The 534,916-nt window shown below is 42.1% G+C and overlaps 4 protein-coding genes and 1 long non-coding RNA gene across 24 annotated transcripts; 3 read left to right on the forward strand and 2 right to left on the reverse strand.

Moving 5' to 3' along the window:
- Window positions 1-3,172: 3,172 nt before the first annotated feature.
- Window positions 3,173-433,069, forward strand: ARVCF (ARVCF delta catenin family member). Of its 12 annotated transcripts, XM_039504866.1 has the most exons (22): window positions 3,173-3,200; window positions 4,269-4,318; window positions 32,754-32,825; window positions 82,741-82,793; window positions 84,800-84,902; window positions 186,338-186,425; window positions 306,151-306,309; window positions 318,478-319,082; window positions 331,266-331,765; window positions 341,909-342,092; window positions 365,764-365,881; window positions 367,091-367,262; window positions 376,258-376,329; window positions 411,501-411,628; window positions 414,027-414,177; window positions 415,431-415,623; window positions 416,611-416,722; window positions 418,405-418,495; window positions 419,547-419,600; window positions 424,991-425,082; window positions 427,930-428,043; window positions 430,768-433,069. In XM_039504866.1, the coding sequence occupies exons 7-21, from the start codon at window positions 306,184-306,186 to the stop codon at window positions 428,029-428,031; spliced, it is 2,700 nt and encodes an 899-aa protein (XP_039360800.1). In that variant the 5' UTR covers window positions 3,173-3,200; window positions 4,269-4,318; window positions 32,754-32,825; window positions 82,741-82,793; window positions 84,800-84,902; window positions 186,338-186,425; window positions 306,151-306,183; the 3' UTR covers window positions 428,032-428,043; window positions 430,768-433,069. The 12 variants fall into 12 exon arrangements, with proteins under 12 accessions (XP_039360800.1, XP_039360799.1, XP_039360802.1 ...); XM_039504865.1 differs by lacking the exon at window positions 3,173-3,200 and having other exon boundaries at window positions 3,993-4,318; XM_039504867.1 differs by lacking the exons at window positions 3,173-3,200; window positions 4,269-4,318; window positions 32,754-32,825; ... (1 more) ...; window positions 84,800-84,902; window positions 186,338-186,425 and adding exons at window positions 226,778-226,859; window positions 227,923-228,069.
- Window positions 70,185-87,746, reverse strand: LOC120386056. The gene is made up of 4 exons (XR_005589500.1): window positions 87,672-87,746; window positions 76,840-77,097; window positions 75,650-75,824; window positions 70,185-70,434 (listed from the first exon to the last, which is right to left on the reverse strand). It is a non-coding gene; the product is annotated as an uncharacterized LOC120386056 (long non-coding RNA).
- Window positions 208,604-210,184, forward strand: LOC120386055 (armadillo repeat protein deleted in velo-cardio-facial syndrome-like). Its single transcript, XM_039504870.1, has 2 exons — window positions 208,604-209,052; window positions 210,080-210,184. Exons 1-2 carry the CDS (start codon window positions 208,708-208,710, stop codon window positions 210,119-210,121), a joined length of 387 nt encoding a protein of 128 aa, XP_039360804.1. The 5' UTR covers window positions 208,604-208,707; the 3' UTR covers window positions 210,122-210,184.
- Window positions 433,070-442,092: 9,023 nt separating the features above from the next.
- COMT (catechol-O-methyltransferase) lies at window positions 442,093-475,754 on the reverse strand. Of its 6 annotated transcripts, none has more exons than XM_039505920.1 (5): window positions 475,637-475,754; window positions 452,871-453,153; window positions 447,997-448,190; window positions 446,337-446,468; window positions 442,093-443,388 (listed from the first exon to the last, which is right to left on the reverse strand). In XM_039505920.1, the coding sequence occupies exons 2-5, from the start codon at window positions 453,151-453,153 to the stop codon at window positions 443,209-443,211; spliced, it is 789 nt and encodes a 262-aa protein (XP_039361854.1). In that variant the 5' UTR covers window positions 475,637-475,754; the 3' UTR covers window positions 442,093-443,208. The 6 variants fall into 6 exon arrangements, with proteins under 6 accessions (XP_039361854.1, XP_039361853.1, XP_039361852.1 ...); XM_039505919.1 differs by lacking the exon at window positions 475,637-475,754 and adding an exon at window positions 472,724-472,874; XM_039505918.1 differs by lacking the exon at window positions 475,637-475,754 and adding an exon at window positions 472,436-472,576.
- TXNRD2 (thioredoxin reductase 2) lies at window positions 475,724-526,504 on the forward strand. 4 transcript variants are annotated; one of them, XM_039505914.1, is made up of 18 exons: window positions 475,724-475,915; window positions 477,618-477,683; window positions 478,245-478,301; window positions 478,884-479,028; window positions 479,357-479,431; window positions 481,135-481,213; window positions 482,192-482,254; window positions 485,660-485,730; window positions 495,111-495,130; window positions 495,523-495,614; window positions 498,824-498,998; window positions 511,124-511,260; window positions 517,123-517,218; window positions 517,479-517,571; window positions 519,400-519,471; window positions 521,380-521,477; window positions 522,582-522,672; window positions 524,144-524,203. In XM_039505914.1, exons 1-18 carry the CDS (start codon window positions 475,840-475,842, stop codon window positions 524,201-524,203), a joined length of 1,566 nt encoding a protein of 521 aa, XP_039361848.1. In that variant the 5' UTR covers window positions 475,724-475,839. The 4 variants fall into 4 exon arrangements, 3 of the variants coding, with proteins under 3 accessions (XP_039361848.1, XP_039361846.1, XP_039361847.1); XM_039505912.1 differs by lacking the exon at window positions 522,582-522,672 and having other exon boundaries at window positions 524,144-526,504; XM_039505913.1 differs by lacking the exons at window positions 475,724-475,915; window positions 522,582-522,672 and having other exon boundaries at window positions 477,618-477,693; window positions 524,144-526,504.
- The last annotated feature ends 8,412 nt before the right edge of the window (window positions 526,505-534,916 follow it).

A 534,916-nucleotide genomic window follows, 5' to 3' on the forward strand; every position in this document is an offset into this window, starting at 1 on the left:
CTGCTTTATCCCAGAATGGGGAAATAAAGAGGGGGTTTTGTCCTCAGTTACTTGGTCAAACACAGCATGGCTAGAACTGATAATCCCTTCATGATTCTACCTAGAACTGCAGGTTTAAACAAGGATGGGGTCAACTCAGCCGTTCACCTGCCCAAACTGAAATAGTGACTCAAGGAATTTACTATGCGGGGCTTTCAAACAAGATCTTAAACACTTAGGTTCTGCCTGCTTTTCTGGGCAGATAATGGCAATAGCATGGCTTCAACGGAACCTCAGCTGTAAATTGAAACTGCCTTCTGGCAGAGCCTCCAGGAGAAGGTAGTAGTAGAAACACTGACTGCTCTCTCTGAGGGCTAATACCTATCCCATGAGGATAAATCAAGCCCAGTATATAGAAGGTATGAAAACAGTTCTTTAATATGAAGCACTATGAAAGGAAAAGAGCTTCCAAAATAGCAAGAGCTATTCATGCTATTAGATCTAAACCAGGATGTTAGGCTGATATCCACAATAAAACTTCAACATGCATAAACGTAGAGAAAAATATATTTCAGTTTTGAGTTTCCAAGATGTTGTTTAAACAGAGCTTTCCAAATTTAACATAAGGCAAGTTACACAAGTCTATCAATCTGCCTGACTCTGCAGCTGATTAGTTAATTGTACAGTTTTTGAAGTCAAGGAGAGGTGAGAGCGCACAGTGCCTGACAGCAGTTACACGGTAACGTGCAGCATTAAGGCCAAAGATTGTTTAGAAAAAATCTATTGCATTCCAGTGGGTTTTATTTAACACATTTATAGGAGATCTAGCAGATCATTTTGACATTAAGCAAAAGAAATCTCTACTGGGAAGTAATGTCTTAGAAAATGCTTTAAAACGGTTGATTAGAGTACAGTAAAACATGTCATAAGCTATCACTTGAGACCAACCATATTGGTTGTTTACCAGAGGTGGATCTATAATAAAGGACAAATAAAATATGCTGAGATACTTTAGGGTGGTCTTTTAAGACAGGAGGTTTCTTAATAAGGATGGTACCTTGAATAAGTTTGAATTTAATTTGAATGAACTGTGTTCCATGGAAACTTTATATTTTGTCTTTGTGATAGTTTGGTCATGTTTTTCTATTTTAGCATTTTGGTGTGGTATCCCTTCCCATAATAAGACTATGTTTTTGTAAGATGCTAATAAGGTCTTTTAGTTAAGGAATCTGGGGCAGCAGTTCTTTCTTGTTGAACGTATTTAACCAAATTAGAAATGCTGCTTTGCTTGATACCTATTAAAAATCCTCAGATGTTAAGGCTCTGCATGTCATCAGTAGAAGTTGCATCCCCGGAGAAGAGGAAGAGGCAAATTCTCTATGAGTTTGAGAATGTAGATAACTGTGTTGGCTTTCACTGATAAACCACGTTTGCCTGTTTTCTACATGTTTGAGAAATTTGATTAGTTTTACTGTGGCATTTGAAGACTTTGTTTAAGGAGGTTTCCCAAAAGCAGACCATTAAGGGGTAGCTAGATTTTAGGGTGACCAGACCGCAAATGTGAAAAATCAGGACAGGGGGTGGGAGGTAATAGGAGCATATATAAGAAAAAGACCCCAAAATCGGGACTGTCTCTATAAAATCAGGACACCTGGTCACTCTACTAGATTTAGTGATGCTATTGCCCATTTAATCCCCTGCTTCTACTTCCTGTGCCTATAGTATTTTTTTTCTTCCTCAAAAGCCCTAGTTGCTATTATGTCCTTTGTTAACCTCCATCTTTTGAGGAACTGCATGTAGCTTCTATTACTAACCAAATTACAATAGTCCATTCTCAAGTGGATACTGATCACGTGTTTGTTTTGAGTGCGTTCAGTGAAAGAAGTGGTGGAGATTCCGAGGAAAGGGTCCATAGGCCACTGGTGGTCTGTGAAGCACTTGCTGGTTGTCTACAGAACTGAATGGTCACATGGTACTGGCTCTTCCTGATTATTTCTAGATGTTTCATTACATTACAAGAACTAAAATAATACATTATACTTTCCTAATTTTACAGTAACTGCCTATATGGAAAATTATAGCCACAATGGTGTTACATAATTGTGAATGTGAAGGGAAATGTTTCACACAACTGTGATTTAGAGAAGACATGGCGTATAGGCTGTTGTGAGGCTTCTGCTGAATATGTCACTTGACACTGATGGTTTGGTTAGCCAGATCCTACAAGCACTATGTACATAAGTCCTACTGAAGCCAAGGGAAATTCCAGGCAGAGGGCTCTTACAGAATCAGGCCCATTATTTACTACAGAGTTCACCCATCGGCAAAGTTATAATTACACTGTTGTATCTCACAAGGGTTTTATCAAGAAAACTGAGATTTTCAGAGGTGATTGGTGATTTTGGGTACCTCCATTTTGGGTTGCCCAATTTGAGAGCAGGAAAAAAGGGCCTGATTTTCAGGGGGTGTCAGATTGAGGAAAAGCCTGAAGATGTGATAAGTGAAATTTCAAGGCCTAAAAAAGGGCAAACAATCTTAAATTTGTTTAAAAATCATGAATTTTTAAAAGACTGATTTTTGGCCCCTCTAAATATTTGAATGCTTGGACTTGGTGATGCTGAGTTTATGTATTATGCTGGTGCCATAAATCCTTGCACAACCCAATCCTATATCTTGGCACTCAAGTCTTTCACTGAAATCAATGCAGATTTGGGATATCTGAATGCAAGATCAGGCTCCTATTTGTTTGTCTGCTTGGACTTTGGGGCTAAAAGTTCTTGCTGTCCAGATGTCATGTTTCCTTTTCAGTTTGTTACATGTGCTTTAGAATCTGCAAAGTGCAAATCTATGGTGCTTCAGAAGGATTTTTAGTGCCATGTTTTGTTTTGATCTTTTTGTTAATCACCATCGTATTTCAAGTGATTAAACAAATTAAAAGCATTAAATCATAATGTACTCCCAAACGGAATGGGACCAGTGAACTTCTCTCTCACCCCTAGGGGAGGTTAATTCCACTTTGACGGACACGCATGCTGTCCAATGCCAAACTGCGCTAGCAGCCAGTGACCAGACTAGAGGAACTTCACCAATGAGATAGTCGTTGCTGGGTTTAACAAAACAAAGATGCCCAATGGGAAAAATCATGGCTAGCGAGGACTGCGTCGTTTTGTTTGCTGACTGCAGGCGAACAGCTGCGAACTAGGGGGCAAGAAGCAGCAGTGGTAGGACCATTTTTCTGGATTTGGAGCACAATTCAGCTGTTTTCCACCCCTATCTCCTCTGCTCCCAGGACAGACACACTAACCAGCCTTGCTGTCCTTAAAGGAGGGAGAGTAAAACCTGAATTCCTGTTTCCATCACTCAGTGTTTTTACCCCCCACCAAAGTTTTACTGATGAGAAAGGATTAACGCCCCCACACTATAATAGAGTTGGAAGGATGAATAACAGTACACGCTAATTTACAAGATCCAACTGCGTCTCTGGTGGGCATCTTATCGAGGGTCTTTTTGAGAGGGCGTGGGGGAATTAGGCGTTATACAAACTTTACAGTTGACTGTTTAAATGTAAGCCCTAAGGGTGTGTGTGTGTGCACAAAAAACCCTTTTAAAAAAAACATTATTCCTCAACCTCTTTTTTGTGGGGGGAGTAGACTTTTGGGGAGGACTATAAGGAAGGTTGTTTCTCTGTAAGAGATGAAGCGCGCCAGACCCTCGATGTGGGAGTGGAAGACCCTATAGGAAGATAATGGCAGCAAGTTTATTTGTCTTTTAAAAAGAAGGAATCCTAACTGTGTTTTTTTTTTAAAGAAAAGCAGCAAAAAAGGTAAATGCAAAAAAGGGTTAAAAACTCCTCTTCCCCCCCCCCTTCTTTAGATAAAGAGGTTTTCTTGAATACCCTTTGTAAATGAAGAGGGAGGAATTTGGAGGTGGGAGGGAGGAAATTCAGCCCGAGTCGGATGCATCTACTACGTTGGCTTGGTGGGTAAGAACGGAATTGAATCTGAATCCGACGTACCCATTGTGATCTCTGGAGAGGAATTTATGAGTTGGGGGATGGAAGGAAATGCAATTTAAATCGAATGCACCTACAGCGTTTTTTCTGGGGTCGGGGAATGAGTGAGTAGCAGGCAGTGGTGATCTTAGAGATATTTTCTGTTTCTGGAAAATGAAAAGGGAGAGAGGAAGAGATTTGGTTGATCTACTGCCGATCAATTGCTGAGTATTTTATTTAAGAGGGTTTGTTTGTTTGTTTGTTTTTTGGTACACCGCTTCCTTGTGATCCTGTGAAGCCAGAAGAGGCAAGGAAAATAAGCTGAGGACAGAAATAGAAGAAGAGATGGTGAGTAGATCATTGGGCTTGGGGGAGTGAATGGACTATCACAGTCTTGTATCACAGATCTTGTAGGGTGAAGTGAATTTAGGATGACTTTGCATCAGGGTTGCAGACTAGCTTTGTGTGCTTAAGGTTGCAGTTCAGGCTTGAAAAATACATATTTGTCTTGTGATATACAGCGAGGAGCTGATATATGTGAATAGCTAAAATTACAAATAGCCACCACACACACATGCAAACGGTAAATAAACCAATACTGTGTTAATTCTGCAATATGATAGGCAGCTGTTGCCATAGGGGGAAGTCATTGCTCAGGTTATTTGTGGCGTGCATAGGAGATGAGCCTCTTGCTTTGTAGCAAAGAACAAGCAAAACTAACCTTTTTATTTTAAATTGTGAAATGATTAAATCCTCTTACAATCTTACCAGCCAAAGGAATTATTTTTACTTAGCATTTTTCTGTGCAGTATTACTTTGCATAGTTATAATCTAATGTTTCCAAAACTTGAGCAACTCTTTAAAATGTTCAGATCAAGCATATAAATGGCAGAGACCATCTCTTTTCCTATATTGTATTGTATTAGATGGATTCTTCTAAAACATTTATTTCTCATTTTTTATAATGTACTTTTGTGCCTAATTATGGTGAACTCCAGTTTTTGTTCTTAGCATGTTCAAAAAAATACTAAGCTGAATTTTGCACAAGACATGTCACTTCACGTTCCAATGTTATTAATCTTTTTTAAACCTTGACTGTATGACACCCAGAAATTGGTGGATACATATTTTTTTCCTTAACGTAGTGAGGATTTTTTATGGTAAAATTCCTGATCCCAAGTGACAGAATATTGACATTGGCTGATTGTATCTTCCTCTGGATGCAATGCTGCAGTCTGCACCTATTTCAGCTTCTATTGATTTAAAGAGATATCTTACTTGCAAAACTGCAGAAATTCTGTATTGTGGAGGAATGAAACCTGACATTTTACTGTCTCTAAAAATGTTAGAAGAAACTGGAATAAGGAAAAAATGCAGTTTCATATTGAGTCTGCTTTGGAGCAAATTAGGATTTGTTATATTAAACTAGCACTGGATATGTATGATGTCTGAAGAAATTGGGAGGCTGGATAATTCATAGTTTCTACAGGAAAACAACTTGTGATCTACATTATGATCCCAATAATGCAAGATATTTAGATGGATGGTTGTTAAATTTATTTTAAGCAACATCTCTGTAAATGGTTGTCTGAAATATTTAAATTATATGCCCCATTAGGCAAATGGGTTTCTTTCCCCTGCCAGGCTAGAGGAATGTATTTGGTGGGCAAGGTTGAGAGGAACAATACAGTTTGACTGTATAGTTATATCCCCATGTTTTGTCTAATGATGCTTAAGCTTTGTTTTATTTGACATTGGTTGTTATCCCTACAAAGTTGCCTTTCCTGATTTGATATTATTACTACATGGTTCCTCTCAACATAAATAACTAAAGCAGCGGATTTAACCATAGATTTGACCTGATATTTAGAGGTAACTGATGAAAAATTGTTTCCCGTTGCTTGTGGTTTTCATCTGTTTATTCAAAATTCCTGCAGTGGAATTTTGTTTCAGTAATTCTTTATTATTGAAAGGACCAATAAGTTAGCAAAATGCAGAGTTATTGACAGGATATAGAGTTTGTCAGTAGTGCACTGGCAGAGGGTAGAATGCTTCATTTCAGTTGTACTTTATATTTTGTACAAGCTATAATGAAGACTGACATTTTATCCTAGAAGTTCATGTATATGCATATTACAGTTATATAAATGTAAGCATCTACATCTTATTTTATGTAATGCAATAAACACATTTCTGCATTGTTTCCGGTAGATTTAAATTTGCATATGAAACTGTATACTATCAGAAAACCTGTCAGAACTGTTGTAGTACCAGATCTATAATTTGCTGCTCTTAATATTTTATTATGTGGGTATAAATCATTGACGCAAATGCTGCAAACAAATGTCTTTATAGCTAAGAGTGAGACTACATTTAGCTTATCCCCTTCCAATTTAAGGGAAGTATGACAGCATGTTATACAGTGGATTGCTTTAGTAATAACTATCAGTGTAATCTCCAAAGCAGAAGTTCCAATCAAATATTGCACTCCTGCCCTTCTCATCTGCATAGAAGATCAAGGGCCAAATTCTGCTATTAGTATAGATTGGATTCAGTGATCACTCTGGGTTTACACCAGTCTCATTTAAAGTAGAATCTAGCTCCTAGTCTCTATTCTAAATTCACATCTCCATGCAGTTCAGAAGAGTCAGTGACCCAAGAATATTTATCTTCCTAACACAAAACACTTAGGACACATGCAACTAGACAAATATTGTATTTTCTCCAAAAAGTAGATAGAAATATGGTATTGCTATAACATTAAAAACAAGAAAAAAAGATATCTTGAGGTATTCTCCTGTTTAGATATGGTTTACATATGTCATGTAATAGATAAGTAAGGCTAAGATTTAGGCATGGGTAATTTTAGTCAAAGTAAGGGACAGGACATGGGCAATAAACAATAACTCATGGAAGCCGGAGCCCCACTGCTTGGGGCTGACAGCTGGAGCCCCGTCTCCCAGGACTGAAGTCACGGAGGTCATGTAAATCACTGACTCTGTGACCTCTGTGACTGACTCATAGCCTTATCGATAAGCACAACCATGTATCTCATCTATCTTTGGAAAGCAGTGGAACTTGGCCTGCTTATTAAAAATAGGTCTTTCCCCATCCATTTTAAAGAAGCCAAAATAAGTCTGAAAAACAGTGGCACATGCATTTCATTTTCTATTATCCCTTTCCACTTCCTCAACAACCAAAACCAGACAAGCCACAAAACCCCTTCAGGGTTTTGGGGTTCTAACTTCTGTGATCTAGCTCAGGGATGAATCTGTGTGAAGTATCCCATAAGACCGGGATATGTAAATGAATCATATTGCTTTTGTTATCTATTTCTCTGCAATGTTTTAGGGGCAGGCAGCAAAATGTAGTAAGCTCCAATTTTTTGAAAGGCTGGCAGACAGCCATTTGGCAATCAGATTTTCACAAAGTGGCCTTTTGGTGTGCACAAATAGCTTATAATTTAATGTTAAATGAACAGCATCTATTACCCTTCATTGCTTCATAGACCTAGTTAATACACGAGACAAAGTGTCTTTCACATAGTCTTGGTTACATTCATTAACTGCCATTGTTTCACTGAAGTTTTCTACTTTGACCCACAAATATGCCTGAAAATGGTGGAGAGGAGAATGCGGAACTGTCGGGAAAATGAATGAGGGCCCCTAAATTATTTTCATCTGTTATAAAGGACACTTTAGTTTTCTTAATCTAGTTACTGAATTCCTACTCCTACTAAGAACCAATTGAGTACAGCTTCTGGTAAGACTTGCCATTACTGGTAGCGTATCACTGTTGATACTATAGTGGGCAGCCTGTGAAAATAAATCTAACTACGGAAGGCGTTATCATACCACTAAACATTGTGTATTTTCGCCTATCAACGTATCCATTTTAACTCATTATTGTAGTCTCAAATTATGTTCAAAAGGATTCAGGTGCTCTCTTTGAACATATTTTCTCAAGTTTAGATTCTTATTTACATAAGTAATCTGCTTTGATGAATACAGAATTAATTGTATGGCTTATGACCTCATCACCTCCTCCTCTTAGAGTGAACTCCAAAAGAGTCAAGTGCCCCCAAATTAATGGAAACTCCAATTTTTCCATCTTGAGTTGTCAAAGCTTGAGGGGCTGAGGGTCCACAATTCTAGTTCAAGTCAATAATGCTGCCAGATGACAAGCACCATGTGTGCCAAACTGCGCACTGAAAATTGCTGGACACCTTTGAAGAGGTTTGCCTAAGTGTGTACATTTTTAGAAGTGTGAACTTTTGTTTAGGCTAGAAAATACTTAGTTTCTTTCTTTAGCATAACAACACCCATTTTGATTCTAAACCTTTGTAGTGCAGCATCACTCTAAATACCCCTTTACTAATCCAGTTATCCCTCACTCATCTAAGCATTACTCACCCAACTAGTGTAGTTCCTGAGTAATCAGTCACTATGGCCTGCAGTGAGACAACTCGAGTGAGGATTTTGAGGCTCAGACTGTTTGTTTGTTTGTTTTTGTAATTTTACAAAGCAAAGTTAGGGTTCTAGGTCTTAGGATCAATTCTGACTAGATTTGCTTATAACTAAAAAGTAATTACCATGCAACACCTCTATGATGGCTTAGTGAAATGAGAAGTTGGTCTTACTCTATTTTCTGGTGCACACGTGCTCACCTATGTAGCAATCTCAGAGATCCATAGACTGCATTGGCATGGAGAAACTGGAGATAAATGAGTTTTGTCCTAAGAGATGGTTCCTCCATTTTAGATTTGAGGCAACTAGTGGGAAGCTTTCACTGCTGCTGCACTGGTTTTGAGGTTAGAAGATTTCAATCTCCAATATTGTAAATTATAGCACTATTCATGGGCACTTAGTCCACTTAAAAATAGAGGGAAACGATGCAATTATGTTGTAACAAAATAGTCTAGACTCACTGGATACATGTAAAGTGGGACTATTGCTACAGCCTCGTGAAGACTGTGGCACAAACCCATTATTTTAAAACACTGAAGAATTTGATTGCATTGAGGCAATATTTCAGTTGGTTAAAAGAAATGTTCTTGAAAAGTTGCCCTCTCCCCCACAGAAAATGTCTAATAGCTAGTGATGATAATACTTTTATCTTGTACAGCATTCACTGTAATCAGTAATCCTCAGGTAAGATAAAAGTGTAATGGTAAAAAGACCTCATCACTGAGGTCTGTCTTTTGGTTTAAGTGACTGATTTGTGTGTTTGGTGTCTGTAACAGAAAACTACTTAATCCCGTTGTCTTTTATCTGTGCAATTTACCTGGTGGCAGTTTTACAAGGCATTAAGATTAATTAAGAAAACATGGGGAAGGTGGTGCATCTCTTATTTCATTTATCCACTTTATACTGTACTGGAAGACCATTTTGTGAAGTTGGAAAATGTGCACTATGCTATGTCTCACCAAATATGACAGCATCCTTAGACTTTTTAAGATCTTTATTCCATAAGGCACTTGACTATACTGTTTTATATTTTCTGTACCTTTGCTACCATTTTTTCTCATTATGGTTTCCCTGCATCTTGTGCACATGCTTTTTTATTTCAGAAGCTTTTACAATGTTTCCATGAGCTACAGTGTGGAAATACGCCAGTGCACCACTGATCTACTAGCTTCTGATTTGTAGGTCAGTGAGAAATTGAGATTTTGCTATCTAAGCAGTATCATCTCTTTGCTGGTTCAGTGCTTACATGACATTTCAAGTTGGCTAAAGATTAAAAGGACACTGTTGAGGTATCTTTCACGATTTAATTTTTTATTTATATACTTATTGCTGTCATATGACCTTGGAAGCTTGAAATCCAAAGCCTTACTAACCAATTCGTCATCTAGAACAATGATTTACTGTGTGGCTTCTGATGGTTTATTTAAGAATACTGAAGCATTTAGTGTGTTAGGAAAAACACTGATGAAGAATTACATTGCAAGAGTGAACATTGCAACTTGGTGTAAGGGGCAAAAGCAGCTAGATCAATTTTGGCTCATAGAACTTTGACATTATTTAATTATGGTAAAACTCAAGTATTTTATTTTCTCTCTCCCCTCCACCCCTTTAGAACTGTGCATTTACTAGTCTTGAGAGTGTACGGGTGGAAGTCTCTTCCTCCTCATGCAATCATAGGACTGGAAGGGACCTCAAGAGATCATATAGTCCAGTCCCCTGCACTCATGGCAGGACTAAGTAGTATCTAGACCAGGGTCCCCAACCTTTTCTGGGTGGCAGGCGCCGGATGACGAGCCACCGAGGACCGTGGCTGGTGGACAAGCATTCGCCGAAATGCCCTGAGAGGCGGCAACGTCAAGAGGCGTCGCCGCCGAAATGCTGCCGAAAATCAGCTGCATTTTGGCGGTGATGCCTCTTGATGACGCCACTTTTCGGTGGCATTTCGGCAGATGCTTGTCCAATGGCCATTACGTGGGCGCACATAGATGCCCCGGCGGGTGCCATGGCTCCTGCGGGCACCACGTTGGGGACCTCTGATCTAGACCATCCCTGACAAGTGTTTGTCTAGCCTGCTCTTAAAAATCTCCAATGATGAAGATTCCACAACCTCATGTATTGACATTCTTATCAATGGACTTCTAAGACCTTCATTCTCAGTTATACATTTTAAGTTACTTAATTGTGTTACCCACATGGATCCTTACACCTACACAGTCCTATTGAATTAATTTGGGCTCCACGCAGGTGTGGGGTCTTCCTGGGCAGAACACTCCACAGGATCAAGGCCTCATTCTATATCTTGCACTTTATGTTGCTCAGGAATAGATTTTTTTCTAAACTTATTTCTGGTGGCACAGAAAATGCACTAGGTACTTTCCAAACAGAAAAGGGAGCACAGTCCATGTCCCAAGGTCGCTTACAATCTAAAGACAAGTGGCATGGGAGGAAAGTTATTACATTACATTTTAAATGTAGGTTAATATATAGTTTAAATATGATTTATAAACTGTTCGTTGGCAATAAGTTTGAGGAATATTTTTCAAGTTCCTCATAGTTACCTCAGCAGAGGAGAGTATTCAGTGAAGGAATTCAGTGTGGAGAGAGAAGAGATCTGAAGGATGAGCTCAGGAAGGTTGTTCCATGCAAAGGGTTGGAAATTCTCCTTTAGCCCAAGTGATGAGACCTGTGCTTTTGGAATAAGATGATCTAAATTAATCCCTGTAGTTGCCATAAAGTTCTGAGCGGCAGCGGTATGCAGCATAATTACAAGGTCCTAGGTGGCCACAGACTTGGTACAGCATTGTACATTGTTGTCTTGTGTGCTTGTTGACATTACAAAGTGCACTTTTGGAGATCTAATAGAAGTGCCCACTTGGTAGTTTTGACAGTGTTCAGAACTCTGAACATTTGTTAAAACAAAATCTAAAAATTCAAGATTCAGACCTATAGAAAAATGTATTAGAAATGTTTAAAATCTTGACCATCCTTTAAAAAAATGTATTTAGGGAGACTTCCCAAATGGATCCATTTTGAACTGTTAATTGGAAATGTGTTACCTTCTGGGAATACTGCAAGTTCAGAAAGGTATATTAAATCAGTCCAGAGCAGAGTTAGTTGAACTGGGATTTTTTTTTAAAATATATAAACTAGATAAAGGATTATCCCTGCAAAAAACAGCCCCAGGTTAAGTGTGGGTAACAGATACAGTGTAGATGTTTCTTAGGTTCTAGAAATTCATCTGATTTGATATATGCATTCAAATATAAACAAGTACTCTTCTTTCAGCTGCACTGAAGATATTTCTTTGTAGGGGAAATACATCACTTATCACTGTAATGATGTCTTTGCTTAATTTCTTTTTTTTTTCTTTCAGTGTTAAACAAGTTAGTGAAACCAAAGCCACTCTAGCCAGGGATTTAATAGTCTGTTAATCAATTGTTATGGCAGCATAATTTCTGCACATGACTTGGAAGCATATCAGTGTAATTCCTCCATGGGGCTTTTTCCATTACAATACACAATTCCTGCTTAATGGAGGTTATGCAATGAGAAAGTGTCACCTTTATTTTTTGCAATTAAGTCCTTGAGCATTGAATTATTCTGATTATGGACAACAATGGAAGGGCTCCTCTAGGTATAGTAGTCCTATGAGTAGGGCCCTACCAAATTCACAGCAATGAAAAACGCATCATGGACTGTGAAATCTGTCTCCCCCCGTGAAATTTGGTCATTTGTGTGCTTTTATCCTATACTATACAGATTTCATGAGGAGACCAGTGTTTCTCAAGTTAGCGGTCCTCACCCAAATGGGTCTTGAAGGGAGCACTCAAGGTTATTTTAGGGGAGGGTGTCACAGTTTTGCCAACCTTCTGTGTTGCCTTCAGAGCTGGGTGGCTAGAGAGCAGTGGCTGTTAGCCGGGTGCCCAGCTCTGAAGGCAGCACCGTGCCAGCAGCAGTGCAGAAGTAAGGATGGCAGTACCATATCATGCCATCCTTACTTCTGTACTGCTGCTGATGGTAACTTACCCTTCAGAGCTGGGCTCCTGGTTGCAGACACCACATTCCAGCTGCCTAGCTCTGAAGGCAGCAGTGCCGCCAGCAGCAGTGCAGAAGTAAGGGTAGCAGTACTCAGGGCCGCCCAGAGGATTCAGGGGGCCTGGGGCAGGGCCGGGTCTTCGGTGGCAGTTCAGCGGTGGGCTCTTCCCTCCGAAAGGGACCCGCTGCTGAATTGCCACCGAAGAATGAAGCGGCGGCGGTAGAGCAGCCCAAGTGCCACCGATCGCAGCTTTTTTTTTTTTTTTTTCCCCACCGCTTGTACTCACTGGACGGCGCTCCGAGGCTTTGGCAGCACTTCAGTGGCGGGTTCTTCACTTGCTCCGAGTCTTCCACTGCACTGAAGGACCCGCCACTGAAGACCTGGGGCGAGTGAAGGACCCTACCTATGAGTAACAGATGTTACTACTGTGTGATTTAATTAAGCAACAATGTCCACGATTGCTGGGTCTGCTGCTCGGTAACTATCTGACTTGTTAGACAGCTGAATGTACATAAGAGGATCATGTTAACTTATTTTTTAGTATTTTAAAATTCAAAAATGAAATCCTTTATAAACCACATTTTAGTAGCAAGAGTTGGAGATGCCAAAATACCTCAAACTCCTGGCAGCCTCACTCTAAAGATGGTTAATAAAATGTGGGATAACTTGGGATTTGAGAATCTCAGTGTGAAGATAGCACTTAAGTGGATTTCTGTTTGTACTTGAAAAACGTTCACTTGAGTTGTTAGCAGCTATACCTAAAGCCCACCTCTAAAATTAATTAATCTAAAAGATTCTAGAAAAAAATCCTTTTGGTTATTTTGTGCATTGGACAACACTTTGTCAGTTTCATGTTAATTGACAGTTTAACTTCTTGTGATGTGCACTAGCATGACAATATCACTCATGTACTAACCTGGGAACTCATGTACAATTTCTGCAAGAGAGCATTTACCAGTGACAGCAAAGCTGAACCTGAAAGTTGAGAGGCATTAGGCAGGAGTATGCACAGAGAGGAAAGTAATCCCAAGCATTGTTAGTATTACTGTTCTGGGGCTTGCAAGAGAAGCTTTTGAATATCAGCCAATATACAGAAACCTCCCTAAAAATGTTTATTAGAAGAAATTAAAAAATGAATGATGGGCTATTTAAATGATGCTTTTGTAGAAAATTGAAGTTTAAAAAATGTAACTTGACAGTATTCCTTTAGAATTTGTACAGAAGAACCCTTTGTAATTATTAGTGTAATTATTTTTAGTGATATCCTGCTCTTCACTTTGAGGCATCTAGCAAGTCTTTCTAACTATGTATATTGGACTGAAACTGTTTAAAGGTTAAATTGCTGGAAGTATAAAACCTTTTCCCTCTTGTGCCTCAGCCTCCTCTTTGGGACCAGAGTGACATTGAATTGTGTCACCACTACACAATAGTTCTTATTTGCTACATGTAATGGATTCAGGTCAGCTGTAAAATCCTTAGGCGCAGAATGCTTAGGTATGTGTTTACTACACTTATGATCAGATCACTTTATCTCTATTAAACTTTTCAGTAGTTCTTACTCTGTCACTTGAATTAGCAAATAGTAATCTGCTACAATATATAGTATGGAAATTTTGATTTAAAAGTAAACTCTGTTAAAAAGGAACCCCTATTAAATACGAGCCTAACATTGTCGACAAAGCTCTAAGGCAAAAGTGTGATGCAAGAAAGCTTTATTCATGCCAATTTGCAAAAAAGCTATGGCCCGTGATGAAACATACTCTGTGCCAGTTTTGCAACTTTGTAAATAATAAACACAAAATGCTCCTAAGGTTGCAAAAGAAAAATTTTACTGTAGGCAAGACCCATAGATGTAAGAGTTTTCCAGTAAGTTTAAGATGTAATCTCTTTCTGTCCCTGAATAAGTATCATATAACTTTATTTTATCAATATAATGCCAAGTGTAGTGTCAAATATGAATCCTGACAAACTGGCAATGTTCAGCTTCCCTGTGCTGCAGGCTGGGTCATGCCATGCTGGTATAAGTACTCCACAAATTTTTAGACTAGCTCTTCTTTAATTTAGTGTGACAATACAAGTAGTGAGTTATTGATGGCAGCTAAAGTGACACCATTATGACTGTAATCAATAACCCACCTGCTCAGAATAACAACTACCACCAGAAACATATTTTGTATTGATTCAGAAATCTATGCCTCCTTCAGTTACCCCACATTGTTACTTCCTTGATTTATACAACAAAATCTCTACTTTAGACAAGCTGTTACAGAGTTAAATACTAAGAAATGATGGCATATCCAGATGTAAATTACACAATAAAGATTTCACTATAAACAGAAATACCACTTACTAAATTCCTGTGGGTTCTGATTCAGGACCAAATGCTTTCTTACTACAGCCTGCAAGATAATGTAAATGAAAAGCCATATTTAGACAGTGCTTTAAATGGGGTTTGTGACAATGGAAGCCACTAAATGGCTTTTCGAGATCAAACAGTCCTAACTAAGCTTGGGACCTTGGTAAGATTTCCTGATCAAACTCTAGCTCCCACCTCAAATTAAAATTAAACACACGTGTGTACACTCCCTCCTCCCTAACTTCACTGTTCACATTTTTCTTCCGTTTCTCACTAACTGAGGAAGCTCTCATAAGAGGAAACCATTTTAAAAGATTGTTGCTCTCTAACTACCTCTTCTATGCCTAAAACTGTTGAAATTCAACAGGAGGTCTGAGCTATGTCCAGGATGCCAGAAACTGCAACGTTATTTAGAACAAGATGTAGGGCCACTGGTGACACATCTTTACCCTCCAATCCCTGGTTAATTTTACTGTTTAGCTGATTAGGCAAGTGAGCCCGTTGGCAAGCTACCATACAGATTTATTAAATGGAATAGAATCAGCTTAGGGGCTTTAAGAATTTGAAAAGAAAACTTGTTTTAAAGTTTTATTGTGAATAATCTCAGCATGTGAAGTGTTCCCTCAGCTGTAGATACAATGGTCCATATAGTTTCAGGTTTACTTTGTAGACTTTGCATTTAAAACTGATTGAAGAAACTTCAGATTGAAAACTCAGATCTATATTCCATTCTGTTAGTAATCCACTCATTAGTTTAGCTCCTGTAGATGTAAAACCTTTACAACCTATACAGGGATGGATTAACCTTTTGTGGTGCCCATTCCTGCCCTGCCCATGCCCACGCCCCACCCCCGTTCTGCCTCTTCCTCCCAAGGCCCTTCCTGTCACTTGCACAGGGGGATGGGGTGGAGAGGAATGAGCAAAGGGTGAGGCAGGGAGGGGGCAGAGCACAGGCAGAATGGGGGGCAGGGCCCCTTCTGAGTTTGGGCCTGGTGCCATTGTAAACCTGGTACTGTACTTACAATGTTAATAAGGCCTTTGCACCAGAAGCATCCACAATTTGCTTCAAGTGATCACCAATTAACTTCCAGATCTTCTTGTTGACTATCTTCTATTAAGAAGTAGCTCCTGAAGCTGTAATTGTAGTGGGCTCAACTGTGGCAATATTTTTCAAGAGGGGGACTAAAACTGTAAAAAGGAAGGATGAACAACCATAGAGTCATTGCACCTGAAAGAACAAAGTAAGCAGCTGTTGGACTGGGGGAGGAGTCCTAACCTAAGAAGTTTGGTCAATAAGACTCCTGAAAGCATGTGGTGAGAAAACTTTGCTTTGAATTTAAGTTGGTTAAGTTAGGTACCAGTTGTGTTTTATCTTTATTTTTCTTGTAAACATTTCTGACTTTTCTGCCTCATTACTTGTTCTCACTTAAAATCTGTTTCTTTGTAGTTAATAAACTTGTTTTATTGTTTTAGCTAATCCACTGTCTGGGAAACTCCATTTGGGGTGGCAAGTTGTATGCATATTATTTCTATTAAAGATGGAGAGTGTGCTGGGGTCACCCTGCAGTATAACCCAGGCTGGCGAGAGCCAGAGTGTAACTCAGAGTGTGGTAGGCAGGCTGCAGTTGCACATAGACACTCAGATTGTGTCTTACATGCTGGAAGACAAGTGGGAACTCCCTTAGCAAGGCATCATAAGGCCACCCAAGATTGCAGGGAAAGGTGCCACAGCTGCTTATTAGTCTAGATTGTACCCTGGTATGTCACATTCACCCACCAGCATGTGGGAACATATTTTCTGTTCATATCGTGTCCTGTGCAAAAGAAAGATATGTTATTGGAAAAATCTTTGCCATGTTAGCCTTTCCTACTAATCCTTCACTCTGATGTGTTTAACAGGTGATAAATGTACTTTTCAACCTCTACAAACGCTCATTGTATTGATGATTATTGCATTCCCTATCCATGCAAGTCTACCTGGTCAAAGAAACAACCAAGGCATTTAACTTTACACAGGAAAGTGTTCATCAGGGTTTCAGAGCAGAGAGCCATTATACTGGTTCTACTGAATTTCAGAAAGATTGATGTTTACATGGTCATTGATGTCTAACCACAGAATTGTGGTTTGTTACATCATTAAGAATGAAGGAATTATAAGACTTCTCAAGGAGGTTTTAATACCAGGGATGAAAGTGATATGCTAGACACTGTTATTGTTCTTGTTTTTAAAAAAGTTAATGTTTTTGAAAATTAGAAATCAATATAAATACAAAGTATTATTGATCCTTGTAGATTGAAAGGATAACCTGCGAGTTCACTTATTGATTAACAAATACCTGCATTCAGCTGAACAGGAAGTAGCACAGGGTTCTCTTTTTCCAGGGGATGTTTCCTGATTACACTGAAAAGATTTACTACCTTCTAAAATGAGAAGTCCTGTTGTCATCTCTTGACAACTATCTCCAATTCTACTGAAATTAACTGAGGAGACAGCAAACTGATAGAGGCATTTCCTTAGCTGATGTACCTTCCAGCTAATGAGAAGTTCAATTCTGAGAATTGTTACAAGTTTTGCAGCTATACTTAACTTTGAACAAGCAAGATGTAATTCATTTTGATCAGATAATTCAGTATTATGTTGAAGGAAGATCAGTGGTGACTTGGCAATGAAATGGCAGATTAAATTCAGTGTTGATAAATGCAAAATAATGCATATTGGAAAACATAATCCCAACTAACATAAAAAATGACGGTCTCTAAGTTAGCTGTTACCACTTAAGAAAGAGATCTTGGAGTCATTATAAATAGTTCTCTGAAAACATGTATTCAAAGTGCAGTAGCAGTCAAAAAAGCTAACAGAATGTTAGGAACCATTAAGAAAGGGATCGATAATAAGATAGAAAATATCATAATGCCATTATTAAATCCATGATACTTCCACACTTCAAATATTGCATGCAGTGATAGTTGCCCCATCTCAAAAAAATATATTCGAATTGGAAAAGGTACAGAGAAGGGCAACAAAAATGATTAAGGGTATGGAACAGCCACCATATGAGGAGAGATTAAAAAGACCGGGAATGTTCAGCTTGGAAAAAGATGACTAAGGGGGGATATGATAGAGGTCTATAATATTGTGAATGGTGTGGAGAAAGTGAATAAGAACCAGAGGTCACCCAATGAAATTAATAGGCAGCAGGTATAAAACAAATAAAAAGAAGTACTACTTCATATAATGCACAGTCAACCTGTGGAACTCATTGCCAGGAGATGTAAATGCCAAAATAATTAGATGAGTTAATGGAGGATAGATCCATCAATGGCTATTACTCAAGATGGTCAGGGATGCAATCCCATGCTCCGGGTGTCCCTAAACCTCTGACTGCCAGAAGCTGGGAATGAACAACAGGGGATGGATCACTTGACAATTGTTCTGTTTATTCTCTCTGAAGCATCTGGCACTGGCCATTGTTGGAAGACAGGATATTGGGCTACATGGACTATTGGTCTGACCAAGTACGGTTGGTCTAATGTTCTAATAGCTGAATTCAGAATAAAAGGAATATATGAGAGCCTCTTAGTGATTGATCTAGGGACTTTAAAAGGTTCTTAGGGAGTTAGGGACCAACTCCCATCGACTTGATTTATAGGCTTTTCTGAAAGTTGCAGCATTAGGATATGACCCTTAAAATGACGTAGTTTTGGTAAAACTTACTGAGATCAGAGGTATTTTAATAGAATTAAATTCTTAAAGATATTTTTCAGAAAGTCCATTGGTAGATTAACTTTATAAATATGTGCCACATTCCCCAGACAATCTGGCTTAGAGGAGCATTTAGCATACTGGTAGCCTAAATTTACTTTATTTTTTCTTTAGGTCCTCTGACACCCTAACATACACTATGTTGGTGATGTCACATTAGCCATGGAACCTCAAGGAAGCTTGAAGGCAACACATGTTATAGGTTTTTTTTCCTCTGCATGTTAGTTTTAACTATGTGCACAGTTTTGCAAAGTGAAAAATATGAAGCCCCTTTTTAGCCAGCTTATTTTACTCACTGAGAATATTTGTAGGCTTTCTAAAAAATCCATTTGCAGGTTTTTTATAGCTGGAGAAACGCTAAATACCACTTCAATTTATATTAATGAAAGCTGCATGTCTAAATCCAGGCTCCAGTTAAGACTGTACCATTTTAAGAATATTGAAATCTGTACCTGTCTAGGCTGCCTAGTGGGTTAGGTTGCCCACAGTTAAACAGATAAACTTAGAAACAAGGATAAGCATCCTTCCAAACAGTTCCTTTTCAGACTGAGCAAGCTGTTTTTATTTCCTTCCCTGCAGGAGAGCAGTGTTTCTGATAAATGTAGCACTGTGTGCATCAAATCCTGTTCTGCCAGAAGCCTTTCCTCCTCTTAGTACACTGAGCTTGGTTTCTCTTTTTTCCTGGATTATATCTGTTTTACTCTATAACTCAGAGCTTTCCTTCCAGTCTTCTTGACTGAACTTACAAATAAATAAAAAGTCAGCTCTTCAGGCTTTGGATGTCACAAGGGCAATTAAATGTTATCTGGGCAGAAGTTGAAAGTTTCACAGTTAAAATGTTGTATAGTTTGTGAAGGACACAACCAAGGTATGGGGCAAAATCAACAAAAACTCATTTTAGAACCAGGAATATACATTCTGAGGTTTCCATGTCCAATATTTCACCTCAATTCATGGGTCAATCCATTAAAGCTGGGCCTACCGTACCTTCTGTTAACGTTAGTAGGGAAGCTTGCTGTATTATCTATAGAGAGTACGGAATTCACAACTTGTCTAGGTATTCCAATTGAGTCACGCATCTGCTCTTTTTAGATTTTGCTATTACTATTGACTGTTGGATCCTTGAAGCAGGTGTCAGAAATTTATCCTCTAGCTGGTAGGGTTGCAAGATTCCATCAAATTCATACTGCAGTCTACAAGACTTTCCTGCACTATGAGTGATGACTGACCTCAACTGTAAAATTTTATGTTTTTATATCACATCTGCCATACTGCGATGAGTGGCTATTCTTAGCTGTAGCTAGTGGGAGAGCTCAGAACTATTAGTTCTGGACTGGTGTTGAAATGTGATTTTTAAAAACAGTGGTACTTTTCCCAAGCTCCACCCATGAAGTGCCAAAACAAGACTCTACTTGGAATAGATCTTCATGAGATTAATCTCCTTCCTTGTGTGCTTTGAACAGTAATGAAATAGTCAACATTGATACCTAGGGCTGAATCTTCAGCTGTAGCTCTAACCATGTTATTCAGTAAACTTCTCTTGCTCCATTCCTAGAAGATGGACACAACCATGCAGATTGCGTTATGACCTACTGTATTAAATTTGAAAGATGGGGAAATGCTTTTGGAGAAAAACTAGTAGCTTTTGCAGACGAAGCAAGCAAGAACAAAATTTTTATTCTCAAATTTTCAAAAGAAAATAAAGAAAACCAGATAGCTCTTTCATAGATTTTGTTTCTGCAAAAGTATTTGAGAATAAGTAGGCTACAGTATTATTACGGATTGGATTAAACCTCACTGAAACTAGTGGGCATAACAGCTATTTATTCAGAATAAATGTAAAAAGCAATTGAACTCCTTTATGGGATAGACAGATAAATCCATAGTGTCTCTGTCCAAAACAAGTGGGAGATAGCCATGCCTCCAAAGGGGGCTTTCATTGTAATCTGATAAAACTCCAGGGCAGGGGGGTTGATTAAATTGGATCAGTGTGTCCGTGGGAAACAGCAAGAAACACCAAAGGAACAGAAAAGAAGAAGAAAGCAGAGGAGACAGTAGAACAAGTACTGGGAGAATGGTTCTGAGAAAGCACAGAGAAAGCTTTTTGGACTGAGTATTGATTGAAAGAGGCTTGGAGGTGTGAGCAAAGAGAATCTCCTGTTTGAGTCTTCCTGTGTTCAAGGAAACTGGATTTTATTCATTCTTTGTAAATAAATGATTATGCCAAAGAAATGCCTGGCGTCACCACCAATTTCTCTTCACCAAAACAACCCAGACGATCTTGAATTTTGAGTAAGTGCTCAAGTCAAAAAGGGTACAAGTATGATAATCCTTTGGAACCAGAGTGACTGCAGACAAGTGAGTCAATGCAAGATCTATCGTAGCAGTTGCAGGTGGAAGTGACCCATTAGATAATACAGTCCATCTTTTGCAAATACAGAATGTTCCCCATGGTACATGGATTCCCTTCCTCAAGAAAGGACAGTCCTTGTTGTCTAGTAATTACTCATGCTGAGAGTGAGGAGATATTGGGTTCCATTCCCAACTCTGCCAGTGTCCTGTTCCATGACTTTGGGCAACTCACCTAATTTCTGTCTCTGTTTCCCCTCTCACCCTTTGTCCATCTAATTTGTTTAGATTATAAAATCTCGGGGCAGTGAATGTCTTTCTAAGGCTATATATGGTGCCTAGCACAATGGGACCAACAGCAATAAAAAAAATCCATAATAACACAACTATTCCCAATGCAAAAGATTTGAAGTCTGGGGGAAATCAGCTGGACTTTGCAGCCAAATGGGAAAGCTCATAAAGGAGAGAATGATTTTTTTGGAAGCAGTGAGCCAAGGTTATACCTCAGGATTGAAATGGCTTTCAAAAACATTCAGTTACACATATCTCTCAACTTAAACAAGTAGAGAGCTGTTAGTAATTATTTGTATTATAGCGCTTAAGAGCCCTTTCTCTACACTTTAATTTGCTCTTTATACTGGCATCCCATAGAATATTGAATAAAGTTCAAGGACTTTTTCCTTATCTTTAAGGTGCTCAATGGTTTAGGCCCAGAATATTTAGAAGACCGTCTAAAGCTCTGGGATGAGGACCATGGTCAGGGCCGGCTCTGGCTTTTTTGCCGCCCCAAGCAAAAAAACACCTGTGGGCCAGCTGGAGCAATGAAGGGTCGGCAGGGGGGAGGACGAACAAACCACGCTGCCTGCCAGGAGGGCTCCGCGCCACTCTGGTGGGCGGGCAGGGAAGGACGCCAGCTGCCCTGCCACGCTTGCTACAGACCTGGCACCGCTCCCAGCAGGGCGCTCCTCTCCTCTGCACTGCTGCCCCCTACAGGGTGGCCGGAGCAGCGAACCAAAAAGAAAAAAGAAAAAAAACCTCCGGGGGCAGCCGAAGCAGCGACTGCCGCCCCTTGGAATCTGCTGCCCCAAGCACGAGCTTGCTCGGCTGGTGCCTGGAGCCGGCCCTGACCATGGTCAACAACTTTGCTCCTCTGGCACAGCGGAACTTTACAATAAGGGTAAAGCTCATCTGGGTAGAAGATAGACGTTTCTCAGTGGCTGGCTTGAGATTGTAAAGTGAACCTGCCTCCCCAGAACTAAGGATCATTACAAACCTCACCACCTTCTGCTCCAAGTGCAAGGTGTCTTCCTTGCTTTCTCTAATATCATAGGAACATGTATATTTAAAAAAAAAGAAACCCAAACAAGACATTCCACTGCATACACTTCTCCCGCCCTGGGTAGGGGACTAAAGAACAAACACCACATGACAGCTGTTGATCATACTACTTAATGCACTACTGCAAGGTTCTCAGATACTATGGGGATGAGTGTGTTCTAAGAACCTGTATAGAATAGCTATCACTAGCCTGAAGAACTAAAGTGGAATCAAATATGCTCAAGAGCCTCCTGACACAACACAGTTATTGGCTCATCTAGGTCACAAACTTGTGTGGGTAGAATTTACCTATACAAGAGTCCAGAATGAGAGCAGCTATAATCAGATGAGCAGGAAGGCTGGAATAGGCAGATTCTTTTCTAGAGTTCAGGATCTATTGTTCGTACTGCCTGTAGTAGTTGCACTGAAGAAAAATATTTGCACCAGGTTGGAGGGTGCTAATGGGAGAAAATAAATCAAGAAAGGAATTTTCCTCTATTGATTGTAGAGAAGTTATAATAAAGGAAATTACGCAGGAATAAAACAATTACACAAATATTAATAATTCATAGCCTGTTTCTCCTCTAACTTACCACTGATATATACCAGTTTAACTTCATTGGATGCAGTGGAGTTACTGGTGTGTTTAAGAGAATCATACACCAAGTTTACTTCTCCAGGGGAGGCATTTGACATTTCATTGGCTGCTAGCATTGTCTTTCTTGGAGCAAATGTTACTTGAGACTTTTCTAATAAAGGACAAAAAACATATTTGAACACTCTTGTCATTTCAGATAAAATCAAGTGACTGATTTCTGATAAGTCAAAATATCAGGTTTTTGGAGGTTTCTTCCCCTATAATTATAATTGTTAACATGTATTGTTTGTGCAAGGAACTTTTGAGAGTCAGTTCTTTATGGAAAGCTATGTAAAATACTTTTGAGGTTATGAAATTGAAACAAATGAAATGGTAGGGGGAAATGTCAAGACCAAGGTCAACAAGTACAAGCGATGTTTAATATTCTGGGGTTATTCCTTCAAAGAGACCTGCTCAGTGCATCTATGAACTGCCGTTGAGAGTTTAGGGCAGTCATTGAAAGATGAAGGCAGCCTACACCATGCAGGATTGGACCCTTAGGGCATGGGCTGTGGCTACTAATGTGATACAGACATGCTCAGTTCATGTTTATGTGCCTCACTCTCATGTCTGAATACTTTGGTATAAGAAGTTCCCAATAACTTAAGATACTACAGTAGGCATCTTAGCCAAATATTCTGGGAAGCAGCTGGTAGATACAAAGCGGAGAAGTCTTAACCCAAAAGTTGTGTAGGAAGGTGTTTATTCACCTTTGGGTTATGCCGTCTTCTGCTAGGAGAATCCAAGTTGTGAAGCCCACAGGATAGGGGTCTCAGTGGTGCAAGCCACTTTCATCTCCCATGAGTTACATATGACTGACTAATGCAACTCCCAAAATAGCCAGAGCCAGTCAAGGAGGGCTGGTTGGACAGGTTAATGGGCTAGGGAAGGTGTAGGCAGTGATTTGGTGCATCCCATGAGCATCCTCGATGAGTGGAACTCCACTGCCTCAAAAGTTTGGAGTCCATGTCCCCAACTAAGGGTATATTGGAGAGAATTACATTAACTGAATGAATGCAGAGAGAAAGGCCTCTAGAGTAGACTTATTTACCATTTAAATGTACCATTTTAAATTATTTAACACAAACTAGAAATTAGCATGTAGCAAAATGCAGGGTTCACAAAGGTTCTTCTAAAGTCGTAGAAGTTCCTGCTGCCCTTTTATAGAGCTGGTTATAAAGCATAGTGAATATGATCTTTTAATGTGTTTTGGTCCACCAGTAGATATATCTTCCATAATCTTTTTTGTTTCTATCAAATATTTTTCCACATCTTGAATATTATGCATTGCTTTTCTACAGTACTCTTAGTGACTGCTGCAGGAACTCTTAGTTAACTCAGTTGGAACGTCTTGGCCTCTTGGAGGTCTTCTATTACATTCAGAGTAAGAAATAACTGCCTGCTTGTGTGGTATTTTGATTCCCTTCCTTCCCCCACGCTTTCTTGTTTAGGGTTGTTTTGCAGGCTAAATTTAAAACGGCTGTTGAGAATGATAAACCCAAGTTGATTGTAAAAGATATTGTCTGTTGGCATGTGTACAACTGGGAGGATCAGAACAATGGAAGGTTAATGTTTTGGATAAGCTGGAAAACATTGTTTAAAGTAATTCACAATGTTCCTGTCTTCTGGGTGGATAAAACAAACTGAAAATGTTTTCCCCCTGTTTATGCACATTTTTCAAGTGCCACAGGAGCTGATGTGATGCTGTGACTGATTCTGTGAAGAGGTTCAGTGCCTTCTGTGAGGTATTAAGTACCATCTTCCACAATCATATTGGAAGGGATCATAGTCATGGAACTAAGGTTTCAGTCAAAGTTTTCTGGATTATGTCTAGAGCTGTTCTATAAGAGACATTCACCCTTTAGTGTGTTGAGAACAGCTAATATGGAGGAGCTTCTGAATATTAATAAGAGACTTATTAAGCTAGTTTTCAGTTCAGTTGTTCACTGACTATACTCATTACTTCCCAATAAGTGCTGTGCTAGAAGATTGTTAGAGATTATGATATACCGCTAGATTAAGTGTTCTTTTCCATCATTTTTTCTTTCATTAATGGTGTTAAACAATGTAACTTATTCAGCAAGTTAAAATTACATTTCCACTTTTATTGCTGCTGTACTTCTAGTTTTGGCCTAGTTCCTAAGAAATTCATACCTTTTGGGAGCTGCAGTTTGGCAGACTAAACTTTTCTAACAAGGTTATAAATGATGACTGGAAGGTTTGTTTGCTTCTATTGCTGCTTGACTTGCTTAGTGTGACACAACAGGGCCGGACAAAGGAGGTCCAAAAACACGTCTGACATATACCCCATATAATTTTAACACCAAAGACAAAAGGCTAAATGCAAGTTTTATCAGCAGGTGATTGTGGCTGTGTAATTCACATACTGTTTATAGAACAGTAGTCTGTTCTAATAGACTTGTAATAGTGCTTTGACTGGGTGGGCCAGGTCCTGATTAGACTGCTTAGTTTTTACTCAGATGCAAGTTACTAATGCTTCAGTAAGAGCTAAGATTTTGCTATTTGGCTCCCTCAAAGGATGGCTGGCCTAGTAGTAAAGTAGGTCCAACTCCTCTGTGCCAGAACAGGTACTCCCATTTGGCCAGCTAAGACAAAAGGGCAGCAGGGAGAGGGGTAAAGACTTAGTGAACGAGAGACTCAGTGGGTCAGATTACACTGAGTCAGCCAGGAGGCAACAGCCGCTGGAACCCAGAGACTGTGCGGTTCCTGGGAGAAGGTTGAAGGCAGGAGAGCAGCAAGAAGTTGATGGCTCTGCGCCAGGGCTGGAGGAGCAGCAAAGTTGCCTTCTTGCTCTAAAGTGGAGAGGGCTGAAGGCAGGGGAGCAGTGGAGGAGCTTACCATTGATATGTCCAGGGCTAGAGAGCAGTACCGAGAGAGAGGGCTAGGGAAATGAGGGCTGCTCTACCGGTAAAGATGATCTTCCAGCAGAGAGCCTGTGGGGGCTCTGGCTGTGAAGGACTGGATTTTAAGGACTATATACCCGGGTGGTGATATGGACTACATCTTAGGGCTTGTTAGAGACTATTTGCAGTGTGTTTGATAATAAAGTGGTCCCCATGAAGGGGATTGATTAAGCAAGAGCGCCTAGCATAAAATTTGAGGTAACCGAAAGGGGAAATGGAGGCAGCCATGCTGCAGGAGGGCATCCTGAGTGGGGTCACCCAATGATGGCCACTTGTCAGCAAAGTAAGAGACAATCAGTCATGCTTTATAAACAGAACCTAGTATAAAGGGTTAATAAAAGTTATGAACTTCTTACAGGCATAAGTAGTATGTGTTACAAGGTGCTTATGGCTGTGTGTAAGTGTTACAGGTGGTTATCTAACCATTCTTATAAGCAACTTATTGATCTCCTGGACTTATAACAATCTATAATTGATCTTTATTAAATCATTTAACTTGTTTTAAACTGTTAGTGGGATCTTAATATAAATTTGTGACTAAATATTAGTGTGCAAAAATCCACCTTGAATTTTCTTGTTTTTTTGGTTCTGATTGGTTGATTATTTCTAGTTTACAGCTGTACTGAACCCACATGCTTATTTCCTTGGGGAAAAAAATGTTATGTGCATTTCACACACAATGAGAGAACAGTCCAACCCATGTCAGGGTAAGAACACAAGAATTATCATTCTGGATCAGACCCATGGTTCATCTAGTCCAGAATCTCACCTCTAACAGTGGCCAAAACCAGATGCTTCTGAGGAAGATGCAAGAAGCCTCACAGTAGGCTGACGTGGGAAGAAGGTCTGCCCCTTTTCCTCCCCACTTTGAGGGTCTCATCCTAACACCCAATAGTTTGAGACTGGCTTAAACCCTGTAGCATGTTTAGTATCCCTTCCAAAATGTCTGGATAGTCTTGTTACACATAAGTGTCCAGATCATCTTTGAATCTTGCTGAATTCTTGGCCTCATTGTCACAGGCCATGATTGAGTTCCATGGTTTATTTAGACGTTGTGTGAATTTTTTTCCCCTCCTTTTGTCAGTTTTGAACTTGCCATCTTTCACAGACTGTCCCTTTATTCTTGTGTTAGGAGATATACCATTTGATATTTTATATACACTTATGTTCCTTCATTCTTTTCTTTTCTAAAGTTAGCAGTCCTTCAGATGAAAGTGAATCAGGGTCAGCTGCCTCCTGTGTACCTGCTTGTAGTCAGACATCATTCTGTGGTACACTGCTACCAATTTCTCCCCTCTTCAGGGGCCCTTTAACTTAGAGTCCACAGGTAATTAAAACATTGCCCTCCTGGGGTTCCGTTACTAAGTCCTTACATACTGCACCCCCAGGCTTCAACCCAAGTTCACTCACTTTCTCCCTTTAGGTAGGAAGTTCCTAGACCTTCTTCCAAGAACTAGGTCCCAAATCAAAACGTCTCAAGGCTTCATCTGACTGGTGCTCAGCCCTTTGGCTTCAAGGCCGCCAAGCCCTTCTCCCAGTCAGGGTTTGTAGTAGATGCTGGTCCCAATACTCCCAGTAGGGTTGCCATCCCTCCAGGATTGTCCTGGAGACTCCAGGAATTAAAGATTATGATGAAACTTCTGGAATATGTCCAACCAAAACTGGCAACCCTAACTCCCAGACTTTACTTGGCTGAAGCTCAGCTTTCTGGTTCTGCTTCCAGGCCTAAATCCTTCTCTCAATCAGTCTCTAGCAGAAGCCTCTTGTGTCCTTCCCTGTAGGAGCTTTTCACACAATCTGTAGTCTCCGTACTATTTTCTGAGCTTCTCCTCTTCATTGCAGCCTCCTGCTGCTCTCTATATGGTGGAGTCATCCTGACCTCTCCCAAGTGTGGCTCATTCTGTAATCAGTGTTGACTAGCTCTAGCCCTTTAAGAGTGAGCCACCCTGTTATAGGAGTTTTTCAATGCACTGTTAGAAGTCATAAGCAGACATGAAATACCCATCACATTGAGAGGCCTTACATTCTTTGCATTTTATGCCAGCCATGTTCCAAGGTTTATGCTACAGATTAAATATCTGGAAGGTATCAGTCTTCCTGGGATGCCATCTAATATTGTCTGTGAAGTGGAAAGTTTCGCCATTTCGCCGCCCCAAGCAGGGTGGCACGCCACGGGGGGCGCTCTGCCGGTCGCCGGTCCCACGGCTCCGGTGGACCTCCCGCAGACGTGCCTGTGGAGGGTCCGCTGGTCCCACGGCTTCGGTGGACCTCCCGCAGGCGTATCTGTGGATGCTCCACCGAAGCCACGGGACCACCGGACCCTCTGCAGGCATGCCTGTGGGAGGTCCACCGGAGCCGCCTGCCGCCCTTCCGGCAACCGGCAGAGCGCCCCCTGTGGCATGCCGCCCCAAGCACGCGTTTGGCGTGCTGGGGCCTGGAGCCGCCCCTGAGGCCAAACCAAGCACTTGGATGTTTTTCCCCCGACCTCAGACTGTTACATTTTCTCCCTTTTTTATTTACTTGCACTCTGCAAATCTCCGCTTAATTCTAGACATAATTTCAGGACTCAACAAACTATAGCCAGAGACCCAGGGTCACTCTATCTCTCCATGAGGGCAAACCTCTTCTTGATTTGTATTGATTCTCAGACAAGTATTGTAATCAGTTATTTGAAATTGAAAGCTGAATTTCTTCTGGTTGGAAAAGGTCATTTCCGAGAGCTACCCAGATTGGTATGAGAATATTCATTTACTCATCTTTTGAATAGACTAAACACTGCATATACCATCTGTGCTGACAAAACAAGTTTAATTGAAGGGAGGCACATTTGGTAATTTGAAGATACAGTTGGCATTACCAGAAACTTGTCCTTGTTTGCATTAGAGGTTTTCCCCCAAACTAGCACACTGATTCCAACACTGATGAGTGGCATCAGCAAAACAAGTAGTGAAGACTTACCCTACCAACGAAACGAGAGCCCACATATTACTATCATTAAAGCTATCTTAGCATTTTGTGGAATAATTGAATTTAACCAGCACAAGCTTCCTTATGTGTGTCTCTCTCCAATCTCCGTGGAATGGACTAAGGTCTTGGGTATAAAGGGCCCCAGACTGCCCCATTCATGGATAGAAGAGTGAGCCCACTAAAATGGCACGAGTTATTGTCCAAAAGAACTGCAAGAACTCTTAAATAGAGACTGGTAAGGCCAGAACTGCAAGGCAGGTGAACATACTCCATTCCAAAATGGACATTTCAAAGCTGTCCCAATCCTAGGTAAACAAGGGCTAGAGCAGCAACAGCTGCTGATGCCACTGAGTAGTTTGGCCTGCTCCTTCCCTACTGCACACAGGATACCTTTAAGGATTCAGATTCTAGGAACACAACGAAAGACGTGTCTGTTTGGGGAATTACAGGTGACCCCCTACACCTCCCTTCTGAACCCAACCATTGGGGATGCCTGTACAGTAGGGAGCAAACGGACAGTATTCTGGCCACTAGCATGCTACACTGCAGAGGGTAAGGGATTTCCAGCCGCACACTGTTCTAGGAGCTATCTTCTTGTACTAAGAGGATGATGGGGAAATAGTCTGGAAAAGCCATGATTATATTTACTATGAATTTCTCACTGAAATAAATTCCTCCCCTCTGTGATGGGATTTACATAGAATATCAAGGAAGGACCAGCTGTGGTTGCTGGCTTTTGTGTTTGTGCTTCCTGCAGCCCCCGTTGGCCTAGAGTGGCGAACCGCGGCCACTGGGAGCTGCCTATCGGCCAAACCTGCAGACGCGGCAGGTAAACAAACCGGCCCAGCCTGCCAGGGGCTGTCCCTGAACAAGTGGTGGCCCTAGTTTGAAAACCACTGGTGTAGGCTACACATGACATTTATTTTTTTTAAATAAGAACTGTGAGAGCATCTTAAAAGTGGACCATGCAATATGGCTGTTGTTTTGTATTTCTTAATATTTTAATTAACATTAATAAACATTTTTAAACTTTAGCAGGTTCCCACCTGTAACATTGCTCCACCGAAGTCTTTGTTTTTAGTCCTATCTCTTATTTTTTTTTCACTGTTTACTTTTTCCTTTGGCTAAAAGAAGTGGAGTGTATGTATGTTTTATTTCTGGAAGGTTTGTTAATGGGGAACAAGATGTTCTAAACTAGTAATGCCAGAATTCTGCCCCTGAACTCCAGATTGAATTGCTCAGCAGGTGAAGTCTGAATTGCTAATAGAAATGATACTTTGGGAGAACATTCTTGCCCAAGGTTGGCTTTGTACAGATTCAACACATTTCTCTGACTACCAGCTCCCTTCAGTGCTGCTTCTGGAACACAGTGACCCTATTAAACCACTTTCATTTTGTGACAAATATATTTTCTGTGTATGTGCTTAACTTGCCAGTATGTTTCTTCCATTTGTAATGGGATTTTTTCCTCCGTTCTCCTTTTGCTAAACATGATGTGGGACTAAATGGCACTTACTTATCAGAGCTAATGTAGATAAACAAAGCATCCTGTTTACTAATTACATCAAATAAACCTGCATCAAATGACTTCCTGTGGTTATTGGAAGTTGCTATATTAAGACATGATGTTGCCCTGTACTTATAAATTACCAAACCAGACAGAAAATTTAAAAGGGAAGGTAGTTGCACCCTGAGAGACTCAAATGCTGTATGGTAGCCAAATTCTGACTGGCCTATCAGAATGGAAAAAAACAGACCATATGTGGCTTCACTATATTATAATTCGGTTCATAGCAAAACCAGGATTGAACCTTGTATTACAGTGCACAAATAGCCCTGTTTGCTATTGCTAGTCCTTTTAAAAGATGTTTATCAATTGTTATATACAAGTGTTGACTTTGTGTTTTATTCAAGTTGTATACACCTATAAGTCTGATCCTTGTCATTCACATCCATGTTTTTTCTATTGAAGCATTAGGCCTCATGTTATTTAAGCAATGAGAAATGAGAAATAGCCACATTGGTCTGAATTCTGATATCAGTTACAGAATTAATTTTTGTAATAATACATTGGTGTAAATCTAGTGTTACTGAGGTAAGAGTTTAGTCTGGTCAATAGTAAACATGCCATAGATTAATGACACATTGTCTATGTGGAAATATATCTAGTTATGTACATATACTTTGTGTATATTTTATACAAGCTTGTAACTGATAGCTGGATTTTTTTCCAAAATACATGTGTTATGAAATTAAAGTTCTAACCAGTCTTGTATAAGATAGAAGAGAAAGTGGAGATATTTTTTTGTTAGCACTATAGAGATGCATTAACGGTGCAAAACTTAGAGCACCAAGACTGAATTTTTCCACTTATGCCGAGAACAAGTACAATTTAAAAATATTTTATTTGGTCTAGATAATACTTAGCCCTGCCATGAGTACAGGGAACTGGACTAGATCTCTTGAGGTCCCTTCCAGTCCTACGATTCTATGATTTGAATTCATAATGTTGCTTTAAAATTAAGTAAAGAATTTTTCTACCTTTTCTATGTGTGCAATGACAACATATGTAAAGACCACTGGGGAGATATTTGGGAGTGTATCCACTCCTTTTCTATTTTTTCATCCCATCAGATTGATTAAAAGTTTTATAAGAGAAATTTCAAAAACTTGTCAGATGTATTAGTGTTGGTCAAGAGTTCTCTGGCACTGACATCCAAGACCCCTGCTTGAATTCAGGGATGAAGAGTGATCTTTTTTAGATCAATGTCTTATAAGGTCAGAGTAAAATCCATCCCCTTTTCTGTCTAGCACAAGCCACAGTCTGCCAAGATGCTTTTTATTTGTTTTCTGGATTGTTTGTATTATTGTTCCACCTGTTTTGGAATAAGAATTTCAGACACTTTGATAAGTAGATTAGAGAAGTTATCTTGTAGCTTCTGTAAGTATGTGTAATGCGAGGACATACAGTTTTGTTACTTCCTGCAGCTAAAGCCTTCCTTAGCATATCTGAAGTTTTATTTATGTATGTGATTCAAGAAGAATGGCTTGATGGCTGTGTTCTGGTAGTTTTAATCAATTATGTAGTTAATGTAATGTACCACGGGGCACTGTTATTTTTTCTTCTGGTATATTTTCCAGTCTCCCTTCAGAAAGACTGACTTATCCTCTCTCCTGTGGTAAATTATCCTTAATGGATTGGATTAAATAATACAATTAAGCAAGAAATTTCTTCTGAATATTAATTCCAGCCAAACTGAATAATCATAGAATCATAGAAATGTAAAACTGGAAGGGACCTTGATAGGTCATCTAGTGCAGGCCCCTGCACTGAGTCAGGACTAAGTATTCTCTACACCATCTCTGACAGATGTACATGCAACCACTGGCTCTTACAGGAGAAATGCCAAAGTTGAGTATTTTTGTAGGCAAGCTTAGTTATTTGTTTATAATACAGGGCTATTTTAGCATGTGTTACATGGCATTGGATTTTTGTTTTTAAGACATCATGATTAGTGTACCGGTAACAATAATAATAATAATTGAACAGGCCACCATGTGTTAGGTCACTGATTTCAAGTACAGGCCTACCATTCACCAATATATATTTAATAAAAAGAATAGGAGAGGAGTCTGTTATATTGTATCTTGCCATTATATTTTTCATGCATGTGATTTTTTTTGAATTTTGTTGTAAAGAGGTTTCAGCAGAAGCCTACTCAGTTGCCTAGCAGCATCTGAACGAAATGGGAAATGCCTTCTGTGACCTTGCCTTGTCATAAACAGTGACTCTGAAGATCACTGTAAGTCATATCATTGCAGCTTTACTCCCTGGGTACAACACTGCATTTTTAAAAAGCCATTTTAGGTTGAGAAGCTGTATGTTGGAACTCAGCTCCATACAACAGTAGGTCCATTATTGGCACAGTTTCTGGAACAATGGTCTCTCTGCTTCTTGTGTTTTTCAGGGACATCCACATGCTTATTAAGTTCTGCTTTGCGAACGGCGGAAGAAGGTTGTCAAATTGGCTGAAAGCGTGGTAAGAGCTGTCACAGTTTTCAAAGATACAAGGATGTTTTTCTGTTATTAACACACATTTTCACAGCAGTGGAATCTAAAATCCAAAACTGCTACTTCCCTCTCTCTCCTACCCCTTACTGTTCTAGTATTCAAAGTATTCCAGTATGTGTGACAATTGTCATTCTTTGCCTCACAAGAAAAGCAGTGAAAGACTAAATTCATTTTTTGGAAATCTTTAGTGGCCTTTCCATCAAACAACAGGACCATTGAATTGAGTATTTTTGTAAATTTAAGATATGCCAGAGTTTGAATCAATTTACTTGACACAGCAAAAATACTATGGAAAAACAAATGCCAGGCGAATCAAAATGTTGGTTAGTTAACAGACTATTGTAACAATAATAATAAAGCCTTCAAAACTTTATAAATGGATCCTTTCAAAGTATTTCTGCTGGCATCTCACTTAATAAGAGGTGAACTGGTTTCGTGCCTCTTCATCTAGGCTATAATCTTAATTGACCTAAAAAACCCTGCAGTAATATGTCCAGTTGTAATGGTACTGGCTGTGTGTGACTATGCCCTCACAAGGCAAAGGAACTTACTACTGCTGCCAGCTAGGGGAAATCTTTAGTTCAAGTGGTAGAGACCTAAGTTTGTGAAGTAAAAAGATCATGCTTTAATAATTGCTCTGTAGGTGTCATTTACCTAGTATTTGTATTTTTCTACAACACATGGATGTTACACAGATGATATGATGGTAGTTATCTACTTGCGAGGTAGCATGTATGGCAGGGGTGGCCAACGTGTGGCTCCGGAGCCACATCTGGCTCTTCAGAAGTTAATATGCAGCTCCTTGTATAGGCACTGACTCTGGGGCTGGAGCTACAGGCGCCAACTTTCCAATGTGCCAGGGGCTGCTCACTGCTCAACCCCTGGCTCTGCCACAGGCCCTGCCCCAACTCCACCCCTTCCCACCCCCTCCCTTGAGCCTGCCATGCCCTCGCTCCTTCCCATCCCCCACCCCCAAGCCTCCTGCACACCACAAAACACCTGATAAGTTGGTGCAGGGAGGGAGGGGGAGGTGCTGATCGGTGGGGCTGCCAGTGGGTGGGAGGTGCTGTTGCAGGGAGGGGAGTTGATGGGAGGGTTGCTGATGTATTACTGTGGCTCTTTGGCAACGTACATTGGTAAATTCTGGCTCCTTCCCAGGCTCAGGTTGGCCACCCCTGATGTATGGTTTCTTGGAGTACTTGACCCCCAGGCTACTTAACTAGTGTTCAATGAATAGTTCTCACTAGAACAGTGCAGGCAGCAGAGTTGAAGGCCAAACATGTCACTTTGATTACCTTAATTATAGGGAACCATTCCTGGGGTAGCTAACTTACCCTGCCATCAAACAGAAGTTTTCTGACACTAGGTAAAGCAATTAACAACAGTCCTTTTGCATAAAGTAGGTACATGTCATGCTGTAGGTGTAATTTAAAATACTAGTCTTAAGTATGACTAAAGGCAGAAGGCTATGCTTACAAAATGAAAAAGTTAGTCACACAAATCCAAAGTTTTTAAACTGTTCAATTTCCAATGTTTCTGAAGTGTTCGCTTGGTAACATTATCCTTAGAATAATCAGATTATTGGATAAAGAGGAAATACTATTAATATGGGAGGATGGAAGCGAGGCAGGTGAGTTTGGAGGAAATCTTGTTACTGTAGTTTCTGGTCCTACATGAGTTCACTAATACATAGAGCTATTAAAAAGCTACTAGAAAATGGCTAGCTGGTAGGGGAACCCCGGCCCTTCTTCTCTACCAGGCTCCGACCCAGGGCCCTGAAAATAGCATTAAGATCAAGTACCTAGGAATGTTTGGAGGCTGCCTCCCTGGACCACTTCCTACTATTTCCTTTCCCAATCCAGGACATGGTCACAGTCTCACAAACATTCCAAGACAAGATAGTGTGAAGCATTTCTTAATCCTTAAGGACAAATTAGTCCCTTCTTCAGCACCTAGGATAGCTGCTGCTACTTGCACACCCCTCCACCACAGTCTACCACTATACCAGTGTTTCTCAACTTATTTACCATTGTGGGCCTCATATGCAGCTCTGTATGTGTTATGTGGGCTGCATCCACACTATATATATCTATATACACTATAGATAGATAGATAGCATATATATATCTATATCTATATATCTATATAATGTGGATATCTATCTATCTGTATGGCCCTGGGGATGTCACATGGGTTGCAGCTGTGTGCTGGTTGGGCCGTAAGCGGCTTGTGGGTTGAGAACCACTGCACTATACCCTACTGAGGAGCTATCTTCACAAGGACTATCTGGCTCTGTTTTAAACTCCTCCTCCAGATAGAGCAGACTCTGCAGCTGCAGTGGGGCAGGGCTGGTTGAGCCCAGAATGGCTCCTTAACCCCTTCTATCTCAGTGTGAAGTTTATGTACCTCATCACAGGCAGTAATTGTAGGATCATTACAAAAGTGTTTTTTTTTTATAGAGTTTGTGACTAAAACAGATTTGCTTATTTCAGGAGTTAGGTGTGCTCTTTTCTCATTTTAAAGAAGGTGTCACCTTTAATCAGGACAACCATTCATTTTCTGAATGATCATGCGTTCAGCTGATTGCTTATCAGACCCGGGAGTACATTGGCTAGTTTCTCTACAAAGTGTAGCCTGCTTGTTCAGACAGCTTGTTTTTAAAATAGTTTTAGGCTTATTTTAATTGGTCATTGACTGGATGATAGTGATCTTGAAAATTTGTTGAATTTTCCATAAGCCGTAGAGAACTTGATAGAAAATCTTAAAAGCCAGAACCATTTTGGACCTGCTCATACTCCCATCACACTCAGTGGTTTAATTTCCATTGCTTTCAGTAGGAGCAGTAACAGTCCTATAAGTGTAAAAATTGTGCCATTTATTTCAAGCACAATTATAATCATGTGCTACAGCTAGACTCCCACAAAAAGCTGTGTAACCATCTACACGGTTGGTATGAAGAAAGTAGTTTGCTTTTATACACTGCATTTGGGTACAGGTAGGGACTTTTAGGTGCTTCTGCCATGCCATCCATATTGTCCTCTTGTCCATTTAACTCAAAAAAATATTGTACCGTTAGCAGACCAAGCTTCAAGAATTTTTTTTAAAAGTGTTCAGGCTGTTTTTCCATTTCCTCTACTTCATATAGGGCCTGATCCTTACATGTGCTAAGCACCCTCTTTAGATTGACTTCAGTGAGATTTGCAGGTGCTGAGCACTTGTTGGGATCAGGTATATAGTGAACATTAATGGCTAAATTCTGCAGCACCAGACATCACTGGTCACATCCTCAGGCATTCAAGAGAGAGCTTCAAAGCCGCTCTACACATCTCAGTACTGTGCTAAAATTAAAAGGGGGAATTCAATTTTAACCATAGGTCTTGAGTTTTCTAAAATTGCATATTATTTCAGCTCTGCAGTCTTTCAATCCAATATTATGAAAACAACAATTTCATATGTCCTAACCTCATTCTTGCATAGACAGTTATTTTCCAAAAGTGTGCACTTTTTGGCAGGCAAGAATATATTGACTATATAGTAATAACTTCCATTAAATATTTAAGAAGGAAAGGTGCCATTACAAGTAACAATTGTGTAGATGTCTCCTGCCAGTGTTCATCCTGGAATGATCTTTGAAAGAATAAACATTGCTGCTTCCTCAAGAGCTCAAAATATATAGGTCTGTCAGATGAAATAAAAATTTAAGCTGAACTGGGTAAAAAAGATTTTTTTTTCTTTTCTGAATCCTATATGTGTTGCTTAGCTGCCTGTAGTCAAAGCTAGTCTTTGCTTTGATGATTCAAAACTATAATCTGAATTATAGTAAAGTGTTTGGTATCAAACATTGACCTCAAATCTGGGAGTTTTAATGGCCAAGTTCTGGCATCTGACACATGAATACAGCTCCTGTTGATTTCACTGAATTCAAGTTTGGCCTAATCCTATACCCACTGAAACCAATTGAAGTAAGATTGGGACCGTAGTTTTGTGGTTTTAGTGATCAACATGTATGACCTGTAAAAGCAATCCCACACTTTTCTGGTAAATACATAATGGGCTGGTTCTGGCCCTATGTATTCTAATAGGTTGATAATATATAAAATTTTACCAAAATTTGGAGGAAAAAAAGTCTCTTCCTGATTGCCTGACTTCAGGTATTCTGATTCATCCTTGGCATATGTGGTTTTCATGGTAAGTTTGTTTATAACCATGTTTGTCCACATAAGTCAGCTTCTTGGCTCTTTTATCTCGTATTTTATTAACTTATGACCAAGCATTTTGGCTTTCATCACTGCCAACTTTTTCTGGAGACCCAGGAACTAGGAGTTAATCTTCCTGAATTGATAGATCCTTCTAGATTATGCAACCTCTAATTCAGGGGGGCCAACCTGAGCCTGAGAAGGAGCCAGAATTTACCAATGTACATTACCAAAGAGACACAGTAATATGTCAGCACCTCTCCATCAGCTCCCCTCCCCACGCCGCTCCCAGCACCTCCTGCCCACCGGCAGCCCTGCCAATCAGTGCCTCCCCCTCCCTCCCCGCACCAACTGATCAGCTGTTTCATGGCATGTAGGAGGCTGGGGGGCGGCAGCTAGGGCATGGCAGACTCAAGGGAGGGGGTGGGAAGGAGTGGAGTGGGGGAAGGGACTGTGGCAGAGCCAGGGGTAGAGCAGTGAGCACCTCCTGGCACATTGGAAAGTTGGCGCTTGTAGCTCCAGCCCCGGAGTTGGTGACTATACAAGGAGACGCATATTAACTTATGAAAAGTTGCGTGTGGCTCCAGAGACGCAGGTTGGCCACCCCTGCTCGAATTAATTTGCTCGATAAATTGAGCTGATCATCTCATTTTCTAAAAATTCTCCTAATTTGTAAGTCTGTTCTGGAAGACTTGGAACAAAGCCTTGATATGTCAGATTGGGTTTCAGCATCTTAATTTCACAGGTGTAATTTCCAAAGATAGCTCCCTAGTCTGTAAATGTTTGCACTATTCAGCAGATTGGAGCCAAGTATTTTAAAAAGAAACTTATTTCCTTGAGTCCATACCATGTGTATAAATAAGTAGCAGCTCTAATTGTGCAGCTGCCAAAAACTTTTAAACAATTATGGGCGGCTAGTTCATTTGACATTAAGTTTTTGTAATCCAGAATTTAGCGTTTTCAAGTTGTCTCTGCATGACGTTACCTGAAATCCTCATGTGGATTTCCATGTGGTCTAGTCTCATCGATTCCTATGTGGGATCTTGTGCCTGGGGCTTTTACATCTACATGATTATCTTCTTGCTGTGGTTACACAAGTGATCAACATTTCCTTACAAACCTCTGATTCTGCCTCCAGTATCATGTATGCAATTCTAGTGCTTTCAGTGAAGGCTGAATGGGTGTAGATGTAGGCAGAGTTTGGACAATAGTTCTCTTCCTACAATAAGTGATGGTCTCATTTCGGTCAGTCTATTTATACAGAAGGAGTAGAGTGAATTCTAAAATGGGTGCTTGTTTGAAAGCCCAAGGAACTTGTCCTGGCCTGCTTATGAGCTAAGGCAGTTTATTCAAGTTAATGATAAAGAGGTGTTTTAATGTCTTGAGAGAGAACTGAGTAATGTGAAAGCTGTCAGGACAAAGTTAGCATTATTTCATACAAAGGAGTTGATCAAGCAGTAAGCTACTAATACTGACTTTTCAAGTACTACATTGAGTAGGAAAAAATAACTGACGAATGGCTGTTGAAATTAGTTGAATGATTCAGCAGATAATAACTGGATCTTGCAAAATGAGCGTATGAGAAATTTAGTAACTGGTGTGATTCTCAACATGTCTTAGCCCCCAGCTTAAGTACCAACGTGGAGAACTTTTATTGGGCACTTTCAGAAAAACTCGGATAGCATCAGTATAAGCAGAGTTCTAGCAAGTCTCCCGTCTGTCTCCATGGCCTCTTAATAAGGAAGAGGCCAAGTAAACATCTTATTTAGCAGCAATTGTAATGTGACCCTGAAGTTAGTAGAATTAAAAGATATTATGCATTAGAGGAGCTAAGCAGCCAGTAATACTTACTTAGCCATTGCTGGCAGCGGATGTGATGTAATATTATGAAAACTAGTTTTTATTGAGTCGTACCTGATCAGACTATAAACTAGAGTTATCTTCACTGTGTAGAAGACCCTGCTGAAATATTGTTGATCAATGCAAGGAGGTTTTTAATGTGGAGTAGCTAATTGACTTATTTAGTTAAGTGGTGCATTTAACCTGCTTAGGAGCAAAACGACTTTCAGAAGTACTGATCAGTCTGAAATAGGAAGTTGTATTTTCCTGTTAAAAGTTATTTTAAAAGTGTACTCTTAGCAAGATAGTACGGTACTGCATTATTTGTAGAAGGCAGATCTGGAGGCAATACTTTGTTGCTCAAGGAGAGTTTTGCTTGAATTCAGATTCTTCAACATTCAAAACCATACGTGCTACTCTGGAACCTAAGAATTGTTATCTTTAGATGTGCAAATGCATTATTAAGATGATCTATATTGTGCCCTCAAGTCCTTTCCCTTTCAAAATGGGAGCATGTTAACACACACCTATAAAAAAAGATGGAGAGGTTACAAATCTATGGCAGAAAGCTAATCTTCAAAATTTGCATGGAACTTCCATTCTTTACCAAGTGTCAGATGTAACCTCATACCATTTTGGCTCAAAATAGTAAAAAGGTTGAAATATGTCTACAAGTAGAATATATTTGGGCTCTATGATTATGATTTCACGACTCAAATGGACAGGAGTTTTATTTAGATTAGCAAGTAACTTAATACACCTAGTATGCCAGTCAGCCAAAATGACTTTCAACACTGTTTTGAGTGGCTCTAGGCCCTTGTATGAGCTGTGCTTTATAGGAGCTGATTGCTTAGGGTTTAAATTCACACCTATGAAGATCATTTGATAGGGAGCTCATTATTCATTTTTAACTAAAGAATTACTGGTACTTATTCTACATAAAAATCATTGATAAGTTTATCTAGCTAAAGACTTCTCAGAACATAAACATTACTGTGAATAATACTTTGAACATCCGTCACCTTCCCTATGAAACTATGCACTTCACAAACATTAATGAGTTAAGGCTCACACTGTCCCTATGAGAAAGATTAGTATTTTTCCCATTTTCCAGACAAGGAAACTGATGCGCCTAGTGAAGTGACTTCTCCAAATTCACAGCGGAGGTTTGGGATGGAATGGAGAAGGAAAACTAGATCATCTGACCTCTAACCCTTTTCTTTAAGCATAATTCTATTTTTCCATCACATATAAAAATAAATGATAATTAATAAAATAAAGTCCTCTAAACATTCACTCTTACATTCTAGGCTTTTCAGAAAACACTTCAGTTTCAGATTTCATTTCTAAAGAGAACTTATAGAATGAATATTAGAAAGAAAATTTTAAAAATATCTCATGAGTGAACTAACTAAATCAAGCCTCCCAAACAAGAAGAAAATGAAACAGCCTTTCTAGTCCCATTCAAGGCTCCATAAAATAAAGTCTTACAAAGCTGAAATGAAGGAAATATTCTCTCTGCAGCTGCAGAAGATGTTACTGAAGTGAAAAGATGGTTTAGTACGTACGTAAACTCTGGTTCCAGGTGCTAAGCCCATGACTTTCACCAGTTTAGTGGTTTGATTTCCTTTAAAACGTCAACAGAAAACATATACTGTTTACATTTTTTAAAATTTAAGTAATTTTTATAGATTATAATAAATTAAGACCTTAGTGCAGGTTCTCATCATTTCAAATTTAATTTTAAATGCTTATTAATTTAATTTTAAATAAAAATTGGATTTTTTAAAAATTCATTTTTATCTAATCTGCTACTAGTTAGTGCATATATCGCTCTTCAGCCTGATAAGTGTTCTTAAATTTTATCTGTGTTTTTTCTATTTTTTGTATTCCTAAGGTCCTAAGGAGATATTATACTTTAATAGTTTTGTAAAGAGATGGCAAGACTTTTTCCTATACTGCTGTCCTGATTTGTTCTGGTTCTGTGGTGTTGCTTTGATTTCCAAAGTTGTTATTCAAAATTTAAATGTGTGTTTAAATTACTTGTTAAGAAAAAGGAACCCTAACCCTAGCTCCAAGTGCCCTACCCATAGGAACATTAAACCTAGCTCCAAATCCCCTACCCATAGGAACCCTAACCCTAGGGCGGGGCGCCCTACCCATAGGAACCCTAACCCTAGCTACAAGTGCCCTACCTTAAGGAACCCTAACCCTAGGGCAGGAAGCCCTACCCATAGGAACCCTAACCCTAGCTCCAAGTGCCCTACCCTTAGAAACCCTAACCCTAGCTCCAAGTGCCCTACCCATAGGAACCCTAACCCTAAGGCGGGGCGCCCTACCCATAGAAACCCTAACCCTAGCTCCAAGATCCCAACTCTTAGGAACCCTAACCCTAGCGCGAGGCGCCCTACCCATAGAAACTCTAACCCTAGCTCCAAGTGCCCTACCCATAGGAACCCTAACCCTAGCTCCAAGATCCCAAACCTTAGGAACCCTAACCCTAAGGCGGGGCACCCTACCCATAGGAACCCTAAACCTAGCTCCAAGTGCCCTACCCATAGGAACCCTAATCCTAGGGAGGGAAGCCCTACCCATAGAAACCCTAACCCTAGCTCCAAGTGCCCTACCCATAGGAACCCTAACCCTAGCTCCAAGTGCCCTACCCATAGGAACCCTAACCCTAGCTCCAAGTGCCCTACCCATAGGAACCCTAACCCTAAGGCGGGGCACCCTACCCATAGGAACCCTAACCCTAGCTCCAAGTGCCCAACCCTTAGGAACCCTAACCCTAGGGCGGGGCGCCCTAACCATAGGAACCTTAACCCTAGCTACAAGTGCCCTACCCATAGGAACCCTAACCCTAGGGCCGGGCGCCCTACCCATAGAAACCCTAACCCTAGCTCTAAGAGCCCAACCCTTAGGAACCCTAACCCTAGCTCCAAGTGCCCTACCCATAGGAACCCTAACGCTAAGGCGGGGAGCCCTACACATAGAAACTCTAACCCTAGCTCCAAGATCCCAACCCTTAGGAACCCTAAACCTAGGGCGGGGCGCCCTACCCATAGAAACCCTAACCCTAGCTTCAAGTGCCCTACCCATAGGAACCTTAAACCTAGCTCCAAGTGCCCTACCAATAGGAACCCTAACCTTAGCTCCAAGTGCCCTACCCTTTGGAAGTCTAACCCTAGGGCGGGAAGCCCTACCCATAGGAACCCTAACCCTAGCTCCAAGTGCCCTACCTTAAGGAACCCTAACCCTAGGGCGGGAAGCCCTACCCATAGGAACCCTAACCCTAGCTCCAAGTGCCCTACCCTTAGGAACCCTAACCCTACCTCCACGTGCCCTACCCATAGGAACCCTAACTATAGGGCGGGAAGCCCTACCCATAGGAACCCTAACCCTAGCTCGGGAAGCCCAACCCATAGGAACCCTAACCCTACCTCCAAGTGCCCTACCCATAGGAACCCTAACCCTAGGGCGGAAAGCCCTACCCATAGGAACCCTAACCCTACCTCCAAGTACCCTACCCATAGGAATCCTAACCCTACCTCCAAGTACCCTACCCATAGGAATCCTAACCCTACCTCCAAGTACCCTACCCATGGGAACCCTAACCCTAGCTTGAACTGCCTTACCCATGGGAAGCCTAACCCTAGCTCCTACGTATAGGAACCCTAACCCTAGGGCGGGAAGCCCTACCCTTAGGAACCCTAACCCTAGCTCCAAGTGCCCTACCCATGGGAACCCTAACCCTAGCTCCTACCTATAGGAACCCTAACCCTATGGCGGGGCACCCTACCCATAGAAAACTGAACCCTAGCTCCAAGATCCCAACCCTTAGGAACCCTAACCCTAGGGCGGGGCACCCTACCCATAGGAACGCTAACACTAGCTCAAAGTGCCCTAGCCATACGACCCCTAACACTAGCTCAAAGTGCCCTAGCCATAAGAACCCTAACCCTAGCTCCAAGTGCCCTACTCATAGGAATCCTAACCCTAGCTCCAAGTACTCTAACCTTAGGAACCCTAACCCTAGGGCGGAAAGCCCTACCAATAGGAACCCTAACACTAGCTTCAAGTGCCCTACACTTTGTAACCCTAACCCTACTGCGGGAAGCCCTACCCATAGGAACCCTAACCATACCTCCAAGTCCCTACCCATAGGAACCCTAACCCTAGCTCAAAGTGCCCTACTCATAGGAACCCTAACCCTAGCTCCAAGTGCCCTACCCTTAGCAACCGTAACCCTAGGGCGGGAAGCCCTACCCATAGGAACCCTAACCCTAGCTCCAAGTGCCCTACCCATAGGAACCCTAACCCTAGCTTCAAGTGCCCTACGCTTTGTAACCCTAACCCTAGGGCGGGAAGCCCTACCCATGGGAACCCTAACCCTAGCTCCAAGTCTCCTACCCATGGGAACCCTAACCCTAGCTCCAAGAGCCCTACCCATAGGAACCCTAACTCTAGGGCGGGGCGCCCTACCCATAGAAACCCTAACCCTAGCTACAAGTGCCCTACCCATAGGAACCCTAACCCTAGGGCGGGAAGCCCTACCCATGGGAACCCTAACCCTAGCTCCAAGTGCCCTACGCTTTGTAACCCTAACCCTAGGGTGGGAAGCCCTATCCATAGAACCCTAACCCTAGCTCCAAGTGCCCTAGCCATAGGAACCCTAACCCTAGCTCCAAGTGCCCTACTCATAGGAACCCTAACCCTAGCTCCAAGTGCCCTACCCTTAGGAACGCTAACCCTAGGGCGGGAAGCCCTCCCCATAGGAAACCTAACCCTAGCTCCAAGTGCCCTACCCATAGGAACCCTAACCCTAGCTCCAAGTGCCCTACGCTTTGTAACCCTAACCCTAGGGCGGGAAGCCCTATCCATAGGAACGCTAAGCCTAGCTCCAAGTGCGCTACGCATAGAAACCCTAACCCTAAGGCAAGGAGCCCTACCCACAGAAACCCTAACCTTAGCGCCAAGTGCCCTACCCTTAGAAACCTTAATCCTAGGGAGGGAAGCCCTACCTATAGGAACCCTAACCGTAGCTCCAAGTGCCCTACGCTTCGTAACCCTAACCGTATCGGGAAGCCGTACCCATAGGAACCCTAACCCTAGCTCCAAGTGCCCTACCCATAGGAACCCTAACCCTATGTCGGGAAGCCCTACCCATAGGAACCCTAACCCTAGCTCCAAGTGCCCTACCCACAGGAACCCTAACCCTATGTCGGGAAGCCCTACCCATAGGAACCCTAACCCTAGCTCCAAGTGCCCTACCCATAGGGACCCTAACCCTATGGCGGGAAGCCCCACCCATAGGAACCCTAACCCTAGCTCCAAGTGCCCTACGCCTTGTAACCCTAACCCTGGGACGGGAAGCCCTATCCATAGGAACCCTAACCCTAACTCGAAGTGCCCTACTTATAGGAACCCTAACCCTAGCTCCAAGTGCCCTACCTATAGGAACCCTAACCCTATGGCGGGGCGCCCTACCCAGAGAAAACCTAAGCCTATTTCCAAGATCCCAACCCTTAGGAATCCTAACCCTAGGGCGGGGCGCCCAACCCATAGAAACCCTAACCCTAGCCTCAAGAGCCTAACCCATAGGAACCCTAAACGTAAGGCGGGGCGCCCTCCCCATAGAAACCCTAACCCTAGCTCCAAGTGCCCTACCCATAGAAACCCTAATCCTAGGCGGGGAGCCCTACCATAGTAAGCCTAAGCCTAGCTCCAAGTGCCCTACCCATAGGATCCCTAACCCTAGCTCCAAGTGCCCAACCCATAGGAATTCCAACCCTAAAGCGGGGCGCCCTACCCATTGAAACCCTAACCCTAGCTCCAAGAGCCCAAATATTAGGAACCCTAACCCTAGCTCCAAGTGCCCTACCCATAGGAACCCTAACCCTAGCTCCAAGTGCCCTACCCATAGGAACCCTAACGATAGGGTGGAAAGCCCTACCCATAGGAACCCTAACCCTAGCTCGGGAAGCCCTACCTATAGGAACCCTAACCCTAGGGCGGGAAGCCCTACCCTTAGGAACCCTAACCCTAGCTCCAAGTGCCCTACCCATGGGAACCCTAACCCTAGCTCCTACCTATAGGAACCCTAACCCTATGGCGGGGCACCCTACCCATACAAAACTGAACCCTAGCTCCAAGATCCCAACCCTTAGGAACCCTAACCCTAGGGCGGGGCGCCCTACCCATAGGAACCCTAACACTAGCTCAAAGTGTCCTAGCCATAAGAACCCTAACCCTAGCTCCAAGTGCCCTACTCATAGGAATCCTAACCCTAGCTCCAAGTACTCTAACCTTAGGAACCCTAACCCTAGGGCGGAAAGCCCTACCAATAGGAACCCTAACACTAGCTTCAAGTGCCCTACGCTTTGTAACCCTAACCCTACTGCGGGAAGCCCTACCCATAGGAACCCTAACCATACCTCCAAGTCCCTACCCATAGGAACCCTAACCCTAGTTCAAAGTCCCCTACTCATAGGATCCCTAACCCTAGCTCCAAGTGCCCTACCCTTAGCAACCGTAACCCTAAGGTGGGAAGCCCTACCCATAGGAACCCTAACCCTAGCTCCAAGTGCCCTACCCATAGGAACCCTAACCCTAGCTTCAAGTGCCCTACGCTTTGTAACCCTAACCCTAGGGCGGGAAGCCCTACCCATGGGAACCCTAACCCTAGCTCCAAGTCCCCTACCCATGGGAACCCTAAACCTAGCTCCAGTGCCCTACCCATGGGAACCCTAACCCTAAGGCAGGGCGCCCTACCCATAGGAACCCTAACCCTAGGGCAGGAAGCTCTACCCATAGGAACCCTAACCCTACCTCCAAGAGCCCTACCCATAGGAACCCTAACGCTAGGGCGGGAAGCCCTAGCCATGAGAACCCTAACCCTAGCTCCAAGTGCCCTACCCATGGGAACCCTAACCCTAGCTCCAAGTGCCCTACGCTTTGTAACCCTAACCCTAGGGCGGGAAGCCCTATCCATAGAACCCTAACCCTAGCTCCAAGTGCCCTAGCCATAGGAACCCTAACCCTAGCTCCAAGTGCCCTAGCCATAGGAACCTTAACCCTAGCTCCAAGTGCCCTACCCTTAGGAACCCTAACCCTAGGTCCAAGATCCCAACCCTTATGAACCCTAACCCTAGGGCGGGGCGCCCTACCCTTAGGAAACCTAACCCTAGCTCAAAGTGCCCTACCCATAGGAACCCTAACCCTAACTCCAAGTGCCCTACCCATAGGAACCCTAACCCTAGGGTGGGAAGCCCTACCCATGGGAACCCTAACCCTAGCTCCAAGTACCCTACCCAAGGGAACCCTAACCCTAGGGCGGGGCGCCCTACCCTTAGGAAACCTAACCCTAGCTCAAAGTGCCCTACCCATAGGAACCCTAACCCTAACTCCAAGTGCCCTACCCATAGGAACCCTAACCCTAGGGTGGGAAGCCCTACCCATGGGAACCCTAACCCTAGCTCCAAGTACCCTACCCAAGGGAACGCTAACCCTAGCTCCAAGTGCACTACCCATGGGATCCTTAACCCTAGCTCAAAGTGCCCTACCCATAGGAACCCTAACCCTAACTCCAAGTGCCCTACCCATAGGAACCCTAACCCTAAGGAGGGGCGCCCTACCCATAGAAACCCTAACCCTAGCTCCAAGATCCCAACCCTTATGAACCCTAACCCTAGGGCGGGGCGCCCTACCCTTAGGAAACCTAACCCTAGCTCAAAGTGCCCTACCCATAGGAACCCTAACCCTAACTCCAAGTGCCCTACCCATAGGAACCCTAACCCTAGGGCGGGAAGCCCTACCCATGGGAACCCTAACCCTAGCTCCAAGTACCCTACCCAAGGGAACCCTAACCCTAGCTCCAAGTGCACTACCCATGGGATCCTTAACCCTAGCTCCAAGTGCCCTACCCATAGGAACCCTAACCCTAGCTCCAAGTGCCCTACGCTTTGTAACCCTAACCCTAGGGTGAGAAGCCCTATCCATAGGAACGCTAAGCCTAGCTCCAAGTGCCCTACCCATAGGAACCGTAACCCTAGCTCCAAGTGCCCTACCCTTAGGAACCCTAACCCTAGCTCCAAGTGCGCTACGCATAGAAACCCTAACCCTAAGGCGGGGAGCCCTACCCATAGAAACCCTAACCTTAGCTCCAAGATCCCTACCCATAGGAACCCTAACCCTAGGGCGGGGCACCCTACCCATAGGAACCCTAACCGTAGATCCAAGATCCCAACCCATAGGAACCCTAACCCTAGCTCCAAGAGCCCAACCCATAGGAATTCTAACCCTAAAGTGGGGCTCCCTACCCATTGAAACCCTAACCCTAGCTCCAAGAGCCCAAATATTAGGAACCCTAACCCTAGGGAGGAGCGCTCTACCCATAGAAACCCTAACCCTAGCTCCAAGTAGCCTACCCATAAGAACCCTAACCCTAGGGTGGATGCTCTACCCATAGTAACCCTAACCCTAGCTCCAAGTGCCCTACCCACAGGAACCCTAAGCCTACCTCCAAGTGCCTTACCTATAGGAACCCTAACCCTAGCTCCAAGTGCCCTACCCATAGGAACCCTAATTCTAGGGCTGGGCGCCCTACCCATAGGAACCTTAAACCTAGCTCTAAGTGCCCTACCCTTAGGAACTCTAACCCTAGCTCCAAGTGCCCTACCCATAGGAACCCTAACCCTAGCTCCAAGTGCCCTACCCATAAGAACCCTAACCATAGGCTGGGAAGCCCTACCATAGGAACCCTAACCCTATCTCTAAGAGCCTAACCCTTAGGAACCCTAACCCCAGGGCGGGGCGCCCTACCCATAGAAACTCTAACCCCAGCTCCAAGAGCCCAACCCATCGGAACCCTAAACCATAAGGCTTGGCGCCCTACCCTTAGAAACCCTAACCCTAGCTCCAAGAGCCCAACCCTTAGAAACCCTAACCCTAGGGCGGGGCGCCCTACCCATAGGAACCCTAACCCTAAGGCGTGGCGCCCTACCCATAGAAACCCTAACCCTAGCTCCAAGAGCCCAACTGTTAGGAACCCTAACCCTAGGGCGGGGCGTCCTACCAATAGAAACCCTAACCCTAGCTCCAAGTGCCCGACCAATAGGAACCCTAACCCTAGGGCGGGAAGCCCTACCCATAGGAACCCTAACCCTAGCTCCAAGAGACCTACCCATAGGAACCCTAACCCTAGGGCGGGGAGCCCTACCCATAGTAAGTCTAACCCTATCTCCAAGTGTCCTACCCATAGGATCCCTAACCCTAAGGCGGGGCACCCTACCCTTAGGAACCCTAACCCTAGCTCCAAGTGCCCTACCCATAGAAACCCTAACCCTAGCTTCAAGATCCCAACCCTTATGAACCCTAACCCTAGGGTGGGGCGCCCTACCCATAGACACCCTAACCCTAGCTCCAAGTGCCCTACCTATAGGAACCCTAACCCTAGCTCCAAGTGCCCTACCCATAGGAACCCTAACCCTAGGGCGGGGAGTCCTACCCATAGTAACCATAAGCCTAGCTCCAACTGCCCTACTCATAGGAACCCTAACCCTAGCTCCAAGTGCCCTACCCATAGGAACCCTAACCCTAGGGTGGGGCGCCCTACCCAGAGAAACCCTAACCCTAGCTCCAAGAGCCCTACCCATAAGAACCTTAACCCTAGAATGGCTGCTCCTGTTCTTGATATGATACGGAATGTCAATGATCCAGCTGCTCTATTTATCAGAATTTTATTTTGGGTGAAAATTGTGGTGTCTTGAAAAGCGCCTCTGACAGTTGGCAACACTGATTTTCATGTAGTAGGTCTTAAATGAATTTGAGTAGTCAGTTTCATATTAATGATGATTTAGTGGTATGCACTGTTTGGCAAATACGCAGGTCCTTAATCAGGTGCAACACCTACTGAGTTTATCAGATACCCACAGAAGAAATACTGACTTGGGTGAGATTAAGGCCTTCAAGATTTGTCTCTGGTTAGGAATTAAAGCTTATTTTACATGGTTTTTGGAAACTGCTGCGTATATTGGTAGCACTCAGTTATTAATTTTTCACAAATACATTATTCATTAGTTTGTCTAGCACTGGGAATCCAGATCTGGAAGTACACAACCTTTTCATAAATAGGTTTTCTGTGACAATCTCCGTGTGCCAGTTAGAGTAGGGACAAATTCTTCTTTGTTACACTATCTCAAACCTGGAGTAACTCCACTGATTTATACTGGTTTAATTCTGGATTTAATCCAATAAATAAGAGCATGTTGTTGCCCTGGAAGTTTTCTGTTCATATAAAACTGCTTCATTGGTTTGTTTTTGTCTTTGGCAGGTTGATTTCTCTCCCCTCTAATTACTGAATTTGTAGATTTGTGAAATTACTGCAAAACACCTGCAGTATGCTGGCACTCGCTTCATCAGAACTATGAGTGTAGCCCTTTTACAGGTGGCTAGCTGCTTTGGGGCCTGTTGGATGTACCTTCTCTTCCACTCAATGTTATGTCACTGAGGGCTGGTCTACACTACCAAGGTAAGTCGGCCTAACTTATGCAACTTCAGTTATGTGAATAACGTAACTGAAGTTGATGTAGTTAGAGCCACTTACCGTGGTGGCTGCACTGTGCTGTGTTAATGGGAGAGTGTCTCCTGTCGACTTCCCTTACGCTTCTCAGGGAGGTAGAGTACACAGATCTATGGGAGAGTGCTCTCCCATCGAGTTAGCATGTCTTCACCAGATCCGCTAAATCAACACTTGCTGCATCGATTGCAGCAGTGCTGATCTACTAGTAAGTGTAGACTCTTTTCTGGCAACATAAAAGGCTGTGCAATACATCTAAGTCTATCTACGGAAGTTTTTTTTTATACAATAAATAAATGGACTTGAGCAATACTGTCTTTCAGAAAAGCAGGGGTGCACAAAATCCACAATGGAACAAGGTAGGAAGGGATTAATGATTTTTCGAGGAGAAAGTGGCTGAAATAGCCCTCCCCTACACCACCTGGCCCCAATATCAAGCCTTGAGGGAATGAAAAGTGGAAAGAATGTCTAGGGCGTTGGCTGAGCAGTAGAGTTGGGTGGGAAATGGTTTTCCTGTCTTGTGAAAATTGTCAAATTGTTTGATTTCCGCCCCCCCCCCCCACACATTCTGCATGGGGCAAAACAAAGACTTATTGAGTTTTGTGAGAGATTGAGGCCCATCCAGCCCATGTGTGCCATAACCACTGGGCTTTTAGTTATTCTGGGCTGGGTGTGTTTCAATTCCTGACCAGCTCTACTCTGTGATTCTGTAAGATAAGAACCCCAGGAGGAGCAGACGGGCTTGGGGAGAAGGCTTGAACTGTACTTTCTTACCTTGTGGTTTTAGTGAGTATGGCCTCCACAAAGTATGAGGACTCCGTTTTTAGAACAGATTGGAAGTCTGCTCTGAGGAAGTCAATGCCAGATTCCTACTAGTATGTTTTATTTCTTGTTCCCTCCCCTCCTGTGGCACTGAGCACCTCTTGATTCACACCCTGCCTATTGTAATAATCTTTGTACAAAATATGCCTTGTGAGGTATCATTTGAAAACTAATTACTCACTAATCATTAATATTCTATTGTGATGAACATACGCAATGGGTATTAAATGTTACAAATATATACTGGAATTACCTCTGAAATGTGTGTAAACCAGCTGTTTGAGAGAGAAGGTGGGTGAGGTAATATCTTTTATTGGACCTACTTATGTTGGTGATAGCCTAAGATCAAAAGCTTGTCTCTGTGTCTACACTGGCAACTGAACCACAAAACTTTTGTCTTTCAGAGGTGTTAAAAAACACTTCCACCCCCCAAAAGACAAAAGTTTTGCTCACGATAAGCGCCGGTGTGAACAGCTCTTTGTCAGCAGGAGCTCTCTCGTGTCGACAACACTAATGCCGCTTGTTGGGGGTGGACTTTTTTTGTCGGCAGGAGAGCCAACAACAGCGGCCACACTGCACACCTTTTAGCGACACGGCCCTGTCACTAAAAGTGGCGTAGTATAGATGTAGCCTTACACAGAGCTCTTCTTTGGGTATGAGAGATGTACTCAGTATTACAGCTAAATACAAGGTAGAACAGATGGAATAGTCCCTTGAAATATGTGTTAACTACTTAGGCTAAACAAAGTCAAGTGGCCCGTTGAAACCAGACAATTACACACTCAATGAACTCACACAGGAAAATGATAAAAGATAAAAACAGCATATCACGTGTGAGTGAACACTTTTCACAAAATGATCACTAGATCTGAGCTATCAGTTCTCATCCTCAAAGGAAACCTGCATAACACTTTCAAAGGATGAGCCTGGGAGCTTAAATTCATAACTTTGCTAGACACTAAAAATCATGGATTGATTAGACGGTAGATTTATGGCTTATTACAACAATCTATAACCCAGTAACAACCCCCAACCCCTAGTTGCCTTTCCCCTGCTCCCCCCTCCCCTGCCCTATGTCTAGAGGGGTGTTAACAGGCCACTTTACCTTGAATGGTCCCTTGAAATATGTTTTAACTACTTATCCTAAATAATCTGTTCCACCTTGAATTTACCTGTGACATAGAAGTAGAGTTATTAAGTTGGTGTAGTGGGCGAGTTACATCGGTGGGAGTTACATTTTAGTATAGATGCTTACAGAGGTAGGCTGAAGTAAGCTGCCTTACATTGACCTAACTCTGTAGTGTAAACCAGGACTGAGTACATTTCCCGGACCTGAAGAAGAGCTCTGTGTATCTCAAATGCTTGTCTCTCTCATCAACAGAAGGTGGTCCAGTAAAAGATATTACTTCACCTGCCTTATCTCTCTAATATCCTGGGACCCACACAACTACAATAACAATGCATAAACCAGGTATGTCAGGGAGAGTTAGTAAACAGGTCTATCCTAACGAAAGGAATGTGTGTTTACCTCAATTTACATATAAGCAGAAACTGGACTTTCAAAAACATTAGGGGGAGGAGATGGCAAGAAACAGAACAATTTGCATTTCAGCAAACACAAGTGGGGGAAGAAAGAGAATGGAGCTTCCTTCTCCACCAGATTGCATGTTCCCATAGTCATAGCTTGAATAAACTTTACTTTGAAGGGTAATCGTCAGAAGACTCAATTTAAAAGATTTACTGGTCTATAAAGATGGGGTGGGGGGGAGGGGAGGCTGAACCAGGGGCGGCTCTAGACATTTTGCCACCCCAAGCAGGGCGGCATGCCGCGGGAGGCGTTCTGCCAGTCCCGCGGCTCTGGTGGATCTCCCGCAGGCGTGCCTGCAGAGGGTCCACTGGTCCCACGGCTTCGGTGCCTGCGGGAGGTCCACCGGAGCTGCCCGCCGCCCTCCTGGCGACCGGCAAAGCGCCCCCCCGCGGCATGCCGCCCCAAGCATGCGCTTGGCCTGCTGGGGTCTGGAGCTTCCCCTGGGCTGAACCTCAAATTATAAGCAGTTGAATTAATTGGTTGTACATTAATATTACTGTGTTATACGAGAGTATGGAGTGAAGTCTTTTCTGAAAGCTAATGGCACACTGGTGATTCATATCACTGTGAAATATTTATTAACACTGTGAAAGGAATTATGGATACTCGTTAATATTAGGCTGTATACTCTGCCCAGGCAGGTGGGAATATCAAAGCTATCTACGTGTCTCCTATGTAAATGAAGCATGGTGGAATCAGAAACAATGGAAGCCTCAGTTATATAAAAATCATGCAGGGGAATGGGAAGCTCACAGGAAGGGAGGGACACCAGGAGGTCATCATGCCTCAGGCCTCTTGAAACAAGTTCTTTGAACTTTGGAAGATATAAGCAAGGAGAGAAGTTGTCTTTGGCATCCATCACTAGGCAGACACAAGGGACCAGAGCTCTTGCAAGCTGGGAAAGATGGGTCCTGCAGCAAAAGCAGGGGTTGAAGTTTCTAGGACTGAATATAGGAGAGAAACCTGGTTTGGCAAAGATCTTTCACATAAGACAACAAGGTATGCCAACACCTTGTACTTCAGTGGAAGGTCCTCCTGTCTGAGGGAAAGTCGTCCGTGGCTGTAAGGAAGAATGACTGGTGAGAGAAATTGTCTTGAACAAAGCCTGTATTTTGCTAGATAAAATTTTAGACTTTTGATGCATGTTTTCACTCTGATTTGCTGGTAACCCCTTTCTAACTTTATTATTTTTAGTTGGCTTCACTTAACTTATGTGCTATTGTTAATAAGTTCGTTTTATTTCACTATAAACCTACTCAGTACAGTGTTTAACGGGAACGGTGTATTCATCCCAGTTAAGCTAATATGCTGTGATGTGTTTTTGTGTCTTTAGAGAAGAACAAATGAACCATATTATTTCTCTGAACTGTTCAGGAGAGAGCTGGACATTGCTCTCTGGACACAGTTTTGAGAAAAACTGGGACTGGAGTGTGTTGGAGTCATCCTGCAAGTGGTAACCAATGCTGGTTGAAGCCAGAGTGGGACTCTGGACAGGCTGCTGGGATCAGAGCTGCTCAACGAGGGCTGTCTAGTGCATAGGCCAGGGGTAGGCAACCTATGGTACGGGTGCCGAAGGCGGCACGTGAGCTGATTTTCAGTGGCACTCACACTGCCCAGGTCCTGGCCACCAGTCCAGGGAGCTCTGCATTTTAATTTAATTTTAAATGAAGTGTCTCAAACATTTTAAAAACCTTATTTACTTTACATACAACAGTTGTTTAGTTATATATTATAGACTTATAGAAAGAGACCTTCTAAAAATGTTAAAATGCATTACTGGCACATGAAACCTTAAATTAGAGTGAATAAATGAAGATTTGGCACACCACTTCTGAAAGGTTGCCGACCCCCGGCATAGGCATTCAAGGTGTAACCTGTTTTCTAGTATGTTGGTTGTGAGCAGCTCAGGTTGAGAGCTATAACAGCAAAGCATTGTGAGACATCCAGGGTTACAGGGCTAGTGGTGACACAACCCCTCACTGATCTGGACTTGGACCCCGGATTGTGACACATACTGTGGAAGCAGTAATCAATTTAGGCACTTTGAACTGTCAGCAGAAATTGTCTGTTTGTTCATGGCAGCTTTCCATGTGGATTGGTGGCTTGTCAGGTTGGTGAGTGATCAGTTACCAAAATTAATATTAGTACTTACTAGAGATGAACCAATGGAAAGAATATATTGTGTCTCTCCAGTTTGAACAGCATGGCATCTGTCCCACTTTAAGACACTCACAAATTTCAGGGCGCAAAAAGCAGGTAATGATGGTTCTTGAGAGGAAGCATGAATTAAGCAGGGCTGGGAGTCGTTGGAACTGGGTTATGTTCTTAGTTCTGTCATTGACTTCCTGTATGAACTTTAAGTCTCTTAAAATCTGTGCCTCGGTTTCCCTATCTGTATAATGAAGTGTTATGCTTTAGACTGAGTTAGGTAGTCCTGGATTAATCAATGAAATAAACTTATATGAGGCCACAAATGTACATGATGTATACTGAGGACAATGCCAAACATAAATCCTTTGAGACAGGAATCTGTTAGAATTTAAAGGAACAAATAAAATACATGACAAAACATACTAGTAAAGTTTGGCAATGATAGTTGAATGCTTCATGTATCTTCAGAAGTTTCTTATTGGAGGGAGCTTATATAAACAGGGGCACTATTTTAGGCATGTAGAGTAAGGCATAGAGTTGAGCAAGCAATGGAGACAAAAGGGTTAGGCAAGGAAGAATGTAAGTGCACATGCAACACTCACGTAAATGTCTGTCCTGCAATTCTTAATAGTTGCAGCAACATTAATGAAAGCGGTATTTGAACAGATTATTTGATTGTTATAGTCATGGTAAAATCAGCATTCATGATCCCAGCCTTCCTTTTGGGAATATGCATTTAATTTATACATTATGAATAAAGCAACTGCAGGGAAGAACAAGCCAGTAGTTTAATAATATTAACAAATGACTCCCTCAGCACTGTAAATTTACACCACTTTTTAAAGAGTGAAAAAAGTTCTCTGCCATCAAAGAATTTGCGATTTTACAATCTCAATCCCCAAGTTTTCAGTGAGTTCCCCCTGAGCAGATCCATGCCTATATGAGATCAGGGTCTCTCTTGTTCAGTGGGCACTATGGCTGTAGAATGGAGAACATTTGCTAAACAAAAGTAGCAAGAGCTCCCTTTGCAGTTGGGTTTTTATGCAGATGCACACAATCTAGGTAAGAAAGGAAAACATCCTTTAGTTAATTACAGAAACACCTAAGAGAGGTCAGTGTCTTTCCAGCAACCTTTTAAACTTGGTTAATTGGTAGCAAGAGCAGCATTAAACCAGCTTGTCATTAATCCTTATTCACCTCACTGAAACTTAACTCATATCTGCAATTTAGAGGAAATTAACTTTTAAGAGGACCCCATAGGTAAAATCTGTACAATATAATCTTAACTATTGTAGAATTAACTCACTATATACAGGGCAATAGTAGTTAACTATTAGTAGTAAACAGTTGTCAATCTGGGATCCCTTCTGGTTCTATTTTGATGACATGTTTGTTATGGATTGACTTTATTGATATTTCAGACAGCACATGGGTTAGTAGTAGTGGTTATAAGAGGTTTCTTTCATAGAAATGTAGTGACTCCTGAGTCTTTGGATGGGAAAGAACACCTGAATATATGTACTTCTATATTAGTTAAACTTGCAAAGTAATGGACCACGCTTAAGGTATCTGTTATTCCCTGTGTCTTTGCTAAATTTCATGGGACTGTTTGTGAAGCCTTTTTTTTTTTTTTAATCTGGTAGCTGTTATGGAACTACACTTGGGGTATGTCTACACTGTGAAATTAGGTCGAATTTACAGAAGTCGGTTTTTTAGAAATAATTTTTATACAGTTGTTTGTGCATGTTCCCACACAAAATGCTCTAAGTATCAGAGGGGTAGCCGTGTTAGTCTGGATCTGTAAAAGCAGCAAAGAATCCTATGGCACCTTATAGACTAACAGACGTTTGGGAGCATGAGCTTTCGTGGGTGAATACCCACTTCGTCGGGTGCACAAAAGCTCATGCTCCCAAACGTCTGTTAGTCTATAAGGTGCCACAGGATTCCAAAATGCTCTAAGTGCATTAAGTCGGCGGACTGTGTCCACAGTACTGAGACTAGCATTGACTTCCGGAGCATTGAACTGTGTACAAAGTACGGGCCAGGCAATGTGCACATCATGCTGATGAGCTCTGCATGGTCACCTGTGCTGATCAGCTCGCCACGCTGGCCAAACAGGAAATGAGATTCAAATGTTCATGGGCCTTTTCCTGTCTACCTGGCCAGTGGATCTGAGTTGAGAGCGCTCTCCAGAGCTGTCACAATGGAGCACTCTGGGATAGCTCCCGGAGGCCAATACTGTCGAATTGCATCCACACTACCTCAAATTCGACCCGGCAAGGCCGATTTCAGTGCTAATCCCCTCGTCGGAGGTGGAGTAAAGAAATCAATTTAAAGAGCCCTTTAAGTTTAAAAAAAAAAAAAGGGGGGGGGTTGTGTGGATGGGTCCAAGCTTAAATCGAGGTAACGCTGCTAAATTTGACCTAAAATCATAGTGTAGACCAGGCCTTGGTCACTTAACAATTAGTATTTCAGTACTGGTTTGCTTGACTTCATTGGGAGCTCTGCACACATGCAAGAGCTGATTTTGGTCACAACAGTTCAGTTAATAACAAGGTTCACCATCTTTTTAATTGTGAAGCCAAAGACTTAAAAAGAAAAGTAAAGTTCACTCTGTAATTAACTAAAGAATGTTTGTTTTTCTTTCTCTACGTAGATTGTGTGCACCTGCATAAAAACCCAACTGCAAAGGGAACTCATTACTTTTGTTTAGCAAATGTTCTCCGCTCTATAGTGGCCCACTAAATACCATGGATTAGCATTTGATTCCTGTAATTTGTTTTTTTACACTGAAAATAACTTGGAGTACTGAAGCAAAGTTTTATTAGACATTGATCTCAGCTGGAAAGCTCAGATCTAAGTCTGAACATAGGTAAAATTTGAGAGTGTTCAGATCTGTGGTTTTGGGTTGGATCTATCTCTATTTACTGTGGTATGATTGAGTGTCAGACTGTCAGGTCCCATAGGGAGCTGCAAAGCTTACTTGCATTTTCGATTTGGTGGCATAGTAGGTGGAATTCTTTAGCTCCAACTCAGGGGTATTAAAGGCTGGGTGGCTCTCTGAGGGGGTGACAAGAAACTTGGGTGAGAAGCCCATTTAAAGCTACTGAGTACATTCTCTTAGGGATCTGCTAGCTGATTTTAAAAATAAAGCAAACTCCAGAAAAGGAGTGAGTATTTGGACAATATCCTATGGTTTGTGTATCAGGAGGAGAGTAGAGGCAGGAGATGAAATGATGCGAGGACTCAACCCATTCACACAAGGCAAAGATAAATCATTTTAGCTTGCTGTGATTAAAAAAAAAAAGACCCATGTTTTTTGCATTATATATGGAGAAGTTAGAAAAGAAGCACAGAAAACGGAAAACACACTGGATTTTGAGGATGAGATATATTGCATTTATCCAGTTCTTCAATCTCAGCAGATTCCAGAATGCTTTATAGAATATGCTACCATAAGTATCACCTCAACCCCTGTAGAAGGTAGCAATTAACAGCACACAGCAGTGTTTTAAAATATTTTAGGAAAGAAGTGAAGAGCACATGCCTACTGGAAACTGCAGTGGAAAAGTACAGTAGATGCAGTGCAGTTACCCACAATGGAATTTATCAAACACCCTTCTAACAAGTGCCATGGGTCTATTAATGCTCCTTCTACCATATATCTTAGCTGAAAGGTGGAAGATCCAACAGCCCACTGCCCTCTGGTTCCATAACAGAACCAGAGATGAGAACACTATCCATTGTGTGTTTGGTGTCCCATCCACATAATAACCTGGCCAGACCTTGCTTAACTTGTCGGTCACAGGCTCACAGCATAATGCCATAAAATTTTCCTTTCTAAATACTGTAACCACTTTTTTGTCTTTTAAGAAATGGAATTATTTTAATGTGCACTTCTGATCAATATAAACACAGAAGGGCTTCTTTTCCATTGTGTTGTGCTTAAAAAAGGAAAAAAAGGTCCTCCAGCCTTTCAAAGGAAAGTAATTTAAAGAGACTGCACTAACTGTAGCCTGCCTCATTTATGAATAATGAGTACAGATTAAACCTTGCATTTAAATCTCAAGATAATCAAAATGTTTGTTATGTCAACACTTTCCTAATTTCTGCATATAGTGCACCTCTTTGGCACTTAGGAGAAAATAACACTTGAAACCAGTGGCCACAGTTTTTCATTATCTCTTGAACAAAGTTAATCTGATGTAATGAATTGAAAATTTATCCAGATGCTGAGAAGCATCTGATGAAGTGTGACAATGCAGCATGATTAAAGCTTTTAAACCTTGTGAATAAAATAGTAAGTGTTTAATGTGACTCTTTTAATCGGGAAGCATAAAATACAGTAGTAATTATTGGTCCCCTAAAGTCAAAAGCTAATTGGGACAGAGTAGGAAAAAAACAAAAACCCAAGATGCTGGTATTTTGTTTGGTCATATGGTAAAAGCTGGAAATTTCAGAAAAGTTTGAATTTGTTAAAAGGTAGATTTTGCTGGAAGGAATAAATTCAGGATTGTGTTTGTCAGTTTATTCTAGCAATGGAATTTCATTAGCACTACTGTTAGTTTGTGTTGTGGGAGGAAGAGTAAAATAGATTATCTGACTTAAAATGTCACTGTCAATTCCAGCTATTGGAATTCTCTGTTATTTGTTGGCTGAATCTGGGAAGAGGAAGGTGGGGCTGTTGGTCAGCCCTGCTGTCCCCACTTGATGCCCTTTGTGGTTGGTTTTTACATCTCCTCCTTCCTTTTCTCCTAACAACTGGGCCCTCACCACATTTTGATGCTTCTCCATCTTTATTTGTAAAATGCATTTTCAGTCTCAAATACGTAAACCATAGTTCATCCCAGGCTTTGCTCTCACCTGAATTCCTATAAGTTCCTCACCCACTCCCTGACTCTTCCCTCTTTAGTCTATCCAACATGATGTTAAATGTTCTTTTCTCCTCCCACTTGTTCTATATAACCAAATATTTCCCTCTTCAATTCTCTTGTATTTTTCTGCATAAAATTCAAATTCCTATTCTTTATTGCCTCTTCCAAGGAGTTGCACAATTGCTGTGTTTACATCTTTGTCTTCTTTTTCCCTTACTTCCCTGTGACATTCCCCAGGGTATAATCTGGACTGATGGACAGCTGTGTCCCCTCAACTCTCCAACTCGCCTTTTACATTGCGTCGATATGAGAACAATCACTCCTGGTCCGTCACACATAGCCTCTAGTGTGCAAAATTACTCCCACCTGAATATCTGAGTGCTTCTAGCCAGCCACTCCTGAATTATATTGCAGAGTGACACCAGCAAACTCCCAGTCCCAGACTTGTCCCCAGAAATGTGCATCTTGTACTACCCAGCTTTGTCCTGTTAGATGATACAAGCTCATAGAAAGTTCCTCATTTCATTAATAGAAAATGATATGCACAAATCTTGTTATCTCAAATGAAAGCTCCCAAACACTTCAGTCCAAACAAATTGGCTTAGATAAAACAATAAAAGAAGTTTATTAACTACAGAAAAATAGATTAAGTGATTACAAGTAATGAGGCATAAAAATCAGAACTGGTTACAAAGAAATAAAAAGTAAAATGCAAACTAATACCAACTTAACAAGCTAAATGAACTTAAAGCAAATGGGTTTCTCTCACCATATATTCATAGCAGTCTGGCTGGATTCCTTCAGCTAGGACCACTCCCCAGTTCACTGATGTTTCCTTTGTCTTTCAAACATTGTTGATGTGGTGAGTAGAAATGAGGGGGGAGAGGTGATTTAGGGCCTCTATTCCTCATTTTTATATCTTTTCCTCCTCTGAGAATCACCTACAGCTGGGGTTTAGGTGACAGCAGGTTTGTCTGCCAAGGTGTAAATTTCTTGCTCATACCCTTCTTTCTGCCAAAGAATAGCTGCTTAACTAGGTGATAGTCCAGCTAATTTTTCTTGCCACCTGGCTGAGGCGTTAGTTTGCCTTTTTGTCTCTGAGGAACTGGTTTGGGCTGCTTCCCTAGATATGGAATGTATCTTAGTAACATCATACAGTATAATCTTATAACTTTACATATAATGTTGCCACACATATTTTACCAGGACAATACTGATCAGCGAATTATGAATTTTCAAATAATACCTCATAAGGCATACTTCTACAAAATTGATCATAAGGGTGCATGCTGTCACATTGCCATCACCAACCAGTTCCTTCTTCAAGTCCCTTATTATTTTGTCTTTCTCTGCATAAAAATCAAACTCCTATTCTTTCTTACCTCTTTCAAGGAGTTGCTTAACTGCTGTGCCTACATCTCAGACTTCTTTCTCCCTTACTTCCCCCATTTGGTTTGCCCTTTTGATGGCCTTGTTCATAGTCATATATATATATATATGCTTTTTGTTTCTTTTCAAGAACCACATAGATCTCCAAGTGCTGCACCAATTACTTACTCTCTTGCTACAAATCCCTCCTTAAAACTCACTTCCTACTTTTGACCTCTATTCTTCCTCTCTTCTATGGCCTTCCACTTAAAATAGATAACTAAAGAATCAGATCTTACAAACTACATTTATAATATAATCTGACATCTTTATTTGTTGTTGTAACCCTCATCCCTCCATTAATTTTGGTTCTCTTAATTTTCTCTGTCTAATTTATGGTTCTGAATTTGGTGCACAGAGGAACATGAGAACTGCTCTTCTGTTAAAATGGTGTGCCCAGGCATTCTTCTCCACAACCTGCAAATTCAGGTCATTTGGGATATGGAGTAGGATATAGCCCTGTCTCCTCTTACACCCTAGCTGTGCTTTATGCAGTCTTTGCTGTGAATTAAGCAAAACAACACCTCCCCCAACCTTTGCATAAACCAGTCATAATCTGGCCCTTAGATCATAAGCTGTTTTGGGCAGGATCTCTCATCTTACTCCTGTAAAACTCCATGAATGCACATGGTGCTAAATATTAAAACATGCTGTCACTGTTACTCAAAGTGGCAGGATTTCCTAGTTATGGAAGTTTCCGTTAGTGGTCAGGAGCGGCATTCACAATACGACTGTTGTGCAGTTCCATACAGTGAAATGTTAAAAACAAACAAAAACATCTATTAATCTTCCCTTTTCGTAAATATTGCAGTGACTGAAAATGACTTTGGCCTCTTGTGACTTATTCTCCCTCCCCTTAGTTGTGAAGATTAAAGTATTATCCCCCTGCTAGCAGCTCTGTGTATGTTATATAATTTTCTATGTTACTTTTTAGGAAGAGCTTTGAATGTAAAAATTTACTTTTGTTCTACAGCAACTGCTTTTTATTTTTTTACCTAAAGCAGAGAATAAATGCTTAAAATCTCTCCTTTCAATGACACCTATGGGAAGTGACTTTTATTATGTGGAGCGGATTCACTACACCTCTACCTCAATACAATGCTGTTCTTGGGAGCCAAAAAATCTTACTGCGTTATAGGTGAAACTGCATTATATTGAACTTGCTTTGATCCACCGGAGTGCACAGCCCTGCCCCCCTGGAGCGCTGCTTTACCGTGTTATATCCAAATTTGTGTTATATCAGGTTGCGTTATATCAGGGTAGAGGTTTACCTGGACTAATATGTGCTGAAAATCTGTGTTAATAGTCCATAGTTGCCACTGCTAAAGAAGACCTCAGCTCTGTGTCTCTAATAAAAGAAGGCAAAGTGCTCCTTAGTACCACACTGGTGTGTTGGTTCATCCCTGGAGGAAAGAGCGTCGTATACCATCATAATAGTGAATGTTAGTATGATGTATTTGACATGCTGGTATTAGAAGCCATTTGTACTAATAGCACTGCAACCTAAGCAGTTTAAAAATAAAAGTTTACTCTTTCCTGTTAATCTATCAAGTCTTTGTGATAGATAAAGGTCTAGTGTAACTTTGCATGCTTTAAATGTGGCTTTAGTTGAACTATTGCTTTTCAAAATATTTCCACTTACCTCTGAAGTTATAACGATGGTATTCATCCCACTTGACTATAATTGCCATACTTTGCATTTTATTTAGGTAATGGGATTTAAGCAAAGAATTCATCTAAACTTTTGCTTTCCTGCCTAGTGGAATATGCTGTCTTAGATCCCCACTCCACCCTCCTACTTTAAATGCCACAAAACAAGGAATCAGCATCCTCAGTGATGATGAAATCAATCCATTGATGCCACACTGTATGCTTAGGAAAGGACTGATCTTTACAATATTTGTGAATTACTAAATAGAAATATGACAAGTGTGTGTTTAGAAGGCCATCTTTTACTGAAAGCTACCTAGGTTTCTGGATAAGGTAACAGGCACAATTTGTAGTTTTTCTCATTGTGGTACATTTTAATCTTACTGCATATGTGGGACCTTTGCCAAATTATCATCTCTTTATGCCATTTTCCAATCTGTAAAGTGAGAAGAATACTTATGGGTATGTCAGAGGCTTTATTTAATTGATATTTGTCAAGTGTATTGAGATCCTCCAAAGGTTGCATTATAAGTGCTAAGTACTAACAAGCATCTATTCCACATAACACAATAGCAGTGAGTGTCTTGGTAGAATATTCATGAACTACCATTTTGTCTTTCATAAAGTCATACTTAAAACACCTGGGAAGACGTCTCTTAAAAACTTAACATAAGCAGCACACATGTAATTTCAGTGTCAAGAGTTACATGTTACAAATAGGATGATGCATTGTGGGTAACATTTTCAATACCGCATTAAGTCCCATTTTCAAAATTGACTTTTGCATTTAGACTCATAGGTCACTTATGGTACTTCTGAAAATGTTATCCTATATGTCCCTACTGCTGTGAACACAATGTATTTGTATCCTCTTGGCAGGACAATGTATCACACTCAGTCTATAGTACCCTTTGCCCAGTTGTATAGATTTGATTCTTGAAGGTTGTTGTAAGAGGGCCAACGTCTACATAGCTGAACAGAAACACATCTCAGAGTCCTGAGTCAAATAAATAAATCCCTTTGTGAGGTTTCAGGTTAACGTTATAGCTTTACTTCTGCAAGCAAAATAAAATAGCCTAGTAAAGTATCTAGCCACATTCACTTCATTAAGCCAAAGGGTCTTCAAGCTCAAGCTGTAAAAGGAGCACCTTCTATATTTCCAGAGCTCCTTGTCTTGACATCTAGGCAAGCTCTGTTTTCTCCCTGAAATGAACCCAGTTCTATCAGTTACCAGAGTTGTAGCTTAGGACTATAGGCCTTTCTCCAATTACTTTTAGCGTAGGGAACCATTCCCAGATGAGAGACAGAAAACGTAGTTGAAAAACATGGCTGCGATTTAACCTTGAATTCTCCATGCTATTGTCTAGTTCCCTTGGGATATGACAGGGGGTGGATATTTATCACTGTGGACTATTTTGTTTAAGAGGGAAGACTATTTTAAATGAAACATCACAACTGGATACGGTTCTTAAAATGAAAGATGTGGGACTCCCATTCAGGGCCGTTAGTGAGAATTTTAGGCTTAAGAAACTCTGATAATGCTTGAGCCCATTCTCCGTCCACAGATCTCTAACACCTTTCTCTCATTTTCCCTATTCTTCATTAAAGAACAAATTAAAATATATTCAGGTGTAGCTTGCACACAGTAGCCTTCACTCTTGCCATTGCCTGTTGTTACCTGCAGTGATGAGAATCATCCTTTGATGCCAATGTATTCATGTGCTCTCTGCTCTGCAATGACACACTGGCTACACTCAGTGAAGAGAGCAATGTGCAAATCAAAGGCAGTGCAGTAGAGGATGGGCCCTGAGGCATCTATGGAGTATTATCAGCTCTGCACACTAGTTAGCCATTAGAGGAGATCGGGGGAGGAGAGCACACTACTGGGCATAAGGGATGTCATAGCTTTTTAATTTTTTTCTGCCTGGATCAGTGTCTTCACTGGGTGTCTTGAAATATTTGGGTCCCTGGGGATTGTCTCCATCTGCAGCTTGCTCCTGAGCAATTTCAGTGATACTAGTAGCTAGTTTAGCATTGTTTCTTCAAGAACTAGGTCCTTGACTGATTGTAGAGGAAAAACAAAGAGAAGATTGCAAATGGCTTTTCATGCTATTAAAGCACTAAATACCCTTGGCACTTGGCTGTATGTCGTGGGAATAAGGGAAAAAGCATTGAACCATAAAAAGCTTCAAATACTGAAATGCAGGATCAGGTTGTCATATCAGCCAACTTATAGCGTCTGCTCAGTGCTAACCATTTACTCTAGTACTCTTATGTGTCATTGAGGGAAAATTGTTAATGGGGTGGTAGGCCACCAGCCCTTCCCTACAGTGTACAAGTCTGATTATTTCACTACAGCCACTCTTCTCTCGATTATTTTTACTTAGCACTGTCAGTGCCTGTGATTCTGTAGGGCAGGTGGTGAAGCCTGCCAAGCATATAAGTAGTGCCTTCCCCAACAAGCTTGCAATGTAAAAGCACCAGAAACGTACACAGCATGTTGCAACACAAAATACAAAACAAAGCCTGTGAAGGGATTCAATGGGACAAGATTTTAACAACTATTTTTGTACAGACTGGAAAGTTAAGAGGAAGGTATGCTGGCGAAGAGGTAACAATAGAAAGGCAAAGTAATAGGACCCTAGAGAAGAATAATCCAATGTTTACTGAAGTATCAAGCCATATTGTTGCAGCTTTTCTTTCTCAGTTACGACTAGAGCTAGTAGAATTTTTCCTTTTACATTTTCTTGAATATTTTTACTTTTTCTACCAGCTCTAATTATAATTCATATCTGCCATTTCAAGTTTAGCCAGCACAAACCTCTTAAATTGCAGAATCTGTCCCAAAAGATCTTGATGCACCGGTCACAAACAGTTTCAGACAGAAAGGTTGTAATGGGGAGAGAGATCTAACAACCCAAAGTCTAAATATCATAAGCTCATGTTGGGAGTGAGTAGAGCACAGTAATGGTATTTGGAGTTTATGAAACTCTTCACTTGATATCTAGTCTATTAAAGGAAAAGGCTACAAGTCCCTACAAACTATGATTTTAATTTTACTGGTTATGTAAATACTCCTCAACTGAATACAGTTTAATTCCAAACAGATAAGTAAAGGTCAACTGAATGTAATTATTCTTTGTAATACTGCCACAAGATACATTGAGTGTGCAGGTGCATTCTAAAACTATGAAGTACTGCAGTAAAACACTGGCTGGAATTTGCTTCCCAATCACTTTTTACTCCCTTTTTAATTTTGCAGTAAGTTTTTCTGGATTGAGTTTAAAACTGGCAGATAGAATGTTTAAAACTGTGTGGCTGGGCTTTGAAGTGTCTGCTTTCTCCTGTGTCTTACATTCTATGTGTCTTACATTCTATGTACCCTCTCTGTTTCCAAGTCAGTGCCTGGGGGTAGTAGAAGGAACTGTGAATTAGGATTTGCTGCATAGAGCCCCTTGGCCCTCCTTTATTGGGTTATTTCACAATTGGCATGGATTTCCCTAGCTTTTTATTCAGAAATATCCTCAGATATGCTTCTTAAAAGCCTCAAACTTGATTGTGTTCTGCAATGCTAAGCTACAGATTCCTGCTGGTTTTCCATTCCTCTGGGTTTGGGTGATGAGGCTGGAGTTTGTTCTGCATTCCTGGACTTTCTAGACTTTGGTGCCAAATTCCTATTTTAGTCATTTAGTTAAGAGGACATTTCTAAATTGTGGAATAAGGAGGTTCAGTGCAGGATCACTTCTAGTCCCTGCCATGACGTGCTTCACAAGTCATGACAAGGCTTAAAATATGGAAAAAACTTCTAAAGAGTTTTTCCACACTTCTGCCAGCTGTTGCTCCTGTCCCTGGGAGGAAGTGGAGGAGTGAGTTGCAGGCTCTGCTCTTGCATCTCCACCAGCCACCTCTTCCTTTCTCTAAAAGGATGAGGGGTACTAAATTGGAGGCCTGGCTTTCTGAGTTTCTGCTGACTGTTGCTTCCTTTCTCCGGGGGAAAGGAGGGATCATGTTAGGAAGCTCTAACTCTTTGTCTTTCTTTCCTTTCCTTTAGGCAAAGTAAAGTTTTAAAAAGGAAAATTTGGTGGCAGTAGAAGACTTGATACTTTTCTTGTGTTGCATGTGTCTTCCAAGCCATTATTTTCTAGTCTCTTTATTTCCCAAAGCAAGGGATGGAAGTTTGATTATTTCACAAGGCACAAACAAGGATAGATGAGTAGTGTCATGAAATAATTGTTTGTGTTTTCTAAGAGCATAAAGGCCAAATTGTAGAGGATGGAGTTGCACCTGCTTACAATAGCTCTGAATTTTGCCCTTAATGTGTCTAAACTTTCCTGGGGATAGGGTGGGGTAACTTGAAGTTATTTGGTAACTCAAATTACTATGTCTTTAGGGCTTCATTTAATCTGTCTGCTTGGTATCTCCTATTTACTTTAAGTACAAGATAGTTTAAAAAATAAGGGTAAAATTCTGCTGTCAGAAGTGCATGTTCAACTCCTAAGGTTTTTGGTGTATCTGAAAGCATTTGTTTTAAGGCTTATTTAGAAATGTTTGAAGGGCTTTCGAAAACAAGAGAAATGGAAATGAAGGAAGGGGCATTTCACAAATAAAATGGCTTATCTTACAGATGGATGAACAGAAGCACCCAATTATTATTTTTTGTTGCAAGGTCAGTAGTAGAACTAGGCCCAGAACTATGGAGGAGTTGGAGTAGATTCTTCTTTTATGCGAAATAATACACATATTAGGGCCCAACCCTGAAAACATATGCACATTAATAATTTTACATACTTGAGTAATCCTGTTGAAACCATGAAACTGCTCACATGAATAAAGTTATGGGCATCTTTGCACAATCAGGCCTCCTAACTATAATCTGTCCACTCAGGACAGATTGCTTACAAAAATTATTAAATGAAATACTCATCTTTGAAAGAGTCTATCCTCTGGTGTACTTGAAGCAGCACGCCTCACAGGTGATGGAAGATGCCCTTTCTAAGGTTATATATTTGTCTCTTGTGATTAGAAGATGAGTCACCAGAAGCATCCAAACACACTAACTCTGGTATTTATATGGGATGATCAATAATACAGGTCAGATCTTATAGGTCCTAGTTCTGCCCTGGGATTCATTGAAATCAAGGGTCGACCTCAGAAAACTAAACTTTTCCTCTATCGCTTTGGAAGTTCATGTTTGTATCACAATAGGAGAGAATTAAGTATTTTCACCCCAAATTTACAAAAGGGGACACTGAGGAACAGAATGATGAATAACTTGCTGCATAAAATGGAACCACAGCTGGGATTAGAATCTAGAAGTTCCCGTCTTAGTCCTATGCATAAACCTTAACTCTTTCTTATAAAGAGTTGAAACACTTTAATATTAAAGAACAACATGAAAGAACTAATTCCAGGAATCTCCCACATCTATTCACTGAGGCCCAGAGCCACAAAGATATTTAGACTCCTTACTTTAATGAATATCAGTGGAAGTTACAAGCCTAAATGCCTTTGTGGATCTGGGCCTTTGTCCATCCCTCCCAAAAATCAGACTTACCAAAAAAATAAAAATAAAATAATCCACAACCTTACTCTTAGCAGGGCTGGTTAAAGTAAGAGGTCACCTTACCTGCCTAGCTCAACAGTGAACTTAAGCTGTTTTCATGTAAACCCAGGCAAATTGGAAAGGGAGGAATGCCCCTTTCATGGGCTTTTTAGGAATTCCTCTCCCGAGGACCCATAAAAATTGGCAAGGACAAGAAGGATTCATTATACATCTTCCTACATCTCCAGGAGCAGCATAATAAATTCTCTTCATTCTGACCTGTTTCACAAGAATGATGGAGAGGTTTGATATGCAAAAGTACAGAAAGCAGGGCCAGGTGTTTCTGGCCCAAGATTGTTCCCCAGTGAAGACTGAAGGGCTCCTACACGCTATTCTCCCATCACCATTTTAAACCAATTTAAAATGGAAATGAGGAAATTGTTATTACGTTAGTCCAAAAGGAGCTTCTTTCTCACAACATGCTCTGATGTCGATGGGTGTAACAGTAACACTGAGCTGGGTCAGGTGACTGGGACAGGAAGGTAAAAAATCAGCCTTATACCAATACTCCTGTGTGACAGAGTAACCTTTATTATAATGGGAGATGATGGCACTTGGCCCTTTTAGTGTGATAATATTTATTCTTCTTCGAGAGATGTCCCTGTGGGTGCTCCACTGCAGGTGTTGGTGTGCCCCTGTGCCTTCAGAGAGTTTTACAGCAATGCCTGTACGGGGCCTGCACATGCGATGCCTTCCTCATTGTCTGTTGAAGTGTGCGAAGTCTGTGTGCGTGACCCAGACCCCCCAATTCCTTCTCAGCCATCCCCAGCCTGAGACGGAGCTCCATAGTCCCATTCATACCTAGTTTTTTGGTCTGATTAGTTAATGGTTATTTAGTGTTAGCCAGTTTAGACAATTAGTTCTTTTTAGTTTCTTTATTGAAAGAACAAAATTATTTTTTTAACCCATAGTTAGATACTTGCCCTGTTATGCCAGGCTTACCAGGTTTCAAACAGTGCACCTCATGTGGAGAAGTGATGCCAGTATCAGACGGATACTCATAATGGGTCCGCTGTTTGGGTGAATCCCATGTTCCCCAGAAGTGTGCCCATTGCAGCAAACTTAAAGTGAGGGCATAAAGAGACAGGGACCTGAGGCTCAAACTCACTCTCATGGTGAAGTCCCTGAGACCGGCCTTTGACCTGGGACAACAGCCCCTTGGGTCACCGGCTCCTTCACCACCTAGGCCCCAAAATCAACAGGACCAGCAAAAAGTGACCTCCTACGTTGTCTCAGAGAGCGCAAATGAGTAAAAAATGAGATCGCTCTCATCAGTGTCAATTGCACTGTGCTTCAGCACGTACAATACCCCAAGCACTTCCAGCACCGTCTATAAGACGGCCGCTGCCGGCACCCACCACCCTGGTACTGAGGTGAATGGCTCCAAGTTGCTGGCCTCCACCGTGGCACCACTGGCGCCTCCAATGGAGACGGCACCAGTGACTGCTCCTGCCTTGCGCTACTTCCAAAGACCTCTGGAACCATGGTGCTAACACCAGCGGCATCGGCGCCCACACAGACCTCCGCACTGATGGCACAGATAACACCGTTTCCCATGGCACCCATACCATCGGTACTGCATCCGTTCCTGCACCATAGGGATTTGCTTCTCTCCTCCACTCCGCAGTCTCCTCTCTTGGATACTGATGTTTCCCTGAGACCATTGGCTCCACATCAGCATCTGTCTCGAATTCCATCGTGATTCTCCAGTGACGAGGACGATGAGGCTGAAGGAGTATTCTCCCCTCACCACTCTTCCCCTGTCAGTACACCCATGGCCACTGTACTACCCAGATCTCAATCATCCTCTGATCGTGACATCCCTCCCTTGTATGGACATCTATGGCTGGGACCTCCCATGGGCGTCATATAGAAGATGCCACAACAGACACACTAGTCCTCATAGGGAAGCATCAAAATCCCCACCTCCACCTTCACACAGAGTGGAGGAGAACATACAGGAAGACCCCATGGCAGAGCAGGCAGTAGATACTGCCCCAGACATCTCGTCACCCATGAATTCCTCCTCTTCTCCTGATGAGGCTATAATGCCTCCACCACCGACAACAGCGGATGATTTTTCCCAGTTTCAGGACCTGTTTAAAAGAGTGGCTGATGAACTTAAGATCACCCTTGAGGAGGTGTTGGAAACTCAGCATGAGTTAATCGACATCTTACAACTTCCTCCTCCTTTAAGATAGCAGCATTGATGGGTAATGCTATCATGGACCCAGCAAAAACAGTCTGGCAAACACCAGCCACAATTCCACCTACCTGTAAAAAAGCTGATTGAAAATACTATGTCCCATCTAAGAGATCCAAATTCTTATTTACACATCCAGCTCCTAATTTGCTGGTGGCAGAGACGGCCAACCAAAGGGGCAAGCAACAACATTTCAGATCCACCTCTTCGGACAAGGCTAGACCTCTTTGGACAAAAAGTCTATGCTTCCTCTACACTCCAATTCAGAGTGTCCAATTATTCAGCCCTACTGGCTGAATGACCACAAGTATGACCACAAGAACTATGCTAAGTTTAACAATTTTATTGATGATATTCTGGAAGCAAAGAGACAACAGTTCAAATTATTAGTCTCCAAAGGCCAAACCATTGCCCTCACGGTGCTGCAAGTTCAGGATGCCGCCGACACTGCAACCAGATCCACTGCCACAGCTGCAGTCATGCAAAGGGCCTTGTGGTTCACATCTTCCACATTCCCCCGCAAAATACAGAACACAGTGGAGGACCTCCCATTCGATGGAGAGAGGCTGTTCGCAGCTAAGACGAATGAGGTTCTTCACACTATGAAGGACTCGTGTGCCACACTCCAGTCTCTTGGTATCCAAACACCTGCCACAAGAAGAAGACAGTACAGACAGAGCCATCCCATCCATAGGACGCACTGGGGCAACTGCCCCGGGCCGCGCACTTTGGGGGGCCCCGTGCTTCAAGGGGATGCCCAGGGTGGGGAAGCAGGGCGGCCCGGGAGGCTAGCGGGGGGCCTGGCTCTGGCAGCAGGAGTCAGACCCGTGCACCATACTCACCAGCCCGGGCATTAATTTCTTTTTCTTGCCTGCAGCCCCTGGGGCTTGGGCTCAGTCTCTGCGGCAGCTGCAGCAAGCGACCCGTCCCCAACCTGCTCCACTCCACTGGCTCCCAACATCACCTGCCACCACAGGGTCCGAGTGCCCCCCTGCACTAGTGCCAGGGCAGGCTGACCCAGGCTGACCCTGACCCTGCCTTTCCACCTCGGAAGGACCCTTCCCTTTTCCGGTGGGGCCCTCCATCAACACAGAGGGCCCCTAGTGCAGGTGAGTGCCAGCCAGTAGTCTCCATCATCCCTTGCCCAGCACTGGTGTCCCCCCAGTGCCCCACACCTCCCCCTTGCATTGCCCTTTCTCTCCTCTCCCAGCACTGGGTAGGGTCTTCCAAGGCCACTCCAGGCCAGGGCCAGCCCTCATCACCTCCTGCCTCAGGGTCCTCCTTGCCTTTCAGCTCTCCAGCTTTGGGGCCCCCCTCATCGTAGTACCAGGTCCTGGGTCCCACAACTGTGCTCTCTCCACCACCCACCAGCCCTGGGGTCCCCATCCATCTGCTTTTCCGCCTCCCATCCCTCTCCCAGGCCCCAGAGAAAACAGATATTAGAGGCCCTCCTCCATCATAGAGGGTCCTGGAGTCCCCCTGCACCAGGGCACATATAGGTCCTCCAAGAACCACCCAGTTCTGGAGACATGGGTTCTCAGTGTTGTGAATGTGTAATTACATTTTTAAAAAATCCACTGAGGGTAGCGAGACCATATACACCTGTGAAGTGAGTTTGCTGTAAGGAAGTCCAGGAAGGGGGATTTCAGAAAGTAAGTGGTGCGACATTGATTGTGATTGATGAGGTTTTTTTTTTAAAATTATATGAACTTCATTATAATTATAAAAAAGAAATACAATATAACATTATAATTATATAGCTGGGCGCTATCAGTATTTAACCTGTAGCCAGCAGCTGTCCTTGAAGTTCACTATAACCAGATTTCGCCTGTATAAAAAATGTTAAGAGGGGACCCATACAGGCTGATTTACCCCGGGCCCCACACCCCCTAGGGACGGCCATGAATACAGGTATCAACCATACCAATGCCCCAGATACCTTTCCTACACCTAGCAGAGACTATACAAGCAGCAGCAACAGAGGCAAAGACGAAGGCCACAATGCCGTTGCCCACCACCAGCAATGGTGTCTCACCCCCCTTCTTCCAATAAACAAATTTGAAGCTTTGGTCGAGGGCCTAGAAGACACCTCTTGCTGATTCCAATGCACAGTACTACCATCCAGCTCTTTGCAGACCATTTGCGCCCCTTTTACACCACGTGGGCAGCTATTACCACCCACAAATGGGCCCTAGAAGTCATCCACAAGACATGTTGGGGAGATTGGGGCGCTTATGGCCAAACCCCATATACCATCTTTCTTAAGACAAAGTTACATTACACATCCATCCCAAATTCTTACCCAAGGTGCACTCATCCTTCCACATTAACGAACCTCTGCAGCTCCCAACTTTCTTCCCCAAGCCATACGCAAACTTGTTCGAGGTGACCGTGCACACGCTGGACGTTAGAAGGGCTCAGGCATTTTATCTGGACAGAACAAAACCATTTCAGGCTTCTCCTAAACTCTTTGTATCCATAGCGGAATGGTCCAAGGGAGCGCCTGTATCGACACAGAGGCTCTCTAAATGGATATCTGGCTGTATTTGACTATGCTATCAGCTAAAGGGCGTTCAGCCTCCAACAACTGTCAGGGCACATTCTACGAGGTCCATCTCCACTTCCACAGCATTTCTAAACAATGCCCCATTGACAGACATTTGCAAGGCTGCTACCTGGGCATCCGAACACACTTAGCAAACATTACGCCATCACACAAACATTACGCCATCACACACTAAAATAGATACTCAACTTGGCCAAGCGATACTTTCCGCTGCTTTATTTCCTACTCCGAAGCCCCAACATCATAAAGGGCACTGCTTTATAGTCACCGGGAGTGGAGAACCCACAGGGACACCTCTCTTGAAGACGAGAAGGTTACTTACCTTGTGTAGTAACTGAGGTTCTTCGAGGTGAGTGTCCCTGTGAGTGCTCCACTACCCACCCTCCTCTCTACTTTGGAGCTGGATACAGGCTTTGAGATGGAGAAGGAACTGAGGGGTCCAGGTCGTGCATGCGACACTTCAACAGACAACAGCACGTGAGGTAGGCACTGCGTGTGCACACCCCCTAGGGGCACTGCTGTAAAACTCTGCGAGCGAACATGCAGGGGTGCACCAACACCTGGAATGGAGCACCAATAGGGATACTCATTTCGAAGAACCTCACCTTCCTGCACAAGGTGAGTAACCTTCTCTTCTGAACCTTCAGTCTTCCTTGAAAATGTGTATAAGGAGAGGTAATTCTAATCCTTTCTAGGTTTAATGTGGTCATCTAACTCAAATGGCCAAGGAGGTTTGTACTCAGACTTCTACACTCACCTAAAAAATATGAATCGTTGGGCTGAGGATCAGACAGATGCAATCTCAACCCCCAAAACATTTGTTGAGAGAGCCTGAAAATGGGGTGGGGGGAGAGATAGCTCAGTGGTTTGAGCATGGGCCTGCTAAACCCAGGGTTGTGAGTTCAACCCTTGAGGGAGCTACTTAGAGATCTGGTCCTGCTAATGAAGGCAGGGGGCTGGACTCAATGACCTTTCAAGGTCCCTTCCAGTTCTAGGAGATAGGTATATCTCCAATTATTTATTTATTTTTTAAAAAGAGGTGTGCAGCTAAATACTGAGGCGAACAGAGTAGTATCAGTGGAGTTAATTTGCATGTGTATTGGTGTAAATGATGAGATTTTGACCCTTAGAGTGGAATGCCCTTCTCGGCCTTAATATAGCATTAGTGTGTGTGTGTGTGTGTGCTGCAAATTCAGGATGCCGCCCAACTTATGCCTTACTTTGATAGTTTTAGCTGTTTGGTGACCCAGAAATCTACAGACACGTTTAGAATGTCTGTGCTTGCTGATTACAAATCTCTGAGGTCCTTGGAAGTGCACTATTTATGAGGAAAAAAATCTGGTCTGCATATTTTGGTTTTACCCCAAAGGTTATTCTTTTAAGTTTATTTATCTTGGCAATAATACCTTAAGTACAAAAACCCACAAAAATGTACTAATTCCTTATAAATTAATTCAAACAAGCACATATGTATTTGTACGCTCCTAAGGTGCAATGGCCTTGGGTTCTTTTGTTTGGAAGAACAATGAAACGAATGCACTGATTTCACTGAGTGGTAAAAGGCAGGTATATTCTGTTAGGATCAGTGACTTATGCTAAGTTCATTATGATCTTCCGATAACCTATTCAACATAAACCTTTGCTCTCACTGGTCACATAATTGGAAATAAAATCTGAACATATTAGGCACAGTTTTTTGAGTGGCCTGTCCCAACACGAAAAGTACAATATAGTCATAATCCCTTTGCCATCATAAAAACAACAACAACAACTAAACAAACAACAACACTATAGCAGGTATCACCTGGAAGTGCAGTTACGTATACTCTTCAAAGTGCTTTTCTTAGTGATCTTCGGAAGAAATACCATGTGGGATGGGAGCTTTGTTTTGCAAGGTCTGAGTAGCAGGAACTGTGCACAAAGCAAAAGCATTGGCTTTCTGCCTGGGTCTCTAATAGGAGTTGATTCTTGAGGCAGAGTTTCTTCCTGGGACCCAGAATTGGCAAGGGCAGCGATTCCTGAAAAGAGGGATTCTCTGCCAGTTTTTGACCACCGCTGTTCCAGAACTGGTATAAGTAAAACCAGAACTCGGAATATATCCGTACTCCATGTCATTGATTTCTTCTTCACTAGGAAGCCCTCACATCTATCACTCATCAGAAGGGCAACCATACTTAGTTATTATAAAGACTAATTGGGGATAATGTGTATGAAGTGATTATAGCTGGAGGAGTGGGGCGAGATTAAAAATCTACTTTCACATCCCAGCCAAGGTGGGAAGCTGCAGCACAATACCTTTGAGGCCATGCAACTCCATTGAAATCACTTATTTCAGATTCACAGTGGTATATCCAAGAGCAGGACCTGGTACAGAGCCTTTACTTGCTTTTGCAAGTTGTGCCTCAGTCTCCACTGCCTCTCACCTTGCACAGTCAGATGTATGAGTACAAAGTGGATATCAAATACCACCAACCTGGTTTGGTAGCATTTTACAGCCACTTTACATATGTGTAAATGTGTATGCATTGTGTACAGGTGAAACATGTAGTGAGTTGCTGAGCAGCATTTGGCCCTTATTGTTGAAATTAGCCTATTTAGTCTTATGGAATCTGGAATTTGACAAAAAGGAATGAGTGAACGAACATATTTAAATTCACTTCTAATTCTCAGATTTACTCTCGAAGTCAGTAGTTTGGCCAAGGGGTTATTTCTGTCACTGACATCAGTCTGGGAAATACAGCTAATGAGCTCCCAAGGCTTGTGCCTATGATTACAGAGGCAGCAGAAGAGGAGCAGAGCTTCCAGCTATACGTTCTTTCACTGCAGCAGTAGCAGTTTGCATGTGTTTTTTACCTAATGGGGTGGAGAGACTATTGGTTTTTGACAGGCATAAGTGTTAGAATAGCTCCTTTTAGCTATTCTGTGTGGTTGTTGCCAACTTCATAATGTTAAAATGGGGCATGTAGGGAAGAGGACTATAAAGGGTTCTAAGTACTTATCACCTCTTTACCCAGGACTGTGTTCTGCATTTTCTTCAAGTTCTTTGTGTTTTGGAAGTATGTAGCATAGATGTTAGACTTGTAAGTTCCCTTTTCTAGGTGTGGGATGAAATTAACTTTGTCATAAAGGCAGAGTAATTGAGCTTTGTGGGTAGAATACAGGGAGATCAGACTTTGGATGGCGTGCAGGAAACAGGGGAAACAAAATCTCCTCCTGCTTGGAAAAGTGGGATCTTCAGAGGCAAATACTTTTCAATCTATTATCTGCCTACTTAAGTATTGTAAATTCATTGCTTACCTGTATCCTGTATGTAGAGTTCCTGACATTAGAGCTCCAAGGCGGGAATTGGGCTACAGGAACAGGAGGACTCAAGGCCAGTGCATAGACACAGATCCTTCAGGTGTAGGTCTGTGCATCCAGTGTGTTGTCCTACGAATGTGGGATCTGGACTCTGAACCTGCTGTTTCTTCTGCTGTAAATGTAGTCAGACTGTGCAGTGAGTAAATTGCAAGGGGATTGTCCTGGAGTTTTCCTTCTCTATTTTCCCTTCACGTAGCCTTAATTACTTGGATTTGCAGCAAATGAATTTATTATTCATCCTGTTGTAAAATTAACAGCTTAAAAGGAGATGAGACTTCACTTTTGTTGGGGAAAATTTTTACAATGGAAACAAGGGCTGGCTGAAATTTTCCACTGAAACGACTTTTCTACAGAATTGGTCTTTTGACTAAACCAAGATTTTCATTAAGCATCTGCTTTACTTGGAGAATTTAGACTTTTCAGTTTTCTGGTTTTCATTTTTTTCATTAAAAGTTTTGGGTTGAAAACTCAAAATGTTCATTTAAGCAGTGCTGCCATGGACCTTCTGGAAGTTGTGGTATGGGTACCTCCTACCCCATTCTCCTCTATAGGCCAGGTTCCTTAGACAGATTAGATTTCCCCATAACGTTACCCAGGGTACAGTCTGGAATGTTGAACAGCTGTGTCCCCTCAGTTTTCAACTTTTACGCTGCTTTTCTGTGAGAACTACTACTCGTGGTCTGTTCACACATAGCCTCTAGCATGCAAAATCACTCTCGGCTAAATTATGTGGGTGCTTCTAACTGGCCAGTCCTGAATTATATTGCAGCGCGACACCAGGGAACTCCCAGTCCTGGACTTGTCCCCAGAAATGTGCGTCTTGTGCTACCCAGCTCTTTACTTCTGGACAATACAAGTTCATAAAAAGTCTGTCATTTCATTAATAGAAAACAATATGCACAAATCTCGTTATCTCAAATGGAGATTTCCAAGCACTTCAACCAAACACACGAGTTTAGTTAAAACAATAATACGAGTTTATTAACCACATAAAGATTGATTTTAAGTGATTGCAAGTAATGAGGCATGAAAGTCAGAATTGGTTACAAAGAAATAAACGGTAAAATGCAAACTAATACCCAACTTTACAAGCTTAATGAATTTAAAGCAAAAATGGTTTTTCTCACCACATGCTCACAGCAGTCTGGCTGGATCTTTCAGCCAGGACCCCTCCCCCGGTTCAATGATGCTTCTTTTGTCTTTCAAACATGGTTGATGACATGAGTAGAGATGATTTGGGACCTCTGTTTCTCATTTTTATATCTTTTTTCCTCCTCTTCGAGAATCATCTCCAGCTGGGGTTCAGGCAACAGCCAGTCTGTTTACATGGGAACCTCCAGCTGTTCTACTACCAAGATGTAAATTTCTCACTCACACCCTTCTTCCTGCAAAAGAATGGCCACTTAACCCGGTGATAGTCCATTTCATTTTGTTAACACCTGGTTGAGGCATCAGTGTGCCTTTTGTCTCTGAGGAACTGGTTTGAGCCTACTTTTCTAAACTTGAAGCATGTCTCAGTAAAGTAATACAGGTGAATCTTATGACTTTACATACAATGTCGCCACACATATTTTATATTTGGAGGGTGGAGTGGGGGCAAATTCTGTGCCAAAAAATAAAAAATTCAGTGCCAAAAAATTTAAAATGCTACACACACATTTTAAAATTCTGCATATTTTATTTGTCAAAATGACATAATATAATCATGCCAGTTTCAATTATTTTGGTAATTTATTTCAAAATACCTGTCAACAAGTATATTTGTAACAGTACAGACCAAAAAAAAAAAAGATTCAGGTAATTTTTTTTGACAAATAGTTTAATATAGAAATTAAAATACAGGAGCATATTTCCCACACTTCTCAGAAGCAGTGCAAAGGCTTGGGGGAGGAGCTGAGGGAGAGGGAAGGAGTCTATGAATTAACCTAGAGGATTGTTGGGTGAGGGTGGGAGAAGTATGGAACAGGTTTTTTGGGGGGAAGGGAAGGGATCATTAGGGAGTTGGGGAGCCTCCCCCATGCCTCTCCCATTCAGTCAGAGACATCTACCCTGTCTCTGTGCATCCCTGAACCCCCTATCCCCATGTGTCCTTGCAGCCTCCCCCCTATTCAGCCCCTGGCTCAATGCTGTCACCCTACTAGCTCCTGAGCCTGTGCCCAAGTCTGCTCTCATCCCACTAGCTCTTCTGAACCCCAGTCTGTGGGGTCCTGCAACACCATGTGCCCCAGTCTGTCTGTCCTAATCTGGCTTTGCGGCAGGGTACTGTGATGAATGCAGCTTCCTGCTGGCTGTTTTGGTGCCACAGTGGCCTCTGATGGGTGAAAGATGGAATTGCAGCACTTCTCGGGCAGAATGTATTTTCGGGGGTGGGGAATTCTGCGCTGGTCATGAATTCTGCACATGCACAGTAGCACAGAACTCCTGCAGGAGTAATTTTATCAGGCCAATAGTGATCAGTAAATTATGAGTTTTCAAGTGATACCTCACAAGACATGCTCTGAATAAGATTTACCATAGTCTTGTAAAAAGAATGAATATAAGGGTGTAGTCCAGCAGTTCTCAAACTGTGGGTCTGGACCCCATTTTAATGGGATCACCAGGGCTGGCGTTAGACTTGCTGGAGCCTGGGGCTGAAGCTGGAGTCCAAGCCCTGCTACCCAGGGCTGAAGCCAGGGATCAGGCTCAGGCTTCGGTCCCCACTGCAGTGGTCATGTAGTAATTTTTGTTGTCAGAAGGAGGTCGGGGTGCAATGAAGTTTGAGATCCACTGGTATAGAGTGTCCCACAATGCAATGTGGTGGATCAGCAGGAGGGATGCCCATGGTACATCATTGGAAGTGTTATCCAGCCAGTGAATGTGGCCTATAGAGGAGAATGGGGCATGAAGCACCTGAACTATGACTAACTTGAGGCATCCTGGTGACATTTTCAAATAGAATCTTTTTATTTTTGTTAATTTTCCATGGGGGAAAATCTATTTTCTGATTAACAACCCCTGAATTCACTGGGAACTTATATCTGTCATTTTGATATACCCGTTGAATCATACACTGAGATGGTAAAACTTCTGCATTATAATCTGCATAGAAAAAAGTGTAAATTTAAAAAAAGCTAAATTGTCTGTTGTTTTAAAAATAACAGTAAGAAGACTTGAGTATGAACTTTATGTGGTTCTATAGTTTGCCTGTACACTCGATTTAAATAATTATAGCGGTAATGAAGTACAGTTAAACAAGGCTAGGTATGCTTTCTGTGATGGAAGCTCTGTTGCTGAGGCTTTGATAGCTGTAGCATTTCAAATAGCATCATACGTAGTCTATAACTTGTTAGACTTAATGCACTTTTTTAACGATAGTTTTTAAAGTGCATTCACATTAGGAAGCTTGTTTTAATGGAATTATTTTGTACTTAATGGCAGCTCTATTCAGAAAAGTGACTAAGCAAAAATGGCACCCTCTTAGGCTTGGTCAAAACACAAGTTGCACTGGTTTAATTAAAAGTGTAATATTGCATTATGTTTGTTAACCAAGTGCAACTTTGTGAGTAGATACTACCCCAGTTTAAACCTGGCTCACATAGGTTTAATTTGTTTAAATAATAATTTAATTAACAGGAGCATGCTAAAGCAATATAAACCACATTTGCGCAGAGTTTAAACAGAGTTGCATTGGTTTAACATTTCACTTCAGTAGGCTGTCAAGCCTAGGGGATAAGGTGGGCTTGAGGTCTAGAGCATCCATACTGCTGTGCAGGTCTGTCTACAGAGGCTAGGAATCTCACTCCCAGCTGTAGTGTAGATGTACCTGGAGCTTTCTCCACAGCTTTGCATCTTATTTCCCAAATACAGAATTATTAAAAAGTTGAGCACATACTCAGTTAGGATCTGATCCTTGAGCCCTTACTCAGGAGCCTAGCTCCATAAGGACTGCAGGATCCATCTATAAAATAGCTGAAATGAAATGCCTATGCCACAGTACAGGCAGGCAAAACAATGCACTGGCATGGAGATTCATTATGCTCATATAGGGCCTCCTTCTGCATGTCTTTCTTAATGGGAATTCTACGCAGAGGGCATACAGCAGTGGTCCCCAACCTTTTTCATCTGGCGGGCGCCAGACAACGAGCCATGGAGGACCGTGGCGGTGGACGAGCATCCGCTGAAATTCCACCAACAAGTGGCAATGTCAATAGGTGTTGCCGCTGAAATGCCGCCAACAAGTAGTGTCATTCAGAGGCGTTGCTGCCGAAATACCGCCGAAAATCGGCGGCATTTTGGCAGTGACGCCTCTGGATGACGCAGCTTGTCGGCGGTATTTCGACGGATGCTCGTCTGCCAGCCAGTATGTGGGTGCAGTTAGTCACCCTGGTGGGCACCATGGCGCCCACGGGCACCGCATTGGGGACCCCTGGCATACAGGATTGAGTGCATAAAATAGGAAGTACACTGCACAATGCCTTGTTCAGGAGCCTGGGAAGTGGATGAATTAGGAAGGTGCTATGTGAAAATGTAAGACTCACTAGGATGTTATATAAGGTTTTTTTTTATTTTTTTTAAGTATTTTAATCCTAAAATCCTTGAAATGAGCGCATTACACGTCACTTTTGTACACATAGATTTGTTTTGCTCTTGAACTGGCAAACTAGACTTGTTTTGGTCCAAAGCCAAATAATATATGAGGCAATTTCATGCCTCGTGAATTATAGAAGAGAATATTTGGTATATAAAGCTTGTGTCTTCAGCCTGCTGGCTCCCCTCCCATTTCTCTTAATCCCTTTGGGAATCTTAGTTTGAACCATCTTCCAGAGCTTGAACAATTTCTAAAAGCTGGGAGATTGCTCCAGTGGAATGAAAGGAATTTCAAATATGATCCTTTTTCTCCTGGATGGAATTTCTGTTTGCTAATTCCAGATGGTGGAAAAATATGCTTTGACCTTAGCATAATGGTCATCCTTGTAAAAAAAAACAAAACAAAACAAAAAAACCAAAAAAAAAAACCCAAAAAAACCAACCGCTTTCTGGACTTGGGCTCAAAGGACACTAAAGCAATTACTTTAAAATATTTTTCTGGGCCTTTGTATAAACTTTTAGAAAGAAGAAATTAAGGTCCTCTTCCTTACTAAAATGCATCTTCCTTCTTCACTTTTACATACTGACAAATTAGGGTAATGCACAGGGGTGAGGCTACTGGGCTTACATTTTGTTAACAGAAAAGAAAAAAAAAAGTCAGTTTGTGAAGGGAGAAGGAGGAACAAGGAATTAAACTTTCCTAATAGTTGTGCTTAAGATGTGTGAATTGTGGGCTAGTTTTGGTTAAATCAGGGGCTACTGTACCAGTTTTGGGCCTGATCCTACGACCTTGACTTATGCAAGTAAACCCAATGACTTCAGGGGAACTATTTAGATAAGGGCTACTTGCACAAATAAGTATTGACACACAGGGTCTTTTGACAGATGTCCCTTGAGACGCTAAAGGACTTTTAAAAAATGCACTAACATTTCTGCTGTGATACATTTAAAATAATCATGTGGATGAGGATTTATGAATGTATGCCAGGAGCATCATATGCAATGGGGAGAGTTGTCTCCCTGCATCAGACTTTGGTTTGCCCCTCCCAACTTTTCCTAAGTCTGTATGCTCCATTCTGTCTTTCACTTTTGTCCCCTTCCCAACTTTGCAAGATGTAATATAATCACCTATAATGTTCTGTATGCTGACACAATTTTGCTCCCTCCCCTGAAATTTTTTTCTGAAATGATGCCCCAATGTATGCAAAGGTGAATCCAAACATTCATCTGTAAAATGCTTTGGACCCCTTCAATGAGATGATATAAATGTACATCATAGACATCATTTTTCAGATACTTTCCTGTACAATTTTTATATAGAGAGCAATTCCTAAATTTATCCTTAACGTCACTCATAGTATTTAAAAAGAGCAAACTTTGGTGTACATAATGTACATGCCATAATGCTTGATCACTTTGCTTAATTTGTTAAGAAACAGAGGTCCAAATTTTGCTTTCTATATTGGTATAAATAGTCCCATTGAAATCAATAGGGCTACTAGCCTACTCGTATGAGTAAAGGGAGCAGGACTGGCTCCATATTTTTAAAAGGAGCCATGAATTGTATACAAATGCTTAATATATAAACATGTTAAAATGTTTATGTAGTTTTTTCCCTTTCCCTTCCCCCATGTAGGATGGTAGAGTGTGAAAATTTTGCCTTAGTTATTGATGTACTGTACAAAGCTTAACAGTTCAATTTTATTACAGCTTGAGCCTTTTACCATGGCAACACAAATCCCATGTTGCAGAAATGAGGCCCAGTCCTGCTTGCTTTGTAATCCATGAAAGTTCTGCTATTTATTTCAATGGGATCAAAATCAGGTCGGTGTTCTCTGACAAAATGGGACAACATTAAATATAAAAGCAAGCAGAGCAGTGTTGCTCATATATATATATATATATAAAATATACAATCCATGCAAACTAAAACCAGAGGGAAATCATTCCAGATGTACAAATCAAGCAGAATAAAATTGCCAACACCTACCATACAAGAAGGAGAATCAGTGTTTTAACATAAAGTGGGCTACTAAAATGCAGTATCAACCAAGGGCATGTCTACACTGCATCTGGAAGCAAGTCTTTTTTTTCCTAAAATGGCATGAAACCAGCATTGTTGTAACAAAAACTCTTTGTTTAGAGTAGTGATAGGATTTTTGGGCACTGTTTTGAGTACTGATAGAATTTTTCTGCAGTGTTTAAATTGGTCATCTTTGCTTCGTGGGTTCTTGGTTTTTTTAAGCTGCTGAAGCTAGAACCAGACAAAATGTATCGTACATTTTTTCCTTTTGAGTTACTGGAGCAATAGTGACTAAGCAATACCACGAAGAGGGGCTTCATGCTAATGAACTACAGTATGCCTGAGTTTAAAATGTGATGAAATATATTTGAATTTTGTTGTTAACAGTTTCCCAATCTGGCTCGGTAGATACTGATTATGTTTTGACCTATCATTACAGAGTTCTCAATAACATGTCACATGGAACTAGCATCAAGTTAGAAACCTGATAAGGTAAGACATTATTTACCAGAGTAAATAACCTCATTCTTTGGTATTAGTAAAGTGTAATATAACAGGGAATCCTGACAAGATGACCTGAAAGAAAAAAAGCAACATTTTTTGTGGTAGCCATAAGAAGACCTCATCTTGGATCTGTTCATTTATGTATAGCAAGATGTTGGTTCAGTATTTATGTTCAGTACAGACCACAAGCTAGAAGGGATACCATCACACTCTCCTTGTGATGCAAATGGCAGGCATTGATACAAAGCTTTGCATCAGTTGATTCATTTCTGACTGGTGATAGTTTTCCCATGCTGCACTGTAATGAGCTTATCTTCCAGTGTGATTGTATGTAGGGAAGGGTAGAGAAGGGAACAGGCGGGATTATAAAGAAAGCAAAATAGGTGATTAAAAATGCATCTTGAGGGATGCTTTGTTTTCCCACTCTTCTCATGGGTACTTTTTTACCACTAGCTAATGCTCTAACTTAGCTTCACATGCCAGTGTCCCTGGATGCTCAAACAGAAATGAGCACACTCCACAAATCTGAAAAGTGTTACCATGTAGATTAAAATGTGTATTTGCTTCTGTTCAGTCTGACGGTTTTGTTTTGATCATAATGAGGTAGATGTTGTGCATAGAACATACTGCTAGGAAGACAGAGGATAATTAATACAGGGTCCTGTATATACCGAGTGCTCAAAGAAGAGCATTAGTAATAGTGGCAACTGTTCATAAGCCACATAATGTCTTGTTCGTCTTTTGTTTAAAATGTAGAGCAGTGGCACTTTAAAAACAAAAAAATGCAGTGTTCCTTGTCTTTTTCTATTGCTTCGGAGACATGAATAATCATCTTGGTAAATGTCTCCCATTAACAGAAAATTAATATGAGTGTAGAACAGTTTATAGTTTTCTCATTGCTTATCACTGAAGCATTGTTTGGGGACATAGCTTGTCATATCAGAATGTGCTAAATATCAGTCAAATTCTTCAAAGCCCCTTTGTATTATATATGGAAGAACATCTACCAGTTAAAACACATAATTGGTAGTTGTGACATAGCCTGTATTTCTTACTCTGCAACAGACTACTTATGTGATCTTGGGTGATTCTCTTATCTCTTTGCCTCATTTCCCCCATTAATAAAATGGGGATAATACCTACCTCACAAGTGTTAGGAGATTAAATTTTTAATGTCTGTAAAAGTGCCTTAAGATCCTAGATTAGAAGCTCTCTGGGGTAGGGACTGTGTCTTTATACGTGTTTTTACAGTGTCTAGAACGAGGAGTCCCCAATCCTGCATTGGGTTCTCCAGATATTACTCCAATGTATTAAATAAACCTTGTATGGAACGGGTATAGCAATATCGATATTTTTAAAAGACCTAGATGAGTTTAAAAAATTGTTGGGGAAGCTCCAGAGGAAGTACACAGCAGGAAACTTTCAAAAATGTAAAAATAGAAACTTTCAAATTCCCCCTGTTTCCAGATAGAGTTGGTATTTGTCAGCTGCGCTAGCAGCTCTCAGCCTTGTATCATCTAGATGAGCCTTTCTTGGACAGAAGCAGGTTCTTGACGGATATTCTGGCATTGATGATTTAGCAAGCTTCCCCCGCTCCCCTCTTTAAAAGCTGAGTCTTTTGTCAGATTAGCAGTTACAGTCTGAGCTATTTTTCTTCCTTTCAGCTCTTCCAGGAAACTACAGTGGGACCTGAAAAAGCAATATCCCAATATGTAGTGTTCTTATTATACTAGCTGTTTACACACTTCATCCACTGGTAGAATGCAGCCACCTCTGGGGTGGAATGCTGTTTAAAGCATAACATGTTACTCCAGGACAATTTAGGACACGAAATAGTAAAACAACAGAGAAGTTAGGCAGGACACTTATTCTTCCAAGGAGTGTAGTGGGATCTCTGACCATGAGTGCTGAAAGTGTACTGTCCCACGCTTGGATGTATTGACTGAAAGGGAAGAGTGACATCTACTGAATACCCTATATACCATTTCCTACAGGCTTTTCCTTCTAAGCACTGAGGGAGGCTGACACCTGAAGAAGAGCTCTGTGTAAGCTTGAAAGCTTGTCTGTTTCACCAACAGAAGTTGGTCTAATTAAAAGGTATTACCTCACTCACTTTGTCTCTCTAATACCCTGGGACTAACATGTCTACAAAACTGCATACAACTGTTTAGATTGTGCGATCTGATGAGATCGTGGTCCAAGATGCAGTGGCTGCTGGGCATATGTGTATTAGTAGAACATCAAGACAAATGTGCTTTTAGTTTATTGATTGTCTGTTTCCCTATTAGAAAATAGCTTATTTAATAGCAAGAAATTTTAAAATGTTTTACTGTATATATTCTAACAAACAAGGCTCTTACCAAGTCAAATCTGGGGTTGACTTTGATGTAATGCTGCGGGTTTTTAAATTTTTGGCTCCTATCCTTTATTGCTTTCTGAAAATATTCATTATGAATGGATGGCTGATCTTAAGGCAGTCTCTGTATGGTTTCCAGTTGCATCAAGCAGTCCATACCGTAAAGGAATATTTAAGCTAAGTAGGGAATAGTACAACAGCTATTCGGTAATAATACACAACTCTAAGTCCTCTGCAGCATTAGTGGCTGCAAGGATTCTGTTAGCAAGTTTCTGTGAACAGTTCAATAGATACAATAGTTAGCAAGAGATTGAAAAGTGGTTGTCTTCATGTCTCCTCATGATGACCCATCAATCTGGTGCATTGAATTATCTTTATTACTCTTATTGAATTATCCTAGGCTAGTGTGTGCCCCTGATAGCTTTTGCTGCCCTTAAGTACTGTGGCTTCAAGGTATTTAGATTAGGATGGCGTCTGCCATTCATAGCTAGAAACAGCTGGAGAGCTTTTATAATGGAAGGCAGAAATGGTATTTGAATTATGATTCACTGAGTAAGCTGCAACTTTGTAGCTGTTAGCTTGGCGCTCTCCTGTTTGGGTGGGCATGTTCAGAGGCCTTCATTTCCCTGGTGTCATTGCTATATCTCACCTATGTTTTTTCCATTCTCTCTCACTCTGTCTTCAGTCTGCTGCCCTCCCCCCCTTGTCTCCATGTATCGTTCTGATTTTGGTTTTTTGTTTTGTTTTTATTTTCTATTTTTGATTCTTTCTCCCAGTCCTCTCCTCTCTTTTCTCACCTCCAGTTTCCTCGTCTCTTTCTCTCCCTCTCCGTTTCTTCCCTTTTTTTTCTTGTTCCCTTTTCACTCCCATGGCTTCAGTTCACTCCCATGGCTTCAGTCTTTTTCTCTTCTCCTCTGTTCCCGGTGTTTAATTCTCTAGTAATATTTTCTATATAGTGTCATTTCTCCTGTAAACATGAGGTCTGAGGTTTGTCCAGCCCCAGCTGATGGATAGCTCAGTGGAAGTGTTCTGGTGAATTTTAGATTATTTTCTTAGATAGCGGAAGGCCGCTATACCAAGTCTTACCTGATTTTAAGGCTCCTTATAGCCTATTAGTTGCAGAATTGCTGTCAGTCAGCTGTAAAGAGCCTGTTCCTCTCCAGCTTTCAGTGATAATGAACTTGATCTGCATGCTGCTACCATCTGATATCAATATTGTGGGCCACTTCCTATATATTATCATGTGGAAAGGGGAGGCACCAGATTTCTCCAGGGATTGCTTCCAGATTGCTGAATGGGGCACAGAGAAGCAATTTTTTGGCATCTTTGCCAATCGCCACTCTAAGTGCTGAGGCAAGTCTTACAGTGTCTCTGGTTAATGTTCCATAACCATGTGATCTTCCATGCACAGCTCTGACCTATAAGTGTCCGTGTATATGAAAATGCAAATACAACTGGAAAAGGTAGCCAAAACCTTGATTAAGATTTATTTCCTCTCAGCTTCATTTCTAAGATTCTTCTGAAATTACTTAAGAAAATCTATACGGTTTAATAAAGAATTAGATCTTGTCTGTAGAATTTTTAAACCAACCTGTAGATTTTAATAGAGATTTTATCCCTGTTACAGAATTTCATAGTTTTGTTTAAAAATTCCCTGTTTATAAAATCGCAGAAATGTAGGGCTGGAAGGGACCTTGAGAGGTCATCTAGTTCAGCCCTCTGCTCTGAGGCAGGAGCAACCATACCTAGACCATCCCAGACAGGTGTTTGCCTAACCTGTTCTTAAAAACCTCCATTGACAGGGATTCCTCAGCCTCCATTGGCAACCTACTCCAGAGCTTAATTGTGCTTATAGTTAGAAAGTTTTTCCTAATATCTAACCTAAATCTCCCCAGTTCTAAAGGATTTTTCCGAAAGGGTTTTTTCTCTCGCCTCTTCTCTTTTTTTAAGTTATTCTAGTGGGAAATGGGGACGTGATGGCATTCTCAGCATGGAAGAAATTTAAAAACTGAAGCTAAAGCCCGGGTAGGGGTCTTCTCTGTCTTTCTTATTCTTTATCTATTTACATGTAAAAGGCTGGGTTATTGACACTTTATCATATTTATTGTAGGTTCCTGGATCTTGTTGTCATAGTTACAGCCTGGTAGTCAGAAAGAGTTGAGCTGGTTTCAAAGTTATGCTAATTGACAGTTTCTCAGGGAAAATAATCCTCAAATTTCAGGCGGTAAACAATCATTCTTGCCCTAGAACTTCGGCAACGGTTTTGTGTAGCCGTTCCTTATCGACCAGACTGCATATGCAAACTGACTTTTTTGGTGAGATCAAGTTATGTTTACATGACTTGACTGCCAAAAACTTTCAGTCAGTTCTGTCTCCCTCCCCAGAACTCTGAGAAAGCTATATTCATTCGGTGCTGGCCTACATTTTCAAGAGAAGTCACTGTGATAAAGTATTTCCCTATGTACTTCCATAGATCTGAATTTTGCAAAGTGAGCCCACTCTGAACACACCTCGCAGCAGCAGCTATTGTCCTGCGCAGCTGGGCCCAGCTCCTTGTTCTGGGCGTTGTGACCAGGCGAATGTGGTCACAGCGCCACTCAGGTTTGGCCTGATCGCCCCTTCGTAATGATGACCACACTGTCATGATGACAAAGGGACAGCCAGGCCAAATTTGAATGAGTGGTACTGTGACCCATTGGGCCATGTCACAATGCCTAGTTTCAAACAGGTATAAGCTGCGCTTGAGCAAGTTATGCTGTCTGAGCGTACGTCCATACTACCCGCCGGGATTGGCGGGTAGCAATCGACTTCTCAGAGTTCGATATATCGCGTCTCATCTAGACGCGATATATCGAACTCCGAACGCGCTCCCATCGACTCTGGAACTCCACCACCGCGAACGGCGGTGGCGGAGTTGACGGGGGAGCCGCAGACGTCGATCCCACGCCATGAGGACGGGTAAGTAGTTCGAACTAAGGTAGTTCGACTTCAGCTACGCTCTTCGCGTAGCTGAAGTTGCGTACCTTAGTTCGACCCCCCCCCCCCCCAGTGTAGACCAGGCCTGAGAGTAAACCATCTCTACACTTCAGATTTGAACTGATACAACTACTGCAGTAGCTAAATCCCAGTGTAGACAATGATTTATTGACCTAGCTGGGGTGGACATATAAAATTAATAGTGCTAGTGTGCAGTAATGCTGACAGAAGTCCTCCTTACTTCCATCACTTAATAGACAGGGGACAGGGAGGAACAGCTCTTAATCCCACTCCCTGGTAATGTCCACTTAGTGCTATATATTCAGAATGTCTTAAATTGAGTGCTCTGAATAACAGGTCTATTTTAATGTCTAATGGTTATCCAATTAAAAGATAAAACCACAGGCACTTCCAAGTCATCAAAGTTAGCAAAAAAACTTTCAGCACTATCTAAAATTTGATTTGCGTCTGTTTTTTAATGAAGAGGTGGTAAAAGCAAAATTATTAGTGCAATCACTCTAAATTGATCTGATGTAGAAACTCTGATTTGGGAACACTTATGCACATTCTTTGAGCTAGTGATGACTGTGAACGCTGAATAGTGGTGACGAGACTGTATCAGCTACCCTGTCTTCAAGGCTTTATGGGCAAAACGGGTGTGTTTCAGTTGTGTCAGCTCTATGGAATTAGTAAACACAATTGAAAAGCCCCATTAAGACTTATGAAGCGGTTTGGGTTGGTCATGTTTTAGCCTAGGCTCCCCTGTAGGCTAAAACGTGGCCAGCTAACATGGCTTCATAGCGTGTATCTTAGTGAAACTTTTCAATTGTGTTAAGCTAACTTAATTGAGCTGACACAATTGAAACACACCCTTTTGGCCATCAGGACAGGGTCCAAGAGACGGGGCGGCTCTAGACATTTCACCGCCCCAAGCACGGCGGCATGCTGCAGGGGGCGCTATGCCGGCTGCCGGGAGGGCGGCAGGCGGCTCCGGTGGACCTCCCGCAGGCATGCCTGTGGATGGTCCGCTGGTCCCATGGTCCGCTGGACCTGCAGCTTTGGTGGACCTTCCGCAGGCACACCTGCGGGAGGTCCACCGGAGCTGTGGGACCAGCGGACCCTACGCAGGCATGCCTGCGGGAGGTCCACCGGCACCGCCAGCCGCCCTCCCGGCGGCTGGCATAGTGCCCCCCGCGGCATGCCGCCCCAAGCACACACTTGGCGTGCTGGGGCCTGGAGCTGCCCCTGTCAAGAGAACACCTTTGCTTGGCCTTACACTCCCGTACCTTTCTGCAACATTCTTGGCTGGCAAGCTGTGAACTAGCTTTGGAATCCACTTGAGAGGAAGCAGATTGCCCGTGCTTTCAGCATGTAAAATTTTATATTGCGAGCTGTCACAGCTTTGATATAAAACTACTTCTGCTTATGAATAGTTTAGGCGATGTCTGGTGACTGAAGTACAGGATGAAGTGCCAAGAGGTCAGATTCTATTCCTGGCCCTGCTACTGACTTGCTGTATGACCTTGCACAATTCATTTAATCTCTCTGTGGCTCTGGTTTTCCTCATAAATTTAAAAAAAAAAGGGGGGGGAGTCATGATGGTGAATTCTTTCTGTAACTATCTCATAAAAAGATATGTGTATTAATGTTTGTAGACTGCTTAAGATTCTCAGATGTAGGCTTCTATAGAAATGATAAATATATAGTTTTATTATTCCTTATTGTAACTTGTTTAATTAGTATAAAGCGTTAAGCTTGTCCAAGTTACTGAATTCAGTCAGAAGCTAGTGTATTCTACCAGCCTAACAGCAAAATATATTTTCCTATCCTAATCTGTGGCTTTACTTTTTGCTGTTGTTTGGCTGCTATTGTGAACACCTCACACCTGAGAAAAGGCTGTATTTCAAAGGAGTGAAATAGAAAGTTAAATTGACCATGAGGCAGAATTAAAAGTTGCTTCACAAAGTGTAAAAACTTTCCCTTAACTAGCCTGACTAATAATCAGAGGGTTAGCCGTGTTAGTCTGGATCTGTAAAAGCAGCAAAGAATCCTGTGGCACCTTATAGACTAACAGACGTTTGGCAGCATGAGCTTTCGTGGGTGAATACTTGCATCCGACGAAGTGGGTATTCACCCACGAAAGCTCATGCTGCAAAACGTCTGTTAGTCTATAAGGTGCCACAGGATTCTTTGCTGCTTTTACTGACTAATAATGCTAACTTCATAGATATTAGGACAATTAGTTGGCTCTCTCATAAATCTGTACATTTGAAAAGACATTGCTTATATTCAGCCACTGAAATATCTGGAAAAAATATAATGTTTATGACCAAAGTGTAAACTTAAAATTAACATCTCAGGATTGCTTTATATTATTATGCTTATTTTATTTCCAGCCAACTAAAATTCCCATTCCATTCCCAATGGATACATTCTTTCCAAATTTCCCAATTTTGGCTCAGGCTTTGCCTACATTTTCCTACGTACATTGGTAGCTGTTCTCTTTCAATATTTGCATAAAAATAAACTGCAGAGGCCTTGAGGGGACCGTGCTAGAAGTCTCATGTTCCCAGATGTGGGGTTCTGTAGCCTTCTATTTCTGGGATATTAAAATTGCAGTTAAACTGTAATTTTCTGAGAACCCTACCTATAAATACCAATAATATTCTGTCTTAATTAATTTCATTAGCAAGCCCTTCCTCTTTCCTGGAATGTGATGCCAGTGAAAGTTTATATCTTTTTTTTAAATTTGCTAAGGTTGAATGACAGGATTTTATACTAGTTTGAAATTTCGTTAGTCTGTAGTTCAGCGGGGAATAGAATCAAATCCATATTTAAACTATAAGGCTGTTAGAGATGAGTTTGGATCTGGAATTTTGGTTCAGACCTGTCTCTAGTTATGCACAGTATAAGAGCTTAATAGGTTCACTCCTGTTACTACATTGAACTGCAGGTATTTTCACTCTTCATTTAGCCAGTCTGATTCCTGCGTGGCTTCAGTGAGAATTACTTGTATCTGGGTTGGGAAGGGCAAGAATAGGATCCAGAGCAACATCAGACAGTACTGCTCAGGCTAGATCCTACAAGCAGCTGAACCTGCAAGGTGTTCATTGCCCTCAGTTCCCAGGGACCACATGGTGCTCAGTAGCTTGCAGATTTGAGTCCCTGTGACCTGATGGCTATTCTGGAACAATAAGTGACATTTGCCAATGTAAAAGATTTAAAATAAAACCTGTAGCTTTAAAAAAAATACAGCTCAAAGATTATAGTTCAGTAAAATAAAGTTGAGTAAAATACATGTACCTGTTTTCAGTCTGAGCATTAAATTAGTCTTGTTAATATGGCAACATTTAATGTAAGGAACCTATGTCATTTTGTACAAGTGGTGGAATCTATCAAGTTATTTTTTCCCCCTTGAATGCCCCTAATTTCCTTCAACACATGATGTATTATTTTTCAATACAAAGAGAATGCTTTTTCTTTAAATAAAAACTTGTAGAAATGAAGTTGTCTTTAAAAAATGAGGGAACGTACTTCCAACTGCTTTTTAAACCGTGCATGAGAGCTCTAGCCCTGTTATCTAGATTGACAGAATTCTGCCTATAGTGATCTGCTTTAAAAATTGGCTTGTGTGCCTGGCTGATGATTTCCTAACCTTGTTATGAAGGTCACACTGTCAGTTGGCACAGAAGGTCTATTGTGGTGCTTAAGTTATAACCTAAGTATTTATTATATTGTGTGACTTTGATGCATGACTGTACGATCATCCAGTAAGCTACAGGGTTATTCATGAGACCCAGTTGCATAGTGCCTGTGCTGTTATCAAAGCCAGAGTTATATGATATGTGCATTATGTGCTATGATTTTACCTCCAAAACAATTTATTCTAATCTTAAAATATTGTCAGTACATCTATATGGAGAGTCTTTGTTTGGCCTTAAATTGACAGCAAAGTTCAATTTTTCATAAGCATGGTATCGAAATCTGAGATGAGATTGAGGGATTGAAACTGTCCTATATCCAGAATGAAATTGCTGGTGGGCATTTAAAAGAAAATCTGAATATCTGACACAAATTACCCCACATCTTGGTAACACAGCAGAACCTTGATAATTCACACTAATAAGTAGGGCTTATTGAGAGTTAGCAAGTGAACTGACACTGTAAAATAATCAAGGAAATTGCATCACAAAATGTACTTCATGCTCTTTATTTTGACAAACATGGTTTAGTTTTAATTATTTATGATTCTTCTGGTATATTAGGATATTCCATAAATGTAATGAAGTCTTAGTAACACGAGACTTCTCTACAGCTGTGCTATTACATTTGTGCTGAGAAGTGCGGTGAGACTGCCAGATTTGTGAGAATTATTGAGTTTTATATATTAAATGAGAACTGCTGAGGTGCTACTGTAGTGTGGTCTATCTTTATTTTGGTTAGTTCTATAGCATAATCAATTCTTCTCTTGATTTGAATGAAATCACCATTAACATTAATGGGAGTTAAAGTATGTGTACATGTCAAAGGAAAAGTGAGAACTGTGAAGGGACAGGAAGACTGGACTCCTCAAGAACAGCAATAGTCAGAGATTAAGGGCTAAATTCTGCCTTTCGTTGCATATGTGAGGGTTTGTCCATCTGGGAATTGCACATGCACATCCAGAGGTAGATTGTGTCCTAAATGTGACATTTCACTCCATATTCTTTATGAAAATATGCTTATGGTGTGAATATGACATAACTGAGCTATACTTTATGCAAGATGGCTCATGTGAGGTATCATTGGAAAGGTTATTATTTACTGAATGTGATTATCTAATTTGTAAGCTTGTATCATTTCTGTACCTGAAGTTAGGAATATTAACTATGTATCTGTATTTCAAATGTGTTACTTTGGGTGTCACCCCCAACCAGCAGGGCTAATGGGCCATTAGCCAGGCAGAGCTAATGGGCCATTAGCAGAGACAATGGGCTGTGAAAGAGCTTAGTCTTCCTGTGGACTCTGGAGACAACCTATGAACAATGGCTGCAACCGCCCTGCAGAGACATGGGTCCGCATCACCTGGTACTGGATATCCCTCCTCCCCTTTTGGAATGCCAGTGGTTTTCCACTAGAAGACAAAGGGTTCCTGCCTTACTCTAGAGCTATATAAGGCAGGGGAGTGACATCATCATGGTTCTCCCCTGCCTCCCCCCACCCTAAGAGACACTGAAGAAAGACCTGGAAGCAAGACCTGAAATGAGGGGAGAAGGGTTGAACCCAAGCTGGAAGGGCATCTAGCTTGTGAGTAATAATACCTAAAGTATCAAGAGGGAAACCAGTGACTTTCTCTAATCTGACTGCAACTATATCTAGGGTGAGAAATACTATTTGTAACCAGTTTCTTTAGTGAAACTAGCTTATTTTGCATGTTTGGTTTAATTTGTTTATTAATCTGCTTTGTTCTCTCTGTAATCTTGTATATTCACTTAAAATTCACCTTTGGTAGTTAATAAACTTATTTCTTGTTTATAATAAAACCCAGTTTATGCAATTTCTAACTGGGTGGGGGCAAGAACTGTACACATCTCTCTTCACACTGAGGAAGAGGGCAGATTCTTATGAGCTTGCGCTGTGCAGACTTTTCTATACAGCGCAAGACAATATTATTTTGGGTTTATCTCCCAAAAAGGGTTGTACACGTGAGTGCTGAGGGAGTCCTCTCACACAGAACTGACTTCAGTCTGTGTCTACAGCAGGGTGCGGCCCTATCTCTGTGTGTGTGCGCACTGCAAAAGGCCGGAGAGCTTCATTCAGCAAAGCAGGGACAGGAAACCCAGATTGATTGAGCAGGGGAGGCTCAGTGAAATCCCAGTACATCAGGTGGCATCCAAGAAGGGGGGTCCAACCCATCACACTAAGGTTCCTTTTTACTGATTGCATCAAGATGAGAGTAACTTAGCTTTAAGCACACGACTCTCCCAAGCTTCATAATGACTCTTGGCCCAATTCTGCTCTCAGTTACACAGGTACAGTTCCTTTTGAGAATTGCACCTGTGTAACAGAGGACTGAGGTGGGCAGTAGCTCTAGTGAGTGCTGCCTTTAAGGTAATTTTAGGAGGACTGCAAATAGCTTTCTAACTGAGTAACTACAGTTCAGTAAGATATGGAGTGAAGACTACAGAAGAACCCTAAGGGTGCACGCCACCTTGAAAATTGGATGCGGTGCCTTCTATTGGAATAAAGTCAACACTCTAGTCATTAAAAAACAAAACAACAACTTCCCCTTACACCTATATGTATCACCTGTATCTTGGGCTGAGCTCGTGGAGTTAAGGCAGTATCATATACACACAATGTTGTAGAGACAATGACAAGGAGACTTAAAAACATAAATGTGGAAGATAACAATCAGTCAAGTGGGCCAAATTCGTCAGTGATGTAAGCTGGAGGTAGAATTCATCACAGGTGTAAGACTTGAATTTAATAGATTTAAACCAAGGACAAATTTGCCTCAGTGGTGGTAAATGGGAGGCCTGAGTTAAGGACTGATACAATAGGCAATGGTTGAAGGATGGGGGTTTGGTAGGTGGAGGCATACTAATATGAAGAAAATTAGATTGAAACCAAAAGCTTACTTGATTAAGGCAGGCATAGAGGGTGAAGTAGAGGTAGTCATTAAAGGATTTAAGAGATGTGCAGTTAAATATCAAAAGTGAACTTAATGTTTTGAATTTCATTTGCTACTAATTTAGCAAATAATGTTGCATATGTGACTGAACAGCTACTAATTTTTAAAGTCATTATAAGGGGAGCTGGTAGCATATTTAAAGTTGCCTAATGCTTTCCATTAAGATTTTTGCGGCATTTTAAAAAGAAATGCTAATACCTCTGTTGTTTTCAGTAGGCTTTTAAAATGCATCAGGAACCAAGCTCTGGGGCTAGAGATATGCCTTGTCCCATGACATTCTGGTCACGTTTTGCTAGTTATAAATGATAGTTATGAGCTGGGTGAAACCTTGTTATGTGATCAAGATAGATAGGTGTGGACTCGCCCTTTAGTTAACATAACTGTAAGCATAACCCCCATGTAAGACAAAAGGAATGTGAACAGTGGTGTGTAGGGGGTGAATACAGGGATGCATTCAGTCACAGTGTGGATTCTTTCTGTGTTCCGACACTGGACTTTGTACATTCTTTGTAAATAAACAACATTGCATCAAAGAAAATACCAGACTCCATCAATTTCTGCTTCCAGCTGGAACATCCCCAGGTCTCTGAACTTTGACTAATCACTCATGTCAAAAGAAGAACACTATTAATCACAATTTCCTCCATCTCTGTAGGGTTGCCAACCCTCCTGGTTTTGCTGAGAGTCTCCAGGAATCAGGCCCTATCTCCCGGAGGCTACTGAAGCCAAATCAGGAGATTTTAGGCACTAAAAGTCTGGCGGCAGAGTGGGGCTAATGCAGGCTCCCTGCCTGCCATGGCCCTGTGCCACTCCCGGAAGTGGCTGGCACATCCCTGCAGTCCCGGGGGTGGGAGGCAGAGGGTCTCTGCACGCTGCCCTCGTGCCGACTCCACAGCTCCCATTAGCCAGGAACTGCGGCCAATGGGAGCTGCAGAGGCAATGCTTGCAGGTGCAGGCAGCGCGTGGAGTCCCCTGCCTCCCCCAGGGGCCACAGGGATGTGCCGACCCGCTTCTGGGAACAATGCGGGGCCAGGGCAGGCAGGGAGCCTGCCTCGGCCATGCTGTGCCACTGCCTGGGAGCTGCCCGAGGTAAGCACCTCCTGTCCAGAGCCTGCACCCCAACCCCCTGCCCCAGACTTGAGTCCCCTCCTACATCCAAACTCCCTCCCAGAGCCCACACCCCTCACCCCCTCCCACATCCCAATCCCCTGCCCCAGCTGTGAGCCCCCTCCAGCACCCATACTCCCTCCCAGAGCTTGCACTCTGAACCCCCTCCTGCACCCCAATCCCCTGCCCCAGGCTCAGCCCAGAGCCCCCTTCCAAACTCCTCTGACCCAGCCCAAAGCCTGCACCCCCTCCCTCACCTCAACCTCCTGCTCCAGCCCGGTGAGAATGGGGAAGAGCAAGCGACGGAGGGAGAGGAGATGGAGTGCGCAGGATGGGGCCTTGGGGCAGAGGTGGGGAACGGGGCGGGGCAAAGGTGTTTGGGTTTGTGTGATTAGACAGTTGGTAACCCTATCTCTCAGTTGCAATTTAGCAGTACTCCAGCATAAATGAAGACAAACATTCTAAAGAGCCAGGCCACCACAGCAGCACACACTGCATTGGGAATGTCTGGGAACTGTTGGGACAGCTGGCCTTGACCATACCCATGGACCCTCAGCAGCCTATCTGAAAGCATGATCTGGGGCAGGAGGAGGGGGAGGAAAGAGAACTGGGTAGGACTGAGCTTTCCTTAGCCACCCTTAGGACCCAGCAGCCCATCCACACCTCCAGAATAACTGTTTCGTCCTGCTGTCCACTAACGTAGTTAGTCTTGTAGCTCAAGCTGTGTTGTGATATTGAAGGTACGGGGTTCAAACCGCGCTGATGATTCATGATAGGGGTGTAGTTACATTGTTTTAACCTTTTTTTAACCATTTTTTCCTTTAAAAATTAAAACACCTAGGAAATTACACATCAATAACTATCAGAGGGGTAGCCGTGTTAGTGTGGATCTGTAAAAAGCGACAGAGTCCTGTGGCACCTTACAGACTAACAGAAGTATTGGAGCATAAGCTTTCGTGGGTGAATACCCACTTCGTCAGACCCACATGTGTATTCACCCACGAAAGCTTATGCTCCAATACTTCTGTTAGTTTGTAAGGTGCCACAGGACTCTTTGTCACATCAATAACTGTTTTTGTTTAATATAGATTTAGGTTGCAAAGTCATTAATTTGAAAGTTAGGAAATGCACAGGCAGCTGTAAATGTCTGGCAACCTTAATTCTGTCTCCTTGTGCATATGATAATATTTAATTACATTACAGTATTTAATAGATTCTAAGGCCAGAAGGGACTAATGTCGTCACATGCTATTTTCCCCTTTTGACTCCTGCTTCATTCATTGTAGACACACAATGGGTAAATTAGAATTAGGAGTAAATGAGTCACAGTAGTTTTGGCATTTCCTAACTTTATAGTGCTTGACTTTGCAATGCGAATAACTTTATCTTAACTATTTTTTGTATGTAATCAAATATATAATTTTAGAAAACTCTCATATTAATTTAAGATTTTTATGAACACATGCTTGTTAACTGTACAGATTGCAATCAGATACAGAAAAATTAAGTTCACTGATGTCTAATACTCAAGTAATTATTTTAGTTACCGAGACAGCAATATGTTTTCATTTTTTTTAATTTGGAATTTACCATATCATAATTTATGCCAATTTCTTTCCTAAAGTAATCCTTCCTGGATTAGAGAGTTTAAGGTCATTCAAAAGTAATTTAATATTATGAATTTACTTTGAATAACGAGTCTTCTATTAGATATATTGTTACCCTACAGTATATGTTTTGCAGACAAAAGATTCAGATTAGTTTAAATGAGACATCAGAGGGGAAAGATGACAAAAGGAAAGGTAAGGAGAGAGACTGTTTTTAAAAGTTAATATGAGTGTGTAAAACAAAGATGTTTTTAAAAAGGGTATAATCTAGCAGAATAAAAGAGGAATCATGAACAATAAAGTACGATTTTCAAATGTCAGGCATGCAGTTGTACATTCAAAAATATTGTATATAGCTACAGTACTACAATTGCATTTGCAACTCAGATAAGTGTTTATGCAAATACATACATAACTGGCCATTTATTTATGAACTTACCTTATGTGCTCCTGAGCATAATAATTATTATTGAAAATAAGGCTCACACAGTAATCCTAGGGGAATTCTGCACCACTGCGCACACACAGAATTCATGTACCCGGCAGATTTATTTGCTTCCCTGCAGAAAAATGACTTTCTGAAAGGGAAGCAAAGGGAAGCTGCAAGAGCAGTCACAGACCATTCCCTAGCAGTGCAGGTGCATTGTTTCAGGCACCCAGAACAGCCAGCGGAGAGGTAAATCACCGTGGGGCTGGGGACATCCCAGCCAGTGGCTCCTACCCTGAGCTGGGATTAGCTGCTAGTCCTGGCTGGGCTGGAGGCAGAAGAGGACAGGAATTCCTCTTCCCCCCGCTTGCGACCAATCAGGGTAGTCTGATTGCAGGCCACAATGCATTTTGCTGACATTGACCATCCGCAGCAGGCATGGCCCCACACAGCTCCCAGTGGCCACGGTTCACTTTTCCCGGTGAATGGGAGCTGCAGGAAGTGGCGGCCAGCATGTCCTTGCAGCCCGCGGCTTCCTGCAGCTCCCATTGGCCGGGAATGGTGAACCACAGCCAATGGTCGCTGCAGGGGGCTGTGCCTGTGGATGGTCAATATCAGCAAAATGCCTTGTGGCCTGCAATCAGATTACCCCGATGGTCTGCATGCGGGCCGCAGGTTGCCCCCCACTGTAATAGACGATTAAATGTAATTAGCAATTTAGTCTGGATTATTTTAACATGCCTTAAGTGCAGAAAGAAATAAAAAGTGGAGGTTGTTCAGAAGTCCGTTGCAGATTCTGTTTGTCTTTTTATTACAAATAAAAATCTGGTGTCCGTTTAAGATGTAATCCTTGGTCTACTATTACTGGACCATGTCCAGCCCAAGAATGCCTTTGTAATCTCATATGTTACACTGCCACGTGTCATATGTGCTTAGATTATCTAATTAAATGGTACTGCTTGTTATCTCAGGGTGCAAATTAAATTCTTAGTCTAGTCATAATTTATGTATCATATTTAAGATGTGAGGCTACAAAAAAGAGCTTAGGGTTCTTTTGTCTTATTAGAGTTTTAGGTTTCTCAAAGTTTCACAAACCAGGGAATGGCAAAAAGTGTGATTTTTTTTCTATGCCCTGTTCAGGAGAGGGACGTGTTAAATAGCATTACTGAGGATGAGGCTAAAAGGTTAATACAGTTGCACCCACGTGAAGGACACTGAGCCCATTTGCTAAGCAGTAGTATTTTGATAAAGTATGAAGGGAGAGACAGTTTTTGCTATTTTTTTGTGGAATTTAATTCAAAATTATTAAATTCCATTTGGCATTTTTGAGGCTCTTTGGGGCAGAATGCCAGTGTGCTTGAGGCTGAAAGCATCTTGGTTTGGCTAAGTGACCCGTATTTTTGCTTAGCTGGGCAGAATTATTAATTATGTGCAGCCAGGCATAAGTATGCTACTGGAAATTACAACTGCAATCTTTCAGCTGATTTCAGTGGACAACTAGGTTTTGGGACCATGCATTGGTCTGATTGGAAACCAGCAGAGTTTAGTGGTAATGAGCAGAAGCCAGATGAAGAGTCCTAAAGGAATTTGATGGAATTTCCAGGAGGGTTTTAGTCACGTGCTAGACAAGTCTCTTCTGTTCCCTTACAAAGGAAGCAACTAACTGCTAGGACTGGAGCTACCATAAGCGCATCCAGTGTTGGGGCAGTTTTGTGCCATTATTCCACCAGTAGTAGCCCTGCCATAGGATTATTACCTGCTGGAATCAGCATTTAAACCATGCAAAAAATGGTGGCTGCTTGCACTGGATAAGTGGGGAGGAGGATAGTTTGGTAGTACGCATTGTGTATGATTAGTTAAGAGGCCTGGATATGAACTAGGGAGTAAGGTGGAAGTGGTTTTGTTGGAGAGAAGGGAATCGTTTATGACTATACACCATCCTGAGAATTTTCTTGAAATTTGACTTGTTTTGTAGATCTCATCTAGTCTTGAAAGGTAAGCTAAAACTGAAAATTGCATGTATTTTCATGCATATATACAGCATATATAAGAAATTCTAGTTTGTCAGTCAATACAAAGTGTAATAAAAGGCAGTTTATACAGATGCAAGAAGGGACTGTATCATAGTAATAGCATCTAAACAGCATAGTTAGGGTTAAGGTTTCAGTTTTACCATTGAGGGAGAAGTTGGTCCAATAAAAGATTTTCCCTCTCCCAACTTGTCTCTCATTGTACTACCCAACTTTTGAGGTCTTGATTCAGCAAAGCATGTGTCTAACTTTAAGCACAAGCATTAGTCCCCACAACTTGAATGGCATTTAAGCACACACTTAAGTGCTTTGCTGGATCTGGGCCAGAGTACTTCATTTCTCAATCTAAAAGTTTATTTAGAACTTTGACATTACTCACACATATATAATTACAGCAAAAGATACTCTGAAGGTAGATGGAAAAAGAAACATGTTGGTTTTGGTTCCAAAGCAAGAATACTGGCTGCTGCTCTTCAGTTTAGTAGGATAGATGCTAGGGGCTGAAACACCATTAATTTCTTTATAAATTAAACTTGAGAGTAGATAATATGGAAACAAAACAGCTATGTTTTTGCTAAAACATTTTATATTTCTTTATGGTTAAAAAGAGCTATAAGATTTTTTTAATAAATATTTTATGTTATAAAGAAGAGTATAAATGCACATAAATAAGCAAAAATTATTAACATATTGGGTCAAATCTCTGCTGTTGCATCCATGCAGCTCCATGTTGCACTTGGGAACAGAAATACACCCACTGAATAAAGAATTATCTTCAAGTTAGTGAAACATAAATTTGACTTTTTAAAATCAAATGTAGATAAATTATTTGATACCAAATATTGTTACTGAGAGTTGTAACATGCACCACACTCCTCTTCCAAAGGCACTCAGAGATTCTCGCTGAAACAAAACTCTGCAAGCTGTCATTCTTTGCTCTACCATACTGTAGCTATACATAATTACATGTTTGATGTGCACCATGAATAGGAAGAGAACAAAATAGTAATGGTAGAACAAAAATGTTTAGTATGTTTACCACTTTAGCTTGATGGCTGACAGCCAACATAAATTGGAATTGTTAAACAATCCTCAGAAAGAACAATTCATATCAATGCAGTAGAGACACTACTTAGTTTTTGATTTGTACTGAAGGAGCAAGTGTCTACTTGTAGAAATGTGATAAGGTGTTCCAAACTACTGCATAATGACTTTTTTACTTATCTACATTTTCTGATCCTGGAAAAGTAAATCGACCCCCTCTAAGCTAAAAGTACATGGCACAATGCAAGAGTAAAATCCAATACTGTATCACTACAAGTCGTGTGAACTTGTGAGTGGTCAGCCACACAATAATGTGTTGCTGCTTGTCTCTTCAATAGTGCACTGGTATGGTAAGTTAACTTTCATATATAGCTGTTTCAAATGGATAATGATTTCTTGGCCATAAGGGAAGATTGCAAGTTAAGTTTCCTCCAGAAAGTCAACTTGCTAGTCTCCTCTTGTTTTTTTATAACATTAAGTCAAAGTTCTACTGACCTCTGCGCATTCTGTGAAACAATCACAAAAGACATCAGTTTGGACAGTAGGCTGCAGAATGAGTATTCAGAATAATGTATGGGGAGTCAAATATTGCAAGGAATAGCATGATGCCCTTTCAGATTGGATATCTGATTTGAATGACCTTAAGTCTCCCTCTTCTCAAGCGGAATAAGGCGTTGGGGTTGTTCAAAGGACATAAGTCCTTTGTGCCCTTGATTACAGGGATGTGCTATAATGCACTGCTGAGCCATGAAAAGACACTTGCACAAGTGAGGCGGGTGAGGAGAATGATGAAGCTACGTCTTCACTACCCGCCGTATCGGCGGGTAGCGATCGATTTTTCAGGGATCGATATATCGCGTCTCATCTAGACGCGATATATCGATCCCCGAACGCGCTCCTATCGATTCCGGAACTCCACCACCGCGAACGGCGGTGGCGGAGTCGACATGGAGAGCCCCGGACATCGATCCCGCGCCGTGAGGACGGGTAAGTGATCGATATAAGATACTTCGACTTCAGCTACGTTATTCACGTAGCTGAAGTTGCGTATCTTATATCGATTTTCCCCCTTAGTGTAGACCAGCCCTGAGTCACTGTGGGAATGGTAATAAAGGCCTTAAACAACATAGGTCTGGATTCACTGCTCTGGCAACCTGCCCCACTTCCTGCAGCTCCCATTGGCCGGGAATGGTGATCTGCGGCCACTGGGAGTTGCGGGGGCTGTGCCTGCGGATGATCAACGTCAGCAAAATATCTCACTGCCCGCAATCGGATTACCCTGATGTGCCGCTGGTTGCCCACCACTGGTGTAAGCCTTCCTTCCTTCCCTCTGCCCATTTCACTTCATCATATCATGGATCTAAACTATTCCCCAATTCCAATGGGGATAATTCTAGGCACTCTGCTTACTACTGTGAATGAAATGTCTATGCCCATTGATTGTAAAATCCTCAGCATAGGGACCAAGTCACTTGAGCGGTACTGCAGACAACTATAGCACCAAACATTGTTATAGTAATTAATCCTGCCTCCAGAGAAGGTTTTATTCAAGATACCTATGTGTTTTACTCCATCAGTCTTCAAGGCACTATTATTGGAACATAAAAGTGAGAAATCCCATGAATATTAATGTCAGGTTTTCATACAACTGATACCATAGTTTCTGTATGTATGTATAGTACCATGGGAATATGAAAGAGACATTTTTAGATGAAAAAGAATTTTGACAATGTCTACCTCTGACAGATTAAGGTTATTTAAAATGGATGAATTTTTAGTTTAACGATTTCTCAAAGCTTCCTTAACTCGTAATTTACCCTAGGATGTTGAAATAGAGGAGAAAGTTCTGATAATTCTATGTAAACCTGTGTATGAGCCTCTGATATACCCAGTTGTAGCTGAAATCTTTAACAGTACAGTCTGTTAATAGCATGGTTAAGGAAATGTGTAGTTTTGCAAGGTTATCATAATAAGTTGTCTATTGAGCCAAAGATAAGATGCCTTGATTTCTGTCAATAAATAGTAAACATTGCTGTAGATGGTAAACTTCAGGTGTACAATAAATGACTAGGAAAATGGTGTTTCACTTAAATGGACTTTTTATTGCATATTTTAACATCTGTTTATTTAGAAATCATAGACTGCATATCAATACTTACAATACATTAGGTAAGTATAACATATTTAATCAGAAAATAGCCAGCAGAGATGTGCAGTTTAATACACCCACTTGGATCATCTGCTTTTAAGCAATATGTTGTAAATTGTTATTAACAGGCAGAAATCACTCTATCCCGTGTATTCAGTTAGCAGGGAGGCAGCAAGGTCCAATTGATAAAACAAAGAATTGGGAGCCAGGAAACGGGGGGTTCTATTTAAGGCTCTGCCATTGATTTAGTATGTGCTATTTAACCTCTGTGTGTGTCATTTTACCAGTCCCCTGAGCCTGTTTTCCCTGGCAGCTTGGGAATTCAGAACCCTGCCTGGTTGTGCCAGACACGCTAGCCTGCTACAAACACAGACCCAGGTATGAACTACGTCCCCCAAAAGCTGCAGCCTTAACTGAAAACAGCTTAAGAAGTGTTCCTGTCTCCAACACCCAAATGCCCAGTTCCCAATGGGGTCCAAACCCCAAATAAATCCATTTTATCCTGTATAAAGCTTATACAGGTTAAACTAATACATTGTTCACCCTCTATAACACTGATAGAGAGATATGCACAGCTGTTTGCCTCCCCCAGGTATTAATACATACTCTGGATTAATTAATAAGTAAAAAGTGATTTGATTAAATACAGAAAGTCGGATTTAAGTGGTTCCAAGTAATAACAGACAGAACAAAGTGAATTACCAAGCAAAATAAAATAAAACACTCAAGTCTAAGTTTAATACAGTAAGAACATGATTACAGATGAAATCTCACCCTCAGAGATGTTCCAGTAAGCTCCTATCACAGATTTGACGCCTTCCCAGTTTGGGCCCAATCCTTTCCCCTGGTAGAGTCTTGTTTCAGCTCAGTTGGTAGCTAGGGGATTTCTCATGACTGCAGCCCCCTTTGTTCTGTTCCACACCCATATATATCTTTTGTATAAGACAGGAACCCTTTGTCCCTCTCTGGGTTCCCACCTCTCCTTCTAAATGGAAAAGCACCAGGTTAAAGATGGATTCCAGTTCAGGTGACATAATCACATGTCACTGTAAGACTTCAAGCCCTCATTCCTCCCAGCCTGACTCACAGGAAGGCCTGCAAGCAAACAGAGCCATCCACAGTCAATTGTCTGGTTGGAGGGAGCCATCAAGATTCCAAACCACCACTAATGGCTCACACTTTGCATAACCACAGTAGGCCCTCAGAGTTATATTTCGTATTTCTAGTTTCAGATACAAGAGTGATACATTTATACAAATAGGATGGCCACACTCAGTACATTAAAAGCTTTGTAATGATATCTTACAAGAGACCTTTTGCATGAAGCATATTCCAGTTACATTATATTCACACTCATTAGCATATTTTCATAAAATCATATAGAGTGCAACGTCAGAGAATGTAACAAGGCAGCCTCCACTGGGGTGCCCTCTTATGGAAGGCCACAACGCAACTGGTGAGCCTGCCTCGGTATCCCTTTGGAATTAATCCTTATAAAGGAATATTGTCTCATAGCAGCATATTCAAACCCATTAATTAATATAAAGTGCCATAGCCCACAGATCCCTCATAGTAAAAACAGTTTATCTCAGATCCCCAAAGTAAAACAGGATTACAGCACAGCAGCTCTTCGATCCCTTTCAAAGGTCACCATTCCCAGGTCCCACACCTGAATATGATTAGCCACTCAGTTACATTTCCTTTAGCCCTGGTACCAGGGCCACACTCTCCAGGCCTTCTGCCTGAAAGTTCCAGGACTTGCTTCTCTCCCACAAGTCTTCTTTTGTATCCCCATGTCAGGTCTCCGAGCAACAGAACTTGCTCCAGTGTTCCTTTCAGCCAGGCTACCTGCCTTCAAGTCCTAACTCTGGTCAGGGAACATCACTCCAAGACCAACCCTTTGTTCTTGGTTGGCTTTCTGCAGCCTTCCACTTAGGTCTTCTGCAAGGGGGGCTTTCCACAGTATTCAACTCACCCAGGCCTTTTTTCCTGTGAGTCCCACGTTTGCTCCTGGGATCCACCCTCCTGTTTTGAGCTCAGTTTCTCCTAACCAGGCTGGTTCTTCCTCTTCTTTCTAAGGGTCTCTGCATGAGCTTTCCTGTAACTTGGCCGGGGTTCCACAGCTCTGGCCAGTCCTCACCAACAACCTTTTGCTCTTACCAATGGTTCTCTGTACCAGCTTTCCTCTGCATCTGCTGTCTAGGTCTCATCTTTCTTCCTAAGGCAGCTCTCACCTGCCCCTGTCTGTCTGTCTCGCTTAGGCAGTTCTCACCAGGCCTCTCACCACTCAAGGGCCACTCTTAAAAGAGCCCAGTTTAAGCCCAGTTGGGGTCAACTGATGATTCACAGGTGCACTGGCCTCTTCTCTCTTAAAGGATCGGTGTCACCCTGCGACACTCAAATATATCCACCATTTGAAGCGCTTTGAGTATGTGTACAGTAAGCCTCAACAGCACTATGAACCATCATCATTGTTCTACCTATGTCTGACTGTAGACAGGTAATAAGTATTAGTGAAGTTTTCCAGTTATCTTAGTTATTGGGTGACCAATTTTGCTGAACAAATGTGCTTTAAAAAAAACTTACTTTAAAAGAGAATAGGCCTGTCATAAAATTATTTAAGACCATACTCTTCAGCATGTCTTGATTAAGGTAATTTAGTTCAAATTCCAGCCAGTCTTTGTCTGAGAACACTAAAACCTCTCTACTGTTGCAAATACATGGACATTTTTTTTTAATTGAAATAGAATCTGGTAATTGTAGCTCCTCAAGGTTTCTCGTGGTTTCCCTGTAAACAGTCGTTATTATACAAGTCTCCCCACTCCATTCAATGCAGCACTGATTGTGCAGCCCTGGTGTCAGTCCTAGCAAACTAACAAAGTTTAATAACTCTGGATATCTACTTCCACACACGCATTTCCCAGGTATTTAGTTGGCAGCAAATGCTGAGGGATATATTAAACTTAAACTTGCAAGAGAGGTTAGAATTGGAAAATACCCCTCTATATCTGCCTGGAAGTGAGGTTCTTCAGTGGAACATCACTGCAAAGTTAAGCACAGTTTCCAGTTGAGGAAATTTTACTTCTGAGAGTATAACTTTTGTGCCTTCCAATCTAGATTCTTCTTACCCTTTCCTTCTCTTCTCCTCAACAAATTCTCCTTCAGTATGCTTTCTCACATTTCGTACATGCTTTACAATGCTTTACAGAGGTTAAGACCAGGAAAACCTAAACAAACCTCCAAAGAGTCTGCTTCATAGAATTCTCAATTTATTGCCAATTAGGAACTACTTCCCTGTCTGTCCCTTGTCACTTCTTTAATTGATTCAGTCCTAGGAAGTAAGAGTGCCTAATGACCTAGCATAATCCAGGTTCCCAAATAGATAACACATCTATGGGGTTCCATTATATTTTAAATATAGTCAGGTCAGAAACCATATGAAATAGTATAGCCCTTCTAAACTAACTTGAAACCCCAAAGTGTTTTCATATTCCTTAGTAATATCTATGAAATCCGCATTCAAGCCAATTCCTGGAAAAAAAAACAACCCAAAACTCTAAATGGTAGACATTAACACCTTATTGATTGTACATTGCTGTGTGATAAACAGAGGAGTGGATTAAGCTAACTCAGAAAAAGGCACTCTTATTCTGGAATAAGTATGTTCACTATGGGTCTTAAATAGAAGTGTTCTGGAATAATTGTTCTGAAATAGTTATTTCAATAAATTTCCAAATGTAGACAATCCTAGAGTACATTCAGGTCAGAGGAAAAAGACATAGAACAGGGTCTTTGAGATCTGAAAATAATTACTTTGAGACAAGATACATGAGGTAATAACTTTTATTGGACCAATTTCTGTTGGTGAGAGAGTAATTACTTTGTAAGTTCGAGTCATACTTACTACTTTTAAGTGTTCACATATTTAGTATTGAATAGCTTTGTAATTAACATGCAGCTGCTCTGCCAGTGCATAATACAGTACTTACCCAGGAAGCAAAACATGGTGTAAGTTCTCAGCTACTATAGAAAGGAGGCTATATAAGACCTAGTAAAGACAGGAGCAACTTCTAATGTTCATTAATTCTGTGTTTAATTGAATAAAATATATGCATTATAAAAGTATTGTCTTGGACATTCTAGTAGTTATTCTGTGGCATTCTAGCTGATAGAAATACCTGAAGAAGAGCTCTGTGTAAGCTCAGCTTGTCTCTTTCACCAACAGAAGTTAGTCCAATAAAAGATATTACCTCACCCACTTTGTCTCTCTAATATCCTGAGATCAACACGGCTACAACAGCACTGAAAGAAAAACTTCACAAGGTATTTCTTTGCAGCAACATATTTTGGATAAAAAGTTTTACACCACTAAGCAAGACTATTAAGACTATCTGTTAACAGGGATAATGTCAGAGGACTGAGATGTTCCTGACCTTGCCATTGTGACCGTAGTAAGATTTAGAGTGCAGCATAATAAAAAGAAGTTTGCCTTGCAGTGATTAACATCATATGGATCTATTTTTAACATCAGAGCAAATTACAATTTGTCTTTAACTGGCTATGAAATACATTTGTAAAGATTGCAAAATTATAGTCCGTGGTTATCTGTCAAATCTCTTGGAGGGGCAGTGGGGGTGAGGGGGAGGGCAGATCTTACTGATAATGTTAAGTCTTGAACTACACTAGATGCTGTGTATGAAAAATACAGAAGAAATTAAATTGATGATGTATTGAGTTCAGCACCATTTATTTAGAGAAAACTGTCTTAATATTTTCCCCAAATTTGTAAAATGTGCCATGTCAAACATACCTAAATATAGACAGCCTATCATTCTTGGACAGCTGTGCATTAGTTTCCATGCTATTTGGTCAAATGCTATGTGACAAGAATGCCAGACTTGCAAAAGAAACTAGTTTTTGGCTCATGTAATTGAGATTTTTATCAGAAAAACAATAAAACTTATTCATAATATTGTTCATATTATCCAACTATTAAAGCAGTATCTGTATGTTCACCCCTCCCCTCCCGTCACACACATGAAAACTAATCCATTAGTTAGAACACTGCAGTTCTCAAATAGAGACCCATTGGTCTCATTTTACAGATCCATATTTCTTCCTTAACTCCTATTCATTTGTATCAAGTATCACAGGGGTAGCCGTGTTAGTCTGGATCTGTAAAAAGCGGCAAAGAGTCCTGTGGCACCTTATAAACTAACAGAAGTATTGGAACATAGGCTTTCGTGGGTGAATACCCACTTCGTCAGACGCATGTATTCACCCACGAAAGCTTATGCTCCAATACTTCTGTTAGTCTACAAGATGCCACAGGACTCTTTGTCACTTTATTCATTTGTAATTAGTTTTGGCCAGATTCTTTAGTATACTAATCAGTTTTTCAAGAATTCCAAGGTAGTCTTTCCTTTTTCACAGATGGAAGTTAATCACTACCTTGGGCTCTGTTTAAACTGTGTTACAGAAACCTGGATACATTGGTGTTGCTATGCCATATCAATTGGAAGACTCAGAGAACTGGTAGGTGAGATCCCATGGGAAGCTAGTCTAAGGGAAAAAAAGAGTTTACAAGAGTTGGGGATTTTATAAAAAGACATTAGGGGCACAGAAACAAATTATCCCCATGCGTAGGAGAGATAGGAAGATAAGAGACCACCCTGTCTTAACTGGGAGATCTTCAACAACCTGAAACTCAAAAAAGAGTCATACAAAAAGTGGACACTAGGTCAAATTACAAAGGATGAATATAATCCCCCCGCCCCAAGCATATAGGGACAAAATTAGAAAGGACAAGGCACAAAACGAGATTAAACTAGCTAGGGACATAAAGAGTGACAAGAAAATGTTTTACAAATACATTAGAAGCAAGATAAAGGCCAAGGAAGACCAAGGACAGGGTAGGCCCATTTACTCAATGAGGAGAGAAAGACAATAACAGAAAACTCAGCGAAGGCCGAAGTGTTAAATACCTTTTTTGTTTCAATTTTTACCAAAAAGGTTAGCAGTGGTCAGACGACAAACATAGTGAACATCATTGTAAGTGGGTAGGAGCTGAGGCTAAAATAGGAAAAGAGCAGGTAAAGAATTACTTAGACAAATTAGATGTATTCAAGTTGGCAGGCCCTGATGAAGTACGTCCTAGAATACTTAAGGAACTAGCTGAAGAGATGTCTGAGCCATTAGTGATTATCTCTGAGAACTCGTGAAGGACGGGAAAGATCCCAGAGGAGTAGAAAAGGGCAAATATAGTACCTATCTATAAAAAGGGGAATAAGGACAAACCAGGGTATTATAGATCAGTCAGCTTAAATTCAGTACATAGAAAGATAATGGAGCAAATAATCAAACAATCAATTTGTAAGCACCTAGAAGATAATAAGGTGACAAGTAATAGTCAACGTGGATTTGTTAAGAGCAAGTCATATCAAGTCATAGTATCCTTGTCTGACAGGGTAACAAAACGTATAGATCGAAGGGAAGCAGTAAATGTGATATATCTTGACTTTAGTAAGGCTTTGGTTACTGTCTCACATCACCTTCTCATAAACAAACAGAAATGTAGCCTAGATGAACCTATTATAAGGCGGGTGCACAAATGGTTGGCAAGCCAGACTCAGAGAGGTAATTATCAATAGTTCACACACAAGATGGAAGGAGATACTGTGTGGGGAGCTGCAGGGATCTGTCCTCAGTCCAGTTCTGTTCAATATCTTCATAAATGATTTGGATAATGGCATAGAGAGTACACTTACGAAGTTTTGGACAATACCAAGATGGGAGGGGTAGCAAGTGCTTAGGAGGACAAGATTAGAATTCAAAATGATCTTGACAAACTGGAGAAATGGTCTGAAATAAATAGGATGAAATTCAATAAGGACAAATGCAAAGTACTACACTTAGGAAGAAATAATCAATTGCACAAAATACAAAGTGGGAAATGACTGCCTAGGAAGGAGTACCGCAGAAAAGGATCTGGGGGGTTCTAGTGGATCACACACTAAATATGGATCAACAATGTAATACTGTTGCAAAAAAAGTGAACACGAGACACAAGTAGTAATTCTTCCACTCTACTCAGCACTGAGGGCTGGTCTACACTACAGAGGGGTGCGGGATCGATCTAAGTTACTCAACTTTAGCTAAATGAATAATGTAGCTGAAGTCAACATACCACAGTGTCTTCACAGCAGTGTGTCAATGGGAGATGCTCTCCAATCAATTCCCCTTGCGCTTCTTGTTGAGGTGGAGTACTGGTGTCGACACTAGAGCGATCGGTGATCGATTTATCGCCTCTATACTAGACACGATAAATTGACCCCCCCACTGGATTGATCACTGCTTGTCGATCCGGCCGGTAGTGTAGACAAGCCCTGATAGGGCCACAACTGGAGTACTGTATCCAATTCTAGGCACAACACTTTGGGAAGGATGTGGACAAACTGGAGAAAGTCCAGAGGAGAGCAATAAAAATGATGAAAAGTCTAAAAGGTGGTTTGTTTAGTCTGGAGAGGAGAAGACATGGGGGAGGCATGATAACAGTATGTAAAAGGTTGTTATAAAGAGAGGGTAATAAATTGTTTCCCTTAACCACTGAGGACAGTAAGGGGCTTAAATTGCAGCAAGGGAGATTTAGGTGAGACATTAGAAAAAACTTCCTAACTGTCAGGGTAGTTAAGCGCTGGAAAAAATTACCTAGGGAGGTTATGGAATTTCTGTTGTTGGATGTTTTTATGAATAGGTTAGACTAGGGGTTGACAACCTTTCAGAAGTGGTGTGCAGAGTCTTCATTTATTCACTCTAATTTAAGGTTTTGTGTGCCAGTAATACATTTTAATGTTTTTAGAAGGTCTCTTCCTATAAGTCTATAATATATATCTAAACTATTGTTGTATGTAAAGTAAATAAGGTTTTTAAAATGTTTAAGAAGCTTCATTTAAAATTAAATTAAAATGCAGAGCTCCCTGGAGTGGTGGCCAGGACCTGGACAGTGTGAGTGCCACTGAAAATCAGCTTGTGTGCTGCCTTTGGCATGTGTGCCATAGGTTGCCTACCCCTGGGTTAGACAAACACCGGTCAGGGATAGTCTAGGTATTACTGAGTCTTGCCTCAGAGTAGGGGACTAGATTAGATGACTTATCGAGGTCCCTTCTAGTCCTACATTTCTATAATTCTTTGTACGTGTAAACTGTCTTAAGAATTGGCTTTATGAAAGAGAATCACTTGGTGGGGGACAGTTTTTTAATTTTTGGACTTCACTCTGCTTTGGAGGATAGTTGGCAAAGCTGAATTCAGAGAAATTTATTCCATATTATACCTGACTCTAGCTGCTGCTGTCAGCTTCTGTGAGAGCTGGAATGTGGCACCCAACCACCATGGGAAGACATTGGGAATGGGTGTTTACTGCAGTTTCAGCTGTAGCTGTGATATCAGTGGTAACTACAGTGATTCTAGAGTCCTCTTTCACTGACACGGTGCAATGAATACTATGCAGGATGATCTACTTTCTTCTGAGCTGCTGACCTCTGTTTGCTTTTCTTTTGAGTATGTTTTGTTTTGGTTGTTTTCAGTAAAAGAACCATTTCCTCCTGTTGGCAAGTTCAAGCTGCTCTTCGAAAAGGAATGTTATAAAATCATCTGCTGTGCTAGGAACACAGCTTAGAGGTTTATGAAATACTAGGATTTAATAGCCATTACCATTCTTTGGATTCCAGTAGTTGGATTTGCTCCCTCTCAAACAGGAGATGGATGTCATGTAGGCCCAACACCCTTAGGAAGCAAGAATAACTATTTGATAAAAAAATTCAGGAATAATGAATCCTGTAGTGTTTGTATTATATTTATTTTTGCAGCACCCACATGAGTTCTAGGCATATTGTAGAAACTTAAATTAAGAGCACTAGTTCCCCCCCTTTTTTTTTTCTAAGAAAAAAACTTCCAGTACAGAGAAACCCTTTTATTCCTTGCCAGGTTATCTTAGTTGAGGGGAAAAAATCTAGGAATAATACTTGTGTTGGATGATGCCAAACTAGATCTCTTAGAATATCAATACATGTTCATTGTTTTTGGGATGGCGTGGGGTTTGGAAGAAAGTGTATTGCTTCAAGATTAATACTTTTCATCAATGCCCTTGAGATACTTAGATAATCATTTTGTTTTCTGAAAACCTGCTTACAGAAACATTTAAGGAACAGATCATGGGCCATTGAAGCCAATGGGAATTTTGCCATTGACTTTAAAGAGATTAGGCTATGGCATTGTAGGCATAACTTTCTAATTTAATTAAACAAACAACTCTTTTACAGAACAGTACAAGGCATTGAAATAATTTATAATGTAAAAGTGCTGCGTTTTAAAAATCCCTTTTACTATATTTGCATGAAGAGATCCCAAGAATATTTAGTACTCTGTAAAGTTTCACACACACCTCTAATTTAGTAAGCATGATGGCAATAATGTGTCCATTTTTAGAGCCTTCCTTCAATTGGTTTGTTGCCCAAGACCAGGGAAACTGCAATATGGAAAACTGGCATGAAGTGTAAATGTGACTAACAAAACTATAGCCACAGTTCTTATTTTTGCTCTTACTGCGTGCTAAGACAAAACAGGACTTAGTATTAGGAAATTCAAACTGGAATTCATGACAGGCACAACAAACACCACCACCAGATTAGTAAACCTCTGGGTCACTCGGTGTAACTAGCCGTGTTCCTTAGATTTAACAGAACAACTGGGATTGTGTGTGTGTGTAACTGAGAAGAGCACTTTTCCCACTCTGGACAGTACTCTATGGAGGTCAGTGCTGTTTGTTTTATTACAGCCTAAATAAACCATCCAGAAGTGTGGCCAGTTGCACAAGATAATTGGAAAAAGGCCAGGTCTCAGAGTTTGTCAGGCTTTAAATATTTTTGAAAATGTTGGAGAAAGTCCCTTTCAGAATAAAAAATGCATGAACTCCACTTTAATGCATTTTTTGGTAAAATCTAACTTTATCCAGAATTATCTGCCTCTTCTGAACTATGGCAGTTTGATTCTACTCCCAACGGATATTCTGATTAAATGTACAGAACTGGAGTTGTCTTTGAGTCAGTGTTTACTTTAGGAATGAAAGCTGCCAATCAACCTGTGGTACAAGTCTTAAATACAAAGTAGGGCCAGGAGGTTGCTTGTCTTATACTCTCTCTCACTGCCTAGACCATTCATGTCTTTGTGATGTTTAAAAAAAATTGGTAAAGTGCGGCTCCAGTCAAAATCATCTCCTTAGGTGCAGAGAAATGTAACCATTCTCAAATATATGTTGAAATAGAAACATTTTCAAAGATCTAAGCTCTTCACAGGCGACACCCTCTCCTATCAATGGTAAAAGTAGGGTTTGATTTTTTTAAAAAAATTATTTGACCAGTTAGCTACTATGATCTGAGGTTGGAAGGGAACTACAAATCCCACTGTCATTTACAGTAAATGCAACAGCAAGGTTAGCTAGTTTCTCCCACTTCAGGCATTCCCACTCTTCCCCACCCCACACTGGACTTGTATGGTGCTAACCCACTTGTGGTGGAACTGTAGAAATTCTGGTCCTGTTCCTCCTCTCCCAACAAAATAAAATCTAAACTGCAAAGCAAACTTGTAAATGTCTTGCTAGGATTTCCATTTTTAACTTGAGGCAAAATTGCAATATTCCCCAACAGCAGGTCAAGGAATTCTAATGTATTTCTGAAGAGGAAATAACCTCAAAAATTGCCTGAGGTGTAGTTTAGATTCCGACTGGGAAATATAGTTGCTTCATGCATTCGCTCTGCTGTTGATGCTGTTAAATCTCTTGTAAATGGTTTGCAGCTAAGAAATTTTAAATATAGGCATTCAGCACTGAAAAAGCCTATGACTCTGCAGGGGCGGCTGCTTTTTTAAAGTCTTGATTAAACTGAAAACAATATCTGAAAACATTTATTTCCTTAACATAATTGTGGCATTTTTTTGTGTCATTCCTCCTTTTACCTTTTGAATTTGAAATTACTGTTGCATAAACCAGGAAACAAACGTTGAATTTAAGAGGGCTTGCCTATGCACTAGTGTAGTCTATGATGTTAGCACATTTCTGAAAATAGATTGTTGTTGTTGTTGCTTTTTAAATCTTCAAAACTACAGTTGCCAGCATTAGATGAATTCTAAAAATAGTATCTAATTTAAAAAAATCTAAGTAGATTTCTTTCTTAAATAGACTCTGTATGTCTTCATTTAGATGATGCAACATTTCATAATTAGCTTTTTCCTTCCTTCCTCCAGCTTTAAAGGGTAGTGATTTCCTTTCAATTACTGCTTCCTATTATTTGAATGGCAAAGGTGTGGCTACTAAATCGGTGTCTTCCCTTTAAAAATTTCATGATTATTAATGCAAATTTGTGGTTATTAATGAGGAATAGCTTCTAACTGTAGACATGTGGTGGTGTTCTTAAAGGCACAGAGACCTTGTATACTAAACTAATTTCATTTAAATATACTTACCATGGTAATGAGAGCCTGCTGTAAACTTCAGCCTGCCACAATCTGTTCTGAATCTGCATCCAGCAGTCCAGAGTTCCACTGTTTAAGATGGAGCCTGACTTTTAAACTCTGCTGCCATACCCACATCCTTATATGATAATGAGAGCCACTCCTCAAAATAGGATATGGTAGCTGGAGGCCATTATCAATGGGTAGAGGGAAAATATGGGATGCTGTATCCCTGTCTCTTGAGGAGTTGGTAGAGCAAGGCCAGATTGAACCTATTTTCAGATGACTGAATTTCTGTCACAAGTGAGAGCAAGCAAATATGATTGGCATTGGAAGGCAGATTAAAGAGAGAACCTCCAAAAATTCATCGTCCCAGGCATGAGCAGTGAGGTTTCTCTACCTTTGCCTAGTAAGGAGTGGCCCAAACTTGTTGACTTTAATGGGAATTCTGTAAGGATCAGGCCCTCTCTGTGTCAAGATCAGGCATTTAACAAGTTTCTGCTGATTTCATAACTTTGATATACACAGTGTGAACCTTACTCATGTCCTCATTCCAGATTAATTATCTTTACAAAGACCTCTGTCTAATTTATAATTATCATTAACCATCGTTATTTCTTAGTGCAGATTTGTAACATTGCATATGAAGATTACTCTTAATAGCTGACAAATCTAACTTGAACAGGTTGTTAAACTACTTTTGGCAGGGAAGCGGGAAGTTATAGTATCTATAATTGAAGGTGTTTCATCCTTTCTGTTATGTATATTTAAGGGTTCCTCTTCTAGAGTTCCTGTCTTATGTTATAAAATGTTCTCATGAGCTGTCTGAATGATTCCAACTACAGTGAATTTTCATGTGAGTGGTTCTTGGAATTGCCTAAACAGTGAATAAAGTACTTTATACTACTCAGAAGAGGCAGGCATAGGAGCTGTTTGACATATGTTACAAAGTACCAGCCCAGAGGAGGGGACTTGGAGTACAGTGATGAGGAAGGCATGTCTCCTGTCATTCCCAGCTAGCATAGACGAGCCATCTACGGCCCTATTCCAGAGCAGAGTGAAGTATGTTGGCCTACTGAGTGGCACAGAGTAGAAAGCAGTTCTCTGGCCTTCAACCTTGAGTGCAGTGAAGAGAAGGATTCCTTCTCAAACAAAAACTTGCCTCCTCCCTCCATCAGTTCCATTGAACAGGTGGCCCAGTCCCTGCTCAAGGCTTCATCTCTTCGGGAAAAATCAAGACTGTTTAGCCAATCTGAGGGATTGAAACAGTTCTAGGTGCTTTATCATATAATCTGTAACCCCATATTAAAGAACTGTAATCTGACTGTAAACTATTGCTAAAATGTGGAGGGAAAATACCTCAGTCTAGGAGCATTTTTCTATAAATAAAAATTCAGAAAAACTCAGCTTGGCTAGTTATAGGGCCCAGGGGTACATTTTTAGTGATGTATATAGTCATTTATCTGCATCACTCCTGTTAACAGTGTGACAATTTGAAAGTTGAATCTGTGTGCGCCAGGCTGAAAAGGTCTCCAACAAGTCCTTTTTATACATAATGTGGAGAAAGCAATGAGAGGACAGGCTATTTTAGATTTGGTTCTGACAAAGAGGGAGGAACTAGTAGAGAATCTGAAGGTGGAGGAGAGGGCAGCTTGGGTGAAAGTGGTCATGATTCTAAGGAATGGTAGAAGGGAAAACAGCAGAATAAAGACAGTGGACTTCAAGACGGCAAACTTGAGCAAACCCATAGGATTGGTAGGTAAGATCCCATGGGAAGCAAGACTAAGGGGCAAAAGAGTTCAGGAGAGTTGGGGATTTTTTAAAGAGACATTATTAAGGGCACAAGAGCAAACTATACCAAAGCGTAGGAAAGATTAGTAGTATTGTAAGAGGTCACCCTTGCTTAACCAGAAGATCTTCAACAACCTGAAACTCAAAAAAGAGGAGAAGTGGAAACTAGGTCAAATTATGAAGGATGAATGTAAAAAACCACACAAGTATGTAGGGACAAAATTAGAAAGGCCAAGGCACAAAACAAGGTTAAACAAGTTGGGGATATAAAGGATAACAAGAAAACATTTTTAAATACATGAGAAGCAAGAAGACTAGGGGCAAGGTAAGCCCATTACTAAGTGAGGAAGGAAAGACAAAAGGAAAGACAGAAAATGCAGCAATCGCCAAAGTGTTATGTGCTTTTTTTGTTTCAGTTTTTCCCCAAAAAGGTTAGCAGTGATTGGATGACTAATATAGTTAACATCACTGTAAATGGGGTAGGATCTGAGGCTAAAATAGAGGAAGAACAAGTAAAGAATTAGACAAGTTAGAGGTCTTGAAGTTGGCAGGGCCTGATGAAATACATCCTAGAATATTTAAGGAACTGGCTGAAAAGATCTCTGAGCCATTAGTGAATACCATTGAGAACTTGTGGTAGAGAACCCACAGGACTGGAAAAGGGCAAGCATAGTATCTATCTATAAAAAGGGGAATAAAGACAACCTAGAGAATTACAGACCAGTAACTAGGCTTCAGTACCCAGAAAAATAATGTAGCAAATAATCAAACAATTAATTTGTAAGCACCTAGAAGATAATAAGGTGATAAGTAAGAGTCAGTGTGAGTTTGTCAAGAAAAATCATTCAAACCAACTTAATATCATAGAATTTCAGGGTTGGAAGGGACCTCAGGAGGTCATCTAGTCCAACCTGCTTTGACAGGTTAACAAACCTTGTGGATAAGGGGGAAGGAGTAGATGTCATATATCTTGACTTTAGAAAGGCTTTTGTTACTGTCTCACATGACCTCCTAAACAAACTAGAGAAATATAGCCTGGACAAACCTACTATAAGCTAGGTAAACAGCTGGCTGGAAAACTATAGTCAGACAGTAGTTATCTATGGTTCACAATTGAGCTGGAAGGACAAATCAAGTGTTCCAAGGTGTTCTGTCCTGGATCTGGTTCTATTCAATATCTTCATAAATGATTTGGATAATGGCACAGAGAGTACATTTATAAAGTCTGCAGATGATACTGAGCTGGGAAGGGTTGCAAGTGCTTAGGAGGACAGGATTAGAATTCAAAGTGATCTTGACAAACTGGAGAAATGGTCTGAAGTAAATAAGATGAAAATCAACAAGGACAAATGCAAAGTACTCCACTGAGGAAAGAATAATCAGTTGCACAAATACAAAGTGGGAAATGAGTGCCTAGGAAGCAGTACTGCAGAAAAGGATCTGAGAGCAGGGTGTCTAGTGGATCACAAACTAAATATGGCTCAGCGATGTAATACTGTTGTAAAAAAGATAATATAATACTGCTGCAAAAAAAAGTGAACATCATTCTGGAATGTATTAGCAGGAGTGTGAGAAGTACTTCTTCCACTCTACTCAGCACTGATAAGGCCTCAACTGGAGTACTCTGTCCAGTTCTGGGCACAATACTTCAGGACAGATGTGGACAAATTGGAGGAAGTCCAGAAGAGAGCCACAAAAATGTCTAGAAGACATGACTTGTGAGGCAAGATTTAAAAAATGGGCTTGTTTAGCCTGGAGAAGAGAAGACTGAGGGGGGACAATCTTCAAGTACATAAAAGATTACTATAAAGAGTAGGAGGATAAATTGTTCTCCTTAATCACTGAGTATAGGACAAGAAGTAATGGACTTAAATTGCAGCAAGGAAATTTAGGTGAGATATTAGGAAAAACTTCCTAACTGTCAGGGTGGTTAAGCACTGGAACCATTAACTAGGGAGGTTGTAGAGTCTCCGTCATTGGATGTTTTAAAGAACAGGTCAGACAAGCACCTGTTAGGAATGGTACAGATAATACTTAGTCCTGCTTCAGTGCAGGGGTCTTGACTGGATGACCTGTCAAGGTCCTCTCAAGTCCTACATTTCTATGGTTTCTCTTATACAGGAGACACTAGTTCTGGACTCCTGTCATGCCTATGTAATAGATTGACTTAAATATTAAAATGTGGCAAGCAGTCTGTCCATAATAATGTAAGATTGGTTTTGGTACTGTTTTAAAATTTAAAATCGGAGGCACAGTAAATGTTGAAAAATGACTGGCATTAATGCCAGCAGTTTTCCAAAGAAATTATAAAAAAAATTATTTTGAGCCTAGACACATTTACCCTCTGGACTGAAATAGATTCCTTGGCATCTTTCCCATCAATTGATAAATAACAGATTTTTTAAAAATTATGGTAATTTTATATTTAGACACACTTCATAAGCATTTGTATCCACTGGGCAAATGACACACGTATTATTTAACAGCCAAAAAAATCCATGTCTTTACCAGAGAAGACAGAGCATAATATGAATTCCATGCTCTTTATTAATGAGTTTGCACTTAAATAGCATCTCTAATTTAGGGATCTCAAAGCTTTTCAAAAGTGGGTAAATCTGATTATTCCTATAATACAGATAAAAATAGTGTTCTACAGAGTTGGTATTCTACCCATTGACCAACAAAAAAGGAAGCAGAGCAGGGAGGGAATCCTTGGCAATTAAAAACTTTTATCTTAACAAAGAGAAGGTTAAGGGGTGACTGGATCACAGGCTGTAAGTAGCTTCATGAAGAACAAATATTTGATAATGAGCTCTTCAGTCTATCAGAGAAAGGTATAATATGATCCAATGGCTAGAAGTTGAAGCTAAACAAATTCAGACTGGAAATAAGGTGTACATTTTTATTAGTGAGGGTAATTAATCATTGAACAATTTACTGAGGGTCATGGTGGATTATTATTTTTAAATCAAGATTGGTTATTTTTCTAAAAGAAATGGTCTAGGAGTTATTTTGGGGAAGTTCTATGGTCTGCGTTGTACAGGAGGTCGAACTAGATGATCACAATGGTCCCTTTTGGCCTTGGAATCTATTAATGTATATTTTAAAAAGCTATTTCTATAAGAATTTTGAAAAACTCATGTAAACATTCTGTTGATCTTCTTGTAGATCCTATTTTTGCTAAACCTAAATTCTGAGCCAGATTTGCTTTAACTTTGAATTTCCTAACACTTCTTGGTTTTAACTTTTTTTCTAATGCCAATAAGGCAGCCTCCAAATAAGCCATTGGCTTGCAATATTACTTTTGAATTGTTTGGACTCTGTAATGGAAAATCAGTGACTGTGCCATCACGTGCTAGCACCCTAGTTGTAATACAAGAGGGTAAAAACACACAACATTGTATCTGTAAAGTTATTGTAAACAGTGTGGGACTATGTGAATGTGCACATCTAGCCTGAAATTCTATGAAGTGAGGCTGATATGCAAGAGTAGGGTAACAGTGACATTTAGAAGGCAAGATGGGACACTTTCCTTTGGTAAAGAATAGCTGCACCTCAGAGTGGGTTTCATGTCTGCGGTGGCTGTGATCCCTCTACATACAGGGCTTGATTCTAGGCTGTGGTCCCTGGTGGTGGGAAGTAAGCTCATAGCCTGGTTCAGTGACTCAAGTCAACCAGATATCACTCTGCCAGCAGGCCAGCTGTTGGTGGGTAAGGCACAAGGCCAGGGAATCCAGTGAATTCCCAGGTAGCCTGCTGGTGGTCCTCCTATGGTGCTCCAGCCATGTGGTGGAGGACTTCCTGCGCTCCTCCTGTGGGAGGGAGAATCCTTCCTTGGGTTCAACTGCTCCAGTGCTCATGAGGCTGTAAGGCTTTTGGAAATCATTCATTTTGTATAATGTGCCTATCCTAAATATAGTATAATATATGATATATTGCACAGTAATATAGTATTTTTAGTACTGACATGGAATAGTCATTAAATGGGCAATTTTTTCAACATGACTATAGAAAATACCTTCAAGCCAAATTTAATATGGACATTTGTGAAAATGAGCCTGTAAGACTGAACGTAAAGGAATGAACACATACCAAATTGTTCTGATGAACAGAAATTACCTTCTGAAGTAATGTGAACTTGGGATGACTTTTTACTCTTTGTGTAATGAAGGGGAAATGGTTCATTTCTGCTCTTTTAACAGATGCTGCCTTTGAATTGTAAAAAGAAAGGGCAAAAAACACAGATAATGATTTCCAGTGAAGCCCAATTTGTTAAAAGGCACAATTAAGCTTTGAGATAAATGATTTAGCTTTTAAAACAGTGAGAGTAAAAGAATTAAACTCTATTCATAACCACTGCCTGTAGGGCAGCTTTTTGGCTTCCTTAAAATAAAGCATTGTGCATTCCAAAATTCTATTTCATGATTGTATTCTGTATCTCTTAAACTGTATATTTGCAGTGACAGCTATTTTGCATCCATTTTAGGGCAGGTTATCTTATTTGAGCCAATGGGAAAAATTTCTTCTCCTGAGAAGTTAAGCACGTTGCTATAGCTACTGAGCTTGTGGCTCTGGTAGGATTTTTTTTTAACCAATTTCCTAACGTAATTGTTAAATAAGGCTATTATTGCCTGTAATGTTCTGGTACTGAGGCTGCTTGGAAGATGTATTTTTTTCTTCCTGCTAACATAGGAAAATATGCATATATGCCACTTGTGTGTGAATATATACAGGCATCAAATGCAAAGAGTAGATGCACAGCAAACATTCCTTCTTAACCTGTGTTTATATGAGAGAGCTCTCCTGATTTTCTACCTGTTTTAGTTTGGGGACAAAACTCTATTCTGAGCTTTAGGATAATAAATTACAATAAATGATACTATAAAATGTGGCATCTATATGCACCATATGTTGAAACTGTGCTGTTGAAAATAGCCTCTCATGTATAAATGTCTGTACTATAAGTAAAATAGATGCACCAGTAAAAGGGTTACTACCAAATATGAATTGCATATTTTTATGTACATGTTTAAAATGGTCCTGTGCACTTTGAAAACAAGTCTCCTAGTCTACTGAGCATCTCCTAATTTAGAAAGACTTCTTCTCATCCTTAGTCTTACCTGCAGCAATTTCCACATTTTTTCTTGAGTCTCCATCTGCAGTGGTCCCAATGATGTGCCTTCTGCAGTAGCATCCCAGCTGTGTTAGCAAATCCCTACTTCCTAAAAGACCTTGCTGACGTGGGTTGTGGGTATGAAACCCTTGTTCATTGTGGAAAGAGGCTTATTGATGCAAATAGGCCCACTGATTTAGGAAATACTCATTGGACTACAAAGCTGTCATCCAAATGTGTGTTCATGGCCACTTCAAATGTTTACATAAAAATGTGGTATTTGTATTTAGCAGTAATTACTTTATTAATGCATAGAACTTGAGTTGCTGTACAGAATTTTGTTCACAGATTTCATTGATAGTATTCACGTAGGTGCTCAAGGTGAGTGTGGTTGTCATGGTTGATATACTATGTCCTGTAAGGCAACATGGCATCTCTGTGTTTAACAGGTCATGGTGGAACTCCTAGTTGGAAATGGAAATGGAAGCCTGGGAGCGAACTTCTGTGGCAAGAACAGAGTGGCAGATGTCAACTGTTAATAGCTTTCTCTCAGGCAGCTGTAATCTGGGGTGAAGGGAGATGCGATAGCTGGAAAGACAAGATTTGTGGTTGTAAACCTATATTGAAAGGTATTTAGGTGACTAAAGACATAGACAGGCACCTGGAGGGATTTTTAAAAGTGCCTAAGTGAGTTAGGTGCCCAACCTGCTTAGGTGCTTTTGAAAAATCTCACAAGGTACCTGTCTGTCTCTTTAAGCACCTAAATCCCTTTGTAAATCTGGCCCCTTCTCATATGCTGCTAAAGTCTCTAACAATAATCCCGTGGTGACTTTCACAGCAGTGGGATTGTCTGTTATTTTCTGGACCTAAGTGGCTGGGATAACAGAATATGTTGCTGTTGTGCCCCTTGGGAAGGTGTAAATTTATACTTTATACAAGTTTTATTCAGGTCAGATTTACATGTCATTTAGACAGCAAGAGCTGTGTTACTGATTGATTTTATTTGGGAGCTCATAACTTTGTGATCTGCAACCCTCCAATTTCAGACTGCAAACTATCAGGCAATCAGGGCCAATTGTGACTTCATGAATAACAACAAGCATGCAACCTTTATTAAACATCTTTCACAGGAGCATAGAGAGCACTTCCAGGCCATCGTTAAGAGGGTCAGTTATTAGTCAGAGCCTCTCTCCAGACATCCCTAGATGCCACGGACACTGCCACTAGATCCATCTCTACAGTGGTGGCTCCAACTGTTGGGGTTCCTGAGAGAGGAACAGAACACTCCTGAAGACCTCCCATTTGACAGTCAGAACCTCTTCTTGGGGACTGTGGACAGGTAGTCCTGCCATGCCAAAACACTTCAGGGCCACGTTGAGGTCTCTGGATATATACTATTCTATGAACAGGAGGAGATTTAGCAGGTCTCAAACTGTGCAGAAATTGCACCCAGCCCGGCTACCTGGATTTAATAGAACCATTGAACCCTCTAGAGACAGACATTCTAGAGAAAAAGAGCTTCTCACCCTTCTTCAATAAGTACCCAGTCATCATTGAAAACAGCAATTTTGCCACATTGGTCGAGGGCTCAACTCCTCTCTCACCTCTACTTTGCAAGCTGAAAACTTTCATCCACCTTTCCACTTTTGGAGATTCTTTCCCATTTCCAGGAGGCCTTGTGTGGAGGTTATAACATTGGGCTACACCATCCACTTTGTCCCTCTCTCTCTTCCTCCCACCGCCCTTCCCCATCCCTCTTCAGGCCCATGTAGCAGCTCTGCATATCTCAGATACTGGAATGTTTCTGAGTAGAGCTGTGGAAATTGCCTGTGATCTGGTAGTGTGTGCTATTATCCTTTGGGGAGGTAAAGCACAAGCTGTGTCATAGAAGCAGTAATTCTATCCAGGGATCCACCCTGAAAGCCTCTGTGAACAGGGCCGGTGCAACCATTTAGGCGACCTAGGAGGTTGGCTAGGGCGCTAGGATTTGGGGGGGGCGCCATTTTCTTTGGCAGCGACCACAGTGGCCAGATCTTCGGCCACCCCGGTCGCCGCTGGCGTTTAGGCGGAGGGAGCTGGGGCAGGGGAGCGCGGGGAGGGCCGCTGCAGCAAGTAAGGGGGGGGGGGCGGCACGCAGGGGAACTCCCTGCCTCAGCTCACCTCTGCCCCGCCTCCTCCCCGAGCATGCCGTGGCTGCTTCAATTCTCCTACCTCCCAGGCTTTGCGGCACCTAAGCTGATTGGTGCCGCAAGCCTGGGAGGTGGGAGAAGTGAAGCAGCGACGGCGTGCTTGGGGAGGAGGAGGGGCAAGGGTGAGCTGCTTCACTTCGCCCACCTCCCAGGCTTGCGGTGCCAATCAGCTTAGGTGCCGCAAGCCTGGGAGGTGGGAGAAGTGAAGCAGTGATGGCATGCTCGGGGTGCTCATGCACGGAGCAGGGGTGAGCTGGGGTAGGGGGGTGCCTCAGGGTGGGGGTAGGGAGCTGCTGCAAGGGGGGCGCTTCAGGGTGGAGGAGGGGGAGCTGCTGCGGGGGCAGGGCTCAGGGCGGGAGTGCGGGGGGGAGGGGGAGAGGGCACAAGGTGGAAGTTTCGCATACGGCGCGAAACATCCTTGCACCGGCCCTGTCTGTGAAGAAATCATGGACTCCCTGGATCTTTCAGCAATGGAGACCAACAGTCTAGGTGATTTCCGAAATTGCTTGGTCCTATCCAGATAAAAGGTCAATGCCCATTTAGCATCTAATATATGAAAGGAAGTCTCATGCTGAGATTTATGTGATTTAGGGAAAAATACCAGTAGATGAATAGACTGGTTAAGATGGAAATCTGACAGCACTTTGGGTAAGAATTTTGGGTGCAGCCATAAGGAACCTTTGTTCTTGAACAATGGGGGGTGTATGTCTGACATCAAGGCCCCAACCTCCTCAGCCCTGCGGGCTGACATAATAGCTACTAGAAAAACTAGAAAAGTAAATGAAGCAAGGAGCAGATTACCATAGGTTTAAACACTACACTTTGGTCCACACTGTCCAATCTGAGGCAGCACCTGGTTCTGTTATACTGTTGTCAATCTTGGACTTGATTCCAAAGCTCCCTGTTCCATGTGGGGATGCTGCTTATTATTGGATTGAGGTTCACGTACTCAACAGATGGGTCTAACAAATATTTATTAAGGCAAAACACTCAGCAAGTAGTGATCAATTATTTACAAGGAGGAAGCTCATTAAGATGATCTCACCACAGTTGCCTCCAGCACCCAACAATACAGCTTCAACTTCCCTTTGTCACACAAACTTGTTTTTATAACTTTTTGTTAGCTCTTTTTATATATGGATTAGCCTCTTGTTTCCATGTTAACGCTCCTCTCCCATTATTACAGATTTAGTGTTAATTCAAAGTATTTCTTTCTAGTTATTTAGTTACTGTATCTTTTCTTGTTCTCACAAACATGATTACTCTGCTATTCTTATACATGTGCAATACTAAACATGATTATTGTGCAATTTCTTACATGTACACAGCTCTACTTATGCTTACACTGTTAAACATCAGAACAGACTCTTTTTAAAATCTACAGCAGGCTTCTGTCAGGCCTAAATATGCCTTCACTCCCAACACTTGGGAGTCACCTGAAGTGGAGCATCCATAGGGACACTACTTGAAGAATACAAAGAGGTGACTTACCTTGTGCAGAAACTTTTGTTCTTTGAGATGTGTGTCCCTGTGGGTGCTCCTCTTTCACCTCTGCTTCGAACTATTCTTTGTTGTACATTCAGATAGAGAAGGAACTGTGGGCAGTTAGCCTTTGCAGCCTTATATGCCCTCAGTGTGTGACATAAGGTTGCACAGAGCGCATGCACGGGCCAAAATGGATGCTGCTAATGGAAAATCTCCAATCAATGGCTTGAGAGAGACATATGCAGCTGAAGTGGAGTACCCTTAGGAACACACATCTCAAAGAACCACGTGTGCAATTCCTTGCATTTTCTGTTGCAGCCTTAATCGTTTTTGACTATTAATATGATTTAATGCTATTGTGTTAGAACAAAACTGAGAAATAATGATGATATAATGATGTATACCAGGGGACTGTCTGTGACTTTGTATCCTAGTGGCCAAATAGACTGCTTTCAACTTGCAGTACCCAAAATACTTTTCTGGTAAACAGATTTTCTGGTAGAACAATAGCATTCCTGACTTCTGTCTATAGTATTTGATTTGAAATCAATAATCCTGCAAATTATAAAAGGGTTTGCAACCTAATCTTCATGTGTCACAAAATACTAGATTACCACTTTGTTCGCTGATGAATATTGTAATTTATGCAACCTATGCAGATGGGAAATAAGTCAATTTACCTGGGGGTTATGCTTACATTGTACATAAGTGTTTATGCCCATGTTAACTTTAGTTATACAAGCAACTTCCTATCAATTAAAATCTGAAACATTTCAGTTTAGATTAGTATTGAGAGATTCAGTTATGATCATTTTGATAAATTATATTCCCAATACCTTTAAAAATAATTTGAACGTTGTCATTTATGAGTAATAACTTAAGATGATTATCTAGTAATTTTCAGAGTGACTATGACCTTTGACCTGGACATTCTTGGCTTTAAAAAATTCCAAGCTTTAAACATTGCTGTAGGAATAGTTTTAACTACAGAGTTGAAGCAGCATCTAAAATAAAAATATCTTAAATATATTAAATTCATACTTCGTTAGCTCCTGCCATGCTGTCTGAAGTGGCTCACAAGTGTGAGTGCCTACCTCAGGGTAGACACCCAAGCTGGTGATGTGTGACAGACACCAAGCTGTTGATGATGTGAACTCATGGATCATTTTACCATGGAGTCACAGACAGTCCCCTTAGGCCTGGTCTACACTACACGTTTAAACTGATTTTAGGACCGTTAAACCGATTTAACGCCGCACCTGTCCACACTAAGAGGCCCTTTATATCGATATAAAGGGCTCTTTAAACCGGTTTCTGTACTCCTCCCTAATGAGAGGAGTAGCGTTAATGTCGGTATTACCATATCGGATTAGGGTTAGTGTGGCCGCAAATCGACGGTATTGGCCTCCGGGCAGTATCCCATAGTGCACCACTGTGACCACTCTGGACAGCAATCTGAACTTGGATGCAGTGGCCAGGTAGACAGGAAAAGCCCCGCAAACTTTTGAATATCATTTCCTGTTTGCCCAGCGTGGAGCTCCGATCAGCACGGGTGGCGATGCAGTCCGAAATCCAAATCCAAAAAGAGCTCCAGCATGGACCGTACGGATGTGATCGCTGTATAGGCAGACAAATCTGTTCTATCAGAGCTCCGTTACAGAAGACGAAATTCCAAAGCATTTTTAAAAAATCTCCAGACAGAGGCCACAGCAGGGACTCAGCACACTGCTGCGTGACAAGCGTAACGGAAAGCCAAAGAATCAAATGGACGCTCATGGAGGGAGGGAGGGGGGACTGAGGACTCAAGCTATCCCACAGTTCCTGCAGTCTCCAAAAAGCATTTGCATTCTTGGCTGAGCTCCCAATGCCTGTAGGGTCAAACACATTGTCCGGGGTGGTTCAGGGCATAGCTCGTCAATTTACCCCCACCCCCAGAAGTAAAAGGGAAAAAAATCGTCTCTTGACTCTTTTAAATGTCACCCTATGTCTACTGAATGCTGCTGGTAGATGCGATGCTGCGGCAGTGAATTGTAGTATCCTCTTTCCCCCTCCCTGGTGGCAGATGGTGCAGTATGACTGATATCCGTCATCATCATCAGCCCTGTGGCAGATGGTGCAGTGCAGAAGGACTGGTATCCATCCTCATCATCAGCCCGTGAGTGCTCCTGGCTGGCTTCAGGTGAGGTCGGCCGGGGGCACCTGTGTAAAAAACTCCTGGTCATTCCCAGTAGATGGTACAGAACGGTTGGTAACTGTCTTCATCATAGCAACAGGGGGCTGAGCTCCATCAGCCCCCGCCTTTCATGTGTAAAGAAAAGATTCTGTACTGCCTGGACTATCATAGCAGCGGGATGCTGGGCTCCTCTCCCCCACACTGCTGTCCTGTCTGGACTATCATAGCAGCTGGAGGCTGCCTTCCCCTCATTTTATCTCACTAACAAGTCACTGTTTCTTATTCCTGCATTCTTTATTACTTCATCACACAAATGGGGGGACACTGCATGCATGCAGCTCATCATTTCTGCAGGATCCGACACGGAGTGGCTGTGCTCTCTGGTTCTCTGAAACACTGGTTCCCTAGTACACTTGCCCCATATTCTAGGCAGGACTGATTCTATTTTTAAATACCAAAAAGGAGGGATTGACTAGGGGAGTCATTCCCATTTTTGTCTTTTGCGCCCCCGGCCGACCTCAGCCAGGGGCACCCATGACAGCAGCAGACAGTACAGTACAGAAGGACTGGTAACCATCATCTCATTGCTAATTTACAATGGAAGCAGATGGTACAGAACGGCTGATAACCGTCTCTGCTATCATGCAAAAGCAAATGAATGCTGCTGTGTAGCGCTGCTGAATCACCTCTGTCAGTGGCATCTAGTACACATACGGTGACAGTGACAAAAGGCAAAACAGGCTCCATGGTTGCCATGCTATGGTGTCTGCCAGGGCAATCCAGGGAAAAAGGGCGCGAAATGATTGTCTGCCGTTGCTTTCCCAGAGGAAGGAGTGACTGATGACATTTACCCAGAACCACCCGCGACAATGATTTTTGCCCCATCAGGCACTGGGATCTCAACCCAGAATTCCAAGGGGCGGGGGAGACTGCGGGAACTATGGGATAGCTACGGAATAGCTACCCACAGTGCAATGCTCCAGAAATCGATGCTAGCCTCGGACCGTGAACGCACACCACCGAATTAATGTGCTTAGTGTGGCCGCGTGCACTCGATTTTATACAATCTGTTTTACTAAACCGGTTTATGTAAAATCAGAATAATCCCGTAGTGTAGACGTACCCTTAGACTCTCCAGTCTGATCTTGCCTCCCAGACAAATTGAACTTAAACAAAAATCACCCCACATCAGTCCCAAGAGACCGGTCACTTACCCCAGATTAATTGATACTCCAGATCTTACACCAAAGACAACACTGGCAGCCAATTCTATAGCAAACTAACTATAGGTTTATTAGCTAAGAAAAGGAAATGAGGGTTATTGAGAGGTTAAAGCAGGTAAAATATATTAACAGGTGAGTCACAGCTAGTAATTACAAATGGTGGCAGTGATGTAATAAACTGCCAATTCCCCAAAAGTCTTTTCAGGGTACCCAAATTATCTCTGGGGATCTCTGCTTTGCATCTAGTACACTTCCTGTAAGAGTCCAAACAGTTCAGTGATGCAGGATCTTTCCTAGAATCCATATTTAGAGCTTCTTCACACAGAAAGCAAGCTGAAAGTGTCTCTGCCCACGTGGGCTTTTTCTTTGACAGTGAGCGAGGAATGCACTTTGAACCTTGCCTCCCTTTCCTCATACACAACGGATACTTGCTTTGAAATTAGCATTTCATAAGGCTTCTTTGATGGGTTATTTAGTTACAGGGGTATACACAATGTAAATGTTTGCTATTGGATTATAACAGGATGCAGATAAGTGAAAACAATGCAACTTAAGTCCCATTAGTTTTCATGAAGTTTAAATGTCAAATACACACTTATACAGTCAACAAACACTTAGATCTATACCAGCAGTTCTCAAACTATGGGACGGAATGTGTTAAGGGAGGCGTGAGCTGTGTGCTTTTTTAAAAAAAATAAAAAAGCTCTGGCTGTCAGCCTTGGGTGGCTGGGGCTCATGTAGAAGGGCCAGGCACACCTAAGAGGCAGGGATAAAGGGGACAGCTGGAGCCCCACCCCTTGGGCTCACGCTCTCCTTCCCCCACCCATTCCGTCACCAGGAGGTAGCCCAGGCTCAGGCTCTCCTTCCCTTCCCCCTGATCCCTCACCTGGAGGCAGCGGGGCTCTGGCTGTCAGCGCTGAAGTGGTAGCAGCAGCGCAGAGTTAAGGTTGGCAGTGGGGCCCTAAATCTGCTGTGAAAAATTATATTGACAAGTATCACCTTTTCACATTGCCGCCCTTCTGCACTGCTGCTGGCGCTGCCTTCAGCGCTGGGCTCCTGGCCAGTAGCCGCTGCTCTCCGTTCTGCCTTCAGACTTGGGTGGCAAATATGTACTTGGGCAGGGAGTGTAAATGACTACAGATACAAAGAAGTTGGGTGGGGGGCAGATCAAATAAGTTTGAGAACCACTGATCTATACTAATACACAAGTGGACTGACCTGAATACACTCTAGCATGACCCGTTCTGCCAGCATCACACCACTACCTTACCTACTTTAATTTCCTTTCAGTAGTAAAGAATCTGTATCAGACTGTGGTTATTGGGTACTGCTAGGTGGTTACTAATACTGTAGAAAACTAATCATTTCATGATGAACATAAATGAAGTGAGTAGGCACCACTTTCTTGTAGGCAAAAATGTGCCTAAAAATGTTGAGTTAATCATTGTGGTTCTTGATCATTTTAATGTGCAACCAGTACATCGTGATCAATCCTCTATAATTGAAATGCAGCCACCATGAGGTGAAATATGGAAGAAGTTGAATAGCACCACTGCACAATAGGTTAGGGCAGAAAGTGAAGATACCTTCTCCACTTGAAACTACAAGAGGAATTTAGCTGGTCTAACATGCTGGCTAAGTGTGTTATGTACTTTCTCTGGTGACTGGTCTGCATAGTGGATAAAAAGCTACTACTGGTTCCAGCTAAAAGAATTCCTCCTTTAGCTCATGTGATGTGGCATCTGTACTAAGTTGCCGAAGATCAAAGTGCAGTGCCCACTGACAGCTAATGTGGGCTGGTAATTACACTTGCGAGAATATGACTACCTGAGTTGAAACTTGCTCCTGACATCAGGCTTAACGCCTCTTTTCTTAGACTTATGCTACAGGATCACTGCCCACAAGCCCTTGGTTTTTCATGTCCTCCAGCATCGCAGATGAACTGCTAATGTCTGCCTTGCCTTTTTCTAGGGTGAAGGCAAGAAGCAACCACTCAGAAAGAGAAGTTAATTTTTCTTTACCATTAAGCAAATTTCTGGCACTCAATAGTAAACATTTTTATTCTTACACGATGAGAGCTATTTTATTCTGATGTCGTTTATATTAAATGTTTGTCTTTATTTTGATTTATAAAAGGGTGCCTATCTTAAACTCTAGCTGTTCACAAAATAAAAATAATTGAGAAAAACAATTGAAGTAACAAATAACAGCAAATAGCCTACCCACAAAATACAAACAACCAGCCAATGAAATTCAACAAATACCTCACTGGCTCCAAAACCGAATCACTCTGAAACCACCCGGTCTAGGACATACAAGAAAATAGGTAATTCTTAAAGCATGAGATGAAGGTGAGATACGTGAGTTGTATATGCAAGATACCTGTCTGTAGCCCTGTCCCTTTTGCAGTGAGGGGGCTCCAGTTCAATTGTGTTCCTAATCACTTCTGTAGCAGTACTGCATGGGGAGAGATGTGGTCCCAGTGATGAGAAAGTTCCCGGCTTAAACTTCATCCCACAATCACTAAGCAGGTAATGCAGATCCTAAACAATGACCAGTGTGGTGTGATCCTTTTGGGACACCCTATTTAACAAGACAGAGCGTGCATAACTGTTCTTTCACATACTAGCATATGTTATCTGTTTACATTTGGATTCTCTGGAATGAAAGTATTTGTGTAAACATAAGATTAGCATAGTTAGATTTATTTATTTTACTTTTCAGTGTTAGCAGTTCTCGAACTTTCCCCCCTTACTGTCTTTGGCCTTGATCCTGCAAAGGGGTCTCCATATGCAGAGTCTTATTCCTATGTGGAGTCCCCTAAAATTAGCATGCACCCAGATCACTTTGCAGGGTAGGGGGCTCTATCTTGTTTTGTTTGTCAGTAGGTTTGTGTTTTTCTTGTATTTACAACAGAGCTTGAAATTAGTAGTGTATGTTCCATCCAAACAAGCATGGAGCTTAATATTAATATGGCTTTTATTTGTTGCTTCTTTTGTGCATAATTATAATCAATGATGCTAGCATCACAGCTCTGGATATGTAGGCTTTTGTTTGCTGTTATAGGGCCAGCAGAGAGAGTATAAGGGCATTGTATTTTGGTTTTTGTCTGTGTCCTTGAGACTTATTTAAAATTAATTTATCGGCAGCAAAGGTGGATTTAGGATTTTATTAAATGGAAATACTTTATAAAGTAGATCAGATTTGGCTTTTAATTAATATTTCACACTAATTTGCTTTTATTTTAACAAAACTTTTACAGTTGTGATCCACTCATGGCTATACACAGCAATCAGTGAGGATCAAATTTACAACTATCAGCACCAAAAGCACCAGGCCTTATCTCTTAAGCTGAAGGAATAATACGTACAATAGCTCTTCGAGCAGTATGCTTTTAGCCAGCCAAGTGAGGGAGACATACAGTAGACCAGTGTTACACAGTCTAAAGTAATCTTGCATATTGTATTATCATTGCAACATTACAATTTAAGGGTTAAAACAATTCTTCACCTGCATGGCGGCTGGTGGAATAGGTGCTGTGGAAATAGGATTGTTGCACCTGACTTCTTCAGTGATTGAAGGGACCATGAATTGGAAGTATGTACTGTTACATATGGTAACTTTCTGGGGTGGAGATAAAAAGGTAGAGAGGAATACAGGTGGATCCTTCTGTGTTTTGAAGAGTGCAGAAAACCCACAAGAAGAAAATAATCTTTACAAATATGTCAGCAATTTTGGCTTTAACAGTCTCACTTTCTCTCCAAGTTCTCAATAATTCGCCACTATTGATTGCAGAATCCTTATCAGTGTATATGACCACTGTTAATATTATTCTAATGTTTTAGATACAAACGTGTATTCTTAAGGTCGCCCGTGTAAATGAGGGGTCAGTTAGGAATGAATGTAAGGGAAAAACGCCATCAAGTTGATTGTAGTGGGTATTGCTAAAATTAATTGGTATGAAACCCGCTGCTGCTGAAGTCTAGTGCTTTACCTGGACATGTTAGAGTTGAAATGACCCTTACTGATTTTTTTTCCCTTCAGTTTGAAGCCTTGTTACAGTAAAAGCTGATCTGTGGCAAAGAAAACTGTAACAAGACAAGGTTCTAGGATTCATACAGCAAACGTAATTGTTTCTATGCCTCTCCAAAACAACTGCCTGTCTTCAGCAGTAACTCTCTCACAGCCAGAGAAACAAATAAAAACTATTCAGCTCAATCCAAGAATTTTTCACTTAATCAAAAGATTCTTGCTGCAGAGCCAGTTGTTTGTCCCAGGGGAGGCTGGGGAGCGACATCCATCCCTCAAAAGCAGTTCCCTGCAGGAGTGGGTTAGATTGGTCGAGGGATGTGGTATTAGGGAAGGCATGTGGCACAGGACTCCCAAAGGGGCAAGAAACAACCCAGTATATATCAGTTGTGTGAAGAAGGGAAACAGGAGGGGCTATCATCTCCCTCCCCCCCATAAATAATGAATGACTTATGATAGAGCATCTTTTATAGGCTCTGAAGGCTTAGCTGTAATTTAGATCACAATAACAATATGCATAATTGGCAGCATCTTCCATTGTCATTTAGACTCTGTATGTTTCTCTTGCTTTTCCTCCTGGGGATGAATCCTATGATTCCATAGTCTTGAAGTCACATAGTTGTTAATGCTCTTTTATGAATGGCTCAGTTTATAAATACAGCCCATTTTTTGATGAATTGCTCTCTCAGAGAGGCTTTGGAATTGGTGGTTCCAACTGCACTTTCAGATCATTCAGCTCTCCCTGTCTCTCTGCTGGCCTTCACCAATCTCCTTGTGGCATGGTTTGGGGAGGGAATCTTAACTCCCTTTGTGTGGGAGCTTGCACTGAAGCTACTATCCACTATTTATTGTGTCTGTTATGGGGGGAAGTTGAGGAGCTGAGGTGCCTTTCAGTGATTGTCCTGGATGAGCAGAAAGTATAACCTGAGACAGATTGAAAATAAAATCTGATTTTTATTAGGAAATTGCAGAAATAGAAAAAAAATCAAATAAAGATATTGTGGATATGAAGCTGCATTCACATGCACAAATGCTATGGAAACACAGCTAGGTAGTATTGTTAGCAGCAATATTTATTTTATATTATGGTAACAATTAAGGATCAGGTCTGTATTATGCCAGGTGCTGTATAGGCACAGTGCTTACAATGTAGATGTCAGACAGAATGTGTGGGTGGGAGGGTGACAAGATGAACAGAGTTTAGCAGAAAAAACGGTGAGCTGAGTATGGTGTCTTAAGTTCTTGAGGGGAGTGGGGCCATATCTCTACATGAGGAGTTGAGGGAGGCAGAAGGTCTTCTGGTGCTCCCTCTGGCATGGGGCATCTCACTTTATTCTTTACTAAGGACTGTGCCCACAGATTTGGCCTGGAGAAATAATGTAAATTGGCTGTGAAGTTTAATAAACTATAAATTATGCCTGGAGACTGAGCTATCTATTGCATCTATACTTATTGCCAAATAAAAACACTGCCGAGGGATATATATTTAGCCTGTGGCTACCATAGAGCACCAGCTGAAATCATCATGAAGAACAAATGTTTTTATTTTACACAGGACTGAGTTAATGGTGATGTTTAATTCATGTTCAAATCCTTCAGCCTCTAAATTTCCTTGTTTCATTACAGTACTTCTTAAACAGACTTAATAAGAGCCTCAATTCCCATGATTACCTCTTCGGAGATGTCACAGTATATCCCAGCTGCAGAGGAAGTTCTGCACAGCATTAATTATGCACTAAAAACATAATGAAAGCACTTGACATTTTCCCCAGATCCATATCGTATTGTTTTGCTGTGTTTTGTTCGCATTATCTCTATTGATTGAAAACCTATGACATGATAACTTGTTCCAGGGTAAGCTTTAGGTACCACATGGTAGTTTCTTCCTACCATCCATAAAGGCTAAAATGCCTTTACCATTTAGTAGTCTCTAAAATAAGATTGTTCAAGTCTTCATCTATATGACCTTAACCCAATGTGACTAATTAGATTATTGCCAATTATTGCTTTGCCTTCCTATTTTGTGCTTCCTTATCTGGTAACATGGAAACAATGTATTCCATATCATTTGTTAAATTCATTAGTCACTGATTGCATCTTATTATCTTAAGGCCCTGTCTACACTACAAATGCAATAATGCAACTCTATCTCCCAACATGGTTAAGTGACAGTTCCATTTTATAGTCTACATAGGAGCTAACCATCCAGGGATAGTTAATTACTTCAAACTTCAAACCATGCTCTTTTGTGATTCAAAGGAATTTAGCTGTAGGTAGTTACAAAACATCATTTCTCCAGAGGATAAAGTACATACAGAAAAACAGTCATGATTAAACCTTCCAATCTATTTATAAAAGTAGTTGCTGTTCTCATGTCAAGACAGATGGAACCATAAATAATGAACAATGGAAGTTAGTCTTTACCAAGTGCTTTTTAACAAATATTTCTAAGAAAGAAGCATGGAACTGTTGACAATTCCCAACTCGTCTTAAGGGACAAGATCACTGGTAGCATGTCAAGTATCAGAGGCGTAGCCATGTTAGTCTGGATCTGTAAAAGCAGCAAAGAGTCCTGTGGCACCTTATAGAATAACAGAAGTATTGGAGCATGAGCTTTTGTGGGTGAATACCCACTTCGTCGGATGCATGTAGTGGGTATTCACCCACGAAAGCTCATGCTCCAATACGTCTGTTAATCTATAAGGTGCCACAGGACTCTTTGCTGGTAGCATGCCATTAGTTCTATTGTAAGCGTTCAATAAACAAGTCATGGGAGGGAGCCAGAAAAATCCGCTAGGTTCCCCTTGTAAGTTCCCAGCGAAGCACCTCCTTTCATGGGAGCAGTTTGGCAAGGAGCAAGTTGTCTCTACGGTGTTGCAGAAATACTTTGCAAGTGCATACTGGTTTGTAAACAGACTTCATGTCAAGTTAAATTTTAAAAAAATCAATGTATCAATTAAAAGGCTGTTGGAGAAGACATCTTTCTCCTGATGTCCGTGTTATTTAAGTGTCGTAAACTGCTACTGTAATAAGATAAGTTGCTTTGGAATGAAAAACTATCACTTTATGCAAACCTGGGCTTTGAATGAATAATGCTGAGAGGTTTTATCTCTTTTTTTCCTCTTATTTTTTTTTAAATATAAAGCTTCAAAATAACAAATGCCATCTAAAATGAAAGGTCTCTTGAGTTCACTTGCTCACCTCCTCTGCCTGGTTGAACACAGGAGGAGTGGAGAGATTACTGTGTTAGTGCCAGCTCTGAGCAAAAGAGTACATAGGGTTTTGGTAGCTATATAGCCAAGGATGTGTGCAGGCTCTCTCACATGAGGCATACAGTTTTGCACATGGCTTTGAAACTCCCTATAAAAATAAATTCTTGCTCAGATGGGCAGGAGCTCAGAGTGATACAGAGGCAGCATGGTCAGCCATGGAGACATTCCCTTGCTCTAAGTCCCAGTGTTTCATTTTTCACTCACATGAGCAGTCTCATTGAAGAAAGAGTGAAATCCTCTGAAGTGCTGAGCACTGAAATCCATTGATTTTAGTAGGAATTGTAGCTGCTCAGTATCTGTCAGGATTTCAGAGTTCCTCTGAGTCAATGGCTCATCATCAGGCTGATGCGTCAGGATTTGGCCTCAAACTTCATAAAAGAAAAAGGGCTTCAAGACTGGGTCCCTACTATGAATTATCTGCAGGTTTTGTCCCTGGAGTGTGTTCATCTCTGGTCACATAATAGATGCACCTTTGTGTTTGTATTCTGGAAACATCTAGATCATTCTGGTAAGTTTGTGCATATGTGGATGGTTTGATGTTGTGTGTAGACAGTACTGGACTAAATAGCATAACATAGGACAGGCATGGACTAGAGTTCTGTTCACACACAGGAGAACCAACCAGAGTTCCTTAGAACTGGAAGGGAGGTGAAGAACAGAACGCAGCATCAACGTCCTTGATGGATAGTGAACAGATTTAATTAAGTGTGTTTGGCCTCAAACGGAGCAGTGATGTATAATACCATAGACACTGCCGGCCTGATTCTGTTGGTGTACACCTTGTAGTCGCTTTCACCAAAGCAAAATGGCTATACAATTTTGATAGTATTATTTTTTAGCCACTATGTAAATGACTGTGCAGGGCAACAGAGAATCAGGCTGTGCACAAGGTCTAAGATTCTGTTAAGAGTTTTAACTCTACGTAAAAGCTGGTTACAAGCAATAAGTTAACTCACTGCAAACGGATACTCTAAAAGAATAATGACCATTATATAGTATTCAAAAAATACTAGTTAATAAAATATTGTAACTTTTGAATGGATATTTGTCTTTAACTTAAAATCCTAGATCTCAGGACAGTTTGAAAGAATATATGCAAAGGCTGATGTTCTATTCTCTATCTGATATATTAACAACTTGATTTTTTTTTCTTGGAGTGGGGGAATCAAAAATGGTGGAGAACTACCATAAAAATAATGGGAGGAAATATGTGCAAAAAATTATGCTTAAAGACAATACCCAAGTATAAGGCAAAGGATCTGAGAACAAATTCCTAATCAGTTACTTATCTGACACACACTGCATGTGTTGCAAAGTTGAATTTGTACACCTTTCTGGTGTGAAGGAAATACAGGTACCTAATGCCATATATTTGAGCTATGATGTCTAGGAATAAATTCATTTAATTTACACATTACAGAAAAGCATGAAATGTGAAGCTGAGCAATAATCCTAATTTATCTCTAGTAATGTAAGCATGGGCCTCTGCTCGAGCCATTGTTCTGGTCTTGCTTTAATCCTCATGTAAAAATAGATTAGAGAAGAAAAGGTCTATGATTTGGAAGATTACCATAGTTATAAACATGTTTTTTTGCAGAACATTTGCTATCCTTACATTTAATCACATCATTAAGAAGTTGTCAGGACCCTGGTACTGAACCCCATTCTGTCAGGTCTCTAGATGGTATCCCTAGCCTCTGTACCACAAAAGTATCTTCAGTCATTGCCTCTTGCTAACAGCCTTAGTGCTCAAGGTTTGCTGCTTCATGATAGCCAGGCCCCAGACTCCTGATTGCTGTCTGTCCAGCCAACCTCCTTGGATACCTGGGCTATACAAAGAAAAGACCCCCAACAGGATGAGGAAGCTGTCTGAGCAACAGTCCATTGCCCACTGGTTTCTGCCTAGACTGCCTTACCTTCCTACCTTTGCATAACCTTGCCTTTACACCCTGCTGCCTCACCTGTCCATATTTCATTTGGCCCTGCCTTACTGTGTCACCTGACCTTGTCTTGTTGCCACCTGACCTTGTCTTGTTGCCACCTGACCTTGCCTCCTGGATTGGATCTCCTAGCTACGGATCTCTGTGAGAATTCTTTCCCTTGCCCCAGACTGTCTCTGATACTGATTGACCTCCTGGCTACCCAACCACCTGTGCACACTTGACCACTGCTGTGGGCTGCTCCTAGTCTGTGTTGGCCATCGGGCATTACAGATATTAATGTTTAATAATCACACATGCTCTACTGAATAAGAGGAATTGAAATTCATTTGCTGGCCATCCGAGTTTTGGACACTATAAAATGTATATATACACACATGTATAGAACGTAAGGGGGCCAAATTCTGTTTTTTGGTCTGATATTCAGCATAAGCAAAACAAGTGTAGGAACCAAATCCTTATTGTCTTTGACTTCAGTAGGACTACTTCGGTGAATAGGTTAGGACGTATAATCTCCAATTTGAAATATAGTGCTTAAAAGTATTCTTCTTCATATATCACCTTTGTGATGCAAGTGAGCATCTTGGACCATGCTTGAGGGCTTGAGTCCTTGCTGGAATATTTTTTTGAGACTGAGTCCTCCATGTAGTAGAACACATTATAACAAGAATTGCTGAGTTGTTTATCTTTCTTTTCTGCCAGGTTTAATCAAATGCCTTTGCAGATGCTAGAGTTCTTTTTTATATTGCCAAATAACAGATCTTTCATAGGCTATGCTCTGAAAATATACATTCTGTTCTCTTCAAGCCCTCTTCATCTTCATGGTACCTGATCATCTTTCAGAGGTGTGTTAGATAATGTGATTACACATCTATCATGTGTCATTCTTTCTCTTTGGATAAGATTGTTATTTTTTTTAAATGTATTTACATTTTTGTGTGCTATGCTGTGCTTTAGTGAAGGTATGATCAAAGGAGTATGTCTTGCATTTGGAAAGGACAATAGTTAGGTTTGAGGTGGTTCTTATATCCTACTGGGAGTTCATTCCATAGTCTTGGACAAGTCTCCAGGAAAGCTCTGTCCAGCACAAATGAGATTTACTCTGTTTGTAAACAATTCCGCTGTGCCAGAGGAAGAGTTTTAAACTTGTCCTCACCTTGGAGCTATACATGGCCTTTCAGGTATCCTGGGTTCAGATTATTGTGTCCGTTAAAGACAAGGCCAGATCCCATGATTTTGATGTGATACTCTTTGGGGAGCCACTGTAGTGAACTTCAGTCTGGTTTGATCTATTCATGGTAACTTGTGTGTCTGTATAGGTATGCTGATGTGTTATACTTGTTGTCATTTGCGGAGGGCTGACTGCTTTCTGCCTAGGTAGATTGCATAGTTGTACTCCAGCTGGTATGCTGAAGGCATTTATTACGGAGGCTAGATCTCCTAGATAGCTGAAGATGTTAGAATGTGTTAGTTGTGGTCACTGCTATGAGAGCTTTGTATTCCTGGTTTCCTCACTGATGCTGAGCTGCAGATTGCCTTAATCAGTTGCAGGTGTGCATCTTCAACAGGAGGAGACTGCAATGTGGCTAAAACTCCAAGTGTTTTCCTCTGCCAACCAGTATAAACCTCCATATTGTTTGTTCCCAGGACCTGATCTTGGCCAAAAACTTGGGATAGCTCAGTGACATCGAAGTTTGACATTGTGAAGGACAGATTTGTCATCTGCAGTAGTTCTGTATTTTAGTTTGTACACTGCAAGGTGAGTGACACAGTAGGGAAAGTAGAAAACAAGAACTTGAGCATGTGTTATCTTCCCTAGAATATTTCAAGGATCAGTTTGATTTGGCATTCTGCAATATGTCTGAAATTTCCAGTTTTGGACCTCAGGTAACTGAGCCATTTTGTGGTCAAAGGAAAAGTTGAAAATGGTAGGCTAATGTTCGTACAGTCAGAAATGTAGGGCCAAGAAGGACTTCAAGAGGTCATCAAGTCCAGCACCCTTTGATGAGGCAGGCCCAAGTAAACCTAGACCTTCTGTGACAGGTGTTTGTCCAGCTTTTTCTTAAAATCCTCCAATGACAGGGATTCCACAGCCACCCTTGGAAGCCTGTTCCAGAACTTACAATATAAAGTTTTTCCTAATATCTAACCTAAGTCTCCCTTGCTGCAGATTATGCCCATTACTTCTTGTTCTACCTGTAGAAGACATGGAGAACAATTGATTATTGTCATCTTTAACATATATTTGAAGACTGCTATCAGGTCCCGCCTCAATTTTCTTTTTTCAAAACTAAACGTGACCAGATTTTTTAACCTTACCTCATAGATCAGGTTTTCTGATCCTCTGTCATTTGTTGCTCTCCTCTGGACTCTCTCCAGTTTGTCTACATCTTTCCTCAAGTGTGATACCCAAAACTGGACATGATATTCCAGATGTGGCCTCATCAGAGTAGAGTGGGGCAGTTACCTCCCATGTGATACATACAACACTACTGTTAATACACCTCCGAATGATATTACCCTTTTTCACAATTGCACCACATTAACCTTTTTCACAACTGCACCACATATGCCATTTGTGATCCACTATGACCCTCACATTCTTTTCAGCAGTACTGTCACCTAGCCAGTTATTCCTCATTTTGTAGCTGTGCATTTGTTTTTTTTCTTCCTAAGTGTAGTACTTTGCACTTGTTTTTATTAACTTTCATCTTCTTGATTTCAGACCAGTTCTCCAGTTTGTCAAGGTTGTTATGAATTCTAATCCTATCCTCCAAAATGCTTGTAGCCCCTCCCAACTTGTTGTCATCCACAGATTTTATAAGCATACTCTCTGCTCCATTGTCCAAGTCAGTAGTAAAAATATTGAATAGCACTGAACCCAAAACAGACCCCTGCTGGACTCCACTAGCTCACTGTAAGTTCAGCCCACCATAAACTCTGGCTATTTGTTCCTTTGACCAGAGGGGAGCACCCTTCTTCACTCTTTTGGTCCCAGCCAGAAACTGACCTGCTAAGGTCAGGCAGCTCCTTTTATCTGAGCTGGCTGGGCTTTGATTGACTACTTCTATGAGGCATCTCTAGGCTGGCCTGGAGGATCCACATTTGCTCCTCCTTTTCTGTCACTTTGCTGCTTCCTGAGGCGGTGTGTGGTAGGACTGTAGGGCCTCCAGTAGGAAGACACAAAGGCCAGGTATACCCTGTTGCAACTGAGAACTTGTTTTAGCAGTCAGCCTAGAGATTGAGCATCCCTAGATCTCTAAGACATGTACCTCCAGTGAGGAATAAACAGCAGTCCTCAAGATTGTGGTTACCATGAATTGCAATCTGCAATACTGTCATCTCCTTCTTTGGATGGCTCTTGCCTTCAAGGATTTAACCAATATAATGGCTATGATAATAGCATTTCTGATAGAAGGAATAATAATCAGACTGTATCTCCTGAGCCCACCTTCTCTCCCTAGTTAGCCTAACAAGGGTGTAGCAGAAGTTCTTTTTCAACAGAAGCATGTCAAAAGTATAGCAGAGTTCATTCTAGATCCAAGCCTCCACTCCTAGTGTCTGGAGAGGAAAGCAAGCAGGGTATCTGATCAGATTTCATTTTCTGGTTGTCTGGCTTCTTAGAGCAGTGATTCTGGATCAGACCTGGAGCCCAAACCAGCATCACTTGCTTCCTGTCAGTCTTTCATCCCATCAGTCTTGCTTAGCATGTCTAAAATGAATAAAGAACTTGTACAAGTTAAAAATCCTGCTGTCTAAACTGTAAAAGCATAAATCTAAGTGTATAAATCTCTCTCAGCTCTGTGTGACTGCATTTCCTATAAAAGGAAATCTTTCCCCTCTCAAAAATTGTCCTATTAAATAAAAGAGTTGTGAATAATTTACATTTTACATAAGGTAGTCGCTCTTTTTAATTTTGATTGTGATATCTAATTAGCACAAATACTGCTGTGTAGTAACAAATTCAAGTGCAAAGCCTTTGTGTCTTTCACCCCAAAGGATCGCAAAGCACTCTACAACCATTTATATCGCACCACTGCAATGCAGCTAATTCAGGAGTAGAGGGAGGCAGCTAGGAGGGGTGCAGGAGGGGTACGGACTGCGGGAGGGGGCTCAGGGCAGGGGGTTGGGGTGCAGGTGGGGTACGGGGTGCGGCAGGGGGCTCAGGGGAGGGGTTTGGGGTGCACAGGGGTGCAGCAAGGAGCTCCGGGCAGGGGATTGGGGTGCAGGAAAGGTGTGGGGTATATGAGGGGGCTCAGGGCAGGGAGTTGGGGTGCAGGAGGGGTGCGAGGTGCAGGCAGGGGGCTTAGGGCAGGGAGTTGGGGGGTGGGGTGCAGGAGGGGTTCGGGCTCTGGCCCGGCGCCGCTTACCTAAAGCGGCTCTGGGGTGGCAGTGGCACTCACTGAGGCCAGGGCAGGCTCCCTGGCTGCCTTCCCTGTCACCAGCCCCGCAACACTCCAGGAAGTGCTGCGGCCCCCGGAGGAGGGTGGGTGGAGGGCTCCTTGTGCTCTGCCCTTGCCGCGCCTCCAGGTACCTCCCCTGAAGCTCCCATTGTCCGCGGTCCTCCTTCCCAGCCAATTGGAGCTGCGAGGGGCGGTGCCTGGAGGCAAGGGCAACACATGTAGCCCTCTGCCCCCTCGCCCCTGGGGACTGCAGGGAAAGTGGTGCCGGCTGCTTCTGAGAGCGTCGCGGGAGCCACAGGGGAGCCACGGAGCCACAGGGGGCAATCCTGCAGGCCGGATCTAAAGCCCTGAGGGGCCGGATCCAGCCCACGAGTCGTAGTTTGCCCACCCCTTCATTATCCCCTTGGAACATGTTACCGACAATGCTCTTGGTCTTATTGAACCACAAACCAGTACAGCCTCCCCAAAACTGTACATAGCAGTATGCCTGCCTCAGATCAGGGGCCTGAACTAGATGATCTCTCAAGGTCTCTTCCAGCCCTACAGTTCTATGATTTTATGTAGCTACAGGGAGAAAATATCACATACTCATAATATACTTTGTATTTTTATTCCATTTACATCATCTTAGAAAATGAATGATGCTCATAAAGCAGATACAGCAAGGCCATTTGTTTCTCCAGGGGACAGCTATCTTGGGTATTTTTTCCCCTAGGCTCTAAGTTTTGCTGGAGGATTCAGGCTCTTTTCCGGTGTTGTAAAATAAATTATAAAATGAAATTGTTTTTGGAGGTGGGCACAGGTATTATGTTCTGCAAACTGTGACTTCATTTTTATGTTCCTGTCATCATCCCCAGCAGTCCTGATAGCCCAAACAAGGCGCACACATTTATTTTTGGGATGACACTAATAGAACTCTCAGTTGGTTGGCTGTGTGAAGACCAGCTGCAGCTCATGTGGGTGTTCCTGTACCTGATCATTTAGGTTCTGTCTGATAGAAAATGCAGCCACTTCTTCAAAATCAGCAGGAGAATATGAAGGTCTGTATAGCGGGAGTCAGGAGTTTGCATATAGCTCTTGCTAGGGAATCAATCTCCTAGACTCAGCAGGAGGCATACCACAGAAATAGTAGAAAAGGGAACTTGAAAAGATGTGGGATGATTTTTCTTTAACGTAAGTGTAGGTTCATGTAACCTCAGTTCTATGATTCACCATTTCTAATGTAAACAATAAAAGGCAGAATAGGACCAGTTCTGTGACTGTGGAAGTAAATTTGAATAAATCTAAATAGGGAAGCAAACCATGGGGAGCTTTTATAGAATGCCTTTGGGTTAAGTCTCAAGACTAACATCGGTACTGTTACTTGTGTTATACTCCTTGCAGAAAAATGTTTCGCCATTTCTTTCAGTGGTGATGCCCAAGGAAGGGTCATTTGATCCAGCCATTCCACTGTGTATAGTTGTTGTTTTGCTGTGCCTGAAAGTGTGCGAGGGACCTTAGAGAACAGATACATAAAAATACATAATTCAGGACCCAAGAGCTCACAATCTATCAGGCATGACTCAATTAAGGGTAGTAACAGAAGAGTTGGAGAGGGTACGGACAGTGAAAATAAAATTTAATTCATTTTAAAAATAAAGATTGACCCATGACTGAACCAGAGCCAACACGGATTTGTTAAGAACAAATCATGCCAAACCAAACTAACTTCCTTTTTTGACAGGCCTAGTGCGGTGGCTCTCAACCTTTCCAGGAGTCTGATTTGTCTTGCGTACACCAAGTATCACCTCACTTAAAAACTACTTGCTTACAAAATCAGACATAAAAATACAAAAGTACCACAGCACATTATTACTGAAAAATTGCTCACGTTCTCATTTTTACATATAATTATAAAATAAATTGTCTGGAATATAAATATTGTATTTACATTTTGGTATATAGTATAGAGAGCAGTATAAAAATCATTGTCTAAATGAAATTTAGTTTTTGCTGACTTTGTTAGTGCTTTTTATGTAGCATGTTGTAAAACTAGGCAAATATCTAGAGGAGTTGATGTACCCCCTGGAAGAACCACTGGCCTACTGGATAGGGGGAAGCAGTAGATGTGACATATCTTGATTTTGATAGGGCTTTCAACACAGTCCCACATGACACTCTCATAAGCAAACTAGGAAGTGTGGTCTAGATGATACTACTATGCAGTGGGGGCATAACTGGTTGAAAGATCATACTCAAAGAGTAGTTTTCAGTGGTTTACTGTCAAACCTGGAGGATGTATCTAATCATGTCCCACAAGGGTCTTTTCTGGGTCTGTACTAGTCAACATTTTCATTACTGACTTGGATAATGGATTGGAGAGAATGCTTATAAAATTTGTAGACCTCTCAGCCTTATATTTCTACTACTCTGTGTCCAAATATTTCAGTGGTTTAATTTCATGTCAGCATGTTGATCAATGACAGACTGTCACCAGTTTCGTACGATTGAAGAATTTTGCAGTGAGCACATCGCCTCACTTGTTTGTTAATTATTATTTATGTTACGATCAGGACCCCACTGCACTAAACACCGTACAGATGAGTAAAATTAAGAGCGTTCTCTCCCCACAGAACTCAGTCTAGTAAAGATTAGATGTGATGACAGTTGCTGTTTGTCCTGTGTGTATGCACACCTAAAATGATAAATCAACACCTGTTATATGGAATACACAATACAAAATATGAATATTTCTGTTCTGCTGTCTGATGTAAGTATCAATGTACAACAGGAGACAGCAGAAGAACTTAGTCCAAAATATTCAAATAGAGGGCATGTTCATTTTACTTGACTTCAGCTTTGAAAACAACTGTTTTTTAAAAAAATGTAGAACAGACTACAGTCAAAACTGCATTCCCTAACCAATTCCTAGTGCCCACATTGTGTAGAATATCTGACTGGGAGTAGGTGGCAGGTCTAGATGTTTCTCTCCTCCTTTATTTCTCATATCTTCAGTATTGTGCGCGGGATGGAGGGGGGGGCTTGGGGATGGCAGCAGTTGCTGGCTGCAGGACTTCATCATCGTTGCAGGTTTTTTCTGTGAGTAATTCCTCTCCACATTCTGCGCTGAAATCCCACTGGGTGCCAGCTCAGCAGTGCTTTGACTCCTGAATATAGAAACCATCAGGTATGCTGGGAATTGAATATTTTAAACCAAGCCAGAAAGAAGCAGAAGAGAAGCTTGGTGCAGTTTATAATACCCAGTGCTGTCTATGGCGCAATGGGAAAATTTTTTTCAGAAGGTCACTTACTATGATATATTTATTTATGGAGAGGTAACTAGGACCCCCATAGGGCATTCAGTGTGTAGTGGACTGTATCTGACTGTGGTAGAGGTGAATGGTAACTCGCATAGTTCTGAAAATGAGAGAAAAAAGGTTCTTTTCTGGACTGGTAGTTCAGCTGTTGAGACTGATAGGTCCAATCCTAAAAAAAAAAAATGTTTTGCACAGAAGTCAGATGAGTGATTTTGTTTATTAGTTATGGACATTTGTGGGTGAGTAGATGCTGTACAAATGTGTAGATTACTATGAGACGTGTTCATCCTTTATATTAAGATGTTGGTTGCAGTGTGATTAGATGGTACACTGTGTTCAAGGCTTTTTGGAACAAATTGTGAGTCAGAAGAAATTATGCATTAAGAACCCTGTGGACAGCTACTGGATTTGGGAGTGGGAAAGAAGAGGAAATGGAGGCTGGGATACAGCTGCAGTAAGGATAGCTTTTTGTTGAGACTCTTTGTGCTATTATTTTTCTCAGAAGTAGGTCTGCAGGGATGTCAGAATATGAAAGCAGAGAGAATACTGCTTCAGTGTCCCATTTCTGGGTGCAAAGTGTTGCAAGTGCTGTAGTACCAGTGTATTTAATGTTGAGGAAAGGGGCTGGAGGGAAGTGCCTCATATCACTGAACTCCGAGCTCCCTTCCTGCTGAATTGAAGAGCAGCATTGCCAAATTCTGTAGGTAGCCCTGTCCATTTCTCAGCCAAGAGGTGCCTCCCGTGACTTGAGGTCTCTGTAGCAAATGCATTAGGATTAGGGCTGTCAAGAGATTTTAAAAAAGAATCGCGATTAATTGTGCTGTTAAACAATAATAGAATACCATTTATATAAATATTTTTGGCTGTTTTCCATATTTTCAAATATATTGATTTCAATTCCAATACAGAATATAAAGTGTACAGTGCTCACTTTATATTCATTTATTATTATAAATATTTGCACTGTAAAAATAAAAGAAATAGTCTTTTTCAGTTCATTTAATACAAGTACTGTAGTGCAATCTCTTTATCATGAAAGTTGAACTTACAAATATAGAGTTAAGTACAAGAAATAACGGCATTCAAAAATAAAACAGCATAAAACTTGAGAGTTTACAAGTTCACTCAGTCCTACTTCTTGTTCAGCCAATCGCTAAGACAAACAAGTTTGTTTACATTTGCAGGAGATAATGCTGCCCACTTCTTGTTTACAATGTCACCTGAAAGTGAGAACAGGCATTCGCACGGCACTGTTGTAGCCAGTGTTGCAAGATACTTACGTGCCAGATGCGCTAAAGATTCCTATGTCCCTTCATGCTTCAACCACCATTCCAGAGGACATGCGTCCATGCTGCTGATGGGCTCTGCTCAATAATGATCCAAAGCAGTGAAGACCAATGCATGCTCATTTTCATTAGTTGAGCTGGATGTCACCAGCAGAAGGTCTTTTTTTCTTTTTTGGTGGTTTGGGTTCTGTAGTTTCCGCATCGGAGTGTTGCTCTTTTAAGACTTCTGAAAGAATGCTTCACACCTCATCCCTCTGTAGCCCATAGGATTATTTTGCTAACTATTATATCCTACTAATCCAGCCAGCAGTATCAATTAATATGTTTCTTTTTCTGAAATTAATCCATTTTATTCTTATATTTTATCAGTATTAATTCCTTGGAATTTAGGATGTGTTGAGGCATGTGTTTCCTAATAATAAGTTTTGCTGAAATGCTGAAATGCAAGAAGCCTACCGGCCTGTAAGATCCAGTAAGATCTGCTATATAGCAAAAACTATAATCAGTTTTGAACATGTTAGCATAAAAGCTGGCAACCTTTGGCACAGATAAGAATGGTCCCTGAACTTTGGGGAACCAACGGGAGGAACTATCCACATCACATCACAGGTTTATTCAGCATCTACAACTGGTTGGTAACCGCAGGGTACACCACAACATGGAGGTCATCAGGAAAGCCTAGATTGGCAGTTTTGGAGTGAGATAATCCTTATTAATATATTTAGAAAGTAAGTGTCATAATCTACTAACCTATAGGAGAAGGGTACCCATAAATTTCTTAGGGTACGGAAATAAGATTTGGGCCTGAATTACATAAGTCAGGATCCTATAAAATACCTTGTAAGAGAGAGCTCTTAACGTCTGCTGTGTTCTATATTCTAAGGTCTTAACTCTTCTAAATTCTTGCTCTTCTAACTCCTGAAGCTTCGGTTTCTTGGAGTGCTTTTTCCAGTTCTCTGATACTCTATTCTATCTTCTATCATGCTATCAGCTCAGCTTGTGCAGTATAGTATAACTACTCAACATTCCTAACCGTTGGGGAAGCCAGCACCATCGGGTATGCCAGGAGTGAGTCTGGACCTTCACCTCCTATTACCAGGTCCTTAAAAAAGGGTGTAAGTATGTTAGGTTAAGGTACTTATAATAGAAATGTTACCACCAGGAGTTTTGGAATTCTTTTACTGTTTTGCAGTTATAAGTTTCATTGCATTTCTTCTTTTTACGTTAATGTCAATAAAGATTTTATCAATTTGGTATTGTCCTCAGTGTACATGATCTTGCCAAGCACCCTGAGAATCCTCTCCCGATATAGAACTCTCTGAGTTCTTGAACTCTGTAGCCTGAATTGTGCCTGTAAATCTTCTGGTCGGATGTGATCAGTGGCGAGCCATAACAACTAACCCATCAAATTCAGGTCAACACCTCTCAGACTTTGGAAGGCACTTCAGATTCTTAAACCTTGGGTCGAGTACTGTAGCTATCTTTAGAAATCTCACATTGGTACCTTCTTTGCATTTTATCAAATCTGCAGTGAAAGTGTTCTTAAAATGAACAACATGTGCTGGGTCATCATCTGAGACTGCCATAACATGAAATATATGGTAGAATGCGGGTAAAACACAGAGCAGGAGACGTACAAGTCTCCCCCCCCGGGGGGGGGCAGTCGCAAATTTAATTAACGCATTATTTTTTTAACGAGCATCATCAGCATGGAAGCATGTCCTCTGGAACGATGGCCGAAGCATGAAGAGGCATACAAATTTTTAGCGCATCTGGCACATAAATATCTTGTGATGCCAGCTACAACAGTGCCACGCCAATACCTGTTCTCACTTTCAGGTGACATTGTCAATAAGAAGTGGCAGCATTATCACATGTAAATGTAAACACACTTGTTTCTCTTAGCCATTGGCTGCACAAGAAGTAGGACTGAGTGGACTTGTAGGTTCTGAAGTTTTAAATTGTTTTGTTTTTGAGTGCTGTTATGTAACAAAAAATATCGACATTTGTAACTTACGTTTTCAGAATAAAGAGGTTGCACTGCAGTACTTGTATGAGGTGAATTGAAAAATACTATTTCTTTTATCATTTTTACAGCTCAAATATTTGTAATAAAAATAATATAAAGTGAGCACTGTGCACTTTGTATTCTGTGTTGTAATTGAAATCAATATATTTGAAAATGCAGAAAAACATCCAAAATATTTAATAAATATCAATTGATATTCTATTGTTTAACAATGCAATTAAAACTGCGATTAATTGCGAGTAATTTTTGTGAGTTAATCATGTGAGTTGACTGCGATTAATCGACAGCCCTAGTTAGGATGTAACATGAAAAGGAACAGGGAACAAATTCTTCAGTGGTCTTGCTTTTGTGGCCCTGTGTCAAGTATAACCTCCCTGCACAATTTTGTATTGGGTATTCAAAACTAGTTATTAGTGATATGTTTGCTACTCCAACCCACTGTTCTCAACTCTTCAGTGATCATTATGGAAATTACTACGTTTTTGGTAATAAAAATTTCTACCTTCTTGTTACACTTCATTTCTTTGCATACTTCATTCACTCTTCACCTTAAAATATCTTTTCACCGCTTGTCTGGGTGGTTTCTTGTTGCTTTATTTGTGTTTGGATTGATTTTGCAGGCTTCCACTCACTTGCTCTCTAAAGAGAGGTCTGTGGCTTTGTAATAAAGCCAGTTGTTCCATGCAAAGCTGAGCTCATCAGCAGGGTTTTAATACTCTAAATGGAGAAGACCTGTAATGAGAGTGGAGAAGCAATACTGTAATACAGTTGGCCTGTATGACTAATCAGTTAGATAAAGAATTCAGACTGCAGAATACCAGAGCCGGCATGCCTGATTGATGATAACAGCAGCCAAATGACTTATTGCCCTTACTATTAGCATCCTCACTGTTAAAGAGGAGATTTCCTGCATTGTGCAATAGATTTGTCCTATTGTGCACAATGCTGGCTCTTGTAGCACATTATATTGAAATAAAAAACAAAGGAGGTCAAACTGGATGGTTCCCTGAATTTATTCACAAATGCAGTGACCTAGGAATGTGAACTAATGCTTGTTATGTCCCGCTCCTCACGCACACATAAGAAGTGGGCCTATGTGTCTGAATTTATCAGAATATGAAGAATTTAATGTCTTATCCCTAATGACCTGGATCATGGGGTTTGTTTCACTTTCTTTCGATAAATCTCTCAGAGCATAGGTGGGGCTAACTTCTGTGAATTGTGGCTGTTGTTATAATGTTGGTGACATGCATAAGCATAGAATTAAATGAATGAGATTAAATCTCTTATTATGGGACAGTGGGAAAATAAATAATTTGCTTTGTTTAAATTTAATTTAATTTGTTTTGCCTTATGGTTTAAGCTGTAAATGGTTCTTAGAGAATTGTATTAATTTTTTTACCTAGTAATTTGAATCTACTGTAGTATGCAGAAAAATATGAAGCATAAAGTTACGTTGGGGAGAGGGGAGGAGAAGGTTGGGAGAAGGAAGATTGTGACCTCAGTGCATTTTCTGCTCTGAATGAAAAGATGGAGATTCTTTCCTTGCAGAATCCGAGATCCAAATGTAAACTTCAGAGTGCCACTCCACTCACTATTCTGCAAAAAGTAACCAGACAGAGGATATGCAGGAAATTTCTAACACATAGGTGTAGTAATGTTTCATGTGAACTGTGAATACATCATATGTCTAAGTCCTAGGGCTATTGTTTTGGAGTGTGTGGCAGAATAATGTGACTTTCTCAACATTCTAGCACCAATGTGTATTTTCTCCAATTTTGAGATTCAGCCATTGTTACTAGTATACTCTCCAAAACAGAAGTGGAAGATGGCTTCTGCTGATTGGATGCTTTGTCTACTAAACATGAAGCATTCTTGGAACAGAATTCCATTGATTGCTTGGACTGTCACCCCAGGTATTCTCGTAATTTACTAGAGTCACTGAGCTTCCTGAGTTCTACCGTGCACGTTGACAGATTTCCTATAGAAGGAGCCCAAATTATAACTACCTAAGGATCATTATCAGCCAGAAATTGAACTTGGTACTTGGCAAAGACCCCTAGAACCTAATGTACTAGGGGAAAAGAACTAAGATAGGTTGCTTACTTTGAATCCCTCCAGCATGGATGGCCCATCTCTAACTAAAGAGAGGCTAAAATCAGAACAGCAGTCCTGAAGCCCCTTTAACTTTGGAGAAGCTTGGATCTGGATCGAAATTTCTTAGCTCAGCCCTGACTCTTAAATGCACACATTGCCTGAAAAGACTGTCTAGGACTCTCTCCAGAACCTGTCAGGCAACAGGTTTGACTGTTATTGATGGGAAGCTGGCCTTCCTTGACTCTTCTCTTCAACTATTGGATGACAACATTGGGAAGTTAGTGCAGTTACTCTGGGCCTGCACTTATAACTCTGGGGGCACTATTGGTCCACAGTTTCTATAACAATGCTGTTGCTAGTAAAGACTAACCCCGATTCTTTAATACAAACACTGTTGAGTTGTTCATACTGGGAAGCGCTGTTCTTGCAAGAGGTATTATTGCTAAGGAAGGATCTTCAGAATTGCCCAACCCTAAGAGAATACAGAGTCTCAAGCATGTGATTTAGTTTTTGAGCGGTCACTTGTTTCTCAATCGTTTTTCTTTATACACCTCTACCTCAATATAACGCTGTCCTTGGGAGCCAAAAAATCTTACCGTGTTATAGGTGAAACCGTGTTATATTGAACTTGCTTTGATCCACCGGAGTGCCAAGCCTCCCACCCCCACCCCCCGGAGCACTGCTTTACCGCGTTATATCGAGGTAGCGGTGTATCTGATTCTAAAAATTTCTGTGTAACAGAAACTTTCCTCCTGCCCACTTCATTCAGTGATGAGACAGTCCAGGCTACTGAAATATAACAGCAATATCGAGTAACTGGAATTTACTATCAGACGCTTTGGTTTTGGGAAGTGAATTTGGCACTCATGAAGGTGAGGAAGGTGAGCAGTGGCTGAAACCCAGGCACCTTTGGGAAAGGTTGCCTCACACCTACCCCCATCAGCTTTGTAATGGACAGACTGTCAGTTGTGCTGCATTTTACGGTGTCTGGTACAGATAAATGACCATCAAATTCCGTTTTTTTTCTGATCTAAATAGCACAGTGAATTTGGTCTCCATCTTTATGTAAGTGTAAGCCAGGCAGAGAAGTCCTATCTAATAACCACCATTTGGGTGGTGTCAGATACAACTCAAACTGGTCTGAGTAATTTAAAATTCACCAGACTGCATCTTTTAGATTGTAATATAAATGTTCTGGATTCATGTATCTGCATTACTTAAAGCTCTTGAGATCTCAGATAGTTTAGACTCTTTATTTGCTATATTGATATGAAATGCTTCTACTGATTCGGTTTAAAAGCAAGACCTGAATTGGTGAACCTGCCTAATGCTCTACCTCCTGAACAGATGCCAGATAAAAATGCTATAATGTTCCCTAGACTAATAGCATTCATTCCTCTGTGGAGACATCCCTGCTTGACACCTATGTGAAAGGATCCTAGATTCAAAGTCTGGATGGGCCAAGGGATACACTGAATACGTGATCATTATGAAGATGGAGTTTTGTGCCATTTTGCCCAATGGAAGCAAATAAACAATCTGCTTCATAGTTATTTCTTACATTCTTTTCAGACAGATCAGGATGGTAAATTAGTTTAACCTGAGGCCTCTGTGATTGAGTTGCCCCGCTGGGGCTATGGATCAAAACAGTTGATATTTAGCCTGTTTAAAGTTCAGATGTGTCTGAACTGCTGGGCCTAGTGACAATTTTGGCTGCAGAGCTCTGCACAAACTGCAGACAAATGAGAGAAGAAATGGGGATACATGCAAATGGCAAATCATGATAGTCTTGCCAGGATGTATGCCCCTTTCACCTCATAGCAACAAGTTACACAGTTTGCACAGATGTACCCATTAGTGCTGTTTGGTGGATGGAATGAAGCGGCATGTATAATCCTATTTAGAGAAAACATACAAATATGTCCCCAGGGAACTTCTGAAATAATTTTGTAAAAACAGAGACAAAACCAGACTACACTGAAGTTGTGAGGAGAGAAAGCAAACTATGATGGGACGAACTTGTACAGATTTGCAGTTGCTACAACAGATGCAGGATCATAGCTTTCAAATGCTGGAGCGGTGTCCAACCAACAGAAAAAGAGCTGTGTTCCTATTATGCCTGAATAAGTGTTTGCTTGGCACTTTGTGTTTCTATGATGCCTTTCACCTCTAGAAATCTTTAAAAAAATTCTTAGTTCCAGGGGAAAGAATCTTACATATCTCAAAGTCGGATCCCCCTGACCAGTCCACACATCGCTTCCCGCTGCTGTGTCTAGAAGTCCTGCTCTGTAGCAGACCTGTTTATCAAGTCCAGGTGTTAAAGTTCACTATCAGGTGAGCTTACATTAACATTTCCACAAAGGAGTGTTTGATCCAGGAATACCATATGGAAGAAACAGTCTTTTCCCTCCTCATATAAGGACTATTGTGGCCTCTTTTTACCTTTAGGAGATTCCTCCACCTTCCTATCTCTAAGTTCACAGGCCATTTTGATCGCCGCTCCTTTGATACTCCTCACCAGTCAAGGTGATTGACATTTTGATTTGTATATCAGTTTTTCTTGGCTATAGGTTTTGAATCATGTCCTCATGGTGGATGTGTCTTGGATGATCAGCAGTAGCATGGATTTGACTCTTTAAATTTGCTTCTACTATGAAATGTAAACTGACAGATTACAGACCCTCTGTCACAACATGGTTGATATTCAAAATTCAAACATTAGTTTTGATTGGGAACATAGGTCACAATTAAAATTGTGCTTCTGCTGCAAATATGTTGACAAATTCAAAATTTGCTATCCATAAGTATCTGTAATATTTACTTAAAGTTAGCTTTTACTGACAGGAATGTTCATAAAACTTGTTTGCGTAAATATTTGAGGAATATAGAAAGAGGTTATGTCAACACCGTTCAGATACACTCAACTGTTTAAGTAAACATTCATAGAAAATATTTGGAGGTATTCACCCTTCTGTAACTGTAATGTTAAAAAGCAGAGTACAGGTTCTTCTTACCCTCTGTATTAATCTCATTGCACGTAAACTTGAAGCAGTTCCACTCAGGTTTATTGGGCTGCTCAGTGGAACTACGTCAAGGCACTAGTCAATAAATCTATAAAATGTTTTATGTTACAATGACTCTTCTGTCCTAACCTGCTTTTACTGTTCTGCGTGCTCCTACAGTAGTGTGAAAATTATAGAGAAAGCCAGCCCTTCAGATTGGCAGGAGCCCTGTGGCTGAGTACGGAATTAGATAATAGAAAAGATTGCTTGGCTTGTCTAGCAGGGTGAGATATATGAACCCTATGAAACAATTCCAGTGTTTAATTAAAAATATTAGAAACACAGACTGTCCTCTAGTTCCTACCTTCTCTTCCTCTTTCATGCTCATCTAGTGACTATCTTGATAGTCCTGTAAACTAGAAAAAAATCAGTGGTGGCTCTTTCTGTTGTCATAGCTCTTGGTCTAGGGATACCTGTCCCCTGATACTTTCCTATGCTCTCACATGTTGCTTGGTAATTACAATTGCATAGTCTCCTGTGAGAGATTAATTTACCCTTCACCTTTCCCCAGTGTGCTCCTTAAGGTCACACCTTTGTGAGAGTTTCATTGAAATGCCAGAATACGTAGGATATTTCTATTCAGTTGTGTTAGGACTTTAGCCACAACTCACTTTCTGTTAATTCTCCAAAGAAAAGCGTTTAGTGATACATATTAGTGCTTTTTTAGTAATGTACAAGTTATTACTAGAAAAGGAGGCTGTCATTTTTCTTTCTCCTTTATCCAGACATCTATCCCCCGTCCTCAAAGCTCTTCCATGGGTTGGTCTATCCTTCAGGGAGTCATCCTAAAATGTTGCAGGGATCTGCCAGCAGAGGGCACCTTCAATCCAGTGTGTGTGACACATCCCGCACAGCCCTTCTCCATGTCATATATGACTGAGGTTTCATTAGTTATAGAGCCACAGTAATTAGCCCACAGCAGGGCCTGGAATGTCCCACTAAGTTTCTGAGATCGGGGCTCCAGGACAGCTGAATGGGCTATTGCCAAGTGCTTTCATATCCAAAGGCTTCCTGATCAGTCATCTTAAATGATTAGTGGTGGCCACCACAAAATGAAATTTAAGATGAACTGAAAGAGAGTTTACTTGTCATATACCAGTATTTCCAGGGCTCTTTGCAGGTCTAGTTTTTGTGCTGTATGAGGTTAATAGCTTCACAGGTACACTGATATTAATAAGTAATTCTTCATTCAAGGTTATATTGAACTGCTGAAGTTGGAGATAGCTTTCTGCTGTGACAATACTGTGCATAAAACAGCTATCCTACCAAATTATAAGGGATAAAATAATAATCTGCACAGTCAGATGTTTTGAAGCCACATAGGAAGGCAACAGGATTTGAATGTAGTTGATTTACCTAGTAGAGGAACCTGAATACAAGCAGCAAATTCAGCAAAACAACCAATTGGTATGTCAATTAAATCTTTCTAGTAAATGAATCGTAGAACAAATTTAGCTTTAGGCTTTTGATGCTGCTTCTATAGCAGTAGTTTATTCATCAGTAGACAGTTCCAATAATTAAATAATACTTGGTACTTTATCTTCAAAACACTGAAACATTAATGCAATAGCCCTTGCAAAATGAGTAAATACTCCAATTATCCCTGTTTTAGAGACAGAGGGAAAGAGACTTGCTCAAGGCCACCCAGCAAGCCTGTGTTAGAGCTAGAACGACTGACTCCCAGCCCTGTGCGCAGACCACTAGATAACACTGCCGCTCATGAACCTCTTTAGGAAATGTGACTATTTACCATAGGAAGTGGTGTTTTGTTTTGTTTTATTTTGGCCAATTTTATTTAAAGAAATGGGTACGGGGCTTGACATTTTGATTGCATTCAGTAGGCAACACTGGCAAACATTTTATTTATTATTTGCACTGCAGTAGAGGCTTGGCATCCCAGTCATGGGTTAGACCACATTTATGTTCTTGGAGAGAGATACCGATAGCACCTCCCCAAAATGTAGCTTCAGACTCTGAAGTTACACTGTGAGGGACAGATTACAGGACATATAGTGGGGAATAGTCCGTGCCTCAGCAGACACACCTTGCTTCTCTATTTTTATACTTGGGTTGGGTTTTAAATGATTGAGAAGTTAATTGTTGACCATTTTTGCTGTCTACTGAAGACTTGTAAATCATAATATAAAACTGGCTGTACTAATGGAGTTCGCAGCTCAAGTAAGGGTCACTTTATGGCTGGCCTTATGTGGGTTCATTCTGCCCTGTACTTATGAAAGAGGCAGCCATAATCTGGGTGCAAAGTGTTGGTGAACACAGGGAGATTAGTCACCTAGTGGCCATCTTTCTATTCTCCATTGCCCTCTGAACTATCAAGTCCAACCTCCACAGTGAAATCAAAGAAGTGGGCTGAGAGGTAAATTATGCTTCAGACCCAGACTTCGTACTCTCAGGCCAGCTCCTCCAAGCCTAATTCTCCTATATTTATAGAAACAGAGAGGGGAAAATTGGGATCTTCATGTGGCCTGATACTTTAAATCTTCATAAAATGATACCTCATGAGTAAGGTTACGTTTTAGTCATGGGTATTTTTAGTAAAAGTCATGGACAGGTCACACACAATAAATAAAAATTCATGGGCAGGTGACCTGTCCATGACTTTTACTAAAAATACCCTTGACTAAAACTTGGGTGTTCTGGGGACTCTGGGAGTGCTGCTGGTGCTGGGGGGCTCTGGGATGCCCACTGGTGCTTGTGGGGACTTCAGAGTGCCTGTTGGCGCTTGGGGGGTGCTCTGCGGCACCCACTGGAGCTCAGAGATGGGGGAATGGCCTGGGACCGCCGCTGCTAGTGGGAGCCATCAGGGACCACTGCTGCTGTGAGTGCCGGGACCGCTGCCACTGGCGGGAGGCATCCTGGGACCACCAGAGCCGGCAGGGAGCACCTGGGACTGCTGCTGCCACTGCTGATGGGGGGCAGCCCAGGATTGCTGCTGCTGGTCACCACCAGTCCCAGGATCACTGCTGCTGGCTGCCGCCAGCCCTGGGACTGCTGGTGATGGCGGGGGACGGCCCAGGACCACTGCTGTTGCTGGGGGAGGTACGGGGGGGCATAGGACCCACTGCTGTTGCTGGGGGGGCAGTGCAGCTGGCCCCAGGGCTGCCAAACTGCTTGGGCAGCCCTGGGGTCAGACATATCTGAAGGCTGCACAAGTCACTGATGTCCCAGAAAATGATGGAATCTGTGACTTCCGTGACCTCCATGACAGACTTGCAGCCTTACTCATGAGAGAGTCCTCTAGATTATGTTAGTCCCCTTCAGGGTTTGTAGGAATTAAGATGTGTTCAGAACTCTGAACAGCTATGCTTCCATTGCCTCATTATGCTCTGAGTGTCCCAACTTGTTTCCTGTCTTAGAGAACTTCCTAAGCAAATTAATATAAGTTTGAAAGCTCGACCCACTCTAGCTTTCAACAAAATCATAGTTTTAGTGACATCCACTTAAAATTACAGATGTATGGCCATATGCTCCTACATCTAGCTGCTGAAAATGTAACTATCTACTCAAAATTCTGCTTCAGAAGTTTCCTATTGGTGTGCCATCATAGGAACTTACAGCACAGTGCCACAAAGAAGGTCAAAACAAGATCCACAAACTCAAAGTTACTGTGGTGGGATGAAGACAGGGTAATGCCAAAATATTACATCACTACAGGAAATATACAGCAAAGTGATGCTGCATTCAGTAATTCTGCAAACTTTACAAGTAGTGCCGCAAAGATGTCTAACTTACAATGCACTGAGCAGCATTAATTTGCTGTTTACAGATTTCCTCATCTTAGAATGGCAAAATATAAATACCTGACTGACTGTCTGTCTAAGCACTCATGTTTAGGGGAGGGATAGCTCAGTGGTTTGAGCATTGGCCTGCTAACCCCAGCGTTCTGAGTTCAGTTCTTGAGGGGGCCACTTAGAGATCTGGGGCAAAATCAGTACTTGGTTCTGCTAGTGAAGGCAGGGGGCTGGACTTGATGACCTTTCAGGGTCCGTTCCAGTTCTATGAGATAGGTGTATCTCCATATATATATATATATATATATATATATATATATATTAAGAGGGTCAATCTGCAAAGAGTAAGGTCATCTCTCCATGCTGTGAGGTGTTCAGAAAAATTTCACTACACATTTCAGTACTCCTTGGCCCCCGGCTACAAATGCTGCCATGTACAGTGATGGCATATATGCTTCAGATTCTGCAGTTCAGTGGGCTAGATTGTCCTGGTGTAACATGAGTGCAAAGTAATACACTTAGGAAGGAAAAATCAAATGCACAACTAGAAAATGGGGAACAGGCTAGGCAGCTGTACCGCTGAAAAGGATCTGGTTATAGTGGATCACAAATTGAATATGAGCCCACATTGTGATGCAGTTATGAAAAAGGCTAATATCATTCCAAGGTATAGTAACAGGATTGTCATGTGTAGGTAATTGTGAGAGGCAATTGTCTTGCTCTATTCAGCACTGGCGAGGCCTCAGCTGGAATACTGTGTCCACTTCTGGGTGCCACACTTTAGGAAAGATTTAGACAAATTGGAGAGAGTCCGGAGGAGAGCAACAAAATTGATAAAAGGTTAAAAAACCTTAGCCTTGAGAAAAGAAGACTGAGGAGGAACCGATACAGTCTTCAAACATGTTTAGGGCGGATATAAAAAGGATGGTTATCAGCTGGTCTCCATGTACTACCATGATGGTAGAACAAGAAGTAATGGGCTCAAGCTGCAGCAAGGGAGATTTAGGTTAAATATTAGGAAAACATTTCTAGCTATAAGGGTATTTAAGCTCCGACACAGTCTTCCAAGGGAGGTTGTGGAATCCCCATCACTAGAGGTTTTTAATAACAGATTGGATAAATGCATGTTAGGGATGGTCTAGTTTGACTTGGGCCTGCCTCAGTGCAGGAAGCTGAACTGGATGACTTACTGAGGTCCTTTCCAGGCCTACATTTATATGATTCTCTATGATTCCATGATTCACTTCAGTGGAGTTACACCAGGATTGGATTTGTTCCAGGACATACAGTTTTAAAATATATTCAGTGGGTATTTAGCCACATCCACAAACATTGGGTTTAGTGTAGCAGCCCTTACTCACATGAACAGTTCTGCTGATTCTAATGGAACTAGCTGGATGAGTAAGGGTTGCAGGATTACATCCAGCATTTTCTCATGATTTGATGACTATTTATTTACTCATGTGGCTCATTTTTGTAGTTAATATTGACAGAATTTCTCTTTTTGAACACCTTTCCATTATAAAGGGTGGTGCACCAGCCTAAAGAATGAGAATCTCAGCTAGAACCTATTGTCCTGGGCAACATATTCACCATTAAGTTTTTCTTGCAGGAGCTCATAGAGAGAAGAATGGAGGAATATAAAAGTTCAAGCGCCAAATATGATGCAAGAGATTGTATAAATTCATATAATAAATAGAGAGGGGAAAATGATTAACATTTAAAATTGGTGTGGAGCTGGAATCTAAAGTTAAGCCTGGTTAACTTTTATTACTGGTGTGGTGATTACGAACCAGAGACCACAGTTTAAAATCCCAGGATGAGTTTGTAGGGCTGAAATTAGAATTTACTTTTATTTGTAAAATGAGCAAATTTCATCTGGAATCACTGCAGTCTTGTTTAGATAATTGGGGAAAGCACCTATTTCATTAGCTTAGTTCAATTGATCTATCTTAACACTATTGAAAACTCCACTTAACACCATTGTAGACACAATTTAACATCTTTAGCTTGATTTTTGGCAGGTCAAGTTATATCCTAGACATTGATGTTAAGTGAGATTTCCATTGGGTTAAGCTAGTTAAGTTGAGCTAACTGTATTTAAAAAAACACATGCCATTTTTTCCTAATCTAGACAAAGCCTGACAGAAGGAACCTCTTAATGCCATATCTAGAATCCCCTTTTCAAAACAGAACTGTATTCTAAGGTTCTATCTTGGAATGCAAATCAGAAAACCATTGTGTGGTCTAGAGCATGTTTCATGTGTGCACTCCACTGTTCCCCTTCTCCTTATGATGCTATAATTGAATGGGGGAAGTAGTGACCTTTTTTTCTGCTGCCATTCACTTTTAGGTACATACAGTATATGAAACAAAAATACCGTGTTATTGTTTACTGCTACCATTGTGTCAATCAGATCTTTTACCTGTTTGGTGGAAACCATTAAAAAATTCAGTTTTACCCAGAAAAAACAACGAGGAGTACTTGTGACACCTTACAGACTAAGAAATATTTATTTTTTTGGGCATAAGCTTTCATGGGCTAAAACCCACTTCATCAGATGCATGGAGTGGAAAATACAGTAGGAAGATATATATAGCAGTACATGAAAAGATGGGAGTTGCCTTACACAGTGAGGGGTAGAGACAAATAAATTAAAGTGGGCTATTATCAACCAGATGAGAAATCCCTTTTGTAGTGGTAATCAGGGTGGCTCATTTCAAACAGTTAACAGGAAGGTGTAAGTAACAGTAGGGTCAAATTAGCATGGAGAAATTAGGGTTTTTTTAGTTCTTGTAGTGACTCATCCACTCCCAGTCTTTATTCAGGCCTAATGTGATAGTGTCCAGTTTGAAAATTAATTCCAGTTCTGCAGTTTCTCGTTGGAGTATGTTTTTGAAGTTTTTTTGTTGAAAGATTGCCACTTTTAAATCTGTTATTGAGTGTTCAGGGAGGTTGAAGTGTTCTCCGACTGGTTTTTTAATGTTATAATTCTTGATGTCTAATTTGTGTCCGTTTATTCTTTTGTGTAGAGACTGTCTGGTTTGGCCAGTGTACATGGTAGAGGGGCATTGCTGGCACATGATGGTATGTATCACATTGGTAGATGTGCAGGTGAATGAGCCCCTGATGGTGTGGCTGATGTGGTTAGGTCCTATGATGGTGTCCCTTGAATAGATATGTGGACAGAGTTGGCAATGGGGTTTGTTGCAAGGATACATTCCTGGGTTAGTGTTTTTGTTGTGTGGTGTGTAGTTGCTGGTGAATATTTGCTTCAGGTTGGGGGGCTGTCTGTAAGCGAGGACTGGCCTGTCTCCCAAGGTTTGTGAGAGTAAGAGATCATCCTTCAGGATAGGTTGCAGATCCTTGATGATGCGCTGGATAGGTTTTAGTTGGGGGCTGAAGGTGATGGCTAGTGGCGTTCTGTTACTTTTTTTGTTGAGCTGGTCCTGTAGTAGGTGACTTCTGGGTACCCTTTCGGCTCTGTTGATCTGTTTCTTCACTTCAGCAGGTGGGTATTGTAGTTTTAAGAATGCTTGATAGAGATCCTGTAGGTGTTTGTCTCTGTCTGAGGGATTGGAGCAAATGTGGTTGAATCTTAGAGCTTGGCTGTAGACAATGGATCGTGTGATGTGGTCTGGATGAAAGCTAGAGTCATGTAGGTAAGTATAGCGGTCAGTAGGTTTCCGGTATAAGGTGGTGTTTATGTGACCATCGCTTATTTGCACTGTAGTGTCCAGGAAGTGGATCTCTTGCGTGGATTGGTCCAGGCTGAGGTTGATGGTGGGGTGGAAATTGTTGAAATCCTGGTGGAATTCCTCAAGGGCTTTCGTTTACCCAGAGTTACCACCTCATGGTTTCAAATACCAAAATTATTTCCTGTTCTAAGCAGGGAGAAATACTGTAATATCTGTGTGACAACTGTTGATTTCTTAATTGCAGCCACTATCCATGTTACATACAATATCTGACTTCCTTGTGTAATTCAAAATAGCATGCTATTTTTCACTAACCATGCATTCACTATGTGGTAATTCCATGGTAACTTGCATTACCGATTCAGTATTCTCTCCAGAGATCACTGAAATCATGTGGTCTCACTGTTACCCTTTTACATACAGTATTCACATTTTAAAACAAGACACTAGCTGCTACTGTACTGGATAGAGTGTTTTATCGAGTTATGCTGTTTATGTTCTATTGTTCCAATAAACAGGATGTTCATGGCATTCTTCCCCCAGCTCTCCAGATTTAGTATGTATGGTTTCTGCAGCCTGATTTATTTGTTTATAGACAAGGAAAAGAATCTAATTTCAGAACAGAGTCAGATTATTATTTTATTCACTTCTATGGGATGAGAATTGTACAAGATAACATATAAATTAGAGATTAAATAACTAAATTTCAAGATGTTCAGGATATGGGGCACCTTGATTCTTATCCAGTCCTAAAATTGCACATGACAGCAATATCACTGTAAATTAAAATATTACCAGTTAGTGTATATATGTTTATCTGATATGGTTACTCCAAAATTATACTATTTATAACTATTTTATTCAGATTCACTTCTGGATTGTTCAGGCAATGCATACTGCAAAATTGGCTACCACTTAAATTTCTCTATATTCATGCACATAGCAAATTGTGTATGTAAGAAACCATAATTGCATGGGATCATGTGTACCATTATTCAGGAGTTTGAATTTTAATGCAAATTTTGCAGGCATCTTTTTTTATCTGTTCCTTTGACATTTGCCCCATGTTTAATAATACTTAGTGCTAAAATAGTGCTTTTTATCAATAGAGCTCAAAGTGCCTAAAGGAAGGTAAGTAACCCCCGTTTTACTGGTGCAGTAATTTGCCCAATGTTACACAGCAGGTCAGAACCAGGAACAGTACCCAGATCCTTTGACCTACAGTCCAGCACTCAAATCCACTGAACTACACGACCTCCCTTATGTTCATGGTCCCTGCCTTAGGAATCCTTTGCATATAAATATGCTTTTTTCATTACAAAAGTTAGGGATCATACTATTCATTGGGAGGCAATGTGATGCAGGGTTTCAGCCTGGAAGTGAAGATCACAAAATTATTTTAGTTCCAGTTTTTCTATAGACCATGAGGCGAGTCACTTAACCTTTCTGTGCATCCATTTTCTGTCGTAAAACGGGGATGATGACTTTCTCACCTTTGTAAAGTGTGTTGAGATATTTGGATGGAAAAAGCTCTGAATGCAAAATGTTTTATTATATATATATATATATACACAATTTTAATATTCACTTGTTAGGTTCTCCCTCATGTATGGAATCATAAATGTCTTTCCACTCTCCCAAGTGTGGAGTGTGCCTCATGTGCCATATCACATGATATTTTTGAATTAAGTATTTTAAACTTGCCTTTTAGTACCTGCCTTTCTGATAGCAACCTATGTGGGGGAGAGCGGGGCTTTGACAAAGAATTCAGCAAGTTGATTGTCCTCTTGAGTTGTCAGTTTGGAATGCTAACAAAATGCCAGTTGTCTTTACAAGCTATGTTTGCTTTTTGGCCCAGGTGTGAAATGATTGATGACAGACTTCAGAAGTGGTGAACTACATTATTTTTATCCTACTTCACACTTTTATCCTATTTCACACTTGCAGTTAAATAAAGGTAGATTTGTAGGTGCTATTTACCATTATGCTACAATCTGCCCTACAAAAACAGTTTATCTGTTCTTGTAATCATTTTCACTTTGGGGGGAGGATATCACACTTGGACATTTATGAACTAATACTACTTCTAATTCTATTGTGTTCTTCACCTCAGAATGATTCACAAGCATGGACTCAAGTACAGCTATCTCTGAAAAGTGATAGTTTAAGAAGAAATTTGGAGTTTCATGTTTATGGTGCCTCAGTCATATCCAGATTACACACAAAAATGTTCACTTGTGAGCCCCTGGAAATGGAGCCTATGCTCTGAAAGTCAGGCTGGGTTCTTTACATTTTGCACATCACCAGTAATACGGATCTTGTAGGCCAAATTTTGCCCTCTCTGACATTTATGCAACTCTGTTGCCTTTAATGACTTTCAGAGGTGTAACTAACTTGCTCTCAAGAGCCTCCCTGCCCGCAGTGGGGTGCTTGCTGCAGCAGGTTAGGAGAAAGTGCAGCAGTATTGATGTTTCCTTCTCTTGGGCAGCATGTTGGGATGAGGGCTTTTGAAGAGTGCCCTGACGGGATGAGCGAGGTGGTTTGATGGCCAGTCCCAGGAAGTGTTGGATGGAGGAGGGACTCAGGAGGAGATTCAGAGCTGCCTGGGGACTGAATTGCTCTCACAGCATTCTAAGTGCTCTAGCTCTTTGCATAGAAGCTGAAGAACCCAGACGGCAAATGACTATTCTGCCGTACTGTAGTTCTACTGGTATAATTTGGCTTAAGGAAAACTCTGCAGCAGCTTTACCCGGGGAGCAGTTTAAAAAACATAGCAAATCTCTAAACCATTTCTCCTGTAGTAGGTCCCACATAATCCCTTCATGGAGTTACTGCAAGAAGTCTAGTAACCTAGTCAGGTCATGGCTAGTAGACCAAGAAACAATTTTGTGCTCACACATTTATGTGCCCATAGTTTTTTCAGCAAGGTGTGAGGTGGAGGGGAGCCAATCATGATCCAGCAAATTTGATTGTTAGGCAAAAAACCGCCTGTTTTGGATAGCAAATTCCTGATTGGCTTACCTAGCAAATGTTGAGGGATAATCCATTTCTTACTTTTTAAACAATCTCCATGCAGATGCGTAATTATACAATGTGTGAAGTCTGAATGAGCTTTGTAAACTACATTTAAGCTACAGCACTATTTTTGTCTAAGGAAAGGCCTGGTACTTTGAACAGAAATTGACAAAAGCATGAGTTGATTATGGAATTGAAGCATAGCCTGGGACCTAAGAGGTTAAGAATATCAAAATAATGCTTATTCTCTTTAGAGACATTCATGTATTAAATCCTTTTAAAATCTTGGCAGAGCACTGCTTCAAGCAACAGGGCCATTACTGTGATTCCATTCAGCTTAATTTATGCAAACTTGACAGTTTCAATAAATTGCACCAATAAAACCTTTGTTCCCAGGAAGCCAAGTTGTAGTTTAATTCTTGACTCTTTGGAATGACTCTGGATTTCCATGACAGTTGGATGAGTTTCATTTGCTGAACACTGGATCCCCCATGATTGGCAGATGAACCAGTAAAAGCCTTCCTACTGAACCTTTTATCTCAAAGGCTCACTGTGAAATATTAATTCACATTTTAAAAAAAATACCTGCATTAAAGGAATGTTAAGGTTCCGATCCCAACCAACAAAAGGATTGAAATTCACAGTTAAGGATCAAATCTCTAATACTTTAACACAGTGGAGCACAGCTGAGTAATATTAAGATAGGGCCCACTGTGGCCTTTGTATTAGAATTTTGATCCCTATCTTGGAATTTCCATCCTCTTATTGGTTTAAGTCATAGTGCTTTGGGTGAATTTTCTTTGAATTCACATTCAGAGCCAATGCATGCCATCCTTGGACAGGCAAATTTCCCATTGGCTTCAGTGGGACTTCTGTCTAGGTAAGAATTGGGGGAAGACAACAGTGTTTGGTTCCAAATGTCGATGATTGTAATAACTGTAGTTAAGGTTTTGTCACATTTATTTTTATTAAAAGTCTCAGACAGGTTGCAGGCAATAAACAAAAATTCACATGAGCCTGTGACCTGTCTGAGACTTTTACTAAAAATAACAGGGATGGGGGAGGGGAGGAGGAATGACAGCTGGAGTCCCACCGCCACAAGCGGGGAGGAGCACACAGCCCCGTCCCTGTCTGAAGCCGTGGGGTGGAGGTACACAGCCCTACCTCCAGCCCTGGCTGCAGCCACGGGTGGGAGGAAAGGAGGGGCACAGCCAGGGCCACTCAGAGGATTCAGGGGGCCTGGGGCAAAGCAATTTCGGGGGCCCCTTCCATAAAAAAAAGTTGCAATACTATAGAATACTATATTCTCTTGGGGGCCCCTGCGGGGCCCAGAGCCTGGGGCAAATTGCCCCACTTGCCCCCGCCCAGGCAGCCCTGGGCACAGCCCCAGCCAAAACCATGGAGTGGGGGCACACAGCTCCGGCCCCAGCTGCAGCCACTGACAGCTGAAGCCAAAAAAGTCATAGAGGTCTGGTAACATCACGGAATCCATGACTTCTGTGACCTCCGTGATTAAATTATATCCTTAACTATGGTGCATGTACCAGCTATAAGGGAATTTGTGCCATACCTCTCAATTACAGAAAATAGATATTTAGAGTGGAAACCCTAATGCATGCTTAAAGGATACTGCCAAAATTTATACAGAATTATCAAAAATCTGTTGAATGGTTACATACTTATACTTACAGAGCCAGCTGGTATGAGCATGTTTTCAGTGACTTGTTTTCCTCATTTCTTCCAGGCACAGTGCAAAGCCCATCTACTTTTTCCCTCATTGGTCCTTTGGAGAAGGGAGAGAGTTGAGGATTAGAGATTACGGCAGCTTTCTTTATAGACTCATAGACTTTAAGGTCAGAAGGGACCATTATGATCATCTACTCTGACCTCCTGCACAATGCAGGCCACAGAATCTCACCCACCCACTTCAATAACAAACCCCTAGTCTATGTCTGAGTTACTGAAATCCTCAAATTGTGGTTTGAAGACCTCAAGCTGCAGAGAATCCTCAGGCAAGTGATGGGTAAATATTAGCACTGTGGCATTGTATGGGCAGTCCAATATATTGCAGCCTTGCAAAATTCTGTGTGCCCACTCACTTAAGGTGATTTAAATTTTTTTTGACAGGCAAGTAAAATATCATTAGTTTTTGCATTACCATCAGTCATCACGGTAAAGTGCAGGCGGGTAGATTTTGTGCCTCGGGAGGTAAAGTTTCATGTCAATTTTGCAGGACTGTTATGTTATCATTATATTGTATATTGTACTCATAGTATCCATTTTATTTTCTATATTTAAAACTTGTAAAGCACCTAAAGCCTGTGACATCATCTTGGCTGTAAATAAAAATTATTATTCATTATCTCCCTGACTTCCAAGCTATTTGTGTGAAGATATTCTCCCCATTTTAATCAGCATCTTCCTGTCAGATTGAGGTTTCAGTCCAATATCTCTGGACTCATAATTCCTTCACTGCAGGTCACTTGTGATGCCACAAAAAACGGACAGTAACAGGTAGGAGGAGTGAGAGAGTTGCATCAAGTTGCATCTGCACATTAATAGCTTGATGGAGTCTTCTAATGATGAAGTTGCTAGAGATATTTTAAACCTGCTTGCAAAGTTCCACCACAGTCATGAAACTATACACTATTACTTGAAGTTGCTTACCTGTTTATAATAATGGGTGTTCATGCAGATTAGAAGAACAGATGTGCAGCCACATACTGTATCTTAAATTTGAAGGTTATAAATATTTAAGAGGCAAATCAGATCTGTGCAGCAGAATTATTGCTTCCATACTTTTGACAGTTAGACCTATTCATCAGTTTTATCACTCTTGATGCTTGTTAAAAGGACATTGTCAGGGCTGGCAGAACTAAAATTAGATCTGCCACTTCTGTTTCTGGTTTGTGGGCACTCATGTCGCACTGGCCTCCGTTTTACCTGCTGCATTCTTGTGAGCAAGGAGTGGGTTTGAAATGTAATGAGCAGTGTGCTTGGACAGCAAGGCTCTTGTAAATCTCAATATTCTGCTTGCCTCTGAGATCAGAGCAGACAGATCAGCAGTGCAGCATGATGTGCCCACAGTTTCAAACAAATCCCATGTCTTTGTTTGTTATTTCGACCTGTGTTTTAACTTTTGTTTTATTAGGGGAACAAAAGGAAAGAGCTAGTATGTATTCATGGTACTAAATACTGGGCCAGCAGGTAAGGTCAATGACCTCAAAACTGATGAACACATATAATCGTCAAGCTGTGCTAACATGTATTTGTTCAGACCATCTTTAGCTCCATACATATTAATCCTGCCAGGATCACAACCAGTCTTAGGAACTATGGTGATGAATGTGGTGTAAATGCTTAGATGAAATAGTCTGTATAGACAGCTGGCGGGGTCATTGCCAGCTCAGTGTGTGTGCATTAAAATGTGGACTATGCTTCCTGACCCCAGGTCCTACCCTAGAATGCCCTTCCATGGCTCTTGTCATGGGGGGAATGTGGACAGGCCATGATTTTTGGCAGGAATGAGGGTTAGGTATGGAATCATCATCCTCAAACTCACCCTGCTTTGCATTAATTCCACTGGAGTCTCACATTTACACCAACAGTGAATTTAACCCAGTTAGTCTGTTTTGATATTTAATGCATGTACTTTTGCAAATGCTGTAATATGGTTTTATCATTTAAAATTTAGTTTTAAAAAGTGTGCTCCAGAATGGATCTGGATCTGTTGCCTTTACAAGGAAAATTAGACCTTGCTTACTTTCTGGGCCCAAACCATGGTATGTTAAATCTCAGAATGAAACTACTAGCACATACATAGGCAAATTAGTGATGTATGTTTACTGATCAGAAGCTTGTTTCCATATAGGTTCTGAATTTTGGTAGTGCTAAACTATTTGGTTTTTTTCCCCTTTCAGTATTCAATGTCTCTCTGCCATGAGATGTCTTTCCAGTTGCAAGAAACCCACATGTAATATGCTGACACCCATTTTCAAAAGTATCCTCTGATTTTGAGTGTCCAACTGGAGACACCCATGTGACCTTATCTTTTAGAAGTGCTAAGCATCCACAATGCTGACTGAAATCAGTGGTAACTGCAAGTGCTCAACTCCTCTGAAAATTGGGCCCAATTTTTATTTAAATTTGTGCACCCCAAATAAGAGGTGACTTTGAAAAAATGGTTCTAAATATCTAGCCATCCACAGTAACATTTAAGTACCCATGGATATCACAGATCAGGGAAGACCAGAAATGACTAACCTATAGCCTTCCTAGACAATAGGCTGAATCCTGCTCACCTCACTTGAGCAAGTACTCCTTTCTCAGTCTCTGTTACTGCTTGTATAAGTAAGACAAACAGGATTTTTGTCATTATATGAGCACTTAGCAGGAATCGTACAGAATTCTAGGTGATAACTATCACCCATGCAGCTTCTTGAAAACAAACTTCTTCTATGTCTATATGTTATTTTAAACTAGGAAGTTGAAAAAAATATCAAGCATTGCAGAAACTGGCTCATCATTAGAAATATGGTCATTATACCATGGGAGCATGTGCAATATTAACACTCTCTCTGTGTACTTCTCCTCCCCAAGTGCCAGACGCTATTCTTCATCCACATGCCCAGCTCTCATTGGTGTGAAGGAAGCGTTCCTAGTAATTGTAGGCTGAGATTTTTAAAAAACTATGTGATTTGAATGCTTGGTTTGTATTGAAATTAATGGCTTTCTAGAGCCCTAGGCATCTTTGAAGAACTCATCTGTTAGGGTGTGGATTTTTCTAAGAATTATTTTCCAATTGATCTTTCTTATGCAATCACCTCTTTGCTTTCCTATCAGAGTTGTGGAGTAGGATGGCATCAGCTGCATCTTGCCATAGCCGTCCACTTGGCTATTTTTCCTGCTTGTGTATTCTTTTCTAGCGGTGGTCTCCATAGTAGCTGAATCAGGTACCAAAGTGATATCCTCAGAAGATCTCTAGTTTCAATTACTTATTTCAAACCTTGTTATACTCTTTCTAGGCAAGTTCTTGTAACAGCCACATGACAGAAATGCACTCAAAGGGATAAATACAACGATTCAGGCTCTTACTGACACTATTTTCACCTTTAGTTCCAAATGCACATTGGCAAAGGCATATATTGCCAATTCTCACTTGGCATTGCTGCTTCTGTTGACAGAATGAAAGTGTGGATCCCCTAGGCTCATTCCTTGCCAGTTTTATTGTGTTCGCCCCACTCAGAAGATGAATTTGTATCAGTAAGTTGCACTTTTCAGTATTAGCATCTGGATATTTACTTGGATGTTAGGTTGGTCTCTCAAAAGTCTTTGATCTCTTGTTCATGCCTCCAGTGTTAATAAAATGCAGTGTTAGGGACAGAGTGAGATCAGGCTGTCATTGAAGGTAGCTACAGTCAGTTTGCTATAATTGCTAATTTTCCTGTGATCTGTGATTTGATAGTTAAAGGAGAACTGGCAAGTATTCTAATAACTCTATTTTTTTACTCTTGTTCTTTGTATCCTCTCAGAACCTGGAACACATTCTTTCCTTATCAGTTCTGTCAATTTGGCAGACAGATTTTCCTCCTATTTTTTTTTTTAGAAATCAACAAACCCTTGACATTAACAAGGTTAATTATTGTTAGCACAGCTCTAAGAATACATTAATTTATTCTCCCATAGCTGGCCCAGCAAATGAACACAAAACCTTGTAGATCCTATGAAAATAGTTAAAAAATATCTGCAACAAGAATGTAATAAATTTCCTACATCTGTAAAGGTAAACTAGATAATGAATATCAGATAACATCCACCACCAAGGGAAAGGAAGAAATATGGTCCAATAGATAGGGCACTGTACTGGGCATCAGATGGAATGGGTTTTATTCCAGTTTTGCCATTGACTTACAATACTAACATCAGCCAAACTTCAGGCTATGTCCCTTAAAAAAATCTTCAGCTTATACATTTGACAAGGTACTACAGGTAGGATAAGGATGACCTGTTTTTCACCCATTGAATATAGTGTATGCTGATGTTGCTTTGCTTATCTACTGGCACTGCCCAAGTGGAGTAGTGGTGTTTCTGTAATTTGATTTTAGTGTGAATTTCCTTTGAGTTTTATTACAGAATGAATAATACAATGCGTAGATGAGATAATTTAGCAAATGCCGCTGCTTACCTTTGTTTCAAGGTATTCAGATTCCTGCTTCCGTACACATATGGTACAGATAGTAATATTGCTTTGACCTTTTAAATGAATGGTTAGAACTCCTTTTGTTGTTTAACCCAAGAAATGTGCATAACTCATTAGCTACTGAACTCCCTAACCCCAGGGCCGGTGCAACCATTTAGGTGACCTAGGCGGTCGCCTAGGGCACTGGGATTTGGGGGGCGCCATTTTCTTTGGCAGCGACCGTGGCGGCCGGATCTTCAGCCGCCCCGGTCGCCGCTGGCATTTAGGCAGAGGGAGCTGGGGCAGGGGAACGCGGGGAGGGCCGCCTGCAGCAAGTGTGTGTGTGGGGGTGGCACACAGGGGAACTCCCCGCCCCAGCTCACCCCTGCCCCGCCTCCTCCCCGAGCACGCCGTGGCTGCTTCACTTCTCCCGCCTCCCAGGCTTGCGGCACCTAAGCTGATTGGCACCACAAGCCTGGGAGGCGGGCGACGTGAAGCAGCCATGGCGTGCTCGGGGAGGAGGCGGGGCAGGGGTGAGCTGGGGCGGGGAGGTGCCTGAGGGTGGGGGTGGGAGCTGCCGCAAGGGGGCGCCTCAGGGCAGAGGGGGGGAGCTGCCGTGGGGGGGCGGGGCGCAAGGTGGAAGTTTCGCCTAGGGCACGAAACATCCTTGCACCGGCCCTTCCTAACCTGAGAATCTGTTAGAACAGTGGTTCTCAACCAGGGGTCCGGGGGCTCCTGGGGGACCACAAGCAGGTTTCAGGAGGTGCACCAAGCATGGCTGGTGTTAGACTCACTAGGGCCCAGGCAGAAAGCCAAAGCCCCACCATGTGGGACTGCAGCCCGGGGCCCCAAGCCCCATCACCTGGGGCTGAAGCTAAAGTCTGAGCAACTTAGCTTTGTGTTGCCCCCTATGGTGTGAGGCCCCAGGCAATTGCCTTCCTTGCTACCCCCTAACAACAGCCCTGGCTTTTATATGCAGAAAAACAGTTGTTGTGGCACACCTGGGCTGTGGAGTTTTTATAGCATGGAGTGGGGAAGCCTCAGAAAGAAAAAGGTTGAGAACCGCTGTGTTAGAAAACCAGAAATGTTTATGTATTTTTTTCAGTAGATAATATATTTTAACAGTCCAATCAACATCATATTTTCAGTGATTCCATATTTTATTTCTTTAAGATCTGGATATTTGCATACCTGGGAACTAATATATCCTGATCCATTTTAGTAACTCTTTCTGTTATAAAAAGTAGTTGAACAAAGCTATGCCAAATATCTTAATGTGATAGCTTCCCATTAAGTAGCCTACAGTAACTGCCCAGCAGTTTGATCATATTAGAAATTAAACATATTGCTTACACACGTTCTGGACTTGGAACACAAATATGTTTCGTGTATTCTCTTTTAGTAAGCTTTCTTTTGTTGTGTATGTGGTTTGGTTTATCAGTAAGGGTTAATAAACTTTGATATATAGCAACTATAAATGATTCATTTCTTCTTTCCTTATGTCTCTAGCCATTTCTTTTACATTCATGGAGCTTAGTGGTTGCATGATATTTAGAACTCCTTTTTCTGGCAGTTGTTTTTCAGTGTAGAGTGCTACAGCATTTCACCTTTAATTTTCACCTTTCTCTGTGAGACCGTTTATATTAGTGATTTTAGTCTGTGCTAATATAATGCTGCTCTGTGCATATGACTGAAGAAGTCCAAGATAGAATTTGCCTCTTGCTCTCCTTCATGTGAACGTCACATCACCTTTCCTATCAATGTCAGTAAATATATAGTGTTAAATAAATGAAACTAGTATAACCTCTTTCAGTTCCTTGGATGACAACATTCACATGCTTGTAACGTTTATCTGCCCAGAATTCAGTGGCAGAATATCCTCCCCTGATAGTAAGATGATTGATCAGGCAACACTTTACGGGGAGTTTTGGAAAGGGCACTTGAAATGATCCAAGTCACAGTTATCAATACTGTCTTTTGATTTTATAAGTGTTTGTTACTTCTGGCATGTTTGCAATTGGTCCAACCGGGACTCGTTTCTATAAAGTTCCTGGTGACAAGCACAGCACTCCTCGTTCTCCTCCATGGAGATGCTCATGTTGATTTGACCATTGTCCCCCCACATACACACAGTCACTCACTCTTGGCACTAAATATAGTCCAGTTGACCTTTGAAAAAGTGAGGTGGATTCCACTGCCTTGATAACAGCTTTGTAACTGTTAATTTCCTGTTTTCTTCAATTGTGCTAAAAAATGCTGCTTGACATAGATAACTATAAGAGGTGGCAATGAGGCTGAGGCCTCGTTCTATCACTTTTTATAAGAGAGAAAGGGATGGTTTTGTGATTAAGGCAGGGTTGTGAATTGGAAAATCTGGGTTAAATTTATGCCTCTCTTTGACCTTCAGCAACCTTCGTAATCTCTCTGCATAATTTTCCATACTTCTGCTTCTATGTTGCATTCCTTTCTCCTACCCTTTGTCTCTTGTCTGTTTAGAAAACAATGGGAAGGTAGGGACCGCCTCTTTACTATGTTTTTGTAAGATGTATAGTATGGGGGGGGAGCTAGGTTAATTGGGGCTGTTAGGTACTATTGTAACAGTAATTAATGCTATTGTAGACTATAATTATTAATAATATTACTTAGTCCTAATGTAACTTTGAAACAGAATACAGTTCTTAAGGTAAGACAGACTTTTTTAATTTAACTAATAAAATGCTGTTAATTGTCAAATGTTCTCCCCCTCAAGATAATTTGGGGAGTCCTTTCTTCCTTTTGTCTATGGAAAAAAAGAACTTGATATTTTTAGTACATACTTTAAGCAAGAAGTAATCCAGCCAAATAAAATATCTGGTAGCTGCCTTTTGTTCAGAGCTGAGACCTTGCCAGCTTAATTGCTAAGCTGGTAGATGTTAGCCACTGGCAGCCAGTACAGCATAATTAAAATTCTAGAAGGATGCCAAATAAACACAGAAACATCTGACAGTGTTGACTGTAGAGTGCTTCTGGTTATTGTAATTATAATGAAATTGTTACAGCATTGTATGGTTTTATAGCAGCTAATCTGGGTTGTAAGAATACAATAAGGAATGGATTGGAAATCACAGTTTTCTTTGTAAATTAAAATTGTTGCAAAGATTTCCTTTTTAGAGTTTACTATTGAAAAATCCAGATTGCTTTGAGAAATCTGTCTTCTGGAGGAGATATCTGAAGCCTCTTCCTACTTTTTGTCTTTACTTATACAGTAAATCTTTCAAAGCAATTATTTGAATAGTTGGTGACACAAATATATTAATTTCCCTTTTTCTCTAGGAGAAATCTTACTATTCCTTATCAAAACCTTTTGAAATGGCCACCATGATTCCATTTGGCTACCAATTTAATTAAATTACAGTGAATTGGTTTGTTAATTGCAAGTAACTCAAATACACTGGTGGGCAGAATTCACTGCTGGAATCAGTGGAGCTTTGCCTCCTGCAGTCAATGGTGAACTTTGTCGTCCACCCTAAAACTAAACAACTTGTTTCTTTCCTTTTCACTCCTTCCTATGTCCACTTCTGACATTTTGATTTGGTTCTTTCTGCTCTAGTTTTCTCTCCTTCTCATTCCCTATCTGTCCTGCACTTGGTACTGCCAAAGTGCATAGGCAATAACCCTGATTTAGGGAGACAGGCTCTGAAGCCACTTCCCTCCCCTAAACATCAATTGGGCTTCTCGATTGGCAGAAGAGCTAAGTAGGGGTGGAGTTAAAAGCCCTTTGCTCACCAGGAAATCAACTGGCCATGCAAAAAAGCAGGATTTTCCTGCTGGGGGTATGAGTGGATACTACTGGGGTAATTGAGAAGCTGTGCAGTTTCCACAGTGAATTTAAAACAATGTTTTTAAAGTGGTATTTGATCATCAGCAGAAACTTTTCAAATTGAGTTTGATCATGTAAAGCAACTCGTTTCTCTCACTTATGAGACAGTGTATTTGTGTATCTATCTTGAAGATGAAAGTTGCTAGAATTATTATTCTTTTAGTAAATGATTGGTTTTATTGAAGAGCACCATGAATCATATATCTACTTCATGACTTGTTATTTCTATTATACAAAGTTACAATAATTCTTATATTGAAATTTAAATTTATGGCCCTAGTGTTATATTTGTGTTGAGATCTGAGCAAGCTGTTTTAAATGATGTTTTGTTGAAAAGAGCAAAGAAATATGTAAGCTGTTAAAATAAGATAAAATTAAACATTTATACTCAGGTCTCTCACAAGTGGTAAATTCATCTTATTGATTGACTAACTGTTCATGACAAAATCTTATTGAATGTGACATTCTGTGGAGAGCATATTCAAGAGGAATGATTTTCAGTGCTGCATGTTCTTGGCAAGTATATTTTTTAATTTGTTTGGAAGTTGTTACTTATTAAAACTTCCACATGGTGATGTTTCTATAATAACATTTTGGCATATGAGTAGTTCATTTCAGATAAAAAACACTGGATTAGGAATGGGTGTGCTTATACAAGCACAGACTTAATAGTTCCCTGAATGAACCTACACTGTTTCCCCATTACAACCTCTCAAGAATGCCTTGTTGCCCTCCTCATATCTGTCCATTACACATTGGTTCTCCTTCACGGCTCAATGTGTGCTGAGCACGATGGCCATGGCCTAGCAAAAAGTCAGCTAGAACTACTAAGTTCTGCAGTGGGATCTTCAAAGGTATGAAGGGTTGGGGTAGGTGCATTAGCATTTGGAGGGGAGGCCTGTGGTTACTGGAGTATAATAGCTGTGTAAAGAGGGGAGGAAGGGGAAGCTCAGGGCAGGGGTTCACTGGAGTACAGAGAGAGAGTGAGAGTCTGATAGATCTTAATATTCTTTCAAACCAAGATACAAAGTTTTTGAAGTTAGCTCAGAGTACTACAGTGCATGCCCTGCTTGCCTTGGAGCAGTCTCCATGGGAATTTCTGTGCTGTGGTGGGAGCTGGGTTTGGGATGGAACAGAGGCAGAGGGAGATATATTGGGGGTGGTGAGGGTAAAGAGCATTTGCCCCTTTCCTTTTTAAATGAGGACATTCCCGTAACACTTTTGAGAACATAATCCCGTGATGGGCACAATGAGATGGGGTGGGAGACAGGAGCCTGGGCTCCCCTCTGGGCACCTCAGTAAAACTGGGTGGCATAACAATGGAACCCCTTACCTGCTGGCATGAGGGAGGGGCGAGTGGGCCAAATTTGAGCAGTGCTATGACCCAAAGGCACCAAGTTGCAATGCCGCTCACTCAAATTTGGCTTGGCCACACCTTTGTTACAATAGAGGGGTGGCTGTCATGATGGAAGGGTGGCCAGTCCAGATGTGCATGAATCATGTTGCCTCCTGGTGCACAGGATTGCAGTGCCACTCAGATTTGGCCCATTTTGGTTGCTTCGCCCCATGACTTTTGAAGTCCCTCCGGTACCTTTGGGTCCTTAACTACTCAGGTCCAGTAGCCAAAATCCCCTCAAGGAGTGTATGTTCCCTTTATGGGCTACACACTCCAGGCTGACATCCATGGTGTGCAAGGCTGGCCTACTTGTGAGTTGGGCAGGAATTCAGAATGTCGCTCAGACAGAATGAGAAACTCCTATTTACACGTCTTTTGGTAAAGAGAAAAAGAATTCCATGTATGAAAGCTGCTGATGTTCAGTGTTGTTGGCCTGAACTTGCTAAGTAGTCATTAGAGGCCTGATCCTGCAATTCTTACTTAGGCAAAACTCCCACTGAAATAACAACAGGTCTTTGGTTATAATTTGATTTATAATTTAAATGGGAGTGAAAAGTGATCCTTCCAGAAAATGTAATACATTTGTTGTGCTCCTCTATAGAAGGATCTGGTTATACCATGAAGAATTATATTTCTGGATTGGGGTATATTTACTGGGCATCAAAATTAGGTAATTCAGCAACTAAATTAAATGAAACTTAATATTAGCATATAGTATAATTAAACTTCTTTTAAAAATTTGCATAAAAGGTGATCAAATGTTACATTTTAATTTAATTGGCCTGATGAACCCTTCTGCATATTAGGTTGTAAAATTTAAATTACATTTTCTTAGGAAAGATATTAAAGTATAGTTTAATTGCCTCCCTCAAGATTTATTTAGGAATCTTGTTTACACAGTTTTGTTTTTATATATAATTATTTGAACTTGGTTATTAAAACATTACTATGTCTCATGTACATTATGCATGAAAGATCTATTTGCTTTTCAATTTCTAGATGTCTTCTGTTTGTATTCAGTAACTTTACAAAGATGGTAATCTCAGCCTTCAGCAGTTTCTTCACAGAAAGATTATTGTATATTAGCATTAAATAGTTTGAAATTTATAAATTATGGCTACACAGTGGATTTTGCAAATCTCAAAGTTGTGTACAGTTGCTAATCTGTATGGCATATTGGAAAACAAAACTTGGAAATGTTGCCTTTTAGATATGAAAATATCCAGAAATTGTTAGTTGTAGAGTAGCTTTCTATTCCACGTTGGGGAGAAGTTGTCCTGATCTAGTATTAAAAAGCACAAAAATGTTTTGGCTTCTTAATTTACAAATGCACAAATTTTTTGACAATTTCTTTAGTGCCTAGGATTAGTTTAAATTTACTTGCTGGTGTCATATTAAGTTAAAGTGAAACATTGCTTTGTGTTGGCTTTTGTAGTTATAGATGGCTTTTTAATTTTCCTTGAAGGTAGAAATATGCTAAACTAAAAAATACTGTTTCAGCAAATTACTGTATGAATACACAATAGAAAATAGGTGCATTTAGTTTTCCAACCTTAATTTAGATGGCATTTCCTTAATACATGATTTACATCACTGCCATCTTGTAACGACTTGGGTGACATTTTATAGGCCGCTGTGCATTTTAAGTCCTGACATTTTAAAAAGCCATGGTTCTTGTTTATGGCATATATGCATGCTGATGTGCTTTTGTTCCCTTCTTATGTAATATTTATATACAATTTACTGGTAATAACAGCTCTCACCCTTAACATCTGTTTTGGAAGGTGTGGATATCTATCCAGCAGGCACTTTTAACTGGTGAATGAAGCACTATTAAGGTTTCCTGTAATCTTCTAGGTATGTTGCCCCTGCTTTCTGTCTATTCTTTGCCCAGGTTTGTATCAGCTGGTTTAATTTATGATGACCTTCTCTATGTTAATTCACCAATTTACATTAAAATTAACCGAGTAGGAATTTGCAAGGGAGTTCAAAATCATGAGTTGCACAAAATACATGGTTTTTTAAATTAATTCTTAACAGTAATTAAACAAGTATTAGCAAATCAGGCAACTTGGAGTCTGCCTCTTCTGGATGAAAGGCATTATATGAATGTGTGAGGTATTACAATCTATAATCTGTATGGTGTAGTATACATAGTTTGTGTCTGTTGTGACTTATTTTCAGTATATTGTACCTTTAAATAGGGAGATCTAGCTCCATGCTACCATTTTGTATGTTCTTCAGCTGTAGCCTGCATCCGAGGCCACGCTACCTACACGTTTGGCTGTATTATGGGCCTTATGGTTGTTCTTCCTTGTTTTATTGATATTTTAATATAAATGCAACCATATACAGGAGATAGGGAACAAGCATGGACAGAGTAAGGAGTTGTAGGAGGAGATGAAGGCAGAGGTCTAGGCTGGGACAGAGCATTGAAGGTGACAACAAGTTCTTAATGCATACATGTTTATTTGCCCATCCTTTTTGCAATTCGAGGCATTTTGATGTTCTCGTAGTTTCTTCTGTCTGAAAATATTTATTTGCGTTAGTTGTCACAAGGATGGTTTAATTGTCTCTAATTTCTTTTTTTTTTTTAATACTGTAGATGTTTGTGGTTGAGACAATGTAAAAAACCTAAGAATCTTGTAACAGTGTGACTGTGGTAATTAGTTACGAGTGAGAGAGAACAAGCAATTAGAAAAGCCATTACAGGTTTTTCTCCACCTTTCTCATCTGAGTGCTGTAAGATATTTGATGTTATTGCAGATTTTAAGTATAGCATTTTGATAATGAAGTACAGATTCTGTTTTATTAAGTGTCATATGCTCTGAGCTGGTGTGTGTGTGTGTGTGCGTGCGTGTGCGCACACATTAAAATGGACAGCAGCCAAGAATTGAAAAAAGACTCCAAGCTATAATGAGCATCAACAAGCTCCAGGCTGGCAGTGATTTCTCCCCTCACATTACAGCAGTGTAAATGACAAGGAACTCCTCTGAAGTCACTGGTGTTACAGGTGTTCTGTAGACACAACTAGCTACATTTTCAGTCTAGTGGATGGCAATTGAGGAAATGCCTTTCCCAAAAGAAGCCATGTGCTGTTGCAGCCAGCATAACAGAATGTGAGGGATTCCACAATAGGCCTCGCTATGGTTTGATTTTTAAACTGCCAGACTGGGAGTCCTGGCGACTGATGTCCTCTGTTTATCCACAGGATGGGTGCAGCACATGCAATGGCAGTTTGGCCTTCCCTACGCTTGATCTGTCCATATGTCTAATTCTGACCCATGATAGAGTATACTCCCTATATTAATGTTATTCTGGGAGATAGATGAGCCGAAACAAAAATCCCTCAACTCTTTGGGGGTTATGCAGGGCACCCGTGTCTCTTCTCATCTTGAGTCCATGCTTTTCTCTTACTTTAGACATTTCTTGCTTTTTCCACTTCCTCCTTTAGGGTTTGATCAAGTTCCCACTAAAGTGAATGCTATGTTAGGTTGGAGTGAATATTTTATCAGCTAAATTGTTATTCAGCAGAGGCTATGGACTGTAGAGTAAGCGGAGGAGAAGTAACTAAATGATGGAGAACAGAACAGAAAGTAGTGTAAGTGAGATTGAACGCCAATCAGACTTCTCTCAAAACTGATTCCAGGATCAGAGAGCTCAATCTCTCTGGAAGTGGAAATAACACAGAGACTTTTGAAAGAGGATTCTCGCAAAGGAGACAATTGGATTGCTGGACATCTTACACAGCCAGGGAACTGAGATTATTTATTACGTTAGTTGCCAATATATGTCATTAAATTTTACCTTTGAATTATCAGAAACCTCCTCTTTTCTGCTTATGTCTGGTAAATCTCCCAAAGATGGGATGGGAAGCAGGGAGCCAGCCAATAGCACAGCAATATCTACTTTGGATATCATTACTATTGATATACTGGTACCACATTTGTTATTACTACACTAAAAATATAATATATTGTTACTCTGAATCTAACACTATTAGGAGATGTAGTGTGTAAGTATTTCAGCAGTGAAGGACATTTGGATATTTGCTTTCCCTGTAAAACCTGTCTTTACCATACCTAATTATCAGATTCATAGGCCTACATTTATGCTTAAAGAAACCATAACAATTAACTAGACTTGTATTTAAAACAACATAAATTGTCTTCTTTTTAAAAAATGCAAAACATTGCAGACTGTGTAAATTTGATGATCACTAGAAGTTTTTCTTTCTTAGATACTGATATGCTCCCCCCTTGCCATAGTATCTGAATGCCTCACAATCTTTAATGTATGTAGCGATTAGACACACCTACGAAATAGGGAAGTGCTATTATCTCTAGGTGTGTCTGTGCCACAATAAAACACCAGTGGCTGGCCTGTGTCAGCTGACTCAGGCTCACGGGGCTATAAAATTTCAGTGTAGACAGTTGGGCTCAGACTCTTGAGCGTGAGTCAGCTGACATAAGCCAATTCTGGGTGTCTTATTGCAGTGTAGACATAACCTCTCTGTGCCTCAGTTCCCTAAGTGACCCAGGCCGCACAGGAAGTCTGTGGTGGAGCAAGGATGGGAACCCTGTTCTCCCAAACCACTGTACCTTTCTTCCTGTTGACCCATCTAGCAACCAAAAAAAAGGAAAAAGGCGAGGGAAGGGAAATAACCAATCTGTTAACTCAGTTATTTGTGCTGCTATAGGTTACACTGACGACAAACCATGACTTGGCTTCTTGTTTAAAAAATTAACAGTAGACTGTAATAAACCAGCTAATTCAATGGAAGGCATCATTCTAGTTTTCTTTGATCTTTACTTGGTTACATCCAGCATTATAGGATTCAAGATTTTTCAGACAAAGATAACTTAGGCCATGTCTACACTACAAAGTTATGTCGACCTAAGTTACTTTAGCATACAACCGCCACAGTTAGTACATCGTTGTGCATGCACATACTTGGCTCCTTGTGTTGGAAGTGTATGTATTCACCAGGAGCACTTATATTGATGCAGAGTGGAGTGCACCATGGGTAGGTATTCCACTGTGCAACTGGCCACCGTCCAGCACAGGGACTTTTGGGAAGTTTTTGCAATGCCTGATGGAACCGAAACAAGTCATGCAGAGGTGACTGGGAGCATGAGGCCAACTTCCCATAATGCAGTGTTCTCCATCCCATAATTTCATCTGTATCCTATAGTTTTTGCACCTTCTTTTCAAAATCCCAGAAACCCACGTGTCCTCCTCAGTGTCCGTCATCTCTGACAGAAGCATAGAGCTATTCAGCTCTGTGCGATTATCATGAGCATTGCTAGCACAGGGCACATGATCCTGCAGGATTTACAGAGCTGCAAGAGGAGCCACAGGAACATGACAATACCTTGGAGGCTAGATTGCTGTGGGAAACAATTCAAGGTTGTTGGTGAGATTCACGGAGCAGCTGGAGGTGGTGGAGTGCTGGTTCTGGACCCAAGAAAACACTGACTGGTGGCATCGCATCTTAATGTAGGTTAGAGATGATGAGCAGGAGCTACAGAACTTTCGGATGCACAAGACCACATTCCTGAATGCGTGTGCTGAACTTGCCCCAGCCCTCCAGTGCAGGGCCACCAAAATGAGAGCTTCATTGACAGTTGAGAGTGAGTGACAATTGCACTGTGGAAACTTGCGACACCAGATTGCTGCCAGTTAGTCAGGAAATCCACCACAGGGGTCGTTACCATTTAAGAGTGCAGAGCCATTAGTCACCTCCTGCTATGCAGAACTGTGACTCTCAGTCGTGTGCAGGACATACTGGATGATTTTGCAGCAATCAGGTTCCCAAACTGCAGTTGGGTGATAGATGGCACACACATCCCTATTTTGGCATCAGATCACCTTGAGACAAGTACGTCAACAGAAAGGGTTACTTGTCTGTGGTAATGGAAGTGCTGATGCTTTCCTGACATCACTATGGGCTGGTCAGAGAAGTGCATGACACATGCATCTTTAAGAACTCAGGCTTGTTCAGAAAGCTGCAAGTAAGGACTTTCTTTTCCGATGGGTGGATTACCACTGGGAATGTTGAACTGCCAATAGTGATCCTGGACAACTTAGCCTACCTCCTTGCTTCCATGGCTCAGGAAGTCATACACCAGCCACCCTTGACAGCACAGAGGAGCGCTTCAACTACAGGCTCAGCAGGTGCAGAATGACAGTTGAATGTGCCTTTGGTTGTTTGAAGGGTCACTGGCATGGTTTACTTATAAGGTTGGACCTCAGTGAGAAAAATATCCCAATTTTTATAGCTGTGTGCTGTGTCCTGCATGATATCTGTGAAGCAAAGGGGGAAAAGTTTCTGCAGAGGTGGAGTAGCAGTCTGCTGAATTTGAACAGCAAGATACAAGGGCTATTAGAAGAGCTCAGTGAGGAGTTATGCGGTTCAGGGAGACTTTGAAAGACCATTTTAATAGTGAGCCAGAGTTGTCTGTGTGTTGCAGTAGTGTGCTGAACCTGGCCTTGCTCTTTTGTGACCCAGTATGAATCTTCTGATTGCTGAGTATGTAGGAATATAACATTGTCAATGCACCTATAAATATTGTTTGTGAATGATGATATGAGTTGTGTGACACAGTGCAGTTACAGGTTATCAGGTGCTGTCAGACCTGCTCAGCACCAGCCAGCATATGCTGTGAACTAATAAAGATGAATTTTGTTAAAAAAAATAGAATTTTATTCTGTAACACAAACCAGGCAATTTAAAAATAATAATTTAAAATGTAATAAAATGTATAAATGTATAAATTAAGGGAACAGAACTTATGAAGGGGAAAGAACATTGATTTCAGGTACACCCACACCAACCGTGGCTTTCACAGGTCAGTGTATGTGAAGCTATAATTGTCTTTAATGTCCCCCTAGATGCAGTAGTAGGGGTAGTGCACCGACCCTGATGTCACGTGGAATGTTGAGAGGGGTATACGGAGGTCCCGATATTGAGTCCTTTATGGGCTGCAGATGGAGGCGAGCATGGGATTGTTTAACCTGCAAGTCCACCAGAGTCTGCAGCATCTCTGCTCTCTGTTCTGCTGCATGTCCCTCTTCTTTTCCTGCTTCTTTCTCCTCTCCACCCTATCCTTCTCCAGGCTGTCTGCAAGGGTGATCCTCCAGGCCCTGTGCTCATTCTCTGATGCAGCACTGGCTTGCAGGATCTCCTGAAATATGCCATCCTGAGTCCTCTTTTTCCTTCTCCTCATCTGGCTCAGATGTTGTGGGGGTGTTTGGAGGGGACCGTGAAAGCTGTAATGGCTGCAGCTGCAGATACAACACACAGAGGTACCATTGTCAGTGTATTGACAACAGAAATAAAAACTTAGGATGCTGAACTCACTCCTCTGGCTCCCCAAAAGTTGTAACACTACGTGCTCACTTCTTGGGATTGATTGAGCACGGCACCAATCACAGCACTAGTGTGGTCCTCTAGGGGTTGGGGAAATGAGGAGGGAATAGTTCAGTTGCATGATTCTAGTTGTACAGGGGAATGGAACTGAATACTGGCACTGTTCTCCACAGATGGTGGTGATTTTAGCTGATACCTCAATCCTGAGGGTAAGAGGCAGAGCATAGCTGCTGCTGGCATCCCAATGCCGCATAGCCTGTATGCCGCTAGCCTGTGTACTGCAGTGGTGCCTGCTGACGTAATCGCTGAGTGGCTTGGAAAAGCGTCCTACTGCGACAGAAGGAAGAAGGCAGCCGTCCTCGGAAACCTTTGGCAGAGGATTGCAGAGTACCTCCATGAATGTTTCATTGAGATCTCTACGGAGGATTCTTGGGACCTCCTGGTGCACATAAAAAAACTGCTCTGTATGGCCCCCACTGCCTAACTGTAGAGGGAAATGAAAAGCAGATAGCAACTCTACCTCACTTGGTTGTTCCTCTACCTCTTCTATCACAAATAAAAACGAGTGCATCTAAAGACTTGTCCTGCTGCTTTGTGGGTGCCATCCCTGTAATTTCAAAGTAAACTGCATACTTACCAGAGGTCCTTCCTCTGCATCTGGCTCATCTGGGCTAGACTGGTGGGGCTGGCTGGACTGTGGGGAGTCAAAAACAGGTCCTGGCTTGCTGCACAGCTGGATTTCATGGTCGCCTGTTCCCCATACTTCTCTTCTTTGTCCACCTCCTCCTCCTTGCTGTTCACAGTAGGGGACAGTGACTCGGGCTCCTTGAAAGTATCCATGGTGCTGTTGGGGATGGTACTGTAGTCTCCGCTGAGGGTGGTATGCAGCTATTTGTAAAAGCAGCAGGTCTGTGTTTCGGCACCGGATCAGTTGTTGGCTTCCATGGCCTTCTGGTATATCTGCTGCAACTCCTTTGCTTTCATGCAGCTCTGCTGCTGGTTCCTGTCATAGCTCTTCTCCTTCAACCCCCAAGCAATCTGCTCTTAGATGTCCACATTTCTACGGCTGGTTCAGAGCTGTGCCTACACAGCATCTTCTCTCCACAGGCCCAGGAGATCCAGTATCTGGCAGGAGCACATCTGGAGCATGTAACCAGCATGGTCAGCTGGGTGGCTATAAACAACAATGGAGAGCTGCTAGGTGTGCTCGCCAAGCTGGGAAATCAGGAAAAGGATTTTCAAAAGTTCACAGAGCCGTAAGTAGGGTCTACCTGATCTCAGAGCAGTTGATGTATGGCATTGTGGGACAGCTGCTGGAGCCCAATAATGGTCAACATAAGTAACCAGTGTCAACACTTGCACTGTTGACCAAACTACATTCACTCTGACTCTACGCTGCTGGAGAAGATGGTTTTATTAAATCGGCATAGCTGCTTTGCATCGACCTAACTGTGTAGTGTAGACCAGGCCTTAATCTACTTACCTACCTTCCCTCCCTTCAGATTGTAGCCAGGGTGTAAAGCTAAGAAGGTGGCTATAGAGTGGAACTGTAAGGAGCATATGTGTGTATCTGGTATTGAGGATAGGCTGTAGAATGTGAGAAATCAAGGAAGGGTGGTCTGGGGAGTTGTCTGGTCTGAGTGCACTTGGCTGAAGAAGCAGGGAAGGAAACTGGAGATGTAGTTCTCAAGAAGGCTTGGTGTGAGTTACTTGTTTACATCTGAAATTCCTGGGCATTGTCTAGTTGTAAAATAAATACTACTTAAGTTCAAACAAAAGGAGAGAGGTTAAAACTTGTCTAAAATCAACATTCAAAGCCCAGCCCTTTCCCCACTGAGGAGAATGAGTTTCTTTCTGTTGGGGGCCATGTGGTGTTACTGCCCTACAAATGAATAATTACTGTACAACATTTAATCGGAAAGCACTGACACACACACCCCACCCTTTTTGGGGGCTCTTTCTTCTACCTGTATGTAAATTGAGTAGCTGAAGAACTGAAGCACTATTGGAGTAGGTGCTTGCCTCCATACTGATTCTAGATTAGCTTTCTCGGAATTGGGATACTGAACCAAGGTAAATTTTTCCTGAAATTAAAATGATACATGGCCTTTTTGATCTGTGTCTGAGTTTTGCACAAACTAGAATTTCCAAACAATGTAGCCAGATATTAATGTTTTCAGTTCAGGTAGGAAGAAAAGAATCTTTCATTACAGTGCAATGGAGTCATAGTCACATCCTTTACAGGACAGCAGGAATGTTTAACCACAGCCATGAAAAACACTGTTAGGCTTGTACTGTCTATAAAAGATATTTTCAAAGCTGCTGATATTGATACATGGTTTTTAAGTGGGCTGTTTTCTCCTAGGTGGGAACAACTCATCTAATGGAGTAGAAAAACCAAGTTAGAACTCTCATGTTTTGGGGAGGTTGGTGTTTGTTTCCCACCATTGTGAAACCCACATTTTCACGTTCCCAAGTCAATGGATCTCAGGGATCCTCCAGAAGAAAGGGATATCTATCTTCATGGAGGCTCCTAGCCAATATCCTGCCACCTGGCTCCATTAGGCCCTTGACAGTCTGGTTCCTGCAAGAATCATTGTGCCAGGTGCTCCTGAAATCTTCAAATGTTTCCACCCCAGGGTAGGGGACAAAAGCCTACATCACAACAGACTTATTCTACAGCAATTTATCATATGTTGTAAGAGAATTGAAGGGAGCTTGACTACCTACTTCCCCAAGTATATCCCTTCTACTGAGCTTAGACTCCATGGAGTCCAGGGTTGGGGGAAACAGACTTTTGAGGCAGCATTCCCTCCTGTGCCTCCTCTGTGCTTCCTGCCCTCCCCTGTAATTCAGAAGCACCAATTCACATCTGTGCGCAAAAGCAGGGAGGAATCAAGGAGGCTGAAAATTGAAAGGTTTTTACTACATAAATTTCATTCATTATGTAAACATAGTTGTTCCCTCTCCTGGCATAGAATAATAAATCTTTCTTTTTCTGACAGATACAGTTATCATCAGATATTCCCTGGCCTTAATACCGAGGGAGAACTTTTCTTTTAAAGCAACTACAAGAAGGGGACAACACAAAAGGTATCGTATTTCTGCACTTGATTAAACTCTGTTCCTCTTGTATAATTTTCTGCTTTTTTTTCTGGTTTTAATTCATTAAGACCTTTTTTAGTTTTAAGTTTAATTCTCTTTTTGTTCCTTTTTAAAATTAATTAGTTCTTACACAATTAAAGACCCTATATCTGTTACCAAGGCAGCCCTGTAAAAGTGGATGAGAGGAGGAAGGGGAGGTTGTAGTCAAGGTGAGAATCCAAGATCTGTGAGGCAAACAAAATAGACTATAATTTCAATTTTTGGTTCAGAAGCTCTGTAGTAACTGAGCCAGGGGTGATGATGAAATTCAAGCCCTAGGCAAGAACATTCCTTACCAGCTTGTTCTTCCTTGATTCCACACTGGCTGGTTTCCTGAAGTGTCCATCTCTTCTCATTCCCAGTTTCCTACCTCTCTCCTCCGAAACTTCCCCATTTATCTTCCATTTACCCTTGCTAGGGTGGTAATATGTCCTCTGCCTGTGTGACATCTTCCTGCAGCCATGCTTCCAGGGGGGTGAAGTACAGCGTCTCTTAGGCAAGATGGTCTTTTCTTGTGCCCTTCACAGAGATGTCTACCCTGTGCCTAAACCTGGCCCTGGTGAAGTCATCTAAAACTGAGGTAACAGAGCTCCAAACTGTTGCTGAGTCAATCCCAAAATGATAGTTTTGAAATCAGGATCCTACTCTGATTAGTGTGAGAGTTGAAACAAGTAGAAAAGAAATCAAAAGCCGCACCCTTTGTCCAACAGACTAATTAGAGTAGTAGCACTAACATTCTCAGCTACTGTGATTTCAGCTTCCTGTATCTTTTTAATCTCAGTGTTTGTGCTTCAAAAATTCGATTATTCAGCAACAACAGTACATCAAATATTAAAGTAGTTTCTGTTTGTTTTCCTGAAATATTATTCCATTCTATGCACTGTTTTCCTTGTCTCTGTCTAGGTGAATTAAAGCCTTAGCCAAGCATTCTTCTAAAAATAACTTGACTCTGAAATAGCTCTCTCAGTTCTCTAAATTACCGAGTTTCATATCACATTTCTGATTTTACTTCTTCCCCCTCACATTTGATTATTATTTTTGCTAAACATTGTCTCTGGTTTATGTGTCAAAGCTGGAGGTGTATGTAATTCATATTAAAGTTCTCAAAATCTTTGTAGGAAGGATTCTGAGGAGTTTATTTTGCACTTAGTGCTTGGATTTTCTTTGCCTCTTATCTCTATTACTTATGTAAACTTAATAAAAATGAGTTAAAATATATGTTTATTATAGCTAAAAACCTGTTTAAACAGCCTAGGTTTTGGGTGTAATAGTGGAGAGAATTTATTATTAAACATTTGAAGTGGCTAGACAGTAAAAGCAAAATTTAAAACTTTTCCTACTCCTCAGCATAAGCATCAACAGAGTAGTTATTAAAAAGGGATGGTTAAATCGAAAGCTAGTTTCTTCAAGCAGATCTTAGGTAGTTACCCAGAAGCTAAATATCTCTACTTCTAAACAGCTGCAGTTAGGCATTAGTGAAATATTCAGCTGGAAGGAAGACAACCCACTGATGGGGAGCTTCAGCTGTGAAAAGCATTGGGAGATCAAAGGACCTCGAGATTAAGATACACAAATATCAGAGCTATGGAAGGAAAGAGGGCACTGTATGGCTACATTAGCCTGGAAGGAAATAATTGGGCTTTCCAAAAGGTTAAGTGGAGCTAGACTCTAAACAGGGGCGGCTCTAGGAATTGCGCCGCCCCAAGCAGGGCGGCACGCCGCGGGGGGCACTCTGCCGGTCGCCGGTCCCGCGGCTCCGGTGGACCTCCTGCAGACATGCCTGCGGAGGGTCCGCTGGTCCCGCAGCTCCGGTGGACCTCCCGCAGGCACACCTGCGGATGCTCCACCGAAGCTGCGGGACCAGCGGACCCTCCGCAGGCACGCCTGTGGGAGGTCCACCGGAGCCGCCTGCCGCCCTCCCGCGGCACGCCGCCCCAAGCACGCACTTGGCGCGCTGGGGTCTGGAGCCGACCCTGGCTCTAATCCAACCCGCCTCTGAAAATTTGCAGTGGTTTGGACTGGGATCTGAACTCTGTGGCTCAGGCCAATGTTTAATTATAATTGATCCCCACTTTGGTCCATGCTCCCAATTATTAGTGACAGGAGCTTCTATAAACATAGCACTTACAACCATTATACTAAGGCCTGGTCTACTCTGGGGGGGTGGGGGAGGGAATCGATCTAAGTTATGCAACTTCAGCTATGCAAATAACGTAGCTGAAATTGATGTACTTAGATCTACTCTGTCTTCACTGTGGTGAGTCGACTGCTGACACTCTCCCGTCGGCTCTGCTCTGCCTGCGCCTCTCGCTCCGGTGGAGTACAGGAGTCAACGGGAGAGCGCTCAGCAGTCGATTTATCGCGTTTAGTCTAGATGCGGTAAATCGACCCCACTGGACCGATCGTTGCCTGCCAATCCAGCAGGTAGTAGGGTCACTGCAGTGATCACATACTCTTATCCCACCACCTAAATACTTGAGTAATTTAGAACATTCTCACTTTGTCACAGAAGTGAATTGTAACTGTTGGGTGCTCAGCACCACAGGAAGGAGAACCTACATATTTCAGCTTGAAAATATTGAGCCACCCAAAGCTAAAAGAAAATGTAGGTCTGAGACTATGGGAGTTCTCCAGGAACAATGTCCCCACATTGCATGTATTGCACATCCCAAACAGGAATGTGGCAAACACATCCACCATGATCAACCTCTGTGCACAGGGCTGGCCTGTGGTTTTAGGGAAGGTTGTTGTGGTGATTCTTTAAAATATATCCCAATTTTAACTGACTAATTGTATGTAAGTATGGGAGGGATTAGGATTGTATGCCTAGAGTACAAACATGTAGCCAGAAATACACCTGGCAAATTTGTGTATGTATTTACAAACGTATGTTTATACACGTTTATATCTATATTACATACAAAAAATGACATTAAAAGAACAATTAGGTTGCAAAGTCACGCATCCAAACATTACAAAATGCCAGAGTTCAGGCTGCCCATACAACCTTGTGGTTATGAGACTGTGAGAGTCTTTAGTTACCTACCCTCCCTCCCCCTTCTTGTCTTTGCTGCCTGGGTGCCAGCAGCAGGAGCATTGAGAACGCAGGAGAGACAATCTTCTGTCTCTCACTTTCTGTTTAGCACCCCAATGATGCCTGATAGCCAGGAGGAACAATTGCAGGGAAAGGTCCTGCTCAGCCCCGGCCTGGGAGCATGCCCAGTGAAAGTGAAATACTGGGAGAACGTAGCTCCAACTAGGCTCTACTGAGCATGTGTGAACTGAGATTTTCAGAGGCTCATAATTTGGCCAAATTTGGGTAGATGTTCCCAGACAGAAAAAAAGATTCATCCTTGACACCAAGGCAACCTCCTCCACATTTGAAGTCCCTGTTCCAAAGTGTGGAGGCACCAGAGCTTCTAACAAATGGCTGTAGGGGTTTAGCACGGGCAAAACAACTTATTTCCCTCTAACCTTCGTCTGAGAAATGCCTGGACTATGTAGCTGAAATTATTCAAACAAAAAAATTCAGCCTGAGGTGAGGGTTGCCAACTTTTTAATTGCTGAAAACTAGACGCCCCTGCCCCACCTCCGTATTCACCTGGCATAACAGGAGTACCAAAATGCCTGGTTCGTTCAGCACACTAAATCATCACCTGAAAGAGCATATTCTTCATGGCATCATGACCAGCAATTACATTATTATGTACTATACAATGGCAAGTGGGGCTTAAGACATTTATAAAACGTTATTTGTAAAAAGAGTGAGGCTATTTCCCACAGTACTACAAATTCAATTCTACATATTTCTAGTGATGTTCTCCATAAGGATAGCTGTTTTTAAATTGAGTTAAAAATCAGATGGATTAATAAAATGCAATTGGGCATTGTCTGAAAAGTCAAACTTGCGTTAAATATTCCTGATCCAATTAGTGAGAGAAATGGATTGTGGGTTATTTTTTTATTTTTTACATCCTCAATTGCATCTTCAAAGCATGTTGCACTCTCCTGCATCGTGTGGGGCTCTGGCCATGTTGGAGATAAGTGACAATTTTACCCTGTTCATTCTGGTAGAGTGGCAAGAATCTGTACGTCTCTGGAGCCCAGTGGAGGGGATATCTAAAGGCTATGAACCTTCATGGTTTGGGGCATGAGCAAACTTCTAACTGTCAACCCTACTTGGGAACCCCATAAGTACACTGGGTTTTTTTTTCTTTGCACCTTCCTCTAATTAGGGCACAGCAGGATGGAGGGTGTGTGTGTCAGTCCTCAGAGTGAGGGGCGGGGCTAGGAAATCAGGGCACAGTGGTGGGGTGGGGAGGGCGGACAGGATCTCTCCACCCCGGTGGTGGTGGCAGCCCAGTTCCTACCTCTCCACCAGAGAAGCTGGACCGGGTCCAGGAGCCAGCCAGCTCTCTCCGTCAGCAGCTGAGCAGCTCCTCCAGAGCTGCTGCTCTTCCCACCATCTTTGCGGAGAGACTGATTGCAGTAACTCTGGTAACCGGACACTGCCAGGTTCCCTTTTTGACTAGATTTTGTGGTTGAAAACTTGACACCTGGCAACCCTACCTGAGGCAGACACTTGGCATGGAAAACTTCAGTCCAAATGCATAAAGTTTGGCAAAGCTAGACGCTCTTGAAAAAGGGGTCTTAAAATGAAAGTGTAAGGCAGTTTTAACTACTGGAATCATTACCTGCACTGCCTATAATAAAAATTGTTTCTGGCTAAGTGTCTGAGTGTAATATTTTGCAGCCTAAGCATTGGAGCATGCCTATGTTTCACTCAAGTACCAGACACATCCTGCATTACTGAAGGATGTGTGGAAGTTCAGGGCATTTTTTCAGGGCATTTATTTGAGCCTACACTGATCTGTGGGATCACTATGGCTCTTTGACTTGCCGAATTATACGAACAAGGCATAACGTTATTCTCTGAAGGCTAAATCCCGCTTTTGGTGCAACACTCAAGTCAGTGCATCAGTATGTAGAGCAGACCGTGGCCCTGTGCTTGGAAGATCAAGTGCTAAGTTTCTGCTTCCAGGAGCCACCAATGTCTTGTTTCCCAGAGCAGAGAAGTTACTTGGCAGGGTTCATGACACTGTTTCTGCTCCTCAGACAGGCAGCTAGACTCTGGACCAGGATGTTGTCATTGTCTGTAACAAAGACTACTCTGTTGGCAGTGTTAACAAGACATTTATGTGCCAGAATCCATCATATGAAATGATGGGTCTCTGAGACTGTGATTAAAATGTATCTGTTTTTCCTGCTTTTGAATGCTTGTACATGAACAGGCTGATTATTTGAGTTGTCTAGTGAGCTAAGTACATTTGCTTCTTGCACATATTATTCATTAGTTCTCAAATATATATTTGCCTTGTGAAACAAAAAGCTGCAGTGTTGTCCAGGGAGAACTGGATTGTACTTTACATGGCTAAACTGAGATGTGTGGTAAACAGATGCATCTGTATTGACTGAAGGGGAGCTGCCCCCTGCCTTCCCCAACTCTGAATTTGGCCCATAAGATTATGGCAGGGCCGCCCAGAGGGGGGGGCAAGAGGGGCAATTTGCCCCAGGCCCCGAGCCCCACAGGGGCCCCCACGAGAGTTTTTCGGGGCCCCTGGAGCGGGGTCCCTCACTCACTCCGGGGGGGCCGGAAAACTCTTGCGGGGCCGGGCGCAGGAGCTTCTTCGCTCCCGGTCTTCGCCGGCGGGGGGTCCTTGCGCTCCGGGGCGGAAGGACCCCCCGCTGGCGAATTACCGCCGAAGACGGAGCAGGACCTGCCGCCAAGTTCAGCTCGGTCTTCGGCGGTAATTTGGCGGCGGGGGGCCCTTCCCTTCCGGGACCCGCCGCCGAAGTGCCTCGAAGATCCGCGGCGGGGGCCCCCCCCGCCGCCGCTGAAGACCGGGCTGCATTTCGGCGGCGGGTCCAGCTTCGGCGGTAATTCGGCAGCGGGGGGGCCCCGCCGCGGGTCTTCGGGGCACTTCGGCGGCGGGTCCCGGAACGGAAGGGCCCCCCGCCGCCGAAGACCCCGGGCCCCCGGAATCCTGTGGGCGGCCCTGGCTTATGGAAGACAAGTAAAGCACTGATCTGTATGTGTCTACCCAAGCTGGAAAGTACACCTCCAGCTCCAGTGTAGATGTGTCCCTTAGAATGAGACAGACAGTTCCTGGAGAGAATAAGAGCTATTGGGTCTCATTCTGTTCTCACCCTAACTTTACGCTGGTGTAACTGACTTCAGTGGCATTTGCCTGGTTTAAAATAACGTGAGATCTCAATTTGTTCCGATTTCTCAGTGAGAGAGAAGCTGCCATAAGGGGAGAGTACTGCTGCAGGAGTGGTTGGTAAGCAGTTAAGGTTGGCTTGATTTTGTAGCTTCAGGAATTCTAAGCATGAATATTGACTTTTGTTCTGTCAGAGGTATTATTTGTACCTGTTTTTTCAGACCCCCTGAAGAGGTGGGAAAGAAGCCACACATTCCATAGGAAGGTGGGGGAGAGATTTAAAAAACAAGATATACGTTCAGAGAAACAGAAAAAGGGATATATTTTTTCCTCTGTGCAAAAAGAGCCATTAGAAAAACATGTTCTGAACTCTGCAGGACAACAGTTTTTCTGGCAATACAAATTGGTTCACAGGGGAGAAACACCATGGCAGATATTTATTTGATTCAGACTTGTAAAAAAAAAATCTTTTCTGCTTTGATAATTTATTTGCACTACTTTCATAAGCATTAGTGGGAGTCGCCCTTATAAATCCACTGAGAACAGAGCACTAGAACTACAACATTTGTTGTTAGTCAAGAATGTATGTACACAGTTTTATTGGAACTAGCCTTTCTTCCACTGTAATCTACAGATCTTGAAGAGCCCTGCACTTCTACAACATAAAAAAAAGCAAATATCTCAATAGCCTCAAATCAAATTAGGTGTTTATCTACGTGTAGAACACCTGACCCACTCTGCCTCCCTTGAATGCAAATAATTTTACGGATAAACAAAGCTAGACTGTGTTCTTGGATCTGAGATTAAGTAGCTTTGTGTTTCTATCTACATGATACTATTTATAGAATCAATTAACTCCTCATCGTTGGGATAAGTCGTTTGACACATCTGTTGCTGAGCTCAGACACACACTCCTCTGCAGGGTCACAGTTTGATTTCTTCCTCTCCCCTCAAAATAACCACTTTTTAATAGTATCTATTAGCTTAAAAACCTGCCTATTGACATTATTATTGCACTATTTGTATTCTGTGAAGTTGGCCTAGGTAACTGAATGGCTTCCCTTATCCCTGCCACTTGACATATTTTTTTTCTTTGCCATTATAATCACATTTTCTATGAAAGGATGAGGCTGCAGGCTTTCCAGAGCCTGCTGCAATGTTTTCGTTGCTGTACTTTGCTGCAGAAAGGGTCTCCTTTGCCTGTGACTGTTGAGATCACTCCCTACTTGCCTACTCTCTGGATCTTGAATTTTTCAAAATGGTGATTAACTATAGATGGTTGGAGTCTAGCAATTCACCACTTATAGTCAACCCCAGACCGTGATGACAGAAATGTTAGTATAGCATTTCTCCTTGGAATTGTGTCTTGAATTGAAACCAAGTCTTGAAGCCAAGACAAATGGGCGACACTAGTTTAAGTTTTTAATTTATACAGTCTTATGATTTTTATCAGAATATTTATCTCTAAATATAACCACACCTTACTCAAGTTATAAAGAACAGTTTGACCACAAGCACACAATATTAATGACTCCATGGTAACAATAGTCCTTAAAGTGCATGAATGCAGTGATGATTGATATATACTATCTCACTTGGATGTCTGATATCAAAGAGTTGCAATGTGACTTAATCCCCTGTTGTTTGTGTTGATTTTGATAGGACTGTTTGCATGAGTAAGATGATTTTGCACCACCAGACCAGAGATCAGAGAGGAATATCAGTGCCACATTCTATCAGAAATTATATTTTAATTTTATATATATTTTATTTTAAATAATATTTGTTGTTTTAAATTATAATTATAGGAGAATGTTCTGAAGAAACAGTAGTTTTATAGAATATATTTTTTGTAAATGTTTTTGAAGAGTATGTAATTTTTCTGTTACAACGTATGTGGAGCCTGCAGTTTCATTGAGCAAAAAGCGCCAATGTGGAACTGATCATTCACCACCAAAACCACTGACTCTTGCCTCACTGATTGTGGATTTGACTATGGTGGGACTACATGGTACTCTGACTACTGATGGTACCACAGGAATTCCATTTCATCGAATTACTGTAAACAGCATCGTGGTACTGACCACATTGGTACTCCCCTGAACACCCATCTGTACACATTCATCACCACACTACTTCGATCCCATACTGAGACCCACCACCTCATCTCAAGAAGCTAGAAGAAAACATATATAATATCTCAAGAAGAATGAAAAGAAGAATGTCAAGAGACCAATCACCTAGAAGACATGACAGGCAAGAAGAAGCAGAGATGAGAACACATGACAGACCAGATATACATGATCCATACCAATATTGACCTTGAGTATACCACTAATGACCACCATCCCCCATATAGTATTACTGGGACACTGCTCTCTGTACACGTGTCAGAGTGGACTGCAATTCAGGAGAAACTGCTGAGAGAAGTCACTAGATAATAGGGCAGATACACACCAAGACTATACACAAATAGAGGAGATAGGTACCCCATCCCCCATAGGATAGACCATACACACAACATACCAAACCCCATTTTAAACCAACTTAATTTTCATAACACAATAAAAAGCAGTTTCAAAACTATTTCTAGTAGATAAATTCACCTTTAAGTTTCACTCACCAAAACACCAACAGAGTGGCTGGTCAAATCCAGGTTCTCATCAAATGTGGTCCATCTCCACACCAAAATCAAGGCCACACACACAATGATCCCAATCTCACATCCACAACAAACATCAAAGTATCATAGATCTATCTAAATCTAAATAAATTAAAAAAAAAAAAAATTAAAAAAAAGTTAAAAAAAAAAAAAAAAAAAAAAAAATTAAAAAAAAAATAAAAATTTAAAAAAAAAAATAAGGCTGCTGGCAAAGCAGGCTGGCTTGGAATGGTGGAATAGCTCCTGTTCCACAAGTTGTTCAGTCCTTTTTTTCAGTTCAGTTGGTCTAGCAAAGTTCCTGTTCAGAAAAACAAAAAAGAGCAAAGAAGAAGAAAAATAGAGCTTTTTTTATGGCTGGAGGTGTTTATGGACTTTTATAGCTTTTGCCCATGCAAAGGGCATGCCATTGTTCTTGGAGTTTTAGTCGAGTGTGGCAAGTCAATTGCATGCCCAATTTTGCTATTATTTCAGGAAGCCATTTGCTTAATTCCCCATAGCCATGTTACACATTCCCCATATGGATTTACATGTCAGTCCACTCTCATGGTTGTCCTCCCACCATCCATGTCTTGATGATGGTTTGATTTGAATAGTCCCTCCAAGATGTGCCAGTTGAGCTACCTTGTGGGTGGTTACAGTGGTGTACCCAGCCAATAACATTTAAAATATATATATTTAAAAATTAAAATACAAAATGATATACAGATATACAAATAATATAAGCATAATCATAACCAGCAACTTTAAATCATAGATTGACAAGACCAACACACCTTTATGCAACAAATATATATAATACATATATACAATATATATATCATATGGTCATATTTTAATCAGATAATATCATTCCTTCTCATAGTTCATGGAGGTATCAGCACCATTCTGGCAAGGATAGCACTGACAGAGTGCTCAACTGCATATCAACTCTTGTGTAGTACCACGGAAGTAGTCATGAAACCCGGGCTTCCCAAAAAAAGTCAAAAGAAGTGCCCAAATAACTTCCAGGAACTTCCACTCTGTGCAGAGAAAACAGATGTGAAATGCCTTGTGGCATTCCTGCACAGGTCTGCTCAAAAAAAAAAATAAAAACAACAAAAAGCAAACACAAAGATTCAAATCCCCCCCAGAGACACCAACCCCCCCCAAGCAAGCCACCCACACACCAGCAGAAAAAGGACAAAAAAAAAAAAAGACCGACAGCAGCACTCAAAACTTCAGAGCCCTCTCAAAGTCAGAACATCAATTCTGATACATTGGTCGAGGCCCTGAGCTACCACTCTCACCATCAGTTGCACTCAAACCAAAATCTACTTCACATCCTTTCACTTACCACCTTGTTTTTTTGACAAAAAGGGGGACACATGGGACAACATCAGGTGGGTACTGGAAATCATCTCCAGTTTCAATCCTCTCCTCTTCCCCTCCTCTCTCTCCCTCCCTCCTCAGGGACCCTTCACAATGCCTGTTACGTAATAAAAATAAAAATAAAATCCTCTTCTAAATCATGGCACGATAGAACCAGAGGAGAGGACAGAGGAGAGACAAATAAATACATATAAAAAAAAAAAAAAAAAAAAAAAAAAAAAAAAAAAAAAAAAGAAAACCCATTTTGGATTTGAGGTCACTAAACAAAACAAAAGATTCAAGATGTTTATCAAGATGTACAAATATTTTTAAACCCCCCATGCTAGACCAGGGAGACTGGTTCTCCCTCCTCAACTATTTTCATATGCCTTTTTCAGCCATCTCACAGGAGATTCCTGAGATTCACCCTGGGTCAAGACCATTTTCACTACAGAGTTCTTCCATTTGGCCTCTCGTGAGCACCCAGTGTGTTCTCAAAGGTCCTATCTGTGGTAAATTAGGTCCCATCTTTGCAAATTAGGAATCATGATATATTCATCTCTAGGTGATTGCCTACTCAAGGCATGATCCTTCGATGACACCCTATCAGTCACGCAAAAGACTACAACTGAACACTCAAAAATCGATTCTGACTTCTGCAACATGTGGAATTCATAGGAGCCTATCTAGATGCAGTGAAGGCCAAAGCCTTTTTCCCACTACACAGGTTAAGTACTCTAACCAAGTGGAGATATGTCCCTGCTGCTCCTAGGCAGAGGAACGGCCACGGGGGCTCCATGTGCTGCCCCTACCCTGCCCCGAGTGCTGGCTCCGCAGCTCCCATTCGCCAGGGACCACGGCCAATGGGAGCTGTGGGGGCAGTGCCTGCAGGCAAAGGCAATGCACAGAGCTGCCTGGCTGCACGTCTGCCTAGGAGCAGCAAGGACATGTCGCCGCTTGTGGGGAGCTACCTGAGGTGAGCGCTGCCCGGTTCCAGCACACCAAAACCCTTCCTGCGCCCCAATCCTCTGACCCAAGCCCCCTGCCACACCCAAACTCCCTCCTAGAGCCCATGCCCCGCACCCTCTCCCGCACCCCAACCCCCAGCCCTGAGCCCCCTTCCGCACCCAAATTCCCTCCCTCTTAGTTAACTGGAATTTTCGACTTACCGGCACCCCACATTCCCTCAACATGCCAGATAACAAAGCCTTTACGTTATGTTGTTTTTGTATGTTTTCATGAAAGTTGAGATTCCGGAGAACAAGATCTCAACTTCAGAGAAGTGCTGGTATGATGTACCAGCTCAGTCAGAGTCCTGCATAAAGTGTGTAAATATTAAGAAAAGATATAAATTGTTATGGTGTTCCCAAGAGTATAAATAAGGCATGGTCTACGCTTTAAAATTGTATCAATCTGACTGTTTTGGTTAGGGCTGTATTTTTTTTTTTTTTTTACTGAAATAGTTATTCTGGTACAGTTCTTAGTATGAATGTAGTTATAATGGTAGAATGGTGCCTTATGTTAGTATAGGCTAGTTAGTATATTCCTGTACAGGAATAAGCACTTCTGTACTGGTAGAACTAGGGAGGTTGTACTGCTTTAACTACACCAGAATCATTAAACATATATATCTTTTATGTGTAGACAAGCCTTAAGAAGCATTGGAATTAAATTGCATGAAAGAAAATTTAGTCTGAAAAACAGCGGGGGGAAAATCCTAACAATGAGCACTATTGGATTGTGGAATAATTTCCCAAGGAAAGTAGTAGAATGTCTGTGGCTAGCGACTTTTAAAACTGCACTGGATAATATATTCTATACAGCAGCGGTTCGCAACCGGGGGTCCACGAACCCTTTCAAGAAGGCCTCAGGTCCCCGTGGCTGAAATCCAGAGCCCAAGCTGCAGCACCCCTGCAGGGCTGAAGTCAGGAGCTGAGGTTGAAGCCCCTATCTGTGGCGCCCCCTGTGGGGCTGAAGCTGGGAGGCACGAATCTGAAACCCTGATCTCCCGTGCCTCCCATGGGGCTGAAGCCGGGAGGCATGGGACTCAACAAGCCCCAACCTTCAGCGCCCCCTGGGGGCTGGAGCTGGGAGGCATGGAGCTGAATCCCAGAGCCCCGAGCCTTGGCGCTCCCCATGGAGCAGAAGCCCTGAGCCCATGGGCAGACTTGGGGTCCTGGAGGGCATTGTTATCCCCTCCCACAAACTGCAGCACAAGATCACAGCAGTCCCGGGGTCGCCTCCACACTCTCTGCATCTCCTTCTCTCCCCGCCCCCTGGCCAGGTCGGAGGTGGGAAACTGGAGCCAGACAGTGAGTCAGGGCAGCTACTGCCCTGGCTGTTGCCTTGGAGCAGGCAGCCACAGCATTCCCTCGTCTCCTGCTGGTGCCTCCGGTTGAAACTGCTTCTCCGCTCCCACCCCCCTTTGCTCACACAGCTGGTAAGAGCCGCCTGGGCGGGGGACCTGGCTTCATGGCTGGCAGAGCCCTTGGGGAACAGGGAAGCCCTCTCGGCACACAGCCCCTGCACGCTGAGCTACCCCTATGCCCGACACGCAGCCCCTAGCCACATAGGCGCTGGAAGAAGAAGTGCGAGGGACCGCTACTGGCCCCGTGCCTGCCCCAGCCTCAGCCCCCTTATCCCTGTCTGTGTCAACCCCTCCTGGCAACACGGCCCTGCACCTGGCCTCAGCTGGGGTGGGGGCACGAGGTAAAAAGTTTGGGGATAGTTCAGCACTCCCACTATAAAATGCATTCTAGCTCCACTGCCTAGCTACCCCCTTCCCTGCACACAGCCCCAGATACCCCCTCCCTGCACCCTGAGCTACCCCCCGCCTGCACCCTGAGCTACCCCCTGCCTGCACACAGCCCCAGATACCCCCTCCCTGCACCCTGAGCTACCCCCTGCCTGCACACAGCCCCAGATACCCCCTTCCTGCATCTTGAGCTACCTCCTCCTTGCACCCTGAGCTACCCCCTTCACTGCACACAGCCCCAGATACCCCCTTCCTGCACCCTGAGCTACCCCCTTCCCTGCACACAGCCCCAGATACCCCCTCCCTGCACCCTGAGCTACCCCCTGCCTGCACACAGCCCCAGATACCCCCTTCCTGCATCTTGAGCTACCCTCTCCCTGCACCCTGAGATACCCCCCACCTGCACACAGCCCCAGATACCCCCTGCCTGCACCCTGAGCTGTTTTCAAACTTTTTGAGCTAAGCCCCCCCCCCCCCACACACACACACACTGAGTTATAATTTTTGGTTGCGCCTTCCCCACCCCCCATCCCAGACAGGTGGGTGGCCTGCTGAGGTGAGTCGGGGGCGGAGGTGGTGCTCCCTCCCTGGACCCAGCCATGCAGAGCTGGCTTGAGCCCCACTTCCCCTCCCGCCCCCAAAATAGATGTCAAACTATGCCTAAGCCCAAGGCCCCTGCCCTGAGGCCCCCTCTCCCCCCGCCAGGCCCTGGAATTTTTAATAGAATATTGGGGGGGGGCTCAGAAAGAAAAAAGTTGAGAACCGCTGATATACTGGACAATCCTGTATTGGCAGGGGATGGACTAAGTGATGTACAGTAATTGTTCTTAATTTCTCTATTACAATTCGTGAAAAGGCTAAGATTACACAGTGCCTTTTTCATCCAGCGACCTCAAAGTGCTTTTGTAAATGCAAATTCCTGTCTTCTGAAGAAGGTGTCAGTCAGCGTTACTATTGTACTCGGAAAAACTGATGCACAGATAAGTAGGTTGAGTAATGTACCCAAGATTTCACAGCCTGTATGTGGGTGAAGTAGGGAATAAAACCCAAGAATTCTGGTTCACACACCCCTGCTTTATCCACTAGACAGGCCCCTTCTGTGTAAGAATGTGAGTCCGAGCATGTTTATGTGTTACACTAATTCTGTTTAAAAGCCATTGCAGCTTTTAAAGATGAGTTAATATGTGATTTCTCTGCCTTTAATTTGAGAGGTTTATTAGGGAAAAATTAATTTTAAAACTCACTGGGAAACCAGTGATGTCTCACACCTGACTATTAAATTGCCACTGACTGAATTAATGAACCTTTGAACCTTCTGATTGTAGAAATCTTGAATGTCTTGTATTGAAACTTTATTTTTCCTGCTGGCAATAATGAAACTGGTGAGCTGCAAGCTTTGTTGACTTATCCATGCAATACAAACTGTAAAAAAATCCAAAGTTCCTTCCCAAGGAAGTGTGTGCCTAGTCTTCCTGTTAGCACTTCCACTGCCCTTGTTCCTTCCCCGGTTGAAGCCTTGTTTCACAGACTGCTTCTATCCCCAGTAACAAAAAAACCCTAACCAGCCTTTTTGTTTCTTTTGACACCAACACAGTATGTCAGCCTGTGCCTATGAGAGAGCTATATTGAAATAGCTTTCTTTGTGAATTTCTCATTGCTATTCATGGGTGGGGATTGTCGCTTAAGGGTCAAATTAGAACTCAGTCAACCAGAGCGGCGACAGTGAGTGGAGCCAGCCTCCAGCTAGATTCCCCCTCTAAGTTCTGAAAAGCTGTTTACTTGGAGTTCATCACATACATTATATATTGGTTTTGCAAAATGCTCTTTTCATATGCACAGGCTGAATTCTGCTTAGTTTGTTCCTCATGGTCATTTACATTGAGGACTCACCTTTTGCCCCATCTCCTTACATTCATCTTTGTCTGCAAAGCTCTTAAGACATTTGTGCCCTTTCTGATGAGCTGTTGATCATTAGTGTTGAACTTCCATCATTTAAGGAAAACTACTTATTTGAGTGAGATGGATTTTCTGTTATCTTCACTGGGATTATACTGTAGTAAACTTGTAACCCTTGACCCAAAGGAGTTTCGGCCCTGAGTCCTCCTACAAGGCAGAATTTTATAAAGGGCAGATTAAAGATTCTTTGAGCTACATGTAGGTTGTTAGCTCCAAAGATCTGCCTTCATTCAGGTTCCCTGTAGGACTGGAGTTCAGGTTGTTACTTTAAACAGATTAAGGTAGTTTGTGGTTGTAGGCTGTAGCATAGTGTGTATCATAAAACTTGACCAACATCAATGGATGTTATGTTGGGTTTAAATTTCCAACATGAGTGCCTAAAGATAAGCACCTAAATAAGTGGCCTGGTGTTTTTTGTTTTCCATTGTTGCTGAGCATCCCCATCCTCCTGGAACTCAATTTGGAGGTGGGATATTAACACCTCTGAAAATTGTGTAACTCAAGTGCCTAAATATGACTCTGAGTGCCTGACATTAGACCCCCATGTTTTGAACACTTTGGACATAATGCCAAGTTGTACAAATTTCTGAATCCTGAGATCCAGAATTTTCAGCCCATGTAAGACACTAGCAATACATTTCTCCAGTAACAAGTAAGTATTTCCATTGACAACATGTTGGCCAATCTGGCTCTCAGGATTGGCTTCTATAAATATGCTTTCTCTTTTTCTTCTGAGTTAAGCAGAAAATGCTATATATGTATATTTAAACTGTGACATTCATACCACATGGAAAGGAGGACATATGGAATGACCATGTTTAGAAAGAGGCTCTTGGAGCACGAACACCTCAATAACTAACTTTTCTTCCTCTTCCTTCTATTGTAGCTGATTCTGCTTGAGGCTGCTGTCCTGCTTTCTCTGCACTTTTCTAGTCTTAGTGGGTGATGTTACAGCATCTTTAACATTCAGACCCTAATACTCTACTAGGTGTGTATTGCTCGGTTTTCATTGCATGATTTCTAATGTTGCATGGGAGATAGCATTCACTCTAATGCTGCTTGTATACTCTGGCAACTTTTAGTGAATAGACTGTGAATCAATAGACGTTTTCAATCCCAGTTTTCTGTTATGTTATTCTTTCTCCCCTTCAGATGCACATAGCTGCTATGCCCATACATACACATACATCTCACGTTCTGTTTTGCTTTCTCTTATTTGTCCATATTCAGGATGTTTCTTGTTACTTCCCACAGCAGCATTCCCTGTTAGAAGGGCTCGTTCCTGCTTGGATGCAAACTGGGTTGTGAGAGCAGCAGCAAACCATTGGAGGGGCTGTGGTGCATAGTATGTTGTTACTCATGAGGTGACCAGGCTATGCAGGCTACTGGGCACACAAGAAAACGGTCACATGCCATGGGATACTGAGGAGCTCTCTGAGAAGCACCTTTTCCTGAGAAGGTTCTGACACATCTCCGCCACCAACTGACAAATGCTGCTCTGATTCTAACTGCAGCTCGCTCAAGTACCCGCTATTCTTCATTTGTAGGAGGAATAACTGTGAATGCTGTACCTGCATCGACTGGAGTGTCTAGGCTAGGATTTTCAAAGGACTGTAAGGGAGTTAGGTGCCCCACTGAATTTCAATTAGAGTATGTCTCCATTGTAGCTGGAAGTAAGTCTCTTATGTGGGTAGACAGACTCATGTGGCAGGGGCTCAAGCTAGTGTGCTAAAAATAGTAGTGTGGACATGGCAGCTTGGACAGCAGCTCAGGCTCCCAAGCCCGCCTGAGCCCCGGATCTCAGTTTGGTTGCTTAGCTCAAGTGGAGTTGCAATGTCCACACTGCTATTTTTTAGCATGCTAGCTCGTGATCTGCTATCACAAGAGTCTACCTAGGGCTGGGAGGCTGGCTCCCAGCTGCAGTGTAAACATATTCCTAGAGATCAGTGCCTCGCTCCCTCAGACTCTTTTGAAAACCACAGGCAACACCCTTCCTCCACCCCCACCAAACCCACTCTCTCATTAGTCCAGAGTGCACAGTTCAGTGAACAATTAGGGCTTTACTCACATTGCTGAGCACAGTGCAGAGATAAGTACACAAAAGAGAGACAGGCTGGAAGTCTCTCTGCACAAATCCTGAACAAACATAGAGGATTGCTCACTAGCACTTTGACTCTTCGTAGGACAGAATTCTTAGGGCTAAGTCTCCCCTTTGCAGAAGACTAGCAAAAGGCCTGTGCATTCCATAAATCTGAAAAGATACATACCTTAAAACAGGACATGAGTTGGATATAAGTGGTGCATAGCTGGTCCTCTGTGTCAGGGGAAATTTCACCCTTAGTGATCACTTAAACCAGGGGTTCTCAACCTTTTTCTTTCTGAGACCCCCCACAACATGCTACAAAAACTCCGGGGCCCAGCAGGAGAGTGGGGGGGTTCGGGGCTCTGTGCTCGGGGGGGGGAATGGGACCTCGGGCATAGGTGTACTTGGACATCTATTTTGGAGGAGGGCAGGGGCTGGCAAGGGTCGAGCCAGCTCCGCAAAGTTTGAAAACAGCTCAGGGTTCAGGGAGAGGGGTAGCTAGGGGTTGAGTAAGGGAAGAGGGGTAGCTCAGCGTTCAGGGAGAGGGGTAGCTAGGGGCTGTTTGTGGGCATGGGGGTAGCTCAGAGTGCAGGCAGGTAGCTAGGGGATGTGTGTGGAAAGGGGGTAGCTCAGGGTGCAGAGAGGGGGGTACCTCAGGGCTGTGTGCAGACAGGGGGTAGCTCAGGGTGCAAGGAGCGGGGTAGCTAGGGGTGTGTGCCAGGAGGGCTCCCCCTGTGGTAAATGCTCCCCGAGGGCTTTGCCACCCACATGGCTCTTACCGTCTGTGTGAGCAAAGGGGGCTGGGAGCTGGGGAGCAGCTTTATCCCCCTGCAGCAGCGAGAAATGAGGGAACACCATGGCTGCCTGCTCCATGGCAGCTGTCCCGCACTTCTCTGCTCTGGCTTCCGGCCTCCGACCTGGCCACTGGAAGGGGAGAGAAGGAGGTGGAGGGTGAGGGTGGAGTGTCCCGGGACTGCCCTATTCTTGCACTGCAGTTTGGGGCAGGGAAACACCTCCATGTCCCCCATCTCTGCCCATTGGTTCAGGGCTTCTGCCCTGTGGCGAGCACCGGGGCTCAGGGCTCCAGAATTCAGACCTGCTGCTTCCAGCTCCAACCCTGCGGGGGGCGCCAAGCATCAGGGCTTTAACCCTGCGGTTCCTGGCTTCATCCCCACGAGAGGTGCTGGAGCTGGGGCTCTGGCTGCGGACCCCTTGAAATGGTTCACGGACCCCCTGGGGAGCAGGGGCCCCATGTTGAGAACCGCTGATTAAATAACTAGTTTTGCTTATGTTGACCCATATGAGGCAGCGTGGTGCATTGATTCTAAATATGAGCAATCAGAAAAGACAGATCAATTTACTGCTGGTCTGTATTCTAGCAACATAATAGTACGTTTAGGATCATGTAGGTAGGACAAAATAGATTTGCTTTTGTCAGCATAGCCTTTGACACTCTTTATGCAGTTGTTTGCTGTGTTTAGAGTAAGTCTCTAGAATTGCAGCACAAGGAATAATCTTTACCTGGCTGCTATAGTTTAAATATTTTTCATTTATTTATAGGGTTTTCCAGCACACTTTGATTTATTTACAAATGGTAGCAAATTGCAAGTGGCAGGCTGCGTAACTAACTTCATGAGTCAGTTCTTTCTTTTTCTAGTCTAGACTGCTGATAGTGTAAATTGTTCAAACACTAGGTAAATAATTGGAAATGCAATCAACAGCAAGCAAGTATTTATCTACTAATAAATCATTTGAAATGCATAAGTCTATCTTTGTCCAACCATTCTTAAAAGGCATTTAGTGGTTCTGCTGCTGTTTCTGCGTAGCAATCAGGATTTTTATGGTCACTAATTGTGCATTTATTTTCTGACTGTGTTTCTCTTTGCACAAAGAAAAGAAACACAATATTTATGCTTGCAAAGAGGCTCACATGTTATTTCATTCATGGAGAGCTATAGGATTCTCTAGAGATTGATATTATTTATATCCTCTCATTTTTGTAGACGGGAAGAGGTTCTCAGTTGCGTGGCATTAGCAGCCATCTACATTTATTCAAGGGTTTTCTAAAGGGGAATCTTTGTCACGTGTTCTCAGAGCATGGCTTGAAAAGTATACAGCAGCTCAGTGATCAGCCATGTCTTTTTCCTTTGTATTAATGACACCATTGCTTCAAGTCATCAGTTGGGGAGAAGAGGGGGGACTCTTCACCTTTCAAACTTTAGTTGTTAGATGTTCCTTATGAGAAAGACAATGTGAATTCTCTAGCATTTTATTTTTATACGGTTAGGGGAAAGTAGATTTGTAAGTTGTTTAAAGTAGTTTATACCCTATTTTGGTGTCCTCTCCATCTCACTCCCAACTAATTCCCATTTTGTAGTTAGACTATGGAAGATTCTTATAGGAATATTTCCAGAGTACCACAGAGATAATAGAAACAGGTCATAAGTGATGTATTGTGTGTGTTGGAAAAAGCTTTGTTAGCTCAGGCCAAGAGAGATGCTTGTTGATCACTCAAAGTCATTACTTTTCCGAATCCCTAAATTTTGAATGATCTTTAATTCATGGTAGTGTCATCTGCTAGACTTTAGAGGCTCTGCTTCTGAAAGATCTTGAGTTTACTGTGCTTTCTCTTGGAGGCTATTAGAGGAAGTAGGGTAAGCTTTGTAGTATTGAGTTTTCCACAGGAACTCAGCTTCAACCTGCTCTTGAGTTGAGGAATGTAGGGGAACATTTGGAGAGGTGACACCAGGACTGCAACTCATCACATCTGTTTTCCTCCTGTTAAAATCACATATGGCAGTAGATCTCTATTTATAGTCTGCAGACCATTGTACAGTCCATGAACCACTCCCGGGTGCTCTGAAGAGCTGCTTACAGTGGGGAGGTATCTGCCAGTTTTCAAACAGTGATTTTTTTCTCCACAGGGATGTTTTAACCAAGTTCAGGACTCTTTAAGATTTCCAGAGGATTTTTGGATCAATAAATTAATAAGAAGCTTGTCTGAACCCTGGTTTGTCTCTGCCAGGTGTTCCTTTGCTATAAATTCAGCCATGATCAAACTTGTGGATGACTCCAAAATTAGAGGGGTACCAAATAAAGGATAGAACCAAACTGCACTGCAATGATGGGAGATTAGAAAAGTGAAGGCTGCAGACAACAACCATGGAAGTTCAGTCCTAACAGATGAGAAGTCCTACAAGTAGGAAGAGGAAATAAACAGCACAGCTACAGAATAGAGTTACACAAACCTTGTTCTCCATGCAGCAAGTGCGCTGCATATCAACCTAACCTCTGCTACTATATCGCAATTTGACAGCATTTAATAGAACTAGGAGAAAGGAAAGATTTGCTGCTTTCTGCATATGGTGTTCCTCAGTGTTCTTCAGTTCATACACTGCAGTATTAATGCAGACTTTGAATGTTTACATACCCCTTGGTTCTGCATGGGTGCAGAAGGGATGTGGGAGAGGGAACAAAGAACTTTCTCTTCCCACGGCACTCTTACACAGCAGCTCGTTACATACTACCTGAGGAGCACAGTCAATCCATAAGACTAGCATGGCTGGTGGTAGCAGTCTTCCATCAGCCAGTGAAGAAGGCTGGTTGGAGGGGAGAGTGCATGCCTGCAACCTGCTAAAGATTGGTGGATCTGAGTTAGCCAGAGTTCCTTCCATGGTTCCAGCTGCAACTTGAGCCCCTTCACACCTCACTACTGCAGACTTATGCCTTGAAGGCAAAATCCAGCCCAAAGTCTACAAAATACCATGAAGATTCTATTGTGAAATGCTGAAAAAGAAGAAACAAGCCACTGAAAGAAATTAGACTTGTTATGGTGACAGTAGAGGTCTTCTGTTTTTCAGGCGAGACTGAAGAAGAGCGCCTAATTCCTTTGCTTTTCCATGCAGAAAAGGATCTTGGGCTACTCCTTAGGAGTTAACAATAAGTTGCAGAGCTGCAAGAGTACATGGTGGGCTTTTTGTAGATAGACAACAAAAGGAACTACTGGCTTATAGGTTGAGCAGGTAACTATACCCTCTGAATCACATAGAAATGGAATAAAGCCCTTTGAAAGGACACATTAAGAATTTTTTTAAAGTACTGAAGCTTCTGACAAGACAGGAAACTTGCTTGAATTGTGGGGAAAGCAGAGAATATTGCCTTGTGAGCACTTGAGTTCCAGATATTGTAAATAGTTTACTCATTATAGTTTAGTTTCAGGAAAGAGATTGAATTGAAACCACCATGCATCTTTACATAATGTTCATAATTCTTATATCAAAATATTTTGACTCCCCATTAACTTTATACATTTGCAAGGTCAGTGGGAAGTTGAGCTTCATGCATCACACACATGCTGAGAGGGCTTAATATGGAGAACATCTTAAAAATGACATAGTTAATGCAGAGACATCTCAAAAGAAACTTGATTGATTTGCTGTGTTTTTCCAACATGTGGAGACAAGCAAACCTTTACATTTTCCATGGAAGGTGTCCTTTTGTTTTTCCTCATTTACACTAGTAGCAAGCAGCTGCATGACTGACTGCTGTGTGTGAAAATTCTCATTGGTTATCATGCATGCAAATACCCTGGGAATACAATCCAAGAGAAGATGCTGAAATCATGGCTTAAAGAAGCTTCATCTGTAATTGTTCAGTCTGCATTTAAAAAGCATGTTCTGTATTATAATTTGCCACCTCTTTCTCTCATTATAGCATGAACATATTTTCGTCCAACTTCCTAATTTTACAAGGATCCTTCAAAATGTGTACCCAGTTAGTGACGTTGCTAGGACAAATGAAGTATAAAACCAATAAGAGTGTGGCATTTGTTGTCCAGAAGCATGAAGCTTCACTATCTGAAAGCCTTAACTATTATCATCCTTGCTGTGAAAGACAAAGATGCCAGATGAATAGTTATAAAGAATATGTTCTTCCAGCAAAAAAGAGGAAAGTAATATTATCTTTATATCCTTTTAAAAATACATTATTATTTGCAGACTTGAAATTAGTTTTGCAAGAGGCATGAAAATCTCTTGAGACATAAGTTTTAAAAGAAAGATCAAAGGAATTAAATAACAATTGTATCTAAGGTGAGCATTTTTTTAAAACAGGGGAGCCTTGGGGTAATTACTTTTAATTTAAAATCAAATCAGTGGATGGAAATGAAGTCTTTTCAAAGAGCAATTGGAGTTTGCGTCTTAGAGTGAATGCTATTTAATAGAGTAATTAACATGTGCTTTTTATTCTTAACCTCTGACCTGTGCCCTCCCGCCCCTTTACCTAACCCTTTCCATTTGCCCTGGTCAGTTAACAGGCAGGAACATTTGAGAACAATCATGGATGATTATGATATCAGGTCTGCTGCCAGCATTTTGGCATCTGTTAAAGAGCAAGAGGCTCGTTTCGAGCGGCTCACCCGTGCACTTGAAGAAGAGCGACGCAATGTCTCCTTGCAGCTTGAACGCGCTAATCAGCCCTCAGAACGAATGAGCATGTGCAACATTGGCAATGGTCAGCCACTGGCAACCGCGTGGCAGCAACTTGTCCTGCAGGTAACAGCCTGCTTATCTTACCTGTCACTAGAATTCACACATCCCAGAATATCCCATTCCAGAAAGTAAAGAGCCTCTCCCAACTTATTTGTCATCAGCATTTCATTCCATAGTGTGTATTACAGAACAGAAAAACACTGAACTCAGCATATTTGTTTGTTTGATTGAGGTAGCATGGATTATAGCACCTAGGATAAAATGTTACTCTCATCTCTTTTTACCCCTAAGGATGCTTCCTAAAAATGATAGCTCTCCGATAATTAAATCCCAATAAAGACCTTCATGCCAGCTCTTATAGCTATGTGCTTGCTACATGTGTGGAGCTATCACTATATACCTTTAAAAGTATGAGGCCAAACCATGATGTCCTTATCAAGTAAAATTTTCTTTTGAAGTCAACTAGAGTTTGATAGAACAGGGACTGGGTGAAGTTGGTGGATTTCCTCTGTTAAGGACTGCAAGCCTACTCCTTGAGTAAAGACTTCAGGATTTGGCACACAGTGTTTATTCAAATAAAGGACTTTGTTCTAAAGTTACAAGCTCTGATCTGTATGTTTGTCTGTTTATAAACCTCAGCCACAGTTTTGCCTCTTGCTTGCTCCTTAACTCTTTTAATGTGAAATGACAAACCGGTTGTATTTCTAACTGATTCTTTAAACTAGCAAATTATTTGGAAGCCTGTGGCAAGCAGCAACAGTAGTACTGGGAAGGTTCTGGTCCATAATGAAACCCTGATCTGCTAGGGATCTTAGAGCTTGCCTCAATCATACCAGACACTTGCATTGATCAGTACATGAGTAGGGTTCATGTGATGTCAGAACAGCTTTATGCTAATACACTTTTGGTGGGCAGTATTTCATGGAAGCTGTCCAAGTCAGAGAGTTCTATCTGGGTGTTCGGTAGCTTACAAATTCAGTGGGTGGATATAGAGGAATTTATTTTGTGAAAGGCAGCTGTACAAAAAATGGCTGCCATGTTACTCCCTCTAGTCACTGTTTAATTATCCTTACCATCTGTTTTCAATTAGGACATTCAGCAGCAAAGAACTGACCTTTATTGCTTGGTCTAAAGGAGTAACTCCATTAGCTGTTAGCAGTTGTAAGTTGTTATCCTGATGATTAGCCACTAGAGGGGGATGCTGCATACATTTTAGAAGAATGGTACATCTGCACCTTCGCTTTTCTGAATGTCTTTGTGAAAGGTGCCAGATCAGGTACAGTATGAGCTTTCCTGCACTGCCATGTTTTAAAGCCCAATCAACTCCTATTAAAATCAATAGAAGGATTGATGTAACCAAGCCCTAAGTTATCCTTCTTTTGGAAGGGACCGCCCATATAAGTGAAACCAGAGTTCAGTCTACATGTGTGTTCAATCCTTGGCCTCTCTGGGGGCTAGACATGAAATGCTTCATTTGTAAATCATTAGTGTTCAGCTTTTTGAGGTAGTTTGTATAGAAAAAATGCTACTGTCTTTGATATAAAATTTTTAATTAGCTAAAGGTGCACAATTAGGAATGCATAGTAATTCATGGTTAACATTTATGTAAAATACATGAAAACAGTGAAGGCCAAATTAATCCCTGGTGCAACAGTGCTGACCTTAATAGAGTTTAAACCAGGGGTGAAATTTGCCCCTACAGCCTCATACAGAATATTTAGAGATTCACTGTGCCTTTCATCGTGAAGGGTACACCCAGCACTTTACAGACTATATGCTACAGTATATAGGGATCTGTCACTCATCACTGAAAGGCAGCCATTTCTGAATGGCTGAAGTTCATTGGTGGGTGACAGATCTCTGTACTGAACAATTTCAAAAAAGATATATTAGAACTGGAAAAGGTTCAGAGAAGGGCAACAAAAATGATTAAGGGTATGAAACAGCGTCCATATGAGGAGAGATTAAAAAGACTGGGATTATTCATCTTGAAAAAGAGAAAACTGAGGGGGGATGTGATAGTCTATTAAAATCATGAATGGTGTGGAGAAAGTGAATAAGGAAGTATTATTTATCCCTTCTCATAACATAAGAACCAGAGGTCACCCAAAGAAACTAATAGGCACAGGTTTAAAATAATCATAAGGAAGTACTACTTCTCACAGCACAGAGTCAACGTGTGGAACTCAATGCCAGGGGACGTAGTGAAAACCAAAAGTATAACTGGCTTCAAAACAGAATTAGATAAATTAATGGAGAATAGGTCCATCAATGACTATCAACCAAAGTGATCAGGGACACCACCCCATGCTTTGGATGTCCCTAAACCTCTGCCAGAAGCTGAGACTGGACGACAGGGGATTGAGCACTTGATAAATTACTCTGTTCAGTTCATTCCCTCTGAAGCATCTGGCACTGGCTGCTGTTGGAAGGATTCTGGGCTGGATGGACCATTGGACTGACCCCATATGGCCGTTCTTATGTTCATGTAACATAACTTAACTTTGTAGCTAATATTAGAGTTTTTCCATTTGAAACTACAAAGGGAATTATATACAGAATCTAATTATCCCATCTGGAATTTGGACAAGAAATAAGGATTTACAACCCTGTTCTTTTGGAAAGTGCCATATAATCTGTAATGACCCTTGTGACCAGGGCTTCTGTTTTACAACTTGTCTGACAGTTGGGGTGGACACTGGCCAAGAGACTTGCTCAGTGAAGTATTCGTAGGTAAAGCTTTGCTGTATGCCTGCACCAGCATGACTCTGTGCTTTTCCTTGTAATAACACACTCCCAAGCTTCTCCCAGATGTCATTCTTACCTTTTTTTTTTAAAAAACAAAAAATTTTTAGTAATGGGAAAAGGACAGAGGCAGTGTGCCAGAATTGTAACAGTTTCCTGAAGTCCTTTAAAAACAAAATCAAGGACTTATGCAAATGTTGTTTCTAATTCATTCTAGATACCTTGTCAGCTGCACTCCTTTTTTTTTAAATTTTTACACCAACCTTAAGCTCCTTCGTTATCTCAACAGCGTCTTCTTGTTCTAGGCTGCAAGCAGCTCAGCTAGCCATTTCACTAAATGGAAAGAAAAATAATCTTATGTCATTCTGTCTGTTCAGCGTGAGCTTGGAGCGCACAAACAGCACAAGCAAATTGTACTCCATTTGTCTACGTTTGCTGCATATGCTTCAGGCATTATTTAGCGGTGTACATCATCCCTTAACCGCCACCAGGAAATGTCAATGGGCAAATGATGTCAGAGATGCACTCTAATTGCAAAAAGATTTTTACTTAAGTGTAGCTATTTAAATGGGGGAAAACATGGGGAGGGGGGGTTGCTGAAAGCTTTTAAAAATATTTGTTTTGCTGTCCAGGGAAGTCATTTCACCACCTCTCCCACTGTAAAAACTGCAGAAAAAGCTTGTTCACATGTTAATTGGAAAGGTCTGGAATGATACTTAAAGTCTTTTTGTCCACAGAACCAAATCCCATGATATACCATGAAGGGGAAGATCTGCTTAAAGATTGTTACTATGCTATGACCCGCCCTGAGATCTGATAAACAGTTGTAACTCCCATTGACTTCAGTGAATTTTGCCTGCGGAAAAACGGAGGGTGCTCAGTTGTGCTTGGCTTGCACAATCCTTTGTTGGAGGCAGCACGCCTGCCAAAGTTCCTGGGTGTGCAGAGGCTGTGTGCTACTATCCTTGGTTGGGGGATGATTGATTAACTCCATGTGGGCAGCCAGCTCTGCTGGCAAGTGTGATTCCTGGAGAGAGGAGTAACAAGTTCCATGTAGTTAATGCTGCTAAACAAACTTGGGTAAATGCATTTTATACCACGTGTCTGTTCCAAGTTGTCTCCAAAGAAAGCTTCATGTAGAGGGCATTGCAGTAATCCAGTCTAGAAATCCAGAAAGCCAGGGATCACAGTGGCAGGGGCAACAATCATAAGAGGAAGCTTCCCTAGATGCTGTTGGAAAAAGGGCCCTGTAGACCACCTAGACCACTCTAGATGCCAAGAGTAGTCAAAACAAGAACACACTGGCAGATCGTGAGCACTCTCGTCTATCTTGCCACCGAGGCCAGCTTGCCCCTGTGATAGATAGATGGTCCCTTACACCAAAAATCACAACAATATTCAGGTTGCTCCCATTCCCAAAGGACCGGTCACTTACCCAGGTCAGTTGCAACTCAGATCTCAAGACAAAAACAAGGCTTGTAGCAAATCCTGTAATAAACTAACTAAAGGTTTATTAACTATGGAAAAGAAATCAGAGCTATTTACATGGTTAAAGCAGGTTAACATACTCACACAAATGAGTTGCAATGTTAGGTTTCAAAGGATGATAGAAGCTGCTGTGATATGCAAGCTCTATATGTAATTTAGGGCTATCCCAAGCTAAACTGTCAGGGATCTCTTGCTTTTACTTAGAAATCTTTGCCCCTCAGAGTTCAAGCATCATAGAGATAACAGTTTCTTAGAGACTTTTATTCCATTCCCCTAGAGCTCAAGATGATGGGACAAAGGTTTGTGCACATAAAGTCTTTTGTCCACTGATGTTATGCATGGCTTGTCTGGTGTCTATGGGCCTTCTTTTGTTGGGCAGGAGATGACACCTCTTGTGGTAAAGTAATCATAGAATCATAGGTCTGGAAGGAACCTCGAGAGGTCATCTAGTCCAGTCCCCTGCACTTATGGCAGGTCTAAGAATTATCTAGACCAGCGGTGAGCAAACTACACCCCGTGGGCCGCGTCTGGCCTGTCAGGCCTTTTAATCCAGCCCTCAAGGTCCCACCGGGGAGTGGTATCAGGGGCTTGCCCCGTTCCAGCACTCCAGCTGAGGAGCAGGGTCAGGGGCTTGCCGCGCGGCTCCCGGAAGCAGCGGCATGTCCCCTCTCCAGCTTCTATGCTTAGGGGCAGCCAGGGGGCTCTCTGCCCACTGCCCCCACCCCAAGCGCCACCCCCCACAGCTCCCATTGCCCAGGAACCTTGGCCAAAGGGAGCTGCAGGTGAGGCACCTGCAGACGGGGCAGCGTGCAGAGCCACCTGATCACGCCTCCACATAGGAGCCGGAGAAGGGACATGCTGCTGCTTCTGGGAGCTGCTTGAGGTAAGCGCCACCCAGAGCCTGCACCCCTGAGGCCCCCTCCCTATGCTCCAACCCCCTGCCCCAGCCCTGATATCCCTCCTGTCCTCTGAACCCCTCAGTCCCAGCCCAGAGCACCCTCCTGCACTCCAAACCCCTCATCCCCAGCCCTACCCCAGAGCCCACACCCCCAACCAGAGCCCTCATACCCCCCCTGCACCCAAGCCCCCTGCCCCATCCTGGAGCCCCCTCCCACACTATGAACTCCTCATTTCTGGCCCTACCCCAGAGCCCACACCCCCAGCCAGAGCCTTCAACCCCTCCAACACCCCAACCCCCAATTTTGTGAGCATTCATGGCCCGCCATACAATTTTTATACCCAGATGTGGCCCTCGGACCAAAAAGTTTGCCCAACACAATCTAGACCATCCCTATAATATTTCACACTTCCCCTCTGACTGGGGGGTTTATAGTATCAGAGCAAAACTTTCACAGTCACAGAGCAAACACTTAAATATTACCTTTTAATCTGGGATACAGATTTTGTAAGTGAAATTAATGCATGCAGCAACTTTTAAACACATTTTTATAAATCTAATACCTGTTTTAACAATACTAACACACAGGTAACCCAGACTGGTTTCCAGCTATGCATTGGTCTGTGTTCAGTCTTTAGGGGTTTTGGCATGAGCTGTCATCTGGTCTGCCAGCATCACAGCCACCCTTAAAAATGGCATAGGAAACCTTTCCTGCCCTGTAACACACTAATAATGTATAGATTAAGTGTGTATTAATCTTACAGTGTTCATTCTGTTAATAGAAATTCTTGCTAAAACCCATACCACCTCTAGCTCCATTCAGGTTGGTGTATTCTTCTGTAGCTTTGGGGACTAGAAGCTATGTGGCTGGCCCTGGCTATATTACTGAAACTGAAATCCAGTTGCCCTCAAATGAGCAGAGCCAGCTGTCCATGCATCCTTGTTTGCTTCCCTACATGTTGCTGTAGAAGACAAGAATGTAAAAAGGTGACTACGTCGTTTGATGTCCAAAGCTGTCAGAGTCCTGGCAGCACAGATGGATTTGGCCATTTTATCCTTTTACCAATGCAGACATAGCACAATAACCTTTTAAGTATGGCATTTATGAATAGAGCATATCTTGTTTCTTTCACAAATGTTATAGACTCCAGTGATGATGTGATTTTTTTATAAGCTTGATAAACCTTAAAACCGTTCATGTGTGAGGGACTTTATTTAATCTGCCTGCTTTTATTTCACTTTGTTTCAAATCAAACTTCAACTTAATTCCTCCTGTGAGGAGTGGTATGATAGAGAAAAGATAGGAAAGTGCACATGTGTTAGGGTCTTTACTAAAGCACCGTGAACTGCAAAGAGCAGCAATATTGTCATTGGATCATGGCTAACCATTCAGAGCACATTATATTTTAATATTAAAGAATGTTCTTTCTCATAAAAACAGCTCACACACGTGAAACTTATTACAATAAAAGGCCAGATCCTTAGCTGGTGTAAATTAGAACATAACATAAGAACATAAGAACGGCCGTACCGGGTCAGACCAAAGGTCCATCTAGCCCACTATCTGTCTACCAACAGTGGCCAATGCCAGGTGCCCCTGAGGGAGTGAACCTAACAGGCAATGATCAACTGATCTCTCTCCTGCCATCTATCTCCATCCTCTGACGAACAGAGGCTAGGGACACCATTCTTACCCATCCTGGTTAATAGCCATTTATGCACTTAGCCACCATGAATTTATCCAGTCCCCTTTTAAACATTGTTATAGTCCTAGCCTTCACAACCTCCTCAGGTAAGGAGTTAGCATTAACTTCAATGAAGCTATGGCAATTCACATCAACTGGCGATCTGACCAAAAATGTTCACATTCAAAGGCTCCTGCCCCTATCAATACACTGACAACTTCCATTCATGTTAATGCTTCATAACAAAAATACAGCACCGTTTTCTCAGTTAGGCTAGCTTATCCCAATGAATACAACACAACAATACTTTGATTTCTCCAGTCTTCTTTCCAGTGATCTTGTAGTGCTATACAAGGATTTGAAAGTCTTTTCATGCTCATGCAAGGTAAGCAAGTATCCCTGTTTTACAGATTGGAAAAATGAGACACGAAAACTAAGTGACTTGCCCAGGGTTTTACAGAGAGTCTGTGGCATAATGTGCAGTAGATCACAGATCTTTTTAATTCTGTGTCCTGTGCCTTACTCACAGGACTGTCCCTCCTGCACTTCAAATTGAGACCTTTAAAATGGAGTCTGAAAAGACTTAAAATTGACAAAATTACCTTCTGAATTAAACTATTCACTGCATTTCATGGCTTTGACCTTGATTTCCCATTCTTTTAATCTTTATTTTGTGAATTCTCTACAAATAGAGCTTAGAATTTTCTTTAACCGTTGGCTAGAGCACTGGCAGGTAGCTTATATCCAACATGGAATGTGCATATACAATATATAGAATTACAAAACCTGGTATTAAAAGAAATGTGGGCATGAATTTACTGTGAGGTGCATTGTGTCTTACAATGTTAATGCTCTCTCACCCGTTTGCATTCTTGCAGTTTAAACTGATGGTGTTATTACTGTGAGTTCTGTAGATCTCTGCTGTGCTTTATGGCATACTCTTTCATGGGAAATAATAGCTCCCTTGGGGAAGGAAAACTGGATTTAGTGTTGGCATACATTGGCATACATTTCTAAGGAGTGAATATCGACTGAACAGTGGGTGTAGAGGAGCTTGTATGGTGATTCTATACCTATTCCTCCCAGTATGTGTTTTGTTCATGATGAGCTGTCTTAGGAGACCTAGGATTGGAAACTATAAATACAATTAGTACATTGATTTTGTTTTCAATGGCTGTTTTTCCCTTGAGTGGAGTGGCAGAGTAACACAAAATACAAACACTGGGTTTTTCACGTTTTGATCAAATAACCTTAAACTCTTGTCTGGCTCAGTGTTAGTCCAGCAGCTCCACAGCTTCAAAGATTTATTTCATCTTGTAAACTTTTGGTGTTGTGATCATACCATGTAAAAACCCAACACCCAAGGAAGAGATGCAAAGATGGGCAATGAGTTACATCTTCAAAGAAGTGCTCTAGGATTTGTTGTGTGGCTCTTGCTATTGATGGGAGTTAGGAAACTAATCCTTGTGCACCATTTTGAAAGCATCCCTCTAATTTAATTAGTTTATCAGAGCAAATTGCATCCAATCACATTGCACTTAAGATACTACTTAACCCTCACATCTGATTTTATTCTTGCTTTTGTTCATCTAAGTGCCTGATCCTGCACTTAGGCCAATGATGAGCATCTGTATACCTGTCATGTAAAATCAGCACCGCTGAGCAGTTGTGCAAAAGCATTAGTACCATTGCATGCCAGTACATTTGAGGGTAGGACTGAGCCTCTTGTTTGTAACTTTTGTTGTACAGCACAGAGTAATTTGCTCTTTTAGACATCACTAACTGAATGAAGCATTTCTCTGCAGCACAGTTTGTGATTATCCTGTTTGTGAAGGGTTATTAGAGAGTCACTAAGGCCAGGTCTGCACAGTTTCCATACAGATTTAACTATTTCACGTCGGGCTCTATGAATGGGTTGACTCATTGCCAGGCATGACATAGCAGCCGTGTCTCTGCTGAGGATCTCCAACCCGTGGCTGCTCCACCTCTGCAGCGGCCTGCAGAGGCACTGACTTTCTAAGTTTCCAGGGGGTGCTTTACACCTGCTGTGCCCCATGCCCCGCTTACACTCCACCTCTTCCCTCAAGCCACCACCTCGCCTCTTCCCACCCCTGCCCCACCTCTTCTCACCCCATTCTGCCCCCTCCCTCACCTCTTCCTGCCCCCACACCTCCCCTTCTTCCACATTGCCTCCTGCACTCTTAAACAGCTGATCACCAGCGGGCAGGAGGTGCTGGGGTGGAGGGAAGGAGCTGATGCATGGGGCCCACCGGTGGGTGGGAGCCATAGGCGGTGGGTGAACCCCCACTTTGAGGAGGCTAGCCAGCCAGCCCCACCCCTTCTGCCTGAGGCCCTGCCTCCCCACATGCCGGAGCCCCGCAACCCACCCCCTGAAGCCTCCCCCAATCAGAGGAGCCCCAGCTTGCCCACCCCAGGCCAACCCTCCAGAGCCAGGCTGAGCGCCATGCCAGGCCACTTGCCCTGCCTGAGGCCGAGCCAGCACCCACCCGAATGCCTGACACTAGGTCCAGCGCACCTCTCCGCATCAGCGTGGGGACCTGCAAGGTGGGGGGGAGGTGGAGTGCAGGTAGGCAGGTGACGGCAACAGGAACAGGTGGTGCGTGGGAGGGCCTTAGGGAAGGGGCGGGACCACCACGGCCCAGGTATTCCTCAGGGATGGCTGTGCCAGGGAAGGCTCAGCCTTCCCTGGCCTATTATACCCGCCACCCATGGGGGGAGCTGATCGGGAGGGCGGGGGGCGAGCACCCACTATTTTTTTCCATGGGTATTCCAGCCCCAGAGCACCCACAGAGTTGGTGCCTGTGCTGGCCTGCCTCTTCCTGTGACTTGGTCCTCCAGCCAAGTCACTTCAAAAGTCTCTCCCATTCTGAGGTAGTCCATAAACAAAAAAGTAAGGGGAATTAATGCAAAGAAACTGAATTAATAAGAGAGAGGGGAATGACTCCCTCTCAGGTGTGTCACGATCTGGCCCATCCTTCCCTCAAGGAGGGGGCTTCAGGCAGTGGTTGTCTGGGAAGCTCCTGCCTTCAGTCAGCCCTTTCCTCAGGAGCAGAGGATTGAAGGTCTGTTTTCTTGTCCACAAGTGAGCTGTTCCACAACTCCTCCAATCTGTGCGTGCCTTGCAGGTGTGGTGGGGTGGAGCTAGCTAAGCCCAGAGAAGCTAACCCCTTGTTGTTCAGAGTGGGGTTTGTATACCTCATCACAGATTCTGATTTTTTTTGACTGAAATATTTAAATTAGTACAAACCTGAGTGTGGATTGGAATCAGTTATAGCAGTATAAAAGAGACTGGTATAACTGCATCCACATTTGGGGAACTGTACTGCTTTAACAGTTCCAAACTGGAGGCAGGGTTGGGGGTGGTAAAGCAGTACAAAAGCTATGTGTAGATCAGGCTATTTCTAAAAAAAAAAAAAAAAAAATTCCCACCTTTTCAGTTGTCAATACTCTAGCCTGAGGATCTTTTGTTACTTGATTAGACTTGCCTTTTATCAGGTTTAACTAACATGGTACTACATGGTAGTAAAACAGGTCCAGACTCTTGCCACACTAGGGTTTTTGCCTTAGAACTAGTGAGAACTCTTTAAATAAATTTCGCCAGCATAGGCGTGTCCATATCCTATGTCATCCATAAATCAGTAAATAGTTTTAGTTCTTGCCTTGCCTTTTTTTAAACTTAAACAAGGCATTAGGGAATGTGGAGGAGGTTTAAGGGAACATGAGTGAGGAAAGACTTGAGAGATCCCAAACTGGTTGTCTTTATCAGGACAACTTGAAAACCCAGCTCAAAATGCCATTAATCAACCAAGTGAAGAGTAACCCCACTTCAATCTTTTTCCACTGTGCAAACGTACATCTGGCTGCTCAAGAAAAACCAACCTGCGAAAACAAAGCTATAGAGTGTTTCATGTTTAAAATTCTGCTCATTTATTTTTCTGGATCCAGCTGAAACAGAGAAATTAAAAATAAGCAAGTGTGGATTTTTAAATTTATTTTTTGATAAGGAAGTTTGCTGCGTGCCGTATTTTGTGTCGGTAATCGAGTGTCAGTATTTTTCTGTTCCATATTAATACTGCGGTGCCTTTGTGGCTCTTGCCAAAAGTGACATTCCTTTTGAGGCTGGGGTTCAAGCAAACGATAAGCTGACTGCATTATCGCTGGTATTCAGCAGACTGTCAAATGTGATAGAATTTTCCAGTGTGGGTTTAGTCCTAGTCTAAACTTAGCTGACACCCTAAAAATGTAGGGGCTGATCCTTCAATTGTTACTCATGAGAGGCATATCATTGACTTTCTAGGAAATTATCTGGATCAGATTTTGATCACCTCTTGCATGGATGCACAGGAAAGTCACACACTCTGCCCCTCTGCTGGGACTAGCCAGAATCCCAACACGGTTTATAATGCCTGCTTCATTTTAGGGCACCACTGCTGGTAGTGTCTGAAATGGGATGAGGTTAGGGTGACCAGATGTCCCAATTTTATAGGGACAGTCCCAATTTTTGAGTCTTTTTCTTATATAGGCTCCTATTACCCCCCACCCCGTCCTGATTTTTCACATTTCCTGTCCGGTCACCCTAGATGAGGTCATCACAAGGCCAAAGATGGTGCGGCAGGTGTGCGGGTGTGTACTCCCTGGGGCCCTTTGAGTCAGTTAGAATTCCTCCTGGGGACCCCGAAGATTGCATGGCTCTTTTATAATCCTTTTTGCACTCCTGACAGTGCACAGGGCAGAATCTAGCCCCACAGGAATGGGCTCTAAATTAATGCAAGAAGTCAGATGGTGAAAATGCATGTCCAAAAAATCAATGGGAGCGTTATCATTGATTTCAGAGGGACCAGAATTGGCCCTTTGGACAGAGCGCATGACATATAAAAAGCCTTCTGCATGGAGGTTACCAGTATGAAAACTTTAAGTTCTACTGAAGTCAGCTGGAGTTGAGAGCACTCAGCACCTTGCAGGAGCAACTCATTAGGATCAAGTGCATTCCCTACTGAGAATTATGGGCATCAGAGTGTGAGCATGGTCTGTATTGAGTCACGTCACTGTATGAATTTTTAATAGTAGGTTGCTTCTGGAGAAAGTATTTTAAACTAAAAAAGTTGGTAACTAAATTGCTGAGAGCTTGGCCCTTGTCTTTTTGGGGAAGGGGAATGATGATTTTCATTTTCCTATGACAATTTAAGTTTGCAAGGCTAGCTCCTACGTGGTTAGTATTTCAAGGACATCTTCTCATCATAGTTGCCAACTTTCATGCGGTTAATAAGCACCCCGACTTTCACAATAAGCCAAAAATCAAGCTAATCCCATTTCAAAACAAGGCCCAAACAAGTCAATCCCTAAGAACCCCAACACTCTATGTGACTAGATCCCCCTGGCATGCAGTCTGGGACTGTGATGGGCCCGCTGCTCACCCCGACTCTCTCCCCCGTGCCCCCCCTTGCCCCTGCTTTCCGGGAGCTGATAAAAAAAAAGGCAACACGCTACAAGCCAATCAAGCTGCAAGCCAAAAACTAGCCAACAAGCAACTCACAAGCCAATTAAGCCAAAACCAAGTCCAATTTCTGCATTTTTTTAAAGCGGGTTTGGCCTGTCTGATTCTCATCTTGATTCATCACATTTTAATCATACAGGTTCTATTAATGGTTGAAAATAGGCACCTTTTGTTAGACTCCCTTGCTACTGTGAAATACCTTGCTGTTCTCCATAGTCACCAGGACCTATCTCACTTTCACATTTGTGTGGCTTCATCTCACTCTTCATCTCTTAAGTATGTATCCTGCAACTTTATATGGCAACTGTTAAATTCCAAAATGCTGTCCAGTGTTTGTCAGAAGGACAGCAGCTGTCTTTATGATAAGACATGTTCAAAACTATGACCATATTCTCCCTACACTTTTTGAAAACATTTTTGCAGTTTCATTTGGTAGGACTTCACAGTTGGAAAATTTTGATATTTGTGTTTGTAAATCTTTGTGGATTGGGATTTTGAAATCAATAGGGGAGAGTGAGGATTTTGTTATTGTTGCAAAGACCTTTAAAAATGAGCCTAATTTTGCTAAAAAAAAACACCACAACTTTTTTTGGCTTAGAGGATTGTTTTAGCTGCAAATGTTTAATTGGAAGTTTTACAAAACTGGGAGAACATTTTAAATTTTGCAAAAAAAAAAAAATCTAAACACTCAAATTTCCAGTGTTTCCATTTCTATTGCCAAAATTTCACATAGCTCTGCTAAAAATACAATGTTTCCTGTTAGGGCGTCTATGGTGAGACCCTTCCAAGCATAATTTTACACACAATACCAACCTTATAAAACCAAGAAACTTGATTGTCTTCCTTTGCAAGATGCCAGATGCCATTTCATATCTCTGATTGTTGCAGGATCTTTTGATAAAACTACAAGTAATTATTAAATATGTCTCAAACTGGCAAATGCGGGAACAGAGTTAAGGACTAAATACTTAAATAGTACTATTGTGTTAAGCAGGATCTATTTTTTAAAAAAGCATGCTACTGACATTTACCTTAGATAATTAAAACAGAAAGCATCTTGCATTTTAAAAATGTGATTTATTTTTCACTATTTGTGCTGCTTGTTTAGTTTTTTGCATTTCTTTCAGTGTAGACCATGAAAATAACTAGCCAATTTGCGTGGGGGTGTTTGTGGGATTTTTGGGGTTTTTTTTTTTTGTCATTTCCACTCTCTGGTTCTCAAGCACAATTCTACAAAGTTCCGGCTGGGATGCTGATGGGGAAAGGTTTAAATCCTGACAATAACTTGTTTGAATTGGATCTCTTTTAATTTCATGAAAACATGTTATTAATTTGCACCCTGATCATGCAGGCAGAGGTGCTCAAAGGACGTCTCACTGAAGCCAGTGCGGCTCTGTAAGGATCTGCCCTTGCAGATCCACCTGCAGGATCATGACCATGTTTTGTAGAGACTTCAAACAAACAAACCAACAAACCAGCCCTTGAATTTAGAATCCAAACTATCAGTCTTTCTTTTAAAACAACAAGAAACACACCCTCCCCCCCCAAAACCAAACCCTCTTGTCCAGTTGAGCACCCACTCTTGACCACTCACTAGACTGCTGGGGGATGGAGGAGTGGATCCAGCTGCTGAATCACCAGGTGTGTTAAACCCTCAGAATCTGAAGGAAATCCAGGCACTGCTGCTATTTTAGGGCCTCTCCCTGGCTGCAGAATTTCTCCATGGCATCTCCTCCAGAGAGCTGCAACCATACAGTCCCCTGCCAGGCCCTTAAACCCAGAGTTGACCCTCAGACTTTCCTTGTAGCTTAAACGCTTCCTCTCCTAGAACTCCAGCAGTGTGGTGTTCTGGGTTCACAGGTTAACTCCTCAGGCTCACAGGGATAAAACACATGGACACTTTGCACAGGATTCTAACAGCATTACTCTTTACTTAATCACACATGAAATACATAGATCTGTACAAAAATAATAACCTCTGCATGCATTTCCCTGCTGTACTCACCACTCCACAGCATTCTTTGTCCTGGAATTAGAGTTGTCTGGCCATCCAGAGTCTTTCTGCTGCAGTGCATGGCTTGTTTTGTGAAACATGGAACCTTCAGACCCCAGTTTGTCTTCTTGGACCTCGACTGGTCTTTCCCTTCCTCTCTCCTGCCCCAAAACTTCCTTTATGGCTCTGAATCTTCCCCCTCTGAGTCCTTTTTAAAGACTATAATCATCACATTGGTGTCTTTGTTCTGCTACTAGGGACTTTCCACTCCCACCAACATATCTGCTGGAAGGAGAGAAGTGGAGAAAGTATCTTCTGGCTTCAGCTAATCCATTGTCATTCAATTGTTTCCACCTAGATAGGCAGCCATTAAATTCTAGCAACTCACTGTTGTCCCACGTCTGCCAGAGACACAATATGGCCCTGTTAACCAATGGTGGATTCCACATTTATAAAGAGGCATTCAGTGATACAACAATTTTTATAGTAACAACTTCATATTATCAGCCAGAATAAATAATTTGTATAGACAGTTTTCTCAAATCTTCACATCTCCGATTTGGTTCAGTTCTGTCTTGAAAGCTCAAAAAGTACCTATATTGTGAAAGGAGTTTGTAAATGGAATTGAGGGTTACTGCCATAGCTGAATTACTGAATCTGTTGCTAGCCTAGGTCATCGTACTAAAAGTGATGTCATGCTTATGGGTTAGATTCTGCTCTTAGGCCAGGTCTGCACTATAGACCTATATCAGTATAACTACGTCACTCTGGATGTGAAAAATCGACACCCCTGAGTGACATAGTTATACTGACCTAACCCCGCCGGGTAGGCAGAGTTACATCGACAGGAGAGCTACCGCGTCTCAGAGAGGTGGATTAACTATGCCGATGGGAGAAGCTCTCCCGTCAGTGTAATAGCATCTTCGTGAAGACAAGCCCTTAGTTTCACTGTTGCAAGTCTGGAATAATTCACTGAAGTCAATGGACTTACACTGGTGTAACTCAGAACAGAATGGCCAAAGATGGCCAGGCCCGTCAACAGCAATTCCAAGCCCCCAGGTGCACTCTTCCAGCACGGCCAGGGCTTCCACGTTCCCACCTGGCTGACTTCGCCACCGCTGGCACCTCCGCGCGCGAGGGTCTGGGGCTCCCGGGCCCTTTAAAATCACCTGGGCCCTGGGGCAGTTGCCCTCTTTGCCTTCCCCCCATCAGCAGGCCTGAAGATGGCCATCAGCAGCCTGAGGCTGAGTACCAAGTGTAATTACACCCTTTAGTTTAAAATAAATAGCACAGTTTATTCAGGTAAAAATCTTCTGTCCTTTTTAAACTGCCAAATTGCTGGGCTGAAAAAAATATTCTTTTAACTATAGCTGTGGTGATGGAAAGTGCTACATAATGCTGCCTAAGTGCTTTTTAGGAACAGGACTTAAAATGAAGATGCATCTTTAGCCAAAGACATAGTGGTGTTTTTAGGCCATTACAGTTAAAGGTGGCTTTAGAATTTCCATTAATTGTTCTCTTTCTTTGCCAGTCTGTTTTCATGTGTGAATATCTGAAGTGCATGAAATTTACCCAGAACTAAAACTTGGCACACAAGGCCTTTACCCAGGAAACCTTAATCCTATTTTCAAAAGATTCTTTAAAAAAGAAAATGTAGAATTGTTTCAAATGGTTCTTTTTTTTCTTTGCCTTTATGATTCAAAAACAGGTTTTGTTTTTTAATAAAAAGAAATTTAGACTAGATCAGGAGCAAGTAACATGCCTAATTGTTTTTAGCATTTTGAAAAGGAATAAACCAAGCCTTCTCCCAATGAAACTTTGAATTTTGACAAATTAAAGATATCCCACAAAAACCCATCACCTGAGCAATGTCCCATACAAATATACCCCAATACTTAGCATTCTGACTCTCTTTGCTGTTTTTTTGTATATATTAAATGGAACAAAGGAAAGCGGTTTATCCATGACACTTTAGAAATGAAAAAAGGCTGACTGGTATTCAGTGCTATGAAGACAACCCTGATGTTTCTGTCTGTATGGGAAACCAGGGTTCTTGAGCTGCTTTGGGAGCTCCTGCTCTGCTGGCTTAATGGAATCTACATGTGTCTGAATGTTTTCGAAGCCCATCACCAACCTGCCTCTAATCTAAACTGCTCCATGTTAGATGAACTCTGAACATTTCTCACCTGTTGGAGCAAACTGGGGTGACACAGATAACAAGAATTTTAGATTGGGATGAAATTTTGCACAGCATCTACCATTGCTGTCAACCAGAGGAGCCTTTGTGATGTTTATTTTAAAATTACTAAGAATGAAGCTACATAGTTCTGCTCAGTTCTCTGGCCCCTAAAATGCGAAGCCAAAGGCAGTTGTCCCATAGCTCTAGTGTCTAGCTCAAACTCTGACATTTCTTGATAGTAAGAGAAAAGCTGAAGTTACAACATCACTCTGGGAGATACCTCTTTCTGATTTTTAGATTACAGTTGATGTTAGTTAACAGGTTGGTAACAAGGGTTACCAGTTGGCCAATATTTGACCAGCTTGGCCAGTTTTTTTTATGGATGTGCCTTTTGCCAGATAAACAACTTAACCTGCCAGTTTTTTTTTTTAACATGGGTCTAAAGATTTGCATTATTATCACAATGCACTGGGATATCTAATGTTAGACGTTTCTGTGTCCAGTTAAAGATGCTGCAGTGTTCCCACTTTCACTGTTTAAGCAATAACAGATCAAAACTATTGAAAATACAGTAGCTGTCTGCCCACCAGCATGTGTATGGGAAAGGGTTTGAGTCACAGGAGAGTGAAGAGATGTGCAATGTTATCAATCTTACCTATATATGTTATCTCTCTAGGTAATCTAAGTGGCTATTGAAGGGGGGGGAGTTGCATTTCAAAGGCCATAACCCTATTGCTAACACTGGAAGCATTTTCTAGAATTGAGGCTGAGATGTGTGAGAAACTGTAGGGGTAAGCAAGCTTGCTGTGTGAAAATGCATGCTCTGAAAATGCAAAATATTTAAGTGTGACCCTAATTTCTCATTATCTGTTTGGTAGCTGGCTCCAGAGGCTGTCGGTGGCTGTCCCTATTTTCCATGATCACGCCCTAATTTGGGGCCTGGTGCCCTGCCGTGCAGTTAGCAGTTCATCCCTAATTACCATTGTTCAGGCCACTGGCTGCTAGAGTGGTGGATTTATTTCTTGTACGGGTTGTTTGCTGCAGGAAGCTATTATGAAAGAGGAAAAATATCCTCAACCTATTGGCTAGTCACTGAGAGCAATACCGGTGATTTAGCACTGGAGGCAGGGCTTAGCTGGCTGACTCAAACCCCATTGATTGCTAACATCTGAAGGGCAGGGTCAGAATGCCAGTTAAGTGTTGTCCCTTTTCCCTGTTGTGGGTCAGCAGGTGATAAAGTGGTCACACTAGTTAAGGTAGGTTTCCAAGGAAAGAGCCTTAATGTGCTTTTGAGGTGTATTAATGTATATTTCTCTCGCTGTTCCTTGCAAGGTGCAGGAAGAGGGACCAGAGCCTAGTCCTGAGAGGTATGGGAGGATACTTTTCCTTTTCAGTAACTGTGCTTTCACCAAAGCAACTGAGATGTTTTGTTAAACGGCAGGTGTATAAATTAGCTTGTTTACATTAAGAATATCAAAATCATGCAATATCTGGATGGAAAGTCTTTTTTTTTTCTGAGCAGGAAAAATATGAACTATAGCACAGCTAATACTCTTTGCTGAAATAAAGTACCACAAAGAATGCAAAATTATTGTTTTACATGCATGCGTGTGTATTATGGGAGTGCCTCATAGCAACTCCCGTTTGTGTGTAAAATGGTAAAAAAATAATGTGAGGACTCTAGTTAATTGCAAATCCCAGTTTTCCTGTGTTGGGAGTCTAAGAGGGGAGGAGACTGATTAAAAATGGATGAATTTCCTTTTGTACTACTGCGTGGGTGCTGGCTAGTCTATTTTCACGGTCCAAAGTGAGCGACCTGCAAACAAGTAGGAGGATTTTTCTACTCAAGTTTATAAAATGGTGAGACCCCTCTTTTTTCATAAAGAAACCCGCTTAGCTGCTCTTCAGGTTCAGGGGTGTTCTTTGGAGAAGTTACTTTGAGGCTGAGACCCCGTTAACTTTAACAATCTCCCTCCTGTCTGGAAACAACTTGTATTTATTCTTCTTGCAAGTAACCTCTTAAAATAACCGAGAAAAAAATAGAAGGAAAAATAGGGTGTGGGTGGGATTTTTGAATGGGTAACTTCGTGCGGTTACTCCAGTTAGTGTCTAACCATTGCAAAGTGGGGAGGGGGGGGAGAGAGAGAGGGACACTTTAAATTAGGAAAATGTGACCGTTAAATAAAAACACTGGCGAGGGCCGCTTGCAGGCAGGCGCAGCACCTGAAACTACTTGTAACTGTTTTATGAAAAACTGATTAGATTAAAGATTTCAAACTGCCACGATCCCTCTCTAGTAAGAGAGGGAAGCCGGCTTTTTCTGTAAGGTTGTGGCGCTCGGAAGAACAGCATGCAGGATCCCAGCAGTACAAACGCAAGCCCCCCCCATGGTGTTTTACGCTGGCTCCAGTCTGTGTCTCACTCTCTCAGGCTGCTGCTTGCTGGGTGTGGCTAGTGCTGCTTTATTGGAGATTCCAGCTGTGACTGTCTGTCAGTTTCCGCCCCCAAAGAGGACTGAGGTCCCAGAGACTGGGAGCTGCGGTAGGAAGAGTAGGAGCAGCAGCACGCGGAGATCAGGTTTGCTTTCTCCAGGGGATTGGGAGAGAAATCAACCATCCGAAGAAGCCCCTCCTCTCCTACTATCACCAGTTTTTCTTCAGAGCAACTTTGATTGTGGGTTCTCTTCTCTGGATCGGCTGTGTGTGTAGATTGAGAGTTTCTCGGCAGCCTCACTGCAATCGATCAGATTACAAAAGGCGTGTGTATGCGTGGGGGGGTCATTCAGAAAAGAGGCTCGGAAGGCAAGTGAACAGGGCTGTCAAACCAAAGATCTGGATCCACAAAGAGCCTGCCATAATCCGGATCTTTGCCTAGTAGGGACTGTAAAACTGCCACCTTTCATGAATGCCCGCAGAACTCAAACAGGTTAGTGCAAAACTTGCATTGCTTTCCTCTTCCTCCCACAGGTCCTCTAAAAATCTTCTGTATTTATGCATGTATGTTTGTTTGGCTTGTTAGAGTGTCTGTCTGGTAGAGAGGGGAGGAGGTTTGGGGTTTATCTTTTTAAATCAGAGGGTTAGAGCAGAAATCCAAGCTGCTTTTCTAACGGGCTATTGAAGAGAGATTTTGCTTTTGTCTCTTGTGTTAACTGTTGAACCTCCCCCAAAAGCAAGCTATTGTTTACTTTTGACCTTCAACAAGGTTCAGTAAATCCAGGGCACTCTTTGGTGCTGAATAGCTAGAAACAGTGTTCTTTATTTACCCCCCCAAGTCCCCCCCCCAAAAAAACCCCCAAACAAACAAAAACAAACCTCTGCCATTGTTAAAGGTTTGTTCTCCACTCTGCATTCCTTTGCTTTCTCTTTTGTTTTAACACAACCTTCTGGTACATTCAGTATCAAAAATAAAGAGTGAAGTTGGTTTAAACAAATCCCTCTGGCCCATAATGTTAGAAAATGTTGTGGAACTATTGTGGAAAAACTCAAACATTCTACCTTACCTTGGAGTGTCATGGGGCATTGCAGGGCAAAGCATTTGCAAATTAAATAAAGATCATGTAGACTTCTGCTTTTCTGGAATAAGAAGAGCAAAAACCTGCAGATGACACTCATGTGCGTTAATATGGGCTAGCATGTTCCAAGTGGTGGTGATTCAGCTTGCTTTGATTATCTCAGCTGGAAGTTGTCCATGCATCTTAGTAACACCGTTGAATTGGATTTCTCAAAGCAACCAGGGTATAAAAAAGTCACTCTTTTTCCTGTGCTTTGTGGGAATCCTTGAATAATTAGTGATATACAGATGGTTCTTGCAGCCATTGACCTTTCTGCTAGAGATGGTAGGATTCCTATCATGTTTAGGTGCTTCCTTGTCTGTATTTCTTGTGTTCTACACCACCTGTGGACTTTTCAGAGAGGAAAGCATGGTGGTTTACCTTTTTATACTGCTTGACCTGAAACTATTGTGGCTGTCGAATTACATGTGATTGGTTGTTGATGTACGCAAAGTTAGCAACAGAAACCTGTCTCCTTGGATATTTTTCCACTGGGAGGAAAAAGCTGGAGGTCAGGAGCAGAATGCTAACTACCAAAAAGACACACATGAGATGAACAGACTTGTGTGCTCCTGGATGGGCAGTGCGGGAGACAGAACACAGAAGGGAATGGAATATTAGCCTTAAGTGCATCAGTAGAATATTTCAGTTAATTTCTCCATGTAAATCTGTTTTCAGTATCAGAATAAGATAGTATTATGGCCTCTATTTTAGGCGAGCCTGTGCATGTTTAGGATAGATACGTTTTATTTCCCCTGCCCTTCTTTTTGGACGGAACGTGGATGCTGGGTTGATTGAGGTCACTTTGCAGTGTAACTTGCAGGTGATACTGTAGTTGGGTATTAGAGGGCTCGTTATTTTAAGAATGGTGGTGGTTCCTGAACTGCTTGTTGTCAAAGTAACTTATTGTGCAGTTGCAGAGAATATAGAAATTGAGATTATTAAAGGAAAACAAATCTTAAATTAAAACTAGATTCAGAGATAAAAGGCCAATCTACAAAACAAATACAGGCAAAAAATTGAGATTAGACCAAAGAAGAAGATAAAATAATTAGAGGGTGGGGTGGGGGGGGAGTCAAAATAGGCATATGCCAAGTGGCAAGAATAGACAGGCCTTTTATATGTAAAAACATACTGCAGTCACATGAGGTATCTTGACTATACAGAGGATACAGCTCGGAAAGGGCACCAACTCTAAACTAGGGTCCAGGCTCTAATCTTGTATATCCCGGAGTTACGCCTGGTATACGCTGGCGTAACTAAGCTCAGATCTGGGTCCTAATTGCTTTAAGTGAACTAATAGTTTTTGGTTTATTTTAAAAGTACATGGTTACACTTGGCTTGCATTTTCACTGGCCGAATAGCAATTCAAATTTTTCAGACAAATGTTTGCCCAGTAATATGACTAAAACTTTAACAACACAACAGCTGAAACCCTGCCAAAAACCCATGGATCTCAAATCCATTGTTAGAGACCAGCACTACCCTTCAACCATCCTCTCACCTCTATGAAGTGCTGTCAGCTGTCTACAAATTTGGGGTGACAGCAGCCTTATCCACAGGGAAACAATGTCAGATGAAATGTATATGGGAGGGGGTCCTTTTTCAATGTTGAATGTAGAAAGAAGACCTCCAGAACTTCCTAGTAATATGGCATGCTTGCCAGCATTGGTTTTTCAGCTCTTACGGTTGTCCATGGGCTCACCCACCCCTCACTGTTTCCTGTTGAGTTGGCCAGGGTCAGATCCCCTGTTTTAAGTCCTCATCAAAGTTTGCATCTTGGAATTAACCCTGTAAAGTGCTTTAAAGTAATATGGAGTCTGAAATTGATAAAGTTTAGATCTAGTTTTCAAAGCTCCAAGGCTTTGTGAGTGTTTGAGTGAAGAGTTTCTTTGGCCATTGCAGTGATATGCTATTCAGGCTCAGATTTGAAATCTTGGTATGGGATGTTGCTTCAGGCCTATCACTGGCTCCAAACACTGGATCAGACCCTAACTTCAGGCCAAATATAAAAATTCACAATTCCCTGTGGCTGCAATTGTTTTACTGTCTGCTGTATTCATCCTCAGTAGAGGAGGAGGTGGTAGCGGAGGGAGAGAGAATCATAGGGCAAGGTTACATTACTGCACTACATTGGCACAGCTGCACCCCTGTAGCGCGTCTGGTCAAGATGTGCTATGATGTAACTTACTTCGTTCAGGGGTGTGTCTCTTTTTTACACCCCTGAGCTCCATAAGTTACATTGACTTCAGTGGTAGTGTAGACCAGCCCATAGTTTCTTTTGCCACAATCCCATTCGGGCCTCTTCTTTCTGCCTCAGCAAATAGACATTCTGCTGATGCTCTTATCACAGGCATCAATCACATCAGACTGTCCAATTTCAGAAGCCAGTGACTCTGATAGAATTCATGAGAAGGCAGAATTTTATTTTCTTCTTCTGAGTAAACCTAACGCCCCTTTGTTGGGTAACAGCCTGAAGTAGATTGAGTTTTTAGACATTTATTTCACTAGCCTTTTTCCTTCCGACTTACCAGCGCTGCTCGTACGCTGATTGAGCTCCACAGTTGGTGGTATTGGTGTGCGAGCTACTGTAGCTAGGCCATTGACATTCACCAGCACTTCAATTGCCATGTAACTTAAACCTGCTCTGAGCAGGGTTGGATGATGTAGCGGTTACAATGCTGGTGGCCTGTTGGCATAGCGCTGTTGGCTATGGATCTGGACAAATAGTGGGAAGTTTTGAAAGAAAATGTTACCGGAAACACAGTCTGAGTTAGGTGCTTTTTGTTTTTAAACTCATTGTAAACATCTTTCTGACTAAATTGCTTTCTGGCTTGATTTGGCCAGTGTGGACAAAGCTAGAAAGGGGGTTGAATTTCTAGCATAGATCCTTATCTAGGCTAGCATGCACATTTAACCATGGTTTGCTTTTCTCTACATTGAACACTCCCACGTAAATGGGTTTAACATCCCAGAGTAGATGGTGCCTAAAAAAACAATTTCAATATCTATTAAAGCCAAATCTTGAGGTCCTTAATTACACAGGACTTGCTGAGGTTAGTTTTTATTCAGGTAAAACCTTAGGATTTGGACTGTAGTGAATGCTGGATCTGCTGTTAGCAGTGATTGTTGTCATTAAATAGTGTTAACATAGCTGGAGAAAGGGATAGGAATATGCCAACAAGGTCCTGTAAAAAGCTCCTAGGCACTATGGTAATACAAATAAGTGTGCATGGGTACTGAAGAAGGAGGTGCTTTTATAAATAAGATTTGTTGTTTTTAAAGAGTTTTCTATGAAGTATTGTATCCTGGACAGTTGATAACTTTTGGGATAGCAAAGTCCATAATGCCTAACACGTATGAAGCGGGATTAATGTAGGTATAGGTAACAGCAATAAGTTGGTGGTAGCAACTTTGCAGTAAAGATAGACGGTAACTTCCAATTATAGCCTTACTTTTTAATACCCCTACTCTTCTTTTTTTCCCCTAAAAGAAACCACCCTGAAACTTTGCAGAGACCATTTATTTCATAGTAAAGTTTTCCCAGAATTTTGATTATAAATAAGAAAATAAGTTTCAGGACATAGCTATTTTTAAAATTTTCCCCTCCTTTTCTTTCTCTGGAGTGTTCCTAAGTCTTTTTGGTGCATCAGATTTTCAAAAGGGTGTGACCTAGAAACTCCAAGTGTATGTTTGGTTTGGTTAGCTCTTCCGAAGAACAGTGCACTGAAGAAGGCGTTAAAGAGTTTAAATGTTGCTTTTTATATGTTTGAAAATGGCTATTCTTTCCTATCTCCCGCCTGACTTATTCAGTCCAAGAAATCTTAACTTTGCCCTCATAATAACTTGTTTTGACCTTTGCATTTTTTTTTCCCAAGTATTATGGGGCAAAGTTAAAGTTGCACAAGTGGGATGATGGTGATTTAAATACATAGCTGTGGGAACTGGTTGTGTCCTTTAACTGTTCATCCCCAGACTTTTCAACCTGTAGATTTTGGAAAACTTTGAGGGGACAAGAAGAGTTCATTGAAAAACACTTTCAACCTTAATTCGTTAACACAATATTTTGAGTGTGTGTAGGAAAGGTCTATACAGGAAGCACTTTACCCACCAATGAAACGCTGCTGCCTCTGATATGGAATGTGGCAGCTATTTAACCGAGTACAGGGCCTTGAGAATGTTTGATGGGACTAGCAGCAATGAAGCCAAATGCCTAATAAGCCTGGGGGAAAGGGAGAGCTCATGAACCCAGAAATGCTGGGTGCCTTCTGGTTACCTCTGAAACAGGTAAAAGAGGGGTTTTCTTCACCTTCCACTGGCTGCCTGGCAGGGAATAGCGGTGCTGATTGGCCCTTATGCTTCCTCCTTCCCAATTTAAAGTTTTCCTGGGGGTCCTTTTGACTTGCCCCACAGCTGTTCCCTCCCTCCCTCTCGTACTGGTAGTATCTTGAGCTGTGGGTTTGACTGATCACCTGTTTTGGGATCAGGAAGGGATTTTTTTTCTTTGCGCCAAACTGGTAGAGGTCTGGTGGGTTGTGGGGGCACAGTTAGACAAAGGAGTAGGAATAGGAAGTCTAACATCAGGAGATACTACTAGCTAAATATTCCTATATTAACTTTAGGCGGGTGTCAGGCACAGATAAATGCTAACAGGGCTAGGTCCCAAGGGTGAAGAAGACCTGGGGTTTCACTGGTGCACCTTGTTCCTGTAATGACAAGGGGAGTCTTGAAGCTTACGCAGACCTAGATCCTCCTTGGTATCCACTTCTCTCCTGGTGGGAGGGAAGGTGAGGGGGTTCAGAAGTAAGCTGAGCTTAGTCCCAGGGGTAGACCAAAGGGGCTCTGTCCTGAGGTATTGGTTATGTGGTGGGAGTTCTGTCATCTCATCCTGGACCCAGTTAAATGCCTGATCTGGGAAGGGGTGAGCATATGTGTCCCTTCCCATTGTTAAGTTATAAAGTTATGACCTGCCACTCAGATCCATCCCTGTGTCAATCTGTCATTTGTCTGTGTCATGACCAGTGCCACCAATGGCACTTGAAACAGTTACCACAGTGTAACTGGTCAGCACTTGAAGGCAACCCTCTACTCTTAAGAATCCCCGGGAATCTTTCATGTCTACTGGTGGTCAAGATGTGACCATTGTAATCTTTGGTGCAACTGCAGTTAGTGGAGTTATGACAGTCCACATTTTCACTACCATCAGCAGATAGAATCCGAGCGAGCCTGCTGCATTATATTCCATAACTTAAAAACCCCCACCACCCTAATTCCCAAAACTTTACTGCTGATTACGATGCACAGCATGAATCAGAAAACAACTTGATTTTGGTTACCAGAGCATGAAGTACAAAGTTATGAGGAGGGGAAAAAATATCATGTTTCTCTTTGGTATTCTAAGAAAACAAGCTTGGGAAGCCATTGAGGAACCAGAAACATTGCATACAATGTTTTTAATGTCACTTTTATGTCCCTAACTCTACTTGAAAAGAGTAAGAATCTCAGAAGTTTTAAATTATCTATAGCTTATGCCCATAAGAAACTCAGTTTGAGTCTATTTTCTTTAAAATAAATAAATAACCCTTAGATTTCAAATATCTCAGGGAGGAGTAAAATTCCCTCAAACGTTCTATTTTAAAAACAGGAAGGGGTGGGAAAGGAGGTGGAAGAACCCGAGTCTTTTGTAAACAATTTTGTGGTTCCAGCTGCCAAAACAGTATCCACAAAATGCTCTTAAGCCAAGTGTCTTTGGACACAAGAAAGCTTAAAGAGCAGTAATTTTAGAAACACACCCACACATTTAAGTATATAATTTTTATTATATACACATTCGAGCCACTGTGGATGCAAGTCTTTCTGTAGCTATCTTTGTTGTACATGGCAGATGATGATGATTTTATCAATGTTTCTTTTTCTGGAAAGTCTTTGGACTGGAGCCAGACTCAGGAAATTTTATACAATATTTGTCATGCCTCTGGTATAGACAGCAAAGCAGAAAGATTATATTTTATGTGGGTCTTAAATTTTGTGTTGGCATTATTTAGCTAGAGTTTTAAAAAAGTCACATTTGCTACTGGAAAAAAATGAAAAGAAGAATCTCATCTCATGCAATATCATTCCCATCCACCCCCAAGAAAAAAAAATTGGCTGCTGAGCCTCAGTTTAAAAAAAAAAAAAAAAAAAAAAGAGAGAGGAGGAGGGGGCATGGGGAGAAAACCATACTAGAGATCAAACGCAAGTTATGCCAGATTTAAAGCGACTTGGACCCAGATTTTTCCTATCTTGGCACCAAACTAAGTAGCAGGATTTCCAAAAGTGCTCAGCACTCTTTTGAAAAATCTGATTAAGTATCACATTGGGAGCGTATAGCGCTCTTCTGAAAATCTGGCCTTTATTTAGTTGCCTATGTGGCAGAAGAGCTCTTCCTTTAAAACAAACAAAAAACCCTTCAGTTCCTGCAGATTAAACCCTTCATAATGTCTTCAGGCAGGAATTTATGTAAATATAGAATTCCCTCTACCACGTTAATGTTTTTACCAAGCTGATTGAAAAAAACATTAAGTAAAAAAAAATGTGAAAATTAAAAGCACTAAACCATGGATACTGTACAATATGAAGGTCATTTCTGATACCTAATAAACAGAATTAGAATTCCCTTGCTCCTTTTACTCTTTCAGTAAAAAAAAAAGTCGTCATTTTTCTTCATATTTCCTATCTGTCATTCAAAGAAGGCCTTTTTGCTAGTTCCTGTTGTAAAAAGTGATCGATGGCTGGTGTTTTTGATGTAATTACAAATGTTTCTCCCCTCCAGAAATAACCTGATAAAAAGCATATTGTACCTCAGAAGCAGGCTTACTACCCTTAAAAGCTGCCAGCTGTGTGCTGTAATACACAGCACTGGAACTGCTGTGCCACTAGCTGGTGTCAGGACTGTCAGTGACTGATGAAAAGTTGAACAGTAAAGAGCAGAGAAATGGGATGCGATAGGATCACATAATAAAATACAAGATAAATGTGTAGCCTTGACCAAGATGCAGTTTAGCCCCTGGAAATACAACAGAATTTGGGGAGGGGGAGGGGACAAACAACCCAGATAAGATGAAACTGCGAAGGACAAATATAAAATGCAGTTGTGTTCCTCTTAATGCATACATTTACCAATATTAATGTGAACTTTTACAAGATTGTAAATAATATCTTCTCAGTCCATTCTCTTACCAACTTGTTCACAGAAAATATTTTATTGTACTTTTGTGGATATTTGAATGGCCACCACCAAGTAGTAATTCTATTCTGGTTCTTACATGGTTGCATCATCGTGATCTCCAAATGTCTTCAGAAGTGCTTTAAATAACAAGACTGGGTCTTTCTTACAGATGCCAATCTACTTTATTAAATATACACGAAGTTACCTAGTCAGTGCTAGACAGCAGGGAAAGGCTTCTAACGCAAGACAGCTTTATATGTGTGATCTCTTCTGAAATGCATCCCGGAAGCTCTTAATGTGCTTAGCTTCATAGTCAATATGCTGTTGTTAATAGATGACAGCACATAAACCGATTTAATTTAAAAAAAAAAAGTGTCAACTTCCTCACACAATTTGGGGGGTCCAGGGGAAGAGAGATGACCATCTCCAAAAGTTCACTAGAATTTCTGACCATTGGCTCCACTTCAGACTCCTCCTGCAAAGACTTGTACAGCATGTGAACCAAGCAAAAGTCTTTTGAAGCTATCATGGAGGGAATTTAGGCTTAAGAGCACAGTGTCTTGACTTACAGTCATATTGACTGCATTTACAAGTTTTGGAAGGAACATTTTAAATACTGCCATTATGCCACCTATTAATGTAGGGAAGATACATTTTTCTGCTGATTAGGTACAGTATATTATCTAATAACTAATTTCTGGAGGTGCTTACATCTACAGTTCATATTCTTTTCCCAAATACAAAAACATGAAAAGCAGTGAATGAGCAAACTGAAGCACCCAATAGAGCGGAATATCTCACCCATGAAGTCCAATCATCTCTCTTTCACGAGCGTTCAGGGCTCATGCAGCGCTCATGAGATATGAAGCCCCTTTCTTCTCAAATACTGATTTATGACTGCATTTTATAAGAACTGGCAGCAATAAAAGAAAAAGGTGATAAGGAAGTACCGGGTAAAGAATTTCTTTGGCTGCATTCCAGCAATTTCAAATATTATCAACTCAACAGAAACAGCTACTCTATGATAACACACCAACCAATCAACACTAAAGTGAACTGATAAAGCTGAATTGTTTTTGAAATTATAATGTACAAAATACAATTCCATTTTATTGCAGTGAAATACAATTCACTAATGTTATCAAAAATCAACTGTAAAATACTGGGGTTAATGGGGAAGTTTTAGGTGCCACCTGACGCCAGCTGAGGATCTGAATTAATTTATGGACATCAGAGTAAAATTCTATAATTAGTAGCAATATTGCCATATTTTATTTACAAACAAAAAACCCCAGAAATACTACTTACAGCCGCTATATCCTTATACAGCGTTTAGTACTGTGGTGCAATACTTAAAATCCTAGAAAAGGAGGAAGAAATAGTATGTATTACTGTTGCCCTTATTAAAAATATCATGTACATAAGCTGCATATTAATATATAATCTATAAAAGAAGCTGGGCTTGGAAGAAAGGCTGATGAAAACCTCATCTGTGGTTCATAAGAGATTTAGAAATGGGGCAGGGGGGAGAAGATCACCAAAATGGGCATCACTGATGTCCCAAAGAATATGGCAAGTTTTTCACAGGTGCTGAGCACATCTGGAATTCAGGCCAACAATAGAGCGTATTCTAAACCAAGTTACAAAGATAGTGTTCTTCCCCTGATTTAAAGTTTATAGAGCAATGGGAGAATGGCTCTGTTAGCAAGAAGCATTAAGACAGACAGCACACTTATGACAAGTCAGTAAAATACTTTAAACACTCAGTGAACTCTGAGTTTGTAAGTAGCTCCATTGACTTCAATGGGACTATTCACGTGCCCTAACTAAGCATGCAGTTCAGTAACTTGTTGAATCAGGGCCTGAGCTAGGTCCGAACAGAAGTCTATGCTGACATCAGTGTTAGTAATATTCATTTTCTTAAATGTGGTGATAGGAGCATTTTCATGTGGGCAAGAAAGGAATGTACAAGTAGAAGCGGAACTGCATTCCTTGGGGACCCTAAACTCCCACTTTAGTTAAGGAAAACAGAACTGAGTATAATGGTTGTTATGGAGGCAACTTCCCTAGAGGATTTTGCAAAATCCTAATAACTTTTCCCTACCCCGGGATGGGGGGGGTGTCAAGGGGTGGAGAGGACTATACAGGACTAAATTTACACAGATGAAGTTCTAACACCCTAAAAAATAAAAGGCCACCATTTCAATTTATGGAATTAGAACATGCTCTGCTAATGGGGAATAAAGGTTCATAAAGGGGATAATTAAAAAAAAATGCAGCCACCTGTATAACCAATTTATAAACAAGTTTGTGCTTCCTTCTGTCTAGATCAAAGATAGAATGTGTTTCACCCTCAGCCATCTATTGTTTAATACATAGAGTAGATGTAACTCAATACAGTGGGAACTATAGCTTTATACCAACTTCCCTTTCAAATTCTTCTCTGCAGCTACTTAAAAACATTTAACATGCTGTCAGTAGCCTTTACTAAGCTCTTTAACTGCATAACTCCATTTCATTCAAGTCTGTAAAGCTCTCATCTTTGTCTGTACTTACGGTTTACTTCTTTAAGTGCATCAGAAAACAAGCCAGCTAAGGCCCAGGTATTGATGTGCCTGAAAGTGACAACTGTAAATTCCCTTGGCAATCACATCCTCAAGAAAAAATTTAAATGGCTAAAGATGCAAAATTTACTAATTTCTATAAAAGTTTACGTTTTGAATACCAGAATAATCCTGAGCATGCATGGGAACTTCATTTGCATCTCAGGGCTCTGCCGTACATAAACAAACTGAGCTGTCCTATCTCACACCAGACCCCTAATGAATTACAAACTTGTTTCCCATTTGGAGGGTCATTTATATGATCGTATATAACAGAGATCAGAATTGGGCCTATGTATCCAGAATAATCCCATGCAGTGACCTTGGTTCTGGGTTTTCACGTAAGTATGTCTAATTCCTCAAGTATATGTATACAGCGCACGCTTTGCCATTTAAAAAAAAAAAAGGCTCTGACATTCCTGTTTAACTTCAGGCTTTTGGGTGATTTCTGAGGTCTTCTGGAATGCCTCCAACATCTCAGGGCTGTCAGAAGCCACAGCTGCAATAACCATGAAAGTTATACTGAATAAAATTAGAGGGGAAAATGGAGTGATTTGGAAGCAGGCTGCAAAGAGGACAGTTCTGGAGCCCAAATATTCTCCAGGTTCGCTTTTTTTCCCACTGCCCGAGAGAAAGAAGGGAAGGATAAATATGTAGGGTTGAGCAAAAGTAAAATCTCAGACTTTTCAATTTCCCGTTGTAGGCAAGTGTGGAGTAGTCATTTTCAAATGAGCAGAAAATTATCAGTGGAAGTAATGAACAATTGCCGTAGTCTGGTGTTAGGAGAGCATTGTGCTGCTGGAGGTACCTGTTTTGAATGAGGTCTTGACCATTGCACTAAGCTGATATGGCGCGTGTGCACACACACCTGTACATTGTGTGCGGTACAGTGCAAGCTGGTGAAGGCTGACTGTTGCTGGGCAAAGTATGTTAACCATTGACATGTTCTAGTCCCAGTTAAACCAACTCTCTCTGTATGGTTTAAATTCTAGCAGCAACCATACAAAATGTTGGGTTAGTGTGAGAAATTCACTTCAGTTGTTTAAGAGGAGCCTCCTACAATGCTCCTTTCTTTATTCTGACCATATCAATGTGTCTATCTTTTAAGAGCATTTGTTCTCAGGTTTGTTTATATTGGCAGCTACTGATGTTTCAGTGAGTTAACCTAAAGATATTGTGTACTGTTCTGGGCCACATTCAGCTGAGAGAGAGACGTGCAACTTTATTGAAATAAAAAAGCTTCAGACCAAGCACATGCTGTTGATAACAATTGTTCGATTTGATCAGTATGGTTCTCTAAGTTTTTCTTAATGGGTAAATAACTCTTCTAAAATGTACCATAATGTGTATTTCTGGGACACAGAAGTCCATAATGGGCAATTTTCATCTACAGAGGAAGGATGATCTTGTGGTTCAGAGATTCTTAGATCAAGACCAGAAGGGACATTTTGATCATCTGATCTGACATCCTGAATAACACAGGCCATAGGATTTCACCAGGTGGTTCCTGCATCAAGCTCAGAATGTCTGGTTGAGCTGGAATGTATCTTTTAGAAAGACATGTAATCAAACTGGTGAAGGTACTAGCCTAGGACTTAGGTAATGTGGATTCAATTCCTGGCACAGCCACAGACTTCTAAAAATTTTTGGACATCACTTAACTTACCCTGGGCCTAATTTCCCATATGTAAAATATAGATGATAGTTTTGTGCCCAACATGCTTGTTGTGACAATAAAAATTCATTAATGACAGTGTGTTGATGTTTCCTTGGGTTTCTGTATAAGTATTCAAATTGTTAACAAGGGGGATTTCAATCCTGGCACTTCAGATAGCAGTTTCTCATGCATAGGAATGCAGCTGCAATATATTTGCCCTGGCACTTCTGTGTTTTGTACCAAACTACTGTTCGTAAATGTCATCAGAACATGTCCTCTACTCAAGTGGTGTTTATACTTAAGAAGAAAGACCACATCTTCATGTTGCTGTGCTCTTTCCCCCTTTTCCCTCCTACAACTCTCCTCTTTCTCCCATCACAGACAGACATTTCTCATCTGCTCCCCTTCTCTTAACACCTTTGCTAACCCCAGTGACTCGATCCCATCCATCCCACCTCTTGATTCCCGCCCCCGTGCCCACTGTCATCCCCTCCCTTACTCTTCTCCTTAACCTCTCACCCTCCTCTAGCTCTTCTTCTCAAATACATACATGCTCTAGTCTCTCCCATCTTAAAACAAACACCTTCCAAAAAAAAACCTATCCCTGACCCCAGTTGCCTCTCCATCTACTGCTTTGTCTTCCTTTTCCTTTCCATCTCTAAGCTCATTGAATACAGTGTCAACAATCACCGTATAGAGTTGGAGTTCCTAGATGCTTTCCAGTCTGGCTTCTGCCCCTTGCACTCCATTGAAACTGCTCTCACCAAAGTCTCCTTCAAGCTAAAGCTCAGAACCAGTACTCCATCCTCATCCTCCTTGACCTGTCAGCCGCCTGTGACATAGCTGACCATGTGCTCCTTCTTAAAATCTTGTCCTCCCTTTGCTTCCATCACTCTGTCCTCCCCTGGGTCTCCTCCTACCTCTCTAATTGCTCCTTCTGTGTGTTCTTTGGGATCCTCTTCATCCTCCTTGCCCACCAACTTTCCATGCGGGTTTCACAGAGCTGTGTCCTTGGGGCCCCTTCTTTTTCCTCTCTACACCTTCTCTCTGGGCAAGCTCAACTGCAAACACAAAACAAGTACCATGTTATGTTGATGTTACAGATTTACCTCTCTACTTCAGATCTGTCTCTGGTCCAAGCTAAAATTTCAGCCTGTCTCTGTGACATCTCCTTGTGGATGTCTAGCTGCCAGCTCAAGCTCAGCAGAGCTCCTAATCTTCCCATGACCTCCTTTCTTGATTCACTGTGGACAAAACCACTATCCTGTCTGTCACTCAGGCCTGTAACCTTTGACTCAGACCTCTCCTTAGGTACTACCATCTAGGCTATGTTCAAATCTTCTTTCTGCATAAGATCTCTAAGGGAATGTCTACACAGCATCTGGGAGGTATGTTTCTGAGCTTGGGTAGACACAAACGCTCTAGCTCTGCTTGAACTAGCTGTAAAAATAGCATTGTGGCCAAAGTGGCATGTATAGCAGCTCGGGCTATCTGTCTGTGTACACTACCACTTGACGCCACCACCCTGCATATGTAATCTGGCAGCTGGTCTGAGCCACCTTCCATGCTGCCTTGGACGCATTGCTATTTTTAGTTGCTAGGTTAAGCAGAACTAGCACATGTATGTCTACCCAGGCTCATAATCACACCTCCCAGCTACCCTAAGATATGGCCTTATCCATCCACACAGCTAAAGCGCTCATGATCTCATGTTTCAGTTACTGCAGCATGCTTCTCTCTGGCCTTGACAAATGCAATCTTGCTTGTCAATACCACTTGTATGTATTCTGAATGCTACTGCAAAGATCATTTTCCTAGCTCGTCGCTTTGACAGTCATCATTCTCTCTGAATCCCTCCACCGGCTCCCTCCTCTTCATAGCATCAAACATAAACTGCTTGTTTTTACTTTTAAAGCTCTTCATTCAGTCCCCATTCTACCTATCATCTTTGATGCTCACCTCCAGTTGGTTCATGCTGCCAGCCTCCACCACCCATCTGTTCAATATTTGAACAGGCACCTTCATATTTTCTCCCATGCTGTCCCATGTGTTTGGGAGGTTTGCTCCCCATAAACATTCACATAACTAACTCATCCTCCCTAAAACTCTCTCCTTTGCTGTGATGCTTGCAAAAAACTTGACAATGGTCAGATTATTGATGTGCAGAGACCACTACCTGTTATACTGACCAATACAGTCTCACTTTTCACTTGTTTTCGCACATCTGTCTCTATCCATCTTTTTGTCTCTTGTGTTATACTTAGTCCCTGCCCCCAAGAGTTTCCAATCTATCTTTTTATTCTGTGTCTGTACATACCTAGCAAAATGGGGTATTGGTCTCCTAATAATAACAAATACTCCTAGAGTACTAGTTCAAAAACCTATCTGCACACTCCCCTTATTTATGTAACTTTAGTTCTAACCAGGGCTTTGGAGTGGAGCTGGAGCACAGAGCAGCTCCAGAGCAATGGAGCTGCAGGTTTTTGCCTGGAGCTGGAGTAGAGCCGGAGCACAGCTCCAAAGCCCTGGTTATAACAAAGGACTGAATTGAACTATTGTGAATTGCAAAGTGTATTCAATTTCTAGACAGAAAGATTTTGGGTCCAATTCTGATGTCATTTGGAGTGATTTTGTACCTCGTGTACCTTTCAACCCTTTGTGCTAGTGTACTCCTGATTTATGCTTGCAGAAGTGAAATTAGAATCTAGCCCTTCTGGCTGGCAAATATGAATATCATTATAACCTGTTTTGGAATGTAGTGGAGGGATTGAAGTGACAGAGGGAATTATGACTCGTGCTGATAAATCAATTTGTTGGAAAATGAAGAGTTAAGAATATAAATGTAAGATTACAGATTTGAAATCTCAGTTTTGGGTTTGTGGTCTCTTGAGAGAGTGTGCCATTCAGCACCATTGCACAGAGTTATTTCATTCTTAATTTTAATTGACATATCCCAGAATGCAACCTTCCCTTATGAAACCTCAGCAGTCCCTTGTACTTACAGTACAAATTGACAAGTGGGTTTTTTGTTTAGTTTTGAAGTTTTGGAACTCCTGCTCTGAAATGTGGGTGCTTGTGTGCTTCAGGAATATATATTTACCTGCCAATTTTAACTGAGATTCCATTTTTTACTTCAAAGTCCTTTCTAACAACCTTACAAGTGTGTAGACTTAGTTGTAAGCTGGTTATCTCTTGGGATTTCAGCTTGCTTCAACCCTAAAGTAATGAAAGCTTTTTTCTGCTGCGGCTGGTGGCAGGGACTCATGGAATTGTGGAGGTTTAAAAGATAGAATATTTAAATACTTTTATAGCCAAAAAAATATATATGACATCAGGGTTGCACCTTTTCAACAGCTTGTTCTGGCAATAACACCTGTTTCGTTTCCTCTTCTGCACTTGATTCAAGTTTATAAACTATAACTAAACCAGAATAGTAGCAGCAGAAATTAGGGGTGATACAGGCGCTTGCAGTTCCATGTAGAGTTTTACAAAGTGTTTATTACCCCAGTCAAAGAACAGCAATAACTTAGTTTCTTTGAACAGGATTATCCCAGTCACTTTCCTTAAGCCTTGTCATATGGTCTCTTGCCCACACTATGTCCTGTGAGTGATAAATTATGATACAGTATTCTTTGTAGTTGCTGTGGGGGGGGGGAGACACACACATAATAGGAGCTTTTTGCTTAAACAACAACTTTGCATTTATTGGCTCATTTATTTTAAACTGTTTAAAGATGGATGCGCGCACTCTCTCTCTCTCTCTCTCTCAATACTTCTGAATATTACAATTTGATCTACATCTGAACTGTAGTTGTCCACCTTGGGGTTAAACCAAAATTTCAGATCTGAACACCCTGGAAATTTGAGAAAGTCTAGAACTGTATTTTATTGACTCAGGCCAGTCTCCAGTCCTGTTTTGATAACCTAGGAAGACCCCAGCATTTTAATTGTTTAAAATTATTCCCAAGATTGCTCAAACTAGCAGTCCCATATTACAATATTTTACTAATATCAAAGTGCTAGTATGCAGAGCTTTTGAGAATAGATTCTTAAAGGGCTCTCAAAGCTTTGTAAAATGGATGTGTTATGTTGTACAAAGTGTGATAACCTCTTTAGTGTTTTTGTTTAGACAATTACACTACTGTGCAAGTGGTTTGTTAAGGGAGAGACGTAGCATTAAGGACAGTAATTGGAGTCTTCTTCAGTTAAGTTCCCTGCCACCTACAGCTTCCGGAAAGATGGATCAATGGTGACATGGGTAGACTAAATAGGAAATGACAGCTAGAGGTCATGACATAGTGAACTCCAGTTAGAATTAAGTGATTTTTTTTCCCCCTCCCAGGCATAAATAGGATTTGTATCTGTGTTTTTTAAATGTCTCCTCTTGATATGGTAGAGGAAGATGGATCAAGAAAACAGAACCCAAGGTAGCATGCTTCCCTGCTGGCTACCCATTTCATAGAGCATGTGCCCCTGAAGTCTTAATGTAGATTCCCTCATAAAGAATTCTCATGACAGAAATTGAAGCTGTTTTTCAGACAGGTAGCACAGTGTGGGGAAGTAGCCCCACTGTTGAGAGTTTAAGGGGAGAAAAAAGAGGAAAGGAAACTTGGAGGCACGGGGGAAGTTCTTTATCAGATTATAGGATGTATGAGTAAGAGTGGCGTAAGACACAACTCTGCCTTCTATTATCCTAGCCAATGGAGCAGCCATAACAAAGAACCAATGCCACTAAATGCAGTATTCCAAGTGGTTGATTGGCAGTGCAATGGTGAGCGTGGCTCTTCTTTCAAATGGCTGGCTGTCCCATAAGCAGGCAGTCCTTGTTTTAAATCCTAGCCAGAGCCTAGGACCTCCATGAGTCTCATCCTGTCAGGTACCTTCACTCAGAATACCACCCACTATATCTGCCTCCATGAAGGAGTCAAGTGACTCATGCCTTTGTGGTGGATACTGTGTAACTCCCTGTTCCCTGAATTCAGTCTGTAACAATGAAGCACCTGAACACTCTTTTCCCCTTCTGGGGGGCTGATTAAAAACCATGGTCCGTGTTGGTCCCATATCTAATAGTTGCTGTTTTGGTTTTGGAAGATGAAGGAAGTCACACTGCCTGTCTAAAGCTTTATGTCCTTGGCTGTATTTCTTTATAGGTTATGGAAGGTGCCTACAGTTTATGATAGCCACAAGGGACAAATCTAAATAAGTCTATTACCTTGCTCCCCGTTTCCAGTTTTCAACCTGCTTTTGTATCAGCTAATTGGCTTTATCTTTTTTAATTTTAAGGTGCTGGGTTTAAAACCTGGTTTTGTTGTAGTTTAATGTTTATCATTGCACAGAATGTCTAGGGAGCACAGGGCTTTATAAACAAGTAAAGTTCAGGCATGCTTGTTTTGCCCAGCTTCAAAGCAGGACCCTTGCTGCTTTAGGTTCTAGGCTGAGGCAGGTGTCACAAGTTCTGTTTTAAACTTCTATTCTTCGTGTGCTCCATCTTACTCATACTGGTATAGTTCTTCCAGAAGCCTTATGGCTTCAGAACCTGCATATATTGCCGAAATAGTAACACATTTTAAGTTTGGTCTGTTTTTAAATTAAATATAGTAAATGTTAGAGGGGGTGTGTGTGTGTGACACACACACACACACACACACACACACACACACACACACACACACCCCTACCTACCTCTCTTAGGCATGTACAGTAAAGTCAGGGGATGCATCCCTATGTATATATTTTTTGTTTGTTTGAGGGGAAGGGTGGTCATTCCCGCCCCCAGGGTTCTTATAAGTGAATAACCTGGAAGAACATTATTACATGCAGCTTATTGTACAGTCAAACAGTATCTATTGTTCACGGTCAACATGATTTTAGATCTGTGGCGGCTTGCAGGCTAACTGTGCTGCATTCTTTGTTTTGTGTGATTCTGCGTTGCCACATGCTCCGATTAGTTTAAATAGGCTTACCATTTATTTTTAGTACAGTTTTTAGAGGATTTTAGGTTTTGGACATATTCTGTTGGGACAGCTAGTTTTTTGTGCTGCTCAAATGACAAAAACTGGGAATGAATAATAGAGACTGTTCAGCCTCCTATGCTGCAGGATGCAGATATAACACTTCATCTGTAAAGGGATGTCCTGCTGTGCGAACTGTGAATCTAGGCGGAAACCAATCTGAAGTGTGTTAGTGTCCTTGAGGTGAAATTCACCACTTCTACTTCAACTCCAGTTGGGGCATAAAGATAGTGGATTTAAACCCAGTGCCCGCTGAGATGAAATCCCTCCCCCCCGCCCTCAGAGCAGTGTTCCATGTACAGGTAAGAATGTATATTTCTGTAACCACATGCTCAAAAGCCTCGGGGGCCCTTAAAAATATCTGAAACCATAGCTATAAATCAGACCTAGGTATTAAGTTGTGATCACACCAGCACTTCCCTCCTACACTTCATCCTCACGTGACAACAGCCTAGGGTGACCAGATGTCCCGATTTTATAGGGACAGTCCCAATTTTGGGGTCTTTTTCTTATATAGGCTCCTATTACTGTCCGATCCCCTGTCCCGATTTTTCACACTTGCTGTCTGGTCACCCTACAAAGCCTAGTATCTGAGCTGTCTCTGTCCCCTATACAGATTGGGGAGATAGCTAGAAGGCAGTGCAGAACTCCTCCTCTTTTCATGCATGGCAGCTTAGAGGAGAAGGAATTGCATTGGGATCCGCCTACATCTGCTTTTCAGAGAGAGAGTGAGAGAGCGTCTTTCAGTTGCACACATTTTGATGATACTGCTACTTCAGTCTAGAGATTGATTCTGAGAGGTGTTGAGCCCTTGGCAGCTGCAGAAAGTTTTGAGTGCAGCACTTCCTGGGATCAGGCCCCTAAACAAGGTCTCCTTTTTTTAGGGAAGGACAAAATAGTTCCAAGAAAAATAAGGAACCATTTGAAGCAGCCTTCTCCTGAGGCTCGGGTGGGGAAAGGTTAGTTCACTTCCTGTCTCTGACACCAAGTAACCTTTTTGTGGTGGGTTGGTTTTTTGTTTTTGAATGAGTCTGCACTTTCTGCTTCTGGGAGGAACCCCTGAAGTGAAGTACAGGAGACACTGCTCTTTTGGTATTTCTGATCTGACTTGAAGCAGGAAGTACCAGGCATTCTCAGCAGAGAGCCTACTCTTAAGGCTTTCCTGCCTAAGGGCCCAATCCTGTACCACTGGCATGGATGGGAGTTTTACTATTGAGTGTGGTTGGAGTAGGTAATAATTGGAGATATACCAATCTCCTGCAACTGGAATGGACCTCGTAAGGTCATTGAGTCCAGCCCCCTGCCTTCACTAGCAGGACCAATTTTTGCCCCAGATCCCTAAGTGGCCCCCTCAAGGATTGAACTTACAACCCTGGGTTTAGCAGGCCAATGCTCAATTGAACTTTAAACTTTTTACAACTGCCTTTTCCTTTTGCTTTTGCTCAAGAATGATTTGCTATTGATTGGATTGTGCATGGCTGATTGGGAATGAGTGAGAAAGGAAAAGAAAAGAAACAAAAGTAAGTGAAAGTAGTGATTAAGTCTTTATGAAGTCTGGCAAGGGAGAAGGGCAAGGGGGGTATAGTGGGGAGCTATAGTGGCCAGTATATCATTATTTATCAGTCCCAACAAAAGTGAAACTCAAGTCTGCAAAAAAACTCAACTCACATCAAACCAACTTCAGTCATGGCAGGCCAACACCCCAACAGGACAGGCCACCAAAAAAAAAGTTTGTTTTTTCATACAATCTTAAAACAAATGAATCTTAGAAAAGATAGGCTCAGGGGAGAGATATACCTCTGAATTTCCCACTACCCCCCTACTAGTTTGAGCTTTTTGTTTAGCTTACCAATTTAGTGACATTTTGAAATCTGAATTTGAAAATTTAAACTATAAATGCACACTTAAAAGCTTATAAATAAAATATGTATGTAAAAATGTATATGAAAAAGTATAATAGATTTTGAACTTAGACATATGCTAGCTTCCCTGCTTGTGCTTTTGCTTATTTTTTTGTTATCATATATGTGCAGTGCATTCATTTGTTACCAACCTAATAATAATTTCAATTGCAAAATTTAAAGTCTAAATAAGTTCAGTTTCCCTGACAGCTAGTGATGAGCTGGGGCTGCTTTCATAGCCAGATTATATTTATTCACACTACCTTCTACTACCTACAGCAGCAAAACAGTTGTGTGTGTAGTGAAGTGATTGATTGGGGGTGGGTTGTTGGGTTACAAACCATGGGGGAAGGGGGGATAATGTTGTTGTTATTGTATGAGTAAAGGGCAGTAGAACTGTACTACCACTGAGCTATCCCTAGGATTGGGCCTTTTGTTTTGAAGATTCATGAAATCTACATGAGTAAACAAACTTCCTTTTGGGTGTTGGCCTGTGGTGACTGAAGTTGGCCATCACTGAACATGATTTATTTGCAGTGCTGAGTTTCACTTTTGTTTGGACTGATAAAGAAATATTGGTCATAATGATCTTAGAGCCACTATACTGGTATTGCCCTTCTCCCCCGCAGCCCCCCGGGGTCAAATGCCAGACTTTTAAAGACGCAAATTGTTACTTTCACAAGACTGGGTTCTGTTTCTTTTTCTTTTCCCCACTCCTCCCCTTCAGCCATGCACAATCAAATCAATCTCAGTGCTTTGTTGAGCAAAAGCATCTCTAAAAAGGCAGTTAAATTTACAGCAAATGTAGGCAGTTTCTTGTACAATATACATGAGGAAGATCTGAATGAGTAATTTAACCTGAAGAAAAGAGAATCAGTTGGGGATGGGGAAAGGAGGGGAATTATTGCTTAAAAGATGTGATAAATGATCACAGGTAACATTTTATTGTATTCATCTGCTGAAATCATTCAGGTACTACAGAGAGGGCAAATTCATGCAGGCTGGTTGCCCATATGCTGGATAACACTATTTTCTTCTAAAATATGTATCATTTACCACTTTTCTGCTCTATCTCAGTAAAACTCTTCCAGTCGACTGCATTTCCACGAGTAGGTGGGATTTTCAGATGCGCTTAAAGGGACTGAAAATTAATGGGTGCCTAACCCCTTGAGGCACTCTTGAAAATGTCAGCTTGTCTTTTTATGTACAACTTTCAAATAGTGGCAAGCATCCTCTCCAGCATTTGAGACAGAAGGATGCAGCCCCCTCCTTCCTTGGGGGCTCATCCTCTCTTGAACTCTGTGCTGCTGCTGCAGCAGGTAGAGATGCTATGTGAACGGCAAGCATGGGTTGCTGCAGGAGCATGCAAAGGGAAGGTGGCTAGGGCGTTCAAGGCAGAGAGTGCTGAAGCCTTTGGAGAGCTGCTCCCTTGTTTATGTTCTGGCCATTGATGCAGAGAGCCATCTGGTACCAATAGCTATAATTCAGCACGTGTTGAACGATCACTGCCACTCTGTAGAGAACCTTGGAAACAAGTATGGAAATTGGGTATTACTGGGCAGTACAGGTGTGGTTAAACCACCTCTCGTGTTTCATCTCCCTGTAGCTACTTTAAGATGTACTGTGTACCCTACAGAATGCTGCTTCTTAAATAGCCGGCCTAGGGATAGTGCCATGCCACTGACATGGTAGATTGCGGTTCTATATTTTCTTTTGGCTTCCTTGCTTTTGCAGCTGGCAGACAGCACACAGCTTGGCACAGCTGACTGTCTCCAACCAGAAGAGACTGGAATAGCAGGGCTGTGGCAGGTCAGGATTCAGTTCCTTTGGAAGAGCTATGTTGAAAACCTTTTACAGTACATACATGTGCTGTGCTGTATCCTCTAGCTAGTGATATTAGGTTCCCTCTTTCATGAGGTCTTAATCAGTCCATTTAAAAAACAAAACAAACAAAAAGCCCTACAATAGTTGTAATGTGTAGAACAGTGGTACCCAAACTTTTGAGAGTTGCGCCCCGCCCCCTTCTCCGTGGCTGTGCCCTCCTGGAGTGAGGGCCAGGAGTGGGGCCATGGTTCCAGGGAGGGGGGACACGAACAGGGGTAAGGGAGCACAGGCTAGGGCTGCAGCTGGGGGTGGGTCTGGGTCTGGGGAGGGGACAGGGCCTGGGGGGGGAGGGGGGCGGGAGCCTGTGCCTGTGGGGTGCTGGTTGAGTGCTGGGTGGGGCCTGAATAGCTGCATGATGCAGGGCCAAGGCTGGGGCAGGAGCAAAGCCACAGCCGTGCCACTGTGGGGGCCGGCAGCCATGCCCATGGTGGGGTGCAGAGCCACACTGTAGCTGGGGACGGGGTCAGGTGTGGGGCCGGGAGACAGGAAAGAGGCTTGGAGTGGTGCTGGAGCAGAGCTGGCTGGTGTGTCTGGCTGGTGCTCCCTTCCCACCATCCATGGGGGCTGGCCAGGCCTGCTGCATCCCCCCGAATGGTCTTTCACACCCCTCCCTACAGGGGGGTGCACTGCACAGTTTGGGGCCCTCTGGTGTAGAATGAAGATTGCAGCCAGGGCCATATTAAGGTTATGAGGGGGCTAAGGCTAATGGGAGGGAAGGGCCCAAGTGTGAATTACATATTGCAAAAAACATGAAGTCATCAAATATTTATCTACATACATATTTGCATATTATTTATTCATGTAAAATTAACAAATTTATTCTACTCACTACACTCAATTCTTCAAACAATTATCCCCCACTAGCTTTAGCTGTGGCAAAGTCACGAATGATATAATCATAATTCAGACACTTGATGATTTCATTCTTGATGCTCAAGAGGGACAAAGCACTGATGCTCTTGAGTCATGGTGGATTGGAGGACATTTTTGACCCTTGTTAGAAGAGAGAAGGAACATTCTCCACTACAGTTCGTGATCATTAGTGATAAATACAGCCGTAAGGCAGTTTCAACATTTGGGAAACGTTGTCACATTGGGTTCAATGATAACTCAGTACATCCAAATAGATTTGCTTTCGTCATCTTTTCTCTCGATATCCGAGTGTGATGTGAATTCAACAAAATGAAGAAAATCTACTGGGACGTTGTCTGGGTACTTCTGACACTGACATTTGATACCTTCACTGACTTCAGAACTTGAAATGTTAGGCAAAAAATTTGTCAGTACGCTAAAGGTTTTATCAATATTTTTGTAAGCCTCGATTCAATGTTCTAATGAACTCTTCAGTTTGTCAATGATTGTGATGAAAGTATTAACTCTGAAGGTCTCCTTGTCACTGAATGTGTAGGCAGTTGCATCACTCAGGATCTTCGCATCTTTTCTTATTGCCGATTCTTGAGATTCATCATCCTTGATGTTCTCCAGTGCTTCAAGGTTGTTGGGGTATCCCAACACAGCTGCATTCACAGCTTCAGCATTTCCACTCCACCGTGTCCCTGAGAGTGATTTGGGCACTGGGCATCCCTTTGGTAGTGAATCTCTAAGAATCATCCAATGATTAGTTGAGGCAGGTTAAAAATTGTACAGTTCTTGGACAAATCCAAAAAAAAAGAAACTGCTTCAACACAACAATCCACGGTAGACTAGCCAACAAGGTTGAGTGATTGTGCAGCACATGGTATGTAATCAACCAAAGCATTGTACTCTTTTATATTTGTCACTTATATTACTTGCATTGTCATAGCTTTGGCCATGACAAACGCTGATGTCAATCCCATTTTTGGTGAGGAAATCGGGTAGGTACAAGGCAAGTTTCTACCCTGTGTGGCTGGTGACATTCATGAAACGCTCAACTGCTCTGCTGGCTAGCACGTAACACAAGATGACAGTCAGCTGATCTACATGTTACACATCCAGTGTTGAGTTGACAGACACTGGAAAATATCCCACATCTTTGATCTCATCTACAATGGCCGATTGCACTGCTGGCAAAGGCGATGCTATGAATTCTTCACATATCTATCAGACTATTTGCATGGCCTTTTTCATGATTTGCATGTTCATGGATGTGCTTAGCTAAGGAAGGGTTGAACTTGGCAATTACCTTGACATTCTAGAGCTAATTGCTATCGTGTTTTGATCTAAGTGTCTCATCTGAACCACGGAATGGCAGCCCACGCTCAGCAAGAAAAACTGTGGTTTCAACTACGCATCTGAGAACGTTCTTCCAATCAGTTCAAGCTTCCAAAAACTGGTTTTCCATTTGGGTATCAATTCTGCCACTAACCTTCTTTTGGGCATGGTAGCTGCTAACTGGCAATGTATGCCACTCACTTATTGCATGATTGGTAATGTATGCAGTATTCTTCCAATCACTGAAGCCTTCACAGAACATTCCCCACCTTTTGGTATCGGAAAACAGCAGTAATAAAAACAGTACACTCTCTTCTTACAAGGCGAATAGATGAGTCATTCTTGCTTGTCAATCTCTTTGTTAGGCTTCACATATTGGTAGTGATTCTGATTGGCGTACTCTTGCTTTGTCAGTGAAAAGTCAGCATCTAGATTCTGGCATTTCGGTGGGCCCTTTTCAGTCCAATATGCAATGAGATCTTGAGAAGTCACGTCCCACTCACCTGGATCATTGGAGAAGGATATTTGTATTAGTATATCACTGGTGAAGTCTTCAGAGGAGTTGAGCCAGACTGCAGTTAGAAAAGTCACAGGAGGCTGCTTCTTTTCATCAGGCTCAGCAGGTTCACTTGGGCTGGTATTCGCCTGAACTTCCTCAGCTCCAGACTTAGTAGGAGAGAAAACATTAGAGAAGGAGCACCTTTCAGCATTACATCTTGTCTTTGCTGTCTGTCTTTGGCCTTCTTCAATTTCCGCCATCCTCCTTTCTTCTGCATGGTTCTATTGTCCAATGTAGGCCTACTTGTGTACAAAGTTCAATATTGCTTGGGCCCACAAACACTCACTTAGCCCACAAAGACAAAATCACAACCACCATAAATTGAATTTACAATCCTGATGGATTAATTTGTACAAAGCAATATCTAATGAGACACAATTTCCGATGGCCCCGCTACCATTGGTCAGCGGTTACTTCAATATGGAATGGAGAGCCTACAGTAGGGCATAAAAATAGGAGGGCCTAAGGCTATAGCCTTATTAGCCTATGGGTTAATCTGGCCCTTATTGCAGCATGCAACATATTGGATACATTTCATGGTTGATGACAAGGCCAGGGGGTGGATTAGTGTGAGGCATATTAGAACATAATGTAACTCTAAAACTTCAAACTAAATGAGGAAACAAACAACTCATGAGAAACTGGACGTCAGCCTGTTGTAATCTGAGAAGTCATGTCTACGTGGTAGGGTAATGTGTTAGAAATGAGGTGGAATTAACTGTAGAAAAACACTGTGGACAAAGTTAGCAACACACAGATGTGACACAGCTGCCGTTTTTCTGGCATTGACCTATTTTGCATGTTATACAATATTTCTTTAGTGCCATAAGTTTACACAGCATTTTACAAAGATAGGTCCTGATCAGAGGCAGTGCTAGCCCATTGGGGGCCTTAAACAGCAATATTTGCCCCCGCCCAACACATAATAAAAAGCGAATAGGGGGCCCTAAGCAATTGCTTAGTCTACTTATGCCTAGCGCCAGCTCTGTTCCTGATCCTGAAATTGGAATGACTTGTACACCAGAGTCTTCCTGTGTGGACCTGATTTTACAGGTCTAGGGCCATCAATGATGCATATTTCCTGCCCTCAGGAGCATATAATCTTAATTAGACAAGGCGCACATTTGCAAAGAGAGGGGTGGTATGTAATGATTATTGATGAAGAGAAGAAGGGCCTGTGTAAATAATTTTTTTTGAGAGGATATTTGAAAGAGAAGATGTAGTAGATCACACATGTACTTACGCTAGCTTTTAAAATACATTTGTTAAGAGATTTTTTGTTTATTTGATAGTGAAAATGCACTTCAGAGCTGTGATCTATTGGCAACTCCGACAAATGTGTTGTGCTCAAGGTAAGTAGCAGAATGCTAGAGATAATAGATACTGTGCTGTGCAAAAAGGAATGAGGTGAATATGACCTTGAGATTATATAGGGGACAACCTCTGTATTTAACAGGCATTAGAAGAATCTAACGGTAGCACAACAGTTTTAATTCTGGGGTGTTTTTATTCTTGACACAGAATTTGTTGGAAAGAGGGGAGACATGTTTTAACCATCAAACCTCACATCTTTAAACTGTGAGCAATCAGGTGTTCTTGGACCAGGCAAATATCAAGTTTATTAATCATTGGACAATGTTGTTGTTTGCTGTGTTTTGAGTGAAGCGAAGAATCTCCTAGTTTACAAAGTCCGCTTCTAAGCACTGATCAATTTTCTGAAATGTATTTTGTGTGGGTGTAAAATCTTTTCAAGTCTTTCCTTCTTGCCTTAAATCATGCGTTCTTGTGATTTGTTTTTTTGTTTTTGTGTTTTTTGGACAGCTGTATTGTGAAATCAGTAGGTGTCTAGTAGATGGACTCTACTGAAATGTTCTTTTTATCTGCATCTGCTGGCATCTTGAAGGCAAACAGAAAACTCCTGTCTCTGTTTTTGCTGATTGTCTTGTGTTACAATAAGAATGTCATACTGGGGGAAGTCTCTTTTAGTGATGAGCAAAGATCACTGATATTACCCTTGCATTTATAGTCACTGCAGGTCTGAATGCAGTTGGAGGCTTTTCTAAGAGTCCTTGCTTGTGTTTTCTTTCTTGGTGTCTGTCAAGTGGGAAGAGTCTAGAGAGGAAGGGGGATTCAGATCTATACTTCTAAAAAACAAAGCTTGTGCTTAACAATTTCAGTGGCTAAAACATCTTTCAGCATATTTTTGATGCTATTTTTAGGTGATGGCCCATGCCTGCTTTGAACATGCCAACAAAAATCAGCAAGTCTTATGCGTAGCCTAGAAAATCCTATATTACTTCCTAAAAATTAGATGGTTTTGAAAAACTACCCATGTTATGTTACAGTTTAGGAGCTGCTATGGAATGACACTTGTTTATTTGACATGATTTGGAGCAAAAAATGATAGTTATGTTTGAGGTATTTTTGTCTTCCAAAACCTCTCTTCTCTTCCATATGAAATGAAAGCTTACCCCTGGTTCAGTTCTGTGTCCCAGACCTAACGTGGAGCTGACATAATCACATCTTGCTCCATCACTGGCTCTACTTATCCCTACTATACATGGGTCATTCTTACATTTAGGTAACACGTGGCTTTATCTGAAGACTGACTCAAGAACATGAAAAAAGGATACAAAAGAGATCAATGAGATCCTCGGTCAGTAAAGCACTTAAGCATTTGCTTAAGCCTCATTGATTGATTGGGGCCTGAATTAATTTTCAGTACACTCAAGGGACTTCTTCTAGGGGATGATGATGCATTCATTATTTACATAACGATTAAGTTGGATTCAACAGGCTGCCTTATTAGTGCGGCAGAAAAAATATGAGGTGGAAAAGTTGTCCCACGCAGTCTTACTTTCCTTGAGGCACAGTGCCTCAAGTCCTTACAGTCCAGCTTCTACCAGATTTACCGGCTTAAACCTAACTGTCTTATTTGACATCTTTCTTTGAGCCCTCTTCATAACTGACTTAAATATTTAAGTTATAGTAATAGAAATAAATTATTATTATTGTGCCCATGAGCTGTCCTGGACCAGGACACTATTGTGCTAGGCACTGTAGAGACAGCGTCATGGCAAGCATTCTCATTTATCCATCAATATTTTGAAACAATTGAACTGACTTTCCCTTCCTAGATACACACATTTTAACTTTTGAAAGCCAACAGCAAGCAATTTTTAAATTACAGGCCAAAATGTTCAAACTTATGTGTCTAAAGTCAAGCAGCTAAATGCATCTTCAGTGTCCTGAATAAAAGGCCTTATCTTTCAGAGAAGCTGTGCATCCCACAGCGACTGTCTCTGTTTTGTTTTACAGTAGATTTATAAAGGCAAACCTTTTTATATATCCTTACTGGGTATACTATACCAAACATGGCTGGGGCATTATCAGATCTCTTGGGATACTGAATCACAGATACCTTTTGAAATGGTAAACTTGCCTTACCCTTGTGGTTATGGGAGGAGAAAGCTCAGTCGAGCAGCTTGGAGGAGAAACATGATAAGATATGTCCACTTTCAGGTATTGGTAGCTGTCCTCATTCACTGTTTTGTGGTCTTTTCAACTATTTACAATTTCCACTTGAATGTTTTTTTTGTTTTTGCTCAGGGAAATCTAATTTAACTTAATTGATTGTGAAATGGTGGTTAGGTCACTGTTCTATGGCTCTCTTGATCCACTTATAAATTAACTTTGCAGTTTCTCTAGCAGAGATGCAATATTTTGCTTTTGCTCATCAAACTTGAGAATCCTAAGAAGGGTTCCACTTTGTGTTTCATTTCTTACACCATTAGGTTCTATCAGGTCACTGGGGGTGCTTTTGATATGGGGGGGAGGGGTCAATAGGAGTTCAGGTTAAAAACCTTTACAGACCCTTAATTTGTGTGAAATGATATGGCTAAATTTTCATTCAATTTGAAAATGTCTGAATTATATTCTCCAGGGCTGAAATTGGGTCAGAATTATCATGGGCTCTCACAAACCAAAATCTTGGTTCTTTGTTATGCTTCTAATATTCATATTTTTTATATAAGTGTTCTTGTTTTAGGCTAGTGCAGGGCTTGGTAACATGTCTGTGGTAAAAATTTTGAGGTCATTTGGGGTTCTTACCTCGGGCAGCTCCCCGCAAGTGGCTCCCTGTCCCTGCTGTTGCTGGTGTAGGCGCGGCCAGGCAGCTTTGCAGGCACACAGTCTCCGTTCCCACTCTGAGTGCTGACTCCGCAGTTCCCAGCCCATTGGCCAGGAACCGCAGCCAATGGGAGCTGTGGGGGTGGCGCCTGCAGCCGGGGCAGTGCACAGAGCTGCCTGGCTGCACCTCCACATAAGAACCGGAGAGGGGATATGCCGCTGCTTCCAGGAGCTGCCTCAGGTAAGCACCGCCCGGAGTGTGCACGTGTGACCCCCTCCTGCACCCCTGCCCCAGCCCTGATCCCCCTCCAGGGCTCTGAACCCCTCGATCCCAGCCCAGAGCACCCTCCTGCATCCCAAGCACCTCATTCCCAGTCCCACCCCAGAGCCTGCACCCCCTGCTGGAGCCCTCATGCTCTCCCAAATCCTCTGTTCCAGCCCAGACATAGCTACCACAGTTCTTTTGAGCTGGTTTTATTATGTCGACAGGAGAGCTCTCTCCTGTCGGCATAACACGGCTACATGAGTGATCTTACAGTGGCATATCTGTACCGATACAGCTTTCTAGTATAGACATGGTCTTCGACATATTTTCTAAGTCAAATACATTCTCATTCATCCTTCTTTGAGTGTTAGAGTTGGGGACACAGCAACATATGGTGCCTTTGTGGTTTGAGCAGGGAGGAAGGGGACTTGGAGATCCAAAATGGTCTAAGGAAGGCCCTCACTCTCTCCATGAGCAGGAGAGCTAAATAGATTTTACAGTGTGCAGAAGCAACTTTTATAGACTTTCTGCAACAAAATTACGCTGTGACTGTATGACAGTGCAACTGTCCCAAAGTTCTAGCTCTGCCAATTGGTGAATGGAGTTCTGGAGGGGCATTTTTGGAGAGGGAGTAGTTGTTGTATGGTAATTGCAGAACAAACATTGTTTGGTAGTTCAGCAGTGAGGTTGAGCACTCGCCAGCTTTTAATTGTGGTATGTGGATCCTGCTGATGTTTCCAGAGGCATTTGGAATGGCAACAAATTATTTAGCCAAGTGTAGGAGAATCATTGTTGGGAAATATCTAGCATTTAAAGGGACAGAAAGAACTGTGTGTGTTCTTACGTGACAAATGCTGTTCAAGTGCAGAAATGGTCTCGTTTGTTCCTGGAACTGATATGCGCTTCCTAGTCATACGGGTTTGAGTACTTCCAACTTCACTTTTCTTATTTGACACGTAGACACAGGTAGTGCATCACCTGATCTAACAACAAGGTACCTTACCTGCACTGAAGTTCTTGGAATATGGTTACTGGCATCATTGCCACCCATATTAATGTCTTCATTTTTTTCCTCCAATACTTGGAATAGCTACAAAGTGCACTGAGATCCTTCTGAAACATGGTGCTTTTAGTTTGTCCTTTCCAAAGGAGGAATCTGACAGAGAATTTGGATCATGGATTTGTTTCTTTCTCTGTTAAGCTGCCTCCCCCTGTTGTGTGTTTTTTTTATTTATTTATTTTTAATTTCAATTTAAAACACTTTATACACAGAGGATTTTTTTTAAAGGATCAGCACAAGTTCTGTGCACCACTTAAGGCAGGGGCAGGCAAACTTTTTGGCCTGAGGGCCTCATCAGGTTTTGGAAATTGTATGGAGGGCCAGTTAGGGGAGGGGGTCATGGCCTGGCCCCCACCTACTATCTGCCCCGACCCCTGCCTCATCCACACTCCCCTGCTCCCTGTCCCCTGACTGCCCCCGGACTCCAGGCATCCCATCTAACCCCTCCTCTCATTCCCAATGTCCCCCCAAACACCCCAGGACCCCTGCCCCATCCAACTACCACTTCTCCCCTGTCCCCTGACTGTCCCCTGCTGCCCCATCCAACCCCTCCTCCTTCCTGACTGCCCCCCTGGGATCCCTGCCCCCATTCAACCTCCTATTCCCGCCCCGACCCCTATCCACACCCCTGCCCCCTGACCATCACCCCGAACTCCCCTGCCCTCTATCCAACCCACCCCAGCTCCCTGCTTCCTTAACATGCTGCCTGGAGCCCCGGTGGCTGGCGGTGCTACAGCCACAGCACCCAGCTGGAGCCGGGCCACGCCACTGCCACCACACAGCACAGAGCACCGGGTCAGGCCAGGATCTGCAGCTGCGCTGCCCCAGGAGCTCACAGCCCCACTTCCCAGAGCATTGTGCCGGCGCCAGCTGATGCTGCGGGGGAGGGGACGGGGGCGAGCCTCCTGGGCCAGGAGCTCGGGGGCTGGGCAGGATGGTCCCGCAGGCTCGATGTGGCCCACGGGCCATAGTTTGCCCACCCCTGACTTAAGGGTTGAAGTGGGACTGTGCATGATGCGTATCTGCTGGCCAATTTTATGAGAAATAAAAATGTGAGGCGGCATAATGTAGCAGAAGGGATGTCACCCTAAAGTCTAGAAAACGGTCCCAGCTTTTACCCTCTCTGCACAGAGCTTTATGTGCAAAATCTCCACACCCATAAGTACAAAATCTGGACGTTTGTTTTTTTCTATTGCACCAAATGGCAAGAGCGTAGAAATGTAAAACTAAAATCTATACCCAACACTCGACTTTTAAACACTCATCCATCAACCCAGTTCACTGAGTGGTGAAGGATTCTTCTCTCCTTTGGTCCCTCCAAGGCATCTGGGAGTTGTGCACTGTCTCTTCAGAAGACCAGCCATCCCCAGCAGGTCCTGAGAAGGGGCTGCATGGGCTCTTTCTTCCCTCCCTGTTTAACAAAATGAAAGCTTAGGAGCAGCACAACCAGGGCTATTTCTCTTCTCCCTGTGGAGGGGAAGCAAGTGAATGAGGTTTCAGCCTCATGGGCAGATCAAATGCCCAGAGATGTTTGGCAAAGCAATCTTAGATTAGAGCAGGCAGAGTGCCAGGCAGATTGTCTGTGGCAATGGTGTTCAACCTTTTTTCATGTGTGGACCCTAAAGAATTTCAAATGGAGGTGCAGACCCCTTTGGCAATATTAGACATCATCTGCGGACCCCCAGGGGTCTGCGGACTGCAGGTTGAAAACCACTGGTCTGTGGGCCTGAAGGCTGGCCCTTCAGCTGTTTCCATGTCGCCAACAATGATGATAATGCTTCACCAAGTGGACACATGAGCGAGATGTGTCAGATGAAATGCTGCTTGTGAACATCATCCACAGAAGGCAGATGTTGAAGATTTTTTTTTTTTTGAAGTATCCGATGTATTAAAGTCAGACCAGCCTACGCTGGTAAGTCAGAATGCCTGGGGAAAAACTGCAGACAATCTACATTAAATGTGCATGCAGTAGGCACAAAATGCATCAAACTTGTAGAGTGGGTGCCCCAATTCCATAAAAAGTTAAAGCTTTCCAACTGTTAAAACACACATTGTCAGTGTCACATGTCAAAGTGCGCAAAGTAAGTATCTGTTAAATCAAACTTGTTCTCAAGCAGCATTTTTCTTTCTTTGCCTGTGTGTAAATTTCTGTTGTTATCAATGGAAATATTTTTGGCCTGCATGGTGAAATCCCCATTTACTGACTCAAAATCTGATTCTTCCAAACCTGTTTATTGGGTAAAGGAAGGGGAGTATATCTTGGTCACTGACCCCACTATGGCAACCATCCAAAAGCTAGGGGTCTGTAGGGAGTTTGGGAGACAGGGACCAGACGTGAAAGCTGAAGGTTAGGCAGGTCTGAAAACAAGATTGTTCAGATGCTGTGGAGGGTGTGCTCTGAGATGATATATAAAATCTGTGTGGGAGCCTCTTGGTTCAAGCAGTATGCCTCATGTACACTGCTATTTTGTTTTTTCTAATACAGATATAATTTTAGATTACAATTACTTGTTTTTTGCAACATTGTTGTAAAATAGCTTATTGAAGATACCATCAAAATGCTGATGCGGTTTTGGTTTGAAATCTCGCATCTGCTTTAGAATAGAATATTATAGAGCTTTTATGCATTTCTTTTTGGGTTGTTGACTTTATCAACAAGATCAGAATCACACCTTAAGAACACAAATCGGCAATTCAGTATATCATGGTAGATAGGAATCTTTTTTTTCTTCAAAGCACAAATGGTGGTGTTACAGCATCGCAGTGCTTTGGCACACCAAACCTCTAAGTTACTGGTAATGTGCCAGGTGTACCACAACTCACAGGCAAACGCTGAAGGCGCTCCACATGCTAGGTCCAGCCAGTCATGATGGATCCTGAAAAGAGTTCAGGCATGAAGATAAATGAAAGGGTATTTTACTAGGACTGGAAGAAAGGGGAAGGTTACAAATAATTTGGGTGTAGAGGTTTAAATGTTGCAAATTAAGGTAAAACAAGTGGTTCCTATTTGCTCACCTAGGGAGATTCTGCATGCAGTTCCCCAGCAGTTTTCCCTGCGTTCAGATTCCCTGCTGCTCCAAGTTTTTCATGAGGCTGCCGCTTCCCCTGAGCAAGGTTACTTTCATAGTGATTCTATCTCCTGCCCTTACTGGCCAGGGAAAAGGGATGTGCTTGTGTGTCCATCCTGCAGGGTAATGGATCAGTGTGGAAGGAGTTAAATGTTAGTTTCCTGCTTAGCCAATTAATCATAGTAGCATTGAGATCAGACCTCTGCTCATGCACTCTTCATTCAAATGAACAGATGCTAAATATCTGAAGATCACTTGTTATACAGTAACATCAATATTGAGTTGTGTGTACATTGTGAGACTGTTTAATGTGATTCAACTTCTTTTTGGGGCTGCCTCAAGGGCACGTGAATGACTTACGTCTCTAAAACAGACTTTAGATGCATAGAATTATTTGAATGAAAACATCTTTAACCTGTAAATCTGCTAACTCTGTAGTAAATTTACTAAATATATTTCAAACTCACTGTCTCTCTCCTACATAGACTGTAGAAAATGGTGCATACAAGTTTAGGCAATCTTCAATTTTTTTGCCTCTCCTTGTCCAATTTGTACCACTTCCTGTCAATTTCATGCCCAGCACTGGCATGAAATATACTCGGCTGAGAAGGAGATTGAATACTTGCCTGAAAATTTCTGGTAAAAATTAATTTATCCAATAAAGATACTGAAAAATATCTGTCAAATGTGCTCTGCTTGTTGCAAACAGAGACTCTTATTTGCACTATATGAACTCCCTTTTACTGTCCGTAGAACCATCTCTAATATCTTACAAGTGAATGGCAGATTTTTTTAAAACTTCTAATATGGAAGGAAGCTACATTTTTTTTCCCATGTAGTTTCCATGAATACTTTTATACCAGTGATGTTTGTCTTGATTTGTTTCAAGATGTGGTCTCAATATTGGGGTTTATTGAACCCACATAATAAAACAAACTAACAATCAAGTTTAAGTTGATTAGCTAGGGTGTTGCTCATGGATAATGGAATGTCCGCTTAATACATATTCTAATGCTCTTGGCTAGGATTGAATGGAAGTTACTCAACTGAAAATTTCCCAATGACACAAGAGCCTGAAAGTTGGCATTATGAAGTGTGTGGATTAGAATGAAGAGGCTTTATTAGAAAACAACAAAAAAGACAAAATTCTAGGCGCAAATTTAAAAAAAAGCTTTGATTGTTTGTTTTATACATGTGATTCAGAGATTTGGAGCGCTTATCACCTAATGGCTATTAGGACATTCTTTTGGTATCACTGTAGTGGATAATCTTATTCCTACCATAATGACAGGTTTCAGAGTAGCAGCCATGTTAGTCTGTATCTGCAAAAAGAATAGGAGTTCTTGCAACAAAGCCCGATACCAGCTCTGTCCACATATCCATTCAAGTGACACCATCATAGGACCTAATCACATCAGCCACGCCATCAGGGGCTCGTACACCTGCACATCTACCAACGTGATATATGCCATCATGTGCCAGCAATGCCCTTCTGCCATGTACATTGGCCAAACCGGACAGTCTCTACGCAAAAGAATAAATGGACACAAATCTGACATCAGGAATCATAACATTCAAAAACCAGTGGGAGAACACTTCAACCTCTCTAACCACTCAGTGACAGACTTGAAGGTGGCAATTTTGCAACAAAAAAACTTCAAAAACAGACTCCAAAGAGAAACTGCTGAACTCGAATTAATATGCAAACTAGATACAATTGACTGTGGCCTAAACAGAGACTGGGAATGGTTGGGTCATTACATTAATTGAATCTATTTCCCTATGTTAAGTTCTCCTCACACCTTCTATGGGCCATCTTAATTATCACTTCAAAAAGTTTTTTTCCTCCTGCTGATGATAGCTCATCTCAATTGATTAGACTCTTCCTGTTGGTATGCATACTTCCACCTTTTCATGTTCTCTGTATGTATAAATATCTCCTGTCTGTGTGTTCCATTCTATGCATCCGAAGAAGTGAGCTGCAGCTCACGAAAGCTCATGCTAAAATAAATTTGTTAGTCTTTAAGGTGCCACAAGTACTCCTGTTCTTATTCCTACCCTGTACTAATATTCACCACACACAAACCAAAATGCATTTGTATGCTCGCAAAGAGATTCCACAACCAGCACTGAAGCAATAGATTTGCTGGAATGGACAAGCCACATCCATGCGGAAGTTTCATCACCACTCTGGCGATTCACCACCCTCCCTTAACAAATTTTCTTTACATGGTAAACTTTTAATGGGTAAAAGATCAAGAGGCAGACAGCGGGAGAAATAAAAATATGCCTGGAAAAGAACTTTATCTGTTGTGCCATTGCTAGTAACATATGGGAAACAAGCAGCAAACAAATCCATTTGGCAAGCCAAAATAATAGCTGTTGTGGAATGTTTCTGTTGCAGGATGTAAGTCAACAGCCAGAGAATGGGACTCTGCATAAGGGAAAGGGAATGGGAGTTAAACAGTGAGCAAGCATTAGTGTTTCCCTTTCTGATCTGAGGGGAAGGGTTGTAAATCAAGACTTGAACTTTTCAGCAATCTGAGTTCACAAAATCTCTTGCTAAGTCAGTCATCTTTTGCACACAACTGATGACTACTTGAATAAATACTGATGTAATCATCTTGGTGGAAGGTCATTTTAGTCATATGTAGTGAATTATTGATTTTGAAGAGGTTTTCTATTATGTGCCACAGAACCTCTATTTCAGTACATAGCTATTGATGCTCAGACTATTTCTTCTTATTAACAGCTTCTATTTAAAGGTAGTCGTAGTTGTATCCCTTGAGATCTCCACAGAGGAAAGTACAGTTAGAGCCTAGTAGACCACTGGATTGCTGTGCTCCACAATAATGCAGCTAGCAGTACATCTGTTGGGCTGTAAATAAGGTAGTTTGGAAACATCAGTATTGTGTAAATTAAGCCAATGCCTGTTCAAGCACTGTACAAATGCATGATGATATGACCGTAGCTTTAATGTGTCTGACATGTCTTCCTAAGGTATCAGTGAAATGATTTTAGTAGGTAGGGCTATCCCTTTCCACAGGAAGCGAGAGGATCTGTTAATTCTCTTGCTTTGTTTATAATTTTGCCATATCACTTAAAATTTTGTTTTTCTTCTGTAGCCAAAATGTTAGCTCCTTTCATTAGGCCCTTTCCCATTCCATTCTTTTTGCTATGGATTATAGATATTTGTAGGACTTGGCTTCAGGCTCAGGCTAAATACCCTGAGTAAATGAAGATCTAGGATCATGGTTCCCAGAAAGATTGAAGGGCTTTTAAAGGGAAATTGAAAGAATGACGAAAGACTTCAGGTTTTAGCAGGATGATCAGCTGCACCAAAAATGCTCCATTTTCTGTCTTGTACATTTCCACATGCTTTCATGTGGCTATAAAGAGTATCCGATGGAAAGAGAGTTCTGTACATTTTTCAGTCCCCAGTTGGTTGGTTTCTCGCTTGCTGTGAGCTAGCCTGAAAATGCTTTTCCTGGTGTGGACTTTCCTTCTTTCCTAGGCCAGTGGGAGCTTTTGTGGTCCTGATTACTTACTTTTTCGCAACCAAATACCTCCACAGCTGAAGTCTGGAAACTAGCTACCAATCACAGCAGCATCATGCAGGTTTTATTGTGAATTTAAATGCCACACTGAACTTGCTGTAAAGCTAAAATGGAGCTGAATGCAGGAAACAGTAGTAGTGCTGGAATGGTACCTCCTTTGAATCTTGTAAGGGAGCATTCTTTTCACTAGCCTGATTTATTTATGTCAACTCTGCACACAAGGGTACCAAAGACTCCGGTTCAAAACCTGACATCCATCTCTCTGCCAATAGATTAAGGTCAGTGTGGAGGAGGAACAGTTAAACTCTGAAGGTTTAGGTTGGCAAAGGAGGATGGTGACCTCTAAATTACATACCTATTGCCTGGTGGTCTTGTGCAATAATGGTGAATTGTTGAAAGGAGCATCCAATACAGTCTGAATGGCTGGGGTTGGAACTTAAGAGGGTAAAACTGTTCCTGAAACTGTGCGCACATCCCCAAGGGTGAAACCATGCAAGACCAAGTTCAACCTCATTATTAGGGAAAGAGGAGGGATTGCTACCACTGTACTTAGGTATAAGAACCAGTTAGCTTCCATTTTACCAATTTTCTAAGTTCAAATGCATGAAGTTTTTTTGCTTGTGGCCTTGCCTATGTCCTGATTTCACACAGCTGCATCTGTCAAAGGTTTAGGAAAAAGGAAAATTTGAACTGGTGCTTGTGCTTTTGAAACTTAAATGAACAGGTCCCAGTTCTGTTAGTTTTGTTAACTTAAACATATTTCTTTTTTTTTTCTTTTTGTTCGTTTCCCCAGAGGTGGTCCAAGTGCGTTAGAAACAACAGAGCCAACTAAAACTCAGTGAATAATTCAACCGTTGCCTGAGGTAATAGCAGAAAGAGGAAAACCCATTTAATAAATCAACGAGCGCAAAAAGCTCTTTGGTTTGTGAAAAATATTCTTCTGCCCTCTCTATGAACCAGCTGAATTTCATTTTTGCAATTTATTGTTCCTTCTCTAATTTAGGTTTTACTTATTCTCCTGGCATCTTCCCAGAACCACCTGCTGGCTTCCTATCCTTTGTCTTCTAGACAGAAGGTTCTTTGCCCACAAACCAAGCAGTTCCTTTATGGAAAAAACAGGCTATTTGGCCAAAGCAGGGTGGGAAGAGGGCAGGGCCCATGGTTCCTTCCTTTCATGCAGTGGTTCTTGGTTAGCAGTGCTTTAGTCGTCATTTCCAGGATGAACTTCCTCAGGGCCCACTTTAGTGTTCATGCTGTATGCCAAAGGTGTAGACAGAGTCCTATTTCTGAACACCTAGCAAAGGACACAGGTGCAGTAAGAGATGCCCTCTCTTCTCCAGGAGCTGCCATTGTCTCTTCCTTAACTTCTCCAGGCCTTCCCAACTTGAGAAATGAACAAATTAAATCCCCTGAAGTATTAATGGCACCTCCTACTGCTGTTGGAAGCAGACCTGACCTGTTCTCCACACCTTTCTCCTTCCTGATTTATCAAAAATGATGTATTGCTTCCTTTGCAGCCAAAGCTCCTGCTTCATCTTGAGAAGGAACAGTAATTTGTGACTTTTGGTTTGTTCAGTTTTTGGCTGCCCAACTTATGACATGTTAAGGCCTGATTTTGAGGAAGTGCTGAGCATTTGCCCTCTGAAAATGACACCTTGATGATATTGCAAGGTGGGCACCCAAAATCATTAGTCACTTTTGAAATGTTTAGGACTTTGCCTTTTAGTCAGTGTGTGGGTAAGAACCTGTGGGATTAGAATGTGGAATCATGGGGGTTCTGAGCTGTTGACACTGCATTGTAAGCTTAGGCTGGGTTTCACCTGGAGGACCCTGTGCAGCTAGACTGTGCAGGAAGTACCACTCAGCAGGCCCTGATTGGTGACCCCTCAGAGCTGACTGACTGGTTGTCTCATGCTGGTATATAAACTAGGAAGCCCCAAAGGGGAGTTATCTGAGCAATGATGTAAACTGTGCTTGCCTCTGCTCCAGACCTGGCTTTGCCGTGGACCCTAGTCTCCAACTTCTGACCCTGATTTGTCTCTGACTTTTTGCTATTTGCCTGCTGTCTGTGACCTAGTGCCTGACCATGACCCCCTGATATCCTGACTCGGCTCAGCCCTGACTTTGCTACTGGTCTCCTGACTGCAACTTGGCAATTGACCATTGCACACAGGCTGCCAATCGCCTGGCCCTGGCAGTGACACATGGTGCTGAGATTAGGACTGCCAGTTTTTGTTGGCATATTCCTAGAGGTTTCACCACATGACACAATCTTTAATTTAGGGTTAATCTTTAATTCCTAGAGACTCCAGGATAATCCTGGAGAATTGGCAACCCTAACTGAGGTGCTGTTTTGTTACTGGCAAATGGGGGGGCCTAACTTCAGCTCTGCTTCTTCCTTCCCTCAAATGCTTGGGGAGGATAATGAAGCAAGGGTTGGGGACTGATGGCCAGTTGTGTTCCTGGGATACAGGGCAATGTTAGAGCAAGGAGGACTCCGCACCCTGTTGCTATGGGGCTGAAGAATTAACCCAGACTGGGATTTGTCGGGGGGGTTATTTTTTTTTGTTTGACAATATTTTGTTGTTTGCATTCTGAGACCCTTGGGAAATAACCTTGAGGGGTCTGTTCTGCTTTTGACCATCTCAATCTCTGAAACATCCCACCCGCTTTGAGTGCTGCAGTCCTCAAACTGCCTTTGTTGGTCAAGCAGTTAGGGGCCAGTCCTGGAACTTTTAGGGCATGATTCTTAGCCAGAGATTCATAACACCAAAAAGTGGAATAACCAGAGTGTGAAAGGCTCATAGCAACTTCAGCACAAAACTTCTCTTCCCCAGAGATGCTGCAGTCTTCCAAAAATGTACATTGGGTCTGTGTGTGTCTAATGCACCCATGCTCGGAGATAAGGAAAACACAGTGAGGTTTAACCACAAGTGTGAACCTTTAGGCAAAGTGCAAAGTATTTGCATACTAGGTCTGAATTTAGAGTATTGGAAGCATGCTTCAGACTCATAATATATATAATATGCTTGCTGGAATACAAGCCACTTCAGATACATAGCTAAGAGGGAGATGCCTGTCTGCATGGAATTTCACACCTCTCTCGGCTCAAAGATCAGAATGCAAAATATTGTACTTCAGGACATCGTACAGATATGTGGCTCTTGGGGGAGGGGGAGCGGGGCTTTTAGTCCATAAAGTCTTGACAAGATTGTACTCATCCGTATGTAGTGTTTTCATCTGTAACCATAATAGTCTCTTTAATTTTGTAACATTGGGACAGGGATCTTCTAGCACGTCGGTAAATTGCCACGCACTGTGATAAAGCTGTATAAACAGCTTTTTTCCCCCTAATATCTTACTTATGAGTGTTGCAATCCATAAAATAGTCCTGCTACTACCATATACTTGGTCAGTGATCTCTGCATCATTTTGCAGCCGAGATGCAACGTTTCATGGCTTATGACGTCCTGCCCACTGACATGAGGGGCATGTAATATACTGGCATCTTGGCCATGGCTCAATCGAAAAACCAGTTTGGTGGTCAGTTTGAGAGTAATGCTACGTGCCTCAAAATGTTGCAGTCCCTTCTCATGTGTCATATGCGGTTCTCCTTTTATTACCTGAATTTCAGAAAAAAACCCACAATATATGTTGGGCATAGTGCTGAAACAGAAGAAAGAAAAAATTGCATCTGTAACTAGTACTGAATTTTATTTGGTTTTCTTATACAGGGCCTCATGCTTCAGTGGGACTATAATTTGATCCTAAATAGAGTATTAGCCATATAATCAGTTATAAATGAAACTACTGTATATGGATAAGTGTTTTTTAGACGCAAAGTCCCTATCCTGGGTATAATATTAATTGCTCCTGCCTATGTTTGCTAAGAAATTTGAAACCAAAACAGCATTTTATTTTTGTTTGTTTGTTTCTCACACAATGCTAATCTCAGTTACTCTGGTAATCTGTTTTTAATCTGCAAAATTATAGTTAGGTATTTTGTATCAGATTATGCATTCTTCTGTTTTTATCTTGCTGTCTAGACACGCTTTGTGGCCATATGTGTGAGTTAAACAATGACCATGATATGGAATTCCCTGCCACGTCCTTCTGCAAAAGCGCAGAAGAAATGTCTCCTCTTTTATGAGGTGCTGAGCACTTGTCACGTCCATTGACAGTGAGTACTTGGCACCTTTTCAGGGTGAAGCGTAGAAAGTGCATATTGTATGTTGTTGTTGTGCTGCTCTTGCAGTGCATAGTGAAGCTTCTTTTTCAGTGTTTGCATTTTTAAATAGAGTCCTGACTCAGTCGAACCCTTAGTCAGGGGTTAGAGTGCAATAAAACTTTGCATTTCATACTTTTAGGGGCTTTCAGTAATTCTTGTAATCCATTTTGTTTATTTCTTGTAAATGACTTGTTTGCTTTCTCCAGTATGAATACTTCTCCCTGAACATAAACTCTAGCAGAAACTTACATGCTATAAAAATTTGATTTAAAAATCATGAGTGTTTAAACATTTGGAATCTTCTGATTTGCCTTCAGGTTGTTGAGCCTTTAGTTTGTTTTCAAACTTTTTTCCCTCATCACACGGACTACAAACCTTTTTTATTTATTTATTTTTTTTAAAATGAAAGTTGAGTTTCATGTAATCACTTCTCTCCAGAGGCTGGTGCTTTAAGAAAAACACCAAATATTGCATGACTTGTGATACAGTTGCAAGTAGTGGTAATGCTAAATGGGACTTACCTGTCAGACTGCCTAGGCTGGAAGGATGAGATCTTCTTTGCCTAGTTATATCGGGAACTAAAAAGCAAAAATTCTCAGTTTCTCCGGCACTGCATCAGTTGACGATAGAAATGCAGATCCTGTGAAGTGACACTTTCAAGCTGTTGCACATAATTACCTAGCAAGGAGTGCAGTGCAGTTACAAGGTCTACACCTCTACTCATGGAGACAGGGCCAGGTCTGTACATCTGCCTAAGCTTTGAGACTGTTTCTTGTCTTAGGAGGCATCCATGTGAAAATGTAGTTAATGGAAAGATGCTTTGAAGTGCATTTCTCTAAGAGAAGTTGGAGTTTTTAAAAGATCCATTAAAAATTAGTGTACCTGTTTTTGCTGAGCAGCTTAATCTTATTTTCCCACTTACCATACCGCTAGCAAATGTATTATCAAATCTATGACCAGACCAAGTGAATACATTTTAAATAAATGTTTTGGGTATTTTGTCTGCCTTATGCATTTTCTGAGGTTAATGGAGGGCTCACTTAACATAAGCTTGGATGAGCTGGTGAAATGAAATTATTTGGTTTTCCCACAATACCAGTATGCTTTGGTCTGAATTTACAGAATATTTAAAAAAAACAAAAAACAAACAAACAAACAAAAAAAACTCCTCCAAACTATACAGCCAGGTAAGCCTGCCCTAAATCCATCCCCTTCTGTAAGGAAAAACTCTCCAGATGGGGAAAAACTGTTCTGAGAAACTCAAATAAATCTCATAGAAATCCTGAAATGTCATCTCCATCAGGAAGTAGTTTGTGTTACACCAAGGGGAATGTGGCATGGGGACATGGACCTGCTACCAGAATAGATGGGCCCCGAATCCATTAAACAACCTCCTAGAACTCAGGACATCCCTATCCAGTGTTATATCATCCCTATCCCTCCATGTGTTATGTGCTGCCATAGGGAGGGAACCAGATTTATACCTGTTTACACCATCACCTGAGGAAGGGAGGAGGACATTCATCTTTATCTCAGGGATAGTCCCACTGAATGTGGGAGGCTAGTTTTCTGTGGGATGACGTGATGTAGAGTAACTGCTCCATGACTCTGTTTCCACCTCATCCATCCTTGCTCCTAGGACTCTTAAAATTCCAGCTATTCACTGATCATGCAGATGGACTCCTATGGTGTGAGGGGAGTAGAAAATGCTTCCAAAGTGGCTCTCTTTTCTCTCTTTCAATTACTTATTGGCCACAATTGGCCAGTTCCTTTCCTTGCTTTTACTTCTGCACCACCCAGCATGGGTGATGAAATATCCCATTGTCATAAGTGGTTGTCAGTAAATGAACCTGACCAAGAATATCCCATTTGCACTGGAAAGAATGACATTCTTTCTGGAGGTACCTGGCTAGATAAACAAGTTATTTTAATTGGTAAAGACAACGGGTAAAATTTTCCAAATCACCTGATTGACTTAGGAGACAATGGACGTCAACGTGACTCAAGCTTCTAAGCATTTTAGGCACTTTTTTGAGTATTTTTATCCAATAAAACTCTGGATGAAATTTTAAACTAAAAAATGAAGTCAGTAAAATGTGTAGTCCAAAGAACTGCTTGTATGGACCCAATTACTACATAATTAGCATAATTAATACCTTTAAATATTTGTAATGCTTCCATTACTGAGCAGCCAAATTTCTCTTTACCATAGACAACTGGTCCTAGGGAATTAAACTGCCATAGTGACTGGTCTGAGGCTATTTTGTGTCTGACATTGACACAGCATCATCAGTTAGAGCCGAGCACCATACCATAGAATTATCTTCAGGTAGCTGGGTGTCTATGGGGAACCCCTCATTTCCCCTCCAAAGTCATTCCAGTTTCTACACTTCTGAAAGTGTGTTCGTGCTAATGTAGCTGAGGGAGTAGCTTGAATGCCTTAATTAGAGAGAACTTGCTGCATCATGGGGAAAAATACTCCAACAGCCCATGGTGCTTGTGATGGAAAATGGTGACAGAATTGTACAGTCAAAACCCATTTGGCTGTGTGCCTCACAGACTGCCAGCAGATCCTATTACACAAGCTTGCCTTCACTAGTGTGCCAGATGGCAAGACCACTGCTCTGGTGGCCGTATAGCAGCAAAGAATGAACACTCGGAGTGAACCAAATCAGAATCCACTGATTTCAGATTACATATTTCAGCAGCTAGTATTAATTTGATCAAAAAGGCTAGCTGTAGGTTTGTCAGGTAGACACATGATGGGCTAGAGATGCTAAAAATGGTGGTAGACACTTCGTTGTAGATATCCATGTAAGTAGATGATCAGAATTTGCAATGAGGCAGACGTATTTGTGGAAGTGTGCTGTATTTTGCAACTGTACTTCTAAGCAGGATGTATGCTCACTTGACTGAGAGCATTCTTTAATGTGCTATACTTGTTATGCCAGCCACATTTCTCTTTCATTCCAGTAACAAGACATAGCCAGGAGTTGAGGTTTGACCTGCGGGAGTGGATATACAGCTGGTTTCAATTTGGAGACCTGAAGAAAGATTTTTGTTTCTGTGGGGAAAAAAAGATTCTCAAAACATATATGAATGTACTATTAGAATAATATTTTTAAAAGCACACTTTAATTCATAGTGTGGTGATTATATGAACTGTGGGTTTTTAATCTCATGGAACTGAGTCCTCTCACTATGTAGAAATAAGAAATTTTGGGGATGGGAATGTTTCTTCAATATTGAAGATCTGTCCTTGTGAAGAACTAATGATGCTTTATTTGATCATCAGAAACATTGCTCTTCCCCAATCAAGCAGATGAGCAGAATTTTGCTAAATTGGATTAAAGTAGCCTTCATGCTCTCATCTCCCATTATTGTCATGTAACAAAATAAGGCCAATATTAGATAATTGGAAAGAGATTTGGCTCTAGTGAATTTCAATACACAGATGATACTTTCCTAGCAGTAGTTAAACTATATATGTGATGTAGCTTTTGCAGAAACTGGGTGAAAACGGGTGTTTATGTAGGAAAGTAAGATTCTAACATAGCGATTTTTCATTCATAGAGCTCAAAACACTTTACGGAGGGTATAGGTACCATTAGCCCCATTTTACAGATGGCAAAATGGAAGAACAGGGAGGTTAAATGGTTTAGTCACAGTCATCCAGCAAAGTAGTAGGTGAGCTAGGAATAAACCCTCTGTCTTCTGAGTCCCTATCTAGTACTCTATCCAGTATGCAGAATGAGCGACAAGTTGGTAAGGTGAAAAGAAGGCAGATACAGCAATACCAGCTGCGATAGATAGTTTCTACTCCCTCCAGCCTACTGAGTGAGTATGTATCTTGGTCCTGTGTTTAGATTGAAAGGGGATGGCAATAAAAACTTCAGCAGAACTCCTGTGAATTGTATTTGATGGTTCTAAAAGATTGCTGTGAAAGGGGAAGAAGGAACCACTCGTGATGTCCTACTGGTCAAAGAGCTGGCTTTTCAGAGCTCCTAAATAGGAGGCTGAACTCTTCAGACGTGCACTGAAGAGATGAATGCTGTGCATCAAATGCCAAGGTAGGATGGGCAATAAAGAAATAGAAAATGCTTTGAAAATGTCTAAAGAAATAATAACCATGGTGCTGCTGAAATGGGAACTTATGTGTTCAGAATTTAAGAAAATCAACAGACTATCGAGGACAGTGGGTGCCTGCAGGGAAAAGAATGCTTATGAAAACTACAAATGGCAAAATCCTGTAGAAAAGCAATGGGAGGAGTACGAAGAGAAAAAGACAAGATAGTACAGGGCTTAGTGACCCCACCCTGACTGGCCATGTTGAATCAACTTGTGGCCATTTAAAGACCATGGGATTTCATATTCTCATCAGTGTGCAGAGGGAATTATGATCCGCATTAATGGGAGTTTTGCATTTAACTCCCCACAAATCTAATCCTTCAGATGTGAGACAGCCCAATAAAATGTTGTTTTAACAAGCGCATAAACTGATGTGCAACATCTGTGTAGAGCATTTCTGAAATTCCCAACGAATGAGTTTCAGAGGCGACTAGTTCTACATTTGAACTTCCCTTTTCTGTAGCATTTTACAAGACTTTCTTCCTGAAAAGAATTAATTAATTTTGCAAAAAGCCTGAAAGATTTGTGTGTGATTAAGGTGCAGGACTGTGAGTCAGAAGAAAACCTAGGTTCTATTCCTGGCTGTGAGACAGGCTGGCTGACTTTTGGTGTTTTGTGTAAATAGTAAGAGGCTGATGTTAGACTGTGATTAGTTAGCATTTTAGCTACACCCTGCCTAAACTTGACCTCTCTCCTAATCTAGATAAATTCTGTGAGACCTTGGGTAGATCACTTACCAACCCATGCCTCAGTTTACTCATCTGTAAAATTGAGATAATACTACTTAGCAGGAGTGCTGAGGCTAATACTTGTCAATGTTTTATGAGTCCTGAGGTCCTAGGAAGGCAGTTTCTCTAGAACTGTGAAATATTATTATTGAAAGGGACTGAGAAATATTGTCAGTTGCGCAGTATGAATGAAAACAGAGCCCTTGTTTGGTCTGGGACATCTCCTGCAGTGTATCAGAGCTGTTCTTCTCTCTGCTTCTTACCAGGGTCATTCTGTCAATATCCTCCAGATGTGTATCCTTGTGGGCTGTCTAAATGTGGTTTTCCCTGTGTGGTGTTAATAGCTTTTGCGCTGGCTTCCAGCAGGGTCCCACCCTAATGTTGTTTTCTCCTTGTTTCAAGTTTCCTATCTTCCTGCTGCTCTTTAAATTATTTGTTCCCCAGCTCTCCTGTAACATGACAATTAATTGGGGAAGAAGTGGCAGCCATGTTCCATTTCCAGGGGATAAGAATTAAGGGAAAAGGACCACAAAGCAAATTATAGTAGGTGGAGGTTAGGAGATACTCGGAAGGTTCACAGCAGTAGCAGTACCTGAGAAATGTGAATCCTGTAGCACATAGACTACTTGGTTAATGTCAATGCCTTGGTTAAGTTTAAAAAATTAAAACTAGCCGGAAGCCTTTATGTACCTCCCAAATCTACCACCTGCTTTGGCAGTGCAGGGGGTTAGTCAGTGTGGCTCTGGGAGCATGGAGTGCACACCATATCTGCACATACTTACACTGGCATTAATCACCGTTGCTGTTTCCTCACATTGATGAGCATCAAATGATGCTATGTAAGTTCATAGCATCTTTCTTTTCTTTTTTTTTTTCCCTCCTAAAATGTGTGTGCACTTAGGGGTGAAACCAAGCATTTCTCTGAAATGTGCAGTATGACAGTGTTCTTGCTCAGGGCATTTTAGTGCTACAGTCCATGTAGCATGGAACCAGCATGGGTGTCATCCAATCAAAACTTCATTTTTCCCCTGATTGTGTTGGCCCAAGCAAGTAGAATGTTACCCAATTTTGTTTTATGCCTCCAGGATAAACTGTGTTATATGCTTAGATCTTTTCAAATATTTGGATTTGAATGTTTGAGAGTTCATACACCATGTGTCTTGTGGACAGCCTGAAATTTTTTTTTTATTTTTTTTTGGGAGAGCGATATAAAGCATTCAGGAAAAATCTCTAAAAGCTTCCACTTAGATTTGTTGGTCTTTTTAAGAAGCCTTTGTTTTTCCATTTTTCCTGGCAGGCACAAGAGGTTGGGTCTTCTTTCACTTGCACTGGTGGAATGCCGTTGCTTTCAGTGGAGTTAACGATCCACATAGCAATCCCATGTCCCCGATTTACACCAGCATAAGGCAAAGCCAAGCAAGGCCTCATCCTGAAACTTATTCTACATTACTGTACATGCTGCTTAGACAGTTTAACTGTCTAGCTTTTTTTTTGGGGTAACTGATGTAAAGATGTGCCTGAGTCGGATAATTCGGAACTAGATCAGAATTTTTCATAGTTGAGAGAGCTTTAAAACAAGAATGTAGGTAACATATGTCATAGTTGGACATAGATCAGTTCAGGTTCCACGCATGAATTTTTTTGGGGGGATGGAAGCATGGTCCAGTATCTGGAACACAGAAATGAGGACCTGGGATCTGTTCCATCTCTACCACTGGCTCTGTGAGACTCTGGACAAGCTGTTTTCACCTTGTTCTCTCTCTATATCCCCACTATAAAATGGGAGACAATTATATTTACCCACACTTGTGAAATGCGTTTAAGATAGATAGCTGTAAAGCTCTATATAGAAGATCTTGTCAGCTTGGGTTGTCATCCAAGATTTAATATTACAATCTAGGGCAGAGGTCCCCAATGCGGTGCCTGAGAGCACCATGGCGCCCACGGGGGCATCTAAATTTGCCCGAGTCCTGGCCGGCGGTCGAGCATCCACCGAAATGCCACCGAATTTCTGTGGCATTTCGGTGGCAACACCTCTCGATGACGCCGCTTGCTGCCGACAAGTGACATCATCAAGAGGCGTCGCCGCTGAAATGCTGCAGAAATTCGGTGGCATTTCGGCAGATGCTCCACCGCCGCCATGGTCCTTCGTCTGGCGCCTGCCAGACGAAAAGGTTGGGGACAACTGATCTAGGGTCTTCTGCCCCACCACCCAACCCCCCCACTCTTTTGCCACTTAATCTTGCAATAAACACTTAAAGTGAATGCAACTTCACTGAAATCAATCCAGATGTGTTAGAGATGAATTTTGTCCCCCAGTACTAAATCTGGGCTATTTGATCAAATAAGTGTAGTGCCCTAAAATCAAGATAATTCCTTCACTGAAACTTCAAGCAGACTGTGGGATTTTGATTTAAAATACTGGACCGATCTAAAATTAACATGGCACACATTAAATGGATTAAAAACTGGTTGATAGGTCTCAGCCATTCTCCGTTTACAATTACATTTTATCAAGTGAGTGTGTTTTCAGTGGTGTCCCGCAGGGACTGGTTCTTGGCCCTATGGTATTTAACACTTTTTTATGAATTACCTGGGAGAAAACATAAACTGATCACTGGTAAGTTTGCAGATGACACAAAAATTGGGGGAGTCATAAATAATGAAGAGGAAAGGTCACTGATACAGAGTGATCTGGATTGTTTAGTAAACTGCGTGCACGCAAACGCTATGCATTTTAATATGCATACATATAAATGTATACATCTTGGAACAAAGAATGCAGGTCATACTTGCAGGCTGGACTCTCGCCTGGGAAGCAGTGTCTCTGAAAAAGATTCAAGGGTCATGGTGGATAATCAGCAGAACATGAACTCCCAGTGTGATTATATGGCCAAAAGGGCTAACATGCTCCTGGAATACATAAACAGGGGAATCTCAAGTAGGAGTAGAGGTTGTTTTACCTCTGTATTTGACACAGGTGTGACTGCTGCTGGAATATTGTGTCCAGTTCTGGTGCCCACAATTCAGGAAGGATGTTGGTAAATTGGAGAGAGTTCAGAGAAGAGCCACAAGAATGATTAAAGGATGAGAAGAAAAGCCTTGTAATGATAGACTCAAAGAGCTCAATCTATGTAGTTTAACAAAGAGAAGGTTAAGGGGTGATTTGATTACAATCTATAAGTATCTACATACGGAACAAATATTTAATAATGAGCTCTTCAGTCTAGCAGAGAAAGGTATATGATCCAGTGCTGGAAATAAGGTGTAGATTTGTAAAGTGAAAGGAATTAACCATTGGAGCAATTTACCAAGGGTCGTGGTGGATTCTCTGTCACAGACAATTTTTTAAATCAAGCTTGAATGTTTTTCTAAAGGGTTATGCTCCCCAAATTATTTGGGGGGAAGTTCTCTGTCTTGTGCTATACAGGAGGTCAGACTAGATTATCACAATGGTCCCTTCTGGCCTTGGAATCATCTATGGATTCTGTGTGAGGTCTTTTTATAACACAGCTGCCTGAAACAGTGTGCCAAAACAGAAATTGGAATACAAAATTTACAGGCTAAGAGGATTGGCAGTATTTTTTCATTGACATGTGCTTCATTGTGTAAATTCTCCTTAGTCCTAACAATATTTTGCTGTGTTTTATCTTCTCTCTCCTTCCTGCTGTCCCGCTCCTGTCATGTCTTCCCAAAAATGTATGGCTGTGTATAAAATCCAGGGACACTGCTCAGCTGTGCTTCTGCAGCTCCTGTATTGTAACTTTCTTCCACCTTGTCCATAAATCCTACTGCTAATGTCCCTGGTGCTCTTCGGAGGTAACGATCCGCATCATCTCAGGTGTTCGATAAAGTGTTGAGTAAATTGTTTGGCAGTTCAATGTAGTAAACATGGAGGATTAAATGAACTTCATTGCTTTTTAATGTTTTGGTTCATTAATATCTTAGGAAACATTTATTTCTTAAATATAAAGAAGAGAAAGTTAAACATCTTTCTGTGGAGTTATTGGTGGTAATCTCTGTGTGTGTTAATTGAGTATTGTATGAGTAGATGGTTATTCCTTTTTTCAGGGCACTCATCAGATTTTGGATGATCCCATGCCTAAGAAATGTTGAGCAGGGAAGGATGATATAGAGCTGCTTTACAAACAGCTTGTACTGAAAGTGTTGACTTTTTTCCTTGAAAATACAGACCAGATTTGAAGTGAGCAAGGATCGCTTAATGGGGAACTTGCATGTAAATAGTTTTTTGTTTAGATTTTTAAAAAAAACTTGTTTTACCAGCTCAAAATCAGCTTGCGTCATCACCAGAGTTGCCACTGGGATTGTCAACCCGGTAGCAGCAGACTGTTAGAGTGCTCTGTGTTTATTCTTATCCAGGACTCTGGCTGGTGTACTGTGACTGGAGATTAGGTTGCTGTGCAATAGTTGAAGGCAGCAACCGTTCGTGAGCTGCCAGTACAGCACCTCAGTCCATACATGTGCTAACTCCAGTTACTATCTAGAAGAAAGGTGAAGTGCACAATTCAGTGAGCATTAAATAATACGTTAAAGTTGCCAGCAAATCTGCAGCCATCTTCCCAGTTGATATAAATGCAAAATGAAAATGAAGCATAGAAAGGTGAAATGAGTTTCATCTCTGTGCTAAGAAATCAGGAGTGCTGTAGTCTTCGTGGAGGAGGGGAAGCCTAAGTGTGGTTCCCAGGGCTCTCTCAGTAGTTATTTTGTGCTCATTCCCCAGTGGAGCTTCTTCAGTATTTCATAGTTACCATAGAAGCCCTAATTCTCAGGGCAGCAGCTGTCAGTGAAACTGTTTTCTTTGGCTCTAAAGCAGTCAGAGGTCAAAGTGGAATCAAAAAGTGGTGGAATTCTTCTTGTGCGCACTTGGCTGGTCACTGCTGCTCCCTTTCCTCCTGGTGTAGCCCTGGGATATGAACTGGATACCACAGTGAGGGCTGCAGTGTAAGCACCTACACGGACAGCTAGGATTAATGGGCGAAAATCAAAGAAAGGAGAAATAAGACTGAAAAGAGAATGAGGAAATCCTTTCTAATGGTGAGCTCTGTTAGCCACTAGAATGGTTGCTTGAAGGAGGTGGTGGAAACCCAATTGCTTGTGACATCTGTAGACAGAATAAATCACTGAACAACCCTGCTATGGCAGGGCGATACGTTAGGTAACCCAAGCGGGTCTCTTCAGTCTGTAACTTCTCTCATCTAAACCCATGTTGGATGTGCTTATTAGCTGGTTGTTTCCACTTGTCCCAGGGTGCTCTGCTCACTGCTGGAGCACTTCCTCCTGACCACATCTGGGGATTAGCTCTGCCTGTCTTACCCCCCAATCCTGCGGTTACTCAGTCAGTCTCTCTCTCTCTCTCTCGGGACTCCACTGCTGCTGCTTCCTGGCATGGTCCTCCAGCCAAGACACTGTAGTTCTCCCCTTCCAGAAGGTTTGTGTGCATCGAGCGCCCTCAGAACCCAGTGCCCCAGGCAGTCTTCCCTTTCACTGTCCCTTAACGGTGCCACTTCCCCAGGGGCAGGTAGAGGGAACCCAGACCCATCCTCTACATTGGGTTCCAGCCCAGGGACCTTTACAACAAACAGCCATGGTCTGTACAGTCCTAAAACTTACTGATTATATCCCTGGGCTGCTTCCTGCCTGGCCTTCTCTCACCCAGAGAGGGACTGTAGCCTCTCTCTCTCTCTGCAGCTCCCTTCTACTCTCAGCTACTGGGCTTTATACAGGCCCCTCCTGTTCCTATCCAGCTGAGCTTCATCTCTGATTAGACTTCCTTGCTCCCTGGCTCTCCTAGGCTGCATCTGAAGGTGGTTAACTAGCCCACCTAACCACCTTAACCCCTTCAGGTGTGGGATGGGCACCTCTTCACACTACTGAATTTAATAAGCAGGAAAATTAGTTAACTTTAAAGCCTAGTGACCACAATTTTAACAGACATTGAGATGAAGGGGGCAGCTCACTCCTCCTTTAGTTAATGATGCATCACACTATCAAATGTGATCTTTATTTAAAAAAAAAAAAAAAGACCACTATATGGCAAATACAGAAAATGCACCATGGTCACCATTTAAAAAGCTGCCTCCTTATTTTGGAGGAAGATTTTCAAAGACTTAGGTTCCCAACTCCTGGGTGCACTTCTGAAAATACTCTTCCTTTTTGTACTTCAAGCGTGGGAAATCTTGCAGCATCTCTGATACCATAATGCCGTAAATAGTAAAATGTGGATGTTTCACTGAAATAGTTTTCCACATACAGCAGTTATCAGTGCCATAAAATGATTAGGCAAATAGTGTTAGGAGCATCTGTGCAGCTCAGATCTGTATTCTGCCACCCTCTGACCTGCTGTTAGTGGTGCAGTTGATTAGTCCTGTATGGTGCTGACTATCTTGAACTCTCATAGCTGTTGTCCTGAACTACCTAGGAGTTAAAGATTAAATCCTGATCCTTAAGATCTTTCAGGCTGGGACTGTATCTGCTACTTTAGAACATTCAGTCTAATGTACATAGATTTAGCTGAACCTGTCTAATTGCCAGACCTTCCTTGTTCTGCCACTTGTTTCTTTTGGGATACGTGCACGCGTGTACACACACATACACACGCTCACTCGCTAGCGTAACTGCAAAAGACTTGCAAAAAATAATGTACCCCCTCAGCTTCACCCCATACCTGCCTCTCCTCCTCTGACATGTTCCCCTCCCATTCCTTTTTTTCCCCATTTAGCTGATCTCCTCAGTAAGCCCACCCAACTAACATGACATTTACTGCCATCACATTGCCAGCTCTGCTTGAGTGTTCTACAAGCAGGTCGATGCAGAGTGCCAGCAGGTAGGTCTCCATAGGCGTGGGAAATAGGGGTGCTGCAGCACCCCCAGCCTTTGCACCGAGCGTGGCCCCTTGTGTGGGGTTCCGGCTGCCAGATCCCCGCCTGGGGTCTCCGATGCCAGCCCAAGGTCCCAGCCACCGGCCCTTTGCCCGGGGTCCCAGCCGCTGGCCCCAGGTCCTCTGGGAGCAAATCAGCTGTTCTCGGCACTCCAGAAGCTCTGGGAGGGAGGAGGAGGCATTGGTAAGTGTGAGGCTGCTGGTGAGGAGGGCTGGGAGGCTGCATCCACTATTTTTTCCCTATGAGTGCTCCAGCCTAGGAGCACCCACGGAGTCTGCACCTATCCTGGACCATGGATATTGCAGGACCAGGGAGTGCCGGATTATAGAGCTTCAACCTGTAATACAAATAATAAATTTTGGCCTAAAAAAGCCAAAGCCTGAAAATCACTGATGTCGATTCTGCAGGTTTTTGTCTTTTGAAATACTGTAGAAACGATTATGTAATGGAGGGAGGCACACTTTCTAATGATGCAAAGGGATTCAGGTGACAAGAGAAGCTAGCTGCATTTGGAAGGTTTTCTTTGAATACGTGTAGCAGAGATGAAATCTCTTTGTGACACGGAATGCAGTGCATAACCCAGTCATGTGGGCAGTTGCTAGTAGATGAACTCTTCTGGAGTTGAAAAAGAAGTGTTACTAGAGATGTTCAGTGAAGCTGCCACGTGAAGTCCAGCCTAAGGAAGAGTTAAGTGTCTTGAGTCGTAAATTGGTGTCTGTGTTAAGTCTGAGGGAAAGAAAGTTGCCTTGATAAATCTGTGTATTGTATGCTAAGTGTACTCTGTCACCTGGCTTTCATAAGTAAAAGAAACATTATCTGTGCTCCAGCCATTTGGTATCCTGAATTCCCCAGTCTTCTGATTATTTTTGCTAAGATTGTTATATCTTGCTGCTCCCAGAACATGTAGGAAATCTAGAATGCTAATTGGATGATGAGGAATAGTTGTTACTTGTCTTTACCGAACATTCCACCAGGAGGCAAATCTCAAGCAGAGAGAGAATCTTTGCTCACACTTGAGATGCAGCTACTTAATCCTCATACCATCCCTCTTCCCGTAATTCTTGTGTTTGGAAATACTTTAAAAATACAAATCAAACCCTGGTTTACATAGGGTGAAACACACTCCTTTGCATCACTCAACTCCCAGTTACACCCTCAAAACTTAGTTACACGTTATGGGTGCATAAGCTTTGTACTGGTACTCTGCTCGGGGGCCCCTTGTCTGCGTAGGGGAAATGGACCGCCATAGATATTCCAGAATACGCTGAAGGGTAAGCAAACTAGTTAATCTGGATTAAAGTTGCTCTTATTCAGAATAGTATGTCTGTGTATGTGGGGAGGGCCGGGGAGAAAGTTATTCTGGCATAGCTATTCTTGTGTAATTTAGCTATAGCTATTTTCCCGTGTAGGCAACTGGAAATGAGGGTCCAGTAAAGAAAAAAGGGAGTGCATCTGACAATCCCATACTATAAAAGCAAAAGATCAATTGAGGAGATTTCCTGAGGGATTCTTTTGGTGTGTTTGTATCCTGCAGGAAGCAGCTGCGGTAATGCAGTGACTGTTTGGTTTTAGGTCTAGGGAGACTTTTTATTTCTATATACTTTTATAAGCTCCTGGAAATTGGTAGGTGCAATAAATCTAAATCAAGCAGCTTGGTTCTGCTGGCTACACAATCTGTGGATATATAGATGATTGTAAATGTAATTGTCATTTCCCCTTGTTCCCCAGTTCCTAATTCCTTTTTCCCCTCCTCTCTTCCTCATATACTCTAATTTTGGCAGTCTGAAATGCTTTGGCTTCTGGTGGACCACTTGAGTCACTCCATCTGAAATAGCTTTAGAGTGAGAGGTGCTGAATTGGCTTTCATTGAAATAAGCGTGCAGTGGATTCTGTCATTAAAGTTGACTTTGGGTGATTTTAGTAACTCACCAGGGTTGCATCCATGAAAATAACTGGTGGGTTCTGATCATTCAAAGCGTGACATCCCTCCAGGGCTGTTTTTCTTCTGAACGTGGATTGCAGCATATGTAAAATGGATTATACTATAGTACATGGAAGCTCTGTCAGATGAATCACTTGTGTATGTGGGGTGTCATCTCCTCCTGTGTGTAGACTTCAGAATTGCTCACAGGATAGTTATACTCTAGAGGTAAATTTGATGGTGCAAGGGATTATTTAACACTTTTTGCCCAGTCTGTTATGAATAAATCCAGTTAGGTGTAGGGAAGGCAAGTTGCTCTTGCTGCATAATGGTTATATTGCGTGGCACACATGCCAAGAAGGAATCTTGCTTTTGTGATCTGATCTGGCATTGTTGTGTCCATGTAAAAATACTCCTCAGAAACAATATTTTTTCATTATAACCTTTGAGTTCCCAGATATTGTGCTGAAAATGAAAAAATACCACAAGACTTGTTCCTGTCACTCAGTGTCTCCAGCTGGATTTTACACCATGTTCTTTTTATTTTATTAAAAAGGGGGAGCGGGGGAGGGAAAGAGGGGGGGAGAGAGAGAAAGAAGACCTAACAGCTGTTTATATTTGATTTTCTTGGAGATTAACCACTCATGACTTCTGGATTGACACCAAATAGATACCCAAGCATGGCTCTGTCAACATAGGGTAATCCAGAGCCCTCTGAAGTCAGAAGAAAGATATCCGTTGACTACAGGTCCCTATGCAGAAAATAGCAGGTACCTTTATGAATGGCTGACCCTTAGGTACACAAGGGGTTACTGAGCCATATATTGATGTGGCATTGTGGGCACCATGGTTACTGCACAGCACTTCGTCAAACACTTTGCAGAGTCTATCCCTATGATCAACATCTAAAAACCAGACATTCAGCAGTTTGTTCCTGAATCTTGCTTTTTTTTTTAGCTAGTGTCTGAAAGAAGTATTCCCTCCTAACTGGTATGTCAGAGAATTTAATCATTGGAAGGGGCAGAAAGTCTGACTTGAAGAGCAGCAGTTCACAGATTTGGAAGAGATTTGCCACCTCTGAGAAAGTTAGTGCCATACCCAGTTCCATGTGGCATGCTGCAAACCTTTCAAAAACTTTCATCCCATTGAAGAGAAATTTTGTCACCTTGTTATTGGATGTGTTACTAGCCACTGCATCATACAGTAATGCTCCATGTTGATAAATTCATAAGTCATATTTTGCATGTGCCCGGCATAAAAAAAAAGTTTGCCAGGCAGGTCACACCAAGCCTACTCTGTCTCCAGTTTGCAGCCCACATGAGGAGCAAATATTACTTTCACCACAACTAGCTTGAATATTTTCTTTTTTTAAATTAATGATGTGCGAGAGGGAACAGCGCAGTGATTAGCAAAGAACTTTGATTAAAAATGTGAAATAAGTGTCTCCCCAGCCCCTTCATTTCTTGTGAGCACGACCTACTGCAGTTTCCTCAGCAGGAGGGCTATTTTCGGGCACATTACATAGCTTCCCAGATTAATAAATAGATTTATTTTTGGAGCACTTTCACCTCGTTGACTACAGCAAAAAGCCTTGTTGAAAGATCACAGATCTGCTGTGCTACCCATATGATCCTTTTGTTTACATTTCTTCCTGTCCAGGTCTTAAATGAGGATGTTCTCAGAACTACTTTCTTGTGTGGTTTTGGGGTTGTTCTCTGCCCCCCCTCCCCTCTTTCTTCTTCCCCTGGAATCATATGCGGTTGTTGGTTAGCAGATAGTCACCATTTTAACTTGCATGATATACTGTAGCTTGGTGAGAGCTCAGAGCAGAAGGGAGTGATTTGCCGTGTAAAGATTTTGAACCTATGTGCAGTGGTTTCAGTCAAGACTGGTCCTAGATTTTGCAAGGGCCATATACAGGAGCTCTATCCAGCTCCCCTGTAGACATCTGTAATCAGCAGGTGGCTTGAGTAAGCCCGTACAGGACTCTTAGATGACCAAGGGCTCATGAGGTTCCGTAAGCACCTCAGTGTGCAAGCTCTAGAACAAATGAGGTCTTAGTCACGTGTAATTTTATGTAGTTGCAAATGGGGGGTGGGGTGGGGGGGGCGTATTAGTGGACATCTAAACTAGGTACACCACTCAGAACGTGGAATGCCTCATTGCAACCCAAAAACTCGGGAAGTTGTGATAAAGTCTGTGTGAGACCACTCAACTTGTGTTTCATGTGATATCTGCCTTCATTGATGTGTCCATGTTCTTGCTGTTTGTTACCAAGCAGTGAGCAGAGGCCAATACTTAGTGAACCCATGCTGTTGATGAGTTAAGTGATATAGGTTTTTTTTTTTAATAAGATCTGTCACTCTGACCTAGGCCAATCCACCCGATTAAAGAAATATCTCTAACCATTACCTACAATATGTGTCTTGAGATTAATTGGCTATACCAGGGGTTCTCAAACTGGGGGTTGCGAGGTTATTACATGGGGGGTTGTGAGCTGTCAACCTCCATCCCCAAACCCCACTTTGCCTCCAGCATTTATAATGGGGTTAAATATATTAAAAAGTATTTTTAATTTATGGGGGAGAGAGGGGTCACTAGTTTAAAAAAAAAAAATTTGAAAACCACTGGGCTATACAGTATTGTATAGCTACACTTACGAGATTCCTGGACACGCCGACACACTTATCTGTCTAAGCAGTGGTTTAACATCTGGTCTCGGCCTGGACAGCTTGCTTTCAACAGTATATTATTATAGTGACAATGAGTAGGCAAATCTTGAAATATGGTATGTTTATTTAGCTAAGATGACATTTCTATCCCAGAAATATTGACTCTAAAAATACATCTGAAAAGAAGACAGGGAGACCAGCTCTGTCTGGTGTGTGGCTACTACTGAGCTCTAGACACTGCAACTTGAGTCCACCACTGGGTGTGGTAATTGTAGTTGTTGTTTGTCATGTTTCTGAATTGGGCTAAATGGATGCTGCCCAGGTGAGGGAAAGCTGAAATCAGAGAGTTAGACTAAATTAACATCTACAGCCTTGCACTAGAGATCTTGTGACAGTATGGTGTTCACTATCAAAGTGTCATTAGCTGCTCTAATACATAGTCACATACAGGAGACTGAGAGACGGGTTAAGACATGAGCCTCTGAGCTGAACTTTATTCTAGAGAAGAACTTGTGCATATGGGTGAGAATATACACTCCCTGAGCTAGTGCAGTGTTTACACAAGGGCAGTTCTAAGACAGATTTCTGTGCCCTGTGTCCCACAGCCTGGGGTGATATAGACAGATTGATGAAGGAAAACTCCTACATCAGTAAATGAAAAGTCACGGAACCTGCCAGATGACATTATTTATATACATGTGTGCGATTGGAAAAAAGACTCTCTGAATGAAACCAATAGCATTGGAAAATGATGTCACCATATATGCTAGTGCCAGGTGCACTGTAAGAATCCAAAAATATTCCTCCTACACTGCATGCTGATGAAAGGGAGTGGGAGTGAAAGGATACATTGGATTTAAAGCTTAATTGGATAGCGGTAGGAACAGCTCCTACAAATAGAGGTTTTTTTTAAATTTTTTTTTTATAAGGAGTATAAAGGTAAGTATTTGGAAAGTATCTATCTCTTTTGTGATAGATGCTTAACTCATAGAAGGGGATGGATCCAGATCAGTCTCTTCTGTCTTGCATCCTAAAAATGCCTTCCCTTCCCACCCAGAGGCTGTACTTATATCTGAAGGAAGAACATAGGTCATTTTTATGTAGTTTGTCTCGATTTTTCTTTTAAGAATTTTTAATTTTCTTTCAAATATAGAAGGAATGCTTTGTACTTAGCAAAAATAGTAAACTGAGTTGATAGGTTTTAGGATTGAATTTAGTGCCTTCATGTGCGTCTTAAATAGGGGCCAGACCCTGACATGTTTCAGTACTATCTGGCTATCCACAGCCTCTGGCAGCATGGCAATTAATTCAGTAGATCAATTAACGAATACATTTGCTCTAAGGGAGAACCTTTTAGGCCCACCTTATGCTTGGCTCACAGGTAATGTGTTTCTCTGTATACTAAATACAACGTTTGTTAACTTTGCTACCTGTTTTCTTCTTGAAAGAAAGAAGCTACCTCTTTCTTGATCGTTTTAGGAGCTTCTCTAGGGGTCAGATTTTTATTTACTATATACAGTAAATTGCGATTGTCAGATTTTGAATATATGCATTTTGTATACTTAAATAAAAGGAAACCATGTCTCAGCATAAGATAGCAACGTCAGCCTTCTTATGAGTATCAAGCATCTGTGTTTGCAATATATATTGATGATGCAAGTATTGCAGGCTGTATAAAAAGTAGACCGCCACGGAGTTGTAAGGCGTTATAAGGATGGATTAAAAAAATGTAATTTAATTTCTATCATCTCACAGCATGGAAACAATGATGGCAAATCAATGTATATGTTGCTGATAAAAAGAGAATATTAAAGTAACACGAGCTCTGGTTCAATGGTTGACAGTAAAGATCTTAAAATCTGCTGCACTTGTTTCTGACAGCTAATTGGCTTTTTTGCAGATCTTCTCGATAATAACCAGATGCAAATGGCTACAAAAGCTATTTTGTGCCAGACCATCTTAATTTGCTGAATATCCAAAACTACAGGTTAATGCTTTAAGAAAGGAAAGAGATGATCACAAAATCTGTTACAGTTCGGCTGTTGAAATACAGCAAATGTTCTCAGAGAAATTCTTTCAGCGCTTTGTTTTGGATATTTATTTAACTGTAAAATCCAACTAAACTAAAGTATATGAACTTGTACTAATGTTTGATTATATTTCTTAATTAGTTTAAAGATATGAACCGACTATTATAATGCAGATAGCTTGTGTTACAGGATCACCTGTAATAATAATAATAAAATATTCTTGCTTATGCCTGAAAGGGACACTTCAGAATAAGTAATATATGGAAGACCTGACCCTGCAATCTTAATGCTAGCAAAGCTCCCACTGAATTAAATAAAACCAGGGAACTTCCAAAATCAGCAAAAGACAGCTAGTGACTTTTGGTTGTCTTTACTAATTCAAGATGGATTCTGCCCTTGTCTCACCTGAAGAACATTGGAAGTTTCCCTGACTTACAGAGTCCGGTCAGGAATGTCTAGTTTATCTCTCCATGGTTTCTTAAATTCTGCTTGTGATTTAAAGTATTCTTTAGATATGTGTCAGTTTTTAGTGGTTAGAGCTTGGTTGTGTGCATGGAGAACAGGAGAGAGGTCTTCATGCAATACCTGCAATACCCATCTGGAAGTACATCTGGTGTGCAGCTCCATCTTTTATTTTTTTTTATTCTTTTTTTTTAAACAAACCAACTTGTTTTGCTATAGGAAGAACGTGCAGCATTGTATTTGAGACTAAACCTATTTTTCTTCAATTACGTGCTTAGAATGGAATCTTGAAATTTAAGAAATGAAAACAAATCTTCCAAAAGATGAAAGTTGAAATGTATATAATTGAACTTCATTATATGTTTGTTGGAAATAATGAAATGCGTCTTCAGTGCATGTCCATTGCATATGCTCATATGGTTTCTGAAAATTCCTGGAGAGAAGCTGACAGCATAAAGATGCATTATTAATACAAGTCTGCTAACTGACTTCCTTAAAAAACCATCTTCCTGTGAACACAGCCCTTTTTCTGTGTGCGAATAGCTTGCAAACGGAAATAGTTAGAACTGACATTTGCAGAAATCCATTTGTGTAATAGTTTGGACAAACAATTTTTAGCTTATTGGATATTAACCAACTGTTCATTTAGATTATTCATTTTCTAAAGTGTGATTGGTCATCTGGGTCACATGGTATTGTTTGACTGAGACTTTTCAAACTAGAATAGTGAGTAATGAATATTTGTATTCATGCACAAATATGCACATTTATGTGTGAATGCGTATTTGTACGAGAGAACAGCTCTCCCAAATAGTTGTGCAAACAAAAACCGATGCCCATAGATGTTTGTGAATGGTGAATGATGAGGTGGCATGAACATGACTGAATCAGTGATTTCAGAACCTGAATGAATGTTCACAAACTGTCGTGCAGTATTCTATAACTTTTTTTTTAGTGCCGTAGATGTATATACCTCTATATCTGTTCTTTAAAGTTCCCCAGTTTTCATTAGGAGAATATATACTTTTACAAGTATCTTCAATAGTCAGTGTAATGTATTCATGCTATCAAAATGTCTCCTATCTCTTTCAGGCATGTACATATTTTTTCTACTTTGTATTTTCAGCCTAACTCCTTAGCAGTGAAAATTATTAGTCCCTGATGATTGCAACTGATGATGATACATGAAGTCAGCAAAAATCTTTTCACCCAGTGAATAGGCAGGGCAGGCTTATAAACCAGCAAACTGCAGAGCTTTGCAAGATATTATGGATCCAAAAGCACAATGAATTATGTTGGCCAGATTTAAAAAGCCAGGATTAAGAACAGCTGTAACATCTTCTACCACCAGGGTCATAGAACAGGTTATCTGATATTCTTCAGTTCCAAAACACTGCTATAAGAGTATACCGAGCATCTGTTACAATATTGTGGTTTACAATCAGAATTGAATGATCTGATTACCCGGAGGATTTCCTTTAATTTACCAAATGGAGCTCCATGCTTTGTAATGCTCCTTGCTCTTGGCAAATAAATACTTTGCCAGTTTTCTGCAAACTAATTTATTAATGGGCAACTTTAACTAGACTTTTTCTGAATAAAGTAATTTGATTTCTGCTTGTGGGCAATTGATAAACCACTGGTACACTGTAAATACTGAAGTGTGTGAATCATTGTTCACAGAGAACATTGAATTAAATGAGAGAGGCTGGGTTTCCCGTGTGTGTGGAAGCAAACTCCAGATATTTTGGATAAAAGGGCATTGAGGTGGAGTTATACATGATATAGATTGGTGCTGTAACTTTTGTGCAAACCATTCCTTTTAACAGGCTTTTATGTTTGAAATGAAGATGGCTCCGTTATTTGTCTCTGCTTAATACAAAAATGTATTAATAGATGTTTTCTTTCAGCATGTTGACTTTTGATTATATCTTGACTTTGGAAACTTATTCTTCTCTACTTGATCTCTCTCATCCAAGCTGACTGAGCTGTCCCTGTGAAATTCTGTTTCTTGTTTAGATCAGGAGACTCTCAAATCTGATGAAATTGCTGTAGCTTTCCAAAGCATAGGATGTGACTGAATGCCTTGTATTTGCATTGGCAATTCCTTCTATGAGCTGCTTATAGGAGCAGCTCTGCAATGAGAGAGAACATTTTTATTGCATGTGTTCCCACTCTGTGTGCCGAAACTTGGATCATCTGGTGGGTTTTTTATAAATAAAAACATACTGTACTTTTTTTTAAAAAAATATTTATTTATTTAAAAAAGAACCAAGTATTTTTTTGGCTGGGGATAGTGAGGTCTAATTTTCAACTTGATGGCAGAACACTGCATCGTATGAATTCCAAAATTTCCAGGGATGTTCTAGGCATCGATGGGCATAAGCCTATTGATTTTTGGTGTAAATTGGAATAATAGAAAAGTCTGACTCGCCCTCCTCCCCCCCCCAATAAATAAATAAATTAAATCAGTTCCTGGTGCATGAGGCAGAAGAATCTTTTTGCTTCTCCTGCCTAGACATTAGAGGCGTGTGCTCAACTTGCTTCATGGAGATATTGTCTGTAAGAGAAATAAGATCCTTACAGGGAGGGCTTGTTTGGAGCGGGAGCAATAGAGTGGTAGAAGAGATGGAGACCCAGAAATGGAGTGAGGGGGGGACCTGCAGGGGCCAGAGGGATGGAGGAAGAAGAGACCTGGAAGGGGCAGGGGGAGTGGGTGGTTGGGAGTGGGGGAGCAAACCTGGTACCCTCAAAAGAATGGAGGGTGGGGAGTGGTGGTGGTGAGGGAAACAGGAACCCAGAAGGTGGGTGATTGAGTAGGTGAATGTACAAGCAGAGATACAGAATGGGGGAAGCGGGTGGTGTGGAGGAAACGCAGAGGACCCTGGCATGAGGGGTGTGTGTTGGGGAGAATGGGGCGCATACAGAGACCCAATTATGCTGGGAGATGGTGTGGAACCCTGATATGGTAGGCCAGCCTCTCCCTCTATTGTTGATGGTGATGATCCCATGTGCTGAGCTGAGGGTCATTGCTGTCTCTTTTCCCAGTTAAGATTTGTGTGCTTGTGCTGTAGGCTACTATGGAATTTGAGGTGCTGCAAGCCTAGTGGGGTGGTACAGCCAGAGGTCTTACTCTGAAAAAGGTTGGAAATCACTGGATTAAAGGACAGTTTCCTTCCTTTCCTTAGAGAGTTACTTGCACAGTTGTATGGGGTATTACAGCTGCATTCAGTCACCTCCCACTCTAGAAGAATCCCGTTAATTGTTTTTATGAATCTGGATCAAGAGAACAGAGTGGATTTTGAGGGAAAACCAGCAGTCATGAAAAGATGTGATGTGGTTTGGAGAGATCATGGTAGCAGGAGGCTAGGTACTGACTTCCTGAGCCTAGTGGGAAGATGCCCACGACCCCTTCTGAGACATCCTTGGCTACCGGTGCAGGAGCAGAGCGGTTTTCCTTGTTTCTATTTTCATATTTGCGCGTGCACACACTCTTCAGTGCAATTCAGTAATGCTTTCTTGGCATGACAAGATAGACAAGTTTCACGGTTCATGTGTACATGCTTTGTGCCTGTACACAAACTTAAAATAAAAGTATAAACAGGGCGTTGTGCCATTTTAATGCATTTTCAAACAAAAAGACTGGAAATAATACAAACCTCAATCTCTCTTAACAAAAAAAAAGTCTCTTACAGTGAGTAAATTTTTACACTACCTTTTAATTTTCTAGCTTGCCACTCTACTTAACTATTTGAAATCTTGACTTCAGCATTTACATATCAGTGGTTACTTCTTACTGAAATGGCTGTTTGCCTTTTCTTGGGTGCTAACTGACAAAAAGGCAGATGTTGATTTGTTGAGAGATGCTTATTTATTCTTATTTTCCTGTTTGTTCTCAGTGTTGCATGAAGTTGAAAGCAGGGCTTGTGTTCAAGGTTCTTGTCATTAATCTCTTCCTTCTCTGGGAACACCAGTATATGATACACTTCTAGTGAATGATTGGAAACACAAAAATAACATAGGCAAACCATATGTAAAGCAAAGAATAGCACCTGAATTTTCTGGAGACCTTGAAGGGGGGCGGGGGGAAGGCTATTGATAGTGCAGTTTGGCCAATGTTGTATAAATTTAAAATAACAAAAGGAATATTAACAAATAAGGAAAAAGGGAAGTTTTAAGGATGTATTAGATTTTCCTTTTCTTCCACCACTTTCTTCTTGCATTCAATCTCCACATCTTCATTCTCTCATGCGTCGCCCCCTCCCTCCGCCCCCATGTTGACTCCTCACATTCTTTCATGCTTCTTAACTGACCCCTATTCTCTTCTGGCCTCTCCCTTGTATTCCCATAATTGCTTTTTTTTTCTTTTTTTCTTTTTCTTCCCTGCTCTATTCCAATCTGGTGGTGATTATCCCACTGTCTGATTTAACAAGCTGGACTGCAGAACTGTATTGCTGTTCTGCTTTGATTACTTGTCCCATATTAAAAACAAAAAAGCAGTGGCTTTAGTAGACAGTATACTACGGATGCCAGCCATGGGCTCAGTGTAAGAAGGCTAATGAATTAGTGAAAACAAAAACACATGGCAGACGCTCAAGCTTGTTTTGTTTTCTTCTGTTCTGACAAACCTAAGGACAGCCGCCTTATTTAACAGCACTAGAGTGTGAGGTTTTGTTGGGAGCATTGATCTGCCAGTTCTTTCCAATGACTCCATGGCCACTTGGCCTTGTCTCATTGAATGCCATTGATGTGTGGGTCAAACAGAACATGTCTAGATCCCTTCTGTGAATAAGAACTGGGAAGCCTTTTGTAGCCGCTGCCAAAAATAACAAGGAACTGACAGAAGATAATAGCATGATTGCTATATTTGTGCAACTCCTGTTGTTGTTTGGGTTCCTGATCAGCATGATGGATGGAATGACTCCCCTTTTTATAAAGGAAGGGAACTTCCTACAAAAAAATAAACATAAGAGAGAAATATTTTGTTCTCATGCCTTGTCAGTAAAGTCTGTAATCTCTTGTTGCATTTGCTTGTCTTCCACTATAGCAAGGAAACAGTAATTTAGATTTGAATTTCTGTCCTCCATTTCATCCCACTGGTGCTCCGCCATTCAGTTTTTAAAGATGTCTCCAGTTGTTAGGAATCTCATTAAGAATGAAAGCTTGGCTTGAGATCAATGGAGTTGAATCATGGTTCAGCAACATTTTAGCAGAAGTTATGTGCTAGATATGTCAATTTCTTACAGTATGTTTGGGTGATGTTACTGTATTAAGTTTATGTATCATTGTGAGCAAGAGACTGTATGTAATTGCAAGGGGCAGGGTAGCTGTAGCTTCTCCAGGAACTAAAACGTGTGTGGGTGAGATTAGGTAAATTAATTCAGGTTGCAACACCTCCAGAGAAGAACCACCTGGAGAGGCTTGCATGTATGCTTCAAACTCTATTCTCTAGAGGTCAGCTGACAAAGAAGGATAAATAGCCTGAGTTTAAAATGACTCATGGCCTCCTTTTTAATCCAGTAAATGGACAGGCCCTCCAGTCCAAGGAAGCCCCAAGACTGGCAGAAGGATTGGAAAGACTTTCACCGGCTGGGGCTGCATAGGACTGATGGGTGACCTCTGGTTAGCTGTTAGCTTGGGTATAGGAATGTGGGTTGTTCTCAGTGTTTTTATCCGAGGAATAAATGTGCTTGCTTAAAAAGAGCTGTGTGGTAACTTGTAACTGCTAGCAATATGCTGGCCATAGCACTTGGGGAGAAAGCAAAGCACAGGTGCTGACCTTTTTAGGCTGACTGTCTTGCTAGAGATACCGCAGTGTAATCCAGGGAGCTGTGCAGCCTTCAAATCTCTCATCAAGAGGGAATGAGAGGGAGGTCTCTGGCCAAGAGATTATTGGCTGTAAACTGGAAACCTTTGGGTGCCCTTGGTGGACCATGGAGGGGGAAAATGGGTGCAGTTGCCCTGAGCTGTGATGATTTATATATACTCTGTAGGGACTCCAGAAATGGATCAAAAAGTGCCATTCTGTTTTAAGAACAGAGCAGCAGTCTGACAGCTCAAAACCGAATAAAGTGAACTCTGCTTGATGTATGGTCTTGGCAGGGCCGGCTCCAGACCCCAGCCTGCCAAGCGCGCGCTTGGGGCGGCATTTTGCCGGGAGGGCGGCAGGCGGCTCCGGCGGACCTTCCGCAGTCATGCCTGCGGGAGGTCCACCGGAGCCGCGGGACCAGCGGACCTCCTGCAGGCATGACTGCGGATGCTCCACTGGAGCCGCGGGACCAGCACACCCTCCGCAGGCACGTCTGCAAGAGGTCCCCCAGAGCCGCGGGACCGGCGACCGGCAGCGTGCCCCCTGCGGCATGCCGCCGTGCTTGGGGCGGCCAAATTCCTAGAGCCGCCCCTGGGTCTTGGGTAAATCATCTGTGCCGTACCCATGGAATTAGCCATGGATTAATGGTAATGGCAGCTGAGCAGTTTACTCCATAACTTGCTCCTGGGGGGATTCTGTGCTATTGCGTGCATGCAGAATTCATGTCAGCTGCAGATTTCTTTGCTTTCCCACAGAAAAATGACTTTCTGACGGGGAAGCAAAGGGAAGCTGCAAGAGTGGTCATGTGCCCTTCCCCAGCAGCACATGGGCACGTTGTTTTGGGCTCTCAGAGCAGCCAGAAGAGAGGTAAATCACGGGGGGCGGGGGGGACTGGGGACGCCCTGACTGGTGCTGGGTCAAACCCGTCTAGAGCTGGGTCAGACTCATCCCCCATCTACCCAACCCCATACATCTAGACACCCCCCCCCCCATACCTAGATGCCCCGACTGAGCCTCACGCCTCCACAGCCAGAAGCCGCCACCAAGCCCTCTGCACCTGAACCCTCACCCCCTTCATCTAGAACTCCCCTGCACCCAGACACTGCCACCGAGCCTCATCCCTTGCACCTGGCCTTCCCCAGCCCCACCTAGGGCTGGACACGCCCTGACTGGTGGCTCCTACCTGGTGCTGGGCTCAGCTGTTAGTCCCGGCGAGGCGGGGGGGGGGGAGGCAGAGGAGGCACGTGCTTCCCCAGGCGTCATAAATGGGCAATTACAATTCCTCTTGTTTGTTACCCAGGCTCTTAGAATAGGTGTATACGTAATTAATTATCTTTGCATCCATTGGTGCCTCAGTTACCTTCCCCACCCCCCACATTGTCATTTGGCTCTAAATGAGTGTTCATTTGTTCCCTCATTTCAGCCTCCTCTTTTGTTGTCAGTCCATGTTACTAGTTTGGGGTCCAGTTTTGCAACCCTCCCCTTATATGAACCATCTTTATTTTCTCAAGCAGTCTCTCCTGTGTCTCTAAAGACTGTCCGCTGGCATAAGTAAGGGTTGTAAGATCAGCCGTTTACTATATATTTCAAGGTGGATGAAAGTAAGCAGGATAAACTGGCCTCAAAGGAAGAAAATGAACAATTGTCAGTGAAGTCTGTTGGGTTGTTAGAATAATGCAATAACTCCCATTTCACTTGGTAAAATGGACTTTCTGCTGAAATCTTTTTTTTTTTCTTTTAGAAGGTTTACAGTAAAAGAAGCAGCCCCTGGCTTTGCTGGCTTGCTTGTGTCTCTTGGCTTTCAGCTGGACTGGTAGTCATCCAAAGCTCTCCTATGAAGTTACTTTTTTGCTGTCACATTTTTACACTCTGGGTATACATAATATTGTGTTAAGAAGCTGATCACACATTCCCTGCTATGTTCAGTTCAGAAAATAGATTTTTTTTATTTTATTTTTTAAAAGAACCATAACATGATTTTAACATGGATCATCTTCTGGGGAGTTATTTGGACTGATGCTGACTTTGCTTCTTAATTCAAAGCAAACCTGCTTTGGTGCTTAATAGTGGAAAATGTTGGCCAGTTCCTTCCTTATGGGATGGGTGATGATGAGATTTATCACCAATCACTTTGTACTCCCCAGAATAAGAAATGATTTAAGAAATGCCACTCTTCGAATTTAGGCTGTAGAACGAACAGCCTTTCATCAGTGATCCACTTATTTTTACTGTTCCGTTTGGAAAGGTTTGGGGTTTTTGCCTGATCTAGTTAATTATGTAGTTCAAACATCATCCATGGGCAGGAGTGTGTGAGTGGGGGGAGACTGTGTTGAATTTAATTCTGCTTTTGATATAGCCACCGGGACATGTAGAGAGAGTGCGGTCAAGTCTTTGGTAAATAACCCACTTCTACATCCTCGAAATTAACTCTACCGTGAAATAAATTAAGCATTTTGCTCAGGTCCTTTATACCAGTGCAGTCGGCATAGTTACTTCACCATACAAGCTATCTGGTGTGCTCTAGGTGTGTATATAAAACCCTGAAACTGAAGTACATCCAAGTGTAACTATTGGGTTCTGTATGACTCAATGTGCTGGTGTTTTGTGTGTGCATGCATGTTAGCAATTGGCTAAAAAATGTTAGTGGCTAAAAAAGAGGAAAATCTGTCAAGCTGACTAATAGACCTCAGGCGCTCCCTGTGTATGTAAGTTTGTGGACTTGTATATACTAATATGTGTATCATCTTAATTCCTGATCAAAACCTGGGGAGGGAGTGGGGGGAGAAGGAGAACTGTTTCTTAAATGTCTGACAAGAAAAGGAATGTACAAAGGGCTTGTCCTTCCCACAAGCCTGTATGCCAACATTAAATAAGCAGCAGGTAGAGAAGAAGAAAATTCTGTTGGAAGATTGTGATATATAACCTTATCCCAGGAAAACTCTCCCTCAGTTTAGCTTCTGCTAGTTCATCTGAAGATCCCAGGAAGAGAGCAAGTTTGAGTCTGTGTCATGTTGAGCTCAGTACACAACTGCTGTTTGTTGAGTCAAATATTAGATATTCTAGCATGTATTGTGTTTAGCTACTGTTTTTTTTTTTTTTAGTAAATCTCTCTGTAGTATTAATTTAGCATGTGGCTTGCTCATAGCACTTGGCTAGCAAATTACAGGTCTACAGTAGTGCAAAGGAAAAAGAGAGCATTATCTATGGCTATGCAATCACAGTAAGATACAGTGTTTTCCCATTCATTTAATATGATCTCATAGTGGACAGATTTTCCCGATTAAATACTAAGCTATAGCAACATAAGCGGCATTTCAAGAGAAGTATGATTTACCCAGAGTGCAGTGTCTTATGTCTTCTTTTTAAAAGAAATCGTGTTTGGAAAAAACGCCCTGTTGAATTTAGTTCCTGAAGCTGAGCTGATGGACCATTAAGGAGAAAGGATGGTCTTGTGACCAAGGCACTGGAGAGTGAGTCAGGACACCTAGGTTCAATTCTGGGGTCTGTCACAGACTTCTGACCTTGGGCAAGTTACTAAAGCATGATGTGCCTTTGTTTCCCCATCAGTACAATAAGGATAATGTCTGCCTCATTTCTTCCCTCTCAGGAACGTTGAACTAAATTCATTGTCTGAAAATCCCTTTGAGCTCCAGGGATGGAAGGCACTATAGAGTGCCAAGTTTTGTTTTGAACAGTAATTACTTACTCTTATGAAGGTTTTGTCTCTGGGTATGCCTACGCAGCAAAATAAATAAACCCAGCCCCCGCTGCAGCAAGTCTCACGGCCTGAGTCAACTCACTTGGAGCTAAAAATAGAAGTGTTGTCTCGGTCTGGAGCCCAGGCTTGAAAACCTGGTGAGTGGAGAGAGTCTGAGCTTGGGCTCCAGCCCAACCCTGAATGAGTCTACACCGCTATTTTGAGCCCCCCCAACATGAGCCCAAGTCAGTTGATCCAGACTCTGAAACTCGCTGCTGCAGGTTGTGTAAACGTACCGAAAGAAACACCTTTTTCTTTGCACTACTCGGAAAGTGTTTCGTGCTTCTCCCAATATACTGCTACCTGTAGAGGTCAGAAGATTCATGTTCTTTTTGGCAGAGTAAGTTGACTCTGTATCAGAGTCGCAAAGGGACAGGTTCCTCTGTTAGTTTCTTTTCTTTCGATTCAGTATCTGATCTTCCTATGTAAATACACCAGCTTCAGTTTCTCTTTGAGCCTTAGTGGGATATGAACCACAATCATACCTACTTTATAGATGTTTCATTTTGTTCCCAATGCAACATTCAAAGTCTAAACTGAGTGCTCATCAAAACAGATTTGGGATGGTTTAGGTCATTTGCTCCAGTACATGTTCTGTGTGTCTCCTTCCCTATTTAAAGGCTATCAGTAATTATGGTGTTCTGAAGGTCACCGGGCACCCATCATTCATCATAGTTATTGAGCATTACTTTTAATGCAGTGGGGTGATTAACATTACCTGCTTTGAAGATGGCTGGGATTTAAAGCCTGGGATTTAAAGCATATTCAGTTAGCACCAAAATGATCTGAAAAAATCCTTGCTGTGGCAAGGCAAGATGATAAAGAACCGAGACATCTTTCTTGTGAAAGTGACAAATTGCCCTTTCTGATCCAGAGGGCCAGCTTGCGTGGTAGAGCTGTGCAGTACATTAGTCTTCAGCTAATGGAAAAATGGGGGGAGAATGGAAGAAGAAAATACTGAGGTGGAGTGCAATGAATAGGGCATTTTTGTTACCGCCTTGGGTTCAGGTTTTTTGTTTTCTCTCCTCCAGAAACAACTTTGCAGCAGGCCTATAATTTACCAGGGTCATCCAGCAGGTTAAGAAGGAGGCAGTGCCTTTGGAATCCCTCTTCCCTACACTTCCATTCTTAAAACCCTGTTTACAATCTCCTGCAGTTCTCTAGCTTTGTGAAAAAGTGCAGTGGGTCAGCTTCCCCTTTAGCTTCATCCATCATTCCAGTCAATTAGAAATAGTTGAGGGCCAATTGACCAGTCTTCCATTAACTGAGACACTTCAGATTGTTAAAATAGCATAAAAGCCCTCTTTGTAGACCGCTGGGCAGAGATTGTAGATTTCCCTGTTGATGGGCAGTTACCCGTGGCTGAACAGAGCCCTAGTGTATTTTGTTGCACTTCAGGGATGAATATTACTACTTCTTTTCTTGTTCTGTTTGATTTTTTTTTCTTTCTTTCCCTGAAAGGTGTGGTGTCTTGTGGAGAGCTCAGATCATGAATTGCACTGGTCTGTTACAAAATTCTTCTTTGTTTGTGGCTGAAAACGCTTTCCAAAATGACTTTCCAGTGGTTGAAAAGTCCAGTTTTTAACACTGGCTTTTCAAGGCCTTTGGCATCATTCTTTCTTTATCTAATAACAACAGGTATATCTCCAATTATTATTTATCTCCTCCTAGAGCTCAAGGGGACCTTGAAAGATCATTAAGTCCAGCCCCTGCCTTCACTAGCAGGACCAAGTACTGATTTTTGGCCCAGATCCTTAGGTGACCCCCTCAAGGATTGAACTCACAACCCTGGGTTTAGCAGGCCAATGCTCAAACCACTGAGCTATCCTCTACCGCCCCCCGATCTGTTTAGCATGTCTGTATCTGAAGGGCAAGGAGAGTATGAAACTGCTCCAAGAACAGCTAGTGCATTGTGGTGTACAGCTTGGTTCATTATGGTATCGTGCTAAGTGAGCTTGTTTTTTGATTAGGGGAAACATTTTTCTTTTGTGAAGGCTTGACTGACTTGAGGATGTGGCTTTTGTGAGTGCCCATTTCATAGAGTTGAAGGGCAGAAGTGACCACTAGATCATCACCTGACCTCCTGTATCACACAATAGAAAAGTGCCTTAACCCTAAGACCCAACTTGGCTTGGGCTCCATATCAAGTGACAGTTGCTTTAACTGCAGAACGCACTGAACATGAGCACTTAAAAGATAAAGTTTCCGTTTATTATTAGCAGTAATTCAGTATGACCTGCAGGCCCCAACCAAGTGTAGATTCCTGTTGTGCTAGAAACTATACAGATATAATAGTCCCTGCTCCAAAGAGCTTACAGTGTTAAGGCTTGTCTACATATGGAGTTATTCTGCAATAGCTATTGCACTTTAAATTCACTCCCTACCTTAACCTGAAGTATCTGTTCAAGAGTAGACTGATCCTGAACGTCTGATCCTGCAAAGACTGACTTGTGCGCTTAACTTTACACATGTAAGAAGTCCTATTATATAAAGCCATTGCAAAGATTAGGGTTTCATTAGAAAAGTCAGACAAAGGGTAGGAGACAGGAATTATTCTCATTTTTATTCAATTAGAAATATCTGTTTTAAGTATGCCGAGATTTCTAGTATATTTCTAGTAATCAACACATTTTGGCTTTGTCTACACTAGGCTTTTTTGGACAAATGTCCCACTGGTGTAAACAGCCTTGCTGTCTTGCTAAAACCTACAGACCCGCTAGCTAATAGTAACCTGTAGTAAGCAGTAACCTGAGTATAGCCTCCACTGCAATCCAATAAACAGAAGGAGGGTTATTAGATGGACGTGCTTTGAATGTTTTTCAAGAGTGCCTGTTTTGGTGGGAAGAGGTAATCTCCTGTAATTTAAACAGTTTCATAAGCAGAGAATAAAATAAAACAACTTTTCCTCAATGCAGGATGTGAGATCCTTCTGGGGGAGCTTATTCTTTTATTAAACAGATATAAAATAATCACTTTGATGGAAAGATAATTCTAGGAATCAAAATGATGATGGTTCTAGGGACTGCAATATTCTAATGCAAAGTACGCCCTCTGAGATATTTCTGTATGGCAAATCACTCTGCTTTTAACAAAACAAGAATTACTATTTTACGGTTCTTGCCTGAAATGTCAAAAGATATTTCAACTGCACTAAACTTTTACAGGCTGGGGATAAATTGATTGTTTTTTTTAACAATGTCTTGTTTTTAGAGGCTGCTGGAAATGTAAGCACAGCTAAACAGGGATGTGATTCATCCACTGACAAAAAGCAAGGAGAAAAGCCTTCAGTATTGATACGCTTTCTCACTAACTGGATTGGGACCTACTTTTTTAATAAAGTGGCGTTGACTTCTGATTTTCTTGTGACAGCACCAAAGAGATGATGGCTCGTATAATGCCTCATACATTACACTCAGTGACTTCTCTCGGTGACACCTTGGAAATATGCTCATTTATCACAAGAGAACTCTTGCCATGATTTTATGTAAACGCTCTTACATTTCTGTAGTCTGACCATCACGCTTGAAAGGTTAAATGAGATGTTGTGGTCTCTGGAAGGCAAGGCAGAGAGTAACGTCTCTCTCCTGCTGGAGCTGTCAGAATCCTGAACATCTTTCTGACTGCCGAGGATTGGATAGGAGCCCTCTTCAGAGACCGACTATGCTGTTGCTTAATCGCTGTAAAGCAATGGCTCAATCTCAACTTTCCCATATTGGGATCCATCCCCCATTTAACAATATGGAAAGGGTAAGGTTGCCACAACCCCCTGACAACTGTTCATGATCCCCAGAATGAGAAGGCCTATACTGAGTGACACCAAGCATGACCTCTCTCAGGCTGCTCACGTTTGCCTGGTTAGTACCCTAGCAAAGTGAGCAAAGGAATGGGATGTGGGTCCAAACTGGAGTCTCCTGCTGCATGACAAGGATAGGAAACCGCCACTAAGACTAGCCATTGAGGGAACCACATTTGAACTGTTACAAGTCTGCACAGACTAGCAAATATCAAAATGTCTGTCAAGTCAAGTTTGTACTAAGTCCTTAAATAATTGAGTGGAACTGGTTAAATGTTTGAAACATTGGCTTCATGCAGAATCCTGTTAAGCAAAGGGGTTGTGCAGGATATTTTTTGAGCTATGCAGAGAGATTCATTTGATGCCTTTTGAAGAATTTTGAAAGTGGCATTGAGTCCTGAGTTCTGTGATTGAGACACAGAAACCATAATTGAAACTAAACATTTATTTTTTTCCCCATTGTTGTTACTTTACCAAAAACTTGAGTCAAGAACATTAAAAAGTTTTTGGAGATCAAAGAGCAGCGTCCTGGAAGTCAACTCGGGGAACTGAAGGTTGGATGACATTCCACCCTTTTCACTCGCATGTCCCTGGATAGTTCATGCAGTAAGAAGGTAGATCCATGCAAATGCAACGTGGGTAGCTGTCTGCATTGGGAAATCTACCTTGAACTAGTCAGGCTTTTAATCTTTCGATGCGCAGGACACACTTTTCCAGCTGATAGCAGGCTACATTAGGAATGCAAATCCATATCACATCTCTCAGGATCATCATTTTAGAAGCAGCCAGAGGATAAAAACAAGCAAGAGTATTCATTTAAAGTCAGTGTGCTCTAGTCTGCAGTTCGCTCATGTTTAAGTGCCAGGCTTTAAAGATTTTTCTTTGCCCACAGGCAGCCTGGATACAAAGGGAGATTTTATTATTTTTAAGTAAAAATATTACAAAAAGGACAAACTACTTTTTGCCTCTGTCAATTTTCCTCAGTTTGTTATCACAAAACATGGTTTGCCTCACAAAACTTTAGGGAAGGAGGAGAGAAACTAGGTAATCCAGTGGCCTCAAAATGCAGCCAGCAGGGGAAGGGGGGGAGAGAGAGAGAGACAAAATCCTCAACTTTAAAAGGTATGGGGATTTGATACCATCTGAAAGTTGGCAGGGAAGGTTACAGAGAGGGGAATACAATGGATTATGTTGAATGGACTTGGATATTGTGTAATTCTGTTTTACAGTGAAGAATAATGGATGGTCCTGAATTTTCAGTTCATTACAATGTGTAAACTGCCTTCTGATTATAGAGAACCTCTACTTAAGGTGAAACTTTTCTGTTGGTTGGAGAAAATGGCTTCACTATAAGGGGTTGGAATTAAAGCATATGATGATTTGTTTTGTTTTTCTTGGGAAAAATATGCAACTCTGAATAGATTTTCCATAGGACTTAGTTTCCCCTTTAGCCTATGGTGATAAAACATAAAATGACTCTTAAACTGCAGAATACTTGCAAGATTCAGCATGTATCACAAGTCATTGGCAGTAGTGATTAGAGAAATGAAAGCTTGAAAACTGCTGAAATGAGTGATTTCCTGTGGGATTTAAGCATATTCAGGCTGACAAATTTTGCAGTATTAATTATGCTGTGATTTCAGTGGGAAATGGAGTTGGGCCTGCTTACACCACCAGTGAATTTGGTCCAGTGTGCATATTCCTTTTATGATTTGCCCCCTTTCCTGTTTGGTCAAGATATCCACCTCCAGCTTAATGCCTGTACTGAAGTCTGTGACAGGGTTAATATTAGGGTGACCAGATGTTCCTATTTTATAGGGACAGGCCTGATTTTTGGGTCTTTTTCTAGATAGGCTCCTATTACTCTTCACTCCGTCCCGATTTTTCACACTTGGTGTCTGGTCACCCTAGTTAGTATTAATGTCTACCTGGACACGAAAACTATTCACTAGTTAAAATATAAGCCCAAATTGCAATAACAGGTATTATCCGGAATGTCAGAATATAGCTGTAAATAAAGTAAACTGAACAAGGGCACCTTAACCAGCTTGTTTCAAAGAAGGTTACAGATCGTGTGAGGATTAAATGAAATATTTTTTTTCCCCTGTGGCGTCTAAAAAGAGAATTCAAAAGCTTTGCTCCTGTTCATCTGCACAAAGTCCATTTGAAAGTGGTCTCTCCTTCAGGAGTCGAGAGAAGGCACGTCACCACCTAGGATGCTAGCCAGCATACCATGGGGATGAAATGTAATTTCCTAAATAAAATGCTATAAAACACTACACGGTAGTTTTAGTGATGACACTGCTCACAGGTACAGGATATTTAAATCTTAACAGAATTAAACTCAACAGCTGCCTGGGAACAGTTTCATCCCCATCATTTTATTTCCATATGAAGTGAAAAGAGAGAGACTTACCCACAACCATTCCGTAACAGGATCGGTTAGCGTTGCAATTGATTCTACACAGGGCACAGTACTTCACTGCTATTTTTTTTAAACATTTCATTATTGAAATAAGCGTAGAAGGAATATCACAGATTCTTCTTACATCTAGTAGGACTTGCCTTTGTAAGCATAGGCCCCGATTCTGCTTTAGGCTCTGTACTCTTAAACCTGTGCACAGCCCACTGGCTTTAGGGAGTACAATGAAAGGAACTGCTATACCATTGGACCTAGCCAAGGATTGCAAGTGTTTTGGAAAAGTCTTATTTCTCAAGCTGTAAACCAGTGTTTCATTGTCCATGTATTGCGACACTTCTGAAATTCATTCATCCGTCAGGAATATCTCTTCTGATTTCTGTTGCTATGTGAGGCACACAAATTGCACAAGGGAAAACGTAACAGAAATGTCTGCTTGGGAGGCAGAAGAATCATCTTCAGGTAGCTTTCCTCAAGAGAACCATCCTTTTGTAGAGAATTTTCATTCTGTTCAACAGTGGACTATACAAGGTTGCCAACTTTGATTTGCAGAAAACGGAACACCCTTGCCCTGCCCTGCCCCGCCCCTTCTCAGAGGCTTCGCCCCCGCTCACTCCATCTCCTCTCCCTCTGTTGCTCGCTCGCTCTCCCCCACCCTCGCTCACTCACTCATTTTCAGTGGGCTGAGGCAAGGGGTTGGAGTGCTGAAGGGGATGAGGGGCTCTGGCTGGGGGTGTGGGCTCTGGGGTGGGGCTGGGGATGAGGGATTTGGAGTGCAGGAGGGGGTTGGAGTCCAGGCTCTGGGGGAGGGTCAGAAATGAGGGGCTTGGAATGTGGGTGGAGGCTTTGCGCAGGGGGAAGGGGTTGGGAGATGTGTGGGGGTGCGGGCTCTGGTATGGGGCCAGGGATGAGGGGGTTGGGGTGCAGGAGTGGGCATCAGGCTGTTACATGGGGTTGGGGTGTTGGGAGGGGGGTGCAGGCTCTAGGAGGGAGTATGGGTGCAGGAGGGTGCTCAGGGTTGGGGTAGGGGAGGGGTGTGGGAGAGGGTGCAGGGTGTGGGCTCTGGGTCCCACTTACCTCAGGAGTCTCCTGAAGCCACCAGTATGTCCCTGTGGCTCCTAGGTGGAGGCACAGCCAGGTGGGTCCGCATGCCGCTGCTGCCCCCGCCATTCCCCATTGGCTCTTGTTCCCAGCCAGTGGGAGCTAGCGATCGGGGTGGGGGCAGCACATGGAGCCCCTGCGGCTGCGCCTATGCCAAAGAGCTGCAGAGAAATGCCAGCCACTTCTGGGAGCTGCATGGAGCCAGGGCAGACAGGGAGTCTGCCGTAGTCCTGCTGCACTGCTGACCAGGCTTTGAATGGCCTTATCAGTGGTGCTGACCGGAGCGGCTAGGGTCCCTTTTTGACTGGGTGTTCCGGTCAAAAACCAGATGCCTGGCAGCCCTAGTTGGCTATGTTGTGTATATACTACAACTTTTAACTGAGATTGTAACCAGTTAGGCCTTATCTATACTGTAGGATATTCAGCAGGGAAAAATTCCCACTACTGCTACCACCAGTTCAGTTGTGCGATTCTTTGGCTAACCATATTTCCTTACTTATCATCACTTTTGACCAAGTCAGATATGTGTTTTAGCGTACTGAGTAGCTAGAAGGCCTTGATAAATTTATTTATAGCCTTGTTATACACTGCTACTGAGGTCTGAAGAGTGTATTTTTATCAGTTGGAAATAAGTTTTTAATACTAAATAAGATTAAATGCTCTGAAAGAAATGGCCCTGTTTACTGTGGAGCATGGTGGGGGGTTTTTTGTTTTTGTTTTGTTTTGTTTTTGGTGTGTGTTATGCACAGATACTCCACTCATCTTAGATTGGGCATAGCAGGGAAAGTGCAAATCAAGTATAAATATGAAGAAATAGTCTCCGGTAAATGTCTCCGGTAAATGGGCAATAAATGCGGAGCCTTGATGTCCACTTCAAATGATCTCCACTTAGGTTATTCAGTCAGGCCAGCCTACCCTCAGCTAGTTATTCTTGGGTCAGTAAAGCCCTCCCTTCTGAATCTATATTTCCAGGCATCTGACATTGTACATTGTTTTAAAAACAAACAAACCCACCCTTCTAGGTAGTGACAGTATAAATGACAAACATGTTCCATTTTTATTTCCTAGGAGCAAAGCCCCAGCAACCAGACATCAATAACAATGATGCAAGAGCCTCAGGAGATGGTAGAGGAGACTGTTACTGTTGAGGAAGACCCGGGTACCCCTACTTCCCATGTGTCTATTGTGACTTCAGAAGATGGAACCACAAGGAGAACTGAGACTAAGGTAGGAATTTCTGGACCGTGCTGAGTATGATTTAAGGGCATTAGAAGGGTTATTTCAAAGGTAAGGTTTGCTCTCCGTTTTCATAAGAGGTCCATTGGGGAGAAATGGTAAAACTTCAGCCTCACACAGGAATTAAAAAAATAAAATTAGTGGCATGTAGAATAGAGCAGTACGATAATCATGCCTCTGTGTCTCTCAAACTATATACAATCCTTAGTAATGGTGTGAGTCTGCCTATTGCTTTGTTCCTCAGAAAATAGTTTTCCAGTTTCCACAGATTTTGTTTTAAATATCACCATGATTGCACATGAGTAAGGCTATGTTTTAGTCACGGGTATTTTTAGTAAAAGTCATGGACCGGTCATGAGCAGTAAACAAAAATTCACGGCCCATGACCTGTCCATGATTTAGAGGGATGGCTTGGGGAGGGGGGCCCTGGGGGCAGGGGCGGCTCTAGGCATTTTGCCGCCCCAAGCACGGCAGAGCCCCCCAGTGGCTTGCCACCCCAAGCACGTGCTGGTGCCTGGAGCCGCCTCTGCCTGGGGGTGCTGTAGATGCTGAGTGGGTACGGAGGACACAGTGAGTGATAGAGAGGGGGCGCGGCCCGGGGGTGGCTGGGGCAGGCCGTACCTAGCTCCTGGGAAGCAGTGACCTTAGCTCCACGTGCTGTGTCTGCTCCACTTGAAGTCCTGTTTCTGCAGCTCCCAATGGTTGGGAATCATAGCCAGTGGGAGCTATGGGGGCAGTGGCTATGGGCGGAGGCAGCACATGGAGCTAGGAGCTGAGGGATGGGAGTTCCTGTCTCCTTTGCAGGAAGCCTCCCCCAGGTAAGCACCGCCCTTCACCCCAATCCCCAGCCCTGATCACCCCTCGCCCCCCCCCCCACAAACTCCTGCTGCTGGGGGGTCCAGAGACTGCCCCAGCAGCAGCCAGTGCGACTGGCTCAGGGGCTGCCCAAGCTGCTTAGGTGGCTCCCGGGCCAGCTGCTCCAGAAGTCACGGAGCGGAGGTCATGGAAAGTCCTGGAATCTGTGACTTCCATGACCTCTGTGACAAACATGGGGCCTTACATATGACTGATTCAGTATTGTTTCTGTCAGTACCATGTAGGTAGACTATCAGGTTTATTATGAATATAATGTTACTATTGGCCTTCCTTCCCGTCACTCACTCTGCTCTTGTTTACTCCCCTCACGTTGTCTTGTGTTAGGTTAGTTTCCGTTTTCCATGGGACAAGTACTGTGTGTTTGGCGCTCCCTGGCAAGCTTTGCAGAGCTCTTAGAATAGCTTTGTAGCTACAGTTCTGGACCTCAGCAGTTACGCTGACATCTTTACTAGGGTTTGGTCCAGTGAAGGGTCAAAGATGTTTCTATTTTTAAAACTATTAAACAGCATTCGTTAAAATGAGGTTGTCCAGCTGTTTTCCCCTTTAGATTGGACATAAATGGACAGCCAAAAAAAGTTGTACAGAAGTCACCATGTTGGTGTTTGTGTTTACTGGCATTCCAGAATTGCAGTCGCTTAAGACATCAGTTCGGAGGGTCAGATCTCAAGCTAAAGGGGCACAATTCCACTGAAGTCAACAGAGCTGCACACGTTTACACTGTTTGACGATCTTTGTGTGTATGTTCTTTTGGCTGTTCTAAATGCATCTTTAGATAGTCCAAAAAACCTGGCCTTTCCTAGTAAGTTTGTATATAGGATTTAAAAACCACCTCAGCCTCCTCCCATTTTATTTGAGGGATTTATAGTTCAGTATTTTAAGATTTAAAAACAGTGTGTTACAACTTTAAATTATAGGGACTAAGTATATTTATACCTTTTTCTAGCAAAAAAAGTATACAGGGAGGAAGTAATAAATGTAGATGCTGATGAAATGGAGCAACTTTTTTAATAAACTAATTATAATGCATAGCTTTATGAGACTCTAACCTAAGCCTTGCACAGGGATACAATGGTAGATGTGACCTAAAGGGTAATGGAGTCTGTAAAAATAGCAGAGGCCTCCTTTCCATACAATGGCTGTTAGATTAGGGTACCACATGGATGATATAGTTTGTCTAAAATAGTCATACTGCTGATAAGCAACATGTTCGTTCTCATAGCATGAAGAGTGTAATCTTATCTTACATGATATACCTGCTATTTCACCCTTTCCCACATACCTTAAACAAATACTGTACCTGTTCTCTCTCACTCACACTCACACACCGTTTTTCCCATGCACTGAAGAAAATCCGATAGAGAAAAAGATGTTTAAATTAACATGTGATATCAAAGAATAAACCTATTTCAGGTACATCCCAAGCATTGTAAAATTGAGTAGAAAATTGACATGGTTTAAGAGTTGGGAATATAGTCCAGTGGCGGATTAGTCACTAGGCCCCAGCCAATTGGGGGGACCCCGTGCTCTGACCCGCTCCGCCCACACAGCACTTCTTCTGCCAGGGAGCGGGGTCGGGGCGTGGGATCTTATCCCACTCCGCCTGCCCACCCAGCTCTCCTGCCAGGGAGTGGGAGAAGCTCCCGCGCTCTGATCCTTGCACACACACCCCGCTCCTCCACAGGAGCTCCAGGCGGGTGGTGCAGGGCAAGCCCCCGCACTCTGACACTGCTCCTCCCCAGCAGGAGTACCAGGCGGGCAGGGGAAACCCCTGTGCCCCAACCCCGCTCCATCCCTCAGGAGTGCCGGGTGAGTGGAGCGGGGCAAGCCAGAGGAGTGCCAGGGAAGTGGGGGGGACTGCAGGTGGAAGGGGTGGTGAGGGACCCCCACTTGCTCTGGCCCAGGGCCCAACAAAACCCTAATCTGCCTCTGCATGGTCTTTTCATTTATGTCACTGTTAAATCCACTTCAGTCTATGTACTAAACCCAGGGAAATTTAGGAACGTAGAAGAGCCATTTTACTAAAGTAATAGTTCTGTTAAAGTCCAGTTTTGATTCAAGAAGTGATGTTGAAATGTCCAAAATGCAGGTTGGCCAAACCACTTGTAATTTGGTCAGAAAAGGCGACGTGGTTTTAAAGGGGATCACCGCTATCTTTGAAAGTATATACTTTTTAATTCTATATTTTAATATGGCTTAGATTTTAACAGCCACTTAGAAATCCAGCTGGTCTTCAGCTTATAGTTGGCTTGGTAGCAAATGCAAAAATGGAGACAGCTGCAGTTCATTTGCTAGTGCTTTTCTCTGGAAGTTGATTGGCATTAGTCTAGTTAGGTGTTTTTATAGCTCCCGTCATTGCAGTATCTGAGCATCTCTCAAAGAAATTTGGTTCATGGTTACCTCTGTGAGGTATGGAATTACTGTCCCCATTGCACAGATGAGGAGGTGGAGGCACAGTCACACAGGAAGTGTGTGGCGGACTCCAGATCTCCTGACTCGCTCTCAGTCTTGTACCATAAAACTGTCCTTCGTCCCAGAGGTTTAGATACTAGCTTGGGACTCCAGAGACCCAGGTTCGATTCCCTGCTCTACCGCAGGCCTCCTGTGTGACTTGTGATAAATCAGTCTGTTTCTCTCTGCCTCAGTTGGAAATAATGGGACTTCCTTATCTCATATGGTGAAGATAAATACATTAAAGACTGTGAAGGGCTTAGATACTACAGCAATGGGCACTACGGTAGTACCACCCGTCAGCTCACCTGTCTTCAAGATGCCCTTTATGGTCACCTGTGACAGTGGGATCTGTTTGGCACAACAAGTGGTCAGCGATGACCGTTAATCACTCTCTTGTCACTGACCCAACCATCTGTCCACCTGGGTTTGACCTGCTAAGGCACCTGTGGTCATCTCTGAACTGGTTTCGAACAGGACAGGGCAACTGTGTGGCCAGTCTCTTTAAACGGGGTTTTTCTAATGACCCATGATGCAGCTGCAGTCAGTGCAGACTATGTCACATATCCTTGATGAGTGCCAACTTGTTTTGATGGCAGGCTGCCGGTTCTCCACCTGGCTGAAGATGACACCCTCAAATGGCTGGGCACATTGCATGTACGCTGAGTACTACAGTAATAAAATGATAATGAAAAGCTGACATAGATTCATCCAGAGCTGCTTTCACACATCCTGGCCCAGGACTCCTAGCAGCGGAAAATCAGGCTGGAGGGAGTGGTTGCAGCAGTGCAAGGAATCGTTACCCTTCCCCTATGTTTGGGAGCTCCCAGATGGCCAGTGTTGGATGGGGAGAGGATATGACAGTGTATGGATATGCTAATTTAGTACATCCCCCTAGAAAATTACCACTAGCAAAATCCTAAGGAATTGCTGTCACCCCAGTGGCTTAAAATAGTGACTCTAGCCCTGCTTCAAGTGTGCGCTCACTTTTTTGCACCCCTTTTAAAAGAACAGTATTTCATACACTAGAATTAGGGCTGTCTTCAGACACACAAATGTTAAATCTATTTTATGTGATGTTTAATGCATTACTTTAATAAAAGTGGTATTAAAAATTGACATGGTTCCTGTTTTATGTCTATATATACATGCTCCATATCCCGCTCCCCACACCTCTGTCTGTCAGCCAGCAGCTCATTACCTTGCCTTGCAGCTCCCCCCAAATGCAATGCAAAATGGGCTCTAGTCCAATTTAACCCTTCCCTCATCTGCGACTTTACTCCTACCATGCACTGGTACAGATAGTGTTCCACTTCCCACCTCATGCGTTACAAATCTACTTTCCTCCCATGTTCCAGTCAATTTCCCTCCAGATTTCCAGGCAAATCATCAGTCTCTAGTTCAGTTCTGCCCCATTGTAGGTCTCCAACTAGAGGCTCTGATGCCTTCCTCCATTAGACAGGAGCTTCAGGGTATGTCTACAGTAGGCTTTTTACCTGGAGTTAATTGATTGCCAGTGAGCTTGTGGTAGTTAACATGTTACAGTGTTTTTTCCGAACTACAACCCTTTGTTCTTTGCCTTAGGCTGAGCCCTCAGACCTGGGGCAAGGCTTCCTTTCACCCTCACAACAGGGAATGTTCTTCTGGGAAGTGCCAGGCCAGTCACTTCCCCCCAACTGGACTTTCCTTCAAGGGAGCAGCCGTTCCAGGTTGACTAAGACACTGCATTCAGCATAATAAAGACCAGAGAACCCAATGATCTGCTCCTCCACCAGCCAAATTCATTTGAGGAGCTTTCCAGGGTCCCACTTCCTACCATGGGATACCTCTTCAAAGACTGCTTCGGCTGTGTTTCTGTGACTGGCATGTCTAACTCACACTGGTATTACTTGATTTGATGTGCTATTTAGAACATGCTTTTGGGTTCCACAGATCGAGAGTGCATTTTAACTTTTAGATTTTGGATTCCTTTTCATAGAATCATAGAAGATTAGGGGTTAGAAGAGACCTCAGGAGGTCATCTAGTCCAACCCCCTGCTCAAAGCAGGAACGACTCCAACTAAATCATCCCAGCCAGGGCTTTGTCAAGCCAGGCCTTAAAAACCTCTAAGGATGGAGACTCCACCACCTCCCTAGGTAACCCATTCAAGTGCTTCACCACCCTCTTAGTGAAATAGTGTTTCCTAATATCCAACCTAGACCTCCCCCACTGCACCTTGAGACCATTGTTTCTTGTTCTGTCATCTACCACCACTGAGAACAGCCGAGCTCCATCCTCTTTGGAATCCCCCTTCCGGTAGTTGAAGGCTTTATTCACTTTAATTTTGCATTTGAGACTTTGGCGCTAGAGTTGAAATGTAGTGGCTCTTGCACAATGCTGTTCCCTTGTGCTTTCTTTTATACCTGTTGTTTCAGAGACATAATATGCTACTGTCTTTTTCAAACAGTCTCAACTCAGAGGCACTGAAATTTGACACTGTGCTTTCCCTTTCTTCTTCCTCTTCTTCTTCTCTTTAAAACCTCCTATTGCAGTGAGTTGTGTTAAGAAGAAGGGTTAATAGAACTCAATAATTGCCTTCTTTTAAATGGAGAAAACCTCCCTTCATTCCGCATTTTTAAATGTACTTTCTGTGATTGCTCTCCAAAGTCTTTCTCATTGTTTAATGTACGTACCTTGCTGCCTTGGTCTTTGCATCTCATTCACGGCACAAAGGATGTATCTGATATACGCCATCTCAACTTTACAGTCTCTCCTGGAAGGCAAATATCTAGCATGTTAAAACAGTGAAGGTCACCTTGGGGAGGAAGCTACCACATTTCGTTTCTAGCATAGGAACACTGCAGCAGATTAAATGAAGCCTGTTCTTAAGTGGTTGAAGAGCACTTAATAAAGTAAGCCAAATTATTTGTGTGTGTCTGTCTATCTATAAATGTTCTTTTCTCTATTTCTGGATATTTATTCTCATCTGCGTTGGAATGCTAAATGTTTTCCAAGAGAGATTTTGATCCTCTTTTTGCATAAAACAATGTACCTACGTTTTTAGATAGGCTTCTTTGTTTTATTTTTGTGTTTAAAAATAAAAGCCGTCTGAGAACATGCACACTCTGTCTCATGCTTTTCAGTGCTCACCAGGGGCCTGATCTTGCAAAGTGCTGAATACCTGCTTCTCCCATTGTGGGGATTGAAAGTGCTTGTGATTTAAGCCCTAGATTCCTGAGGTGCCACTTAGCCCCATAGTGCAGCTATACACTTAAGCAGAGTTTTTTGAAAGGGCTTTAAGGAGAGGTAGGCACTGCAGCTGGAATGAGTTTCAGTGGGAGTTGAGTACTTCACTCGCATAGGCCTCTTTGAAAATGTCAAGTTTAAGTGGAAGAGGGGGAAAGTTTGAGCCTTCTTTTTGAAACTCTGCAGGGTCGGTTCTTACCCAGCATTTAACAAAAAGGTAAAGCCTTGAACCCATTTGGCCTGATAATTTTACAGTCTATAGTTCAAAAATAAGCACTCGGAAATGTCAAAGTGTTTTTATCCTTGAGTGCTTCCTTCTTTCCTGTTTCTATTTTATGACACAATTTCAGCAAAACCTCTTGTGTCCTGTCAGTTTCTATAAGATATTTAATTTATCTGAGCTCTTTTGTTTTTTGTTTTTTAAACCCACAACATGGAATGTAGGAATTAGAGGCACTACTTAATCAAGTGGGGTTCATTTGTACAAAGGCAAGCCATTTAAACAAAATCCTGATAGGATCTTCCTCTGTATTAATGTTTGCACTTCACACACTTTGAGGAGCTAATATGCACTGTGAGCGTATCCATCCAATCACCTCTAATTTGGGGTCATTTACAATAATTGTGGTAGGTTTTTTTTCAGTTTGTTTTCTCATTTGCTGTTCCTGTGACTTCAAGGCAAGAAAGAAAAGCAAGAAGGAAAGGAAAACATGCAGGTTTTTGAAGTATAAATGGTTCTGTTGGCAAATGCATTTCCAGAAATGGAACTGGAGGAAACATTGCTACACTACATCGGCCTCAAATTAAATATCAAAAATTGTCACCATGTAAATAGTGTCAAGGCTGACAAATACACGATGTAATTGATTTTAATAAAAAATATTATCTAGCTGGATTTGAAATACAATTTTCAAAAGTGCACCCAGGGATGTTTGCATGAATGCTTATCGTATGGCAAGCTCGGATGTTAATCTACAGCACTCCAGCATGCTGTGCACTAGCTGTCCACGTGGACAGCATACTAGGGAACTTTAAGTGCACAACAGCAGGGTTCACATGGACAGCTGAGTATGTGGCACACTGGAGTGTTGTAGATTTCCATCCCAGTTTCCTTCACGCTAACTCATAATTTAGACATGCTCTAATTTAAGAAGCCTAAAGCTCATATTTGAAAGTGATTCAGGAACTCCTTTTTGGCAATGATTGTTAGACTTCCGAAGTCAATGCTGAGCAGAGCAATACCCAAATACCTTTGAAAATGGGGTTTAGGCACTTTTGAAAATTCTACCCCCGCTTTAATTTAAATCAAACCTAGATTAGATCAGGGATTCTCAGCCTGGAGGTTGCGAACAAGCTCTAGGGAGCTGAAACCAGCCTTTCTTTATGGAGAATTGTCCAAAGTCTTTTTCTGATGTACTGTGGATTCACAGTATGGAAAAGGCTAAAAACTTCTAGACTAGGTAATCTATCGAAAAACTACATTTGAGTGTCTTCCTGGGTGGAGCCTTTAGGCATTCACATAATACAAATTGTAGACCTTCCAGGATAAGAGTTGGCTGACCAGTATGAGGGAACCCCACTTTTTGCACCCAGTAGGATTGCCCTTGCTGTCTTCCAGTATTCAGAATCTTTTTAAAACCACTTTAACCCTCTCTCTCACTGTATCTTGTTCCTGGATTCTGCCCTGAAAGTTCAAGACCACCAAAAACTGTAACCTAGTGTGTTGTGTGTTGCTGCTGTAGAAAAGTCCCCACATGCACCAATCCTGAGAGATTATTTTCTAGCACTTTAATGTAGTTTTGTGTTTGGAGTTGAAGAGGATGGTGCTGAAAGGTGCCTATTTTCATATCCAGATACTAACAGCCACCTAAGTTATTTGTGGTACTTATTTTAACCCATGCCCTTTTTTTTTTTTCTGTAGAAATTCCTTTAATTGGATGACACTTATGTTAATACATAAGACTTCTGATTGTGTTGTGCAAATACCATGAAACAAAATTGAACTGCCAGATCCTATTAATTCAGTGAAACTATTATTTCTCTTTTAGGTGTGGTGCTCTTTCTTTTAGCTTACCAGAACACAAAAATAGACTAAGCTTCAAGGAGGATACTAATTACTAAGGCAAACCCTCAGGATGCTGAGGAAATCTCCTTCAGCTCTTGTCCTAATGACAGAAAAGATCATGTTGATATCTGACTATGCATCATTCAGCTCGTGATGCTGTTTAATTATGCTGTTGGTGGGGAGCCATTCTTGCTGTTTTACAGACTTACAGGACTTCATTATTTCATTAGGTTGAAGTATCATTTGATTGCAGATGTCTCTGGGAAAAACGCTGTTTGGGTGAAATTTTCCTGTTCACACTTTCCGTGTCAAAACATCTGGCTGGAGGATATGTCTGGAGCTGCTTCAAAAGATGTGCTCTAGTATTGTTTTAACAGTGGCTTGGCTAATCTGGTCAGTGATCGATATTTTTTAATCAAAGGCTGTAGATCAAAATCTCTCAATTTGGGCTTCTGAGCCATTGAACAGACCAGAAACAGATTTAATATCTGCCATTTTACTCCATGTACACACAGCACTGTGCAGTTTAGAATAAGAAAAGTGTAACATACTTACTCTTTTAACTCTCTCCAGAGTTTCTAATACTTTGGTTTTAAAAACTCTCTCTGATTTATTTTTGTTCTTTTCCAGTGGGTAATACAAGCTAGTGTATGTACTCTCCCTCTCACCCGAGTGTTTCTGATGACAGAAATTAACATGACTCTATAATCTCCTTATATGAGCAACAATATCTTCCTTGATGCTAGCATAGCTTTCAGAATAGTGTATATTAGCCAGTTGCTACTGCAGGTCTAACAGGAATCTTTCACTTTCTCCTTTTCTTATTGTGGGTTACCCGTGTTCTGGAAGAGAGAAATCTTCATGCTTCAGAGCTTAAGCCAACGTTTGTTGGGGGTTAGGAGGAAACTTTCCCTAGGGACAGATTATGCCCGCACTTCTATGGCAGGGTTTCTTGCATCTCCTCTGAAGCAGCTTTTACTGGTCTATTGTGATAATTGGACCACAGTTCATCTTCGTGGTAAGCTCCGCTGTAAAAAGTGAGTAAAAGTTCGTAAGATGTCACAATAACCTATGAGAAATGTTTGATGAGAAAAGGTGCAAAAGTGAGACAGACTGAATTAGTCCAAACAGAAAGACCAACTGATATAATTCAGGGTTTATGATAAGACCATGAGCAAGAGAAGTGTGGGACCTGGAATCAATGAACCAAAACTGGTGTGTCAGAAATTAGGCCTATTGGGGAACAAAATAAGGGAAGATGGACTATTCTGCCCAACGCTCACTTTTGGAGTTCTTAGAAAGATCTTGGGAGACAAATTGGCTATTGGAACAAGCTTCACCATCATAGCTGCTGTGCACACTGACTCCTGGGACTCTGGCCCTTCTTCATTCTGATGCTGAAAAATGTCCTGAGCAGACTGGCCCAGAGAGAGGGTCCCAGGTAACACTGCCACCTGCATGGGCTCCAGCTGAAACCCAAACACCACTTGGGATGTGAGATTTTATTCTGACTCCCACCCTCCTTTCCCCACTATATTTCTTCTCTTTCCTAGCCCTCTCTTTTTTTCCATCTAATGAAAGTCTGGTTTAGCTGACAAGACTATATTTTGCAATGCAGCTGTAAGCCCGTGACCAGAAAGAGGCAGCTGATGCAGTGCGCTAAACAGCTGGAAGCTCGTATAAATTTGTCAGGTCTCAGGGTGGCTAAGACAAGACCATGTGATGTGCCTGCCGTTTTCACCAATGAGGTTGAAAATTAGTCAACACCAGAGACAGAAACTCTTTGTTGTCCTATTCCTGACCCCTTTATGTGTGTTGGTCTTGTTTTGTCTTCTAGGAAATAAGATTGGACTTCAACAAAAGCAGCAATGACAGCTTTAGCCTATCTCAATTAACTTTCTCTTTTTCCCAAAAGGACAGTTATTACCATCTTTGTCAGACAGTCTCTTCGATGGTATCAAACTGTGTTTTCCTTCTCAATCAGGGATGGGCAAACTATGGCCTGTGGGCTGGATCCGGCCCGTGAACAATTTTAAGCTGGCCCGCGAACTCCTGCTGGGGAGCGGGGTCCGGGGCTTGCCCCGATCTGGCGATCCAGCCGGGGAGTTGGGTCGGGGGCCTCACCATGCGGCTCCTGGAAGCCTCGGCATGGCCCTGCTCTGGCTCCTACACCCTCTAATGGCCCCTCCCATGCTCCAAGGGAGCTGCAGGGGCAGTGCCTGCAGTTGGGGCAGCATGCAGAGCTGCCTGGCCGCGCCTCTGCATAGGAGCTGGAGAAAGGTACATGCCACTGCTTCTGGGAGCCACTTGAAGTAAGCGCCACTCAGAGCCTGCAACCCAAGCCTCTCCCCATGCCCCGATTCCTCTCCTGCTCTCCATACCCCCCAATTCCAGCCCAGTGTCCCCTCCTGCATCCCAAACCTCTCATCCCCAGCCCCACCCCAGAACCTGCACCCCCATCCAGAACCTGCACCCTGCCCCTCCTGCCTTCCTAACCCCTCAGTCCCAGCCCAGAGCACTTTCCTACACCCCAAACTCCTCATCCCCTGCCCCACCCCAGAGCCTGCACTGCCAACCAGAGCCCTCACCCCCTCCTGCACCCCAACCCCAATTTTGTGAGCGTTCATGGCCCGCTATACAATTTGTATTCCCAGATGTGGTCGTTAGGCCAAAGAGTTTGCCCACCCCTGTTCTAAATACTCTCTCCAGCTAAAGAGAAGAAGGGATATTGTTAAAATGAAAGCTTTTTATTTAATAATTAAGGCATTTGAAATGTAAAGTGTTTCTGTACCTTTAATGAAGGTTCTTAGTGTGTTGGCCATAGTGCTACGCTGGCTGAAATTTCTGTATGCCAAACCCTGAACCTAGTTTAACAGTTTAATGTTGGACTGTGACTGGGTCATGTCTACACCTTTGACTCTTTTGGTCTCCTTTTATTTATTTTTTTTAATGTCTTTTTGGATGATCAGTGTGAAATACCCAAACAGTCTAAACCCACTTGGGGTTGGAATAAACAGGATTTATAAGGAGGAAAAAATCGTATGAAAACAAAAGTAATATTTTGCATAAACATAACTTCAATTGAAGTATCTGAAACTCTGCAAAAGGTCAGCTAGATAGGTACGGTTTGGGATGGCTGCAATAATGAAAGTCTTACACTGATGGCAATCTAAAATAACTCCATGCAATTGAGAGCAGTCAGTGGTTTTTTGTAGGGGTTCAGTATGAGGGGTAGAGAAGTGGAGCTTAAGGGAGAAAAAGTTGTGTTAATTATAACTAGAATATTAACCTTAAATTCTGTCCGCTTTGACTCTCCACCTTCATATAAGATCACTTTTCTAATTGCTAAAACAGCATCCTAAGGCTGGTATTAGTCAGATAGATAACCTAGTGCCTGCCAGGATTTCACTTGCAGTATGTTTTCCAGTGTCTTTCCTAGTCTAGTTTTAGATCTTCTCACTAGAAATTTCCCTTGTACTCATCCTAAAACTTAGAGCCAGACAGAAGGAAAACATTAACATCTGTATTGGTTTCTGCTTCACAGGTCACAAAAATGGTCAAAACAGTCACCACTAGAACAGTACGCCAGGTCCCCCTGGGGCCCGATGGCCTGCCGGTAATGGACAGCTCCTCTCCCATGGGCAGCTACACAGATTCAATAGACAGAAGATACATGAAGAATGGTGAGCGTTACATCACACCACAAGCTTCGTCCACGTTGACCAGATCTTACAATAGCTACGATTCTTATCCCGACGGCCACGACAGCCAGTATCGCCCTTTTATCAGCCACGATGGCTATGGAGACCTAGCTGACAATTATGGCAGCTTGTCCCGTGGCATCAACTACCGTCCTCGCTATGCCTACATGCCAGGAAACAGTTACCGGCCAGAGGATGGTAGTTTCACCTTGCCAAGCAGGAGGGATAACTATGGTCCCATCGCCCAGCCCCAAGTGCCAACAGGCAGCAACGTTGACTTGAATCGCTCCCAGCCAGAACGTTTCCAGCCAGAGCCTTATGGGTTGGAGGACGATAACCGCAGCCTCGGGGTAGATGATGAAGGGTATGAACTGGACCCAGATTACTCCACAGTGAACCGAAGGACATCTGCAGGGGTGCCCGAGAGGGGGAGACCTCACAAAGGAAGGTAAAATCCTGCGGCCGGATGGTTGCGATCCTGTCTGCAGCAATTTTAGTGATTTATTTTAAGCTTAAAATGTTAACCTCTAATAGTCTGCATAAGTTTCTAGAGTGACTGAGCAGCAAAAACAGCCACAGTTGCAGTCAGTGGGGTCTTTCCATGAACAGCTAACCTTTTATAATCACTAGAAATCAAAATGATGTAACATAAGCAAAAAAAAAAAAAAGGAATGAGTGTAAAACTCTAGCTTAGGTTTCCAACTCAGTTCTGATTCTGGATGTGGAGATGGACTTTCCCAAAGGAATTCTGTCTCCCCCAGTCAACGTTCTTACAGTCCTTCCCTGGAATCCTGAGGGACAGGGAGATTGAGTGGGCTCCTTTGGAGAAAAGTTGGCTCCCATGAGGCAATGGGCTTTCCTAGGGAAGACCAGCTTGCTTACCACAAACCAGATAGAGATCCTGCAATACATAAGTCACCAAACACTATGTGAAAAATGATATATGCTTTGTGTGCAAGGATCCTTTCCCCAAATTGCAGGGCAGCTTAGTTTTAGATTATATTTAGAAAGAAAAAGTGCTGACTCTTATAAAGGGCTATATTGCATTTTTATTTGTAAAGAGACAGTTTGTGACTATATTGTGTTGTCTCCCCCATCCAGAGCCAGGGGGAAAATGGACGGGTACATTTGTGAGAATTTTGACAGGGCCTGAATGTATCCATCTCCCAAACAGGAATGTTAAAATTAACAACTGTCTGGTTACAGTTCTAAGAGGCTTAGGGCCTGTCATTCCCTGTAGCTGAAGGAATACCTCTTCAAATAAGTACACTCCGGTGAGAGATGCAGCACACTCTGCTCCCAGTTGAACCCAGCTGGGAGATAAGGTGCTCAGCACTTCATAGGAAGTGCATGTAAATTGGGCCATTATTTAGTACTGTCAAACCACATGAAGGGAAGAAGACATGTGTATTACCCTTAACACGACTATAGAGGCTAGTCACAAATTGCTTCTGCTCTAGCCACTTTTCCTGGGAGATGTTCTGCTTTGTCTCTCAGCCCACGTTTTGCTAAGCATTCTGGAACTCCTGTCATCCACATGGGGCTTGCAGAAACTGGTTCTTGTGAGAAGAATCATGCTTGGGAGCAAGGGATTTCTTTTCAGTTGAAATCACTCATTCGCTTTCTAAACCTTGAAAGTGTGTGTCGTTTCTAGCTATGACATATACTGACTTCTCATTTGTTGTGTCCCCCCACCCCCCTTCTGGGTTGAGTTAGGGTATGTCTACACTACCCGCCGGATCGGCGGCTAGTGATCGATCTATTGGGGATCGATTTAGCGTGTCTCATCTAGACACGCTAAATCGATCCCCGAACGTGCTCCCCGTCGACTCTGGAACTCCACCACTGCGAGAGGCAGAAGCAGACCGGGGAGCAGCAGCCGTCAATGCAAGGACGCGAAGTAAGTCAATCTAAGATACGTCAACTTCAGCTATGCTATTCTCGTAGCTAAAGTTGCGTATCTTAGATCGATTTCCTCCTCTCTCTCTCCGCCCCCCTCCCCCCCCAGTGTAGACCAGGCCTTAGTTAGAATACAAGCCTGGTCCATCTCTGGAGGATGTGTGCTTAATTTCCATTATTTCTCATTTAAAATAAGTTTAAAATCTTGAGTACAGTAACCTGGGTCTAGTTCCATCAGCCCCTCCATTGGAGATTCCTTCTGAAGACACACAAAAGCAAATGCCACCAGACTGGCACCAACAAACAAAAAAAAGAAAAGAAGCCAGAGCTGTACAGGAACCTCTGGAAATTCTACATGATGCAAGCCTGCAGTCTTTCAGGCTAGCTCTTTCTCTCACACTTAGGCCTGGTCTACACTACGTGGGGAGGAATCAATCTAAGATATGCAACTTCAGGTATGAGAATAGCGTAGCTGAAGTCAACGTATCTTAGATCGACTTAGATTGACTTACTTTGCGTCCTCGCGGCACTGGATCGATGGCTGCTGCTCCCCTGTCGACTCCGCTTCTGCCTCTCGCAGCAGTGGAGTTCTGGAGTCGACATGGAGCGCGTGTGGGGATCGATTTATCGCGTCTAGATGAGACGCGATAAATCGATCCCCGATAGATTGATCACTACCTGCCGATTTGGCGGGTAGTGTAGACATACCCTTGCATACACTGGGGGTTGAAATGAATTGATCTACCAAACTTGAATAACCTCTCTGTTATTTCGAGGTGGGGGGGGGAATTTTTTTACAGCCCTTGTTAAAAGCAGTCAGGCAACAGGGGACTTTAATTTTTGTTACCACATTGCAAACTGCATGCAGGATGAATATCTAAATACTCTCTTAGAACCTATCAATTTTGCATTTTCAAAAGTTTGAAACATCCCCTTTGATTTATTGTTCCACAACAGTCTTGTTAGGACCAATTTACAGTTTTTGTTCTGCATTTCCTTTTGTTGTTTTTCAATATTTAATATGATCAAGGGGCTTTGACAAGCAATTAATCTGAATGTGGCAGTAAAGTTTAGCTCGTGAAAACAAAAGAGGGGTGAATGAGGTCTACTTCATAAAATGGTTGCTCTTAAACATTTACAACTGCTCAAAGAAATATTTAAACAATTAAACCTACGTCTCAGGTATGCCCTTGATCTAGAAGAAGCTAGCGACAACAAATAGTGCTTCATGTTTAATGATGAAGCCCCAAAGTAATTAGTGTGTGATTACAACTTTTTAATTCTCTTTAGTCTTTTCATCTTAAAAGTAAAGTTACTGCCTGTCAGGCTGTCTGGAGTAGCTCACAGCCAAGAGTGCCAACCTCAGGGCAGACACCCCGAACTGGTGGTATGTTCTATTAGATTTCACCAACCCAGTAACAAATGTGAACTCCTAGATCACTGAAACAGTCTTAACCATGGAATCACAGACAGTCCCCTTGAGATTTTCCGTGTATCTTGACATCCAGGCAAGCTGGACTTTGTGATAAATGGTCACTGACACCAAAAATCGCAAAATATTCAGGCTACTTCCAGACCCAAAAGACCAGTCACTTGCCCCAGATCAATTTGTACCTTAGATTTCACACCAAAGACAACACTGGTAGCCAGTCCTGTAATACATTTAACTAAAGGTTTATTAAGTAGGAGAAAGAAGTGAGAGGTTTTTTACAGATTAAAGCAAGCAATCATATACACATGAATGAGTTTGTCTGCTATTCAAACAGTGTCAGAGATATAGTAATCTGTCAGCATTGAATGTCTTTTTAGGGCTTAACCCAGGTCAACAAACTTATATTTTATCTTGTAGCATGGAATACAGACATTACAAGTAAGATTAATGCATGTAGCAACTTACAAGCATTTTATAGAATCTAAATGCATTCTTACAAGTCTCTAACACCTACCTTGAACAATATTATCATATAGGTGAGCTGGTCTGGTTTCCAGCTATGAATTTGTCAGTGCTCCCCTGATGCCTGCAGACTAGGTAAGAGCTGGCACCTGGTTTACCAGCATCACAGTGCCCATAAAAGCTAATAAATTGATGACACTTGAAGTTGAAATCCTCCAAGCATAGAATAGGATGATGACAGCAATAGAAGCTTCCTCGCATAGCTCAACAATTGTGCCTCAAAGAAGACTTGGAGGGATCCTTTTAAATTTGAGACAAGATGTCAGGTTAGTTTTCATGCCCATTCAGTCTTAGACTGTCTGTTGAAACTACCACCTGAGGTTGCAGACTATGGTGGCAATTTGCGTTGTGGATATTTATTCTCTAGAAATAGGAGCAAGGTCAAGCTTCTTTTTATACAGGCCACTGATTGGCCCTGAGATGTTAAATAGTCTTCTTTCCATTTAGGCCTAAATAAGTAGTGATGAAAGTGTCTGATAACATTTTTAATAGCCAGTCTTTGGCAATAACCCATACCTGATTCTTCAGAGGAAGGCAGATCTCAAGGTAATGTATGTAGCTACTGGCGCAATGTTGCAAATAGTGGAAAAATTAAAGGATAAAAGCACATTGTGAGCAATTCGTCTTCACCGGCAGGTAGAATAAAGAAGGTTGAGGTTGGTGGTGCCTATTCTTAACACACTCCCTATCAGATTTCTCTCAGCACAGTGTTGTATGAGCACAAGATATACAATGATCCTCATCAATATCTTCAGGGAAGGTACTGCTCACAGTGGAATGCCAGGGAAGGGGTATTAAATAGGGGAATGGTTGATCCCAAACCAAAGTAGACCTGGAATTAATCACTTCCACAAGAGAAACTATAAAAACTTGTGTACAGAGGAGGAAATTGGAACAACTCTAACCCTTCTGAATTGGCTTCTTTAAGACTGGTGGCTTCGGGCTTGAACCAGGCACAGAACTTTTTGCATTTGGCAGTGACCTTGGTATTCTCTGTGAGTTGAGTTCAAACATACCTGTGATAGATGCTGTAGAAATACCTCACATCTGCCCTGGCTTTGCCAACCCTCTTTCTGCTCCAGTTCCAACATCCAGTTTCCTAAGCAGGGATGAATTGTGCAAGGGATGAATTGTGTGTGGCGATTTTTTTCAGGAGTCAACAAATATTCCCTGGAGTCTGGAAAAGACCAGCGGATTTATTTTGTCCCATGTCATTTTCAGTAAAGGTAGATAATTCTAGGAATAAATTACACACAACAGACATAATCCCAGCATGTGGAAATCGAAGGTTTGAGAACAGATGACTGTGTGCCACAGCATCTTCTGCTCCTTTGTTGTGTGGAGTTGGGAATGAGCTGGATCCTTGTTTGGATGCTTACCCAGATCATGGCAGAAATCTAAGTGTAAGACTTTTTTTTTTTTAAATGCAGTTTCTTCTCAGCTATTGCTACATTAAGATGTTACTAGAGTTTAAAATAATAAACATTGCGATCTATCCCTGGTGCCAGAGTTACTGGATTTACTCCCATTCCATCCCAGAAAGCTTGGATAAAAGCTAGTCATCTAGGTCTACTGCATTGTGTTGAAGTGATCTAACTCTATAAGTAGAGGATCCTAGTCAGGCGGGTTATATCTGCACGTTGCCTTTCCCAGTTGGTGGAGGTTTTTATCCGCTCTCCAATCAGGCAGCTGTTGACAGTGTTCTCACTCTCTTCTCATCTCTGGTCTAATTTAAACCAGTTGTATTTGAATATAAATTGGAAAAAAAAATTCAGATCTTCAAATACAGATGACTGTACCAGGGCAATTTTTCCATCTGTTTGCACTCCTGCGCATGCGGCTGTGTTTGTTTTGTAAAGTCAGTCTGCCATTCTGGCTCTCTATATTGAGAGTGTTTGTTTGGATCATACGCATTTTTAGAATGGGCCCCTCAGTCCGTAAAATTCAGAGTTCAGGCAACTTTATCGATATTAATGTCCCCCCCCCACATGGGAATGATAGATGAAAAAACAGTAGTGCGTTCTTCTCTCAGGAGAAAAACAAACACAAAAAAAACATCAGGTGCAAAATTTTCAAAACCTGGCCTGTAGTAATGAGTGCAATTCTCCATGCACTATCATGTGGACTAGTGAACGACTAGGGCTGCCAGGTGTCTACGCCCGGTCCTGGGCCGGCTCTGGGGGCGCCGGCTACCCTGGCGGCTGTCCTCCTCCCACTGCCAGGCTGGCAGGCTGTTGGCAGGCAGGGCAATGCATGGAAGCAGCAGCCCTCCCAGCTGTGCCCTTCCAGCAGCCTGCCAAGGGGCAAGCTCCTCCAGCTCTGCCCAGTGGGCCCCAGGGGCCAGCGCGCCAGCAGCCCAGCCCCCGGCGGCCCTGCACCCCAGCGCCCAGCTCTGCAGGAATTGCAGCCCGGAGCTTGCGGGGTGCGCCTGTGCCTGTGCAGAAGTGCAGCTGCTGGCTGCTGTGCCTCTGCCAGCTGCTCTGCCTGCGCTGGCTGCTGCCTGCCTGCTGCCTGAGCTGCCTGCCTGCCCTGCCCCCTGCCCCACCTGCCCCCCCCCCTGCCCCCCCCCCGCTCTGCCCTCCCCCCCCCCCCCCCCCCGCCCCCCCCCCCCCCTCCCCCCGCCTACCCCCCCCCCCCCCCCCCGCCAACCCCCCCGCCACCCCCCCCCCCCCCCCCCCCACCCCCCCCCCCCCCCCCACACCACCCCCCCCCCCCCCCCCGCACCCCCCCCCCCCCCCCCCCACCGCCCCAACCCCCCCCCCCCCCCCCCCCCTCCCGCCCAACCCCGCCCCCCCCCCCCCCCCCACCCCCCCGCCCCGCCACCCACCCATCCAACCCCCCCCCCCCCCCCCCCCCCCTCCCCCCCCGCCACCCCCAGCCCTTCCCTCTCAGCCACCAGCCTCTCCTCCCCCCACAGCCCCATCCCCCCATCCCCACCCTTCCTACCCCCCCCACCTCCTCCCCCCCCCCCCCCCCCAGCCAGCCCTCCCCACCCCCTCACCCCCCCCCCACCCCCCACCCCAGCAGGTGAAAGTGAAAAAGTGAAAGAGAGTGAGGAGAAGGGAGAGGGGAGGGAGGGGAGGGGGGGGGAGGGGGGGGTCTGAGCTCGGAGTGGGGGCAGGGGCAGGAAGAAAGCTGAGGGGTTTGTGTTTGTTTTGTGTGAGTGTCCCTCCCTGTGAATGATTGTGATCATTTTTTTTTTTCATTTTTTTTTTAGACCGATGCTGAAGCCCCTTTGAATGTGTCCCTGTATGTCTAAAACGCATATTTAAAAAAAGAATTTAAACCACCAAAGTATGTCAAATACAAGACTAATTAACATCTGTCTGCATTCCACAAACTAGTGCATTGAGTGAAGGCTTCATTCATAAAGGGACACTGTAAAAGTTTATATACCTAAAAATGAATCTTTATCATTTGTCCCCTATTATAACTAGGGAAGATAAAAACAATGATGGAGTTTCTTTTTACCTGGTCTTTGCTGCAAGATGAATTGCTATTAAAAGGTGCAAACTGACATATTGTGCTCTATTCATGAGGAATGTGCACAAGTTTGTTTACAGTGGGTTCCACAGTAAGTTGGGGTGAGAGAAATGCACTTAGATTCTTCAGTAAAATAGGTCCCCTGCTTGCTTTTAAAGGTGACTTGTAAAAGTATTTTTTAAAAATTGGATTTGTGCCTTGTGTGCTTCCTTTATAACTTTTTATATATACACAAGGAGTTTCTGCTTTTTTTTTTTTTTTTTTTTTTTTTTTTGATATTGGAAGTATCGATACTATCAACTATGTTGTTTTTAATTTTACTGGAGCATTTGTTGGGGTCTAACAGGATGTATATTGTGACCTTACACAATTTAATTGAGGGGCAGGAAATGCTAAATCATTTTAACAAAGGCCTCTATTCCCCACACTGTTTGATTATATAAATTGCTCATCTTCTAGTGTCAGCATTCCACTGAAAATCCCTGTTGTATTCATGGCCATAGAGCATTCTAGGCTAGATAGAACCTGAATTTCTAATGTTTATAAAACAAACTATGACAGTATCCCTTCTACTGTTTAAACCTAGGGATTGTGGGAATTTGAAATTGGGAGATAAATAATGTGTATCTTTGTTTTGATACTTTTTAAACTGAATAAAAGGACTTTTGTGTTTTGAAAACTAAATTTTCTAGGTAGTTAGTCTTTTGCTTTGAACAGGGCTACATCCTTATCAGATTTTGATTTCATAGCAATGCACAGTCAAGCACTTTCGGTGCAGGTCCATTTATTTAAAAGGGGGTGTGTGTGCAGGGGCAGCAGAATTACAGCAGAATGTAGTTAACCTTGAGACACCGTCTTGTTGGGGATGGAAGTGTACTGAGATGCCTGGCCAGAGTCAGGCTGAATGAAGAACACTCTGGTGCTACTAGTTCAGAATTGTCTTTTTATTATTATTACTATTTTATTTTAATTTTAAGGTTCCACCTCAGCAAAGCAAGCCTGTTTTTCTTATTAGCCACCAGGGGCCTTTGTGCTTGTTCCATGTTTGTGGATGTCCGTGAACACCTCCGCACTCTTTGCAGATGGAAAAAGACCTGTTCTAGTTGGCTATGTCTTCCTGCCTTTTGACATTATCAAGGAAAGGCAGAATTGACATTTCAAGTTTCTCACTTAAAATCCCACGAAAACCGTGTTTCCATTTTTTTTTAAATTGCTGCTTTTTGTGGGTTTTTTCTTTCTTTTTCCGACTTAATGACTTTATCACTGTTTTGAACCTAGGCTCAAACAGAAACATGTGAGCCCTCTTCTATTGCCTTTAGTTCCATTGCAGCAGCTCTGGATTCCCAGATATTAACTCATTGCCCTGCATGGCAAACATCCAGATGTTACTTGTGCTGGATGGGGAGACTGTTCCTGATAGGTTAGCCAAGCACTGGATGAGAAAAACTCCCTTTTTCATTCAGCTGAGGTGTGTTGAGTCAAAGTTTGTGCCTGCTTATTAATACTGCATACAGCATATTAATAGTTCCCCAGAAAATACTTTAAAGTAATTGTTGATCTTGTTTGAAGGCAAATGTCTCTATGTACTATAGGGATGGCAACAGATTTGTAATCCTGTTTGTTTCACTACAATAACTGTCCCATTGAAGAAGGCTTTGGTTGGTAGGAACAGAGTCAGAGGGAAGCCTGAAAAGCCTGTGCAGGAATCAGACTTTATAAAAGGATCAAGAATTAATAGCACTGGGCACCTGCCAACATTTCGGGCTTTCCTGTTTTCATTGTCAGTTTGTGCTTGTAGTTTGACTATGGGCTGGCAGTTTGTGGCGCTGCTTTGACAGGTCAAGAGCTGTTGCTGATGGCTACAAAGGAGTCTTTCCTTTTTCTTCATCTGCTTTCCTTGACTTTGATCTACACGCAGTCTTTTGTTGGCTTAGGGGCTCAGGAGCACCTCCCCTCTCAGGGAATACGAGGCATTTGATACCGTCTCATATTGAACACAAGGTTGTGCTGAAATGATTGGATTTCATCAGGGAGTGATACTTTTTACAGCAAGCCTCAGCAAAATCAGTAGGTCGTTGTGTTGCATCCATAGCTTCGAATTGGAGTAATCCAAGGCACAAAAATCTTTTCTCCCCATTCCAGTTCTACAAAGTAGTAAAACTGGATTTCAGCCTTTCTTAGAGTTGTAAATATATTTTATGAGAATTTTTTTATTTATTTTAAATATTTTATGCTTTAATAATTAGTGGTAATATAATTTAGCATTGTGTCATACAAGAGGGCATGGTGCTGTCACTTGACTCAACACCATTACGGTCTTCAATTTGATTCCTGTGGGCAGACTTGATTAAATCAAGAGGACTACGTTTGAGCATACGGCCGACTGCCCAGGCAGTTTGAACAGCAAGACCAATTCTGAGCTGAAGAGAGGTTTCACTGTGGTGAGTCAAACAGGCCTCATCTTTAAACAATAATTATCTTCATCTTCAGACATGGAAACCCTATGCCTAGTGGGAAGAGAATAAGACTTACTTAATTTTACAGTTCAATTGAAGTTATAGGTAGTTACCTTGTAGACAGTTGATCTGACTGACCCTTGGTGATTGACAAGTTACCTCGTCACAACAGCAGCCATGTAGAGGGTGATAAGTTTACACTTATCTCTGTCTCCCTCTACTGCTTTGCCGGGCGCAGTAAAGATACAGCATTAGGAGCAAGATTGAGGCAAGGAGCTAGCGCGTTTTCATTGTATCCCAAGTGCAGGTTGTACTCGGTTTGTGTATGTAAAAACAAAATCTTGCTCATTGCATTAGAGTTCTGGTGTTTTTCTTTATCCTTTTTGTCTTTTATATGGGAATAAATCATTTTAATGTTGTTACTTCCCCTTATAATGAAGACTGAAAACAGCTTTGTTACATAACGGGAAATGTAATGGCTGTTCAGACACTGTAAATTGCAGCCTAGAGAAAGTAATGAATTATGCATGCACAAATAACTGCATCAATAAAAGGATTTTCTTCGGTTTCTTTGAGTGTTTTGAACACCTGTCCATTTATATCCTCTTTCCTCTGCCCCGCCCCCCCCCCACTTCTGGTTAAGATCAGCAATTAAAGTAACTTAAAGTTGGAAGAGATGGTTTTAACATAGAGTAATACAATTAACGTCTATGAGTTCAGACCCTGTCCCCAGTTGCTCTTCTCCTCAGGGTTCTAGTTTAATTAGCAGTCCCATAGAATAATACTGTGTTCCTTCTTGCAAAATAGTAATAGTCTATATTTCCTTCTGCGTGACATCAGGAATATTTCAGCACTGCACAATGTGTGCCTAAAATCAAAGTTTAAGGACCTCTTTCCTGCAATTAAAATTGCTTGCTTGACTGAGAGAGCCACAGTTCCAATCTGCCCAGAACAATGGCAGCTGGCTAAGGCTTCCACTGTTTAAATAAAGCAAATAAGCTGTACTTGCAATTTCATGACTGTTTTTAAAATTAAAATTGCAGTACACACCCACACTCTGTGTGGAAAAGGCTGTGTTGTCTTGGATTCTGCAGGGCTTTGCTAAATAGTAACCTTAATTTCTATTGATAGTCATCCCATCTGTCAGGTTTACTGAGCAATGAAAGAAGTAATATAATTAACTTCTAAGAAGTTCCTTTATTTTAGCAGAAACAAAAAACACTTTAATTGGAAGAGAGGCATAAAAACCCCGTTGTACACCGTAGCTGTGTGGATGGCTTAGTGATCTTAAGCATCTGATTTAAAACAGTTAAGATTCTTTGGAACACAGGTTCAGATCCTTGTAGGACTAACTCGCCCCTTCATCCTTCAGAGGCAGATAAAGTGAGTTTACTATGTGTGGGTCTTTTGGTTGAAACTTTAATAAACAAGGCCCTGATTCTGAAAATGTTTGTGCACATTTGTAACTTTATACATGAGTCATTCTGTAAGCCAGTGGGTTCACTCGTGTACATAAAGTTAAGAATATTCATGTGTTTTCAGGATTGGTGGCCCCTGCATCCATGGCTGATTTTTTTTTTCCCCTTCACGCCACTACTGTGCAGTACATTATGCACTGGTGGGGTTTTACCCATTGCCCCACTGGTTACTGTGTTTTACCTGTGCTGTAGATAGTTTGTGAAATGCTGAGCCTACAGGATGCGAGAGGTAAGCCCCCTCCCCATCCCAAATGCAATTTTGAACAAAAGGATAAACTATATCTATCTGTCTCTTTCAATAACAAGTTCTTAAGCTGAAAATGCACCTCCTTACAAATATATTGAAGAAACTTCACAACTGGCTGCTCAGGATACAATCTTTTTCGAAGTAGGATAGAATTACAGTGATTGCCATTAAAAAGTCAGTTTCAACTACTATCATATACTGTTCTTAGAATCAGGGCTTTTCTACGGAGGGCAAAAATATGTTGGGTGGTTGTGGCTGGCCTTATTTCACAAACTATATACAATAAATTACAGCACTGTTAGAGAGCGAGCAGTACAGTTGTCCTAATGCACAGAATGACTGCAGCTGCGGGCTTACATGTAGGGTTAGCCACTGTCCGGGAGGGACGTGACAGGGTGGTGAAGTGACTTGCCCTAGGTCACATTGTAGTTCAGTGGCAAAGCTGGGAAACCCTGACCTCCTCACTATCAGTTGAGTGCCCCAGTCCTGGACCACTCTGCAGAAGATCTGTTTGGTCTGAGCTCTGATTCCAGAACTTGGGTGTTCCACCACCTTTTGCAAACAATTATTGATGAACTGAGGGAGCTTGTCCTGGCCCCAGTAAGACATGATCTGCATTGGAAATGTAATGGACCTTGTTATACTCGCTAAAAAGTGTGTGTTGGTGCAGTGTTTGGGGAGGGACTACAAGTAGTTTAGAGGTGCTTTCTGGCCATACCCTGGATGCCTTTAATTAGATTTCTATCTCATCATAAGAGGATCGTCACTAATGAGGTTTAGTGTTTCCCACTAAATGTAACCCCGTTCTATCATAATTGCTTTGGTAAATGACCTAAATGAAAGCAGCGTCGCTGACTTACAATTCCTGTCAATATTTTTCTGCTCACCAAACAAATACTATGCTATGGTCTCATCATTGCTGAGTGATGTTTAATGCTGCTTAATTTTTGTATGGCCAGGAAAACTATCTGAAAAATGCAAATATCCTACCACTAATGCATATGTGAGATTAAAAAGATTGATCGTCACCCAGATGTTAATCCTGGTTCAGCAGCACTGAATGTTAAATGCACTTTTTTTTTTTTTTTAATTTGGAATGTTCCTCCCTGTGCAGGGGCTACGATGACCCTGTTGAGTCAGAGATGGTTGATGAGAGGATCCCTTACCTTCATGGTGGCTACGCAGCACCATTAGCACAGCCAGAGAGGGGGAGCATGGCCAGCATCGAACGCCTGGGCAAGCGTTCCCCCTCCATTGACAGCATCCGCAAAGACCCCAGGTGGCGGGACCCTGACCTCCCTGAAGTGATTGCCATGCTCAGTCACCCCATCGATCCAGTCAAGTCCAACGCGGCAGCATACTTGCAGCACCTGTGCTATGAGAACGATAAAATAAAAAAGGATGTGAGGCATCTGAAAGGGATTCCCATCTTGGTGGGTCTGCTAGATCACCCAAAGCCAGAGGTTCATCGCAAAGCTTGTGGGGCTCTCAGAAACATCTCTTACGGGAAGGATAATGAGAACAAGGTGGCTATAAAGAACTGCGATGGGATCCCGGCACTGATCAGGTTATTGCGGAAGACAAACGACATGGAAGTCAGAGAGCTCATTACAGGTCAGTGTCTGTATTTTTTTCCAGGGGAAGACTTTATTGGTTTCGGGAACAAGAATTTTTGAAGGTGGCAAGATTGTCTAAGAGTTATGAACCACTGGCTGCAGTCATTTGTCTAAGGGCATATCTATATGACGAGTTGGTGTGCGGCATGTGGGGGTGTAAATCTACGGCACTGCAACAGGCTGTGCACTGGGTGGACCCCACTGCTGGGCACTAAAAGTTCAAAGTACACTAGGGAACTCTACGCCATAGAAGTCTAGGTTTGTGGGTGCGTTGGGCCCTCCAGGATGTTACAGGGAAGACAAGCCCTAAGAGGGCTACATATATGTAACAAATCAAGTCCGTTCACTCCAGCCAGCAAGCCTAGCTGGAGTTAGAGCAACGACACGAGTTACACAGAGTGATTGGATTAGCAGCACAGAGTGAGTTGCATTCCCCACTACATTACTAGTTACAGCATCAAGAGCCCTAAGAGCTCCACTTAACTCAAACTAGAGATTTGTGTGTGTAGCTGGGAGTCGGGGAAGGGGCAAAACTCAAGTTTTGGGCTGTGAAGACATGCCCTTAGGCACCTGGTGTTATGAGCCCACTGGATGCTGCTGCATTAAGTGTGTCATAGTGTAACTGCAAGCACCTATCTATTCAGGGGAAAAACCAGGGTGCTGTGAATGTGTGGTGAGGTTGTGTGGCTAATGCTGAAGGCTGGAAAATGTTCAGATTGATAGGCACAGGGGATGCTGCTGAGACAGTTTTGGGAGGGGGAATGTTCATTATAATATTAGAAAAGGAGGCACTATTGGGTGTTTTTTTGGTTTAACTGCTGGTATATACTTAGCAGTGAATTTTTTTTTTCAATTATTTGTGACTCCATTATTCAACCAGCTTTTGTTTGAACTTAGCCTTGGACATACTCCAAAATGAGTAGTGAATTACATGCCAGGTTTCAAAGTTCAGTCATTGAGTTATATATGTGGAGGGGGGTGGGAAAGTGTGTCCACAACGCTTTACACTGTGGAGACGTATTCTTCTTCAGCCTCCCATAACTCAAAAGCAGGAACATAGATTTTCCCCTCTTTGGAGAGTCGGGTGGGGGAGGAGGAGGAATGACAATTAGATGGACACCAGATGGAGGATTTTCTCCAAAAATTAAGTTTTTCAGAAACTTCTAAGCATGTGAAAATTGGCCTGTATGGCTGAAACGTTTAGCTACCTTATCTGTATTGGGAACTGCCAAGCAAATTCAATCGTAAATGTGGCATAATACATTTGATGCTATAATCACTCGAACTCATGGCAACTCTCCAGGCTTTTACCAGTCATCGTCCTTTGAGATGGATGTTGATACTGAAATGCTTGTCCTACCTTGAGCATATTTACTTATTCAGCAAACTGGGCCTAACCATGCAATCCACAAACTAGTTTCCCTCCTTTCCCCCCAGTCCTTCTCCACAGAGCTAGGAAAGGGGAGCCTTTTGCTAAAGTATTTGATTCAGTAGGATGGCTGACTTTGTGTTTTGTCCTTTTAAAAAAAAAAAAATAATTGTGGATAAGTAAAATGCATTTCTCTGCAGTTCTGGTTTGTTCAAAACTCATTTCCAGAGCTCTGCCAAGGAATACATTTATTTCGTCAGATTCAAAAAAGAAAAAGCGAGTCTATAATTTACTCTGGAGGAACATCATTATAATGTTAAGTGGTAATCAGTCATCGCAGAGATGGCAAAAACAAACTGGAGTTTGCCCCCTTTCCCTCTGAATGGTGTTTGCTTTGAATCCCGACTGTTGAATTAATTTCACAGTGTAAGTATGTGCCATTTGATCCTATCTCAGCAGTAAAATTAGTAATTTTGCTCTGCGTCCTTATGTAGGTATAGTTCCTACTTGCTATTTTAAGCTGTTTTTTCTCTACTGAGAAACCCTAGGAATGTTAAAGGTATTAACCTAAACAGATGTCCAGCAACAGATGATGATGATTCTTTAATCTCCATCTACGCGGGGGTGAGTTTAATTCTGCTCTTAAAGCAATAGTGTCAGGACAGGGTGTTAAACATTCAAGCAGTAATGCCGAAGGGAACAGGGTTCCAACAACATTTGTGTGGGCTGAGGCTGGTGGAATCGCAGCTGATATTCAGACTCATCGGAGAGAATGAACTGCTCATCAAAAAGGAATTCTGAGGGATGAGACCAGGGAGAAATAGGAGTCAAGTCTTTAAAACAATACAAGAACCACATTCAGCCAATGCTACTGCAAAGACTATGCGGTGTTCCATACACTGGTTACAGTTCTGGAGCTCTCGTGATGATAAGTTAACTTTTATATCAGGATACCTTCCCACTGCAGTGGATCAGAGTATCTGTTTGCCATGAATGCATTTGATTCTGTCTGGAATGAAACCTCTGAGAACTTTTGCCACCATACAGAAGTTTGTTCGGGTTCAGATGGAAGTAAAGAAGAATAAGCTTAATTGCTTCTTTTAAAAGGCTGCAACTTCAAACCAGTTGTTACACGTTACCTAGACTGATTGCAATAATGATTGCCATTCAGATCTGAATTGTGGCCAGCCATTAATTGGTCATTCTAGGTGTGGTTGTATTCTAAAATAGGGCTGAGATTTCCAAAGGGTCTAAGTGAGTTATGCTCCCAAATCCCATTGCAATTTGGGCACCTGACTCTCTTAAGCTCTTCTAAAACCAAAACCAAAATGTGGCCTAGATGTATACATCAATATATTTCCTAGGATACTAACTCTGAAAGGACACAGGTTAAACAATCATTGGGTGCATCTACATGGCACCCTGAAAAAACCAAACAACCCCCCCTCAAGCTATGGTGGTGAGTCTGATTGCTCAGGTCAACTGAGTTGGGCTCGTGTTGTGGGGCTAAAGATAGCAGTGTAGCTGTTCGGATTCAGGCTGGCGCCTGTGTGCTGAGATCTGGCAAGTGGAGAGGGTCTGAGAGCCGAGGGTCTGAGAGCCCAGGCTCCAGCCTGAGTCCGAACATCTACAGTGCTATTTTTAGCCCTGCAGTGCAAGCCCTGCGAGCCGAAGTCAGTTGACCCTGGCAGTGAGAATCGCTGCTGGGACAAGAGCAGGTTGCTGGGTAGACATTACTCATAGTGTCACTCAACAGTCTACAGTCAGGTTTCAGTATTTTGATATCACACTACTGCTAAACTAGGTAAGTCTGTGTAGCTTTTCCTGTCTGGTGGTATCACCCTCCTCAGAACTGAAAGCCTCTTGTTGCTAGACATCATAGCTCTTTTACCAGAAGTTCTGTGTATATCTGAGAATGGTGTTAGAGCATGAGGCCCTGCATGTCAGGTATGTTAGGCATTTAAAAAGTACCTACCAATCCCCAAAGATATAGTCATGCTGTATCTTCTAGTTCTCTCTCTCTCTCTTAAATCTAGGGTTATACAAACAGCCTGTACCTATTGTACTGCAGAAAGCTCAGTTTATTAAGGCTTTCACAGCTACACCATGAATTGAGCTGCAATCAGAAATGCTACTCGGTGGAGCTCTTCCTTGAATCTGTCTGCAGTTATCCTCTTGGGACTGTGCAAAGCTACCCATTCAATGGATCATTTTCTGACTTCAGAAATGAGAGTTGAGCTGCTAAAGAAAGAAATTTGCTCTGATTGGGAAAGCTGCACAGGTTTTTCTCTTGAACGATAAGGTTTGGTGTGGAACAAATGTTCCCATCAGATATGCAAGACAGACATTCTATTACGTTCTTTTGACAAGCAGTCACAAGTTAGAGGCTTTAATGAATTTTTCATTCTTTGTGTGCTCATTGAAATGTAATTTTGTTGTTTAACGACACTGCGTGATATTTTAAGTGGTGCAGAACATTAGTCTCCTGACACTCTATATTGGCAAATTGGGTTTAATTGAAAAATGATTGACCTTAAATGTTCTAAGGAGAGAATCTTTTGATCTAATAATGTTCTATGTAGAAACTTGCTGTTTGATGCAGCCAATCAGAAACCATTTCTTGTGGGCATTAATTAATGTAGGATGGAAGCCTAGCAGTTAGCCAGAAATAATTCCAGCGGGCATTAACTCTTTTTGGAAGTCCACTAATACGAGCAGCATATTTTCTACTTACAGGTGAATTTACTCCTTTTTTTCTGTGGGGAAACCTGTCAAAAGTATGTAGATTTCATGATGCGCTCTGTAACCCACTAATTTATCTTCGGGACCTGTGCTTGGCCTCTTTCAGCTTGGGATGCACAACTCCCATCACCAGAGCTCAATTTAAAAGAAAAAAAAAAGACTGCATATATAATATAATACATGTCAGACAGATGACTACAAGATCAACTTGCATCAAGAGCACCCAGCTAATATATGCAATTTATTTTAGATGATAAATGATTCAATGTGCTGCATAGATGAAAGAGTAAACAGGTTTTTGGTTTGTTTTAATTTAATACTAACACTGGATTCTGCAACTAAGCAGTGGAGTTTAAAAAAAAAAAAAGATTCTGTTTGGATTTCAAAAGATGTTCGCGTGTCTGTGGTTGACACACTTTCTTTAAACCTGCCCATCATAGGCAGCTGCTGGAAGGTGGGGCCCACAACATTTGCAACTGTGGGCTTAATTGCTTTTCGATGCTGTGAAGTGAGGATTTGCAAAAACAGTTATAGCTTCTGTTTTCTTTGTTACAATTTGGATCAAGCAAGCTACTTTAAAAAGAGGACCTTGTTGCTTCTGCCTATGCTTGATGCCTTGGGTAGCCTGAAACCTGCATGTATATTCAAGCTAGCTCTTATGAATGAGAGAGAAAATGATTATTTTCTGCAAGGCAATAGTATATCTTCTTATTTAAATCCTGAAATGTATGCCAGCCACTGATCAATGCTCAAAAAGGCAAATTCTTTTAGTAAAGGCACATGGAAAACATTGATGGATGAATTTGTCTTGCAGTTACTGTTTTAATTAATTGATTTATTTTTAGGGTAATTTTAATGAATTGATAAATTGACAGGAGTTTTTAAACTACCTTTATTAGATAACATGTTAATTATGCTAATAAATGCAGTGAATAATTTTTAAGGGCAGAGATCAAATTACCGTGATGTTAATCTTTGTCACTTTGTTCTCACGCAGGGTTAACATACAGTTTAAAAGAAGATGTAGAGTGAATTTAGTTGTTAGGGATTAAAATCATGGCTGCCACCATGAGAACCTCTTCCTGGGCTTGGTTCCCCAAGACACTGGAGGGCTGCTGGGATGTAAAGTTCTGATGTAATCCCCTTCTTCATTCGTACCTTTTGAAAAGAAAAAAGTTTTTTGTTCTGTTTATCATCTGTCTCTCTTCTTAAGAGGTATTTTCCCTCCATGGCCAGCCGTGAATCTAAATCCTTCCCACGTCATCAAATGTTGCATAGGGAATGGCCAAGGCTCTGCCTATCCTGGACCACTCTTTGCATATCTTCTAAGTTTTCCCTCTCTGAGTACTGTTTGACAGAAGGATTATTTTGATCTGTATCCCCCATATAGCCTTGTAATTTATTTCTTTTGAACATCTTAAAGATCCTATTTGCATATTTTGGGTATAATATGGGGTATCTTTTTGTCTCTCTCTTTATAGTTCAGCGATGCCTCCTTTGGAGCATAAAGAAAGGCTGTACAGTTGGGGGAGAAATGGAAAACCTCGCAACCATAGTTGCATCCTTGAGTCCAAAAGGGACAGAGGAAATGGGGGGGTAGGGGAAGGTTCTCTTTGTCAAGTTGTTGTCTTGCAACTCCTACAAGGAGCAGCTGTTTGGCTGCCCAAGAGGGCATTTGTTTTTAAGGTCTTGTTAGCGTTTTATAGGCGACATTTTCTTTAGAAACTATCGGTGAAGGTGCCCATGAGTACCTTTTCTCATGCGAGTAGTCCCACGGTTGGTTTAAATGGGAGAACTGGTATGTGTGAAGTTGTTCACATACTACATGTTTGCTGGACTGGACATTCTCTGCAATCCAGATGCGAGTCTCTTGAATACATGTAGGATTTAGTGTGTTCAGCAATAGCTACCAGTAACTGACAACACAGAAGAAAGTTGGAGATAATATCCTTGTTTTACAGACCTAGGGCATATTAAAATCTGTACACAGATGTCTTCAAGGTGGTATCCAAGCACTGGAGAATTTTGCAAAAACCTCTAATAAAGGTCTGTTGGTTTGTCTGAGGTCTGAGAAGGGGGTTCAACTTTTTGATAAGTTTTTGTTCTGTGTTGAATTCTGTTGCCAAATTGGGACCATCCTGTCCTAATTCCAATATTAGGAAGATTTCCGATTTCTTTCAGGCTTTAAAAATATTTCCCTAGTTGATTCTTCTCTAATCTAAAGAAATGAAATTATTTACTTTAGTAGCATTGTAATGTAATGAATAGTCAGTTGTCTGGGGCAGGTGAAGAGAGGAAACATCCTGTTTCAGAGGAAGAAAGTTTTGTGAATCTCTAACAATGAAACCACTCAAACATGAAGTGTATAAACTTCTAATACTCTATTCAGAATGTGTCTGTGGCTTACCAAGCTTTCGTATATTGGCCCCTTCCAAACTCAGAATGATTGATTAAAGATTTTTTTTTGTTAATTAAATAGCATGTTGAGCTTTGATGTTTTACTAGCTCAGGTGAAGAACAACTATAGGCGAGCAGAAATATAGGAACCATAGGAATGGTCCTACTGCATCACACCAGTGATCCATCTCTTCTGGTGTCCTGGTTCTGCTAGTTGCAAGTACCAGGTGCTTCAGAGGAAAGTATAAGAAACAGTTATGCAATAACCGTGCCCACAGAAATAGTTTGTAAGGACCTGAGGACTGGAACCCAACTCTGCAGAGCCAGGTGTGGCTGATATTCCCTTAGTCCCACCAGGAGGCCACATAGAGGCACTGCCAGGGAGCACTGTGGAGAGTAGGCACCACAGGAAGTACTGCCCACGAGACTCAGAGTGACAGTACCCTGCAGCCCTCTGATTAGCCATGTGCCCCTACTTAACCCCAGGAAGTTGTTTGGGCAACCACACAGACCTTGGCCTGCGGCAACGCCGGACTTTACCTTGTCTCCTGATTTCTGGTCTCTGACTCCAGCCTGACTTAGACCCCGACTCCTGCCTCCTGATTCTAGGCTTGTAGTGCCTCTGATCTCTGGTCTTCAACCCTGGCCTGACTCTTGTTTACAGGACCTGGCCTTGTAATTCCTCCAACTCCTGCCCAGTGACTCCCATCCCCGGTGGGCAGACCTAAGCCCAGCTGTGACTGCTTGGCAAGACCACCCATTCTCCAGACATTTACATAGGTTTTTTTCCTCAACCCCCCATTCACACTGTAAGCACATATTATAACCACATTGGTAGTCCCATTGAAGTCTACTCACAATCCAGCAAAGCATGTGAATAAAGAATGGATAACTTGTTGTATCAAACGGTTTGATATGATTCTAATGACAACTTATCGAACAATTCTGTATCACCTGATTATAAATATTTTAAATTGCTTACATAGTTGGCTTTGCTTTCTTTACAATGTATCTGTATAAGCTGAAGTAGAAGAAAATTAGTATTGACTTTTGTTTTGTTTTTTCAGAATTGAGTGGAGATAGAAAGGAAAAAAAAAAAGCTCTGAGTTTCCTTTTTTTCTTAACTCCCAGGGTGTTTAGCAGATTCTGTAACAATGAGGATATGTTTATTTAATATATAAATTGGTAACAGTGGAAAGCTAATTTACATTTATCTTATCTTATCTTTAAGTGCTAAATAAAATAATTTCCAAAAAGCACATACAACTTACATTGTGCTGTGTATGTAGAGTAAGTGAAGTGTGCCAAGTAAATAATATTAATGTATGTACCCAGAAAGAGATTAAAGTAAAGAAAGATGGGTGTTAGAATTTACCTCAGATGTTTTCTTTTGTTTACTACTGGATTTGTTTAATAATTAATGTGTTCAATTACATCTAAACAGATGCCTGGGTTTTGTAAATGCCACTTTGAATCGAAGGCATCATAAAGTGTCAGTCTTAAAACTCTGTTAGTTGTCAGTGTCCTGGGTTATAATTTCCACTCACTACTGGTAGTGGAGATAAAATTCCCTTTCCAATCTAGTATGTAACATGACCCTATATGGATCACACTCTATTAAAATAGGACAAAAGACATTTGCCATCTCTTGTTTGTTTTTTTCAATGAAAGCGTGAGCATTAAGCTTTCATTCCAACCTACATCAAGGAGGATTCAGTATTACAACTTTATTTTTCTGTTTGTTTACATACAGGTGTAGCGGACTTGGTCCTCCTTTCGCGTACACCAGTTTTGCACTGGTAGAACTCACTGACTTCAGTGACATTACTCCTGATTAACACCAGTATATCTGGGCATAATTGGGTCCAATGAGTCAATATCTGGTAGATAGTTTAAAAAGGAGTTTTGGGAGAGGAAAATTGCAGGCATTGTAACCGTGAAACTTTAAGAGATTGATGTGTGACTGAAACAAAAGTCTAGACGGGACCATATATTGTTCCTTGTGATTTTTTTAAACATAAAGTATTTAAAGACAAATCTGCAACTTAAGTTGTTAGTTTGCAAAAATGTGTAGACCTAATGATGCACATTGGATGTATATTAATGGTACCTATTATAGGAAAGAGTCTCTGGATATTTAGGAAAGTCTCTCTCATTTTTCCATTAAGTCCTTGCAAAAATCTCCTTCATTCTCATGCATTTCAGTGGAGATGAAAGCTGTGTACCTATTTCTCTCCCTATATATGCTTATTTATAGTTTTGAAATGTTACCAAGTAGGACTAATAAATTCTATGAAATGAATGTTCCATTTTAATTCCCTGAAAGCATGAGGCAAACAGAAGTAGGTTTTTGTTTGCCTTTCTTGAATTAGTCAGCTTTGTGAAGGCTATATTACTTCCCTTTATTAGCAGAAACAGGCTGATATTTACAAAAATGTACTTCACCCTCTGATTTCAAAGAAAAGTCTAAATTATTATCCATTAAAAAAAAATAAAAGTAAATCTAGAATCCATTTGTTTCTTGAATCATTCCTGTGTTCAGTTGAAATCACTGGTGTCTAAATGTTTTGCTTTGTACAGTGATGAATGTTTCCATGAACCATTTTTAAGGGCTGGTCTACTCTTCAAAGTTCTGCCACTTTATCTATGGGGGCACAGTTCAAGCAGAAACACCCCCTGTCCCCTGGAATGTAGATGCTGTTCTGCCAAAGTGCTTATTGCTGGTGCAGCTTATTCTAGTTCAGGAACTGAAATAAGCTGTATTGGCATAAGTACCTATATATTAGTGTAACAGCATCTAGTAGGGTTTTTACCAGCATAACTGTTGGCAAAAAACCACACTCCTAATTTACATAGCTACATTGTTAAAACTTTTATGTGTAGACTAGCCCTAAGATATTTTGCATTGTTTACCATGTAAAACCTTCATTTGTGACTCCCACTGCTTTGATTTGGTATTCGCCTTCTTTCTACAGCTGTGATTCAAAATCAAGGCGAGGTGATAAGACAAAGAGGGTTGTGGGTGCTCAGTCTCCCCTAGGAATAATGCCCTCACTGCATCGTATGTGCCTGTGACACAGTGAATAATATGAAAGTAAATATGGAATGGAAAAAGTCTGGGGTGAAATTCAACTCTGTGTAGAGAGTTGACACCAGGGCTATGTGCCCCTTAAATCCAGTTTAAGCCCTATGTTGAGGTTTTATGTGCTGCATTGGCCTTGCACTGCTCTCTGCATTGGGGTGGTTTTTTGTCATAAGTAGATTTGCAAGTTTAATGATATTAACACTTTGTTCAGAGTGAATACTATCATATTGAATCTTTATACTTATAGTTTATGTAGATGATTAATGAACACATCATATGTCTCCTGTATATTCTATGGCCCAGCAGTTTCAACCGCTCTACCTGTTTTAAATATAACTGCGTTTAGAAAGGTGGTATAGCTTTCTGTTTTGATAACTGCTGAGTCAGTCCTAACCATGTGGTTATATTGGATTCTCAGAAATGTTGTCAGGTGAGTGATTTCCTCTGTTCATATTGTTTTATGATTTAATCTTTTGGAAATGTTAGTCTGCATGAGCAGTACCCGTAAACTACTCTAACTTGGCTAATAACCATTGTTTCTCTCTAAGGCACTCTTTGGAACTTGTCATCCTATGAGCCACTGAAGATGGTGATCATTAACCATGGCCTTCAGACACTGACAAACGAGGTGATTATCCCCCATTCCGGATGGGAGAGCGAGCCGAATGAGGACTCTAAGCCTCGGGATGCTGAATGGACCACGGTCTTCAAGAACACGTCTGGATGCTTGCGGTAAGATGGGAACATGGATTGTGCTTCTGTTCTTCGTAGCATCTTAACATGCGTTTAAAAAAGTGGTTTATTTACCCTGACTTTGAAATCAAATATCCTGCCTCTCTTTTTGCATAGGTGCACTTTGCCACACTGAGCGCCTCTATGGGACGCTCTCGTTTTGCCACAGATTCTCTTGTACTAGAGCCTTGTAAGTGCTGACATTCCAGTCGCATTTGTGAGTGGTTGGCCGTTTGTGTAAGATGGAACATTACATATAAATGTTAGCATTTCCCTTAGTGGGGGCAGTGCTTAAAGAATGGTGATTTCCCAAGTTATATCCCAAGAAGAAAATGTGCCATTGCAAGCATAGTCGTAGGTGCTAGGAATCCAGTTTTAATCAGGTGTGCTGGGATCAGTAGGCTAATTCTGGTCATTTGTCGAGTCCTTTCCTTAGCTGCCCATTTGAGGGGTTTTTTTTTAATGCAAGTTTTCTAAATGATTCAGTTCTTAGACGCTCTTCTTGCACAAGTGGACTTTTATTCCCAGCTGGTGAGGGAATGCCTAATATCTGTGTTAGCTCTTTTTTTATTGATTTAAGCTAAATCTAGAAGACTTCTGATTCAGATTTAACTGCAAACACCCCAGGTGAAGATATTGACTAACTTGATTTCAAATTGCTGTGAGTGAGGAGCTCTCGGATATATATTCTGAACCTGTCAGTGATGCACATCCAATGTAATTCATAGGTGTTAGCTTTCGATACAATTTGCCTGCCGAGCATTAAAGAACCAGTTTCCAGTGTTCCCAGTAAAAAAGACCTTTGATTAGGTGGTATTTGCATTTCTTAAATCATCCACAACTGGACAGTGCGTGTTAGAACACAGGGTCTGAAAGAGCCCTCGGCACAGCCTGTGAAGATCTAAGGTACCGACATTCTGTATAGAGTGACTGACTTTCATTTTGATGTTTTTCCTTGAGGTTTTTGTAAATAGTCTAAGAGATTATACACTGTTAAATTCTTCAATGTTATGGTGAGGTCTAATAGTTCAAACAAAACTAATCAAGATTCCGTATTGCACCTTCTGCTGCACTGAAGTGTACTTCTGTCACATTTCTACTGATTAATGTATCTTCAAAAAGTTGCTTCATTTCCGTTTCTTGGGCTTGCGGGCTCTAAATTGCACTAGCTATTCCCATGAGTAACTTCATGAATGCAGAAAGTAATGAAAAGTGTTCTAAAAGGGCCCATTACTGAACTTATTTGCAGTCCCACTGGAAATGGAGGTCCTTTGAGTAGGATCCAGACATCATAATTTTTCCTTAGCAGTGCCTCACTTTCTAATGGTTTTGCAAGAAGAAATTAGTTATGATGAGGATAAAAGGATTATCTGAAGGAGTATGAGATTCTCTAATGATTGCAGACAAAAAACTGATCGTTAATAGATTAACCTGATCCATGTCATACATTTTCTATTAGCACCTGCAATGCTCTGATCTACTTGAACTTCTGCATTCCAAGTGTGGTTTTTGGTTTTTAAATTAAGGTGCTGCTTTTGGAGGGAAAAAACCAAGAATTTTATTTACAGGACCCAGCTTTCTTCAGCATAATGAACATGGGCATACAGAGCTAGTGTAGTGTTAAGATCTGCTAGCTGCAGAATTCCACCTCACTTTTTAGATAACTAAAGTGGTCCTATTTTAAGAAGCTACTTGAATTGCATTGTGATGGAACTCGGTAATAAACATGTGTTGCCTACTGCTAGAGCTGCGCATGAAAACGTATTGCAATCCTCATGTCTACAGTCGTTCTTCTATCACTATTGTGTGTGTGTGTGTGGGCGGGAGGTAATATCTATCTATCCTTTTTTTTTTTTTTTTAATTCAGAGAGAGCTAGTCATTGGAAATGCTGAGTATGTGATCCAGAGAATTTGTTCAGGTAAATGGGGAAAAATCTGGAACATTTAAAGAAGGCAATTTATCAATCTTTTGTTTTATAAAATTGGTATTGGAATGAATAGCCATTGTGCGGAGAGAGGAGAATTGTGGTGATAATATAACCATTTGTATCCCATTGCTATCAGGAGGCATTAAAGGAGTGGCAGGATGATCCATACGTAGAGCAAAGGATTGGGTGTAAGGAGACTTGGGCTCTTTCCAGGCTCTGGGATTCCCCTTCTGTATTATGTGGGTAATGATACCTATCTTCTGTAAAGCGCTATGAGATCTATGGGTAAAAAGGGCTATATAAGAACAAAGTGTTGTTATGGGTGTTGGAAATCTGTTGGAATCTCTAATAAAACTCTCTGCAGCTCATCATTAAATGTATCACCAACATAAGATGGCTAACGCCAGCAATAAATTGTGATGTTTTAGCTGGCTTACGCTGCAGCCATCTGTTTGACATCCATGTTAAAGCCCCTTTGCCCGCTCTTCTGTTGACGCAGCAGTTGGTCATAGAAATTCAATTTTTGGTGAATAGAGCTAATTACAAACTGTGACACATGTTTACCATTTGCAAAAATACATGATCTGATTTGTACTTCGGAGTTTATTCCTCTTGATCATTTGCCAAGCCCACCTTGTCTTCTCTGCAGGTGATTCTGAAGGGAACACTGCACTGCTCTCTGAATGAAGTAACTGAGAAATGAGCAACTATTTTGACAGAGCTTTTAAAAGTAATTAAGATCACTTGGGCTCAGCAGTGCCAGTGCACAGCATGCGTATTACACATACACAGCTGCTTTTATTTCAGATTTTTTCAGGAATGTTAATGAAATTTACCAAGAAGTGTGGGTGGCTTTGCATCAAACTCCTTGCTTCACTGTGTGAATTGCTGCTATGTTAGTCCATGCTTTTGCTGATGTTATTTACCTTGCACTGATCCACAGATGGAGAGGCTGGGGGTTGGTGATATTAGCAGTGATATTGTGCATGATATGTGCATTGTGTGAGGGAAGGAAGGATACTGTGGTTGAATACCAGTGTTTAGACTAGAGCTAGTGTCTCAGCTGTCACTGAGATTCCAGTGCTGGAGCTGCTTTTTATTTAGGCCTTGCAGCACATGCTACCTACTTCTTCTAACCTTGTGAAGTTTAAAAACAAAACAAACCAAGATAAGGAGCCTTACGATTTAGTGCTAGACCTCCCATTCACCAAGCTGGCAGAAATGCTTAAATTAAGCTTGATGTTAGTGTTAGCCATGACTGCCGTAACTGCTGAATCTAAGTCAGGGTTTAAGAAAACCCAAATGGTGGTGTTAAGAAACATGGGATGTGATAACTGGCAACTTGAGACCAGCAAGAACTAAAACTTCCCTCTCTGTCCAGAAGCCTCAATAAAGAATCCACTTGATACTTGTTTCACCGAAGTCCTGTCTCTTCTCTACCATAAATCACGTAATTCCTGGACAGCTTGTAACCAGATGAAACACTACTCTGAGCTACCAGGGAATACTCAAGATCTTGAAATGCCAGGTAGGGACCAGAGGAAGACAGGGCTTCCTATCAACACTTTTGTTGACTTTAGAAACAGATATTTTTTGTTTTGGGGGGCCGCTTTTACATTCATGGGGCAAGTTCATATTGTTTGTATCCCAATATTAGAGTGAGATATGAAAAGCATGTTCCATCCATCACCCTAATCCTAGCCACTCCATCTTCACTCTGTGTGCAACCTGTCAACAGTTATGTCTTCGAATGACGAGAAGGAAAACCTCAGATTTCATTCTGTTAATACAAAACTTGACAGTTTACAACACTGTGGCCAGTAACTGGCGTTGCTGCATGCTGCCTATTTCACCAGGAAACTATGTAAAATATTAATGTATTTGTGCAGATGATCCTGATTTTTCAATTCTGTTTTGTTAATCTTCCTCCTGGTCCAAGGAATGATAATGGCCCCATCCCTTGTCAAGCTTCACTTATTGGGTCAGATTCAATATCTGATTCCTGAGAGAGGGATGATCATCATCTGACAGATCAGAATAGTCATAAGCCTTTTGATACTAATCAGGAAGTTGCACAAAATTTGGTAGTTCCCTTTCACTCTCAACATGGCCACCAGGATAAGGGAATATTGAAAATCTGGGAATGCAAGATGTGCTTAACTTTTTTCCAGGAGTGTTTTTGCTGGACTCTTGCCCTTCAGAGGCTGTATCTCAGTTTTAAGGAATTTGAGTTTACATAGGGTTAGACTTTGGGATGTTGTTTTCATTTTGTCAGTGTATATTTGGAAAACCCAAGGTAATCCCATTAAGTACGCTGAACCAAGTCCCAATGATCCGAGCAACACTCCTTATTGAGAAGGTTCTATTATAGGGGATATCAATCTATTAAAGTGCTGTTTGTGAATGAGTATCTCCAGCTTTCTTAAACATGCTTGATGATCTGAGCTGTAGAACACCGAAATATAATCACCAGCCCATTGCAAGCCTCCCTCTTTGAGCAACGTCAGCCTGATTTGCTCATAAACCAGCAAACCACGGATCTGTTGCTGTCCTTTTCCTAGCTGCAATAAACAATGTACAGCCCTCCTCCCCAAAAACGTTCTGAAACTATTCTGATATGTGGGGCTGGAGAAGCGGGACTAGGAAGGAAGACGGGAACTTGCCAATAGAACCAGTAATAAACACAGGTGGTTCTCTTATTTCATTTGGTGTGCAAATTTGATGTCCTCAGACTGATTTTATTCTTTTAGGAGTGTGGAAAAGGAGATGTCTCTCAATTATTGTCTGTCTCTTTATTATTTAATTTCTGCCTGGTTTTCTAATCCAGAAACATTTGCTTTTAAACTATACTATAATCCAGTTTAAATAATGTTCTGACTTGATGTATCTTAAAAAGGCCATTTAGCAATCCTTCCTTCAACTTTGACTAAGACATTAAGGCTCATTAGTGGAAGGGTACACTCAATGGGATCATTCCATAAGAGAGATGAAATTTAGGTTAACCTGCACTCGTTAACTCAGTGCCAGCGACCTTCCATGTTTGTGCTGAATTGTTTCTCTTTGGCTTGTTCAGATAATTCACTGTTTGCTCTTGGTCAGGGGTGGAAATGTGAGACCTTTCGGTCAGAGAGTGCTGTCACAATCACTTCCTTTTAATACTCTGCTTAATTACCATTTCCCTCTATTAAATTAACATTCATTGCAGATATTTTTTCAGTTTTGAAGGGGAAAAGAGTAAAATTTAGTTCCTAAATTGCTGATTTTATAGCATGGATCTTTGTGCTAAACTGACCTGATGTCAACAAATATTTAAATTAGTTCACTTGCATAGTAAATAGATGAAAAGTGCTACTTTTCCAGGTTACCATCTGCAGCTTTTCCTGTCAATCCTTCTACTACATAGAGATTCCTGCTCCCAAACAGCCCCAGGATTCAAAGCCTGGCCATGGATGTACTAGTGCATAAAGAGAGACCCTGCCTACTTGACGTGCACCAGAAAATGAATTCTCTACAAAACAATCTTGCACAGAATGGCTGTTCACCATGAAGTTATGGAGGAAGGATGGTTCAGCAGTTAAAACACTAGCCTGGGCTGTAGAAGATCCAGGTTCAGTTCCTGCTCCACGACAAACATCCTATCTGACCCTGGGCAAACCATGTCGTGTCTCTCTGCCTCAGTTCCACATCTGTAAAATGGGGATGAATAGAGAAATATTTTCTCACATTAAAGATTATGAGGCACTGGGATACTATGGTGCTGGGGGCTTTCTAAGTACCCAAAGTAGGTAAATGTTGACAGCCCCCTGCTTTGGAATCAAAATACACAGGAGAATATGGGAGTGTGTGTAAATAATACTCTAATCCGTGTACAGTGTTTCAGATGGTGCTGAGAAAAAGGGGACTCAGTGGAATGTCATAAATTCTGTATTGTGGCTATATTTTGTTCCGGGTGTATATTTAGTATGTGACAGTTTAACAGTCTTCCTCGAGAAGCCAGAACATGTTGTAGTACATGAAAATTGCCCAGCAGAATTAATTCATTACCATTTGGACCAACAAGTGCAAGAGTAGTGGTAATACAGAATACAATCTGTGAACCCTGTACCATTGCCTTAACCTTTTCCTATTCTCCTTTTCTTGGTGTGGGGAACATATTGAGCTACAAAGCTCTGTGGTGATGTCTAGTCTTCCGTAGAGGGGAGTAGGTCCAGCATGACCTTTTACAAGGTGGACCTGTAGAAAAGCTCTGTTCAGAGATCACTAGTTACTAAGTCATGGTGGCACCAACTCTCCACCTGTTCAAAGGAAAAATCCTGCTCAAATTGTTCTGTTGGAAAAGTAACAAGGACCATCCCCACTAAATGCGGGAGCTTAGCTTGTACAAGTAACGTTGTATAATGAGGAGTTGGGATCGAGTGCTCAACTTAAGGTTTCCTGGGTGGGAATGCTAACGTAGCCATTTTGGAAACTAGGCTGTAGTGCGTATTCTCCTATCCCTTTGAGACCCGCTCTAAAGCTTGGCTTTTGCTGCCTAGTGAAGGCATGTTTTCACCAGGGGCCAGATCTATAATGTGGCTGTCCTAATTAGTTATTCTTTTACCTTATTTTTTTGGGGGGGAGGGGGGGAGGATTCTTCTAAGATCACATCGTTTCTTATACCCACCCACGCCTACCTCTCTCTGGAGTTCGGCAACACTGCAGCATTGGCCAACTAAGGGGATAGGTGCTAGAACAGGGGTGACCAACCTGTGGCTCCGGAGCCACATGTGGCTCTTCAGAAGTTAATATGCGGCTCCTTGTATAGGCACCAACTCCAGGGCTGGAGCTACAGGTGCCAACTTTCCAGTGTGCCGGGGAGTGCTCACTGCTGAACCCTTGGTTCTGCCACAGGCCCTGCTCCCACTCCCTCCCCTGAGCCTGCCGTGCCCTTGCTCCTCCCCCCCAAGCCTTCTGCACCCCATGAAACAGCTGATTGAGGGGTGCGGGGTGGGAGGGAAAGTGCTGATCAGCGGAGCTGCTGGTGAGTGGGAGGCACTGGGAGTGGGGTGGGGGAGCTGATGGCGCGGGGGAGCTGCTGAAGTATTGTGGCTCTTTGGCAATGTACACTGGTAAATTCTGGCTCCTTCTCAGGCTCAGGTTGGCCACCCCATGCTAGAATGTCACAGGAGGTTTGTCTTGCCAGAGGCTGAGTGCTGTGTTCCCACTCCTGGTGGTGGGGGACCATGCTCAGTCACCCAGATAGCCCCATTCTGTAACCTTTTCCAGAGCCTGATGTCTGTGAATGTTGAATTGCAAGGAAGGAGGGCAAAAAGCTATGTAAAAATGCACCAGTTATACCCTCTATGCCTATTAATAATGATTAATGTCTATCTTTTCTCCAAAGAAAAGTGACTGGGAATTAGTTTTCAAGATGAATTACTTTCAAGCTTTATCTGTCTTCCGATACTGCAAGCATGATAATAAATACATAACAGTAGCATTATATTTCCCCTATCCACCTTCCCACCTACATGAGGTAGCATTGAACTCAGACTGACAGAAGTGGAAAGGCAACAAAGCGTAAATCTTGGATTGGAGAGAGCTGGTTGTATGAGCTTCTTCTAAATAGCTCTGTCTGGTGAAGAAAAGGGCATGGGAGGTGAGACACTGGGGAGATCACTGCAGTACTGTCAAGGTGGCGTTGGCCTGCGCCAGGGGAACGTTGAGTAATTTGCCTGTTGAAGCATGACAGGACAGAGAACGTATTTAGATGAAGGTTTTCAGATGCAGGCTTTCTTAAAATGACAGTGAATAAAGGATTAAGCTTAAGTAAGTAGTCTACATTTTATACAGAGAAACATCATTCCATAACTCCCCTCTGAGGGCTAGGAAAGGGTCCAAGATGTCCCCCCACTCTGAAATGGGATCCTCTGACAAAGCCCTTTGGATGATCTTTCTCCATTTACTATGACAGCATATTTCAACTGGCCTCCTTTTAACCCAGGTAGACTGGACAGGGCCTCTTTCAAAACATAACATATTGCACTACAGTCACACAGAAGAGTAGTGTCTGAGTGACACCAAGTGCCGCTGAATTATTGTGTCCCACTGCTTCTGTTGTCATCTCCTCATCTTCACTCATGCTACTGATTGTGTGAGGCATTGGGTTAGTTGCCTGACCTTGTGTCTCAGTCAGTGTAGTAGAAAATGGAGTTCAAAAAATATACATCAGACTTTGCTGAGAAGCAGGTACATTTTGAGCTGCACTTTCCTCAGGGAAATAACTTCAAAAAGTGAGGAAAATTGAATCGACGACATTAAAACAACTTTTCCAGGCAACTTTCTCTTTAGGGACAGCAAACACTGAACAAACTGGAAAGAGGGTGAGGTTTATCTGTAGAGTGCAGGTTCAAAAAACAACAGTTAGACTCCTAAGGAAGTGTAATAAAGAGGAGAAAGCGAAGGCAGTTTCTTAATTAGCTTACTGATACTGTACAGGATCATAGCATATGGCTGTCCTGGGGCTTATCTGATGAGTAGAGCGTTTAATTCCTGCTAGTGAAGAGCTGTTAGAGTTCTGCCTGACAGTTCCTGATGTTTAGCTTGTAATATAAATAAATTATGCATAGATTTTAGTAGCAGAGATATAGCCTAGTTACATGCAACCTTAATGCTTTACAACCAAGTCTAAGGTATAAATTAAAGTTGTACACTTGCTTATTGCCTTCTGTCATTTCCTTAGGAAGGAATATAGGTCCCTTACCTCTTGGCTCTAAATGAAGGGAACTAGAAAATGTATGTTACTATGGTTTGATGAAAAGTGAGTTCACAACAAAACTTACCAATACCTTTTGGAATGGGGTTGATGTAGAAAGGGGGTATAGCTTACATTATTCCATACCCCTAATGGATACAGAGGCCTTCTGTTTTTACACAAAGTAATTCAGAGATTCTTTTCAGATGGTTGGACAAACAGAGCCTCTTACCTTCTCTCAGAGCAAAAAATGGAATAATAATTTTGAAGCTAAGCAGCCACCAGCCATTCCAGTATTCTCTTGCTGCATGTTTCGGAGCAGCTCAGTGTTACAGAAGAGCAAAACAAGGCTCCCACAACTAGGTCATATTAAAAGTAACCAGCAAATATTTTACAAAAGAAGTAGTACATGTATTTTTATGTGCTGAATGCCCCAAATAGCAAAGGGCAAATCTCTCAGCTGCAACTGAGCTTTGTCCAGCTACGCTGGAAGGACAGGAGGCAATGGATGTGGTTTAAATTAGGATGCAACTTTATTATCTGGAATATATGGGATCCCAGCAAATAAATTGTACAGTGCAGGTTGTCATTTCCAGAATCTTTTCCATATACATGGATGGCTGCTGTGAGCCCTCTCTCTTTCCAGTCCAGTCCCAGGCATCCTGCTGCTGTAACCCTGCCACTCTCCCCTCGTATGAGGGTTAAGGGGCCTAGAAAGGAGGGTGGTTGACTCCCTGCCATACCAGACATAGGCACCTTGAACCCCCTTCCTCAGCAATCTTAGTGGATGCTTCCTTTACCAATCAGTTTTATCAGATCACCTTATCCATTCCATAATAAGTACCTGCACTGCACATCTGCCACAAGCTTTACATAAATTGTGACATTTATAGCCTAATCCACGTGCCCCATCCCACCAGGCCCCAAACCCTCTTTGCCTTGGCCAATCTGGTGGTGAGGGAAAAATTCTTTTCCAGACTCCAAGAAAAGGAGCATAATGCCCAGATATGGTCATGATGAAACTCAGTCCTTTAACTGCTTCCATGAGTGGGAAGATGGTGCCGCCAGGCCATTCAAGGTGAAAAAGGGCTTTACAGGATCTACACAGGGCATAAATAGCCCCTCTCTTCTGCTCCTCTGGGGGAGTGCCCCCCTCCCCAGTCTAGCTGTGCAGCTTCCTGCTTCTCCCTATTCTTTCTCCTTTTGCTCCCTTGCTGTGAGCTGGAGAGGATGGCCTTAAAAGGACAATGACCCCTTCCTTTCCAGCCTGCTGGAGGAGGCTCCCATCAATTATGTTGATGAGGCAAGTACCCTTTTCTTCCGTCCAGCCTGCCATTGGACCCATTGCTTAAGTCTGGGGATTGGTCCTGCTTTGAGCAGGGGGTTGGACTAGATGACCTCCTGAGGTCCCTTCCAACCCTAATCTTCTATGATTCTATGACAACATTGTTAAACCATGCTGCTGGCTATTCCACCCTTGGTTATCACAGGGAACTCCTTAAATCAAAGAATTGAGAGTGAGGAAGGCAACTGTGAGCTTTCTTGACTGTGTCTACACTATGTAGGTTTCTCCAGAGCACAGACTAAACTCCCTGATACAGCACTTGGCTGTTATACAGCCGTTTGCCAGTATTTGACCAATTAAAAAACAATATCGATTTTGAATAGATGAAAGGGCCTCTGCCACATGGGGCAGCCACTGCTGCTGAAGCTCTATTCTGTTGGGACTACCCCAGTATTTATGTGCTGCAGTAAATTCTGCCCAGATCCATTCTCCACTCTGGATGGCTGTCTCCTGCAAAGCTTCTCCCTTCAAATAGACCTCCTGCTCTCACCCTTGGGCTTTGGTTTTCTCACCATCACCTGACTTCAGACTGCTCAGATCCTGACCTTACTGTCCTCTGCTAATATTGGGTAGCCTTCTTTAATATCAGTGACCTCTCTACAGCCAGCCAGTTCCCACCGGCTTCCTTGTGTCATATGCCACGTCCTGCTGACTGACTCTGTCCTGCTCACCCTATCTGATACCAGGACCTCTTTTGCATCACAGGTTCCTTTTCACTTTCGGTTATTAGGATCCATATTCCCTGAATCTCAAAGTTAAATTGCTTGGGATTCAATGAGGAGTAAAATGTGGAATTCATCAGATCTCTGTCTGAAATTGAAAAAAACGGTTGGCTTGAAATGAGTTACGTGCTGAAGATAGCACTTGCCATTTGGGACATTCTGCATTAAAGTACACAAAGAAATTCAGCACAATTTACTACATGTGTTCTTAATAATTACAGGTCATCTTTGGCAAACATCTGACAGGATTGTGAACTGGGATTGAGTCTCAGAGCTGATGGGTGGGACAGGCAATACATTAAACCCAGCCTTGCAAAACAGTATGTGACAGAGTCAGGCCAGATGGCTACAGGAGAGTGATAGAAGGCAGATATTTTAGCCCCAGGTTAGGTAGGTCCCCTTTCGCTGGGTAAGGTAACAGGGAAGGTTCCAGAATAATCAGGAACTTTCTGGAAACAATTAAGGCAGACAGGCTGATTAGAACACCTGCAGCCAATCAAGAAGCTGCTAGAATCAATTAAGGCAGGCTAATCAGGGCACCTGGGTTTAAAAAGAGAGCTCACTTCAGTTTGTGGTGCGCATGTGAGGAGCTGGGAGCAAGAGGTGCAAGGAGCTGAGAGTGAGAGGGTGTGAGGGTGTGCTGCTGGAGGACTGAGGAGTACAAGCGTTATCAGACACCAGGAGGAAGGTCTTGTGGTGAGGATAAAGAAGGTGTTTGGAAGAAGCCATGGGGAAGTAGCCCAGGGAGTTGTAGCTATCGTGTAGCTGTTACAGGAGGCACTATAGGCAGCTGCAATCCACAGGGCCCTGGGCTGGAACCCGGAGTAGAGGGCGGGCCCGGGTTCCCCCCAAACCTCCCAACTCCTGATCAGACACAGAAGGAGTTGACCCGGATTGTGGGTTCCACCAGAGGGGAAGATCTCTGAGGTGAGAAAATCCGCCAAAAAGCGCAGGACCCACCAAGGTGGAGGAGGAACTTTGTCACAAGTTGTGGCAACACAAGCCCAAAGAAACAGTGGAACAAATGAGTGTCCCATATGCCATACCTATGCCAAAAATCAAAGTATTCCTTGGAGTGCATCAAAAAAGAAAAACAATTTAACTTTCTCGTCACAAAAACTATCCTTTCCGCACAGAGAGGCACGAGGGCACTTTAAACAAAGTATTTTTCATGACTGATGAACCAGCACTGAAGTAGGATGGTGACTGTGTTATTCCCTAACATTCTGCTCTCCTCTTTCTTGGACAGCTCTACATGATAACAAATGATACTACTTTTCAGCAAGATGGCTGACACCAGCAGTCATTTTGGAAATAGAAGTTTTACTAAAGCACATTGTGTATTATAACTCTGGTGACTTTCTCCAGACCCGAGGAAGAGCTCTGTGAAGCTCAAATGCTTGTCCCTTCCACCAACAGAAGTTGAGCCGATAAAATATATTATGTCACCTGCCTTGTCTCTGTAAATTATAAGTTCTTCTGTGACCCTTTGGTCCCTACCTTTTCACATGTTCCTGTTTAACTATCCTGAAACATGCTGCTTGCCCTGTAAATTTTCAGATTGCCAGGGGATAGAATGAAACAGGGAGGTTGCTTCTCTTTTTAAAAAAAAAAAAAAAAAAAAAAGTTGATAATTTGTATTCTTTCAATGTAAAAAAATAAGTGCCATGCATTTAATCACTATAAAAATCTTGCTGTTGAGGATGATTTGTGTGTGGCTCTGATAGCAGAGGCTGCACACCTATCCCAGAGGTGGTAAAAGTCAACCTTGTTACTGCAGACTTAAATGTTATATTGAGACTTGCATATAATTTAGAGGCCTATGTGATTGTCATTACATTCATATCTAAATCAAGGCTGGATTCCTCACATCCTCCTCACTTCTTTCTATAGTCTTTCATACCAGCAGACCAGAATCCTAATCTGATGAGTTTCTACGCTGGTAGGTGTTTACTTTTATTTAACATTTACTCAGTGTTCCTCCGTTTTGTTTTCCTAGGGAAAGCAGATATTTAAACAGCCGTACAAATCCTCTTCCATTAGTCCTGACTACAGATCAGTGTGCAAGACGTTTGAGATGTGAGAGAGAATCCAGGTCACTTTCTCCTACAGCGGAAAGGCGGGGGAGGGGGAATGTCAAATCCAGGTGTGAGATTCTGTACAGTACTGTTTGTGATTTTCTGCTTTTACATGAAATCAGTCATGCGCTTACACTAATGTGTAAGGTGGTTCAAGATTTTGCCGCTAGCAGAATCACTCACTATGTTTGTCCTAAGAGCATCTTTATTTGTTAAGATTAATATTGTCCTTTGTGTATTCCAATATAGCTTAAAGGGATACTATGAATATATTTGAAGTGTAATGTATAATATATGGAGATATACCTATCTCATAGAACTGGAAGTGACCCTGAAAGGTCATCTAGTCCAGCCCCCTGCCTTCACTAGCAGGACCAACTACTGATTTTACCCCAGATCCCTAAGTGGCCCCCTCAAGTATTGAACTCACAACCCTGGGTTTAGAGCAGGCCAGTGCTCAAACCCCTGAGCTATCCCTCCCCCCAGCCCAGGGCCCTGTGGATTGCAACTGTCTATGGGTGGGTAGGTCTACACTACGGGATTATTCCAATTTTACATAAACCGGTTTAGTAAAACAGATTATATAAAATCGAGTGCACGCGGCCACACTAAGCACATTAATTCGGTGGTGTGCGTCCACGGTCCGAGGCTAGCATCGATTTCTGGAGCGTTGCACTGTGGGTAGCTATTCCGTAGTTATCCCATAGTTCCCGCAGTCTCACCTGCCCCTTGGAATTCTGGGTTGAGATCCCAGTGCCTGATGGGGCAAAAATCATTGTCGCGGGTGGTTCTGGGTAAATGTCGTCACTCATTCCTTCCTCTGGGAAAGCAACGGCAGACAATCATTTTGCGCCCTTTTTCCCTGGATTGCCCTGGCAGACGCCATAGCATGGCAACCATGGAGCCTGTTTTGCCTCTTGTCACTGTCACCGTATGTGTACTAGATGCCGCTGACAGAGGCGATTCAGCAGCGCTACACAGCAGCATTCATTTGCTTTTGCATGATAGCAGAGATGATTATCAGCTGTTCTGTACCATCTACCATACCCTTGTAAATTGGCTATGAGATGACGGTTACCAGTCCTTTTGTGCTGTATCCTCTGCTGCTGTCATAGGTGCCCCTGGCTGAGATTGGCCGGGGGCGCAAAAGACAAAAATGGGAATGACTTCCTGAGTCAATCCCTCCTTTATGGTATCTAAAAATGGAATCAGTCCTGCCTAGAATATGGGGCAAGTGTACTAGAGAAGCAGTGTATCAGAGAACCAGAGAGCACAGCCCCTCCATGTCAGATCCCGCCGAAATGATGAGCTGCATGCCATTCACAGGGGGTGCCCCTGCAATAACTCCACCTGTTGATTCCCTCCTCCCCCAGCCTTCCTGGACTACCGTTGCAGTGTCCCCCCATTTGTGTGATGAAGTAATAAAGAATGCAGGAATAAGAAACAGTGACTTGTTAGTGAGATAAAATGAGGGGAAGGCAGCATCCCACTGCTATGATAGTCCAGGCAGTACAGAATCTTTTCTTTACACATGAAGGGCGGGGGCTGATGGAGCTCAGCCCCCTGTTGCTATGATGAAGACAGTTACCAGCTGTTCTGTACCATCTACTGGGAATGACCAGGAGTTTTTTACCCAGGCGCCCCCGGCCGACCTCACCTGAGGCCAGCCAGGAGCACTCACAGGCTGATGATGAGGACAGGTACCAGTCCTATTGTGCAGCACCATCTGCCACAAGGCTGATGATGAGGACGGTTACCAGTCATATTGCACCATCTACCACCAGTGAGGGGGAAAGAGGATACTGCAATTGAGTGCCGCAGCATCGCGTGTACCAGCAGCATTCAGTAGACATAGGGTGACATTTAGAAGAGTTGAGACAATTTTTTCCCTTTTACTTCTGGGGGTGGGTGGGGGCTGTAAATTGACGAGCTATGCCCTGAACCACCGTGGACAATGTGTTTGACCCTACAGGCATTTGGAGCTCAGCCAAGAATGCAAATGCTTTTCGGAGACTGCAGGAACTGTGGGATAGCTTGAGTCCTCAGTCCTCCCTCCCTCCATGAGCGTCCATTTGATTCTTTGGCTTTCCGTTACGCTTGTCACGCAGCAGTGTGCTGAGTCCCCGCTATGGCGTCTGGAGATTTTTTTAAAATGCTTTGGAATTTCGTCTTCTGTAACGGAGCTCTGATAGAATAGATTTGCCTGCCCATACAGCGATCACATCCGTACAGTCCATGCTGGAGCTCTTTTTGGATTTTGAGTTCAGACTGCATCGCCACCCGGGCTGATCGGAGCTCCACGCTGGGCAAACAGGAAATGATATTCAGAAGTTCATGGGGCTTTTCCTGTCTACCTGGCCACTGCATCCGAGTTCAGATTGCTGTCCAGAGCGGTCAGTGGTGCACTGTGGGATACCGCCTGGAGGCCAATACCGTCGATTTGCGGCCACACTAACCCTAAACCGATATGGTAATACCGATATTAGCGCTACTCCTCTCGTTAGGGAGGAGTACAGAAACCGGTTTAAAGAGCCCTTTATATCGATATAAAGGGCCTCTTAGTGTGGACGGGTGTGGCGTTAAATCGGTTTAACGCTCCTAAAACCGGTTTAAATGTGTAGTGTAGACCAGGCCTCTGTGTGAAGCTCTCTTATTTATACTACTGTAGCCCTCTTTTGGGGAGGACTGGAGAGCAGGAATCAACAAGAAGACAGTTCCTTGTGCAGGGAAAGAAAAGAGCGAAGTATTGAGGACAAACTGACCAGTATCTCTGTGCAGAACTCTGAAGATGAGAACGCCTCTGGTATCAAAGGGTTAAGGAGATTCATAGCTTAGGGTCAGAAAGGACCATCAGATCATGTAGCCTAAGCTTAGGGTTGCCAATTTTGGTTGGATGTATTCCTGGAGGTTTCATTACATGACATCCTTTTTAATTAAAGATTAATCTTTAATTCCTGGAAATTCCAGGGCAATCCTGCAGGGTTGGCAACCTTATATCAGCTCTTGTATAGCACTGACCATAGAATTTCTTCTGATTACAACTTGTATTGCTGCATGAACAGCACTGGAGACAGAAGTCCCACAGAGATGCTAGGAGCGAGGATGCAGCCAGTCAGATATGTAGCAGCTGGATTCTCTTCACCAGTTAGTCACGCTGGCATATAGAAGAAGCTGAAGTATCTTTTTTTTTTTTTCTTCTGTACCCATCCATTTGGACAGGCAGTCAGATTTATTTTATCTATTACAATATTTTCCCCTTCATGCATGTTTGAAAAGTCACACAGGGCTCAGAGCTCTCTCTGCCTCCAAGTTCAACAACAGAAAACCAGCTGAGACCTCTGAGCCCAAATACCATGGGCTAGATCAGTGGTTCTCAAACTTTTGTACTGGTGACCCCTTTCACATAGCAAGCCTCTGAGTGTGACCCCTCCCCTTATAAATTATTTAACACCATTATAAATGCTGGAGGCAAATCAGGGTTTGGGGTGGAGGCTGGCAGCTCATGACCCCCCATGCAATAACCTTGTAACCCCCTGAGGGGTCCTGACCCCCAGTTTGAGAACCCCTGGGCTAGATTCTCAGCTTGTGTATATCATCCTAGCCCTCTCAAACTTAAGATATACACTGATATGCCCCAGCCAAAGTTTTGGCCCCATATTTTATCCTGTTTCCCCTCTCATACCCCATGAACACAGACTTTGGTTAGATGTATAAAGGTGTGTTTGTGTCTGTTACAAATCTGTTTGCCACATGTTGCATACATGTCTGTTGCACACAGTTCAGAAACTTCTGGATCCGTAATCACTAAGCCCGGGTGAAGCTTCCTCCTCTTTCTCTGGAATGTCGTGCTGTCCAAGCAGTGTACAAATCCTCTTTTATGTCTACTGGATACTGTGGAGTATTCATTAGTTTTTATCGCTCTCTTGAAAGGAGTTCGTTTTAGAAGCTCTGTTTAGAGGCTTTCTGTTTGAGCAGAGCTTGACTACCCTTTGATTTTCTCCACATGGTATAAATTGTTAGATACATCAACATAACGTTTCAGTATAGAAGGTTAGCTGCACAACTTGCTTTAGCAAAGAGCTGTGGGACTAAATCTGTATGTTTTGCTGAAAATGTACATTTGAGTGATGTGCATGGCGAAGAGGACAAGATATGAAGTAATAATCCCATGTCGGTTTCAAGTGACCATCTTCCCCTTTATAAGGTGAGATCTACAGTGAAAGGGGGAGAGGTATACATCAATATGATGATATGGGGTGTGGTATAACATAATTCTGTTACAGTTTCTGGAGTCCTAAACTATAACAGGGATCAGCGACCTTTGGCACACAGCCTGCCAGGGAAAGCCCCTGGTGGGCTGGGCTGGTTTGTTTACCTGCCGCGTCCGCCAGTTCAGCCGATTGCAGCTCCCACTTACCGCGGTTCACCGTCCCAGACCAATGGGGGCCGCGGGAAGGGCATCCAGCACGTCCCTCAGCCTGCGCCGCTTCCCTTTGTAAACAGACTAGCCCGGCCCACCAAGGGCTTTCCCTGGCAGGCCGCGTGCCAAAGGTTGCCGATCCCTGAACTATAACAACTGGAGTGCTTGAAGTGTAATTCCATCAAAGACATAACTGAGGTTGCAAGCCCTTCAGAGAATGGAGTGGTGCAATGTATTAAAGTGTGAGAGGTAGTGTCCTCTAGTGCCTGCCCATAGAGAATTACTATTATGAGCTTAAAGATTGCTCTTTTAGCTTCTACTATGGTCTGGTCCACACAGTCATTTCCTTCTCCGTGTTCAAATCTCTCCTGAAGATATGCTTCTCCCATGACAGTGACAAGAAATTAGCCGACTGAGAATGACAAGGTTGAGGGACACTGTTTGGTGAGCTGCTTCTGAAGAAGGGTGCAGAGGTACGATAGGTGAAGAGGAGGTAGAACTGGTGAGAGCAGAAGAGAAGCCAAGAGGAACTTTGCCTCTAGGGATTAGTGCTGAAGGCCATGCCACACAGAGGAGACTTTTTGCTCTACACACTTGTGGATGGGGCCATAAAGGTGGCGTTTCCTCACGTTTCAGGCCTCCCTATCCCAATCCTGGAGTCGGCTGAGGAGCATTTCAGTCCCAGTGCAAATTAACTCTTCAGGGCTGCTCTAACTTGCTCTGGTTTGTAAGGGCCCCTATGAGCTGTTATACTGAGATTGCCAGAGCACATCATGTTTCAGCCAAGGCTCTTCTCTCCCCACCAACCCCCCCATGCTGGGGAGTCCAGCTGTGTGTGACATAGTGCAGTCATCCAATCATTCCCTGATATAAAGCAGCTGGGGATTCCCCTTTTATGTGCACTGCCTGAACTGCACAGAGAGCCCTTAGTGTAGGGAGGGATCTGGACTCTGTGGATTAGTCTGCTTATGAAGCTGTTGGTGCACTGTCCCCTCGGGAGCCAGGGATGTTTGCTGTGACATGGAATAAACCCTGTTTCATACCTACACCTGTGTTGTCCTTGGCTGTCCAACCCCCACAATGTGCAGAAACCTGGTGACCCCACTGGGCACAGTCCCAAACACCAGGTATCTACAAAAGCAGGTGTATCTCCATGAGTTAGTTATAAAAAGGGGATACATCCTGGCAATAGTGTTCCAGGAGGGAAGGTGGAATGTAACCAGTTGTAGTAACCTTGCTGTGTGCTAGTGATGACATTAAAACCCTGACATCTGGTGATGCTCGGTCCATTTTCTTTACAGCATTAATAATCTACTAATCTGATTCTTTTTATTTTATGTTTATCCCAGGGTATTAGAAAGACAAGGCGGGGTCAGGTAATATCTTTTATTGGACCAGCTTCTGTTGGGATGAGAGACGAACATTCCAGTTCCACTCCAAAGAAGAGCTCTGTGTAGCTCAGAAGTTTCTCCTTCATCAACAGAAGTTGGTCCAGTAAAAGACATTTACCTCACCCACCTTCTCTTTCTTTTTACTTTCGTTCAGTATATGCTAATGTCCTGTTGGAAATCCTCATATATCACTTTTAATGCAATTATGGCTTAAATTTCAATATGGTAATTCATTAATCAAGGTACACAAAGGACTTCTAATATTGACAAGTTGAGTTTTTCTTTATTGATGTATTTGCAAAATATATGTCTCTGCATGTCTACATTAATGTTAATCCTAAAATGTATAAAGAAAAGGGAAATACAAAATCCCTGACATTGCTGAGAGCAAAATCCACAAAATACATGAAATGAACATTATTGTAAGTATGGTATCATAAATGAGCCATTTAAAATTTTCTTCTGAATGGGTGAAGAGAAGATGGGGGAGGGAAAAAATTCAGTGTGGAGTAATCTGATCAATTCTTCATTACAATTCTGTCTGTTTTCCTTAAGTTTAGAAATAAAAAAAATTAAAATATATAATAGGGGAATAGGAAATAGGACATGCAACTCCAGGTGGTCCATTCTCATTGTATATCTGCCACCCTTCAGCTCAACAAGCAGTGTTCCATTTTAATGTACTTGAAGGCGGAGCATCTATCATGATCATTCTTATAACTGCTGCATGGTACCATAGAGAATTTGAATCCTAATTTCAGTCTCACACAGTTAGAATTCACAGTTTATGCTATTGGATTAATGCAAGAGGAGAAAAAATATCATACAGAATTCTAGTATCCATGCATCCAATGGAAACTCATCCTTGGTGTTCACTTCTCCCACCCCTTATTGGCAGTATGAGTATGAGATGTATGTTATGGTTTAAGAATAGGATTTATTTGTCACTACATTTTACGTGCATTCTAATTATAGAGAGTTAATAAGCTATAACATGCAACTTACAATTACATGTGTATTCATATTTTGAAAGGTCTCTGAGCAAATGTTTCCTTTTAGTTGTCTAATTAACATCTCAATGTGCCCATAAAGATGTGGAAAATGATTAATTTGTTAATTATATTGAACAATATTGGCAGTAATTATACTTGAAGAAAAATTGGCTGCCTAGTCCAAATGGAAAAGGGCAGCGATTCCATAACTTGGACTTTTGAGAGAGAACATTTTTAATATGGGATTGTGAAATTCAAAGACCCTGAAGCTGACACGTTGGCTATGTTTCTATTGATATTAGTAAATGTCGGTCTTTGGTGGCAATCGTATGGATAGACGTTTCTAAAGAATGTACTCAAGCATGGTGCAGAAGCATTTTGCCATTTCATTCCCTTTAATTTCAGTGGAAGTAGGGAAGCTAAATTCCCTTCCAATGCCTGGAAAATTTAATTGTAATATGAAATTGGCAGGCACCAGCAGTTAATTCTTCCAGTGTATAGGATCAAGAAAAGAGAGATTTCCTGTCTCAAGGAGCTTACAGTCCAAGGAATTGTCTTCACTGAATTGTTAGTTCAAGATAGTATATTGGAGGAGCTGCATTTCAGCTAGCCTAGCTCAAAGAAGAGTGGCCACACTGCAAAAAGTGACTTAAGCCAGTGGTCTCCAAACTTTTTTGATCGCGCACACCTGTCGGTAAAAAGTTTTTGAGCTCGCAACCCCTGCCGCACCGGCTCTACCATTTTTAAAAAATTTAAAAAAATTTAAAAATTTAAAAAAAAACAACTGTTCAGACTCCTGCCTGAACTGCTGAAGTGGGGGGGAGATAAGCGCTCCTCCTGCAACGCAACCCACTGACTTAAGCTATGCTTAAGTATCTCCCTGTTCACTTGTCACAATATTGCTCCTTCCAACCTGTAGTGTAGTTCAGGAGAACATTTGTCAGCTGTGGGCAGACAGATTGTAGTGTTTGCCCAGCAATTTATTACAGTGCACCGTTTCCATTGGTGGTGGTGGTCTGCATTCCAGTGGGAAGCCATGAATCCGATTCTAAATTATGAGCTTTTCAAAATGCTGATCTTCATACAACAGTCGTTTTGGACACACAAGCACCATATTGGGTACAAGATGCAGTGAAGCAGCCTTTCAGCAGTGGCTTGTCACCCTGAGAAGGTGGTGACATGCTTTCCTGAGGCAAGCATGGAAGCTGCTTGCAGACATGATGGGGGAGTGGACACACATACTGCAGATATTAAGAACATAAGAACGGCCATACTGGGTCAGACCAAATGTCCATCTAGCCCAGTATCCTGTCTTCTGACAGTGGGCAATACCTGTTCTGTTCATTCCTTCTAGGGCATCTGACAATCATCAAGTGAACCATCTCCTGTCACCCATTCCCAGCTTCTGGCAAACAGAGGCTAGGGGCACCATCCCTGCCCATTCTGGCTAATAGCCATTGATGGACCTATCCTCCGTGAACTTACCTAGTTCTTTTTTGCACCTTGTTATAGTCCATGCCTTTACATCATCCTCTGGCAAGGAGTTCCTCAGGTTGACTGTGTGTTGTTGTGTGAAGAAATACTTCCTTTTGTTTGTTTTAAACCTGCTTCATATTAATTTCATTTGGTGACCCCTGGTTCTTGTGTTCTGGGAAGGAGTAAATAATACTTCCTTATTTACTTTCTCCACACCAGTCATGATTTCATAGACCTCTGTCGTATCCCCCCTTAGTCGTCTCTTTTCCAAGCTGAAAAGTCCCAGTCTTATTAATCTCTCCTCATATGGAAGCCATTCCATACACCTCAGCATTTTTGTTGCCCTTTTCTGAACCTTTTCCAATTCCAGTATTTGATTGAGATGGGGCAACCACATCTGTGCAATGTCCCTATGCAGGCCTGTGGTTCTGGACTATGATCACAAGCACTGAGTGAACGGTCTGGTAGCATGGCTGCAGCTTATGGTAGCATGTCAGGGAGGTGATGGCAGCAGACCGAGGCTGGGCCTGAACCTGGGCTGGGGCCCGGACCTGGCTGTTCACGCACCTGCTGGCCATAATACCCAGCATGTGTTTGAACATGTCCATTTGCTGCTGGTGCTCCTCACTTTTTGCTACTGGTGGTCCTGCTCTCTCCTGGGCAATGTGTTCAGCCACCACCTCCTCCTTCTCCAGCATCCTCTCAGCTGCAGCCTGGAATTGCCATTCCTGCTCTAGCACCTTCCTCTGTAGCTCAGAGAGGAGGTCCGATCTTTTGCCAAAGTCCCTATGCATCTCCATCAGAAGGTTCTCCCTTGTCCTCTTTCTGCTTCTCAGGTTCTGGCAGATGGGCCTATAAAGGAAACAAACAGTATGTTGTTTTGCTTTTCTTTTTTTCTTTTGCTCATGACAGAAACATTACTTCCCCTTGACTTTGCATCACAGCTAGGCAAAAGTTGCAACTTTTTTCTCAGTGGCACCTGCTCCCTTCCATAACTCAACTTTTCCCTCTGAAGCTGTAAGATTCCAGAGTTGCTGGCCATCTTAACAATGGCAAGTGCTTTGCATCTATTCTTAAAACTAAACCTTAAAAATGGTTTGGGGAGGTGTAGGAGGGGGCAGGCCTGGGGCAGCAGAACAGTACCAGTTATGTTCTTAACGCTTTTGGGCTGCGGTGGATTTGGAAGATATTCATTTGCTGGAGATTTCTCAGTGGAAGACACACCTCTGAAGCAAAATAATTGATATAGGCCATGAAGCTGTTTCGCCATCTTGTGACTGGTGCAAATTAATGACTGATAGTGAAGAGTGAGATACGAAGGAGGTTGTGCGAAGTTTGCCCTGCCTAAAAGCTTGACACAAAGAGACCAGTTGGATACCCTGCTGTATGAGACGTTCTGCTGCAAAATTCCACAGGATTGGAGTCAAATTTGAGCCAACATAAAGAACTACATATAGAAGTAGACAAAGAACCCCCCCAGCATCTCCAAGCTCATCACCAGAAGCATGTTCCGAACAGACCAGGACACAGCAAGTCAAAGTGGTACCAGACCAAGAGATGCAAAACCTGCAAACATATCTCCACTGCTACAATGATCAACACCCCGCACAATACACCTTTCAAGATTCATGGGTCCTACATATAGCTGTCCCTTAGCCAGTGCACTAAATGCTGCACTCTTGAATGAACTCACTCAGGAAAATGATAAAAGACCTGTGAGTGAACACTTTTTTCCACTAAGTGATCACTCTATATCTGATCTATCAGTCCTTATCCTCCAAGAAAATCTGCACAACGCTCTCAAATGACGAGCCTGGGAGCTTAAATTCACATTATTGCTGGACACTAAAAATCATGGTCTTAATAAAGAGACTGGATTTATGGTTTATTACAACAATCTGTAACCCAGTAACACTCTGTTTTTTCTCTATGACTAAGGAGTTTTAATGAACAAGTTCACCTTGAATGGTCCGTTAGAATATGTGCTAACTACTTATGCTAAACTCTCTGGTCGACCTTGTATTTAGGTCTGACACTGAGTACCTTTCCCAGACCTGAGGAAGAGCTCTGTGTAACTCAAATGCTTGTCTATTTCACCAACAGAACTTGGTCCAGTAAAAAAAACCTTTACTTCACCCACCTTGTCTCTCTTGAGAAGCAGAAGCATTCACCCAAGAGAGAAATGCCTAGGAGCACACACACACACTTCTGGGATTACAGGGTTGGGCTTGTTCTGTGTAATAACTGCTATAAGTATTGTGAATGTAGCTGTGATACATGAGGTTTGAGCTGCAATGGAAGCCCAGAAGAATGAACTGATCAAACTTCCTATAACCATCTAATTCAGTTTTCATTCAGAGTTAATAATTTGCAGGTTTGTGGTCCATGCTTTTCAGACACTAGGCAAAGAAGATTCCATGGTTTGTCAGACTTTCTCCAGCGGATCCTCTTTTCATTACCAGAAAACTCCCAGATTGATCCACATGTGTTGGGTTCCTCAAAAATGTAGAAAAAAGCAGCATAGATTTGACCTTTTATTGTAAAGGTTATGGTGCTAAATGTTGCTTTTGCATTGTTCTTTGTCAGGAATGTAAGTTCAGATGGCGCAGAAGCTCGGAGAAGACTAAGAGAGTGTGATGGCTTAGTGGATGCTCTCCTTCATGCTCTACAGTCTGCAGTTGGCAAGAAGGATACAGATAACAAGGTGATCTTGTGTGTCACAATTTGGATAAGAGTTTGCATTAGTTAAGGGGTCGAGCTCTGACTTCACTAGAAGCTGAGTTTTGTTTGCTCTTGCAAAATAGGCCTGCATTTGTCTAAGGACATTCTGGAATGATAATCTAGTGTCATAAATTGGGTCATCAGAATGATAACATTGTTAGCTTGTCTGATACGGGTAAGGCATATTGTGGGAGGAAGCAAGTGGAAAGATAATACTACAGTAAATGCAATAGCATTTTATTATTATAATTACTCTTCAGTTATTTTATGTTCATGCCCTAAGTCAAAATTGGGGCCCTGTTATGGTAGGCTCTGTATAAAATCTAGTTAAGGAGACAGTCCCTGCCCAAGAGAACTTAGTCTTGTTGAGACAATATTGTACATATTGTTCCGAGGCCAAATTCTGTTCTCATGCTGCTCCCACTGAAGTCAGCAAGTGTTGATTGCTCTCTAAGGGTACAACTTGGCCCATATGGTTTTACCACATCCCATGACATGAAAGTAACTTATGAGGCAGAAGGCCAAAAACCTTCATTTACTTGAGAAATCAGGGAATGTAGTAGAACTTTACAACTCTGAATGCTTTGTTGGTTATATAAAATGTCTTAGCTTTATATTTTTTTTCAAACTAATGAGTCTGTCTGTCTGAGACCTGCAGAAGCAAACTGCACTCGAAAGTTTTGTCACTTAATCACAGACCATTTTGTATGTTGATTTTTAAACCACCTGATGTTTTCCTTTGCAACCTACAGAGAACTGTTAAGGATTAACTATTACTACAAGGTCTGCTTGTATTCCTATTGATTTCAGTGCAAGCCTGAAGTTTGGGCCAGAGAAAGTTCAGCTAAATGGGTCTCTTGATGGGACGGGGGTGGGGTGGGGGGGGATGGTGTATCGGAAAAGGAAAATGTTTGATGATATAGTAACTGCCCAGTACATCTTTTATAGTCAAATCTATATTCTTTAAACAAGATCAGGTGGTGTCTTTGATCAGAGAACCTGTGTCTTGCATAGGTGCTATTTATGAAGGGAGTTAAATTTAAAACATTGGTTTAATGCTTATTTGATCAAATCCACTTTGAAAACTTCATTCTTCCCTCAGGAAGAATTTTTATTTTCTTCCCCCATGTAAAAGTTTGCAGATATGAGGGTGTTTGTTTGTTTTTTCCCCAATTTAAATCTCTTCTGACAGTCCGTGGAGAACTGTGTGTGCATTATGCGAAACCTTTCATATCACGTCCACAAAGAGGTCCCAGGAGCCGACAAGTACCAAGAGCTGGATGCAAATCAGCCTACCAGCACAGGAGGCTCTCAGAAGAAGAAGAAAGAGGACGCTGGCTGCTTTGGAGGGAAGAAAGCTAAAGGTTTGTGTCATAGTGGTCTCATAAATAAGAGTGATTCTTGGAGTCACATTGCTGTGTATACCCCCTGATCCTGCAAGCAAGCTTGTGTAATTTTACTAACATAAGTAACTTCATTGGCACCAATGGGACTACTCACATAAGTAGAGTTATACAGTTGCATGTTTTCTATCTCTGTGATTCTATGCTTGCAGGATTGGGGCATTGTTGATCTTCCCTGTTCATTATTACTAACTATTTTAGGAACTGTTCTCTCATTGATATGTATGTGTAACATCCATTTAACAATAGTGGTTATGTGCACTGAAGTATGACCAGCTCCTTCATGTCCACTGCTGGCGAAGGCTGATGTTTTCAGCGTCTCATCATGTGCCAGTGTTGCCTCATGCATCAAATCCCCTGAAAGTTTCACATTAGTTCCATCCATCTTGCTCCACAGCATTTGCTGATTTATCTGGAAACGAGCCAAATACACTCTAATTTCCATGCATGGTTGTCCTGTCTCTGCCTGTTTCATATTTTTTTTTAATCTATCACATTTTTTTTTAAAAAAGCACAACGCCGTCACTCTTACATTCATTTAAATTGCAAATATGATTCTAGTAGCTTTTAATTGTCAGTCACTTTAGACCTGTTCTCTCCCTGTTGGGCACGAGTGTCACAAATACGTTGCATCTCAAGAGGGGATTAATAAAGTCTCAGTAAACCTCCTTTTTATCTTCCTTTCAAATACTGCCACTCAACTTCTATAGTTCCTCATTAGTTGAGGAAATACAACTTCCAGACAATTCTCTCTTAAAGTTTCCAAGTTGGGCACCCAGTTCTTTGTTAGTGTGTACTCAGATTCCTGTGGGTAGACAAAGACTGTTTGGGGTTTTTTTATGCTGATCATTGGCCAGGTATGAAATTGCTCTAATTTGAGTGCACAAATTTGAGGGCCCTAACCTACAGTCCTAGGTTTAAAAAATTTAGTCCTCCCACATATACTGAACTTAAATATCTGGTGTCAAGTTATTCTAGTTCCGTGTACTACAGTAGTTATTGTAGTATGTATCACAGTAACCACAGTCTGTCTTCAGCTTGACCTAATGTAATTTTAAATAAAAAAAAAAATAGGTCTTTAGCGATTGGAAAAACTCTTTGAGGAGGCAGAAAACATCACTTGCTTGGCCAGGACTTATACAGTGTATATGAGAAAAGGTAATATGATTTTCTTTACAAACAATTAACTTATGCTCACTTGAGCCATCTGCTCTTTCCATTTGTGGGTCCATATTATCCTGCCACTTGAGAGCAATGTCATTGGGGTGGAAGCATGTGAAAAATACATCTGATGGGTGAAATATATTCCCTGTGTAGAGAGAGAGAGAGCGAAAGCATGATGGCTGAGATCTAATGATTTTCGTCTTGATGAGTGAAGAGCCTGCGGACTTCTAAATGACTGCACTGCTCTTGTATGTCAGATGTCGATCCACTTCCCATAGGACCCAGCCCTGTACATGTTCTCTGTCTGTATATGGTTTCTGAATTTATCAGCCAAAAATTTGGGGGTTGTATTTTGGGGAAAGTTGGGGCCAAAATCATGAGGGACATTGAGGACAAACTGCCATTGACTTGAGTGAGAGATGCAGATACTTGGTGGCCTCTCAATTTTGGCTCACAATGTTCAGCAGAAAATCCCAATTATTTTTCCCAAGCATGTTTTAGTCCTTTTTCCTATGCAGCTCTCAGCTGTAAAATTCATGTTGTTTTCTAGGATGGAATTGACTAGTAGCAATGCAGAGCTCCCAGCTGGTGATGTGCAGATCAGAAGGGTTGAGAGGGACAAGCAGGCTTAGTATTAAAAATCCATTAGTAAGTCTGCTTTTAAAAACATCTAAATTTCTATGAAAATCTAGACTAAAAATTCCTTACTCTTCTCGGTCTAGCACTTGAAAATAGATTATTTTTTTTAAAATCTTGTGATGTTTTGTTATTTTATTTCATGGTCATTGATCATAGCATTTCAAACATCTCTGCAGAGGGCTAGTCTGCCTCCTTTCCCCCACTACCTTCAGCATTTTTGGAAATAACTAAAAAGGAAAAGAATCTTCAGGGGAAAAAACACTCTTTCAGCAGGAACAAGAGGGAAGGGGAAAGTGTTTTTATTAGTGAGAGTTAGGGCAGCCCTGTGAATTTCAGGTTTGTTTCTGTGCTGTGAAATTCTGCCTCTTTGTGATTGTTCCTTTGTATCTTCTTCCTTCCTGTAAACTTTTGTTTTTCCTTTACTGCTTTTCTGGTAATTAGAGGAGTGGTTCAATCAAGGTGAGTCCTTCCAGTACACTCTTTCCAACGTTGCCATAATCTCCTTCCTTTCTCCTTTTACATGCAAGGATTAGAGGTGGCACAGTGACCTCACTGACCCAACACCTGCAATACAGGGGTTAGCTCTGTGTTTCCCTGATGCTCATTTCTGCTGCTGTCACTTGGAGATCTCTTAGGTACACGCAAAGTGCCCATCTGATGAAGGAGCTATTTCCAGTCTTGGTGCTATTTGGAAGGGGTCACACTCAGGAAAGAATACAGGGCCATATTCATCCAAAGTGTAAGCCCACTAAGTGCATGGAATTGCACGTGGGAATTTGGCCCTATATTCATGTGCTAAGGGATCGGGTAAAGGCATATGGCCAAATTTTTCTCACCAAGGCTAGTGAGAGACGTAGTCTAGTGGTCTGAATGTGTGAGTGGGCGCCAGAAATCCCTGTTCTAATCCCAGCTCTTTACTAACTCCATTTGTCATCCTAGGCAAATCGCTTAACCTACCTGAGCATCTGTTTCCCCTGCAGAATGAGGATAATGCTTCCCTCCCTCACCTGGTAGTTTTGAGGCTTCATTAGTTCATACAGTGGCTTGAAGATGAAAAGTGCTGTTCTGTTTATTGCCATTGATTTGATGGTGGCTGCTGGAATGGGATGGGTTTCAGGTGATGACGAGTGATAGTTGCTGCTGGCGCAATGGACTGAAGAGGGTTAGGGTGAAAAGCCAATGGTGGTCTGCAGTGTCATTAGGGAGACCTCGCTTTCTAGCTTCCCACTAATCAGGCCCTGGAACAGGAGTGTTGCTAAGGTGGAACTCAGCCCCTGGGAGGAGCAAATGCCTCATGTCACTTAACTCAGCATTTTTCTAGCTGATGAATTAGCAGCATGTTATTAACTGGCCCTTATGGGGCTCTTTCCCTTTCAGTTCTTCTCGCCCAGAAAGATGCTGGCTGGGGATTTTGTCCTTGAGGGAAGTGTGGTGTAAAATGGAAGGGGGACATGGGATGTCCTTTGGGCTTTTTCAGGGAAGCATAGAACTGTTGTGGGAAGAACACTGAAATATTAGTCGTAAATAACACAGGGTCACATCCTGAAGTCCTCACCAACCTTTTAGAAAGCATTTGATCCAGTAAGGATGACAGTACGTGAGCCAGAGTAATGTTTTTGATAAGTCCTTATGTGAAGGAAGAAACTTTAATTTCATGGTTTACATGATTTATAATCATATATTACACAAGCAACTTTCCTGCCAGGCTGCTTTCCCACACCAAAACACTGTGTCAGCTACTATAGCCCAGCCCCATAAAACAGGCCTCTCAGCAGCTGTATTAAAAGCTGCCTGTCTTTTGGTGAGGTTCTGAGTGGGGCTTCAGATCTGACAATATCTTCTTCTGCGTGCCAGGGGTAGGAGGGGGGGAAAAATCTATACGCAGAAACTTTGCACTTTAAAACGTATTGGTGTCATCTGCCAGTGGAATCATTAAGAATCACTATGCTCCATGACTGTCACTGCAGGAATGGCTGAATTTGTCAGGGGCTTAGGGCTGAACTTTTGTAGGACAGGGCTGATCTTACATTGTAAGTTTTGCATGACATCAGTTGGGGAAGAGAGTCATGTCACCCAATTTTGCAATTATGATTAAAATTATGAATGGATTTTAAAATAGGTAAATTTAATCCATTTTTACAAGTGCCCGTCCTCTCATGTGGGTGCTACCGAAACCAGTTTAAACCAATACAACTCAATGGTTCAAAAAAGGCCATAATTATATGAATCTTCCCATCCTCACGCAGACTTCTCTTGGCTCCTCCCCTACATCACAGATTTCTCCTTCCTAATCCGCTCCTCCCACAGGAAAAACCCTGGGAATTTAGATGCCTTGCAACATGATTTGCAGTTTCCTAACCCTGGTACTTGGTGGACCAGCATGGAAAAGTACTCACTGAGGACTCTCCTCACTCAGAAAATAATGCTTTCTCTTTAAACTGCCAGCTGATTACAACTGCTGTCCTATCACATGAGAAGAGAAGCTGTTTCTCATGTGGCCATGAGGCAAACCACTGAGGGCTTTGTAGGTGAAAGCCAGCACCTAATACCTTGCCAGAAATTGAATGGCAGTCAATGAGGATCACGGAGGACAGGTAGAATGCTTTTGCTGTGTGAAATACTGCTTAATAATCAGGCAGTTGCACTCTGCAGCCTAAAATAGGCTCTGTGTCACCTGCATAAACTGGGTCTTCAGAGATTATGCACAAGAGTATCTGGTTTGAATTTAATTAATTCAATTGATGATGCACAAGAAGGAGAGGAATTGAGCTCATTTTCTTACTGCGCTAACTCAGCAGGGCTAACAGGAATAACAAAACCAAACCGTATTTTAAAGTAAATAGATAGGGCTTTGAACAGATCTGTTCAGTAAGGTGCCGCTTTTAACAAGCTTATTTTCAGAGTAAAACTGCCCTGAGTTTGAAACTTGCCAGTGATAGGAACACAAAAGTAAATGGCCTGTGGTAAAATTATTACCCAACCTAAATTCTGTACATAAAATGGATGCAAGTTCCTCTGTCTTCAGTTAGAGCTTTTCTTTTCCCAACACTATAATTTTAAGCCACCCTCCCTTCATTGTCCCTCTTTCCCTCTGTCGTGGGATTTTTCTTAGCTCCGAGCAGTGACAACCAGAGCAGGGTTTTCAGCTGAACAGCCAGGTTCAACTGTCACCATAAGAAGTAGCATCCTATCATAATACCTGACATTTGGTCTTCCTCCGTGTGTCACTAGCTCCCCAAGCAACATATGACTGAGTTTTTGCCTGGCCCGAGAATTGGAGTGAGGGTTTACAGCTATCACTAATTCCCATCCCTCATTTTAGAAAAGAGATTTTCCAAAAGGAATGGAACAAAATGTGGTGGTATGAACTTTTGACAGATAAGAAAACTGGACTTTATGGTCTGGTACAACTAAGAGAACCTACTTTTCAAACCAACAGAGATTTAGATGCATGTTTCCAGTGTCTGATACAGACCAAAAGGGATAGCCAGATGCAATGGTGTAGGGGCAAACCGTAGTCTGTCAAGAGAAATTTGGTCGGCAGTTGTCATGTTGGTAAATGTGTTTTGTTTTTTTTTAAGGGACTGGTCCAGTTACATTGAAGTAAATTGAAGGGCTCCCACTGACTCCAGTGGAAGGTGAAACAGGCCCTAAATGGTTTGGCAGCTTTTAGTTTATTTTGGAGCCAAAAATATTGACAAGCTAGTGATGCTTCTTGCATTTCAGACTCGTCTTTCCCATCTCATGACCAAGTCCTACAACACAGCCAGATTGTTCACTACCTTATATTTTCAAGTGCTTTGTCCTGTATATTATAAATGTCTCAAGTGATGCAGCTTCCAACCCTTCATGTGGGAGATTATTCTGCAGTCCAGTAGATGCACTGCTAGCTTGCTTAAATTGTGGTGTTCCGAGCTTCATCCCATTGCTCCTAGTTAAACTGCTTTGTACCATCCTAAATAATTCCTTTCCCATCTTGATTATTATGCATTGTGAAAAGTAATTATGCGATTGTCCCCACACTTAACTGTCAACCAGAGCTAAACTGTAAATATTGTAATATTTCCTCAGAAGTCCGCCAGCCTTTTGCTCTTCCTTTAAAGTCTCTCTCTCTCTCCAATCTGTCAATGCTTTTCTATGGTAAGGAGCCCTGAAGTCAACACAATATCAAGGTCTGGTTGCCCCAGAGCAGACTGTTTCCTCCCTCCCTTCCTCTTAGTAGGAGAAAAATGGTGAAAATTAAACCATCCTTCCCTACCTTGCTATTTTTGGAACAAATTGATAAACTAAACAATACTAAGTCACCAGGACCAGATGGTATTCAGTCAAGAGTTCTGAAGGAATTCAGATATGAAACTGCAGAACTATTAACAGTGGTACGTAACCAATTGCTTAAATCAGTTTCTGTACCAGATGTCTAGAGGATAGTTAATGTGATACCAATTTTAAAAAAGGCTCCAGAGGTGACCCTGGCTATTATAGGCCAGTAGTAAGCACAACGTCTGTACCAGGTAAAGTGGTTGAAACTATAGTAAAGAACAGAATTATCAGACACACAGAAGAATGGAGTGTGTTGGGGAAGAGTCAACACAGCTTTTGTAAAGGAAAATCATGTCTCTCTAATCTATTAGAATTCTTTTGAGGAGTCAACAAATGTGGACAAGGCCGATCCAGTAGATATTGTGTACTTGGACTTTCTGAAAGCCTTTGACAAGGTCTCTCACCGAAGGCTCTTAAGCAAAGTAAGCAGTCATGGGATAAGAAGGAAGGTCTTCTCATGGATCAGTAACTGGTTAAAAGACAGGAAACAAAGGAATAGATGGTCAGTTTTCAGAACGCAGAGAGGTAAATAGCTGTGTCTGCCAGGGATCTATACTGGGACCAGTGCTGTTCAACATATTTATAAATTGTCTGGAAAAAGGGTAAACAGTCAGGTGGCAAAATCTGCAGATGATACAGAAGTACTCAAGATAGTTAAGCCCAAAGCAAACTGTGAAGAGTTGCAAAGAGATCTAACAAAACTGGGTGATTGGGCAACAAAATGGCAGATGAAATTCAATGCTGATAAATGCAAAGTAATGCACAGTGGAAAACATAATTGCAACTATACATACAGAATGATGGAGTCTAAATTAGCTGTTACCACTCAAGACCGAGATCTTGGAGTCATTGTGGATAGTTCTCTGAAAACATCCGCTCAAACATCCGCAGTGGCAGACAAAAAAGCTAGCAATGTTAGGAGCCATTGTGAAAGGGATAGATAATGAGATAAATATTATAATACTCTGCAGTGGAACCTCTGAGTTACAAACACCTCAGGAATGGAGTGGTTTTTAACTGACCAAAATGTTATGGTTTGTTCTTTCAAAAGTTTACGACTGAACATTGACTTAATACAGCTTTGAAACTTCACTATGCAGAAGAAGAATGCTGCTTTTAACTACCTTAATTTAAATGACACAAGCACAGAAATTTTCCTTACCGTGTCGAATCTTTTTTTAAACTTTGTTTATTTTTTTTAGCAGTTTGTTTTACACAGTACTGCACTGTATTTGCTTGCTTTGTGTGTCTGTCCTGTCTGTCTGTCTGTCTGTCGTCTGCTGCTGCTGCCTGATTGCATACTTCTGGTTCCAAATGAGGTGTGTGGTTGACCAGTCAGTATGTAACTCTGAGGTTCTACTGTATATAAATCCTTGGTATATCCACACCTTGACTACTGTGTGCAGTTCTGATCATCCCCTCTCAAAAAAGATACATTAGAATTGGAAAAAGTACAGAGCAGAGCAACAAAAATGATATGGGGATGAAACAGCTTCCATATGAGGAGAGATTAAAAAGACTGGGATTGTTCAGCTTGGAAAGAGTTGACTAAGGGAGAATGTGACAGAGATCTATAAAATTATGAATGGTGTGGAGAAACTGAATAAGGAAATGTTTTATGTGAAGGGAAAAATAACAAGAACGAGGGGTCACTCAATGAAATTAATAGACAGCAGGTTTAAAATAAACACAAGGAAGTACTTCTTCACACAACGCACAATCAGCCTGTGGAACTCGTTGCCAGGGGATGTTGTGAAAGCCAAAACTGTAGCTGGGTTCAAAAAAGAATCCGGTAAGTTCATGAAGGATAGATCCATCAATGGCTATTCGGGTGTTCTAAGCTTCTGATTGCCAGAGGCTGGGACTGGATGATGGGGGGATGGATCATTGATAATTTCCCTGTTCTGTTTATTTCCTCTGAAGCACTTGTCACTAGCCACAATCGGAAGACAGGATACTGGGCTACATGGACCATTGGTCTGACTCTGTATGGCCATTCTTATGTTCTATTTTCAGAGCCCTGAATTCAAAGCCTGAATTCATGCATGCACCAGCAAGCCCATTTTTACATGGGTTTTGTCGAAATGTCCAGTGTGCTACCTTCTGCTAAATTAAACTTCCTTTAAATTAAAGTTAAGGTAATGGTATGAATCTGACCGTGTCCCTTAGCTAAGTGTTTAAAGCACAAAATCATTTCCTTTGGTTTCTAATAAGCAGCCAAAATTACATTGTGTTGATTGAAGGGCAGTTTAAGGTTATTTGCCATCCTCTTTGCGATATATTAAATCCAGGCCTTCCTGCAGAACCATTTAAGCGAATAGCACTAAAAAGGGGGCCCATTCTGTTTCTCTCTGCACCTCATCCTTGTTCCAATATATAGCTGTTCACAGTGAATCTAGTAGTCAAGATATATCTTCTACTGAGAAACAGACAAAAAGCCTCGTGCAGCTGGAAGATACGAGGCAAGAATTTTTGTCTACATTGTTTCTAAGGGCACAATACACTGGATTTATGAGGTGAGGAAAATAACTTGACAATGAAGCTAAATGGCCTGAATTTCAGAGGAGCTGAGCCACCCACAAGACTCACTGAATTGAAGGGAACTGCAGATAGTCAGAACCTTTGTAAATCAAGCCAGGAGGTGTGCAGTTTTGTACCTAAATTGCTCATACAGACACAATGGCTACACGTGCGGATTGAAGGCTGAATATGTACAAATACAGGTGATATTCTGATCCTGTTAGCACCTTTCATACTGTAGATGCACAGTACTGTAACTGTTCTATCCATCCACTGAAACCCTTTGTCATTTATTGTCCTATTTTATGTACAGGAAAGAAAAATGGAGATCTGGACAGGAACTTTGATACACTTGATTTGCCCAAGCGGTCCGAAGCAGCAAAAGGTAATGCACTAATCTGGGTATGTGCTCTTGAAAATAAGGAAAGCGGGAGGTGGGGATTTTTAAAGGGACTTGCAAAATGAGCAAGATACAGTGCTTATACCTTGTACTCAGTTGAAATAATAGATGCATGTCAGTGTGCTGCTTCTCTTCCCATGTACAATACTCGACTACTCGTTTTGTGAGTGGATCCCATGTTTTTTCACTGGATGGAGGCACTTTCACCCAACCCTAGGCTTAATCTGCCCCCATTATCGCCTGTGGCCAGTTTAATCAATAGAAACCTACATAAGAACGGCCATACTGGGTTGGACCAAAGGTCTGTCTAGCCCAGTATCCTGCTATCTGACAGTGGCCAATGCCAGGTGTCCCAAACGGAATGAACAGAGCAGGTAATCCATTCCCTGTTGCTCATTCCTAGCCTATGTTTGCCAGAAGCTGGGAATGGGCAACAGGGGATGGATCACTTGTTGATTACCTCTTTTGCTCATTCCCACTGGGGCACCTGGCATTGGTCACTGCTGGAAGACAGGATTCTGGGCTAGATGGACCTTTGGTCTGACCCAGTATGGCTGTTCTTATGTAGGTTTCTACTGATTATCTCCCATGGCCAGTTTAATGAGGGCAAATTAAGCCTAGGGTTGAGTGAAAGTTCCTCCATCCAGGGGCAAAACATGGGATCCACTCTCAATTTTGCACTTTCTCCACAATAGACACAAGCATAGGGTGTTGGGTAGAGCAGGAGACATAGGACGTTATTTACAAGAGCTCTCCTCTTCCCTTCTGTGCTTCCCTCGCAATCCGCTTTTCACTGTCAGCTTTACAGTTCACTATTAGTTCACATTAGTTTAGGTCTTTTGGGGGTTTTATGTCATCCACTGCTGGTTGACTTTCCCCTAATAATGGTAATTTTGCCTGCTGCAGTCAGCAGCCCCTGTAGCTTTTCAGGGCATCCAGAGACTGGTGGTCCAGAGGGAGATTTTGATGGATTGTGCTCTGGTTTTCTTTGGCATTGTGTGTGTATTTCAGCTGTTGGGAGAAGTGAAATCTCTTCATAAACATTTGGTGCATAGTACTCTTTTCAGCAGTAATTTAGGGGATAATTTGGGGATCTCCTGTAATTTTTACTGCATACTGCCATTTTTTGCAAATCTCAAGCTTTCATTTAAAATTAAAATGTTTGTTTCCATTGCAAAGATACAGCCTTTGCCATGCAAACTGATGCAGTGCTGCCTTGTAAACTCTGCACTGCAGAAAACTCTCTTCCGTGAGCACCATTCACCTAAATGACATGTGACTGCCAAGATCTAAGTGGGTCTAAATGAAAAAAAATTAACACACAAGCATTTTTCTCATTTTTCTTTATTTAAAAAAGGAAAAGGGAAAAAAGGTAAGGAAAATGAATAAAAAAAAATGTTAGCTCACCCACATTGCACGTATAGTTTATACTGTGGATAGGGAGGCAATGTGGCCTAGTGGATAGAGCACCGAATTGCGACTCAGAATACCTGGATTCTATTGCCAGCTCTACCATTGACCTGCTGCGTGACCTGAGCAAGTCACATCTCCTCTCTGTGCCCCGGTTTCCCCATCTGTAAAATGGGGATACTGCTACTGACCTCCTTTATGAAGCACCTTGAGAGCTATTGAAGCACCATATAAGATTAGGTTGGTGTTGTATATAGTTAAACACTTAAATTTTTAACTAGGAATCAAGTACTTTATGGGCAATGAGTTGTTTATGAACTGACATATTGGCCTCAGTCTGTAAACTGGTTTATATATAGACACAGGTTGCCTCTCTTTGCTAAGGAAACTGTGGTTGTATCTTGCTAGACTTGTGCTTCAGTACCAGTTTTGATCTGGGTCTAATCATGCAAGATACTCAGTGCTCCTGGAAGATGCAAAGAGCCTTCACACACGTACTGATTCAAGGGTGTGCCCATGGTTAAGTTGCAGAGCAGAGAGGCCTTTTAAGGATAAAAAATTTAGGCTGGGCCTGAAATATGTTCTAGGTGGTTTTTAAGTGCTTAAATGAGCACTTTACTTTTTGGACAAATGGGCTGGATAACTACTTGTTAGAGGATTGAGAAATCCAAAGTCAAAAAGGAAAGTAGAACGAATGTTACATGTATGGCATAAGGCAGGCCTCGGCCCTTTAATTTACTGCTAAATGTGGTTGCAGTGTGGGTGCCAGGCAGAGAAAAATGGACACAAAAGATTTCTATAGAGAAATGCATCTTGTGCAAACATTCTATTTTCTTAAAAAAAAAAAAAAAGGCGCTGTGGGTGGACTTTGCTGACAACAATGTTTCGTGGATGTGCCTGCTGGGAGTCACGACTATGTCTTGTTGCCTGTGCAGTGTTGTAGCTGTGTTGGTCCCAGGATATTAGAGAAACAAGATGGGTGAGGTAATATCTTTTATTGGACAGAAGTTGGTCCAATAAAAGATATTACCTCACCCACCTTGTCTCCCTAATCTCCTTGCCTACGCAGCTAGGCTGCTAAGATTGTGGCTGCTAAGATTAAATGTTGTTCAAGAGGTTTTCTTTGATGATTTTGAGGAACCCAAATTTAATCTATATGGATAATGCTAGTCTGACTACATATCACATACTAGATTAGGTCAAAAGATTAATCCCATCAGCATTTTGATGGATGATACCTCTTGGGGAAACAAGGGACATGAAAAAACCATTTACTGAAGTGTACTTGAGGAGGAAAAACAAATTAATGTTTATGACTTTTTTTTTTTTCCCCTACAAGAAGTTTCCTGCACAACAGCCAGTTTACCCGATAGTTCCTGGGTCCTGGCGGTTCTAACAAGATTGCTGCTATTTTGAATTGTTCAGAAAGATAAGCAAAATAAAATTGCAGTTTCAAAACAGTTTAACAGCTCAGGTCAGATCTGGGCCATGGAGCATAATTGACTCTGATGAAATCAGCTTTCAGCTGAGGCAGAATCCCATTTTGAAGGTTGAAAAATCATGCAAGTTTTAATGATCAAATGCATTTGGTTTGAGTGACACAAGGAAGTGCTTTTTCAAAAACCAACAACTATAGATTAATCTGTTTCATGTATTATTAAAGCCATATTAAAGTGAGTTGTCTGTGGGAATCTTTATGTGAGCAAACGAAACTACAGTAGCTAATCAGAGCTGTTCATGCAGAGCAACAAATGAACATTGTGGTAGTTAACAGACTATTGGGAGGCAGTGCTGTTAGGTTTTCTGAATCTTAAGGTTAATTTCCCTAGGGTTCATTGAGCAAGCAAAGGAGCAGCCTTAAAAACTGCTGGTCACGATTCCCTTATAACAGGGGTTCTCAACTTTTTTCTTTCTAAGGCCCCCCCACCCAACATGCTATAAAAATTCCACAGCCCAGCTGTGCCGTAACAACTGGTTTTATGCATATAAAAGCCAAGGCCAGCGTTAGGGGGTAGCAAGCAGGGCAATTGCCTGGGGCACCATGAAGCTAAGCTGCTCAGGCTTCTGCTTCAGCCCCATGCAGTGGGGCTTCGGCTTTCTGCCCTGGGCCCCAGCGAATCTAACACTGGTCCTGCTTGGCGGACCCCCTGAAACCTGCTCGCAGCCCCCCGGGGACCCCAGACCCCTCGTTGAGAACCACTGCCTTATAGAAATGTCATAAATGTGATCATTGGGTTCAGTTGATCCAGTGTTCATGTTGGCTTTAAGAAACTGTGAACTAGAAAAGGAGCAGTTCTACTTGCAGATATCTCTAGAAAGTTAAATTGGTGTCCACAGGACCTTAATCACAAATCTCTGCCTCATGAACAGCTGAGTGTGTTTAAATGGAAATAGGCATAGGTTTTGGCACCTTTTCTTCAGTGTCCTATAAACAAGTTGGTGTATTTAAAAGAGAGAAGCAGGTTCGGGGTGACTGCCTGGCTTTGTTAGTGTATTCTGCCCTGGGATAACTCATTTGGTTGCCATGTGGAATGGAACTGGTGATATGCAATTTTTCAAGCAAGGGTCTAGTGTCTTAAAAATGTGAGCTGCTTTTCGCCAATGGCTGTTCGTTTTTAAATGCATATCAGACTAGCCTGAAAGGACAGAGTTTGCCTAGCCTTGGATCTCATTGAACATCTGTGACCTTTCCCTGCCACACTTCCAGCTTCAGGCTGCTTATTTGTGGATAAATCTGTTAACATGGTGTGGGACGGTGCACAGTGTTTTCAGAAATGGTCCCATCTAATAGAAAAAGTCTTCTGTGGCATTGTCCAGAGTGCTCTGCCCACAGTGGGAAAAGAAGTCTAAAGAGCAGCTTTTCCCTGTTTCCTCCTCCTTGAAGGATGTGGCTCATCTTTCTGACAGATGGGGTGGGGAGATAAGCTTCTGATGGCTGGAATGAGGAGATCCCGTGTGAGTCGGAAGGGAATGGGATAGTGTGCTAATGGGAAAACATGATTGTTAAACTGGGGCAGGTTGTGAGCAAAATGCCCATTTCTAGTCCATCGTTAGAAAAACGATGTTGCTAAAATCCTTCATCATTCTAAAGTAGGTTGACAAAAATTCGATTGGCTAATTGTCTCCTCTGCAGAATGTCCTCTTTGGCAGTGAATAGCACAAATAATCCAAGTATTGATTTCTCCTGTGCAGACCTAAAAAAAAAAATAGTAAATACAGCACAGCATGGTGCCTTCACTTTGCTTTTAGAGCCCTTACTTCTACTGGTGTTAAGGTGAAAATAAACTGAGCAGACAATAAAGAGGAGAACACAAGAAGTGTGTGTGTGGGGGGGGGGAGAATACGATGTCATTCTGTCAGTGAAGGTTGTAGTCAGAATAGCAGATTGATGAGGTAACCAAGTCTTTTCAAGAAATCTATTGATGGGCTTAAGCCCTCTGGAGTTGGTTTAAAGTTTGTGACACTTGTTGTCCTGGAGTGGTTAAGTCCTTACAATGTCTGTCTCCTGGGCAAGAGGCAAGGAAATCCTGACCATTCGTTAAATGTCTCTGATTTGCTTTTCTATGCAGTCAAACCTGGTTAATACTAATTAAATTGAAAACTACAAACTATCAACTTTTAGTTCATGTGTATAATGGCATAATATAGGTTGCTGTTAGATACTTGGAGATGGGCCCAGCTCAGGGGTTTGGCTCATCCCATTATGGAGACTGGAAGTGTTTGGACAAAAGAGGATTTGTTCAGGTCCATCTCTACCTGATACATGAACTAACGGATGAAATTGTTGTTCACTTATCTCTACTGTTCAAGAACAAGTCATGCCAAACAAACCTAATTTCCCTCTTTGACTGGGTTACTGGCCTAGTCAGTAGACATGATATATCTTGATTCTGACACATTCCCACATAAGTCTTATAATCAAACTAGGGAAGGGTGATCTAGATGAAATTGCTATAAGATGGGTACGTAACTGGCTGAAAGATGGTATTCAGAATGCAGTAATTATCAATGGTTTGCTGTCAAACTGGGAGGATGTATCTAGTGGGGTCCCACAGGGATCTGTCCTGTGTCTGGTATTAGTCAAAATTTTCATTAATCACTTGGATAACAGTGTGTGAAGAGTGTGCTTATACAATTTGTGAATTACACCAAGGTAGGAGGGTTAGCAAGCATTTTGGCAGAAAGGATTAGAATTTAAAATGGCCATGACAAATTGGAGAGGTGGTCTGACATCAACAGGATGAAATTCAATAAAGATAAGTGCAAAGAAAGGAAAAATCAAATTCTCAAATACAAAATGGGAAATAAATGGCTAGGCAGCAGTATTGCTGAAAAGGATTTGGTGGCTATAGTGGATAGCAAATTGAACATGAGTCAACGTGATGCAGTTGCAAAAAAGTCCAATATCATTGTGGATGTAATAACAGGAGTGTCGGATATCAGACACAGCAGGTAATTGTGCTGCTCTGCTCAGCACTAGTCTGAGGCCTGAGCTGGAGGACTGTGTTCAGTTCTGGGTACCACACTTTAAGAAAAATATAAACAAAGTGGAGAGAGTCCAGAGGAGAGAAATAAAAATAATAAAAGGTTTTGGACACCTGACTTGTGAGGAAAAGTTTAAAAAAAACAAAACAAAAAACCCCTAAACACTTGGATATGTTTAGTCTTGAGAAAAGACAACTGAGGTGGGACTGATAAGTCTTCAGATATGTTATGGGCTGCTTATAAAGAGGATGGTGATCAATTGTTTTCCATATCCACGGGAGGTAGGACAAGAAGTAATGGGCTTAATCTGAAGCAAAGGAGATTTAGGTTAGATATTAGAAACAACTTTCCAGTGATAAGGGTAGTTAACCTCTGGAATAGGCTTCCAGAGTGGTCTCTGTCATTGGAATTTTTAAAGAACAGGTTAGATAAACACTTAGTGGGAATAATTTTAGGGGTACTTAATCCTGCTCAGCAAAGGGGCATAACCTAGATTGCCTCCTGAGGTCCAGTCCATCCACATGATTATTTTGTTCTTAACTGCAATTTAATTGCAACAGTTGCCTATAGAGTAGGATGAAGGTATGTAACCTAGGTCCTGAAACTAAAGCTATTTAGGAATGGAACAAATCTCTAATGTCCTGTTAACAAGTCAGTGCTGCTGCAAGAAGCTGTTTGTGAAAATGCTGTGTGTATTTGAAAACTAGTTTAAATTTGTGCATGTGCATTTACCCTGAAAGTTTATGGACATTGGTGGATGAGATTTTGGATCAATTTGCTAGCAGATGAATGTCTTCTCCATATATATCACAATGATCAGTTGCTTTCTATCCAGTCTGATACTATGAACAGATTTTCTGTTCCAGAAGGTGAGTGTTGAAACTGGCTAATAAATCTTGTGTTTGCTGCCAATAAGCAACTGAATTTAGACTTCCTGGTAGTGTCAGGGTGATGATTCTAAGATAGTATATTACAAAAATGCTAATAATTTCTCTTTGACTAAAGGTGTTTGTGTGCAGTGAAAGAGGGAGAAAGTTCACTAACAGTTTTATCTTGATTATGGGTTTGTGAATAAGATTAGCCACTGCTCTAGCACTTACTGTCACTTTTGTTTGATTTCTTTAAAACCTTACAAGTTGATTCAAGTGTTCGTGTGCCCTTTTCTGACTCCTTTCAATCATTAGTTTTGACTGCAGTGTTGTGAATAAATGACTGACTGATAATGGTACTATCCCCACATCTCCTCCTCCTGCCAGTGGAAATTGTAAGGCAAGTTCTTCTCAGTCCCTCAGCATGAGAACATGTAACGTGTTATTACATTAACATCTTCTAAGTATTAGGCACATGAAATTGAGAATTCCAATCAGAATTATTAAGTATCTCGTATTTCTGTTGCTTTTCTAAGTACAATGTTCATTTTAGTCCCCTGTGGTGTTCATAATTTACAAAGCCGTGAAAGACGGGCTCATCTGTCTTCCAGTATCTTGAATCAGAGAACCTTTATTACCTTGGATAGGAGAATCCTCTGTGTGGCATTCCCTTGATAAACTTTTTTTCCAATCTGAGACATTTAAATTCTCATCTCTCCTCATGTGCCAGGAATTTAGAATGTGGGAACCAGTTGGTTTGTGCTTCATTACTCAAAACCCATTCAGTTTACCCATTGATTGTAATTTAAAAGTTGGCTGATTTATTCTGGATTGGTTTTTTTACTTTTCATCCCCTTTTGGAATGCTTCCATTGACCCCCGGTTTCTTCACCACTGGTTTGAAATGTGGCAATGAATTGTTGTTTGGCCCGAGCTTGGGGTATAGAGTGCCATTCAGATGGAAACTTTAATAAGTTTGCAGACCTTTCAGTGTCTCTAAAAATAATTACATATGTCATGAATCATAAATATGACTGAAACTGTTCTAAAGAGTCCAGAGGAGTGTAGACTACCATGTGGGGGTCCCACTCAGTTAGCTGCATTCCAAACAAATTATGGGTCTAAGCCCCATTGAATTAAATGGGCTTTACATCAGGCCCTATATTAGTTTGAAGAGAATATCTAAGTTATTTGGTTGGCACTATCACCTGTGTGTTCACCTTCTGTTTTCATGTATGGGAACAGACACACCAAGCTCTCATTAGCAATAAAGGCTAGGCAAAACTGATTTTTTTAAATAAGTTTTTTGCCAGTTGATTTCACGTGATTTTCTGTCCTCGAATTTCCACCTCCTCACCATGGCCAAACAACATGTAAAAATATGTCAAATCATATAACGGTTAATGATGTACTAACTAAAAAAGGTGCTGAGTTTGGACATGTAACTATAATATCTCCATTGACAGAAGACCCTATCAGGCCAGACGTTCCTGCATAGCTCTTCAAGGGATGGCATGCGACTTATTTCCCCCTTGGAGTTTAGTGAGTGGACCACCCTCCTTCCCAGTGTCTTTGGGAGGCCACTGGACAGAGCTGTAGCTCCATCTCAAATGATGGGACTCTTTCCCCAACACAGCATCTGGGAGGAATATGCAAATTACAGCTGCTCCAACTGAATGAGTCTTAAATAGCTTCTATTCACCCTCAGCCAATCAAGGAGCCAGGACCAATACCATGTGACTTATTGGACTCATTGCAAGCAGCCCAGTTCAAAATTCAAAAAAGCGCCACAAAAATTTGTTGTAACCCACGTTAACATAATGTGGCACACACACACACACACACACACACACACACACACACACACACACACACACACACACACACACACACACACACACACACACACACACACACACACACCTACACCTACACCTACACCTACACCTACACCCCTTAGTGGCAAATGACTCCGATACCTTTTACCTGAGGCAGGTACCAGCCATGCTGTTAGCAGGAGTTAAGTTGGTCACAAATTGTTCAGTCACCTTGATCTCACATTCTGTTCACATTATGAACAAAATGTCATAAATAAGTCAGTTGCATAGAATTGTTCCACTTGCACAAACTTTTCATGAACTCAGAGCCAGGCAAATGTTGATGATCAGTTTCTTCTGTAACCAATATTTTGTCCAGCTCTATCAGTAGTCACCAGAGATGTGTCCACGTGCATGCTGAGAAGATGCTTCTCTATTCTCTGCCTTAACTAATACTCCTACTTGTCTCCCAAGCCACCTACCTGCAAAAATAATGCTGTATTTTTTCCAAGTTGAATGTTTTGTGACCCTTGCTTGGGTGATGGCAAAGGGACAGAGAGAAATCACAGCAGAAAAAGTTGCCTGAGTATGTGTGGAAGGATCAGCTGCTTAGTAGGAATTTATTGAATCTATTGAAACAAGCATTCTTCTTATAGCCATGAAATCGAAATTCACCATTACCATGTAATAGGGTAACTGTATGTTGCAAATAGTTGTCCTCAGCACTATTATTTTCCTTTCCATTCAGAGTGTATTCTGACATAAATGGATTTTAAAATCACTAGTACAACTGTAGCTTTTATTAGGCTAATTTGTTAGGATTATCTTCCCGACTGCACAGATATCATCACTTGAGATGGAAAATGCCATTATTTTGCCGTGACATCCCTTGTCACATTTGTTATTCTAAATGCTCTATTGTCCTACAATACCGTGTCAATATTAGCTAGTAGGTTTTGTGGTAGATTTCTGACTGCATCTTAATCTTACGGGGCTGTTGAGCTTCATCATTAAAACAATCTTCCTGGGTACTAATTCACAGTCTTGTCTTGCAGGGAGCTCCTGTTGCTACACAGATGTTGCATAAAATAAATCGTTAGCACAGCTCTTAAAAGAAATCCTCCTTGCTTGTTTGCTTTTATGCAGGTAGTAAGCACTGAATAGCTTGGCCTTTGAAGCGTGGCGCCCCTGGGATGACCTCCATTTTCCACGGAGATCAGCTTGGTAGCAAGAGGTTTAAAAAATAAACCCAACAACCTGTTTTAAACAGATATTTAACTAGCTGGAAACAGCTGGTTGTCCCCAAGTGGCTTGTTTCACCATAAGAGTAACAATAGGTTTTTCTCATACACTTTCAGCAACAAAAAATATAGGCTGGGAGGGGACTGGGAGAGGCAGCAAGAAGAGGCTTCTGGCTGGCAAGAGCACAAGTACTTCAGAAAGGTGACTGATGCAGTTGCCATGGCAGCAGTGCTGTAAGAATCTTGCTTCCTTTCTGCCCCGATGTGTAGCGTTGCTGCCGCTGAATCCCCATGCAAAGGATTCCCTTGGGGTTTCAGCTCTGCTGAACTCAGCAAGAAAATGCACTGCCCTGGCGTCTCCGTTTATATAACCTAATGCTCGGTTGTGTCTGTTCCTGAGCTGGGAGACCACAGCGGGTTGCCAGCCTCTTGTTCTTAGCCATTCCTGCCCTTGCAAAGTGCTTTTCAGAATAACGTTTTCTATCTTTAACCTCCACAGACTGCAAATAAAGCCCTTTCCTTCCTTAACCACGGAGTGGCATCTGACCCCTGTCTCAGTTCAAAATACAGGGCAGACTTTAACCACTCCAGAAACTGCAAATCTGCAAAGTGGCTTTTTTGGTTTGTTTGGTTTTTTTCACAAGGTTGAAGGGTTTTTAAACTATTAACCACTGAACAGAGAGCATGATCACCAGGGTCCTATCCTGCAAGGTGCTGAGGTGACCCCAAATGAAGTCAGTGGGAGCTGAGGGCCTGGTACAGAGCACCTGGAATACACAGATGGAAGGAAATGAGTGCAGGGGACTGGACCAGATGACCTCTTGAGGTCCCTTCCAGTGCTACGATTCTGTGACTTCTACAAAATGTGTTTCAGCCATTGGATGCCAGAAGAAAACTAGGAGAAAAATAAAACCCAGCTGACACTTCCTATTAACACTGCTTCAGAGAAACCCAGGGGGAGGTGGGGCAGGTGGCTAGTGTGGCTGCATTCTAGAAATGCAGCTTCAATAAATGTTTAATAACAGAGAAATAGGCGATGAGTCTATTCCAGTTCATTCAGGCTTTCGTACCTTTGTCCCTTGCAGAATAGCTCACCAAGCTCCAATAGTCATTCACAGTGCCTGCCTCTACATTTTTAACAATGCATCTGTTGTTTTCTTTATGATCAGAAGGTGTGAGCGTTCTTTCTTCTCATTCTTATTGAAGCCTGCCGTGTTTGTGTCAGGTGATGGGCTTAGGGTTTTGACTGACATCTCCCAGCAGGCCATTGAGAATGGATACTAGGATTGCTTGCTATTGTCCTCTAGCTCCTCTTCTTCTCGCAAAGTCTTGTTGAGTATTTAGATTCTGTTCTTCATTTTGCCGGATAGATGGTGTTAATTTTTCAAAATTACCTACTGTGCATATATATATTCAGGAACAGAGATTCTGAGAACGTCTCCTCTTGACGTGTCTACATAAGCACTTATTGCACAGCAAGCTGGGGTGTAGATCTACAGCACTCCAGCGTGCCACGCACCAAGTGTATGTGAGGACCCTGCTGATGTGTCCTACAAGTTCCTAGTGCACTTTGACGTACTGCTGTTTTAAATTGCAGTAGGTCAGTGCACAGTAGGGAACAGTTAGTGCACCTCAGCCGGGTCTACACAGATGCTTAAGTACGTGGTGCTCTGGGGTGCTGTAGATCTGCACTCCAGCTTGCTGTACAGTAAGTGCTTATGTTGACATGCCCTTAGAATCTGGCCCAGATTGTAGCCTCTTAAGGAATAAGAGTTTAACCCCTTGTGAAAGAAATACTAAGCAAAGCTACTTCGGATGCACACATGAAATAAGGCGGCTGGACTGAAAAAGATGCGAATTGCAGCACTCTTCCATCCGCAGGAGGTTTTTCCAAAGTTGGGCCTGTAATGTCCAACTGAAATTCCTCTCCAGACTCACAATGAAGACTGTAGAACAACCAGTGATAGTGAAGGTACATCCACACTCTTCTTCTTCTCCCATATTCTTAAACATTAACATTTCCTTAGTGGGGAAAAACCTGGCAGTCTGAGACTAGATATTCCCCCTGCCTCTTCAGATTCTATGACCTGGGGCTCTCTGGGGACTATATAACTTATTTTCCTTCACAAGTCAGTTCCTCAATCTCTCATGCCTGAGGCTGACACCCAAGAATATAGCTCTAGTATAATAACTAGCAGTACTTTTAGAGAAGCAAGGATCCCCAGTGGTAAATTTCATAAATTTGTGGACAACTTATAAATTCATGGAAAATTAAATTTATAATGCATGTGCTTATAACATCTTACATTGGCCTGGCACAAATAAACTCATGGAATAAAAGAGCCTATGAGTAACCAAACAGCAGGTGCTCCACTGCAGCACAAAGTAATTATGGGTGCCATAAGGGAGGAAGTATGATATAGAGTGTTCAGCAAAGAAACTCTTGAGTTCTGATACTAGCTCTGCCACTGATTTGCTGAATGGCCTTGGGCATGTCTGTTGACTTCAGAGGCTATGTCTGTATTAAGCATAGTTTAAACATTTTGTGCCATTGCATTAGACTGGCTGCTGGTGTTGTCGAACCTTGTCAGAGTAGGTAGATGACATGATAGTAAAAACAGAAGCAGCTGCCAGTGCTTTATCTATAGTAGAACTCCCACCATTGTGCACTGCTGGTATTGTAATGATGGGAAATGTTAATAGAAAGCTCAGTATTGACCCAGTCTTTGGTCAGTCCTGGATGATGCTTATTTACCACGCAGAAGTGTTGAGGCTGGATTGAGTAATTTATGGGACATGGAGTGTTTTGAAAATGTAAAATGTTATAAAGTGCTTAGTATTTTTACTGTTTGGGCTTTTAATGGTTTTTTCCCCTCTATTTTTATGGATAGTGTAAGGGTGCTCACTCTCCACTCTGGCGCCTCCTGCTGGTTGTCCTGGGGATTAGCTCTGCATGTTAGTGCGCCCTCTTCACAGGGTGCCTCGCCGCCGTCACTCCTGTTCTAGTACCCACGTCTATCCAAGGACTGTGGTGTCCTCTTCAGCCTCCAGCCGTGCCACACTCTGCTCCCCACTTCGGGGGACCTGCAGTCCGCTGTTCAGCCACTTCCCTTAGTGGCTACTGCAGCAAATTGTCTGACCACTTCCTTGTGGCCCCAGCATCCACTTTGCCCTTGCCTCAGCCTGCAAACCCCAGGAGCTGTGTCTCGCTCCCCCAGTCCCTGCTAACAGGACCGCTCTGTCCAGGGTGCTGGCAGTTCTCTCCGACCTCCAGAGACAGTCTTCTCTGCTGGAGCCCAGAGAGGAACTGCCTTCCTCAGCCCTGCAGCTCCCTTTTTAATATGGGCATGCTTGGCCCTGATTGGCTGCTCCCTTCAGCCCTTCTCTGATTGGCTGCCTCCTGCACAGCCTTCTGAGGGCTCTATTAACCCCTTAGAGGACACTGTGGGGCAGGTGCCCCATCACAAATAGTTATGTAATTTATGATGCTCTACTCTGTGCGTGTAAATCTATAAATAAAATTAGATCTTTAGCAGATTGACTGACCAGGTAATGTTATGGCAACATATGTTGCCTTTACAATTATGAGATAAGTGACAGTATTTTAAAACTTGAACCACTAATGTGTATTTGCATTTCGTTTTCGCTTGAGATTGAGGTACGTGGCTACCATTTCTGAAGATAAAATAGATACCACTGGAAAGTGACAGCTGCCAGGTTGCCACTGGTGGCTGTTCTGTTTCTCCTCTCCTCCCAAACTAGCCTGTGTTGTGCATCGCTGCCTGCTTTGGCTGAGAAGAGTTAATTTTTTTTCCTCTTTCTTGGTTTGTGTGTGTGTGTTTGCATGTCTCATTTACCACTTCTATTCTACAAGCAATTATAATAGTTACTCTAAAATACAATGACTGTTATTACAGAGTCCAGCTCATTATGCAGATGCTCTTATAGAATTGTTTATAAAATGAGACTGTGCCAAGCAAGCCTGCCAGGAATGAGAACAGAGGACTTGGAGGTGCATTTTCTGCATCACTGCAGCTGTCTCAGTCTTGGGACTTAGTCACAGTGGTGAAAAACTCTGCCTGTCCATCCAAAACTGTTGGATTAAGTAGGATTCCTGCCATGCCATTTCTTCAGTTTCAATTAAGCAGCAACAACAAAAGATGTACAGAAGACTATTCCATTTAGTATAAGTGTATTTAATGGAGTTGATGCTTCTAAGAAGGGTGAATATCAAGAAGTTGTCTGGTTGCCTAGCCAACATCATCACAGAGCAAGGAATATGCACCACACTGCTGCCGCCAATGTGTGGAGATTAAATTGACTTGTTGAAGTCCATTACAAAAACCTTGTTGCACAAAATTAGGGGTGTCTCCTACTGTCCGCCAGCAATACTGCAGCACTTGTCAAACTCGGAGACTGGCAGAAAGCTTCAGAAAAGCTGAGACAGAATGACAGTGATGCCGTGGATGCCCTGCCAGATTATCAGAAATACTATGCATACAAGCAGAAGAAATGGTTAGAACTCTGGGTAAGATGGTAAACTGAGTCCTCTGGCTGTCCAGATGGGAATAGAACAACCTGGATAATGTTTTCAAAAGGTTTGAGTTACTCAGGCACTTTTGAAAGTGGGACCGAGGCTCCTAAATCTCGTCAATCCTTTTAAAAATTTTTATCCCGTGACATTTCTCTGTAGAGTATAGGACACCCCTACCCTCCTGATGGACATGTTCCACAGTTTTGCATGAAGTATGGCTGCACACTAAGCAATTCTGCACTGTAAAGACAGAGTGTGGTCTAGTGGATAGGACATGGATGTGAGGAGTCAGGATACTTCGGTTCTTTTCTCACCACAGCCGCTGAAGGTACTGAGCCACTGCAGCTGTGGCACTGGCAGTTCATGTAGACGTATTCACTTTAGTAATCTAGCTAGCTCCCTAAGAATAGAAGTCAGGATGCTATGGTGGCCTCATTTCTGTTTTTAGTGAGCTAGCAAGAGTACGGAGCTAGCTCGGGTATGTCTGCATGAGCTGCCATTCACGGCGCCCCCCTCCAGCTGTAATGGAGAGTGGAGCCTTACCTTGGGAGTATGTTTCCAGCTACGTCTGAAACTGGTGCCATGAAACCCACAGTGTGGATTTCCCAAGGGAGAAAGTTCTTCTGAAAGGGATGACATTGGCAAAGTTAGTTAGAATTGGCAAATGTCTACAGAGGAGACCAGATCTGCTCTGTGTGGTATGGACAGATCTAACTGCTTGTCAGCAGCAAAAATATGTTTTTATTGCCTTTCACTTCAATTAGCCCTGCAAAGCCAGGGGAAGGAGCTGAATTTCTTAACTAAATTCCAGCTGCATGGCCAAATTGTCAGATTAATTTAGGGCAGAATTCAGGCCACAGAATTTGTATTACTGAGTCATAATGTGCAAAAAACTCTCTCAGATCTCAGCTTGACTTTCAAGGGAGTTAATAACTTTATTTTCACTGTGATCTGAGCACATTTCATCTGGAGCCATCATAATACAGTAAAACACAGAACTCTTGCAGTACCATTTTAAATCGCTTTGCAGGAACATGCTTGAAATCTTAAGAAAACCAAGAACAATGCAAAATAAAATAGTTTTGTGGTTCTGAGCTTATTACGAAAGGAGAGAATAGACAACAGGAGGCCAGCAAAGAGGTCTTTGCTCTAACCCAACAAAGAGAAGCAATGCATACACCAAGGTCTTAGCAGTTTATCAGTTCAACAAGAACAGTTTTTCAAGTGTTACAGGTGAATCTTGACCAAAGAAGTAAAAGATAACCTTTGTACCTCAAGAATTACTGATGCATAAGGAATGAAACTATTGAAACTAAGAAGCGTGGACTTGTTTGCAGAAGGGTAAGTAACAGGATCAAAACATAAAACTTCTGTTTTTCTGTATTAATAATAGCTAGTCATTTGCCTACACAGCCACTACAGTCCTATTATGTGACTCGTTACTATGTAAAGTGCTGAGAGATAGTATGTGTCAAATGTGCTACATAAAACCAAATTCAGTTGTAAAACTTTTGAGTGCTCTAGTCAGGCTTAAAAGCTTCCCTCCCCCCTCCTCCCCTGCTCCATTCTGGCAGGGGAATGATATGACTTATGACCATATACCTATGTCTAACTGTGTATTAAAGAAAAATGACCTTGAACTTTTGAGAGACAGAAATTGTATACAATAAAACAGCCATTCAAAGCTGCCTGTCAATTTAAAAACCAACCTCACCTCCGCATAGTTTGGAATCTAGTATCAGTCCAACTGTTGTTTGCTTTGGAGCCGGGGACAAGATGATCACTAACCAACTTAGTTTCAGATGATCAGCATGAACAGTGATGGCTACACAGGGGGAAGCAAAACCATTTTTACTTCAGGCTCCTGGGCCATGAGTATGTGGCTGAATGTCTCTCACAGGAGAAGCTGGCAATATTTGAAATGCCACATGTTCATTTAGGGCTAAACTGTGTCTCGTGTTTGCCCAGAATGAGGCATCCTCCCCCAGGCCAGGGTTGGCCACAATTGTTGTCTTTATGGTCTCCAGGGCACAGGGGCTGCATCCTGCTAATATGCCCGCCGTGGGCACAAATCACACCGAGAGTGGTGGGCAGGAGGTGAGGCCCTAGCTTTGCCCTCCTTCCACATCAAGCAGCTGGCCAGCCGAAGAAGGGGGCACGTTAGACACACTCTCCATCCATGCCAAGGAACTCTCCAGGAGGCACAGCGCCTCCTAAGGCCCCTCCATGGGAAATGCAGCTTTGCAGCAATCCCAACGTTAATAATAGCCCAGTCGGGCACTAAGAAAGTGTGTGGGTTTCTAAAATGACATTTTTGAATTATTGACCCCACTGGAGACACAGGTGAAAGAATATACTTTTACTTGCATGAAATATTCTTTAACCATGGCTCTGTGACATCCATCCCATTGCTTCAATATCCCCCCTCCACCCCACACACACACACTGGTTTGTTTGAAAAGAATCCGTCAGGGCTAGCATGGAGAGGAGTGTATTTCCTGATGGGTAAATAATGGCATGGGAGGGGGGCGGAGCTTGAGTAGAAACCTCCCCAGATAACAGTGAGTCTTACAGAAGCATCGCTGATGGTTTTAAATGGGTGTCAGAAAGTCTAAAAGCAGTTCAGAGAATTTATCGCCTTTGCAAGGAAAGGTTAGGGCAAGTTCAAATGTTCAAACTTTTACTCCTAGGCTACATTGGGTGGAAGTGTCTGACATTTCATGACAGTCCTTGCACTGAACTGCTTGCAGACGAAATAGATGAGGTGGACCTAGGGTGGCAGGAGAAACAGAGGCATAGGAAGGTGAGGTGATTTGCCCAAGGTCATACAGCAAGTCAGTAGCACAGCTGAGATTAGACCCTCGGTGTCCTGATTCCCAGACCAGCACCCTAGACCATGCTGATAAGACATGTAGATAACCTTCCCCATTCAAGACACTGTCATTTTTTCATGTTGGCACTGCATTCAAATGCAATGCCAGAAAGAATATTTAATGAGTTCTGCTCTGAGACCTTTGAAATCACAATTATCAAAGCTGTGATCATGATCAAGCACATAATTACATCATGTCCTGCTGAGAGTTTAAAAAATGATGAGGGAGAAGCTTCTCCTAAGACTCTTGTAACACATGTGCAAGGACAGGAACATGAAAAGAGCTGGAGAAAGGGTTATGCTTATCTAGTTTCCCAAATGACTTTTAAACACTTAGCAATGGAGATTTTTGACTTCCCCTGAAAATATGGGGTTCCTGTCCCCCTTCTTGGTGGTGGTACTCTGTGCACCCTGAATAAGGGTGAGTCATAAACTGTGGCAGCGCTAGCCATAAGCATGAAAAGGCAGCCAACAGGGGCTTAGGACCCGAGATCAGTGACAAAGATGACTGTGGTGCTGGATGCATCATGTGTGCTGGGACTTCTCAAGAAAGAACAACATATGAATGTTAAGAGCATGAGACCTAATCCCACTTATTCAGTTAAATGAGGTCTACTCCAGGAGGAGAACGTTTTCCTTTGAGTTCTGGGTAGGTTATACCATGTAATACGCTCAGGCGGGCACATACGACGTCCAGATTTGTGCAGCCCTGTAAGGCTTTCCTGAGTAGGGACTGTGTGTTTAGGATTTAATGCAACAACCAGCTTCCCTTCCGAGTTCCACCCACCCACCCACTGAAAACAAAACACAAACTGAATCTAGTGGTGAGAAATGTTAAAGCATTTTCACACATGGCCAGACACGACCCTCCCTAGACCGTGTGCTGACGACATGGCGCACCCAACCTGCCTGAAAGCCACTGCTTCCAATTTCTAAATCCAGCTGTTAGCCAGCTAGCCAGCGAGGCCAGCCCAATGGAGAGCTGTTAGGGCCTCCCAGCTGTGTGTTTGTAAGTGTTCAAAAATTGATGTAGGTGCTAATGTGACGGGAAATGCTTTGAACATACATCTGGTGATGCTTGTTGCAGAGTTCACTGCACTGTTGGTTTTTCAAGCTCCACACAAATATGAATAGCGTCTACGTAGAATTATCCGCCTTTACCTACAATCTATAAAATGTCATTTTAAAAATTAACATCTTTTAATCCAAAACATCACTAGATAATTGCATAATGTTATCAGATTTAAAAAAACCAACAAATTAAATAAAAATCCTGTCCCTAACCATATGGCTTTCATAAAGAAGGGGTTCTTAGCATCTTTTTTTAGCTGTGGGGAAGTGAAGTAGTTTAAGCACCTATCAGAACCCCAAATGCTGCTCGGTGTGGGTATCTCTGCACTGCAAAGAAAAAGCCACAGCTCTGAGTCTCAGAGCCCGAGTCGACTGGCTCAGGCTGATGGACTAAAAACAAGAGTGTAGATGGTCACGTTGGAGCTCGGACCCTGAAACCTGATGAGGATGGGGCTCCAGCCCGAGTGGGAATGTCTACACTGCTGCTATTAGCCCCACAGCCCAAGCCCTACAAGCCTGAGTCAATTGACCTGGCCTTTGAGACTTTGCAGTGTGGACATGCCCAGGTGTATGCTTTCTTTGCTGTGAGGTCGTCTCTGCTGCTTCTGTGTTCTGGAGTCTCTCGGCGTGACTTTCTTGACAGCTTGTGAATCTGAATCGTGACATTACTGAGGCCACTGTAAGTCTAGAGAGAACTGATTGTGATTTGGGGTGCTCTGAAACATTTCCATGTTCTCTCTCTGGAAGAATGTCTGTGCTTCCTCCATGTCTGACCAAAGAATCTCATCCATAGCTACCAATTTGGGCCCCGATCCTGCTTAACTTCACTCCATTTGCACATGTGTGTTTGCAGGACTGGGGCCTTAGCTACCTCGCTCAGATTATATGGTCTCTTCCCACAGTGCTATCCACATTAACTTTAACAGTGAGCTAGAACGGTTTCCAAGGGCTCTATAAGTTCACGGACAAAGCTGTTCATATCAATGTTGGGCATTTAGCAAGTCTGTCAAACGGCAAGCATGTCGGTTTCTGTTGTCACATTTAGCATTAGCCATTTAAAAAGAAATTGTTGGTAACCATTTGTGGCAACGCTTGTAGCTTTGGGATCTACCCTCTACTTGGAAGGAACTTGTCTGAAAGGAGCAAGAGGAGGTTTCTTTCCTTATGGGACAGAACTGGGAGGAGGGGCGGGAGAAGGAGGAAGGTGAGGTAAGCAGGCAAGGGTAATGTGACGTGGGTCTTGATAAAGCATTTTGAATTTGACACAGCCAGAGACAGAAGCTGGTGAGAAGATTGAATGAGGATATGATTGGAGCCAGCGTAGGGGGCTGATGATAATTTTAGCAGTGTTGGTTGTGTGTAGAGTGGGGTGTGAGCAGAGGTGAGGAGGAGGGATATTGGAGGGGACAAAGTTAGAGTAATCAAGGTTCAGAGATGCCCTTACGAGTTTGCATTTGCATTAGTCGTGTCTAGAGGTTCCAGTTGTGACTGGGGCCCCACTGAGGCAATCCCTTCCCCCAAAGAGCTTTGTCTAAATAAAGACAGACAATGGGTAGCAGGGGGAAACTGAGGCAGGGATGTACAGTGACCTGCCGAAGGTCACGCAGCAGGTCATTGGCAGAGCCTGAAATAGAACCAAAGTCTCCTGAGTCCCAGTCTGGTGCTCTATTCTTTAGACCACTCTGCCTCCCAGTCCTCAGGGAAGTGAAAACTGTGATATCAAACAGGTAACTTTATAGTCACCTGCACTCACGACTGCGTAAATCACTTCAAGTTTATAGGAGAAAGGAAGTTTGTTTTTCGCAGATGTTGCCCTTTGATCAGGATACTTTGAGGATGGACCTGAAATGCCCATTCTCTACAGAGAGCTTAAAGGCGGTTTTGTATTCTCTCTGCCTCCACACTCACCTGGCAGCAACTTGATGCTGAAAAGATGTTTTGTTCTGGTTATTGGGAGATGTTCCCATTGTCTGACAGTAGCAGAGTGGATGTAATAGAGAGGCGTTTAGAAGCACAGGCCTTCCTTTGGGGATGTGTGACATTTTTTCATGAAATGCAGAGAAGTACTGAAACATACTTTTGACTTCGGAAGTTGAAGCAGGAACTAATTAGCAGTTTCAAACAGTGAACAGGATTGGAGGATGTATTTGGATCTGCATACAGTGGCTTACTAAACATCGAGCAAGTTAGGAGCTTCCCATAAATGCATCTGATTATTAAGCACTTTCGAATACCATTGTGTAGATGGGCCTTTTCATAGTACTTGTACCCATTAATACCAAAATGTTTAATGATGTTTTTGTCATGATAAATGTCTTCCCAGTGCAAGTCCACAGCACTCTGCCTGTAACAGACCAAATACTAGCCCTAATGAGGAAGCAACAGTGGCCTAGAGTTACTATAGGTTGAGATTCAGGTTGCATACTTTTTCCCAACACAAAACAGGACTACCTTTTCCGCAGAAATTCCATATTATCTTTTGAAGGGTCCTCAGCATAATGATTTCCTCCAGCTTGCATCCAAACACTTCCCTCACTGGTATCCATTGTGACTCCACTGTGACTCTGAATTTACTCCAGTGTGTGATAATGAAGGGCAGAATGTGATCCCTTCGTTGGTATGACAGCCTGAAAAGCAACACTGAAGGTAGACATCCAAGTTTGTCATCCACTTAGTGGCTTTCAGTGACATGGAAAGAAGTGAGGCTTTCCCTCTAGAGAGTGATTTTAGATTAGGATTAGGTGTGCAATGGTTTGTATGTCTTCTCCACATTTGCATATCAGGCTATCCTTCATTTTCGATTTGCATAGTAGGTTATTGCAACACTCATGTGAGGTAGTGATGTGATTCACTGGAAGCCAGAGGATGCAGAGTTCTGTTCACTCTTGTTGCCTGATGCAAACTTCCAGAAATCAGGAGCAACTGAATTAATATTTGTTTTGAAATGAGAGAGTCAAAGTGAACTCCCTGAAGCATGAGTAACCTAGAAAAAAGCTTTTCAGACCATAAAGTTAGCTGCCAAGCGTGGCGTGATGTGTAGATTTTGAAAGATCTGTTTTGTTTTCTAAGTTGCCTTTCCCCAGGCACTGAAGATAAAACTCAAACAACCAGCCTGTCAGGGTGAGATCCTGACAGGTGCCAGCCCAAGCTGAAATATCATCTGTCTAACTGCATCTGATGAGGCTCTTAAACAGCACCCATCACTGTGGAATCCGAGTACCATGTGATGGGTGTACGTGCTTTTTAAACAGGACTAGAAAGTCCCTGATGACCCGGTGAGTGTTTGAAATGTGATGAGCAGAGGCCCCAAAGTTCTGTCCCAGACAGCACAAAATCCTATTTCTCCAAATTCCCAAGTGACATTTTATTTTCTGCACATTGGGGTCAAATATCAAATTTTAGCATAGTCTGTGAACAAAGGCCAAGGGCCCAGAACCAGAAGATGCAGTGCCCTCCCAGAGCCCATTGACCTCACACGGGCCTTTTGAAAGCCAGGATGCCTCTGAAGTCCCAGTAGAGTGCAGGGAGTGGCACCATCTACAGCAACCGTTCAACAGGTGTAGGCAGCAATTTCTCCCCAAAACACAACCGCTCTGGGGCACAGAAAGGCTGTGGCTCCTCTTTGTAATCTCCCCATCTCAGGTCAATTGCACTGCCAACATTGCTAGCTGCTCCTCTTTCCTTTTCCTGGCTGAAAGCCAGATTATGCCTCCTCCCCCTTACATGGGCACACTAATGTGAGGAAAGGCTCCCTATGCTCGCTTCTCCTCCTAGCTCACTCTTGTAGATGATGACAAAACTCAAGCCTTCATGTTCAAGGGCGGCCCTAGGATTTCCGCCGCCCCAAGCAGGGAGCTCTGGCGGTCGCCGGTCCCACGGCTCCAGTGGACCTCCCGCAGACGTGCCTGCGGAGGGTCCGCTGGTCCCGCGGCTCCGGTGGACCTCCCACAGGCACGTCTGCGGGAGGTCCACCGGAGCCGCGGGACCAGCAGACCTTCCGCAGGCATGCCTGCGGGAGGTCCGCCGGCGCCGCCTGCCGCCCTCCCCGCGGGACACCGCCCCAAGCGCACGCTTGGCGCGCTGGGGTCTGGAGACGGCCCTGTTCATGTTGTGGGCTTCTTGAGTGAGCATGTGAGTTTGATTATCTATTGAGTTGAGGCACCAGCATAATGTCTCTTGGCTTTCCCATGCCCTCCATGTGTCTGTCTCACTCTCTCCTTTCCTCCTGTACCATTCTGGGATGTAATTCAGACCAGTGAGAGGTGGTCACTGCCTGCCCTGTAATCCAGGGTGCCTTCAGTGCTCTGCTGCTTTGGATCACAACCCAGACACCAACAGCCAGCAGAAAAGCATTCAGTTCCCTAAATATCGGTGTGCTGTGCAACCCTGGTACAGCACTCTGACTCCAGCTGCCTGCCTACAACACAGCAGTCACACCTGATCTCCACCTGCCTTTGCTACTACTGGCCACGTGACCCTAGCCCCAGATTTCCCCAAAACTATCTGCCCTGAAATGTCCAGCCCTCATTCACAGGAATAATAAGGCCCATTCATCTCTTTAAAGGAGCAAAGCACAGCAGCTTGTTGCCTTAACTGGAGTTAACAATCACTGCAATTCAAACACAGTACTGGGTTGGTTTAGATTAAGTAAAACAAGTTTATTAACAAAAGAGAGATTTTAAGTGAGCTCAAGTACGAGGGATAAAGACAAAAATGGTGGAATGTAAAATACACTGTCTAGTGGCTAAGGCTTGACTTCACTCACTATGGCTTTTGTAAGAAATCTACCTTGAACTAGCCTTTCTTCTTCCCGACCACGGCTGACTTTCTGTCAGTCAAGACCTTCCACAGAAGTACAAGGTGGCTGGTTTTCCTTTGTCTTCGTAGGTGAATGATCATTGCCTAAGCAGGTTTCTCACCTATATTCGGTGCCCAGAGACTTCAATCTCTCTGGTTGAAGGAGCCATCTTTCTCAGCTTGCAATAGTCCGGTCCCTTGTGTCTGTTCAGTGATGTATCCCAAGGTGTCTTCTCCTCTCTCTTTATATCTTCCCCAATGCACTGTTTTGTCCCCAGACTCAGGAGACCTCATGCTATTCTTCTGTTTCTGTGGACTTCCCGTTCCCCAGCTGATTCACATGTAAAGGAGCTTCCATTGTTTTGGTCACGCCTTGCTTAATGGTAGATCACTTACTTCCTGCCTGTCTGGGAGAAAACCTGTTTCTCCTTTCGTTTGGTCACAGACCGTAAAGCATAATATCAATGAGTATTCATAATTCCTCAAAGTGTTTAATATAGACATTTTCCAGTTATATTGGTCACTAGTATATCGTTAGCTTTTATAAAAGACCTTACCTGATAATTGTTATAATACAGAAATATAGTATACTGTCATTTGATTCAATCACTTATCATTTGAGGTTCAGACCCCCACACAAGGCTATTTTCCCCATTCGCTAGGTTGATGGCTTTGTTTACCTTTTATGTGAATGTGCCTTCATTGTCTCTGTTTGACGGCAAGCAAATACACGTTCCTTTGCCTAGGCAGATTGGGTTTATGCATTGCTTGCCAAACATTTTAAGAATGTAATTCTAGCATGTGTCCATAGCTCTCTGCATGCATCCTTTACATACATTATGCAAGAATATTAATGATTGGTGAGTTATGAGTTTTCCATGCCACCTTTTGGGTATATATCATGACAACAGTGTGTTAGGTGTAGTGAGTATATCAGGCCAAACAAGAGTTGCTGATACAGAGTAGTGAACCACCAATGGACTGTGTATTACACCACCTCATATATACTTGTCTGCTCACTACGATTTTCTGACAGTCTGTTTATAAAACCCTTAAAGATGTAAACAGTCAAGCATTTATCAAAATGAGTTAACTTACGTGCCACCTGTAGCGAAATGGTATGTACATTTCCTCTTGCCATAAATATTTCTTCACAAATGGGATTACAGAACTGAAATGGGGAGGAAGCTAAAAGCTCTTCAACTTCTTGGAGTCAAAACCGCTGATAAGCATCTGCCAATACAGAACTGAGGGGGCAGGCAACCAAATTGACAGTGGTCTGAGACCAAGAGAATATGAGGTTTGGAACATCCAGTCCCTAGTTAACGATGCATAAAGTACTAGAGGAATCAGAATGATAGGTCCAAACAGCCTGAAGTGAAGGAAAGGAGACCCTTAATGCCACTGTCTCAAGCCGTTGATTTGCACTGCTGCCTCTAGTTGTAAGAAATTCCAGTGTTTATAAAATTCTTGGACTTGCTGATGAGATGCTAAAAGCAACATGTTTTTTTTATTATTGAAAATACCTTTGACTTTCTTATGGCTGTTCCTTAAGAGAACTGCTCAGGCTCTCGCTCTCTGTCCAAGAAATGCATTGGACAGCGAACGTAGACCTTTTGATAATTAGTCTGGACAATTAGGCATCGCTGTTAGATCAGCGAATCAAACTGATTTCTACCAAAAGGCGGTTATGATCGAAAGAGTAACAGCAACTTTTTACTCAATTGTGTGAATTCTGAGTCACCTCTGATGGTTTTGTGAGGGAAAAATAAGTATTTTTCCATTTGTTTTAGGAAAAAATCCTCTCATGATTTCTAGACACAAATAGACACAACTCTAAAACCACATCAACGGACTCAATATCAACTGCTAACAATAAAGAATTCCTCAGTCATGCTCTCCTCCACCACACCCCTTACCCTTCCCTTCCTCCCCCCCCCCCCCCAATCCTATTCACCCTTGAAAAGCCTGAAAAAATAGATCGGACTTGCAATGTGTCCTAAAAGTCATTGAACCTAAGTTCTGTCAAGCCATGGGGGAAGAAGTGAATTCTAAACTAGAGGACCCTCCACTAAGAAGGAGGGAGATAGTTTCCATGTTCGCTTGTATGAAGTGTCGATTTCTTTCAGTGTTATCTGATTACTGCATTTTTCAGGGGAGCTGGTACGTTGCTTTCTTTGAAGGCTGCACTAATGACTTCAGTTAGCATGGACTCCCTAGGTGTTCTTGGTTTGTGCTCAAGGGTGGTGGGCAGATGTCTGTCAGTGCTTCCAGGTTTTCTGCTTGTGTAGCTGGCCCAAACTCCAGCAAGGCAGATGGGCCGGGCAGTGTTCTTACTCTTGGTTTGTTTTTCACAGTTGCTGCAATTGCTGGGTCTGACTGAACAGGAGGGGTGACAAAATAGCGCTGTGTGGCATACTGCACATGAGGCGAGAACCTTCAGGGCAAATGAGCAATCACCAAATGCTACCATCTGGGTCCTTTCAGGGAGAAAAGAATAGAGCCATTCAAGTGTGACTCTTCCTATTCCTGCCAGGGTCCACAAATATGTCAAAAACACCCTTGGGTCAACAGTAGCAAAGACAGCTTATAGATAAAATATATATTTTCTAATTGGCATGGACATTTGATCTTTGTATACCAACAGGAGATCATCAGCTAACGAGACCATTCTAATCTCCATGCCGGGCCCCAGATTGAAAAAGGGTCAAGAAATTCTGAGGGTTAGGAAAGGATCATGAGCCTGATTGAAAAGGGTCGGGAAAGGACTGAGGGAAAGGTGTAATCACTAGCAAAATTGTCAGTGTCAAGAAACTTTGAGCATGGGCCAAATTGCCACTCCCTAGGTCATCTTGCCCTTCTGAAAAGAGGCATTGACAATTCACACCACTAATGGATCCAGTTTGCTCACTAGAATTTATCAGCTGTCAGGACGAGCATGGGTCCAAATCAACAGTTGCGGGAAGATGCTCCCAAGAACTTGGGAGTCAGACTGGCTGGAATGCAGAAAATTTTGCATTTGTAACGTTCTCCCCTGCGCCTTGTCCCCACTCCCACACATTGATCTGCAGCCATTGAGGTCACCATCCTGATCAGCTTTATCCTCAAAATAAACAGAAATTCTTCACAGCAGGGGAATAATTGCCACTTTGTGCATGAAGCTAACTCAGATTCACTAGGCTGCTTACCCATAGGTATATGGACTTTGCAACGCTAACAATTTCACATAGTGAAATATTGTGTGGTCAGCACAGCTATGGGAGAAGGAGATGGATTCTACTCTGGCTGAGGTATCATCAGTAGAATGTTTAAGTTAGTTCCATTTACAGTATCTTTTTCTCTTTGCTGGTGATGCAGGGATTAGAAAGAACCCAGTTTGACTTTCAACCTCTAGGGTGGGTTTACAGCCTTCTCAGTTAGAGGAAAAAGTCTTGACTTGCAAACAGCTCATATTTGATATGCAGTTAACTAAGAGAAACCCCAGCATGTCTTTTATTTTGAAGAGTCCCTTTTCAAATAATAATCACACTTTAAAATTGTTTTGTAGGCAGCACATTCTCTCCCCCTTCCCCTTAACATGAAACAAACTTTGCTACCACTGAGAATTAAAAATCCACAACTTTGGCAAGAAAGAAAGTATTCACATTTGATGTATTGTACTTAAAGAATCCAAGGTCAGATGTGAGTTTTCAGGGACTATTCGGGAAAGAAAGCGATTTACATGAACTCTGCATTTTAGTCATTCAGCCAAAAGACTCAGTGCTAACTTTGGAACTGAAGCAGGTTCAGTTGTGTTGTAGCGACGGTGGGATGTTTTTAAAAGGTGACCTACGAACGCTGAATGTATGTATTTCACCAACACTCCTCCTAACCTTCAGCATCTCACCCCTCTGCACACCAACCTCACTGGTGGGAATTTCCCTCTCCCCATTCCCACTAACTAGGCTATGGGGGACGTCACCCTCCCTTACTGAACTACTATGTTGGGGACCCTCAGTACTCCCCTCAATTTCAGGTTCTGCTCTCTTCCTGCTGAATATGCTGATGGGACTATGAGCCCCTAAAGCCTCCCTCTCCTGATTAGTGGGTGGGGAGAGGGTTGTTGCTAAAAGCACTTTGAAGCCAGGAGGCCTCACAATATGCACTGAGCACTAGTGGGCAGCCAGAATATTGTTGAAATAAGCCCCACTTCTAATGTTACTTGGAAAGGGAGAGCAGTGTTAGCTCAAAGACTTCGCCTCATGGAAAATGTTGTGTGTTGTGTTGAGTTTCATTGCCACATCTCTTATCTAAATAATGTATACGCTCTATATTTTATCTGACTAAAACCAAAACTGGGTGTCCTTGTCCTGTGCAGTCTCTTTCTGCTACAAGTCTCTCCCTCTCCCCCACCCACCCCTGTCTAGTTCCTGGATGCCTCTCTGTCTGCTTTATATTCAGACTGACTCATTCTCTTGTCCTTGTGCTTTTCACTTTTTTGAGTATCTCTGATATCTTATTCCATACATTCCTATAGCATCCTTGTATGTCTATTATGTTTATGTCCAGACTACCCGCCGATTCGGCGGGTAGGGATCGATCTATCGGGGACCAATATATCGCGTCTCATCTAGACGCGATATATCGGTCCCTGAACGCGCTCCTGTCGACTCCGGAACTCCACCAAGGTGAGCGGCGGAAGGGGAGTTGACGAGGGAGCCGCGGCCGTCGATCCCGCACTGTGAGGATGGGAGGTAAGTCGAAATAAGATACGTCAACTTCAGCTACGCTATTCCTGTAGCTGAAGTTGTGTATCTTACATCGACACACACCCCCCGCTCCAGTGTAGACCAGGCCAATATCTCTTTCCAATGTGGCTATCGGCGGTAAATTGTACGAGAGCTTGCTTAGTGTTAGAAATGTTGTATGTAACTTACTAAAATGTTCAGTAAAGTCAGACACTCTGGTCTTTGTTTTCTGTGTAGAAAAGTCCCTCCTTGATTTTCCCTTATGATTTGAGTCTCCTGTATCGCATTTTTGGTAGCTCCTTTCTGCATTCTTCAAAGGCTATTCTGTCCTTTTCTTCAGGGATCACAGTCTATACTGGATGTAGTGCAGTTGATCAGATCTAACCAGTACCTTCTATTGTAAGAATAATGACTATCCTGATATCTATCGTACCTTGAAGTGAAGGCTGTATGGATTATTCAAGACTTTCCTTTTCTCGTTTCTCCTTCATATGCTGCAGCATTTTTCTATCCAAAAGGTATCTCTTCTCCCATCCCTCTCCAGTTTGACATTCTGTATTCTACATTGATCTACACTGAGCTGCATTTTCCATCTATCATTCTAAGCACTTAGCTGTTAGATCTGACTGCATCTGTGCTACCTTAAATCGCTTCAATTCAGAGAAGCTTGCAAATTTATCTTGATATTCAGGTTGTTTTGTGCACCATGTAGTGAAGCACAGAATACAGATGGAATAGCACTGATGTTAATTTTATTAAAACGCTAATCATGTGTTCAGTCCTTTTAAAAAATATATATTCTTCAAGGAAATTTTTCTTAAATGATGTAGTGTGTAGAACAAAGTATCTTGTTGAACTACTAGGTTTGCTGCTTACGTCTTTTGAAAATGCCCCCGTTTCTATTGAAAATGACCATGAACTCTGGTTTTACAACTGTTTAATTCAAAAACAATGGACTACACAGTTTGTAATGGTTACCAGCCCATTGCTGAAATAGGGCAGAAGTCCAAGATTTGCTGAGTTTCTCTTTTATTCTGTAAGAATGTTGGTTTCCATTACTGACATGATTGTTTGCTTTTGGCTCATTTGTCTAGTAGCTTAGGGAACCATTCGCTTTCTCTACACTGTGTACTTTTCTGTGACCTTGCAGAGGAACAGCAGTTCCAGTTTGGGATTCCTCTTGCACCATCTGGTGGTAGCTATTCAAAAGCACTGTTCGAATTGGCTGACGTAGACACCTCAGAAATGGATAACCATCAAGCTACAGTTAGGTGTTCTTCAAAGATTGATGGGCTCACTATATAGCTTTGCCAGGGTCCCATACACCATCTTTGTATGGAGTAAGCACCTCTTCTTTGAAACTGAGCTGGAGTTTATGCAATGATAGAAAATAAACCAGCAATGATTTTTTTCTGCTCCAATAACCATTCTTGGGGGTGCAGTCTGTCCTCTCAGCACAGCACATATGTGCATAATTTCCCATGCCTATAGGGACAATTAAACTGCTGAATGGACAAGGGAGAGTATGGCAACCTTGCTCTGAGAATAATCACCTTGGTTTGGGATTACGCTAACATGCCAGGGTAATATACCCACTACAGTCATTTCCACTGTTGCCAGAATGTTGTTTGATCAGGTGCAATCTGCACATAATCATGTAATCATAGATAGGTTCCATGGAGGACTCGGCAACAGTGTTATGCACAAGGCCAGGATGTGATCCCTAATCTTGATTCTTTCTCCCTCTCCTTTTCCCCCCCTCTTCCTCCGTTCATCTATTGTGATGAGATAGAAGTGCTGGAATCTATACCCTCCACTACCATGTGTGGAGAAAGGTGCTTTGAGGTAGTCAGTGACCCTATAAAGAGGGAACTGGATGGTTCAGAAGTTGGTAGGTGGATTATAGCACCTTCCCCCTTGGGGTTTGCATTATGACCAAACATTCATTCCAAACTGATGACTGTTTGGGGACCATGCATGGTGATGAAATGCACCTCTGTCCATGTCAAAGGACAGAAGAGAAGCTCATGTGGTCCCCTTCAGTTAGGAAGATGGGACTGCAACAATTATAAAGAGGGGCTGGCACAAGAGAACCTCAGACTCCCCCCCCCCCCCAAAAGGGGGACACAAGCCTGCAGAATATAAATATTTTAAGGAGGGAAAGGAATATAATTCTTGAGTAGCTGTTCCCATGCAATCCCAGTAACTGCCTGGGGTGCCTCTACACTCCATGTGAATGCTTGAGTACCAGGGCCGGCTCTACCATTTTTGCTGCCCCCAAGCCAAAAAAAAAGGCCACCTGGACTGTGCCTGGAGCCGGCCCTGTTGAGTACCACAATGGCCATGTCACCTGATGTTTCTCATACCTCGTTAAAAAGCAAAAAAAAAACCACAGCCAGTTAACGGACTGCTGTACCTTGTTTTTGCCAATGAAAAGGGTATAGATAAATTTAACCCATGCTTTTCCAGGAAAAAAAAATGTTTGTTCTGATTCAACACAGCTCTTAAGCACATGCATAAGTCTGTTTACTTCAGTGGGATTTAAATACATGCTTCAGGGCTTGCTGAATTGGGGCCATAATTCAAATAACCTTTTAAAGACGCAAAAGAAAAGTAATTGACTTTTTTTTTCTTGTTGACTCATTACCTATCTTTAATGATCCTCTTTTTTTTAAATTCCATTTTAAAAATGGATATAGGCAGTTATCCATATATTACATAAGTACCTGGAAAAATTAATTAAGATGATCTTGAAATTCAGGAACTAGGTTTAGAAGAGAAGCAAGTGCTTAATGGAGGTGAGGCCAGCTGTGCTTCCCAGGACTGTGCAAAAGTACTTCAGGAAAAAAATGTGTGAGGCCTCCACACAGCACTGGAAGGAAATTAAATAATTCAGACAAAGTCTCTCCTCTAATAGCAGAACTGGCTTCATTAGGACAGAAAGGCAGATAGAGAAAATACACACGTTTTTTTTAAGTGAATATAATGTTTAGGAAAAGTTTGAGGTTGAAACCAATGAGGAAAATCCCTCAGGTAGAATGGTAACATTATCAGTACAAGGTTGTCATCTTTGCTAATGTGCATCAACTCATGAGGGGCACTCATAGCAGTCCTGTTTCAGCAATCCCCCTCATCCTACAAAGCTAGCCAGGCTGGTATGGGAGGGCTTTAGAATAAGCAGTAATCGGCAGGAGGATGAAAATATGGGTGGGGTGTATTTTGGGAGTGGGGTCATTCACCAAATTGTCTGTTTCAGGGATTGCACCCAGAGCAGAAATGTACTGGTAATTAATAAAGGAAGTGCTGATAGTAAATTAGACAGGAAAAAAAAGGGATTCTCCTACTCATGCTGGAAATACAGAGAACCAAGCAGGAAAAACAGGAGGCTCTCATGCATGAGGAAAAGTAATGACAGAGGCATGGTGGGAGACACGTGACTGGAATTCAAATATCTAAAGGCAGGTTCTGTCTGCAGTAGGTGGGATGTGGAGGGGGAAAATGGAGGTGATGTGGTTACTGTGTATCAGTAATATAATAATCACTAATGTGAAGAGATGAGGAAGATGAAAGTGTCTGGGTTCAGATAAAGGATACAAAACCTGGCATTGATGCTGAGGATAAATTATAAGCTATGTAACTAGGGAGCAGGGGAAGATGAACCTCTCCTGGAAATGTTTCCAAGAATGTAAAATTTATGCCTGGACCACCTAAAGCAGTGCTCTTAAGTGGACACTGACTGAAGAATTGCCAACTATTTAACCACAGACAGCTATGAGCTCATATACAGACCTGATATCCCCCTTATGACGATGTTTTGTGTGTTGTAACACTACCGTTATCCTTCTGGCTTGTCTGATGTATGTTTAAAGTTAAAATTTCAATAAAAAGATTATACAAGGTGCCAAAATTCCAATAAATGATTAGTGAGAGAGTTTAATTCCGGAGATTAGCTAATGGAAAAAAGGATACAATCCACGTATTGTCAAAGAATATTTTTACTTCATGTCAGATAGTTCCCTATTTCAAATGTGGAAGCAGCAATACAAGGCCTGGCATGAGGGTAGTGGGGAATTGAGGGGGAGAGTGGTCACAAACTTAGTGAATTTGTGGTGCAAATGAATTCTAGAAAGTCCCAATAGCAATGAAGTACTTTTCCCTGCTGTAGCAGACGGTATCCACACACCAGTTAGTTAACCTCACAACACTCCTGTGAGCTGAGTGTTAGCCTCTTTTACAATTGGGGAAACAAAAGCACAGAGTGGTTGAGTGACTTGCATAAGCTTAGTGATTCAGTGTTCGTGGTTCTATTCTTGACAAATGCTGGCTTTCCCAGCCTCCTGCTCTAGCCATTCAGTGATACTGCATCCTATTAGGACATTACCTCTACGAAAGGATTGAAATGATATTTAGTGAGCAGTGTAAAATCAGCTGTGGTACTAAGTGTAACGTGTAGAGAAAAAAGAGGTAAGAATGTGTGCAATATAAGAGATGAAAGGCCAACAATACCAATAGAATTAAAAATACGAGGATTTTTTTTAAAAAGTGGTTGAAAAGAAGGTAGTAAAAGACCTGAAATACAAAAAAAGGACGATCGCCTGTGGGAAGTGGGTAATTGTAGTGACTGGAGGAAATAGATATGAGACATGCAAGAATAAAATAAGGGAGGCTAACAAGTAAAAAGAAATATTCCTGTCTAGGGCAGTCAATGGAGAGAAGAAAGAGTTCTATAAATACACAGAGAGAGAGAGAGAGAGAGAGAGACTAGAGGAAAATACAAAAAGCTGTTAGTGACAAGGGGAACAGTTGAAAGAGAACTCCAAAATGCCTAACATTTTAAATAGCTATTTTTTGCTTAGCCTTCAATCAAAAGGGCAATGATATTGCAGAAGTGGGAGAACTTTGTACCAGGAAACAAGGTACTTATTTGAGATAAGAATGATGCTGGAATCAGGGCTTGCCACCGGACGGGTACACACTTGTCCATGGAAAAAACAGATTCAGACACAGAGCAGGTGAATCCTTCAATGGTTTAAAACAGGGGTCGGCAACCTTCAGAAGTGGTGTGCCGAGTCTTCATTTATTCACTCTGATTTAAGGTTTCGCGTGCCAGTCATACATTTAATGTTTTTAGAAGGTCTCTTTCTATAAGTCTATAATATATAACTAAACTCTTGTATGTAAAGTAAATAAGGTTTTTTAAATGTTTAAGAAGCTTCATTTAAAATTAAATTAAAATACACAGCTCCCTCAGACTAGCAGCCAGGACCCGGGTAGTGAGTGTGCCACTGAAAATCAGCTTGCGTGCCGCAGGTTGCCTATCCCTGGTTTAAAACCACGTCAGAGCAGCCTGGGGTGCAAGTGAAATGCTCAAAAATGTTAAATAAAATAAAAGCACATCCAAACGTTCTATGAAAGCATGGAGCCTACTGTCTACACCTTGCTATCAGTATGGGGCAAAGAAGGCCTCTCCTGCTGCCAACAGGTATGTTCCACTGAAGGAAATTTAAAAAAAAAAAATGCTGAAATTTAGCTTCTCATTGTTGATTGGGACACACACACACACGCACGCACGCACGCACGCTATTAACTTGAGTAGATTCACTAGAAGCAAATGAAAAAACTAGAAGCAACCTGTGAAGAACATAGTAGAGATACAAGAGGAACACACTTCACCCTTCCCTGTCAGCCATTTGAGTCCCACTAGCTTTGGGATCTGCTTGGTCTGCAACAGTCCAAATCTTTCTTATTTCCCTGGCACTGTTGTGGAGTAGGGGTGGGGAGAGGAGGTAAAATTTAAGGTTGGGGGATTATTTCCGGGCTTGCTGGTGGAGAATTGTGCTGGTGCTATATTTGTTACATGGGAACAGTGCTCTTTCTAGCATTCTACAAATCTAGATAGATTCAACATGCTTGTGCCAAGACTTATATTGTCCCTTTGTCTATTCTCCACCTTTGTGTCACCTCTCATGTTGTTCGTAACACCACAAATGTGTCCCAACCTTCCCTTGTGGTAAACGCTTGAAAAGCAACCTATTCTGTGTAAAGCTTTCCAGCTACACTGACCATCTGCCCTTCCACATTTACTCCAGTAAACCCTCTCTTTAGTGTATTGTATCATCCCATGCTCACCAAAGCACTTTGGGGCATGGATTTTTTTTCTTTGGTGTATATTCCATGTACAGTGTCACTCTCCATTGAAGTCACATTGGGTTGGCAAGTCCTTTGTACTGGTTACTTGCATAATCTCCTGTCATTAATGTAATATATCATCCCCACTTGATGACTAGATCTTGGGTGACGGAGAAGAGAAACAACCTCAAACTACATGAGCGCCTATTCCTGACTCATAAATAAGCAATAATATAATATGGATATGCTACATAAAAGCATGTCACTATAGTGAAACATGCTCTTAATAATACTACTGTAGACTAAAAGCACATGCAATCCTCAGATTTCAATGGGTGCTTATACAAACATCAATTCATGTAATTAGCATGACAGAGCCTCTCCAAAGTAAATAAACACCATCCACATTGTACAGCACCTAGCACACTGGGGTGCTGGTCCATGACATGGGCTCCTAGGCACTGCAGTAGTACACACAATGCATAATAACAACTCTATAGATGAAGACACTGAGGTTACTGTCAATAACTTGCCCAAGATCACTTGGGAAGTCTGTGGCAGAACTGGAAATAGATTCCAAATCTTCTAACTCCAGTCCTGTGCCTTACCTATAAAACTGAGGTGCTAACTCTGGGATATTCTTTTAAAGTGTGTTCCATCTACATCAGCCTCTAGATTTAATACAATGCTTGTATATCTCTTCGTGTAATAAGTTGTATTTCTCCCCATCCCTCCAGGTGATGATTCTCATCAATCCAACTTTCCATGGCCACCTTTCAGCAGGCAGGCGTGGGAGTGGGGCGTATGCTATGACCATGCTGTACACTCCCACTTTGGGCATTATTAATCATGCCTAGAAAGTGTCTGAAATTGTGTGTACAAAGCAGTGCAAACTGAATTCACACCCAGCTTAGCAATGCAGCTGTGAATTTGTGCAAACAGACCCAAGCTCGTGTCACCCGGCTGTGCATACACATGCTCAGTGTGATTAAATATATGGAATCGGAGTAACCCAAAGGCTTCTAAATGTTCAGCCGCGAGATGGGCTCTCCTTCCTGAAAATGAGCAGAGTGAATGTGTGTGCAGGGGCTCTCAAAAGTGTAGTGTTAATATGTCCTACTGCTGAGTTCCTTCTCATACATGGTGAAATAAAGACATGTCAAATATTGATCCATATGTTGCCTCTCCTGTTTTTCCCCCTTCAGGCTTTGAATTGCTCTACCAGCCGGAGGTGGTCCGGCTCTACCTCTCGATCCTCACTGAAAGCCAGAACTTCAACACTTTGGAAGCTGCAGCAGGGGCTTTGCAGAATCTCAGTGCTGGAAATTGGACAGTGAGTCTAGCCTTTTCCTTTGCTTAATCCTAGTTAGAAATTGGTACAATGGAAATTCCCTTTAAGCCCTCTAGGACTGATATCACTTGATAGCTTGCAAATTGCACTCTGTTATTTTTCTTTTGTGAATCTCCTTTGGAAGATTTTTAGCTTTTGGTTTAAACAAAGTGGGGTAAATAATTAGCTTTTAGAAAAGGTTTCAGTGTTGCATAGAAGTATTTAAAAAATAAAATAACTTCCATGTATGCATCTATTGAAATATTCATCAGAGACATGATCCCGAAGGTTACCAAGCATGACTAATCTAAAATTAAAGAACAAACTCTCTGTTCAGACAGACTAGATCTCCCCTTTGTGGTATCTGGGTAGAGTTCTCAAGTGCCTAATGATTTTGAGTTTCAATGAGACTTAGGTGGTAAGTCACTTAAGCATTTGTGAAAATTTTACCTTCTGTTTTTACCTGTAAACAGGGAGGGATGAACTCCAAAAAGCCAAACTGGCATCTTTAGAACATCACTCAGGCAACATTGGAGATAAGACAGACACTGACAAACAGGCCTGGCCCTAGCCATTTTGGTACCCTACGCAGCCTTCCCCCCTCCCCGTGGGGGTGCTGTGTGGGGCCCCAGGCCTCTATTGAGAGGTGGCCCCAGGGGAAGTGGTGTGGGGGGTGGGGGCTGGCCACTTCCTGCGGGAAGTGGAGTGACCTGGCCCCGGCCTGCTCTGCTCCCCTGACTCCCAGGCTTGAGGGGCAGGGGGGAACCACGCCGTAGCACTCGCCGGCGGCACGGCTGGGAGCCAGGGGAGCGGAGCAAGTTGGGGCCGGGTCACTCTACTTACCGCCGCCCGACCCCTCCTGCAGTCCTCAGGGGAAGGGCTGGTTGGAGTGGGGGGGGGGGTGGAGCAGGGCAGGGGCCATGTGGAAGAGGCGGAGCAGGGGCTGGAGCAGCACGCAGCTGCGTAGGGCACCGGTGTCTTACGCAGCTGCGTACTTTGTGTATGGGTAGGAACAGCCCTGCTGACAAAACAGAAGTAGAATTGCTCAATTCTGTTGATTCTCCAGTTGTTCTGACATTTGTCATCTTTCCTGTTGTCACATAAGCTAGATGCATGGAAGTTCCGTTTGGCGTTTTCAAACGGTATTTGTGAATATTGCCACCTTGTAAAATTGTCCTGAGAATTTAATAGGCCAGGCACGAGATCTACCCGCCCTCTTTACCATGCTGGTTGATGGTAACAGATGAAAACTAATGCTATTTTACTTGCCTGTGGGGGAAAAAACAACAGTTCACTTGCCCCAGGCAAACAGAATTTTGTATGGCTGGAGTGTTGTCATTGAGATTAAAGGGAATGCAAATCTTAAAATGAGCAAGTGTTACTTTTTAGATCACTTATCTGCTGCTGCTTTCATTTGTGGGTTTCTTCAGCAGTGCTTGTTTTTAGAGCTGGGTAACCATATTTACCCCAGGGCTGGGTATTGTCCTGATTCATCAATAACACTCAGGAGTTGCATCCCGTAAACCCTCCTCCCCCTACAGTAATCAGTCCACTCTTAGCAAAGAATACTGGAATGTCTCTGGACATGACAAAGTGAGGTCATCCACACAGGGCTGCCGGGGGCGGGGCAAGTGGGACAATTTGCCCCAGGCCCCGCGAGCCCTGGCCCGGCGGTGGTCCGGGTCTTTGGCGGCATTTCAGCGGCGGGGGGGCCCTTCAGTGCTGCCGAGGACGTGGAGCGACTGAAGGGCCCCCCGCTACCAAAATGCCACCGAAGACCCGGACCACTGCCGGGTGAGTACAAGCACCACAGCTCCCCCGCTTTCCCCCAGGCCCCCTGAATCCTCTGGGTGGCCCTGCATCCACAGCAACCACAAGTCCGTGAAGTAGCAGGTTTGAATTAGTTTGAAAAATCGCTTTTTAAAATATAATTATTTACAAACATGCATGAAACAGAGAATAGAAACAAGTAATTTTTTAAAAGCTAACAGGAGCTGTTCCTGCTAAGTGACCTCTTTTCTGATGGGGAGGAATACATTTTCCATTGAGGCCTATATAGTAGCCTGTACTCTTCCTCTGCTGCTCTTAAATTTTTATAGAACAGATGATTCTTCCCCGACTCCGTCTTCTCCTCTCCTCCCCCTCCACCCCCTCCCCCCAGCTATAAGATGAAATACTAGCTGCCTCCTTTTCGCGCTTGGTGCACGATGGACTTGGATGGACGGTGGGATAAGTCTCACACATGTCGCCGTGCAGAGAGTAAGGAGGAACTGTTTGCATAAGGGGAAATTCTTCAATTTCATGCTGAAAAAAATCAGACCCCATCACTGAAAGAAATGCAGGAAAACGGGTCTCTAAATTCACAATATTGTGTGTTGCTTTTCTTCTTGTGTGCACACAGTGGTCCACGTACATCCGTGCAACAGTACGAAAGGAGAGAGGCTTACCAGTCCTCGTTGAGCTTCTCCAGTCTGACTCTGACAAGGTTGTGAGAGCTGTGTCAATTGCACTGAGGAATCTCTCTATGGATCGTCGCAATAAGGATCTCATAGGTACCTTCTGAGCTTCTCTCACAGGAGTGTGACCCCATAAACACATGGGCACTGTAAAATTGTTTAGGCTTTTGTCAGGTATTGAAGCTGAGGTTTATTCTGCGTACAAATCCCATTAGCATTATATAGGAGTCTTGTGCACATCCAAAGTGAAGAACTGCCATCTAAAAATTCTGTTTGAGCCCATTATGGTGTGATTTAATGGAAATGAACCGTTACTTTGCAGCAGATCTCAAAGTAATTTGCAAAAGTATAATAATGGCTTTTTGATTTGATATGATTCCCCCTCTGGCCCCCTTTGCTCTGTCAATGACCCCTGCCTCGCCTCGCCTCTCCCACTCTCAGCCTTCTGCCTTCTCCTGTGCTATCCCCTGTATCGAGAAGCCGGGTACCCAAGTGCTCTCCATTCAGATCGTCCCCCTTAAAAGTCAGCTTCTCTGCAGTGCTCCCCAACTCTAATCCACATTAGCAAAAATCCACTCACTACTCATTAAATGAAAGTGGCAGAGGCTGAGCGCCAAGGTAAAGCCTTTGGGTGGGTCTCCCAGTATATGTCCTGGGTGACTTGCCCGATCTGTTTAAACTATAACCTCACCAAGCAAGGAAATGTTTGTGCCGCATACAGAGCACAGATGCTGATGCTTAATCAATACAAATCTCCAATTCTACTTCAGTACGCCTACGTTTCATAAAAACCACATCCAGCGCCGAGCTGTAGCTACCAAACGGTACAAACACACATCTGGGAGTAATGGACCCAGGACTCCTAGGCTTTTCTTCAGCGCTGCCTAGCGTGAAGGCCAGATGGACGTTCTTACCTTTCAGGGGAAGGTTAATAGATGCATTGTTGCATACCTTGCCCCTGCAGACCTCTTACAAGGCTGCGTTGAGTAAGCGTTGTGTGCATGCATTAGCATTAATAGGTTCGCCTCAGTTTATGAATGCTTGTTTGCTTCATGCACGGCAAAGTGTGATGTGTTGGCTGTGAAATACTCAATAAATGTTTGACTTTTTTGCCTCTGAGACCTGTAGTATTGATTATGCAGAATGAGTTTGCTTTAGATATCAGTTCTCAAACATCTTGAGAAAGTTAATGATAAATGCAGTATGAAATAGTCTTGAGATTCAAGGAAATTACATTAGAAAATCTTCAGACTTTTGGGTACTTCCTTATATTCTAGCTTTCAGGACAGGAAGCTGTTTCTTGAAATGATTATCAGGTCTGACTAATGGTAGCTCTTCCCCTTATCTAGGTAGTTATGCCATGGGTGAACTGGTAAGAAATTTGCCTAGCAGGCAACAGAGATCTGCTAAAAACCTGGAAGAGGATACAGTGGTTGCAGTCTTGAATACCATCCATGAAATCATTACTGACAGTTCAGAAAATGCAAGGTCCCTGATCCAGACACAGGGCATTCAGAAGCTGGTAGCTATCAGCAAGTCAAGGTACATTTCTTACTATAATAGAAAACAAAGTAAAGAGGATACTGTACACTAACCCCACGGTGATGCTTTGTGATGGTGCCCGGTCAGATGTGTAACTGAAGCACTTAAAACATGCAATAAAAACAAATCTTACATCAGTGCCTTTAATGGGCTTGGTTGACTTAAGAGATAAAATCAATAAGATAAAAAGTTCTGTCATCTCAGGATACAATCTCTTTGTTTGATATGCCTTATCATTATGCATACATTTATCAAACATCATTTGCAGTGAAGCTGAGACCTGTGTTTGCAAAGCAGGAGACCTTTATCCTGTGACATTCCATTCCTGAAATGCCAGTGACGCAACTTTTATATCTGTTAAGAGGAATGGTTAATGATTTGCAGTGATCATTCTGTCTGAAGGGCAGCAGTGATAATTTAAATGATGCTTTTGTACCATGTAGCCCTGTTGAAAAGCTGTATCCTGATTGGAGAAGGGCTTCCTTCTGTACTTCAGCCAAGTAGAAATTAGCTCATTCATAAGTGCCTTTTTATCAAACTGTTGAGAGGCTAGCTGGAGATTTCTTTAACCTTTTGCCTTTTCATCAGTAAGGCCTTGTCTGCACCAGAGGGGGATACATTTTAGTTTGTGCTAGTGTGTCACTCGCTAACTGGCCCGTGTGGACTCCGCTGGCATGCGCTAAAAGTGCCCTACTGTGTGTGTTGAAGTCACATCTGCATATTTAACTACCTCTTTTGCAGATGTCTCTTGTCTGAGCAAATGTGTTTACACACATGCAGATAGATGGACCCACATTAATAGAAGCCACTACAGAATTTGGCCCAAATAATGTATATTTTTTTTTTTTTAGAGCTGTCACGTATTGCATCGCTTCTTGGGAAATAATAGACCTGCTAGGAAGATATGGGTTTTAGCATAAAGGGGTCAACATAGGAATGAGTTTGCATTCCTAATGTTTGAAGCTCTAATTTTCTCTCACAAATTAGCCAGTCCCCCAGGGAAACAAAGGCAGCATCTCATGTTCTTCAGATGGCCTGGAGCTACAAAGAGCTACGAAATGTCCTACAGAAGGATGGATGGAACAAATCCCATTTCCAGGTAAAGATGCAGAGTTCCAGTCCAGGTCAGTGGTCACAGAAAGCCCCATGAAGGTGTTTTATCCTTCACTCCATGTTCAGGCCCTACTCCCACTAATGACAATGGCAGGCAGACCAAGACCTCTAAGTCGGTGTTTTCCAGTGATAAAACAATTCTAGTAAAATGATGGTATCATAAATGCAGTTACTGGGTACAGATCTGTGGGATGTGCCTTCCACATTTTAGGGGTTATTCCACCTTAGAGGTACCAAGTCTAATCCATACAAATATACATCAAGGAAAGACTTGGCTCATTTTTATCTGTTGCTTGGGACATAGTCCATGTAGCATGTTGGGCATCTGACTGTTCTTTATGTGAAACTGCTGCTCCTTTCTCTATCTGAAAAGTAACTGGCTTTCACCGTGGCCTGTAAAGCAGCTACTGGTTTGCCCAAGCAGGTGATTAGGGAAGGAGGAATCATCAGCAAAACTGCAGTGAAATGAAAAATACCCAGAATCCCAAATTAGATTCCAGCTGAAGATCAATTTATCAAGAGGGAGTGGAGTGTGAACAGGTTTCCATACATTTTTTTCAAGTTGTTACTTTTTTAGAAAATTGGTTTTACTTCTTACTCTGTTTTGCAGCAGCTTCTCAGAACATTAAAAATGGCCACACTGGGTCAGATCAATGGTCCATCTAGCCTAGTATCCTTTCTTCTGGATAGTGCCATGTGCTTCAAAGGGAATGAACAGAACAGGATAATTATCAAGTGATCCATCCCCTGTTGTCCAGTCCCAGCATCTGGAAGTCAGATCCCTAGGGACACCTGGAGCATGGGGTTGCATCCCTGACTGTCTTGGCTACTAGCCATTGATGGACCTATCCTCCATTAATGTATCTAATTATTTTTTGAAGCCAGTTATAGTTTTGGTCTTCACAACATCTCCTGGCAACAAGTTCCACAGGTTGACTGTGCATTGTGTGAAGAAGTACCTCCTTTTGTTTGTATTTAAACCTGCTGTCTGTCAATTTCATTGGTTGATCCCTGGTTCTTGTGTTATGTGAAGGGGTAAATAACACCTCCTTATTCACTTTCTCCACACCATTCATGATTTTATAGACCTCTATCATATCACCCCTTAGACGTTTCTTTTCAAAGCTGAACAGTCCCAGTCTTTTTAATCTCTCCTTACATGGAAGCTGTTTCATACGCTTCATCATTTTTGTTGCCCTTCTCTGTACCTTTTCCATTTCTATTACATCTCTTTTTTGAGATGGGATGATCAGAACTCTGCACAGTTTTCAAGGTGTGGGCATACCATTTATTTATGTAGTAGCATTATATTTTCTGTCTTATCTATCCCTTTCCTAATGGGAAACTTAACTTTTTTGACTGCTGCTGTACTATCCCTTTCCTAATGGGAAACTTAACTTTTTTGACTGCTGCTGTACATTGAGTGGATGTTTTCAGAAAACTATCCACAATGACCACAAGATCTTTCTTGAGTGGTAACAACTAATGGAGACCCCTTCCTTTTGTACGTATTGTTGGCATTATGTTTTCCACTGTGCATTACTTTGCATTTGCCAACATTGAATTTCATCTGCCATTTTGTTGCCTAGAGATCCCTTTGTAACTCTTCACAGTCTGCTTTGGACTTAACTACCTCGAGTATCCTTACCTTTCCATTTTGTCTTCTAGTCTGTCTCTGCAGCACCAAAGGGATCCAAAGGTACGTCTGGCAAGTCTGGCTACGATGATAGTACTCTGCCACTGGTGGATAAAAGCCAAGGTCAGTTCTGCTCATTGGTGTGGGCCATAATGATTTTCCTTGTGCTATTTGCCATGTCTGTGAAGTGTATTTCTCTAATTGGATAAATATCAGTTTCTACTTTTTTTTTTTTTACGGTGCCTTTTATCCAAAGATCCTGAAGCAATTGACATTAGAGACTATATAGACAATGATCACATCCCTTGTATGAAATGTATGATACCCAGTTCAGGATGAAAAGTTCAGTTGGAGTCTATAGGGAGTATTTTAGATAGGCATGGAGTAACTACCCAGCAGAAATTTAGCTAAGGAGCAGGCTAACTGTTGTGGTAAGTGGATGGTATTTTTACTAACCACAAGTCATCAGATCTTGGTGTTATATCTCATGCAAAGGGCATCACCTCTAGCAATGCCCTGGGACACTTGTTCAGCGCTGATTCATTTGACGTACCCTCTGTTGAATCACCAGCCCAGTTTCCTGTGTCACTTAGCTTTGCAGTGGAGGTATTCTATCCAAGTACTGACCCAGACCCAACTGTGCTTGGTTTGTCAGATTTGACAATAATTGCACCAGTGGTGCCAGGGCTCCAGACCATGTTGATTTCCTTAGTCTTTTATTTAATTTTGATCATGATGGAAATAGAAACCAATATTAAAATTACCCTCTTGAGGCCTTTGATTGCCTACTGATTTCTCTTCTCTCTGGCCAAAGAAGGGAATCTCATCCCATCTTGGATGGGTCCAGAGATAAATTCTAGAAAGTATATGTGGTTCAGAGCAGCCACCAAGTTTGTGGCGTCCTTCGGATAGAGGAATGTATGTGATTCAGAGCCATGGCACAGGGGATGTCAGTTTAGCATTCTCTTTGGGGGCCTAACTCAGAACCTTTCTTTGTGAATTATCAGAACCTTAGTATTGTTTCATTATAGCCTCTTGTGTCCTCATTATAGTCTCTTGAGTGCAATAAATCATTGTCTCCTCTACTTCCTCCAGCCCTGTGATTAATCCCAGCCTGTTCTGCTTTCATGACAGTAAGCATGATACAACTAGTTTCAATGCTTCTGTTTTGTAGATAATGAGAAGGCTGGAAGTCGTGATATGATTCCTCTGGATGAACTTGGTCCAGGTAAATGCAGTCCCGGATCGACCCCCTGTCTATTTCAATAGAGCACACTGTCACTCACGAGAAAGTTCAGTGCTTTCTCTGGGAGGTATTCTTTCATGTGGATAAAGCTGACATTTAAAAACAGAACTTTTCCTTCCAAAAGATCAGTTGTCTGTTTTTTTGGTTTTTTTTTAATGTGTATACTGCATATATACCGGTATCCCCACTACTTTTTAACCAGATCATGTAAATATACTAAGAGCTTCCTGCATTTTTTAATCTCTTTGCTTTGAAGTGGTTGCATCCTGGAGTGAGAGATCCAAAAGCCATCAGATTTCAACTATTGCTTTTTTTTAAAAAGGGGACACTAATTTTGTGAGCTTTAAATCTACTTAAATATCATATTCTGTCTGAAAATGTTTTTCCTGCTGCTCTTAGAGGTTAGCATGAAAAATGACCTTACTTGAAAGAGGCTAGAAGAAAGAAGTACTTTTATTGTTCAGTCTGTAATTATTGTCACTGTTTTCCTGAATTCAGTCAGGGAATTAGTCAGCCCTGCTGCATATGTGGATCTTTCACACAAGAAAGGAAAGAGAAAAAATTTAAAAAATAGGAACACCTGACTGTAAAAATCTGCCACGAGTGATAGGAATGGTGCCAGGGTTTTCGGTATGCAAAGTAGAGCTTAACAGCAGGTGAACATGATCAATCCAACAACTTTAAACTGTTCCTCATTGGCTCAATGGAAGTTCTTTGTGGAACGAAGAAATAACCCTCCATTCCTCCTTCCATATACAAAACACAGGTTGTGAGAAAGTAATGACTTCTCCTCGTCTTCTCAGCTCCACCTGTTCATCAAGGGCATCTCTCAAAAGCCAGGCAGAATGGCTTCATTTTCCCAATACAAGTTATGGGAATGGCTCCCTTTCACCAAACTTCTCTAGAGTCTCTTGTGGGTTTGAAGCCTGCAAGCCATGGTATAATCCATGCAATCTGTCTCAATAACACTGGCATTACTGTGTGGTGTGCTGTCCATTGAGATAGTGGGCATCAGCTGCCTTGCTCATAGCAATCAGTACTGGACAGAGGGAGGAGATTTCACTAGTACTTGGAAAAACCTCCACCCTGAGGCGGGTGCACCTAATACCGCAAATGCAGCCTGCCCACCAGGATCTGCAGTGAGAGAAGATTTCCCCCATACATAGCCATTTTGCATAAGTAGATAAAGCAGTAAGGACCAAGGATAGATAACCTCTGAAGAGCTGGGTGGTCTGGAGTCTGTTCTACACATGTAGAATAGCAGCAGCAGGAGGAACTCGTACTTCTAAAGAGAAAAGCAAAGCTGAGTCCATGCAAGACATTCTCTTTCCAAATGCTGCTAGACTCTGTGGCATGGATGTGAGAACAACTTATTCAGGGGCAAGGGATAATTAAAAGCCTGAGCTGCTGCTTTGTCAGCAACAATTGAAAAAAGAGCAGAGATTAAGCCATTTCTACTGGCCTTCCTCTGGTATGGGAAAATCAGGGGTTTTCCTGTTAATAGCCACTTCGGAGGCAAGAGGTTCTCAGGATGAAGGCTGCAATGCTGCATGGGAGGCAGTGCTGTATAAAGGGACAGGGCTGAGAGTCAGGAGATAGCGATTCTGCTCCTGACTCTGCCATTGACTCGCTGTGACTGATTTGTGCCTCAGTTTCCCTATCTATAAAATAGGGATGAGTCCATATTTCTGTGAAGTGCTTTGAGATTTGAAAGGCACCGCAATCTGGGACAGACCAACTGTTTCCTTTTAGTAAAACAGCATAAACACACTCAGTGTTGCTGTGGATTTGCCTCAGTTTTTCCAGCTACAAATATTTGTATTTAAATGTCTGTGTATCTGCAAGTTGGATAGTTTGATATCTCACAATTCACATCTGCACCTGCAAACTTGGCAGTCAGATTGAGCCACTGCTGAAAATCAAACACAATGTTTCCAAAAAGTCAGGATAACAGAAAGATGTTACCTTCCATGATCTCAGCTGACAGCATCCCCCCAGCATGAATAAACTGTTCATATATGGTTTGCATAAGGGAAGACTGAAATAATTGTGGAAGACAATAACTTAAGAATCACACAACGGGATAGGTATGTACTAACTAGTTCAGCTGTCAGGGGCATAAGATCAGAAGTTCTGTGCCCAGATGACTGTAGTTCAGTATTCAGAGAAAAATATTAATCTAATCAATGCTTCGTTTGTTTCGCAGGTTAATACTGATGTGGCTTTATTACAAATACAATTGATCTTAGGTAGGCAGTTTGACAGAATCTCCCACCTCGGAGAGTCCACTCAGATCTGTTCACCACCTCTAGAAAACAAGGTTCCAAGGTTTCTGTCAAATTATCTAGATCCCTATTCTTGGAAACTTTTAAATCAGCTATAACTGGTCACTGAGACTTCTCTGTATCTCATCACCAATACCTTCAAAGGCCAACTCACAGGGAATGCACTAACTCTAGGTAATTGGTTTGCTCCACTAAACTCCAAGAAAATGGATAATGTTAATATTTGACTCTCCGTTCCTCAGGCTCCTCCAGCCAAAGTCCAAATGGCTTATACCTTCCTAAGGCACACTCCAGATTGCTTGTTAATTCCATATAGACTAAATTAAATTTGATCTTTAGAATTAATCTTGAAACGCGGAAGGAACTGAGTTTGTTAATTCCACCACAGAGCCATTGCCCTCAGGGCACTGAGATATTACTGTACTGGTACAGCCTCCTTCAAGATAGTTCTCATTTTAACAAGTCTAACCACAGACTTCCTATCTCAGTTGCTATCTTGATATATTCCCAGCTCAGCATGTGGTTATTAGCTCCAAACAATCCGTTAGAACTGACATGAGTGACACCATTAACAAGGGGTCAGCGTTCAACTGACCGACAATACACGCTACAAAATGCCTTTTAGCCAGAGGCGGCTCTAGCCATTTCGCCGCCCCAAGCACGGCGGCATGCTGCGGGGGGCGCTCTGCTGGTCGCCGGTCCCGCGGCTCCGGTGGACCTCCCACCGAAGCCGCGGGACCAGCGGACCCTCCGCAAGGACGCCTGTGGGAGGTCCACCGGAGCCGCCCTGCCACCCTCCCGGCGACCTGCAGAGCGCCCTCCACGGCACATGCTTGGTGTGCTGGGGCCTGGAGCCGCCCCTGCTTTTAGCTGAGATGTAAACCCAAAGACCCTGACCATTTTTTATCACTTTGATTAAGATTAGGATTCTGAAGGCTGGTGTATTGATTAAACACTAGTTTTTTGCCTACTTAAAATATACACTTTTTTTCCCCATTTGTATATGGTGATATTCTTTAACGTTTCACAACAGTTTAGGACAGGAGGTAAACACTAAACATGAATCATCTCCGTGGCAATTGCATTTCAGTGGTGGGTGAACAGTTCTCTTTGTAGTTTACCTGTTTATAAAGTACTTTGAGATCCTTCTTGATGAAAGGTGCTACACAATGTCAGCGATCTGTTATTTGTAAGTAAATATGATTCAATACGTTTTCAAATGTAAAGGGCTGCTTCTGAGTTGACAACCGAGTTTGGGAGAAAGAGGTGGGAGGGATAGCTCAGTGGTTTGAGCATTGGCCTGCTAAACCCAGGGTTGTGAGTTCAATCCTTCAGGGGACCACCTAGGGATCTGGGGCAAAAAATCAGTACTTGGTCCTGTAGTGAAGGCAGGGGGCTGGACTCAATGATCTTTCAGGGTCCCTTCCAGTTGTATGAAACAGGTATATCTCCATATATCTAAAAAAATAGTCAAATTTCAACTGCTATTGTGCTACCATCATTTAAATGTATAGCATGTACCCATGACTTTTACTATGAATTGAAAAGTTTTTAGATCTGTGTGTGTGTGTGTGTGTGTGTGTGTGTGTGTACCCTGAATGACTTACTGTACACTCCTCCAGGAGAGGTGGATGGTAGGAATTTTTTGGTCGGTCTGGCACAAGCAAGGATGCTATGGATCTTAACTGTCAGCAGAGAACTGAAATGTAAAGCCGTGTATAGCAGTGGTTTTCAAGGATTAAGTTATGCACCACATAACTCAAATGTACTTGATACACTGCGTTAATCATTATAATCAGCGTAGTTATGGATTATTTTTTTATACTATATTGATCTTAATTAAACATATGGACCATCTCAAATGCCTGGTCATTCTGCAAGGCTTCTGCATATGTTGATTTACTGAGCCAACATCTTTTTATAAATTAACTGGATTGCAGCCTGTGTACCCTATTTTGAGAACTGCTGCCCCATAGACTGTTTGCCAGGAGTCACTCCATTTACAAAGCTTTTTGTGCTGCAGCTTCAAATGGATCACTCTTTATTTCACCAGTAGCCCACAAAACGACATCTGGAGTGACTGACTGACATTGATTTTAGAGGGCCTATTGAGTGCAAGCAATAAACCAAGACATGAGGCATTCTGACGTTTTATGTAAAATCTTTTTGGAGAGTACAGTTTGACAGGAAGTAGAACCTGTAATGATCCTTTAATTACATGGAGAGATACAAAGCTTATTAAGAACCATAAATTTGACTGTCACTTAGCCCAGATTACAAAGCTGTCAAAGCAGGCAGGAAAATATATTTGTCCCTGATAATGAGGGAAACTTGATGCACTGGAGAAATAAATTAATAATTGTAACCTCTGACAATGAATCAAAGTGGTTTCTGAAATAATTACAGCATTTCTTCATAAAGCCCCTGCACCCCGTTGTTTCCTCTTTACTCATGTATTCACAGTGCTTTTCAAGTGTCAGGGAGAAAAATCACCCACAGGTGCCATTTCAGAATGAGAGGCAGGTCCAGCACAGCAGGGTTTTCATGGAGATCTCACAAAACTCTACAGGCTGCTTTTCTTACCATTCCAAAGGGGACGTCTCCAAACTATTGTCGTGTCCTGCTTGTAGTCAGGTTCAGAAGGAGTGGGAATTTGTTGCATGCCACTCTGAGAAGGAACCCAGCCAATTAATCAGGCTGTTAAACTCAGAACGCAAGATTTCAGCTGGATTTGGAGCTCATTAGCCACAGGGTGTGAAATAACAGCTTGCTGCTTTCCTTGGACAGGCTACTACTACGCTGCAGCCGGCCAGAATGGAAACTGTGCTGCTTGTTAATGAGATACCAGCATTTGATACGGAGGCGGTGGTATAAAAGGAGTTCTTTTTAAAAAGAAAGGTGGTTAAAAAAATGAAATTGCTGAGCATCAGCCCATGAGGAAGGCACATCCCTATATCTTTGGTTTAATGCTGTGTGTGTGTCTGTCTCTGTCTCTGTCTCTCTCTCTCTCTAATTCTTTGACAATGCAAAACAGCCAAATGTATGGTGGTTTTGCTGCTGCCTGATTGTCATGTCATTCCTTCACAGATGGGTACTCCACCATCGATCACCGGGACAAAGAGCGCAAATACAAGACCAATGACAATATAGGGGATGCATCGGAGAAAGAACCTTTAAAAGTAAGCTTCCAGCTATTCCAAAGGCTGCTTAATGCCATTACAGAATGGGACACCCAGTGTCAGGCAGCAAGGAACGTGTGTCACAAGTACTCAGCAGGGGCTTGTAAATGGTTGGCTATAAAGGCACCATTTCATAAGTGATCACTCGTTAGCCTTAAATGAAAGCAAATGCTGCTTTCTAATAAGGGAGCAACTGCAGGAGAGGGTTTTATAAGCTGATATGTGCTCAAGTTCCTGTAGGTAAATAATGGTTTTACAACAGAATGTGTTTGCTTTATCACTTTCAGCTCCTCCATCCAGGTACATTCCCCAGCCCTAAAGTGTATAGCTCTGCAGGAGACTCTGTTCTGAGAATAGTCACATCAGGCAATTACTACCCACCATGGAAACCATAAAGGAGCATAGCTGAAAGCCTGTGTGTCTTTGTAAAGCAGTGTGGGGTATATAGCTCCCAGCCCTCGCTCAGACTCTTCTGCACATGGACTCTGTATATGGGTCAGTCTCTCTTACGCAAGAGCCTTCTTTAAAATGAATTTCCAACTCTCTTCTCCCATGCAGTTTTCTTCCTGAAAAGTCAGACTTGAATCTCCCACTTCCATTGTGGGCTACTGAGTTTACCAAAACAGGCTGCATACAAGTAATTGACTTCTATGCAATTTTTCTTACATTCGTGCACAATTTTAGCTAAGTTTTTATAAGCAGTTGCTTTATGCTTCCAGCAGTGCAGTGGCACATGGGACTCCTCCCTACCTCGCAAAAACCCACACATACTCTCCTGTGTGTCATCAGTGGGAAAAACCAGACAATGAAACAAGAGTTTGTGACAGAAAACGTTGCCGCTGATGTTGGGAACCTCAGTGCTAGGGAGCCCTGAGCATCTGTGGTGAAATCTCCTCACTGTTTTGTGGAAACTCCAGGAGATCCGGATGCTCCAGGTTAAACGGCCAAGCAGTTGAAAAGGAAAGACTTTGCAGTTAGTGCAAGGCACGGAGCAAAGGCATGCAGATGTGGGCATGCAGAAATCTTCCCACAGACTGAGCCAGTAGTACACCTGCCTGGCGGTGATGGTCGGTCTGTCTGTATTAACATGTGCACACAAACACTCACCATCGGGATTGAGTATAGCTACCCCTCCTCTCTATTAAAGGCAGAGGCCAGCCACAGTCCACACTTAGTTCAGACACACACAGTTTTTTCCTCTTTCATTCAAAGGCTATTTAAAACCTTCACCTTGTCAGAAGCTTCTCGTCTAGCAACCTCATTAATATAAGCCATTGTCTTGTGATATCCTTGCAGTGCCAAACCCTGCAAGCTTGCTGTTATTAGCCGGCCTGAATGAGTAGGAGTCTTGTGTCACGTGGCTGCAGTGTGACTGAAACACTGACCTCTTTACCCTCTGGGTTAGCCCAGCCTCCAATTTTACTTTAATATGACCTTCCATTATCCAGTACTGTAACCGGGTGAGGATTATGGCTGTGCAGGGATTAGGAGACCTCAGCGACCCTTAAAGCTGTGCTGCAAGGGAACAGCCACTGTCGTTTAAAACTAGCTGCCCTATTTAGCCCATGTACAATCCATTTCCTAAACCTGCACCCTTTGTGCTATATATAATGGGATTTGATAGCAATCATCTTTTAGTGTGAATGTAGAATGCTGATTGCCTTTATGCTTTACAGTCACTAGTAAAGATGGAAAGGAAACAAAATCTTTGGTTGCTCTCACCTTTGCCTTTGGAAGTGGTAGCTGCTTCCTTCATTTGTTTGTCATCTCTGTCCTTTCCTGTTTCACTGTGTAGTAGCCCTGATCAAACTGGGAAATTTCTATCTTAAGTGCTTAGGAGCAATTCACTTTGTATTATTCATGGTTATGTTTTAGGATAAATTTCCAAAGTGCTACACAAAGATTGAACCACAAGGCTCTGAGATTGCCACTGATGGGAATCGGGTGTCTAAATCCCAGTTACTCACTGTGGAAATACCATCTGATTGACACAATGTTATTCTGATATGGAAACAGATGGCCCAGCCTGAACCAGAGGTTAATGGTATAAGCTTTCCAGTCCACCCATCCACAGTCTTAGTGTGCATTGCAGGATGCTGAGGAGGAGGGTGAACTAGGGGAGATGGCTGCAAAGATTAGGATGCTGTTCTGCAGGAATGACAGAAAATGCTTCTTCCAGAGGAAAGGGGGATAAGGTGGGAGGGGAGAGGATTAGCAAGTGCGTATTACTTTTACCATGTGACACACACAGGTAGCCAAATACAGCCCACAGAGCTATATAATGCAGTGCAAGGCCACCTTCATCTTTCCTAAGGTTGAGGTGCAACCCACTGAAGCAGGTGGTGGTTCCATTGTGCAATGCTTTGGCTTGATCGGAGCAGAAGTTACTTGCGTTGGGACCTGTCTCTTCCTCAGTCTGTGCTTCCTCCCTGTTAAAGATGGAGGGCAGCCCAAATACAGTCTGATTTAGGAACCCGAGGGCAGCACCTCAGTGGCATGTCATGTTGTTGAAGCAGCCCTTAGCTGGGCAAAGTCTAGATACCCCCTGCACTACCCTATGCAAGAGAAATGTGTGTGCTGATTTCTAGCTGGTGAACAATCCAATAACCGTGGCTCAGAGGCTGTATGAGTGGCTAGCCTTGTGAATAATGATTGCAATGAAGAGAAGTGCTGCCGCGAATGTTTCTGTCAGTGCCTGTGGAATAGCTCACGCCTTTGCCAATTTTGTTTCTTTCTCTCTCTCCACTAATTCCCCCCTTGCAATCCTTTTGAGCTGACTGATTTGTTTGTTTGTGTTTGATTAATCCGCTCTGTTTTGCCTTTAACTCCTCACCCTGTTTGCTGCAGAATGACACAAATAGGAAAAACATTAACAGGAGTAACAGGGCTTCGGTGAATCTGGTGGATGCCCGTGACATTAAACCCCAGCCTGTTGACTCCTGGGTCTAATTTGCATGCATGGTAGGTCCTTTTAATGGTAATTGGTGCTAGTGATTACCTTGTCTCATTGTGCATGATCTGTATCGCTGCAGAATCTTTCCGAGGCTAATGGCTAACTGGTTCCTTTTAGGCAAATGAAAATGCATTGGAAAAGGGATGTTTATATTGCACACTGTATCTTTAATGAAACACAATAAACCACTGCTGTTTGATTAAATAATAACCTGTCAAATAACCAGACAGCGCATTAATATCCTGACTGATGGGTTGTCAGCTGAAATGTGAAGGATCTCTGCTATTAGGCCATGGGAATTAAATTGAATATAATTTTCCTGACTGATCTCAAATGTTTACAACCATTTCTCCCCCTCCTGTGCCCCCCAGCCCTCCGGCTCATTACCAGGTTTAGCCTGAGCCCTCAGGAAAAGTACATCCTGACCATTTGTGGATCTCCCCTGAGGCTCCCAAGAATTCCATGGTCCTGTCCCCCAAGGGAAAGCTGGTGACCCCCCCCCACACACAATTAATTTCAAGGGGGGGGGAATTTAAATATGGAGCCACAAGTCCCACTTCCTGCTCCTTCTTCTCTGCAGTTCAAGGCTTTTTTTGGTCCCCTTCTTGTTCTCTACCTTCCCTGTGTGCCAAGCTCCTTAAAACTGTGCCAGCTTTTACCACTCCTGCTGTCACTAATCTGCCTGCTCCTGCCCAGTCTGTTATCCATGTTACACCTCCTGGCAGCCCGTCAGATGCCGCATTGTGTGTGGTACAGACTGTGTGGCTGGCTGTGGACTAAAAGAATATCTTTAGTCACCATGAAGATTGCACTACACAGCTTCTCCTTACCCAGTCCCTGAAGGCCTTATTTCCAGAGTGGTGAGCACCCATGACTCCCATTGCTCAGCACTGCAGAAAATCGGTCCTTTTCTCTACTTGGAAATCACATTAATCAGTGAGAAGGAAACTCCAGAAACGCAGTACAATAGGAGGGATCAGAGTTCATGACACCATCTTGTTTCCTTGATGGGAAGGGCTGGAACCCTCTGGCCACTGCAGACCCCTGTAACAGACCCTTATAAGGCCTTTCTCAGCTAGGTGGACAATTCTCCCAGACCTGAAGAAGAGTTCCGTGTAGCTCGACAGCTTGTCTCTCTCACCAACAGAAGTTGGTGCAATATAAGAAATTACCTCACCCACGTTGTCTCCCTAGTTCTCCCAGTACCTACTCAGTCTTTGGCTCCTAACCATCCCTCTTCTGGTCTTAAATCGCTGACAGGCTGTGGGAGCCAGCACTGCCACTGTCTGTCCTGTGCCTGTGTTGGAGACAAATGGGTCTGTGGGCTTCAGTCCTTAGGGCTGTCAGTCTGGCACCTTTCCCGGGCTTTATGCTGACTTCTAGAAGAAGCACTTCTTTAAAGAATTCAAATTTCTGATTGGCTGCTTTGCTGACCCCCTCTGGGTGCTGATTTCAAAGAGCAATTCCTCCATCTCCTGAGAAAACCTGGAAGACTTGCTCTGTCTTCACACAAATTCCTGATGGTAACAGATGAAATAAAGCATTGGAGACCCAGGAGGTGGAGGGGGATGAGAGTGTAGGAGGTGAATTTGCAGGGCTTTGGAGACCTCCAGGAGAATGTTTTTTAAAATCACACGTGAAGCTGGCAGAGTAACTTTGCAACATAAATAGCCCCGGTGATGCTGCACTTTGCTCTTTGCATTCTCCTGGCGACTCTTGGCAAGTAACTTTAAACCTGAAACCTTCCGAGGTCTCAATTTTAGATTCACTTTGTTACTTTTCTAAGACCTTAAAATGATGGGGAAGGAAAAGCTCATATTTCTCTTTAAATGTGTGTTGGGGCATTAAATGCAGATGGCCGTGAGCAGTGGTAGCACCAGCAGACCCTTTGCCACTGCAGCTCTGCACCTCACTCTTTATCTGCAGCGCTCTGACTGTTCCAGTCCTGAGTAGTGCTGGATGAGAGAACACCAACTGGGTGATTTAATGATGCAGACCCACAGGGGACTGGGATGTAACCAGCAGATTCCTGCTCACTTGATTGAAGATTTGAGTCCAGTTCTCTAAAAGTGAAAAGCCAGAGCACAAAAGCCACTGGACTTCCTGGTGCCACCTTAGGACAATGCTTTCAGTCTAGTGCATTAGGAATCAGAGACCTGACCCTGAAGTCCTTTCTTACAAGAAATTCTCATTGAAAGCCAGTTGGAAGTCTCTCCAGAGTAAGGGGAGCAAGGTCAGATCCAATTCATGGGGTTTGAGCAGCTGAATCCCCTGGGCACTGCCCTGAAAATTCGCCCCATCGAAGTACTACATATGTGAACCCCGGGGGGCTCTGCTGTTGCCATAGATTGTTTGTTATTTGTATTGTGGTAGTACTCCAACCAAGATCGGAGCCCCACGGTGCTAGGTGCAGTAGGAAGTCATGGTCCTTGCTCCAGAAGATTGAGATTTAAAGCTTTGACAGGACACCGTGTCCCACGTTTGTTCAGAATCCTTGGGAGTGGAGAAGGCATCGAGGGTGGGTGAGGGGCCGTTTTAAACCTAGGTTGAATTTTTGGTTTTGTTTGGTTTTTGTTGCTAATTTCTGCCCTTAAAGGAACTATGACATTGGGGGTGGGTGAGGGGGGTGGACACTTGCAACTGTCCTGCTACCTGAGCTCATACTGTATGTGCTGGAGATCAACAAAGGTGTATTATTTCATATATTAATCAGCTATGGCTTTATTTTCCAGGGCTAGAGTCCAACTACTTTTTTTTTCTTTTTTTCTTTTTTATTTTTTACTGAGGGGAAAAAACCAATTTGAACCAACACAGAGGATCTCATTTATCAGCACTGCCATTCAGATTCGGAGGGCGATGCATCAGTGAACAGTCTGCAGATTCTAGGAGGGTGTGGGGAGAAAACAGACAACTGCCATCAGCCAACCCTGGAGCACCATGCCTTACAGCAAGACAATTTGCTTTTTAAAACTCAATTACATTCCCACCAGACACAGCCACTTCCCTTTGCCTCCCTCCCCCATCAAAGAAGAAAGAATCCAAGCTTACATCTAAATGGTTAGGTTCTTAGATGACTCTTAAATGAGGATGGTGCCAAGGATGAAAAGAGAAGGTCACGTGGTGGGAAAGAGGACCGCTTTGCAAGTGAAAGAGGAACTGCAGAATATTTGAAATATATCTTGGGTATAGTCGTGAGGAAACTAGCACTTTTCATTTGTTTTTTGGGTTTTGTTTTGAACTGTGAATTTAATTTTTAAAAGATTTTTATATTAGGGAGTTTGGGTTTTTTGGTTTTGAGCTTTTATTTGTTTTTAGTTTTTTTTCACAAGAAATGCAGGAATGTTGAGTGGGTTTGTTGGATTTTAATGAAAGGAGAGAGAAACTATTTACGCTGGTTGAACGGACTGGAACGTAGACAGCGAAGTTGATGCGAGCTGTATAATCCGCTATTAGAGTAAGCGATATCACACTGTGCTATATTATCATTATAATCTGGTGTAAAATACTTCTGCCTTTTGACTTCTGTAATGGTTCTGTTTTTACTTCCACATATGTAAACAGTTTGAAGGTTTCACTCCCAATTCAGAAATCTGTGCTAAGAAGTGGAGTTGGCTGCCTTTTTATTTTTATTGCTCATGATGAGTGCAGTAAAGGAGTTGCTTCCCTCTCTTCTGCCCCTCCCCCCCAAGTGTTGATGTTGGGTTAATGATTATTTTAATCTTTAACATAATTTTATTTCCCATAGCTGTTAACACATTGGGGAAGAATGGAAGCTTCCTCATTACAGAGTTCCCATTAGAACACACTGTAATCTTCAGATGAGTCCGCCCCTTATATTTTTGCTGATAGACTCAGTTTCTATTGGATCCATGTGTGTTTTGGGCTGACGAGCCTGATGAAAAGTGCTACAAAGGGAACTGATATATTTTTTAAAGAAATCATCATCCTGGTTTTGTTTTTGTTTTTTGAGGTTGCACACTTAAGTAAGGGTCAAATTCAGCCACTTGCTGAGGGTCTGCTCAAAGCCACCTGGTAGGCCATAGGCAGACTCTCTGCACAAGGGTGAATTTTTGCCCCCGCGGTCACATTTTACACATACGCTATCTGGTGATGCTATGTATTAAATGCAAATCACTGATTTCCTTCGGGTTTTGATCCAATGAAGGAGAAGGATGAAAACAAGAATCAAATCTCTCTCCTAGCATTGGATGGATGCCTTTTACTTACTTTTGTTTAGTTACCATTGTCATTTGGTTGCCATGTTTACACCTACAAGTTCTTAAATACAGTGTGACTGGAAAGCACATTTTTGAATCAAGCAAACTTAATTTTGGGATTTCAGTGCCTGCCGTTTCCTTTGTACATTAAAAATGGGGGAAAAAAACCCAACAAAAAACAAAATATTACTGTAATAGTAAACGTCTAATTTTTTGTACAAAATTAAAAAACTAAAAAAAAGCAAGCATCAAGAGCTTTGTATCTTCTTGAGTATAATAAAATTTGACATATATGCATATAGTTGTGCAGAGGATAGGTTGCCAAAACCGTGTGAAGTAGTATGCAGGACTGTTGATTCAGGGAAAGACTGATGCCCAAGATACACACACTAACTTGCTCCCCCTTCCCATCTGACTCGCACAGAGGGGTTACGTCTGGGTCCTAAGAACGGTGATGTTGCTGGAGCAAAGTAAGATTACAGTCATTGGTTATGTTTACCCTTGTGAGAGAGTCCTGTGAGGTCAAAGACGCTTAGCTGGTTGAGGGAGGCAAAGACAGATGCATCTCTGACCATTTGGATTCTGATGGGCGGGGAGTTCTTTCTTCATGTAGATGTAAAACATAGAGAGTGAAACCAGATGCATAGTTTTACTGTATATTCTAACAATGGTGCTCTTTTCATACTTGTTCTACCAATAAGTGGAGACCCTTTTAACCAGGCTGTTACACAGAAGAGTTTTATACTGCTTTGGTTTCTGTACCTTGTGTGTTCTTTTTGTATATGAAAGGATTAAAAAAAAAAAAAAACTTGCTTCAGCAATTAGCAATGGAACCTTCTTTGTAACCTATTAGAAGTGCATAAGGAAAGGTCCCAGGAGACTCTGGTATCAATCTGTCCCTGGTTAATTTTATCAGAGTATTGTATTTACCAAAGGAGTCTCAGCAAATGATTACTGCAAATAACTAGCCAAATGTTGCAAGGCTTTTCTGCTAAGTCTTTGCAATGTAGTTATTCTACAAATATTCCAAAGCCAAGGAGAGGTTAGGAGGGAGAATGCCAAAAGGGGAAGGCTGTAGGGAAACACACTAGGGAGAGGAGACAGGGGCAATAAACTTAAATGATCTCCTATCCAGAGAGAGACCCCAACAAAAACCTAGATCTAAACACCCATGGTATAGGGATATTCAAAATCTGGATCAGAATCCAGATCAGGCAAATGGCCTCTCGCTTTATAATGGGCCGAACCAAAAACACAGGGGGTTTGAGAAGCAGATTGTGTTTTATATTCTAAGCAGAAGCCATCATACCCCATTAGAAGGAATGGAACTGGATGTTTGGAATCATTTGTGGCTGATTGTTTTTTCCTTGTTTCCTGCTTAGTCTTTTTGTGACTGCTTTGTTTGCAAGACTTCTTGCTACTCAACAGAAGACACCCTACCTCCCCCCCAGTTAATAGTATGAGGTGTTTATACCAAGAGGCAAAATACCAGGACTGTTAACAGGAGCAGTGGGGCTCTGACCACACTCACCACAATGAAGATTTACTCGGAGTATGTAGCAATAACAAGAATTTGATCCTGTACATTTCACTGCTTTTCTTCTGCTCCTCTCCTGCAAGCCTTTCCCTGGACATTGAGCAGAGAGAGGGATCCCAAGGCTGACTTAGACATGAGAATGGCCTCCAGTGTTAGCAGCACCTCCCACCAGCCATAGACCAAATCAGGAAACTCTCTACTTTAAAATGACACTGCTGATCAATCCTAGCATCACATTTAATCAAGTGGCAGGGAAAGCACGTGGCAGAGGGTGGGCTCACCTGTGAGAGGCACTCTTACAGAAATGTATTGGTGCAGGGCCGATGTATGGTAGCTATACCGTATGAGGTCCCATATGAGGAGACATTAAAGAGGCTAGGACTTTTCAGCTTGGAAAAGAGGAGACTAAGCGGGGATAAGCTAGAGGTATATAAAATCATGAGTGGTGTGGAGAAAGTGAATAAGGAAAAGTTATTTATTTTTTCCCATAATATAAGAACTAGGGACCAACAAATGAAATTAATGGACAGCAGGTTTAAAACAAATAAAAGGAAGTTCTTCACACAGTGCACAGTCAACCTGTGGAACTCCTTGCCTGAGGAGGTTGTGAAGGCTAGGAGTATAACAAGGTTTAAAAGAGAACTGGATAAATTCATGGAGGTTAAGTCCATTAATGGCTATTAGCCAGGATAGGTAAGGAATGGTGTCCCTAGCCTCTGTTTGTCAGAGGTTGGAGATGGATGGCAGGAGAGAGATCACTTGATCATTACCTGTTAGGTTCATGATGTTACCTGTTAGGTTCTGGGGCACCTGGCATTGGCCACGGTCGGTGGACAGGATACTGGGCTGGATGGACCTTTGGTCTGACCCAGTATGGCCGTTCTTATGTTCTATAGCTAGCTGATAACCTACTGGGACCTTTCAGGATGTGTGTCCTTACCCACCCCTGCCAATCCCTCTCCTCTACAACCCACCTGTGGCTTCCCAACTATGTATGGGCTTCGTTTGAGAAGATAAGGAATGTGAATGAAGGAAGCACTAGGCATTTTAGTAGGGTTCAAATGCAGAGGCAGGAAAGCAATAGTGTGTGTGAGAAAATCATCCTGAAGTGAAGCAGCTCCAGGTTTCAGTTCAGTCAGTTCTCAGGATTAAGCATGCAGCTTCCTTCCTGCCGTTTGCTCCAGACACCTGCACCATGCAGCCAGAGATCAGGCCACAGAGGAGCAAGGGCTAGAAAAAACACACCAGGGTTTCTAGTGTGTCCTTGTGGAGGAAGCTAGCAGGACAGTGGGTGCAGGCTTCCTATTGACAGGGAAGAGGAGGGAATCGCTGTTGCCTCAGCTAGAGGGCTGTGATAAAGTGGGGGATAGTTTGATTCCCTCAGGGACTCAAGTTCTCCCACAGAGCTCTGTCCCCGGAAGCAGCCCTAGCCCAGCCCATGGCACTATGTTGTCACCACTGAAGAAAACAAGCGCTAACTTTGCTGGGGCTGCCATGACTCAGGAGCCCCCTGTGGCTCTAGGTTTGGCTGCTGTGTATTGGAGTAATAGCTGTACCAAGTCAATAGGTTCCTACAGATACTCATGGTGGGCCAGGCTGTGCTCAGTGCAGGATTCCGGGAGGGGTGGGGAAATATGGGGCTCCAAGCTAAGCCACCTTTCTGCTGTCCTGATTCTGGAGCTGGCCAAGTGCCAGTTCGCCCCTTTACATAACTTGGAGGGGCCCAAAGACTAGTGGCTGGACTGGTGGCCCACAGATGGGTTTGCCGGCTGTAGCTTCCTGGAGTTCGGTGTGCTCTGGCCACCCCTAGTGATGTTCTCAGGAATGCCCCCTACAGAGGGGAGAGTGAATGGCACAGAGCCAGCAGCACCCTTCCTTACCACTTAGGGATTCCTCCTGCAGCTCTCAGAGCAGCAGTGTCTCCAAAACCTCATGAAAGGGACTGGTTTGGGGACAGGAACTGGCCCAGGAGAGAGAGAGAGAGAGAGGAAGCAGTGGTTTGCAAGTGTGGTTCCACCAGTCCAGTAAGCTCTTGCCAATACTGATGAGAATTGGTGACACATGGCCTGCTACACACAAGGCTTGTGATATGCAAAGCATTTTTTCACCTGGGTGCAGTTCCCAGAGCATTAGGATGGTGAGTGTCCCAATTTCGTTACTTATGGGCAGCTTATTGTGTGGTTTAGGCTTGATTACCAAGGGGGATAGGTGCATTGTAAGTCCCTAGACAGCGGAGGCCAAGCGCCATAATAATGAGATTGATTTTATTACTTCCTGCTGTGACACTCCTCATGGCCTCACTCTTTCTTTGAAAACCATAATGTGCTAATAGCTTCAGCCCGTGCTTTTGTGCTGTTGGGGTTGGGTGTCTGTGTGTGTCTCTCTCTCCCCCTCCCATACTTTCAAAGGTGTTTATAGAGGTATAGTTTCTGGCAAAGTCTCTTCACTGTTCTGCTCCTAAAAAGCTGATGTTTCCTTTCCTTTCACAGAAAGGTTTTCCTCTGATTATCGGTACAGAAACTAGTCTAGTGCATTAAGGGGCAGTATTATCAACTTTTTTTTTCCTGTCTTAAATTTACATTGGGGTAGAATGTTCAGAAACACGATTGCGGGATGAGTGATGAGGAGGAAAGAGCATATGCTGCAAAACCTGCCAATCCAGTTGAGGATATAATTGTTCAGCAAAACAAAAACATAACTAGACTAAGAAGCTTACTGGTAATTAGTAGCTAATGTGTTTGTAACTATCATGTGCCTTAAAATTTTCATGGTAGGAAAATAAAAAAAAAAATCACCAATGTGTTTTCTGTAATACTACTCAACATTATCACTGTAGTTTAGACTGGTGGGTTTTTGCATTGTATTTACACTGTACTATAAACTGGAACACTTAGAATGGTTTTATTTTCAGGGTAAGATGGTGGGGAATAAAAGGTGAATTATGCTTTCATAGAACAAATGTTACCATAACAGAATGTATTATTATAGGAATTTTCCATAACACCGATAAATAGAATGCTTGTTAGAGACCAGGTATGTAGGATAACAGTTTGGTGTGTTTTCAATAAACCATGCCTGGAAAGAACATGTGTGCCATTGATTATTTGTATTTGTTACATCAGATGTCCTAAATATTCTCTGCCATATAACATAATTTAGCCAGGGCACAGAATAGTGGGACCCTACCGCAGGCCAGCAGTGTACTGCGAAAAAACCTCTGGTAATGAAAGTGATTGGCGTATGCTTTAATGTACTGCAGCTGGAAATGGTAATTCCATGGCTTATGTCAGCGTAGCAGAGAGCCAGATAATGACTTTGGAGTGTAGATCATGGTTTTATTAAGACACAAGGGTGTTTCTGTGGTGGGGGGACAGACATCTGCACGGGTCTGTTCAAAGGACTGCACATTTGGATTGACAAGCATATCTTACTGATGGCTTTACCATTTGTGAGGTCACTGACCTTTCCCCACGCTTGCTGATAAAATATTTTAGTACACCACGTCACATGGCTGTAAAGTAAGTGTGTGTGTGTGTGTGTGTGGTTTAAAAAAAAAAGAGATCCTAGGAATTGACAGGAGCTAAATGCAAGCTTTGGGTGAGATGTGAGAGACTTTTCTCTTGCACTTTTCTTTTTTACATGCTTTTAGGGTATATTAGATCATTTAGTTTTACTGCTGTGTGGAAGGGAGATCCGTCCAGAAGCTGAGGAGACAACTTCCCACTGCATGACATGGCCAATTGCTGACAGATCTGTTGTGTTAATTTTGATGGAATAGCTGGGCCCAGGCAATCAAAGGTGTTAACATGATCCTATCACTGTACAACACTAAAGAGTTAAACATGGTTCAAGGTTTTGAATACAGAGACCTCAACCTGCTTAGTCCCATGACAACCATCATCATTAAACGTTTTATAAGGAGAAAGAGAGAAAACCAGTCAAATCATTTCAAATGTAAAGTATTTTACAATATTTCTCATTCCCTTTTCCTTCAGCAGCAAAAAGTTTTTGTAGGGAACCCCCAAACGTGCCCCACTTGACAGTCTTTTCCCCAAAAAGAACAGTTATCTAAAAGAGAAGTTAGTTGAGCGGGTCTGGAGCTGCTGATAAAGACCAGTCCCATTCGCTTCAAGATCAAACAAGACAAATGGACACACAAAATGACAGCAAACAACCACCAAGGTAGAAAATTCAGTTTCTGTGTCTGGTGCTGACTCACTTGCAACTTCCTTCCTGAAGCAACTCAGGACAGCACATGGTTTTATCAGCCAACCACAAGACCTAGCAAACTACTACGAGCATTGGGAGGTGTAGGGCATTGCTTTTAGCTGCCTATCTGGTTATGAGCTTACAGCAATGTTGTAAAAGATGCAGTCTTGTCTGGCTAAACCAGACACTTACTAGACAGAAGGGAATTTGAGAAAGTTAGAAAAGAGAAATAAGGTGGAGAAAGGTCAAGAACACGTGAAGGAGGGGTGACAGCAGGTACCCAAGTCTCATATTTAAGGTGCTGTTCAGAACTTAACCGAAGTGGTAGAAGGGATGATGATGTTGGTTCCCTCTCTCTGTCCTGGATTGGTCAGGACAATGAAGGCCTAATAGTGTTGTAGTGGCTCCTGGCATCCCAAGAGATGGTGGGGCAGCCATAATGATAAAGTTCTCTCCTTCCAGTCCACCAATTTCCACAATTTTGATTCCCCCACCCCCCGAGACTCCTTTTTAAAGGATCCCCTAAAGGAGGTGGTGAGTGGCACAGGCCATCTCTTCTGTATTCGGTCCACCAATTAGGTTAGTTAAGTTCTGATTCCATTCATCTTTTGTTTGTCATGATCTTAACACAGTCCTTGGGTGGTATCAGCAGATCTTTTTATTTGACCTAATCCAGTCTTTAACTTCTGTCAACTTTTATATAACTGTATGTCACAGGCTGAGTTGGATATTTGTGACCTTGGACAACATAGAGAACAAACCTCTGCACAACAGATCTTCTCTGAGGTACACCCTTGAGGACTGACTCTCCCTGGCAGGTTCATCAATGTTGATCAGATCAACAAAGAGATTGATGTGGCAAACAATGTCATGCTTCCTGACCTGCACTCATCAAGCATAGGAAAGCTCCAGCAAAAATCTCTAGCAGTAATAGTGCCCTGCAGTGAGCTGGCAAGCAAGAGGAGGTGAGGTTTTCCCTGGAAATTAAACATTAGTAAATCATATTACCGGTCAAACTTCATTATACCATTAATAGGTTATCACTTTTGAGGTTCCAAAGACCTTTAGCTGTGGATGCTTGTTAGCAGTAATGGGGAGTTTATCTTCAACTTACCTTCTCTCCTTTAAATCTCGGATGTCTAGAATGCATCCCAAGCTGTTGTGCAAAATCATGTGCTGGTCTTGTACACACAGACAGAACATCTCATTTTACAAGCGATGTGGCTCTTACCCTCGGAATCTGGCTCCTAGTAGGTATTGCCAACATTCCGCTGCAGGAAAGAATCTGACTTTTGTTTTCAGTATGGCTGCACTAAAGTGGCAATGAATGGTAGATGCTGTAGGTAAGATACTGAGCTAAAACAAACATGTGCTTTCTACAGCTGACCTTTTACAGCTGTCAGAGTAGTTTCATTTTCAGCTCATCTTCTGGCCAAACTGGAGAACGGAGTCCCTGAGGTGAAAGGTTAACGTGGGAACAATTGACATGAAATATCACAGCCCTGGTCTGTTTCTGATTTCAACAAAATCTCCAGGGAGCTTCCTGTCACCACAGTGGGTGTTCAGTATTTTTTTGCTTCCTACTGTAACAGCTTTGTTTGTAACTAATGCACAGCATTGGCAATGCCAGGCTGTGGTACAAGCTTTCAATAAGTAAATTAAAAGTTAAAGGGACGTTAGCAAATTTGGTTGACCCCTCGCCTCCCCAAATCTTTCAACTGTCATCTTATCTGTTTAAAAAGCCAGTTTTTGTGTGAGTTGGCCCTCAGCCTTAATGGGGGGCGGGGTGGGAGGGTGAGGAGATACTGTCGTAGGAACTGACCCTGGTGTCTCACATAGCACAGCTCACTACTACTGGGCCCTCCCAATATTTTCCATTGGGCTAATTTATCTCAATTAGGATTGCTTAGAATTGATCATTTGCAAGGTGAGTTGGGAGAACTGGCTGGAGGAATTTATTTAATTGGTAGTTTCCATCAGTGGCACGTTACAAGCTGAGGATCTTTAGTCAAACACTGGAACGCCGATTTACTGTTCCATTGAGAACAGGATTGTGAATATTTGGGTTGTCTTTGACACCCACTGCAATAGGATGATATTGCATCGACTCTCAATCGATGCTGGGATTTTTAGGACACCAGCTATCCCTGTACAAAGGAGGCTATTCAGAGAGCCTACAGCCTTCACTGCTTCCACAATCCAAAGTGTGCTTTTACTCTGAAAAGCAGCTCTGTTTGCCAGTCATTCAAATTCAGCTAGGTTCTTTCCTTTTTGCCCTTGGTCACCAGTAATAAATAGTGTTACATGGGTCTGGCTGAGGGCAAAATTTGTCCTTGCAATGGAACTTGGCTAACAATCTGATGATGCATGAACCAGAACAGAACTGAGCTCTTCCATAGCCATGCTGCCCCTGTAGTTCTACTTGGAGGAAAACACTTAATTTTGACCTTAAAAGAAGTGGCTGTGGCTCTGACTGCATACAGAGCTCACATTGTCTCTTTCTCAAATAAAACTGCCATGCCACATAAGGGAATCCGCTCTGTGTAATATCTACACCAACCTAATTGCTTCTCTGTATTTCTCCCTGCCCTTTCTCCCTGCCATGTCCTTTCTTGATGTTCTCCTTGCATAACACCACATTTAAAGGTCTGTAGGCTACAAAATGAGAACACTTTTCCCTGATTCTGTTTTGCAAAGTACAGCAGAAGACTGCATCGCAAGCTGCACCTAAACCTTTGTTGACATGCAAATGATCTGACGGCGCTTGGTTTGCTTCAGAATTCTTATATGCAACAACATCACAATACAGAGCTTCTGAGCATGCAACCTCTGATGTGTGTAGGGCTTCATCAGTATCAATAAATCACAGCAACCTGCTGTGGTGAGACGGAGACTTAATTGCAGTCAAAGGCATATATGGGCTAAAAATGGAAGAGGCCTGCCAAAGTTACGACCTTTAAAACAGTGGGCACTGGACACACCGCACGATGTAGATGGGCTTGTAAATCATGTTCTCCAGGTGTTTTGCAAACAGTTTGAAATCACCAGAAGGGCTTTCATACCATGCCAGTGAGTTACGCACATGATCACTAATGATCTCTACAGCTAGGCACTTATACGTTGTTTACATTTATATTTCAGGGTGAGAGATGGCTGCCCCTAGCGACTCAGAAAGGAATGATGCGCACACCCATGCATAGTACAGCACTGCACTATTAGCTGTGGGCACTATATGACATTTTCACCTCCTGAGGCATCAGTTATTGGCCACTGCTGGAGAGTCAATCCTGGAGTGGATGGACCAGGGATCTGATCCAGTAGAGTTTAAGGTTGAGAAAGACGATTAGCGATTTTCCTTATGAAGGTAAATTATGGTGGCTTTGCCTCATTGTGCCTGTTTGGAAAGTAATGCATCCACGAGCTGGCTGGGTGTCATAAACCATCATGGGATATGATCAGAGCCATAGCAGTAGGGACAGGCTCAGAGCCGGAATCAGGAGTCCGGAGCTGGTTTGGAGTGAGGCCAGAGTTAGAGCATGGCTTGAGCAGGCTGAGGCTTGGGGAGTCTGTGGCCACTGTGAGGCAGGAAAGAGTTCCAAGCCATAGAGTATGTTGAACACACTGAGCTGCTGTTCCTCCTGTGAGGCTCATATACCTGCCCTGAGAGTCACCAGACCAGTTTCTGGCTTGTGGATTGGCTGGGGCCTAGCACAGGAGTGGCTCCTCACTTTTCACTGGGTTCCTCTAGTTAACCGTGTCCATTTTCAGTCTGATCTTACAACTGTGGATAACTTGCTCTTCTTTCCAGTTCTATTGTTTGAAGTCTTTGCCAAGCTCATTTTCACTGACTTAGGGATGTGATTCTCTCCTGAGCCAGAATAAATAACACTTCAGGGAGGCGAACTGCAAAAGTAGCTGGCTAAATAACATGCCTGTGAGAATCCAAAGTGGAAGGAGAGAGGGAGTACGTATCTACTGGTTTTAGAATACAGGGTCTATTTCTGGAGCTGCTCCCTGGCTGAAACCTACAGCGGAAGTGCTGGGCAGAGTCCATGTGGAATAAAATGGAGTCACACACTCAGGAACTGCACAAGTCATTTTCCCCCTTCATTTTTATTTCTAAATTTTGAATTTCACCCAGTTGTGCAACAGCAATGGGACATGCTGAGAAGTGCCCTGCCAGTGGCCTGTTGCACCATTTGGGTGACTGAAGTCACTTTGGGTTTGGCCTTGTACCTTAATAATAATCCTTAATATTTACTGTAATGTGAACACAACCCAGGGCGTACAATAATCACCCAGAAAAGCACAGCCTGTTGTGTCCTATTATAAATCATCAGCCTTACATTTATGCAGCTCTTGGTCTACAGTAAGAAGCATATCCCGTCCCCAAAGAGCTTACACTGGTTATGTACAATGCAAAGGGTTGGAAAACAGCATTTTAATCAAGGTCTTGGTGGTTTATGTGCGTTTGGTAGTTCACTATAAAGAAGCTGCTCCCTTAATGCTACTTGTCTGTTTAAAGGACCCCGCAAATGTATATTTTTATCCATTTATTTCATGTAGCCTTCCTGGTCCCTCCCCCACAATCACATTAATTATCTTGTCTGCCTCTCCTACTGTCAAACTGTGTTTTGGTTTGTTTCTCCAGCACAGAACACAAGGAATTTTTACTGGTAGCTAGCGAGGAATGTATATGACGTAACTGACGGATTCTTCACTGCAGTGCATTGCCAGTTATTTAGCCAAATCAGAGCTGCTGAAATATTCCTTCCCTGCAAACTCTCTCTCTCTCTCTCTTAGAAGCGATTAGTCTATTTTGGCTTAAGGACACAGAAAATCACAGCGACTGCTGAGAGGCTGTTTCACTCTTGGCTAGTAGGGTTTGAACTCAAAGTAAACAGATTGGTTTTGCTGTTTGGCAAGAAGCAGATCACCTTAAGGGAATGGATATCCTCTTGGATGCAGATAGCCATCTGAAAAGAGGGAAAAAAAACAGGCCTCTCCATCTAATCTTTGGCTGGCTATCCTACTTATGCACATGTTCGCTAGTCCTTGGTTTCCCTCTTCTCTAAACCCATCTTCTTCATTATAGCTTGCTTTAATTACAGCCCCAAAAGTACAGAAAGCTAAACATAAAGCACAGACAGTTAACCTGTGCAGTTGCATTTACAACACTTGAAACAACAGCTGGATACCAGTGACGCCCTTTATCCCACAAACACGGCCTTTTCCATGGCATCCTTCACTTTCATGTATTCCACGTGCGAGGGATAGTTGGTACATTCAAACCTGCTGTTATTGCGGATGTACTTAATGAACTCTGGAGCCCCAGGGACAATGACGTTGTCAGCCAGGATAACAGAGCCCTTCCTCAGCAAGTCATGCTCCTAGAAAGAAGAGAGACTTGTGCTTGGTGAATCTGTTCATTTTAGAAGGAGCTAACAACTGCTAAGTGCTAGTGCAATGCATTTTCATATTAGTGACGCTTCATGCTAATGTGAATTCCTGTACTAACATGGGTTTGATCAGGAAAAAATAGCCATGACACTCTCTACAGGTTCTGCAAGCAACCGCTGAAAAGCTGGATCTTTCTGCTAACGTCAGCAGCAGTAAAAGAATTAATAATGCTGACAGGAAAGTGATGGTATTAGGATTCAGATTCAAATGAATGGGGACAGGTCATGACTAAGTTACTGTTTCTGGCGGTCTCTGAAGGGTTAAGAAGACAACTCTGTAATTCACATTTGGAAGGATTTCTTCACACATGGAGAGACTTAATCTGAAATCAAAAGAAATGGTCAATATTGAAATTTTGCAGAAGCTGGTGAAGCCACCAGAGCGGGGGCTGCATGGCATTCTGGGCAGCAAAGTCTCAACGGGGCCCTGGCCCACTACTAGAAAAACTCAGCATTTAGGACTGAGATTTCCTGTGCTCAGTCTTCCTCAATCCCATCCAACCTTCGGCTGCTTTATTTGGCGACAGGGCGTGGAGCACGGTTAGTGCCCAAAGAGGGCCAGGCTGGCAAGGTACCAAGAATTCAAGGGGCATAACTAACTTGCCATATACCCGGGCATCCAACATTTAACAAAAGTAAAACTGCAACCACATCATTTTGCTTCCTTGTATCTTCCTTGACAAAGAGACGTTGCTTATCTGAATACACCAGCAATTTTCAAAATAAAAGCCAGCAGCTTATCAGCTTTGTTCCCACCCTGCAGTTATGGGGAGGGTTGCATCTTTAAGGCTCCATGAATGGCTTTTGCCCCGCACATCAGTATTGTAGAGGCCACTAGCGGTTAGCTCACCGATCTGAAGAGAAGAGGCAGTTTGGGAGGTATGTCGATATCCTCTGGCCTGTACTTTCTAATAATCAGATCAGAAACTCGAGTGAAAGGGCATTTCTCCAGCTGTAATTTCCAGCACTAGCTGCTGTGTCATTGTGACTCCGCTGATGTTTGCCAGCTGCTCTTTGTATCAAGGACCTTTTCTAGAACTGGGTGAAAGGGAAACTGCCTGGGACTCAAACCACAACCTGGGTCATCTGAAATGCTTGTCAAAAACTATATTCAAAATGCCCGGTTGGAGAAACGTTCAAAGTGTTTCCTTCAGCCAGTCCATCTAAAGTCCCGTGGACGTTACACTGCAAGGGTTCATGAGAATAAGCAAAACACTCTGGTTTGGAATCGCATCAGACTGTTGACTAAGAAGCTGGAGCCAAATGATTCTCAATCCTTTGCTTTAGCTGGTTTTTTGCTTTGTTGTTTTAACGGAGGAGAGATAGCTCAGTGGTTTGAGCATTGGCCTGCTAAACCCAGGGTTGTGAGTTCAATCCTTGAGGGGGCCACTTAAGGATCTGGGGCAAAAATTGGTCCTGCTAGTGAAGGCAGGGGGCTGGACTCAATGACCTTTCAAGGTCCCTTCCAGTTCTAGGAGATTGGCATATCTCCAATTATTATTATTATATTATTATTTATTTAGAGCTGGAACTGGTGCTCCAGCCCTCCAAAGAGCTGGGAGCTCGGTAACTGTTACAGAGCACGTTTTAAAATGAACATTCTCGGGAGGCAAAGGAATTTCAGAACGAAAATGTACTGTCTCCCAGCTACTGATGTGTAAATTCAATGGTGGGTTTTAAAAAGTCCCAAAGAAACCCCCTACTTTTTAAAAAGCTGCTTGTAGGGAGGAGAGAGTGGGAGCCTAAGACAGAGTGCTTGTATTCTCCAAACGGGGGTGGTGGACTGGTGCTATGCAAGAGAGGGAGAATGGGGCTAGTGCGAAGCAGTCAGCAGAGAGGCTCCCATGGTCTTAATGCAAGAGAGGCTCTCACAAGACCGAGTGGGTAGATATTTGTGGAGAATGTAACTGAAAAATGGCATTTCTATCCAATTAGTCATTTAGTTCTAGAAATAATCACAGGTCTAATGGTGCTATTGAGCTGTGATATTATGTGCATTTGTGCTGTTTTTATAAACAGAGACTGTGATTATCACTGGGTTATTTGCTGACGTTTGGAAATACCCTGGGGTCCTTAACTGCTCTCGTTTGTCATTACCTGGCTGTTTAAAGCCAACCCATAATTTGCTAATGCTATTATAGCCTCCTAATTTTGTAATGAAGTGTCATTAACTGTTACTTTTGTTGCTGACAGAATCTGTCCCCACGTCTAGCTGCGGGTGGAAAGAGGCTGAATGGCATTTCCTGGAATGAGAGTCTAGCATGGTCCTAGGAGTAGTCTTCCCTCTGCTAAGGGCTGCTTTATAGCCAATCAGATGGTAAGGATGCCCCAGATGTTCACAGAAAGAAGGTACAAATGTGCTATCAAGATTGAATTTCATCCAGGAACACAAACCCTGACACCAGAGTTTGCCATCAGGAAATTAGTGTTGTGAAGGCTGGGACTGGAGTCTGAATTTCTCCAAAATCCAGGGCATTTGGATCAGGTGTCCTGGCTTAATCTGATAGGGAAAGACTTAAATCATGACCTTCAGACCCAAACCTGTACTTCCCCAGTGTCTGTGGGTGGTTCTCATTGGGTATTCAGCTTCAGGCCTTTCCAGAGAGGAAGATCCTGCAAGTGGCTGAACAATCCCTGGGAAGTGCTGAGCAGCCTCAGTTCTCATTGACAATAATAGGGGAGGCAAGGGCACTTAGCACGTTATGAATCCAGCCCCAAAGCTCCATCCCTTTTCACCACATGGCTGGTTGTTAAACGTATCTCTGGTGAGTGCCCCGCTATAGCTATAGAAAACACGCACTTCCCAACTGTTCTGGGAAGATCTTACAGACTCGGGAGATTCACTATGGGGGTTTAGGGCTGAAATCATTCCAACTCACAAGCAGCAGGATGGTGTCTGGCAGGTATCTATCTTTCCAATGGTCAAGAAAGACGAAATCCAGTGTGTCCACTTCATGCTTTTTCTTCAGCTGTGGGATAATTGTCTGCGAAGGGCCTTCTAGAATGTGCACCTGAAAAGCAAATTCATCTCATGTTGATCTGTGCACATTGTTTTAAGCACAATGCCCCTCACCCTTTAAGTTGAAGTCAGACTTCCGTGACCATGTTAATAGCGTTGGTGGATAACTTCAGCTGCTGGCTGGCTTTGGATCACATGGGCTTTTTTGATAAATTGACTCAATTATTTTTTCTCTGTGCAATTATAAGAAGTCTGTGACCTTGGCTCTGCTGGGAAGAGTGACTCTCTGCTAGTGACGAGGGAATTCCCTGCTGAAAACAGTGTGTGGCTTGGCTTCGAATTGCAGTCATGTCTCAATCAAACCTTCTTGTCCAAAGCAAATAGAACATACAGAAGAGAGGTTAAGAAGATGGGTTATTTAGTTTGGAACAGAGCCTGCCACTGTGTATTCTTCTTCTGGCTCAGATAGCTGGAAACTTGTGAGAATAGCTCATGCAGCTTGGGGAAATTCAAACTGCAATCCCTGCTCTCACTTGAGCCCCAATCTCTTTCCAAACCCCAATCTGGATCTGAATCACACTATTCTAAGAACATAAGAACAGCCATACTGGATCAGACCAATGGTCCATCTAGCCCAGTGTCCTGTCTTACAGCAGTGGGCAATGCCAGGTGCTTCAGAGGAAATGAACAGAAGTGGTAATCATGAAGTGATCCATCCCCTGTTACCCATTCCCAGCTTCTGGCAAACAGAGGCTAGGGACACCATCTATGCCCATGTTGGCTAATAGCCACTGATGGTCCTATCCTCCATAAACTTACTAGTTCTTTTTTGAACCCTGCTATAGTCTTGGCCTTCACAACATCTTCTGGCAAAGAGTTCCACAGGTGGACTGTGTTCTGTGAAGAAATACTTCCTTTTGTTTGTTTTACACCTGCTGCCTATTAATTTCATTTGGTGACCCCTAGTTCTTGTGTTATGAGAAGGAGTAAATAACACTTGCTTATTCACTTTTTCCACACGAGTTATGATTTTATAGATCTCTATCATATCCCCCCTTAGTTGTCTCTTTTCCATGCTGAAAAGTCCCAGTCTTATTAATCTCTCCTCATATGGCAGCTGTTCCATACCCCTAATCATTTTTGTTGCCCTTTTCTGAACCTTTTCCAATTCCAGATCTTTTTTAAGATGGGGCGATCAGATCTGCACGCAGTATTGAAGATGTGGGTGTCCCATCGATTTATATAGAGGCAACATGATAAATTGTCGTCTTATCTATCTTTGTCTTCTTTCTAATGATTCCCAACATTGTTAGCTTTGCCCCATCTTTACTAACTACTCGGGTATCTTAAAGTAAGGTGTGTGTGTGTGTTCGTTCACGACCCTGCCCCAGTCCCTAATGGGCATTTCCCAACTTCACACAGATGAACTCAATTGCCATGCTCAGTTCACTGCTCAAATAGCCTGGGATATTGCAATTGCTATGTTAGCCTAAGTATAAGACGGCGAAATACCAGTATTTCTTCTGACCTAACATCTGCTTAGTCCCTTCATTTACCAGCCACAGAAGATCAAGATGTACCTTATCTTGCACTCCAGCAAACTCAATCATCTGTCTGGCAATAGCAGCAAAGTCAGGGTTGAACTCAATGGTCAGTAAGCGAGCGCTGGGCTTTAACAGCCGAGCAATCCTCACAGCTGAATAGCCACAGTACGTTCCCAGCTCCAGCAAGACTGATGGCTTTGTCTCCTCCAGTATCTTATCTAGAATCAAACCTGAATGGGAGAGAAATGAGTTAACTGTGGACTAAACCAAACTGCATCAAATAATAAAGTTAATGGATGGAATCTTACAAGTTCATTTACTAAGCTGCTATAAAGAGATTCAAAATGTGATGGTTTATGATAAATTATACAGGACTTCTTTTGCAGACTGTCTCTTACTTAATACAAGATTCATTTTGAAATGTCTGGAATCTTGGAAAGAAACCACTTACAAATACCTCAAATGAAACTGCTGCTTATTGTATCAATGGGGCCCTGTGAAGCTTAAAACAGTCTTGTGAATGTTTTCATAATTTTTTTTGCACTAGGGTGAGTTCAGGAAATAGGTTGTTTTGTATCATACTGTGAAAATTGATCATCTGACCTAGGCTTCAAATTGTAAATTTTCCAAAAAAAAGTACATTGAGGTGTTTAAAATAAATTAATAAAAAAACACATTTTTGAGTGAAGATGGGCCTGTATTAAATAAAATTTAGCACAACTTTGAGTGAAAAATGCAAAACTTTGCAAAAAAAAAAAATAGTTGTTGCAAAATCTGTCCCCATTCATGAAATGTAGAGCTCTTAAACTTTGAGAGAGTTCACATTTTGTAAATAATATTACACGCAGTCGCCTTAAGGTAAGACTTTTAAGTTAAGAAATACTCATTACAAAAGGAACAGTCTAACCAGCTGACAAAGGCTCTATCTATTTGTATTATAAAGGCCAGAAACCATTAGCCAATTGTTACAATAAATAAATAAAATTGGAAACTATATCCAGTCCTTGCAAAGAAATGGACTCAGTGACAGAAGTCTCTTCCATCTTCTATCTTCTGTGGTCCTAAGTAGTGCCAATACATTAGATACCTGAATCTGAATGAATATTTGAAGGTATTTAGCCATTGGCATCATGCTGCATGAGCCACATGAGCTACTTAGTTACCCACTATTGGCATTCACCTTGTCCTGTGCTATTTATTTATGCATCATTTGTGCATGCACTATACTGGTGTGATGCTGCAATTTGTAATTGAGCACTCTTGTTTAGGCTTCAAATCTTAGGAATTAAAAACAGGCAAAATCCCAACATTACTTATCTTACTGGAGCAGTGCCCCTTGGTGCCCACTGTATTGCCAGGTTTGTCATCATTTCTCGTAGGAGTCCCTGTTCTCAGAAAGCTTTTATCTTCCCTTATTTTATTGGGGGGGGGGGGGGCAGGGGGGAAATCTGCCCTTTTATTATGAGTAGGGCCCTACCAAATTCATGGCCATGAAAAACGCATCACGAACTGTGAAATCTGGTCTATTGTGTCCTTTTACCCGATACTATATAGATTTCACAGGGGGAGAACAGTGTCTCTCAAATAGGGGTCCTGACCCAAAAGGGAGTTGCAGGGGAGTTGCAAGGTTATTTTAGGGGGTAGCAGTATTGCTACTCTTACTTCTGCACTGCTGCCTGCAGAGCTGGGTGGCTGGAGATTGGCGGTTGCTGACTGAGGGCCCAGCTCTGTAGGCAGCAGCGCAGAAGTCAGGGTGGCAATACCATACCATGCCATCCTGACTTCTGCGCTGCTGCTGGAGGCAGTTCTGCCTTCAGAGCTGGGCTCCCAGCCAGCAGCTGCCGCTCTCCAGTTGCCCCACTCTGAAGGCAGCACCGCCGCCAGCAGCAGTGCAGAAAGGGTAGCAGTACCGCAATAACCACCCTACAGTAACCTTTGCGACCCACCCCCCACACAACTCCTTTTTGTGTTAGAACCCTACACTTACAACACTGTGAAATTTCAGATTTAAATAGCTGAAATCATGAAATTTACAATTTTTAAAATTCTATGACCGTGAAATTGACCAAAATGGACCATGAATTTGGTAGGGCCCTAGTTATGAGAACTGCCCCGCTGATTCCCATTCTTTACACTTGCCTCATCCAAGGCCCTGTAATATGACCACCATCTTTGCAGCCAAGGAAGGGACAGGGCTGGAGGGCTCACCGCAAGCACTATGAAGTAATACCCCCTGCAGTTCTTAAAACCCACCTAACCGCTAAAGTGAGAATTATTTTCTGTGTGGGTTTCAAACTCCCAGCCGTGGGCCATGTGCACCTCAATTTAAAAATCATACTGCAGTTTAAGTCCACTGCCAATTGCAGTGAGTAGAACCACCCTTATAGGCACTGGTCAGAGCTGACTGCAAAGACAAACTGTTTAGAACTGTCTGATCCTAGTGAGTTTCTCATTTCAGATTACTGTATGTGTAAACTGACTAGGAATGGTCAGTTTGCTTCTGCACTAAGTCCCTTGCTGATGTAAGAGAAATCAGCTAGGTCTGCAGAATCCACTCAGGCTCACTGTGCAGTCAGCTCCCAATTCAAGAAACTTTCAGACCGTTTCTCTCTATTTTCATGAAGTGCTGCTTTACATATGGCAAGCCTGCAGAGGAAAACATAGTAGAAAGCTAATCAGTTTCCCTCTGCAGCTTTTCCACAGGGAAAGGACTTTAGCAGCTTTGCAGAGACTGAAAATAGAAAGGTGGGTTGAAAAGTGCCAAAGAAAAAGGAAAGGATGACAGAGCCGACAGAAATGAGAAAATGGGGAGCCATACTAGGACAGAAAACAGGAAAGTGTATATAGATTAAAAGGAGGGAGGGAAAAAAGAAATACAGAGAACACAGGAGGAGATGCACAAAAACGAAAAAGGGAGGGAGAGAACTGGGGAGAAAGGAAAAAGGGGTTCATACTGGTGAAAAATGCATTCGACTGCAAAATAATGCAAATATTAAACTAACTGACTGACGTAACGAAATGCTATACTCTACCCTCAGCTCTCGTGCAAAACTGTCACTGATGTTGCTGGAAGGTCTCTTGGTATGGCTCTGCTCTCATTGATCTAGCCCAGGGCTCCTAATTAACAGTATAGCTCAGCCTTCTCCTGCCACCCAGCTTTTATTGGCCCATTTCTGCAGGGTAAGTGTATAGTGCTGCAACTGTACATTTTTTGTATTCATTCAGGGACTTCAGTGACTGGTGCTCTCCTTTCTGTCCGTATTGTCTAAACCCCCTGCTTTTGCACTTACGGTTGCCCCAATGGTGAAACTCTTGACCCCATATTATTTGTGTGACACTCTGTATATTATCTTAAAGCAAGTTTGTCTTCAGTGCTTATTTATAGGATTATTTGTTTTAATAAATGCAATCAGCCACATGTAACACGCCATATTGTTCCAATTTATTGTAAACTAGGGATGGCTTGTTGTTATAAATTGGTGTAGTGCTATGTACCTTCTTGGGATATGACCTCAGCATGGTCATTTCTGGTCAATACTTGGATAGAAGGCTTCCAAAGAAACCCAAGGCATTTCAGGGATCAGGGCTCTTGATTCAGTGGGTGGCACTGGTCCTTCTCAGCAAGTACTGAATCAATGTCCTAGCAGTGTACTGTTGAAACTGTTGTTTCAAATGAGCTGTAAGGCAAAGTCTAGACCATTTGGGGTCACTAAAAGATCCCAAGGCGTTATCCCACCAGATGCCCTAGCAAAATCCCCTAGTTTAGGGAGTTGGTAACTGTGGTGTATCTGTGTGCTATTCAAAACCACAGAGGAGACTGCACTTTACTGAGCGTTGAAGCCACTCCTGTCAGGTGCTTTGGCACCTTTAAGAGGAGAGGTGCTAAATAAATCCAAGATAGTGTCATTATATAATTCGATGCATCATGGGCTAAATCTTAAGATCCACATTCGGTTTTCACTCAAGCAAATTTCTACTGAAAGCCAAGGGCATTTTGTCCAAGCCAAAAACCTCAGAACATGATCAGATATTACCAGGGCTAGAGCTTTAGTAATGTGTGCAAAGATACTAGACGCTACGGCTTTCACCCTAAACATACTATTCATGGAATCACAGGAACGGTTTTCATAAACTAGGCCTAAAGCATCGGGGTCTCTGACGACTGTGTAAAAGTACAAGTTTACTAGGGTTAACCCTAGGTTACTATGTTTAACCTCCAAATTCCCTGCACTGCCTCCAAAAACTAAAAAAGGGCCAAATTTTATCCACTTAGCTGATTTGGCCTTTAAGAGAAACTAAGACGTGCCAGGTGATAGTAATGTCAGATTCTCCTAGTAGTATATAGGACAGCTTCTTGTGTATATTACAGCTGTATGAGCTCCCTTCCCTCAAAAATACATTGCCTATAACTATTGTTTATATGTGCAAAATTCCTCTTATTTTTAATACTCATGGTTCGCACATTTCAATCGAGGACCTCAAAATGCTTCATAAACACCAGTGAATTAAGATTCATGGACACTTTGTGCTAGAAATAGGATAAGATCCTTTGTAACGGAGGTACAGAAAGCAAGGCTGTGACTTTTCCAAGGCTACGAAGCAAGAAACTGGCAGGAATCCAAGTCAGGGGTTTTTGTTTCTCAACTCCCCAGATGCCTGCCCGCCCTCCCTCCCTTATGAAGCAATGTGCACAGCACATCAAAAATCACATGTGGCCCCATGACCCTACAGTGCACCTGCTGGATTCTTCCAAAGAGATTTACACCATCTTGCATGATTGTTTGCATAACCGCTGTTGCAGCGTGCAAGATTGCTGTGTTTTTTCAGTGACAAACAGAATAACGTATCCTGTATCATGCCAGTCTCAAACTCAAAAGTAGCCTTGAGGAGCTTATCTCTGATGTGATTACCTTTTTCAGCCCCCACATTCATGGCCCACTCCTTCTGGGAGCAGTACTTATCTATGGTGTCCACTACACTCTGGGGGTCTCCTCTGACTGCATTCTGCAGCACGAAGTTTAAAATCCTCTCTTCTTTGCTCTGAGCCATGATGAAATTGGTTATTTTCTGCAGGACAATTTCATTCCACAGAATGGCTGCCTGGCCGTTGTTTCTGATGAGCACTGCAAGCAGCAGCACAATGAAGAGCAGGCTGGTAACTATGGACAAAGGGATCGGATAGCTCTCCAGCATCTGGAATAAAAGAGACAAAACAGGTTTTTAGTTAAGGTGGCACAGGAGAGAACCATCTTTCGCATAACTGTTATGACAGAATAACCCATAAGCAACACCCAGCATAGGAATATATAGAACTTACTATAATTCTACGGGTCTGTGAGTTCCCTTTAGAGGCAAATTTCATAGGCAGTCAACAAGTGGCTTTATTAATTCCCTACTCCCCTCCCCCACGTAGCCACTCAGTTCTCACTCCATCCCAAAACACCATTGCACAGACTGGCTGTGATCTTTAAAATCCTAAATAATTGTACTAGGTGTGATTTTCATCCTCTCCTGTTTGGGTTAGGTGGGAGTATGGTTGAGTTGAAATTGGTGAAGAAATATGGAGCTTTTCACCTTTAGTTCAGAGCACTGTGATCTGTAGAGATCAGAGGTTGTTATGCAGAGTCCTATGTGAAATGAACATTAATGAAGGAGTACTGGTCTCCAGGAAACACACCACAAAAACCAGCACGGCTAGCCCCTGCCTTGCTGGTCCGCTCTGCAGAGAAGTGAAGGACTGAACGTGTCACAGAGACTGACCTGCCCCCTCCCACTTCAAGGTCACAATTGAGGCACTTGCCTGGAGTGGTCCAAGGAAACTGGCAGCACAATCTCTGCCTGTGCTGACAAAGCCTTGGATATCTGAGCCATCAATCTGGCACCTTTTGCAAACACAAAATTCACTTCACTTTGGATTTGAAAGCATGGATTCTTTTTTCCCCTCTCCAGTTACAAAATACAAAGTTGAATCCCTGTGCCAGTGCAGAGGAATCCAGGCCCGTGAAATTCAGGGGATGTAACAAAAGGGTGCATTGTATTTCACCGACCGGCTGGGTTTTGCAGCCAGCTGCAATCACCTCATGATGCTGTGCCTATTGTTTCCAAGAAACTTGGTTTCTTTGCTGAAGGTGCCTCTGTGTACGTTATCTAGACATGCATCTCTCCAAGTGTAGGGCATTAGGACTTGAAACTCACCAGATGGGATGCATGTCACCCTGTACAGCTCAAGCGATAAATCCCTTCAAAGCCATTTACCTGCACAGACAACTCTCTGCCGAAAAGTGTATTTATTATGGTAGGGAATGACTCCTTGATTTTGAATCGACCATAGCCCCAAAGAGCTGCTATTGACTGTTTCTTTAAATGAAGAATTAATTTAGTTTTTATGGAAGTGCAGAGCTAAGAACACTGACTGCACAAGGCTCTGTATAAGCTTCTCCCATGCAACACTGCCAGGGCACCTGTTGATGCAGCCTGTAACACCTCTGTTGCTCTACTCCTGCGCCTCCGCTTGAGCTGGGGCTGACAATTGCATGGGGGAGTTGGAATGTGCACAAGTCAGGACAAGGCTGAGTGAATGCCGGAATCGTTTTCCCTTGCAATTTTATTGGGGATTTGCACACAGGTCCATGGAATTCAGAGGTTCTTTCCCCTGCCCACCCCCTCCCCCAGTTCTGCACAGGAAAGTACAATGTTCTCTAAGCCATTTTTAATACGAACGGTTTACCAGCCTCTGTGGTTTAACCCTTTCTATTCCCTCCCCTCAATCCAATAAACTCCATTCAAAGGGCCTGTTGCAGAGCTACCTGCCCCCGCTCCTGACCAACTCTGGTGCTGCAGGTCACCCTGCCTCAGTCACCCTTCCCTCAGGGCCCTTTAAGAGCTCCACCCAGTCTAAAGGGGTGTCAGACAAAATTCCCCTGCAGAGGTTCTACCTCATTAAATCCCAAAATAAACTTGAAATAGCGTCTCCCCTTGGCTCAGGGATAACACAACCCTCCTCCTTGGGGCCTGTGGTCTCTGGGACCTCTTCTCTCTCTGTGACCACCCTCCTGCAACTGAGCCTTGCTGGCCTTTTGTCGGGCTCTGCTGTTCATTATTCAATTAGCTGCCTGGACAGGCTTCCTCTCCTTAAATTAGCTCACCCTGGGTGGTCTAAAAGGAGCCAGCAACCCCTTGAGAGGGCTCTATCCTGCAAAGTGCTGAATTTCCTCAGGTCCCACTGAACTCTAGTGCACCTCACAGACTAGAACCCCAGGGGGAAGTTGGGAAGAAGAGAAATGGCTACAACCTGAGAGGGTGCTGATTCCTTCCATCAGACCCCTTCATGTCCAATCTTCCCAGCCAGGCCAAACAGCTCTGGCTGCCGCTGTATTAAAGTCCTACATGCTCTGATGTGCCTTTTAAATAGGGCAGCCACTGCCAGGGGCCCAGCAGAGCAGCTGGTGCACCTACTCGACACTACAAGCGAATCCTCCAAGGCTTGGTCTAAATTCACAGATGTGAGGGAGTGGGGTTAGCCTGACAACCCTCTGTCCCACACACAGTCCCACTTTTGGTCATTTTCCCAAAATGAACCTTTTGAGATTACTCCTACATTTCCTTTCCTTTCTTTAGCCTGCTCTTCATAAGTATGGTTCACGTGGAAAAATCCACCTTCAAAACTTTAAATTACCATGCAGACATATTTTGAGTTCAGAAGACGACTGGGTTGCCATGGAGATGTGCTCAACTCATGGTACAGTTGATGTTTGTTCACTCATCCACTTATCTCAGTTGCACAGCACACATAATTTGTTTGGAACACTTACCGTCTGTTTCCTTTGGCTTCCAGTAGTTAGCAACGTTAGCGCTCATGTTTGTAACATTCTAATGTGCCCATTGCAAAGAACTGACCCGAGTTGCTGCTTTTGAAGGCCTGAGGGCATCATTTGGCAGGAGAAAAATCATGTTTCTTAGCCATTTAACCCAGATAGCAAGAAGCTTCTCTCACGTTTTCCAGAGGCATGCATACCAATCTGACCCAAGCTCCCCCACGCACAAGTAATTCTGTTGATCATTCTGGCCAGTGTCCTACATTCTTCATAGAAAAGAATGCGTGCTTTTGGGCCGGTCTTTCCAAACCTGAATGAAGAAGCCGCGTGTTGTCCACTATTGGAGCTTCGTTTGGCCTTTGAGGATGTCACTGGTTTACAAAGACCCCTTTTGATTTGACCACCTTACTTATTCTAGTGGCTTAATGTGAGTGGTGTGGCTGTCATTGGTGGACTAGTATTATCAAGTGGTTGTAGAGGCACTAAACATTCTTAAATGGGTGTGGGCATATGGCCCCTCCTCAAGAAACTATTTATTGATGCCAGACTGCTCACTAATTACCACTGAATGCCTAACCTTCTCTTTTACTGGAGAAGGTGGTCTAGGTGCATCTGGATACCAGTGACATTCTGGGTAGCATCCAGTCTGCATTGAGGCCTCTTTTGGATCAGAGAATGCATTTGTCACTATCACGATCACTGCCAGAGATGGTCATTTTGTTTACACTGGACCTTCCAATAAGATTAACCATTGGCTGTTGATTTCGCAACAAATGGATTTTGCCAGTATGGTTAGGACTGTCCTTGGAAGGATCCAGTCACACCTGGAACTTAATCAGGATGGATAGTAACTGAAGAGTATGAGGTTGCATCTTTCAGAAATGCAAGCGTTCTCCTGGGGTGCTCACCATATGTGTGAGACCTCTTGGTGAGATCATTTCTAAACACAGGCTGAAACAGCATCTGTATGCTGATGAGACACAGCTGCTGTACACCTATTGCCTCATGCACCCTGTTAACTCAGTCTTTGAATCTCTGCCCTGGAGGAATGCTTGCACAGTATCGCCAGCTGGATTCATCTGATTTATATCATTTACATATTAAGTAAAAAGGAGAGGAGGCTGCTTTTTTCCTCTCTTCTGCCTTCACAAAGCACTATTTGGAGGTAACGAGCCAAGGTAAGAACCTTCGCATCCCTTTCATACCACATTCAACACAGGCTTTCAGTGGGAAAGGTCATGGTGGTAAGTGGTTTTCAGTGGTGCACTTTTCTTATGCCGTTATCTTTGTTTATTGGCAAGGTTGTCATGAAATTATTATGTGCTGTCCCTTCAAGGAGGTCTTCCAACAGTGCTTCTTCATTGCCTGAAGCTGGGGGAAGCACAATCAATCAATGGGTGAAATCATATTACACTCACTGCCTAGAAAGTGGTGAATTCATTTTACAGTATCTCTGCTGGTTTTTATATATCTAATTATATAGACTTAGTCTCTGTGTATGGAAACACCTCCTCCTTGGGCCCCCTGCAATGGATATTTGCATTCTGACATCAGCTTCTATTTAGGCATTCTGCTGTTGTGGCTCAGCTTGGCAGGTGATCATAGCTTTATACCTGGTGGGCCCTGTGATGCGAAACTATCTAAGAGACACTGAGAACTTTTCTTTTCCAAAGGCAGGTGTTTTGTTTTGATCCCTGTTGGCCCCATTATTGCCACACGTGGTGCCTAACATCGATTTTAAACCTCGTATGTTAAAACATATGTAGTTCTGACTTTTTGTCAGGCTAAGGAAAACTCTCTGAACGACAAATAACCCAACCTCAAATCCTCACCAGCCACCCCTTAAGCAGAAGGTTGAATGAACAGACAGGCCTTTCCATTTGCCCTGAAGGATTGCCCTGAAGTTGGGAAGCAAATTCCTGAGTCACGGCTAGGGTAATAACTTATTTCACTGCAGATTTCACCCACGACTCTGGATTTGAAGCTAAATTATAACTCTATTGTCTCTCATTGCCATAATGAATCTAGAGTAGGAAACTGTTCTCTGCTTTTAACAATGGTTTCTTTTTATGTTTTAGCTTTGGCAGGAAAATCTAATGTAATGCAAAGGGCCTATTATTTTGGGATGGTGTTAAAAGCCTGACCCCTCAACCTCAATCTGCTGAGTAACTATTCCTCTTTAGTTGCTTCACATCATTAAGGGTTTTGAAGAATTTGTCTCTTATAGTATTTTAGTTTGATGCCTACACACGTAAATGCCTTACCTGAGGGTTACAAGTGGTTAAAGACTAGAACTCCTTTCCTCTAGATCCCTAGAGTTAAAATGTGGGGGATTGCTGGCCAGAGCTTATATAGAATATAAACCTCTTAGTCTTAGCCCATCTAGCACACTTGCTGTTTGCTTTGGGATTTATTTGTTTTGGAGCATTTCTAAATTTCAATTTGGGTATTTTTATTGTTGTCCACCACCCAAGGGACCTTGGCAAGCTGGCAATATAAAGTTATTAACTGAGTTCCCTTGCAAGACATTATCCTGAAATCTGCATTCCAGAGCAAGTGGGTTTTAAAAGAAGCAAACCAGCTTTCTGTAAAAACCTTAATTTCTTTTTCTCCTTTGGGAAATCTCAAAACACCCACTCCATTTTGCTGGGATGTGTGAAAGAAAAATCTTTTGTAATATCAATTCAGCACTAAAAGCAACTTATTTTCAAGAGTCAGGTGCATAAATGTTGACTGTGCCCCCAAACTGAAATGGTACAGTCCCATACCAAAATAATAGGCAGCTTGTTTTTTTCATTAGCTAACAAATATATGATGTGCAAGCTTAAAAATGTAATTCAACCAATTTAAAACCAGCGCTGCACAAGAGGGCAGATTTATTCCTGAGTTCATTATGACATGATTAGAAAATGCAGCTATAATTGCAGCTTTAATATGGATTCATAGAACACACAAAATTTATAGAGAAACTGAAATAAATCACTGATGTGCATCTCACATAACAATAGAATTAGAAGATAGCTACTGTTATTATTAAATACTTGTATTACAGTAGGGCCCAGTGGCCCCAGTTGACAAACACATGGCCACGGAGCTATTTCCTGCAGCCCGCCATAGGTGCCGACTCTCCCCCTCTGCCCTTCACCCCCCGCCCAAGCGTGCTGCATCCCTGCTCTTCCGCTTACCTCCCAGTGCTTCCCGCCGCCAAACAGCTGTTTGGCCGTGCTTAGGACTTTCCAGGACGGAGGGGGGAGGAGCGGAGATGCAGAGCACTCAGGGGAGGAGGCAGAGAAGAGGCAGGACTGGGGTGGGGATTTGAGGAAGGGGTGGGAAAGGCAGGGCAGGAGCAGGGCCTCATGGAAGGGGTGGAGTGGGGGTTTTGCAGTCTGTTACCAACCAATTTTGAAGGTGGATTACTTGGCCTGACTGCCACACCCTTGCGCCTAGCTGCCACCTCACAACCACCTACACAATAACACAACCAGCAAGTCCAAATGCAGATAGCCCCTCACCCCAGCACTCACCCCTTATTTGCCATCAACACAAATCAATCTCCCAGTACAGCACAACCCAGGCACAAATCAATACAGCTTCCCATCACAACACACATTCATCACCACCCTCACTCATGCTTACCATGGCTAAGTGGCAAATCCTTTGCTAGTAAGCATATATTAGGCTACTGTGACAACACAGTAGAAAAATCACTGTGACCTTTATTAAGATGCTATACAATTTAAGGGTGTAGGAAAAAAAGGTATATATTATATGAGAAACAGTACATGACCCTGTAATTAAAAGATCACATGATAACACATAGTCTCAAAGGGGCAGGGAAAAAGTTGTGTGCGCAACCCTAATTTTGGCACGTGTGCTTAACTGTGCAGTCTTAACATTCTCTTAGGGTAGTTTTTTGTATGGAATGTGGTACAATTTGCAAGCAACACTGAGATTGGTTTAGTCTCAGGATATCAGATCTAATATTGATGCTCTGGTTGATGCAAAACACTGCCAGCTAAGTGGCCAAAAATGAAATGATGTCAAAATTAGCACTGACTTTTCGCATTACAGTTTTAAAAAAGTTAATACATTGACTTTTAATAGCATACTATATTACTCTTCGGTTTTTTCCATTGTTGACTATACTTTTGTATCATCATATGAAAAGGTTTCAGTGATGCAGCCCTCAGGCCAATGTACTAGTCTTCATATGACCCTCGTGATTTCAGTTTGAGATCCCTGCATTAGAGCCTCTGAGTTAGAAACATATTTGGAAGATATGGTCCCTGCCTAAAGAACTTAAAATCTAAATAGAGAAGACAAACAATAACAGACAACATATAAAATGTTAGCAAGGGGATTAAACAAACAAGCAAACCCCACAACACTGGAGGGATATCATAGTAAAATGATGAACCAGTTTTGTCACCAAATCCACATTCAGGAAAGCAGATTATTCAAGGATACCAGATATTAAATGTCCCAGCATGTCAGAGCTCTAATAATCTTTCTTCATATGTTATGGTATAGATGCAGAATCTTGTCTGTTTAGATTATACTGTATAAATAACTCATCCTTTTACATGGAGTATATTATATCTTTTCATTCATATGACTTGTCTTGTGAATCCCCAAATTTACAATATATTGGCTGTCTCTTCTGCATGTAATCTGAGAGTATACATAAATGACTTTAGTTTCTCATCAGATTTTACCACATAGGTTTCATTTCATTTTTGTGCCCAAACCTTCATAAAGCAAAGGTTTGGCCCTACTGGGTAACGTTTACAGTTTTGGTGTGCGAGAGCAGATGCTTTTCCCCAATCTGCTCGACAAACACAGCTCAGGGAGTATATAAAGTGCAAATGTGGCCCTTTCTTTTTGAGTTTATCCTATTGTAGTTTGAAAAGCCAAAGATCAGATTAACCTTTCTCCCCAGGCGTAGCTACTCCTAGAGTTCCTCCCTCATGATTGCTCAGTCCACACTCACTTATCCTTGTTACAGAGGATCAGCAGCATCTGCTAGCCAGGTAGGGTAAATTTACAGTTAAATGCACAGGTAAATGCTTCCAGCCTATTCAGTTATGAAATTCGGAAACGCCACAATAAATAATGAAGGTGTTGAGACAATATGAAGTATTAAAACAAAAGAAGTAATAGTGAAGATCTGACACCGTTTGGCTTTATAATGATCTTGTACAGAAGCATTCTTTAGCACTTCCCAAATCCTGCCAATGGATTTACGCAGTATAAAGAATACTTCACCAAACACTGAAGTGCAGCCATTTCTAGGGTGAAAGGTGGAAATTGAATAGAAGTACCCATTCGCACTCCACACTAGTTTAGGACAGGCAGCGAACACCTTCCCTGATTTGAGAATGATGGGATGTAGACTAGAGGCAATTTATTGTTCAGTTTCATATTGGGCAAGGACATCAGGGTAACATGCTTGTATGCAAAGTATCATGGAACATTTAATGACAATGTCATCAATTTCTCTCATCCTAAAAATGGCACCTCCACACATACAGTGCACCCTTCAACCACACTGTGACTGAGTCAGTGCTGGCTTAGGTACTAAATCATTTAATATACTTTCTGCAGTATCTGGGTTTTCCTTAAGCACCTGACCCTGCTCAGTTTGAAAGATCTCATGAGATCACACCCTGATTTGGTAATGCAACTCAACTTTTCATCTAGACCTTTATTGTGCTCTTTTACAATGCAAACTCCAGTAACACAATTATAAAGAAGAGTAAATGTTGTGTTTGGGATTAACTGAATAAACCATATGATCAACTGTTTTCATAAAAACAAAGCAAAAAGGCCTCTGGGATTGCATACATTTTAACACAGAAATAGCTGCATGTATAAGGTGCAGTCAAAAAATTCATCCTAACCTGTGATTTTACTCAAGTACAGGTGACTCTTACTACCTTAATCAAGGTGCCTTTTATTAATATTATTTACCAGTTTTCTAGGGGTGTTTCTCCAATCAGATTGCATCAGTTAACATATGTTGTGCACCTAGAGTTCTTTGAGATACAAAACTGACTAGTAACTAGAAATGATTAGATTAGTTTTTAAAGTTGTCAAATTTCTATGCTTCATAATAAATGTATCATGGAAAGATGTGGGGGGATTTGATGTAAAGTGGTGAACAGTGGTAATCATCTATTTCCCGTTTCAGCCCCCAAAAAGGATCTCCATTTGCTGCAAACTGAAATTTGCTAAGAAGAAAAATAAACAACTTGTTTTACAAATATTGTTCATACAAGTGTGTGCCTTAGTGGCTTTGGCACAAGACACTCAGGATTTAATTATGCTTAATAATGAAACATTAAAAATGTAATGATTAAATGAGATTAAAATAGGATTATTTAAATTTTAGGAAGGTTGAGTTCTGTAGTGATAACATTTTGAATAATTATGTCCTCATCTCCTGCTGCTGCAGAAATGAGTTGATAATGAAAAAATACTTGGAAATAAATGTCGGGTCTCTGTTAATATTTATTTAAAAACAAAATACAAACTGAATTCTAGTTTATCATCAGTTTAGCCAAGATAAAACTACACAGCTTTGCTGTAGTCCTGTCTGGAAATACTCACAAAACTGCCTATGCTGCAAAGGCATCATGTGTCCTTAGGCTGCTGTTCTCCATGAGAGATGACCTCGTGGTCCTTCAGGAGGACCTAGGCTTTATTCTCATTTTAGCAGCAGATTACCTGTGTGACCTTGGGCAAGTCACTTAACCGTTGGGGGCCTCCATTACGCATGAGTAAAATGCTACTTTTTTAATTCACAGAAAAGGGTATTGTGAAGCTAAATTAATCCAGGTCTGGAAGGTACACTAATATGTTTTGGACAGATGGCACCCGAGAAAGACAGTGTTTTTATCTATATTTACTAAAGCGATCCATTTTGGGACACCTTGATAGCAAACACCAAGGTGACACATTAATATTCTCGATGTTATGAATAACTGGTGAAAATGTGGATGCAAACAGTGCTTCAAATGCTTCCCTTAATCGATTTTGTCCCACTGATAAATCATCCCTTTGTGGGAAGATGATGATATTACCTCCAATTTTGCTATCATCTTTCATACATTTAATCTAACTGCCAGTTGCTTGGTTGGTTGTTCTGAGTTTATTATGAGTCTCTGAGTAGCTAGTTGGTACTGTGGTGTTACAATACAGGGGGGTTTATAATCCAATCTAGATTTTATTAGCTCACATAACCTGGTGTGAATGGAGAATGCTTGGTAAATTTATACCATTCAACCTTTGTTCATAAAAGAATCTGTCCACTGGCCTGATGGTATTGATGAACAGACTACAATAGAAGAGTGCCCAGGGACAATGGAGCCTGAACTCATTGCAGAAAGACTGCTGCTAATAGCCAGCATCCATCAGAGGAGAATGTAATAATGCTAAGCAATTACAGAGTGTTTTTCTTCGAAAGGCCTTGCACATTAACTGATTAACCCTCCTCTCACCCCTGTGAGGTAGGTAAGTAGTAATATCCCAGTCTTTCAGGTGGTGAAATTGAGATTCAGCCCTGGTCTACACTACAAGTTTAGGTCGAATTTAGCAGCGTTGCATTGATTTAACCCTGCACTTATCCACACGATGAAGCTGGTTTTTTTGACCTAAAGGGCTCTTCAAATGGATTTCTGTACTCCTCCCCCAACGAGGGGATTAGTGCTGAAATCGACCTTGCTGGGTTGAATTTGGGGTAGTGTGGTCGCAATTCAACGGTATTGGCTTCCAGGAGCTATCCCAGAGTGCTCCATTGTGACTGCTCTGGACAGCGCTCTCAACTCAGATGCACTGGCCAGGTAGACAGGAAAAGGCCCACGAACTTTTGAATCTCATTTCCTGTTTGGCCAGCGTGGCAATCTGCAGGTGAGTGCAGATCTCATCAGCAGAGGTGACCATGATGGAGTCCCAGAATCGCAAAAGAGCTCCAGCATGGACCGAAGGGGAGGTACAGGATCTGATTGCTGTATGGGGAGAAAAATCCGTGCCATCAGAACTCCATTCCAAAAGATAAAATGCCCAAACATTTGAAAAAAATTTCTAAGGGCATGAAGAACAGAGGCTAAAAAAGGGACCTGCAGCAGTGGAAGGGTCGACTGACGACATGGCTTACAGGGAATTAAAAATCAACAAAAGGGGGTGGGTTTGCATTAAGGAGAAACACACAACTGTCACACAGAATGGCCCCCTCAAGGATTGAACTCAAAACCCTGGGTTTAGCGGGCCAATGCTCAAACCACTGAGCTATCCCTCCCCCGTTATGCCAGACAGGACTGAATCTCCATTAAACTTTTCAAGGTGCCCCTGACAGACCTCACCGAAATGATTGTCAGCCGTTGATTTCATGGAGGGAGGGAAGGAGGGGGGAGCAAATGAATACAAAACAAATCTGGTCTCTTTCTTGTTTTGATCCACTCCATCTCTCTTATACATCTTAGGCTGGCAGCAGACGGTGCAGTATGACTGCTAGCCATTGTTGTCTCCTGGCTGCTCGCCAGAAGACTGTGCAGTACGACTGCTAGCCATCGTTGTCTCCTGGCTGCTCGCCAGAAGACGGTGCAGTACGACTGCTAGCCATCGTTGTCTCCTGGCTGCTCGCCAGAAGACGGTGCAGTACGACTGCAGGCAGGACTGAATCTCCAGGAGACGAAACTTAAAAAGAGAATGACCTGGAATCATTCCCATTTATGTCCACATGCCCCTGACAGACCTCACTGAGGTCTGCCAGGAGCAGCCATGTCTGCCTAGGCGCCCATGACCGACCTCACCAAGATTGGCTAAAAGAGCACGCAGGAGACGACGATGATAGCTACCAATCATAATGCACCATCTGCTGCCAAAAGGCAATGAGCTGCTGCTATGTAGCAATGCAGTACCATGTCTACCAGCACCCAGGAGACGTACGGTGACGGTGAGCTGAGCAGGTTCCATGCTTGCTGTGATATGGCATCTGCACAGGTAATCCAGGAAAAAAAGGCGAGAAATGATTGTTTGCCATTGTTTTCACGGGGGGGGCTGACAACATATACCCAGAACCACCCGTGACAATATTTTTGACCCATCAGGCATTGGGATCTCAACCCAGAATTCCACTGGTCGGCGGAGACTGCAGGAACGGTGGGATAGCTACCCACAGTGCAACACTCCAGAAGTCGACGCTAGCCTCGGTACTGTGGACGCACTCTGCCGAGTTAATGGTCTTAAGTGGGGACACGCAAGCGATTGTATAAAATTGATTTCTAAAAAAATCTATAAATTCGACCTAATTTCGTAGTGTAGACATAACCTCAGAGAGGTTATGTTTGAAATTTTTAAAAGCTCATGCCCAAATTGTGCAGCAAAACACCTGTTGCACTAGTGAAAGTCAAGGATATGCACGTGTTTGCAAGCCTGGCTCACGTGGCAGGCATTTTACATCTGCATTTTGTTCACATGCACGAGCACTTGCATGCTTTTGCACATACTTTTAAAATCTGAGTTAATTACTTTTCCAAAGGACAGAGGGAATCTGTGTCAAAGCCAGGATTAAATTCAAATTCCTGCCTCCCTATCCTACACTAAGCTGACTAAAACCACCTCTCTTTCTATGGCGTTCAGTGGGTGCTTATTTTTAGTCTTTTTCATGGAGCAAGACCAGCAAAGGAGTTTGGCTAGAACATCCAGGTAAGTCTCTGCCAAAGATAAGATTGCAAAAGACTGCCACAGCAATCACAAAATAAAATAAAAAAATTAAAGGAAAAAAACCGCAACCAAATAATAACAACCCTCAATCTGGTATTTTAAAATAGAATATTTTTACTCTTTCGTTTTCTGACAGATGTAATAATAAGGTTGAATGTCAAACACGATGTTTTTTAATCTTTTACTGTCAGAAAGCCAGCATATTCCTAAGTATGAAGAAATCAGATGTTCAGATTATGCTTTCTTGGCTTTGTTTGCTTTTGTTAAGCACAAAAGTACAACTGTAATTAGTTTTTCCATCAACATCTTGTTATCAAGCTAGAGGACCTTTTCACCTTTTTTCCACTGAGGATTTCCTCACTTAAAATCTAAATTTCTGGCTCCTCATACGCTCCTAGTACTATAATTCAGTTTGGTTACCGTGACTATATAAATGTCAGTCTTCAATAAATGCAAAATTCTGTTGATTTAAGGGTTTTAAGAATCTGTTTCTTTTGTCTTTTATTCTGCCTTTTTCCAGGTTCAGTGGAAACAAAGATAGGTTTCTTCTCATTTTTCTGGATGACAGGAAGAGGATAGAAAATAATAAATGCCTTTTATGGACTAGAATCCCCATTAATTAGACTTCAGAGGGGTGTTTATCTCCATTGCACTGGACAGATTTCAATTAAGATAATTATATTCTGCCCTCCTAAAACTCCTGCTGTAGTTTCTATTGGCTTTACTATATTCTTCAGCACTCACTGGCCTAAAAAAGCTATGTAGTGGCCATGTGCTCTATAAAACAGATTCTGATTGTCTGTGGTTGATCATTCTCCCCCAGGCCTCACCCATCCAGCAATCCAATCCAGGTAGGTGTCAGGGTACACACACAGGGATCACATTGCAGTATTAGGGCCTTAGTTTGTTATTTTAAAAAAATGCTTTTTAAATGTAAGAAATATCTATTATAGTATGCCCTGAATAGCAATAGCTTTAATGGGATATCATTTTTCTAATTGTTTAGAATTATAAATTAGAAATAATTAAAACAATTAAAAACTCTAAAGTGTCCTTATTTCTGTTTCATAATTGTTTACAATTTTGTGCTCCTGTTTTGAGCTATCAGCAGGCATGGCTGGACACTTCAAGTCAGACACAACCTGCTTGGCTGTTGAATGTACGATGTTTACCCTAACATGGACTTTGATAGAATGTCGACAGACAACAGCAGCTGGGTGTCGGACCAACAATGAAAAGGTAAAACTAGATCGCTGGCCGCAGGTTGCTGAAGTATGATGAAACAGAAAATACTGAATAAACCTGAATGACCTCACTCATATTGCTGGCAGTTAGTGCTCAATAGGACCAGCACGCTTCTGGGGATGCAGACAAAAGCCATTAACCAGATGGTGGTTGTGGTATACGATAAATACTGCAGCACTGCGCTAGAGCATGAAAACTAGAAATCAAAGTTAAGCAATCTATTATCATAGTCCCTGGCTGAGCAAGTGCAAAAAGCAAACCTAAAATGCAGAAATCTTGAAGAAAATTTGATATTAAACATTATATAGCTTTTAATCAGAAGTATTGTTCGTAAGCCCGGTAAGGAAAGATGGGGTTTGATTTTTTTACAATGTCCCATTAAGGGAAGGTAGCCACCAGGGGCAACAAGCAGATACCCTGTGAGCAGCAACAGTGCCAGTTGCAGTTTATTTTCAGAGGGAAGAAAGGCATTTTGTGGGAGAGCTGAGCTCCCTAATCAAAATACAAACCAGGGTAAAATATAGCTACAGATGCACATTTATCAGAGCCACTATTCATCATTGCAAACATCACTGAGTACAAGCTTGACTTATGTTCAGCTTTTTCTTGAAAAGTAATTCTAATGCCAGCATAGTTATCCATCATTAACATTTTCAACCTAATCAGGATTATCTCCTCTTGCTCTTTCAACCGTTGTGGTGGACAATACAATATGAAAGCATTACATATAATATGTCCTACTCTTCTTTGAAGATGTGTTTCTGCCCACAAATTAGCATCACTAAAGTGCCTGGCAGTCAGAAACCTGACAAAAACTTCCTCCTCCTACCCAGCGCCATCTGAAATAGTGGCAGCCTCTAAGAGAGCATAGCATATCAGATATCACGTCTAAAAAATAGGAAAATATAAACATGTACCTTCATGCACAGAACAGAAGCTGTTCCTTCTGATCTTTTCCTGTGCTGTAGTGATATGGATTTTACAGGATACCAGTCCAAGAGCCTGCTGTAGTCTGTCTCCTTTGATCATATCACTGGCACAGCTTACACGTTCTGGTATACAGAGATTCTAAAAGGAGACGAGTCCTTTTCCCCCATTCTTCCTTGGACAATATATGTTGGCTCTACGTTCTAGTGACACTGTTCTTGTTACTTAGTTACTGCACAGTGAATGCATGAGCCAAATTCATTCTCAGGGTAGGTTAGTCCACTGTGCTCAGTGGAGTTACACCAGGGATGAATATGGCCCATATTTTTTTCCAGTTAAGACTTATTCATACATCGGTTATAATGTGATGAGAGATACAAGCCCCAGGCACATCCATATACTGTAGTGCTGCTGGGGGCTTTCATATAATAAATTGTGTTAACACCATGAGGAAAATGAGGGAGAAGTGATCAGTGCATTACAGAAAATCAAAAATGACAACATTCAAAGCTTACGTTTAGAAAGAATTCTGCAAGAGACAGATCAGAAGAGCCACACTCTAACAAACTTCTTCTTTCGGGCTGAATATGAGACTAAGGTCATGCTCTAAAATAAAATCCAAAGCATGTCTGTCCCTTTCACAGCAGGAATACTGAAGATAGTTAAACTGCAACTCACTCAGATAGCGGAAGAAAAGAAACAAAAGGCATTTCAGCATATAGCTATAAATAGACTTGACTGTGGATCGTTTTCTTCCCCTTTATCCTCTCTGGGAAGCTTAGCAAAAGTAGGAGTGAGCAAATTTCTATAATGCTATCATGGAAACTGCTCTAAAAGGGCTGCAGAGAAGAACGCTCTCACCCCAACAGCGGCCAAATGCTGTGGAGGGACAAAGAAAGGGTTTATGGTAGAGGACAAGGCAGCAGATGAAGGTCTATGAAGTAGACTGGGGCTAATTCACAGAGCTTAAGGAGAAGAAAAAAATCTAAGAGCAAGTGGATGAAATGAATAAGGAACTGTGGGAGGTCAGAGGTAATGTGTGAGGACTGCGATGGTTTTGTACCTCTTTAAACAAAAAGTAAATGAATACTTTGGCACATAACACAACAAACAACAATACGTTATTTTGATATAGTATAACTTTAAAAGCTCCCCTCCGTGTGTTAGAGCTTCAGCTTAATAAATCTTTTCCTATATTCCAGACACCAAGGAGAACCAGTAAAAAGCAATGATGAACTCATTTCACCTGCAATAATTCCCCATTAGCATCTGAAAAAATCCTGTTTACAAAATTAAACATGATTCCACTATTAAAGATTTCTTAACATTGACACCAGACTGGCTTACAGTCTCTTCTAAAGGCAGGATGGTCCGTGCCAGCAGGAGTAACTACAGTTGGCACTGTTGATTATCTTAAAGGGGAATATATTTCCCCTTAATTATGGTGAGAAGAGTTTCTAACTGTTCAAGCAGCAAAGAGTCCTGTTTCTAACTGTTCAAGCAGCAAAGAGTCCTTCTAGACTAACAGACGTATTGGAGCATGAGCTTTCGTGGGTAAATACCCACTTCGTCGGATGCATGACTTTCAGACTGCATGGCTCAGTCAAACAAGACTCATGCCACACATTGATCTTACTGATCATCCCCTACTATAAGCATCAAGATAATCTGTGATGTCGTATGAGGTAAGACAACTTGTAACCCCTTCTGTTCTTGACGTGTTCCATTGCATATGTAAAAGCAGAGAATCTGCAACGCTGAATCAGAGCAGAGGTTCAACTAGTTTAGCCCTCTATCTTTGACAGTGGTCAATACCATCTGCTTCAGAGGAAGGTGCAAGAAACACTGTAATGAGCTATTATGGAATAACTTGCCTATAAGAGAAGTCTTCTTCCTGACCCCAAACTGTGAGGTATTGGCTTATGCCCTGATGGTTTACATCTATTATAAATTGTTTAATCAGTGTAATGTCGTGAGGGATGTTCTTATTGTCCATATAAATATCTAATCCTTATATTATTAAAAAATCCTAATAAGCTCTAAAACATTTCTTTAGCTTTGGGAAACTTTTACAGTGCCTTTTGCTCTGATTCCACTCTGAGACCTGTTCTATCCACAGTTTGTGCCATTATAACTGTCACTTGGGATTGTACCAGTACAAATATACTGGTAAAAATTATACCCTTAAATATGGATGCACTTATACCAGTAAAAAGATTACTTATTACAGAAAACGGGACTAAGGTATATCAGTATCAGATATGACAATATAAACACATTTATACCACTTCTACTGTGGCCAACCTAGGGGCTGCATATAGCTTTAAATACACCAGTTTAGTTGGATGTACAACTTTGCTGTATAGATAAGGCACTAAAACAGTGGTTCTCAACCCACGGCCTGCGGGCTGCTTGTGGCTTAGTCAGCACACAGCTATGGCCCATGGGACATCCTCAGGGCCATATAGGTGTGTGTGTGTGTATATATATAGAGAGAGAGAGAGAGAGAGAGAGAGAGAGTGTGTGTGTGTGTGGATGTGGCCCACATAACACAGAGCTGCATATGAATACCACAATGGTAAATATCTTGAGAATCACAGCACTAGAAGATGAGTTAGTCCAGGGGTCGGCAACCTTTCAGTGCCGAGTCTTAATTTATTCACTCTAATTTAAGGTTTCGCGTGCCAGTAATACATGTTAACATTTTTAGAAGGTCTCTTTCTATAAGTCTATAATATAGAACTAAACTATTGTTGTATGTAAAGTAAATAAGGTTTTTTAAATGTTTAAGAATCTTCATTTAAAATTACATTAAAATGCAGAGACCCTTGGACCGGTGGCAGGACCGGGGCAGTGTGAGTGCCACTGAAAATCAACTCGCGTGCTGTCTTCAGCACGCGTGCCATAGGTTGCCTACCCCTGAGTTAGTCAATGGATGGCACATACGCAGATTACAGCAGCACACATTCTCTTTTCCTAATAACCCTGGCCAAAACCTGATTTTTAAAGCCTAAACAAAGAGAGATGAAGGAAAGAGCTGGAACATTACTACAGACACCTACAGATCAAGTGAAATGTTTTTCCTCCAGTCAATTCTTTCAAGCCTTCTACTTCCGGAGTAGTACGAGAGGATTTTTATTTATTTATTTTGTATGTGTATTTTCTATTTTTCAGAGTCACATTAATTTCCTTTGCTGAGAAACGTGATATAAGTTCTTTGAGAAAGTAAGAATGGGCCATCTTTGTACCAGAAAAGTGCCTGGAAGATGTCTTAATGCATAAAATAGTTAACAAACAAGCAAGGTGGCCGGCAAAATCAAACTCTAAAGTTTAATAGAGAAATAGAGGCGGAGTACAGTAGTTAGTGAGAGTGAAAAACCCTTCAGTGTTTGCTTTACAAAACAATTGTCTCCACTTTAAAAGGTTGTTATTTAGAGTGGTTTCAACATGTGCTTTCAACACATACTGACTTGTCATAGAAAGTAACAAACATTCAGAGGCAGTTAAGTTCCCATGCTTCTATACATTTCTCTTCCCCTCCCTTTTTTAATATAACTTGACTTATTTGCATAAAATGAAGAACTTTGCTGTTTACAGCCCCATCTGCTCCTGCTTCCTCACTTGAAATCGATAAGCTGTTGAGGAGATGCCATAAACATAAAACAACAAATAAGGAAGGAATAAAGAGAAAAAACCAATGAACTTCTGAACAACAAAAAGACCCTGCTAACATGCCAAAAGGTTCTGGTATTAAAAAAAAAAAGAGAGAAGTTCTAAAAAAACAGAAACTTTGCTGGAAGGTTTCTAAATAAAACAATTATTTTTCCACAAGCTGTAAGCAGCTATTTCAAAAGAGTAGAAAACATCTTTAGCCAAAGAAAGTGTCCTGGGTTACAAAAGTACCCCTTGTTGGGGTACTTAGCCACATTAGAGTGGCTGACTTTCTTTTAAACCTAAAAAAACAGGTGAAGTTAAATTATGATCCAGTTTAGAAGAGAGTAATTCTGTGTGTCTCCCACCCTCCTCTGGGAATTTTTCTGGAGTGAAATTCCATTCCTTTAGATGCATCTTCAGATCTTACATATTAAATCCTACCATTTCAATGCATAAAAGTTCCCAGATTTTAACAATGTCCTGGGATCTACAGAAGCTTTATGGTGAAATCTGATTACTATACCACTCTCTGAAACGAAGATTAAGAATTTGAATTCATTTTCATTTAGATTTAGACATCTTTCAGCGAGATTCTGCTTTTAAAAAACCTCCACAAGCCATTTTTTGCAAGAGTTCTAACATCCAGGCCATTTTTTTTATATTAAGATACTGTACAGTTTTCAGCTGCAAATTAACTGAAGTTCTGTTTCTACCAATGCAAAGCAATACAACTATAAAAAAGGGTATAATTTTCTATTTCTGCAATCCCCAAAGCAAAGAATTGGAGCTTGAAAATTATTGCCACATTATTTTCCACTGAAATGTCTCATGCAAAAGCGATACAAGACATTTTAACTGGTTTTCCATAGCTTTTGTCTGTTAGGTGAGTAGATGTGAGGCTAGCCCCCACACTGAGGTATTTCCCACACACTTAGCTGGTTTAACTGTTCCCCAAGCTTTCTGATTTCAGCCAGGAGGACCACCAGTCACCTTAGTCCTGATGTCACTAGTTTTTTCTGTTCCACTGCAGCTCTGTCTTTCTACTCCTGCTTTACTGGCCAAGTCACTTCCACAGACAATCCCATTCATTTCACTTATATCACATATCCTACCTTAGTCTCTTTCTCAAGGTCACCAGCAGATTCTAGTTCTCCCTCACCCCCTCCTTTATGCCAAGATCAGGGCCCACACTGGCAACTGACCACAGAAAGCAATGTATGTGGAAAGCAACTGTGAGTCCTCTACAGAAGGCTGTTTAGCTCAACCAATTAACCCAGTTCCAGCCACACCCTCATAGGACATTCCATATGACTACAGTAAGATACAATTGCTTTAATTCCCCCACTCCCCCCTTTGCAAAACAGAATAATAGCGTAGTAACTTTAAAAAACAGTAGCTACCCGCTATGGCTGTTCTCTTCCTCTTCTCTTTCTAGCGAGTTGGAAAGCACTAGTTAGGTGTAAGGAGAAGAGAGCCAAAACAAACAGGAAAGTCAAGATAATGTGTTGTACCAATCAGAGACGCAACATGGGCATGGTAATATCTTTAACTGGACAAACTTCAGTGGGTGAGAGAGAGAAGCTTACATAGAGCTCAAAAGACTGTGTGTCAGAAGTTGGTCCAATAAAAGATAACTACTTCACCCACCGCCTCTCTCTAATATCCTGGAACCAACACCACTACAACAACACAACATCGTACCAATCAGAAAGTTACAAAACCATTTTTCACAGTGTGCATCTCAAACTGGTTCTCTCCATGAAGGAGACTTTAAAAGTTTCATTGAAAAACACAGACATATAATCCGTCGTGACAAAGAGGCACAGACTTTTAAAACTGTCCTGAAAATTAATCCCAAATGAAAGTTTCCTTCTTGGCAAGTCTATTATTGTCTTACAAATACAGAGGTTATGTATATGGGTTGGTTTCTTGTAGAATTTATTTTAAAGTATTTGTGAAACATCATACATTGTCATTCCTTTTTCCATTTTCATAATGTATTGTTTACAAAGTATTGAACAAATCTCCCCCCAAAATCAACTAAATTCCATCCAGAGTATAAAACTGTAAAACATTTAACTGTCTTGCTACAATTGGCAACATTCAGAAAACATGAAGCTGAGTCCAATAACATGTCATTTAAGAAATTTGTTTGCATCTCATATTTCTAAGAGTGTGTTCTTTCATAGCTCCATACCAAAGCAGCTTGGGTGTGGGAGATATGTGCATTCATCTATCAGCATAAAAGACATTTCTGAACGTGATTTCAGGTTCGTTTTCTAATACCTGTTCAGCAGCCATAACTATCATACTAGGATCAGTGGGACAAGTTCTCCAATCACATCATGACCCATGTCTGCAGCTGATACTGAAAGAAATGCTCTTGATGGTCCTAAGAGCACATTTTTCCAGGGCTGAGGATCAGAGCATTTTTTACTAAGGATTCTTAGCTATGGGACATGCTATCAGTAGTGTCTTGCTACTTAAAAGCATTTTCCTAATAGTGAAAGAATGTAATGGTCTAGCAATATTTTCCCATGGAAAACAACCAATAAGATAAATCCACAGCAAAGAGAACTTGCTCCACCTTTTGGACATATTGAACTCTTATCTTTAGTTTTGTGCACATCATCTATCCAGCATTCAACAGGCAACATACCAAGGAGGTGTTTATCATGATACCAGACAACTTTTCAATCCTTTTAACAAAGTGTTGCAGTTTTCATTTCATGGGGTGTGAAACAACAATTAACGATGAGCAAAGAAAGTTACTGTGTATGCAGCGCATTTCTACCCATGCTAGGTGGTGTCTTTAGTCCCTCAAATCTTTCTTTTTCCCATTTTAGTTCCCCTCCATCCTGCTTCTCCCGCCACCCAGCAACCCCTCAGCCCTGCATGGGACTGACCACATTTGAAGCACAAGATGGCTGGATGCAATTGTCTCATGAGCCAATCAGTGCTGTTCCTGAGCTAATTTAAGGAGGCACTAGAGAATGACTAAGATGGTCCCTTTTTAGGGCTGCTCCTCCACGGGGCCAAGGGCTTAAAGTCCCAAGAATAGATCCATCTACCCTGGTATTTGTAACAAATGAATCACCAAAGTATCTAGATTCCAGTGTTGTAACATGCTAGTCTACAGTTATGCCACAGAACTGGACAATAGCCAGAACTTTTGAATGAATAAAAGTTTGCTGGTCCCTCCGGCATAATCTTGATTAATGTCTGGTTTGTATTTCTATAGCACCTTTTATCAGAGGATCACAGAAGACTTTACAAACAATAATTAAATCATGTAATCTCCCTGTGAAAAGGGGGATTATTATATAATATAATTATTGTTAATTTACAGATGGGTAACAGGAGGCACATAGGTGAAGTGCTACTCAAAGCTGTATAGTCAGTCAGTGGTAGGATCAGAATTAGATCTTACTCCAACCACTAGATTGGTTCCTTAGAGGCTCTCCTGCCTTCACCTGTGCGACTGTGGCAGTCCCACTGGTAACACTGGTGTAGTGCTGCTGTGCCAAGAGGCATGATAGGGGAGGAAAGGTGGGATGCACAGGTTGCATAGGTCCTCCTCATCTTGAAGAGGTGGTGTGCTAATGCTACAGTAAATATTCCAGTCATTCATCTGCAGTAGTGTTGATACGCTAGTTCTACAACCTCTGGAAAGAGGAAGGAAATCTTCACGCTGCCAGTCACCCCCAGAATATCAAATGTCAACTTTTGGACAAAATGAGTTTTGCTCTTGTTTAAGAGGTATTCTTTGCTCAAAGTGAGTACTATGCTCTTCTTTTTTCAATCTGACCCCTTTTTGCAGAGACAGTCCTCCATTTCTTTATCAGAGGGGTTGCTGAGGCACGTGTGCCAATTTTAAAAAAAAACCTACTTGAAACAAAGTAAATTTCTATGTTGCCATAGGGCCTGTTTAACGCCCCGCCCCCCCCCCCCCCCATGTCTTAAAACTAAGTTGGCATGAGACTGGAAAGATGTGTGAGCACAGCACCGAAAGGCTCTGCTCCATGGGACTTGGCAGGGTAAACGGAGTTAGTGGGGTGACGGCTCATGCAGGATCTGAGCCCCACCCACAGGCTTTAGGGCGCTGAGGCCCAGGGCACAGAGAGGCTAAGTGACTTGACCAGGGGCACAGCGCCTCAAGCGGAGCAGGGACTCGAACCCCCGTCCCTCCCCTGGCCTGGGGTCACGGCGGGGCCGCCCCACAGTCTCCTACCCTCTCGCTCAGCCCGCCCACCAGCCTGCACTTCCCCGCCGGGCGCTGCCCTCCGCCTGATTCGCTCAGCCCCGCAACTAACCTAGTGCAGCCTCCCTGCGGAGCCGCCGCCGCCTCCGGGAAGTGACAGAGCCCCGCGCCGCCCCTCTCCGCCCCGGGCTGTCCCTGAGGCGCGCATGAGAGCAGCGCCTCCGCCGTGCTTTTCAGTCAGGCGCTGAGCCAGACAGGCCGGGCATCTGGGGTCCTGACTGGGCGGGGGGCGCGGCAGTAACTTTGCCGTACAACATGGCGGCGCTGTGCTGGGGGCGGAAGCGCTTCCAATGGGAGCCCGTGCTTTGCCGTACGGCTCGGGTCCTGTCAGGTACGGCGGCCCCCATCCCCTTGCCGGTTGCCCTCTGCCAGAGCGGCGGCGGGGGATGGCTTCCCCCTTCTGTCTCCTGGCGAGCTGCTGCGGGGGGTCTCCCTGTCGGGGGAGCTGCTGCGGGGACGAGGGGCGGTCTCCCCACCCGGCCTCAGACTGGGGGGCAGCGGCCGCTGGGGGAGGTGATTGAGACCCTCCTGGGGTGAGGGGAGGGGGAGAGAGCTCCTGGTTCTTGGTGGGGCTCCCTTACCTAGGAAGCTGCTGGGGGTGGGGGAGGGGCAGGTAGGTGGCCATCTCCCCCTGCCCTGGAAAGGTTGGGTTGGGGGGTGGGGAGGACTGTGCCCCCCGTCTCCAGCTCTGAGACACCCCGACCTGCGGTGACACCTTATCTGAAGGCACCTAACAACTTTTTAAGCACAACCATTATATTCTAGAGGGAGATCAGTGGTTCTATGCTCAACCTCTCTCTCTATTCTGAAATGTACACATCTACCAAGGACACTCCCTAGGTCGGGGTAGGCAATTTATGGCACGCGTGCCAAAGGCGGCACATGAGCTGATTTTCAGTGGCACTCACACTGCCCAGGTCCTGGCCACTGGGCTGGGGGGGCTCTGCATTTTAATTTAATTTTAAATGAAGCTTCTTAAACATTTTAAAAACCTTTTTTACTTTACATACAACAATAGTTTAATTATATATTATAGACTTATAGAAAGAGACCACCTAAAAATGTTAAAATATATTACCGGCACGCGAAACCTTAAATTAGAGTGAATAAATGAAGACTCGGCACAGCACTTCTGAAAGGTTGCCAACCCCTGCCCTAGGTTGAAACTGGTGATACAGCTTGGGAATGTGGTTTTCTCCTATCCTGCAAGTTGTTGAGGGCTATCGCTTCTTATTTATTTAACTACAAATTGATGACCCTCGGTAGCTTGACAAATCAGGCTGTTAGCAAACCAAATGGTCTGGCTCTTTGTGATAGAAATCACTTTTTACCTTTTTTATTAAAGTGAGTTTGTTGAAATACTCTTGGTTGTTGTAGACTACTAGTTTGTAATTTAGATTGCTGCTTCTGCTTGCTTGAGAACAAAAATTAAATAGTTTGGGTAGAAAAATGTCTACTCCTGCAACAACTTTTTTTCAACCAAAGTTTCATAAGACTCTTTAACATGTTGCTTTGGAGATTGCATGCATGAAAACTTCAGCCACAGTATAGGACCTGTTACTCTCTTGTCAATAAAATATGCATTAGAGTTCCAATTATAATTGTTGTGGAAATTCCTGTCCGTTTCTCCTATGTATACGTGACAAACTTGCCCCCTTGTTATGGCAGATAAGTAGAATAATCTATTTCATAATGATCTAGTAAGCTAGAGGCATTATGACTTGTGTCAATCCACTTTTTGGTGGGCATTGTCAGTACAATATCTAATTTACTTTTCACTCTTTTGCTATTTGTTTACTGTTTGTTTTTTGTTTAATTTCTGAAAACAAACTAGTTAGTTTTATCTGCTGGTTTTCATGCACTAGCACATTGTTGTTTTGGAGGGTAGAATGTTTTAGTGGGTACAATAGAGTGTTATGGGACACTGATAGGACAATATTTTAATAAAAAAAAACCCCAAACCTGACACCTCATAATGTACCTCTGCCATCTTTCTAATGTCTTCTTCTGTTTTTTATATGTTCTTTTCATAGGGAAAAATGAGTATGATCTTCTGGTGATTGGTGGAGGTTCTGGAGGCCTTGCTTGTGCAAAAGAAGGTTTGGAGCTGTAAAGAAATAATAATAAAAAGTTCAATTTTTTGTTTAAATTATGACTATATTAGTTATCTCATTGCTGTCTCTGCTAGTCTCCTTAAAGCGTTCAGTCCCTACAAAGAACGTTTTTTTAAATCATTAATTCACTTATATTTAAGGAGTCATTCATAGACAGGAACAGGACAGTCTTGTATGGTGGGTTTTTTTTTTTTCCCTTATCTTTCTTTAAACTCTGGCTTCATTGCCATCTAGATTTTTAGCACACTATAGCAGTGAAATAAGGGCTAAGTTACACTGAATGCTTCAGTAGATGGTATCCTTTTTTCCTTTACTCTTTATTATACCTTCTGCATGTTTACACACAGTAAGAACAGTTGCTGAAACTAGAAGCACCAAACAGCTGTTGGAATTGTCAGGGAAATTGCTCTCTTTACTAACTGTATTTAACATGTTTAATAACCTTATTTTTTTTTCCTCCAAAACTGCAGCACTATAATGAGGTTTTTCCTTTTTGTGTTTTCCCCTTTGCTAAATATGCTTGCTCTCCTTGTTTTTGTTTTGAAGCTGCTCAGTTTGGAAAGAAGGTGGCTGTTCTTGATTATGTGGAGCCTTCACCTAAAGGTATGAAAGTAAGCCGTGATCACTTTTTATATCAAAGAAGTTTTAAATAGGTCTGTTTCTAAACACATTAGTGCCAGTGTGGTGTCGGTGGTGTTTGGCATTGTAGAAGTACACTGTGAGTCAATCTTTGCCCTCAAGAAGTCAATAGCATAACTCCCCTTGACTTCAATGGGAGCAGAATTTGGATAAAGTTTAAAATCATTGTCTTGGTTAAAACATGACAGTTAGCAAATGTAACTTACAATTTAGCTTGTGTTCATTATCTTATCTCTAAATCAAGTGGCTCTTGAATTTTTCCTATGGTGTATTATGTAAATGAGGAGATAGGAACGCAGACATTTCACTGTGATTGTATATAGTTGGTGTTGCTGTGCTTTCAGTCTTACACTTCTCAACGCACAAAAGTTCTAAAGTATTTTCAGTACTAATTTTAAACTTAAAAATAAAAAGTTACTTCCATAAATACCATAAGCAGAGTTAGAAATTCATCTGCAGCAGATTGTGTAAATGGCATCTGTGATTTCCAAACTAACTGCGTTAGTTTAAAATTATCTGTTTGGATTTTTTGTACATTCTCTTTAGGAACCAAATGGGGACTTGGTGGCACTTGTGTGAACGTTGGCTGCATTCCTAAAAAGCTTATGCATCAAGCAGCTCTTTTAGGGAGCGCTCTTAAAGATGCCCAACATTATGGCTGGAATATATCCCACCCTGTTCACCATGACTGGTAAAGTATATTGTACCTGTGCGTTTTGTGTTTCCGTAGATGTGTATTAAAAGTACCAGAATTTTCCCCACTGCTTTTCACTCTGAGACAGCAACAGAATTGAATTTCACTTGGACTATTCTTTGGCCACTCTTTGGAAAAAATCAGGCTTGCTAGTTTTACAAGGAAGATATTGTGTGAGAGTTTTGATTTAGCACTTTGTTCTAGTGTCATTTATATTACAAAAATATTCTTAACTTCCATCAATTACCTGTGCATCAATCTTTGAATTGCTTTTTCAGTATCTGTAATATGATGATTTAACACTTTGTGTCTTGTTTCTTGATAGGCCTGTGATGGCAGAAGCCATTCAAAATTATGTCAAATCCTTGAACTGGGGACACAGAGTGCAGCTACAGGACAAGTAAATGAAACCCTACATTTGATCTTCCCTCATATAATCAAGCAGCTTTTCTCCTCTTTGTAGAACTGCTGTTTCAGCTTTGGCATTTCCTGCATTTTTGCAAGTACTGAAACTCTCCATCAAAGACTATTGATCTGTTTCTTAATGTCAGCTAAATGAGTGAAAAATGTTGCCACTTTTTTCTTCTTATGTGTAGGGCCTTACCGAATTCACGGTCCATTTTGGTCAATTTCACAGTCATAGGATTTTTTAAATCGTAAATTTCATGATTTCAGCTATGTTAATCTTAAATTTCATGTAATTATAGGGGTCCTGACTGAAAAAGGAGTTGTGGAGGGGTAGGGGGTGTCACAAGGTTATTGCAGAGGGTCTGTGCTGCCTTCAGAGCTGGATGGCTGGAAAGCAGCAGCTGATGGCCAGGCACCCAGCTCTAAAGGCGGTACCTTGCCAGCAGCAGTGCAGAAGTAAGAGTGGCAATACCATACCATGCCATCCTTACTTTTGCACTGCTGCTGGGAAGGTACCGCCTTCAGAGCTGGGTGCCTGGCCATCAACCACTGCTTTCTGGCCACTCAGCTCTGAAGGCAGCACAGAAGTAAGGGTGGCAATACTGCCGCCCCCCTAAAATAACCTTGCAGCCCCCCTGCAACTCCCTTTTATGTCAGGACCCCCAATTTGAGAAACTCTGGTCTCTCCCCGTGAAATCTGTATAGTATAGGGTTAAAGCACACACGGATTTCATGGTCCGTGATGCATTTTTCATGGCCATGAATTTGGTAGGATCCTACTTATGTGCAACGTGATTAGGAGTGACTGTTAGACAAAAGCTGTCCTGTGAAGTTTTGTCATCCCAGAGATTTAGTTTTGGAGTGCCACAGAGCTTAAGTTAGAGCTGCGAATAGAAATCTTTCTGCTGGGATGACTCAAAGTAATATTGATAAGCTTTGGAAGGAACTGTGCCCAGCCTCTTCTGGAAGGGGCACTGCAGTAACTTTAAGGATGAGTGTGAGTGAATGGGATGGTTCTTCAGGACCAGAAAACCTTCTCTCTGGTGTGCAGGAGGGTTTACATTAATATAAAATAGACTTAGATCTGAGGTTCCTGTGAGAGAATTTTCACACAACAACAGTGAGCCTGTAAATAACATTGCTGAACTAGAGAAATGAATGCATAGTTAACATCATTTAATGAACAGACAAACTTTTCAGCCCTCAGGCCTTCTCAAGGTTGTCTAGATCATTTGGCAATGTTTCCTTTGTGGTGAAGATGAAGTTAATGGGTAACTTAGGAGGTGCATAGCTAACTTCAGAGGGAGTCACAGAGCTAATGTTCCTAAGTATGCACTTTAGAGAAATAGTAATACTGTGCCCTTATTTGGTACCTATCATCTAGGAGGTCAGTGGGTTTTTTTAAGCATTAAATCTTGCAGCATCTTTTACAATAGGTGTTATTCCCATCGTATAGATAACTTTTGTGCCATAGTTTACTTAAGTGACTTGCCTAAGGTCACATAAGTCAGTGGTGAAGCCACAAATAGATCTATGGAATGCTGATGCTCCCCTTCCATTTACTTTCCTGTTTTGCTGCTATTTACTGCCTGCCTCTTTGTCACTTTAGGCCTGATGCTCTTGAAAGAGTGGGCTAGCTGATTGTACGTGTCTTGGATTTTTGTTCACTAAACAGGTGTAATTTTTTTTAAACAGAAAAGTGAAGTATTTCAACCTCAAAGGCAGTTTGATGGATGCACACACAGTCCGTGGTTTGACAAATGCAGGTCAAGAGGTGAGCTACATGGCTGGTTATTATAGCCTCATCTGGTTGAACCTCAGAAACTCTAGCCCCAAGTCTGTTGTTAGCTGTCAAATATACTGGGATCTAGGTTTTATTTTGCAAATTTAGTTTGCAATTATCAAACCAGAACCTCCTGCACATGGAAATTAATAGGGCTTTGCAATTGTAAAGTACTTTCCGTCCAAGGATCTCAAAGTGCTTTAATAAACATTGATATAGTGATAATTGAGCATAATAAACCCCACTCCCAACATTGAGTTAGCTTGTATTATTATTTCCACTTTACAGATGAGAAAACTGAGGCACAAGAAGGTTAATTGTCTTGGCCAAAGTCCCATAGTATTGGCAGAGCCAAGATCAATGGCAGAGGTTTAAATAGAACCCAGATCTCCTCACTCTGTTATGCTGTAACCACTAGACAAAACTCTTTCTCCTTATGTTGTCTCCTGGGTCATCTAAGAGATGCTTTTCCTCCATTTGCAAAATTGGGAAAACATTGCATTCTTTTTTTTTTTTTAATGCAGATATATTGCAGTTTAACTTCAAGCACCTGAGTGGAGTCATGGTTGGTAATCACTTCTGCCCCGTTAGCAAAAGATCTTGAATAAAATTATGTAAATGTGCCAAAATTTTCAGAAGTGATTACTTGAGGTACTTTAAAGAGGCCTGACTTTCAAATAGCAGATGCTCAGCGCTTTCTGAAAATCACTCATTATAAGGTGTCTTGATTTTAGTACCCAAAATCATTTGTCACTTTTAGATGAATGCAACCTTTGTTAACATAGTGCTGGTTGGTGCATGAGTTTACACAAATAGCATGTGCTAATACCAATTTTTCTCAGTTCTTATTACCCACATGTATGTCATTAAAAGTTAATGACAGACAATAAGGTTGTCTCAGAATAAAGCCGGCGATTCTTGCAGAGGTTGTTGATCATGATGATCCTAACTTTGTGTATTTATTTGCAGACTATCATTACTGCAGAAAACATCGTCATTGCCACTGGAGGGAGGCCAAAATATCCTGCACATGTAAGTCATGTCTGCCATGTGACATCTCCAATAGCTTTACTTTTTCTGCTTTAGCTCACACTAAATGTTTGGAGGACTTACCAAAGGACATAAATGCACAGATAAAGATACAAATGATTAAATTCTGTGAGTGTGTGAGCTGGAACAGTTGTCTTTAACACAATATGTGAGCTTTCCAGCAAAAATTAAAATATAAGACCCGTTTTTTAATCAGACCGTAACCAGTTTTATGAGATGTCTCATGGCCATGCATCTGAAGTTGGAGAGCAATAGGCAGGTCCAGCTTTCTTTTTAAAAAGTGTTCTTAGTGCTGGTGAAAGGTGACAGACTAACAGTTCTTAAAACTGGAGTCGTCATCTTATACAACAGACTGTTAAGTATGGGCACTCGCCATGCATCCTTTCCCAGACTGTCCTGACCATGTATATTTACCTTGATTGGGCGGGACCACCTCTGGGGATCAGGGTGATTTACTTTCATTGGACTCTCCTGAAAATGCCAATTAGTTTTAATTGTGATGGTGACTTTGAGAAGTAAATAGCTGTCCACTGGAAACTGAATTGAGATGTCTGAACTCATTTCATATAAGCCATTGGTCTTTTCTCAAATTAAGTTGCTATCAACCAGGGAAGGGTTCTAACCAATGACCTGGTGGTAAAAGGTCCATAGCATGTTAGTTATCTTGAGGCCCATCTGTGTTGTTTACCAAAGGCTGATCTCACTGAACCTTAAGCCTCTCAGAACTAGCTGGCACATAATGTAAATTCCTTTGACATGGCGTAAAAACCAAAAATAGGCTTCCTGCATGTTTTTCTGCAGGTGTAATTCCCTCATCCCTTATTGTGTAATGCCTATGTGAAACAAGGGTGAAAGCATAACATAGTCATGTCTAAAAATGGTTATAGCTCTTGCAAGGAGAAACAAGAAATGAGTTTCTCTATCAAGTATCAGAGGGGTAGCCGTGTTAGTCTGGATCTGTAAAAGCAACAAAGAATCCTGTGGCACCTTATAGACTAACAGACGTTTTGCAGCATGAGTTGCAATACCCACTTCTTCGGATGCATCCGAAGAAGTGGGTATTCACCCACGAAAGCTCATGCTGCAAAACGTCTGTTAGTCTATAAGGTGCCACAGGATTCTTTGTTGAGTTTCTCTATGAGAGTTGTGGAGGTGGTATTGAACATTTGCTGTTCGTATGATCTATGTTCGTTCAGTAAGCCAGGTCAGAGGTGTCTGCCCATTTCCTTCTCTTGTCATGGATGGGTACTGGGACTTTGGTGCTCTGATATGATGAACATCATTGGCAAAGTTTTAGTGGCAGCTGCTTCAGTGGCACTGATGGATGATCTCCTCCTGTCAATGGATACAGGACAGTCATCCATTTTCATCCTGGTGTAACTCTCTCATGGTCAACAGTGTTGAATGCTGTAGAATCTGCTATCTTGCCTGAGAGAGGTGGCAGGCTCCTAGGATAATACGTGCTAAAATGGTTAGAGGCCTTTCTGAAAGGATGCTCACAATGAATAGTGAGCACCTCTACCACTAGAATCAATTCTCTGTCTGTTCCTTTTCAACACCTACTTATAACCTCTAGGTGAAGTGTTCAGGTGACATAGACTCAAGTTCCAGCAATATACAGATAATCTACAGATCTTCTTATCCGTCACCACATGCAAGCATATCACACGATGGCCCAGTGCTTGAATGAGATCAGCTCTTGGATGAAGAACAGTTGGCTGAAGCAAGGCAGAGGCGATGCTTGTGGACAGAGAAAAGTATTTTGAAGAGCTTACAGACAAGGTGCAGTCTCTGTTGGTTGAAGATGCACACCCCCTAATTGGGCAGTTCAGTTTGTAGTCTAAGAATACTCTTGGATTCCTTGCTGATGCTGAGCTATCACATAGCAGCATCTACAAGTAATGCTTTCTACCATCTCCACTTGGCTACGAAACTCCCATCCCATCCTGGCAGACAAAGACCTGGCCTGAGTTATTCATGCCTTCTTCACCTGTCAGCTGGATAACTGCAAGGTGATATACCGGAGTATGAAAACCTTCAGCACTTTGGAAACTCCAACTAGTGCAGTACACTCTAGTGTGTGTCCTGCCATGAACACATCAGATCTGTCCTTCACTCTCTACGCTAGCGTTCCATAGAATTTTGAATCAAGTTAAAGTCTCAGTCCTTATCTTCAAAGTACTCCATGGCTTGGGTCCAGGATATGTAAAAGATCATCTAAAGCTTAAGGATGATGACTGTGATCAGCAACTATGCTCCTCTGGCACAATGGGACTCTCCACAAAACCAGTAAAGCTTGTCTGTGTGGGAGACAGAACTCTCTCCAGGGGTGGTCCAAGACTGTGATATGAACTCCCCCAGGAACTAGGGCAATCACAGACCTCACCACCTTCTGCTCCAAGTGCAGGGCACGTTTCTTCAACCTTGTCTTCTCTAACATAAACACAGAGCAATCAATATATTTATATTTAAAAACAAAAAAAGCACCACATTACCAAAACCATAAACTCCATTGCACATGCTTCTTCCTCTGGGGAGAGGATGAGAGAACAAACACTTGACAGGTGTATAGTCATGTGGCTTAATGCACTACAGGAAGGTACTCATACTGTGTTGTTGAGCATGGTATAAAAACCTACATAGACTAGAACAGAAAAATTCAGAGTCCCGGCTTCACAGTCCTGATTTGGATAGAACTTCAGCTTCTGGATCACACCTAAAAACTTGCTGATTGCCTTAGATAAATTATTCTTCAATATTACTCTTTGAAGCATTCAGCGGTTTTCCCTGCACATGTGTTAAAGTAAATGGGGGGAGAGGCACACCACAGCTCCCACTCCTTTGACAAAAGAAGAAGAAAACGTCCCCTCTTGTGCTTGGTTTGGGTAAGCAGCACGCACTCCACTTCTTGGCTGCTGTGATGAGAGTTCCCCCTTCTGTTTCAATCTATGTTAACCACTGTTCCACTAGTAAATGTAGGAAAGTACAAGAGCTGACTGCAGCTACCTTTCTATAGATAACATTGGCAATTCTGTGAGTGACCAATATTATAGATCGGAGCCTAAACATTCTAAAAAATTACCGCACGCAATGGAAAACATAGGGTTGATTCCACACAGAAGCAATGGGAATTTTAGGGATGTTCAGTATATGATGGGTCTATTGGGTTCTTTTTAAACCACTGGGCATGTACAAATGTAGTAAAATTCTAAAATTTTTATTAGCACCTCTAAGTAGTTCTTTAGCTTTGTGGGTTTTATTTTGCAGAAAATCAGAAATTGAGCTAATGGAAACAGTATAGTGTCTTTTAATGCTCAAGTTCAATTTTGATTTATTTCTTTAATGTGTTCTGTCAGCTCCAAAATTATCTATACATTTTATTCATAGATTGCAGGTGCATTGGAATATGGAATTACAAGTGATGATATATTCTGGTTGAAAGAATCTCCTGGAAAAACGTAAGACTTTAATATACGCTGTTCCTTGCATTCTTACCTTGCTCCAATAAGGCAAAATAATGGTCGAAATTACTGCTTTTACTATCATTCTGTTTCACCTCTGAATTTTTTTTCCTGAATACTGCTATACCTATTTTTGTAAAGGTATTTTGTGGCTTTATTTCTGTGCCTACCACAGGAATGTTTTGCACAAGAAACACCTTTGAAAAGCAAATTGAATTTTCAGCATCATAGATTGGGGTCTTTAGAATTCTATTTCACAGAATATCAGGGTTGGAAGGGACTTCAGGAGGTTATCTAGTCCAACCCCCTGCTCAAAGCAGGATAGATCCCCAGATAGATTTTTGCCCCAGATCCCTACATGGCCCCCTCAAGGATTGAACTCTCAACCCTGGGTTTAGCAGGCCAATGCTCAAACCACTGAGCTATCCCTCGGCAACCTTTCAGAAGGGGTGTGCCAGGTCTTCATATATTCACTCTAATTTAAGGTTTCGCAAGCCAATAATACATTCTAACATTTTTAGAAGGTCTCTTTCTATAAGTCTATAATATATAACTTAACTATTGTTGTATGTAAAGTAAATAAGGTTTTTAAAATGTTTAAGAAGCTTCATTTAAAATTAAATTAAAATGCAGAGCCCCCTGGACCAGTGGTCAGGACCCAGGCAGTGTGATTGCCACTGAAAATCCCCTCGTGTACCGCCTTCGGCACGCATGCCATAGGTTGCCTACCCCTGTCCTAGATGAAGATACACCTCTACCTCAATATAATGCTGTCCTTGGGAGCCAAAAAATCTTACTGTGTTATAGGTGAAACAGTGTTATATTGAACTTGCTTTGATCCACCGGAGTGTGCAGCCTTGCCCCCTCTTCCCCCTCCCCCAGAGCACTACTTTACCGCGTTATATCCAAATTCCTGTTATATCGGGTGGCGTTATATCGAGGTAGCAGTGTAGCTTTTTTTTTTTTTTAATTATAGCAGGTATAAAGAGAAGCCACAAGAGGGCAGCAAGTGCTTAGAATTTAATACCGTATTGTTATTCTTTGCTGTGACTCTTTTGTGTATGTTTGAAATAAGTTGGTGAAACACAGTCCAGTTTCTTTTTGCTAGTGTTTACTCTTAACTGGTACTGCTACTTTGACAGCAAATCAAAGAACATAGAATGTGATGTCGTCATGTTTATCATTCTCTTAATCTGCTCTTTTTGGCTACTTCAGACTAGAAATACTAGTTTGATATATGTAACTTAATACAAAATGAAGTTAGACAAAGCTCATCTATACATTGCAAACTAATTAGTGAAAATAATAAAAATGTGTTCATAAAGAAAACCCCAAAATTTCAATGCACAACAATGTGGCAGTTACAGTAAACGCTTTATGGTGAAGTTCTGTGTGTAGGTGAAATAACTAGTAGCAGAGGTTTCTGCTCTACTAAATTGTAAGCTCTTTGGGCCAGGCACTGTCTTTTTATTCTCTGTTTGTATAGCATCTGGCACAGTGGGGTCTTGATTTGTGCCTGGGACTCCACAGTACAAATAACGATAGGAAGTAAGTGATTGCCAGTGCTCTAGTCAAATAAAGATGTTTATATTTTTAACTTTCTCTAGTGAGCTGATTTCAGGAACTAAATAGATCTCTATCACCTGAGAAACCTGAAATTGCTATTTTGAAACAAAATGTAGGTGCCATTCACAGTTCTGGCTACTTTGAATAAAGAAATGCAGTGTGTCTTCAGTTAAACATCAACAGATAAACAGAACCCTTCAGTACAGTTTAAAAGGAAACTAAATCTGCAGTTGTTTGCAGTATATCAGTCACCTCTTGAATTGGGAGAGCATGATTTATGTGAGGAAATTGTTTTTTTTTAAAAAACTAAACACAAGATTTATCCCTGTAAGATGTTTCTATGAAAATGTGGCTTTTGTCCAGTCGCTGTTAATGCAAGTTGTAACAGTGTAATGTGGGAGTCTAGTGTTTATATGTTGCATTCCTAAGCTTTAGTCAAAATAAGCCTTGAGGGGCTACAGTAGCATTTCTGTACTTTATCAGCCTGTGGTGAAACTGATGAAGGAGGGAGCTGTTCACATTCAGAAGGGTTTTTTCTGTCCAATTTATTTCCCTTATAAATATTCCCAAGGTTCAGTTTAACGCCTTTTGTTTGCATTCTGATCTGGGTTCTAATTATTCTGCTATTTTTACATATCTCTTGTATTTAGCAACATATAAATTACAGGGCTGTCAATCTTCAATTATTTTTCTAAGGGAGACTTAAAAACGACCAGACCAGACCAGCAACCAACCAACCTAAGAGTCTTAAAAATCCCCTGATATATACACACAATAAAATCCTTCACACCAATAGTGAGAACTGAAAGACTGCCATAAAATCAATCCAACCTGAAGGAGTCTTCCTCCAAATGAGAGAGACTTGGCAGGTGTGAAGGGGCTGTGTTCTGGCTTTTAATCCTGCCTTTTTGACGCTGAAGATGTCAAGGAGCCTGTTGGTTTGTAGGAGGGGCTGTAAATCAGATTAACTGCTGATGTTATATATGGCCACTGACTTGCATCTACTTCTCATCTAATAAAAGAAGGGAGCAAATGTATGCGCAAGTCCTTGTTCTACTCCTTGTGAATATTTCCTTATAGAGACTGTGTTGTGTTTTTCAGCGTTTGCAATTGCTGTAGGCAATGTTGGCCCATTGTGTGCTAGAGGAGGAAGGTGCACCTTCCATTCAGAGATAAATCCAGGTGCCCTAGCATTGGGCAAATTTATCTCTGAGAGTGATAAATTATTTACTGAACTTTGACATGAACCACTTTGAGTTTCCCTTTTAGCGCCACCTGTTCCCCCAACCTCTTACTGCTGTTTAAATTGTAGTGGGGATTAGGTAGATGTTCTTCAGGACCATTTCGGAGCTTCCATCTTTCTCGCACACCTTGTGCTCTAGCTCCACTCGCCAGGTGATAGTGCCCTTTAATTAGCCTGAGATGTGGCTCCTGGGCGTCATCAGACGTACTTTCCCTTGCCAGTTCTGCATCCCCCTTGCTCATGCCATAATAAAAACCCTGAAGTGGAGGGAGTTGCACCTATCAAACCTGAGTTTCCCTCATGGCCTCAGAGAATAGGGATGGGACTTGCCCAGGGCCATGTAGCAAGTCAGTGGCAGAGCCCCAGATTCCTTGACCCTCACTTTGATGCCCTCTCCACTGGACCACATGGTCTCACTAAAGTTTAATTGTTTTTAATGGCAATGTGTATTCGGGTTTTTTTATTTTTTAAAGGGTTTCTTGTATTAGTGTTTTGAAACGTTCAAACCAGTACGTTTTCATGAGGGCTAATGGCTCTGCCAGTTTTCAAAGTATTTTAAAACCAGTTATACCTTTTTATGCAAAAATGTATATCTACATCTAGCATTTTATATTACACGTATCTTTACTATTAAGGCGAAATACAATATCTTATGTCCATGTCAAATGTGCTGCATCAAGCACCATCCTGGGAAATTCTGCTTAAACCAACAGTTAGGCAAAACACAAAAGAAAAAAACAATACAGATGTTTTTATTGCAGGTTGATCTGGGAAATGTATTGGCCCTCTTATGATCCCGTCTCTTTAAATGTTGCGTCTGTACAGTTTGCAGCAAGGGAGCATTCTGTTGGCACTTGAAGCTTTAGAGTTAATTGAGGAAAACCACTGGTGGAAGAATACCTCTATTCAATGGATTAGGCAGCTGTTGCCTCCTTCTGCCATCTCTGTGGTGGCATTGCTCCTTACGTTCTAAAAGCCTTACCTTTCTAGAAACAGAAAGAAGAAAAGGTGGGTGGGTGTTAAAAAAGCCAAACCAGATGTTAAAAATACCTCTGACCCCTGCTTCAGATACCATTAAATTTCTTTTAAAAGCCTGGATGTACAGCCAAAGATCAATGTAAAAAATGGGGACTACCTGAATGCCTCCTTATTGAATCCCATATAATACCTATCTAGGTATTTTGATCCTTAATGGGGAATTTCCTTAATTAGTGAACTTTCATGCTTTAAATATAGTTTTTGTTAAATTATAGGAGTTGGTTGAATTTATTGCCAAACAATGGGATTTAAGAGTATAAAAACAACAACAGAGTATAGTACCAGATTTCACTCCCAGGTTCTAAAAGGGATGTGGTTTAATAGATGGCAGTGTGCGTAAATCCATGATTATCCAAACTCTTTGTAATAAGCTAAAGCCAGAAAATCCTGATATATAGTCTTCAGAGACAGACAGACTACATATTTGAGTGTTACCTAAAAATAATGTGGTAAAAGCCAAAATATATATAAATCTAAAATTTTAACAATAGCTAAACAATAAAAAAGAGCTAATAGCTCCTATAGAATCAGTGGTACAATACAGTTATATTATATTAACTGTTTTCTTAAAAATAAAAATCACTAATTCAATAAACATGAGCTCCTTAAAGAGCTTTTGAATAATATTTATAAGCTCAGTCAGTGCTGCCTTTTTGTCCTGTCTGCATTTTGCATGGAAATAGGTTCTTAGCATTCAAATTAAGGTAACCCCTTGCCCCTGGTATGACTTCTGCTATTCTACATTTTTTGTTTGTGTTAGAATAATGGCCTGAATTTTAAATTCCAGATTCTGTAACTAATGCAGGTTTTCAAGGGAGATTTAAGAGTGTCAGTCATTTTCTCATCGACAGTTTATTAAGCTTGTTGCTAGGGGTGCAGAAGTGCTTATTAATGTACTACATGGGAGACTAAAAGAAGCCTAATACTTTGCAAGTCTCCTGGACTGGATAGTCAATCCTTTTCAGATTTTTTTAGTTAACCAAATCTTGGTCTGATCCCCTGAGCCCATCTATTATAGAAGTTAAGTAATACTTTACATTAACTGGACAGTTGCAAGCTTCAACTGTCTTCACAAGATTTATCAGCGTTGCTTCAGATGATAACTCCAGGCACATTCCTGTCACCCAGCTCTCATGATGTTGGTGAACATGAGTTGGTTGCTTCTGCAGGGCACCCAGAAAGTTATTCTTAGAGTAGCCATTTTTTAAAAATGTAATTATATTATTAGTACTTGTAGGGATTAGCTCTGTCATTAGAATTATCCATTCTAGCATCACCTTGCCTCTTCCAAAAAAAACCCCAAAGAGCTAATTTCACTAGGCCACCCACAACTAAATTTTCCCTGTCTAGGATTTGTCATTTACTGTACAATATTTGACTGATGTTGAGCAGGGTTTTTTCAATTTTATTTGAGAGGATTTATGTTACTTTATTTCTTAAATCCAAATACAGTTACACTATTTATCAGTTTTCTACTGTCAAGGTGCTCTTATGGACCAGGATGTAGCAGTCTCGCCTAGTAGTTAGAGCAGGAGTCAGGTCTAGTGGGCAGAACAGCAGTCCAGGTGGGGAATGAAGGCATGGATCTGCATCAGAGTCAACTGCCAGTTATTACAGCCAGGGGATAAGCCAGAGTCAGAATCAGGAATCGAAGCTGAGGTCAGATGCCAAATGCCAGAGCTAAGGATCAGGATCAGAAGGCAGAGGCTGGGGTCAGAGCCGGGACTGGTCACTGATGAGTGGAGGGGAGGAGAAGGCAATGATCAAGAATGGAGCAGAAGCAAGGTCAGAACAGGAGCTAAGGTGCAGGTAAGGGAGGAGTCAGGAGCAGAGCAGGAATGAGACTGGGTGCAAGGTCCAGTGCAGCCATAACAGGAAACTATCTTAGTGCTCGGACAAACTTCCTGCTCCTCCTCCTGGCTTAGAGAGTGTAGCTAGACCAATTGGTGGAGTGGGCGATCCTCCAATCAGAGCTTCTGTGGATGGGGGCCTGGCTGGGGTGATAGTTCTAGTCCTAGCCCACCTAGTTTCAGTAGCCATTGGGTGGAGGCCAGGGACTCCCAGGGTAGGGTTCAAGACCAGGGACATCACAGGTAGCAGAGTGACTTCTTTCAGAGATATGTGCTCTACAAACAATCCTTAAACAGTACCTTCTTCATTGAAGGAGGATGAAATACTGAGTTCTAAGTAAAGGATTTAGCATGCTTGTCAAACAGACAAGATTTTCTTTTCTTTTTTTCAGTCTGTGGTTGCTGTGAGGCATGAAATAGCTGTTCTAGGCTGGGGACTATTAACCTCTAAATTGGTGGTGGGAATCTTCCCTGAAGATGGAAAACCCTAGTGCTCTTCCGGCCGCATTTGTGAATTCTGGGTTCGAAGTACAGTACCAAATGTTCCCCATTGAACATTGTCAATGGAGCAAGGAATCTGTGTCCTTGACACAGCTCCTCTGTTGCTAGTATCTCTCTGTCAGGATTAGGGCTGCACTGAATGAGGTGCTGTTACAGGCATTTGCAAAAACAGGGATACCTAGAGTGTGGATGCATCCCTGGCCATCTTGGCTAATAGCCTTTGCTGGATCTATCTTCCATGAACTTATCTGTTTCTTTTTTGAATCCGGTTATAATTTTGGCCTTAACATCATCCCCTGGAAACAAGTTCCAAAGGTTGACTGTGCATTATGTGAAGAAGTACTTCCTTATGTTTGTATTAAACCTGGTGCCTATTAATTTAATTGGGTGACCCCTGGTTCTTGTGTTATGTGAAGGGGTAAACAATACTTCCTTATTCATGTTCTCCACACCATTCATGATTGTATAGACCTCTGTGTGTTAGACCATCCTTGCAGGGGGGAAAATACCAGAGACATGCACCACAGTAGCATTTAATTTCAAAAAGGGGAACTACACAAAAATGAGAAGGCTAGTTAAACAGAAATTAAAAGGGATGGTCACAAGAGTGAAATGCCTGCAAACTTCATGGAAACTTTTTAAAAACAACATAATAGAGGCTCAAACTATATGTATACCCCAAATTAAAAAAAAAAAAAGTAAGAGGACCAAAAAAATGCCACTGTGGTTAAACAACAGAGTAAAAGAGGCAGTTAAAGGCAAACAGACATTTTTTAAAAATTGGAAGTCAAAGCTGAGGGAAATAAAAAGGAATAAAAACTCTGGCAAGTCAAGTGTAAAAGTTTAGTAAGTCAGGCCAAGAATGAAGTTGAAGAGCAACTAGCAAAAGACACACAAACGGGGGGGAAAAAAAGTAAGTACATCACAAGCAGGAAGCCTGCCAAACAATCGTCCGGGCCACTGGACAATCGAGCTGCTAATGGAGCACTCAAGTAAGACGAGGTCATTACGGAGGAGCTAAATGAATTCTTTACATCGGTCTTTACTGTAGATGATATGTGGGAGAGTCCCACACCTGAGCCATTCTTTTAGGTGACAAATCTGAGAAACTGTCCTAGATTGAGATGTCAGTAGAGGAGATTTTGGAACAAATAGATAAATTGAACAGTAATAACTCTCCAGGACCAGATAATATTCACCCAAGAATTCTGAAGGAACTCAAATATGAAATTGCAGAACATTAACTGAGGTATGTAACCACCTAAATCACCCTCTATACCAAATGACTGGAGGATGGCTAATGTAACACTGATTTTTATAACAGGCCAGTAACAGGCCAATAACAGGCCAGTAAGGCTAACATCAGTATCAGGCAAATGGGTGGAAACTATAGTAAAGAACAGAATTATCAAACACATAGCTGAACATGATTTGTTGGGGAAGAGTCAACATGGATTTTGTGAAGGAAAATTGTGCCTCACCTGTCTCTTATAATTCTTTGAGGGTGTCCACAAATGTGGACGATGGTAATCCATTGGCTTTCAGAAAGCCTTTGACAAGATCCCTCACCAAAGGTTCTTAAGCAAAGTAGGTGAGGAAAGGTTCTCTGCTGGATCCAGTAATTGGTTAAGAGAGAGTAAACAAAGGGTAGGAATAAATAGTCAGTTTTTATAGTGGAAAGAGGTAAATAGCAGGGTCCCCCAAGTAGCTGTACTGGGACCAGTGCTGTTCAGCATCTTCTATAATATAATTGGAGATATACCTATCTCCTAGAACTGGAAGGGCCCTCGAAAGGTCATTGAGTCCAGCCCCCTGCCTTCACTAGCAGGACCAAGTACTGATTTTTGCCCCAGACGACCCCCCCCTCACGGATTTAACTCACAACCCTAGGTTTAGCAGGCCAATGCTCAAACCACTGAGCTAGCCCTCCCTCCTCTCTCCCCCAACCTCAAGAATGTGTTTTAAAGAATCTGGGAAAAGAGGTAAACAGTGAGGTGGCAAAGAATGCAGACAGTATAAAATTACTCAAGATAGTTATGTTCAAAGTCAACTGCAAAGAGTTACAAAGGGATCTCTCAAAACTGTCTGACCAGGCAACAAAAGGGCAGCTGAAATTGAATGTTGATAAGTTCAGGGTAATGCACATTGAAAAACATACGTAATGCTGGGGTCTAAATAAACTGTTAAGAAAGAGCTCTTGGAGTAATTTTGGATAGTTCTCTGAAAACATTTGCTCAGCATGCAGTGGCAGTCAAAAAGCTAACAGAATGGTAGGAACCAATAGGAAAATGATAGTTCATAAGACAGCAGATATCATAATGCCCTATCTAAATCCATGGTACGGCCACACTTTGAATACTGCAGACAGTTCTCATCACCCCATCTCAAAAAAGGTATACTAGAATTGGAAAAAGTACAGAGAAGGGCAACAAAAATGATTAGGGATATGGAACAACTACCGTATGAGGAAAGATTAAAAAGACTGGGGCTGTTTAGCTTAGAAAAGAGACTACTAAAAGGGGATATGATAGAGGTCTACAAAATCCGTGCCTAGAAGAGTGTCAGATCCTCTACTTTTGTTGCAATCCCATTTTGTGTGTCTATTTATTAATTGTATTGTGATAGCACCTAGAGTCCCCAATATGGATCAGGACCCCACTGCACTATGTACAAATACAGAGTAAGTGATGGTCCCTGTCCCGAAAGCTTACAGTCTAACTTAACATCAACATCTATGTTGGAACATAAGCAAAAAACAGTTTTGCTCCAAGCAGCCAGCTTTCACCTGCAATTTGCAACCCAATAAATGAGTTTAGTCATGATTCATTTTAACCCCTCGTTACTCCCACTTTGCATGTGTGTGCTTTTATCTGTTTTGTTTTTCAGAACGTGTTTTAGATCTTTTATTTCACAAGATAAAAACAACTCCATTTTTTATAAACCTATCTATTTTTTTCATTACTAAAATAGGTTCAGAATGAAATCTGACACTTTTTAGTGTGTTTGTCTTTATGTTGGAATTTGAAAACCACACTCTTACTGTTTCCATCTAACAATGTCAAATGTACAGCTCAAACCTGTAATCTTATAATCATACTACACACCAGAAAATAATTTTGTATCAATTGTGTGAAAATATGCACAAGCTCATTCCACTGCTATATTTTTTTCCGTAACAGGTTGGTGGTTGGAGCCAGCTGTATCCTTTGTAAAAGCTGTAACGATTTATGATTACGATTGGCATATTTTGTCTTTTCTGTGAAGGCTCAATTGTCTAAATTCCCCCACTCTTAAACTGTTTACCTGCATCAGCAATTAAACTACATTAATTGCATTTTGAGCAGTACAGTCACAAGAATTCAGATCAGATGATGGTGCATTCTTAGGGTCTTGCAAACATATATTTATGGAGTTTCCTGTAATATGAACACTAGTTTGCTTTTATTCTTTCTTTTATACAACAGCAACATCATTGCCATGGATATTTCATTGATTAGAATAATCCAAGTCTCGTTGTGGCAATATCCTTGTTTTGGTTGTTTTTCATCTGAAATCATGTAATCTATATTCCTTTAATTGATTATTCAAAAGATGTGTCCCTGGAGTGTGCCGGTTTTCTCACAGGCATTGGACAGGATACCACGGTCATGGTTAGAAGTATCCCACTTCGAGGGTTTGATCAGGTAACCATCAGTATAGCTTCAATCTCTTGAGATGTGTGCGGTGTTTTTGTTTTCTCTATAAATAGCAGCACTTTCCTTCACAAAATATTACCTTGTAGGTGTGTTATAAATTTTAACTCAGTTTTACAAAAGGGCACGTGTGGAGGGGAGGCCTAGTGACTTGCCCAAGGCTACAAAGGGAATTGGATCAGAACTGACATTAGAGCTTGGTTGTTCCTGACTCAGTCTTGTAGTCAGCTCACTCGACCGTACTTCTTTTTTTCTTCTGCTTAATTCAAGCAAGAGGAAAGTGACCAATTTGATTTGCTCTGGTTGTCCCATGGCTCAAAGCATCAAAGACCCTCTCTCCAAAATTAGCTTAATTTCCACTCTTGTACTGGCTGAACCAGTCTTGCTTAGACTTTCCAAGTAATTCTCTCTCATTCAGATAACAAGCCTAAAAAATTGCAGCTGGAAGGGTGAAGCCTTTGGAAAGTTAATCATCTGAAAACAGAGGCTTAGAATTGAAACCAATATGCAACACTAGCTATAGCTGTCATTCCCACTGTAATTAGTTGGATTTTTGTAAACAGTTGTATATAGTAGATGTGCATAATCGTTGCATGTTAAATATTATGGTTTGTTTGATAAGTATAAACTTTTTAAAAATAATATTTTCCATATTTCTGTGGAAATGGGATGGGGCAGATGATTTTAAAATATGGCTACATCTCAAGAATTTGAAACAAGGCACAAAATATAGCCTAAACCTGCTAATATTCTGTGGTTTATTCTCATCTTGCTATGAGGTCTACACCTGTAAATCCATAAAATCTTAGGGTATTCATAGAGTGCCATGAATGTGTGAGCCCTTTACAAAACAGAGAATATCCTTTCCCTGTGGAACTTTGTTTTATGTGGATAGAAACACCACACGGGATAATAGTTTAAACACGAGTAAGAGTGGAGTCAAAACAGGTCTGGAGATAGGTGTAGTCAGACTGTAACTAGGTTGAGCCTGATAGAGACTGATGAAGTAATATTGATATACCAGGTTTCAGAAGAGAAATAACATTGGCATTTTCTTTACTGTATTGCCAGCCACAACTTAGCTTGAAAATAAAATGTTAACATATAAGCCAAGAGTGAGCATTTCTTCTGTGTGGGGGGTTTTGTGATAATATCCTTGTTTATAAGTAATAAACAACTCATATGATAAAGTACAACCTGACTCACTACAATCAAGAGCAATGACATCTTTGAATAAACCTGTCAGTGGGACAGTTCACTGCTTGCCAGCGATGTGGCGTTGATTCAAACGCATTTATCAAAGGTGTCTCCTGAAAAACCACCATTTCCTTTTGTAGTAAAGCTTTTCAGGATACCTTAATGATTCACGTTTATTGCAGAGACGTATGATAGGTGTAGTGGCCACAGGAAGCTCTGTGCTAGTTGGGTTATGTAAAGGTCACCCATTTTCAGACTACCAGTAAACCTGAAATTCTGACGATGTTAAGTTGAATTAAATGATTCTTTATAACTTTTTGATATATATCAAATGATGTGGAAAACAACCAAGCTAGCACTCCTTGCTTTACATTTTTAAAAGTGACCTACACACTTGAAGCCGCTTAACATTCTGAGAGGCAGGTAAGTATAACTTAGTCCCTTTTTATAGATGGAGAAGCTGACACACAGAGGCTAAGTGGCTATCACAAGGCTATGCAATATGTCTGTTGATGGAATAAAGATTGCATCTTGGGACTTACTGGCCATGCTCAGTGCGGTAGATGATGTTGGCTGTCTACACAACACTGAACAGTTTTTAAATCCCAGTCTGACTATTTTAAATAGTTGCTTGTAAATAGGACATCAGAGCTGTCATACACACTGTTCTTTATCTGAAAGTAAGCAGCATCATAATTCAGTCCACTCACACATCTGTGGTTCTCCAGTTTGAGACATTTGTTTTTTCCTCGCTGCCTGCCCAGAGGGGAGTGGTGTATGTAGGATAATGTTAGTCACCTTCTGCAGAAGCAATGCTGTCTAAGAGCAGCTTTATTAAAGAGATATAGTAGTCATAGATGCCCTACAAAACAAAATAGAGGGTACAGATAATAAACAAGACTGGAGTTTGGGAATCATCCCCTGTATATAAAAGACACATACTGGTATGTGTACACTCATGTCAGTAAGGATGATGACATGTCTACCACCTAACTGGTAATATACTGGGCCAAAGATGCATCAAAAGATCTGTAGCGGGTAATGAAAAAACACAGGTATGTAAACATCAAAAGGCAAAACTGAAATTAAAAGGAATTTTCTAGCATTTTTGTCATCTTATTTGAGATGGTCCTCGATTAATAGCAAAATGATCATGCATTCCAGCCCTTTCAGTCCCCTTGGTGACTATTAAGGCCCCTTGCAGCATGTAGCACATTGGAGTTAAATTATGTAGCAAGGCCCCCAAGCTGATTATATACAAGGAATTATACCACAGCGTACCACATCGCTAATTGATTATGGAATATTTGATGCAATGCTTTGTTGAAAAACCAGCTCTTGCCATGGATAAATATAAAGACTTACCTTCCTGATCAGCCCAGTGTTTGGGCTGTGGTCAGAATGTGTCTGTGAAACCAGTGAGATCTGGCAAAACAGGACAATTAAAAATTAAGGCCAAAGTGTGACCTGTGTTGTAAGACGTGACTTGCAGTGGGTGTAAATATACTGATTCTTAAAATTATAGTGAATCTTTATCCAGCCACTGTAGTTTGTCAGGACCTCAGTTTGTCTGTTATGTGAGAAATCCCCAAGTTCTGTCAGGTTCACTGGATTTCTCTGGCACAGCATGAGAAATCCCAAGGCATGAACATTAGGTTTTCTGTTAATGGTAGAAAAAAAATTGTAATTGTATTTTTACACGCTGATATTTTACATTCTCTATTTCCTATGCAATTTGAATGAGGCTAGAGGTGGTATATTCTAAGGCAAGGCCAGCCAAAACAAAGAGAGAGGTCCTCAGGGGACAGCTGTTTAAATCAAAATGATCAGGTTTTTTTAGGAAGCTGCAAGGTTGCATAGGTTTGAAATAACAAAGTATGCTTGACGTGGTTGATGTATTCACTAGGTTTTAATGAGCACGAATGAGTTGTGGATTTTTGAGAAGACTTAAAAGTTGCTTGTTTTTAAATAAAAAAAAATGTTTAGGTTTTTTTACTTCACAGCAAATGTCCTTCTTAGTAACCGATTACATGGAATCGTGTGGTACAAGATTTTTAAAGAAATGCACCCCAAGTAAAGTTGAAAAGTTGAAGAGTGGCAAACTGCAAGTTACCTGGAAACATGCTGACTCAGGCCAAGAAGAAATGGATGACTTTGACACAGTGATGTGGGCAGTAGGTAAATTAGATCATTTAAAAATAACTGCTTCTTAAAAATGCTTTCCACTCTTGAAATGAAATCCCTCACCCCTGGTGTTGTGTGGTGTCAAACAGCCTGCCCCTCTACAGGACTTAGCACCTGACCATTGATTCTCACTCTCCTAGGCTTGACTTGTTCAGTTACAGTCCAAAAGTTCCTTTTATTCTGATGTGCAAGGGGGCTGCTGTTTCTGCTAGCTGCCTCTAAACTCCATGTCCTCCACTGCAGTGCTCAGCATCCAGTTAGGAGAGAGAGAGAAGCAGCCTTCTCTAAGAGCCCCAACATCTCACAGGAAATCTGGTAGCTGGAGGTATTCGTGTATCTCGGACTCTCCCAGTGAAGAGCTCAACTGTTTGTCCTCCACTCACCTAAACTGCGCTCGCCTGAGGCGTGAGAGCCGACTCCTGAATCAGTCCTATATACAGAAATGCATGGCAGCCTCCAAGCCATTAAACTAGTCACCAAAAACTTTATAATCACGAATGAAATGAAACAGGTTTTCCACTTCAGTTGCATCAAATGTTATAGAAAATACCAAGCATATTCATGTAGAGTCCAAAGTATTGAGTAATGTATAATATAAGGCTTCCAGTACATGGAATGGAAAACATTTTTTCTGCCTCACTTCCCATGACTCTGCCATCACTATCATTATCAATTTGCCTTCACTTGCTGTGGTCCCTTATTTAGATTGTACTCTTTTTGGAGTATGGGATCTATTGTCTTCGATTTTTGTAAAGCTCCATGCATATCTATGGCAGGATATATCAGCTGAAGCGGGGAGAAATCTGGCTAACAGATTGCATTTAACAGACCAGATAAGATTTGCTCAAGAACTCTGACAGTGGGAAAAAAAAATCTGTTTTACCATGATTTCATTATTATTCTAATTATAATACTTCTATGATACTCTTTCCTCTCTTGATATTGCATTATAATGGTTGGTTTCAGAGCGGTAGCCGTGTTAGTCTGTATCAGCAAAAACAACAAGGAGTCCTTGTGGAACCTTAGAGACTAACATTTATTTGGGCATAAGCTTTCATGGGCTAGAACCCACTTCATCAGAACCAAAGAGATTGTGATTTGCCTAAGCTTACTAAGTGGGTCATTGATAGGAACTGGATGTCCTTACAGCACTCAGTGGACTGTCCGATAAACCACAGGTGCCATCCTTGTTGTCTTTTCTTCTGAGTTAAACTAACTTTTTTGTATTCCTATAACGCAGAGAGAGGGATGTAGGTTATAAATCCTGATCAACTTTTGCTTTGTTGCGCCACTATTGTGGCTCTCCATCTGAGAGTAATGGGGTTCTTTAAGGTCCATTAAAAGCTATTTTAATAACTAATTCCCTTCTCCCATAACTGAACAAAGGTACAAGTATTTGCGCAGACCAAAAAGCTCATGCTGTTTTAGAGTTGTGACAAGCCTGAAACCTTTAGAAAAATGTTCAAGAACTGAGATCATTTCATTTTTCACACCTGTATGTTTCCCAAACATCTTATCTGATTGGCTTCAGACTTTCCAGTAAAATTCTACCCTGGTGTATAGTCACACCTGTGAGTTTCTGGTGGATTGAATTACATTTGGCAAAGTTGGAAGTGGGAGCTGTTTTAAAATTGAGCTGATAAAAGAAACCTGTCTTTAACCTTAACCATAATCTCTAAAGCTGACTAATATACTACTGCAGGTCAGTTGAAATGTAAATCCAGTTCACTGCTTTGATTCAAAGTAAAGCTAAGTATTAGAAAGCAACGTTAGAATAACTAAATTTGTTTTATATTCTGGAAACTAACAACTGAAGTTTCCTCAGCGTTCACTTTTTCTCTCCACCCTTTAAGAATCAAACACATTAACAGTTAAAGCTGGTTAATTGATGGGCAGTTGGGGTATGATTAATTGTATTTTCTCTGTATCAACACACCCACACCAGGTGTCTCAGATAATAGACTGGGAAACTTAGTAGTGTTGAGGATTTCCTGTCTGCAGATGTGCCAATTACAATGCTGATTGAAAAAAGTCAGCTTGTAGAGTTAGTTAGAAATTAGCCTCTACAGTTAACTAGTTGTGGTCCGAATCATAGAAAACATTTCACTGTTTAATGTTGACATACACAGAGTGGCACAACAATGCTAGAGTTTTATTTATTAATTAATTGAATTCTATTCAATCATAGAAAATATATTCTTTTATAGTGTTAACATTGGTAAATAAACTGGCTACCTATTTATTAAGGGAAATTTGATAGTTTATCCTCTTAGCTAAAAAGTTTATCCTCTTAGCTAAAAATGTATAATTTTGCAAATTTATAGAACGGGATTTCCGCTGTCCTAGATATTCATTCGCCACTCCTGCTAGAGCTGTTTTTTGAAATTATTGAACTTTTCCACTTTTATGGCTCAAGTCACCAAAAAGTGGTCTATATTATGCCTCAAACCGTTTTAAATCTGTTTGAGCTGAACCAGGTTTTTAAACCAGTTAGAATATTTGGGGAAATTGCCTTAGTGTAGACAGCCAGTACTCCCAGAATTGTATGCAGTGTGGTTGTAACCATGTGGGTCCCAGGATATTAGAGAGACAAGGTAGATGAGGTAATATCTTTTTATCTTTGTTTCATTAACCAACTTCGGTTGGGTGAGAGAGACAAGCTTTCGAGCCACACAACTTTCTTTCGGGCTCTGTGTGGCTCGAAAGCTTCTCTCTCACCCAACAGAAGTTGGTCCAATAAAAGACAGTACCTCACCCACCTTGTCTCACTTCCATAATGTCATTTAAAAGCTTCAACTCAAAATCTTTGCTTGTAGGCCTCAAATGGGACTACATTACATTGCTGAATAGATGCATTAAGGACTTTCAGTGATATGGAAGATTAATCTTCTACCTGTGTTGGCAGTTACATAGAGCTCATTATCATAGTATCTGAACATCCATCAAAAGACTGTTGTTTCAGAAGAATTTCCACAAGCTCAGAAGACAATGGAATTCTGTTGAAAAGATAGTCTTTTGAAATCTGCCACGGTATTACGCAAATAACTTTTTCATGTTGTTCTAGATCACCTTTTCTTCCTGAAAGACTTCTAAGCACTTGCGCCATATGGGCCTGATTCATCACTGCTTTGTGCCTTCGATAGTAATTTACACTTGCACCACCTGCGTGTAAAATGCTGCCAAATCAAAAGGGAAATGATTTACATCTACTGTATACATGCATAAATGATGATCCAAGGTGAAAAGCTCTGGAAAATCGGATCCTACATGTTGAGATCACTTCACCAGACACAGAAATGCTGTAACCTGTGGGATGAATGCAGCAGCTGTTAAGCAGCATACAGCAACACTTCATAACCATTTATAACAGGAAGTGAAGTATAATTATCTATTTGAAATTGCAAGAGGAATTTAAGAAGGCAGAACATTTGCCTGTGTCATCAAGGATAACACCCCAACTTCTGTGAAAAGTGTTATGAGATATTTAATTACTGCAGATCTTGGTGGGGAGCTAATAATTATGTAGGTCAGCTATACCAGATGTGTTTATAAAAGATAAAAACACTTTCTTCCAAGCTTATGGTTCCTGTTTAGGGAGCTGCACTGTGTAGTGGTGGGGCCACCGTTCAGACTGGTAAAGAGATAATATTTTTGTAGGCCTCCCTCTCCCTTTTCAAAAATAAACCACCATATGTTGTTAAAAGCTTGATATAAAAAACCTCTCAATGTAGACATCTTTATACTATTCAAAATTGTGAATTAAACATTAAACAGAAGAAAGGAACTCTTGAGCTAAAGAGCTGCTAGTCCATCTTTAACTCACTATTGTATTGGCCTCGTGATAGTGATGTATTATCATGCTACAGCACCTAAGTGCGACGAGGTAAGTTAAGGACCCTGGCAAATATTTATTTGCCTCTGTTAGAGCTTTAACAATATTTGAACATATATTTTTGTGGATTACTAGTTGCATGTCAAATTCTCCCTACCTAAATTTCCCCTGTAACTTCTGTTGGAGATACTAATATTCACTTCCTGTTCTGAAATATTTTTTGTTCCTGTGTGCTGCTAAAGAGCTTACCTGTTCCACCTCAGAGATGCATTAGAGACCTCCTGCTAATAGGTGAGGTTGACAGAAGAGCCCAGCATGTGTGTATGTAGATCACTGAGTCTCTGGCACTTGGCTAGTCCTGTGAGTTTATGTGGAAGGCGCTCAGATAATAGGGTGATGTATGCCAGTATAAAACCCTACGATGGGCAAGAGACTCTCAGAGTGAAAGAGAGAAGACCAGAGAAAAAAGAACCAAACAGCTTTAGTTTTAAAGGTGTGGGGGGAGATTGTATTGAGTCCTCTTGGCCATTCAAATTAATGTTGTGATGCCAGCGTCTTAAGAAACAGCTCCCTTGAAATGTCTGCATTAATCAATGACACGTGGCATTCTATGTACATTACTCCCCAACCCTACTAACAACCACCACAAAATAAATCCTTCCCCTTTCACAGCATCTTATGGAGGTTCCTCCATTGTCTTGGGGCTGCTCCTTGCACCCACACTGATGGTGGGTGATTTTTCCATCAGCCTCTAGCTATGAGCTAGTTGGTCAGGTCAGGAGTTGGGTCCTTTCTGGTAGAGGGCTGGGTGGTTGGTTAGGGAAAATGGATCCCCTTTGATTTCTGAGGTGCATAGTCTGTTTGTGACCTCTCTTAATTGAGGGACTTGGGGAACCTCGAGTGGGAGGATAGGTTACTCCTGCCTGGTGGCAGTCTTGCAGAATGGGCTTTCCTTGGCTAGTAGTGTTGCAGGGTAGAGGAAACAGAGCTCCATATTCTCTCCCAATACTAGCTGTTCAAACTCCATCATGGAGCCACTGGCAAAGAGAGGGCCAGTGGCTGCAAGATTCTAACTCACTGTAACAACAATTTTTCCCATCTCCTCCTTTTTTATCTTTACTCTAGGAGCCATTGAGGGAGGAGGAGCTATGCTGTGCAATCTCTGTGCCCCCACTGAAGTGATGGTTGGGTGAGATTCTCTTTCATGCACTCAAAGGCCTGCTTTCTCACCAGGGGGCTTGCATGAATTCCCCTAGTTCATTAGCAACTTTGGTGAAATGTTAGGGAGCAGGTTATATCTACCTCCTTTGAATCTGTTGGAAAGTGCTATGGAGTGGCTCCTGCCAACACACACATGGAAGTGTAAGGCTTGAGTTCCAATCCATCGATAAAGACAAACCGACTTTATGGAATATCCCAAAATTATTTTCATAGGCCAAGCAGGATGGTGCTCTGGTAAACTGCGAACGCAAAATGAGAAGCATAGACAGAACCAGCACCAAGAGCAGTGGGAAATGTATGGGTTAGCCACACACGAGAGAGCATTGGCTCCCAGATGTATGCAGTGGAGCAAGCATTTTCGAGTCTCTGCTTGCTGTTATGTTTGCACTTACCCCGCACTGGGATATGGGCACCATGTCTTTGAAATAAAATCACCTTTACTATAAAAATAATTTATGCCTTAAGCTCTTTAAAAGCGAACAGGTATCAGGTTGTCCTTGTTATATATGCTCTTCAAGCACTATGCCTTCTGACTCTGGGCATCAGGTGATCTCTTTCCTAGTGTGTATGACTGAAGAAAGATCATTGGCTTTCCATATTAAGAAAGGGTTAAGTGTGCCTGAATTGTTTTTATACCAGTTTTCTTCAAATGTTACAACCACATCACTTTGGATTAACCAAGAAAACAAATTTTGCTTCGGAGCTTTCCTTTGATACTTCCCATATGTGGAAGTAATGCCCTGATCTCCTCTGGGTATAACCCTGCCAGGCCTCTGTGCAAAAGGGATGATCTTGAGAATCCTCTTCAGGGACTAGGCTGGCCATTGGATTCTTAACCTTTGAACTATTTAGTGGGAAATAATGCATCTCTGTTAATCTCAGAAAACCGTTACCACTAATGTGGTGTAGTTTGTTGAGAGCCTGGATGTTTTGTTCTGAATTCCCATTACATTTTGTTTGTCTTTCTTGCTTATTTTAATTCCTAAATCTCCCAGCAGGATGTGATTTCAACATTCTCCTGCTGGAAAGTTGTGTCACTTCCATTAAATGTTAGCCAGAGATGGAGTCTTTCTAGGGTTTTCCCAAGGCCCCATTGCAGTGACATGCAATAAGACTCATTTAGACAGGATTGTTCTTAAAATGACATTTATTTATTGTTGTCTGGTATGAGAGGGAATTGGCTGATGCTAGATGTGCTGCACGTTGTTTCTTTCCTTGGTTTAATGCACAGATATGAGGGATCTGTATTTTGTTGCATGCTTCTTACATTTATCATCATGTGACTACGGCAATTGCTTCTTAGTGTTTTGTCAAAGCTAGGAAACGGAGTGTAATTTACACTTTGATCTCTGTGTGAGAGTGCATTTTTGAACAGCTGAGATGTGAGTTGATGAGCAGTCCCCCTTTGCAATTTCCAGCTTTGTAGAATCACAGAAATAAAGGACTGGAAGGGACCTCGAGAGGTCATCTAGGACAGTCCCCTACTCTGAGGCAGGCCCAGGTAAACCTAGACCATCCCTGACAGGTGTTTATCCAAACTGTTCTTTAAAAAGTCATCAATGATGGGGATTCCACAACCTCCCTTGGAAGATTATTCCAGAGTTTAACTACCCTTATAGTTAAAGGTTTTCCTAACATCTAGCCGAAATCTCCCTTACTACCGTTTTAAGCCCATTACGTCTTGCCTACCTTCAGTGAACATGGAGAACAATTCACTGCCCTCTTTATAATAGCCCTTAACATATTTGAACACTGTAGCCAGTTCCCTCCCCTCCCACCATCTTTTCTCAAGACTAAACATGCCCAGTTCTTTTACCTTTCCTAAGAGGTCAGGTTTTCTAAACTTTTTATCTTTTTTTTTGTTGTTGCTTTCTTCTGATCTGGAATCTCTCCAATTTGTCTACATCTTTCCTAAAGCGTGTCACCCAGTATTTCAGCTGAAGCCTCCAGTGCTAGCTGGAGTGGGACAATTACCTCTGATGTCTTTACAAATGAAACTCTTATTAATACACCCCAGAATATTAGCCTTTTCATGACTGCATCATACTATTGACTCCTATTCAATTTGTGATCCACGATAACCACCTGATACTTTTCAGCAGTCCTACCACCTTTCCAGATATTCCCCATTTTGTAGATGTGCATTTGATTTTTTCCTTCGTACGTGCAAAGTACTTTGAACTTGTCTACATTGAATTTCAGATTTCAGATCCACTCTCCAATTTGTCAAGGTTGTTTTGAATTCTGATCCTGTCCTCCAAAGTGCTTGTAACCCCTCCCAGCAGGGTGTCATCTGCAGATTTTCTAAGCATACTCTCTACTGCATTATCCAAGTCATCAATGTCATCCATACATTCATGACTTGGATGTCAGTATGAAAACACTGTTTGGTGGAAAATGCTCCAAAGTAATTCCATGCCACCATTATAACTAATGCTACCTTTCCTTCTAAGTTCTTATAAGTAAACAAAGGAGTCTATTCTCCTTACCATGGTGAAGATAGAAGCTGGTGACTACCATTAATAGTGATCAGTCAGAGCATTGCTTTACATGAATATCAGAGCCAACCTTTATGGACACACAAAGTCCTTGGTCATGGCCCCCTTAAATTGGGAGATATGCAAAGAACCTTAAATTTCAAACTTATGTAAACTACTCTCTAGGTCTGCTTGTTAGTGATTTTATTCCTAAAGACCACAGGTTATCCACCCAGTTATACAGTTACCCAGCACTCCAGTGTCCAGCAGAACCAAAGCCACAGATGCTTTGATTTTTGTTGTTGGTTTTGGCAAGACAGTAGATCATGTCACTGCTATAGTGGATGGTGCTGCACAGTCTACTTTTGTTGGCACGAGGACAGCAGCAAGCTCCTTAACAGCTGCTGAGCTAATTCCTGTGCTGAGCAGCTAATATCATCTTCCCCAGAAGCCAGGGCAGTTCAATACCACAAGAAACCGTAAGGCATAGCAAACCAAGCACGTGGCTAATCATACCTCTGACACAGACTCTGTGGCCTTTGCCAAGTCACACAAGCAGAGCTGCTAAGAACTTACAGGTCTCCATGGGTGAGATTTTCAAAAGTGCCTTTGAAACATGAGTGCTTTTGTTGGGACGTACTCCTAAATCATTTAGGTGCTTTTGAAAATCTGACACACAATCAGTGTTTTTTACTATTTTCTCCCCTTTCAAATGTCAGTTATCGCCAGCTGGCTCTCCTTGGGCATTATTGGCTACTTTCTTGTAGGCATCATAGTAGATGGAGGGATTTGAAGGAGAAGAGGGTAGTGGCCTTAAAAATCAATTCAGGGAGGGTGGTCCATGCATTAAGGGACAGTGTGGAAGAAAATGCAAGCTGTGGGAGAAGCAGATGAATGAGGGATCAAGACAGGCATCACTGGTTGAGTAGAGAGTTAACGCAATAAGAGCCCGTAGCAGGTGAGCAGTGAGGGACATGGTTGTGAAGGAGCAGTTAAACTTGATGTATATGCCAGAACACCATCTTGCTAGCCCTCCTCAAAATCCCCTGGCCAGTCCTATGCATAGCGGTGTGTGATCATGGTAGACAGGATTCCTTTACTGCAAAAATGCTTTGGCAGTCCCTGGTGTGAAGCTGTCAAAGAAATGGTAGTGGGCAGAATAATTCCAATTTCCAAGGAAGCGGTAAAGGAGCTATTTTAAAGTCCTACTGAGGTGATATAAACAACCCCCTTTATCTGCACTAGGAAATCTTCAATGAATAGACTGCTGTAGGCATACCCACAGACCTGTGTTGTGTTTTTTTTTTCCTGTCTGTTACTGTGACTTTTCGTGATGGTAGTTGGCGGTACTGTCGACATGATGGTGCCATAGGCACCAACTCCGTGGATGCTAAAAAAAATAGTGGGTGCTCTGCACCCATGGATCAGCACCCCCCATCCACCGATGGCCCCACCTATCAGCTCCTCACCCTCCATCCCAGCACCTCCCGCCACGATCAGCTGTTCACCAGTGTGCAGGAGGCACTGGGGGGAGGAGAAGCAGCAGGGGCAGGGAGAGGCAGGGCAGGGGTAAGGACTTGGGAGAGGGGATGGGGCGGGGACTGGGGCAGAGCGGAGGTTGAACACCTGGGAACCGAGGAAGATGGCACCTATGGATGTTGCACCTGGGCTGCCTGTAGGCTCATTGGTCACAGCAGTGACTAGTGCCGATGGATCTGATTGTGTCTGAGGAAAGTTCAGTCTAAGAGCTGCTCACTGGGAGACGACATGTAGGCTCTGGTGGCAACATTTAGTGTATGACTGACCTGCTGTTTGGCCCAGAGGGGAATATGTGGTTTATCTGTTGATTTCATTAGCTCAGTTGACTGACAAGTTCCTTCAGGAAGCCACGCTGCCAAGGCTTACCTAAAACATTATTTTCTGTACAGACAGCAGGGGAATAGGGCCAGGGATATATCTGGTTTTCAGGGAGACATGGTTACCCTATTTGTTTATTAAAAGTGCTATCGTCATGTTCATTCACAATTACTGAAGGGTTGGGTGGGATCATGGCAGGCAAGAGTCAATTAGCCATTGTTTAAAGGTGGATCAGGCGTCTGTATCTTTCTTTTTCTAGAACGGTGGCATGATATGTTGTAGTTCTGATTTAAAAAAAAAAAAAAAACTACAGCCAGCCCTGTGCCCTATGTGCTTTCATAGACTCTTTGTTTTTCAGAGTTCAAGGCGGTGGTCATCTTCAGTGTTTGGAACTGTGATTAAAAGCATGTGTGCTGACTTGTAAGAGAGGCCATTTCTCTGCTTTGATTGGTGGGGTTTGGAGTGTGCTTAGGTTTCCTCTTCCTGGGAAGAAGCTGTAAACTGATACTTTGCTAAAACTGTACTTTAAAAAAAGTTGAAACAACCTTGAGAACTTAAAAGTCATTTATCAAAAACAATTAGCCCTACTACCTAACATTGGGAAGACATGTTAGCGACTGCTTTAATATTGCAGATAGGTGAATGTGGGAAAATGCTAGGGCTTCCGAAATTTGGGATTAGAATGAATCGAGCTACTTGGCTTCATGTGAGAGAATTCATGAGCCAAAGGCTAATACAGTTGATCTGAAGTAAGATTACTAAATGTAATCCTAGTTTGTGACTGTGAGCCACTGGGGCTGGAAGCCAATACAAATTCAACTAGGCTGAATATTTTATTACTGGTTTCATAACTGCACTTGGGCAATGTAGTTGGGAGTGCAAGGGAGTTTCAGAATGACCAGCAAAGCATACTTTATGTAATTCTTTAGCTGCCAATACAAAATACACATGTTAAGGTAGATTGGAATTGAAAAGCTAAGTGTTATCCTGCAGATTTGATAAACCCTGTTGTTTTTTTGCCACAGTGCCTCAAACTAATCTATTGATGAGGTTAGGCGTTGGGTGGTTTTCTTTTTTTAAATGTCTGCTGTTGCGTGCTAAGCTTTCTCTTGGCTCTGCCTGGGCAGGAAAAAGGGGAAACTAGAAAACCCCATTAGCTGTCCATTTGCAGAATATCCAGGCTTTACTCTCAGTACACAAAGAAATACAACGGTAGGAAGTTGTTTCACATCCGAGCCAAGATAAGGTCCTGGAGGTTTATTATTTTTGTTGCCTGATAGCATCGGGACTGTGGAGCAAGGGGCAGAGAAGGAACAGCAGATCAACATCCCATGGGGACAACAGAAGGGAAGACAGACAGATAGCCAAGTGCCGACAGCTTCAGTCAGTACTCCCAGAGGAAGTGTTGGTTTCACCAGATGAAATTAATACACAGAAGTCCTTACTGAGGCATTCAGATGTGACATTGTTTGGGGGGCCTGGTGATATGGCAGATGTGTAAAGCAGTGAATCATATGTTTACATATAATTAGATCTGCACTGACAAACCAGGTTTTCCTTTTGTTTAATAATTTCCTACATTAACATCAAAGATCTTGTTTTTTATAATGCAAACACATTTCCCTTTTTGTTTTGCTTTGCGTTAACATCAAACACAAAACCGTGGGTCCCACACAAAGAGCACATGCTCCTGTTCCCTTCCTTTATAGTCTCCAAAAATGGATACAACTTTAATAGAAGGAAACTTTCCACATTTCGATTTCGTCTGCTAATTTAGCCTATGTGATCACGTTTGCCTTTGCAAACTCTGCTGATACTGGATAACTTGACTCTGCATGTTACCTTTACAATTATGTATTATTTGTATTACAGTAGAGCTTAGGAACACCCATCAAGGATCAGGGCCTGTTGTGCTAGGCATTGTACAGACTGCTCAGTGGAATGTTGGCAAGCTTTTGATTGACAAGTAGGATGCTTTCTGCAGTCCTTTGCCATTTAGATTCCAGGCCGTGTCCATATTTGATTGGTTATATAACTTAAAGGAACACCATCAACTTAAATTTGTTCCAAGATGAAAACTTTGTAAAAAGAAGCTGTTATAGCACTTAAGGCCAAGAGAAACATTACCACAAATTTAAAAAAATGCAGGGAAACCAGTTGTCTTAAAATACACAAACATTCCCATATAATATGTGAGATGCAAACATTATATCGCTAAGAACTTGAAAGTGAAGTTAACTTCACTGGTTTTCTTTGTTATCCAAGCTGAAAGAAATGAAAGGGTAAACAAAGATTGTCAAGGGGTGGGGAGGGCGTGGAGGGAGGAATAGGATTGTGAAGGGTTCTTTCACTTTGCGTGAATGCTAATTTTCAGAGAAGATGACACTTAAGTTATAAACAATGTGTTGATAACTGCATTTAATATGTAACATTAAAGCTTCTGGCTTCTGCATATAATGCAATGGTCTTATCATTTTGTTATAGGATAACTTTCTTGAAAATAATCTAAACTAAGGTATTCGTAATGGTATTTTCCTTTCACAAAGAGAAATTCATGTCAGTAATTTCCACTGAGAGCTTTACTGCTGTCCAACACAGTTTTTATTTTCCTTCTTGTTAGGTTATTGAACAGCACCAAGTTCTTGGATACCTTTGATGGAGAATGACAGGGGTTTTTTAGATTAAAGCTGATGAAGAAATATTTTTAACTTAAGTTTCTTCGTTTCCTTAAGGCCGAGCACCTGACACTAAAACTCTGAATTTGGAGACAATTGGGGTGAAAATTAGCTCTGAAACTGGAAAGATCATTGTTGATGCCAGCGAAGCTACTTCTGTTCCTCACATTTATGCAATTGGAGACATAACAGAGGTACAATGTCTACATAAACTATTTTACAATAACAGGAAGCCTAACTTTGTTCCTGACTTATAACTAGTGACCAGATGTCATCATGCTCTAGCATATATACAGTGTTTTGGTCATTTTCACTTTGTACAATGTTACGCCAGCCACCTGGACCAGTAATTTCCTTGATCAAAATCTTCTGCAGTATCTCTGTTTTAGATTATTGCTGATGATTATCAGGAACCGCATTACTGGGCAGAAGTTAATAAGAATATCTTTAATATTGCTTTATCCCTTCAAATAAATGTCTTCATGCAGTCCCTGAATGTTGAGTTAAAATATACATAACTACTGGAGCTGAATGAATAATTCTCAATATGTCTATGGAATGACAGTGAAAATTTCAGTGAATATTTCTTTTTTTTTTATTGAGTTTTATTATTGTGATTGGTCACATGACACTCTTCTCTGATAGGGACTGCTTCTGGCACAAGAATCAGCATCTGCAAATTTTAAATTTTGATTGCCCCCAATATTTGCATGTGATTCTGCTTCTCTGAACATTCATGCCAAGTAAAACTCAATTGCTCAGAAGCTCGTGACGAGAGAACATAAAAGGGGCACAAGCATTCTTGAAACTCATTCAATAATTAGTAAAAACAAAATGAGCAAAACAAATAGTCACAGATTCTTGCAGCATTAACCCAATTCTAATAATAATCTACAAAATATGCTATGACAACAGTTTCTTGCACCTGCCAGAGTGTACTTTGAGGCACAAGGCCAGATGTTTTCAGTCACGTAAAGACTCGGAGTGTCCAGGATAAACTGACCATCTAGAAATGAGTCGTCTTTGTGAAATGTATAATTGTGTATGTCTGCCTTGTAAGCCTTACAGTTATAGCAAGTACTCTCACCAGGAAATCAGATTGCTTTGATTCCCAAAGCACATCTTATAAATATTTGAGATAGACAATATGTGTAATATATGGGCCTGGTCTTGCAAGGTACAGCATTCCCTCCGCTACCACTGAAGTCAGTGGCAGTTGAATGCATCAGTGCTTTTCAGGATTGGTCCTTATATACTTGAGACATCTTTTTTTTTCAAAAAGGTTTAAATACTGTGATGACATCCAAGGGGTATGTATGGTATACATTGAAAGATCTGTAAACGATTCGTGAATCTGCCACTTTTAAACAATACAGTTGTCCCAGCTCTTCCAAGAGGTATGGTAGGTTACATAATGTCCTGAGGATAGTCGTCCACATTCCTAACTAGGACTCTGGAACCAGACACACATCTCATAAATCTACCTTTCCACCTTTGACCTCTTCTCCTCCATCTAGGCTCACATCTCTTCCTGTTTGTGTCTCTCTGATGTCTTCTCTGGGATGACCTGTTACTTCCTTTAAACTGTCAAAACTGAACTACTCCTTTCCTCCTAAACCCTCCCCTCTCCCCCTTTCTCCATCATTGTTGACAACTTCACTATCCTTCCCCCACCACTCAGACTCACACCTTTAGGGGTTATCTTTGATTTCTCACACACAGACTCTCACCGTATCTTATCAGTTCTCCCTCTGTGACATCTCTAGAAGTTTGCCCCTTCCACTCAGTACCTCTGTCATATCCTGGTTCATGCCATAGTTGTCTCTTCTGACCTCCTGATTCCTTCCCCCTCCCACACACAGACACTCCAAATGTGTTCTGGGTTGGAGGGGGTTTGCCTCTGTCCTCTGAACCATCAGGGATGGCCACAGCTGGAGATGGGACACTGGAGGGGATGTGCTTGTGCTCTGAGGTGTTACTGAGAGTTCTCTCTCTCAGCTGGCTGGTTCTTGTTCAGATGCTCAGGATAGGACTGGGAAGGAATTTTCTTCCAGGTCAGCTTGGCATTGACCAGGGTGCGAGGGGGATCGCCTTCCTTTGCAGCGTGATGCGCAAGTCACTTGCCAGGATCATATGGGTATATCTCAGTTAATTCCCTGCCATTGGTCCCTTCTATTTGCTGCCTGTGGCTCACAATAGTTTAGTCTCCTGAGGGCTGTGTAATATTTTGGTCTACTTTTGGTTGCTGGGTTTCGTGTGTGGGTGGCCGGGTGGTAGTGATTGTCTTTGATCTGCAGGAGGTCAGACTAAATGATCGAGTGATCCCTTCTGGCCTTAAACTCTGTGGTTTAAACCTTTCTTCTCTTGAATCTCTCCGATTCAGAAGCTAGAGGCAGTGTGGGAAGAGCACTGGACTGGGACTCAGGAGACTGGGTTCTGTTCACGATGCTGCTGCTGATCTGCAGTATGACCTTGGGCAACCGCTTCAGCTCTCTCTGCTTCACTCCCCTTCCACACATGTGACTCACCCTGCTAGGCTGGGTGCTTCCCCCCTTTTCCTCTACCTTAGTCTCACTGTTCAAAAATGTCAGCACTTAAAAGCTTCATTCATGTTCTACTGTGACTCCTGTTCTCTCTTGTCTCTCCTTTTCCTGTTCTGATGCTGTGTGTCTCGTTTAGATTGTAGGCTCTTCAGTGTAGGGACTCTGAACTAAGAATGATGATCTCATTTTTACACTGTGCCAAGCCCACTTTGGGACGAGCACTCTGGGAGTTTAATCAGTGCTCTCCAGTTAAGCTCATATTTATGTACCTCTCTATACAGTCTCAGTGCTTTCATTTAAGTACAGGGGTGGCCAACCTCCGGCTCTGGAGCCACATGTGGCTCTTCAGAAGTTAATATGCGGCTCCTTGTACAGGCACCGACTCCAGGGCTGGAGCTACAGGCACCAACTTTCCAATGTGCCGGGGGTGCTCACTGCTCAACCTCTGATTCTGCCACAGGCTCTGCCCCCACTCCACCCCTCCCACCCTCTCCCCAGAGCCTGCTATGTCCTCACTCCTCCCCCTCCGAGCCTCCTGCATGCCACAAAACAGCTGATTGGGAGGTGTGGGGAGGTGCTGATTAGCAGGGCTGTAGGTGGGTGGGAGGCGCTGGGAGTGGGCGGGGGAGCTGATGGGAGGGGGCTGCTGACGTATTACTGTGGCTCTTTGGCAATGTACATTGGTCAATTTTGGCTCCTTCTCAGGCTTAGGTTGGCCACCCCTGATTTAAGTAGCTCCCTATAACCCAAGACATAAGAGGGTATGTTGTTCAGAGTCATAGAATTTAAGGCCAGAAGGGACCATTAGGATCATCTAGTCTGACCTCCTGCATAACACAGGCCAGAGAATTTCATCCAGTGTTGAAGTGCATTTCTGTGGTTGAATTAAGTGATATAAATCATTTTACATGAATACCAAATTAAAGGATTCATTTAGATCATTGAAAACTGGCAATGCTGTTGGCTTAGTGAGCTGACAGTGAAGTGAAACTCCCAACTTAACTGAATTTCTCTAGCAGATCAAATATCAGGTTTGAAATCCCCATGCACTCTAAAACCATTGGTTCACAGCCGGGTCGGCTCGGCCCTTCAGCATATATACTAATTGAGGGGAGAGAGAGAGAGAGAGAGAGAGTGTGTGTATCCGTATCCTTTGGATAAGACCTTTTAAAAGAAGGGAAAAAAGCCCTAACAAAGTCCTTCTTGCTATATGTGGACATCAGTGATCCCCACATCGTGCCTATAAAGGTAGGGTTTGCCAGCTTGCCCCTCTCTCTGCTTTTGTACAGGGTCTTGCACACTGGTTTTCCGCCAGTCTGCTCCCCCCAAAGGTAGTTTGCAGCATTTCAGTGGCACTCTAAGTGTATAGTTTGTGACATCGAGATGCAGGGTGCATTTGACAGCTGTTATCTCTAAAGTCATTCTCGGCCCCCATTTCTTGTTGCATAGACACTAACTTGCTGCTAAATATTAAGAGTTCAATGGGGAGGTTTATCCACAAATTAAACCCCACTCACCTATTCAGAATGAGTATTGTCACTTTTAAGAGATGTACCTGGCTAGTGCAAATGTGGAATTGTGTGTGCATGGTTGTGCTCTTGTTTGGAAAATTAGCCCCTAAATTTATCTGAACTATTCACTTGTATAAACTTTCCAGGGGTGCATCCAGTGCTCTTGAAAAGGTCTCAGAACCCTTTCAGTGAATAGTGGTTTTGTTTGGGGTTTTTTTTTAACTGACAAGTGAAATCTCATTAGTTTCTTCATTATCAGTAATCATGAGAGGGGTTGAGGTTGAGTTATGTTTGAGCTGGCAAATATATGTGACTGGTATAAATGTTATGCTTGTTAAAATCCTCTCTCCTATATCATTCTTACTGAAGAAGCATATTACATGCTACAGAAAAGTGGTGTTATGGTGATATTTAACACATGTAGGAGCCACTGTAAATCCGTCTTTTTCTGAGCTTGTTGTAGCAACTGTAATGGTGGAAGGTACAGTATGTTGCTTTGATGGGGTATTCTGGATAGAAATAAGACCCAAAAAAATGAGTCATGTTAGAACAAATATACAGCACTTCAAAGCTTTTAAAATTCTCCTAGGAGGCCTTAAATGTGTAATATGTTGAAAGGATTCTTACGAACAATTCAGATCAATGATAATCAACTGAGTTAGTTGTACTCATGACTGCAAAGTGAGTGTTGACTTCAAATATTTACTAGGGAACATCTTAAAGCTGTTGTTTTATGAGAAATTGTGCTTTATCTGCATGGATGTTTTAGTAATTAGTTGGGTTTTGTGGAATGCATGGCAGTGCTTTCACAATTTTATCTCTCGTTCCAATCTTCTATTCATTTCTGGAATGCCAAAACAACATCTGTATTTCCTGCTACAGAAATGATTGGCAGACATTTTTCAGGCAAATGTGTGTAAGAAAAAACAAATGGCAAACTTCATCTGGTAAATGACATTTACAGATCTTGGAAGCGAAAATGCTATGTTTGAAAAGCCATTGTTTGATGGATCTTTTTAAAAAACAAAAAAAGCATGGGTTTGCAGTTCCATGATTTGTCATGTGTTGTGGAGAAAAATAGGCTAGTTTTCATTAACATATAAAGCATGTGTATCAGGTACAGTATATGTAAGCGTTTACAATACTAAATTGTTTGGATTTGACTTTTGATATGGAAGTCTGTGACTCCCTCACTACTCCAGTGAGTATTAACATAGAGAATCCAAGTATAAAGGAGGTGCAATGGATGGTGGAGGAGACAATAAAAGCCAAGGAAAACTACAAGAAAATTTGCAGTTCAGCTGATATGTGCATGTGAGCAGAAGTGATTCACAGTTACTAATATATACATAGAAATCAAAGTGTCATTAGATGCCCCAAATGTTTTACACTAGTCAATAAAAGTTTGAAAAGCTTGGGTGGGTTGAGTGGAAAATCTTGGTTTTTATATTTGCTGAATCCCATTTCTAAGGTAGTGGTTAGTGGGGAATACCAGGAAGGAAACACAGTTAGATTGCGAAAGTATTGGGGCAGCCACCTAATGGCTTTGACTGAATCTGAGAAGTATGACATCTAGATGGGGCCTAAATCCACCAGCCATGGTCCTTTATAAAACATCAGCGCTACCTCACCAGAAACCTTCCACCTACTGCCTCTTCACTTCTTCACATCATTTCTCCACTTAGCTTCTTGATCTCTTTCCCACCCCAGGCAGACTTCTTCCTGTCCCGGTCCCTTTCCCTTCATGGGTTCCTTGACCTTGAATGGACTCTTGGGGCTTGTCTTGACTAGAACCTAAAAGTGTGTTGTTAGGACTTGTTAGCTCACATGTTCTAACACAACCTCTTATCCTAGATGGGATAAATCCTTGGGTATTCACTGCTTTGTTTTAACTTCAGACTGCTGGGTTGGGATCGCAAATTCTTGCGCCTCTCTAACTGCCATCACTGGGGAAAACCATGACTTCTGACCGAAGCAAACTTTTTTTTTAATCTCTTCTCAGGGGCGCCCTGAACTGACGCCTACGGCGATAGCTGCAGGAAAGCTGCTGGCTCAACGTCTGTTTGGCCAGTCTTCAGAATTGATGGATTATGACAATGTGAGTTGTTACTTTTTTTTTTTCCGTATTATTTATAATGGTTAAAAACAAAACCCAACATGCTACTAAATAGATGAGAATCATTTTTTGTAATTTGGGATCCAGCTTTTCAGACTGAGTGCACTGAAACTAGAACTCTTCTTGCTGTTGCAAAAGTCTCCCCATCAAATCACCTATTTTTGTAGCTGCTAAATGCCTAGTTAGTGTCTTTCATCATATGGTTTGATAGTAACATTTGGGGTTGTTTTATGATGTGCCAGGTACCCACTACAGTTTTCACTCCTCTGGAATACGGTTGTGTAGGACTGTCAGAAGAAAAGGCAGTGGAACATTATGGACTGGATAACATAGAGGTATGAAAATTTTTAATTGTGTAACTAGGACTTAGTTTCAGCATGGAGAGAGAGAAACTTTTCCCTATGGAAACTATGGTAATATGTAAAAGTGATTTTTGTACAGCCGTTGGTCTAGATCCCCAAGCCACTACTCCACATGGTTAGAAAGATTTGAATGTAACTGCTCCAGAGACATCAAGGACCTCAATTTCGAAAGCAGGTGGTGTAACACATGACTGGGGAAACTGAATTACTATTTTAATGAATTACAAGGCACAGCCGTCATTAAATGAAACTGCTACATCCTGTTTGAGTCTTCAAAATTAGCTGTCCAGCTGCCTTATTCACCTAAAGGTTTCTGATGTCCCCTAGAACTTTCAGGTAAACAGGGTTATACTATAGTTCCATTTGTTTGATTGAAAATACACTGGTCTGATATACTTATGCACTGCACACTGAGGAATAAAATTGCTTCAGGAATACATTCACTTCCACGCAAGCTATGATGAGTTGCGTGTGAGTTGCAAAGCACCATTGCTGGTGAGGAAGTTCAGAATCATTGGTTTCTAATCAACTGCTGCACTGTTATAACAAACCAAGATTCCAGTTAGCCACTTTGCAAAAGAAATGCTGGGTTCTCTTTATTCAGTCTTCAGAGAAAAGTCATCTAGGTGTAATGCTTTATATTGTGGAAATGGAAACTTCAGTAATTGGCAGCTCCCTAGTTCATGAGCAATCAGTTACTGAAATGTTCTTGATTACCTTGATATTCAATTTATGCTTTGAAATCCGCATTAGGCTTTAGTGCTTTTATCACTTCTACTGTAATTCATTGCTTTCTGGGTCTTAACACCACCTGAAGGACTATAAATGGCCACAAAGCAATTGTTCTTTCTAAGCAGTTGATTTTTGCATACAGCATTTGGCTTAGCTATGGCTATAGGTGAACCTCATTATACTGCAAGAAAGAGATTGGTTGGCTTAAATTGGAACCTCAGGCAAAATTAACAGCTAAAAAATAACACAGTGTATGATTACAGATATGGAGAGCTTACACTTTTTCATATGCTCAAAAATGTAGGAATTCCCTAACCTTTTGATCAGAAGAGCTCTGAATCAAATTAAGGTCAAATGATTACTTTGAATTCAGGACACTAGAAATGAGTAATCTGACTTCTTTTTTTTTTTCTGTATAAATAGCTGAGCTTTCTGTGAAAAAAGATGTTTTCTGCTCTTGGTCTTGCTTCCATGTGTACTTTTTATCACAGTAACTGCATATCTAGTAAGCTTTAAAAAGAAATCTCGCCCACTAATTAATGCTGTTATAAAAACCCATCTCGGTCTATTTTTCTGTTAATACAGCACTAGTGTATATTACCAATTGTGTACAATAATAATAATCATGATGTTGTCATGTCATATGTCTGATAGTTATAGAATTAAACAGCTGAGCTACAATTCATTTGCAAACTTAACACCATCAATTTGGGCTTGAATTAGGGACTGGGAGTGGCTGGCTCACTACAAAAGCAATTTTCCCTCTCTTGGTATTGACACCTTCTCATCATTTTTTGGGAGTGGACTATGTCCACCCTGACTAAATTGGCTTTCAACATTGGTTCTCCACTTGTAAGGTAACTCCCTTCTTTTCATGTGCCAATTTATATTTATGCCTGTATCTGTATTTTCACTCCATGCCTCTGAAGAAGTGGGTTTTTTTGCCCACGAAAGCTTATGCCCAAATAAATCTGTTAGTCTTTAAGGTGCCACCGGACTCCTTATTGTTTTTGTGGCTACCCCTCTGATGGTCTAACAAGGAATTTTAATACTCCTATTTCCCAAACAGGTATACCATGCATATTATAAACCTTTGGAATTTACAGTGGCTGAAAGAGATGCAACTCAGTGTTACATAAAAGTAAGTGTTCAGAACTTTTAACTTTTATTAAAACAAGTGATATGGTCTATATTTTGCTTTAGGAACAAGAAGCATTTGTCAGATTGCAGAATAACTTTCTCAAAGTTGATTGGTTCTTTTCCCAATCTACAGCCTTTTTTCTCTAGTCATAGTCTCACATTTCTGATATTCCTCACATAACATTTTACATCTTCAAAGCACTTGACGAATGTTAACGAGTTAGCAGTTCTCACTGCTGATAGAGTGGTCCACAGACAAAATGTTCAGTTCTTAGGGGATTTCTGAATATTTATTCAGATCAGGATATTATTGTGCCTTCTTTTTTCTTTAAGACAAGGGAGGCAGTTCTTCATCAGCTAAATGTAATCTTTGAATTGTCGTCTCATTTGTCCTTATAAAACAAGCCACAAAGGCCTCCCTGTTTTACACCAGAGCTTCAGACCTGAAGCAAATCTCATTTTTTGGAACAGTGCATTTACTCTGATTGTAAGAAGGTTTTCAGGCCCACTTGACTGTCGCAAAGAAGCTTGGCTAGGATGAAGCATAATATCAGTGGAATAACTGATACGTTTTATGTCGGGCGGACTAACTTCTGCTTTTGCAGTAGGATGAATGTATTGACCTAACAGGTCCATCTCAAAGTGTTATGCTGCTAACATCCTATGCCTAGAATATGCCTGACACTGATAGTTGAAGGGATTTCCCTCTATACATTTTGTCAAATGGAACCTGCAAAAACAGTTAGGTTGCTTTTATCAATGTCTCGTCCAGCATAAGAATTGAAGTGTCATTACTTCTGCTCAACCATTACATTTAGATAGAGGTAATGGTAGTGCAGTATTTGAGGACAAGATGGCAGTGCAGATCAAGTGTAGTATCTGCTGAGAGTCACTTTGCAGATAATGCTTATTAAACTCTCTCACAAACCAAGTGAATAAACATTAAACTTGCAGTTGACTTTGAACCTCTGTGAGAGTTAGGGTTAGGGTTGTTTACAATCTTTCCAATATTAAGCCATGTCTTATCAGGCGTGCTGCTGTTATGCAGCGGTGATGAATGAATCCACAGTCCCGATGCCTTTAACAGGCCAGGCTGACCTGTGCAGCAGAGCCTTTTGGACCAGTGGCGATTCAATGCATGATACAGATGCTCAGCTCCATAGGGAGATTGTCACTGTTCTTAGAGTGAAAGTGCTAAGATGTTGTCCTGTATAATCCACTTTCCAGTGTTGTTCTGGAATACAGGTGAGCATTAAGCGAGTCAGGCCTCCACGCTCTAATTGCCCACAGCAGATTCAACACTCTTGGCTCCTTCCTGAGCTTGACTAACTTTAAAAAAAAAAAAGTCACTTCGCATATATAGTAAATGTACCTAGCCAGACAGGCTGCCATAAATGTTCTTTGATTGAATTATAATGGCACAGGATGACCTGTGGCCGATGGTGACCATCTTTGGAAGTTCAGCTAATCAGCTGCCCAGAATTCCCATATGACAAGCCTATATTTCAATCAGAAAAGTGCTAACTTGGCCAATCTAGGTCAAAATGAGGTTAGGATGGGTATTGGAGCACCAAGGACATTTGTAGGATGTCATCCAAATGATAAACCACAAAGAATGTCACTTACTTTAAATCATTGTTTACTAATGGCTCACTAAAGTCTGCAGGATGTGCCACAGAGAAGCCTGAAGTATTGGGAATGTAGATTAAAACCTCAATTTAGCAAATCATTTAAGCCCATGCATAAATCCCAGTGAAGTCAGTGGGATTTAAGCAGTGCTTAAATGCTTTGCTCCATAGGGATAGGCGGCTGAACTGGTGCCTTGGGGAAGACTAGTTCCATTTAGCCCAGCTTCATGCCCTACCTTCAGACTTTCTAAGAAAAGCTCTCTGTGATGTCTTGCATTCAGATGGTATGCCTGCGAAAAAAAGAGCAGCGGATCCTTGGCCTTCATTTCATTGGACCAAATGCAGGTGAAGTGATTCAAGGATTTGCTCTTGGAATAAAGTAAGTACAAAAGAATGTCTTTACTTTTAAAGCCTGCTTTTTAAGTTATTGTAAGATTATAAAGGAAATCTGCTGAATTTTGGCAACACTATAAAGAATCGATGTTTTATGTAGTATTACACATATTTTCATTAAAACACTGTTGTTCTTCGTTACGATATACTGGATTTAGTTAAAGAAATAATGGGTATAGTTAAGGAACAACTGAGGCAAAGTGTATGATTGGCCAGACCTTGTTACACCAAAAAGTCAACTTGAGTGTCCTCCTATTAAGTTTGGTTTCTTCAAAGAATGACAGAGAAGCCTTTCCCAGCATTCCACCCACAAGGCAGGAAATGGTTTTGTAAACCTGCACAAGCCTTTTCTTTTTTTAAAAAATGTTTTCACTTTGATGTGTTGTCCATAAGGGGCCTTCTTATACCAGTCAGGTCTCCTCAGGATCTCTACCCATTTCTTTAGCCTTTAAATGTGCCACCTTCCAGATCCTGATTCGAGTCTAGCCACCATCTGACTTAAATGAGACTAGACAACTCCTTCATTGCCTGGAGCCCTATATGAGCTTCTATACTTCAGGGCATAAGCCAACTGCTAAGCAAGAAGGTGAGAAAGAAGCTTCTCCTATGTGGGGGGAGTTATTTCATAATTTCCCATTCTATGGAGATTTTACACCTTCTGAAATGTTTGGTACCAGCCACTGAGACAGACAGGATATTATTGGACTAGGTGAACCATCGGTCTGATGTAGTATGAGAGTTTGTTTTCATTGATACTGAGGCACTTTCTCCTCTTGGGTTGAGTCCCCTGCCTTCCTTTCACTCCTAGCTTGAGGAACAATCCTGGGTCCTCTCTATAAGTGCAGAGCATCACTGCTAGGTCCCAGACGTGCCCTAATGCTGTTTTCATTCCTCCTTTTGTCATTGACTTTCATCTTCGAAGTGTTTGTTATAATGATTAAATGTAGAGTTCTGAACGTCATACTATTTTATGAAGAAGGCAAACTCTGGTCCCTGAGAAACTTTTTCCTAAGGATAATGTCAGCTAGTTGTCCTAAATATCATCACCATATTATTATGGCGTTGTTGACTTTTACTTCTGAGTGACTAGCATAAATGAAAAGCAGAAAGGACTAAGGCAGCAGGACCACAAGTATCATGTGAGGAATATCTTGGAAATCGTTGACTGCCGTATACCCCAAGTATGCATCTTTCCAACATGTGTGTAGTTCATGAGTTGCCAGTGGTAGAAATTACAGTATTGCATTTTTTTAGGAGGTCGTCGTTTTGAAGTTTCATCCAAAATAACCAATGCAAAGGAAGTAGATGAAACTGGAGCACTTTTCTGCCTTGCCTCTAGCCACAGTCACAGATTTTCAGAAGGTCAAATCTTGGTGTTGGTGCACTGTTGTATTTCACTAGTCTTGGGTTTATAATGTACAGTACAGGCATAGTAAGTCTGAACTGCCGTTTCATTGCGTCAAATATTAGCTCTTATCTTCGCCCCCATTTAAAAGGCTGTCCCCTGCCAAAATAATCTGTGCTCTGGCAATGTGTGGTCTGTGCTGGTTTTTATCCTACAGGGATTCTTCCTCTTTTCTCACGCATCTAATTTTTCCAGCCTGAAATGATTCTTAAATTTAGACCTTTGATTATGTTGCAGCATTCTCAGAAAATGGCCTGATAGGAATAGAGACACATTTTAGGTCTGACTACACTGCAGCTGGAAGTGTGCCTCTCAGCATGGAAAGACAGACTGGCACTAGCTTTGCTCATGCTATCGTGCTAAAAATTGCAGTGTGGACATGGCAGGTTAGGTTAGCCATCCAAATCCAAGCCCCTTGGTCTGAACTCAGGTGGCAAGCCTGAGCTGCTGTCTGCTCCGCAGCATCCACACTGCGTGTGCTAGCTCGCACAGACCTAGCGTGAGTCTCAGTACCCAGACTCCTAGCTGCAGTGTAGACAAACCCTTAGAGGTCATCTAGGGCTAAGCCTCTAGTGGTCAGAAGACTGAAGGAATTAAGCAAGTAGGATTGGCAGGTGCAGAAGTGGAAATCACGGATACCCGCTATGTACCTTTTGGAGAAGTTTTCTCTTGTTTGCATGATAGGAAATTGCAAGTGTAAGCACCATACACCCTCTGATATCCTGAGAGAGCATTCTAGTATTCATCTCTCTTCCAGTTGATTTTTGCCTGCAATCCAAACTATGATTTTTTTTCTACATGTCTACCAGTAGGAAAGCCTGATGTCCATGTGCAAATGTTGTAATACCTGAAAGGATGGTCTTGTAGTTAAGAAACTGGACTGTGACTCATGAGATCTGGATTTAGTTCCTTGCTTTACCACACTCACTATGTGACCTTGGGCACATAAGTTAATCTCTCTGTACCTCAACTCTTCATCTATAAAAATGAGAATAATAATCCTTCCCTACCTCACAATGCTGTGAAGGTAAATCCTTGAATGGTTACCATGTAAATACCTTCAGAGACTATGGTTGTGTTGGTAATTGTCTCTGCTTTGCTTTTTGGACAATAGCTTCAAATGCAACTTCTCCACTGGCTATTACTCTAGAAAAAGAGAATAAGGTAAACCCAATCTGATGCTTTATGCCATTACAGATGTGTTATGTGCACAGAGTATGACTTTTTCTTCATTTTCTTTTTGGTAGATGTGGCGCTACGTATGCGCAGATGATGAAGACAGTTGGCATTCACCCTACCTGTGCTGAGGAAGTAACCAAGTTACGAATCACAAAGCGCTCTGGTTTGGATGCAAAGGTCACTGGTTGCTGAGGTTAAGTCCAATCCCTGGACAGAAGTTAAAAGCACACAGTAGAATTGAGAAGGAAAAAGAGCATGCTGAACTGACACAGTTTTGGTAATCGTAGTCCTGCAGCTCAAGGTTTCCTAGGTATCACTCCTTCAGTAGACATCAAAAAGTGACTTTTACAATCCTAGCCGCACCGTACCTACCTAAAGAACTGTCCACACACATCTTTAAAATCAACACAGTACTTAACCTTCAGGGAAATAGGATTTATGTTAAAAAAGCATCACTTCTGAAGTGCCTGTGTCCTTTGTCTTGCTGGGAGCTAGAGAAAATCATCATTTTCTGTACATCAGAATGTGTTTCTTGCCCATCACTTGGCATCTAAAGCCATGTAAAACTTAAATGGATGTCACTTTGTTACAGGAACAGTGGCCATCACACTGCTAACCATTCCCACCCACTAGCAAATTAATCCCACTTGGATGTCATCCTGCAGAGAAATGCATTGTCAAACAGAGGTGAAGAGGATGCCAGATATTTGGAGCTCTCTGACAGTGTATGCGTGACTTCTGTAGCCAGGGTTTTCCCAGTAGAACACCTAGCTACTGACCTTCCCCAAGAATTCATCCACGAGGAATGATGTCCAAATCTCACCGAACTGAACCAAGGTCTCAGATAGTAGAGTAGAGAACACGGACAATAATTCCTTCTCAGCTCTGGCAAGACGGCTCCCTACTGGTGGTAATCACAAGAGTTCAAAGTCAAGGCTCATTGACAGGAAACAGATCCCAAAGCACATAGCAGTAGGTAAGCAGCCTTCAGTGTTTCAGGGAAATGTACCATGTACAGGAATTGGTAATAGAGGAAAATATAAAGTGACCATTAGAGTTGTTACGCTATTGGGTGAGTTCACTGTTGGCATAGGCAGTGTGTGTCATCGTGGAAGCTCATAGAATTCCTTTAGCAACGAGGACATTTTGCTATTTAAACTCTTACAGAAAGAACTTGGGGTTGGTGAAAACTTCCCTGCACGTTTTTCAAATTGCCAATTAATTTCAGCTCAGATCACACAAATTACTGCTCCAGGACCAACTAGCAAGCAATACTGAAAGTTGGAATTGAACACAGAAAGCTGCGTGTGCTGTTCATATAGCTCAGATATTTGACAGGAATTGGAGTGCGGTGTAGATGATCTGTAGTGTTTTAAAATAGATTTTCAAAACCTCCTGTAACTCTCACAATTAACTTGTGGTAGTTGGGCTCTGAACTGCATTATATTAAAAATAAAACCAGAAAGGAGATGGACCTGTTCAGAGCTCACCTTTAAGATGCCAGTCTGCAAACCGTTCTTTCAGCGTAGTGCCCAGACTTCCTGTAGGAAGAAAGCATTCACCTAGTGTGAGCTGCTTCTTATTCCTATTGGCCAGAAGGGGGAGATCCTGACTAACATGTAGCAATATAAAAACAAGATAGAAATCCAGTAGCACAGCTGCTTTTGCCAAATACTGCTAAATAGCTAGCCTGACAAAGGCAAAACAAAAACCCAAACCCTCAGAATTTCATTTGAAGTAGCAATTTATTGCTCAGACTGTATTTTGAGAAGCACAATCACATATTTACTCACAACCCGTTACAACAGTGTATGTGGGAAGGGGAGGGGTTAGTTACAATTCTTTAGAAAGACACGATATACATCAATCTTTCCTGCTGTATGTTAAACAGCAGTGTTTTTGCAAATGAGTTTTGACAGTTTCCTAGCCATCCTAGCCCTGTTAATTGCAAAGTTCTTAAGAATAGTTTGCTGACTATGCACATCTTTGAAACTTTTTTCTTAGACTGTCCATTTTAAGACATCGTTAGTTTACTATTTCGCTGAGAGTTATACTATAGACAAGTGGTGGATTTAATTTAAGTTTAAAACATATCTTGCCACCAGAATTGTACAGCACGTGCCCCAGAAGTTGTTGAAAAACTCTGAAGCTTCAGCAGACATTATCAAAACAAATGTAATAGTACTTATCGACACGCCATCAAGGTGGTATTACAATAAATTCCTTTCAGGGATCTGTCTTTAAAAACAAAACCAAACCCCACAGCCCTGCACTGGTTCTAAGTGCCTCATTTCCAAAGTTTGACACTGTAAATCAGTGGTCCCCAACCTTTTCGTCTGGTGGGCACCAGACGAAGGACCGTGGTGGCGGTCCAGCATCCACCAAAATGCCACTGAATTTCGGCGGTGACGCCTCTCGATGACGTCGCTTGTCGGCAGCAAGTGGCATCATCCAGAGGCATTGCTGCCGAAATGCCGCCAAATTTCAGTGGCATTTCGGTGGATGCTCGACCGCCGGCCAGGACGTGGGCACCAGCACCGCGTTGGGGACCCCTGCTGTAAATCTTAAATTTGTTATAAAAGTATTAAGTCTTGATACTGTAGGTGAATCGGATAATATACCCTAGCAGTGCAGAAAGAGCAAATAGGTTTCCTACTGCTATTCAAGAAACATAAAAGTAAAAGCTGTATATGATGGGTTACAGTATTTCTGAGTTGGTTTCACAAGGCTAGAATTTCAAGGTACAATTCACAGCTATTGCGACTTTTCCTAAAAAAAAACAAAAAAACCACCATACACACAAATTATGGCTAAGTTGCTTCCCAGATGTGTGGCTCCTAACATTACACATTTTAGAGTACCACATTCAAAGCAGGATTTGTATTGCCTAGTCCATAAAAGAGAGGAGTGGTTCAGTCAAACGCTGTTGCCTAATGAATATAGCAGTCTGCATTTCTCATCACCTCTGTTGATTTGTTTGATTCAGCACTGAGACCAAGTCTATGGACTTGCAGGTGAAAGGAAACATTTTGGGAACGGAAATGGATTTGGTGTGCTGCCTTTTTGTTGCTACTCCCTTCATAAAAAATGTTTTGAAAGTGTCATGTTCCCACACGCATAGTCAAAACCTCCCTATCGCCCTTGGTAAGAGAGGACATCCTGCGGAAATATAATATTGGAGCCAAAACACCTCTGTACATTTTTGAGCAATTAAAAAGAAAAAGCATACAGTAAACTTTAAAATTCTTTCAAAATCTTTTAGTTGATTTAAATATTGAGCATTTCAGAGCAAAACCTATTTGATCTTTCTCAGCTGCTGGGGCATATGACCTGCTTCACCTAGAGCATTTCAGTCTTCAGAGGTCTTGCTAGGAGAAAGAGCCCTCAGTTGATTATAAGGGGTGTGTGTATGAGCATTTCTAATGATCTCTGCGTTGCGCCGTGGCATTGCTCATTCCCTTTGCGTGCATTACTCAGGCACCCACTGGTTCGGCCATGTTGCTGTTGTACTCAGTCCTCCCTGTGGAGTTTATGTGCATTATGTGCCATTAGAGAGGGGCCCAGGAGGTGAGATGAGTTAATTTCACTTCTATCATGAGACTGCCAATGGAAAAAAACAACTTGCTGTACTGCAACCAGTAAAGAGATCTGGTGGGAAAGTGTCCAAGATTTTATGTGGGGTGTGAAATTAATCCACATCATCACTGTCTAAAGTAGCCATCTAATGGAGCCTTCTTTTGTTTTCAACAATTTATTTTCACTAGTTTAGAATCACAATATGGGCTTTTATAGACTCCATGAAAATTGATCTTGCATCTTAAATTGCATCCTGGCTCTGGTCCTCATTGACTACAACGTGTTGTCCACTGAAGTAAATCTTGATGTACATTCATAGCTACAAAACACTGATGTGTCAGAACCAAGAGTGAGGCAGAGTAACTGAAAACTACTTGGATTGGTATTATTTTCTTGGTGGATTCCTTGTGTGCTCTCCAGGGATAGGCTTTTGTAATAAAATCAGCCTGACTAATGTCAAGTGAAAAGTCTGATAGATGCTGCAAATTTATTTACTGTGTGTGTAAGTGAAAATGTATGTTTAAATGAATACACGCAGTCAGGCTGTCTTCTCGAGGTGCCAGCTAATGATGGCTTGTGTGTCAAACCACACAGTGGAGTAGACAAGTCTGAGGATTGCTGGACTCCTATTAAATATATATATATATATATATAATATAATCCTGATATTTATTGTTACATTATGGACAAATAAATGATTTTCTTAAAGAATATGTTGCAATGTCTTTGCTTAACTTAATTTACATGCATGGTCTGTGCTTACTGAAAACCTCATCCTAGTGGTCATCAGTTAAAAATGGGGGCTTTTTATTCTAATGTTTCTGTTGGTGGGAGGCTGATTGGTAAGGAAACTAAAAACAATCACCAAACGAATTTAAATGCCTTGAACATGGAGTCACAGACATATCTCCCAGCTGCCCAATCTTTATAGTTATTAGCTCCTGAAAACTTTAATGGATTTCTAGCTTTACAGCACAGCAGGGTGACCTTGTTTTATTTTAGATTTAAAACAAAGGAACTCCTTACGCACTGTAGCTATGATTTCAAATGTTCTCATGCCTGGTAATGAGAGCTACCAGATTGGCTCAGATGTGTGTTGATGATGATGTGCCTTCAAGAAGCATGCTAAGAGGAAACTCCCTTGAAACACTGGGAAGTCAGAGGATTAAACAAAGCATTTATTTACCTAGTTTACAAGGCAAAAATAAAATAGATTATAGTGAAACTGCATTACAGCAAAACTAACTAGGTGATATGGGTAGTGTTAGGAGAAAACATGTTGCAAAGGAAATTAGGAATTAACTTTAGTAGAACATTGTTATAGCCCATGCGATGAACTTCTGTCCATCAGAGGAGAAAGAACCACATTGTCCGGCTTCAGTCTCAACTTCCTGTTATCTCTTTAGCCTGCTCTCCTTGGTGAGAAGTTCCCACTTGAGTATTACCTGACGATCAGACCTCTAACTGGTTAGTTTGAAATTAATTCTCGTATGGATTCTGCTCTTGGTGTGGCCTTGAAAAGGAATATTGTCACTTTTCTATATTAAAGGCCTTTTCACTCTCACAAAGTTGATCTCCTGGGGTTTCACTGTAGCCTTAACTTTGTGATAACGAAGAACAACTCCCTGTGTCACCACTCGAATTCAAGTGGCTCAAAAGCAGCAAGGCAAGCATCATTCTGGACCCATTGGTCTTAATTTCAACATCAAATTTTAATCCTAGGTCAAATTAAAATAGAGAAAAGAATAACAGAACAGGCACATCTTGATGCAGCTAGGCTAGTCTTTAAACCTGGGGATTCAGTGTACTGCATTATTTAGGCTGCCTCTGCCCAACAAGCAATTGCTGTGATGCCCCTGCTTGGGTATGCACATTTGTGGTACTAGCATGAGTAGAGCAGTGCAGCCAAGATACACAGGTAGCAGCAATGGAGGCCTGGCTGTTGCTCTAGAGGTGTGTGTATCTTGCTTAGAATAAGAGCGGTCCCAGGTTCAAATCCTAGCTAAATTGGCTTCTTTTTTTGAAATGAGCCCAGCTGGCTCAATTGACAAAGGGTCCTTTAATCGGAGGGTCCAGGGTTCAAGACCCTGTTCAGAGGGTATCTTTTCTAGGAATTCTTTTGGTGAAAGTTCATGGCTTGTGTTATATGGGAGGTCAGACTAGATGATCACAGTGGTTCCCTCTGGCCTTGGAAGGTATTAATCCAGGACTCAGCAGTCCATCCCTATTCAGCAACGCACTTAAGCACATGCTTAAGTCTCAATGCAACCAATAGACATAAAGTTAACATTAACCGTTGACTTCAATGGGATTTAAACCCATGCTTAAGTGCGGTGTTAAATAGGAATAGACGTAAGCTTAAGAGCAGCCTTTAATTAATGTTCAAAAACACAAGCAGCACGATGGACAGCCAGACCTCCAGCTAAAGGCTGGCAACAAAATATGCCCATATTGGCCTAATGTGGGGATTTTTGAAATCAGACTCCTCTCTCCAAGCTTACTTCACACTTGGCTGCGTTATTTGTATCAAACACATCGCCTGCTCTTTCAGACTCAGCACTCACTGTGTTAAGAAAACTTTTTGTTTTTAGCTTTGCATACAAGAATTTCCTAATGGTGCTCCAGCAAAAAGCCACAACATACACACATGCAGTGGTTCTAGCGCCAAATTTAAATTTCATCGGGGGGGATTAAAAACCAGCGTTTTTTGGAAGGCAGCATGTACAGGTTCTGGTGTAATTACTTTAATTGGTTAAAAATTTTGAGCATTTCTGTCCATTAAATGTCAGCTAGCTAATTATATTTCCATCGTAGCACTCAGTCAATATTGTCAGCTCTTCTTAGTTCTAATCCTCTACATTGAAGTTTGATGGGCCAGGTGAAATATTGCTTTCAGCACCTTACTGTAGCCCTTGTCAGTCATCTTGCCATGAGAAACATGCACATTTAAAAGGCCCTGGCAATGCTGTGGTATTATGCATCAGATTTAACAGTGTTTAATCTTGTGTACGCCTTAAGAAAACATCGCTCAGTCTACTGGTGCTCTGTAGCCCTGGATGGGACCCTACTTGTTGGGGGAACAAAGGAAAATGAGCTAATCGTTAATGGGTATAATCAAACCCTTAAGACATGTCAGCATGCAGGCAGGATAGTGAACTTGCCAGTCTAGGGAGGAGTTAGGATAGTAAACTGATGCTAAAGCTGAGCACCGTATCCCACACTGTCAAGTAAAATAATGTGATTTCCTAGCTGTTTGTGCAGCATGCGGTTGTAAATCTAGGAATTATTTTGGGGAAGTTCTCCGGCCTGTGTTCTACAGGAGGTCAGACTAGATGAGCATAATGGTCCCTTCTGGCCTTGAAATCTATGAATCTATAATATGCATGCTAAAATTTCCCATTTAAAGAAATCTCTTTGCATAAAACTAGTCAGTTTGAGCTCTTCCTAAGCCGTAAAGGTGAAGGACTGTGGTGTAGTTAAGCCACTGGACTGGAAGGCATCAGACCTGGATTCAATTCCTGGCTGTGCCATGAACTTTCCTGTGTGACCTTGGGCAAGTCACCTAGTCATTCTCTTGCTCAGAATCCCCATCTGTAAAATGGGGATAATACATTTCCACACCCTTTTTCTTGTTTATTTATATTCTAAGATCTTTGGGGAAGGAACTGTGTCGTTGTGATGGGGTGTTCACTGCACACCAGCCTGGAGAGGGTTAATGAGGCTGAGGAAAGAGCCAATTAACTGATAGACCACACCTGAGGGAAATGAGGTGGCCCAGGTATCCCCTGAATGAAGATTGCGCCCATCTGAGAAGGAACAGGTGGGGTTAGTATAAAACCAGGAAGCTGGCAATAGAAAAGAGTAGGACCGCGGTGAAGAAGCCTGCAGTGACTCTCTGGGCATTAGCAAAAGAAAGAAGGAAACCCAGAGGGTGAGTAGAAACCCTGGGGTGCCAGGCCCTGAGGAAAGGGTTTGCCCAGAAGGGTGATGGCGTGAAAGCTTGAGAGAGGCGGAGTAAGAAGAGGCTCAGGGAAACAGTAGCAAGATAGGATGTTGCAGACGTTGGTTGCTGATTAGAGGGTCCTTGAGCTGGAAGGACCTTGAGGTGGGCCTGGGCTTCCCTGCTGGCCACTGGGAAGTGGTGCAGGCAGGGCAGTGGATTTGAGAACTGCCTGGGACAGTTTGTCCTGTGGGACTTTGATATCCCTAGAAGGTGAAGACACCCAGCGACCTGGCTGGAGGCCCAAGTCACAAAGAGGGAGCAGCCTGAATTGCGCAGAGAGTTTGGCTGTGGGGCGCGCACACAAGCGACGGAAGAGGACGTTGGAGCTGGAAGGAGCTAATCTCCAGAGCAGCCAGGAGGAGGTGCCTCTGCAGCAAGTGAATCCTGGGACAATTGGGTGGAGAACGCAGGCTTCCTTGCTGTAGCCCCCTTTCTACTGCCAGCTTCCTGGCTTTATGCTAGCCCTGCCTGTTCCTCCTCAGCTGGGCTCCATCCTCAAGCACGAGTTAGGCCACAGCTGAAGGGAATTAAATGGCCTAGGCTATCTGATTAACTAGGCCCTTCTCAGCCTCATTCACCCTCTCCAGGCTAGCATGAGGTGAACACCCCCATCTTTGTGACAGTTTGTGTATGTCCAGCATGGACCTGACATGCTAAATTGTACGTAATAATAAAGACAGGAGCCATTACACTTCACTGTCTTACAGTGGACTTTTTATTAAAGGAATTTCAGACCCTTCTATACAATACACATGGAACTCAGACAGTAGCCTGAGGCAGTTTTGTGAAGTGGATCGAGTACTGGACTGCGAGTCAGGACTCTGCATTTCTAGTTAAAACTCTAGTTTATGACACTGGCATCTCATTTATGTGTCAGAGCTTCATTCTAACCATCTCTATAATGAGTGTGAAGGCTTAATGTCCGTGAAGTGCCATGAGACCCTTAACCAACTGGCACTCAAATAAGAATATGCCATTGTTACTGTATGAGTTGGACAGTAGTTTGTCACTCCTTGCTACCCTAGATTTCTGTAACGATTCAATAGCATTGAAAGGATGCCAAGAAAGCGCCCGCCGATACACTGCTCCTGTACCCACTCTTATGGGTGCTTAGTACAACCCCTATGACAGATTATTGCTCCTGGTGAGTATAAATTTAAAGATGCACAAAACTTTTACAATAATAATTATCCGGGATCAAAGCATTGGTTAAAGCCTCTTAAAAATACACCTTTTGAGAATTATCCTATAACCCTATTTTGGAATCATGGGCAGATCTTTTCAGATTATCTGATCTACCTCGGTTCCAATCCAGTACTGTTCCCGACCGTGCATTTCTAAGCACGGCATCTAAGTACTGTAGGCAAGATCTAGCACATTCAACTGCTGGTCCTAAGTGGAAAATTAACATCATCCCTGGAAGGCTGGGATGTAAACTAACGAGGCAGGTTTCCAGAACCCGATTGCGTCAGTCAAAGTTACAGGATGATGAGAAAACTGGCTATTCCCTGGGGCAAGAGTGAAAATGGAGACCAGTCTTGTTTGAACAAGGTTCTCTGTATTAACTAGATAGAGGTATTGGAAGTTTGCAGCCTGTCACAATCTCTAAGGAAAACTTTGTTACATTGTCTCTTTGCAATTCCGTGTGTGTGTGTTGCGGGGGGGGGCTGGGCACATCACCCAATGTAGTAATACTCCCATTCAAGGCAACTGTTTGCATTCTATCCACTAACTACAAAACAGATTGAAACATGTCAGTGCCCCTCTTCTTTTTTTGTTTCTTTCTTTATCGTGTATGAAGGCCTGAGAGATTTTGTTTCACTTTCTGCTTGTTTTCCTACCTTAGAAACAACAGCAGAATCCAGTGTGGCTTTCCCTGTGTGCAGTGCGGGAGCTTGCCCAGTGCTCAGGCGTCATGGCAGCGCTCGTAAATCTTTTGCAGGCAGTGGTTTTCTCCCAACTTTTCATTAGGTGTTTGAGTTAAATAGGTGTTAACAAACCACGACACAAACCAGACCCCGAGATTTTGCAGAGCTCTGCCCCCACACAACTGCTTGTCTTTAGCTCATGTGGTGTTAAAACCCCACTAGCTCTCCAGCAAAACCACGGAAATAAAGACCCCCTGCGGCTGCTTCTAATGCAAGAAAAATAAGCGGGGGGTGGGCAGACTTTCAGGCTTCTTTAAAATACATCAAAAACAAAGGGAAAAAAAACAAGGGCACAAACATTTGTCCCCTTTGCAGGCCACCTGTAAGAGACGAAGTCCAAACCTATTGGCTACCTTGCCCTAGCACATGCTGCTTAATGGCCACAGGCTCTTTATTGAAAGTAAGTTACTTTATTGTGGTTTCTTATTAAAGTGTAAACAGACTTAAATGAAGTGAGTCAAGCTTCCGTTCAAGCTTATGTGACTTGTGCCCGGTTCCCATAGCTGTTTCGGGTTTATTCGGACGGTTGAATAGTGTTATGCGGGTTTGGAATCTTTCAAGAAACTCAGAACACACAGGAATCTGGACTATTTATTTAAATATTTTTTTAATAGGGGACTAAACAATGGCAACTCAGCGCTTTTTATCACCTTTGATCATCCTGCGTTGTCCCTTTCTTACAAAGGATGAAGAGGAAATACATTAGTTTTCACCTTCACACGAAGGCAAGTTGTGCAAACACAGCTGAAAACCTCAGGAAATCCAGGTTTTTTTTCCATTAGAGAAATGTAGCTAACTAATGCTCTGGCAGGAGACTGAAATAATCCGGAAGACATTGTTCTTAAATGCAGTGGTTTGGAAATCTTACCATTCTTAGTCTGTTCACTTTGGCTAGACCAGATGAATGGTTTCAGTAATGTATAAAGCAGCAATTACAAAGCCTATAACAGGAAGCAATTTAAAGAGCACAAGACACTTTGGAGACCTGAGAAAAGGCGATTTAGATTGCCAAAGCCCATCTCTTTCTTTAAATACTTATTTTGCACTTGGCTTGGGTCTAGCTCGATCTTGAAAGACCTTTTGATTTTTGCCTCTGCAATCTCCCCATCTAGTTCATGCCACACACCTAGCTCCTGTGGCTGAAAATGAGCAGGATTTTCTTGAGGCTTTGGACTGAGCTCTCTTTGATTTAGTCGTGTCCGTTTGTAAGAGTGGCTGGGTTGATCGGGAGTATTAGCTTAGTAGTTTGGGTCCTACTCTCTTTAGAGTTTTACATGCACTCCAGTTCTTTAGAATCACCTCCTTTAGCGTAGCTCAGCCTTTAGAAGTAATGG

Source organism: Mauremys reevesii, linkage group 18 (genome assembly GCF_016161935.1).
Source record: "Mauremys reevesii isolate NIE-2019 linkage group 18, ASM1616193v1, whole genome shotgun sequence".
In the NCBI taxonomy this organism is placed as follows: domain Eukaryota; kingdom Metazoa; phylum Chordata; order Testudines; family Geoemydidae; genus Mauremys; species Mauremys reevesii.

Excerpts from the sequence above, each read along its gene's own strand:
- ARVCF (XM_039504856.1), top strand. The coding sequence starts at position 302,805 with ATGGTCCTGAATTTTCAGTTCATTACAATGTGTAAACTGCCTTCTGAT. Across the intron at positions 306,310-318,477 it reads CAAGGAGAACTGAGACTAAG|GTCACAAAAATGGTCAAAAC; the intron begins GTAGGAATTTCT and ends TCTGCTTCACAG. Across the intron at positions 365,882-367,090 it reads AGAAGGATACAGATAACAAG|TCCGTGGAGAACTGTGTGTG; the intron begins GTGATCTTGTGT and ends CTCTTCTGACAG.
- COMT (XM_039505916.1), bottom strand. Across the intron at positions 446,469-447,996 it reads TTGCTGGAGTGCAAGATAAG|GTGCACATTCTAGAAGGCCC; the intron begins GTACATCTTGAT and ends TTTGCTTTTCAG. Across the intron at positions 443,389-446,336 it reads CAGACACCATCCTGCTGCTT|GAGCATGACTTGCTGAGGAA; the intron begins GTGAGTTGGAAT and ends TCTTCTTTCTAG.
- TXNRD2 (XM_039505914.1), top strand. The coding sequence starts at position 475,840 with ATGGCGGCGCTGTGCTGGGGGCGGAAGCGCTTCCAATGGGAGCCCGTG. Across the intron at positions 479,432-481,134 it reads AGAGTGCAGCTACAGGACAA|AAAAGTGAAGTATTTCAACC; the intron begins GTAAATGAAACC and ends TTTTTTAAACAG. Across the intron at positions 495,131-495,522 it reads GTTGGTGGTTGGAGCCAGCT|ATGTGTCCCTGGAGTGTGCC; the intron begins GTATCCTTTGTA and ends ATTATTCAAAAG.
- LOC120386055 (XM_039504870.1), top strand. The coding sequence starts at position 208,708 with ATGCTATTTAATAGAGTAATTAACATGTGCTTTTTATTCTTAACCTCT. Across the intron at positions 209,053-210,079 it reads GGCAGCAACTTGTCCTGCAG|GACATTCAGCAGCAAAGAAC; the intron begins GTAACAGCCTGC and ends GTTTTCAATTAG.